General features: G+C 42.7%; 5 protein-coding genes across 31 annotated transcripts; 3 read left to right on the forward strand and 2 right to left on the reverse strand.

The window, feature by feature from the left end:
- Positions 1 to 11,804: 11,804 nt before the first annotated feature.
- On the forward strand, positions 11,805 to 315,061 carry LMNTD1 (lamin tail domain containing 1). Of its 10 annotated transcripts, none has more exons than XM_030541054.1 (17): positions 11,805 to 11,912; positions 29,798 to 29,976; positions 33,728 to 33,916; positions 45,359 to 45,452; positions 58,888 to 59,073; positions 84,698 to 84,823; positions 167,702 to 167,803; positions 240,030 to 240,145; positions 243,715 to 243,941; positions 248,360 to 248,573; positions 255,812 to 255,998; positions 256,837 to 256,956; positions 258,244 to 258,461; positions 259,522 to 259,694; positions 268,039 to 268,127; positions 312,261 to 312,384; positions 314,853 to 314,928. In XM_030541054.1, the coding sequence occupies exons 2-16, from the start codon at positions 29,837 to 29,839 to the stop codon at positions 312,303 to 312,305; spliced, it is 2,226 nt and encodes a 741-aa protein (XP_030396914.1). In that variant the 5' UTR covers positions 11,805 to 11,912; positions 29,798 to 29,836; the 3' UTR covers positions 312,306 to 312,384; positions 314,853 to 314,928. The 10 variants fall into 10 exon arrangements, with proteins under 10 accessions (XP_030396914.1, XP_030396882.1, XP_030396893.1 ...); XM_030541022.1 differs by lacking the exon at positions 312,261 to 312,384 and adding an exon at positions 294,270 to 294,439 and having other exon boundaries at positions 314,853 to 314,917; XM_030541033.1 differs by lacking the exon at positions 314,853 to 314,928 and adding an exon at positions 294,270 to 294,439 and having other exon boundaries at positions 312,261 to 312,285.
- Positions 315,062 to 398,129: 83,068 nt separating this feature from the next.
- On the forward strand, positions 398,130 to 457,071 carry KRAS (KRAS proto-oncogene, GTPase). 4 transcript variants are annotated; one of them, XM_030541213.1, is made up of 7 exons: positions 398,146 to 398,223; positions 405,550 to 405,671; positions 418,299 to 418,477; positions 426,335 to 426,494; positions 437,799 to 437,914; position 439,586; positions 453,449 to 457,071. In XM_030541213.1, the coding sequence occupies exons 2-7, from the start codon at positions 405,561 to 405,563 to the stop codon at positions 453,563 to 453,565; spliced, it is 684 nt and encodes a 227-aa protein (XP_030397073.1). In that variant the 5' UTR covers positions 398,146 to 398,223; positions 405,550 to 405,560; the 3' UTR covers positions 453,566 to 457,071. The 4 variants fall into 4 exon arrangements, with proteins under 4 accessions (XP_030397064.1, XP_030397073.1, XP_030397054.1 ...); XM_030541204.1 differs by lacking the exon at position 439,586 and having other exon boundaries at positions 398,130 to 398,223; positions 437,799 to 437,922; positions 453,449 to 453,533; XM_030541194.1 differs by lacking the exon at position 439,586 and having other exon boundaries at positions 437,799 to 437,884; positions 453,449 to 453,565.
- ETFRF1 (electron transfer flavoprotein regulatory factor 1) lies at positions 436,792 to 469,298 on the reverse strand. 11 transcript variants are annotated; one of them, XM_030541249.1, is made up of 4 exons: positions 469,077 to 469,298; positions 466,881 to 466,939; positions 453,147 to 453,242; positions 436,792 to 437,641 (listed from the first exon to the last, which is right to left on the reverse strand). In XM_030541249.1, the coding sequence occupies exons 1-4, from the start codon at positions 469,077 to 469,079 to the stop codon at positions 437,542 to 437,544; spliced, it is 258 nt and encodes an 85-aa protein (XP_030397109.1). In that variant the 5' UTR covers positions 469,080 to 469,298; the 3' UTR covers positions 436,792 to 437,541. The 11 variants fall into 11 exon arrangements, 5 of the variants coding, with proteins under 5 accessions (XP_030397109.1, XP_030397118.1, XP_030397093.1 ...); XR_003997570.1 differs by lacking the exon at positions 436,792 to 437,641 and adding an exon at positions 438,715 to 439,126 and having other exon boundaries at positions 466,799 to 466,939; positions 469,077 to 469,244; XR_003997569.1 differs by lacking the exon at positions 436,792 to 437,641 and adding an exon at positions 449,130 to 449,757 and having other exon boundaries at positions 466,799 to 466,939; positions 469,077 to 469,244.
- Positions 469,299 to 469,324: 26 nt separating this feature from the next.
- Positions 469,325 to 511,118, forward strand: CASC1 (cancer susceptibility 1). 5 transcript variants are annotated; one of them, XM_030541139.1, is made up of 15 exons: positions 469,325 to 469,383; positions 476,873 to 476,963; positions 478,221 to 478,312; positions 481,174 to 481,275; positions 487,720 to 487,857; positions 491,724 to 491,870; positions 492,426 to 492,529; positions 493,751 to 494,021; positions 497,199 to 497,337; positions 499,870 to 500,036; positions 500,986 to 501,136; positions 505,504 to 505,718; positions 506,533 to 506,700; positions 506,969 to 507,082; positions 510,817 to 511,118. In XM_030541139.1, the coding sequence occupies exons 1-15, from the start codon at positions 469,381 to 469,383 to the stop codon at positions 511,090 to 511,092; spliced, it is 2,178 nt and encodes a 725-aa protein (XP_030396999.1). In that variant the 5' UTR covers positions 469,325 to 469,380; the 3' UTR covers positions 511,093 to 511,118. The 5 variants fall into 5 exon arrangements, with proteins under 5 accessions (XP_030396999.1, XP_030397008.1, XP_030397018.1 ...); XM_030541148.1 differs by having other exon boundaries at positions 497,199 to 497,304; XM_030541158.1 differs by lacking the exon at positions 506,969 to 507,082.
- LOC115638950 (lymphoid-restricted membrane protein-like) lies at positions 511,098 to 574,496 on the reverse strand. The gene is given in 38 exon segments (XM_030541124.1): positions 511,098 to 511,846; positions 512,532 to 512,639; positions 512,806 to 512,907; positions 513,355 to 513,419; positions 513,504 to 513,581; positions 514,311 to 514,354; positions 516,464 to 516,611; positions 518,349 to 518,483; positions 519,943 to 520,083; positions 520,862 to 520,889; positions 520,975 to 521,032; positions 522,380 to 522,452; positions 523,140 to 523,225; positions 524,978 to 525,094; positions 525,220 to 525,284; positions 525,371 to 525,417; positions 530,162 to 530,240; positions 531,133 to 531,280; positions 532,501 to 532,609; positions 535,298 to 535,359; positions 537,472 to 537,634; positions 538,017 to 538,131; positions 539,614 to 539,777; positions 549,423 to 549,545; positions 550,292 to 550,405; positions 552,585 to 552,687; positions 552,787 to 552,851; positions 552,963 to 553,022; positions 558,424 to 558,480; positions 561,968 to 562,045; positions 564,468 to 564,518; positions 565,878 to 565,995; positions 570,122 to 570,280; positions 571,663 to 571,741; positions 571,829 to 571,899; positions 572,272 to 572,452; positions 573,310 to 573,420; positions 573,920 to 574,496. Coding segments are annotated over 38 exon segments (4,326 nt in total). The 3' UTR covers positions 511,098 to 511,602.
- Positions 574,497 to 576,716: the final 2,220 nt, after the last annotated feature.

A 576,716-nucleotide genomic window follows, 5' to 3' on the forward strand; every position in this document is an offset into this window, starting at 1 on the left:
TTGTGAGGCAGCAAGAATGAGTGAGTGTACAGTATGTAACTTCAGAATTACATTTATTAACAAAATAACAGCAAAATAGCACAGAGGGGAGTAAGCAGACTAAATTACATTTTGTAATGGGTGTAGCTAAGTAAAAGTAACAGAAAGGTTGTAACTGTTCTCTGTATCCTGCACGTTTAAATAAAAGGAGATTTCCTGTCAGCTGGAGACAGGGCAGTGAGTCAATCCAAGATGGATGTAGCTATAATCTACTGGGGAATTATGTAAGACATATTTGTTTGGTTGATTTCCTTAAAGAGATACCATCAACTTAGATGTTACATTTCCGTTCATTCTGTAAGGTTAATGCAGTTGTTTGACATGTACTAGTGTAGAAACAAGCAATATTTTGTACCTTAGAAGATATGAGATCTACCAGAAATCCAGGTAAGAGTTTGGAGGCCCTGCCACGATCAGCCTAGTTAGTAAAACCACACCATAGTAGTTTAGATAGTAGGATGGCCACATAATCAAAGTGCAATGCCACTACATTCACAAGGAGAATGGGATGCCCAATACTGGTAACTATAATTTGAGAAGGTGACATATAACAAGACTCAGACATGGAGGGAGCTAAGAAAGAGGAAGCTCTCTGAACTTTAAACTATGTTCATATTACAGTCAGAGCTGGGCACAAATTTGTTTTGATTTGGTGACTGAATTCGGAGGGGGAGGGGGAATGTTTCAAGTCAATCAGAAATAGAATTTTTTTTTTGGTATTCTTAGTGAAAGAAAAACCTGAAAAAAAATTCATTCTGATTCAAATAAAATGTTTAATTTGACCTAAAACAAAATAATTTGTTTTTTGGGTTTTTAATGCTTAAATATTTACAATTTTTGAAATGAGTATCATTGCAAAAGGAAAAATCAAAATGTTTTGTTTTGAAAATGTTGAAACAAAACATTTCAACTTTTCTAATTTTTTTCCATATTTTTCAGCTAAAACTGTTTGCCAAATTCAACCCAAATTCATTAATAGCTTTGTTGCCTCTGAAATGTCATCTTTTGGGGAATTTACAATTCACAAATCAAAAATAAATTTAAAACATGAATGTGGCTAGATCTACTTACCGAATATATTAGAGTAATGCCTCAGTAGCACCAATCGGAATTAGGCTATCATTGTGCTAAGTATGGTCCAGACTTAGGAAGAGAATCAACTTCTGTACCCAGGGCCATCCCTAGACAGGTGTGGGGCCCGGGACAAATCAGCCCCCTGCTAGTCTCCTTGCCATCCGTCCAGTGCACCACCATATCCACCTGACCCATGTGCTACTCCTCACCATCCACCCACCTGTCACTCGCCTCCCTGTTTGCCTCCTCACCTCACTCACCCACCCGCCTGCCTCCTGTCTCACCTCTCTGCCCACCTTCTCACCTGAATATTGGGACAAATGGCATCCCGATCATACATCAGTCGGGATGTGGGACAGTCCCGATTTTATCGAATCATGGGGGCCCCAAAAGCATGGGGCCGGAGTGGCTGCCCTGATTTGCCCTACCTACAGGACAGCTTTGCCTATACTGAGGAGCTTACAATCTAACATACAAAGGACAAATACCTCTCAGGTTACTGCTTGAATGCCTGGCTTCCAGAAGATTTGAGGGAGATTTCCAGTACAAATACTCCCATCATAAGGCATTGCTTAATAAGAATCTTATCCTAGTAGTTGAAATGAGCCATTGGAAATCATTATAGCATCCCCAGGGTGTACAGAATGAATGACTATTGCCAAAGTATAAAGAAGATGGCAGTCTTCTCAGACCATGCAACACCAATAAGGAAATGATATGGGCAGCAGTTTCATAAGGTTGAACCTGAGAATACAAAAACAATCTCTGTTCCAGAAGGCCCAGATGCTAATAATTGGAATGGGGAAATTGATACTTTATTAATGAGGAAGGCTGTGGATGCATAAAGTGCCAGCAAAGCAGCTCTGTTGGCCAAGCAGTGAGGCTATAGATGCATGCTGAAGAAACATCAATGTCAAAGGGAAAATTAGGCCAGTAATCCTCAGTGCACCAGAATCATCAACACAGATTAACTGCCTTGGCTGAAAAACCCTCCCTGCCTCAAAAAAGGGCTAAGAAATCAAATATGACTTCAGCCAGACACCAAAAAAAAAAAAAAAAAAAAAAACTGATGGAGGCACTGCAGCTGCACAGAACCATTCTGGGGCCTGGGGATACTAAATGGGAAAGTGGCAAATGATGGGTACAAGAAATGCTGTTCAACTCAAAGTGCCATTCCACAGGTGTGGCAGAGAGCTGGAAATGGCCTAACTAGAGGCATTTCTGACAGGAAGTTCATTACCTGACCATAGTTAGGAAGGAACTGAAGCTGCGTGTTCTAGATAGCACTGAGAAGAAGCACTGTCAGTTAGTCTCACCAGGAGGTGGGTCAGCTGCTTTGGGCAATTGAGGAAACTCCAGACTGTCTCTCACTAGTGAGCTGAGGGTCATGAATGGGAACTCAATTGATATGGCATCTTCGGAGAAGCTAAGCTTTGCAGGAGAAATCAGTACAGAGGTTCCCCACCCTCTGGAAGAGTTGCAGGACCAGGCAATGGGGTGAAAGAAGGGATATAGGGGGAAACTTATTTATCAAGCTTTGATGAATGAGACTGTTTCCTTTTTCTGCTTGGTGAATAAGGATGATACTTGTACCAAATATCAAATCTAGCTGATAAGTATGGGAAGGAGAGCAGAGTCCAACAAGCATTATCTCCTCACTTCCCCAAGTTCATGGAAAACCATCTGTGAGAACAAGACATGGCTGGAACCACAACTTGGGTGAGGCATGTCAGCTTGGTGGTATAGACCCAACTAGAGGACAGGCACTCCCCTGCCTGAGTAGTTTTAGAGGTGCTTTCCAGTAGGATCTTGTGCTGCACCACACCTTGCAAGGTGGTGCAGTGGTACGACTCAGGCAGTCAGCCAAAGACAGCATGATTTCAGAATCTGACTCAGCATTTGAGTAACTCCTCTCTTCCTGTGAGCACGTCCATGGAAGGACTAATCTCTTCCCACATATGTAACCAGAATTCATCTTTATTCAAAAATTTCTTGATCTACTTTTGAACAATATTTTAATGATAACCGTAATTGCTTCTAAAGCACATCATCTTGTATTTAGCAACATAGCGCAAGAGGGACAAGAGAACAATATTCACACCTCGTGAATATCAAGGTATTTTTGTAGAATGTAAAGTAATTTTCATTGTTCTTTTCAATAATCTCATGGGACTTTGAAACTGAAATCTTTCCCTAACTTAGAACATTTGTTAATTTTAATGTGAACATTTGATCTGAGCACAGGATTTCAATTGCACTCCTGGATCTGCATTTGTGACTTTAGACAGTCACTTGACCTCTTTTCCTCAGTTTTCCTATCTGTAAATTACTGACATTCCTGCTTTAAGCATGCTGTAGGGACTAATTTAGGGTGGTTGAAGTGAAGTGCTTGAAGCTGTACACAAGAGAGCTAGTCATTATGATTCCTCTGTTTTATTCTATAAACTTAAAGAAATGTCTGCAAGGCATCTTTCTGGTAACATATGGACACAGATTCCGTGCATCAGTTATTTGGCAATGTAACTGATCCTCAGCCATGGGGGAAAAAAAAATCACTAAAATCCTAATACAGTAGCTCCTTGCTTAACATTGTAGTTATGTTCCTGAAAAATGCAACATTAAGCAGAACGATGTTAAGCAAATCCAATTTCCCCATAAGAATTAATGTAAATGGGGAGTGGGTGGGTGGGAGGATTAGGTTCCAGGGAAATTTTTTCATCAGACAAAACTATATATTCTATAAATATACACACAGTATGTTTTAAAAAAACAATTTAATACTGTTCACAGGTATGATGATTGTGAAGCTTGGTTGAGGTGTTGAAGTTAGAGGGTGGGATATTTCCCAGGGAATGCCTTGCTGCTAAATGATGAACTAGCATTTGGCTGAGCCCTCAAGGGTTAACACGTTGTTAATGTAGCCTCTCACACAAGGCAGCATGAATACAAGGGAGTGGAAACAGCATAGCAGACAGAGACATACACACACCTTATGTGTGGGAGAGAGAGATGCACACTGCCCCTTTAGGTAAGCTGACCCACTCTTAAGAGCATTGTCATTCTAAGTGGACCAGGAAGTTGAGACAGCAGCTGCTGCCCCAAGCACTCTCTGTCTGTGTCCCTTCCCTGCTCTATATGGAGAAGCCATAAGTGGGGTGCAGGAGCAGGGGGATGAGGACACCCTGACATTAGCCCCCTCCCTTCATCCCCTGCACAGCACGCAGGAGTCTCTAGGAGCAGCTCCAAGGCAGAGGGCAGGAGCAGCACATGGCAATGAGGGGAGGGACAGCCCGGCAATTGGTAGCCTGCTGAGCTGCAGCACTGGGAACTTAGGTGAGTGAAGAGCTGATAGGGGGGCTGCCGGTCCACCCTGGTTACAACCCCCCACCAGCTAGCTGCAATGGTCTGCTCTTCCTGCAAGCAATGGACAAAGCAGGAGGCTGCCAAACAACATTAGAAGGGAGCATTGCACAACTTCAAACGAGCATGTTCCCTAAATGATCATCAACGAAACAACATTAACTGGGAAGACTTTAAATGAGGATTTACTGTAATTATTTGATGGAAAGCAGTAAGCTGAGAAAAAATGGGACAACCTGAATAAATGAAGATGTCAGAGGGTAAAATATTTTAAGTGCCTGAGTGATTCAGGGCACAAATCTCATTTGTTCCTAAATCACTTAGACACTGTAATCATGTAGACTCACCCCTGCAGCACCTCCTGCTGGTCTCTCAGGGAATTAGCTCAATTTCCAGGCCAGAGCACCCTCTGCAGGCCAGTGATCCACCACAGCTTGGCCCCCGGGTACCTCTCAGACTCCAGTGCCCCTCCAAGACTTCGGTGCCCCATTATCTGAGGTGCTGCTCCCTGGCAGTAACCCCTCACTCTCAGGGTTTCCCCTCCCCAGGCATCCCACTACCCTAATCCCAGCCCATGGCTACTGCCAGTCAGCAATGAGCCTCCACTCCCTGGGGCAGACTGTTGTGTAAAAGCCAGTCATCACAGGCAAGGGGGTGGAACCTGCTGTCTTTCTCTACCACCCAGTACCTCGGGGTGGGCCTAGGACCAGGCCCTGCAGCCTGGGGAGTCACCAGACTGGAGTTCCCCTGGTCTTTCCCAAGCCCTGCTTCACTCCCACTACCTTTGCTACCAACAGCCAGGCTCTTCTTCCTCCAAGACCAGAGAGTGCTACTCTAATGCCAAGCTAGCAGCCTTTTATAAGGGCCTGCTGTGCTCTGTTTGGAGTGTGGCCCCAGCTGTGCCTGCTTTCCTAAGCAGCCTGGGCTTTTCCTTACAGCCCCAGCCCTCTCCCAGCAGGAGTGGCTCCAGGCACCAGCATAGCAAGCGCATACCTGGGGTGGCAAGCCATGGGGGGCGGCCTGCTGGTCGCAGTGAGGGCGGCAGTCCAGCAGCTTTCAGCAGCATTTGTGTGGGAGGTCCGCCAGTCCTGTGGCTTTGGCGGCAAGTCAGCGGCAGGGATGCCGATGGCGCAGCACTGGCAGACCTCCCGCAGGCGTGCCATCAAATCCGCGTTATCAGCAGATATCCTGCAGAAATGCCGCTGAAAGCTGTCTGCCTGCCATGCTTGGGGCGGCAAAAACATAGAGCCGCCCCGCTCCCAGGGCTGGCCTTAATCCTGTCGGGGCTGGAGTGGGTAACTACCCCGCACAGACACTTTTGAAAGTTCCACCCAGAGTTTTTAGATAAATTCTTGGTCCAGATCTTCAAAGGTATTTAGGCACCTAACTCCTTTTGACTTCAGTAGGAGTTAGGCACCTAAATACCTTTGAGGACCTGGACCATTCTTCCTAAGACTACCTGAATAATTAATAAGGGGAGCATGTGTTCCAAAGACTTTGAATGGGCATTCACAAGACATTTCCTGTATTAATTAAGTTTTAAAGATGAGGAGAATTTACACCCTTTTCATCTTTTCTTCCTGTATAAAGAAGGCCCAACATATTTTTAAAGGTATTTTCTACTTGTATTTTTGCACTGGGAATTCAGGTCTTGTCTAGCTTAGAATAATTTCTGGTGCCTGGAGAACTAGTGAAATGACAACATCAGGAGAGTGAATATTGAGCAACTGAGAGGAATGGAAAAGAATTCTAGCCAGACTGTTTGAAATTCTGTGTCTTGTTTGTGTTTAACTTCAATGACTCAACCCTAGAGATTAAAAGACCTCAGTGTTAACGATTCAACATCCCACTCCTTCAATTAAATGTAGGAGTGAGTTACAACTTCTGGGACAATAGGTCCTCCTGCAAAAGGCAGGCAGAGGGGTACCAGGGATGATGTTCCCAGGGTTGTGGTTTTATCCTGAATGTCATGATAGCTGCTTTTTTTTCTTAAACCCCTAAACCCTGGAATCAAGTGAATATACCAGAATCTCAACTTTAATTTTTTTAAAAAGAAGTTTTTAGACCTCATGTTTTTTGAGAAAAGCTGGAAAACACAAACCTTAAAGGCTCAAAAGCCAGAAAGCAAATAAACAGGATCCAAATGCATTGTTTTGAAAATCTCATTATTTTTAAGACAATGATTTTTGAAAGTTTAGTATTGATAATGCTGCAGTCCTGATATTTCTAAGAAGAAAATAATTAAGCACTTTCAGGCCCTGTTTACACATCACAAACCCAAACTTAAAACAAAAAATCCTTACCAGGTTGCTTTAAGAATCTTTAGTATTACAGATACCCTTGTTTCATAACTTTATCTCCACTGGTCTCTTGTTTAACAGCACAGAGGACATGGATTAAGAAGAAAGGGAAGAAATCTGGCCATGACAATCAAAACAGCCTAATAAAACATTATACAAGCTCATTTGCAAACTTCAAATCCAGAATTTGGTTTGGATTTTGGGTGTACTCAAATCTGGGGGGCTGGTTTGGGCTCATCTTTATTTATTATCAAAGGCTGGAAGAATGACAAACAGGGAGATAGAGTCAGGAAGGGACTATTAAAGGTTGTGTTGCTCTTGGTACTGGAAAGAAGAATAACCATAACCCATTTGCTGTGTGTTTATAGTTTTTACCTAGGTATGTTGTTTGTCTTATAATAAACCTCTTGACTCACTAATCAACTATCCAGAGTAACTCTCTGAGCTATGACTGTGCAAAGATGAATGCCTTGGGTTTTGAATTTATGCAGTGAAAGGCTACTCTGAATATTTTAGCTACAGCATGATATATTATGTAATAAAATACAAATGAGAGAGTTTTAAGGTATGCTGAGAAACAGCAGTCAACAGGCTGCTCAGAACAATGGGAAGGAGGAACTCAGCGAGGTATGAGATGAAGAGACGCAGTCCAGTACAAAACCTACAGGCGTTAGCTGCCACTTACAATGTGAAAGGGTCGGTGAAGTATGAGATGAAATGGAAATCAATACACTATGGCTGGGTAACATTTCAAGACAGTTGATTAATAAATTAAATTGGCTAAAAGGAAATGAAAATGAATATGAAAAACATTAAAATGTCTGAAATTATACAATTAAAACACAATAAATACATTTACTGTCTTAATTTGCATAAAGCAAGGCTGCGCAGGTTCGTTATTAGCTTGACAGATGTGAATAGCTCAAAGTTATGATTCATTTCAATACTTACTGGTGGTATAAATTACTAGAGTTGACACATGGAGAAAAGTGTAGAAGTGTTGTGAAAATATCTACATAGAATATTCCAGTGGGCAGTTCAGGCAAAACTCCCATTAATGCTCCTTGATTGGACAAAAACTCCTCTTCAACTCCTTTTGCTTGAGTAGAGACTGCAAGATTAGGCACTGAAATCTTGTTTATTCCAGATGATTAATTTGAGGTAGTTTATGGAAGACTAGTGATTGTAAACAATGAAAGTAAGGCCCTGTGTTTCTGGTAGAAAACGTGTGATCTAAGGATTCACCATCTTTCAATCAAGGCTGGATGTCTTTCTAAAATATATGTTGTAGTCAAAACAAATGTTATGGGCTTTGTGCAGAAATTACTAGGGGAGGTTCTCTGACCTGTGTTATGCAGGAGGTCAGATTAAATGATCAGAATGTTCCTGCTGGCCTTCAAATCTATTAATTTATGAAGTGAAGGGCTCAAAGTGGAATGTTACATGGTAGAAATCAATGGTTGTTAGAAAAATCATCTTTGCAGACAAGCCATAAAAGACCACAGAAGAAAGTGATGGCTATTAATCTGATACAATGAGACAGAACAATGTGAAGAATCTCAGGAAATCATAGTATGTCATTCCCCACAACTGCTACTTATCATGGTTGGGCTTAGAGGCCAACCAAGAATGGGGTCCTGTGGAAAACAGCTTGTGTACATTCAATTAAAGACTATCATAATGCCTACACCCATTGGGGGTGGGGATTAAGATTGCATAGGCAACCTTAATTCTGGCATTTCTTGACTTTCGAGTACTTGACTTTGGAAACATAATGTTCTTCTAACATAGTTCGTGTTGTGTGTATATGAGACTTCCTAAGTTTTTTAAAAAAGCAAACTGAAAAAAACTAATTCCATCATGCATCATCATATTGACACTCACATGTTTCATAAGCAGGGTTGGAACCTTTAGATCCACCACATAGACCTCTGCTGTGTGAACTAACAAAGGAACTGATACTAATAGTAGCTGTTAATCCTTTTGTGGCCCATCACTACAGAGGGATGGTGAGACTCAGGAATCTTTGGTTCCTTTTCAGGCCCTGGAGGCAGTAGCGTAGCTAGCGGGGTTCAGTGGAAGCAACCGCTTCCCCCTCAGGGCGACAGGCTCTGACAACAGCGCAGCCAGAGGAGCCATGCAGGGGCAGCAGACACGGCCGGAGGAGTGAGGGGGCCAGCTCCTCAGCTCAGGGCTCGGTGGCCAAGCACTCCCCGCCCCCCACCCCTTGCTAATGCGGCAGGCCGGGGGAGGCGAAAGGGCCCCTGTGCCTTTAAGGCCGCCTGGCTGGCGAGCCCCATGTGGAGCGCGCCGAGCACTGGGAGCAGGCCGGGGACAGGTGGCGGCGCAGGAGGGAAGGTGAGCAGGGGGTAGGTCCAGTAGGGGGACGTGGCCAGAGGAGGAGCCAGGGGGGCATGGCCAGAGGAAGCACCAAGGGAGGGTTCCTTTTTTATGTTTGCTCCCCCTATACTGAAAACCTGGCTATGCCACTGCCTGGAGGGGAATGTGCTGTAGTAGATAGAGTTTTCTGCCCACTTCCCCCAAGCATGACCCATTCTGCCCTATCTCTTCCAGTCTGTCTATACCCCAGTCCTGTGTCTTCCCATGTCCTCCCCCTCCCCCCCCTTGGCTTCTTGTCCCAGTCCAATTCCCCTCATCTAGCCAATGCCAGTCTCTACTCCTTAGGCTTCTCATCCCAGTTTCCTTCCCCAGCCAATCCTAGTCTCCCCTTTCAGTCCTTCTTCCCCCCTGCTCCCAGTCTCAGTTTCCTTGTCCAGTCAGTCTGTTTCCTCCCTCCTGGCTCCCCATCTGATCTCTCTTACCCTGCCCCAGCCTCCAATCAGATGTTCAGCAACCACATTCCCCATCATTGCTGGATCCCAGGCCTAGTATCCCTTCCCAGACTCCTCATCCAATCTGAATGTCCATCCTTTGCCCAGCTTCTTCTCACAGTCCATTTGGCCCGGAAGTCCCAGTTCTCCCTCTGCACTCTGGTTCTTCATCAGATCTGTTCCCTCTCTCCTCACTTCCTTTCCCCCAAAAAAGTTTGCAGTCCCAGTTAGCTCTTTGTCCAATCTCAGTCTTATCATAGAATATCAGGGTTGAAGGAGGTCATCTAGTCCAACTCAAAGCAGCACCAATCCTCAGACAGATTTTTGCCCCAGTTCCCTAAATGGCCCCCTCAAGGATTAAACTCACAACCCTGGGTTTAGCAGGCCAGTGCTCAAACCACTGAGCTATCCCTCCCACAACTGATTCCCTGTCCCTTCCCCCATTTCCCTGCCCAGCTGCCAGTCCTAGTCTCCTTGCCCCACCAGTCCCAATCTCCCTCAACTTCCAGTCCCAGTTTCCATTTCCTCCCCTCCATCAGTCTCCCATGCCAGTCTTCCTTTTCAGGCTCTTTGTCCCAATCTACTCCTTCCCTACATCTCCTACATTTGGCTCTTTTCTGCTCTTCATTTGTTTCAGGTGCCTTCCTTTTCCACACTGCCTGGGCATCAGCGGCAAGGGAAGGGGGAGTATTGAGAAAACAGGAGTGATAGGCTCCTTGCTCTCAGTTCCTGTGCTTGGACCCAGATCTGGCATGGCCCCAAGCAGCCAAGAAAATTGAAGGGAATGTCCTGCTCAGCCCTAGACTGGAGTATCTTCAGTGTAGATGGAATCTTCCAGGAATTAAGCTGTGAAGTTCTGGCAAGTATCTATTCAGCATGTGAAATCGCAATTTTTCAAAGACTTATAAATTGGCCAAATATGAGTGAATTTTCACAGGGATGGCAAAAGGCAGATTGCTGATGCAAAGGTGATCCCCCACCAAATTTAAAGCCCTTTCCCCACAGCATAGAGGTGTTAGAGCTTCTCATAGAAGAAGTTGCCCGAAAAAAAAAATGAATTTTTCCCCTGGCCTTGTTCTTAAAAGTGGCTGAACCTTTTGGGCTGACATTTTCCAAAACTTTTCAGCCTGAAGCAAACACCCGACATGTAAAATTACAGCAGAAATAGTTAAAGGCTGGCAAAGTTGTAAGCAATGGAAAATAGAGCTTTCTAATGGGAGGTATCGGACAACCTTAATAATAGGCGGTGCTACCAGTCCTTCATATAATGAAATAGTTTTCATGTTTTTTGGCAGAGATCAAGATATGAATGAGCACAGAGAATTTTGTTGTTCAGTTTCCCAATGATTCATCAACAGGGCTTTGAAAGCTTCCAGTTACTAACCTTGTTATAATAACACCTCTTTAGCACACACAATATGCTTTGCTTCAAAAAAGTAGCATTATAATGAGAGAGGAGTGGAAATACGTATGCTTTTCATCTACACTGAATAAAAACCTAAAAAATGTAAAGCAAGTCTTAAAGGCACAAACAAGCATGAGACAGAAAAATGCTAGTAAAATAAACCTGTGTGGAAAAACATTTCAAATGCGTACTGAAAGCCTTTCATACCATATCATATATTAGAACTAGACTGAGAACATTGTGTTATGAGTCAGAATGGCTGATAAAAGTATGTCTCCTGAACTGATAAACAAGTTTCATGCAAATCTCTTGCATGCCATGTTACTTTTCCTCCGATAAATATTTAAAGAAGAGATTTGTCTTATCACAATCACTCTTTAGTGTAGGACAGTGAGAAAAGACAGCAGATTTTTTTTTTATTATTGCACATGGGAAGTAACTTTATATCTTGTGATTTTTGTTTTGTTTTGGTGTGTGTAAACAGAATTATAACATACTTGTTAAAAACTATCCCATACAAACTTTCCTATACTAAAGCCCAGAACCTGCCAACACTTAGGCATGTGAATATTACTCACATACATAAAGTTACCCACATATGTAAGTGTCTGCAAGAGGGGGGTCTAAGTACATTTCTTTATAAGCAGTTGCTGTTCTAGTTTGCCTGTTTTTTGCCAGTGATTTGCAAGGTGTAGGAAAACACTAGAGCACAAGCTCCACCCCTCCAGTGGAAAGTTCATGGCAACCATCAATCAAAATTAGTTGCCTCTGGCAACCAACAACAAATCTGGCTGAGTTAATCACAGGGATTAGGCATGCTGTGAGAGGTGGTTATTAGCGCATTGCTGTTCTATTGAGAATTCCTGGCATTGGGAAGATTTAACATGCAGGAACTTCCAGAAAGTAAGTATTATGTAATGTCTGAAGGATATCTAAAAGAGAACAGCAAATGCTAGGATTAATTTAAAGCTCCTCCAGCTTGGTTGTATCCAGTTGCTGTAAGTTAGAGGAGGAAGATACCCAGAACCAGCATTAAAACTAATGATCACAAGATTAAACTCTTGCTCCTTTTGAGATGTTTGGTTATGTTATGGAGAAAAGCTTCATGCTGAGAACTTCAGTACTGCCCAGTATTGCTTGCAGTCTGCAGCAGTGTTTCTCCAGTTGAAAATCTGCAGACATGGATATTTTATAGTGTTTGCATTTTTAATTTCCTAGTTTTGTTAACTGGTATATTCATTTGTATCTATTTGTTATTATTGCTTATTTGTTTGTATAATTCCCTCCACACCTCAGCAGGGTAAGAAGACTTGCATATAGTATGCGGTATTCCTTTAGAGATACTGGGCCTGATTCTTTATTTCTTGGTATCCTGGGTAGTCATTTGCACCAGTGCAATACTTGTATAAAATGCTTCCATCCTTACTTAGGAGCATCTTACACCCACTTCATACTGGTGCAAGGTGCATGGAAACAAAGAATAGGAAAACACAGACAATTACACTCACACATGCATCATGTGCTTGGGGCCAATTCATGCCTTTCATGAGGAAGGGCCAGAAAACAATGTGCAGCATTCCCAGGCGATCATCCCAACGAGGGCTGGGTATAGTTTTACAGTTTGGCAAAGGGGAGAGGGGCGGTAACGTTCCAAACCCAGCAAGGTCCAAACATCAGTGCATTCTGGATTCCATGGTGTACTTTCCATTAGCTGTCTGCTCCAAACCTTTTGTCTTTGGCAGCAGGAGGCTGATGGGGAAAGGATAGAGAAGGATTAATTTAAAGAGACAACAGGGGCACCTTTATCTTCTGCTTCCACATCTACTAAGATTTCAAGTGGGAGGATGCAGCAGAGAGTGACTATTCCTCAGCTCCACATCTTTCCTGAGTTCCAAACGTAGGGAAGTGGCCTCTGTTGGGTGGGAAGCAAATAGATGCTGGTGCATTACAGCACTTCTCCTCCCAACAAAATCTGGCCCGTTTTTGTGGAAACTCAGCTATGTTCACACCCTCTGTGGCACTTTCCTGAACATGTGATCTGGCCTAGTGGTTATTTTGCCTATTATCCTAGTGCCCTTTTGTAAAAAACACGACATTTTTCAAAGAAGTCAAGTCAGAGGTAATCACTGGCTTGGCTTGACACTCACGCATATATTGTAGATCGAGAAATGGAAGAATGATTTTCAGTAATGTAAAAGGTGAAAAATTCTGCAGAGTTTTAAAGCTCTTTCTCACTTATTCAAGATCTAAAAATAATGTCCTCCTTTCATTAATTCATTAGCAAAACCACAAACTGTATTGATAGAGTGTGACTAACACCTGGTGCAGTGCAGAAGTCATGGTAGAAAAGTCTCTGGCAATGCAACTACTGCAGCAAATGAGCTGCCTCAATCACTTCTGACATGCACTCCCACGCAAGAGGAAAGTGTTTCCATTTGGAAATCAACAATTGAGACAATGTTGCCTTGTGGATAGAGCATGGAGCTCAGATAACCTGTGTTCAGTTCCTGGCTCCTTGGCTTGCCATGTGACTTTGGGCAAGTCACTTTTTTGTGTCTCATTCCTCATTTGTAAAATGGAGATAATGATACCTCAATTGTAAAGTGCTTTGAGATCTATGTATGAAAAGTGCTGTGTAAGAGCCACTTATTATTTTAACCTGTTTTTTCTCATGCATCTTAAATTCAAACAAGAGTCATTGCTTTCCCTGGTACACATCAGTATAGCTTTACTGAAGTCAATGGAGCTGCACTCAGGGCTGGAGTTAGGGGCAGTTGACCCAGGCAACCACCTTTGGTGCCAAGCTTGGGGAGCTGTTTTTGTTGTTAGCAACAAGAAGGAAAATAGAATGTTTGAAGTAAAATGTTTCAGGTGTTCCATATGTGGAAATCAGATCACTGACTTCAAATTTCTGTTCTCAGTTGTGGTTTAATATTAAAAAATTTAACAAATGAGGGGGGGGGGGAGACACTGAAGATGCTCCTTGCCTGAAGCGCCATTTAGTCTAGGCCCTGGCTGCACTAATTGACACCTGCTGAGGATCTGGCCTCTCATTTGATATGTTTGTCTGCATTTGTGCATCAGCACCTTTAAAGAAGTTACCTCTGCTTTGGCAAGTGTTGAACTACTGCTACAGGGCCTGAAAGGGGAGCATAAAATTTTGTCTCTGTGTAGGTATTAAATATTGGTTTTTTTGTGGTTTTTGGATTTCTTGGTGACAGAATAGATTACCCAAAAAGGAATTAATAGGATAACGTATATTTTTTAGCCAATTATGGGCTGAATTTAAGATCTAAACAATTTGACAGTCAGGGCCAGTGCAAGGAAATTTTGTGCCCTTGGCAAAACTTCCACCTTGCGCCACCCCCCGACCCAGATAACCCCACCCCCCCATGGCAGCTAACCATGCCCACCTGCCCCCCTCACCAGAGGAGCCCCCCCTGCGGCAGCTAACCCAGCCTCCTACCTGGGGAGCCTGCCAACCTCCCGCCCGGGGAGCCCCCCCCAGCAGCTTACCCCCCTCTGCAGCTAACCCCGCCCAGGGAGCCCCCTTCCATGCCAGCTAATCCCGCCTGGGGAAACTGCCCCCGCAGCAGCTAATCCCGCCTGGAGAGTCTGCCCCAGCTCACCTTGGCTCCACCTCCTGCGCTGAACACGCCGGTGTCACTCTATTTCTCCTCCCCTCCCAGGCTTGCAGCGTCTATTGGAGGAGACGTAGAGTGGGGGCTGTGTGCTCAGCAGAGGAGGCAGAGTGGAGGTGATCTGAGGCGGGGAGCAGTTCTCCTGTGCCCCCCCAGTTACTGCGGGCAGCCCTCCTCGCCCCCCTGCCCCAGCTCACTTCCACTCCACTTCCTCCCCTGAACAGGCTTTTAGGTGCCCTCAACCACTAGGCCCCCTAGTTTGCCTAAGTGGTTGCACCGGCCCTGTTAACAGTAGTATTTATTTGTATTATACAAACATCTAGGGGTCCTATCCAAGATCAGATTCCTGTTAGGCTAGGCACTGCAAAAACATGCACGAGAGAGTCCTGACCCTGAAGATTTTACAGTCGAAGTAGACTACACAGACGAAGGGTGGTAATTATTCCCATTTTACAGATTGAGAGCAGAGGCCCAAAGAGAGTAAGTGACTTGCCCCAGGTCATACAGAAAGTCCTGGCAGAGCCTGCAATTGAAGCCCCATCTCTTGAAGCCCAGGCCTGTGCTTTAACCCTTTCCTCTCAGTATCTTTTTAGTTTCTCATGTTATTGGTGGGAGTAAAGTAAACAATACCAATTCCTTGGCAAATGATACCTTTCAATGGATTGCATGTTGAGAAGATTTAGAAAGAATTTAGTTTTCTCCATGCTTTATTAATAGACTTTAAAAATAGGGTGATATATGTATAGTAATGAAGGATAAAGGAATAAAGATATAGGAAATCCTAATTTGTATTATACTGGTACATCAAAGAGCTACTTTCCCTTAATCCACTTACTGCCTCTGCACTCCTCACGCAAAACCAAGGAAAATCCCCACAGCACTTCAAGAAGAAAGGAGGAGGGAGAAGTGAAGCAAATCTAATAATTAGGAAAAGTATAATTTATTGGCTGAGCACATAAAAGCAAATACCATATGGTTACATTTAAAGCCCTTGTGTTACACTTGCTTTCCTCCATTCTATTCTATCAACAGCCAAAACCAGACAAGGTTACAGAACCAAAATTTGGCCGGGTTGGGCAAGGTTCATGAACCTAAGGGAAACTAGTGTCAGGTTTTGAGTGACCTTGTATCCAGTTATGAGTTTGGGTGAAAACCATGCAAAATGCAGTTGTTTCATCATGTATAACCTGGAACCAGGTGAAATTCAATGATTTCAACTGAGTTTCCTCTTGAGGGGGTTTTGTTCAAACCTGAATCTAAACCTCAGGGGTGCAAACTGACACGAAGCAAAACTGAAAAGGGTCACGGTATTAGAAATAAATAACATATAGGCCAAAACTCCACTAGAAACAACCCCAGGACTTTGGAGAAGTTCAGATCCACATCTGCACTTGGGGCTTGGGTTCATCTGTGCTCTGGTCACAACAAGATGTCCTAGTATGAATGTGAAGTGACTCTCCTTAAGTCACACAACAGAGGGCTTGTTTAGGTGGACAGTTGGTGGATGACAAGCTTCCCTTTTTTTAAGCACAACTCAGGTTGCAGGCTCCCAGCAGTGGTAAATTCATACTTAGTTGGCATGTAGGAGCATGTGCCACCCATAAACTCTGTCCCACCATGGCCTCTACAGAAAACAGCAGGCAGACCATCAGAAGTGGTTGAGCTAGTGTTGGAGGAAACAAGGTCTGGGATACACACTGATCCAATCATTGCCCCTCCTGGGCAGCCTCCATTGATGGTTCTCAGCCCTAAATTAAAGCTGAATTTCCCCAGCAGAACCTCGGGTGTGTGTGTGGGGAGGTGGGGAGTGCTGGCATTCCCACATCAATCCTCTCCTTCCAGGGTTGAATGGCCCAATAACTAGGTCTGAGTGAATATTTTCGCAAAGAAAAAATTATCTGATGAATTTCACCTCTTTTGTCTCATGGCATCTCTGAGCAGATCAGGATTTCCTCAAATTTATTATGTGAAAAGAATTGAAGTCTGTGGCAATATTTATTCTTAAGGCTGTGAATCAATCATGAATTCTTCTCTGCAGGGACTTGTCATTCAAGCCGTGCTGCTTAATTGTGACTGGTCAGATCCGATACCTGAGGCCAAATTCCAGCCTCCATTATGGTCCCTCTGTACTACTCCAGTAGTGGAAAGAGACAGAGAGGATCCTGGGGGAATTCCCCTGTGCAGGACTAGTGTCAGGCTAGCATATGTGACCCTACACTGCCCCCTCACCGCCCCTTGTATATGGGTGAGCTGGAGGCAGGAAAGGGAATGGCTAGTGGTCTGTGCTCCCATAATCCTGGGTTGCAAAACAGCCTACAGTCAGCCAGCTAAGCCTGCCATAAATTTGAGAAGCCCCTGGAACTACTGTCGTTTACACTTAGGGCTACATTGGTCATAGGAGTAGCCCAGAACCTGGGAGGTGTGAAGAGGTCTAAAGCCACCTTTGCCCTCCCATCCCTCTCTTGGGCCGTACCGTTTGTGATGTCATCCCAAGAGACAGCACTGAACCTGGCTCAAGGCACTGAATCTGTTTCCTGATTGCATGACAGTGCCAGAGATACTTTTGCAAATACTCATGTGTGCTAAAGTTATGTCTTTGCCAGTAACTTTTGTACCAGTACAACTTCACTGTGGGCAAGATTTACAAATATGCCTAATGGATTAAGAGTCCCAACAGATTTAGGCACTTTTTAAAATCTCACCTTGTTTGGATAGCCGCACAAGGCAAACAAATATAATTCATATTCCTGGAATATAAAGTATCCACAGAGCTCTAAAAATAGCAATGATAAAGAAAAACACATCAAGTTAATACAAACAGCTTGAGTTGTCATGTACCGAACACCCATGGCTAAAACAATTCCCAGCTCTCAGAAATCAGGAGTCATGAGACCATGCAAAAAACTCTTCAGTTTAACATATAACATTCTATTTTCAAAGCAGCCCTATTTTATCACAAGTTGATTCAACTGTACAGTAGTTTTGACACCTCTGATTGCTAATTCATCATTACTTGAAGGTCAAAGACCATCCAAGGTTAGGAACACTCTTTAGTTAAAAATAAAATCTTACCAATCCTTCACTTCATGCCCTCCTTCCCCAGTGCTGTGATATAAAGCATCGCCAGCTTTTACTTCAATAAAAGAGCAACTCATAATATTGGCTTGAACCAGTTTTCTCTGATTTGAGTCTCCCAAGTATTTTATTAATTAAAAGTGAGTATAGTGTCCATAGAGTAAGAGAAGAAAGCAGGGGTGGGAGTGGACTACTGAGGTTTTCATGTTGCATTTAGCATTTTGTTTTCCTGGCTCAGATCCTGAGCCACTTTTCACCACAGTCCCAGCAGACCTGGAACTTAAAGCTAGTGTAGCTGCCCGAAAGGATCATCTCAGCATGTAGTGGGACTTCTCAATGGGCAAAGCAACTCCTGTGCCAGCTCCTAGGCAAGCACTGGCAATGTGGCTGAGTGGAAAAAAATGTGACTGGGGCTGCCACAAGCTCATAGATCCCAGCTGCCAAACCAACACCCTAGACCCCTCACCTTGTGAGGCCTAGCAGAAAATCTAGCATTAACAAACACTCTAGTGTCCCCTAGGGGAAGGTAAAGAAAGAGCTTTGGCCCTCGCAGGAATCTTGTTTCGGCTTTTGTGGACATGGGTGTTGGGGAGGGAAGGAGAGTTAGAAAAGATATCTTTGGTAGATAGGTGTAGGAATGGGCAGGCTGTGGGCGGGTGAGGACCTTGGAAGTCTGTTCACAAATTGTTATGCCGTTGTTACTGTGGTTCTTGAAGAGCTGTTATGTTCCACATGAGAGGGGTCTATATTTGAGTGCCTATAATGGGCAGTAGGGGGACAGAGGATGAAATTGATGGACGTGATCCCCATATATTCCTGTCCTATGTTACAACTGCATCATGAGGTGTAAGTAATGTTTGTAAAATGTTTTGAGACCTTCAGAGGGAAGCTGCTTTAGGAATGCAACATATTTGCATGGAGGGTACATCACCTTCCACTGAGGAAACTGACTCAGGGCCTGATCCTATGTAAATCCATGGGAGTTTTGTCACTGACTTCAATGGAAACAGGATTGTACCTTCTGAATGGCAACAGGTAATAATATCAGCGGAGGTGTTGGATGGGAGCCAGATATGCTGTTACAAATATACTTGTATTTTCTGAGCTAAGTAATGCCTGTAGGATGAGCATCATTTAGGAAGGACTGTCCCTATTTCTTACTAAATATTTCCCATCCTGCCCTTCGATAAAGCTCTTGTATTCCAATGGGTTTCCAAGGGGGTATCAATGGGGTATTGTGGACATGGATCAGCATTCATGTCGCACTCCCGTCAGTACCCAGCCCAAGCTGAGGAAGCTAATGATGCAACCAGCAGACCAAATTCAGTGATGAATCCGGTCACATGCCACTTGATGCATGTTGTGCATATGGTAAGAAGAAATATGGGCATTCCCCAATAGTCCATATTTATAACATTTCAACCATACCTGCCAATGTTTGCAATGGTTTAATGTGGAACAGAAAGTGCCAGACCATCAAACAGCACAGTGAAAGAGATGGTGCAAAATAGCTGAATTAAGAAGTACTGCTTCCTATCATAAGCTCTGGTAAGATACAATGCAATGGAAGAAGAGGAGGTGGCAGTATTGATACCATCTGATAGTTTCAATCTAAACTTTTTTTAGTACAAAATAGTGATCAGACATGAGTGAACCAACAGCAGCAGCTGATTACATTGGTGGCATTATAATCTCATTTTAAAATGAATGCAGAGCAATATGTTTATTCAGCTATAGTGACAGTCTATCCATATGCCGTGATCTTGCCTTGTTTTGCAAACAGCAAAGGAAATGATTCATGTCAAACAAACCAACACTATTACCGTGAATAATTCCTGTTAATGATATATATTTTGAAAGATAAATATTTTTTCTTGTGTATTTGGACACAGTTTAGAGCAATTAGAGCCTCTAGGATGGTTCAGACTATTATTTGTTCTAGTGACAGGTTTAGAAAAGTCACAGAGCATGATCTATTTTAGAAAAGACATCATGAATATGGCCAAAGTAATGTACACAGCTGGGTTTAAGTGCTTCATTTCCACTACTGTTTGTGTTTGTATGTAATGGTGATTGAGAATGATGCTTGTGCGCATTCATCAAAATGTATATTTCCTTGACTGACTAGTCAGACAATGGCTGTGACACAGCTTTCATTTAGCATCCCCAAGGCTTACTGCAGATGTTTGATGGGCACTCATCTCCACTGTTATTTTGAAAACCCATTTGGAAATAATAGCCCTATTACAGGGAACAGTAAGCGGAGGCAACATTATCAAAATGATTTATCATGTCTGATCCAAACACATTCCCTAGAGCTTGCAGTTGGATATTTATCCCCTTGTTCCCTCCCCCCCCACCGCCCAACACATTAAAATTATCACAGGACGTGGAATCCAACTTACGATACGTTGCAAAGATACCCTTGTCTCTGCTCCGTAACTCTGGTGGATATACAAATAAACAAACAGTCTGTGTTCCCAGAATTTAAATAAATCTCTTTAATGTCACCGGATTTGCTGTAATATTTAGTTCACTGCAAGGCCATTGTTTCTATGGTGGCATAGGAAGGCAATTTTTTAAATGATTTCCATTAGTTGTTTTTAATGGTTTTTAGTGGGCCTTGCACTTCCATTCCTTTCAGGACCTCCACCGCAGCTGAAATAACAGCTAGCAACAACCATGTTTAAACATGAATTTTTAGAAGCAGGGGTCTAGCTAAGTTTCCTTGACTAGAGGGTGCAGGTGCTTCTAGTCCTCATCTTCTTATCATCTGAGGTTGGGTCATCATGCATCTACACTACAAATTTTACTGCGGTTAAGCAATGTACTTAAATAGTGACCTGACTGTGATACAGCTAGGTTTAGTCTTGTCTGTGTAAATGGAAGCAAAATTGGAAAGTATGACTCCTTAACAGGATTTTAACACAATTTGATCTTGTCCCCCCATATCAGACCAAACTGGTTTATAGCAGACAGGAGACTACCACGTGTAAGCATTGTGCTTAAACATGATCCAATCTGGAGTGTAGACAGCGACTTGTGCCATAATAATACCTGGCACTTGTGCAATGCTTTACATCTATGGATCTCAACGTCCTTTACAGTGAAAAGCAAGTATCCTTATTAGGGCTGGTCAAAGGGATGTACTTTATTGTCCACTAAGAATGTTTAAGAAAATGAAGAAAAGTAATTTTGGTAGAATATTTTGGGATTTTGTTGAGAAAAAACGGAACAAAAAGCAAAAACCTGACAAATTTCTACAATGGACATGTTTTTGCAGAAATTTCCATTTTGTCAAAGGGCTGTTTTTCTGGCTGAAAAGCTTTCAGCCTGGTCTGATCTTTACCCCTCTTTTACAGAGGCTGAAGCTAAGACACACAGAGCAGCACTTGTTTGCCCAAGATCAATGGCAGAGCAAGAACCAGAACCCAGGTTTCCTGACGCCTAGTTTAGCACCCTGTCCCCTGTTTTCTATGGCTTCTTTTCACATATCCTGGTTGTACAGTGGCCAAAAATCAGCATTTGCCAACAGTCACAAGAAATGATATCAGATCTGAGTTTTCCTGGTACTTAGGACAGGAGACTGCTGTTGTAATTGCATGATATCTATTGACAAATATAGCTCTTACCTTCAGCATATCCCAGAAAGCAATGTACTGAAGAATGATATGGAGATACACAAGAGTGTGAGGAATATTACTTATTATGTATTTTCCTACCCTACTGTCTAGCCAGCATGTGCCTAGAGGAGGCAATATAAGGAAGTGGAAAAGGGAAATCAAGTTAATGAATTGAAGTCTATAGCCAGCTCTAGGGTATACAGTAAGAATTCTGGCTGCATTAAAGATGGTTTGATATTAAAGAAAAATGGTTTGGTCTCATTTCAATACTTCAACTGCTTCAGTAACAATGCAAATAACAGACCCTTCATGTCAAGTATGTAGATTCCAGCTTTTCATGCATTAGAAATACTTTGTATTGACATGATCCCCTGCTTCTCTGCCCACCATTCTAGATGCTGAATACTGGAAAGGCACATTCTGTACACTGACATGATTTACTGTTGTGGCTTCTTCTGCCTCATTGGAATCAGGGCTGATATAATTAGATTTCTAAAAAAATGCTGTCCACTGTTATGTGCAAAAGGATTTGCTAGGACACAAAGCTTGTCACAGCAAGATAAGAACCATATTTTGAATATGAGTCTCTGCTATTAGCTAATAGTTTTAATTAACTTGGATTGCATTTCTCAGTTTGTCATTGATTAGAGAATACATCCAAGAAGACAACAGTGCTTCAATAAATGGAGGGAACAGTTCTTTACCATTTTTTAAATAATTACTTGTCAACAAGCTATGTCAGCTACTCAGTGTATTCCATCTGTGAAGATAATATTTATTTTTAATGCTTTTTCCCAGGGAATATTGACTAAAGATTTTCCTCCTCTTTCCTTTGTCCCACCAGTAATCATATATTTTTCTCTGTTACAAAGCTTATTATTATATCCAGCTTTTCATGAATGATTAAAGAAATAAAAGGAGTAAAACTTCAGGTGTCAGTATCATGTTCAGATGTCATGAACAGGTTTCAGTAATGATTGCAAGGAGGAGTTTAATTTGACATTGATCAAATGTGTGGGAGACTGGAAGCTATAATAAATATACCATGTATTGCAGGGTTTAGTATGGTGAGTGGGGAGTCAGGACATGAGTTCTTTCCCAAACTCTGATACTGTCACAGTTGCTGTGCAACCTTAAGCAAGTCCTTTAGGCTGGGATTTAGGTGCTCAACTTCCGTTAGTGTTTTTTGAGTGGAAATTGGGTGCCTAAATCTCTTGGACTTATTTGAAAATCCCATCCTAACCTTATCAGTTGGCTGCTCTCTTAAATGGTAATAACACTCTTTATCTTTTCCAGCTGGGGATGTTGTTTGTTAAATAATACTTAAAAAAAACTTTGAGATCCTTGGATGAAAGATACTGTAAATGTGCCAGGTATTTACAGATATGGCTAGATCTGGATAATATTTCTTGGGTCAAAGTGAGATAAAATATTAGCATAAACAAGTGAAAAAGAGACATCTTGGAGGTGGAAAAAATCTAACCCTAGATATAAATTAAGGGAGCATTACTTAGAATGCAGCATATGAAGAGAGAGACAGGCTAACTGTGGATTAACTACTGTTGACAATGCAGTGCAGCTACAGGACTAAAGGGAAACAAGAAGACTTTTTATCAATACATTAGAAGCAAGAGGAAGACTAAGGACAGGGTAGGCCCACTGCTCAGTGAGGAGGGAGAAACAGTAACAGGAAACTTGGAAATGGCAGAGATGCTTAATGACTTCTTTGTTTCAGTCTTCACTGAGAAGTCCGAAGGAATGTCTAACATAGTGAATGCTTATGGGAAGGGGGTAGGTTTAGAAGATAAAATTAAAAAAGAAAAAGTAAAAAATCACTTAGAAAAGTTAGATGCCTGCAAGTCACCAGGGCCTGATGAAATGCATCCTAGAATACTCAAGGAGCTAATAGAGGAGATATCTGAGCCTCTAGCTATTATCTTTGGAAAATCATGGAAGACGGGAGAGATTCCAGAAGACTGGAAAAGGGCAGATATAGTGCCCATCTATAAAAAGGGAAATAAACACAACGCAGGAAACTACAGACTAGTTAGTTTAACTTCTGTGCCAGGGAAGATAATGGAGCAAGTAATTAAGGAAATCATCTGCAAACACTTGGAAGGTGGTAAGGTGATAGGGAATAGCCAGTGTGGATTTGTAAAGAACAAATCGTGTCAAACCAATCTGATAGCTTTCTTTGATAGGATAACGAGCCTTGTGGATAAGGGAGAAGCGGTGGATGTGATATACCTAGACTTTAGTAAGGCATTTGATACGGTCTCGCATGATATTCTTATCGATAAACTAGGCAAATACAATTTAGATGGGGCTACTATAAGGTGGGTGCATAACTGGCTGGATAACCGTATTCAGAGAGTAGTTATTAATGTTTCCCAATCCTGCTGGAAAGATACAACAAGTGGGGTTCCGCAGGGGTCTGTTTTGGGACCGGCTCTGTTCAATATCTTCATCAACAACTTAGATATTGGCACAGAAAGTACACTTATTAAGTTTGCAGATGATACCAAACTGGGAGGGATTGCAACTGCTTTGGAGGACAGGGTCAAAATTCAAAATGATCTGGACAAATTGAAGAAATAGTCTGAGGTAAACCGGATGAAGTTTAATAAAGACAAATGCAAAGTGCTCCACTTAGGAAGGAACAATCAGTTTCACACATACAGAATGGGAAGAGACTATCTAGGAAGGAGTATGGCAGAAAGGAATCTAGGGGTTATAGTGGACCACAAGCTAAATATGGCTCAACAGTGTGATGCTGTTGCAAAAAAAGCAAACGTGATTCTGGGATGCATTAACAGGTATGTTGTGAGCAAGACACGAGAAGTCATTCTTCTGCTCTACTCTACACTGGTTAGGCCTCAACTAGAGTATTGTGTCCAGTTCTGGGCACTACATTTCAAGAAAGATGTGGAGAAATTGGAAAGGGTCCAGAGAAGAGCAACAAGAATGATTAAAGGTCTTGAGAACATGACCTACGAAGGAAGGCTGAAAGAATTGGGTTTGTTTATTTTGGAAAGGAGAAGACTGAGAGGAGACATGATAGCAGTTTTCAGGTATCTAAAAGAGTGTCATAAGGAAGAGGGAGAAAACTTGTTCACCTTAGCCTCTAATGATAGAACAAGAATTAATGGACTTAAATTGTAGCAAGGGAGATTTAGGATGGACATTAGGAAAAAGTTTCTAACTGTCAGGGTGGTTAAACACTGGAATAAATTGCCTAGGGAGGTTGTGGAATCTCCATCTCTGGAGATATTTAAGAGTAGGTTAGATAAATGTCTATTCGGGATGGTCTAGACTGTGTTTGGTCCTGCCATGAGGGCAGGGGACTGGACTCAATGACCTCTCGACGTCCCTTCCAGTTCTAGAGTCTATGAATCTATGAATCTATTGCGAAGGGGCCACTTGTCTTTTGAGATGTGTATACTATAACCAGGAAGGTTATAGTACCATGTCATGGTTAAAGGGCTGGCTGAACCTCTGACCCCTTCTCTTGTCTCTCTGAGGGTGTTCCCCATCAACATGAGGCCTTGATCTTTACCTCCCTGGGGTGAAGTCACACAATTATCCCTGTCTTTGACCATATGTCAGGCGACAGCTCCCTGTGGATTAAGAGCACTTATCCCAACAGGTCTACCTGGGTTCTGGTACCTGCAGGTCCTCCCTTTGGGATTCTGTGACCACTAGAGAATACAATGGCAAAATAGCCTTCTTAAAACAAAGTATTGTTTAATTTTAACAGTGGGAATGCCACAGAGTGCACTCACCACTAGTGGATGCCTCCTCCTAGCCACCCTGGGGATTAGCTCTGCCAGGTGTTGCACCCACCTCTGGTGGTGTCTTCATCTGTCATCTTCTTGTCCTGCAGACCCCTCTTGCTCCAGGAACTTCAGCCTCCTCTTCATGATTTGCCTTTCTGGCTGGGTCACCATACACGTTTTCCCCCTTCTGGTTTATCAAAGTCTTTCCAGGACAAATCATCCCAGGCAGTGAACTGTCCTCTGCCTGGTCTGTGCCACATTCTCAGTGGCTGATAGGGGAACCTGGGCCAACCCTCTACTCTGGGTTCCAGTATAGGAGCCCTCCAGATAGCAGCCAAGACTTGCATTGCTATTACTTGCTGCTATTCCCCTGAGCACCCTCCTACCTTCCTGGCTTCCCCCTTCTCTCCCATTGGGTTTGCCAGCCTCCCACCTCCATCCTCCCAGGGAGCAACTGTGGACTACCCTTTATAGTCCCAACACACTTCCCTCTTCCCAGGGAGTGCCTAAAGCCTACCTTCCTGCAGTCCCCTTCTGTTGCCAGCTTCCTGGGTTATATAAGCCCCATCTGTTCTTGCCTAGCTGAGCCTCAAGTCTAATTAAACAATCCCTGCTGCCTGGCTCCTTCTTCACTTGCAGCCTGGGCAGTTAACTGGGCCTAATTTACCTTTCAGGGCCAGTGTGGGGAGTACACCCCATCCAAAGCATTACACAGGAGAAAAGGTTTTTAAAACAACCGAGGTCTACACTCATATCTCTCTTACCTAGCAGGCTTACCATCCCTAGTAGACAATAGACACATCTAAGTTCCCAGATAACCCATCCTCTGAAGTCTGGGTTCCCCTTAATTTCCTCTTCTGAGAGTGAGACTTTAAATCAAGCCCCAAGTCCTATTGTTCTCTGTTTTCTGAGGCTAATTAAACTGGTTTGGGCAGCTCAGCAAGAGCTGTGAGTAGCAACACTAAGTCCTAGGTGTTTGCTGAGAGGTTGTTATGCGGGTTATTGTCCTTCTTCCTGTCTCCATTTCCTGACAATCCTGCTGTGAATTAACTCACTATATTCATACAGTGAACCTTTCAATAACCCTGTCACATACTGTATTCATAAATTATTACAGAGCAGTCCCCACGTGTTTCACAGTACCAATTTACACTGTGCTGACAAGTGTTTTGTACAGCAACTGTAAATCCAAGAACACACTAATACTGTACATAGTTCTTGTCAACATCCTTTGAAAAAATACAGACTCTGGATTTACACTAGTGTAACAGAGTAGACTCTCCTTTGGGGACTTGTAAAACTAAGAAAATGGGATACAAAAGTTACTGGGAGAGGATGGGCACACTTCCTACAGTATTATCTTTACAGTTACTTTTGCCACCAGCGTTTTACAGGCCAAAGCCTGGGCTGCATGTGGACAGCTTTGCACTTTTCCATCAGAGCAAAGATTTTCTGAAATCCACTTAGCATGCCACAGGAGGATCGCCCTAAGAGAGACACTGTAGCAGATTCTCCATTGTCCCAACCTCCCACCCTACTCCTTGCAGCTTGTAGAGATGGCATGCCTGGGGAAGGAAACTGAATTTGGATGTTGACTCTTTAATGGCAATCACTTTAGATGCTGAAAACTGTATCGATACATTGATTAGCCCCATATATCAAGAAGGTTAGAGGAAAGCAAAGAAATAGATGAGATTGCACGTGTTCCATTAAGCACCGTTGTGGTGAAATCCTGATCACATTAAAGTTGATGGAAAAACTCTCATTGACTTCAGTGAGACCAGGATTTCACTCCAGTAGTCTTTCTAGAATGTAAGGGGAAGAACATACAAGAGTAGCAAAGGAGCATGGAGTGTAGTTATGTAAAATACAGAGCTTTGTTCTCCTTTGTCAGTGCTGATTGATTCTGTAGTCAATGTGATCATCATCACCACCTGTGGAAGATATTTATATGATAAAGTGTCATTTATAGCAAAATAATGCATTGTGCAATTGTTTCATGGTTACTGAAACCATTTCTTACTTAACATTAATGTACTGTACTGAATAGTGGTTTCTTAACACACTCGTATATGTCCGCTAAGAATAAGCTCAGGGCCCAGTATAAAGTATGGGTGCTTAATGTATCTTGACAGTCAATAAGTGTTTGATAAAGAACTGGCAATGAATTCATTATTCTCCTTATGAATCCATTCCTATTTATTGCAAACAATCAGAAATATTTTATTGTAGAGAATGAAATCTCACATAATAGTTCTTTCACTAGAGCTGCCATGAAAGGACCAGTTAGACTAGAACAAAGTACAGTTAATGATAGGTTGTTTCTCAGATAATTAAACACTGTAATTGGTCAATTGGATTGAGCATTTGAGAAGGGAAGAGTTGCAATTATATTAAACGCTATTTACTGTACTTTGGCAGCTTTCTCTCTGCCTTGAGCGATTCTACACTCTACATCAACATTCAAGTTCATCACAAAGTTCTAAGTTTCCTAGCAGTGCCAGGGTCAGGTTGTTAGTAGGGCTGTCTAGCAATTTAAAAAATTAATTTTGATTAATCACGTGATTACTTGCATTGTTAAACAATAAAATACCATTTATTTAAATATTTTGGATGTTTTCTACATTTTTAAATATATTGATTTCAATTACAACACAGTATACAAAGTGTACAGTGCTCACTTTATATTTATTTTTTATTCCAAGTGTTTCACTATAAAGAGACAAAATAAATAGTATTTTATAATTCACCTAATACAAGTACTGTAGTGCAATCTCTTTATCATGAAAGTTGCACTTACAAAATGATGTACAAAAATACTGCATTCAAAAATAAAACAATGTAAAATTGTAGAGCCTGCAAGTCCACTCAGTCCTACTTCTTGTTCAGCTGATTGCTCAGACAAACACCTTTGTTTACATTTGCAGGAGATAGTGCTGCCAACTTTTTGTTTACAATGTTACCTGAAAGTGAGAACAAGTGTTCTCATGGTGCTGTTGTAGCCGGCATTGCAAGATATTTACGTGTCACATGCGCATGCTTCAACCACCATTCCGGTGACGTGCCCATGTTGATGATGGGTTCTCCTCGAAAATCATCCAAAGCAGTGCGGACCAACACAAGTTCATTTTCATTGTCTGAGTCAGATGCCATCAGCAGATAGTTGATTTTTCTTTTTGGTGGTTCAGGTTCTGTAGTTTCTGCATTGGAATGTTGCTCTTTTAAGACTTCTGAAAGCATGCTCCACATCTCATCCGTCTCAGGTTTTGGAAGGCATTTAAGATTCTTAAATCCTGGGTCGAGTGCTGTAGCTATCTTTAGAAATCTCACATTGGTACCTTCTTTGAGTTTTGTGAAATCTGCAGTGACAATGTTCTAAAAATGAACAGCATGTGCTGGGACATTATCCAAGACTGCTATAACATGAAATATATGGCAGAATGTGGGTAAAACAGAGCAGAGGACTGTAGTGATGTGATGACACACCGGCACGGCACCTCCTGCTGGTTGTCTCGGGAATAAGCTCTCCAGCTCCAGAGCACCCTCTGCTGGCCGATGTCCTGCTTGCCACTGGACCCCCGTGTCCCTCCCAGACCCCAATGACCCTTTACCTTGGGTGCTGCCTTCTGGCAGAACCCCCACTCTCTGGGTCTCCCCACCCAGGGGAACTCCCAACCCTCTACCCCAACCTTGCCTCAGTGGCTACTGCCAGTCACCATCTAGCCCCCGCTCACTGGGGAAGACTGCAGTCTATCAACCACTCATCATCGGCAAGGGGGGTTTGGACCTGCTGCCTTTGCCTACCCTGGGCTGCACCTCTGCAACCCCAGTACCTTTTCCGGGGTTTAAGCAAGGCCTGCAGCCCGGGGGTTTTCCAGGCCAGAGCTCCCCAGCTCCTTGGGCCTTTCTCCAGCTGCTCCACTGTAGGTACCCTGCTGTGCTCCCAAGCAGCCAGGCCCATCTCTCTCCACAGGTAGAGAGAGAGTCTCTGTGCTCCTGGCCCACAGCCTTTTATAGGGCCTAGTGTGGCTGCTTCCCCAACCAGCCTACCCTATTGGCTCCCCAGAGCAACCCTCTCCCAGGGCTGTTTTAACCCCTTCAGGGCTGGAGAGGGTGACCACTCCGCTAAAGGGACATCCATACAATTCTCCCCCAAGGAGTTCAGTCACAAATTTAATTAACACATTATTTTTTTAACATGCATCATCATCATGGATGTCACAGAGAAATAAACCTTTCCACAAGCCATAGCTGAGCAATAGCAGGGTTGCTTCCTGGTTCTTACTGCATTCTCATTGAATGGGGTTGTATGGGTGTATCAAAGCAGTCCAGAGTCCATCATCTTGAGTCTGAGAGATGGGTGCTTCATTTTACAAATTCAATGTGCAAGTGAATAAGTCCCAGATTTGTAAAGTTATGTACACGCTTTTACAAATGTGGGCCTAAATGACAAAAGCAAACAAAATTGTAGGATTTTAACACAGGGCAGAAGGAAGGCAAGCCTTATCCTACGCTACTGAAGTCAGTGGGAGCATTGTTATTGAAGAGTCAGGTCTGAAATAGGAAACCTGGGGGAAGAGGTTGATTACAGCATGACCAGTTTTTGAGCTGGCAAAACAACGTTATACCCTGGAAGTTACAAGTGACCATTTCTTCCATCTTCTACCATGTAGATTCATCTGTCATCTGAGACTCACCATTTAAAAGATGAGATGGCTACCATTTCTGGCACATACGAAAAGAAGGAGATGCCTGCACCTCAGGAACAACTAGAAGTGAGCAGTTGTGGCAAGATGAGAACGGAAATCAGCGGACACAAGAATGCTCAAATGGAAACCAGATCCCAAAGCAGGTTTGTTTGCTTCTGCACTGAATACAGAGTTCTGATGGAAAGTTGTTTTTCTTATTTAAAGAGAGCAATAAGGCAGTTGTGGCATTTATAGCTCAATAAAAGAAATTCGCTGCCCTAAGAAATTTGTGATATCTAGTTTTGCCAATCTCAGGTATTCAAAAACCATGAATCAAACCTCCAGAAACAGTGAGATTTAAAAACAAATAATAAATGTTGAGTTCTTCACACAGTGGTTTCTGAGCCTTTAGGGTGCACTAGGTTTGCATTTTCAAGCAACTTTTCTCAGCAACTGTGAGGACTAGAAATTTACATTTTTTTTTGTCTTTTTTTGTTTTCTGTTTTTCCTGAAAAAAACCCAAGATTCTTATGAAAAGTCTTTATTCCAGGAGCTGGGGCTTTAAGAAAAACATGCAAGATGTGCTAAAATCACAAGAGTTGGCAACAGTGTCTAGAGATGTCAAGGACAGCCCAAAGTAGATTATTCTAATGCTTGACACCTCTTTGAATAGACTAACACAAGAGTGATCAACAATGATTTTCTTTCTCATTACAAGGACCCATCCTAGGACAATGGTTTGCTACAGAGACTGATCAGACTGAAAGAAACCCATTTTGGACTTGGGGAGGGGGGCTGGAACTTCCTGGCAAGACACCTGACTGGGGTCTGAAGCTGACCAGTTGGTCACATGGCAAAGGGGATAGAAATCTTATTTAAAGGCAGGATCAGTTCCAGTCTTCCTCTCCTTCAGAGTCTGACCATTGCCAGCAATAGAAGGAGAGGCAGGAGGGACCTACCCACTCGAACACAGAGTGGGCCCAATGGCTCAGAAGAAGGGCTGAGCATAGACACAGTGAGGAGTGTGTAAAGGTATTTGTTGTTTTGCCCAAAGATCTATAATACTTGTATGCTTTAAGAGTCAATGTTACTATGGTTTTAGAAGCCCTGTGCAAAGCCTGTGTTCCTTGCCTTGCCTGCCACATGGTCCCCAAGGAGTTAAATGATAAACCAGATTGCCCAGAGATGGAACTCTGGTGGAAGCATGCATAAGCAACTGGGAAGTCGGAGCGCTGGCTTCAGGGCCTAGGACGGTTGGACCCTGGAATCCCACACCGCAGGAGAGGGTGGCAGACAGGGAGTCTGCATTCAGGAGTGCACCTTAGGGCTAGAAATTGTGACTAGATGCTGGCAGTGGCCAGACCCACTGGCTTGAAAAGTGGGATCCAAAGGTTGGAACTAATTACAACAGAGTGGTGACTGTCCACTAGGGGAACTCAATCAGGTCTGTAACACCATCACCAGAGCATCTAATTTATGCAAAAATAGGGGGTTACTGGGGACTTAAGTGACAGACATGCCTCATGCTGGCCCACTGCACAAATATGACTTTGCCCTCCATGCTTTGCATTGTGTATGCAGTTAAATCTTGGCAGAGAAGTGGGATAAGACCACACTTCTTGTATGAGAATTATTGGCCTTGTAGATTAACGGAGTGAAAAATGACAAGATTCTACTGTATGGTATTGGTTAATAACGCTCACTGAGACTACAGCTTAGGAGACCAAACTAGTGTCAAGAAAACAGTAAGGACTGATTGCATGCATGTGGATATACCAAAATAACTTAATGGATTGTATGTACTGTATCAAAAAGGACAAATAACCCTGAACGCTGAGTTAACAATTTAAGCAAAAATAACAGCAGTTTTGTAAACTTATTTTAAAATATTGCACACAAGCTGTGTTAAAACAATATTAATAATAAGGTTTCAAAATCAAGAATCCAAAAGTTAAGAAATACCAGAATTAAGGTTGCCTGTGCAACTTTAATCAGCCCAATTGTGCATATGCATTATGATACAATCTTTAATTACATGATCACATACTACAGTAACTCTTCACTTAGTTGTCTTGGTTAACGTTGTTTTGTTGTTACATTGCTGATCAGTTAGGGAACATGCTCATTTAAAGTTGTGCAATGCTCTCTTATAATGTTGTTTGGCAGCTGCCTGCTTTGTCCACTGCTTGCAGGAAGAGCAGCCCATTGAAGCTAGCTGGTGGGGGCTTGGAATCAGGATGGACCGGCAGACTCCTATCAGCTCCTCGCTCCCCTAAGTTCCCTCTGCAGCAGCTGCCCAGCAGGCTACCAATTATTGGCAGTTCAGTTGTTCCTCAACTCACTGCCATGTGCCATTCTTGCCCTCTGCCTTGGAGCTGCTCCTGGTATCCTCCTGCTTGCTGTTCAGGGGAGGCGGGAACAGGGAGGCTAAGGTCAGGGAGTCTCCCTCCCCCCTACTCCTGCCCTCCTCTTACCCCTTCTCCATATAGAGCCAGGTGGGGACAGGACAGGGCTCAGGACGGAGAGAGCTTGCTGACCGCAGCTGCTTTCTCAACTTCTTGATTTTTTTAAAGGCAATGTACTTAGAGCAGGGTCAGCATACTTAAAGGGGCAATGCACATCTCTCTCTCTTTCTCACAAACACAGGGTGTGTGTGTCTGTCTCTGTCTGTCATGCTGTCTTCCCTCCCTCCATTTATGCTGCCTTGTAGAGTGTGAGGCTACATTAACAACAATGTATTAACCCTTGAGGCCTCAGCCGAGTGCTAGTTCATCATGTAGCAGCAAGGCATTCCCTGGGAAATATCCCATCCTCTTCCACCCTCTAACTTCACCAACTCAACCAAGCTTCACAATCATCATAGCTGTGAACAATATTAAATTATTTGTTTAAAACTCATACTGTGTGTGTGTGTGTGTGTGTGTGTGTGTGTGTGTGTGTGTGTGTGTGTGTGTGTGTGTGTGTGTATATATATATATATAGTTTTTTGTATGGTGAAAAAAATTTCCATGGAACCTAACCCTCCCCCCACCCCACATTTACATTAATTCTTATGGGGAAATTGGATTCACTTAACATTGTTTCACTTTAAGTTGCATTTTTCAGGAACATAACTACACTGTTAAGCGAGGAGTTACTGTACTTTTTTCCACATGTTGTCCTTTTCCTGTGCACAGGATGTACCTGCTCTGGGGATGAATCAGGGTTGTGTAATGAAGGGGAGTTTTGTCCTGGGTATTAGCTTGCTTAATATGGGCAGAATATTCAGGGACTGAAACTGCAAAGTTTTAACAAGTCTCTACTGAGCATGTGTGAACTGAAAATTTCAAAAGTTTATAATTTGGGTAGATTTTCATGAGGAAGGCAAAATGCACATTTTTGACATAAAGGCCAATCCTGCCAAAGTCTGTGCTCCAAAGCGTATTTTCCCCTCGCCTTGTTCTCAGAAATATCTGAATTATTTTGGCTGAAATTTTTCAAAAAAAATTCAACCTAATACAGAAAACCCAGCATGGAAAATTTGAGCCCAAACAGTTTATGTTTGGCAAAAGTTTATAAGCAAGTGAAACCAAGTTCTTATAATGGGAAGTGTTGGGCAACCTTAATAATAGGTAGTGCTACCAACCCAGTCTATAAATAATATGGTATTGCAAAGTCTGCATTTTGGAAAGTAGAGCCATTTCAGTAGCGGCAGTGGCTGGAGATATTATTTGAGAGTGGGGGCTGGGGAGAAAGCTCCATGTGTTGTCTGCCCCCCATTGTGCATCTGAGTAGGAGCAGCCGGAATCTGACCCTATTTTTTATTTCTTTGGTTTGTTGGTTCAATTTATCACAGTTTAATTTTCATTTTTCTAAAAACGGGAGCACAGTAAATCTTTAATTTTTGGCTCTGATTGATATTTTGTGTGTGCTCAGACAGGAGGAGCTGGATACTGTACTCCTGAAGAAAGATGAAGACTTAAAGAATTTACAACTTCTCGTGGCCCAGAAGGAAACAGATTTGCAAGAGCTGAAAACCCAAAGGACATTATCCTCAATACAGCTGGATCTAGCTATGAAAGAGCTTGAGGAGCTAAATAAAAACATCCTGATATCTCAAAGAAAGTAAGAAACTAAGGTTAGGTTTCGGGCAGAAATTTGCACGTTTCTGATTTCTTACCTCTGGCTATTTATGTCGTATTCACAAAGAGCCATACCTCTTAATCTTGTCTCAAAGAACAATGCATATTTAAAGGTACAAGCCCAGACACTCGGCTGCATCCAAGCTGTGTTTGCCACATCTCAGGAGAGGGAGGGCAACGGTGGCTGTATTGCAGTTTAGCAGCCCTAGGATTCTAAGACCATCTGAGGGCTGATAGTCTCTGGCATGAATTAGAGCAGTTTTTGGCACTATCCTCAGGGGTTGTTTTTGCAGTTGGGAATAGCTGGAGTGCGGTGATGCTCTGGCCATACCCACTTTCTTGTGATTATAGCTGCTACACTGACAGCAAAAAGATGAACTGCTGATTCACTGGCCTTAGATTACCCAGAGACTTTCCTTGTAGCCATTTAAGCTGGCTTTCTGGCATGGAAGCACAAAGCAGCCAAAGCATAGTCCTAGACGTAGTCCACAATATCCTAAATACATCAAAGCAAATCTTATTAGGTAGCACTATTGAGTTCTGTAATGCAATGTCAATGAGACTCCTCACATGACAGGATTCAGCTCATAAGGAGAAGCACTCTTACTACTGGAGTGGTGCTTTGGTTAACATATTGCTTTTTGTAAGGCATAGACTGCTCTAGAGAGAGCATAAATCTTTTGAGAATAATTTCAATGTAAAAAGTAAAAAAAAATAAAAATTGAAAAATGGATTAAAAAGGCAGAAAATGTCCTGGAAGTTTCTCTCATTACTTTATTTGAGCCATGTCTAAACTCAGGAGTGTGGCAAGTCGACCCCCTAAAGGGTTTTCCCAGCTCTCGTAGCTTTTAATGTCAGTACAAAACACATTGAGCAACCTGTGCTGCTTGTCCTCAACTAGCAAACATAAACTGTGCCAGTGTAACCCAGGTTTATTTAAAATAGCTGAGCATAGCTCATGAGTGTGACAAATTCAGATTAGCTGCTCTGCTGCCAGATTTAATGGCTGTATTCTGATCTGCAAACTTTGATGAGAAGCAATTCAGAATAATGTGACATAGCAGCAGTCAAAGGAGCTTGGAAAATTGTTGCAGCTCCCATTATTAACTATTCAATAGACTGTTCTGGCTGCTTCTTGTGTGCCTCTCAACATGAGCAGCAGCTATTCATCTACGATCAGTGGATGCAATGATCAAGGAATTGCTTTGCATGTGTTGTCTGGCATGGAGCACTGGGCTTTCACATCCTATCCTTTCCCCAGTAAGATAGTCACATGACCTGACATCCTTTGACTTTTTGCCTTTATACCTAATTGAAAGCACCAGACCTCAGTGTATGTTTTAAGTGTCCTTATATTTCCCTATCAAACTGTTGTACTCCAAGAGAGGGAAGAATGGCTGCAAATCAGAAAAGTGCTACTTATAGCACTGCGTTGTATTACTGGAAGTATGTGGAGATAAGCAGACTTGCATCCTGTATCAGCTTCAAGCGGGCTGGCATTAGGATATTAAGGGGCTTCCACTGTGACCATTTAATGGGGTTCCACTTCTATGCAATTTATTCTTTCCCCCTCAAAAATTCTCCCCATTTTCTCTTTGCCCATCTCCTTTCCACTATTAACTCTCTCCCTCTCACTCAGTCAGGAGCTGGTGAGGGCCAGATGATCTTTCCTTTTCTGGCAGTTAGCCCAGGCCATTTGGTAGCACCAGTGAAGAGAATCGATGAATATTTGTGGTCTTCCCCTTTCCCACTGTGATGACTGGTGACAGACTAGAGACTTGAAAGCTGGGGCTTTTCTAGCAGCAAGTCAGTGGAGAGCACATTGATCATTACTTTGCCTAAGAGCTAAAAAGCACCTAAAAGAAGAGCACTTATCAATGCATTTTAGGGTCCAATACATCCCTGTGCACAGGGCCAGCAATATGTACATCTTAGACCCACAAAGGCTAATTTTACTCTGAGATAGCAACACGCCCCTCATTCCCATGTTAAATTTGAAATTGTCCTGCACGTTGGAAGTCCATTATGAGTTGAGGTCCCAAAATAAACAACATCCAAGATATAAAGGTTCTGATAGCCACTGTCAAAGAAATAAGAGCTATCGTAATTGCATGTCTGTTTTTCATATCACATGGGTACCTAAGACCAACTTACAGTACTTGCTATTTAGTTGATAATTATTACTATTTATCATGGATTAATTAAATTTGTACCCAGCAGATTATGAGATAATTATCCTTACATTTGTTATGGGAAACTAGAAATTGCATGGATTTTTAACAACAAGCAAGCAGAATGTAATTGCAAAAACACAACATGGCTGTCTGTACAAGATTTTGATTGCTGATGTTACCACTTCAAAGAACCAAGGCTATCTTACAAGATAAAAACTGGCCAGTTTAGCACCTGAAAATATGAAAACAAAGCACCAAGTGGGAGCTTCTCCGCAGGTTGGAAGCAAAATCTCAAAAAATGTAGGTTTGAGAAGCTGAATGATTTGCTATCCCCCAGGTCTAATTAAACATAGAAAAAGAGATTCACCTTGTTTTTTGGTCTTGTGGAAGACAGGGTGTTCTTATGGATGGGGCACTGGCCTGTAAGTCAGGCAGCTTCAGTTCTATTCTTGGCTCTACCACTACATGTAACCTTAGGCAAATCACTTCAGCCACTTCCCCTCCCACTCTTTGTCTGTTCCAGTGGTTCTCAACCTATTTACCATTGTGGGCTGCATCCAATACTATCTGTATGGCTCTGAGAATGTCACATGAGCTGCGGCTCTGTGCTGATTGGGCCACAAGTGGCCCGCGGGCTGCAGGTTGAGAACCGCTGGTCTATTCCATCCATTTAGACTGTAAACATTCTGGAGCAGGGACTGTCTCTTACTATGTGCTTGTACTGCACCTAGCACCATGGGGCCTCTAGGTACTACCATAATAATACGTAAATAATATAATATAAAAATGATAAATAATGGTATGTAGAAATGGTCCACTGTCAATAATGGCGATGACATTCTGAATTAAACCGTAGGTAGATAGGAAATCCATGCTTCAAGGGTAAATCTTAAAGTCCTTTGTCATGCAGAATTCCCAGTGGAGTCAGTGAGAGCTTGGCTTGAGTAAAACCTGCAGGATTTAGCCCTAGGGTTGTCATTCAGCCCCTTCTGCCTAGTTATCAGAACACATGGGATGTGAACCACTGTCCAAGACTCTTGCCGAGATCTGAGCTGGAGCAATGACAGCCTTAATGTGGAGGCTCTCCATTGTCATTTTTAATATAAATTTAAAATTCTCTGATTTATCTTCTGATTTTTGGACATTTATTTTAAACAGATATTTTTAAAAAGCTAAAAGCCCATCATGGTCCTCCCTGCTAAAATCTCTTCAAATGTTGCTTCCAGGTATCTCTGTTTTAGTGGATGTCGTGGGACTTCAAGAATGTTTAGAGGGGTGTTGAAGTCCCTGGCATTTTAGTACAGCCCCAGGCATTTTTACATATCCTCATCTCCACAGACACCAAGAGGAGACTATGCCCTGCTGGTCACACCCAACAACACTTTCACTGCATGATGAAATAGTTGGGGGGGTTTAATCATGATCTGCACTTCCGTAGCATTTTGCTTCCCGAGGCCCTCAGAGAACATTCAGAAACACTGGTTAAGCTTCACAACACCCCATATAAATAATGGTATCCCCATTTCACAGACAGAGAAACTCAGGCACTGAGAAAGTGAGTGATTTACTTAAGTGTCAGTAGCAGAGCCATGAATAGTAGTGAACAGGAGTTCTGATTCCTAGTTCCCTGCTCTGCTCATTGTAGAAAACAATCTCATCTGCTAAATGTTCTACACTTTATTATTGCCAATGAACATTTGTTGGACTCTCCTGTGGAGCATCTCAGTTGCACAATAAATAGAGAACAGTATGGAAATTATTCATCCAAAAGGAAGAGAAGGATGTGACCTAGGAGTAGACAGTACATCCTGGGTTTCAAAGCTTAAGCTTGAAGACAGAATTGGCCAGTGGGGTTGTTCTGTTAAGGGCATAACCTACTTTCTACTTGCCTATTTGTTATTGGGTAAATAGCAGCTGCCATTGGGGTGTAAAATTCTGCCTTTGCTTTAACCCCCTTAATTCCAAGCCCTTCTGCTCAATGTTTCTCTGCCATTCCTTGCTTTTTTGAGTATTTACAATCTAAACTCCTCAGGAACAGGATTTTCCAATGGAGCAGGTCAGAAAATGGCATGTACATCTTATACATGGTAGATTGTAGGCCTGCTACTAGCAGGTCAGGCTTCTGTACCAGACGGGGATTGGCTACATAGCTTTCTTCCCAGAGAGATCTACCAGAGATGTGTACACCATAAGATCCTGTAATGACAGGAATGGCTCTTGTGAGCTTAAGTATATTACACATGACACCACCTAATGGCTGAACAGTACAGTATGGTTTAGCACTCCATGACATCTCCCCTTTTTAAGTTTTACATTCCTACCATTTACAAAACGTACACTTTAAAGTTCAGTACTGTTAAGTCTCCTAAGTGTCTCTGAATTGTACTGGTTTTCTAACTACACGACCCAAACGTGTAACAACTTGGTCATCTGGCTATTAGTTTCAACGACTGGCTGTGGTTGGCTTGGAATCAGTAGAGTAGCTATTGTGGGGGAGTGGGGCGGTGGCCGCTTCCCCACTGAGCACAAGTAGCGCCTTTTCAATTTCTTGGTGCCTTTTTAATTTTTACTCACTTGAAGGAACAGGGGGAGCGGGACCTTCTCTTGCTCTGCGGGTCTTCGGCAGCATTTCAGCAGCGGGTCCTTCAGTGCCGCCAAAGACACCCAGAGCGAGTGAAGGGCCCACCGCCAAAGATTCAGAGCACCGCCGAGTGAGTAAAAGCACTGCTGCTGGTGGTGCCCTTTTTTTTGGATCGCTCCTTCTGTTCCCTCCACCTGGCTATGCCACTGCTTGGAATCCTTGAGGAGTCTTGTTCTGCATCCACCATCTGTAGAGTGTGTGCTATTGATTGTTCTTTCTGGAGGAACAAACTGTAGATGTCAGCAGTTTCTGTTGAACTTTCCACTGTTGGTCTCAAGCACATATGATCTGGGCGCTGAATTCTTTTTCTTTACAACAGCTGGGGTAGTCTATCCTTTTTCTCTATCCATTTGACATGAAGACAGTCAGCAGGTTCTAGACCCAGACTCTAATTGAGTAGCATCTGTTATAAAAGTGTTCTCTTAGCTTTTTTATCTGATTTGGCTACTCTCTTCTTGTCTGGTCACTTAGAAGATAGGTTCTTTTCCAAAGGTGGAACAGTAGTTTTGAGTGGTATTCCCATCAGTTTTGCGGGGCTATATCCAGTAGCTACTATTGGTGCTGATCGGTAACTCAGAAGAGCAAGGAATATATCTTCGTGTTGTAGGATTTTCTTGGCTATCTATACAGCTCTCTTAGCCTCTCCATTCACTTGTGGGGAATGTGGGCTGTTAGCAGTATAATCAAAATCATATTTCATTTGGAATTATTTAAATTCTACAGCAGTGAATTGGAGTCCATTGTCCATCGTCCATCACTAGTTTTTCTGGAATACTAAAGTGAGAGACAGTGCACTTCAGTTTCTCAATAACCTGGAAAAATACTCTGCAACAACCAGGTAACCAGCAGGCTGTAATGTAATTTAGAACTCTTTGAAGTTGTGTGTCTGTTGAGGTGGCTTTTTGTAGCTGATGTAATTTCTTTTCTGACACTGGTCTGTATTCATCTGTAGCATCCACATACACCTTTACATCATCTTCGAGCTCACAGGTAGCTGAGTGAGATACGGGACTCCATGGTAGAGCATCTGCTGCTACCAGATTTTTCCCAGAAACATAATTAGCAAATGGGTTAAATTGCGTTAACCGGATCAAAAGACGTTGGCTTGAGCCAGGTCTTTTCCACTGAAGAGGATTACAAGAGGTTTATGGTCTATTATCAGTGCAAAAGAATCCAGCCCACACAGATATCTGTAAAAGTTCTCACATGCCCGTAGGCTTGCCAGGCACTCCTTTTCGCTCACAGTGTACATTTTTCTGCTTCTGTGAGTGTTCAGAGCAAAATTTAACTTCCACTCAGATCCATGTTGTTGCCACAATATACCACCTAGGTCGGAGCAGCTTGCATCTGTACTCATCCTTGTGGACTTGTTCATATCACAGTATTTGAGAACTGCGGCTCTTGTGTTAATTTCTTTTACCTTTTTTTAGGACAATTTCTTCATTTAGCACCCATTCTCATGATGTGTTGGAGTTTAATAGTTCATTTTGTTGTTTTTGTTGCTGTAGAAAGGTCTTGTTGGTATTGTCTGAGGTAATTTGCTACCCTAGGCCACGTCTCAGTTCTGGTACATATGTTGATACATTCAGTTCTTGAATTGGTTTTACTTTCTCAGGGTTAGGACTTTGTTTTTTGTCCGTCCCAAAAACTCGATTTAGGGTAGGCAGAAAACTCACTTTTCCTTGTTTAGCTTCAGTCCAGACTGATTGAACTCCTGAGAGATGGGACCTGCCAAAAGAGCAGATCAGAAAAATGTTTTTTTTCCTCCTGCAGAAGATGTCCATTTTTATTGTGGTTGAAAAACAGATATCCCGAAAAGTTCGAATATTTCAGTTGTGGCCAAAAACTCATGAAAACTGAAAACAATTCAGCCAAAAACTGGGGCAGGAGAAAAGAATAATTTTTTGTCAAAAGTTTTAGTTATCCAACATAAACATCAAAAAAAAAAAGAGGAAAACTGACCTTTTTCATGATAAATTACATTTAGTTGAAGCCCCCTCAAACAAAGTTTCAATAGAAAATTTTCAACCAACCCTAACTGATAATTGTATCTGTCAGTAAAATGCTGTGTGCAGCTAAATCATTTCCTGAACTATCCTAAACAACTCATCTCCTTTCCCTGTGCTAACTATCACATATATGAGACAGCCTTCCGCAGTCTTTGAGGCAAATCTTCCAGTAAGTCATGAAAGGTCTTGGGCCAAATTCAAGGGAGTCAGTAAACATGTAGAGTTTAGACACAGTCTGGATTTGGTTCTAAAGCTTAATTTGGTGCATAACTATAACTTAACTGGGCCTGTAACAATAGTTTTATGGATACCACTACAAGAATTTTAAAAAAACCAACAGAACATTTTATTAGTTATTTCTAGTCATAATATGTAACTTGTTCCTGGATGCATTTTGATTTCCTCACATTACATACAAAAAGCAGAGCTAGAGTCTAATGGCTGAGGACCTGACCCCACTGGGTTCCATCTGGACTAAGGAACTATACTTAAACTGGGTTTAGATACATGTAAGGAACCATGTTTAGCTGATGTGGTCTGGTGGTCACAGCTGGGCTGGTGTCCACAAGTCAAGGATGGCCGCAAAGTAGTTGTCAGTGAGTAGGGATTGGGATAATCGCTAGAGCCAGCATTGATCAATATGGGTCAGAGTCAGGGTATGGGCAGAGAGTGGAGATCAGAGACAGCTATTAGGCTGGAATCAGGCGGCCAGAGTCAGGATGGGGACAGAGACTAGAGATTAGAAAACAAGATGAGGTTTGGAGTCACAGCAGGCTAGAAGTCTTTGCTATTCCCAGACAACTTCCTTGGTCACCCTCCAGGGTTAAACAGTGTGCTTGGCCAATCAGAAGGCCACAGGCTACTGTCACTCTGGACTCTTTGGGCAGTGCTTCCTGTGGTGTCTGATCTCCCATTGAGCTTGCCTCTCCCAGGCTCTGCAGCTCTGGGTTCTAGACTCATATATGGCTTCTAGACCAGTGTTTTTCAAACCATGGGTTGTGATCCAGTACTGGGTTGTGTTACTGGATCTGCCTATTACTTTAGGGTATGCTCATTTATTCGAGTTACTTTTTAGGGGTGAGGTTTCTGTAATTCTATCAATGTACTGCTTGTGTCATGTGCGTTTTCATATGGAGCTGTACTTCTCCCTTATGCAAGTTCCCTTCCAATGGAACTATCCTGCAAGACTTAGGTTCCCTAGGGCTGGATTCCTCTAGCCCTGAAACCGGATGCACACACACACACCAGAGCAAGTCTGAACAGACCAGGTCAATCAGCACTTTCAAGCTGACCCCTTATGTGTCCCAGATTCAGCATGTCCCTATCTCCACTCTCACATCACAATTGTACTGGTAAAAACCTACTTGATGAGCAAACCCCACAGTATTTTGGGTACTGCAAGGATCTTTAGCTTAGGTAAAAGAAGCATTGCTTTAGAGCAGTGGCCTCCAACCTCTTCTAGGTGGCAGGTGCCAGACGACGAGCCACTGAGGACCATGGCCGTTGGACAAGCATCCGCTGAAATGCTACCGAGAAGTGGCAACATCAAGAGGTGTCACCGCAGAAATGCTGCCGATAATCAGTGGCATTTTGGCGGTGACACCTTTTGGTGACACTACTTTTCGGCGGCAATGCCTCTTGATGACACCGCTTTTCAGTGGCCTTTCAGTGGATGCTTGTCCACCAGCCAGAATGCGGGCGCACATAGATGCCCTGGTGGGCGCCATGGCGCCCACAGGCACCGCATTGGGGACCACTGCTGTAGAGTGAATGGGGGAAGGTAAAAACACAAAAGAGTAAAGTTCAGCAAGAGAGAGAGAAGCAACCAGCTTAACCATAAAAGTTATTTATTGAATAATAGTGATAACTACACAAGGAGAGCCTAAAGCAACATAACATACATTATTAAAGGTTAATACCTAAAGTAGAAAGGAAAACAGAGAGAGAGACAGAAGGGGGCTCTCACTCACTCCATGAGGCTTGAACTGGTTGCGGTTCCCAGGTGATGGTGGTAGCTCAGGGTCCTGAGTGCTGGAGACAGGAAATGCCCTCAGCACAATCAGTCAGGAGAAGATGGAGTCCCAGTGGAACTGATGCATAGTTTGGATCTAAGCATAGAATACTTACTGGAGGGTGAGTAGGGATTTTTGTAGAGAAAATACAATGGTTCAAGGCAGAACACTAGATTTGTTTATGGGTAAACTGATGACTCAAAGGTTTTCTTTAGGCTAGACAATAGGAGCTGATCACTCTTGGCTATGGGTGTTGTTTTCTTCCAGGGAGCTCACAATGCAACTAGGCTGCTTCAGTATTTTGAATATCAAGGATTCATTACTAGAATTAGTCTGATAACTGCAGAGCTGGGTATGGGCAGGAGTAGGTTAATTAGCATCTGGAGCAGAGATTCCCCTGATGCAGTGCTTCCCTGCTTTTTCTGGTTCCAGAGTTCAGTGCGGTTCTCTGTTCTCCATTCTATATGCAAATTGAGATGTCTCTCTGTCCCATCTTTCATGGAGATGAGGCTAGGGGAGTTGTCTCTGTTCTTCATTCTGTATGCTAATGGAGATGTCTTAATCTTGTCACCCTTGTCAGAAGGGGTCTAAGTGTGTCTCCCATCTGCCCTTCACTGCTCTCTGCAAGTCTTTTCTCTGATGGGTTTTGGTTTAAGCAGAGGTTGGTGTGTGTGCTGGGGTATCTTTCATGAGTCAGACAGGCTGGATACTGTGCCCTGGTTCCCCAAGAACACAGCTGACTGGTATCATAAAGCACTGGGTCACTTTGCTCTGGTCAGCACTGCTGACCTGGACATTAAAAGCCCCATTGGCAGTGCTGCCCAGTTAAGGCAGGCTAGTGCCTACCTTTTCTGACACCACGCTGTGCCCCAGAAGTGGCCAGCAGCAGGTCTGGCTTCTAGGCAGGGAGGCCGTGGGGCTCCATGTGCTGCCCCCGCGCTGAGAACTGGCTCCACACCCCCAATGGCCGGTGTCTGGGGGGGCGGTGCCTGGAGGTGTGAGTCTCATGCCTCTGCCTAGGAGCCGGACCTGCTGCTGGTCGCTTCCAGGGCAGTGTGATCCGCAGTGTACCCTGACTGCGCCGTTGACCAGGAACTGCCGGAGGTAAGTCCATGCCCCAATCCCCTGCACCAGCCTTGAGGCCCCACCAACCTGGAACCTCTTCCAGAACCCCACATCCCCAGCCCCACCCCAACCCAGAGCCTGCACCCCCAGCCCAGAGCCCTGACCCCCTCCCCACCCTAACCCCCTGCCCCAGCCCAGAGCCCCCCCCACACCCTGAACCCCTCATTCCCTGCCCCACCCCACAGCCCTCACCCCCACACCCCAAACCTCTGCCCCAGCCTAGAGCTCCCTCCCACACCCTGAACCCCTCATCCCCAGCTCCCTTGTGTTGCGGGCATCAACAATTTTCTTCAACTAGGTCCCCAGAAAAAAAGTTTGAAAACCACTGTTCTAAACTCATCCTTACAACATGATTCAGTCTAAATTGGTTCCTAACATGGGCCCCCAATTCTGCAAAGAAAAGTAGGCTCATTAACCATTGCTTGGCCGGGAAGTAGAAAGCCTCGTCTACACTAGGGCTGTTTGCCCCAATAAATAAATCCCACCATTGCCAACAGCAGAAAGAAAAGGAAAATATGAATCAGGAAAATACTTAAAACTATTCAGGGAGAATAAACTAGTAATTTAAGAATGCCCTGACTACCCCATTACCAAAGCAAGCACTTTTCACGTGCTTATTATAAAACAAAGAAGGGATCCCAAAGACAGTGACTTACTTGCAATTACTAGTTGCTCTCTCCCTCTGCATATTGAGGAAGCTGCAGCCAAATTGCAAAGTAATTGTCCCTTTTTTCAATAAGCAGCTTTTTTTCCTAACATTTATGCTATTTATACTTTTCCATTTATCATAAAACGACTACTCTTTTCCAAAGCAAAGTAATCACTAAAAGCTGTGAGATCCTTTTATAGTCCAGGCACTTCAGGCCAGACTCATTGGGGAAAGCCCTGATCCCGCTAAAGACAGTGAAAAAGATCTTGTTGATTTCAACAGAGCCAGGGTACCACCAGTAGTTGCGCTAGGGCTCCTTTGTATTAGCCAGGCTGGGGAAAAGGCAGATAGGACAGACATAATCTCTACCCCCAGCGAATAACTTTGGCACAAAGGGCCTGCATGTCAGGTGCAGTGCTGGTCTTCATGCCTCTCTGAAGTAGATTTTTGCTTCCCCCAGGGCAGGTGGTGTTCTTGATGGAGGCAGGCTAGAAGGAGCAGGGCTAGGGTGCAAGCTTGTCCTGGTGATTGTGTCCCCTAGCAATGTCCCATGGGGGCTTTGTAACAGGACACAAGTTAAGGCTGTGCCAGCCATAGTCAGGCCCATGGATCACACCAGCTGCCTGTAATCTCTGAACAGGGGAGGCAGAGGAATGTGTCTGGCTCTTCATCCTCCTGTGGGTCGCCCCTCCTGCCCCGCAGGCTCCCCAGTGGATGTGCTAATAGTTCATGTTTCATAACCACTTTGATTTGGACTGATACCGTGTGAAAGAACAACAGTGATAGAGTTTTCTCTTTATCCCTGACTACTTTAGGTATGAAGAGGAATTTTCCCAGCGACTAAAATTGCAGGACCAGGTACTGCAACTCAAACACCAGCTGGAGCATCAAAAAGAAAATTGTTTACAGGTGAAGTTAATAATACTGCTCCTAAACTGTGCTTTTGAAGCCTATTCTGTGTCGCCTAATCAGACTGCTAAAACTTCTGCAGAATTGTCCTTCCTCCAGCAATGGATTAACATGGGCTGTTCTTTATTAGAGCACACTTGGGAAGCTGGTGTCTATGATTGTCTATAGGGCCAGGTCTCCATAATTCCAAAGGTGAAGGAAGTTCACCACTGCCCAAAAACTTGTTTGCATATAGAGCCAGCTTCAGGATTTCCCCACCTATGTGGGTCAGCTGGATTTCTGCATTACTGAAAGCCCCAGCAAGTAGTGGTTTGTGCTCTTTAGTGCCTTCTTCCTTGTCTATCACAGTGGTCTAACTATGCCGATGTCCATGCCATCTCTGTGTATATTTTCTTTTCAACTTCTTGCTTTGGCCAGGAAGGATGGTCTTTGGGTAGAGTCAGAAACCCAGATCATATTCCTGGCTGTGTCTCAATTTTCTTGGCCCTGATTCTTCACTACCTCACACCTTGTGTTGTCATTTTTAGGAGAGCAAAGTTGGGCATAAAATGCTGCTATTGGTTTAAGTGACTGGAGAATAGGGTGACCAGACGTCCTGATTTTATAGGTACAGTCCCAATTTTTGGGTCTTTTTCTTATATGGGCTCCTATTACCTCCCACCTCCATCCCGATTTTTCACATTTGCTGTCTGGTCACCCTAGGGGAGAATTCGACTGTGGTAGTGTTTTGCTCTCCCTCTGCTGCCAGGTAGATGATTACACCAAGTGAAAGGGGAATCAAGTCCTCTTGTGAAGCTAGGCAAATCACTTCCTGTTGTGCTGAAATGAGTTGCTGTGAGGAAGCAGAGGATTGGAATCCCCATTCTAATGCATTGACTTTCCTCCCAGTACTCCAGCACGCTGATTTAATCAGCCTAAAACCTCGTCCACACTTTTCACTAGCCGCAGTTCCTTCTCTATGGCAAGTATTTGGTGTAGTGCAGTGGTGCTGACTCATTAGTGCAGATGAAAACAAACTGGAGCTTGTGCTGATTGAGCTTGAACAGGTGCAAACCTTGATTAGCTCATTGGTGCAAACCCCTACACTGAATATGCTTAAGAGGTCACTATAGGGACTGTTGGCTGCCAGAGGAGGAATTGGGCCTATTCTGTGGTACAGTGATCAGGCCCTTGAGTTGTTTGTGTTACTGTGCAGGAAGGAAAGCCAATGTATTACAATGGAGAGTTCACAGGATATCAGGGTTGGAAGGGACCTCAGGAGGTCACCTAGTCCAACCCCCTGCACAAGGCAGGACCAATCCCCAACTAAATCATCCCAGCCAGCGCTCTGTCAAGCCTGACCTTAAAAACTTCTAAGGAAGGAGATTCCACAGCCCCCCTAGATAACCCATTCCAGCGCTAATGAGAAAGTTTTTCCTAATATCCAACCTAAACCTTCCCCACTGCAACTTGAGACCATTACTCCTTGTTCTGTCATCTGGTACCACTGAGAACAGTCCAGATCCATCCTCTTTGGAACCCCCTTTCAGGTAGTTGAAAGCAGCTATCAAATCCCGCCTCATTCTTCTCTTCTGCAGACTAAATCCTAGTTCCCTCAGCCTCTCCTCATAAATCATGTGCTCTGGCCCCCTAACCATTTTTGTTGCCCTCCGATGGACTCTTTCCAATTTTTCCTCAGTAGCCTCTTCATAAGGGTGTTGGGAAGTTTAATTTATTAATGTCTGCAAAGTGATTTAAAATTCTGGGAGTAAAGTGGTTAGCACAGAGTTAATTGGCTTCCCTTAGGTATTATGGGATGGAGCCATGCTCTGCAGCTCCATTACATTATATGTAGTGAGTGGGAATTTGAGTCCTTCTGCCTCTCTTGTGATGCAGTTAAATAAGGCAGTAACTTCCCAGCCTGCAGTCCTGTGAGTAGACATTTTTGTTTCACCGAGTGGCTCTTTACAAAAAGCAGAGCTGGCATTACAGAGTAAAGTATTATTACCTTATGCTATGGTGGTTTTGAGACTAGAATATTTTTTAACCCTGGACTACCTTGTTAAATACTACTTTGCTCTTAGTTAGATCTGTTGCATTTAAGGGTCTGTCAACACTTATGTTATTAAATTTTGTTAAATCTCTTTTCCCCCCCTTGAGAGTATGTTAGAACAGAAGTAATCAGCCCAGCTCGATATAGTTCTACCTGAACTGGGCTTGTTTACTTATGGAGTTGCATGGATAATTTTTTTAAAAAAAGAAATTGTTGGCACAGTGAGATGACTATTATTTCTGTTGTGGAAGATTGAGGTACTGCAGCCAAGGCTTGAGGACTGTGCAATGTCAGCTGAGACAGCCAGTAAGTGGGAATGGCCAGAGAAGTGGAGAAGATAAATGACATCTCTTAGGGGTGGTTTTTTTTTTTTTTTTAAAAACAACCCAAAACATAGATTAGCCAATAGGGACTGATTAGCTGAAGCCAAAAGGAGGTAGAGGTGAGGCCCATAAAATGCCAGCAGCTGGAAAAGGCAATTCATGTCACACATCCTGAGCAAAAAAATGTGGGTCTTATTAGGGGTAAGCAGTTATAAAGTTTAAGGCTAGAAGGGGCCACCAGATTATCCAGCCTGACCTCCTGTGTATCCCAGGCCACTAAACCCCACTGAGTTACCCCTGTATTAAAATCAATAACCTGGATTAGACTGAAGTATTACAGCTTTCAGAAAACTAAACTATTGTGTGTCACAGACTCAGTCAGCGAACAGAAAGGACCAAGAAGTACCAGTGTCTGGGGCCTCTGCAGTGGCAGGGAACTGATTTGGTGAGAGAGACCCAGCTGATTCATTAGTGTGCCTCTCCTGGCAGCTGGTGTCTGGGTTTGCTATTTTTTGTTGTTGTTGTTTTTTGTTTAAACTGAAGTATTAATTTTCTGTTTCCAGCTTGTTTGTTATACTAAATAAACAATAAAAGGGAAACCCCATAGCTTTTTCTGGCTGGTCTGCATCAAGGGGGCAAGCAACTTCTTTCCCCACCCATGGAGATAAGAAAACACATGAATTAGTGTATGTGTTGGGAGTACTCCTTTGCTCAGACAAGGAGCAGCAGTAAGAAGTCCTTTATGTAACTCAGCAACCACCTTGCTGATCTAGACCAGTGTTTCTCAAATGCGGCCGCAGCCTCCTAGACAGCGAAGGGGGGGAGCGCAAAGCAGTGGCTCCTCCTCACGGCCATCAGCAGGGGCTGGGCTCTACAGAAGCAGGCAGCTATTGTGAGTTCCCCATGTCATAAACAGATAGTTAAGGGTTAATGTCTCTTTTACCTATAAAGGATTAAGAAGCTCAGTGAACTTGGCTAACACCTGACCAGAGGACCAATCGAGGGACAAGATACTTTCAAATCTCTGTGGAGGGATGTCTTTGTTTGTGCTGTTTGTTTTGTTCGTTGTTCGCTCTTGGGGCTAAGAGGGACCAGACGTGCACCCCAGGTTTCCCCAATCTTTCCGAAACAGTCTTTCATGTTCAAAATAGTAAGTACTAGCTAGACGAGGCGGATTAGTCTTATGTTTGTTTTCTTAACTTGTGAATGTGTATTTTGCTGGAAGTATTTTTACCTCTGTTTGCTGTAACTTGAATTTCAGGCTGGGGAGGGGGGGAAGTCCCTCTAGTCTATATGAGCTGAATACCCTGTAAACATTTTCCCTCCTGATTTTAAAGAGATAATTTTTACTTTTTCTTTCTTTAATTAAAAGCTTTTTCTTTTTTAAGAACCTGATTGATTTTTTTCCCCTTGTCTAAGACCCAAGGGGATTGGGTCTGAACTCACCAGGGATTGGTGGGGGGAAAAGAAGGGGGAGAAGGTTAATTACTCTCTGTTTTAAGATCCAAGGAGTTTGGATCAGTGTAGCCTCTCAGGGTACCCAGGGAGGGGAAAGTCTTGGAGGGGGAAAGGAGGGGGGATGGTTTATTTCTCCTTGTTTTAAGACCCAAGGGATTTGGGTCTTGGGTTCCCCAAGAAAGGTTTTAGGGGAACAGAAAGTGTGCCAAACACTGTATTTTGGCTGGTGGCAGTGCTATCAGATCTAAGCTAGGAATTAAGTTTAGAAGGGTACATGCAGGTCCCCACTTTTTGGACGCAAAAGTTCAAAGTGGGAAAAATACCTTTAAAAGCAGCAAAGAATCCTGTGGCACCTTATAGACTAACAGACGTTTTGGAGCATGAGCTTTCGTGGGTGAATACCCACTTCCTCAGATGCATGTAATGGAAAAATCCAGGGGGCAGGTATATATATGTGTGCTAGCAAGCAAGCTAGAGATAACGAGGTCAGTTCAATCAGGGAGGATGAGGCCCTGTTCTAGCAGTTGAGGTGTGAAAACCAAGAGAGGAGAAACTGGTTCTGTAATTGGCAAGCCATTCACAATTACAGAACCAGTTTCTCCTCTCTTGGTTTTCACACCTCAACTGCTAGAACAGGGCCTCATCCTCCCTGATTGAACTGACCTCGTTATCTCTAGCTTGCTTGCTAGCACACATATATATATACCTGCCCCCTGGACTTTTCCATTACATGCATCTGAGGAAGTGGGTATTCACCCACGAAAGCTCATGCTCCAAAACGTCTGTTAGTCTATAAGGTGCCACAGGATTCTTTGCTGCTTTTACAGATCCAGACTAACACGGCTACCCTCTGATACTTGAAAAATACCTTGACACCCCACCTTCCCGAGGGCGGTGGGGCTCAGGCTTCTGGCTTCAGCCTTGGGGTGGCAGGCAGTGGGCTCCATTCCCTGGCTGCAGGGTTTCAGAGTCTGGATGCAGGACCATGGGCTCTGGCCCTGGGCCCCAGTCACATAGCAGTGGGTGCTGGCCCTAGGCTTACCACCCCCCATAGCTCCTGTTCCCCGCTGTGTCCTCTGACCCCAGGCTTCAGCCATGTGGCTGCAGAGCTCTGGTCCCAGGTTCACCAACACCCCCTCATCTGTGGCCCCCACTTTCTCCTCTGGCCCTTCCCCCTCCGCCCCCATTGCATCTGGCTCTTACTGCTTCCCTACCCACCTCCCCATCCAGGGCTTAATTTGTTTCCCGGCTTGCCAGGACTGAGTAAGTCTGTTGTGAAAATTGATATTTCTGTTTGTTAATATCACTTTTCGCAGCTTCCCAGCTAGCTTAGCAAGTCTGCTACTGTGAAAAGTGATATTAAAAAAATTTCAAATACCACTTTTCACAGCGTCTTAAAAAAAAAAGGAATCAAAAAGCAGAAGACATAATTAAAAAAAAGACAAGAACATGCCAAGCACACTGTCTATTTCTATTCTGTTTAGGTCCAGTATATACAGCTCTTGTGCTTCTTTGAACATTAAGGTGATGGCCCAGTTAGCATGGTTGGCACATTCCATCTTTCCACAGGGAGCATGGCTATTCAGGTGCATGACACTGGTTGAGCCCTGGTTCTCCTTTGTAGCATCTATTCTAATGCATGCAAAAACAACCCCCCTGCAAAAAAATTTTAAAAAAGAAAGGAAAAAAAAGACCAAAGATAAACATCCTCCATGGTGTTCTCTCTGAGTCATTCTGTCTGTAGTAAGATAGATGTTTCTCCTGGGATGGCTAGATTTTGCACTTTGATATTCTGAAGGTGCAATTTGGACCCAAGGAAGTATTCAGAGTGGTGGTGGGATGAGGGCGGATCACTGAGTGAGATTTTAAAATGTAAATGAAAGGGTGGAATTGTCCAGTTATCTGTCAGCCACAATAACTTTTCAGCCCTGGGCACCATTTGGAGATCAGCTTTGATTCAAGCATCTAAAACATGGTTGATTTAGACAGGCCAGTGGACATATTCGAGGAACAAGCATAAGACACACACACCCAGTGATAGAAGAGTATCATAGAAAACTATTGCCCTGGGGGTTGAACAGTGGCTGACAGTGGGGATTAGATGCATTGGCCTTGGGCATTGTTGCTGAATAGAGGGAAATTTAGAATTTAAGGAGCAACAGGTCTCCGCTTAGCTTAGGGTATGTCTACACTACAGGATTATTCCGATTTTACAGAAACCGGTTTTGTAAAACAGATTGTATAAAGTTGAGTGCATGTGGCCACACTAAGCACAGTAATTCGGTGGTGTGCGTCCATGTACCGAGGCTAGCGTTGATTTCCGGAGCATTGCACTGTGGGTAGCTATCCCATAGCTATCCCATAGTTCCCGCAGTCTCCCCCACCCATTGGAATTCTGGGTTGAGATCCCAGTGCCTGATGGGGCAAAAAACATTGTCGCTGGTCCTTCTGCGTACACCTCACTCCTCCCTCCGTGAAAGCAGTGGCAGACAACCGTTTCACACCTTTTTTCCTGGGTAAACTGTGCAGACGCCATACCATGGCAAGCATGGACCCTGCTGAGCTCAAGACAGCAATCATGGACATTTTAAAGACCTCGCACATTCTCGTGCAGTCTATGCTGAACTGGGACCTGCAAAGACAGGTGAGGAGGCGGTGGCTACGGCAGAGCAGCGACGAGAGTGATGAGGACATGGACACAGAATTCTCTCAAACTGCGAGCCCCGGCATGTTGGAGATCCTGGATCCTGCTGGTAATGGGGCAGGTTCTAGCCATGGAACGCCGATTTTGGGCCCGGGAAACAAGCACAGACTTGTGGGACCGCATAGTGTTGCAGGTGTGGAATGATTCCCAGTGGCTGCGAAACTTTCGCATGTGTAAGGGCACTTTCATGGAACTTTTTGACTTGCTTTCCCCTGCCCTGAAATGCCAGAATACCAAGATGAGAGCAGCCCTCACAGTTGAGAAGCGAGTGGCAACAGCCCTTTGGAAGCTTGCAACGCCAGACAGCTACCGGTCAGTCAGGAATCAATTTGGAGTGGGCAAATCTACTGTGGGGGCTGCTGTGATGCAAGTAGCCAAAGCAATCACTAAGCTGCTACTATGAAAGGTTGTGACTCTGGGAAATGTGCAGGTCATAGTGGATGGCTTTGCTGCAATGGGATTCTCTAACTGTGGTGGGGCGATAAATGGAACCCATATCCCTATCTTGGCACCGGAGCACCAGGGCACCCAGTACATAAACCACAAGGGGTACTTTTCCATGGTGCTGCAAGCACTGGTGGATCACAAGGGACGTTTCACTAACATCCACATGGGATGGCCAGGAAGGGTTCATGACGCTTGCGTCTTCAGGAACACTACTTTGTTTAAATGGCTGCAGCAAGGGAATTACTTCCCAGACCAGAAAATAACAGCTGGGGATGTTGAAATGCCTATAGTTATCCTGGGAGACCCAGCCTATCCCTTGATGCCATGACTCATGAAGCCATACACAGGCAGCCTGCACAGTAGTCAGGAACTGTTCAACTACAGGCTGAGCAAGTGCAGAATGGTGGTAGAATGTGCATTTGGCCATTTAAAGGCACGCTGGTGCACATTACTGACTTGCTCAGACCTCAGCCAAACCAATGTCCCCATTGTTATTGCTGCTTGCTGTGTGCTCCACAATCTCTGTGAGAGTAAGGGGGGGACCTTTATGGCGGGGTGGGAGGCTGAGGCAAAACACCTAGCCACTGATTACGCGCAGCCAGACACCAGGGCGATTAGAAGAGCACACCAGGAAGCAGTGCGCATTAGAGAAGCTTTGAAAACCAGTTTCATCACTGGCCAGGGTACAGTGTGACTGTTATGTTTGTTTCTCCTTGATGAAACCCACCACCCCTTGATTGACTCATTCCCTGTAAGCCACCCACCCCACCCCCTTCGAACACAGCTTGCTTTCTAAGGAAATAAAGTCACTCTCATTTAAAAATCGTGTATTCTTTATTAATTAAAAAAGAGGGAGAGAACTGACAAGGTAGCCTGGATGGGGTTTGGGAGGACGATAGGAGGGAAGGAAAAGGCCACTAAAAAAATTTCCTAATAATGAGAGCCTTTTGGTTGGGCTGTCCACTGGGGTGGAGTGGGCAGGTGCACAGAGCCTCCCCCCACGCATTCTTACTCATCTGGTGGGTGAGGAGGCTAAGGAACATGGTGAGGGGGGAGGGTGGTGTCATAAACAGATAGCTAAGGGTTAATGTCTCTTTCACCTGTAAAGGGTTAACAAACAGTGACCTGTAACACCTGACCAGAGGACCAATCAGGAGACAAGATACTTTCAAATCTCGGTGGAGGGAAGCCTTTGTGTGTGTTTTTGGGTTTTGCTTTGTTCTCTCTGGGTTCTGAGAGTGACCACACGTATCTACAGGCTCTCTAATCTTCTGTTCCAGTTTTGTAAGGATAAAGGTAGAAAGGCGGTATAGTCTTTTTATTTCTTTTCCTTTATTTGCAATTGTGTAGGTTGCTGGAAGTATTTTAAATTGTATTTGCTGGGGGGAGGCTTCTTTTTAGTTTCTATAAGCTGACAGACCCTGTAATTTTTTACCATCTAAATTGCAGAGATAAACTTTTACATTTTTTTCTTTCTTTTTATTAAAAGTTTTGCTTTTAAGACCTGTCTGATTTTTCCCCCTTGTTGAGGCTCAAGGGAATTGAGTCTGTACTTAATAGGGAGAGAGGGGAGAAGGGGGAATCCCTTTGTTTTAAATTCACGGAGCTTGAATCTGTTTTGCCTCTGGGTGAGGCAGAAAGGGAAGAGGAGGGGGGAAAGTATCATTCCTCTCTGTGTGGTGATTCAAGGAGTTGAATCACGGTGATCTCCTAGTGTACCCAGCGTGGGAAAGAGCTGGGAGGAAGAAAGGAGAAGGGGAGGGAAATGGTTTATTCCCCTTTGTTGTGAAACTCAAGGAATTTGGGTCTTGGGGTCCCCAGGGAAGGTTTTAGGGGAGACCAGAGTCTATCAGGCGCTCTACTCTAAGTCCTGATTGGTGGCAGCACTACAGGATCTAAGTTGGTAATTAAGCTTAGGGGAATTCATGTTAGTACCCATATTTTGGACACTAAGGTTCAGATTTGGGAATTATACTATGACAGGTGGTTATACAGGGGCTGCAGCGGCACTCTAAGATCCTGCTGCCGTTCCTGAAGCTCCACCATATGCTGGAGCATGTCAGTTTGATCACGCAGCAGCCCTAGCGTTACATCTCGCCACCGCTGATCTTCCTGCCACCACCTCTCATCTCGAGCGTCCCTCCTGTCCTCACGTTAGTCCCTCCTGTCCTCATGTTCATCTCTCCTGTCCTCACGGTCACTGGCATCTTTCCTGTACTTTGATACCACGTCCTTCCACTTATTCAGATGAGCTCTTTCATTGCGGGTCACTTCCATGATTTCCGAGAACATTTCGTCTGGCGTCTTTTTTTTCTGCCGCCTTATCTGAGATAGCCTTCGGGATGGAGTAGGAAGGCTTGAAAAATTTGCAGCTGCATGAGGGAGGGAAAAAAGGGAGAGAAGTATTTAAAAAGATACATTTTACAGAACAATGCTTATACTCTTTCATGGTGAACAACACTATTCACCTTACATAGCACATGTGATTTCACTACAAGGTCACATTTTGCATCTTAATATTGAGTGCTTGCAGCTCTGGTGTTAGAGATCTCTCAGACGCAGGTCCAGGCAGCAGAATTCAGCTTGCATGTGGCCATGGTAAGCCATTGTCTTTCGTCTTCTGCAGCCTTCATATATATCCAGCGCCCTCCTTTCTCAAATAGCAAGCAAAGCCAGTTGAGTGCTGCTTCTTTCCTGTTAACATGCAGCAGCAGAAACCACCCCCCGTCCAATTCTCTGGGATGATCGCTTTACCCCTCCCTCCCACTGCGCGGCTGGTATAATGGAAGATCACTGCTAGCCAAATGCGAAAAAACTCAGCGCCAATCACCCTTCCACCCTCTTCCCCCTGCTTGACTACCTGCAGGGAAGGATTTCTTTTAAGCCACAGGCAAATAGCCCAGTAGAAATGGCCATCTCTGTCCTCTTAATTAAATTCCTGAATTTCAACCAGGTTACCATGAACGATATCACTCTCCTGAGGATAACACAGCGAGATAAAGAATGGATGTTGCTTGAATGCCAGTAAACACCGGGACCATACGCAGCTAGGCTTTGTCATGCAATGATGCCAGATTACTTGTTACATGCATGGCATGGTCAAGTGTCCTACCATGGAGGACGGAATAAGGCTGCCCTGCCCAGAAACCTTCTGCAAAGGCTTTTTGGAGTACCTCCAGGAGAGCTTCATGGAGATGTCCCAGGAGGATTTCCGCTCCATCCCCAGACTTGTTAACAGACTTTTCCAGTACCTGTACTGGCCGCAAATGCATCCCAAGTCCTCAGAGCAAATTAATCATTAAAAAATGCTTGCTTTTAAACCATGTTTTATATTTACAAAGGTACACTCACCAGAGGTCCCTTCCATAGCTTCATTGTGTGGGATAGCGGCTTGGGAGGGTAATTCCGTCAGGGTAAGAAAAAACTCCTGGCTGTTGGGGAGAATGGAGTGCTGTGTGCTCTCTGCAAGCTCATCCTCCTCTTCCGCCTCCTCATCTTCCCCATCCGCAGAATCCTCAGCCATGGCTGAGATTACCACCCCCACCTCAGAATCCACGGACAAGGGTCATGTAGTGGTGGCGGACCCCTCTGGAATTGCATGCAGCTCAGCATAGAAGCAGCATGTTTTCGGCCCTGCCCTGGACCTTCCGTTTGCTTCTTTGGTTTTCTGGTAGGCTTGTCTGAGCTCCTTAACTTTCACACGGCACTGTACTGAGTCCCTGGTGTGGCCTCTCTGCATCATGGCCTTGGAAATTTTTTCAAATGTTTTTTTCATTTAGTCTTTTGGAACGGAGTCCTGTTAGCACTGAATCCTCTCCCCATACAGCGATCAGATCCAGTACCTCCTGTGCGGTCCATGCTGGGGCTCTTTTTCGATTCTCAGGAGACTGCATCGTTACCTGTGCTGATGAGCTCTGCGTGGTCACCTGTGCTGGTGAGCTCTCCACGCTGGCCAAACAGGACATGAAATTCAAAAGTTTGCGGGGTTTTTCCTGTCTACCTGGCCAGTGCTTCTGAGTTCAGATGGCTTTCCAGAGCAGTCACAATGGTGCACTGTGGGATAGCTCCCGGAGGCCAGTACCGTCGAATTGCGGCCACACTAACTCTAATCCGACATGGCAATACCGATTTCAGCGCTACTCCCCTCGTCGGGGAGGAGTACAGAAATCGGTTTTAAGAGCCCTTTATATCGATATAAAGGACTTCGCTGTGTGGACGGGTGCAGGGTTAAATCGGTTTAACGCTGCTAAATTCGGTATAAACGCATAGTGTAGACCAGGCCTTAGAGTGGTAGCCTTTCTATATACAGTGTGGTACAACTCCTTAAAGAATGGAAAGGAACAAAAAAGCAACTCTTTTCTGCCTAGCTGGCTGGTTGCCAGAGGAGGCCTTGGCACCTGCTACAGGTTGACAGTTTTGGCCAGTTTGCAGTTGGCTTTCAAACCATGTGTTTTTGGATTTGCTTATTTTCTCTGCCTTCTGATTAGTTAGTTTTCTTGGCTGTTCCAATAAACATTTCCTTCCCTAGTTCCCATGCCTTTGCTGTTTCCCCTGGTGAGTTGATGCTGTGACTACTGAATGATGATTTTTCTTTTCTTTTCATTTGCAAGCATGCAACAAGGTGAATTAACATGTAGGGGGAAGGATTGGGTGGGGAAGAAACTTAAGAAAGTAAGAACATTGGTTCAGGATTTAAAAGGAAAATCTTTGTTGATTTTGCTAAACTTCTCTGAGTCTGATTATTTCTGGATGAATGGCACTGAACCAAAACTCTGAATCCAAACACCCCATACTGAATGCATACGTGTATGTGTGAGAGGGGGATGATAGGAGTCAGATCTGAATCCAAATTTCCCAGCTAGACTCTATCTTTATAATGGGACAGCCCAAAAGCTTACATATGAACTTTGGGGGGAAGTTTTTGGATGCAGATTCAAATGTCACAGTTCAGGTCCATCTGAAGTATTAGCTAAGGTCACTTCTAGATTTGCTTGTTTGTCCTCTCATTCCTTGCTCCTGCTTTTTTCTCGTAAAGGAACTCTTGATGAGATGAACACATTGTCAAAAACAGAAGTGTTTGATCTAACCATCCAGCAACACACGTGCACTGCAAGAACTTTGTGAATCTCATCAGTCATGGACTTAGAACCAATATTTGCCCTCCTTTTCACACTGGCCTCCAACCTACCCTTTTCCATGCAACTGGGATTAGCCGCTGACTCTGTGCATGCAGAGTACTTAAGCTCTTTGAGACTCTGCTAGTTCTTATCATTGCTCTGGAGTGTGATTCCATTTGAAGCATAAGTTATTACCTACAATTCAGTTTAATCTCTTTGAGGATGATAGAGCAATAATTCCTTCAACCCAACCATACTGTATGTAATATTCATGTCAGATATGTCTGATATGTACAGGAATAAAGGATAAAACCTCTTTTTAGTGGAATAGAATCTGACCGCTGCTGCATCTTGGGCTAATAAGTGTTGCGTAGGGTGTGTTTTCAAATAAAGCAGTAACAGCAGAAGCTTGATATTAAAGGGTATTAATTCTTAGAGTATTACCACTTTGTCATTGCACAAACAAAAATGATATTGTAAAAAATGACATCCACAAGTTATTTCAGGACCCCTGACCTAGTCTATTTTTATTTTTGGGGGTAGCTCAGACCCCAGACTTCCTCTCTGGTGTTGCTGCCTTTTTTTTTTCTCACTTATTAACAAAATGGACTGTGGAAATGAGACTGTGAGCTGTGCTATAATTTGCAGCACTATGAACAGTGCAGATTAAGCTGATGGTGTGATATGTGATATCATCCCTCCATTATTTTCCCAAAGCATCAAGTTTAATAAGACTAATGCAGACTGGCATGTGTGTTGTGGAAACCATCACTGCTTCTGAAAAGAGATTCAATATAATGACTCTAGGACAGGAAGTGAAAGATGTGGATATAAGAAGAAATAAGCATTTTAATTAGATGTTCGTGACTGTGCTTTACATTAGTGCTGGTAAAAGAGTATCATTGACTTTTACAGCTACTTACCCAAAAGGTAAGATATATCTGTATAAAAAAAAAATAAAGTGACATATGTATGTATTTCCTCCTTGGGAACTGTAAAATTGGTTGTGGTTGAAAAGTTTAGGTTTTTTTCTGTTCTCTGAAATTGGCACAAGTGAAACAGAGAAGTCCAAGGAAACATGCGTTTTTCTGCTCTGGCTTTTTTAACAATTCGTCATGGAATCTAACAGGGAAAAGAAGTTTGTTATAAGTTACTCCCTTAAAAGTACTTGGCAATTAACTAGCAGTATTATCAAAATTCGTTTACTGGCTTGTTTTCAATATCTTGTGTGTTTTAAGGACACAAATGATTTCTTTTTCACTGTCAAGAAATGCTCTTATGGTTTTTTAAGTCTAATTTTTGTGATCTGTACCCTGAGAGAATCTAATTCATTCTTCTTCTAAAACAACGATAGGGATCCAAAGAGATGAGAGAGAGGCTTGCATGGTCAGAAGTTCTCATACTCCAACTAGAAGGAAAACTCCAGGAATTGAGCAATGGGGACTCAGATTCAATGGCAAAAGTTCAGAAGATTCGAGAAACCAGTGAAGTGGAGGTAAAACAAATCCAAGAGGAAACTGTAACAGCCTGCCATCAAAATGTAAGCCTATAATATAGAACATGTGTTCCCTCTGCCATTTGTCTATTTTACAAGAATTAATATACAGTATTTGCAAGGTTCAGAAGGGGGCTTTTCTCCCTGCAGGTTACTAGCTACAGTTACAGCTTATTCAAAAAGTTAGACTTTTCCCCTATCTGAAAAGAGTTTAATAACATAGCCTTAAAAAAGAGAACAGACAAAACTAATGAGCATTCTGCTTAAACAAACATAACAATACAGTGCCAGAGGAAATGAATTGGGCCAGGGTGAATTATTTTTACTTGTGAAGAAAATGTAAAGGGTGAAATCCTGGCCCCATTGAAACCAATAGCAAAACTCCCTTCAACTTCAGTGAGGCCAGGAGGATTTCCCCTTACAGTATGCATAATGGAATTGTGGTAATGACTCCTTAGCTAAAGACAAAAGGCAGTTAGGTGTCTGACTGGGTGCCTAGCTCCTATTTGTGCTTTTGAATATCTCCTCCAAAGTTTCTAAGCTGTTTTCCAGGGCCAATTTGGAAAAACATTCATTTTGACTTTTCTTTGACAAAAGAAAATGTCCTTTGCACCTCAAATTGTATATTTGAGGTCAGATCCTCAAGACCAGCCATTTGGCACATGGCATCACTCCCTGATAGCTGACACTTTATTTAAGTACACTATTGAGACGCCTGAATGCTGCTCTAAATTGCACCAGCAACAAAAAGCACCAACAGGCCATTTTGGTAGCCAGGGATTGCTAAAGTATAAGAAAATTCCAGCCACACTCCCTTTTTTCTTTGCCTTTGCCACCTACGCTCACAGCCCTTATCACAGTGGATGAGAGCCAAGGTGTGAGTGTACCATGGGTTTATAGTGGCATTATGATATTTTCCATTTTATTATCTATCCCTTTCCTAATGGTTCCTAACACCGTTAGCTTTTTTGGCTGCCACTGCACACTGAGCAGGTGTTTTCAGAAAATTAATCATGAAGCTAAGATCTTTTTTGAGTTGTAACAGCTAATTTAGACCTCATCATTTTGTATGTATAGTTGGAATTATGTTTTCCATTGTGCATTACTCTGCAATTATTAACACTGAATTTAATCTGCCAGTTTGTTGCCCAGTCACCCAGTTTAGTGAGATCCCTTTGTAACTCTTTGCAGTCAGCTTTGAATTTAACTATCTTGAGAAATTTTGTATAATCTGCAAACTTTGCCTCCTTGCTGTTTACCCCTCTTTCCAGATTGTTTATGAATATGTTGAATAGCACTGGTTCCAGCAGTGATCCTTGGAGGACCCTGCTATTTACCTCTCTCCCCTGTGAAAACTGACTCTTTATTTCTACCCTTTGAACCAGTTACTGATCCATGAGAGGACTTTTCTCTCTTATCCCATGACTTTGTTTAAGAGCCTTTGGTGTGGGATCTTATTAAAGGCTTTCTGAAAATCCAAGTACACTATATCTACTAGATCACCCTAGTCCAGTGGCTCTCAACCTTTCCAGATTCCTGTACCCCTTTCAGGAGTTGGATTTGTCTTGAGTACCTCAGGTTTCACCTCACTTAAAACCACTTTGCTTGCAAAATTAGACATAAAAATACAAAAGGGTCACACCACATTGGAACTGAAAAATTGCTTGCTTTCTCATTTTTACCATATAATTATAAAATAAATCAATTATAATATAAATATTGTACTTGCATTTCAGTGTATAGTACATAGAGCAGTATAAACAAGTCGTATGAAATTTTAGTTTGTACTGACTTCACTAGTGTTTTTTATGGAGCCTGTGGTAAAAATAGGCAAATATCTAGATGAGTTGATACCTCCTGGAAGACCTCTGCATACCCCCAGGGGTATGCGTACCCCTGGTTGAGAACCACTACCCTAATCCACATGCTTGTCGACACCCTCAAAGAATTCTAATAGATTGGTGAGGCATGATTTCCCTTTACAAAAGCCATGTTGACTCTTCCCCAACACATCATGTTCATCTATGTGCCTGATAATTCTGTTCTTTAGTACCAGGTAAACTGATTGAAACTATACTAAAGTTAGGTTTACAGGCCTGCAATTGCCAGGACTGCCTCTGGAGCCATTTTTAAAAAGAGGCATTACATTAGTTACCCTCCAGTCAGCTGGTACAAAGGCTGATTTAAATGTAACTTTAGTGCCCTTGTAGCCAAGATGGAGTCTGCTCTACAGGCAGATCTGGCTGAGAGAGAGTGCGCGCAGGAAGGCAGCAGGAAAAATCCCTTCCACCCCAGGGGCACCTGTTTCAAACCCCCCAGAGTGAACATCCACAGGAAAAGTACAATGGATATAAGAAAGGGAAATATTTATTTACAGAGGGATGAGAGGAGTAAAACAACAAGGGGAAATATAGGGGAAGCAGTAAAACAGGGTTGCATCCAAACCAAGGCCCCACAGGCCCAGTGGTAGCACAGTCTGGAAAGGCAGTGTCATAAACAGATGGTTAAGGGTTAATGTCTCTTTTACCTGTAAAGGGTTAAGAAGCTCAGGAAACCTTGTTGACACCTGACCAGAGAACCAATAGGGGGACAAGATACTTTCAAATCTTGGTGGAGGGAAGTCTTTGTTTGTGCTATTTTTTTTTTTGTTCATTGTTCATTCTCGGGACTGAGAGGGACAGGACATCATTCCAGGCTCTCCCAATCTTTCTGAATCAGTCTTTCATGTTTCAAAATTGTAAGTAATAGTCAGGCAAGGCGGATTAGTCTTATGTTTGTTTTCTCAAATTGTAAAGGTTTCTTTTGCTGGAAGGATTTTTACCTCTGTTTGCTGTAACTTTGAATCTAAGGCGGGGGGGGGGTCCCCTCTGCTCTATATGAATCTGAGTACCCTGTAAAGCATTTTCCATCCTGATTTTACAGAGATAATTTTTACCTTTTCTTTCTTTAATTAAAAGCTTTCTTTTTAAGAACCTGATTGATTTTTCCTTGTTTTAAGATCCAAGGGATTGGGTCTGAACTCACCAGGGATTGGTGGGGGGGAGGGAAAGGAGGGGGGATGGTTAATTCCTCTTTGTTTTAAGATCCGAGGAGTTTGGATCTGTGTGAAGCCTCTCAACGCAACCCAGGGAGGGGAAAGTCTGGGGGGAAAAGGAGGGGGATGGTTAATTTATCCTTGTTTTAAGACCTAAGGGGTTTGGGTCTGGGTTCCCCAGGGAAGGTTTTGGGGGAACAGAAAGTGTGCCAGACACTAAATTCTGGCTGATGGCAGCATACCAGACCTAAGCTAGCAATTAAGCTTAGAAGTGCTCATGCAGGTCCCCACTTCTTGTACTCTAAAGTTCAAAGTGGGGAAAAAACCTTGACAGGCAGACACCGAGCAGTGTGTCTGCACACAGAGTTCAGGAGTCCTGGGCAAAGTTCCAGTCCAGTGGTGAGTCTTGGGTGCTCCTGGTCACCTTTGGCATCAGTGAACTTTCCCCCAACAAACTCCTCTGGTGCCCTCTTCTGCCGCTCTCTGCAAAGCCACATAGAGTGACCACCTCCCCACTTAACTAGCCAGCAACCTCCCTCCTTGTTCCCAATGCAGAGTCACAGGCCCCAGTACTCACAGCCCCATGCTGCTCTGGGCAGCCGTGATATCGGGTCCAGCTCCGGCCTGTCCTTCTTGGGCGATTCCTCCCTGGCACAGTGCTCCTTCTGGCTCCTGTCCTGGGGTGTCTCTGATCAGCTGCCCTGGCCTTCCCTGGCTTCAGGCAGGTTCTCTGCTGCTTCACATTGTTAGGGCCTGTGGGCTGCAGCCCTTCTCTCTCCAGAGCCACACCCCCGAGTTTCCCTCCTTTTTCTCACTGCTCCAACCTCCCTAGAAAAAAGATTTAAAGGGGCTATGCTCTCTAAACCCCAAAGGGGTTACATAACCTATCCTTTACGTACCCCAGTAGTTCTGCAGTTTCATATTTGAGTTCCTTCAGAACTCTTGGGTGAATACCATCTGGTCCTGGTGTCTTATTACTGTTGAATTTATCAATTTGTTCCAAAACCACTGCTGTTGATAACTTAGTCTGGGACAGTTTCTGAGGTTTGTCACCTAAAAAGAATGGCTCAGGTGTGGGAATCTTTCTCACATTCTCTGTAGTGCACACTTTCTCTAATGTTTTTCCAAACTGTTTTAACCTTTGGTAGCATTCCAAAGGGCTCATTTTCTCACCCCTTGACATTCCCTATTGTCTATTATGATCTTTCCCATTGCTCACTTTGCATGCAAAATGTTTATTTTGAGTAATGCAATGTTACCACTGACTATGAATTGAAAGGACAGAGCATGCAAGTAGATGAACAGTAAAGATGTTTTCTTCTTTCTTGTATTGTCAGTGTAATCAAATTCATTCTCATCAGAACTGAAATCCTCTTACCTTTGTCTGAGCCCCTGTTGTACGGTAGATTCCGGGGGTGGGGGTGGGGGTAATCTGGACAATGCACTGACACTAAAGTAAAGCTCATTATTTGTGCTTTTTTCCCCAAGGCTAATTTTGTTTTGAGAACAGCAAATTGTAAATTATCCTTGCTGAATAGCCTATTTACTAAAATCTGAAACAAAAATACATTCATCTAAAGCTAGCAAAACAAGGCATGATCAGGATAGGGTCAAAGTTGTAATCAGAATAATGTATCCAGTTGGCTAGGCCACCTATCTGAGGGACCAGGAATATGCCCTGTCAGAAGAGGAATGCTTCTCAGAAATCCACAAATTCTTCTAGAAATTAATGAGTGATACGCAGCTTATTTTGTTAATAAAAAAACAAAATAGGTCTTGCTTTTCCAAAATATAGAATTTCTAAGAACCATGGTATGCTATTATTCTTATTCATTCTTTCATTTCATTATCGGCTTCCTTATTCCTTGCCATTAACAGCAGATTAGCAGAGCAGCAATTGTGTTAACAAACAAGCAATTCCTTTTAAAGCTAACAGTCTCCATTTTGTTTCAAATTCCATTGATTAGAATAAGAAAATCCTGAATCAGAATATCAGATACCCAGATTATAATAGTAGGTGCATGTAAAATAGTGCCTGAACTCCTGAATACTTTTCTATTATAGCACAAACAAAAGTATCACATGTCTTTCAATGTGAATATCAGACTAGGCTCCTGATCCTGCACAGGAAAACCCCTGTGTACACATGGTACCCCACTGAAGTCACTGGGGCTCCATGCTGCTGAAGTGATCTGCTCATTGCAGGATCAAAGCTTAGAACTGAGTTTAAGATGTAAAGTTCAGATCCAAACTTCCCGATTTTTGAGGTGCTGAGGCTTGGATTTTAAGTCTGGCCGTTAGCACTGGAGATTTATGGATAAGAAATAGGGAAGAGCTTTCAGTATAAAAAAATGCAATAAATTGTCACAAACCTTCTCTCAAAACTCATACTGGATCTGAAACAAACTATTAAGGTTCTAAAGAGTCAGAAATATTTTCCCTTTCTTTTTTGTGGACATCTTTACTTTGTAATTCCAGCCAGGATCAAAAATGAACGTGCTGAAATACTATCTAGAGAGGTTGTTGGACAATATTTCTAGCCCAGTCAGAAGCAGTAAGTACTGGAAATCTCCTTGGATGCTCCTAAAATTTTATCTCTAAACTGTGGCCACAGGAGGTTCAGTTACTTTAAATGATTGTGGATGTTTTGTGGTGGTTGTCCATATGGAACTTTTAACTTTTAGAGCTTGGCCCATGTCTAGTGTAGTGGGAGTGAGGGGTCAGGGAGACTCTAGAACCCACAAGAAAATCTCCCCACCCCCACACACTTATTTTGCAGAGTAGTTGTAGAAGCAGATAGTGAATGTTAAATTAAGCAGAGTATAATGCTCTTCTGTAATTGCCATATATGTTAGCCAATAACATGCTTCAAATGTGTGATGCAGTAGAATTTTTTCACAGCTGAATTCCTTTGATTTGAACTATGGTCTAATAGAATATGAATGTGAGGGAGTAGATTGGAATCTCCCTTTGCTACATGTCACCAAATAATAGTTTCAGTGCTATCAGTTCTTGATTTGTGGGCCTGATCAAAGCTTTCACTGAGTTAGCTCTTTTCACTGGCTATGATCATAACCCTTTCGATTCAATCAGTTTCAGCCTGAGTACTGCAGTGACCTTAATTACTAGATCTGGTTACAGGGTGTCATAAACAGATAGCTAAGGGTTAATGTCTCTTTCACCTGAAACACCTGACCAGAAAACCAATCAGGAAACCGGATTTTTTCAACTTTGGGTGGAGGGAAGTGGGTGTCTGAGTCTTTTGTCGGCCTGCCTGCTTCTCTGAGCTTTGGAGAAGTAGTTCTATTTTCTAGTCTTCTGTTTCTAAGTGTAAGGACAAAGAGATCAGATAGTAAGTTCTATGGTTTCTTTTCTTTGGTATTTGCATGAATATAAGTGCTGAAGTGCTTTGATTTGTATTCTTTTTGAATAAGGCTGTTTATTCAATATTCTTTTAATCAATTGACCCTGTGTTGTATCATCTTAATACAGAGAGAACATTTGTATTTTTTCTTTCTTTTTTATATAAAGTTTTCTTTTAAGACCTGTTGGAGTTTTCTTTACTTCAGGGAAATTAAGTCTGTACTCACCAGGGAATTGGTGGGAGGAAGAAATCAAGGGGAGAGCTGTGTGTTGGATTGCTAGCCTGATTTGGCATTTCCTCTGGGTGAAGAGGAAAGTGCTTTTGTTCCAGGATTGGGAACGGAGAGGGGGAATCACTCTGCGTAGTTTCACAGAGCTTGTGTCTGGGTATCTCTCCAGGAGCATCTGGAGGGGGGAAGGGAAAAAGGATTATTTCCCTTTGTTGTGAGACTCAAGGGATTTGGGTCTTGGGTCCCCAGGGAAGGTTTTTCAGTGGGACCAGAGTGCCCCAAAACACTCTAATTTTTTGGGTGGTGGCAGCAGTACCAGGTCCAAGCTGGTAACTAAGCTTGGAGGTTTTCATGCTAACCCCCATATTTTGGACGCTAAGGTCCAGAATCTGGGAATAAGGTTATAACACAGGGTCTGATTTAATGTTCAGATCTGGCAGGGTACAGAGTAACACTGTTTGGATGAGAGGCTCTTGAAAGGTGTATACAGTGCTAACAAATCTGTAGAATCCCTATAATGTGAATATCAGCAATTTTTGTTGCGATGTTTTAGTTTGTGGGCTTGGTAAATTTAAAAATGAACTTGGTCACACTTTATATTAAGTATTCATTTATAAATAGTGTATAAAGAATTAATACATCATGTTTTAATAAATGGCTAATCAATTGTTATATGTGGTTATAAAGTCCAACAGGTCAGTAAGTTGCTTATAACTCCCTATAACACCTGCTTGTGTATGCATTATAGATGGTTATAAGCGTTACCTGCGCCTGCAACATGCTTCTAATGTCTATTAATTATTTAACCCTTAATAAACTACTAAGAAATGTACCTTTAATGTAAGGTGTGAACCAGAGTTTTATTCTACTTTTGACTTTTTCAGCTATGTAGAATTCTAAGTGGAATATTTAAGACAATTTTTTAACTAAAAAATGAGCCCTGGACTTATTCCTGGTCCCATTGAAATCAAGTGGAATTTTCAATGGGATTTTCTGAAGTTCCTCAGTGACTGACAGTCAATAGGGCTGTGCTCTTAAGTCATTTAGGCCCTGATTTTGAAAGGTATTCAGGCACCTAACTTCCATAGCAATCAATTGGGATTAGGTGCCTAAATACTCTCTAAAAAATCTGGGCCTTGGGCCCTTTTAAAAATTCCACCCTTTATTTACTTTAATGGGAGTGGGTTTGGGTCTCTGCGGGAACCACGACACATTGCTTCATTTGGGAAAAACCGGAGGAGGCATATGATCACAGTTCATCAAAAGCTCTTCTTTATATACTGTTTCTGATCAGTGGGTGTCCTCTTCCTGAAAAGCTGCAAATGTGTACTTAATATTGTATTATCTATTAACTCCCAAAGTCAATAGATTCCCTGGTAAGATCAGAACACTTCCAACTTAGTCTCTGTAGTAAAAATAATATAGGTAATATTTACTCAATGTAACAGAACCCTTACTTAAACATTTATAGAGTTCTTATGATTCTAGGTTGCTTTCCTAAAACATTGATTAACTACAGAGAATACATAGATTTTTTTAAAATACATAATATAAGCTTTGCTTCATTTAAGAAAATAAAATGTTTTGGAACATTTTTTTTCTCATAACTTTTCTGGCATTTTTGTAGGATTTAATGTTACATTATTAGAATTCACTTGAACTCAAAAGTTTAAAAACAAACAAACAACCAAAAAACAAAGCATGTGCTGACACAGGGCATGTCCACCTTCCCTTATGGCTTGAAAGTACTGTCTCTGTAATGATCCCTTGAATTTTGACCTGTGGAATGGTAGGCCAGGTTTAGGAAAAAACTTCAGGATTCTTTCTTGAATGTATCAGTTTGTGCACTGAATAATACAAAATCCTTCTGTCTCTCAATTTTTCTCTTTAGCCTAACTCCCCCCACCTATGACATCATCCTGCAAGAGAGCCACAATAGCAACTCTGCAAGGTTTTGACTTCCAGATTTTGCAATATTTTAGTTCGTTTCTTTAGATTTATACATTTGTGTTTATGAAGATTAAACGTTTGGCAAAGGTAACAATTTAACTCTGGGAAATGATACAGAGTTCACTGTGGAGGCACCAGTAACACTCCTGTGGAAAACACACAGTCCTTCTGGAGTAATAGATAAGTCCCTGATCCAAAGCCCATTTCAGTCAATGGAGGTCTTTCCATTGACTTCAGTGGATATTGAATCAGTTGCCTAAGTCAACAGTAGCTCTTCTGTAGCGATAGTCAACTGTTTTTAATACTACAGTGGGGTCTGGTGAAAGGCAGAAAGAAATCTGACCCAATATCACCAAAATCCATTCCGACTACAGATTCCTATTGAAATATAGAATGTGTACATATTGAATTGTAAGTCAGTCAAGGGCAGCCAAGAAGAGGGAGGAGTGTCAACTGGATGTTCTCTATGTACATGAGGAAAAATGGTGGGAACATAGCAGTGCTTAAACTGGGTTTAGAGGCAATACACAGAAATCCTATCTTGTTTGAAGATCTAGTGGTGCAGAAATAAACTGGCTGACTTGGTGTTGGTATATCACACAGATACAGATGGCCAAAACCTTTCAAAGAAACAATTAAAACTCTGCCACAAAAGCATGTCAGCCCCACTGACCTCAGATATCCTAATCTGAAAGTAAAGGCGGGTGGCATTGACACTGTTAAACATCTATGTCATTTGTTAATCTGAACTAGCAGTCAGGAGAACAGTTTCACTTGATGTAGGGACCCAAATGGCTGTGAAGGAAGAAGTTTAAGAAAAGATCAATAAGCTAGTTAGTTAGTTACAAAGGCAAGCAATAAATTCTGTCAAGTAGAGTACAAATGTTTGACAGAGTAGTTAAACATATGAAATTGAAGTAGCAGAATTATAATTTATTGTATGTTCGAAATGTGTCTCTCTTAAGAGAAAAGGCAGGATATTTCTAAGAACTTGATACCTATGAAGAATGTGGTCACACTTTATATTCAGATTCATTTATAAAGGATTAATAGATGTTGTTATAAGCATGTTACAGACATGAATAGTATGTGTCATAAACGGTTATATGCAAGCTATTGACCTGTTGGACTCTTAACAGTTCACGATTTAATAACATCTATTCATCTTTTAATCCCACATTAAAATATTTATAAATGGAGGCTTAATATAGATAGTGCAAGTCCAATAATGCTAGAAGTCAAGGTAAAGAAGAGACCTGCTCTGACCCAGCTTTTCACTCCCAAAAATTAATTATTAATTTTGGGTTCTGAAGATTGTAAGGGTACTTTGTGTAGTAAGAGTCTCTAAACTATATACTGCTTCTAGCCCTACTAATTGGACCTATTGAAAGAAAAGGGAATTTAGTCTCCTTTTCCTTGCAAGTATTTTACACTGAGATAACTCAATTGATTTCATTGGAGTTACTTCTACTTCATGCTAGTTTAAGTGAGAACAGAATCAGGCCAGAGGTTTAGCTTTGTGCCCTTTCTTTTGTCCCAAATCTGGGACATTTTAGTCAGGTTGATAGAATACCGCAAATACTATTAACTTTGGTAAATGTAAAGACTGCAAGACAGTAAATGTCAATTTGTAATGGGTCATACAGTATGGGGATGAGCATCCAGTCTTTATGTAACCGAAGTCCCATTGAAATCAGAGAGAGACTTGTCTGAGTATTAGAAGAATATTTGGCATTTCTCTAGTACCTTTCATTCAAGGATTCCCAAACCCTTCACAGACATAAATGTATTAAGTCTCCCAACATCCCTTGAAGGTAGCTAAGTAGTAATGTGCATATTTTTGTAGATAGGGAAACTGAGATGCAGAGGTTCAGTGATTTGTCCAAAGTCAAATGGCAAATATGGCAGAGCCCATATTTAACTGTGAGAACATGCTTCCTCTCTTACACTGAACCAATGACCTTTACAGACAAAACAATCCAGGGGCAAGAGGAGCCTGGAGAACGTGCTCACACTGTGCTCTGACGATCCTCACTAATGTAATGGGGTCATCACAGGCTTGTGTGAATTAGAGCAGCCCTAAGGCTGCTCAGCCAATCCCAGGGCTGGTGCTGGAAGCAGAAAGGTGGCTTTAGAACCCCCTTTACCTTCCACCTTCAGTGATGCTAAGTCTGCTCTAGCACATCTGAAGATTTAGATTAGTGAAATTAGTGCCAGTTAAAGGTGTAGGATTGACAGAGGTAATTTGTGCGTACAGCACAGGCTTGAGTATTGAAAACTTCCCCACCAATATGGCTCTACTCTGACCTCCAGAAGCTACCTCTCTGGGTAAGAGAACATTTCTATCTCACGTATTTAATCTTTAGCTTCTCTGAGGCTACCAACAAAACCACTGATCACTGCCAGTTGCAAAGGTTAATTTTGATAGGGACACCTGTTCACTAGGAACAGGACTGAGACTAATAGCTCATTTCACATAGACTATAGAACAGCTGTTGATGATAGTGATTTTAAGTCACTGTTGAGCTATATTTCTATCTTTAATCTGGAGGTAAAAGGCCCATAATATTAACCCCCTAAACCATCTAGTGTCCCTAGTGCAACTTTTCTTTCACAGGACAAAAAAATCTCCAAAGCAACACAACACTGAATTCCTTGTGACACTTTCACGGAGAGCTGGACAAAGAAGGAGGGAAACAGAGACATCATTTATCTTTGTTTATTTCTTTGTCTTTTTGGTCTGGTGAAGACCATCTCTTAAGTATTACTCCTTGGGCTGAAAAACTCCAACCTGCCATTAGCGATGAGCACACAGAGATTGGAGGAGTTCAGATCCTTGAAACAAAACCCTGCTTCGTAGACTTTAAGACCAGAAGGGACCATCATGATCATCTAGTCCAGGGGTCGGCAACCTACGGCATGCATGCCACCTCTGGCACGCAAGCCGATTTTGCCTGGCACGTGGCTGCCAGCCGGGTTCCCAGCTGCTGGCCCCACTCAGCATGTGGCCAGCTGAGTTAACAGAACCCCAGGCCGGCAAAAGCTGAGCGGGGCCGAGAGCTGGGACCCCAGACCGGTGGCAGGTGCCCCTCCTGGCTCACCCTCACCGCGCTCGGGTTCTGTGGCTCCTGGGAGTGTGAGCCGCCGGGGCACGGGGCCCTGATCCTGCTGCAGGAGGGACGGCAGCCGCAGCTCACACTCTCGGGAGCTGCAGAGCGCGAGTGTGGCGACGGGGGAGCCAGGGGGCACACGGGGACAGCAGCCTGCATGCATCCGCTTCAGGACCACCACCCCCGGGGTGGGGCATCGGACTGCAGCCCAGAAAGTCATGCTCCCCCGGGTTCTGCGGCTCCCGGAAGTGTGAGCTGCCGCTGCCCCTCCCGCAGCTCCCCCACTCCTGCTGCCTCAGCACTCCACGTGGAGCTAGCGTCTGACCGGCATGGGCCTGGTAAGTGGAGTCCTGGGGGACAGTCAGGGAGCAGGGGGAGGACTGGATGAGTCGAGAGTTCTGGGGGTCCTGTCAGGGAGTGGGGAGTGGTTGGATGGGCGTGGGAGTCCCCGGGAGTCTGTCTGGGGGCGGGGGTGTTCATAAGGGTTGGGGCAGTCAGGGGACAGGTAGGCAATAGAGTCCTAGGGGAGCAGTTAGGGTGGGAAGGTCTCAGAAGGGAGCAGTCAGGGGACAAGGAGCAGGGAGGCTTAGGTAGGGGGTGGGGTTCTGGGGGGCAGGGGTCCCAGGAGGAGGCAGTCAGGGGACAAGGAGCAGGGAGACTTAGGTAGGGGGTGGGGTTCTGGGGGGCAGTTGGGGCAGGGGTCCCAGGAGGGGGCAGTCAGGGGACAAGGAGCGGGGGGCGGTTGGGGTTCTGACCGGGGCAATCGGGATGGGAAGTGGGAGGGAGTGGTTGGGGGCAGGGCTAGAGCAGGGCTGTCCTCTCCATTTTGATGTTTAAATATGGTAACCACAGGCAAGGGGGCAGCTGGGGGGTGCATGGGGGCTGACACCTGCATACATCCACTGCAGCCTGCAGGAGTCCCTGGGGAGCACCGGGCCACAGCCTGGGCAGGAGGGGCGGGGGGGTGCAGCTGCTCCCCACTAGTGGTGCCGCCTCCGCCTTTGCAGGGCTGCTGCCCCCCTGCACCACGCTGGCTCCTCCATGGCTGGGGCTCGCTTGTGCCGCGAGCAGGACACACTGGTGTCTCTGGTGCCTCCGGAAGGTGGCTCCTCCCTGCCGAGCTGCTGCAGTGGCCCAAGCCCAGCAAAGCCCGTGAGTGGACTTGGGGTGGGGGCCACCTGGGTTGGGGGGGTGCTGTGCACCCTCCAGGAGGGCTCAGGGGGAAGAGAGGGGGGAACCTGGTCTGAGGAGCAGCCCCTGGGCAGGCTGGACCCTGGGGTCTATAAAGGCTCCTTGGGATTTGCCCCTAAATGAACTGATGTGCAAGGGGTGGGGTGGGGGAGTGCAAGGTGGAAGTTTCGCCTAGGGCGCAAAATATCCTTGCACTGGCCCTACCCCAGGAGGTGCGTGCATCCCAATTGAAGAACCAATGCACTAAGCTGATAAGATCTGCATTTTAATTTGATTTTAAATGAAGCTTTTAAAACATTTTAAAAAACTTGTTACTTTACATACAACAATAATTTATAGACTTATAGAGAAAGAGCTTCTCAAAATGTTAAAATGTATTACTGGCACATGAAATCTTATATTAGAGTGACTAAATGAAGACTTGGCACACCACTTCTGAAAGGTTGCCAACCCCTGATCTAGTCTGACCTCTTGAACATTGCAGGCAACAGAACTTCACCCACCCACTGCTGTAATAGACCCATAACCTCTTGCTGAGTTACTGAAGTCCTCAGATCATTATTTAAAAACTTCAAGTTACAGAGAATCCACCATTTTCACTAGTTTAACCCTACTACAATGAGATCAAAATGTGAATATAATAGGGAAGAGGCCTCTCTCTTTCTTTCATTTTTTCCACCTAACTCTTTTACTCTCCATTAGAAACTTTCAGTATTTACACCTCTAATTCCACGGGTTGAACTTTTTGCTTTGATATATGATAAACCTTCTTGTGCTGAGAGGGGAGGAGTGGTGTATGGTGTGTTGTCTGCGTGCAATGAAATTAAACACATTAGAGCCAGATGCTGTAGCACTAATAACCCTGATTCAGTAAGAGAGTTACTCGTGCCAATTTTAAGTATGTGAGTGGTCCCACTGACTTCTGTGGGACAACTCTCTATGCCTATAGTTATGCACAAGTTTAATACCTTGCTCAATCAGGCCCAATTTGTGTCATTGCCCTCTCTAACCCTGCTAGCATCATCCGGCAATGCTCATGGTAATTCACCATATCATTCTTTAACTCTGTCCATTAACATGCCTACGGCTACCGCACATTTACTATGCGTGTATAATTAATTTTATCTATATATAAAATATATACACACAGAGTAAATATGTATTAGTTGTAGGCATGTTAATGGACAGAGTTAAAGACTATATATATACTGGTGTATTCCCAACTATAAATGTAAAGCAGAATCTAGAATCAATCTTCCTTTACTATGAAACTGAAGGCCAGCCTTTGTATCAGTGAGTACTTGCTGTGCCCAGATTCTGCTGCTGTTGCTCTCAATATGTAGAACCCATCCTCTGTGAGTAGCCCTATTGATTCCAGTGGGATTAGTTGCAGAGTATTGTGCTACTCAACATAGTTTGGGACAGAATCTAGTCCAAAATTCCCACTCCTTTCCCCTTTTCTCTCATTTTTCTTTGTCTCTTTTAAGAATAACATATTTGTGTGATTCAATGCACCGCTATATTCACACCCTACACACTATTGTAATAATCTCTCTTCAAAATACGTCTTGCAAGTTATCATTTGAAAACTAAAAAATTGGTGGTCAATAATATTATGGTGCAATGTATGTAGCAACATTATCTGTAAAATTATGAATTCCCCCTGAATGATGTTGGTGGCACATGTTCAAACCCACATAGTCCCAATTAGGCAGAACTGGTTAAGCAGGTCTGAAAGAAAGGAATGTGTTTACCTCAGTTTACATATAAGTTGTAAACAGCATCCTCAAGCAGTGAGAGGGGGAAGACAGGAGACAAGAAATCTGCATCTCATCAAACAGAGGTGAAAAGAAACAGCACAGGGCCTCTTTCGCTACTAGACACCATGCCGCCTCCTTTACTGTTTGAATAAACTTTGTTTTGAGAGGTAACTTTCAGAAAAATATGCCTCAGAGGGGCCTGGACTATAAAAGTGAGGGACAAAAACACCCCAAGTTATCTCTTCCTATCCATCTCTCTTTTCACCCATGAAAACGAAAGAAATAGCCTTTGGACTTTGGGGGCAGATCCTGACCTGAGAGTTTGGTCAGCAGTGTTACTGGAAATATGGTAAGGGATTTCACCTTGAACCAAGTCTAGTTTAAATTCAGAAAGCATTTTCTTTATTTTTCTTGTAACAATTTTTGACTTTAATGCCTCATTAGTTGTACTCACTTAAAACCTTTCTCTGTAGTTAAATAAACTTGTTTTATGCTGTTTGTGAGAGGCCCAGGAGGGAGCTGCAGCAGCAGAGCATTGTGAGGCACCCAAAGTTGTAGGGCAGGTGGTGACACAGCCCCTCATTGGTTTAGATTTCACCCCAAGATGTCATCATAAGTTAAAGAGGAAAGAAGATCTATCAGGTCGTTTACTGCATTACTACAGGAGTTTTCCTATACAGTGTTTTAAATGAGGTCTTTTCCTACCAAGCAGAGTTTCCACCTCTTCTCTTGGGAGGCTGTTTCACACTCTACTAGATCTGTTAATGTAATGGGTTTCTTATTGCTTTTCAGTAGTTCAGAATACTTTCACAATTACCCTTGGAGGATAGGGCCCAATTCTGCTCTCTCACTAGATTTATGCCAATATAACTCTAATAATTTAAATTGAGTTATTCCTAATTTACAGTGGTGTAAGAGCAGAATCTAGCTTGTAATGTCCAATGAAATGTCTTGAATGAAGGAATTTTTGGAGAAATCTTGTAGATGTACTATATAATACTTAAATATAGAACCATGATCAGCATACCTTGGTTGCACAGGAACATAAGGATTGCCATAATGGATCAGAGCAGTGGTCCATTGAGTCTGATAGGCTGTCTCTGACAGTGTCCAGTATAAGCTGCTTTAGACATGAAAGAAACCCTGCTGTAGTCTGTGGTATAACCAACCCGCTGGGAAAGTTCCTCCCTAATACCCCCTTTAATTAAATATTGTTGTATGTCCTGCACCATAGAATCATAGAAATGTGGAGTTGGAAGATGCCTTGAGAGATCATCAAGTCCAGTCCCCTGTGTTGAGGCAGGACCAAGTAAACCTATACAATCTCTGACAGGTGTTTGTCCACCCTGTCCTCCAATGATGAGGATTCCACAACCTCTCTTGGAAGCCTATTCCAATGCTTAACTATCCTTATAGTTAGACAATTTTTCTTAATATCTAACCTAAATCTCCCTTGCTTCAGAGTAAGCAAAGGAGATTGAGATTAGATATTAGGGAAATCTTTCTAACTATAAGGATGGGGCAGATTTTCAGCATTTTTTGGTCATCTTCCATAAATTGGTAAAGTGCACGCACACCAGTAGTGCTATAGAAACAGTTAATAACATTAAAACAAAAGTTAGGTGGGAAATGGGATTAATTTTTTGTAGGAAAAAATACTAATCATTGAAAAATATAGGTATTTGACAAGCTCTAATTAAAACTTGCTATCCAGCTGCATCCCACTCACTTGCTGTATTCTAATCAGCCCCTTTCCAAGGACTTCCCTTAGTTGGGGTTCATTCTTTAATGCTCCTTGACCTAGGAAGGTCAAAATGTAGACCATAATATGGAATAAAGGGCACAAGAATTTTTTTAGTGTACTACGCAAAGAGTTAAGGGACATGAATTTCTGTAGCATAGCTCACATTTTCTATAACTTCATCCTTACTAATATCAATAATTTACAGCAAGAAAATGTTTGTGGGCTGCTAGTAAATCTGAGTCACTAATGAGGAGCATGTGAGTGATATGCTGCAAAATTTTTGGCTGCTTCATCTATCTGGAACCCCTCCCTGCCCCTGCCTCTTTCACTCTGAGCTAGTGAGTCACTTCCTCTCTTCCCCAGACTGATTCTGGTTGTGTTTTTTTTAAAGCGCCATAGGGTTCCATGTTTGTTGATTTCATTGACTTTTAGAACAAAATTGTTCAGCTCACAAGTAAAGGGATGTTTTTCCTAACTGTGGCTGCTGTGGGCTCACCCTGGGAGCTGAAACTCAAGATGTGTTCTCTCTGTTTTATGCATCGTTGCTGGTAATTCCAAATCTGTAGGCCAAATTAGACTGTCAGAAACACCAGTGAAAATCCTCTGACCCTGATTCTCTATTCCATTATGGCAGCTTTATGCTACTCTGTCATGTAAACAGGTCGTGCAGCAGGCAAGTAGTCCCACTAAGGAATACCCATGACCTAACAGAGTTCCTGAGCCCCTCCCATGTCATCCAAGGTATGGGGCATGCCAGAAGTCAGAAGGAGTGTGTTGGGAAGGAAGGAGGATAGGGAAAACAGCACATCAGCTATTCTTTTGGGTCCAGGGCCTGTCTTGAGGCTGCTCTAACTTAGGCTGGGGACCTAGCAAGCCCCTGGATGCCCTGAGAATAAGACTAGCGCAAAAGATGTTTTAAGCCACCTTTGACCTGTCTCCTGCTTTTACACTTCAGTTTTTTCCTTTATTCCATCTTTGTATGCTGCTTTGCTCTTTCTGCCTCTAAGTGAGGCTCTCCTCAGTACCGTGAAGCCTTATCCATTCCTTTCTGTATGCACTTTACGCTCACTGCATACCATTGAAAGAGATGTTATATTGTTTCCATAGCAACAAACTGATGTCATAAATATAGGATTATGACTTCACTTGAGGATTGAGCAGATGGGGAAACTGGTGTGTGAAGAAGAAAGCTCTTCCTCAACCCCAAATATTAGCACTGGGAATACAGGAGATTGCTAGCAAAATTAAATTGAGTCTTAAAGACTGAGGAATGCAGCACAACACAAAAAGAGCATTTATTTTTATTCACCAAACCTGAAATTCACTTCATTGCAGATGGCCTACTCCAAGCCCTATGGAATTTAAGTGGTGCATTGATTCTTGTGTGAGATGCCTGCCTTGGGGGAGGGTCACCCCACATATACACATTCTTATTTTAGCCCAGCACAGAATTATTCTACATACACAGGAATTTGGATGGGCTTTTTACTTTAAATGAATCACCATTCCTTACAGTGCGGATATCACTGGGGACAGGGAGCCCCGCTCTGTCAGGCTTCTGTCCCCCCATGTAGTCTACCTAAACCAGGATTGAGGCAGAGGCTTTATTATCTGAAACCCAAATCCTATGACATTATAGAAGTCATAATAGTACAGTGGTTTAACCGTATACTAGTATAGCATAACCACATACAGTTCTGCTACAGACACCAAGACACCTATAGTGGGACTATAATATTTCTCCCTTATGCTTATTTCAAATACTGATGAACATGTTCAGGAGCATTTCAGGAAGTAACTGACGAGAGTGTTGAAAGCATTGCTCCATTTGGGAGGAATAGAGACTGTGAGAAAGTATTGCCAAGGGAAGAGAGCATTTGTCTGCTTTCCACTGTTCCTTGCAGTTAAACATTTCCAGGTCATTAGAGATTCTTTGCAGTGCTCTGGTGGCACAAAACAGCCTTAAAGCCGGATGAAGTGACTATTGGAGAATTTCTCCTAAATAGTTAGATCTTTAGTAGTATACAGCTACTGTAGTGGCTCTTACCGCCACCTGCTTTTTTCTGGCTGTCATTGGGCACAGCATGAAAAAGGTGGGGTGTCTAGGCCCTCTCTTTTATAACTGATCCATAATGGTATCTGTAGTCTGTTCATTAGATTAGAGCAGTCTTTAGATTGCTCTCGTAATGGGGACTGAGCTGATTTGTAACTGGCTGCCAGGAACAAGAACGCACAAAAAGGGCATAAAACCACCTTTCCCCTACTCCTTTGGACTTGTGCTGAACACTCCTTGGCTAGACCAAAATATCAGGGCCAATATCTGTTTTTAAAGAAGGTTACAGGATTTACAATGAAACACCTAACTATCAAAGCTAAACTGCTTAAAAAGTCCTTTCACCTCAGGCTTGAAACCCATTTAGATTTGGAAATAATTTCACTTTCATTTAGAGTTCCCAAGACACTTTATACCACGGGTCAGCAACCTTTCAGAAGTGGTGTGCCAAGTTTTCATTTACTCACTCTAATTTAAGGTTTCGTGTGCCAGTAATACATTTTAACATTTTTAGAAGGCCTCTTTCTATAAGTCTATAATGTGTAACTAAACTGTTGTTGTATGTAAAGTAAATAAGGTTTTTAAAATGTTTAAGAAGCTTCATATTAAATTAAATTAAAACACAGAGCCCCCTGGACCGGTGGCCAGGACCCAGGCAGTGTGAGTGCCTCTTAAAATCAGCTTGTGTGCCACCTTTGGCACATGTGTGATAGGTTGCCTACCCCTGCTTTATACAGATGTTATTGTATTAACTTACACAACACCTCTGCTTGAGTTTGGGAAGTATTATTTCATTTGATTTACAAATAAATAAAGAGGGTCACGTAACAAGTCAATGAACTGTGAAAATAAAACCCTAGTGTTATAGTTTACCATGCAGTTTTAACCATAGATTTTAACCATATTACCTAGTTAAATTCCCTACACACAATGCACTTGCATCAGGCAAAAGATCCAAAGTTAACATAGCCATATAATGGGTTATGGTATGACTGGAACCATAATATTGCAAGTTACATAATCTTAACATTAATGCCCCTCTGCATCTTCTGTCTGATAAAATAAATGAGTCTCTCAGTGGATAAACCGTTCGTAAACAGCATTATGTATATATATATAAAATCTATAATTTGGCAATATCCCCCCCAAAGTTGCAATAAAATTGAGAGAATATAATTACAAAGGCTGATAGACAACTTTTCAACCGTCAATAAAATAACACACTTCTGTCCATAAACTTCACTACATAACTTCTTTTAGACAGTCTGGACCTTAAATTCGACCAGGATTTGTGACTGGGGCAAGCTTTAATAAATTAAAACCTTTGAGGAAAGATGGTTTATTTTAGTACAGAAAAAACTCTGCTGTAGCTGTTTGTCTTCATGCTTTAATTGTTAGCATTGTAATACATTTTTGGATGTGGCTTTGAATAATAATACCTTGCACTTTTTTAATGCCTTTAATCAAAGGATCCAAAGGGATAAAGAAGGCCAAAGATCACACTCACATCATCCACTTCTTAATTACAGATAATTATATACTTTCATTAAATAAAAATCACAATTTATCATCAAACTACATATTGGCAGGAAGATGCTGCAGTTCTCCACACCCACGTTTTAAAACATGGGCTTAGTACAAGTGTGGTAAAGCATATTCCTTAGTGCATAGAATTTGTATCTAAAAATGAAGTGTGTTGCATGTTTTCTGTTAATTCCAGTAAAGATAAGAGCTTTTCAATTATTTATATATGGGAATATCCATAATGCAGTGGTCCCCAACCTTTTCTTCTGGCAGGTGCCAGAGGAAGAACCACTGCGGAGGTGGAGCACCTGCCGAAATGCCATCGAATTTTGGTGGCGACGCCTCTCGATGACGCCGCTTGCCATCGACAAGTGACGTCATCGAGAGGCATACCCGCTGAAATGCCGCTGAAATTCTGCGGCATTTCGGCGGGTGTTCTCCCGGGGCCCAGGACGCGGGCGCATTAAGATGCCCCCACTGGCGCCGCATTGGGGACCTCTGCCATAATGGATTGAAAATGTATGGAATTAGTCTGCTTGTCTTAACTACTGTTGTTAGGTAAACATGACTGTGTGTGATTTTTCTTTAAAATAATAATAATAAAAAAATTTACACATATATAAATATATTGCTGGCGAAGTTGGAAGAACAGGTCCTTGGATTGAAGTCCCCTCAGTTTCAAAGCATAGTTAGAAGAGAAGTGCACAATGCTAGTGTGCCTGTAGCCAGGCAGTTACTGCTCCTGAGATAAGAGGAGCGAGAACAGCTGAGGGAAGCTGACTGAGTAGCTGACCACAGCTGTGGCCAGCTCAGTCAGGGCCCAGCTGGCCCTGATAAGAAGGCTGTGCAGGAGGAGCTGGTCAGAGGCTCACTCCAGGGCTGGAGTGAGAAGGGCCTAGCTGCCTGGGAGCACAGGGTACCTCAAGCAGAGCAATGCTGGGGAAGGGCAAGAGGTGCTGGGAAGCTCCAGCCTGGCAACTCCCCAGGCTGAGGCTTGTTAAAGGCCTAAGGAGGTACTGGGGCTGCAGAGGTGCAGCCCAGGGATAAGTAGAGACAGCTGGTCTAACCCCCTTGCCAGTGATGAGTAGCCATTACAGACTGCAGTCTGCCACAAAGCTGGCTAGATGATGACTGGCAGTAGCCACTGAGGCAAAGTGGGCATCGGGGGAGGGGGTTTCCCGGGAAGGGAGACCCAGAGTGTGCGGGTATTGCTGGAGGCAGAACCCCAAGGAAAGGGGCCCTGGGAGGCACATGGGGCCTGAGGCAGCCGAGACACCAGCTAGCAGGTGGTGCTCTGAGGCTGGAATTGAGCTAATTCCTGCATGACCAGCAGGAGGTGCCACACCAGTGAGTCAGCGATCTGCTACAGTGCCTCAAACCTGGCCTTTAGGGATCCTGATGGATAGTTCAGTCTCCCTGACTATTTATTCCTTGTCTTCTGTGCTGAGGTTTCAATGTGATGCAGACACCTGTCTAATAGGAACTGATCTGAGAACACCCAGTTCACTGCACACTCATCATAACTGACCTGATTTGGAAAACAAACTCCTATATGGCTCCCCTCACCTTCCAAGGATTAGATGTTGGCACTTTTCAAGCAGCTGAAATTTGTGCCCACTCGTCTAATAATTGGGGCCTGGCAGGCCTACCCCAATTGTGGGCTCAACTGTAGGAAAGTAGATAAAAGTTCATAAAACGTACCAATCGCCTATAACAAATATTGCCTGGAAAAGGTACAAATGGGAGAAAAAAGACCAGGTTAGTCCACACAAGATGCCTACTGATAAAACTCAAGGACTGTGTTGATATCATGCATGGAAAACAAGAGGCGTGTGGGACCAGAAGTCAATGTACCAAAATTGGTGTGTCAGAAATTAGGTCTAAGTGGGGAGAAGAATAACAAGAAGATGGGTTATTCTGCCCATCAGCCCTTTTGGGGTTCCTTAAAAAAGGAGACTTGGAGGGAGAACAGACTGGCTAGGGGATTTCTGGAGGTGGGGGAAAGGCTGCCTTCTTCTTGCTCCAGGGACTCTGTCCTTTGTTCATGAGCCGTGAGGACCATTGGATCTGATGACACCCAGACCTCAACACGCCTGACCATCACCGCTGTCCCAGCAAGACCTCAGCATGGGGCCATCATGTGTCACCCTGCTCTGTCTTCCCTTCCCTCATGTTTGTCCCCCCACTGCTGTCTCTCTATCTCTTTCGTCTTTTCTCCAGATCCTGAGAGTAGCCACACAGCACCAGCGTGATGGGATGAGTTGCCCCAGCTAGCTTTGCTCAGCCTCAGAGAGACCAGTAAAGCCACAGGGTCCTGACCAGACCAGCCAAATAATGTCCAGACTGGAAAAGTGAGCCTGAATAGCAGGTTTTGTGGTTTACCTGCCAAAACATCTGTCTGTGTCTGATGAGCTGCCCAAGAACATCAACAAAAAGCCATATTTTCCCCACTTTTACTATCCCATCTGTTTTCCCCTTTAGTCTGTTTTGTCAAAATCTGGAAAAGTGAGCTGTAGCCCAAGAACCTTTTAATGCCAATTCACAAGAGTGTACGGAGGGGTACGGTTATCTCCTGATTCTTGCATGTACATTCTGGTTCACCAAAGAATGTCATGTGAGGTCGCAAATGAAAGCTGGTGTCACACTGGTTATTAATATAATGATGCAATGTATGTACAGATACTGTGTAAGTAGTTGTGTATATATACTGAAAATATCTTCTTATAACCTGCAGCAAGGTATTAGTCACCAGCAGAGGTGAAAGACAGATTTTCCTCCAGACAGGAGGAAATAAATGCATCTCTCTGTCAGGATGTAAAAATTAAGATAATATGGATGTCCATTGAAATCTGATGTTAAGGAGGAGATGTGAACTCAACAGGGAAGCAGCATGTGGGGAAAACAAACCTCAGAGGTTAATCCTAGCTCTAAGTACAGACAGTGAAATTTGGGGCATATGTAGGAGGCAAAGGAGATACCCTCTCATCCTGAACCTAGGAAGTAAACAGACAATGAGTTTACTTTCGTGAGAAAAGGATCACAACTAGCCTTGGTTGAAAATGCTCCAGAAGATTTTGGACAGGAGATTAATCTGTTAGTTATGTTTAGCATCTAGAAGTCATATTATGATTTTTGTTTTACATGTAACTATTTGTTGCCGATATCCTTACTCACAATCACTTGAATCTTTGATGATAAACTTATTCTTGCTTTTACCATAAATATATCTCAGTGCGATGATAGTAAGTAAAGTGCTGATCCTCAGTTGAATCATGCAAAAGTGCTGATCCTGAGTCCTATGTAGTGTAGTTGTAGCCATGTCAGTCCCAGGATCTTAGAGAGACAAAGTGGATGAGATAATATCTTCTTTTAGACCAACTTCTGTTGGTTAGAGGGACAAGCTTTCAAGCTTACACAGAGCTCTTCTTCTGGGAAATTTACTCAGTGTCACAGCTAAATACCTGGTGGAACACATTGTTTAGCATAAGTAGTTGACATATTTCAAGGGACCATTCAAAGTGACACCTTGTTAACACCCCTCCAGTCATTACAAAGACAGGATAGCACAAGGGAATGCTTCAGAGGGACCTATTGTTAAAAAGCAAGGCAAAGTAAGGGCTGACATAGCCCGAAGGAGATGCTTGAATCGTAACAGAAAGGTTGGGGAGCTGATGTGCAGCTAAGCACAAGCCAGACTCCCTCACACTGGGGGCAGGGGTAACAAGATGACTCTCAGTGGTGCGTATCACAAGAACCATCGCAGTGACTATCATTCACAACTCAGAATTGAACAAGAGAACTACTCTGTCTTCTCTACCCGGAAGGATTGCCTGACAAAATAAGAGACTCTAACCATCAACTGCTCTCTGAGAAAGGGACTTGGATACGATTTTTTTGTTTTTGCTTTGCATAATCACTCAATTTCAATTCCAAAATATTTTATCTTGTTCTGATTTTTTTTTTGCTTGCATATCCTGATCAATAAACTCCCAAACTTTGACATTCATTTTCTAGTGTATTTGCTATGGAACTAAGCAGGCTGAGGTCTTGGCACTCAAAACCGCATATCATGTTTGACTGTTTAGTGTTGGCACAATGACTGGGTTGTGTTAACACCTTTAACTCTCTGGGTTCATTTACTCCAATTAAATTAAGACCCTACCACCCTATCACTTCTCCTCAGTGACAGTCCAGTAAATCCTATAGGTGATTATATGGGGTGGACTCCTGATTGTGACCAATTGGCTATAGCACTGGGTTTTTTTAATTGGCCTTTCAGGAGCTAAAGAATAAATGTTAATCATGTGACATGTAAGTCAACATTCACAATGTTTAAAAGGGTGAGAGCTTCCTCCTGGACCAGCATTTTTTTCCTCCCATAAACCACTTTTCCTCAAGGTTGCTGTGTTCTTCAGTGTTTACCCTTCAATCAGAAGAGTATCTGAGCACTCCCCTCATCTAAGGCTGATGCAAAAACTGCTCCATGGATAGGGCAGCCAGACTGGTACTCATATCTGTCCTGGCAGAGCTTTGGCTTCCTGCTTTCAGGCTATATCTGAGCCCTATGAGACTGGGTTTGAGATGGCTATCTCTCTGTGGATGGTTGCAGTATATCTGGCATTTGTGAAAAGATCAGTTTGTAAAATCCAGCTCTCAGAAGTTGCTATGCAAGTGTCCTGCCTTCAGATTCCGGCACCACTGAGTGGGATATTGTTTAAATGATGTATTGCCTGTAAATTAACACAGAATTTTATGGGTGGAGTTCTGTGAAAACCATTGTAAACTGGTTCAGACCAATTTAATGCACTTTATAGTAGAGAACTTTCCTGCCTGGGTAGGTGAATTTTATCCTAAAAAACGCTGGTCATATTCTATAACACCTTTGGACTCATAGCTATTACGCCAAACACAACCAAGATAGTTCTCATTCAAGATAAAAATACTATAAGTTGAAAGTGGAAGCCTGGGATGCATGTTGCTTCTCTAACTTACATCCTTTTTTGTGTACTGCACCTTTAAATTTCTAAGGAGCCTTGCTGCTGTGAGAGGTTGTCTGGTCTTTCCATTCACCGGGGCTGTTGTTACAAAGTGTCTCACACACACTGCACTGTTGCAGGGAGACTTTACACTTATTTCTTCTGTTGATTTTCTTAATCTAAGTAATTGAGACTGGAGTACATGGTTGCTCTTTGTGCATGGGAGAACATGAAAAAACCCATAATAATTCATACCTAGTATGTTGCAATAATAATTGTGTAGCTCAACAAGATGCCCAAATCCCATGTTTATGGGAAAACACATTAGGAAAAAAAGCAGTAAAGGATAAACAAATATATGAATAAAAATCCCGTGGCTTATGCATGCAATTATAAGATTTATGAAGTTAATTAAGTTGCTGAAAGAATGAATTTCTGGTAAAATGCAGTGCAATGTAAAAGTAGATTAAAACAAACTGAAGTGTATTTAGCTTGCTCCTTAGATAGTTTCCAGACTTACTTTTTAATGAGTCTTTAGATTAACATTAATATAAAGTACTTTTATTGGGGGGAGCAAGAGAAACTGGGACAACTTCAGATCTTCCATCATGCAGTGTATAAGAAATTTTGCTGATCGCAGTGTAATTCATTGCCTAATCGACTTTGACATTTGATTCCTGTTTTAATAATCATGTAAGTTGCTTTGTCTAACAAGTCCCTGTGTTCTTTCTCAGTTTCTGGAGTTACAAATGAGGTTACACACTGATCGAGTCATGCTAGGGAAAATGCAAGAGGAGAACCAGCACCTGAACCAGCGAGTTGATATGCTGACAGTTGAAGTTATGGCATTACAGAAGAAGGTGAGATCAATATAAATATAATAGAGGTGCTATGGATTTTTGAAAACTGGAAGTGGGTTAAACCACTGCTCAGTTGTTCTATCTCTGTGGCTTTGTATGGACATGTTTTCTTCTGCGCAGCACTGAGTATCATTTTACTGTGTGGCTAACATCATAATACTCTTTATTTGAATGCATTCTGAAAAGATATCTTAGCATTCTCAGTCATACGAGTTTTTGGAAAGCACTCAACTGCAATTTGTTCATCAATTTCTTTGATTGCTGAATTATCAAATAATCCAAAAGGGGAGACTGATTTTTTTGTAAAATAAGGACTGATACAATTTTAATTTTCTTTTTTAAAGTAGAATAGTGTGTAAATATTTGGCTTCACATAGCTAGGGAAAAAAATTGCTTTTATTACTGTAAACAATAAAACACGTTCCACCCCTGTGGAATACTGATTCACCAAATTACGTTCTGGTAGATTTGACATAATAATGAAAAAATTGTTTGTTAGAATATAAATCTATGCAAACAGTGTGGCTAAATTCTCATGAATTGCTCTTTGTTCCTAATGATAATGACACGCCAGCCCCCTAAAACAAATTAGACCTGGAAGATTTTTCAAGCTTGTTTGTATTCTGTTATGTAGCAACGTTCGCCAACAGATTTGAATATTTTTACTGAATTGACTGCACTGTAAAGGTGCCTTGAGAATCAATTCCTTTCTTTGTCCTCACAATGGTAACAAAATAGGCAGAGGAGTTGCAAAGTTTAGCCATGCTGCCAATGAACCTTAATCCTGAGCTGGAGGATGAGAGTATAATTTTGTCTCTGTCCCCTATTCAGTCTTTGGCCTTTCTATGGAGATATCAGTTAGAGCCAGTTGTGAAGGGCTGTGGTTTGGACAGCTGTCCTCTATAACCACAACTGTCAGCATCACAAGCCCTCATCCTCTCAGTCCCCACTCTGAGTTCAGTGTTGGTGGAGGAATAAATTTGTCCCTGAGTCAGTATTCACTCCAAGCTGCAGTGGGATAGTATGGAACATTGAACTGTTGGAGAAAGTGTCTTTTGGATGAGATGGAAAACTGAAGTCCTGATCCCTTGTGGTCTTTAACTATGTTACTGTTTGTACAAGACTTTGGATATTAACAGGGCTGGCGCAATCCATTAGGTGACCTACGGCACTAACATTTGGGGGGCGGTGACCGCGGCAGCTGGGTTGTCGGCCACCCCGGTCGTTGTCGGTATTTCGGGGGCGGGACCTTCCTCTGCCTCTGTTGGGGTCAGTATTTCAGGGGCAGGACCTTCCGCCGCCTAGGGCACCAAAAAAGGTGGCAGCATTCCTGGATATTAATCCCAGTGTCCTGAGCCAGTTGTGATGAAAGCCATTACACTCCACCTACCTACATTTATTCTACAGTTTTAATTAGATACTGTATTCTTCCTCAGTTGTATTTAGTGCTGTTAAACAACTGCTACATTTTGTCTCAGCTATGGCTGTATTATAGTGGTGGGTGAAGTTAATCGTGTCTATGAAGTGTGTGAAGCATTTTAGGACCTTTTTAGATACAAGGTGCTTATAAGCAGATAGAGTTACCATTCTGCTCAAAACACAGACGGAGACACACATTGGATGTGGTCCAAAATTATTTCCATCCTGGGGTTCATTTTTATTAACTCAAATAACAATGTAACATAAACCTCAAAGTAAGCAGTCTCTTGAGCTTGGCTATTCCATGTAGGCTTTTTCTCCTCCAAGATCTCTTTGTCTTTGCTCTAGTCCCCTCCACCTGCTAGAGGCACTCACATTTTCTTTTACACCTGGGTTGTAGTAAATAGGACCAGCTCATAGGACATCAAAGAGCTCTGCATATCTATGGATAGTTCTAACACCTGACAAGACGACTTTGCAAAAGAGTCTTCCATTTCTGTGAAGGGTCCTAGAAACTTCCATACTGTTACAGAGCTATGTGTATGTATAACATATTCAAAATATTAAAACGTTTTGTTTTTTATTTGTGTCATGTATCCATTTATAATGTATAGCCAGCCAAAATAAGTAGCCAGATTTTTGAGACAGCTCAGCACCCAATAGAGCTTGTTTGAAAATCTAGCTTAAATGTCACAGTGAAAGATGTGGGTACTGTTGTCTTGGGAAAATCTGGCTCCACACAATCAAGTATAGTCCCTCCATGACATAATGAGCTTGTCACTAATGCTCAACACTGTGCTAATGGACTTAGTCAGAAACTAGAGATCTGGCTTCTGTTCCTACCTTTCCCATACACTTCCTATGTGACAATAGACAAAACAGTGCATCTCCATTTCTCTGTCAGTAAAATAGTGATAATATCTAATTTGTAAGTTGTATCTAGATAAGCATAAAATGAGTATTGGAAAAACATGGTAGTTAAAACATATTAATGAGCATGTTTTAAAAATACACTGTGTATCCTAGTCTAGATAAATGTGTTACATTGCTGACGACTTAATTTTTTTGTTTGATCAGAAGGCACTTATATAAATGCAAAGTATTATTTCAGTTGAACTGAACTGTTTTTCCCAATTGCTGAATGAAGTATAATTTAGGGCCTCCGTTCCAAAACTAATGTTGTATTCTTATTTGTATTGGGTTTTTTTAGGATAGAGCAGAGAGATAGAAGCTAATTTTTAAACATTTATTGTCCATTCATTTTAGCATTAATGTACATCTGGCAAACCAATACAGTCCAATTTAAAATGACAAAAAGACTGCTAGAGAGTTCTCAGAAGCTTAATACATCTGTGCTTTTAAAAACTTCCTCTGTAATAAAGCTATTATACATGGTGGGTACAAACCAACAACTCCCTCCTCCCCAACTAACTATTCTCACTATAAATATCAAGCCTGCAAAATCCATCTCACTGAGATTTATGTATTGCTTTGTTTCCAAGAATAGTCTTATAGTAAGGGTGTCAGCTGTTCTGTCTCCGGTTTACACTCAGGCTCCATTAAAAATCATATATTGGATGCCCATCAAGCTTGAGGTCCCTGTGCTTACTGCATAGCTCAGAAATGAGACGTCTGGTACTGTACTTGAAAGCTACTGATAAAATACTTAACTATTTCAGATAGCTTGCTCTTCAGTCCTTCACTATACTCTGAAATGCTTTCCAGTGTGTCATTGTGGAATGCACATGCACTTCCAAAGTTCCTAGCAACAGTCAAAAGCAATCAGAGGCGGCTATCCAAAGGGAATAGCATCTTTTTAGACAGCTAGATTTCTTAATCAAAGGCAGATGCGGAGACCATTGCAAAGCAACTGGACAAAGACCTTATTTCCATTGCTTTTCTGTGAATAGTGTCCAGTGAAGGGAAAAGATATTAAAAATTGTGAGATGGGTAGCAATCTTGTGTGTGCATCCTTTCAGATAAGGACAGCACCAGCTGTTTTTATTGTCAGAAAACCTTTTATCCTATTAGAATTGTCTCTTGCAGCCTGACCACACTGCTTTTTTGATTCAGGAACCATCAGATGTTTAAATCAGAAGGACACTCACTCCTTCACTTTCTGTAGGAAGCACTCACCGTTTATTCTGGGTGTTGTCTACAGTTTACCAGTCTGTTAGAACTGGGGATCTGCACAGGCAATTTAATAATGAAGAAAGGAAGGTTACTGCAGTAACTGGAGTTCTCTTGATCTATTGTGTAGTTCTACATGGCTTGTCCTTCCTTTTCAGCTTCTTTGAGGTTAAGTTAGCTGAAGTGTAGAAGAATGGAAGATGATCGCAGGGCATGTTCCTGTTACTACTGCATCTTGAAGTGGTAGATCCATGTTTCATATGTATATCGGTTCTCTGCAACAGTCATACTGCTGTTGAGCTATTCTGTTAACCACAGCATATTAAGAAAATATTTAGAAGCCAATTCATGAGAGAGGAAAGCTAAGTAACATTCCTAAGATCTCTTACACTCAGACACTCAGGGCAAGGGAGATTATACCATTCAATGGGAATGTCCCTGTGTACTTGAAGGAATAGTATTCCCAGCTTTTTTCCTTCCAGTACTCTTCTTTTAGACGTGCCAGAATAAAAGAGTGATAAGAAACCCAATTCTGTGCCATGCAAATTCCCTTCCCTTTATGATCCCAGAGGATTAAAGGAGGGGAAAAAGCACATAATTGTCATTTTGGATGTGTTCCCAAGGCCACTGAAGTCAGTAAGAGTGGTTTTTTTTTTTGACTTTGGGGTTTGGATCAGGCCCTTTGAAGAGCATCAATTTGTCACACACTTGGGTCCATTGCAGCAGATAGGTGACACAATTTAAGGAAAGAAAGCTGGACAAGAGATACCCCAACGGGTTAAAGGTTGTGGATAAAGGCTAACCTAGAGTGCATGTAAACTAAATCAAAGGAGATTATTGTGGAGCATATGATTTGTGGTGACTAAGGAGTGGTTGTGTGGTCTTAGTGTTTTAATTCAGTGGATGTTCTGAGTATACTCCAGGTGAGCAGAGGATAGTGAAAGGTTATAGCAGGTACGAGTGATCTTTGGATGACTAGGGTTGGATCCTTAATAAGTAAAAATGGGGTTTGCCTTGACACTGTCAAAGGCTAAATTCTCTGCATGTTTTTTGCTACCTTTTGGTTTGTGGTTGAGAAGAAGACAGTCTAACCTTGTGCTTCAGATTGTGGAAATGTTTTTTATTTTGTGTTTTATTTATTTATTTTTTACATTGGAAATATGAGAGAACCATGATGTATGTTTTTCATTTTAATGTACATGTATCAAAACCTACATTGATTCTTTTTTTCTTTTTTATTATTTGTTGAAGAAAATTTTTTTTTGGTAGAAATCATTTTTTCATTTTTTAATTTACAAACCAATATATACAAAAGGCTTGCAAACAGCAAAATAACAACTACAGAGGAAAATGTATTTATCAATTTCAATGTGAAATGATCAAATATATTTAGACAATATTCTTCTGTCTCCTGTGGAGAAAAGTTTCAAGCTGCCATGTTAATACAGCGTGTAATGTAGTGTAGCAATATCTTTTGTGGACAAATTTGTTGCTATGCTCTGATATCACAGTGAATGTGATGTCACAGTAAGATCAGATACTTGATACAGGTTGCACTTTCAAATTAAATGTAGACATTTCAAAGGCAATAAACTCCTGTAGACCTTGATTCATGTAGAGAGAAATCGTTGGCTCATCAGAATGGATAACCTCCAGTCAGTAAGTGTTGCCTTTGTAGAAGATATGGTAAAGGCAGAAAATGTACATTCCTAATAACAGCCTAAAGCTTTTTAAGGTTGTGCATGCTCTGTACAACTTAATTTATGTATTGAAATAATAGCTGGGGAGAAGTTTTTAGTGGGAGGGAGAGTTCCACCCCTTGTATAGGGATTGGGCAGGAAATCTGTCAGTCTCATGCAAGATTTCTAGTGGCATTTTCTACTTGCTAGAAACCAGGAAATATATGACCAATCTTTATGTTGGTATCTTATTACTCTTACTGTCCAGAACAAGGAAGTGCAGAGGCATGTGCAAATTAAATGGGGGAAAGAATAATTTTTTTTTTAAACTTGCTAATCAGTTTGGATTCAGGTCTGATTTTGAGTTTGGACTGGTTCCCATCATATCTGAGCTGGCTTGCCCATCCCTAGGAAAGTATTAAGCTTAAAAAAAAATTCTGGTATTCAAAACTTTTCTGGGTGTAGTTGATAGATTTTAAGGTTCAAACTCTTAGATTTGTGATTTCTCATTTAAAGTTGAAAAGTCATTACATTGTTAACTGTTCTTGTAAGATTCTTACCTTTTACATTTCTTCATTGCATTAACATGACTTGTACTAATATGTATAAACACTGTATTTAGAAAATGCTACCATTGCATGTAGCTACATATATCAGTTAAACAAACAGCCAGCCATGGATACATAAAGATAAAGCTAAAGTTCAAACCAAACATTCAGTATTTATTCAATATTATATCTGTCTTTCCTTTCCATTCCATTTTTATCCATCTTATCTACAGGGCCGGCTCTAGCCATTTCGCTGCCTCAAGCATGGCGGCACGCCACGGGGGGCGCTCTGCCGCTCGCCGGTCCCGCAGCTCCGGTGGACCTCCCGAAGGCGTCCCTGCGGGAGGTCCACCGGAGCCGCGGGACCGGTGGACCCTCCACAGGGACGCCTGCAGGAGGTCTACCGGAGCCCCCTGCCGCCCTCCCGGCAACCGGCAGAGCGCCCCCCGCGGCATACTGCCCCAAGCACGCGCTTGGCATGCTGGGGCCTGGAGCCGGCCCTGCTTATCTATCAATCACATATACTGATATAGATATGGTTTGTGTGTGTGTGTGTGTGTGTATATATATATATATATATATATATATATATATATATATATATATATATATATATATATATATATATATATATAATATTTTATTGCTTTACATCTGAATCCCCTTGTCCAGAAACTTCCCTTATACATTAGGAAAACCAGCCATTTCCTCAGGAGAGAGAGAGAAAACTGAAGATCTAAATAACCATTACAACTTTGAGCTCACCCTTTTAGGCATCAGTCCTACAAACTGCTTCATGCAGGTGGACTCCTGCTTGTTAAGCCATTGAGGTGCCCTGCTGAAGGCTGTGGAAATCCATGCAAATGCAAGGGTCTGCCAGCATGAGGCAGGATTGGGGCATTAGTTATTTTTAATGCTACTTCTTTTTATACCGAAGTCTTTCATGAAGATAGCCTTTGCACATTAACTTGTTTTTACCAAAAGGACTATAAAATAGCCGAATACAAAGTGGTAAGTAACAATCAGCATAGATTTGTCAAGAACAAATCATGTCAAACCAACCTGATAGCTTTCTTTGACAGGGTAACAAGCCTTGTGAATGGGGGGAAGAAGTAGACGTGGTGTATCTTGACTTTAGTAAAGCTTTTGATACTGTCTTGCATGACCTTCTCATAAACAAACTAGGGAAATGCAACCTAGAAGAAGCTACTATAAGGTGCGTGCAAAACTGGTTGGAAAACTGTTCCCAGAGAGTAGTTATCAGTGGTTCACAGTCAAGCTGGAAGAGCATAATGAGTGGGGTCCCGCAGGGATCAATTCTGGGTCTAGTTCTGTTGAATATCTTCATCAATGACTTAGATAATGGCATAGATAGTATACTTATAAAGTTTGTGGACGATACTAAACTGGGAGTGGTTGCAAGTGCTTTGGAGGATAGGATTATAATTCAAGATGATCAGGACAAACTGGAGAAATGTTCTGAAATAAATAGGGTGAAATTCACTAAGGACAAATGCAAAGTACTCCACTTAGGAACAATCAGTTGCATACAATCAAAATGGGAAATGACTTCTGAGGAAGGAGTACTGTGGAAAGGGATCTGGGGGTCATAGTGGACAACAAGCTAAATATGAGTCAACAGTGTAACACTATTGCAAAAAAAAGTAAACATCATTAGCAGGAGTGTTGTAAGCAAGACACAAGAAGTAATTTTTCTGCTCTACTCCACACTGATTAGGCCTCAACTGGAGTATTGTGTTCAGTTCTGGTGCCACATTTCAGGAAAGATGTGGACAAATTGGAGAATGTCCAGAGAAGAGGAACAAAAATGACTAAAGGTTTAGAAAACATGAGGGAAGACTGAAAAAACTGGGTTTGTTTAGTCTGGAAAAGAGAAGACTGAGAGGGGACACGATAACAATTTTCAAGTACATAAAGGGTTGTTACGAGAAGGAGGGGAAAAAATTGTTCTTAACCTCTGAGGATAGGACAAGAAGCAATGGGCTTAAATTGCAGCAAGGGAGGTTTAAATTGGACATTAAGAAAAGCTTCCTAGCTGTCAGGGTGGTTAAGCACTGGAATAAATTGCCTAGGGAGGTTGTGGAATCTCCATCATTGGGGATTTTTAAGAGCAGGTTGGACAAACACCTGTCAGGGATGGTATAGATCAGGCCTGCACAACTCATAAAGCAGCGAGGGCCACATTACTACAAAGAAAACAGCTGAGGGCTGAAACCCCCTGGCCCTGCGGAAACACCCCCCGCTCCAGGACCTCCTGGCCCAGCGGAAACACCCCGCCCCAGCACCGCCCAGCCCTGCAGAAACAAACCCTCCTTCCCCAGCGCCGCCCCACCAAAACAGCTGTGGGCCAAAAAGGAAGGTTTGAGGTGGGGAGGTGATACTTGATTTTAAATCAACCAGGAGCTCCCAGCTGAAGAGGAGGCTAGGAGCCCAAAGGGCCCGGGGCTCCGGCAGCTGGGGGAACCCGGAGCTTTGCAGGGCTGGGGCAGGGATTTAAAGGGCCCAGAGCTCCTGCTGCTGAGGGGAGCCCAAGCCCTTTAAATCCCAGCCCCAGCCCATCCACTGGAGCCGCCAGAGCCCTTTGAATCCCGGCCGCAGCTGTGGGCAGCCCAGAGCCTTTGAATCCCATCCACGGCTGGCAGGGCAGGCTTTAGGAAGTGCGGGGCCCAATTAGAACATTTTCGGCGGGGCCCCGGCAGGGATGACTGAAAAAAAAAAGCCTTTCATTTCTTAGCAACTGGTTCCCTATGAAAAGTTCTGCTACAGTATGTATTTTTTCTACCAATAGGGTTACCATAACTCCGTATTTTCCTCCCGGATGGCGATTTAAGAACCAAAAAGCCTGACATGTCTGGGAAAATACAGATGTATGCTAACCCTACCTAAAGTTCTTTTTTAAAAAGATGGGTCTGAACTAGAAATGAGCTCCACCACACCCTGAGGGTGTGCTGGGGTGCACATGTGTGGGTCCCACTCCCTGAGGGTGTGCTGCTCCCTGCCCACCTCATTGAAGCAGGTGTGCAGGGTTACTTCCCTGGGAACTGCAGGGCACCAGTGGACATGGGACTGGCTGGAGGTAGGGTCTGGCTGCAGGCTGGGCAAGGAATATGGGGCAGGCTGGAGACGGGGTGTAGGGTGGTTTGGCTGGCTTCAGGCAGGGCCATGGGGGGGTGCGGCATGGGTTGGCAGAGCTGGAGACAAAGGAGTGCGGGACTGGCTGGCTTCAGGTAGGGGGGTGCAGCAGCGGCTGGCTGGAGACGGGCTGGTGCAGGGCTGGAGGCAAGGCAGGGGGTGGGGCTGGCTGGAGATGGGCTGGCTGCGGGCAGTGGGTGCAGGGCTCGCTGCAGACAGGAACTGGTGCAGGCAGGGCAGGAGGTGCAGGGCTGGTGCGGGCAGAGGGTGCAGCAGGGGTTGGCTGCGGACAGCTGGTGCAGGTACAGGGGGTACAGCCCATCCTGTATGGTGAGTGCCCCTCCTCCTGCCTTCCCCACCAGGGTAGCAGCAGCAGCTTGGGGCTCAGGAGCTATTTAAAGAGCTTGGGGCTCCCCTGCTTCTACCGCCCCAGCCCTGTAGATAGCCGAGGGAGCCCTGGGGAAGTGGTGGAGCTCCGGGGGCTATTTAAAGGACCAGGGCAGCAGAGGTAGCTGGAGACCCCCCCGCTACCCCAGGGCTCTGGGAGCTATTTAAAGAGCCTGGGGCTCCTCTGCTTTTACCATCCCAGCCCTGTAAATAGCTGAGGGAGCCCTGGGGAAGCGGTGTGGGTTCAGCGGCTATTTAAAGGACTGGGGCGGCAGAGGCAGCTGGAGCCCCGGCCCTTTAAATACCCCTGGAGCTCCCCACTACCCCAGGGCTCTGGGGCTATTTAAAGGGCCCGGGGCTCCCCTTCTTCTACCCCCCCCAGCCCTTTAAATAGCCACGGGAACCCTGGGGAAGTGGTGGGGCTCCGGTGGCTATTTAAAGGGCTGGGGCGGTAGAAGTGACGGGAACCCCGGGCTTTTTAAATAGCCCCCAGATCTCCACAGCCCTATCCCAGGGCTCCAGCAGTGGTGGTCTGGTGGCAATTTAAAGGGCCTGGGGCTCCAGCCCCTGCTGGGAGCCCCAGGCCTTTTAAATTGCCCCCTGGGGAAGCTGGGCCACCCCGATACAGTGCACTGGCTTTTGCCGGTACACCGTACTGGGGCTTGGGCGCAGGGCCCTCTTAGTTGCGGGCTGATTCAGGGGAATTGGTTGAATTGGCCTAAAGCTGGCCCTGGTGGCTGAGATTTAAAGGGCTCTGGGCTCCCCACTGCTGCGGGCAGCCCAGAGCCTTTTGAATCCCTGCCGCGGCTGAGATTTAAAGAGCTCTGAGGTCCCCGCCACTGCGGGCAGCCCAGAGCCTTTTGAATCCCGGCCACAGCTGGGATTTAAAGAGCTTTGAGGTTCCCCCCCGCCCCCGCTGCGGGCAGCTCAGAGCCTTTTGAATCCTTCTAGATGAGAATTAAAAGCTAAAATTGTGATCACAATAGTGCTTTTTCCCTCTCTTTATGTCTCATCTTACACACTTGTGCAGACTACCTAGGACATTGGTCACAGTGAAGGGTGAGAGAAGGCACCACAGGTGGGCGGACAGGGAATGGGTGTCATCTTGAATCCCACTCTCTACACTGAACAGCTCAACCTGAGCTGGCATAGACTGAAAATAATTTGTTGTTGACCAAGGGTAGTAGCAGGTTACTCCCTCATCTTTCCTCCCCCCAGAGCAAGAGGAGCAAGGGAATGAGTTTGTGGTCCTAGCTCTTTCAATAAGAAGCTAATAAAAGATGAGGAATAGCTGTTCAACAATGTTACTGAGGCAAAATACTGGAATTATCAAGAAACAATTAGAAATATCCTTGAAGGAACTGAAGTATCATGATAATTTGTTGCTCTGAGTCAGTTTGTTCCTGGTTCTGCTTCTGGAATGGTGCAGTTACAAGCTGCCCTTTATGCAGGATATCAGCATCTTTTCTTTTCTGAGGGAGGCTGGGCAATGAAATATCTGTGTCAGCCTGACATTGTTGAGCCTTAAGTGAGCCAATAAAGTACAGATAAAACATGAGTTTTCATCTATCTTTTTGAGCGGAGGTATTAATAGACCAAGGAGCCTGTAATTTCATCTGTGCTTCTCTACCCCTTTCTTCTGTTACAAGATGATATCTTGTATTTCCCACTCTTCTACTTCCTGATTGATGTTGCTGGGACCCTCTGTGTTGCTGCTGGGTGTTGGAGAGCTTTATTCTCGGAATGAATGACTGCTCCCTGGTGAACCTCTTGTTTGGCCATATGTTGACATCCAGACTATTTCTGACAGCTATTGCAGCTACCCAGTGCTGCTGGCTTCCCCCTGCCCCCGCCCTCCGCCCTTATATAGTCTAATAAAGCAAGTTTTAGGAAATGTCAAAAAGCATGATTATTAGAGCTGGTGGAAATTTTTTAAAATGAAACTTTTTTTTTTGTTTAAAAAATAGGGGTTTGTCAAAATGAAATTTGCCATTAAAATGTTTTGCTTTTGATTAACATATTTTGCTTTCATAGAGAAAAAGAGAATTTCTTAGGTTTTGGTGGCTAAGACCAACAAATTTAAAGTTTTCAGTTTTAAAAATTTGACATTTTTGTAGAAAAGAAATCATCTCTCAGCCACCTCTAACGACAATAATGTTTATCTGACCTCCTTTTTGAGTGTGGAATCATTCACCATGAAACAGCCCATGTTCTCTTCTCTTATGGAGAAACCAGTAGCAAGGGGGAAACATATTTGAGGACCTATAAGCCTAACTCAGGCAGTTCCAGTCAAGTTACCAACACTGATAAAATACATTAAAATGATAGCAATCTCACTCAGATTTCCAATGCTGTCTAATAGCAGAGCTGATTCTTGCAGTCCTACTTTGCTTCACCCAGGGGGATCCCAACAAGAGGACCCAGTGGGACCCCATCTATGCATAGCTAGCAGTTCTATTTAAGAGTGACAACAGCGCCATTAGCTGAATGAAGATACTTGAGACCATGACACATTCGTTTTGCAGAATCTTCGTACAGTGGTTTTCTGATGGCTTTTAAGATAATTCTAGTCATCACATGATAATGGTGAAGCTCCCTCTCACCTTGTGGGCAAATCACTGATGAAACAGAGGTGCTTCCACCGAGAGACATTTTACTTCAAAGAGAAGGGCCACAATGGAATCAGAATTGTGCTAGCTACAAAAATCCTTTTATAATGCTCAATCCTGCAAGCAGCTGAGCACTCTAGCCCGATCCACAGAAACACTTAAACACTGGCTTAAATTTAAGTAGATAAACAATCCCATTGACATCAGCGGGACTCCTCATGTGCATAGCTCTATGCACATGCTTATGTGTTTTGCTGCATTGGGCCAGAGTACTTAGCACCCTGCAGGATGAAGCCCACAGGACCTGATCCACCACCTTTTCTCATGTTGAGTAGAGGGGAAGCTTTGCAGTCTTCACTACAGTGGATACCACCAGGCACCTTCTGTAATTGAAAGAAATAAATCTGTCTACTATATATTTACTCAAGGGAACTTTCCATCTCTTGAGTTAGTTATTCATTTAAAACCAATATAAATATGTTTTTTTTTTAAAGGCTGTGGAGGGGAACCTTGAGATGTGTTTATCCAAGAGAGGCCTTCTGTGATGTTATAAATAGGTACGATGTCTTAAAGAGCCTGAAAACATACTGTACTTATCTTTAGGTTAAATATCCAGTTTATAATTACAGGCTTCCTTGAAAGACCTAAAAAAATGAAGTTTATAATTAGAACTCTTTTGGCATCTGCATGGCCTGTAAACAGATACAGCCGGCTTTCACAATCAAACACATGAGGAAATGAGGGCATCCAGTGCAAGCAAGCCAGTGCCATGACAGCCTTCTCCAAGGAGGAAATTATTTTCATGAATGAGCAAATGCCTATAAACACGGCAGAGATAAATTTAGCGTAAATGTTGTATCATTCAACCAAAAGTATTAAAACTCTGGGGGCATGGTCTAGTGGGGAGGGCATGGGACTGGTCTGGCAGCATTAGAAGTGTGTTTTATTCCCAGCTCTGTCATTGACCTTGAACAAATCACTTAACTACTCTGTGTTTCTATTTCCTCTCCTATTCTTTGTCTGCTTAGACTAGAAGCTCTCCTAAAGGGAGACTGTTTCTTAATATGTGACTGTACAGAGCATACTGCAGTAGGCCTGATCTCAGTTTTGGCTTCTAGGCAGTAATAATATAATAAAAATAAATAAAATAATAATAAAACTTAATATTTGAAAAGGCTGACCAGATATACAGGATATGTTTTTTTCCTCCCTTGGATCTTTTCCGGTAAATAGTTGCTTCAGTTCCTTAGCTCATTATGTCTACATTACACACCTTTTAGTGGCACAGCTGTATCACTGCAGCTGTGCCGCTGTAAGGTCTCCATTGTAGCTGCTCTATGCCAGCGGGAGAGAGCTCTCTCACTGGTATAATTAAACCACCCCCAACAAGCAGTGTCAGCCCACCAGCGCTTTGGTCAATGAAAGTTTTGTCGGTCAGAGAGGTGTGTTTTTCACACCCCTGACCGACAAAAATTTTACCAAGAAAAGTGGTAGTGTAGACATAGCCTCAGAAAGATAGTTACCCCTGTGATGGGGCAAAGCCAAGATGGCTACAGTAAAGTACTGAGGAACAGGAATGTTAGCCCCAGGCTAAACAAATCCCTAGTACTATGATAACCAAATGGCAGTTGCTCCAGGTTAATCAAAGCACCTGGGGCCAATTAAGATCTTTTTAGAAGGCAGTGGAGATAGCTACATTGATTAGAACACCTGCAGCCAATGAAGGCAGGCTAATCAGGGCACCTGGGTTTAAAAAGGACCTCACTCCAGTTGGGGGGGAAGAGCTAGAGGAGAGGAAGTGCATGTGAGGAGCTGGGAGCAAGAGGTGCAAGGAGCTGAGAATGAGAGGGTGTGCTACTGGAAGACTGAGGAATTATCAGACAATCAAGCATTATCAGACACCAGGAGGAAGGTCCTGTGGTGAGGATAAAGAAGGTGTTTGGAGGAGGCCATGGGGAAGTAGCCCAGGGAGTTGTAGCTGTCATGCAGCTGTTACAGGAGGCACTATAGACAGCTGCAATCCACAGGGCCCTGGGCTGGAACCCATAGTAGAGGGCAGGCCCGGGTTCCCCACAAACCTCGCAACTCCTGATCCAGCACAGGAGGAGTTGACCCAGACTGTGGGGAAGATCACTGAGGTGAGCAAATCTGCCAATAAGCGCAGGACCCACCAAGGTAAAGGAGGAATTTTGTTACATCCCCCCATAGTTCTGCATCTAGTGGTGTAAATTTTCCATAACAAAGAGAGTCTGTAAGGCTCCAAATAAGGCAGCACAAAACTCTTTTTCCTGGTGGAGAATGGGAAAAGATCTGTTTGGTTCATAAAAAGTTTCTCCCGTAGTGCCTGCATATAAAGCATGTGACATCACAATATTGTAGCATCTCTAGCTCCAATCCTGCAAACACTTAATGCATGTGCTTCACTTTAAGTGCTTGACTAGTTTCCCTGAAATGACCTTGAAGTGAGACACCCGCATAAGTGTTTGCAGGATCAAGATCCATGCTGATTATCTTTTCTGTGGGTGAATATGGTGCCTTTAATGAGATGGAACTGTGTTATTCCACCTGGTGGGAGGGCCTAACCCTTAGGTCTGCCCAGTTGTGGAGGAAGGTGCACTTACTATACAGTAACTGTGGTGTACGCCCAAGTCAGTGTAGAGAACTGGCTGTACTCCACCTATGGAAGCTCATCCTTTCAACTTGTCAGAGTGGTAGAAACTCCACAAGATGATTAGAGTCTGTAGGCCAAACTAACCCAGAAGTTGTGCTTGCGATATTACCAAAATACTGAGCATGAGGCGTAGGAAGGAAATGGACACTTCTGTGTCCAAAAAGTTTTTATATGTGTAAGTCCTGGATTTTCTTAGTTGATCCATCATCTTGTTGATTGTCACCATGCCCTGAAAGGTACATTTTGTGAAAGTGTGTCATTGTGTGAATGTTACCTCTTCAGTCTGTGTTTCTTACACCCACACAGCTTGTATCATCTGTGACAATATCATGACTGTCCCCACAGCTCAGTGAACTTTGTGCTTACTGAAATACCAGTATAGTTCTGTGGCTGATGGTACAGCACCTTGAGAATCAGATCATATTTTAGTCGCTAATGCCTCACTTTGAGTTTGTTCAGAAGAGAGTCTGGTACTAGCTCTTGTGTGAAGACGCTAATAAAAGACATGGAATGGCTGCTCAACAATGTTAGAGGCAAAATGCTAGAATAATCAAGAAACAATTAGAAATATCCCTGAGGGAACAGGAGTGCTATGAAAGGACAAGATTCAATGAGACAAATGACCTTTACTTGTTTCCAACAAAATCTTATGTTCTATTACTACTTATGGGGTTAGCAAATACAGACATAAATCTGTATGTGTGAGATGTTAAGTAAACGATTGCTCCAGTACCACAGTGCTGAAAGAAGGAATGTGAGGCTGTATTTGGATGGTGAAGCTGATAGAGTTGGGCTTCCAAAGAATCTATTCTTTAATGGTGCATTTTTCAAAGGCAACCTATTGTTGGTAACTACTCACAAGCATGGAAGCATGACATAACCGTCTTCCTAACATTTAATGCCCTGACATGTTGTAGGGCATTGTGGGAATGAAATGACAGGCCTGGACTGCTGCCTTCTAGTGGGGCCTGTGAGTTCTTGTGACTGCAAATGGAAATCAGGGTAAAGACTGATGAGCATTTTTGGCTTTGTGTCAGTGATGTTCCCTTTTCCACATTCTGCTGATTCCTGAAAGCCAAGTGAGCTGGCACAAGCACAGCAGAAAAAAACCCAACAGAGTCAAGTGAAAGGAATTTCTTAGTGACCAATGTAGGCTTAACATGGTTATTTTATTTAAAGGATTTTTCTCCCTCCCTGCCCCTTAGCTAATATATCCAAATTAATGAGATTAACAGAAAAAATAACAATAATTCATAATCAACTAAAAAGACAGTACAAAAGCCAACATTTCCATTATGTGCAGACTTTGCATTCTTTATGGCTTATGCCACTAATTAAATCTTCCTCATACAATGTAAATTGGAAGACGGAGGCTATAGCTTTAACTGAAATTTACCAAATATCAAACTATTTCCCCTTGCTGTGAAACACAGCTTCATTTTCTCAGCAAGGAGTTTGTTGTACAGCTGATGTTGGCTCCTGTTTCATCACACCCTACTAGCTGAAGGCCAGGGTGTGGATGGGCCCTCACTCATCTCTTCTCCAATCAGGACCTCAGCTGCTTCGACTCCTGGAGAAAAACCATGGCTACCTTTGTACTAAAGAAACAGCCAGTTAACTTCAAAGCGTAGGTATCGTGTTTTCCCTGTGAAACTGACTATGCTTATACCAACCTTAAGCCTCTGAGCATGCCCTGTGTAAACTAGTTCTGTATAAAAGAGGCAGTATTGCCTACTGGATAGAGCATCAGATTGTACTCAATAGACCTGGATTCTATTTCTGATTCTGCCACTGGTCTGCTGGGTGACCTCTGGCAAGTCACTTTACCTCCGTGTGCCTCAGTTTCTCCATCTTTAAAATAGGGGATAATGATACTAGTCTACTGATGAAAAGCACTATATAAGAGCTAGGCATCGTTGTTATTTCTTATGTGTTTCCAGAAGCTTGAGCAGATGCTGGCAGCGCACCTGCAGTTAAAAAAAATGCTCAGCTTTTTCTCCTGACTCCTGAGCGTTAATTAAGCATTACAGCTATGCCAAAGGTCTAAGGAAGTAGGAAATCCCCCCATGAGAGCTGTTAATTGCTGTTGGTGTGGTGATTGACACTCTAGTTGAACTAGAAAGTGAGATATACCTCTCTGCAGACAAGGAGAATACAAAAATTCATAAGATCTATTGTCTATGAGAGCTTCTGTTGCTAGGTGAGGTAATTGCATTTAAACATAATGTAGAGAGTTGAGTTGGATGACATGGTGCTGACCAGAACTAACTCACTGATGTAGACAAGGACAAGTTACTGGGAGTGCTGTGTTTATCAAAATCAGAAATCAAAATCAAAATCACAATCATGTTTAAATAGGTTGAGATTTCCCTGTGAACATATAGACTTGACTTTGCTACTGATGTTACCATCATTGCTTTGTAGGGTTTAAGGAATGGTTGTTTTTCCCCACTTGTCATATGTCATACAAAATGGTGGCACCAGAGGTTTCTATGTTATCTTACGCTGCTGCTACCAGTACTCAGATCTGTTGATAATTAAATACATCTATACTCCATGTAACTGTTTTGTTTTCTTTGTCCGTGTACCAGAGCTGTAGTAAGGGATTGAGCCAAATTTCATTGAAGTCAGTGGGAGCCTTTCCATTGTTTTCAGTGGACTTTGCATCAAGCCCTAAACCCAGATTTCATTAGTGTCTGCACAGAATGCTATTTTAATGAACTTAGTTTCTAAACAATTTAGGTACATTTTAGGGTCAGTTGTTTTCTCTGTTCTTTTGAGTAGATATTGAAAGCTAAAGGAAGAGCCAGATTTTGAGTCAGCTACTTCTCTTGCATTTGCCACTGACTATCACAGATAAGTGCTAGCTTAAAAGGAAAAATCCACAGTATCATCAGCTGGACAGAATGAATTCCTGAAGGGCCGTGAATAAAAAGGAATAAGGCAAAATGTGAATTTTGAGTTCCTCTGCCTCCCAGAAATGAACTCTGACTATATCCCTGTAGGTATCTGTGCAAGTTTGTTAACTGGGTCTGCAAGTTCCTCATTTTTTATTCATTGGATTGGCTATTACAGTAGTGCTCAGTAATGTATATGGGATTTACTCTTATACTTACTTCAGTGGATCTATGTTGGACCATATGACAGGCTTTTAGTGGGGACCTCTCTTGTTTAACCATTGCTGAACAAGTAAGGATGGGCTCAAATGAAAACCTTTAATCCAAACACCCTTGAACTAAGGTGGGGAGAGGGACTGGGAGGACATCTTGGAAATTGGACCAGGGTCTGCATTTTGTAGCTGTACCGCTCCCTGTAATCTCATGAGCAGCTGATTCATCCCATACTATCTGACTGCATTGTACCGTGGTTTGTGTGGTACATCAGTTGCTGTTTCTTATCTTTCCTAAAATAGAGTTACAAAGCTGTGTAAGAAGAGAGACCTCCACAGTTGCCCTGGATGTGACATGTTTTAGATCTATCTACAGTACTGGAGTCATGAAATTCCCCTGGTCCTGTGGAAAGAAAATATTTTTTACAGGATTTCAATGGTATTCAATGGGATTATCCCAGCAGGACAAGAACTTTCCTGCAGGGCAGACAAAATGTAATTATATACTGTATATCTTCCTATGGATATGCGTCTATATGCATATGTGTATCTGTTTGCCTACCCACCCAGATAAAACAGCAACTTGGAGATGGGCATTGATCCTTGCTGGATTGAACTGTATTGGAAACTCTGAGCAACTTTTGCATTTGGTTACAGGCACCAGAGTAGTGAAGTTGCAGCAGCCCAGGCTTTGGTAATTAATCGGGGAGTTAAACTTGATCTGAAACTCAGCTTGCTGTGGTACTGCTGCTTCAGTACCCGAGCTAGCTAGATCAAAGCTAGCTTCAGAATGTCTACACCAGCCGCAATCGCACCCCATGATTGTAGTGCAGATGCATCCAAAACATTTGTGTTCAAGGGCCTAGTTTTGAGAGAGTTTGAGCTGAGCTACAGTTACAGATAGAGCCAAGCAAAGCTTAGAAATTCTGCTTCCTATGTGGCTTTGGATTAATTCAAAATCAAAGCAAAAGGGATATAGTCTGCAACTATAGAAATGGTTCACTCTGAAACCTCTTGAACTGAATCCACTACATTGCACATGGGATGTCAATTCTGCTGGGTGCTAGTGTGTTGTGCACTAACTGGCCCATGTGGTCCCAGCTGGTGTGCACTAAAAGTTCCCTAGTGGGCATGAATGTAAGCCCATTTCAAACAGTACTATGTTAATATGCACAAGGGAAATTTTATATATGGTGATATACCTATCTCATAGAACTGGAAGGGACCCTGAAAGGCTATTGAGTCCAGCCCCCTGCCTTCACTAGCAGGACCAAGTACTGATTTTTGCCCCAGATCCCTAAGTGGCCCCCTAAAGGATTGAACTTACAACCCTGGGTTTAGCAGGCCAATGCTCAAACCACTGAATTTCAGTGCACACCAGCAGGTTCCACATGGGCCAGTTTGGATATGTCTGTCTACACTGCTGACTCAGGCTCATGGTGCTCGGTCTAAGGGGCTGTTTAATTGTTGTGTAGAGTTCTGGACTTGGAGTAGGGCCGAGATTCTAGGACCCTGCGAGGTGGGAGGATCCTAGAAACAGAAATCTGCACTGCAGTGAAACAGCCCCACAACCCGATTCCTGGGAGCTCAAGTCGGCTGGCATGGGCCAGCAGCAGGTTTTTATTTGCTGTGTAGCGATACCCTTAGTGCACAACACACTAGCACATGCTAGAATTGACACCCTGCTAGTGCGGACTAAGACACTGTGTAGACAAGTCTTTTGGCTTCCTTTTTTTTTTTTTATCCCACCCTTGCTTATTATTTCCTTCTCAATCATCACCTAGGCCTCTGCGGGGGTGGGGTTAATTGAAGTATAATGTCTTGGCAAACTTTTCACATCATTTTTAACACGCTGAGCAGCATGGTTTTATTTTCCTGGTTTGTCATAACTCCAGTGTTTCCAGTTTCAAACATGCATTCTCCACAATGACCTTGATTTAATATGAGGAATAAAAGGAGTTTGTTTCATCATAAAAAGACATTGCGTTCTCTAGCTGTCTTTTTAATTGGCTTAATTGCAAATAACACTTTTCATTTAATTAATGTTTAATGCCATATGTGGGGGAGGGAACACCTCACCAACTAGTGCACTGTTTATGGGGCCATCTCTTTATTTAGGAAGTGGAATAAAAAAGATACAAATAATAATAAAAGCCCACTAAGCTGTGCACAACCATATTTTCTTTTAAAAAATTGTTCCAAGCAGTCATTACAGAAGAAACACACCACAAAACTCCATAAATTAAAGAAATTATGACATGGCAGCAGGCCCAGCACTGTAAAACTGTCTTCTGGGGTTAGATAAACATGAAGAGCCAGATTCTCGGCTGGTGTAAATCAGTATAGCTATTGAAGTCAATGCAGCAATGCTCATTTACACCACCTGGGGATCTGGCCCAAAATGTGTCTGTGCCTATTCTGTCCTGTTGATGATTTTTGTAGATCCAATTTTGGAATGCCTAGACTTGTGCTCTGCTAGAGCAGTGAATTCAATAAGCGGAACAGACTTAGGTCTTGGTTTTTATATATGCCGAATGACTAGGAGCTCCTTAAGCCAAGACACTAAGATGCAGTCTTAAAGTACGTAACTATGAGCTTTATTTATCATGTCTGCACTGCATGAGGATTCACACAGAGCAGACTAAACTAAAATCCTTTCTCAATGTACACTGCACTTAAAAACCTGGGATGGATTCTCTGGGAAGAAGTCTTTCCTTTGTCTGTTCTAAAAGCCTTCTCTGGAATCTGAAAGAGAGTTGGCCTAGAGGCCTTAGAGTACCAAAACAGCTTTAGGGCAGGTCTATACTACAAATTTACAGTAGCTTTTCTGGTGAAGATGCTCTAAGCTGATGGGAGAGAGCTCTCCTGTCGACTTCATAACTCCGCCTCTGTGAGAGGCAGTAGCTATGGCAGCGGGAGCACTTAGGTTAGGATAATTATGTCACTCGGATGTGGATTATTCACACCTCGAAGTGACACAGCTATACTGAAGTAATTTTGTAGTGTAGACTGGCTTAGTGTTTGCACCCTTTTTTAGCACACTAAAAATTCATTGAGTATGCTCTTTCCGTATCCCAAACACAGTAACATCTTTCCTCCTACCCCCTATAGCAGAAAGGTGAAGATTCCTGCAGGTCATTCTGGGAGTTGCAGCTTTCAGATCCTTTGCAACAAAGAACAACTGACAGCAAACTTACTACAGAATAGCGACCAACATAATTTTCATGCAGGTGAACAAAGTTAGGTGGTAATTTAGTTTCACAAAATATCATTGGTCACGTTTTGGTTTTGCCTAACTAAAAACAAATGAGTTCAGACCAGGATCCCGTTTTAACCACATTTCTAAAGCTGTGTATTGAGGGTGTTCAGATACATGGTTTTGGCTTTGGATCATCTTTTCCATGAACTCTTGGCAACTCAAAACTCACTTTTTACATTGTTTTTTGTAATGCAGAAAATCAACCAATAATTTAATGCAATGTCCTTTGGGTCTTATTTCTTTATAGCTTACTTTTGACATCAATTGGCACAGGATCCATTCCATAATGCATAGTAATTCCAGGACTATTTGGTTTGTAGAGAATATTTTAAAAGGAATCATCCGTTTTTTAAGGGAGTTGCAGGTCTTCCGTGCTTCAGAAATAAGGCACAATTTGTCTCAAATTGGTGACCCAAAAATTAAGGCATCGAAAGCGAGTGAACATTTATGAAAATGTCACTGCATATAAGTTAAAAAGACATGGGCACCATCTGCCATTTCATAATAGCACTTGAAATCCCACAATGTTCTCTGCCCATGTTGTTGTTTTGTAGGTCAATTTTTCATCATGACTATACTCTCTCTAATTTCTTTGAACAGCAGTATAATTGTTAAATCACAGCTCTGATTAAGGGTCAATCATTATAGTTAGTCTGCAAAAGAACTGAGGTTTATTTGCAGTTTTTAAAATATATGTGGTTTAATTGAAAAACAAAAATGGTTTAGCCCAGATTTTATTATGGTTTTTGTGACCCTGGCTGGCTAATATTCAACAATGCTTACTTCAACTGGAGTGCCTGAAGGCATAACCTTTCCTGCACTGTATGACTTGGTTTGTTATTTCCTCTAGGAAAAACAAATACTGCATTAAGTTACATCCTGGAGTAAGTTACCTACAAACTTGAACTCTGATCCATCCTAGCAGCACATGTGATTGCAACACTGGTATTACAGGAAGGAAAAAGTCCAGGGTAGTTCAGACAGCAGAAGTAGGAGCAGAGTTGCATACTTTTTTTAATGCAATATGAAGATCTTCTTGGTTTCTCCCAAATCCCGTTATATTTATACAGATCACTTCATGTCAATCTGTTTAGTTATGGCTAGTTTAACTAAATCCCCTCTTGTATTTTTAATTTTAAATTAATAACTTCTCTTACAGCTTTAATTAAAATATTGTTGTATTCTGTGCTGTTAAGCAGTGGGTCTGTTCCTCACTAGAGCTAGATGTATTGAATGGTTTGTGAAGAGGCTCTATATCATATAACCCAATTTATCAAAAGGGTTTTGGAGACATTGGATACCTTCACAAAAACAAGGCAGCTGATGAGTAGGGGAAGCAATGTGTGGTGAGGTTGCTGGTTGCAGAAATGACCAGCCACCAGTTAACCACAGGCTGCTAAATGGGGTTATATGATGTATTAATTGTAAATCATTTACAATGAGGGCTGCAAAGTGATTTAAAAAATTCATCACGTGATTAATTGCACTGTTAAAGAATAATAGAATACCATTTATTTAAATATTATGGATGTTTTCTACATTTTCAAATAATTGATTTTAATTACCACACAGAATAAAAAAAGTGTACAATGCTCAGTTCATATTATTTTTAATTACAAATATTTTCATTATAAAAAACAAAAGAAATAGTATTGTTCAATTCACCTAATAAAGTACTGTAGTGAAATCTCTTTTTCATGAAAGTTGAACTTACAAATGTATTTTTCGCTGCAGTTATTTTTTTGAACATAATTCTACAATGTAAAATTTTAGAGCCCACATGTCCAGTCAGTCCTATTTCTTGTTCAGCCAATCACTCAAACAAAGAAGATGGTTAAAATTTGCCGGAGATAATGCTGCTTGCTTCTTGTTTACAATGTCATCTGAAAGTGACAACAGGTGTTTGCATGGCACTGTTGTAGTTGGTGTCACAAAATATTTATGTGCCAGATGCGCTAAACATTCATATCTTCCAACAGTGGCTAGTGCCAGATGCTTCAGAGGGAATAAACAGAACAGAACAATTATTGAGTGATCCAGTCTCAGCTTCTGGCAGAAAGGACACCCCTGAAACTGGGGGCGGGACAGTAACACAAGGATCCGTGAGAGCAGAACCTAGATCTATAGATCCTGGGACAGCTGACATTCCCACATCAGGAGGCCCTGCTACTATGAATGTCAAAGCCTCTTGAAGGGTGATTGTTACCCTTCAGTGGCTAGCCTACTGGGCATGCAGACTCTAATTCTTCTACCATGGAGGGAGGTTCTCCTTTAGTTCCAGTGAAAGGTGCAAGCCTTTCTGAAAGAGTTTGTCTCACCAATGACCATGAAGTGCTGTGTGGTTCCAGTGTGTACAATATCTGCTGACTGTCAAGTGCATGCTGCTGTGGAATACCTCTCACAGACTCTGAGGTCAGAAGGGATCATCATGATCATCTAGACTGACCTCCTCCACACTGCAAGCCACAGAACCTCACCCACCCATGCCTGTAATAGACTATAACTAGGGACCTACCAAATTCACAGCCATGAAAAACGCATCACGGACCATGAAATGTGGTCTTCTCCCATGAAATCTGGTCTTTTGTGTACTTTTACTCTATACTATACAGATTTCATGGAGGAGGCCAGTTTCTCAAATTGGGGGTCCTGACCCAAAAGAGAGTTGCAGGGGGGTTGCAAGGTTATTTTAGGGTACTTGTGGTATTGTCACCCTTACTTCTGCATAGCTTTGCTGGGTGGCTGCAGAGCAGCGGCTGTTGGTCAACTCCCAGCTCTGAAGACAGTGCTGTGCCAGAAGCAGCACAGAAGTAAGGGTGGCAATACCATACCATGCCATCCTTAGTTCTACGCTGCTGATAGCAGCAGTGCTGGCATCAGAGCTGGGCTCCAGGCCAGCACCTGCCACTTTCCAGCTGCCCAGCTCTGAAGGCAGCACCGCTGCCAGCAGCAGTGCAGAAGTAAGGGTAGCAGTGCCACAACCTCCCCTACAATAACCTGTGAAATTTCAGATTTGAATAACTGAAATCATGACAGTTACCATTTTTAAAATCCTATGACTGTGGAATTGCTCAAGTCCTGATGGCTCAGACTGACCATCAGGTTTAGAACATTACCAACGTTTTTTTCAAAGTTCCTTGTTCTTTTCTTGACCCTGTTACTGCCACTATGAGGGAGACAAATGCTAATTATATATGGAACACGGTTTTTAATCTGTGTTTATGTGTTTGTTTGGGGGAGGGAGGGGGAGGCACTGAGGCCGAGTTCCCCAGGGACAGGAGATCAGTACCATAAACATCATCCCTACAGGCCAAGGGAAATAGAATGCCTGAAGATTTTATAGGGGCAAGATATCAAGGTGCCTGTGATGGGGCAGAGTGGCCCTACACTGGGTATGCTTCCTTCCTAGCAGAGGAAGACATGCCCCTAAAGCTCTTCTGGGCATGCTCCAACTGGAGAACAGGTATAAAAGCCTGCCTAGCTGCTCAGTCTGGGCTGACTGCTGGAGGGGCAGGAGGCATGCCACTAGCTCCCAAGGAGGGACAGCCTGCACTCCAGGATTCAGAGGCCAGCCAAGCCAGGACACACCCTGATGCCCAGATGGAGTATGTCACAAGAGGAGAACAGATCAGATGACCTCTCCCCCCTGATGCGGAGAACCCAGAGTTTATGGTAGGAAGTGACCAATGGGAACTTTAGAGGAAAATGACGTTAGAGCCACACAGATGCTCGGTGTGTTTCGGGCAGATCCCCGCCAAGCTGGTGGCAAGGGGAACTTGCCACTATCAGGGCCATGGGTCGAGACCTGGTGGAGAGGGCAGGCCCGAGTGCCCCTACCACCGTCCCCCACCACCACGCCATGGGAATCATACAGACTCTGGCCACTAGGCCATGCTACCCTGTCTGAAAGGGGTGATTATATGGACATCGGCCATTGGGCCACACTGCTCCAATGCTGGGAGAGATTTATATGGACCTAGGCCACTGGGCCACACTGCCTTGACACTTGGCAAGTTACATGGACTCCGGCTGCTAGGCTGCATTACCTCGCCTACGAGGGAAGAGTTATATGGACTCTGGTCATTGGGCTGCACTGCTCTAATGCTAAGAGCGATTTACATGGACTCTGGCTGTTAGGGCACACTACCCCGTCCAAGGGGTGATTGTGTGGATAGAGGCCATTAGGCCACATCGGGCCACCCACAGAGAGGTGAGCATGCGAACTTGGGAGTGGCTAGATTCTGACACCCCATCCCACCCTTGCCACAAAGGGGCAGTGCGGTGCCAGGCCTGCCACAGTGCCAAATAGATTTCTGTCCAGACCATCAAAATTACCTTTCTCTTTACTTTTAAAATGCATTCTTAAAGAAGGAATTTTCTTTCCAGAAGGAAGACTGCAAAAGTCTTAGAATCAGAAGGTTTTGAGTCAAAACTTTTAAACTTATGACACTTTCCTAGTGGGACAGCAGGATAAGATCTGTTTTTCCAGCAATGGCTTAGATGTACATTATGTGCTGTTATTAAACAGTAATCAAGCAATTGAATTTAATTTTTTAATTAAATGATTTAAAAGAGAGCTATTTTAAGGGCACAGTTTTAATCAAATGCTATTTTTCATTGCTCTTTTATCAAGAACTTCATCCACAATATTTAATATTTTATAATGCCTGGGGGCATTATATTATCTCATCTGATATTGCCATCCTGATTAAAAGGCCTGACTGTAATTTCTTCACACAGTAGAGTACAAAATTATTTGACAATTTGTTAAAAGGGAACATGCTGCTTTGAAAATTCAAATGAATAAAATAACATGAGCATTAAGAAATATAGCACCGTTATACCAAATAATATCCAAAGAATTCTCCAAGATTTTTAATAGATTGTTCTCTCAAACTTCAATTACTGAAGATCCTTTCTCCCCTACTTGTGAGCTCTGATGTGTAAATGGGTATAATTCCAATGAAAGCCGGTGGAGCTGAATCCTCTTACAGCAGAACTGGATCTGTCCCATAACAATGTTATTTATTACATTAGTGAGTGGGATGACTGTACTTCATGCCTTTTTCTTTATAATGTATGTATTCACTCATTTACAGTGCCACACCCATAAGCAGCTGATCAGACAAGCAGCTATGGTTCAGTGCTGACAGGGCAGTCCCTTCTTGGCTCACTTGGGAGTACACATGTGACACTTCTTGGGGCACCCACATCTGTGAGTCGTCTTGTTACCTCCTGCCTCCAGCACAAGGGAATCTTGCTGGAACTAGTTGGGTGTTAGCTCCCCAAAACAATTATCCCATCAGCCACTCTCCTCTGGGTTACATCAGCCCTGTCTTCATTGTGTAGGTTGACAACAGATGTACCCCAGCCCTCGAGTCTCTTCAAATTGTCCCTCTCTGCTAGGCATCTCCTGATTACTGGATACTCACAGAAATCCCAGATCCCGTGTTCCCAAAGTGTACCATAGTTTACCAATTTTACCTTAAACCCCCTCTCCTGTATCACACACAGCAGTTGAGTTCAGTTATAAAAAAAAATGTGGTATTTTTCTAAGAAGGAATAGAAATTCAAACAAAAACTGAAGCGAGAGATGAGAACCAATGATTTCATATAAAACAAAATCATAACACACTTTCTAGAGAGTAAGGTTAACTAACAAGTCATTCCCTTATCTCCTACAAGATAGCTTACCCTACGTTCTTTCCCCAGTGTTTTCAGCTAGTTTGGTTTTGAGACCCTTCTTATAAGATCAAGCCTGCTAGCAGTTCGTCCTCGCAGATGGAAGGAATAACTGGCAGTTCATCTTCAACCTCTTGAAATATTCTTCCAAACCATTGTTTTAGTTTGCAAACAGGATAAATCCCTGCAGCTTGTTTTTTTCTGTGTGCTGCTTCCATATTGATTTCACATCCTTCCATTAGTATTTGATTCAATGTGTAATAGGCCTCCATTTCAAAGCTTGCAATACTTACGTGTATCCAGAGCAATAAATGTTTCTTATCTCCTGTCTTGTGGAACCATTCTAGGGCATGTCACCTTACATGTTTTAAGAACATATTTTGGACAGATATATAACTCCTTAAATATCACCCGTAGATGTACCTCACAATGCTTGAGGACCCATATGACATGAGCTGTCATTAGACATCTGACATGGCTCTCTTTGGTGAGCTAGAATGTAAATACCAGAGCCAGAGGATCACTGTAATCCTTTTTCACCCCTTATGCGCTCTGTCATTTGGCATCAAGAGGTCCCTGGGTCACAACATGAACTCACTGTCATTGGCTTGTTGGGCTCAGGGTGAATAAAGCTTGAATTCAACCAATATTAATTGTCAGCAATAGTTTTACCTGAACGCAAGGTCAGAGAGAGAGAGAGAGAGAGAGAATCCAGAACCAAAGAAATATGTTTAAAAGATGCTCTGCATTTTTCTTCTGAGCTAAGCCTGGAAATAGATAAGAGATGGGTTTCCCTATGCTCTTTGGATCCCACATCAACAACAAGCCCAATGATAATACCTCCCAGAGGTACTGGGGTCACCATAAGTATGAATAATTCTCATTGAAGTAAATGGGAATTACTCAGACCAGGCTTCATCCTGCAAAATCTTAGGCACTTTTTTAAACTCTAATGTAGTGCCTTCAGTTAATTATACTTGCACTATTTCTGCAATTTTTTCAAATGTTAGGGTGCATATGTTTATGCATTTCAAAGAAAAAAATAATTAACTGCAGCTGAGTGCAAGCCTCTGGATAGGAATTACATGGACAGAGAGTTACATTCAAAATTCAAATGGGAGCTTTGCCTCTTATACCTTTTTGAAAGGTATGGCATATGTACAGTTCAATTTGACAAAAAAACATGCCACTTTCTGGCCTTCTCTGCTTTCCCCACTCCCCTTTCAATGAATGACTGTATGCTGCTATCCCATCTAAATGCAACAATCCATTTGCTTCTACACCTGGTTTTCCATTCCTTTTAAGAAATCGGCCTATTCCCTTCACATTTTATGCTGGTCACCTATAGTGGTCACCATTAAAAAGTTAATATTTACAAAGAGTTGCTACACAGTGGAACCATAAATACCAGAGTTACTTCTTTATATTTAAAATAGGGAATAACTGCTATGGTGTGATACTCGTGCAATTGGTTAGCCAATTTCTTAATGCTCATTAATGCCAGCCATTCACTTCTTCATCTTGTTATCTGTTTCCCACCACTCTCGCTTTCTTATTGTAGAATGTTACAGCACTAATCGTAACTTCTGAGCACTGTGAGATAATCGTATATATAATGCATTATAAATTTAAATATATAGAAGGGCTTTTCACAGAGGGCTCGGTTCACACAGTTACGTCCCGGATTTTTTTTGCTGCTCCAGTGATGCAAAGCAGTCATAAAGTTCACTTAACCAGAATCTTACTTGATGCTTAATACAACCCAATGGGTCCGATTCACCAAAAGACTCCAGTGGTTTTACACCATTCTGGCAAATCAAAGCAACCAGAGCATTCTGGTGACACTCTCACACTGAATTATATCAAGTAAGATTATAGAAAAGAACTGCAAATAGGATTAAGTTTGTAAAACAACAACAACAACAAGAAATTACCAGGCACAAAAGGACTACAGAATTTGTTGCAGTGGTATACATTCACACCTGCCACCAAAAATATACCAGTACTACTGCTTCACAAGATTAGATCTGAAAGATAAAGTAATTGAGTACCTAAAGGAAGTGTATTTCTGTGAGGCAGGGAAAGAGCATTCCCATTGTCAGCAAAATCTGGTATTTATAGGCCATGTGAATGTTGACATCTGCCAAAGAAACAACTTTTCCACTTCCACCTGAAAGACATTTACTATCAGTAGGGACATGGGAACAATAGCAGGAGCAACAATATTAGGAGCAGGCATCAACAAAGGCTTCCTTCCAGACTGTAGACTCTAAGGTCTTGTCTACACTACAGGGGATATTCGATCTCAGCTATGCAATTTGAGTTACGTGAATAGTGTAACTCAAATCGACGTAGCTTAGATCTACTTACCGTGGGGTCCACACTATGTGATGTCGATGGGAAACGCTCTTCTGTCAACTCCCCCTACTCTTCTCGATCTGGAGGAGGACAGGATTCAACGGAAGAGTGATCTGGGGTTGATTTAGCGGGTCTACCTCCGATGCATCAATTGCTGCTCGTCAATCGACCGGTAAGTGTAGACAAGCCCTAAGAAAGAAGTGATCTCCTATCAGACAGTAGAAAGCAACATAGAGGATGAACGGTTCTCCTTACTGTCCCCAACTTTATGGCAAGAGAAGTGTGGCAGGGGAGGGGAGAAGAGGCTCACTGGGGGATATGTGACTTGTTTCTTTGTTTTATCAAATACTTAATGTACTGAAGTTTAAGTCCCTTCAGAGGTTACTAGTCTACCAAATATATAAGGGAGTGGACTCCCTGAGTTTTAAGCCTGGGAACAATAGGGACTCCCAACTCTGTCCTCTGTTAAAACTTCTGTTTTTTCACATCTTATATGGTATGTTGTGTCTGTTTTCCTTGTCACATGGCTGACATTGAGATTTGATTATTTTATTTGTATAATGACTGTTTAAGAGGTGCTATGAGAATGCAGTAAAAAGAGGATTTAAAGAAGAAGATGAAAGAGTGTGGCTGCAGACTTCTTGATGCTCAAAGGGAATAGAAATATCATGGTGTCATTCCATAGTCATCCTCCCTCAGCTGTTAGAAATGAAAGATCATACAGCTGACAGCATGCTAATTACTTGCATAACCTACTCTGAATGAAATATCAATTATGGCGGCGACTGGACTTGTTGACATGAAGTGTAATTTCCTGTAAGGAAAGGAGCAGCATTAAGTTCTGTTTACAATAACTTTTTATTAGTGGCAGATGAACCATCAAAAGGTTCAGAGGTTCATTTTGGATACAGATGCAAAAAGTCTGAAGCTTTTCCAAATTTCAGTTTGGTCTAGAAATCAGAGGAAATCAGGCGTTCTCCTCCAAGAAGCTGGGGAAATCTCAAAGAAAGTACGGAGAATGGGACAGAAACCAGAAGCTATTGAGTTCTGACATGTGACTTCAGGCAAGACACTCTGAGAATTTCAGAATAAGTGCCAAGCCCATTTGTTCATAGCCTGTTGGCCTTGCTAAAGTTATTTAGGCTAATGTGAAGGCCACTCTTTTGTCCCCTCCTCACTACTAATTGTTACATTTGTTTTGGAAAGGGAAGGAATTTGAGAATTTGTGCACCCTCCTGGACTGTTTGTGGAAGTAACATGTAGCAATGCTAGTAAAGTTATAATTGAAATGACTACAGCAAAATGCAGTGTAATTCCCAGTAGGCTAAAGCAAAATGAAAATGTGCTTCAATTTGGTATGCTCCCTTTTTCACCCTACTTCACTTAGTACAGAGCTTTTATACTCTAAGAGAAAGTAATGGTAGCCTCTTGCATATATTTAAGGGCTGATCTTAAAGTCAGTGGTGCTCTCAATGGGCATAAAGGTCCCCCTGCCTGGTTCCAATTTCAGGACTGTGGCCTCTGTGTATAATTTATACAACCAGAAAAGTTAAGTTCTTATGTAGCATCTGGTTTTGAAAGAGCCCCCAGCCCTCTTTTCCTGCAGTGATGAAGACCAAAGGGATGAGGAAATGTTTTATCCAATGACATCCAGGCTTAGAGCCAAGGTCCTCAGTGCATCCTTTCCAAGTTGCTTGGTCTCACTACTAGGGAACGTAGGTTCACACGGGGAAGATATGGTTGCTTTATTTACACCCAGTGTTTCAATTTAAGGGGCCGTTCCTCTGATGCAGTTAATTTCCCATTCTGAATATTACTAAACTATTCCTGTCAAAGATTATCTTTATCCTGGTTTGTACCGATTTTTTTATTGTAGCCCAATCTATAGATTATATACATATATTTTATTAATTACTTAAGAATCCCCAGTTATCACTTTGAGAGTTGAGAGATTTTTGTCCCAGCTATTATTCAGGCCTAGTATTATTCAAATTATTATATAGTTGGGAACCCCGATGTGCACAGTTGAAACAGTCACTATAGGAATTCCTCTATATTTACAAATAGTTTATTAATACATTTAGCACCCCCCCCAACTCAGTAAGATAGATAAAGAAACTGCAGAATGTACATCTGCACATCCATATACTCACACCATCCTTGGTAGAACAACCTGAAATGTTAGCCATCATCTGCCTCATCACCTTCCCCATCATCACCAGTGGCCATCATTCTGGCCCTAGGACTACATCTCTTTCTCGTACTGCCTGTAGGTTGGGATGCAACTTTTGTGCTTATGCTGCTATGTTTGATGCATGTTCAGTAGGGATTTCCCCCCTTTTCCTTATTTGTATTTCCTTACCTTACTAATGTTGGAGTGTCCTTCTCCTATAGGTTAATATATCAGTGATTTCAACTTATTATCATATACATCAATTCGTTACCATGGCCCTCTTATGGTTAGGTATCTGCAGATGTAGCTCATGTACCTGTTTTGTATGTCAATTTGTTGCCATGACACTTTTACAGTTGGACTCTTGGACACTCTTGTGGTTGGTTGTTCCTGTGGTCAGAAATTTCCCTTAAACACTCTTATTTTCAGCTCCCCAATACTTGGGGTTTTCCATTGGGCCATTTATCTGTTCAAAGTTTATAGGCTTCAAGCCTTATGCTAACTTGCTGAAGCTAACATCTTACAGGATACAGGCCTGTAGGTTCCTTGCAGTACTGCTGAATATAATGCAAAGCAGTGAATATAATAAAGGCAAGCTAGCCCTATGGGTTATGCTATATAAATACATGTTACTTGGTATAATTTGGTGCATTCATTGTTCACTGCAGAGGATGTTCCTGCTCTTCTGTCACTCATAAGGACTTCATTTCTCCAAATAACTCTCTGTCACCTATTCTCCAGATTCAATACTGATCATGTTTGCATCCCTAGTGCCTGGATGTTCCTAGTGAATCATGAGGCTTCCCCCACATATCTATAGATATTTGTCTGTCTTAGGAGTGTCTGTGGCCCCTCTGACCATACTATCTGAGCCACCTCTGTTACAGGATTATTGGGCCCTTTAAGGAGAAATGGGGTCAGTCCCACCCATGCCACAGTTAGCAGCCTCCCTGTGTGAGGGGGTGGGCAAATGGGGTCACATGGTAGCCTGATGATAATCTGGGCCTCATTAGAAAGGGCTGAACAAACTCAGCAAAGAGAGGAACTGCAGGAAGGAGATTAGGCTCCTGTTAGACACATTGAGGTAGCCTCTAGGAAGCAGGAGGGTCTTTGAGAGAAGCTGCCAAAGTCCCCTGGGAGAAGGGGAAGCAGTGGGAACCTGCCAGGAAATAAGGGCCTCCTCAGGGAGAGCCATGGTAGGGGTGCTATTCTGAAAGAGAAAAGAACCACCCTGCAGGGTCTGGAAGGAGGGGCAAAGAGCCAGGAACTTCAGAGGGGTCAAGCACGGAGCCCAGAAGCTGGGCTGAAGCATAACCCAAGAGAGGCAGAAGAACCTTTTGTTTGTCTGGATTTATAGTTGTATTTTCGGTACCCTGGCAGGGAGCTGAACTTGCCGGGGAAGCTGCAGACATCTGCAGAAACAGTACAGGCAATAGGGGACGCTAGAGTAGAATGAGCCCTGCAATGCCACATCATTGCATGAGAGGAAGTTTGGATGGTGAGTTCACCCATTACCATTTCACAATCTGTAATGTATTTTTCCTCACACTACCCCTGTGAAGTAAAGAAGTGCCATTGTCCATGTTTTACAGCTGAAAAACAGAGGCACAGGGAGATGAAGTGACTTGACCAAGGTCACATAATAAGTCTGTGGCAGAGCAGGGAATTGAGCCTGGGTTTCCTGAACTACAGGCTAGCACCTTAGCTGCTGGGCCATCCTTTCTCAGTTAGTGCTGTGTTGTTATTATGAAGTATTGTGTTATTAGTATCATTAAGATTAGCATTACAATCAGGATTTACAAGAAGCCCTAGTGTTGCAACTTATTTGGGTATGTTGGGGAAAATTGGTCATGTGAGGTGGTCGTTGTGATATAGTTAACATAATAAATAAATTGCATTGTGTAGCAAAGACTTTCTGGGCTAAATTTTTCTCTCTGTTATACTGGTACCAATAGCACTAAAATCAGTGCAAGTGCACTGATGTAACTGGGAGCGACATTTGTTCCTGCATGTGGAAAGTTTCTTTGTACAGCCAAATTATCAGGGAGGAACACTCCTTTTAGCGGTCACCTTTGCAGACCTTAAACTGAAAAACATTTACTCATCTGAATAATTCTGCTGAAATCAGTGGCACTACCCATCATGAGTAAGGATGGCAGAGTCAGGCCCCTCATGTATATTAAAGGCAGGAAGCTGATTTCAGAGAAAGGCATGTGACAATCTACAGAATGATGGTAGCTAATTTTGGATTTAATGAACTGTTTAAAATTAAACATAATGAGCATGAAAGTGTTATGTAAAATGACATTCTGTCCTACTCTAAACTTTCGGGTATTAGACCTCCCAGAGGTCTGATAGAGTTTAGCCTTTGGGCTAATTTTCAAAACATTGAGTGTGAAAGTTAGAGGAAACGATGATGATGTCTCCTTTATGGCAGAGCATTTTTATCCAGGATGCAGATGTGACTTTGTTCAAAGTCCAAAAAGCAGATGTCCTGCTTAGAGTAAAATGTTTCGTCAGGGTGAAAATACTTATTTTTCAGCGGTTTATTTATAATAGACATTTCTTGCTATCCAGATGATTTATCCCCTGCCTCTTTTCAGCAAGTGGCAGTGCAGGCTTTTTGAGCTGTGTAAGGTCTAGTAAGTCTGGTACATAAGCAGCAGCCTTTAATTTTCATCTCAGTTGGAAAAAAAGATATGCTGTTCTACTTTCCCCAGGGAATAACATTGGGTTAAAGGATGATGCCCAGCCGGGAGGACAAAGAACCATATGCCCTGGAAAGATGGCAGCTTCAGTGAAATCATGATGATTGGGAAGAACTATTCAGAAAAGGAATGTGGCTGGGGCAGATCTCAGCTAGGAGGGAGCTGTAATTTCAAGGTGGTGTAGAGGGTGGGGAGAGGCTGTGGTGTTTTATCTTTTTATCTCTATCTCAAGGGTCTCAAACTCAATTTACCTTAGCGCCAGTGCCAGTCCTCAAATCCTTCCAGCGGGCTAATAATGTCACTCATGCAGCCCCGGCTGACTCTACATTGTGACTAGTGATGCTGCCTCCATGGCTGACTCTACCGGCATCTAGTGATGGTATCTCTGTCCCTCTCCCCCAGCCAATGGGAGCTGTGTGGGGGTGGTGCCTGCAGCAGATGGAGCCAGCTTCATGGGTCTCTCCTGCCTGCTCCCCTCCTGCTCCCACCCTTTGGCCGGCAGCCATGAGGGCTGGATGAAAGAACTTTTTTAAAAGTTTCCATGGGCTGTGTTGCAGAGGTTCTTGGGCCACAGATGGCCCGTGGGCTGGGACTTTGAGATTGGAGTTTATTTTTTTCCTTTAATTTATTATTATTGTAGCTTTTAATTTAAATACACATAGTATAATCATACTTCTAAAAGTGGAGCTGAAACATAATCCTGAATTCAAATCCCCCCTGAACTTGGAGATTGTATGAAATATAGATCCTAATTTTATGGAATACCTCTGTTTCTGTGTTTCATAAATGATAATGCATTTGTATCAAACCCATTGAATTTCCTGTGGATATCTACAGACTTCCTGTATGTCTTCTTTAAAATTAAATATAAGGGGCTTACTTCTCTGCTTCCTTACATCTTGTGTAGTCATTTACATCTGTGCCAAAGTGGGTGTAAAATACTGTGAAATGGTAGCATGCAACACCTTGTTTGCATTCAATTTGCAGAAGTATAAAATCATAGAATATTAGGGTTGGAAGAGACCTCAGGAGGTCATCTAGTCCAACCTCCTGCTCAAAGCAGGATCAACCCCAACTAAATCATCCCAGCCAAGGCTTTGTCAAGCTGGGCCTTAAAAAAAAAAATCATCACATAAGCTGCCAAGCAGTAGGTCAATAGGTCAGAGTGGGAGGGGGAGCTCACCGATGTTAGTGTTCATTGTGATGGTCATGAGGTGTTTTGGCTTTGCATCATCATCTGGTGATGTGGTCCTCCTCAGCAACAGAATGGGGAGAAGAGAACAAATGTGTGTGCAACCTTAACTCTGCTCTCTTCTGTATATGCATTATGATTTAGAGCTTTATATATGGTCACATACTATTTCTCAAAGAATGATAGACTAGCACACCATTTTTTCTAAAACTGTAGATATACACATTTAGCCTATTGTAGTCCTAGTGGTAAAGCATAATTGGAATAATTAATACCTGTCATCTATAGATCTCAAAGCACTATAAGAGGAGGGTAATGGATCATTATCTTTTACTCTATCTGAATGGGAAGGAAAAAAACTGAGGCACAACAATGTTAAATGACTTCACCAAGGTCATACAGCAGGTTAGTAGCAGAACCATGAATAGAACCCTGGTCTCTTGGCTCACAGTCCAGCAGCTTATCCACTGAACTACACATGGCACCATATATCCTGTTTTGAGAAAATGTGAACATGTTACATCACTGTAAAGAAATGCACAATGCTTTTGAAAGCTATTCATGTATGTGCAGAAGTTGAATGTAAGCAGACTGCTAGGAAATTGCATTACAAAGAGCATTTTAAATCCCTCTTACAGCTATGACAAACCACAGCAAGTATTCCCCAAATGACCGGGAGCACATCTCTCCATTCTTTGTATGCAGTGCATGTATGTGCAGTTTGTGAAGCTGGCACATCCCAGTTGGTCCTTCCACAACAAAATGTCAAACTGCACACTGCAGTTTCCTTCATTTTAAAAGATTTTAATAAAGTCCAGAAGAGAGAGGAAGAGAGAGAGTATTAAACTGAAATCTGCCTCGGGCATGGTGTGTTCTATTAAAATATCAATGAGCCCAAACCATTGAGCCCAGCAGGCCCCACATTATAAAACCAGATCAGGTTGTCCTCTCTCTCTCTCTCACACACACACTTTTTTATCCATAGGAATATTGAGTTTCTCTGCATACCACCCATATAAAGCCCAAGTCTCCAGCTCCCTTCTACTCAGTCATATTCCCTGACATCTATATAAAATACATGCATTTTATTGCAATGCTCTATACAACAATTTAATTTTTTTGCTCACTATATCTTCCAAGTTTTCAGTACTTTCTTCTCCTTTCCTTTAGTCACTCCACTCTATTGCCTTTTCTCCCTTTTCCTTAGTCTTCAATTTCACCTTTAACTTCCCCCGTCCTTCATCTAAATTCATTCACTGACCCCACACCTCTTTTGTCTCCATGCTCTATTCCATCAGTTTCCTACATTTGTCTCCTCCTATTCCCCTCCATTTGCTTTAGAGTGACCCTACATTCCCCATTTGGACTCCTAAATTAATTCCCACCCCACTATTCTAGAGAGTACCAGGGGAGAGAAAGTTGATGATAGAGCAGGATGTATTTTTTTTAATCCAAAACTCTCTTTTTGAAACAAAATCTTTTGATTTCTGAGTCAAAACAACTTTCTGTTTTGAAATTCCCTTCAGTTTAATGGGAACAAAAATTTAAATGTCAAAAACCAGCTCAAAATCAAAATGAAACATTTAGTTTCAGGCTGAACAAAGTGTTCCGTTTGACCCAATATGAAATGTGTTCAACTTTTTGATTTGCCAAAAATTTTGTTTTCAGGTCAACTTGAAACTTTTTTTTTAAATTGCCAGCAAACCAAAACCTCAGTTATTTGCACAGCTCTATTGATGCTACATATTGTTGCATGTGATCTTTAATCCTGGAGAGGAGTAAGCCAGGAGGTGCTCCCTTTTCTATTCCCCCTCTTCCCTGGCATTGGGATGATTCATCCCTCCTGGATGGAATTAGGGAATTAGTGAGGGGACAAGCCTTTCTATAGAAGAGGCAAATAGGGGACATCTCTTCTTTTCCCATCAGATGCTCCTTCAGCCACTGGTATGCAGGATGGGAGCTCATTAAATTCTCCTGTTCCTCCCTGTGGTGCCACATCAAAATCTCCAGACTGGTATGCCCTCCCTTCATAAGCCAATCTAGAGGAGGGGAAGCCCAGGGAATGCTGTGCTCCTTAACCCAAGGAGTGGGGGAGGAGGTGGAGCTATGATTCCCCTGCATTTCATTTTACTTCAATCCCCAAAACTAATAACCTTCTGCGAGCATATTGATAAATAATGTTGACTGTAGCAAATCTTTCCCCATGTTTGCTTATCTCGGATGTTTGTTGTATGTGAGTTTATAATCAGTAGCACTAATGTGCTTATCCTATTTGATAAGATCTGAAAAGGGTCTTTGTATTTCCTCCTAAGCCTTTACATAGTCTGGTGCCGTAAAGATATAGTGGCCTTTCATATGCTCTGTTGTCTTTCTTTTCTCTTAACCACCTTTCTGCTGGTGGCATATCCTGTTCCATTTTCTATATATTTTCCCTTCTTGGCTCAAGTGGTTAACTAACATTCAGGGCCTTCCTAGGTTATTTCCAGTGGGAGAAGAAATCAATTATATGAGATGGGTATTGCTTTGGTGCAATCCTTTCTATTTACAAGGAATGTACACAAACTCCTGTTTCCCTGAGCACAGCAAAAGCAAACAGGAGGCAGTTTCCTTGTTCAGAAATCCAAGTCTGCTATTCCAGTCAGTACTGTGCCCAAATGAAGGTCTGTCTCTCATCTTCCTTCTAGGACCATGTTCACTACTGTTTCTTTCACTGTCCTCAGGCAGAAAACCAGCAACCTGCAGCTGCAACCAATTGATCCCCCAGCCCTAGGTTTGCAGTCAATCCCAGGGAATCCCCTCTGCCCACATAACTTAGCTTCTGATCAGTCTTGCCACGCAGCTCTTGTCTTGGGTGATGGCTTCCTTTAGTTTCAACCATTACTATCCCAAGAGGCATTTAATTGTTCCTTCTATTCAGCCTGAAAGAAAGAGCATTAAGTCCACATATTGACTTTAACCAAGTTTGCAACTGCTCTATAGATCAAAGACATATCTGATGGCAGCCATTCACATCTTCCCGCATTACTATCAAATTATACAATTTGCCACCAACAGAGCTAATATGTAGGGACTTCAGGGCCACATCCTGAGGTTTTTACCTAGGGTTCAGTTGTACCTTTTGGCCAATGGGAAATGTGAAGGGAGGGAGTGGGCTTACCTCTCACTATCACATCTGGGGTTTCTTATGCCCCAGGGACATTAGGAGTCCTTGTGATTCAGAAAGATCAGAGGCGACACTATGCCTGGTGCCTGGACAAAGTGAAGGTGAGGGGCTCCAAGGAGGAGAGGGGTTTTGCCCTCCCACCTACAGGCTTGTGTACCTCACAGCAACCAGTCACAATCTGGTCCACATATTTTACTCAACTGTTGCCTTCCAGTGAAGTCAATGGGAATTTGAATTGAGTAAGAACTGAGTGAAGACTGAATAAGGATTTACTCCACTTAAAGCTCACTTCTCCATTCAGTTATGCAGGCCCACTTCCCATGCTGAAAACATCTCTAGGGTACATTTGTGCACTGACTGCAGCAGCACAGTTTCCAAGGTACACAGCAATGTGTGCATCTGCCTCTGTCGGCTGTCAGATCAAGCACTAAAACCATGTGTTCGGCAGGTCTTTGCTCTCTTCTCACTTAGGCTATGTAAGCACTACTGCAGTGGTTCCCAAACTTGTTCCGCTGCTTGTGCAGGGAAAGGCCCTGGCAGGCCGGTTTGTTTACCTGCCGCGTCTGCAGGTTCGGCTGACCTCAGTTCCCAGTGGCTGCCGTTCGCTGCTCCAGGCCAACGGGAGCTGCTGGAAGTGGCATGGGCCGAGGGACGTACTGGCCGCCACTTCCAGCAGCTTCCATTGGCCTGGGGCAGCGAAAGACGGCCACTGGAAGCCACAATCGGCCAAACCTGCAGATGTGGCAGGTAAACAAACCGGCCCGGCCCGCCAGGGGCTTTCCCTGTAAAAGCGGTGGAACAAGTTTGGGAACCACTGTACTACCACTTATGTCGGTATAACTTACGTTGCTCAGGGCTGTAAGTAAGCCCACCTCCTTGAGTGATGTAAGTTACACTGACCTAAGTGCCTGTGTGGACAGTGTCCTTTCTCCCTCTCCACCCTCCACCCCCCCGACATAGCTACTGCCAGCTCTCGGGGGCTGGAGTAGCTAAGTTGCTGGGAGAGGTCTCTGAGCATCTGAACTAGCAGTGTTACAGCTGTGCCACTGTAAGCTCTGTAGTGTAGCCATAGCCTTAGATCTCAACAGCAACTAGAGGTGGCCACATCTCCCCTATCACTACAGTCTGGCAGAGCTCCCTGAGCCCACTGGGCATGTTCTGGTTTTTAAACAGGCGTTAATCGAATCCTTTGTTCCTGTAGTAAGCATATTTGCTTGGAATGTTAGACTAGCCCTCAGGAATCATAGAATATCAGTGTTGGAAGGGACCTCAGGAGGTCATCTAGTCCAACCCCCTGCTCAAAGCAGGACCAATCCCCAACTAAATCATCCCAGTCAGGGCTTTGTCAAGCCTGACCTTAAATCCCCAGGGTCTTCATTTATTTTGTTTATCTATCTTACAAAAAACAAAGCTTTTGCAAATAAGAGGAAGTAAACGCTAAGACCAGAATCATGGTTTAAATATCCTTTTGCGGTTAGAGCTTCCATAGTAAAGAAACCCATTAAAACACTGTGATTCATTATTTAAATGTATAGCTCAGGTTTTACTGTTCCCCCTCCGAGGTTTCTGTAACGAGTACAAGACATATCTGGTGCCAGAAATGTCTGCAATACTTACTTTAACAAGCCCTCTTGGCCCTTGCCTTCTTATTACCTTCTGTTGCATCTGTAATGTGTGTGCGTACATGCACATGTACCACAGGTCTGACTGAGCATCCAAAATGCCCATTAGAAGCAGCACTGAGCTTCTCAGTTAATACCAGTTTCTTTGAGCTTGTTGTTCATTCAGATGAACTGTTATATGGACTATTTCCTTCCACCCTCTTTACATAAGCACAGCTGTTTCCCAAATCCCTTTGTCTAGACATACTTTTAAACAAGGCCTCTCTCCTGCAATACAAAGCTGTGATACAGTACTAATAGGCCTGCTCCTGGGAAATGCAGAGAGCCCTCAACTCAGATTAGCTTCACTGGGAGTTGAAGGTGGTGGTTCTCTTGCAAGAGGTGCTCAGGACTGAGTCGTTGCAGTATATTGGCTGGAAATTGCTGTGATACAAACTGGGTCAGTGGCTGAGCCCTGTGAGCCAGCACTTTGGGAAGATTTAGGGCTACTCTACACTAGAAGCACTGCAGTGGAGAAGCTGCACCAATGCAGCTGTGCTGCTGTAGTGCACCTGGTGAAGGCACTTTATGCTGATGGGAAAGCTCTTGGCGCTTAGGTTAGTGTAACTTACGTCGCTCAGGGGGTGGCTTATTCACGCCCCTCAGCAACATAAGTTATACCAACATAACCTGTAGTGTAGACAAGCCCTTAGTTTTGCTTCTCAGCTTGGCTTTTCTAAAGAAAACCCCAGTTTTAGGGAAGCACTCAGTATGTATTTATGGTCCCCATGACACATATTTGGTGTACAGATTCTTATCAGTTAAAGCAATGTAGCCCCATTTAGTTTTGTGTCATCAGTTTTATTATTCAGTAATTGAAACAAATATATCCTAGAGCCAAAAGAACGTTGGATGCAAAGTGAAGCACTCAAAAGTTGCCTGTGCAACCTTAATTACAGCCGCCTTGTGCATATGCATTATGATACAGTCTTTAATTACATGATCACGTATTATTTTTTCCATAGACCCTTTGCCTTGTAAATTTTTGATTTTGTTGTTTGTCCATCCTTTATAAGAAGTTGTGTGTCATTTAGCAATAAGTGACGCAACAGGCATATGGTGTTGTAGAAAAGACATCGTTACTGAGTATGCTGAGTGGCCCAGATTTCATATCAAGGCTCTAGAGTTTTTACATCTAAGCAGCCTGGGCTCGGACTCCATTCCTGAAGCGTTGGCATTCCCTCAAGCTGAGTTTCTCCTGAAACCTGACTCATTCTCTAGTTCCCCTCATCACAAGACACTGTGCACAGTGGCCATAACTAAATTAGTATATAACATTATTAGTTTGAAAACATTTGTCTTTTCTTTTGCCTTCTGGTATTTTCCATCTCCATTTATCTTTCAAAGCTCTGGGTTAAACTGTTTTGAGCACTCCGATAATGCCATGCTTGTAGTCTGGAGCAGCCTTTGCAGTTTAATAACTTTTTATCATCTTGACAATTGCCCTCTCATCACCAATTTTAACTTGTTTAGAAAGCAGAGGAGTATTTCTTAAGCTTCAGTGAGCCAATATTAATCCAATAATTATGATGATTTATGAGTAGGTAATTGATAATAAAAAATGTAGTTACCTTGTTGCCTGTGCCTACACTATATTAGTCTGATCAAATATGATTATTTGGTAAATTACTTTAAAATGAATCTTATATTAACCACAATAGGACAAATTCATCACTAGTGTAATTCTTTGAACCTCAGTGAAGTTATGCCAGGAATTAAATTGGTCCATTATCTCGTATATCAAAGGCCCCAAAACTGCAAACTTACACACATTTACATTTGCTCACATGAGTAGTTCTACCGAAGGCCCTGATTCAGCAAAGCACTTAAGCACATACTTACTTTTTGGCATGTGCGGAGTACCACTGACGTCAGTGCTCATAGACTCCAGTCCCAAAGATGTTGCTTCCTTGCATTCTTAAAGTTTAAACATGTGCATAATTGTGTGCAGAAGTGAGTCTCCACTCTGAACTGAAAATCTTGAATTCCAGGAAAGCAGAGGGAGATATGTTTACTAACATTTCAACTACAAAACTTCCTCTGATATAGGGAGATTCCTATGTTTGGTCTTACTGAAAGCACTTCACAAATGTACTACAAATAATAATAATAATAATTAATAATAATAATAATAATAAAGTTAAGCCTGAGAGCACTTGATCAGCATTACTGTTGTATGGGCTGTTCAGTTAGAAGCTGTGTTGTAGCTGTAATTTGTGTGTGTGTGTATACAGATGCATGTGTGTATCTATGTATATGTACACACGTTTATAAGTATTTAATATTGCAAAGTGGCTAGAATTCTGAATGGAGAATAAACAAATCATCATCATGATGTTCCTATTATGCCTCTGGCATTTAGGGCAGTGACAAAGCTCCTCCACTCCTGTCTGTTTCTGGCAAGTCTTTCAATGGTTACTGAGGTATATTCTCTAGTGTAGTTACTTTTACAGCAGAGGTTACAGGAGAGCAGAATTATAATTCAGATTGCAGTTTCTTAGAGTATTTTGGAGAAAAATGATACTGAAACATACCTCCTGACATTTCAGAAAAGAAAATGTGTTATTAATGAGTCGATCTGTAACTAATTCATATTATAGAATTCTTTTACAGAAAAGCTCTCCTGGACTTCACACTTACACACTCATCTACCACAGCATCAAAGTTGATTGAGCTTGTTAAAATGTGTTCAATGGAGAGAATCGTAAATTACAGAGACCTTTTTGTACAATTGAAGACCCCAAAAGTTCTTCACCAATTTCAGCTTATTGAAGCTCTGATGTCACAAGATGCAACTGTGACAGGGAGAGTAAAAGAAATATGCAAGGCTCTCTCACTATTGGAATATGCAGCATTCAGACACCACTGGTGGATGAGGTTCAAAAGCATCCATAGAGTTGCTGTACAGCAATCTGGGAGGATGGCAACAGCCTGGAACTTGTACCTTCAGGTACTTCATTGTCAAGTCAGTCGCACACTTTTTTCATTTGACTAAGAGGCGTGGTTGAGAGGGCAGGCCCGGTGAGGAGATCTTAGATAGTATCTCATCGCCACTGAAGTTGCATGTTCAGCATGTCAATAGCGTTATCAAATTATATTTTGAAAACTTGCCCAGTGTGATATTGAAATCTGTGTCTTGGGTGTCATTGGAGTCCAGTCTTCTTACCTTCCTATTCCTCTTTTTAGGAAATTCTGGAGAAAGATCCATGAATTGAGCATGGATCCATTATTGCATCAACCCCTTCATCACACACATGTTGCAGTCCTTCCACAGTCCTGTCAAGGTTTTTTCCCCACTTTGAACTTTAGCATCCAAAAAGTGGGGACCTGCATGGACCCTTCTAAGCTTAATTCCTAGCTTAGATCTGATAATGCTGCCACCAGCCAAAAATATAGTGTTTGGCACACTTCCTGTTCCCCCCAAACCTTCCCTGGGGAACTCAAGACCCAAACCCCTTGGGCCTTAAAACAGGGAGAAATAAACCATACCCCCTCCTTTCCCCTCCCTGGGTTACCCTGAGAGGCTACACTGATCCAAATTCCTTGGATCCTAAAACAAAGAGGAATTAACCTTTCCTCCCCCTCCTTTCCCCCCACCAATCCCTGGTGAGTTCAGACCCAATCCCCTTCGGTCTTAAACAAGACAAAAAAAAATCAATCAGGTTCTTAAAAAAGAAAGCTTTTAATTAAAGAAAGAAAAAGTAAAAATTATCTCTGTAAAATCAGAATGGTAAATGCTTATAGGGTATTCAGATTCATATAGACTAGAGGGACTTCCCCACCCGCAGCCTGAGATTTAAAGGTACAGCAAACAGAGGTAAAAATCCTTCCAGCAAAATACACATTTACGAGTTAAGAAAACAAACATAAGGCTAATCCACCTTTCCTGGCTATACTTACTATTTTGAAACATGAGAGACTGATTCAGAAAGATTGGAGAAAACCTGGGTGTACGTCTGGTCCCTCTTAGCCCCAAGAGCGAACAACCCCCAAAACAAAAAAACACAAACAAAGACTTCCCTTCACTGAGATTTGAAAGTATCTTGTCCCCTGATTGGTCCTCTGGTCAGGTGTCAGCCAGGTTTACTGAGCTTCTTAACCCTTTACAGGTAAAAGAGACATTAACCCTTATCTATCTGTTTGTGACATGCCCCCCAAATCTCAGACAGTGTGGAACCACACTGGCGGTGATTTCTTCCTAGAACTTTAGAATAAACAGATTAATAAAACACATGCACCTTAACATATACTACTAATTATGTAAAACTACAAGATTTTCCACATTTCGAGGACAATTTTTAACCAGTTGATTCTGGGAAACTTTCACAGGAGAGTGCATCAGCTACTTTGTTAGAAGCTCCTGAAATGTGTTGAATTTCAAAATCAAAGTCTTGGAGAGCTAAACTCCATCGAAGAAGTTTTTTGTTATTTCCTTTGGCAGTATGAAGCCACTTTAGCACAGCATGGTCGGTTTGTAGCTGGAAGTGCCGTCCCCAAACGTATGGGCGTAGCTTTTCCAGGGCATACACAATGGTGTAGCATTCTTTTTCACTGATTGAACAGTGGCTTTCCCTCTCAGACAGTTTCTTTCTGAGAAACACGACAGGATGGAAGTTTTGATTCGGTCCTTCCTGCATTAAAACTGCTCCCACACCACGCTCAGATGCATCTGTGGTTACTAGAAATGGTTTGTCAAAGTCTGGGGCCCTTAGCACAGGGTCAAACATGAATGTCACCTTAAACTGGGTAAAGGCCTTCTGACACTCATCAGTCCACCTAACTGCATTCGGCTGGGTCTTTTTGGTCAGGTCTGTTAGTGGGGCAGCGATTTGGCTGTAGTGTGGTACAAATCGCCTGTAATACCCGGCCAAGCCTAAGAAGGATTGGACCTGTTTCTTTGACTTTGGGACAGGCCACTTTTGGATAGCATCCACCTTGGCCTGTAGGAGGTTTATGGTTCCTTGACCCGCCTGGTGTCCCAGGTAAGTCACTCTGTTTTGGCCTATTTGACACTTTTTGGCCTTAATAGTTAGTCCTATCTGCCTGATGCGCTCAAAGACTTTTTCCAGGTGTTCTAGGTGTTTGGCCCATGAATCAGAAAAAATGGCCACATCATCGAGATAGGCAACTGCATATTCTCCCAATCCTGCTAAGAAACCATCTACAAGTCTTTGGAAGGTGGTGGGTGCATTTCGCAGCCTGAAAGGAAGCACATTAGATTCATACACCCCTGCATGGGTGATGAAGGCTGAGCTTTCTTTGGCGGGTTCATCTAGCAGTACCTGCCAGTACCCCTTGGTTAAGTCTATTGTAGAGATGAACTGGGCACGTCCCAATTTCTCCAATAGCTCATCAGTGCGTGGCATTGGATAGTTGTCGGGACGAGTTACCGCATTTAGCTTATGGTAGTCCACGCAGAAGCGTATTTCCCCATCTGGTTTGGGTATCAGAACCACTGGAGATGCCCATGCACTGGTAGAGGAGCAGATTATACCCATCTGTAGCATGTTTTGGATCTCCCGTTCTATAGCAGCTTGGGCATGAGAAGACACCCGAGAGGGTGGGGTTCTAATTGGGTGAGCCTTACCTGTGTCAATGGAGTGGTATGCCCGTTCAGTCCATCCTGGGGTGGCTGAGAACAATGGGGTGAAGCTAGTGCACAGCTTGTTGATCTGTTGCCACTGCAGACGTTCCAAGGTTGTGGAGAGGGTCACCTTTTCCACGCCACCATCACTTTTTCCTTCATAGTAGACACCTTCAGGCCACTCAGTGTTATCTTCTCCCTAGGCTTTAAACTGACAAACCTTTAAGTCTCTGGAATAAAAGGGCTTGAGAGAATTAACATGGTACACTTTAGGCTTTAGGGAGGAGGTGGGAAATGCTATGAGATGGTTAACAGCTCCCAAGCGCTCTTGGACCGTGAATGGCCCTTCCCATGACGCTTCCATCTTATGGGCCTGTTGTGCTTTCAAGACCATAACCTGGTCTCCTACCTTGAAGGAACGCTCTCTGGTATGTTTATCATACCAAGCCTTTTGCTCTTTTTGAGCATCCTTTAGGTTTTCTTTAGCAAGGGCTAAAGAGTGTCGGAGGGTACTTTGTAGGTTGCTTACAAAGTCTAGAATATTAGTTCCTGGAGAAGGCGTAAACCCCTCCCATTGCTGCTTCACCAACTGTAATGGCCCCTTAACCTCGTGGCCATATACAAGTTCGAATGGTGAAAACCCTAAACTGGGATGTGGTACAGCCCTGTAGGCAAAAAGCAACTGCTTCAACACTAGGTCCCAATCATTGGAGTGTTCAGTTATGAATTTACATATCATGGCCCCCAAAGTTCCATTAAACCTCTCCACTAGGCCATTGGTTTGATGGTGGTACGGGGTGGCAACCAAGTGATTCACCCCATGAGCTTCCCACAGATCTTTCATGGTCCCTGCCAGGAAATTAGTTCCTGAATCTGTAAGGATGTCAGAGGGCCAACCTACCCTGGCAAAAATGTCTTTTAAGGCCTGGCACACAGTTTTAGCCCTGGTGTTGCTTTAGAGCTACTGCTTCCGGCCATCGGGTAGCAAAGTCCACGAAAGTCAGTACGTACTGCTTTCCTCTGGGGGTCTTTTCTGGGAAAGGACCCAGAATATCCACAGCTACTCTCTGAAATGGGACCTCAATTATGGGGAGTGACTGGAGAGGGGCTTTGACTTGGTCTTGGGGCTTTCCCACTCTTTGGCACACCTCACAAGACCGGACATAATTAGCAACGTCCTTGCCCATCCCCTCACAGTGGAAGGACTTCCCCAACCTGTCTTTGGTTCTGTTCACCCCAGCATGGCCACTGGGATGATCATGGGCTAAGCTTAAGAACTTTCCCCAGTACTTAGATGGAACTACCAAATGTTTTTGAGGATGCCAGTTTTCCTGGTGTCCACCAGAAAGAGTCTCCTTGTATAAAAGTCTTTGTTCTACAACAAACCGGGATCGGTTAGAAGAGCTGAGAGGTGGTGGGGTGCTTTGTGCCGCCGCCCAAACTTTCTGAAGGCTGTCATTTGCTTCCTGCTCAGCCTGGAACTGTTCCCTTGAGGCTGGAGACACCAGTTCCTCCTTAGACTGTGGACTTGGGCTTGGTCCCTCTGGAAGCGATGTAGGTGATGGGGGTGCTTTCGCTGATGGTGAACTGCTTGCCACTGGTGCACTATGCGATATTTCAGGCTCTGGCTGAGCCTCTTGGGTAGGGTTGCTGCTGCTTCTGCCAGTTCAGGCCCACTGACGCCCTCTGGCGTTGGGGTTGGAGATGGGTTTGCAAGCGCTGGCGTCAGTGCTGGCAACGGTTCTGGTGCTGGTTGCTTTTCCAGTTCCGGTTCTGGGACTGGAGGCACTGTGGCTGTTTCAATTGTTGGCATGGGATCCGGGCCCACCACCTCTGTCTGGGTCTCTGGTAACACAGACGGGCCCTTGTGGACAGCTCAGGAACAGGGATGGGTCTGGAAGGTTGCCTGCCCTGGCTGCGTCTAACCATTCCCACGCTCTTGGCCACTTTACCTGGTTGGCCAAGTCTTCTCCCAGTAGCATGGGGATGGGATAATTGTCATAGACTGCAAAAGTCCACATTCCTGACCAGCCTTTTTACTGGACAGGCAGTTCAGCTGTAGGCAAGTCTATGGATTTTGACATGAATGGGTAAATTGTCACTTGGGCCTCTGGGTTGATGAATTTGGGGTCCACTAAGGATTGGTGGATAGCTGACACTTGTGCCCCCGTGTCTCTCCACGTGATAACCTTCTTTCCGCCCACTCTCAAAGTTTCCCTTCGCTCTGAGGGTATTTGAGAGGCACCTGGGCCTGGGGATCTTTGATGTGATGGTGGTGTAATGAACTGCACTCGGTTGGGGTTCTTGGGGCAGTTGGCCTTTATATGTCCCAGTTCATTACATTTAAAGCATCGCCCTGCTGACTGGTCACTGTGCCGAGGTGGGTTGCTGGAGACTGGTGAGGTGGGACAATAGGGAGTCTGGGGCTTTCCTTGGGTTGTAGGTGGGGTCTTGGGTTGCCCTCGGTTATAGGGTTTATTTTCTGTTTGCCCCCTGTGATATTCACTCCCCTTGCTAGTAGCTTTTTTCTTTTCTGCCACTTCCACCCATCTGGCTCCTATCTCCCCTGCCTTGGTTACAGTTTTGGGCTTCCCATTTAGGATGTACCTTTCTATTTCCTGAGGAACACCCTCTAAGAACTGTTCCATTTGCATTAGGAGGGACAGCTCTGGCAGAGATTTAACATTTGCTCCTGATATCCAGGCATCCCAATTCTTTCCAATCTGGTAGGTGTGTCGGGTAAATGACACATCTGGTTTCCACCTTAGGGCTCTGAACTGCCGATGGGCATGCTCAGGTGTTAGCCTCATTCTGATTCTGGCCTTGGTTTGAAAAAGTTTATAATCATTCATGTGTTCCTTAGGCATTTCAGCCGCCACCTCTGCTAAGGGTCCACTGAGCTGTGGCCTCCACTATCATGTACTGGTCTGTAGAGATGTTGTACCCATGGCAGGTCCTTTCAAAATTTTCTAAGAAGGCCTCAGTGTCCTCATCTGCCTTGTAGGTGGGGAATTTTCTGGGATGGGGAACAGTACCTGGAGAAGGGTTGTTAGGGTTGGCTGTTTCATTCTGCTTAGCCTTTGCTAATTCCAGGGCCTCCCTCTGGAGCTCCAAAGCCCTCCGGTGGTCAGCCTCTTTGGCTTGTTTTTCTCTTTCTTTCATCTCCATTTCATTTTCTTTCCTCTCTATCTCTCCTCTGTCGGCAGCCTCTTTGGCTTGTTCTTTTCTTTTGTGGGCCACTTCTTCCCTGGTTATTTCTGCATTAATTAGTTCCATCCGTCTCTTATGTTTGTTGTCTCTCTCTGTTGCTTCTAGCTTTGCCCGTTCCTGTTTAAGGGCTTCCTTGGAATTCATTGTTCCTGCTTTCTTGTGCTGGCTGCCTCCTCTGCAGCTTACTGACTGCTTGGTTAACAGAGATTTTCTAACGAGCTATGCCCGAGAGGTAGAAAAAAAGAAAACAATTCACTTGTAAATGCCTTTTGCTGGCTGTCTGCTGGCTCACAGCTCGAGCTTCCTCTTACAAAGACCCTTGTTAAAAAACTTAACACCTCTGCCCTCAGGCTGCTTTCCAACAGCCAGAAAGGAGAGGAAAAAAAATCCTACTGGCTTTTGGGTCCTAGGAATCCCACCGCTGCACCCCATGTCAAGGTTTTTTCCCCACTTTGAACTTTGGCGTCCAAAAAGTGGGGACCTGCATGGACCCTTCTAAGATTAATTCCTAGCTTAGATCTGATAACGCTGCCACCAGCCAAAAATATAGTGTTTGGCACACTTCCTGTTCCCCCCAAATCTTCCCTGGGGAACCCAAGACCCAAACCCTTTGGGTTTTAAAACAGGGAGAAATAAACCATACCCCCTCCTTTCCCCTTCCTGGGTTACCCTGAGAGGCTACACTGATCCAAACTCCTTGGATCTTAAAACAAAATGGAATTAACCTTTCCTCCCCCTCCTTTCCCCCCACCAATCCCTGGTGAGTTCAGATCCAATCCCCTTCGGTCTTAAAAAAGACAAAAAAAAAATCAATCAGGTTCTTAAAAAAGAAAGCTTTTAATTAAAGAAAGAAAAAGTAAAAATTATCTCTGTAAAATCAGGATGGTAAATGCTTACAGGGTATTCAGATTCATACAGACTAGAGGGACTTCCCCACCCCAGCCTGAGATTCAAAGTTACAGCAAACAGAGGTAAAAATCCTTCCAGCAAAATACACATTCACGAGTTAAGAAAACAAACATAAGACTAATCCGCCTTTCCTGGCTATACTTACTATTTTGAAACATGAGAGACTGATTCAGAAAGATTGGAGAAAACCTAGGTGTATGTCTGGTCCCTCTTAGCCCCAAGAGCGAACAACCCCCAAAACAAAAAAACACAAACAAAGACTTCCCTCCACCAAGATTTGAAAGTATCTTGTCCCCCGATTGGTCCTCTGGTCAGGTGTCAGCCAGGTTTACTGAGCTTCTTAACCCTTTACAGGTAAAAGAGACATTAACCCTTAACTATCTGTTTATGACACCATTTATCAGTTTTCCAGCTTGGTCAACAGATAATCCTTTGCTTTGCAAAGCTATACTGACATAGTCAATATTACTTAATATTTAGTCCCACATAAGTAGAATGCATATGACTTGAAATTAATTTGCACCACAAGGCTCTTGGCTATTGAAGTCTTTATTGGGCATGAAGTCTGTTTGGATATTTCATGCAAGCCTGGAGAACACCTGGAAGTTGTTGACTTAAGGCCTTGATAGCACGGGCTTTTGGTGTCACTGTGACCTTTGAGAGTGATTTTTAAGAAGATTGGTTAAGACTTTCCATCTGCTTATGGAACTAACAAAACAATTAAACAGTCTCTGAACAGTTCCAAAAAATGATACCATGCCCACAGAGGAACCAGCTACATGAACTCCTACTAAATTCAGTGAATGTGCTGCACATGAAACAAATCTAGCCAGATTGTTCACTTGTTTCAGTGTAGCCTTCACGCCACTATACTTTCAAGCCATATTTACTCCGTTGTCATATCACTGTCCATGAATCTAGATCTAATCCATCATTGCATCGCTTCTGTTCTCTTTCCGCAGTGAGACCGCTACCTGTCTTATCAGTCGTTTTAATAAAATCTATGAAACTCTCTTCAACGCTGCATTGGTCATCAGCAATTCTAACATACCTGATTATTTCATAGAGCTGTTTCTTGTGTGCCGTGTCCGGAATGCCATCAAAGATAATAGAATAGTACTTAGCCTCTTTGATTCTGCTGATTAATTCTTGTCTCATGGTGTTGCCAAGAAAGTTTATAAACTCATTTTGAATTGCTGGTGAAAAATAGAAAACTCTTTCCTTGTGATTTGAAATATGAACTGCTAACTCAGGATTGGAATGGCTAATCATTTCAAACAAACTGAGGAATAGTCCTGTGTTGGACTGGCCAATTATGTCGTTAGAGCCCCAAAGAGCTAGATTGTTCTTGGCGCAGAAAATAATTACATCAAGGATTATTTTAAAGATTGTATGCCACTTCTCCTTTTCCACAGAGAGCACTTTGAAATGCACTGTCAATTCCAGTACCATGTTTTATGTGCATCTCTAAAGGCCTCCAACTTAAATAACTTTGACAATGCTCTGGTGAGTTCTCATGTTCTCCTATTCTGGGGTTAAAATACTCCAATCAAAGAAGCCTCTCTTAAGATTTGCAATGCAGATGCTTGGAGTGGATGGTGATTTCTTTCCAAAGAGAGTGCAGGGGAAACAAAACACAGCTGTTTCTCCGAACACGTAAGGCATTTTCACTCTGTTTCTCCATTAGTTTGATTTTTAATGAACCAATCAAGACTAAATCACCTCCTATCACTAGAGGTTGACAGGGTGAAATCTGCATCTTTCCGTTGCTCTGGTCCCTCTTCCTCTAAACAACACCTCAGTTTGTCCATTTGGCCAAGAATGTAGATCATTAAAATTAAGTCCCAATGAAGCAGTGTCATTCTCAAATTTGTTTCAGAAAAATTGTTTGCACTGACACTGGAATTGCTAATGCTGTGGAGTGGAGTGTCCATATTGGTTTCGTAACTCTCGTTTTTTAAATTAGGGCCTACCAAAACTGTTAGGTTGATGGCATTCTGCTCCCCCTGCTCTGTGACTGAACTTGAACTTGCTGTCAGGCTTCTGCCACTTGAGTCGACAACGACTTTTGTCAGCCCGTTCTGCCACTACTGAGAAACTTTACAGCTTCCTCTTCTCTCTCCAAATTCTGATTTCTAAATTCGGCTCCAGGAGGCCTTTTGGAGGCATCTTGATAACTATTTAGTTAGTCTTCACTCTGTATTAAAAGGTTCTCACCCCACAGCATGTATATCACCTTGCTGGTGACTTTCAAGGGCTGTTTTAGTACAACTTGGTTTGTGGTGGTTAAGACCATTGCTAAGGAAACAACACTTTCCTGGACTTTCACATGCAGAGGCACATGCGATCTTCAGTACAGGCAAGGGGGCCTGGGTAGCTGGAGAGTGGCGGCTGCTGGCCAGGCTCCCAGCTCTGAAAACACCACCACCACCAGCAGCAGTTCAGAAGTAAGGATGGCAATACATTATACCATGCCTCCCTTAGATCATGGGCATTGCCACCCTTACATCTCTACCCCCACAGCTTTGCACCCTGGGGCCTTGCCCTGCTCACCCTGCCCTAGTTATGGCCCTGCTGGTAGCTCGTTTGCCATACTCATTTTAATACTTCGCTTCTGTACTAAAATTGCCAATAAGAGTGCCCAGTTTTGCTATATGTGTTTAGTCGCTGTTTGATGTTGGCATCTGTATAGTGATAAATGGACTGTAGCCATTAACTCATTTCATATAGGCAGGGGCAACTCCAGGCACCAGCGCACCAAGCCGAAGTGGGTATGCCGAAGGCGCGGGACTGGTGGACCTCCCGCAGGAGCGCTTCCGAAAGCTGCCTGACTGCCGTGTTTGGGGTGGTAAAATACATAGAGCTGCCCCTGCATATAGGTCACCAAATTGTCTTCTGATGTGACTTTGGAACTGACTTGAGATAATTTAAGCTGGTGATATAGAGGCATAAAACTCCATATCCTAATATTGCACCACTTCACTGAACCACCCACTTCCCCTATCTTTCTCCTTAGTGCAGGATTTACTCTCCCTGGAAAGCATATTGTCATCCTGTGTATTGTATTGCATGTTAAGTAATATAGGGAAGAACACTCTTTATGGGAGACCGGCATAGAAGGGGAACCAGCAAAGAGTTTTCTTCAAATTTCATATATTTTTTTCCCTATCTTCATTTTGGTGTTAGTGTCTTCTACTGTTGCAAATTCATTATCTAAAGGGTAACACTACATTAATTATATTCACACCTATTAATTAATATGACTGATATTTCTGAATTTCATCTTCAAAGGAAAACTGTGAAACACTAGGAGCTTTTGTTGAAATTTGTGGTAAGAATCTTAAGTTACAGGTTCTAACTGAGACTCCAAGGTGCAATAAGACATTTTCAAAGAAAGCTGCATCAAGCAGTTATCTCTTATGGCTGGTATTTTCAAAGCAGCCTAAAAGAGCTGGGTGCCAAACTCCTGTGTATTATTTATTTGTGTTTTGGTAGTCCCGAGGAGTTCTTGTTATGAAGCAGGACACCATTGTGCCAGGTGCTGTACAAACAGAATAAAATTATGGTCTTTACTCCATAGAGTTTGCAAATCATTGCATTTCAATGAGATTTGGGTGCCTAAATTCTTTAGATCCAGCATAGATAATGAAATGAATCAGTACTAAGCTATATTTATTGATGTCCTACGTGTGTATCTATTTCTAATATTTAATTAAAATGTAATTTATTTTTATATCTATATTCTAATTTAGTATTTATTTTAAAGATGTGAATGTCACCAAGCCCTGATCCTGAAAACGCTAATGCATGTTCTTAATTTGACACCTGAATAGTCCCATTGACTTCAGTTAAGCATGCCAGATGGGCAGGGATGGTGCTCTTAGCCTTTGTTTGCCAGAAGCTGGGAATGGGCAACGGGATGGATCACTTGGTGATTATTTGTCCTGTTCATTTCCTCTGGGGCACTTGGCATTGGCTGCTGTTAGTAGACAGGATACTGGGCTAGATGGACCTTTGGTCTGACACAGCATGGCCGTTCTTATGTGTGTCAGTGTTTGTGATATCAGATGCCAGTCTGAACTTTCCAAAAGTGCAGGGATGTTCAGATCTAGGGTCTTGGTTTAGATTCTTATCTATACTTATTCTGAATTTTCAGAGATGTTTCTTTAGATATGAATGCTGCTGTTTCAGTATCTCCATACATACACAATAGGGCTGGTTTCTCCTACTGAGAGCCATGGGGGTGGGTGGGAAGGCACAGTCTGTTGGTGTAGATAAGGAAACAAACTCGGCATTTGAATTCATTATGCATGTAGCAGATTTGCATTGTTTGTGTAAGGAAAAATTATTTTTAAGGCTTTCAAACAATTAAAAAAATGAATCATGATTAACTGCAAGATTAAAAAAATTGCAATTAATTGCACAATTAATTGCACTGTTTAACAATAATGGAATACCATTTAAATATTTTGGGATGTTTTCTACATTTTCAAATGTATTGATTTCGATTACAACACAAAATAGAAAGTGTATAGTGCTCATTTTATATGTATTTTTGATTACATGTATTTGTACTGTAAATAACAAAAGAAATAGTATTTTTCAATTCACCGAATACAAGTGCTTTAGTGCAATCTCTTTATCGTGAGAGTTGAACTTACAAATGTAGAATTATGTACCAAAAAACTGCATTCAAAAATAAAACCATTTTAGAGCCTGCACGTCCACTCAGTCCTACTTCATGCAATTGCTCAGACAAACAAGTTTGGTTACAATTTGCAGGATATAATGCTGCTTGCTTCTTGTTTACAGTGTCACCTGAAAGTGAGAACAGGCGTTCACATGGCACTGTTGTAGCTGGTGCTTCAGGATATTTACCTGCCAGATGTGCTAAAGATTCATATGTCCCTTTATGCTTCAACCACCATTCCAGAGGACATGTGTCCATGCTGATGACAGGTTCTGCTCAGGGGCGGCTCCAGGCCCCAGCACGCCAAGCGCATGCTTGGGGCGGCAAGCCACAGGGGGCGCTCTGCTGGCGCTGTGAGGGCGGCAGGCAGGTTGCCTTCGGCGGCTTGCCTGCAGAGGGTCCGCTGGTCTCGCGGCTTCGGCAGACCTCCCGCAGGCTTGCCTGTGGAGGGTCCACAGGTCCTGCGGCTTTGGCGGACCTCCCACAGGCACGCCTGCGGGAGGTCTGCCGAAGCCGCAGGACCAGTGGACTTTTCACAGGCAAGCCGCCGAAGGCAGCCTGCTGCCGTGCTTGGGGTGGCAAAATGCATAGAGCTGCCCCTGGTTCTGCTAGGTAACGATACAAAGCAGAGCGGACCGATGCATGTTCATTTTCATCTTCTGAGTCAGATGCCACCAGCAACGGTTGATTTTTTCTTTTTTGGTGGTTCGGGCTCTGTAGTTTCCGTATCTGAATATTGCTCTTTTAAGTCTTCTGAAAGCATGCTCCACACCACATCTCTCTCAGATTTTGGAAGGCACTTCAGATTCTTAAACCTTGGGTCGAGTGCTGTAGCTATTTTTAGAAATGTCACATTGGTACCTTCTTTGTGTTTTGTCAAATCTGCCGTGAAAGTGTTCTCAAAACGAACAAGCGCTGGGTCATCATGCAAGACTGCTATAACATGAAATATATGGCAGAATGCAGATAAAACAGAACAGGAGACATACAATTCTACCTCAAGGAGTTCAGTCACAAATGTAATTAACACATTATTTTTAACAAGTATCATCAGCATGGAAGCATGTCCTCCGAAATGGTGATCGAAGAATGAAGGGACCATATGAATGTTTAGCATATCTGGCACAGAAATACCCTGCAGCGCAGGCCTGTTCTCACTTTCAGGTGACATTGTAAACAAGAAGTGGGCAGCATTATCTCTTGCAAATGGTAACCAAACTTGTTTGTCTGGTGATTGGCTGAAGTAGGATTGAGTGGACTTGTAGACTTTAAAGGTTTGCATTGTTTTATTTTTGAATGCAGTTTTGTTTTGTACATAATTCTACATTTGTAAGTTCAACTTTCATGATAAAGAGATTGCATTACAGTACTTGTATTAGGCGAATTGAAAAATACTATTTCTTTTGTTTTTTTTACAGTGCAAATATTTATAATAAAAAATAAATATAAAGTGAGCACTGTACACTTTATATTCTGTGTTGTAATTGAAATCAATATAATTTGAAAATGTAGAAAACATCCCAAAATGTTTAATAAATGTCAATTGGTATTCTATTATTTAACAGTGCGATTAATTGTGATTAATTTTTTTAATCACAGTTAACTTTTTTCAGTTAATCGCGTGAGTTAACTGCGGTTAATTGACAGCCCTAATTATTTCTTATTTAAAATTTGGTTGATTTAACAGGGGGTTGTCATGCATTCACATAAGCCTGGTCCAAAGCTTATTGAAGTCAATTGAAAGGCTTTCATTGTCTTCGCTGGACTTTGGATCAGGCTTATAATGCTGAATTCCCAGTTTCCTGGCTAGAACTGGTCGAATACTGCTTACATTTTTCCATGACTGTTTTATATGTCCTTGCTTTGGCCTTGCCTATTTCCCTTTTGTGTTCAGTTTCCAGCAGTCAAGATTTGCTCATTCTAGCAAGCACATAAAACATTTTAAAACTCGCTTACACAAATATTAGCAGACACTGAATTTTATATGTGCACATGTATTCCCTTCACTCCCTGCACACTCCAGTTGTGGAAACTGAATAAATACCATGGAACTTGTGACCAATCACAACATAAGCAACACAACTCCAGTTCTGAATATTAAATACTCACAAGCAAACTGTTCACAATCAGTCCATACTGTACAATTAGTTAATTAGTAAATTCAAAGAATGTGATTGTGACTAGTGCTGAAAAAGAGGCTAAATTCACTGGATAAATTATTTGTTGTGAATTATTCATTAAGCTCCTGTAACAATAGTCATCAAGCTGGTAATTTCCTGAACACACTAGGTGTTTTTTCATTGGTTTACTCTCCTTAGTAGTGAGATGCAAGGATTAGAGTATTTTTATATTATAATTCAGTTTTCCTTTCAGCTGTGGGAGAAATTTTCCAATACTTTTCACCCCCAGGACAATAGATTTAATAAAAATAGTGTACTACCTTGCCCTACTGTCTTTCCATTCTGTTTGAATACCTCAAAGTTTGAAAACCTAGCAGAAATCCTATTAAAAAACTAATCATAAAGGACAAGAGACTATAAAAAGATGACTCAGATGAAACCCAGTAGAGACTAACCACTTAGCATGCATTGGTTGTTGCACATATCGCTTTATCATAGCCATCAATCAGACAATCCAGGTGCGCTGCCAGAACAAAACTTTTATTTTAGTTTTTTCAATTGGATTGCCATTTTCAGTTACAAGAAAAAATATTTCTTTAAAACTTAGGCACTAATAAGGGGCATAGGTAAGAAACTGAAGTGTATAGTGCAAATGTCAATGAGCTAGCAAGGTTCTTCTGCCACCTGGAAGCTTGGTGGAATTAATCAAATGCCATTACTATATTGTATGTTTTCTGATTAATAGTTAATTGAACAAAGAAGTCCTAAAAGAAATAGAGTTGTGTGAACTGTGGGCCTAATTTTTAAATGTTGGATTCCTAATTGGATATTCATACTTAGCATATGGATGCTCAAATCAACAAGTATTTAAATAAAATGGACGTTTATGAACATACAGTAGTTTCCATTACAATGTAAATATTGCTGAGTTATACTGCAGAGTTATCACAGTTGTTTTCCTATTCCGCAGATGACCTCATTAGTAAATTGGGCTCTGTACTAGTAACATGCTAAAACATTCAAAAAGATACTAATGTAACTACAGTCTAAAGAGTAACACACTTTTACATGACTGCAGTGGAATCCACTTAATTGGGACCCTGCTTTGTATTATGGTGCCACATAGAGATCAGCCAGGCAGGTCCCTTTTGTGCTAGGCACTGTACAAATCTGCATCATGTGACAGTGCCAATCCTAAAGATTTTATAATCTAAAATGCCAAAATCAGAATAAGAATATAGCATCCAGGGATGGCTCCAGCTTTTTTGCCGCCCCAAGCGGCGAAGAGAGAAAAAAAAAGAAGCCGCGATCGGTGACACTTTGGCAGCTGCTCTACTGCTTCATCACTGCTTCATTATTCAGCGGCAATTCAATGGGCAGTCCTTCCCTCCAAGAGGGACTGAGGGACTTGCTGCCGAAGACCTGGACATGCCGCTCCCTTCCATGGGCCGCCCCAAGCACCAGCTTGCTGCACTGCTGCCTGGAGCTGGCCCTGATAGCATCACAGCTAGGCACAGATTAAGTGTAGTGTCTGTCAATGTCCCTAAGCAATGGATTAAAGACACTTCATTATAGAAAGAAAACTGTTTAAATTAGGTTTGGTTGATCTGCAATCTATACACAGTAGGTTACAGCTGTGTTTGATGTTTGTAAGTAGTAATTTTTCTGTGGAAAGGCACTTTGCTTACATCACTCTGCTTCCCTACTCAGTTATAGTTGCCAATTAGTCATGATGACTTAATAGAATTTTCAAATATGTAAATGCTTTGTACACTGCCAAACACTCCACGAAATAAAAGTGACTATCTCCTAGCCCTGTATGTCCATGTGTGGCTATGAAAAAATTGATGATGTTAGTTGGCATGACAGTTTAAAAATGCCATCTGATTTTTAATGTTCAAGTGGGGCAGACAGGACCTTGATTTCTAAAGTCTGATCCAAAAGACCCACAAACTGTAATAGTTCATGCTGCTTACTTTGTCTGTCTGGAAAGGATGAAGGATTCAACCTTTTTGTCCCAGGGATGGTAGATAGCTCATAACCTGATTCTTAGATCACTGGGCCACTGCCTTTAGTTTAACCCAAAATATCGTATTCCAGAAGAGTTAAATCTAAGAGATATTTAAATAAATGCTATTTTTGCAATAGCATTCTACTCAAGTTGAGTACCTACTGCATCAGTTAAGCGGATTCCATTGTATTAGACAATGTGAATTTTAAAGGAGTCTCTGTAGAAATCAATTCTATGTGCAGTTAAGTACACCTAAATGTTTTAATGCCTGATCCACAGTTCAATACAAGTCAATGGAAGAGTCTCATGTACTGCAATGGGCTTTAGATCTGGCCTTGATACAACTCTCAATGAAATCAATGGAAGTCTTGTCATTGGGTTCAGATGATGTTATAGATCAGGAGTAGACAACCTATGGCACGTGTGCCGAAGGTGGCACACGAGCTCATTTTCAGTGGCACTCACTGCGCAGGTCCTGGCCACCAGTCCGGGGGGCTCTGCATTTTAATTTAATTTTAAATGAAGCTTCTTAAACATTTTGAAACCTTATTTACTTTACATACAACAATAGTTTAGTTATATATTACAGACGTATAGAAAGAGACCTTCTAAAAATGTTAAAATGTATTACTGGCATGTGAAACCTTAAATCAGAGTGAATAAATGAAGACTCGGCACACCACTTCTGAAAGGTTGCCGATCCCTGTTATATATGTTGCTGCAAAACAAGAAGTGTTATTATTTGTATTGCAGTAGGAGTCTCTGTCGATGACCAGGACCCCAAGGTTCTAGACACTGTACAAATGTGGGACAAAAAGATGGCCCGGGCCCCAAAAGCCTACAATGCAAGTAAATAAATAATAGTTTGGAATGATTTTATAAGTTAAAGGAAAGAAAGCAGTTCAGTGAGAGAAAAAAGGAATAGTCATTTGAAAAGTCCTCCCTGTCCATAAGACCCACTCAGGTAAGGCCACAGTGATCAAACCTCCTGATTCAGAGGAACCTTAATTTACCCCAGCCCTCAACACAGACTGAGACTTACCCCTTCAGCTGAACCACTTCAGAACAATCCTCTTGGGAGAGGGGGCAGAGGAAATACAATCTAGACACTGCATTCTCTGTCCTCTCGTGTCAGCTTGCATTATAAATGTATAAAACAAAAATGTTCCAATACATTCCGGGTTTTAAAAAAAACAGACCCCCCCCCAAACAAATACTCCCACAGCTTTCCAGTGCATGTAGGATAAATCGGAGATAATTATTCAAGTGCTAAGTGTGAACACTGATAACATCATGTACAGCTGATTAAACAAAACTCTGTGGCAGTTAACTTTTAGGAACTGGAAAGTGGCAAACCAAAATATGCATTCATTAAGCTGTACATTCCCCTATGTGTCAATCCTCTGACAGTCTCCCCCATGAGTCATTTGTAGTACAGTACAGGCTCCCTGAGCAGTGTACCATTTGCGATGAAGATGGAGGAGAGGAAAGTGTGTATAATACACAATGACCTCTGAGCCTGGCATAATAAAACAATCTACATTCTAAGATCCTATTTTTCATTCTTTTATTTAATAATCAAATGAAGGAAGTTTGTATTGTCCAGTAGTTAAATCAGGGAGGTGGGCATCCATACTTCTGGGTTCTGTTATTTCTGGCTATCCCATAGAGTTGCTGCAACCCAGGAATGGCTCTGTATAAATAGTAGGGTTATATAATAGGTTTGCTCTTAACTGTACAAATATGCTGATTTTTTTCATGCAGAAATTTGGGTTCTATAATTGCAGGTGGGGCGATTGGCCTGCTAATTGTATGGAAGGTCTCTGGGTACAAGATTCCTGGGTGGTTGCAGAATCACCATAGCAGCACCTATGCCACCTGCTTCCTGGATCCCAGCATAGATGTATGTCTGGGGGGAAAGGGAGCACTGTTGTGGTTTCTCTGTACCTCAGAGGTCCCTGGCTACCATAACAGTGGCTGGAGGCTGTGTCCTGGTGGGCATAAGGTACTTAGGCTAAGGACCAAATGATTCCTTGCCTAGGTTGTGTGCATTCTGGGTGAACGTTAGGGTATTTTTTTGTCTTTTTCTGTAATTATTTAATTAGAAAACCCCAGCAGTGCTACTATAAGTGCTTCAAATAGCTGCCTCATCCCTTAACCCCAGATGAACACACATACATATGGCCAAAGAAACTTAATCAAATGTAGGGATGTATATTAGATGCACGCTCCCATATTATGTCACTTCACCTTTGATCCCTTTATCCTGTTCACTCCGTTCCCTTTGCTGCTTGCATTCTTCTTTCTCTCCTTCTTTCTTCCCCTGTTTTTCCCTTGTCCTCCCTCATCTCTTTCTCTTTCCCCCTCCTTTGCTGACCATGATGTACCTCTCCTCTTCCAAGAGGGCTGTTGCTAGCTGTGTGAGGAGGTTGGACCCTGCTTTCCTTTCCCCAGATGTTACATCCTTTTTCTTATCAGTTTGCTAGCTTCTCCTGTTGAGGGTCTGTGTATTGAAGGTACTTGCTCCCCATTCTTCTACCTCCATGTTTGTTTGGTTGCGTCTCCTGCACTGTGCTGCTCACCCCCTGTAGACTGCATTGGAATTTCAGTTGCAGACAGCCTGCTGGCAGGGAGCTTGCAGTAGCCTCTGCACCATCAGTCATAGCCCAGGAGACCCATCCCCAGTCACTAATAAGTTTAAGATCTTCCCAAAATTCAGAAAAGCCACCCAACACCCACAGGTTTTCAGGCTCCAAAGGCCAGCTGTGGGTGGGTATGGTGGGGACTGAGCACCTTACGTTTACAATAAATACAATTGCTCTAAAGAAAGGAGCTAGAAACTTGCTTTTTAATAGATTGAAAAAATGGCAATTAACATAGATATCTGTGTGTTCTTGTTGTTTATATTACAACAGAGTCTAAAAGCCCCATTTCGATCATGGCCCCATTGTGCTAGGTACTGTACAAACGCATAAGAGGCAGTCCCTTCCCGTACACTCTAAATTGCTGAGAGTCCAAGGATAGGGGACTGGAATTAGTAGCATCTCCATTTTGTAGATGGGGAATTGAGGCCCAGAGACCAAGTAACTTGTCAGACAATAGTAAATCTGTGGCAGAGCTGAGTCCCATTCCAATGCCTTTACCATGCTCATCTCTGTGGTACATCCGGCTGCCCCTGCTGGATTAACTTCAACCTTCAGCCCTCTGAATTCACCAGGACATTGATTGTACTGGCATCAAATTCACTGAAAAACATATAGAAGACTAACAAGAACAGAAACTGCTCTTGGTGGTGGACATTTTGAAAAACATATTTTTTCAGTGTTTTTCTAAACCCAGTTTCATGCTTTAGTCTGACTATGTATGAATCGAAGGAACAGTGTGTTATCCTGGGGGGGAAAGGAACTTGCTTTCCAAACAACTCAGGTTGAATAATTTCTAAAACTTCTGAATATCTTATTTCTCTCATAATAAAATCAGAAGCCTCCAGTCAAGCATTCAGTACACAGATCTTTCAGGTCACTGGATATGAGCATGTTCTATTTTCTGTTTTACTTTCTTTCTTTTTAAAATGTATGGGTATTTGAGGCTTATAACAATGAGACTCAGACAGCACTGGCGAGTGAGGCCTCCCCGTGCAGCTGTGCCAGTCCTCATTTCATTCTTCACAAACATGATCTATGTTTGTTTCAGCTTTGGGCCTCCCCTGAGTAGAGACTGCTTCTTGTGTGATGTATACACAAGAATGAGGATACCAAAATCCTACTTCATCTGAGAGCCTAATGCGAGTATGAAATCAGGTGCCGTTAACCCATTCTGCCAGCTACATGAAGGAGTACTTTATGACTGTATATAATAAGCAAACGGATAAGAATTTAGAAGTCAGGAAGGTCGTTTTGATGAATAGTGTTTAATTACATGAGGTGAGGTGGCTGATTTGTGGAGGCGCTCAACTACAATCCTGAAAGTTACGGATTTGAGTCTTGCTCAATCTCTCACTTGAAAGGCTGTCTCTAGTTCACCCAGCTACAAAATGAATACTTCATCCATAGGATTAGGGAGGTCAAAGGCAGTTTGATGTACCACTAGCCACATCATTCCCTTGTGTTCTGTTGGGGATGGAAATCGAGATGCCTTAAACCATGTCAGCCCCATGAGCCATCTGTGGCTTGGGGCAAAATTTTACTTTTTTGTGTGTAATTATGTAGCTGAAGGCCAAGATTTTAAAAAATGGGTGCTTAACATTAGGCTCCTAAATCCATATCTAGGCACCTAATATGTCTGATTTTCAAAATGATGCACACCCAGAAGATCCAGTTGACCTCACTGTGAACTTGCTGGGTGCTCAGCATTTTGAAAATCTGACTACAAGGCTGTATTGTATCTCTCATGCTCCAGGGGGCAGAGTTAAGATTATGGATGTGGCCTTTACTCCTTAAATTTGCACAATAAACTATGCAACCTTGAGTTTCTGTTAATGTCAGTTTGTCATATTAATGCATATTTTCCCTATATAATATGCATAAAATTATTAAACATTAATTCTGTTTAAGAATGAGGAATTTTAGTCAAAGATAGCATAGTACAGGAAAGTAATTACCAAATAACTGAGACGGCTGGGCTTGCGGTTGGACATTTGGATTCTTGTTTTAGCAATTTATGGCCATTTTGAAAAAGAAGGCTGAGTTTGGAGAGATTGTCTTTTCTTTGAAAACTAGACTAATTTTGATTTGCCCAGGTTGTTTTCCATTGCAGGACCATGCTGACATGCTATCTAAGAGAGCAACCAATAATTTCCTTTTTAAATTGGATGCTCTGGGATAATGCTGTAGGTAAATTTCTTTGTAGCTGTGAATTTCACAGACATAGCTGTTTAATGGATAATTGGCTTAAGAGGGGCTATCCTCTAAAGCACAGCTGTTGTAATTGGTGCATTTTTTTCTAGATAAAGCTGCATTCAAGAAGCTACTTGCTTATAGTTTGCAAACTTTTTCTCAGAAATGAATTCAGCTATCTAACCACAGGAATTTAGTTTGATATATCAGTTGTTTTCATTAAAAAGAAAATAACGAGGGCTATTATAGTACCTCTTTCATATTTGGAAGCTCCTGATTGGAATATACTGGCAATTTAAAATCCACTCCTTTCCAGGGCCGCCCAGAAGGAGGGGGCAAGAAGGGCAATTTGCCCCAGGCCCTGGGCCCTGCAGGGACCCTCATGAGAATTTTTGGGGGGCCCTGGAATGGGGTCTTTCACTTGCTCTGGGGGCCCTGGAAAACTCTTATGGGGCCCGGGCTCCCAGAGCTTCTTCCGCTCCAGGCTGTCGTCAGCAATTCGGCGGCGGAGGGTCCTTCTGCTCCGGCACCTGCAGCCAAAGTACCTGCTGCGGAGGGGTCCTTCCGGCACTTCAGTGGCGGGTCCCGGGGTGGGCTTCAGTGGCTGTTCGGCGGCGGGGGGTCCTTCTGCCCCAGGACCCGCCATCAAAGTGCTGGGTCTTCGTGGCAGGGGCCCCCCACAGCCGAAGACCCCAGGACCCCTGAATCCTCTGGGCGGCCCTGCTCCTTTCCAATTTTTTCTTATCTTGGGTTTTGATCACTCTTGAAAGAAAAGTGGCTGCAGATTGCTTTTGTTTTTGATAGCTGATCAAATGGTTATCATTTCCTTCCAATATATTGAGTGTTTGTGCCTCCTCTTACCAGATAGATATAGATCTCAGAACATCCTTTCTTGGTGATAACTAATTAATATGCAGGTTACACTGGTCTACAATTTTTGAGAAGTCGTCTGCTTCAGAGATAAAATGTGCTATTTATTATGTATTTTGATGTGCTGAATTCAAATATGACAATTAAAATAAGTGATTGGCTACTATTTCTAAGATATTTAAGTTTTTACATTTTATGTCTATGTATATTGTGTAGATAGTAGAGTTTTAATCACAAATTGTAAACCTAGGTCTTTTCATGTGTTTATGGTTGCTTTACATGATAATATTTCACCTGTCCTGTTTATGTAACACTTTAAAAATCAGCAAAAGGGTTATATACATAAAATTTATTATGAAACAAAAGGCAAAAAACTATTATGTACATAGTTTAGTCCTATTCAGTGTCTACTCAGCGCTTCTTGGCTTGTCTCTTGTATTCATTAAATGGAGCATCTCTTGTCACTGTCCAGCAATAGTCTGCAAGCGTTGATGGGCTCCATTTGCCCTGATAGCCTGCCAGGAGATTCCACTGCTGTAGTCTGGAGCCCAACAGCTCTGCCTTACTCTTGGGTAGTTCCAAATCCCTGACAAGGTCATTCAGTTCACCTTGTGTTATGAGGTGTGGTTCAGAGGAGGAGGGTGGGAGAAAATGTGGGTCCTGTGACATTGATGGTTCAGGACCAGAAGTTTCATCCTCTTCCTCTTCCTCGTCTGACTCAAGTGAGAATGATTCTGGTGCATCAGGAACCGGCAGCCCTTCTCCGTGGGGTACTGGGCGTATAGCTGATGGAATGTTTGGATAGTGCACAGTCCACTTTGTCTTCTTTGACACACCTTTCCCCACTGGAGGCACCATGCAGAAGTAACAATTGCTGGTATGATCTGTTGGCTCTCTCCAAATCATTGGCACTGCAAAAGGCATAGATTTCCTTTTCCTGTTCAACAACTGGCGAAGATTTGTTACACAAGTGTTGCAGCATATGTGGGGCCCACCTCTTGTCCTGATCTCCAATTTTGCAGCCAAAATAAAGGTGATAGGCTTTCTTAACCATAGTGGTTATACCGAGCTTTTGTGATGCAAAAGTCACTTCACCACAAACATAGCAGAAGTTATCTGCACTCTTCACACAAGTATGAGGCATCTCTGCTCACTTTGGCTAAACAGAAATGTGTCCCTTTGCAAAATCAAACACTGACAAATAAGAGAGCATGACACTGTATGATTTCTAGAGCTGATATAGGGCAATTTGTTCAGCAGAGTGATGTAAGCTTCGTTATGATTGCATCATCCATGACTTCTAGGAATAACATGATGCAATTCATATCATGTATGACACAATACCAGCTTCAGATTGCATCATTCATTGTTTTGCCTAAAAAGCAAGTACTGTCCAAACCCAGTCATAGATTTATTCATAGATCCAGTCAAATGTATTTTAGTCATTTCTGGTTTAAATTGAGGTCCCTTCCCTTTATAACTCACTTATCCTCCGCCATTCCCAAGTCAAGGGTCGTATATACTGACCCAATAGCATATCTTGAAAACTAGAGCCAATCAACAATTTTAAGCATCATTTTCGTTCTCAGTAACCCAGAATTAGTAAAGTTGGACTACATTTATTTCAGACGCATTTTGGCTGTAGAGCAGTGTTGTTATTATGTTTGTTGTAATGTTCAGAGTCAGGTACTGGAGTTTAACCAATATATGCCATTATTATTTAATAAATTATTTACTGTGATCCTCTTCCCTTCCCCTCACACTTTCATTTACCCGGCCATACTGCTCGAGCCCTACCTTTCCACTGGCATTGTGGAGTTCTTGGTGACTGGTTTCTGTTCCTCTCGTGCAATAGCAGGAACCAATGGTTTTTGTTAGGAGTGTACACAAAGTTGCTGGTTTGGAAGTGGAAGAAATGTTGGCCATCAGCAACCAATGAATCCAGGAAGTTCTGTCAGCCAGGGGTAGAGAAATTGGGACTAGCAAGGGGGGAGCAAAGCCATCACTCTGATTCCTCCCCCCCGCCCCCGATCACTGTGCATCTGTGATATTTGTAAAGGAGGGAGAAGGGGGAAGATCTCCATGACAAATGTTCATTGCTGCTCATAGTTGTTTTAACCACTGTGTCATCTAGGCTTACTCTGAGGAGGGTTACATGACAGAGGGGTTAAAGTGCTGAGGAGCTGTCTCCACTAGTGCTTCAGTGTTGCTACCACCAAGGCGAAGTGTACTTGAATGGACAAGGGCACCAGGTTGGGAGTCAGACTCGGGTTCTATTCCCAGCTTTGCCATGGTCTTGCTATGAGACCTTGAGGCAGTTACTTGGGCCATTCTTAGTTTGTCATGTCCATTTAGATTGTAAGCTCTTTGGGTTATGGGCTGTGTGTTTATACAGTGCATAGCAGCGCTGGTCAGAAAAACCTGGACAGAACCATTCTCTGTTGGCAAGTCCATTCCATCAAAATTTCATTTCAGAGGAACACTGGGGGAGAAGTTTAAACAATGCTGCAATATCCTGTTTGAACATTTTCAGAAGGAAACTTTTTCTTTTTTTTTTGGTTTGAATTGCCTTTTCATTTCTATTTTTTGTACTTTCAAATTGATTGAAATGTTTGTCTGAGTTTTTTTCTGGAATTTTCCTTTGTGGGTAATTTCAAAATCTGAAATTCTTCATGAAATGAAATTCCTGTCCTCCGCACTCCTCTAGTGCCTAGCACAATGGGGCCCTGATCTTGCATGGGACCTCAAGGCACTACAGTAACACAAATATTAATAACAATGGTGGAGCCAAGGATTTTTACTGCTGTGTAGTAATGTCTTCATGGAATGTTACTGCGTGGCAAGCTGGTGTGCTGTAGATTCATAGCATGGCTTGGTGTGCAGTAACTTGTCATGTAACAAACTTTTACTTGTAAGAGCTTGTCTACAAGAACCAGTTTTAAACCCACTTCACATTAAAACTGGTGGAGGCTTAAATGTGTGTATTGGGCCAATCCATGTTTAACAGGGACCAAACTCAGAGCCAGTCCCTGTTTAAACTGCAATTTTGGGCTGGCTAAGCCATATTAGCTATCCTGAACCAAGGAACTGTTTTAGTCCTAGTATAAAAAGGATTCTAGAATATTTTTACAGTCCCTTGTTTGTACTAGGCTTTGTGTAAGTCAGTCACATACTGAATAGCTTTAATGACTGTTTTTTAGGAGACAGACTTCATCACAACTGAGGTGGTTTAAAAAAAATCAATGGAAAGGGGAATAAAAAAGAAAAGGAGAAAATATCTTGAGGGCTTTTGCTATTTTCCAGTCTCTAGGCAACTCAGGACTGAGGGCAAAACTAAATTAAATTTTGTAGAAACAGACTGATATGTGTTACCTTAGCAGCTATATTTCACACACAGGCATCTAACATATCTCACATCCGATGGTTTTATTTGAATCATGGCCATTCATTGGGAATAAAACATCTATTTAATTTATCTTTATGATATTTATCTCATGAATACCAAATATGCAATTATTCACACAGCATTCGGTACTCCAGACATTATCCATCAATATAGTCTCTTTTCAGGCTAACTATGGCTCCTGAAAATGAGTTCTATTCAGTACCTAACATGCTACATAAAGAAAGAATTAAATAAGTGTACAGTATGCTATTTAACATTATATCTATAGGGTGTGTGTGTGAGAGAGAGAGAATAATGATTTTTGATCAATGGTATAAGCTTGAAGGAATTAAGGGAATGACTAACTGGTATAAATATTACTGCAATCTAAAGCCCCTGAAGTATGTATTTCTTTACAGTGATAAAAATTAGCTGATAGCCATATATGAGTAATTTATGAGCATAGGGCTAGAACATAAGAATGGCCATACTCGGTTAGATCAAAGGTCCATCTAGCCCAGTATTCTGTTTTCTGATAGTGGCCAATGCTAGCTGCCCCAGAGGGAATGAACAGAACAGGTAATCACCAAGTGATCCATCCCCTGTCACCGTTCCCAGCTTCTGGCAAACGGAGGCTAGGGACACCATCCCTGCCCATCTTAGCTAATAGCCATTGATGGACCTATCCTCCATGAATTTATCTAGTTCTTTTTAAAATCCTGTTATAGTCAAAACATCCTCTGGCAAAGAGTTCCAGAGGTTGACTGTGTGTTGTGTCAAGAAATACTTCCTCTTGTTTGTTTTATGACCCCTAGTTCTTGTGTTATGAGATGAAGTAAATAATGCTTCCTTATTTACTTTCTCCACCCCAGTCATGATTTTATAGCTCTCTATCATATCCCTCCTTAGTTGTCTCTTTTCCAAGAATAAAAGTCATAATCTTATTAATCTCTCCTTATACGGAAGCTGTTCTATACCCCTAATCATTTTTGTTGCCCTAGATTCTAACTTGGATTACATGCCTACACAGGGCTAAGAACTCCCCTTACACATCTGGTGGGCTGTACATACTTTGGATCCAAGCCAGTGTTGTATGATCTGCTATTTCCCTCTTCTGAACCGGTGGTCAAGAAAATTGGTGATGCCTTCATTCCATTCCCCACCCCCACAACATGCCAGCAAGCACAGCTGGGCTCGTTCTGGGAATATTACAATTTACTATTGGTATAGGGCCACTCTTCCCTGTCTTTCGTTAAGCCAGGGACAGAATTGTGTCTGAGGTGTATATAAGGTGCAATGCCTCCTAGATCTGCTCCGGGGCTGGTACAGATTTCACAGTGCTTCTTACTCAGAGCTGGGCCTAATAGCACAAACTAACTCATACAGTGTGTGTGTACTGTGACAGACCTAGGCCAGTGGGATACAGGAATCTGGTAGAGGGCAAATATACTGGTCACTGGGTGAGTAGTTTTCTGTTCCCTGAGTGACCAGAGCAGGGGCTGCTCTAGAGTAATCAGGAACCTACTAGAACCAATTAAGGCAGACAGGCTGATTAGATCACCTGCAGCCAATCAAAGCAGGCTAATCAGGGCACCTGGGTTTAAAAAGGAGCTCACTCCAGTGGAGGGGGGGGAGCCAGAGGAGAGAGAGTGCATATGAGGAGCTGAGAGCAAGAGGCGCAAGGAGCTGAGAGTGAGAGGGTGTGCTGCTGGAGGACTAAGGAGTAAAAACATTATCAGACACCAGGAGGAAGGTCCTGTGGTGAGGATAAAGAAGGTGTTTGGAGGAAGCCATGGGAAAGTACCCCAGGGAGTTGTAGCTGTCATGCAGCTGTTACAGGAGGCACTATAGACAGCTGCAATCCACAGGGCCCTGGGCTGGAACCTGGAGTAGAGGGCGGGCCCGGGTTCCCCACAAACCTCCCAACTCCTAATTAGACACAGGAGAAGTTGACCTAGACTGTGGGGAAGATCACTGAGGTGAGTAAATCTGCCAAAGAAGTGCAGGACCCATCAAGGTAGAGGAGGAACTTTGTCACAGTACATACATAAAAATGGATCATTTCACATGCTAGCTGAAATTGACCCACCTCTGGAATGAAACTTAGCAATTGTTTAACTGCGTACATCAACACTACAGGAGAGATGAGACCAGAAGCGATAAAAATCCCAACCAATTGAAAGTACGAGGGAATGTTTGAAAGCAGAAGGTGAGTACCAAATCTGAAACCTAGCCAGGACACTGGGGCTAATGTCTTTACTCTTCCATAACAAGTCATGGGATCATCAGGGTAAATCCTATTCCATCCTTCCAGACCATCAAAGGCCCCATAAGCAATAGGCATGCATAAATTAATGTATCTGAAGAGCCTGAATGCACAGTTTGCATCTCCTGTGTGTAGTGAAGCACAGCTTTATCGGTGTTCCTGTATGTATCTCTGCAAAGATGTGTAGACAATGAAGCAAGGGGAAACTATGGGAGGACTGAGGGTAGGGCCAGTAGATCCATTTCTACTCTAGTCAGATGGCCACATAGACCCCTACGGAGGAGCTGGAGGACCTTTTGCAGCCTCAGGGGTGCAATAGAGGCCACACACTAGTGGAAGTGGGAGAACGCCTTCTCCTATTCATCTCTTCATACACCATGGAACTCTCCTGAACCAACTACTTGGACTTGGTTGATAGGCCGAACTACTTGGACTTGGTTGACATAGGTTGAATGATTTAGTTCTTCTTCGTGGCTTGTGCTCGTGTAGTTGGTTTTGCATTCCTTCTGAAAGATGGCACCTCTTGCAGCCCAGTACATATTAACGCCAGCTGGAGAGTTGGTTCAGCAGCAACTCAGAAGGAAGAAAGTCATCTACCTGAAGTATCAGTGTCACTTCCTGCAAACCCAGGAGATCTATATTCCAGTAACTGAGCCCACCTCTCCTTTGTTTGGGAGACCCGACAGGAGCACAGGATGGGGTGGCATGGCTATCCTGGCTGCAGTGCTATCCTGGCTATCGGTTAATGCCACTCTTGTTAATTTATATGGATGAATGGATAAAATTCATGGCCATGATTTTATCCTACTTAGATGGTGTCATAAACAGATAGCTAAGGGTTAATGTTCTTTTACCTGTAAAGGGGTAACAACAGTAACCTGAAACACTTGACCAGAGGACCAATCAGGAAACAAGACTTTTTCAAATCTGGGTGGAGGGAAGTTTTGGGTGTGAGTTCGTTGTCCTTTGTCTTCGGTCTGACCCTCTCGGCTCTGAGAGTGATTTTTCTATCTCCAGGTTTTCTAATCTTCTGTTTCCAAGTTGTAAGTACAAGGATAGTAAGACAATAGGTTTATATTGTTTTTTTTTTTAATTTACATGTGTGTAGTTGCTGGAATATGTTAAATTGTATTTTGGAATAAGGCTGTTTATTCACTTTTTTTCTTAAGCAATTGACCCTGTATATCATCACCTTAATACAGAAACTATTTTTAATGTCCTTTTTCATTCTTTTTATATAAAGTTTTCTTTTTAAGACCTGTTGGAGTTTTTCTTTAGTGGGGACTCCAGGGAATTGAGTCTACAGCTCACCAGGGAATTGGTGGGAGGAAGAAGTCAGGGGGAAAATCTCTTTGTGTTAGATTTACTAAGCCTGACTTTGCATACCCTCTGGGTGTGGGGGAAGAGAGATTAGGTCTCTCGGTACTTGTGTTTCCAGGACTGGAAGCAGGGAATCTCCTAGGGTCGTCCAGGGAGGGAAGCCTGGGAGGAAGTAACAAGGAAACAAGGGGAGGCGGTTATTTCCCTTTGTTGTAAGACTCAAGGCATCTGAGTCTTGGGGAGACCACAGTGAGCTAGGCACTGTATAATTCCTGGCTGGTGGCAGCAAATACCAGGTCCAAGCTGGTAACTAAGCTTGGAGGTTTTCATGCTAACACCCATATTTTGGACGCTAAGGTCCAAATCTGGGAAAAAATGTTATGACAGATGGGTATTGACTAAATGTTGTTGCTTTCAAGTGGCTTTCTCCTGACCCATGTGAAGTGAATCTTCTGGCTTTAGTGACACTGACAATTCAGGTAGGTGACATTCTTCCTTCTGAGCTGCTGCATCCAGCTTGAAATGTCCACATCTCAAAAAAACAAAAACAAAAAAACCACCACCACCAAATTTGGCAAATGTATCACCCTTTTCAATAAAGAGGGCAAGGATTGAATAGTCATAAATTGAACAGTCACCTGCATATTTATGCAGCAATGCAATGCAAACTTCACTGCTATTGCCCTTGGTATATCAATAAGTACAGATTTCTGGTTCCTAGGCTGACGATCCCAGTGACATTTACAGGAAGACTAAATTCAATTATTCAGCTGCCAGCTCCCAGGTCTTAACCATGGAGAAAGTTCTGAGTGTTGAAATATTTTAAGGATCTGTAAATTAGCCATAGGGTAGAAAAGCCTTATAAAATGAGATTCATCTTACTGAACTCTAAAGCTTCACAATCTTCTGTGGTGAAAAGCACACACACACATGCAAGATAGCAGATGATATAGAAAGTGTTTTCTTGGCAGTGGAATATTTGAAGGCAGGCATCACACTTTTGTCTAGCACTGGAGCTTTGGTCATAAATCTTGTAGTTATAAGATCAGCACCCAGAACAACGTATGGTAGAATCTAAACTAACAAAGCATCAAAAAGAAAGCAAAGAAATTCCAGAACCCCTAAAGCTCTTCTCCTAATCTCTGTTTGAGGAAAGGTTTACAGGGCTGATGTGTAGATTAATAGTAGGTGGGAGTCTCCCAATGCTGATTTTAAATTAAACTATGTGTCTTGATATTGTTTAGCCTTCCCTTCATGCAAAGGGCATTTTTATGAGTTAATAAGTCAACAGTACATATATAAAGCAGCTTGCATCTGTTTTTTGAGGTGCAAAATACATGTCATTGTGGTTTCAGCCTCAGGCTGCCCATTTAAATGTCATTGTGGAAATCAGTGACTCAAACTGTATGAAACAGAGGAGGAAAATGCTGGGCTTAGACAGCAGAACCAAAATCTTTGTCTTTTTTGAGTGTGAAGTTTCCTAAAAAGTCAGTGTATATTTTTTAAATGTTAGTATGCAAATATGTGTCATATGGCAACATTCTGAAGTCAAGTGTGATTTCAGACATTGAAAGCCATTGGCAAAGTTGCCAGCATTAGTTCTTCTTTCATTGGTTTAGAAACAAGTTGTACATCTCTTGTCTTTTGCCCAAATTCACAGGAAAATAGTCCTTCACCCTGTGCCACTACGACTGTGTCTAACAGGAAACATAGGGACAGGGTAGACTACAGAGTGCGATGACCCTGCCCTGTTGCCGCTAGCGCTCCTTGTTTATTATAGGGTCATGGGGAAGAATAATGAAAATTTCTACCAAGAGGCCTTGTCTGCACTGGGTATTTCAGCCGCCAGTGACCAGCATAGATGAATCAGTGCAAAACCTTAGCCTAGAGAGGCAAAGCTGCTATAGGTCTTGACTGGCACCCAGTGTACCTTATCCCAGTATCAAGCATGGGTGAGCTGCCAGGGTGCAATTTATTTTTATTGTTGATTGGGCCTGACTATACTAGGGATTTGCACTAGTGGCTGTCCACTGATGGTTGGAATCCCCAGTGTAAGTCTCAGCCTCCATTTTGAGAGGCAAATAGCTTTCCGGTGACCAGGAGAGGGCAGTGTATATTGCAACTGGAAATTCTGGGCCTGTCAGTGAGTTTTGACAGTGTCACTTTAAACATGCTTTTAATGGCTGTTTATGGAGCTGTAATAATCGCCATTAAAGCCATATCTAATCTCTTAAGGTGCTAAATGTAAATAAATGCCCCTCTGCATAAAAATGCCTTGCCTGTAATATTTTTTAAGCAAATGGTAGAGAATAAAGGAAATGTTTTATAGAATGTATTCAAACCCTTAAGGGGTTCTAATCGCTTTTAATTTCCATGTGTGATGGTCCTTATCCAAGGAAAGTATGCTGTGTGGACTATAAGCCATTTTATCCCATAGAGCGTTTAACAGAGCGTGCCTGGAATTAGCTGAGCTCCTTCCCTCTCTCTCTCTGATTTCTATTACCCTTCAATATGATTAAACACACAATGTTTTGCTGCTTGGTCTTCAAGGACATTTAGAAAGGTTATACAAATTAGAATATTCTAATTGTCTTGCCTGAGCTCTTCTGTTTGTCCTCCATGTTTATTACATCACCTGTGAAACGGAGGCTCTCTTTCCTGTTTAAAACGAGAAGTTAATGATGCCTATGAAGACATGCTGAGGTTTTTCTCTGTGTCCCAGCAGAAAGCTCAGGAAGAATTCCATTTACTGCTGAAGACCAAGGGTACCCCAGTAGGTAGGAGAGATTTTGTTCTGCAACTAACGTTCCAGTTGCTCACAAAACAGATCTATACCTTTTCACAAGTGACAGAGCCTTGTATACCTTTTTTAAAGAGACATCACTGACAGTTTTTCCTCTTAAATTTCAAGACAATTTGGTGCTTGTAAAAAATGACAAATTGAAGGCCCTGCAGGCTGAAATCCTCTCTCCACAGGACAGACGTAGGAGAATGCAAGCAGTGGCAATACAAGCTCTACCCATGTCACGCTGCCAGTGTGTCTCAGCCCTGGCCCTGGTCTCATTTGGTGTTGCTCCAGTCCCCTCCTCTCTTCCAGTGAGTCCAGCTTCATATGCCCATCTGTCCTCTTTCCACACAACCATCTCTGTGCCGTTTTCCATGCTACCCCTACACATGGCATGCCCTGCCTCATGTTTGAGGCCACCACCCTCTTCTCATTCAAGTCCTGCTGTGTTACCTATGGGAGAACTAGATGGCAGATTCTGACAAGCTTGGGGAGTAACTGGGAGTTGTTTATATATTCTAATTTTAAAACAAACAATAAAACTTCTCACTGAGTCAATATAGATGTGTCCAATCAGTATCTTCATATTACTAAGATGTAGCCAATCACCTTCTTGAGTGCTCTACTTAGTCCTGTTCTCTGTTTATCTCCTTGTCTGCCTTTAGACTATGAGCTCCTTGGGGCAGAGACCATGCCTTCTTTTCTGTCTGGAAATCTCTTAGCACATCTAAGAATTTGGATGATTATCCAAAGCTCTTGTGTGCAAGAGTGTGCTGGAAAGTTTCTCATCATCAAGGACCCAACACCTCTTCCACCTTCCTCTGAAGCCTCAGGACATGTCTGCACAAACAGTGCAGCAAGCTGTGGTGTAAATCTACGGTGCACTAGCCTGCTGCTCATTAACTGTCTGTGCTGACCCTGCTACCATGCACTAAAAATTGCTTACTATATTTTGGTCTAGCCTGCTTTGAAGGGGGCATATGTCAGTGTGCATGGGGGAACTTGCAGCACATAGTAGCAGGGTCCATCTGGCCAGTTAGGGCACAGCAGGCTAGTGCATGGTAAAGTCACACTTTCGTTTGCCATGCACAAACTGTTCGTCTAGACAAGCCCTCAGAGAGAAAAATGCATTCAAATATGTCAAAACTTAAAATGGAGAGCTTGTTAATCCATTTTTATAAATATGTGAAGGCAGAGAGCTAAGAGAAATTCTGATTTTATCTTAAACCCCAAGCAGTTCTTAATGTGGCTGAACCGGTAGATTCATCCTTATTAAAAATATTTCTCTTCTTCTCTGGTCCCATTCATATTGGGTAAAATAGCTTTTCTCTTGTTTCTGATCTAGCACAAGCCAGTAACACCAGACCGTCTATTTACTTTCATGTATGTACATCTGCACCAGATGACCACAGCAGAAACATACGCTGAGAAACTCTTTTTGTTTGGCATGTCCCTGAACAAAAGATTGGATATGTACAATATATTATTTTTTCTCAGCAATGGAATTATTTTTTAAAAAAATCAGATTTTGTAGAAGAAGGAAGACTTCTCCCATTAGATGAGGATTATCATGTTTACATTTTACAAAGGCCACAGATCAACCCTCCCATAGTAACAACTTTCACTCACTACCAATCCAGGCTACATTTAAAATGCTGTTAGAGATGAAAGGCTCTCTATCCCTTGAGCCATCTAGCAACTTGCTGCATTTATTTTTCAGAAATTAATTTAAAAAAGAGAAGCAATTGTTTTTGCAAACAGTCCTTTGACTTCTACCCAGTGGCATTCTGGAGCATTATTGCAAATTATTCAATTTAAATGCATAGTCAAGCCTACATCATTACTCCTATTTTATTCTTAAGTGAAAAAACAGCCAGCCAGTCTAGAAAAAAAACATTCTTTACCAGGCCAAAAAATAAACCAGAAACCTTGCCTTGAAATAATATTGTTGTTTACAAGGACGTCTTGTAGGAAGATTCCAATTACTGCAGCAAAGCTCAGGGATACATTGCATTATAAACACTAACTAATGAAAGTATTTATGTTTTTGGCTTTAGACAAGACAATCCTGCATTCTTAAAAATTAATTAAAACTATTACAGAGACTTATGTTCAGACCTAAATGTGTTCCAACTAGCAGCTATTTATTAGTCACAGAATAATTGGCCACTCATTAACATCCTATGAGTTCTAAGGTCTTTTTGACTACATAGTCACCCACCCACTCACCCAATATAGCTTGCCTTGCAATTATTGCTTCTAATGGCAAGAATTAAGAAATACAAAGCAATGATGATACCCAATAAAGCATGACTCCTAAAGCTCTTCCTCTAATATAGTATAAAGCACTTGATTGGTTCCTTGTTCCTACACCCAATTTCTGGACTTGAATGGGAATGTTCAGATCCAAATTTGCTGCTTTTTATTTTGCTCCTTTTAATTTTAATTTTAATTTTGATTTGAAAGGAAAATAGGACTCTACCAGCACCCCTGGCCTGTTCCATTAGACCCAGTGATATTGCAATAATGTAAGAAGCACGGACACTCTGAAATAACAATGGCTGGGATAGGAAAGGTTAGACAGTGGTTAGACAGGCTTCCAAAGTGCAAGATGTTGTAAACCCAAAACTTAGGTTAGATTTACTAGTGTGCTGGCAAACTTTAGTTGGATATCAATGGTGGGTCCTCTATAGTTATAAGTTGGATAGTTTTCTGCAAGCCTGAGCCAAGTAAACTGTTCAGATCAAAACCTTGGTTTCAACTCAGAACAAAGGAAAACGTGACACTATGGGCCGAGCTTTACTTCAAGTTTTGGAGCTTATACGATCCTAAAGCTCAGAGGGTGTGGATAGTTCTGTCATCCTTCCAGCCTCACTTCGGTCTTGCCTGCCAGGGTGCAGCTTTAGCCAACGGCTCTTCACCTTGTTGTTTATCTTGGTTAGGCTTTGAGAAAGCTGGGAGATGGTGCTGTTGGTTTGATGTAAAGGAGACGAAGAGCTCAGTGTTGTCTGAGCTGCTGGAATATCAGTTTGTTGTGCATTCTCATTATGAGCCATCGGGACCATTCTAGACATCAAATAATATGGGGGAGAGGACTGAGCCTCATGCTACTTTGCAAGTAAGGACTTGGAGGTGTGGAAACAGTAACTCATAATGACTCTCTGGGCTCTGTCAGAGAGAAAGGACCTCAGCCATTTGTGTTCACCCCAGCAAGCATTTGGAGGTGGGACAGGAGTATCTGGTGCAGAGCACCAGCAGGGTGAGCCCTGCTACATTTCGTTTCTTTGTAGAGAGGTGGAAATCAGCTGCCAGAGCAGCAAGTACTTTCGTTGAAAAAATAGGTTAGACATTTAGTGGTAATTTTTGATGTCTTTAGCAAGATCTAGATCAACAACTGCCTGGGGACGACTATTAAGCCCGCCCCGGAGTTCCACGGGGGCGGTGGTGCGCTCCCCGGGGTGTTGGGGGAAACGCGGCCCGAAAAGCAAAACGGCCACCAGGTCAACCCTGGGTAATAAGCAGGAAGAACTGGAAGTGCTAATAAATAAATACAACTATGACATTATTGGCGTTAATGAAACTTGGTGGGATAATACACATGACTGGAATGTTGGTGTGGATGGGTATAGTTTGCTCAGGAAGGATAGACAGGGGAAAAAGGGAGGAGGTGTTGCCTTATATATTAAAAATGCACACACTTGGACTGAGGTGGAGATGGACATAGGAGACGGAAGTGTTGAGAGTCTCTGGGTTAGGCTAAAAGGGGTAAAAAACACAGGTGATGTCGTGCTGGGAGTCTACTAAAGGCCACCTAATCAGGTGGAAGTGGTGGATGAGGCTTTTTTCAAACAACTAACAAAATCATCCAAAGCCCAAGATTTGGTGGTGATGGGGGACTTCAACTATCCAGATATATGTTGGGAAAATAACACCGCGGGGCACAGACTATCCAATAAGTTCCTGGACTGCATTGCAGACAACTCTTTGTTTCAGAAAGTTGAAAAAGGTACTAGGGGGGAAACTGTTCTAGACTTGATTTTAACAAATAGGGAGGAACTTGTTGAGAATTTGAAAGTAGAAGGAAGCTTGGGTGAAAGTGATCATGAAATCATAGAATTTGCAATTCTAAGGAAGGGTAGAAGGGAGTACAGCACAATAGAGACAATGGATTTCAGGAAGGCGGATTTTGGTAAGCTCAGAGAGCTGATAGGTAAGGTCCCATGGGAATTAAGACTGAGGGGAAAAACAACTGAGGAAAGTTGGCAGTTTTTCAAAGGGATGCTATTAAGGGCCCAAAAGCAAGTTATTCCAATGGTTAGGAAAGATAGAAAATGTGGCAAAAGACCACCTTGGCTTACCCTTGAGATCTTGCGTGACCTACAAAATAAAAAGGCGTCATATAAAAAATGGAAACTAGGTCAGATCACGAAGGATGAATATAGGCAAATAACACAGGAATGCAGAGGCAAGATTAGAAAGGCAAAGGCACAAAATGAGTTCAAACTAGCTATGGGAATAAAGGGAAACAAGAAGACTTTTTATCAATACATTAGAAGCAAGAGGAAGACTAAGGACAGGGTAGGCCCACTGCTCAGTGAGGAGGGGGAAACAGTAACGGGACACTTGGAAATGGCAGAGATGCTTAATGACTTCTTTGTTTCAGTCTTCACTGAGAAGTCTGAAGGAATGTCTAGTATAGTGAATGCTTACGGGAAGAGGGTAGGTTTAGAAGAGAAAATAAAAAAAGAGCAAGTAAAAAATCACTTAGAAAAGTTAGATGCCTGCAAGTCACCAGGGCCTGATGAAATGCATACTAGAATACTCAAGGAGTTAATAGAAGAGGTATCTGAGCCTCTAGCTATTATCTTTGGGAAATCATGGGAGACGGGGGAGATTCCAGAAGACTGGAAGGGGGCAAATATAGTGCCCATCTATAAAAAGGGAAATAAAAACAACCCAGGAAACTACAGACCAGTTAGTTTAACTTCTGTGCCAGGGAAGATAATGGAGCAGGTAATCAAAGAAATCATCTGCAAACACTTGGAAGGTGGTAAGGTGATAGGGAATAGCCAGCATGGATTTGTAAAGAACAAATTGTGTCAAACTAATCTGATAGCGTTCTATGATAGGATAACGAGCCTTGTGGATAAGGGAGAAGCGGTGGATGTGATATACCTAGACTTTAGTAAGGCATTTGATACAGTCTCGCATGATATTCTTATAGATAAACTAGGAAAGTACAAATTTAGATGGGGCTACTATAAGGTAGGTGCATAACTGGCTGGATAACCGTACTCAGAGAGTAGTTGTTAATGGCTCTCAATCCTGCTGGAAAGGTATAACAAGTGGGGTTCCGCAGGGGTCTGTTTTGGGACTGGTTCTGTTCAATATCTTCATCAACGATTTAGATGTTGGCATAGAAAGTATGCTTATTAAGTTTGCGGACGATAGCAAACTAGGAGGGATTGCAACTGCTTTGGAGGACAGGGTCAAAATTCAAAATGATCTGGACAAATTGGAGAAATGGTCTGAGGTAAACAGGATGAAGTTCAATAAAGATAAATGCAAAGTGCTCCACCTAGGAAGGAACAATCAGTTTCACACATACAGAATGGGAAGAGATTGTCTAGGAAGGAGTATGGCAGAAAGAGATCTAGGGGTCATAGTAGACCACAAGCTTAATATGAGTCAACAGTGATTCTGGGATGCATTAACAGGTGTGTTGTAAACAAGACACGAGAAGTCATTCTTCCGCTTTACTCTGCGCTGGTTAGGCCTCAACTGGAGTATTGTGTCCAGTTCTGGGCACCGCATTTCAAGAAAGATGCGGAGAAATTGGAGAGGGTCCAGAGAAGAGCAACAAGAATGATTAAAGGTCTTGAGAACATGACCTATGAAGGAAGGCTGAAGGAATTGGGTTTGTTTAGTTTGGAAAAGAGAAGACTGAGGGTATGTCTACATCTAAAATTTTGCAGCGCTGGTTGTTACAGCTGTATTAGTACAGCTGTATAGGGCCAGCGCTGCAGAGTGGCCACACTTACAGCAACCAGCGCTGCAAGTGGTGTTAGATGTGGTCATACTGCAGCGCTGTTGGGCGGCTTCAAGGGGGGTTCAGGGAACGCGAGTGCAAACCGGGGAAGGAGACCAGCTTCGCCGCGGTTTGCTCTCGCGTTCCCCGAACCCCCCTGCAAACTGCAGGGAAGGAGACCTGCTTGCACGGGGATTCGGGGAACGCGAGAGCAAACCGCAGGGAAGGAGACCTGCTTGCACGGAGGTTCGGGGAACGCGAGAGCAAACCGGGGAAGGAGACCAGCTTCGCCGCGGTTTGCTCTCGCGTTCCCCGAACCCCCCTGCAAACCGCAGGGAAGGAGACCTGCTTGTTCGGGGAACGCAAGAGCAAACCAGGGAAGGAGACCAGCTTCGCCGCGGTTTGCTCTCGCGTTCCCCGAACCCCCCTGCAAACCGCAGGGAAGGAGACCTGCTTGCTCGGGGTTCGGGGAACGCGAGAGCAAACCGGGGAAGGAGACCAGCTTGATTACCAGAGGCTTCCTCAGGTATGCTGGGATACCTGCTTATTCCACGGAGTTCAAGAAAAGCGCTGGTAAGTGTCTACACTTGATTACCAGCGCTGGATCACCAGCGCTGGATCCTCTACACCCGAGACAAAACGGGAGTACGGCCAGTGCTGCAAACAGGGAGTTGCAGCGCTGGTGATGCCCTGCAGATGTGTACACCTCCTAAGTTGCAGCGCTGTAACCCCCTCACCAGCGCTGCAACTTTGTGATGTAGACAAGCCCTGAGAGGGGACCTGATAGCAGTTTTCAGGTATCTAAAAGGGTGTCATCAGGAGGAGGGAGAAAACTTGTTCACCTTAGCCTCCAATGATTGAACAAGAAGCAATGAGCTTAAACTGCAGCAAGGGAGATTTAGGTTGGACATTAGGAAAAAGTTCCTAACTGTCAGGGTAGTTAAACACTGGAATAAATTGCCTAGGGAGGTTGTGGAATCTCCATCTCTGGAGATATTTAAGAGTAGGTTAGATAAATGTCTATCAGGGATGGTCTAGACAGTATTTGGTCCTGCCATGAGGGCAGGGGACTGGACTTGATGACCTCTCGAGGTCCCTTCCAGTCCTAGAATCTATGAGTCTATAACTCAAAGGACACACAGAAGTCATGTGATTACTGCTGACCTGGGCTGGATTTGAACAGTGGATTAGCTCTGTAATTAGCAATCCCTTGAGCCATCCAGTGTCCCAAAAAGAAAGCTTTCTTTTTTTTTTTTAAATTCACTATTAAGGCTTTATATTAAACATTTATGGAGTTTATTGCCCTCAACTTCACCTTGGGCTTAATTGGCTTAAATGCTTAATTAACATAGTAATGACAGATTAATTTTCAAGAGATTATTTTTTAAATTAAGATCATGAGTACTGCATTAACATTATGCAGCCGAAGTTCTGGAAAACCTTGCCAGTGTGTTTTGTTTACAACAGCCAAATCATTTGCATTTCACCTCATTGTGAAGATTTGCCCTGTGGTAACAATGCTTAGGGCTGGTATTAAAGCCTGTCCTGTGTATGGAGATTAGAGCTGTTTTGGAAACAATGAAATGTAGTTGTTGGGCTCACAATTCTCAATTAAATGAGAAGCAAGGAATGAGTGTCCTCAGATAATACAGTAATCACACCAATAAAGGATACTATCTGAATACTATGTATGGTTATCTTCCATTTACCAAGAGCCTTTCATACCAGAAGACCCGAAGTGCTTTACAAAATGGTTTATTACAAATATGTTGTTCTGTTACTTTATATATATATATCAAGTAATGTATCAAGTCATAAGTGTATGAGACTTTATGAGAATAAGACATTTTTTGCCTCATCCCCCACTGTTTATGTGACGCTTTGACACCAAAGTTTGGTTGCATTCAGAATCATATCTCAATGCATATGAAATTTAGAGTTGAAACCAAAAGATGAAATTCATTTAGGGTTGCCAACCCTCCAGGATTCTTCTGGAATCTCCAGGAATTAAAGATTAATCTTTAAATAAAGATTATGTCATGTGATGAAACCTCCAGGAATACAGCCAACCAAAATTGGCAACTCTATATTCACCCCATCCAAAGAGTCTAATCACTTCTTATTTCCCACTCTTTGAGAATTTAGGCTCTGCCTAGGTCTTTTGCTTACCTTCTGCACATGGGAGAATTTCACCCTAATTGAGGATCAAATAGGGATAACACAGTTTTGTATCAAATCTTAATTTTATTTCTCTCCCATCCCAAAATGTACAGTCTCAGACTCATAAAATTCCACCTGGCCTGCAGAGACTATCTTGCCCTGCTGGGTGAATACCACTGAACTCCTGTTTAATAATAATAATTTTAAAAAACCTCCAAGTACTGCAGCATGGCTGGAATTTTAGTGCTGTCTGAGTTGCTCTCATCCTTTCATTCCTAGGAAAAGGAACACTTGTGGGTTATAATGTGCCCCTTTTTATCTCCCTTGCTCCTATCTAGGAATACCAGAGATGGGTAAAAGCAGAGTTTCAGCCTTAACTTTGAATTAAACTCTTTGGGGTGTAGACTCTCTTATTTTGAATATCTGCAGCATTCAGCACAATGAAGCCCTGATCCTGATTGGGATCTTCAGATGTAATAGAAATACATACTGATAATGTCCTGAGTTTTGGCAATACCATATGCATATCTGATAATAAATGTTAGGGTGGTGGTGGTCTTTCCCCCTTCATCATAATATGAAGGTGCTGTTCAGAGTACAGCAACTAAGCAGTAGCTGCAGGTATGAGACTGGGCAATGCTGCAGCTTGAACTGAAAAAAGGCTATTGTTCTGCTGTAGCGTAACAGCAAGAAGATTTGGCAGCATAATGGAGATGGTATATAAAGAAACTAATTATGCCTTTACAGTCTCTTTGGACTATTTCCCCCCTGCGCTCACAAAGAATCTTCCTTATCCTCAAACAGCTCCTCTCTGAAGAGGCCAACAACAGCGCATTCATTGAAAAACTGCAGTCGGAACACAGGGGGAGACAACAGCACATTGGAGCCCTGGAGGCCAGGCTAGAGGTCAGTGTCTGTCATTTTGCTGGTAATTGCACTCCCATGCCACTATAAAGGGAACTCTTAGAGGCAGATGGAGATTTTCCATTTAGTTTCCCTGTATATATTTTTTTAAATGTTCAGTGGTCTCCTCTATAAAGACAGTCATATTTTCTGTTAATAATTAGGGCCTTGGATAATTCTCCATTCCTTGCTGAAATTTTGGAGGCATATTTTTTGGCTGTTATTTTTGTACTACATAATAGAAAATAAACATGACCTTGATTAAAAGACCATCAAGTATCTTATCTGTGACCCACACTATGGGGCAGATTCTCTGCCCTAACCAGCTTCTGGAGCAGAAGCCTTCCCTAATGTTCCTGCTGAGGATGCCCTCAGTATGGAGAAGTCAGCAGTGGGGCATAGACTAGGCAGAGCCAACTCCTACTCTTCTCTCCCTGCAGGGAACTTTATGGGGGATAGCAGAGGAGTGGCCTTTTAACAATCCACAGATGATTTATTTTCCCAATTTGCAGTAGCCCCCAGGTTGTGCTGCTCAAACTTGGGCCAGGGTTAGGGCTGGAGAAGAGAAAAAACTGGCTTCTTGAAAGTCCCCCACACTTTGGTGTAAGGAGCAGAAACTATGTGTGGTGTGGAACCTGCCTCTGTAAAAACAAACTGTGTCCTGGGGGTTGCTTACAGCCTGTTGTGCCCAGTCACAATAAAATAGTGGTTCTCAAAGTTTTATATTGGTGACCCCTTTCACACATCAAGCCTCTGAGTGTGACCCCCTTTATAAATTAAAACAATTTTGAGTATAAAAGAAGTATTATAAATGCTGGAGGTGAAGTAGGGTTTGAGGGTGGAGGCTAACAGCTCACAACCCCCCATGTAATAACCTCACAACCCCTTGAGGGGTCATGACCCCCAGTTTGAGAAACCCTGCAATAAAAGCACAATTTGCTATCGCAGTGTGGATGGCACCGAACTATGTTCTAACCCAGCCTGTGAATCATGCTGCAGCCTATGGCCAAAATGACAGACATTCAACCATTCTCTTGGCTGTAGTACTTTTCAGAGGCATAGTTAAGTCTAATTTACACTGCAAAACTAAATCATGCTTAAAATACATTGGGGACAATCATGTAACTGATTCCACTGACAGTTGTTTTTACAAAGTAGAAACACCCTCAAGTTTGAAACAGAACAAAACCCCACCATCTGTGGTGTAACTGAAGGCCGAATTTAACCTACTAGATACAGGGAACTTTGTAAAAAATATGAATTATGTAGTTTAAAACATCTCGAAGTTAAATTCCACACTTGCATGCTCTGTAACAGTTAGTATCAAAGACATGGAAGGTTGGATAAAAATCCAAGCAAGAACTTGGAAGTTTTTCCTCATAAAATTTATCAGAATCTGTTTGGTCTGAAACATATGGCTAGAAATCTTGTGACTACAGACTATTTTGCTAAATTGCCAATGGTTCTTGTTGCCTGCCAAATCAGAATTACTGCAAGAATATCCATTTCATGTGATATTTTGGTACTTATCATTCAAGATGGAACCAGGAAATTGCAAAGGAATGTTGAAAAATGTAACTATTTTTTACAAAATGATGCTTTGTTTTCTGGTATGAAAATAAGGTTCTATTCTGGGATCTATTCTTATTTTGCCTAATCCTGGTCATCTACTCTAGCAACAATGGAAACCTCACAACCCTGGTATTTAGAACCAAATATTTTGAGTGGCATAAAAGAAATAACAATAGTAATGCTTTGCACTTCTATAACACATTCTGTTTGAGGATTGCAAAACACTTCACAGATATTAATGAATTAAGCTTCACAACATCCATCAGGGCAATATTGTTCTCCAATTTTACAGGGGGTGAGGAGGGAACTGAAGTGAACAGATGTAATGATTTGGCCTTCTAAGATGACCATATTTTTTTCTGAGAATTGCAGAATTTCTGGAAGTTATTTTAGGGTCTGAACCTTTAGAGAGTAGGGCTGAGTGCTGGAGCTCTACTACTACAGAGTTAAATATTTGTGTGTGGATTTACTTCCCCAAAGCATTACAAATAACTTGTCCAACTCCACACAGCAAGACAGTGAAAGACCTTGTAATAGAACCCAGATCCTCCTGACTCTTAATCTTATGCATTAGACACAAGCACATCCTTTTCCTTTCCACAGGACCATCTGTAAGGGTAATTATAAAGGGATTACACCCACTGAATATTGCACATTTATGACAGATCTGTCTGGAATTGATATGATTTTTAGAATGTGGGTGGATCTACCTACTTTGTTCCTCTGTCCCATTTGTTTTGAATGGACATTTCACTAAAGATAATGGCACTATCAAATATGCAGGAAATTGGCTTTATATCAGCTTTGAAAAAATGTGTGAGAAAGTGCAAAAGTTTACCCAGAAATCTTCTCTTCTCCCTCCCCACTCCACCTTTCTCCTCACCTTTTCTTTCTTCCAGGCAAATGCTACCTGGCTACTTTTCAGCTGGGGCTGCCAGTTTTGTTAAAGTTGCAGCTAGTGAGCTGCCAATAATTGCATTTTAAAAGCATCTTTGTCAGCCTATGCTGGCATTGCTGTTGCTTACATTGGTTCACCTTTCCTATTGATAGAAGCAGCTGCCTATGGATGTGTTGAATTAGCGCTGATGATAGTGCCAGCCATTGTGCGGAGGGAGCAGATTGATTGTGCCTAACAGGAGACAGTAGGATGCATCAGACAGTGGCTTTTGTAGCACCCAAAGGATGATACATAAACCCTAACAAAATGGGCAGAGATGGATCAAAGAGTAACAAGAACTGAGGAGCAGAAGAAGAGAGTGAAAAGAAGTATTGAAACAGTCTGCACATCCTGGAGCATGTTCTGGATATAGCCATGGCAATTATTATTAGAGAACAAATAAGCCTGGATTAGAGATCACTTTGGGCCACCTATATTTCAAGCATACCAGAAAAAGGGCTTTCTTGCAGTGTGCTTGACGGCTGTGCTCAGACTTGCATCACTCAGTGCTCTGGCCTACAAAACCTGGATATTTTATTTGATGTTTGATTTATTCTTGAGGAAGCAGACTAAAAGCTCTGCTGTGGTGCCTCCAGGTATTAATTTCAACTGAGGTTACTTCATTAAAGTGTCTAACATAGTTTTGCTTCAATACCTCCTACAGCTGGCAATGACTGCGTGGATGTAGCCAGCATCTATGTATATCGTGCAGAAGGCCTGAGAAGTCATCCCAGGCATGCAGAACATACACCTAATGCAGAAACAGGGTGGGAACTAAGTGTTCCTGATGAATAAGACCTGAAGCAATATGGCTATAACTATAGCTTCCTTAAAGTTATGGGCAAATATTTGCTCCACTGTAACTGATGTGTGGAGGAAGAACTTCAAGAAAAGCTATCCCATGTCCTGCTTCGGAACCATCTCTGGTATGGGGAGGCCATGAAAAGCACCTTAAGAGAGCTGCATCATTGACAAGTCAATGTGTATCTGGATGCAGGAAAACAAAACTATGAAGAATCAAACCAGATGAGGCAGAAATTAGTTGCCAAATTAAAATCCCTATGCTAGCTGTACACCAAGTTCCTGACTGAATGCTGTGGTTCCTTCTAAAAGACCTGTAAAAATATCACATTGTACCTTTAAAGGAAAACTGAGAAGTAATATAAAATCCTAATCACTATATCTAATTGGATAAAAGAGTAAATCATTAAAAAATTAAGTGTCTTCAGTGTAAGGAAAACAATTAGGCAAGAAGCTAGACAATGTAGTGAGGCAAATTACAACTAAAATAACAGGTTTCCCATTAGAAAGCATGGAAAATCATTGTTCAGTTTGTGGCCCCAGGCCTTAATTACTGTGTACTATTAAAACCCTGCTCTGAAGATGAAATTAATTTAGTCATACTCTTTTCTATGAGGGCACTAATTGCTATAGTATCTGAGTGCCTCACAAATTGTAATTAATTTATTTTCACAATGAAGTTGTGAGTTGAGGGGTTGGTATTATCCCCTTTTTAAAGATGGACAAGTGAGGCACTAACATTGAAATCAAAAGTATCCACTAATTTTAGATGCCCAATATGAGACCCCAATGACCTGATTTCTTGGGTACTTAGCATCATACAGCACTTTGTATATTCAAAGCACAGCTTCTACTGATTTCAGTTGCAGCTATGAGTGCTCAGCACAGCAGTTTCAAGTTGGGTACCCACAAAGTGAGGAACACACAATTAGTAGCCATCTGTGAAAAGCCGGGTTTAAGTGACTTTCCCAGCATCACACAGGAACTCTGTGGTACAGTCAGGGGTAGAATTCCTTCCCCCGGGCTGCCATAAACAGCCTTAACTGTCATTTATCTTCCTGCAAACTCTGCATCACTTGCTCACACCTTCCAGCTTCCTCAACAAATAATGCAGCGGTCCTACAAATAACACCCTCATTTACTACACACAGACCCACCAACAGCAATTCCCCAGGGCAGAACAGAAAATGGGCAAGGCAAGGGATTCCACATGCCTGCCCAGCTGCCTTAGCCGCTGCCAGTACCAACCTGGGCGCACCTAGGAGCCCTGTGGCCCGCCCAGACAATTAAAAGGGCCCAGGGCTCCTGCCTTAAATCACTGAGGCCCCTGGGCAATTGTCCCCTTTGCCCCCTCTCTCGGTTGGCCTGACTACACAATCCTGATTAAGACCCAGAGCAGGACTATCCTGTGCACCGAATGACGAAAGGGTTCTGTGAAAAAAATATGGGATCATGTAAAAAGACTGTATTAAAATGCATATGCACAAGAGGGTAGAATATAGGTTACAATGGCAATCTAAAGTCTGGCAATTCCCAAAATTTGAATGCGTGTTATACTCCCAGACCAGAGAGAGTTCAAAATTGGAGCATTTTAATAAACTTAGAATCTAACCCCCCCACCCTCCCCAAATGCACTCATAGCTTGCATAAAGACAGTTGCTACTGTCTCTCTCTCTGGAGTACACCACACTACTGCTGCAACTACACTCTGCTCCCCAGAGCTCTGTCTCTTGATCCCACCAGCAGAACATCAATCCTTAAAGGGACATCAATCCTTAAATATAACCCTGGCATTCCTTTAGGAGTGCTACATTGTCCCCTTGTCAATGTAATGTTGTCCCAACATTTCTGTTAACTCAGAATACATTCATCCATCCATCTGACTCATTAACAGTAGTGTACAAGCTCCAGATGCTCCTGATTGCATCTTTGTCTTGATTTTATTTCACAAGTTCTGGTATTGATGATGGAAACTTCTGGATCTCTCTTCAGTGTATCTTGCCAATCAAGCAGGAAGTTACTGTGACAGTTCTAGGTCCAAAGTCGAATAGAATGGCCAGTTCTGCACAGCTGAAATTCCCAAACATATTGATATCTTATGAAATAACAGTTCCTGTATGATCAGTAGTATACTCGTACAACTCAAAATCATTAGGCATATGGCAAGCCATTTTGAAAACACATCTGCTAAATAAACCTCATAAATTATCCAGAACTATAAAACATTCAGTCTAGAATGATATCCATGCCACAAGTCAATATAACTTCATTTACCAATATAATATCAATCTTGGATAGAAAACACAATAAGGTACAGAAAATAGGTACTTGGCATGGCATGCGGGGTTGACTTCACAGTTGTCACATGCCATGCCTTGTGGATAAGTTATTTTCAAACTCTGCCCCTTTGTCATGATGAATCCTTCTGGTTAAACCAACTTTTAAAACAAAGTAATTGAAGACCTTGTCTGCCATGGTCTTGTCTGATTTTTCAATGGTAGCATAAGTTTGGACATACCTAATGAAGTGATCCACTATGACTACACTTTATTCAGGTCCTCATTTGCTCCTTTCTGGATACAAGATGTTAATTGAAACAAACAAAAGGCAGATCCCTGATATTACAGAATTTTCCCAACCACGGCTAAAATTCAAGTCCCTGCTCCAAAACATGGAGGTGCTAAAGCTTCTCAATGAAATGGTGGTAACGTTTTTTTAATATAGACAAAACACTGAATTTTTCCCCATAATCTTGTTCGTGGAAATTGCTGAACCATTTTTGCTGAAACTTTCCAAAAATAGCCTGAGGCAGACACCCAGCATGGAAAATTTCACCCTGAATGGCTAACGTTTGGCGAAGTTATAAGCAACTAAAAATAGGGCCCTAGAATGTAAAGTGGCAGGCAACCTCAACTATAATTTAAAATGATAGATTGTAGCTTCCAACAGCTTGAATCTTTTTGATTTCAAGCATTTCCTACTGGGAAGCTGATAACTTTCAGTCCCACTTTGCATCATTAGAAGAAGAATCACTGCTGAGAAAAATAACTAAAATGGCAATCCCCAATCAGAGAGACAACCAGAGCTGGCTGTTGGGATGCACAGAAACCTTGACCATGGTCCCTTGCAGAATTTCCCTTGGGGATGTAGAAATGTGTAGGAATAATAGGGTGTTATTTTAAGTAATTAAAATATAAGATGGGCTCAGGAATTATTTTTAATGGTTTTACCTTTTTCCACTACGTAGACTACTTCGTCTGCATTGAATTTTTGAGAGATGAACCAGTTCAGCATATATTTTATAAATATATGAAAAGATGGAGCAAGCAGTTATAAGAACAAATATGAGTTAAGCGAAATATGTCACTAACTAGTTTAGCTTATATTTTACCTAACCTATTTTACAATGGTACAATGCAATAGTCAAATTAAGGTTATAATTGAAATATAATCAATAAGCCAATGGTTCAGTCTATCTGGATTGTCAGCTACTACAATTAGTAATTACATAAAATTATCATGAACAAGTTAAGGAAAACAATTCTCTCCGGATTTTAAAAGAAGGCTGAGGGGAGAAACCATTCCCATTGATCTGAGTCATTTAGCTAAGAGTCTGTTAAAGGCAGAGGCTGTTACTTGTCTTGGTTTTAAGGAAGTACAGTTCTTAAATTGGTTTCCTGGTAACTTCCTCCTCTGGCTGCTCTCTCCTGTTATGCTTCACTGTTCACGGAAATCATATCAAGCTTTAGTCTATTTCTCCTCCCACTTTAACAGAATACCTGCATCTTTCTGGTTGTCTCCTTACACAGATCCAAAATGGTTTCTAAAATCCTGCACTTTTAGCAGCTTTAGAAGAACACTGGTTTAAGGCAGATATCTCTTATGGTATACGTAACAGATTTCGGTGTTTAGTGTCTACTTTGGGGAATAGTTAGTGACACACAGAGCATATGCACATGCTAATGGGTGTTGGAGTGATTTGAGCATTCACAAATTGCTTTACAGAAGGGATCTCTGTATTGGTAAGACGTAACTTGAAGCCCTTTCACATGTGTGTGTGGGGGGGACTTTTGGTATTTTCTGTCTGTGTTGTAGACTTCAAGCTTGTCTTAGCCAGTAGTCAGAGTCTTTCACCTCTCCTTCTTTGGATGGCCAGTCCAGGGAAGAGAACAGGATGCAACTTCAGGTGTCATATTGATGCAAGAGCCCCTTGCCCCAATTCCTTCTGGATGACTAGCACCTTTTGTAGGGATCAGTGACTCCCCTACTCCATCCCAGGGGACACACGACTCCAATTAGGAGTTCCAGCATAGAAGCTATAGTTCAACATGGACCAATAACTTGGCACTTTGATCTTGAAGTCACATCAGTGATTCTTGTTTAGTGTGTACATGTCTTGTACCAATTTGTTGATAACCACAAGTAGATCTCTCTCAAAAATTGGATGTAAGAGAGTGCCATATGCTAAGAAACTGGTAGGCAAACTTCTGTTTAGGCCCAAGATATCAATGTCTTAATTGTTTAAATATAATTAATGGTTTTCAGCATCTACTCATTCCCACACATCCTCATGACAGCAAGTTAATTATGACACTGGGAAAGTAACCCTAAGAGGTTGGAGGCAGAGTTTAGTGACCTTACACAAATACCCTTTTGGCTGCAAGCCAGCACGTTGCTTTGGACATTTCCCAGTTTCTAGATGATAAATTTGTTAAATATTTGAGCAACTAAAGTTATTTGAATCTAAATCCAAATATGTACCCAACATATTGCAGGATTGATTTCAATGTGCATGTCTTCAAAAGTAAGTTCTACTGCTTCTTTTGCAAGAAGAAAGATGTCCTTGAAAACATAAACTAATCACTAAAGTCCCAGTACTACAAATACTTATGCAGGTGCTTAAATTCAAGCATATGAGTAGTACTATTGACTCCATTGTTTGAAATTTTGCCCCTGATTTATATCAAAGAGCATGAGTGATTTAGTGTTCCCAATCTCCCACCACTTTAGTCTTACTTAGTCAGTATTTATTCATCTAATGAAGATATTATAGTACATTTCTGGATATTTTTTTCTTAAGTTTGCAGTGTGTTTTCTTTTGTCAGTTGATAGAACAATAGGTGAGCTATCCATAAGTGCTAAGTTTTAATATATAATCTTAATAACTGACCATAGAGGGTTAAAAAACTCCACTGTATCTAACAACTTTCCAAAGCTCTCCTCACCTCTTCAATTTCCCTTCCATTTGAGCAGCTCAGAGGAGGATCTGATTTCTTATACTTGGAGGAAGAAACCCTAATATGGCAAGATATTGCTGCATTTGAGTTATGCCTTAAAAATAAAAGATGACAGGCCCTGAACTAAGTTGTTCGAATCAGCATCCAAACCAAAGCAGCAGCTTCCAGTTTGCTATGTTAATAGAAGAAAATCCTATCAGTTGCTTTTGCATATCTATAACTGAATTAATGTAGGGGATGTAATGTTGGCAAACATTATGGGATCTGGGTGAAATCTGTCAAAAACTGTAAACTCTCATTTTCTAAATTCCCAAATACTGCATATTAATATAACCTGGAGATTTTTAGGTGCTGACTATTAAAAAACAAAACAGAGAAATGTATAATTGAGCATGTTCCAAGTTTTAAACAATGAAGAGTTATTTTAGTTGTCATGAAACGTTTGTGCCTTTGTGCATTTTTATGGAAGAAAAGTAATGAATTTGCATGCCAAAACAAAGTGACTTGTTAATTATGCATAGTATTATATATTCATCAGATGCCAAGGGGTTTGGAAAGGTGGTGTGACCAACATGTATGCTATTGCCATCTGCAAAATGACAATGAGATTAGAGATGGATAGAGGATAAATTGGTGGCAAGATTACTGTAACCTGAGGGAAGGAATTGCTGGAATTTTCCAGTAAGTAATATTGTCTGTAGAACTGTGTAGGCAGAATAACTACAGCTTAGTGTATTGGCCTCTATCTAAACATCATAAAACACATTTATAATAGAAACATATTTGTGCTTGTACTGCACTACAGTTGATAAAATGGCTTTGGAGCAGGTGGATTGTTGCAATTATGCAATGAATGGGAAAGACCCTGAAGGTCTGTAGGAGCTAGATTTGGTCAACAGGGACTAGTAAAGATCTCTAAACATCCAGAGCATTGGAAAATGAACAAAGCTTAGATTTTGCCAGGCTTTCGGTCATCTCTCAGCTAACTGCTGTAGAGCTGTGAGCACTGGAAGCTGAATGAGGATCTCAGCTATAGTCTTTTTGAGGTATGCTGTTAAGGGTGATTTATTTACCTACTTCTAGACTCTTTGGCAACCAGAGATGGAATGAAAAGTTTGAGACAATATGCAGTACAGGACACTAACTGAAACTAGAATAGGCGTTTAGATCATCTCACATGTTGATCAAGATGCTAAATGATACCAATGTGGCTGCATTTAATTAACATTATTATGTTATGTAATTATTTATTTTACTCCTCCCATACCATGGCTTCATTTCAGCCAAGCATTTAAGCATGTGTTTAACTTTAAGCACAAATTGGGGTCTGTAAGCATCAATGATCTGTAATTAATAATGAAAGTTACTTTTCAATCTCAATAGTAGCATTTGCTACTCTAATCATTACAATATCACCCCAGAGGTGGTTGTTCACTATAGCTATTTAAACCTCTTGTAAGAAAATGCTGTTTTTCTGAAATCAAAATGTTTTGCAAAAACAATTAGATTTCTGCAACCTTTCTGATTTGTTCCATGAGAATAATTCAAAATGAAATTTTAATTTAAATTTTTTCTTTGAAAAATTGAAATTTCTGTGTAAAACTGCTAGTGAAGTAGTTGCATTCAATTTTCCGTTCGCAGAAATAAAATTGGATTTTTTCAGCAAGCTCTGTTATGTCTGCTTTCCCAAGACAAATTCATGAATGTTGGTGCCAAGTAACATTTTCAAAAATTTTTGAAGTGTCACTAGGGGAGGTTTTGGAATTAATTGATAAACTCAACACTAACAAGTCACCGGGACCAGATGGCATTCACCCAAGAGTTCTGAAAGAACTCAAATATGAAGTTGCGGAACTATTAACTAAGGTTTGTAACCTGTCCTTTAAATCGGCTTCGGTACCCAATGACTGGAAGTTAGCCAATATAACGCCAATATTTAAAAAGGGCTGTAGAGGTGATCCCAGCAATTACAGACCGGTAAGTCTAACATCGGTACAGGGCAAATTAGTCGAAACAATAGTTAAGAATAAAATTGTCAGACACATAGAAAAACATAAACTGTTGAGCAATAGTCAACATGGTTCCTGTAAAGGGAAATCATGTCTTACTAATCTATTAGAGTTCTTTGAAGGGGTCAATAAACATGTGGAAAAGGGGGATCCAGTGGACATAGTGTACTTAGATTTCCAGAAAGCCTTTGACAAGGTCCCTTACCAAAGGCTCTTACGTAAATTAAGCTGTCATGGGATAAAGGGAAGGTCCTTCATGGATTGAGAACTGGCTAAAAGACAGGGAACAAAGGATAGTAATTAATGGTAAATTCTCAGAATGGAGAGGGGTAACTAGTGGTGTTCCCCAAGGGTCAGTCCTAGGACCAATCCTATTCAATTTATTCATAAATGATCTGGAGAAAGGGGTAAACAGTGAGGTGGCAAAGTTTGCAGATGATACTAAGCTACTCAAGATAGTTAAGACCAAAGCAGATTGTGAAGAACTTCAAAAAGATCTCACAAAACTAAGTGAATGGGCAACAAAATGGCAAATGAAATTTAATGTGGATAAATGTAAAGTAATGCACATAGGAAAAAATAACCCCAACTATACATACAATATGATGGGGGCTAATTTAGCTACAACGAGTCAGGAAAAAGATCTTGGTGTCATCGTGGATAGTTCTCTGAAGATATCCACGCAGTGTGCAGAGGTGGTCAAAAAAGCAAACAAGATGTTAGGAATCATTAAAAAGGGGATAGAGAATAAGACTGAGAATATATTATTGCTCTTATATAAATCCATGGTACGCCCACATCTCGAATACTGTGTACAGATGTGGTCTCCTCACCTCAAAAAAGATATTCTAGCACTAGAAAAGGTTCAGAAAAGAGCAACTAAAATGATTAGGGGTTTGGAGAGGATCCCATACGAGGAAAGATTAAAGAGGCTAGGCCTCTTCAGCTTGGAAAAGAGGAGACTAAGGGGGGATATGACAGAGCTATATAAAATCATGAGTGATGTTGAGAAAGTGGATAAGGAAAAGTTATTTACTTATTCCCATAATAGAAGAACTAAGGGTCATCAAATGAAATTAATAGGCAGCAGGTTTAAAACAAATAAAAGGAAGTTCTTCTTCACACAGCGCACAGTCAACTTGTGGAACTCCTTACCTGAGGAGGTTGTGAAGGCTGGGACTATAACAGCGTTTAAAAGGGAACTGGATAAATTCATGGTGGCTAAGTCCATAAATGGCTATTAGCCAGGATGGGTAAGGAATGGTGTCCCTAGCCTCTGTTCATCAGAGGATGGGGATGGATGGCAGGAGAGAGATCACTTGATCATTGCCTGTTAGGTTCGCTCCCTCTGGGGCACCTGGCATTGGCCACTGTCGGTAGACAGATACTGGGCTAGATGGACCTTTGGTCTGACCCGGTACGACTGTTTTTATGTTATGTTCTCATGTTCTTATGCACTAAGTCCTGCCTAGACTTAAAGAAACAAGGTGGGTGAGGTGATATCTTTTATTGGACCAACTTCTGTTGGTGAGAGAGACTTAGGCTTAAAGTGTCTGTCACATTTGAAAATGGAGACTTGTGCTCCTAAGTCACTTCTATGCTCTTTCAAAATTTTACCTAATTATGTTTTGGTCCTCCTAAAAATTTGACTAAAAAGTGAGCTGCTCAATAGCTCAGATCTCTACTGGATTGTAGAAATCGTACATTAACTGAAATCTTTTCTCAAACTTTAGCTGTGAAGGTGCATTATTTTTGTTTTTAGTAATGACCTCATGGTTAAGTTTGCAACTGTATTTCTATTATAAACCCAAACCTGGCACCCACGCTCTAAAAACCACCGAAAAAAGTCTTATTAGGTTCAAATTAGTAGGTTAGGCTTGGGGCCAAGGTGGACTAGCAGATTTTTCTGTGTTAAGAGAGCAGATCTGTGCATCAGAGACTTTCTTCTGAGACTCTGGGTATGTCTACACTACGGGATTATTCCGATTTTACCTAAACCAGTTTTGTAAAACAGATTGTATAAAGTTGAGTGCACGCGGCCACACTAAGCACATTAATTCGGCGGTGTGCGTCCATGGTCCGAGGCTAGCGTCGATTTCTGGAGCATTGCACTGTGGGTCGCTATCCTGTAGCTATCCCATAGTTTCCGCAGTCTCCCCCGCCCATTGGAATTCTGGGTTGAGATCCCAGTGCATGATGGTGCAAAAAAACAGTGTCGCGGGTGCTTTATGGGGTAAATGTCGTCACTCATTTCCTTCCTCCGTGAAAACAACGGCAGACAATCATTTCGCGCCTTTTTCCCTGGATTGCCCTGGCAGACGCCATAGCATGGCAACCATGGAGGCCCGTTTTTTCCTTTTGTCACTGTCACCGTATGTGTACTGGATGCTGCGTGACAGAGGCAGTACTGCAGTGCTACATAGCAGCATTCATTGCCATTGCAAGATAGCAAGATGGTTACCAGTTGTCTGTACCGTCTGCTGTGCCATTGTAAATTGGCGATGAGATGACGGTTATCAGTCGTTTTGTACTGTCTACTGCTGTCATGGGTGCTCCTGGCTGGCCTTAGCTGAGGTCGGCCAGAGGCGCAAAGACAAAAATGGGAATGACTCCCCGAGTCAATCCCTCCTTTATGGTTTATCTAAAAATAGTCAGTCCTGCCTAGAATATGGGGCAAGTGTACTAGAGACCAGTGTATCGGAGAACAGAGAGCACAGCCGTCTCTGTGTCAGAAATGATGAGCTGCATGCTATTCATGAGGGGTGCCCCTCAAACAACCCCACCCGTTGATTCCTTCTCCCCAACCTTTCTGGGCTACCGTGGCAGTGTCCCCCATTTGGTGTGATGAAGTAATAAAGAATGCAGGGAATAAGAAACACTGACTTTTTAGTGAGATAAAATGAGGAGCGGCTGCCTCCAGCTGCTATGATAGTCCAGGCAGGACATTAAATGGTGCGGGATATAGGAAGCCCAGCATCCTGCCTGCTATGATAGTCCAGGCAGTACAGAATCTGTTCTTTAGACGGTGAAAGAGGGGGGGTGGGAACTCATCCCCCAGTTGCTATGATGAGGACGGTTACCAGCCGTTCTGTACCATCTTACTGGGAATGACCGGGAGTCATTCCTATTTTTATACCCAGCGCTCCCAGACAACCCACACTGAGGCCAGCCAGGAGCACTCACGGGCTGATGATGACGTGGATAGCAGTCATATTGTACCGTCTGCCACCGGGGAGGGGAGGGGAGAGGATGCTGCTATCATTGCCGCAGCACCGCGTCTATCAGCAGCATGCAGTAGACAGGGTGACATATAAAAAAGTCAAGAAACGATTTTTTTCCCTTTTCTTTCACGGGCTGAGAGTAGGGTAAATTGATGGAGATAACCCTGAAACACCCCGGACAATGTTTTTGACCCTACAGGCATTTGGGAGCTCAGCCAAGAATGCAACTGCTCTTTTTTTCGGAGACTGCGGGGACTGTGGGGATAGCTGGAGTCCTCGGTACCCCCTCCCTCCCTCCATGAGCGTCCATTTGATTCTTTGACTTTCCGTTTATGCTTGTCACACAGCACTGTGCTGTGGCCTCTGTCTATCATAGCCTGGAGATTTTTTCAAATGCTTTCTCATTTCGTCTTCTGTAATGGAGCTGTGATAGAACAGATTGTCTCCCCATACAGTGATCAGATCTAGTATCTCCCGTATGGCCCATGCTGGAGCTCTTTTTGGATTTGGGACTGCATCGCCACCTGTGCTGATCAGAGCTCCATGCTGGGCAAACAGGAAATGAAATTCAAAGGTTCGTGGGGCTTTTCCTGTTTACCTGGCCAGTGCATCTGAGTTCGGCTTGCTGTCCAGAGCAGGTCACAATGGTGCTCTGTGGGGTACTGCCTGGAGGCCAATATCGCGATTGCGGCCACACCTAACCCCTAATCCGATATGGTAATACGATTTCAGCGTTACTCCTCTCGTCGGGGGAGGAGTACAGAAACCAGTTTAAAGAGCCCTTTATATAGATATAAAGGGCCTTGTTGTGTGGTCGAGGGCAGCATTAAATCGGTTTAACGCTGCTAAAATCGGTTTAAATGCGTAGTGTAGACCAGGCCTAAGACTACTTTTCCAGGGCTAAAGTCTTTAGTGCTTATCAGAGGCTCTTAGCTACGTGTATTTAATTTCCCCTTTATTTTGCTTACTCACAGGTTGAAGTGAACCTTTGAAAGCTTCCCTTTCTTTAACTATGAGGTCAAAAACTACTTTACTGAATTAAACTCAAATTCCTGAGCAGTTCCAGTGCCCCAAACGTAGTATTCTCTGGGGTGGGGAAATCCACTCCATTTCTGTTGCTGGAGGACCTCTGGCTAACTTTCTTTTTATCAATGGAAAAATGGTAATTTGTTCTTCAAATGTCTTGTGAGGAGACCAACAAGGCTGATGGTGTTTGCCCCTTCTGCAAACCTCAGGGAAAATGCTTTCTTTCTTCCCACAGACCTCCAGGTCTTCTAATGCTGCTCTGTGGTTTGCAGCAGATGGATGCTCATTTGATGTGAGAACTACAAGTAGCTTGTCAGGCGGAAAAAGCAAGGGAGCAATAGTGTTTCCCCATTTCCTTCTACTTCAACATTCCTAAGCTTCTCTTAAGCACTGCTGTCTCTACCTGGACCTCTCTGCTCATGGTAGGCACCACTTCTAAAGCTCACAGGCATTTTAGAGATGGTGGCTGTCTCAGATAAGCCTCTAACCTTTCCAGGAGTGGGTGCACTTATCCAGGTAGAGCTGTTCTTTGGTGGAGAGAAGACAGACTTCACTCCAAAGGATCTTAGGAAACTTATATTGGTGAGGTACTCTTGTAGACCTCAGGTAGTCAGGAGAAAGGGGAAGATTGTCTCCTCATTCCTATTTTGCTCTTCAGTTCCATGTTGAGTATTTTTTTTAAAAAAGTAATGAAATTCTTGCACAAAAATATTTCAAGTTGAAGGCAAAAAATATTTGCTGTACAAATGTCCGTAAAGAGACAGTCCCATCCCTGGAGAGTTTATAGTCTAAATAAAAGACACCAATAGATGAATGGTTGGGGGCAGGGAAGAACATTCAAGCAAAAGGACATAGTAATAATTGGCACTTCCATTAATCTCACCTTTTGTTGTTTTTCTATATAACTTTTAAAAGAAGTAGAGGATGGGTGAGGGGAACAGGAGGAATGTAGGAGTTACCACTGGAAGGGATTAAAGAGAGACTGTGACAGCTTGTCTTCTGCCTAGCCATGATAGGCAGGGTTTTTAGGGCATAATGGCAAAGGTGAGTCAAGAAAGGACTTGGCAGATAATATTACTGTGGTTGTATGGATTTTATCGGGGCAATATAGATGTAGAGGTGTTTGTGGAAGAAGATGAATAATTTGAAGTAAAGGGTGAAAACAGTGGTGGAGTGAAAACAGGCAAAGCTAGGCTGTGAAGGGCCTTAAAGGTAATGATGATAAGTTTGGATTTAATGCAGAGCTGAAGTGATAGGCAGTGGAGAGGGATGACATTGCCAGAATGACGAACCAAGAAGACAGTCTTATCATTAACATTATTAATGGACTTGAGGGGAGCAAGGGTCCAGGAGCTGAGGTCAGAAAGGAGGAAATTGCTATAGTCAGGACACAAGATGAGAGTATGTGCAAAAGTCCTAACCTTGTGGACAGAGGTTCTTAAAGATGTGTAATAAGAAGTGGCAAGACGTGGCCAAAGCCTGGATGTGTGGGTCTAGAGGCCAAAAGGCATCCTTTTAAAAACTGGAAGTTAAATCCTACTGAGGATAAATAGAAAGAAGCATAAACTCTGGCAAGTCAAGCGTAAAGAGTATAATTAGGCAAGCTAAAAAAGAATTTGAAGAGCAACTTGCAAGAGAGGCAAAAACTAATAGCAAAATTTTGTAAGTACATCAGAAGCAGGAAGCCTGCCAAATAATCAGTGGGGCCACTGGACAATTGAGGTGCTAAAGGAGCACTCAAGGAAGATGAGGCCATTTCAGAGAATTCTTTGCATCGGTTTTCACTGCAGAGGATGTGAGGGACATTCCCATACCTGAGCTATTCTTTTTAGGTGATCTGAGGAACTGTCACAGATTGAGCAGTCAGTAGAGGGGGTTTTGGAACAAAATGATAAATTAAACAATAACAAGATACAAGGACTAGGTAGTATTCATTCAAGAGTTCTGAAGGAACTCAAATATGAAACTCAATTATAAAAGGCTCCAGAATTGATCCTGGCAGTCAGAGGCCGGTAAGCCTAACTTAAGTAACAGGCAAATTTATTGAAACTACAGTAAAGAACAGAATTATCAGACACATAGACGAACACAATTTGTTGGAGAAGAGTCAACACAGCTCTGGTAAAGGGAACTCATGCTTCGCTGATCTACTGGAATTCTTTGAGGTGGATCAACAAACATGCACAAGGGTGATCCCCTGGATATAGTTTACTTGGACTTTCAAAAAGTCTTTGACAAGGTCCCTTACCAAAGGCTCTTAAGCAAAAATAAGCAGTCATGAGATAGGAGGGAAGGCCCTCTTCTGGATCAGTAACTGCTTAAAAGACAGGAAACAAAGGGTAGGAATAAATGGTCAGTTTTCAGAATGGAGGGATGGAAATAGTGGAGTCCTCCAGGGATCTCTACTGGGACCAGTGTCATTCAACATATTCATAAATGATCTGGAAAAAGGGGTAAACAGTGAGATGGCAAAGTTTGCAGATGATTCAGAATTACTCAGGGTAGCTGTCATAAACAGATAGCTAAGGGTTAATGTCTCTTTCACCTATAAAGGGTTAACAAACAGTGACCTGCAAACACCTGACAAGAGGACCAATCAGGAGACAAAATACTTTCAAATCTCGTGGAGGGAAGCCTTTGTTTGTGGGTTTGGGGTTTGGCTTTGTTCTCTCTGAGTCCTGGATGGGACTAGAGGTGCAACCAGGTTTCTGCCAATCTCCCTGCTACAGTCTGTTATCTATTCAGAATTGTGAGTAAGAAAAGGCGGTCATAGTCTTTTAATTTGTTTTTTTGTTTCATTTACATATGTGTACTTGCTGGAAGTAGCTTAAATTGTGTTTCTGCTGGAGAAAGTTTCTTTCTATTGTTTATAAGTTGAAAGATCCTGTAACTGTTTACCATCTAAAGTGCAGAGATAAACCTTTTACTTTTTTTCTTTCTTTTTTATTAAAAGTTTTGCTTTTAAGACCTGTTTAATTTTTTTCTCCTAGTTAAGGTTCAAGGGAATTGGTGGGGAGAAGGGAAGGATAAATTTTCTCTTTGTGTTATATTCACGCAGCTTTTATTGCCTCTGGGTGAGGGGGAAGTGTGTGACTCAAGAAGTTGAATCCTCTCGGTGTGGTGATTCAAGAAGTTGAATCAGGCGATCTCCTAGTGTTCCCAGGGCAGGAAGGAGCTGGGAGGAAGAAGGGAGGGGGGAGGGAATGGCTTATTTCCCTTTGTTGTGAGACTCAAGGAATCTGGGTCTTGGAGTCCCCTGGGAAGGTTTTGGGGGGACCAGAGGGTATCAGGCCCTGGAAAATTCCTGATTGGTGGCAGCATATCAGATCTAAGCTGGTAATTAAGTTTAGGGAAACTCATGCTAGTACCCATATTTTGGACGCTAAGGTCCAGAATTGGGAATTATACTACGACAGTAGTTAAGTCCAAAGCTGACTGCGAAAAGTTAAAAAGGGATCTGCAAAACTGGATGACTGGTCAACAAAATGGCAGATGAAATTCAATGTTGATAAATGCAAAGTAATGTACATTGGAAAACATAATCTCAACTGTACATACAAAATATGTCTAATATTGTGAATGGTGTGGAGAAAGTGACTAAAAACATACAACATAGGAACCAAGGGTTGCACAATGGAATTACTAAGCAGCAGGTTTAAAATGAGGAAAAGGAAGTATTTCTCCACACATTGCACAGTCAACCTGTGGAACTCGTTGCCAGAGGATGTGTGAAGGCCAAGACTATAACTTAGTTAAAAAAGAATTAGGTAAGTGCATGGAGGTTAGGTCCATCAATGGCTATTACCTAAGACGGTCGGGGGTGCAACCTCACACTCAGGGTGTCTTTAGCCCCTGACTGCCAGAAGCTGGGAGTAGACAACAGGATGGATCACCAATAATTGCAGTGTTCTGTTCATTCCCTCTGAAACACCTGGCATTGGCCATTGTTGGAAGACAGGATACTGTGTTAGATGATGCATTGGTGTAACCCAGTATGACCATTCTTATTTTCTTATGATTAAAATATCTCTGTGCACACTTGAATTATTTCATTTAATCCCCATATTTAGCACAGTAACTCTTTGAAGAAGAATTGGATTTTCTTGGCTCTTTTTACATGTAAATATTCACTGGCTTTTTCAGAGGAAAAACATAAATACTCCATATTTAAAAAAAAAAATTGTCCCCCAATGTCTGTTTTCCCCGCTCCACACTACACCACAACCATAAACACCATACTTCATTCACATCTGCACTAATGCCACATCTGGTGTAAACTCCTTTTTGAAAGTTACACATTAAATAGAAAAACAAATGGTTCCTTTTACTCATTTGCTTATGCCAAGAGTAGCTGATGGTTACCTCAGGATCTGTGCTCTAATATTGCCACACTGTCCAAACTGAAAGCCTTCTCTTTTAATCAAGTAAAATAAATTTACTATGCAACAACTACAATCTTATTTATTTAATTTTTCATATCAGAATTAGAAAAAATCTTTGTGGGAGGAAGCCTATTAAATTCCCTCTTAATTTCAGAGTATGCTGCAACAGTACTACTTGTCAGAATCGAAAAACGCAAACATAGATGGGCTAAATAATAATACTGCAAGTGTTATCTCCTGAAGTAAGCCCATACTCTGTGCTGGAGCTACAGTATGCATCACTTTGCTGCTGATGACACAAATAAATTCATGTGTGTTCCAAAGCAATACTTGAAGAGTTGGAGAATGGAAGACCCAGAGTTCATTGACATTTTGAACAGACAATGGATTTTCATTTCCGATGAGAAACCCCATTAAAATTGTCTAGGTAATCCAAATGTTTGTAAATAGGTATGTACTACCCAGGAGCACTGCAAGTAGCATTGGCACAGGGGACAACACAACCAGAATGGTGTTAAGAAGTAGGTAATATTCACTATGAGAGATCACAACCATCATTTTTATATGCTATGTACCATTTAATCCCCATGTTAGGGGCTTTAAGATTTTCTAGAGGGCCTATTACTACATCTAAGCACCTTCTGGATTAATAGAACCTTAATGGTAAGAGTTTGTCTCTCTCTCTTTCTCTTTTAAATCATGCCATTAAATTTGGCAGCGAGTCCTGATGGCCTGACTCTGCCTCTTTTTTTATCTTGGTGTAATTACATTGATGTAAATGGAGTTGCTCCAGGTTTACACTGATGTAAAAGTAGATAAAAATCAATCTGTCCAAGTCTCCAAGCTGCAACAAACAGGTTTCTTTTCTCTACCCCTTCTCCCTCCCCCCGCCCTCCCCACACCTGGGTTAAGGAGATGTTTGTATTATTCAGATTAGATTTGGGGTAAGGTTTGAAATTCAGGTCCATTGCTGAACCAGAATGCGTCTCTTAGTTCAGATTTGACATTGCAGAAATCTTTTGCCATATTAATAAGTTTTCAGCTAAAAATGGCAAAAGTCTTGTGAGATTAGCTGTGCTTGTGAAATTTCCATTCTCATATCTCATTTAAACAAGATCTGGAAAATAGCTGCATCTTGTTTTGTCTGACCTGGAACCACAACCGTAGGAGAAAGTTCAGATCTGAAGTTTAAATTCAGAACTCTGCCCCCTGATATTGAGAAGGTGGAAATGGGGTCATATTTGAAGTTCTGATTTAGGCCCACCTTTATTTACAGCAGGTGATGTTATGTGCTTTCATACATTCTGTCACATCTAAAACAGCCGTGGCTGTTATCCAGTACAATAGTGTTGAAATCAAGATTGATTGCATTTCCTTCAGTCCAGTTATCTGCTGTCAGTCTTGAGTATGGCAAGCAATCTGTTCAGATTTTTGTCCTGGTATTAGCTGCCTTGGTATTGAATAACCTAAATTAATACATATTTTACAAACTGGCCTTTGGTGACAATAGACTTACGTTATCTACAAAATTCTATTTCTATTTATAAATGACTCTCCTGAGTCACAACTGAGGCTCAACTGCAGGTCAGCAGTATTTGAAATTGATTCTGTGGGCCAAATTCTGGCAATACACCCAAATGCCTGCACAAGGTGTTGTGTCTGTTGCTTTCCTCCAGAGTAATGTGCTTTCTGCTATTGTTTATTTTTTTCTTGTGTTTGCCTCTCATATCATACGTGCTTGCCAGTTTTTGAGCTAGCTGCAGCCCTTATGCCTAAACCCTTGGCCCTTGTATTCATGCTGTATGTTCTGTGCAGTAACATACCAAGCTGCTGAACTTTTATGCATTATGGTTAGTTACTGTTTATATGCAACATACTGCATAGCTCTAATCATGCATTGTGCATTGGCCCTCCTTATGCACCTGCAAAGTCATGGGCAAGAACGTAACTCTCTGAAGTGCAATATTGGGTGATACTTGCACCTCAGCGATCAGTGCCAGAGGAAAAAATGGAAGAATTGTGGGGAAGTTATTATGTTGAAATTTATATACAGATAGGACTGAACAAAAACTCTGGATCCAAACACCTTCAAAGTTTAAAGAAGTTTGGCTTTGAACTTTGTGGCCTATGTTGATTTCTGGTTATAGCTTAGAGCAGAGGTGGGGAAACTATGCCCTGGGAGCCACATTTTAATCTGGCTTTCGAGCTCCTACTGGGAAGCTGGGTCTGGGGCTTCCCTTGCTCTGACGCTCCAGCTGGGAAGCGGGGTCGGGGTCTTGCCCCACTCTGCATGGCTCCCAGAAACAGTGGCACATCCTCCCTGCTATGCGTAGGGGCAGCCAGGGGGCTCTGCACACTGCCCCTACCCCAAGTGCCGCCCTCACAGCTCCCATTGGTTTGGAACCGCAGCCAGTGGGAGCTGCAGGGGTGGCACCTGAGGACAGGGGCAGTGCGCAGAGCCATCTGACTGCACCTCTTCATAGGAGCTGGAGGGAGGACATGCCACTGTTTCTGGGAGCTGCTTGAGGTAAGCAATGCCTGGAGCCTGCCCGCTCCCATGCTCCAAGCCCCTGCCTCAGCTCTGATCCCCCTCCTGCCCTCCGAACCTCTCAGTCCGAGCCAGTCCGGTACCCTCATTCATCCCCAGCCCCACCCCAGAGCCCACATCCCCAGCCGGAGCCCTCCTGCCCCCCAAACCCCAATTTCATGAGCATTCATGGCCCACCATACAATTTCAATACCCAGATGTGGCCCTCAGGACAAAAAGTTTGCTCACCCCTGGCTTAAAGTAAGCACGGCTTTTACTCTGCAGTTCACCATGATGGAACCCCTTGTGTCTGTTGACTCCCTCGGAGGGTAGGAAATGGTGGTTAAACATAATTTATAGAAACAGTTTCTGCCAACGTTGTTTCTACAGTGCTTTTAACAAAGTTGTGTCCCATCTCCATCAGTCAACATAAATGTGTTTACAAAACCATTTTTCAAAAATGATGGCTAAAAATTGTTTCCTGTCCTAGAGATCAGACTGCCATACACACAATAACTGTTTCAGTCCCCTAACCTTAACCTAGACTGCTCTGTTCTCTCAAAGGTCCATTGTCTATGAACACAATAGAAGCAACTAGAAGATCTGAGAAACTACCCAATAGTGGGTGTGGGAAAGCAAAGAAAAATAAAGTGTATCTCAGTCCCCACTTAGCTCCCATTTAACTTAAAAAAAGACAGTAGGCTGAACCCATGAAGCAGGTCCCCACCCTACAGGAAAAATGTGGCCTTTGACATTATAATTTATTAATTATTTGGATTACATTAGTGCCTAGAGGCCCTTTCCCTGTCTGGGATGCATGTAAGTGTTGGCAGCCTACACTGCTTCACATTCAGAGAGAGCTCTGGGGTGACAGGGACCCTACTGTACTTTCAGCACCATTTCCCTCTTGCTTCTAGCAGCATCCACTATATGACTTTGTAAGGAGTGCATAGGTTGATTTAATTGGTAGTGGAGCTTATCTGATACAATGGACTAAACAGTTTATCTGTTTGCTGGAATGTTGTTAATAAGAAGTGGATAAAAAGAGCTTAGAGCAAGTAAAAATAGTTCTTTTTCAGAGATTTCATGATCTAACATTTGGACGGGGTCCTATTATGATGTTTGGGCTAGGGATTTTTCCATCACTTTTTCCCTCTCTGTTTGTTATTTTTTAAATGCTTTTCCTCTGTATTTTTAGTGATTCATCTTCTTCTGTTTCTGTCATCGTGGCATATGGTTTGGGTTTTCTGATGGCTTACTTTGCTTCTGTGGTGTCATTTATTGTCTTGGATTTAACATCATAATTTGCATTCCATCCAAGGACCAGAAAATGCATTACAAACATGGATTAAGTAAACCTCACTACTTCCCTGCAAAGCAATATCAGTTGGGGTGTTAGCCCTTGTCTACACTGGCGGGGGATGGGGTCGATCTAAGTTACACAACTTCAGCTACATGAATAATGTAGCCAAAGTCGACATACTTAGATCAACTTACCGTGGTGTCTTCACTGTGGTGAGTCGACTGCTGCTGCTCCCTTGTCGACTCTGCTTGTGCCTCTCATGGCGCTGGAGTACAGGAGTCGCAGGGAGAAGTGTTGGGGGTCGATTTATCACATCTAGATTAGACACAATAAATCAATCCCTGCTGGATCGATCGCTGCCTGCTGATCCAGTGGGTAGTGTAGACCAGGGCCGGCTCCAGGGGTTTTGCCGCCCCAAGTAGCCAAAAAACAAAACAAAACAAAACCCCGCGATCGTGATCTGCAGCAATTCAGTGGGAGGTTCTTCGTTCCGAGTTGCCGCTGAATACCTGAACGTGCTGCCCCACTCCGGAGTGGCTGCCCCAAGCACCTGCTTGCTAAGCTGGTGTCTGGAGCCGGCCTTGGTGTAGACATACCCTTAGAGTCTTAGAAGTCACCACAGAACTCCTGCCTCCATTCTCCAATCTTGGGGTTGATTCTCTCTCTTTCCCCCAGGTTTCCTGATTCCCAATCCCCCAGTTCAATCACTAGATCATTCTCCATTCAGGAGAGAATTCTTAAGATACCATCACAGGCTGAAATTTAAGCTTTGGTTAAAAAAAATCTTTAAAGCTAATAGACCTGATTTTCTTTAGACTAAGTCCGATCTACACTGCTCTGGAACAAGTCACATTTACATACACTTTAAGACCATTTTTTTACTGCTAGAGCAGTATAAAGGAGCCATAGGATATGTTTACACTGCAGCTGGGAAGGTGCTTCCCAAGGCGGGTAGACTGATGTGTTAGCTCTCCTCAAGCTAGCCTGTTAAAAATAGCTGTGTCGCCAGGATGGCTCAGGGTAGCCATCCGATTACAATCCCGTCCGACGCCCTCATCAAGTTGCTGTCCATGCTGCCATAGCCACACTGTTAATTTTAGCAGGCTACCTCAAGCAGAGCTAATGTGTGTCTGTCTATGCATGCTGGGATCCATGCTCCCAGCTGCTGTGCAGACAGACCCCCTAGTGTAAAAGAGAATCAGACCCAATTGTAAACTCTTTGCAGCTTTGAGAAACAGTCATTTTGTTTTGTGTTTGTACAGCACCTAGCATAATGGAGTTCTGGTCTGTGATTGGGCTCCTAGGTTCTACTGCTGTATAAATAATAATCATTAATAGAAATGTTCAGTTAAAACCGGCTTTTTGGCAGGTCATTGTGGTTAAACACTCCCATTTGGTGCTGGAAGCTCACATACAACAACATTGTGTCTGTGGCAGAGAAACACAAAATAAAAATGACTATTTTTGCTTCCTTGTCATAGAGGAGTGAAATGAAACAAAGTAGAGAAAAGTAAATGGGATTTTAAAAATATGTTCTGTTTTAATGAACTATGGTGTTAGTTACCTAGTAAACCGATTCAAAAAGAAAGAGTATTTTATCTTTACGGCATCACTTTATTGATACCACATTTTGCTTTTCTTTGGGTTTTGTGGGTAAAAGAAACAGATTTTACAAAAATCATTCAAAACGAATACTTGCGCAAATGATGCAGGTCAGCTTTAATATATTAGCTGCTATTGACAGAAATATGGGCGAAATGCAATCTTGCCTCTCAGGCTGCAACGAAAGAACCATATTCATGGCAATGCTGGCAATATAGAAACCCAGAGAAGTTCAAGCTGAGCATAAATAAAAAACTGCAACCAGGGGGATAATAACTTACCAACGAAAGGCATTCTATAGTTCCTGCTATGGGTTCACCTAGAATGATATTTCTTCCAATTATTTCCCTCAGCTAATATCAATTTTCCCATCAGTTCTGCATCAGAGAGCTTGTTAAATGATCTCAGTGAGTTGGTTGGGATGCAGATTTTCTAAGTACAACCTACTTTGAGATGTAACGTGGCCATTTTGTACTGTTAGTCAGGCGATTCCATTTGTCCCAATGGTTTGGTACACATAGACCCAGGAAGAGTGGAATTTTGCTTTCCAAACCTAGGAGTGATTTTAAAATCTATCTTTCCACTATATTTTTTAAATTTATGGCAGGAGAACAGAATGTAACAGAGGTTGGCATACTGCTGCCAACATTTCTTGCATTTGCTATGATTCATTAGCCCAACTTAACAGAGACATTCGGGGGTTTATAAAACCTTGTCAGGGTCTTGTTTTGAAAGAAGCAGAGAGAGAGGGAACTAGAGGAGTCCTTTATATTCTACCATAACTTTTTTCTCCTTTTTCTATAGAGAGGAATGTTTCCATATCCCTTTAAGGACTGAGCGTACAGTCTTTATTTTCATTGCTCTTTGGTCAGTTTACAACTGTCCTGTTAAATAAGTATAGAAAGGTACATATTGCAGTGGCTCTACTAAAATTCTCCTTTGGGAACTAGGAGCTTCTTTGCTGCCTTCGTAGACTGCAGCCCCTGATCCATTCAGCATGCTGATGTGTGTTCGACCTAAAGTCAGATAGTGGGACAGATCCTCAGCCGGTATAAATGGTTTTAGCTAAATTGACATCGGTCCTAATTGCCTTTTCCATCTGACAAAGTTGCACTTACACTTAGTGGCGAATGAAAAAAGATTTTTAAAAGATTATAAAAGTGTACATGGGGCTCCAGGTTCTGGAGCCGAGTGTGCTAAAGCTTTTAATACCTTCTCTCTTCCCTAGAGTAAGGGAGAAACCCCAACCACCAAATCTGCTATTGGTAAAGTAGTAAGTAACATGCCTACTACAAAACTCTTTAGATTTCATGTGATGACTTTTGTGAAGATGCTTGAGAATGGGAGTTGGCTTTTAACTAGTTCTGCATGTATGTATAGGATGAATCTCTCAGTTAAATCAACCGTAAATGAATCTCTCAGTTAAATCAACCGTAAATCTGGGATAGCTCTTTCACTCTTCAGATATTGACTATTATGGCAGAACACCTTGTCCTTGGGAGGGATTTGGATTATAATTTCTTCAAGGTAGGAACACTGAGACAGACTTCAATCTCTGTCACATTAACTTCAGTAGAGTTATTTCTAATTTACATTGGTGTACATGAGATCAGACTACGGCCTGTTGTCATTAATTTGTATTTAAAGCGCCATGCACCACTGCAGAGCTGTTGACTCAATATTACACAGTTTTAATTTATTTTTTATATAAATTTGGTTTTTTGACTGATTTGAAGGTTTTAAAGGAACATTTGGAGCAGTTTTATTATTATTTTTAAAAATACCAAATTTACAAACAAATGCATATGGGGCCAGATAATCATCTGGTGTACAGAGTAGCTCCACTGAAGTTAATGGCACTATGCCAATTTATAACAGCTCATATGCTACGTGTACACATACTCGCACTAATTTTCATCGAGCTAGCGTGAGTACAAATGGCAGTGTAGCTGTGGTAGCACAGCTAGCCGCTGTGCAGGCCTGGCTTAGCCATACTGAGTACATATCCTCTCTTTTCAGGCAGATGTGTATATAGCACAGCTAAACCATGTCTCCACTGCCACTAACCATGCTAGTGCAGCTTCACTGCTATTTATACTCATGCTAGCTTGAGGAGTGCTAGTGCAAGTATGTGTACACAAGCATAGGAATCAACCTCTGGCTCACATTGTAGATGTAGATGGTCTGCCTTTGAAGTGACGTGTAAAAAGTTGGCAGTATGATTCTGAAAAACTCTTCTTTAAATTCAGTAGAAATGGACTTACTATGCTATTCTTATAACCCTATCATTTATTTAATCGTGGCATTTCAAAATTGGAAAGAGCTGTATGAGAAGAAACCTATTAAACTGCATCTTTATGGCTGAGAATAATGCTACAATATCTGCTCTTTTGGAATCCAGAAATGCAAAGCAGTAGATGGACCGAATACTAATTCTCCAGTTATCTCCTGAAGTAAGTCTCTCACCTGTTCCAGTGCTGAAACATGGGCATTGTACTGTTGACTACACCAGCTGATGGTTGTGTTCCCAAGCAATATCTGAACAATAGAAAGGAAAACAGAGTTCACTGGAACTTTGGACAGGCAACCAGTTCTCTGTTTCCAGTGGGGAATCCCTATAAAAATGTTCTATGTAATCAACAAGTATGTAAGCAGTTGTCTACTACCCAAGAGCACTCTGCCATAAAGGTATTTAAGAAGCAGGTAACATCAGCTAAAAGAGATTGACATGGTCAATTTTATGTCATACCTGTTAGAATTTTTGGATTAGGCCCTTGGTTAGAGCTAGACTTGGTCACATAAATAGTCAGTTTAAAAATTTGCTTGTTAACAAAGCTATTAGCATGTCCTACAGAAGCCAGAGGCTGTGTTATCTCACCTTAGAGAAGCATGTAAGAGGGGCTGTGGTTTCTCTAAGGACGCTCACTTAGTCAGTTTATTATTATTATTTTCATTATTGAACATTTAAGTAGCACTATAATATTCCAGTGTGCTTGACAGATTTTTCAGTCTGCTTAATTAGCACAGTTATCACCACATGGAAGGTATTCTTATAATCCACCAGTGGCCTTGTTATTAATAAGAGACTCTCATGTTAGAGTGTGCATTATTGCACTGCAGTCTAATAAGCCTGACATTAAAAAATTGCACGTGAAATGAACTGCCCCCATGTGGAGTTCAACATTTGAGGTGATGGTCCCATTGAAGCTCTGCTGGTGTATATTGTTGCTTTTCTATCGTAACTATCACAGCAGGAGCATGAAATCAGAAAAAATGTGTGTAGGAGGGAAATCAAAAGCAAAAAACCCCCACAATCCGTCTCAGCCTAAATGGGTTTGACTAGACACTAAAATAGTTGCCAGCAGCCTATTCCATAATACTGTTCCATCAGTGAAGTGAGCCCAAAAATGATTGAAAAGTCAGTTCATATCTTTACCAGTGTCTTGAAAAGGATACAAAACATTGGGAAATGAAACGTGTTCTTATGCTTTGGTGTCTTTAGTGTCAAAGCGTAGCTGGCCAGAGGTACACTGGAACACACAATCTTCCCGTGTTAAACAACATCAAGAGTGGCCTCTTTACTCTTTTTCTTCCCCGCCTTGGCAATTTGCTATTGTGCAATAATGCCTTGTGATAGACCCAGGCCAGTTGATAACAGCAGAATAGTAGAAGAGAGATATACTGGCCACTGGATAAGCAGTTGTCTGTTCTCTGAGTGACCAGAACAGGGGCTGCTCCAGGCTAATGAGAACACCTGACTCCAATTAATCTGCTAAGAGTCAGGTGAGGCTGTTAAGCACCTGACTCTAATTAAGGCCTCTCTGATGCTATAAAAGGGCTCACTCCAGTCAGACCAGAGGAAGCCAGGGAGAGGAAGTGTGTGCGAGGAACTGGGCGCAAGAGGCATGCAAGAAGCTGAGAGTGAGTAGGCATACTGCTGGAGGACTGAAAAGTACAAGTGTTATCAGACATCAGGAGGAAGGTCCAGTGGTGAGGAAAAAGAAGGTGTTGGGAGGAGGCCATGGGGAATTGGCCCAGGGAGTTGTCGCTGCCATGCAGCTATACCAAGAGGCACTCTACACAGCTGCAGTCCACGGGTCCCTGGGCTGGAACCCAGAGTAGAGGGTGGGCCCGGGTTCCCCCTAAACCTCCCAACTCCTGATCAAACACAGGAGGAATTGACCTGGACTGTGGTTTCTACCAGAGGGGAAGGTATCGGGGCTGTTTCCCGACCCACAGGATGGATCTGTGAGGCGAGCAAATCTGCCAATAAGTGCAGGGCCCACCAAGGTAGAGGAGGAACTTTGTCACAGCCTATAGCAGAAGCATGAGACCCTTGGTTACTTTTGGAGCTCTCAAACAATGAATGATGAATATGGACTATAAGATGTGTCTTCACTAGTGTATTACATATGTATGCACAAATCTCTCTAGCTAGCCATTCTGTCCAGGCATTGGTGTTCGCTGGTAAGTAGTCTGATATGTTTGGAATTCCTAACGTATGTGTCCTGGAAACAGCAGAAGTATCCTCAAGCCAGGCTTTTGGCTTACCAGCATTATTTTGCACTGCAGGGCAGCAGGCCCTGGGGTTCAGATATACTAAGGACTTCTGCTCCCTCAGGACAGAGGGAGAAATGACAAATAATTAGGCTTGGGCAAACAGAATAAGGTGTTTCCCAAATAGCACAAATGTCTGGCCTGTCTGGTGAGCTGCAAATATGAATTGGAAAATACTCAACTGCCAGATTTTCAGGGGTGTGCTAGCCTGAGCGGGGTAAGGAGACAGATAGGGCTTAGAGAGGGATATCCAAGGCTCAGAAGAGCACTCCAGCCAGTTTGTAGCTAGTTAGTCCTATGTACCTCAGTTATATTGCAGTCAATTCAGATTAGATCCACACTCAGACTCATCATACAGCAATAAAAATTAGAAACTAAACAAAATCTCAATTTGCTTTCTCTTTACCTGGCCTTGTAGTGTTGCTGCGTTCTCTCCCTGAACTCCATCCTTTCTATTTTACCTCTTACTTTTGTGTTTTGTTCAAAAATATATATTCCCAGTATTATCGAATAACATCTTCAAATATATATACATGGGACATTTGCCTATCCCTACAAAATATAGCCAACATTTTTAGATCTGGGTGTCAAAGGCACATAAAACCATATTAAGACACTTAAGTAAGTGGCTTGATGTTCAGAAATGCTGAGCGCCTGCAGTTCCTATGGACATCAAAGGGAGTTGTGGGAGACCAGCACCTTTAAAAACTCAGAACATGTGTTTAAGGTGCTTTGCTTTAGCTACCCAAACTTGAACATTTTTGCCCATAGGCTTAATATTTGGGGCAACTGGGAGTGGAGGGAGAACTACTTCATGAGCATGCTCCCTACAGGACAATTGATGGAATGGTATTAATAACAGACTCTGAAAGAAGCCATGTGCTCTGCTAACTTGTTCCAAATTGTCTTTCCATTGACTCCAGTGGATTTTGGATCATGCCTGTCTTTAGTGCTAGTCACCCAGAATACTCTGTCATGAGGCTGACCTGTGCTTGGTGAGAGCAGTTGCCATAGATGAAATCTGCCAGTGTAAACTGATGAGTTATTTGTTCCATAATTTTATCTTTAGTGATAAATTGTAGTTTTGAAAAGGAAAAAGTCCATCAAATGTCATGCTTCAGAGAATATATTGATCTGCAGTTGTCAGGCAGTTGCCCCCGTCCCCAAACATCCCACAAATAGCACTGTATGATTAAGGGCCTTTTTTAAAGTATCCTTGCAGCAGCAGTCTTTGGCCATTCGTGAGGCACAATATCACACTTGCTGGGCCAGTGCAATGTAATACACATCCTGCATTCCAATGATTGCCAGTGCTTGGATACTTGGGATGGCTATCACAGCCCTCAACAGTAACCGAATTATAATTTGCAAGGAAATTTGGGATTCTCTCTGGGAATCTCTCTCTTGTCTGTGGTGATCAGTGTATGTTGCTGTGCCAACATAAGGAAAGTTATGGGTGCTTTAGCACATTGAAGATGATATCTGTATTATGGCATCTCCTTTAATGTAAAGAGAGGATGAGGGAGCACTTTAAAATATCCACAGATATGTATACATAGAATATACGATAAATTCTTGAGGCATAAGAAATATTGAGTCCCGACAACATGAAATTGTTTTTTTATTAAGACACAATCAACAAAAAACAACTTGAAAATGATGCAGATAGGCCATCATTGGATTAAAATGTCATCTTTTATAACAGCATCCATTTTTTATAAAAATTAATGGGCTGCTGGGAAGATACATGATTTTTTGAACCAAGTTTATTTAGTCCATGTACATGCATATATTAGGTGTAATGTGGTTTTGCTGCCTGGATGTATAGATGGCAGAATACATATCCATAAATTTAGATGATTTATGGATCCTGATTATTTTTGAGAACACAAATGACATAGGAAATATCCACTGGCAAGGAAATAACCTTGATAATTTAACTGCATTGGCTAATGTATAGGTCAGTCTCTCCCTCATGGAATGGTTGCTGTTATGTGTCATTAACAAATGTCTCTGCACAGCATACATTTTTTTCCTCATATTTTTCACATGTTCCTGAAGAATCTTAAAAGACATTTTTAATATTTCTTGTGTTGTTTAAAATGAACCATGAACAATTTTCTCTGGCTAAGAATAGCGCTTCTGTTCAGTACCTTGGAAAACAGTCATCATTAACATTGGAACAGTTCCTTTCGATAACAATATGTGTCTCAGTAAAGTTTTTTTCAAAGCCATTGTTTAAATGGAAAAATCACACTCAGTTGCCTCTCCTCAGCTTAGGTGACTTTCACGGGACTCATAGTCAGTGAATGAGAACTTGAACAAAACCCAACTGTCTGCTCATAAACACTGGCAGTAGCAAAGTGCTGACAGGATCTGGCTCTTGAAAAGGACAGACTATGCTGCTAAATGGATTTGATCTGACATAGTTGTCATCGAGCAAGAATCCCCTTTGTGATATCAGGCTGGCCAAAAACAGAAAGCAAAGTGGCTTGTTCTCCTGTATGCACAGAGCTGGGGCTGTTGAATGAAGAGTTTATGCAACCCAGTTGGCTTTTTAGGTTAATGTTATAATGTTATAAACGTCCTTCCTCAGCTGTTTACACCTGTGTGGTAAATAACATAGTGACAATGCACCTCACTCGTTCATGCTTGAAAAGAAATAGGATAGATGAACTTGACTTAATATAAAAGCATAAGAGTTGAAGACCTGAAGCAGCAAGATCCACTTCTTGGAGCCATAGAAAATCAGGGTTTGTCTAAATGAACCCTTAATTCACAGCAAATTGGAGTGTGACTCTATCCCACTGTGCATTGTGTCCGTGTGGATAGGACTGCTTTGCACAAACAGTTCCCTAACGTGCTTTAATTTACTCCAGTTTCAAGGTGGGGTAGATCCAAGTGCTCTAAGATACTTTAAGTATGCTGCAGCAGGGTCTACATAGACATAGTGTGTGGCAAACTAGTGCGAGGTAGATTTACACCCCAGCTTGTTGTGCACTGTTTAGATAAGTCCTCAGTTAGCTGAGATATAGCACCCTATCCTGATGCACTTAGACATCAAATTGCTAACCTCTGAAAACTTCTAACTGGTTCAAAATACAGTTTGCTCAACAACTCAGGTGGCATAGACCAGTGCTTCTCAAAGTGGTGTCGGTCTGCGAGCCGTCGGTAGGATAATAATATGGCACTGGTCGCTGGCACATTGGAAAAAAAATTACTGGTCCCCCACATCAGATAGCTTGAGAAGCAGTGGCATAGACCCCATCAGTCTGTGACTCCCCACTCTGCATTTACTCTTCACTGAATACAGAGTCAACATTCAAGGCTTCAGTCCTTGTCTTCAGCCTACTCTACCAAAATGAATGGGGGTGTTGGGTGGGCATGTGTTCGTATCTAGAGAAAGAGTTAGTGTGTTACTTTTAGGATAAGGTACTCATGCTGTGGCAATGAGCCTAGACAGACTGAGAGATACTAATGGATGATAAAGAAAAGATGTTACTGTGACACTGACAGACCAGCCAACCTGTGTGTGATTCATAACAACTTAACAAGAGGCATTACAATTGTATCAGTATAATTCACTTGTATGTGAATTTCAAAGAGATGTACTAGACTAAATCATTACCCCATTCATTTGTAGTAATAGAAATCAAGGATAGAGGCTAAGTGTATTTGTCTGTATTTACATATATCTTGTTAAAGATTTAACAACGTAACATTATGTATGCGGATGGTTTAGTGAGATACTGCAGGAAACTAATAATATTAGCTACATTGTTTTCAGCTTAACTATCTCTGTTATAATAAATGACTGGCTCTTGTCTTATATTGTAGCTACATTACCTGTGTATGTATAGGAAATAGACAATTAACTTCAAAGCAAATGTCCACAAACTGTCTGCAATGCCTGTGAGGAGGCTTGTCAGCCTGCTAGGGTACGTCTACACTGCGGGTTTATTCCGATTTTACATAAACCGGTTTTGTAAAACAGATTGTATAAACTTGAGTGCACGCGGCCACACTAAGCACATAAATTCGGCAGTGTGCGTCCATGGTCTGAGGCTAGCGTCGATTTCTGGAGCGTTGCACTGTGGGTAGCTATTCCATAGCTATCCCATAGTTCCCGCAGTCTCCCCCGCCCCTTAGAATTCTGGGCTGAGAGCCCAGTGCCTGATGGGGCAAAAATCATTGTCGCGGGTGGTTCTCGGTAAATGTCGTCAGTCATTCCTTCCTCCAGGAAAGCAACGGCAGATAATCATTTCGAGGCCTTTTTCCCTGGATAGCCCTGGCAGACGCCATAGCATGGCAACCATGGAGTCTGTTTTGCCTTTTGTCACTGTCACCGTATGTATACTGGATGCCGCTGACAGAGGCGATACTCCAGCGCTACACAGCAGCATTTCTTTGCCTTTGTATGATAGCAGAGACGGTTATCAGTCGTTCTGTACCGTCTGCTGTGCCATTGTAAATTGGCAATGAGATGACTGTTCTCTGTCGTTCTGTACCATCTGCTGATGTCATGGGTGCCCCCTGGCCGAGGGCGCAAAGACAAAAATGGGAATGACTCCCTGAGTCAATCCCTCCTTTATGATATCTAAAAATAGAGTCAGTCCTGCCTAGAATATGGGACAAGTGTACTAGAGAACCAGTGTACCAGAGAACCAGAGAGCACAGCTGCTCTGTGTCAGATCCCGCAGAAATGATGAGCTGCATGCCATTCATGAGGGGTGCCCCTGCAACAACCTCAACCGTTGCTTCCCTCCTCCCCCAACCTTCCTGGGCTACCGTGGCAGTATCCCCCACATTTGTGTGATGAAGTAATAAAGAATGCAGGAATAAGAAACACTGACTTGTTAGTGAGATAAAATGAGGGGGAGGCAGCCTCCAGCTGCTATAATAGTCCAGGCAGGACACTAAGTGGTGTGCGGGAGAGGAGCCCAGCATCTCGCTGCTATGATAGTCCAGACACTACAGAATCTTTTCTTTACACATGAAAGGGAGGAGGCTGATGGAGCTTAGCCCCCAGTTGCTATGATGAAGATAGTTACCAGCCGTTCTGTACCATCTACTGGGAATGACCGGGAATCATTCCTATTTTTACCCAGCGCCCCCAGCCGACCTCACCTGAGGCCAGCCAGGAGCACTCATGGGCTCATGACGAGGACGGCTATCAGTCCTACTGTACTGTACAGTCTGCCACCAGGGAGGGGTGGAGAGAGGATGCTACTGTTTACTGCTGCAGCACCGTGTCTACCAGCAGCATGCAGTATACATAGGGTGACATATAAAAAAGTCAAGAAACGATATTTTCCCCTTTTCTATCACGGAGGGGGACGGGGGGGGGTAAATTGACGAGATAGACCCTGAACCACCCCGGACAATATGTTTGACTCTACAGGCATTGGGAGCTCAGCCAAGAATGCAAATGATTTTCGGAGACTGCAGGGACTGTGGGATAGCTGGAGTCCTCGGTACCCCCTCCCTCCCTCCATGAGCATCCATTTGATTCTTTGGCTTTCCATTATGCATGTCACGCGGCACTGTGCTGTGGACTCTGTATCATAGCCTGGAGATTTTTTTCAAATGCTTTGGCATTTCGTCTTCTGTAATGGAGCTCTGATAGAACAGGTTTGTCTCCCATACAGCGGTCAGCTTCAGATCTCCGTTACAGCCATGCTGAGCTCTTTTTGAATTTGGGACTGCATCGTCACCCGTGCTGATCAGAGCTCCATACTGGACAAACAGGAAATGAAATTCAAAAGTTCGCAGGCTTTTCCTGTCTACCTGGCCACTGCATTCAAGTTCAGATTGCTGTCCAGAGCGGTCACAGTGGAGCACTGTGGGATGCCGCCCGGATGCCAATACCGTCGATTTGCGGCCACACTAACCCTAATCCGATATGGTAATACCGATTTTAGCGCTACTCTCGTTGAGGAGGAGTACAGAAACCGATTTAAAGAGCCCTTTATATCGATGTAAAGGGCCTTGTTGTGTGGACGGGTGCAGGGTTAAATCAGTTTAACACTGCTAAAATCGGTTTAAAAGTGTAGTGTAGACCAGGCCCTAGAGAGCTATAAAAGAGAAGCCTTGGGCCTGATCCTGTCAGCTCAGGTCTGAGTAAACTCTAATAGGGAAGATCTAAGCCATACGATCAAGATCTCTGGGTAATTACCTGGATTACCCTGGAATTCTCCTGGAAAAACTAAGTCATGGAAAGACTTTACATCTGAACTACCAGTTGGACTATAACCCTTTGAATTGATTCCAGAGAGACTTTTACAAATCAGCAGCCTCACCATCTCTGCTATGAAACTGACTTAAGGACTCATTTGTATGTATGTGGACCTTTTAACCATTTGTACCTCTCTTCTTTCTTTTCCTTTTATTAATAACCTTAGATTTACTTATTAAGGATTGGCTGACAGCGTGATGTATAGTATGGTGAATAGGGTTTTCAGTAACCTCTCACTGTATTAGACTTGGTTGTTGGATGGAAGCCAAGGGGACTATGTTTGGCTTCTTGTTAAGCAGTGTGGTGCTACAGAAGCAGTTTTGTTACTGGTTTGGTGAATCTAATTATAGAATAAACCACCAGTTTTGGGGATTGTCTGCCCTATTTCTTACAGTCTGCCCTGAGTGTGGCATTCTCAGCATGGCCCATCCATGCACCTGGGTCGCAGTTATATATAACAATCCTGCACTGGAAGGAGAGTGGACTAGATGGCCAAATAGGTTTTTTTCCCCTCATCTTCAATGATCGTTGCAAATGTTCCGCCAGAGAAGGCCAGAAAAATCTTATGGTCCTTGTCAAAATGCCCTAAGGAAAAATTCCTTTTTGGACTTAAAGTTGGGGAATGATGCTCATATCTCTTTATGGGTGGAAAGGGGAGCAGGTCTGGTGAAGAGGCATGTAAAGTTGGCAAGGTTGCCAGGACTATAACCTATTCTAAATTCCGCATATATAACCTTCTGTGATAAGCTTTCTCCATTTCCATGTATCGCATTAATGAGGGTTACAAAGTCTCCTGTGCTGAGTCCATCTTTGGAAAAAACTTTCTGCCTCAGGTTTAAAATGCAGACAAGTTAATCATTCATATTATTGCAGGCAGCAAGGGGCAAACGCTGTCTCTGTGTGACCAACTACTTTCAAGGGGTAACAGCAAAAGGAAGAGTGAGATCTTACGAAGAAGGGAAGGCCATGGAGGTGCTGTAGGGATTCTTGGGGATAGAGTCAGATGAAAACTGACAACATGAGTTACTTCAGGTTTCTTTAGCCAAGGAATTTTGAATATATATCCATTTTGTGGGGAAACGCATCTATATCACCCATGATGTTAGCATTTTGAAATAGTTTACTTCTTAGGTTAGAACTATAGTAGAACCTCACTAAATCACACTTCACTAATCCACACAGCCCATCATTGCTGGGTATTCTTATCTTGCTTGTTGTTTTTACATCAGTTTAACTCTATTGACATCAGTGGAGTTGTTTCTCATTTACACCAATATAAGCAAGATCAGAATACCCACCAATTTCTCCCTGTTTCTCAGCAATCATTTAACAGAAGCTTTTGGTGTGGTCTCATGTTACTTCGTTACTTTCACAGTATGCACTGTGGAACATTGTCTAGGATACAACGAAGTATCATCATCAATTATTAAAACTACAATTGTCAAACAAGTGCATTCTGTGATGCATTATCTTTGATTTTTTTTAAATCCTGTTTGTTCACTTACTACTTAATTTGCAAAATGTATATTAAGTCAAGTAATATCTTGACATGGATTGCTCAGTCATTATTGTGGATTAGTTTCAGAGTAGCCGCCGTGTTAGTCTGTATCTGCAAAAAAGAACAGGAGTACTTGTGGCACCGTGGAGACTAACAAATTTATTTGAGCATGAGCTTTCGTGGGCATCCGATGAAGTGGGCTGTAGCCCACGGAAGCTCATGCTCAAATAAATTTGTTAGTCTCTAAGATGCCACAAGTACTGCTGTTCTTATTGTGGATTAGTGAGGTTCTGCATGATGTGACAATGTTAAGTTTATAAAACCGAATTTCCATGTTTCACTTTTAATCTCAAAGTCTGTCACCTCAGAAAGGAAGGCTTCTAAATACACATGCACACCCACTCAGTGTAAGGCCTACTTTAGCACAGGCAAATTATCTGAATTTCATGCAGACTCAGCAACTGAAGAGAGATCCCAACTTTCTCTGTGGGCAGGAGGAAGGAAAAACAAACTGCTGTCCAGCTCAATAGCAAGAGTAAAGGGAGAGCCAACACCCTGCTCAATCTTGTCTTTTCAGCAGTTCAGGGCGAGGCTTTTGTCTGGGGTAAAGGTAAGGGGGGAACAGTGAGGAGGTTCCCCTGCCTCTCCCTGGCTTGCTATGGTGGGAATTCTGTCATGCTATTGTCATGGTATAACTCCCACTCTGAACCTTAGCGTCCAAAAGATGGGGTGCCAGCATGAATTCCTCTAAGCTTAATTACCAGTTTAGATCTTGTAGTGCTGCCACCAACCAGGACTTGCAGTGCCTGGTACACTCTGGTCCCCCCAAAACCTTCTCTGGGGACCCCAAGACCCCAAACTCCTTGGGTCTCACAACAAAGAGAAATAAACCATTCCCCCTCCCTCCCTTTCTTCCTCCCAGATCCTCCCCTCCCTGGGTACACTAGGAGATCACTGTGATTCAAACTCCTTAAATCTAAAAATAGAGAGGAATGTCACCTTCCCCCCTCCTCTTTTCCCCTCACCAAGAGGTAATACAGATTCAAGCTCTGTGAATCTAAAACACATAGGAATTCCACCTTTCCCCCTCCCTTCCCTCCTTTCTCCCACCAATTCCCTGGTGAGTACAGACTCAATTCCCTTGAGCCTTAACAAGGGGAAAAATCAATCAGGTTTTTTAAAAAAGAAAAGCTTGTAATAAAAGAAAGAAAAAATAAAAATTGGCTCTGTAAAATCAAGTTGGAAAATGTTACAGGGTCTTTCAGCTTACAGACACTAGAGAGAAGTCTCCCCCCAAATACAAATTAAAATCCTTCCAGCAAAATACACATTTGCAAACAAAGAAAACAATCAAAAGACTAAAACCGCCTTATCTACCTAGTACTTACTATTCTGAACATATAAGAGACTGTATCAGAGAGATTGGAAAGAAAGCTGGCTGCACGTCTGGTCGCTCTCAGAACCCAGAGAGAACAAAGCAAAACCTCCAAAAAACAAACAAAGGCTTCCCTCCACCGAGATTTGAAAGTATTTTGTCTCCTGATTGGTCCTCTGGTCAGGTGTTCCAGGTTCACTGTTTGTTAACCCTTTACAGGTGAAAGAGACATTAACCCTTAACTATCTGTTTATGACAAGTTCTCTCTCCTGTTTCAATCTACTCTAATCACTTCCTGTGACTTCAGGGAGGGGTGTGGAGGCATCACCTTCCCCGCAGAGTATGTTGACTGACTGAGCTGGCATTGGCCCAGCAACACTGCCGTTCTCTCTGCTAACAGCTTTGCCCCCCAGCAGGAACCCAGGATCAGTCCCTCCTCCCCTAGACCTTATGTTCTCACACAGCAGCCACAGAGAACATATCTGAGACCCTGCCCTACCAATCCTCTCCCTGTGCTGCCCCATTTCCTTAATCGCCCCATCCACAGCCCCATGGTGCCTTCCCCAATGCCCTCCTACTCTCATGCCCCTACTCCTCCACTCACTACCTCCTCAAGTGTGCATTTCGTTCCTCTGTCCCTCAGACTGCCCCTTCCTCAGTGCTCCATCCCTTCCATGCCGCCCCTAGAAGTCTCCACCTCACACTACATCCCCCAGAAATACCCCTTCTACTCCATCTCCTTCTTCCAAAGCCCCCCTCCACCAACTTCTCCTTACACTCCCCACTCCCCTTCCACCTCCTCACGCAGCATCCACCTCCTTGTATTGCAGTTCACCCTCAGGTACCCTTTGCACCATTTCTGAGCAGGAAGGTGGAGCTGGTCCTCTCTGTTTTGGCCAGGAGGGGCCCAGTTTATTTTCCTGATGTACTTGGTCACCAGCCTTGGAAGTGGAGGAGGAGGAGCTGAAAGCCAGAGGACCATCCTCATGGGACCAGGGGGGAACATAACAGTCCCGTCTTTTCTGGGGAGCAGTGTCTGAAGAAGAGGCACATGGCCCAAGAAAAACTCAACAGGCAGCTACACAGCGGTGAAGATGGAGAGACTGTGGAGCAGTAGGGAAGGGAGGCATTGCATTGATTATTTGAGGGAGGGGGTGAGAATCAAAAAGTGATTAAGAATTGATGGCTTGGGGGGGCAAAAGTGGCATTGAATTGATTGTGGGGTAGGGATGCTGAGACTTGAATACATTGAGAGGAAGCTGACAAAAACTGAATGGATGACGTAAGGGTGGGTATCTTGGAAGTATATTGATGAAGAGAAGGAGAGGTCATGAGAATTTATTAGGAGAAGGTGGCAATGAATTGTGTGAAACTACAGAGAGGTGAATTGGAGAATTGACGGGTTTGAGAATTGAAATATCATTGAGAGGATCAGGAATTGAACAGAATGAAGGGAAAGGAAGTCAGTAATTGAATTGATGGATTAGGGAAGAGGAAGTGAGAGCAGAAGAATGAATAATTTGAGGTGGGGGTTGAGAAGTGAATAAATTGGAGGAGTGTTGCAGAATAAGTGAGCCAGCAAAGGAAACATAAAATTGGGGAATGGACAGCAGGAGAGAGAGCACAGATTATAAAGAGAACGTGATTCAGAATTGATGGATTTATGGGAGTTAGTGTGGAACAGCTGTAGGTGGGCAGAGTGGGGTAGATCTAAAAACATATTTTCTTGTGCTGGGGGGAAAGGGATGGAAAGAGAGAATGGATTGTGTTATGTGAAAATGGAGAAGAAAAGGAGAGATGAATTGGGTAGAGAAAGGGAAAAGTATGGACGGGAGGAGAGTGTATGGATTGGAATGAAGTTAGTGTATTTCGGGGATTAGAGAGTGGTAGAATGGGATGGGGAAGGAAGGAGAAATTTGGAATCATGGGGAAAAGAAAATGAGGGAGAGAGAAGAAAGGAGACAGACTTAACAATGTAGAAAGGGGAACAGTGGGAATGGAAATGTAACCGTATAGCCTGGGTTTCAGAGAGATCAGACTGTCTCTATATATGTCTGAATATGGGTCTGGGAAACACGCAAGGGCATTTGGTGCTCTTTGCTATTCGTGTATGGCATCTACTGGTAATTTAATATAATATAATTTGCCTACTGGCAGGTTATTTGGGTAAAGAATATCAGATAAATACTCAGTAAACTTGCTTATTTAATATAAAATGAATATGTACAAATGCTTTAAAATCTACTTTAATTGTACATTGTATTTTTAAAATTGTGGGGGAAGACCCCTCTAGACACATTCTCTTCCTCCCTGCCCCCATTCTCATTTAATTTTGATGCTTCCTTGTAGTTCCCCAAAGCCTCCCATTTATTGTTTTGGCTAGCTATCGGCCTGCTCAGGGCTTTGAAATGTCTGAAAGTAATTATATGCTAACAATATTGGGCTGTGCTGTAAAATTTGCTTAGATCAGCATAGCAATTTACAACACACATTTCAATACATGCTTATCAAGTTTAGTTGACAATAGATTATTGTACTATATAACCTGCTGGCATAGACGCCCCCAAATGCAAATTAATTTTGAAAATCTTGGCTGCTGACAAAGTCTTAAGCAATGCTCAGTTGTGAACACTAGCTTGGCATAAAAACTGAGCATATTTTATAATGATAGCATATACTGTATTACACTATTTTTATTTTTAACTTTCTTTATAAGTTAGCATACATGTATTGGTGGAAACGGCCAGTGGCTTTACTATAACTTTGTGACGATTGGTATAATCGTTCCAATATGTTGGTTTCTTTACAGACAAATATGAAGACAATCAAAGTTACAATCTAGGGTCTTCATCCTGCAAAGACGTACTCTTGTACTTAACTTTACACACTAGGATTAATTCCATTGATTTGGATGAGACTACTCCTGGTGCATAAAGTTTGAATGTGTGAATTAGTCTTTGCAGGATTGGAGACCAGAATTCTGATTCTGTCATTGAAGGTGTCAGGCAGGCCCTTGTGCTTCTTCAGAGTTCCGCTGACTTTAGTGGAACTCCCAGCGAGGTGGATCCTAGTGAGATTGGTACCTAGATAATGATTGTCTTAATGAAATTGTTTATTCGGTACTGGAGCAGGAAAAATATATATTTTCCCAGTGTGCTGCAGTTGTAGGAATGGTAGCAATATCAGTTGAGATTCCCAGCGGATTTTATCAAAGGAAACAGAAGTACTTACAGAAGCAATTGTGAAATTAGATCTCTTTTAGTGGCCCATTTATAAGGATGCTTCCAGTACTGTGTTTCAAGTCAGGCAAACAAGAAATATTAAGCAAAGAAAGATATATATTCTCTCTCTTTTTAAAAAAAAAAGTTATATATTATTTACAGTAGCACTCACTACATGCTGGGCACTTTCCAAACACATGATAGCGAGTGCTGCTCTGAGGCGCTCACAGTCTGATAACAGACAAATAGACAGAGGTGAGGGGGAGGGAAGAGAGCCACAATAGAGAACGTACATACCATTCAGATAGTCAAGTCAATTCGGTTCACTGTACGCAGCTTGACAAAAGTGGGCCTTTTAAGATGGACTTAAATGTGGAGAGGGTAGAGGCTTTGCGGATGAGCTCCTAGAGGCCACACTATGTATAAGGGGCCATGGACACACAAACCTCATGTTTTGCTACACTGTTATTCAGAGCTAAGGAGGGAAAAAGGGAAGAGCGCTGTAGGTGATATATGAAAATGAGAGACAAAGGTTTATATTCAGTTTCTTGAAATAATTTAGTACGTGTTTCTATTTGTTTCCAAACTAGTCAAGTATTGCTTATAAAGTAACCTATTCCAGAGTTAAATATTTGATAAGGGAAACCCAGATCTGTGTAGCAGGCATGCCAACTTTAGTTGGGTGGTTTTATTTTTTATTCTTAACAAAATTAAGATACTAGTTATGGGGAAGGTTGATGCAGTTTCTGCCCAGATTAGTACCCAAATGTGCACTACTTCAGATTACTGGGAAATACAGTTTAAATTGAGAGCAGAAATGCCTGTATAGATTGGGAAAAGGAGGCAATGCCTTGATGTATACAGTGTCTTGCAACTATTAAGCATGTTTGTATGTATTGAGTTGCAGCGATGAAGTGAACTAAAACATCTGTGTACAATGAAAAGTTGTGTCTCTCTTAAATTATTGGCAACTGTAAATTTGTGTATAGCCTCCACAGTTTATTCCCACTTCTTTTCCAAGAATTTTGTTTTATTAAGTTCTAGGAAGGTGGAGTGTTTTAATGTTTGATAGCGTCTAGATATAAAACCTTTCTAAGGCCAGCCACAGCTTACAGAGATTCTAAAAAAAACAGTACTCGAAGGGACTGATTTTTGCCAAATAGCTTTCCTATGTGTGTGCTTCGTGGCAAAAGAGTATTACTGAATTTAATTTCTTTTGCATAAAAGAAAGTTTATGTAGGACGTTCTTAATCCTATTGACTAGGCTCAAACCTGTGCTCAGTGCAGTCATAGTAAAGCTCCAATTGAATTCAACTGTGAAGATCAAACACTCTGGTCCCAATTCTGGGAAGCACTTAAGCATGTTCTTCACATCAATCATGCACTTCAGTCCCATTCACTTTAATGAGATTTAAGCATGTGCTTAAGGGATTCCCTGAATCGGGGCCTATACGACAATAATCTATTACTGTTTAGGAGAACTTAATAATAAGAGATTCTCTTCTATTGGGAAACTGGGTTACCTCAATGTTGGTTTGAACTATTTTATATTGATGTTTTATTTTCATCTGCATTTTCATGCCCCCTTTCGTGATGGATTATATAGCAAATAGTTTGAGAGATGTATTTGTTCTGTTGGGCAACTACAGTGTGTTCAGTTGTGTCTGAGTGGTTAAAAATACTCACTTGTCCATGCTCTCCATAGGAAGCCTAGGAGCAGAATCTCAGATAAACAAGATTTAGTCATTCTAGTTCAGCCATTTTGGAATAAATCTAAAAACAAACAATAAATAAATCACTAGAGAGCAGTGGGCTTTTCCACCCACTTTTTAGTTGAAGACTTGGCCAATGGGAAAGTGATACATATGAGAGCTGAGGACAAAATATTTTCTATTGATAGGAATCTAGCTATGGAATAAACTTCCAGAAGAGATTAGCCGAACCCAGAGTCTGACCACCTTTAGGAAATGCTGCAAAATCTTCCTCTTTGATAAAGCTGCTCCACCGTAACCAGAATGACATTCACAACCTAAAAAAAATACCCACACCTCACATAAACACAAAAAGAAAAGAAAACCGTGCCCCACCCAGATCTTTCTGTTGCCCAGAAAGGGAGAGGAGCCTGAGTCATCATGAAGTCCACTTGGATCATTACCCTTGTTTTATGTGGCAGCCCCTCGTATGCTATGGTGATAGGCAACAATACAAAACCCTGAGATAAATAGATAGGTATGGACTCAGCATTTTTTATTGCATAGCATCACAAGGCCTGCTTCTCCAAGCCTCACTCATGTTATCCAGCACCTTACCCTTGAATAGTCTTACTGATATCAATGGGGCTCCTTGAGTGGTGAGGTACTACTCACTTTCTGTAAGACTGGCTAAATCTAGCACATACTGCTCCTTATCCTCACTTTTCCTTTTCAGTGTGGTGCAGTAGTTATTCATTGTATCCACTTGTACTTTTCAGGCTATGTTTCCCACCTGCCATTTGCCAACAAAGTATTTATTCTCCAGCTGGTAGGATGGGGACATAGTCTGTTTTGTTGATTCTGTCAGTGATATGGCTGCATGTTTTATATATGATAAAATCATACAGAGATCAAGTTATATTTAAAACAAACAAACAGAAACCACAATGACCTTGAGTGGTTTCTTGATAATCCATGAGATTATTTGAACACACACTCTGGATCATCTGATCATAAAAGGTAGGGATAGAAAAGTCAGACTAAATTATGTAGTGTCATCCAAAACTGGTGGAAAAAAGGCATAGAAACAAGTCTTTAATATACTAGTTGTCATCCTTAAAATCACCGTTATTGGACTGCGTACTGTCTAAAAAAGATCAGAAAAAACAAGGTCAGAAACAATGAAACACTCAAAAAACAAGATCCTATCACAGTCACATCAAATACTCAGAAAACAAGATCCTATCACAGTCACATCAAAAAAGTAAGCTAAATATATTTGAAAGTATCAAAACTCACAGTCTGTCTTCATCAAATGAGCATCAGAGAGGAGTTGAATTGACCTGACAGCTATGGGCTAAATTAAAAAGTTGAAGAATGGAAAACAATTCAGATTTGGGGCAGATATACTGGTTTGGAAATAAAAAAGAGGCCTTTCTCTGAACCTTTCCCAAAACCTGGAACTGGAACTGAAACTGAACTTGGGTGGTTTTTTGAGCAGTTTTTTTGGTGTCTTGATTGTTGCTGTTCTATATACCAGCCAGTGTTTTTGTTGTATTCTGCGGTGGATGGTATTCCTGTTTGCACTGTGAATTAAACTGTTGTCAAAGCATAGAGAGCTCACGTATACGCAAGGTGTTTAGTATCTTTTTGTTTTGTTTTGGAGTAGGTGGTTTGTTTTTGTCTTTTGCCTAGTAAACTGAAATTGAAAGAGTTGGGTTAAACCTATTTGCATTATTTTTCACTTTTGGGTGCCTGCAATAAAGACTGCTTGAGGGACTCCCTGTCCAAAATTTCAAACCCACGATGGTGAAACTTGGTTAAAATTTGAAGAAGGAGTGCTGTAGCCCTCCTTAACTGAATACCACACTCACTGGGGACCAAATTCTGAAATCTACACTCTGTCATTACACACGGAACCATATGTTCCCCCAATCCCAAATCAAACTCAAGGGGAGCTCAGCACTTCTAAAAAACTTGCCCTTTGTTTAGGTGATGAGAAAATTTTTACCAAAGTAACTTGCCCAAGGTTATGCAGCAAATCTGTGGCAGAGCTGAAAATAGAATCTGTGACTCCTGGTTCCCTGTCCGGTATGTTAACCACAGGACCATCCTGCCTTCCTTTAAAAATAATTTTACTTTATTTCCTGCAATACACTGTCATTTTTTTTAATGTGTGAAAGAAATGGTAGGATCCCAACAAGGCTTATGTGAGTGCTTAACTTTATGTCAGTAGTCCCATTACACTCTGTGCTTAAAGCTAACACATCCATAAGTTTTACGCATCTAGGCCTACATTTATGTCACCTGGAGATTAGTTTAGAGTAAAATAAAGTGTGTACACTGGATGTGGGTTCTAGAACCCATTTGAAGCCTTTTAAAAATGTATATAAAAAATTAAATAACATATGGAGATGTTATCAGGGACAAAAGTGTTACTCGGTTCAAAAAAGAATTAGGTAATTTCAGGGAGAATAGGTAGGTCCATCAGATGGTCAAGAACACGGTTCCATGCTCTGGGTGTCTCTAAATCTTCAATGGGATAGATCACTCGATATTGCCCTGTTCTGTTCATTCCCTCTGAAGCATCTGGCTCTGGGCTAGAAGGACCATGGGTCTGACCTAGCATGGCTGTTCTTATGATCTTAATATGAAAAAGCTTTTGTCCTAGGGGGGAGTGAATTGTGGGGAGGGAAGGAATGCTAGGAATTATGAGAAGAAACAAAGTAAACCCTTTCTTTGTTTGTGGATGAGCGGGTGTCTCAGGAAGGACTACATTTTTCACTTGACACAAACCTATGACAATAAATGTACTATACTTACATGATAATTCCTGATGGAGGAGTATAGAAGCCAGTGAACCATATTTTTTTGTGACCAGCTAAATATTGCAGCATTAGATTATTGCAATAGTTGCTTATTGCAAAGACTGTGCCCACGCTTCATGAACAGGGTTCCTATTATCCCAAAAGGCAAAAAAAGCTTCAGCAAAGTACACTAAAAGAAAATAAGTGTCTTGTGTTTTTTTTTTGTCCTAAGAGGGTTTGGAATTGATCTGTGTTGCCACCTTTTAACATTTTAGTTCTATCACTTTGAGGCAGGAACTAGCCCCCTTATAACAAGTACTACACCATTCTCCAGCAATGGTTCCAAACTGAACCATGTATCTTACTGTGGTGAAGTGAAGTGTTTGGTGCCATCACTTAGAATATAGTAATACTTTTAAAAAGTGGGGAAGCTTCGGTGAATAAATTGTTCTAATGTGGGCATAACTCAAAGCTATGGTGAACAACCAGTAAAATTATGGGGCAGAATAAGAGGAAACTCTAACCTGCTGTGAGACAGTAAACTTTGTGTTGTCTTAATTAATTTTGATCTTCCTGCAGCCCGAGATTCCACTTTGCAAGAACGCTATAGGCAGAATGAATATTGAGCTATAGTTAAGCATTTTAATTCAAAAAGGCCTTTTCAGATGCTTATATTTTAATTGTAGGTGAAATAGTCAGATCATATCCTAGGAGGTGATGGTGAAAATCTGGCTAATCTGGAGAAGAGATTAAGCAGTGTGTGCTGTTAAAATGACTGTCCTTCAGCAGACGACAAACTGCAGTGGGAGTTTGTATATGAACCTGTACAATTCTATAGCAGAGGGATATAACTCTCTCATTTTCTAAACCTTTTAGTAATTTCTATCAAACTCTGTTTAATTTCTGTAGAATCCTATGGAATTCATCCCTATTCACTTGATAGGTTTTTTTTTCCCTATAAAGGTACATAGTAAAAGTAGTCCATGATTGTATGTTTAAAGCAACTATTTGATGGAGTAGTGTGGTGTTGAAATGGTGATGTGATTGAACACATGCCAGTATGGATTTCAGTGAAGAGTGTGAGAAGACACTGTTTGATTTCCCTGGGCTTTGATTGTCTGAAGTCCTTCTTTTGTCTTTTAATGTAGCAGTATCATAATTACAGAACTCCGATTATTCATACCTACCTATTTACCAATAGGGAGGTTTATTCACCTATACAGAAGCGTTCCATTAATTTGTCAAGCTGTCATTACTTTGCCAATTGTTGGCTTATCCACTTTAAGTAATCTGTTTCCCATTTGTTAGTTTTTCAATTTGTGAATTTTAAATGATTGATTTTAATTTTGTCACTAACTGTTAATTGACTGCCATTTACAAGACAATTAAACTGTTCACATTACCATTTATGCACAACTTGCCCAAATAAATCTGTTAGTCTTTACAGTGCCACTGGACTCCTCATTGTTTTTGTGATTACAGACTAACATGGCTACCCCTCTGATAAGAGAAAGTGGGGAGTTTTAATTTTATACAAGAAACTGAAGCTAATGGATAGCTCATAGACTTTAAGGTCAGAAAGGGACCATTATGATCATCTAGTCTGAACTCCTGCACACTGCAGGCCACAGAATCTCACCCACCCACTCCTGTAACAAACCCCTAACCTATGTCTGAGTTACTGAAGTCCTTAAGTTGTGGAGAGAGTGGTAGGCATGGAGTTGGGAAGTCCATGGTTATTTTGATTAATTGAAACTTGGGATTTGACTCAAATGCCTGTTTTAATATGAATTAAAGAGGGGCAGAGAGGCGGTCCCAAACCATTTATTGCTTTCTAGATTGAAACCAACATCTTAAACTCCACCAGGAAAATAAAATAACTGAAATGGAGGGCCTAGGCATCACCACTGCAATCATATTTCATCCTTCTGGAAATACAGTGTGGCAATACTGAACAGGCACAACACGCTGATTCAGATATGGTCAGCATGTCTGACCGATACAACTGGCTGATGAGAGGATCTTGGCCCTCACTAGGGACCTGATCCAGTGCCCACTGAAGTAGATGGAAAGACTCCCCCTGACTTCAGAGGGCTTTGGATCAGGCCCTAAGTTCCCTTTGCACCATTTCAGAGATTCAGAGGGCTACAAGCAAGCAGCTGAGGAAGAGTCACATGGTAGCCATTTACTCCCCCACATGCAGTATAGGATGCATGCCAGGGTGAGAGGAGGGAAGGGGCTGGAGTGCACGGTCTAATCCTTCACTAGAAGAGTAGTTGGTAGAACCATTTAAACCCCTGAGTGTGACAAGAATTAGGGGACACAAATGCTGCATGAGAATGGCATGGCAAGCTTTGATGATGATGTGTTCTTAGAGAGAGTTCACGTAAAGGTTTTACATAGAGGTGGGCCCAAGCTGCAAGGTTTGGATCTGAATTTAAGATCCATGGTCTTGGGTCAGACAAATCTGTAATGTCTGTAGTTACCCAGGCCAGAATTTGCAAGTGCTCAGCATCCATTATCAGAGCCATGATTTTCAAAAGTGCTCAGCTCCTAGCTAGGGGCAATAAATGTCCAGATTTTAAAAAGAGCTCAGCACATTTGAAAATCTGGCCCTTGCTTAGATGCCTATAAAGGATCCAAGTTCTCTCCAAAATCTGGCCCTGTCTGTGAGTGCTGAGCTCTTGAAAATCTGGCCCCAAGAGTCTTCCTTTAAGAGAAAGTAACATAACCAATGCTTCTGATAGATAACAGTGTTTGTAGTCACAGCAGTTCCAGGGTTTAGCTGAGTAAAGACAGGTGAGCAACTCCGATAATGGGGGTGGTATTTGAAACAGTTGGCTCAGCGATCTGCTTAAAAAAAGAAGAAAAAGTTCTTATTATTGTAAAGCTTTTAGTAAGGCTCCACTGGATAGAGTTAAAAAAAACCAAAACTTGCCCTGAAACAGGATTGACTTTACAAAGCAGTGTTGATTTTAATGTCAGGCTATGCAAGATTCACATGTTAACTGGGGTATCTTTCTGCAGCCAGCTTGGTTCTGATGACTATATAACGTCTAGGAAAATGCACTTCAGTAAAGACTTGTTTGTTGCTGTGTTGCTGACCCAATGGCAAGCCTCTAGGCTGAGTAATTGATTAAATTTAAAAAATACCTGTAGGATTTAGCCTAAATGGGATCATTCTTTTGGCATCATAAAATTGCTGAGTCATGAACTATCCAAATAAAAACCCAAACTGACTGAATACATACAATAAGCACAAACAAAAACAATTTAAAAACCACAGAAACTCTACAAAGTAACTTCAGTTGCAATTCACTCTGTAATCATAGGTGTACACGGCTCTGTCCTGAATATGCTCTGATCAGGGATCGGAAAGCGATAGGTTTCAAGATTTTGCTTGCCTGGAAAGAAATGTATCTTCAGTATTTCTGCAGTGGGTTTTTAATGCCTGTATACTCCACTGTTATCATTTAAACATACTGATATTGCATCCTAGGAATGAAGAGAACGGAACCAGTTAAATATTTAGGTCAGAGGAAGTGTATGTCCCTGGTGAGTTGAACACCACCCAAGTAGAATTTTGGGAGGTTCCTTAACCTGTGCTCTTGAGGTCATTATGCCACCAGTGTGTTTAAACTCTTAACTGAACAATGCACTCTGGAGCATACCATTACGCTTGGTTAATTCTAAATCTGTGAGGGGCCCTTACCTCAACCACCTCCTATTAAACTAAGTGGGCCAGACCAGTCCAGCATACAAAGAATGATGTCACTATTGTGAAAGAAAAGAAAATCACAGTGGGAAAACAAGAGCCAGACCCCCAAATTAAGGATCCTTTGTCTAAATACAAGAGTAGACAGACTCTAAAAGATCAAAATGCTTTTGCGTGCCAATTTGGCATGTGATGTCAAAGATAAAAGGAATGCTTTTTTTCAGAAGAAGACTGTTTTGGGGGGAGAGAGTGAAATCTTAGTATCTCTGTTGAAATGCATAAAACACATGTTTCTGATATTGTTTTCTCTTATGTTAAAAGGACTGGACATCTGGTTTATTTTACATAATTAAATTAAGAGACACTAAATCATTGCTCCACAAAGTGAAAGGTAGTACAACCAAGTACATCAAATAAGGTAACAATGAAATGTTTGGCAAGACTTCAGAGTGATGGAAACTCCTGCAACCAAAAGGAGGTGAAACATCTTATTGTGATATATAGGAGGCTTTAACTTCTCATTTATCTGTGATATTTCTTACTACATTTTACAGTAATACATAGTGTTCTCATTCCTGTAGATTTCTATATTTTGATGCCAAAGCTCCAGATGTTTTCTAGGTAAATCTATGGAGATTGTTTTTATTCTGTTTTATTTCACCTCATTTACAATGTTTTCTGAGCTTTGATCACTAGTATAAAAATCTATAAACTATACAGTTTGGCTAATTGAACATTTTTGTTCCACGTTCATGCTAGGGATGGGTTCACACAAATCTTGAACTGAATCAGAATCTTTGAGTTTGAAAAAGTTGTTCTACCTTTTTTTCATTTTTTAACTCTTGGAATACTGAGGAATTAAAGATATCTCTGATATGCTTACACATATTTTTATTTGCTCAATCTTTCCTCTTCCCCCTCTATCCCACTTCAGCCTTCCCTATAACAAGCCCAATCCCTTCCCTCCTCCATAATACTTCCACAACTCCTAGCCACAGGAATGTTCTTCAACCAAATTCCATCCCCAGGACCAATTCCCTTTCTCTCGGTCTTTCCCATCTGCCTCTTTTCAATCTGTCTTTAACCAGTTTGTTCCATCTGTCATATGTTCCCTGTTATTGTTATCTAAACCACACTGTTTGAGGTTTGCTCACCACATAAGGGACAACATTTTGACAAGGAACCTCTTTTGTCACTCCCATACACCTACACAGTAGCCAGTCACAACAGGTGCCTAGTACTTCCTTGGCAAGGAACCCAACTAACCCACCCAGCTGTGCTCCATAGTCTCAAGGCCTTCTGAGTACACAGTATCTTTAGCAGCAGTTGCTAGAGAAAGAGCATACACTGCTCCTCTTCAAAGTAGCATAAGGACTACTGCAGAACCTGTTATAAGCTCTTTCACTGCCCTCTCCTCCTTCAAGATAGTACACGGTTCTTCCAGCAAGACTACAAACCCCAGCCTCCCTGTCAGGGAAGCATTCAGAACCCTTGTTAATTAAAATGTAATAATGGATGTGCTTTAGTTCAGTGTGCACAGTCACAGTTTCCTGGCACACCACTACTTCCTCCTGCATTTCTCTGACGTCTTCTTAGATTGTAAACACCTCAAGGCAGGGACCTTCTCTTTTTACATGCCTGCAAAACACCTACTTGATGGCATTCAATAATAATTATAGATCCCTTTTGTAACAACTAGACTTCAGTTAATTTTAAAGGTTGAAGGATGAAGTTCAGATTTGAAGTGATGAGTTGTGTATTATACATTCTGTATATGCCTTCAGGGCTGCCCAGAGAAGGGGGCAAGTGGGGCAATTTGTCTCAGGCCTGCAGGGATCCCCACAAGAATGTCAGAGGCTCCCCCGGCCCGCCTCTGCCTTCCCCCATCCCCCGGCACCTCAGCACACCACGTGCAGGATCGGCCCTGGACAGAACTAAAGCGGCATGGCTCAGGCAGGGCCTGAGCTCTTCCCACTCAGAGCCATGTGGTAAGGGGGTGGGGCTGCGAGCTCAGGTCCCACCGGACCCAGGCCACTGCAGCGCGCAGCGCGCTGAGGCTCCAGGAGGCGGGGATGAGTGGCTTGGTAAGGGGGCTGGGGCCAGGGGGGTTGGATAAGGGGCAGTCAAGGGACAGGGAGGGGGCAGAGGTTCTGGGGGGGCAGTTGGGGGTGGGGAATGGGGGGTTGGATCATGAGCATTCTGGGAGTCTGTCAGGACTCGGTGCGGGGGTGGATAGGGGTTGGGGAAGTCGGGACAGGGAGCAGGGTGGATTTCTGGGAGGTGGGGTCCTGGGGTGGTGGTTGGGGGTGCATCAGGGGCGCAGTCAGGGGACAAGGAGCAGGATGGGTGGGGGATTCTGAGGAGGGCGGTCAGGTGGCAGGAAGTGAGTGCGGTGGGATAGGGGGCAGGACCAGGCTGTTTGGGGTAAGGAAGGCTGTTTCCCACCCTATAGCTCATTCAGCAGCTTGAGGCTTGCAGGCAGCTATTTAACACAAAGAGCCAAGCTGTCATCTTTTCCCTTAAGGCTACCATCCCTTTCACTTCTCAAATGCCAAATTATAGTCTACATTTAATTTCAGTGCCATAGGGAGATTCATGTCAGGGGAGGGTAGCTTCATTTAAAATTAACCGCTTTAGATTAACAGTGATAGAGCCAAGAGAGCCATGGGGGAGGGATCACATGAGAAGAGCAATATCCTACACCAACTACCTCCTTCCCAACCCTACCAAGGGAGACCTCCCCTCCCCTGCATTCCCTGAGGCTCCAGAGGGGTTAATTCAGTGGTTCTCAAACTTTTGTATTAGTGACCCATTTCACATAGCAGACCCCTGAGTGTGACCCCACCCTTATAAATTAAAAACACTTTTTTATATATTTAACACTATTATAAATGCTGGAGGCAAAGCAGGGTCTGAGGTTGAGGCTGACAGCTCTTGACCCCCAATAATAACCTCCTGACCCCCTGAGGGGTCCCAACCCCCAGTTTGAGACCCCCAGATTAATTTAATTTTAGCACCCTGTGTCCATTCACATGCATGTGCTATTTTGAGGATTTCAGTTTTCACAACATAGGTTCATCTCAGATGCTGGAACAAGCTCAAATGCTCAGTTCATGGAGTATGTACATAAGCTATACTAAAGACAAACCACAGTAACCGTCTCCAGTTTGTGAGGGACCCCATGGAGCCAGTCTCTAGGAAACAGATAAATTCATGGAGGTTAAGTCCATCAGTGGCTATTAGTCAGGATGGGTAAGGAATGGTGTCCCTAGCCTCTGTTTGTCAGAGGGTGGAGATGGATGGCAGGGGAGAGATCATTTGATCATTACCTGTTAGGTTCACTACCTCTGGGGCACTTGGCATTGGCCACTGTCGGTAGACAGGATACTGGGCTGGATGGACCTTTGGTCTGACCCAGTATGGCTGTTCTTATGTTCTAACCTAAATGAAACCAAAGTTATGGAGATAGATATGAGTCGAGGAAGCCAGCAGAGTATCAAAACCTGGAAAAATCTCTGACTGGATGGGTTCAGACATTTGGTCACAAGCTGAGGTGGTTCAAAAATTTTGGATTTTTTTTAAGCAGAATTTTTTTATTGTTTCTTTAAACAATCAAACACAGCAAGCAGCAAATATTTGGCCACACACTTCTGAAACCCTAAACCATCTTCAGGTTTTGGCAGACTAATTTGAGCTTTTCAATTAAAAAAGCACAACAAATTTTGAAGGAAAGCAGACGTTGTCCGTAATTTTTTCTGCTTTTTAAAAACCCCTAGTTTTCAATCCAAAAAACTTTTGACAGAAAATATTTGTCCAACGCTTTTAATGAGCTTTAGTGCCTTTTAGCACTAGCTGATGCTGAGAACCAGTGATACCTTGTAAAGGTGACTTGAAAAGAAGTTTTCTCAAACTGGGTTTGTGCTGAGATGTGGAAGGTTTTTAAATGTTTATTTTTCCCAGGGTCCCCACGGGGGGCGGGGGGGAGGCAAGCGGGACAGTTTGCCCTGGGCCCCACAGGGGCCCCCACAAGAATATAGTATTCTATAGTATTGCAACCTTTTTTATGGAAGGGGCCCCTAAAATTGCTTTGCCCCAGGCCCCCTGAATCCTCTGGGTGGCCCTGTATGCCATCAGAGACATTCTTGAAAAGTGAACATCAAATGTCTATGTGTATATATGGGTGTATACATTCCAGTGCATGTCCTAAGAACTTGCCACTACTTGGATTAAGCTCCCCGGGGACGGAAACACTGGGAAGGAATTGTTCAGACAATCATAATTTCTCCTGTGCTGCCATTTTGCTCCAGAGTAAAGGAGGAAGGAGGGTAATTTACTGCAGCCCTGAAAAGAATTTTGCTTACTTCCACACTCATGTCCAACTAAAAGGTGGTTGGCTCTGGCTATGGAGAAACTGCTTAAGTTCAGGGGTTACACTCCACTGGGAACACGGAACTGCAATACAGGTAGCTTTAATATGACTGTGAAAAGGTGTGGGGAGGTCTTTCTAACTCCCCTGCTCATTAGGTTTAGCCGTATATGCTGTGACATGGCCACCTATTGAATTTTTGGTAAATATTTCTGTTTCTGTTTAGTCTCATGAGCTTTGCCTTGCTGAAATATCTATGGACAAGGGATATAATGCAATTAGATATTTTATAATCTGTGCTATTACTAGTGTTTTATTGAATTGTTTTTAAAGAAGGAATAGAGCATATCTGTATGACTTGAATATTTTATTTCTTGTTTTATGTATGTATAGGTATGACTGTCCTAACTGGTATCCTTATTACTTGTGGAACTGAATATTATTATAATGAATGAAATCATTTTAAACTAAAAAAATCCAACAAACAACCAATGCACAAATTGCAAGAGTTAAAACTCAAGGATTTTTAAAAATCAAAATCCCAGATCTGAGCACCTCCAGATTCCGGAGGAATTTGAATCTAATACTTAGCTCTTTTCATCTGTAGAAATTGAAATGCTATATAAAGGAAGGTAAGTATAATTATCATAACCTCCATTTTACAGATGGAGAAACTCAGGGACAGAGAGGTGAAATCACTTGTCCAATGCCACACAGTAGATCAGGAACAGCTGGGAATAGAGGTCTTCTAATCCCCAATCCAATGCACTGCTCACTGAACCGCACTGTTCCTGCTCTTTAGAATAGGCTGGCTTAAGCCGCTGAACCCAAACACCCTCAATTTTGAGGGAAGCTCAGATCCAAATCCAAACGCTGTGCCTCCAGCTTATCTTAGAAATATGTAATGAACAAAATTTTACAGCAGGTTATATGAAAATAATTTACAAAGGAAACATCAAAGTACAGTATCTTGCCTGAACGTATTACACAGAACTCAATCCCTAGCAAACCAGAGGAGGTATTATGCTGATCAACCATTTTTAAGGAGAAAAGTGTAATAAAAAGGCAGGCAATAAGAAGCATTGATAGAGGAAGTTATATAGGCCTTATTTTATTCTCGTTACTAGAGAAGTTTAAAAATGACCTATTTCAATGTACATCAAAGTACATCTGCACGTTCTTATAAGAAGACTATCTTATAGTTGCTGATGTTCTGAAAACTAGCCCTGCTCAAGGTTTCTAGGCTCTATAATCATTTGTGGGAAGGACAAGAGGACACTGTCAGGTTACATATTATAAATTTGGAAGGACTAAATTATTACAAATGCTAGGGTATATGATCTCCCTGATATATGTGATGGAGGGGAACAAAATGGGATAGAAAAACACTTGAACAGGTGGAAGGAGGAGAGCCAGAGCACCACTACTTGCTTCCCTCTAGCCCTAGTGGACACCCGTCCACTCTATGCATGTTTGGAATCCATGGTTGGGAGGGGGCAGAACTGAGGAGCAGCTACTCTCTACAGCCTAAGCTCCTGGGCACAGGTGGATTTTCATGCAGAAGTCTGCTCAGGAATTAATACTGGTGGAACCATCAGTAATCTCCCCCTCCATGGTAGCTGTTCTTTGGGACAAAGAAAGAGGGTGGTACAAAACTTTTCTCCTCCTGCAAACCCTTATTTCTCTAAGTAGTCCTTATTCACACAATTAAGCCTACTGACCTCACCTTTCTGCTTTAGTTTCTTGATCTATAAAATAGTGATAATACTGTTGAGAGGATTTATGATGGGTTTTTCCTAAAGTGTTCAGCATTGGCCTAACTCTGTTCCCATTGAATTCAGCATTCAGTGGAAGAAGAGTCAGGCCAATACTGAGCACTTTGGAAACATCCCCCACACCCCAAGTACAAAATATGTTTGATTCTCCCTCCACCTCAGTAAATGGCAAAACTCCTTATTTTGGCCATGTCCTTTGAAGATGAAAAGTATTATGAATGTGCTCAATATTACTATATTCTCCTCCTTTCAGTGCATTCATGTAACTTTCACCAATGCTTGGGATACTTACATTTTCCATAGTGCCAGTCAGGCTGCTATTTAAAAAGATTTTCTTGATCGATCAATTTCTGTATCCAGCCTGTATCTCTGTTTAGCTCAATAGTTTCCAAAGGGTTTATGCTAATGATACATGTGCATTGACTGCAGAATATATCCTTAAATCAAGTAAACATGCCTCTAAAATGTCATTTTTGCAGTTCAAACAAAGGTCATTTGAAAACATACTTGGGAATTCATGATAATGCAACAAAATTATAGCTGAAAATACACACACACACACACAAATTACAGACAGAATCATGTTTTTAAAAACTGACTCTAATTTTGTGCCTCTACTTTAGGTTTATATCGCATTTTTCATATATACATCTCACAGTGTTTTACAAAGGAATGTAAATATCATCTTTGTACAACTGAGGGAGCTTGGGCACAGAGAGGTAAGGGTTAATATTTTCAGAAGAGCCTAACCCACGCAGGAGCTTAAATCCGAGTGATTTTCAAGGACACTTCGGCTCCTAATTATCTGTCACTTTTGAAAATGGGGCTTAGGCTCCTTAATTGCTTAGGTGCTTTTAAAAATATTCCCTAAGTGACTTGCTCAGAGTGACACAACATGTCACTGGCAGAGTTGAGAGTAGAACCCAACTGCCTCACTTTGTGTGACATTGGAAAACTGGATTGCACATGAAAAAGCGTATGTGTGTATTCAAAGTGGGTGGCTGTGGAACTCCCAGATTTGTTTATGCAAACCAGATTTTGTTTATGTAAATAGTTTTGCACATAAAATTGTGTGATCAGCTCAATTGTAGTGACCTTTCTGAGGCCCTTTTGAAAATGTTTCCAACTGTTGGATGGCTAAATGAGCATTAGATTCCACCAGAGCAAATATTTAGCACAATGCTCCATGCTTTAATCTCACCGCTCTAGTTAATAGTGTTTTTTGATGCAAGGAAGAAAAATACCCAGAACACAGCCCTATACCTAGGAAGGCGTAGTGGTCTAGTGGATAGGGATTGGACAAGGAGTTAGGATTCATGGTTCTGCCACTGATATTGGGCAATCCGCCCCACCTTTTGGTGCCTCTGCTTCACCGCTCACCCTTTGGCTGATTTGTCTCTTTAGGCTGCAGGGTTTTCTGGGCAGAGACTGTCTCTTACTATGTGTTTCTCTGGTGCCTGACAAAATGGGGCCCTGATCTCCATGGGGCCTGTGTAGATACGTCTACACAGCCTGCGGCAATGAGCTTCCCAGCCCGGGTTGACAGTGACAGGCTAGCCGGCCTCTTGTTAGTGCTCTAAAAATAGCTGTGTAGATAGTGCTTTGACAAAGCACTGTCTACACAAGAGTTTTTATACAGTTTTATTCCAACCTTTATTTTGTAATTGCTCTATGTAATGGCTTGTGTCTGTAGTCGGTTCATAACAAGATTTTGTTGTTTGTTTTATGTTCAAAATAATAAAAAGTCTCTTTTTAGGGTTAACCCCAAAGAAATACCCTTGTAAAAACTTCCTGGTGCGGTTGGATTGCATCTTTCCAAGGCTGTTTGGTGCTGATAGGGCACCATTGGCCTATCAAAATGGCAGCAGCCCAAACTTTTAATCCTACCTGTTAGTGAGGGTGCAGAGAAGAGGCTTTCAAATAACTGCCGTGAGTACCACAACTAAGGAGCAACTTGAGGTCCTGCTGCTACCACACTACTTTACATAAAAATTAGTGTGAACCCTTAGTGTGAACCCTGAATGAAACAACATTCCAGATTATTCAATCCAATTCTACGCTTCTTGTTCATGTGAAATACAACTGGCATCAGTGGAGCTTCTTGAGTCAGGATCATCCTCATGAGACAGGTTTGCAAGCTTGGATTTAAACATGGGGTGGTAACAGAGACACTACAAGGGACATGCAAAGACTAGCCACCCTCAGGATACCCACTGTATATTCTGACCTCTTGGCTGCCCAAGTGCTGGAACTGGCAGCAGCAATGATCATGTACGTTTTTTCTCATTGGAAGTCGTGCAAAGAGCACTAAAGGCTGGAGCTCATTGGGAGAGGTTAGGAGAATTGAAGAAAGTGCCGTGCCTTTGCTTTCTCTCCACTTCAGTCTAGCCAGATGATGCTTCCATTTTCATACTGCTACCACTGAAGTCAGTGGAAATAAAACCAGGCCCAAAAGAAGCAATGCTGGGGCTGCCTGATAAATGAGTGAACCTTCTCCAAAAGAATAAGTTTCCATTGGACCACAAAATAAAATAGAAAAAATCAACCTGGTAAAGATCTATAGCTGAATACATCTGATGTATGCCAGGCAAAAATATATTTCCCATAATAAGAGAGTACTCATTAAAGGGGAAGAAGCCAGATTTTGGACAGCAAGGGGGAAAAAAATCCCACCAGTATTAGTTCTGAGTTCCCTCCAGACCTGCGTATAAACATGGTGCATTAGAGCATTGATATTCATCCAAGTTCTAGCTGTGAAGAAGCACAAAGGGGAGGGTCTTGTGTAACTCATTTCCTGTTGGAATAAGAATACATTGAGCATGGAGCTGTGTGCCAGGCTCATTGCTGGGGTTTGCTATCCACATATGTATATGTGCAGATGTATGTGGATCATGCTCCCTGAGTCTTTGGCAGTGACCCATTAAGCTCTTTTTATGTTTCTGTCATGGCAAACTTATATAAAAGGCTTTCAACTGTACTTTTAAAAGAGCTGGAATATAAAAAACTACCTTCTTTCTGCTGCTCATATATGTATGCCAGAATTTGGCCCACATACCTGTAAATGGTATAAAACATTGTGTGCCATAAGGTTACTTATTACAGGTTTCTAATGTAACTTTATTTATAAATTGTGGGTGCCATTATGCAAGTAAAGAAAAGACAGATTGAGATGATAATAAATGAGCTCTAAAGGCAAAAGTTTGAGAAAGTTGCAAGTGATGGACAACAGGTTAGAAAATGCAAACCTAACTAAAGCATCGACTGCTGTTCCCACTAGAATATACGGCATTAAAACACCAGCTGATCCTTATCATTATCTAAAATATTAAATGGAGGAAAGGTGAAATAAGTCTTCCAAGAGGCACTTTTGGATTTGCAGGTCCACAAACATAATTTCTTTCTTAGCCACAGGTAAACACCACACTATGCCTCAGGTATCAGAGGGTAGCCGTGTTAGTCTGGATCTGTAAAAGCAGCAAAGAATCCTGTGGCACCTTATAGACTAACAGACGTTTTGGAGCATGAGCTTTCGTGGGTGAATACCCACTTCCTCAGATGCATGTAATGGAAATATCCAGGGGCAGGTATATATATGTGTGTTAGCAAGCAAGCTAGAGATAACAAGGTCAGTTCAATCAGGGAGGATGAGGCCCTGTTCTAGCAGTTGAGGTGTGAAAACCAAGAGAGGAGAAACTGGTTCTGTAATTGGCAAGCCATTCACAGTCTTTGTTCATCAGTTAAAACAATGCTGGATCTGCATTCTAGAGTTACCTCAGCAACCCTCTAATGAGAAAGTTCACCCAAATCTTAGAAAATTCCATGTGTGCTCTTCAAGATTAACAATAAGACAATATATATTCAGCGACCCTCTTGTTCCATGAAACTCCAACTGCCTCTTGTCTTCCTATTTAAGACCTCAGTTGAGCAAAGCATTTGAGTATATACTATTTACTGGGTCCAATTAAAGACATTTCTGAGAAGGGTGTGAACATCTGCTAAATTAGGGGCTCTGTGACCCAAGACATTTGGGATATCACAGGTCTCTGAGAATCAAAAACCAGTGACAAGGTTTAAATTAATACTTTATTAAAGCAAATGCCACAGCAATACAAATATATCTTTATAGACCAGAAGAATGGTCTAGTGATTGTGAAGTCAAAGGAGGCATGATATGAAGTTTAATTGCGTGTAAATCTTTCTCAAGGTACTGTATTAATGAAAACATTTTATAATGGAGAGGTTTTAAATTTGAATATCAGTATTTTTTTGTTCTCTGAGTGACATTCTTATAAAGATGTTTTGTAAATGCAGTATCTAATATCACCATTTAATGGCAATGCCAGCCTTGTTGCCTAATAATTTGATACCAGTTATTAACCTGATATGAATATTGAATATCCCAAAAGAAGACACCAAAGCTTATATTCTGGAAAACTTTCTCTTCTGTGTCAGATCTCATTTGTTATAAAACCACATCTGCCCTCTGCTGTCCTTTCCAGACAATATGGGACTAAATCACATTCTCAGAATATAATAATTATTATAATAATTAAATAAAAGGTACGAAGAGGAAAGTGGCTTTTTTTTTAAAAAGAACTTTCATATTAATATTTTTTAGCAGTGGCTCTGAACAAAACCTTGTGAATCTAAACACCACTGAACTTTGGGAAATTTTCTGTTCACATTCAGACCACTTGTTCCTTGGAAGATGTCAATAAAATGTACTAAATTCTGAGGTTGAACATATAAGTTGCAAGGAAGGTGTCAAATTCTGTCCCTTTGAAAATACTCTGCAAAAATAGCATGCACTGAGTGATATGCAGCAAAACCAAATTATATCATGTCTGTTCTAACTAGCAGTTACCACCTGCACAGATCTCTCCCCCTCCTCCCAACACAATGTATTCCTTCTCTAAGCAGTAATAATTTATGTGTGAGGTTCTGGATGTATATGCTGCTGTTTAGGCTGAAGATGTAAGCAGACCAAATGAGGACCATGCACTCTGGCCACCAGCTCCCACTCAAGAATGCCCTTCTGTGGCTATAGATGTTGAGAGAATTTTTTGCCTGGATATGTAACTTCGAGACTGTATAAGGACCCACAGCCTAGAACCCAGGTCTGCAGATCCTGGGATAGCTGATATTCCCACAGTGCCATTGGACAACCACACAAAGCTATCGTGAGGGAATACTATGGAGAGTAGGTGCTGCAAGACGTGCCACCCAAGAGACTAAGAGTCACGGTACCCTGTGACTCTCTGATTGGCCAAACCCCCATTTTACCCCAGAGGTTGGCCTAGGAAGTTGTCTGGGTAACCACCCAGACTTTGGCTTGTTGCAAGGCCAGATTTTGCTTGATTTCCAGCCTGACTCTGACTCTGATTCCTGCCTTAATTCTAATCTGGTACTGCCTCTGATCTCTGGTCTTTGACCCTGGCCTCACTCTGACCCTAACTCCTGCTTATGGAACCTGGCTCTTGCACAGGGCTGCCTGGGGAGGGGGGGCAATTTGCCCCAGGCCCTGCAGGGGCCCCCATGAGAATTTTTAGGGGCCCCTGGAGCAGAGTTCTTCACTCTCTCTGGGGGCCCCAGAAAACTCTTGCAGGGCCCGGGGCCCCTGGAGCTTCTTCCGTTCCAGGTCTTTGGTGGTAATTCAGCAGCGGGGGGTCCTTCTGCTCTGGGACCCGCTACTGAAGTGCCCTGAAGACCCGCGGCGGGGAGGGAGGGGTCCTTCCACCCCAGGACTCACCGCCGAAGAGCTGGATCTTTGGTGGTAATTTGGCAGCGGGGGTCCCCCGCCGTGTTCTTTGGGGCACTTCGGTGAAGGGTCCCAGAGCAGAAGGACCCCCCGCCACTGAATTACCGCTGAAGCGGAGGACCCCCAACACCGAGGATCCCAGGCCCCTTGAATCCTCTGGGTGGCCCTGCTCTTGCAATTCCTTCAGCTCCTGCCCGGTGACTACTGTCCCTGGTGGGCAGGCCTCAGCCCAGTTGTGACCACTAGGCCAGACCACTTATGTCCTGGTCCATTAAAGAATGTAGTTACGTGCCGTGATTATGAAAATCTGCAGCACACACTGAAAATGCTTATTTAAGAGCAGAACAACTAAATTAATCTTTTATTTCCTAATAAATGACCCAAGGAACACTGCACTACTTGTATTGTCCATTGTCAGATTTAAGCCAACAAACCCTTCAATTTTTAAATTTAACTGAAGCTGCCACAGAATTTCCAGGGCGCTGCAGAGGACAGATGCAGAAACAAAGGATCCTTGCTGAAGATTTGAGTTCTACATTGTTGTGGAGTAGATTGTACAAGGCCTTGATTGTAATATCTGAAAAGAACTGTGCAGCCATTCTGAAGTTCACATAAATCTTATCAAGCAATTTCAAGGACCAGATCCTTGCGTGTGCCAAGCTATGCTTGTTGCAGAATCTCTTCAGGCCACTTTTGTGCTCCCTCAGAACTGCATACAGCTGCAGCTGTTATGGTGTAGACCTAGCTACACCAGCTGTATACTGCCTGGAAATTCCCCCATGTAAGAGGAATTGTTAGCTGACAGTTTAAGCTAGCTTTCAAGTAGCCTTTAAACTACTTGGAGTGGTGGAAAGTGAACAGAGGAGGGTAGAACATATAGCATCAAAATATTTGACTATTTTCAGGAAGCTGGTAGTCAGATAAGTCAAAGTCAGGCCATCGGATAAAATCAAACTTTGAGTTTCTAGATGAGGCCATTTTTATGATAATGCAAGTCAAAAACTTTGAAACTGTTCATGAAATGATACAACTTGTCATTTGAATTCTCATAGCTCCTAAGTATCTTGTCTGACTTGCCTCAAATGTCCTAAATAATCCCCATCCTGGCATAAGATCACAGTTGTAAAATTTCAGGCAAATTGATTAAACGTTGGCAAAGTTTGGGAAAGAGGGTATAAAAATTAAAGTGGGTCAAAACTCAGAATTTCTCTTTCAAGGGAATTATTGTCATTTCAGAATTTGTTTTTATTCTAAAACAGAACAAAACCAAATATTTTAAAACTTTCCTGTGTAATGAACATTCTGAAAAAATGTTTTGAAACTTTTGTTTGGGGAAAGTATTTGAACTTCCATATTTTTTTCTAATAGTTATTGATTTTCCATTTTAGTATTTTTATTATTTTACATTACATTACTCATCATGATGTGATGTCATCTTATGCATTAGGTTGGACATTAGGAAAAACTTCCTAACTGTCAGGGTGGTGAAGCACTGGAATAAATTGCCTGGGGAGGTTGTGGAATCTCCTTCATTGGAGATTTTTAAGAGCAGGTTATAGAAACACCTGTCAGGAATGGTCTAGATAATACTTCCAGTACTTCCATTCCAGTCCTATGATTCTATGATTACTAGTGACATGTCATGAAATAATGTCATATGACATGATATAGTCCAAGTATTCTGTTCTAGTCCACTTTATTTTTATTTTATTAAAAAAAATTAAAGGCAGCTTCTACTTCATACAGACAGAAACACATTATCATAGGTTCTGGATCAAGATGTCTCCTGATTGTGTTGTAAGGAAACAGTTTGACATTTTATCTTATTTTCTTGTTGAAAGTGTCAAATTGTCAAACTATTCCTTACCACACAAAGAGGTGACACTTTGACCTACAAAATGTGATAAGATGTTTCAATTTGTATTAAGTAGCAGCTGTTCCGAATGATTTTCAAAATGCAAATAAAAATATAACAATAAAATAAATTGATAGAATATATACATCTAATGTCACACAAATCTATATATGTATATGACACTCTATCTCAAATTGTCAGTAGTAACACAGAATACCATTTCATATTATGCCATGACATGTGATATGACCTCACGTGACATGTAATTATGTACTACTACTATTGACGTCATACAATTTAAATGAAAATTTGCATTTTAAAGAAAATTTGGAGATTTCTTAAAACCAAATTTTGCTAAACAAACATTTTTTGATTCTGCAGGAAGTTCATCACAATCACAATTTCACACGCAAAAAAAGATTTTGTCAAAAATGACATTTTCCAGAGGAAGACTTTCCATGAAAAATTTCTCCCCAGCTGTAGTTAAAACTAATCCCCTAATGGAAAGTTAGTTACCTCTTTAACTGTATGCTGCTTCCCCGTACTGAGGCTCCTTGATTATCTGAAATATGGTATGCCTAAGAGGTAGTTTCTCATAGGCAATCAGCTTTTTAAAAAATCTCTGTTAAATTTTAGGTAGCATATAATGTACTCTACCACCACAGAATGGAATTAAAATATTTACCAGAATAAGTTTTTACTATATATACTTTTCTTGACAAAAATGGTTTCTAAGCAGGGGTGGCAGGTTTGTATAATTTTTGACGGTGCCCAGCAACCAGTACACCTGTCTGGCAGCAGTTCCTAGGTTGGGGGTGCCAGAGGAGTCTCTGAGCGCCACTGTCAATAGGCATCACTCCCACAACTCCCATTGGCTGCAGTTCCCAGCCAATGGGAGCTGTGGAGTCGGCAATTGGGGGCAGGGGCAGCGCACAGAGACATCCATGCCTCCACGGCCACAGGGATGTGCCAGCTGCTTCTGGGAGCAGTGTGGAGTAAGGGCAGGCAGGAAGCCACCTTAGTCCAGCTGCGCTGCCAGTGGTGGCGGCGGCAGCAGCTGGGAGCCCCTGGGCCCTTTTAAATCATCCAGGGGTGCCAGGTGGAGCTGGGAGATGCTCCGGGGGAGGCACGTGGGGGCAGCAGGCATGGCTGGGGGAGAGTCCCGGCCCCGAACATTGGTGGAGCTGGAACCCCAGTCCCTGAATATTCCTGGAGCATGGGCACCACGGACGCATATAACTTGCCACCCCTGTTTCCAAGTACTGGTCAAACTGCTCCATGTCTATTGTACAAATTATATATGCAGTATTTTAATGTTTAATAACAGTTAAACATCTAGTACATAACCCATTTTATCTTAAGCAGGATTTCTCAAGCAGGGGCTGCCACTTGTGTAGGGAAAGCCCCTGGCGGGCTGAGCCGGTGTGTTTACCTGCCCTGTCCGCAAGTCCATCCGATTGTGGCTCCCACTGGCTGAAGATTGCTGCTCCAGGCCAATGGAAGCTGCTGGAAATGGTGCAGGCCAAGGGACTTACTGGCTGCCGCTTCCAGCAGCTCCCATTGGCCCGGAGCAGGAAGCTGTGATTGGCCGGACCTGTGGCCGGAGCAGGTAAACACACCAGCCCGGCCCGCCAGGGGCTTTCCCTACATAAGTGATGACCCCTGTTTGAGAAACCCTGATCTTAAATCAGTGGAAGGGCTTGTATTTACTTCAGCAGACTTTGGATCAGGTGCTTAGGGACCACCTGATTCTCTGTGTGATTCTGGTGCTGTGGTTATCAACTGAAGTGTTTGAGTTAACCCCTTCCTTATTCACAAGGGATGGGCAACAGGCTGGGACTAACAGAACCTGGATTTGGTATTTAATTCCACTGGAAGGTTCATCTCTTTTACCAGGCTTTTCCTTTGGGAATTGGTTAGGGTCCGGGAGCAGGTGGCATGGGAGACATTTACTTTAGTAGGTGAGGATGTCATTTTGAGCTAACATGAGTTTGTAATATTTGCCTGCCCCCTAGGGTTCTGGGTAGGTACTTCCATTAATTTTATTTATTTATTTCTATTCCAATAGGCTGTGAATGTGTTGTGCATTTCTTGCCTCAAAGAAATTACAATCTGAGAAGATAAGCAATATCTGAAGGGAGAGGAAAAGGATAAAGCATATAAAGCCTGTTTTTTTTAAACATAAAAATAACACATTCCCTGCTGTGGCACCAAAGGAGGAGAGGTGGTCATGGAGGGCCTTATAAGCTTCAAGGGTTGCATGAAACAAGGAAGTGATATGATTTTAGGAGAAGTAGACACACAGATTGAGACTGGCCACACAACAGGAGATAAGAGCAGAGGTGTATGGAGAGGCAGAGTTCTGAAGGATTATAAAAAGGAAGACAAAAATCTTGTAAAAGGAGGAGTCTGTGGAGCAATTTCCAGCTGGAGGTGACAGGGTCAGAGTGATGATCAAAGAAGGTGATCTAAGCAGCAGAGTTTTGTATGGACTTGATTGGGCTGATAATGGTTAGGCAGGCCAAGAGTGAGTGATATTGTAGTAATCAAGAAGTGGGATAAGGGCCTGGAAAACAGTTTTAGCTGTGTAGACAGAAAAAAAAGAAGATAAGATTATACAAATTTTAGAGAGAAAGAAGTGGAAAGAATTGGAAGTGGCCTAAATGTGTATGGCTGGGGAAATGGTGGAGTCTATGGTTACATCTACACTTATGCCAGCGTGTACGGTACAGACACTGCATGCCTAGCTCACATAGGTGTAAATAGAAGTGTAGATAGAAAGGCATATCTTAGGAGAGTAGAGTGCCTTATATGCATGAACCTTCAGGATATATACTCACCATGGTCTCTCTACACATTCAAACAGTGCCTCCCACTGTATTCTGCTGTCTTTAGCATTGTAGTGTCCTGCTTCCTCCCTGCTGCTGGAGTCTTTCTTCCCTATGATGAAAGGCTCTAGCAGTAGGGAGAGGAGATTTTTCCCCACAACCTACCCATTGCAAGGGCCTTTCACTGTTATGTGTAGCTATACATATAGTGTGTTTACTCTACATGTCCCCATAAGAGTAGACATAGCCAAAGATGATCTTCGGGATACAGATATGAGTAACAGGGAGGATGTTAGTATTGCTTGAAAAAACTGTTTTTCCTTCTATGCTAAGTTCTTACTTCACTTATGCTATTCACATTATTACTTTTAAAAATTTCTCCTGTACAAAAGCTCTCCATATGCACATGGAAAATATATATTGAGTGCCCAGCCAAAGTTATCAATTAGAGTTCACCTAGAGGTGAGTACAGCTGGTCATTGAAATGTTGAATATTTTTTGATCAAGCGATTGACTGAAAGGATTAATTATTTGACATATGCAATCAAGTATAGGTTAGTTGGTGGAAGTGGTCAGCTGCAATGAACAGTCAACTGATTAGCAGGCTGCTAGCTGCAAATGAGATGAATATTTACCATGCAGATGAATGAATGGTAGTCTGTCTGAAGAGCTCAGCTGAACAAAGCACTGAATAAATAATTCAGGTAACCTCAGCTGCATCCTATATGAAAGTGTGTATAATATTGTTGCTATTACTCTCCTGTGACCAATACCATGTATGATAAGGTATTAATAAATAATAATTGTTCTTTCCCTCTGTTACCTGGTGTTCTTTCAACCCAAAGCTCTTGGTAACGTTACTCTGTGTGAGGAGGTGTCAGGAAATAAATCAGGGGAAACACGGCCATCCGACCGATAGATGGCTGGCACAAACAGGACAACACAAGAGTGCTTTCACTTAAAGCTAAACTTTACTAGTCTCAAGCACTTACACACGTCTGCAACAAGTTAGTAAAACACCCCCAGCCCTTCATAATTACCAAAGCTGAGTGTGGCTTTCGAGTGATACAGCAGCAGCCCGTCTGCCACTGGGGAACAGAAGATGCATCCAGAGGGAGAGGCCAGTCCCGAAACGAGTCACACCTGTCTCAAGCTTTTTCCCCTTATTCATACATTAGTAATTAAAGAAACCTTGTTAAGTAAGCAGTTTCAAGCAAGAGATTCCTTCTGATTATTGATTAACCAGGTGTGGGTTCTTCCAGAACTTGCAGCCTTGAGACCTCAATAGACATTCCTGGGACATATCCTACTCTTTGAAAATGCGTGTATCAGCAATTTTAACTCAATTCTTATCAGGAAGGACGCGGGGTCAAGCTGCCCTTTCAGTGGCACCCTAAACCCCCGTCCCCTCCTGCCTTGGTCAAACTGAGACTTGCTTTTAAAGCTTGCTGACTAGGCTGTCTTTAACAATAAGCCGTAGTGGTTTCAGGCACTTTACTGGTTTGCCAAAGTCTCCCCGTACACTTCTGGGGCACGTGGCACTGGTCACTGTCAGAAAACCGGATACTGGGCTAGATGGACCTTTGGTCTGATACAGTATGGCTGTTCTTATGTTCTTATGAAAATATAGAGATTAAATAACTATTTTCAAACAAATTATTATTTGGAATGAATGCATTAAGAAATTGCATTTTTTTTACCTTTCTATTCATTTCACACTAGATTACATTTGCATTTCAAAGTTGTTTAAGTATCAAATACTTTTCTTTGTCTGGTAATAAACTCATATTAAAAATAAGATGATGCTTTAAGGTTAATTAAAGTTAATGGGAAACAATCTACAATGATATATCTATGCCTCTTTAATTAAAGGTCTGGAGATGTAATTTTTATTTTTCCCTTGAGAGGTTTGCAGGTAGAATCCCTTCTTGAATGGTGCAGAACCTCAGAAATGAAGAGCTTTGGGTTTTTTACAGGGTGGACTTTATCAATAGGAAGAATTGTCCAGATAACATCTGAGGATTGTACAGTGAAACTCAGGAGCAGTGGGGAGAGGATAGGTGGGGTTAAAGGTGTTATTAAGCCACGTTTGCCCAGTATCTGGGCCAATATTTTTAGCAGAGATGGGCCAAAATGGAAGTCATCTAACTGAAGTGAGTCTCTCTTCTGGTGTGCTGATGTTTCAGTACAATTACAACCAAGTTATGAAGACAGAAGTTTTCATGGATTCCAGTTTAATCCATGTATACACATACTCATATAATTAACTCTTTAGTTGCTGGATTAAACACTGTGAAAAGGCACAGTTAAAAAAAATTCAACCCAGTATTTTCAAGAGCAGTAAATGGGGTCCTGTTGGGTAACTCAGTTATTTTGAACCACTGCCCATAGCATGGGTAAGAAAATTTAGCATGGGTGACCCTTGCAGAAATAATGCACAATCATCAGCATTTTCAGTCCTGAATCCATTGTCAAGCTTCCCAATGTCAGGAATGCTGGGGTTTTCCCAAATCACTCACAGTGTTGGTGGAGTTTAAGAGATAAATGAGTAGAATTTCAGCTCTGCAAAACCTGTTGCAACGACATAGGTGTCACACAGATGGGGCATTGGAACAGTTTGTACAGTGGGAGTGCTGAGCGCCATTGAATCAAACTGTAAATCTTGTATACGAGGGAAACCACTTCAAGTCAGGGGGTGCTACAGCACCCCTAGTTCCAGCACCTATGCACACAGATAGAACACTTCATAGCCTTTTAAATAAATGAATACCTTTGCATGAGCCACATAGTCTACTACTTTGTAAAATACTTGTAACTAGAATTGGAAATATATTGTCCTGTGAAAGCCAGCCATCAGCAGAGAAATCCAACTGCCAGTGGTGCAAAGCTGGTTTGAAAGTTTCATAGGTTCCCGCAATAGCGACTACTGTGAACCGGGCTTACTTGTTAAACCTTGAAGGCTGAGCCAGCGGTGGCCCAGGACAACTCCTCCTTCAGGAAGAGGAGTGTGCCCTGGTGGCAGCAGTGTAGGGGCAGGTTCTTTGCAGACATGCTGTCATCCTGTTGAGGAAGGAGTGGTGAAAAAACCCTTAGGCAATGAAACAAATGGAAACATTCTCAGGGCTGACTCTTCCTGAGACTACCCTAGTTAACTCAGTTTTGTTGATTTAAATGACTAAGATAAGTATGAAGCATGAACTTTTTTTTAAAAATTAGATCATAAATGGCATCATTCCCATCAGAAATTTCTTTAGAGTAGCTTGATAAATTGACCTTAGATGTAAAATTCATGACCCCGGACAGTATTTAGGAGTTTGATTACAGTATTTAGTTTATTCCTTGTGTTTGTTTCTATGACGAAGGGTTTGGTATTTGTAATATTTTAACCTCAGCTAATCCTGTAGTGGTTTATTGTGGTGTTTTTTGGATTTTATGTTGTCAACTTCCACTATTAGTCCCCCAACACTGGTCAAAAGTCAGTTTTATTACTGAGTTGCTTGTTTATTTTGAAAATATTGTACATTGCAAAGTTAGATCTACCAAATTTAGCTTAACTGTACATTTACAGGGCCTGATTCTTCCGACATACACTGATTTTGCTGTGGTAGAAATCAGTAAACCTCAATAGAGCTACTCCTTATTACTCCAGGCCATGAAGAGAACAGACCCATAATTTCTAACAGCAGATATACAAGCTACTGCAATTCCAGTTTTTTCTCAGAAATGATGCAACTGTCATGTTCTCAGATATCAACTTTTTTTAAGTGAAAATGTTCTGGGTGTGGCGGGGTCCCTAAAAGTATTACTAATGGATCATGTGTCAAGAATTCATGATTATTAGCGGAACCAAACATGATTGCTCATTATCCCTATACTGTGTGTACAGACTTAATACAGAGCCTCTTGCACATCATCCTCATAACTTACTTAATTGACTTTCATAAGTCAATCAGTTACACTGTCGGTGTTCCAGATGTTTGGAAAGTATTTTCACTCTAAAATAAATACCGACAATAAAAAATAGCGCTCATTAAAAAAAGTCAACATTTGCTCATACTTACTGCACAGTGGTAGCTGAAATGCCACAGTTATTTCCTATACGAAATACAAGGAAATACTGTGCAGTGATCCCTAACACTGGTCACCAACCAGGACCTTCTGCACTAAAGCACAGACCTCTACCACTTGAACTAAGGAGGTGTTTCCATTAGTGTAAAGTGATAGTAAATCATTATCCCCTGTCTAGACTAGCCACTAGAGATGGTCATGATACACATGCTGCTGTATCTCAGCTATGATGATGGAACCGAGAAAAAGAGGAGCTAATGCCCCTGCAATGGAAATATTGTGGGGGCTCTGTCCCTGTGTAAACTTGCACATACCTGGGAAGGGGGGCAGAGGTGAGAGCAGGACCCAGAGGGGCTAGACTGGCTATCACAGGAGCTAGGATCAGGCTGGGAAGCAGGGAGTGGGACCCAGAGGGGCTGGAATGGGCCCGGGAGCTGCTGGAACCACTGGGACCTTCCTTCTCAACCACAGGCCAGTTTCCTCAATCCTCTTCTCCCACTTCCCTGATGCATCTCAGTACCTCCCCTCACTCCCCCTCTAATACTTCCCCTCCCTCCATTCACAGGGAGCTTCCTGGTAACTCTTGATAAATTTTGGCTCCCAGTGACCACCACTGTAGGTCAAAGTGTGTTGAATGTTATATTTTCAGGCTGACACCCCACCATAGAGATCAGTTGTGCCTGATAGCACTGGCCCTATGTTGGGCATGACATAAAGCCTACCTGTCCACAGTGTGCTCCTAGAAGTTCCTGCCATGCAGGGGAAGCACAATGTTCTTACCTCTGTTCAGGGGCTGCAGAATACTTTCCCAATCAGTAAGATCACTGGCACATATCCTTCTCCAGAAGTGACCAACGCATAATTTAATAACACATGGAAAAAACCTTCTATAATGCATTTATCCAATTGTGCAATGCTGCACATGAGGTGTATCTATTCAATTCTATTCTATTCTATAGAAGTTCTTATACTGCGCTCATCACCGTCGTATGTGAGCACCTTCCCATAGGGCATTAAGTGATGTGACTAACCTCTGTCCCCTCAGGTTTGTTCTCTCACAAGGGTGGCCCCAGGCACCAGCACAGCAAGCGCATGCCTGGGGCAGCAAGCCGTGGGGGGTGGCATACCTGCGAGAGGTCCACCAGTCCTGTGGCCTCAGCGGCGAGTACGCCGAAGGCACGGGACTGGCAGATCACCCGCAGAAATGTTGCCAAATCTGCGTGACTGCTGTGCTTGGGGCAGCAAAAAACATACAGCCACTCCTGTTCCCTCATCCTCTCCCCATGTGGAAAATTATATGTGCAGTGGTGAGTTTTATTTTGGTAGGGTTTTTTTTTTAATGTACACACTGCTAACTTTGTGTGTCTGTGTGTATGTGAGTAAGTACCTCCCTCCTGACTGCTGAAACAATCAACTTATACTCTGAAATATGATACTTATATCTTTCGTGCATCATGTTTAACTAGAGCTGTTGTTATTGATTATAAAATGGTCCAGCCGCTACTTAAAATGCAAAATTAAATAGAGTCTAAGTAATGAACACTAATGCCTTGGAGACCGATTGCGAATGGCTGAATTTAAGACTTAATGAGTAAATGAACCACGACATTGTTAAGTATTGCATTTCAGTGGTAGAGAAAGATGTCCGTGTGTACAATTTATAAATGTAGATCAGATAGTTATGTTTGTAAAACATTTGGGGATCCTTTGTGTTGGAAGGTTAAATATAAGGCTCTTATTATTGTATTGGGATACGTTTAATATATTTATGATTTCATATGTGAGGGCTATTATATATCTATATAACAGAACTACCAACTTCAAATATATTAACTGCCTCATTTCATGCTTTTTCTTTCTCAGGAATTACAAAATCTTCTTCTAGCCAAGATGAAAGCACTGGAGGCTGTTGAGGAGAAAAATATTTCCCTGCAGAATGAGATCAGTTTACTTAAAAGCACGTTTGGAGGAGAAAAAGGGTAAGAACATTAACTAAGCAAAGGCTATTTAATGACTACATATACTCCAGCTTTGTTGAACAAAACTTTTTAAACCTTCTTTGTAATTGCAGCCCTTCTTTGTAACTGTAACTTCTTTAGTGACTTGTATGGTAACCAAAGAGCGTGACCATCATCATAGCTCTTAGTCCTTCATCAAAGCGCCTCAGATATCAGAGACTGAATTCTCAGGGGAAAGAATGGCACAGTTGTAGTGAAGCCATTTATTTAAAGAAATGCCAGATGATATCGCACTTGTTTACATTGTTATACAAGGAACCAATAAAGGTTTAGGAGTGTAAATGCACACATGCCCCTTGATTAATGTCTCTAAAACTTATCTCTGTAGAGTCACTTATATTTTGCCTTAAGCCTCCTGCCTTTGAGGATCTGGACATCAGCTACTACCTACTTTTCATTACCTTTGGTGCATTTTTACTTCAGGAGTATATATGAGCCTGTAAGACAGACTTTGTATCTGGATCTAAACATTCCCCAAGGTCTGATTCAAAAATTTGATAAGAAAACTTCATGCTGCAGGTGTTTTCTCAATAATTCTTCTCTTTTTGGAAGGAGTAATGAAAAGTTCCAAACAATACACCTCTTGGCTGCCTTCTGTAATACTGACAGATTGCTTTGGTCCCAACGTGCTGTTTGTTTATTTCGAGTATCCTGTAGTAGAGTCAGTCAGCACATTCTACATCTTAAGCGCTGATGGAGCATGATGGATATTTTAATATCCTCCCACATAATCCAGTAGTAAGACCAGAGAAGCTTTGTCTGGACATATATGGTTCTAGGCCTAACACTGTAATGCCTCCGCCCTGTAGATGGTATTCACTGCCACGGAGGTTTCTTTACTAGCTAGCAGAATAAGAAGGGTTGTCAGTCTTTGTGCAAATTTTCTGTGAGCATTTTGGGCCAAATTCTACTCTCAGTTGCACCTGTGCAAGCCCCTGAGTAACCTTACTGAAGGTATTGGAATTACTTTGGATTTACACCAGTATTGCTGAGATGTAGACAGTAGATAATTAATTTCACTTTGAAACTCTTCAGTTTTATACATGTGCAAGCGGTGTTTGTAAAACGAATGACCTGAGCAAGTGTATCAACTCTAGCCAAATGAAACCCAGATGCTTTCCCTTTTAGGGGAGGCAACCCTTTTCCTGAAAGACACATCACATCAACCTCAGCTAGGTTGGCATGAGCAAAAAGGTTTTCACTGGGCTATTTATACACACACGCTTTTTCTTCCCATGTAGTTTCAACAGATGCAACCATACTGTAAGATTTCAAATTGAGATATTTCTTTTGAAACTTCTGCGTGTTGGAATGTCACATGATTCCTAGAGCTACTTACAAACATTCTGCTGTCTGTTACATTGGTGTAAATCTGGTGTAACCCTGCAGATGTCAGTGAAGTTACTCAGGATTTACACTTGCAAAAATGAGAAGATAATTTTGCCCACTGTCTTTAAGCTGATTGGTTCTTTGGAAGAGGTGCATAAGGGTATATGCTATATATTGCTGTGCTATATGTTAGCAGTGAGGGCTAGATTGTAGCTGTGATACCACAGCTTTGCCTAAGGAGTGGTGCAGAGCAGCACTGCCTCAGGAAAAGCATCAGAGTGTGCCTCAGAAAGGCATAGTTTTTTGCTTAGGCTACACAAAAGGAGTGTGCACCTTACACCAGCTATTAGGTTAGTGTAAAATGCTAACCTCACTTCCTTTCCTCCCTGTATCCTTTTTGGCATCCCAATTAGGGGTGAGTGAATAACTGGTTTTTCAGTTTGTTGGCAGTTATGAAAAATTAATGGGATGGGAATAAGTTTGGGTTGAACCAAAGTTGAAACAAATATGAAAAATTTCAGCCAGAAAAAAATTATTTTGGGTCAAACCAAACTGTGACAACTCCTGATTTCCTCCAATGTATGTGAGAGCAGTGTGACAGAGTATTGGGAATATGTGTTTGTCCAGATAAGAATTCCACTTGGTTTATGGACATTGTTTGTAACTATAACCATCATTGTGAATGAGATCATCCATTATATAGCAGGAACTTGACTTGCAGTTGGGAAGCTATGCCTGGAAAAGTGTTGCAGAGCAACGAAGGACGATCAACACTGAATGGCTCTGCCCTGGTGAAACATTGAGGATGCTACTGGCAGGGCCAATGACTTTGAATGGACTCTCTACACAGAAATATGCCTGGAGGGAAAGGGCTGGAATCCCTCCTTCTCCCCTCTCTGTCTAAATCCATGCTTAAGAGAGCTGCAGTTTCACCACCTTACAAAACAGTGATAGTCTTTTTTTAAAGGTAGCTGTTTCCTAAATAAAGGAAGGCCTTCACTGCCAGAAACAGATGACCCAAAAGGAGGAGCAGAGCCAGAATGGACTTAGCTTCCCCTAAGGACTTGGACCAAACCCAAAAGGGGTAGATGAGACTGGGGGGGATTGTGACCAGGAGCTGTTGTTTTCCATGGATCTGTAACTCTTGTGCTTTTTAAGAGTAAAGTGTGTGTGTTTTAAGAAATTCCTTTGCTAAGCTTATTTTCTTCTTTACTGCCCTGGTGTCCCTGAAGGGGTTAAGCAGAAACCAGAGCCCCCATCGCCATTCTGGAGGGGAATGTGTCTCTAGGTACATCTACACTGCAATAAAATATCCATGTGGCATGGCCACAGCTGGCCCAGATCAGCTGACTTGGGCTTGTGGGGCTAAAATTTGCAGTGTGGATGTTTGGGCTCAGACTGGAGCCCAAGCTCTGAAACCTGGTGTGGGGCCTGGGTCTCAGAATCTGGGGTCCAGCCCAAGTCTCAGTGTCTACATTACAATTTTTAACCCCTCAGCCCAAACCCTCTAAGCCAAAGTCAGTTAACCTGGGCTCTGAGACTCATTGCCATGTTTTTTATTGCAGTATAGAGATATCCTAGTTGACTTGGGGCTCAGGAGGGCTGTAGAAGTAGTTCTCAGGTCTAGGCAGGAGGATCCTGAGGTAGTGCTGCCCAAGAAGGGTGTCGGACACATGGTCTGTACCTGGCAGTATGCCTGAGAGACCCAGAGCTAGGCACAGTGGCCAGTCACTACCCAGATCCCAGGAGCTTAGCGTCACATGGGATTCAGTGGTTGGATCCCATTACAACTGACTGGTGTCCATCCAGAGAATGGGACTGTGTCAGGTTGTGACAGCAGAAATGGCCCCAAGGTGTACTAGATATGTCAGATGTATGAGCATATTGCCCTAAATGGGAGGGTTGTGCTTCCTGGATGTTTTGGATAATTTATGCAATATTAAAGAGGATATAAAAGTCAAGAAATAATTGTAACAATAATCAGCTAGTGGTAATCATCTTGAAAGGAGGGCAGGATGGATGTTATTCTATTGGTTGATATTGAGGTTTCCTGGGCCTATACCAGATTCTGCCCTAGTTTACATCCCATCCAGCCCCAGGGAAGTAAATGAGGTTGTACAATATATACATTGGCCCTGATCAGTGAATGTGTTTTCCATGGACTCATTGTGAATGAACGTAATTTTGCTGTTTTAATACAGAACAGAGGCAACCCATTTCCATTTGGCACCTAACCTGTCATACTCTGGTCACTCCCCTGTTACCTCAACTCCCATCACAGATGCATCACCCCAGCCTTCAGAGAACGTGCTCTCACCACAATCACTTCAGCCTGCTTCTGCAGCTACTATGATAAATGGAATCACAACAGCACCCAAACTGGCCAAATCTGCCAGAGCAGATCCGACGACACAAAAGAGAGTTTTAGGTAAGCCTTCAAAAACTCTTCTATAACTCATATCCAGGGGAGAAGATTGCAGCACTTTATATGCTTTTATTCCCCAGTATTTCAACTGTGCCCCATGATGATTTCTTACTGTGGTTGAAGAGATTTCCCTGCATGCATTGCAGCTATTAGAACTTTCAAACTAAGCAGTCTGTATGCCTGTGTCTGGGTGTGATTAATCAACTGTTTATAATTACAGGGGTGGCTGGTGGCATCTTGAAATTGTGGAGAGTATTACTGTTTTATCTGAGCTGAGTACCTTTCTTCCCTGCTATTTCAATACAATTACATCCAACTTACAAAATATTTGTGGTTGACGTTATTACATGGTTTAGTTTTGCCTATGTAAACTAGAACAAGCTGTGTTTTAACAATGCTAAAAAGATTCATTCAAGAAGAGGTGGCTTGTCCAGAGAAGGCAGTTTAGGCATAGGCAACCCTGGTTTTTATTATGACAGAGGTTCTCTCTGCACTACAGTTAGAACCATATTTGGGAATCCAGTTACAACATAGTTGTTCCCAGACATGTTTTCACACTCTTTGGTTTTACCTGTGGTGACTAGAACAAGACATGTTACCATCATGTTAAGGGAATTGTAATATAGTCCTGCAAGTATGGGGTAATAGCATGGCGAGGCAGTTATAACTAGAGCGGGTCAAATTGGAATTTCTATCCAGTGGGGAAATTCTGATATTTTGACATTGTTTTAAGCCTAAATTGGGGCAAGAAGTTGAAATGTTGACTTTTTTCATGGAACAACCAATTCTGTAAATGTTAAGACATTTCATTTTCACTAAAATGTTTTAACAGTCCTGAATCTAAACATTTCATTTTGGTTTGTCAAAATGAATCAAAATGTTTTTGTTTGATATTGAACTACACCTGGCTGAGATGCCACAGTGCCTCCTGGGAGTTGTGATTCAGGTGCCTACTGTTCCCATTGTCCTCTATGGATCAGGGTTTCCAGCCAGGCTATATCTCCCATGATCCATGGTGAATGTAGGACTCCCATGATGCCTAGTGCCAGGTCAACAAGAGGAGAGACAGCTGCGCCTCAAGGGAGATGTAGTCCAACCAGGGAGCCTAACCCATAGGAAAAAATGGGAGTACGAGGCACTCAAACTATAACTCCCTTAGGGTACTGTGGCCATTTAGGCAGATGCAGATTAATGTCAAACTAACCTGAAATGAAATGTTTTGATTCAGTGTGGCAATCCAAAGTGTTTCAGTTTGGGTTGACCTGAAACCAAAACAAATTGCTTTGATTTTCCCAATGAAAAAATTAATAAGTTTCAGCAAATTCAAAATTTTTCTGTGGAAAAAAATGTTTGATGAAAAATTCTGGACCAGCTCTAGTTATGACTCCTTGTCTGTTCTGGGCTGGTCACCATGACTTAAATACCGATTCCAGATCCTCCACCTTCTCCATGTATTTGCGAGCTGCACATTTTACATAAAGTCAGATTGTGCGCTGCCCTTGCTCAGCCACACCAAGGGTCAAGGGAAGCACAAGAAGCCTCTGTCATAAACAGATAGGTAAGGGTTAACGTCTCTTTCACCTGGAAAGAAGTATCTGAAGCACCTGACCAGAGGACCAATCAGGAAACAGGATTTTTTCAACTCTGGGTGGAGGGAAGTTTGTGTGTGAGTCCTTTGTTCTTGGTCTTTGGTCTAACTCTCTCTCGGCTATGAGGGGATTTCTATTTCCTGCTTTCTAATCTTCTGTTTCCAAGTTGTGAGTACAAAAGATCAGATAGTGATTTATATGGTTTTTTGTATTTACATGTCTATAGTTGCTGGAGTGCTTTGAATTGTATTCTTTTTTGAATAAGGCTATTTATTCATATTTCTTTTAAGCAATTGACCCTGTATATGTCACCTTAATACAGAGAGACCATTTTTATGTATTTTTCTTTCTTTTTAAATAAAGCTCTCTTTTTAAGACCTGTTGGAGTTTTTCTTTAGCGGGGAACTCCAGGGAATTGAGTCTATACTCACCAGGGAATTGGTGGGAGGAAGAAGTCAGGGGGAAGTCTGTTTGTGTTAGATTTACTAGCCTGACTTTGCATTCCCTCTGGGTGAGGGGGAAAGAGAGATTAACTCTCGGTACTTCTGTTTTCCAAGGCTGGGAACGGGGAGGGTGGAATCCCTCTGTTTAAATTCAAGGAGTTTGCTTCTGTGTATCTCTCCAGGAACACCTGGAGGGGGGAAGGGAAAAGGTTTATTTCCCTTTGTTGTGAGACTCAAGGGATTTGGGTCTTGGGGTCCCCAGGGAAGGTTTTTTTGTGGGGACCAGAGTGCCCCAAAACACTCTAATTTTTTGGGTGGTGGCAGCTTTACCAGGTCCAAGCTGGTAACTAAGCTTGGAGGTTTTCATGCTAACCCCCATATTTTGGACGCTACGGTCCAAATATGGGACTAGGTTATGATAGCCTCCCTCTACTAATTTGGCATAACAGTGATCCCAGCTATGCTCATTCTTGTTGCCCCAAGTGAGGTGAGAGTGGGTAGGGAGGATCCAAGGCCGTGGCCCAGCCCAGCCACCACACTAGCTTACAGAGCAGAGCCAGCATGCTGGGGAAAGCAGTCTATGTTAGCCTAATGGTTGATTCAAATGAACTCCCTGTTCACAGAGTGCAGCATGAGGGAAGACTGTGTCTGACCCTGGGGCAGTGTCCCCCATCCTCCTCAGGAGGGTGCACTCTGCATCCTCCCACACTGAGGGCTTGTGGCTAGGTACCTCACTTTAGGCTATGAATCCCATTGGATTTCAGTGGAATTTGAGTGCCTAACTCCCTTAGGCCCTTTTTAAAACCCCAGCCTTAGCCTATATTATTCAGTAACACAGAAAAAGCCGCCACCAGTGTGATACAAGAAACAAACTGCCTTATTAATACATCACTAAAAGCCATCTTCAACACAGTCTGCTCATTCTGCTGCTACCACTCTGAATATTTGATCTAACAGAGACTCTAGCAAGCACTGAGCAACAGAATCCAAGAACTCATCTAGCTTCCTGATTATGGAGCCCATTGGCATTTGCCCCATTTCTTCTCCAGCAAATCCCTGAACACCATTTTTTGTGCCTCCTAGTTAGACCCATCCTCTGCAAAATTCACACTCAGTTAAGCTGCACACCTGCCATGGTTTTCTGTTTAGGCCACTGTACTGTAGCTTTTACCCTCCTTATTACTCATATGTTATTACGTTTGGCTGCAACTAATTCTTCACTTGCCAAGACGAGGAGACCTGTTTCATTGCCCAGCTATTGGAACTCCTGCTTCATTTGAACCCTACCACAGAGAGCCTTGAGGGAGGGTACCACAAACAAGATATTGAAATGGGGGCCTGCACTGTGTCACTGCTTTGGTATAATGCGCTGTAAGATGGGAAAATAGAAACTCAAACATCTTGTTTTTACAATCAGAAAATGCCATTGGAAAAAGCAAATCAGCATGCCTGATTGGAGCCAGCATTCCTAATACAATGGGGAAGCTGATTAGTGCAACGTTATTACTCTCGCTGACACAGTAATTTTGCCAAATCAAAAAGGGTTTGAGTTTTAGCCATCTAAGGGACAGATCTCATGAGTACAGAGCACCTCCTCTCAGGTAATAAAAGCCTTTAACTCCCATGGAAATCAATGAGAGTTGAGGCTGCTCAGCACCTGATAGGATCTGCATAGGGATAGTCCACCTGGCCGGGCATCCCCAACGCATCTCTTTGGGATCCAGAGCTCAGGGAGTTCTGAAAAGCAGCCCTGAGTCACAAGCACTGACAGGATCTGGGGGGAAGCTGATTTTTTATGAGACTTCGGTGGCAGACCAGAGGATCTCTTTGTGAGAGAAGGGTTCACCAGCAGCATTCACTTCTCCCTGCCCTAGATCCTAAAGTCTCAGAGAGAGTAGGGGTGCACAGGTGGTGCATGGACACACATTTTGAGGTCTTTTGCACAGACAGTGAAAAGAAAAGTCTGAAGAGGACGAGAGGATATTATCTGTAAGCAGAAGAGATGCTCAATATGTTCAGTACCAACTCACAGCTGATGCTACACCTTATAGCAGCACTGAAATTGCAGGATGACATTTATACTGCCGATGGCATAATTTATTGTTTTTTAGCTACCTAAGATAATTTCTCCGTGGTAATAAATCGACATGTCACTAACAAAATATTCACTTTGCCAGCTGTGTTCCATTTTATAGCCATAGGTTTAAAGCTTCCTGCGAAAGGTTCATTGGGCACCGTTTTACATTAACAACTCAAGGAGGGGAAAGGAAATGAGATTATGCAATTTTTGTTACAAAAATAAAAGATGGAAAATATTGGGTTCTTTTTTATTTGGTCATTTTGTATCTTTTACATCACTCCATGTCTCTCTCTCTTGTTCATTCAACAGCTCAGGGCAGCAGTAATACTGAGTCACCAAAGTGGTCCTGTTCTAGGTCTAGCTCCCTCAGCCTTGACACAAATACATTAGGACAAGGTCAGGACTATTTCAGCTCTTTGTTTGCTGACTCGAAGAAGAATGCCCAACATCCCAGACCCTTGGAGAGACAGGGAAGGACACCGTCAGCAGCTGAAGACTACATCTCTTCTGCAGCCAGGCACAGGTGCTGTGTTAAGCCATCAGATGTCTAAAGACTTCATTTGTTTTATCAGTAGGACTCTGTCATTGTGTTTTTCTGGGGAACTTCCTTTCAGTTTATTTCTGAAGGGCCGAGATGGTGTGCCTTTACAGCCCTCTGTAATATCTCCATTAGGTAAACAGTAAGACAGCATTTGGTGAAAGGCTAAGCAATTATCCACAAGACATGGGAGAATGTCAAAGGTTTGAAGGCTTTGTAATGGGTTGGGTCACCGAGACCCCCTTGGGATGCTACTTGATGTGCTGGGACAACCTCTGAGCCCATTTTCCCTGGCAGCTTGGGACTTCAGTACCCTGTCTTGTTGAACCAGACACACTAGCCTGCTAAAAACACAGACCCAGGTCTGAACCAAGTCCCCCAAAAGCTGCAGGCTTAACTGAAAACAGCTGAAGAAATGCTCTTGTCTCTAGCAGTCAGATACCCAGTTCCCAATGGGATCCAAACCCCAAATAAATCCGTCTTACTCTATATAAAGCTTATACAGGGTAAACTCATAAATTGTCCGCTCTCTATAACATGGACAGAGAGAGAGATGTACAGCTGTTTGCTCCCCCAGGAAGTAATTATTTGCTCTGGGTTAATTAATAAGTAAAAAGATATGTTATTAAATATAAAAAGTAGGATTTAAGTGGTTCCAATAACAGAGCGAAGTAAGTTACCAAGCAAAACAAAATAAAACATGCAAGTCTAAGCCTAATACAGTAGGAAACTAAATGCAGGTAAATCTCACCCTCAGAGATGTTCCAATAAGCTTCTTTGACAGATTAGACTCTTTCCTACTCTGAGTCCAGCAACCACTCAGACCCCCATAGTTACTGTCCTTTGTTCCAGTTTCTTTCAGGCATCTCCTTTGGGTGGAGAGGCTATCTTTTGAGCTATCTTTTGTCTGAAGACAAAATGGAGGGGCTTCCAGGGCCTTTTATATTCTCTCTCTTGTTCAACATCACAGCCACAAGATGGGGTCTCTAGCCACCTGGGCAAGTCACATGTTTATGAATGATTCAGCTTTTTGCAGGCCAACACCATTGTTTACATGTTAGTTTGAACGTTCCCAGGAAAGCTCAGATGTTTTGAAACCACATCTGGAGGGCTCCTAAGGGGTCATCATGCTCCAACCCTCCACCCAGTGGTTTATTGGCATCAGCTAGAATCAGGACTCCTTGAAGCCTTCTTCAATTAGGAGGCTCCACCATGGGTCCTGATTGGTGAAATACCAGAGCTCCTGATTGTCTCATTCCCCCTACTTAAGCCAGGAGGAACAGGAAGTCACCTGTACAACTGGGCTCCACCCTGCTTTGGACTGCTTAGCCAGTGCTGCCTGCTCTTGTGTTCTGGTACTCACCTCCTGGTTCCTTGATCCATCCTGATTTATCATATCTTACTCATGTTTCCTGACCTCATCATCTGACATTCTGGTTCTGGCTGGTGTGGGGACCAGGCCCTATACTAACCACTAGGCCCATCTGCCTACTTTACATCTCTGATGTTGGGAGCGTACAGCAATTATATTCACCATCCTTATTTCAGAGTTTTGTTGCAAGAGGATCACTAATAAACTCTGGTTAGTGCTTTGGAGGGGCCTTTCTGGTGGAGGCTGCCCAGAAAAGGAACTGAACCTCTGCATCTCCTGGCTGGGTTGACCCCATTCTCTCTTGGGCTTGACCTGCTCATTTTTGGTAGCCATGAATGGAGCTGGGGTTGCAAGTGGCTTGTGGGGAGTCCCACAGTTTGGGTTGGACCAGCAGAACCTGAGGTAACCCAGGATATAACTGAGCCCTAGATGGTTAGCCAAGGCTAGTCCAAATTTATCCAAACCTACTGAGAGCCATATCATAAAATATATTGGCCACAGGGATAAACTCATTATCCCAATATATTTTCCTTCCATCTCTAATTTAGAATCTTAGATATTAGAGATGGGAAAGACCTGTTGGGCCAGATCTTCAGTTGATGTAAATTGTCTCAGCTCCATCAGCTGCAATGAAGTTAGGACAAGTGACACCAACCGAGGATCTGCCCTATTAGGTCCAGTGCATCCCATACCCGTGTGGATTGTCCCATACAGTATATTTTCTAGTGCTTTGCCCAGTACAGGTCATGTCTGAGGCCCAGACATCTTAATGTTAGGAAGCTTTTCCTGATATTCAGCCTAAATTTTCCCCTTTTTAATTTCATTTTGTTGCTTTTAGTTGAACCCCCTTGTATCAGCCTAAATAATTCTTCTGCCTTCTTGTACTTCCCAGCCCTCAAGCATATCTGCTCTATTACCATGTCTCCCTGTCCCCTTGGTGATTCACTCGCTAAACCATATGTATTTAACTCTTCAATCTTTTCTCAGAAATCAATCCTGCCAGTCCCTGAATCCATTTTGTCTGAACCGTTTTTTTAGAATACCTTCCAAAATGTCAATCTTTTTCTGCTAACTAAGTGCCCAGAAATGAACACAGGGTGCCTGATTCAGATCTCACTTACACCAACATAAATCAAGAGCAACTTCTTTCTAGTCAGTGGAGTTATACTCATGTACGGGAGAGGAGAATCAGGATCAATATTGCAGGTGGTTCCTCCACAGAGCTGTCTAAAGAGACTCTATTACCTCCTTGCTCCCTACTTTGAATATGCAGCCACAATTGGAACAGCTTTTTCTTTCCCCCTACAGTGTAAAATTCCCCTGCAGTATCACATTAACTATCCTTATTCTAGCCTTTCAGCTCTACTGCTTTCCAGGCTTTTTCCCTGCCATTACATTTTATGTTTTTGATTATTTCCCACCTTTGTGTTACTTCCTCTTTCAGATCATAGGTGAACATGTTCCATGAGACTGGACCTGACACCATCCTATAGGAGACCCCCATACACGAAACACGCAAGACACTTCTTCATGGTTTATCATTATTATTTGTTTACAGTCTCTCAGCCAGTTCATGTGACAATATTTATACCCAAGACAATAGAAACTAATACTCTGAAAAGATTCTATAACAAATGCTTTATTCAATTCCAAATCTATGTTACCTGCTGCTTTCCCTTCTTCGTTAATTTTATAATGCTTGCAATTTTATAGACATTTCTCTATCAGATAAGGTCTTCATAAATCCATGGCACTTACTGCTTGTGTTTCTATAACTAGACCTGTGTAATTCAGGACATTACATGTATAGCTATGAAAAAATACCTTTGAAGGCCAGTTAGAAAGCTGAAATTGTTTCCAGAATTCTACAGCATTTCCAGATCCTGAGATATGCCCTACTGTTTGACTGGGCAAGGGCAGGAAAAGTCAAGCTAAATGCAGAAAGATAAGAGCTTACCTTCTCCTTCATGAATTTCCTTGTATTGTGAGAACTGTTTTCCAGTGGGGGATTATCACATCTCGTCTCACACAGAAAGCAGGCGAAATCATTAGTTCTGCTAATTGTAGAAGATAAAGAGTAAAATGTGGCGACAGTTCGCTTTGTGTGTTGTTAAATTTGTTTAATGCATGAAATAGGCAATTTTTAAAAAATTCTCATTTGATTAATTACTGACCATCATGGCACTCAACTGCAACAGCACACCAAGTCCCTTTTGAGCACACCCACATTCAATTTTAAAAATACACTCACACTCAATGCCCACCTATATAATGGGGCTGCCTGCTCCAGCAAGGGACTAGACTTGGTGACCCAAGAAATCCCTACCAATCCTATGTCCTTATGTTCCTATCAATTTGATGTTCCCATCAAGTAAAATTATGCTGCAATGCGTAATCATAACTCCAGCCTGTTGATTTATAATTGTATTATATAACATATTACGAATAGACATGAAATGGGGTGTGTATGCATTTCAATAGTATTTCTATATAGCTGTGTTTAGTGGGGTATATTTTTTGATGGACGACACAGTGTCACTAATATTATTTAGTACACAGAAATTTCGTAGAAGTTTGTGTTTTTGATAAACTATTTTAATGAGCAGTGTGATTTTATAATTTTTAATTCACTTTAAATTCGTTTGCTGTGTAATATGCGACAACGCTAAGGTTGTAATTTTACGGTTGCAATTATTACTGAATTATTAAATAATGGAGCGGTGGAAGGTCGGAGTTGAGGCTGTGCACTGCAGTGAGATTTTCAGATGTTTTTAATGTATGCAGCTAAGGTGGTAGTATCGTTGAACCAAAAGTGTTGTATAATGATAATAGTGGCCTAATGTTTGGAGACTAGGATTGTGTTGGATCTGAATGTTGTCTTTTAACTATTTCCTTGCTGTTCAAACTTGAGCAACCTTACCTCTAAATCAAGTAAGTTTTTGTGTGTTTTATTGAATGTAAGAAAAATGGAGTTGAAGCACTCTAAACAATGTAAATCATCAATATCTATTTTGCAGTAAGTACATCTGCATACACTAATTAGGACTGGACTAAACCAAATCCAGATTGCCAGTCCTCTAAACTTTAAAGCAATTTGGATCTGGATCCAAACTTCTTATCTCAGACCCATATCTGACACTAATATATACAGGGTACACCTCTACCCCGATATAACGTGACCCGATATAACATGAATTTGGATATAACGCAGTAAAGCTGTGCTCCTGAGGGGGCTGCACACTCCAGTGGATCAAAGCAATTCGATATAACAGTTTCATCTATAACACAGTAAGATATTTTGGCTCCTGAGACAGCATTATATTGGGGTAGAGGTGTATTTTGCAATCCTAGACAAATTTCAATATTTATACTGCCTCCCCCAGTCCATTTCTGCCCCGTTCCACACCTAGAGCCAAATTCACTGCCAAATAAATATATAGGCCTTTATTTGCATCCATGTAAATAAACCTTTCATCCTATATTTCTAGTGTCATAATAATTGTGCCAACATAAATCTTTCTTTTCAAACATTAAGACTTCTGGGCTTAGAAAAAGGTGGGATGTTTTCTATTAAAGGGCTACTGTTAAGTTAAAAATAGAAGGCCAGATCCTCCAGTGAGCTGGAAGCTTTCTATTGGCATATCACCCAACAGTTCCATTTCCTAACCTCCGCTTCTTCATTTGTCATCATTCTTGTGTCAGAAAGGCCTCCATCAGATTCTGAGCCCACTCCTATCCTATTTACCCTTCCTATACCTCCAAGTTCCTTTAAGTCCAGATTCAGTTCTTGTCTAGAAACATGTCTTCCTCAAGCACCTGATACCAGCTGGTACCCATGTTCCTTATGATACACCTAATACTTTTTGCCCCCGCTCTCTATTTCCAAATCCTACTCTTAACATCTGTCCTTCCAGTCCCCCATTTCTTACCATACCTCAAGCACACGGCCAGTCCACATGTCCCTCTTGATTCTCCTGCCCAACTTCATATTTCTGTCCCACTTCCTGCCTAGTCCAGATTGTCGCTCTGCCACTGGCCTGCTCAAAACTCCCCTTTTGGGGGGGGATGGGGCGGGCTACCCCATAGGTCCTGGTATCCAGGATTTTCTTTTGTTTCTTCACATGGCCCCAGTTTCCTCCAGAAGCAGCATCTCTTTGATGGAATGGGAGGCACTTCTAGCAAATTTTCTCATGGGCAGGCAATATGGCTTATCCTTCTTATCCTCATGTTGCAACTGAAGTCTTCTTGGCCACACAACTTGTCATCATCTACACCTGTGCCAAGTGTGAGAACACAGGGAACATCTTCTCATTCTGTGTTTGTACAGCCCTTACCACAGTGGTCCATGATTAGAGCTCCTAGGCACTATGGTTATACAACTAAATAATAATGATGAATGATAGCAGACCAGAAGGGCAGCATTTTACACTAGCTTTGCATCAGTTTAAATCATGATTCACAGTGCAAGGTACCGTAGAGAATCAGGCTTTTTTTTCCTATGGGAAGCTCCATAAAGGACTCCCGCTGCTGATGGGAGGAGCAAACAGACTTGTATGCATGTTCTCTGCCCAGAGAGAGAAGGGACTCAACAAAGGGCCCAAAGATGCAGCAAAGGGAAAGGAAGGGAGGGTTTCCTACATGCTGCGCAGCACAGGATTGTGCTCAGTAAGCATGTATTCTTAGTTTCTGTCAGATCAGGGACAGCTCTCTCCCCCCCGCCTTCATATCTGTCACTAGGTGCTGCAGACTGCAGGCAGCCTCGCAGTCATGTGCAGCATGAATGAATTTTTGGGTGGGTGAGTGGTTTTTGCCACTCACTAATTATTATTTTGCCATCTTACGCAGACCCATGTCTATCTGTGCTATACGGCCAGGCTTGAATACAGGCACAAACACCTACATATTAGGCTTATCAGCAAAACAGAAGAAGGCATGCATAGCCAGGGCAAAGACATTACACAGACAGGAGACAAAGACAAGACATTACAACAAGGGCTAAACAATTAACTAAATCACAGTAGATGTCACATGGAAAATTGGATGATTCCTCAGACTTCTTTCACAACTTGTCTGATAAGACCAGTAATGAGCATTACAGTCCAGAACTGTGTTTTAAAAAAGAGCTTTCTTGACATGTAAGTTGCTTAGAAGAGGAACGCTCCAGAGAGAAATTTATTTTCCAGTGCCTGCTGAAGATAAAGTGTTCGTCTGCTCACTCAAGGAGTTCCTCTGCTTTTTGCAGATAAATCACAGACCCTTGTTTGCTACATGTCTGAAATGAAAGAGATAATAGATCTTAATTGTTTTAACATGGTGTCTCTTGGACATTGGTTAATGGTACAGCTCCCCTGTCTTCCACAAAAGAAAATAAAAATGAGGGACAGATGGAAATCATGAAAGGAGAAAGGAAAGGAGGGAGAAAATACATAGATGAAGTCAATGACTGAGCTTTTCAAAACTGACAAGGGGATATAGCCACACAACTCCCATGAATTTTAATGGCTAGATTGTGTGGTCAGCCTTAAAAATATTAACCGACATACATTTCAAAAATACAACTAGCAAACTGTAATGATGATTCCTTTTTTTTAAAAAAAGTACCAATTAATTTCTGATGGTAAAACGGGCCCCAAAATATGTAAGATAGCTAGTATATGTTGATATATGTAAAGCATATAACTGAGTTTTTCAGATGAAAGGTTCTGTGTAATGTGCAGATTATTACTATTGTAAATAGTCTGCATACAGTATGTTTATTATGCAGACATCAGGGCAGGCTGTTATAGTTAAAGGCATGTGTATTTCATTTGTGAAATGCTTTTAAACCTTTGATTCTACTTTTATTATTTAGTACTATTGGCAACTTAAAAATTGCAGAAGTTCATTCAGGTGGTCATTTTGTGAAGATCCTTAACTGTTCGCCTGATAAAGAGGAGGGCATTGGGGAGTATACACTCCAGCAAAATGTCAACGGCCATCCAGTAACAGTATTCAAATTCCCACCAAGGATCAGAATGAAGGCCAATTCTACTGTAACCGTGAGTACAGAGGAGGAATATGCCAAATGAACACTGAGCAGATAGCTAAGAATTTACCTTCCATAACTCAGCTGCTCCTTATCCACTGTAATGCAAGATCAAAATTTCAAACCTAAAATGCTTGAAGTCAGACTCATAAATCCATATTTTCAGAAGTCTGAGCACTCACAAATTCTGCTGAGTTCAATGGGAGCTGCTAGAGCTCAGCACCTTTGAAAATCAGGGCCCTTTTATTTAGGTGCCTAAATGTGGATTTAGGAGTCCAACTTTCAAAATTCTGCAGAAAGTTTGAAGATTCTGGCCTGATATCATGAAGAATCTTCCCCATTTCCCACTCACCCCTCTAAGCATTGCTTCTGTAAGATCTCTCCATACTGCAACATAATTTTCAGTACAAAAAACATTGGTCTGAACTAAAGGAGAAAAAATTACTATTGCCCAACTGGAACTGCCTGTTCCCACACTGGGAGGCTCCAGAATAAATCGTGGACTGGGATAGTAAAGGTCTGTGTTGCAGGCCTATTAAAATACCCAGAATAAATAAAAAAAAATCACCTATTGTTAATCTGACCCTCAACAATATTGGCTAAAAATCCCCCAAAACCTAATATTAGTGCCTGAAAAATATGCCCTTATAATTATCTCTATTAATCCACTAGAGCAGGTCTTCATGACAATAAGTATAACCAAGCCATTGCTACAGATCTTGAAATGCAGTTCCTTCAGCTTTGATTTCATGGAGAAAAGCCTTGAGAGAGGGAAACCTGCTGCTTCACACTTCATAAACATCCAAGGACCATCCTCTCTATATCTGATTGCTTCCTTTGGATTGTTGCAGGTATGGACAGCAGATGCTAAAGTGCCTCATAAACCTCCATCAGATTTCCTTTGGAAGGAGCAAGTTAGGTTTCAAACAGGCCCAGAGTGCACTACCGTTCTTTGTGAACCTAATGGTCAAGTGAGTGTTCTGATCCTTATAAGCTGTTTGTCATGTAATTAATAGAATTGCTAAGTTCTTCTACTCATCCTTCTTAAAAGGATGGCTAGATATAAGGATAATTGTAAAGAGTAGCAATGGCTTGCAGAGTTTTGGCAAGCAAATAACCCAAGAAAGTGCCAATGAGCGGGTGTACTGGTATATGGGGTCTTGAAGCTTAACAAACCCAACATTCTGGGTACATTGAATATGTAGAATTGAATACTTGTGCTTTGCAAGTGGAACTGGACAAAGGCTTTCCCCCAGTGTCACCCACTCCATACCTTTTTGAAGTCTGGACTTGACTATATAGTGCTAGATCCTGTTGACAGTAATGAGTCTTTTCATGTGCTTAAAGGTAAACGAGCATAAGCGCTTAGCAGGATCAGGGCCACAGTACTGAGCACTTTGCAGGATCGAGCCCATGAGCCCTAACTGAGCAAATTACATAATGTGGGTAAATCCTGGCTGTGAACCTTGCTCGAGTTTACAAGTTAATTTCTGAGACCTTGAGGACTAAAGAAAGGGACTAGATAGATAGCCTGGCAGTATGAAGGTCTACTATGCATAGAACAGGTACAACATGGGTCCCGGCAGTGGAAGTTTTCTTCAGACCTGGGCTTAGGCTCAGGCTGGAGTCCACGTTCTGGGACCCAGCAATGAGACAGCCCCACAGCCCGAGCCCCATGAGCCCGAGTTGGCTGGCCTGGGCTAGCTGCAGGTTTTTCTTTGCTGTGTAGACATAACCTAAAAGTAATCTAGTAGCAATGATTTTTTGGCCATTTCTAGCCTGAACCAGACTTGAACCAGTGACCTGGAGACCAATTTCCTCAAACTATCCAGTCTCCCTTATACAGTATTAATCTAATTTACTTGATACAATATGTTTTTTATTCAGACTTTTATACTGGTTTCCCCCTCTTCTTCCTTAGTTTGGCCAAACTTGCCATTGCATTGATAATATGTCTGTTTAATTTAAGTCAAGCAGATGAATTGCAAAGCTGTTACATTATGAATCCACCCTATAATTTTAAGAAGTGAAAATGGATTTTAAAGATCAAATCAATGGCTGTGATTTGATGCCTTGCCATTATTTTCTGGCTCACACCCTTGAATGTAGACAGCTTGAAAAGATCATAGAACCTTTACCTCCCATGCCTCCTCACCTCTTTCCTCCCCCATCCCTGCACACACTATTCCTTGTGTAACAGAAACAATAAACTCGATGGTTAAATGAAGTAACTGAATGAGTGGCGCTTTTTTCTTCAGGCTGTTGCTTGGTACACACCTATTCACTGGAACAGAAAGCAAGGATGGAAAGAGCAAGAAGATGATGAATACCTTAAGAGCAGCAAAAAGTCAATTATACCATCAAAAATGCAAAGAGAGGAATGGAAAAAGGAACCAGAGTCTGTGATCATTGATACAGAACAGGAAGGGGGTGTCCAAGGTCGAACAGAGGAAAGAGGACCGGTTTTCATTAAAAGGTAACCATCCAGCTATTGACTGTACTGCATCATTATAATATAGCACTATTCCTGGCTGACTGTGGAAGTAAAGTTTTTAAAATGAGCATCTTGCAAAGAAAGTTTTTACTAGGTTTCAGTGAAATGGGCAGGATAAAATAAGAACTGACCTGAACCTTCAAACAAAATCCAAACCAAACTTTATTTTAGATTCCATGCAAGAGAACAACAGTCTCAGACAATGAAGTAATGGGACATTTTGCAAGAAAACCTGAGTTCATTATATATTATTCACTCACTGAGCACTCAGAAGTGTGCTAGGCAACATCCAGACAGAAAAGACACATTCACTGCCTCAAAGAGCTTATAGTCTAAAGGTTGTGATGTTCACAGAATTATTCACACTAGTTTGTGAAAAAGGTGGATCTAAAACTCATAGTTTCCTGCTCCAGCGCAATGCATCTTAATCTAGACCATAGGGTATTTTGAAGGAGAAAAGCAGCATAGGCAGAGATTTAGTTGTTGGATCCTTGCAGCATGCTCACTGAAGAATGGGAACATGTGCAATACACTTGAAATGTTTTGAAATCCGAAGGATAAGGGTTAAATGTGTTCTACTGCACATATGCCAATTGCAATTTTCTGTGGCTTATAATTTGATCAAACCTGGACGGATTTTTTAATGAGGACAGTAAAAGGCCTCTCTCTGCCCCCAGGAGTATTCCTCTGCTAAATTTCAACCTTCTGCTCCAAGCTGTGACTAGAGTTGTTCAAAAGACAGTTCAGAAAAATTTCACTGGCCTTGTTCTTGGAAATGGTTGAACAAGTTTTACTTAAATTTCCAAAGAAATTCGACCTGAATCAAAGAGTCGGTATGGAAAATTTTAGCCCAAAGTGTTAAAGTTTGGCAAAATTATGAACAACTTCAAATAAGGGATTATAATAAAGTGTTAGACAGACTTAATATAGATGCTGCTACTGCTCCACCTATAATACAAGTTATATAAAATATATGTGTACGATACATATATATTAAGAAATACAATATAGAGAATACACTAATTTGTATTTCTGTTTACAGAGAAAAAAAGATCCCAGCAACCCTGTTCCCTACTCAGAATTCTTGGTGCCGAAGTCCAGCCTCTCCCACACACCCTCACTTTTCTCTGCTCAGACCATTAACCATGGGCAATGATGGCAGCAGTCTATGCAGGCAGTCCAGGTGTCAGTCAGCAAAACCTGATCCAGCACCAGGTGAGTTAGAGAGCAGTGCTTGTAGAAAGTTCAGGATGCAAGTTATTGTTTTCAATAGGCAGAAATGTTTTGAAATTTGCTGGAAGAAAAAGATCAGTAGTTCTGCAGTAGTAATGTATATGTGTTATCACTCATATCATACACTTATCCTGCATATATAGATTTTTAAAAATAAGCATTACATGAGTTTGTTGTTGTTTTTGATATGAGTTGTTTGCAGTTAGGATTGACTCTTTTTAGAAAATCATAATACCAAGATTCAGTGAGAGAGAGAGAGACACTTGTATTGACTGTGAGTTGTTAATTAGGCATTGGTGAGTATCCCGTGTTTCACTCTGATATTTCAAACCCAGGGAGTTATTGACTGACTGGAAGGAATTCAGACAAGATCGCCAAAGTAATTAAGACTATGAAGAGATTGATTTACGAGGAAAGATTAAGAAGTTGTCACAGTTGAGGGCAACTGTATCTGTATTTCCCTCTCTGTGGTCCAGCAAGGGCAACCACTCTTAGGCTTCCGGCCTCCCCAGCCATCACATCTCTTAAGTAGAGACATACCTTTCTCTCTCCTCCTCTCCTGATTGGGGTTTTTCCAGGCTGCATAGTTTCCTGCCTACACTGTGAATAGCCCAGTTAGTCAGCACGCCTGCTTTGCCTTCTCCTCAGAGGTTATAAACAGCATAATAGTCCACGTTTAAGTTACCACACAGCTCTTTCTAAGCAAACACATTTATTTTTAAGGTAAACGCATTACACCGAAAAGATATTAAAAACAAAAGAATCTACATGCATTCTAATAAGTTTGCAAGAGATCACTCCTCACTCCAACAAGGGGTCTGACAGGTAAACAGTCGTTCAAACCCCAGATAGGGATTTTTCTGTTGTTACAAATTCATAACCACCTTGACTCAGAACAAGGACGCCCATGAATAGATCAAGTCCTTCCAACTCTTCCCAGGAAGGATTTGGGCCTACCTTGGACAGATGGTCCTGTCCGTTTGCTGAATCAGAAAGCAGGCCCTGAGTCTTTTTCTGCTGATCTCTAGAGAATCCAGTTTGAATCCGTTTATGCAAGTCTGTACAGGTGGTGGTACCTCTTCAGAGCTGGTGCATGCTGAGTGAATTTGCCTAATCAGTCTGCCCACTCCCGCTGTTCTTCATTCCTGGAGATCTGTGGTCAGCCTCACCTACTGAATTACATACACTCCGTGGCCTGCAGTGATGCATACAATTAATACAGTAAGATCTCCCAAAGATATTGCAGAAAATCCCCATATCTGTCACAGAAATAAATATGTTTGACAACCAAGGGACAGACATGATAACTGCCAAATGTTTGGAAAGATAAAAACACCAAGGAGGGAGAGAAAGTGTCTGACATGGTCCCAGATAATATAGCTAGGAGGTATGGGACCAAATTTAGAACAGGAAGTTCTAGGCTGAATGTTTCTTACCAAAGAGCTCTAGTAGTCTGTAATATAGTTTTCCAGTGGTAGTGGTGAAGGTTTCACCTGAAACTTTTAAAGTCATTGTGCTAGGGTGCTGAACAAACACAGAACAACATTATGGTCCCTGCTCCAAAGAGCTTACAGTCTGATGGTTTTCATGATACATATAAACATCTGGCGCTTTTAAAAAAATCCTGCTAAGATCTTGGCCTCAATGATATCTTAGCAGTGGGTTCCACAGGCTAATTGTGTTTATAAAAAACATAAGCTCTTTGAGGCAGGGACTGTCTCTTTATTGTATGTATGTAATATGCCTAGTACAAAGGAACCCTGGTCCTAGATGCTACTGTACTAGGAATACAATAATGTATGCAAATATCTTGTCTTTTATCAGTTTCAAATTTGTTGCCTTGCAGTTTCCTTGAATGTCCCCTTGTACTTGTTTTGGAGGAAGAGTAAAAAGGAATGCCAAATTTCCTTTCTATATACCATTCATCATTCTGTATATGTCTATTGTGTCCCCTCTTCCTTGTCGCTTCTCTAAACTCAATAGTTTTTTCAGTCACTCTTCACATGGAAGTTTTTTCCATATAGCTAATAAATGTTGTCACCAATCTCTGAATCACTTCTATATGTGCTACATCCTTTTCGAAATATTAATAATAATAACAGCACAGTACTCCAGGGGAGGGTGTACCATAGATTTGCACTGTGACATTGTGCAAATATTTTCAATATTATCTTACATCCTGTTTCTTATGCAACCTAACATTTTCCCTTTTTGACTGACACTGCACATGGAACAGAGGTTTCACTGAGCTGTCCACAATGACATCCAGGTCTTGTCCCTGAATGGTTATGGTTAATATACAGTACGGTTAATATACAGTACAGTTACCATACAGTAAGGTATATGAATAGTTATTCCTTGCAATGTTCATTTATCTGCATCAAATTTCATCAGCCATCATGCCGTCCATTCACCTAGCTTTGTTAGCTCCTTCTGAAGTTCCTCACAATTATCTCTAACATTGACTCACCTAAATAATTTTGTGTCAACTGCAAAATTTGTCACTTCAACTCTAACTTGCTTTATTTGACTGAGGAATAATGTATTTCCTGCTTATACTGTTGACCTGCCTAATTATATTCCTCTACACTTGATGCACAAAGTGTCCTGTCTTTCCCTTCAGCCTCCCCTGTGGGACAGGGAAGCAGCTACTGACACAGCTCACAAGTTCCAAAGGGACTTCCTTTATATTTCAGTTTTATCTCACAGTTCTATGTATCTCCCTTGTTCCCCAGAAAAGTGCCACACTGGTTCCTTATTTTGTTGTCGCTGCTGCTGAATTTCGCTCTAAATCAAAATATTAAGCTGTGAAGTTTTCAATCGGTTTACAAATAGCCAGGGCATGCACTGAAATCAAGCACTTTGAAGTCTCAGCCAAACACAAGAAGTTTTGTCAATCAGAATTTTTTCACGTCTCCAGTTGCTGAGAAACACTAATTAAACATTCAGTGGCAAATGGAGAATGAGGGGTAGGAAGGGAGGGGAGGATTTAGCACACGTTTTCTCTAAAAAGGAGCCATGCATTGCCCACATTCCTCATCTTTATGAAGTGAAGCAAGATCATTTTTTTATTTCCTGTTATTTTTCCCCTTCTGTCTTTTTGTCACAAATACATAGGGCTCAGTTTTCCACCCTCATTCACTTGGAGGAGCACTTACTTTCATGAGCTGTCCCAGTGACTTTTGGAGTCAGTGGAAGTTCTAGTTAAAATAAGTAACAGTTGCAGAATCATACCCATATCTTTTATTGTAGGATGCTGACATGTGGCAGACAGGACTGTGTGATAAAATGTGCCCTTGTAAATGAGGTTATATAAACACACTGTTGCACTTTTGGAATAAACTGTACTAGGGGCATATATGATGACAGTGTAAAGGTTAAACAAATGATTATGGCAACAACACAGGGAAAGAAACTTTATTGTTTTCTCAGATAGATCAACTAATTACACCAGATCAATCAAACATTCCTGTCAGCATCAAGTCACAAATTACAGCACCTCAGTTTCTCCAAAATTTCTCTCAATATGACTGACAGCCACGCTGCACCTTAACTTGCATTTGGAAAGCCTGCTTTCTCTGTCATCTCTAATTCCTTGTGGACAGACTTCCAACCTTCAAAACCTTAAACTGGCTCTTCAGATGAAGAAATACAGAAACTGTCCCATTCTCTTTTAAGCCAATCACCCAGAATTCAAACACACAATCTCACTGTGGTGCTGAGGAAGGCAGAGGCCCATAATTAAAAATAGCCATTCTGGAAGCACACTATAAAAAAGAATGGAATTTCATTTATTAGGTGGGGGGGGGCTGTACAGTTATTTTGCAAATACAATAGAATCCTGATTTTCTAAATTCCACTATCTCAATCTCATTATCTAATGACCTGCCAGCGTGTCTACCTGCCTGCCAAGCAGTATGTTTATTACTTACTGCTTATAAGAGACTGCAACCATTTGTATTTATGTGTCATTGGTGTGCCAGAAAAAGCAGGGTACTTTGGTCCTATCCTGGAAACTCAAGATAGTGGAAAGCCTTGGGAAAATTCTGAAAATTCTGAACATTAAGTATGGCATAAGAAGTTCAAAAATACAGAAATTAAGAAAAAATGCAGACTTTGGGCCAGATCCTCAGCTGATGTAAATCAGCACAGCTCTGTTCTAGCCCTATGATTCCTCCCCGGGATCAAAGGAAATAAAATTATGAATAGTAAATGATGCTGAGAGTGATTCAAAGATTTATCTTTGGTTTTGATGAGAGGGAAGAAGGAAGCTGCTCTTTCAGGACCCCTGTTTAAAAAGAAAGCACTTAAGTTTTGCTTGAAGCTGAATGACCAGGAACCAGCAATGATGTCTTAAAAAGACATGGAAAGAAGTGGCTGAAATTGTACAGGGAACAGATGAGAGCAGCTGATGAGGTTGCTAGGCTGTGCCATACAAGGGAATGTCTATAATGGCCTGTCACATGAGCCAATTTAGAATGACAATAAAACAGGCTTCTTGGTGTTTATTGGTGTTGCTTACCTAGTAAAAAGTTGTCACTATTCTGGGATTTGGCACTCACACACTCTGTCTCCTGCTGACAGAGAGATCTAGAGAGTACTTCTCTCACATGAATATGTTGAAACAGTCTGGTCCACTATAAGTATCAGAGGAGCATCTGAACAAATGGCACACTCATTGCCCTCTTACAAGTTGATCTCTGTGTTGAAACTCTGTTTGCAAGTGCAAGGTTTGCCTCTGAAAAGCAGTTCTGCTCCTGGATAACTTGGCAGTCCAACCTGATACTTGAGATACCATGAGTAGGGATGGCTCAATATAATGTATTTTCCTGCCTTCTGATATAGCATGCCTGCTGTGACCAAAGCATACTGTGGAGTTATGGAATAAAGTCCACAAACCTCTGCTCTTGGATGATAACAAGAAAGTGCCACTTTATGAAATCATCAAGCGATCAGGCTTACAAGTGTTGTAGAAACATGGGATCATTAAAAAGCTAATTCTCTGGAGAGAAAGCATGGGTATTGTCAGGCTCTGAGATCAGCCTTAGACCAAAGATTGAGGACACCAACAAAATTCAGGTTGAAACTTCAGCTAAATAAAGTGAAAAACTTGCTTCTTCCTACCAGACCCAGTTTCTGATAGGGAATGTGTGGAAGATTGTAGATTGCAACAACAGTGAGCAAGGACACTGCCATCTCTGTGATGAAACAGTTGTGGAGACAGTCTGACATGGACATAGAAAGAGCATGAACTAGAGTGAATGTGACAGTGAGGAGAAAAATGACACAGTCTCCAACTTAGTTTCTGCGCATTCGAAAGCTGTGGAGCATTTAAAAAAAAATGTATGCTGTACACAGAAAGCCAGAGTGACTGCAATCCTGTCTAGCAGCAGATGCTCCCACAAACTCTTCACACAAAGTCTTCAAGATACAATTTGCTACTTTATTATAATAACTGGGGGGAAAACACTTTTGCCTGACATTTTCTCACAAAAATGAACTGTAGTATTTTCAAGGTACAAAGGGCATTTAGCCAGTGGGAACTGGATGCCAAACAGTCATTTATGCCTTTGAAAATCTCTCCCTCCACAAATGTTTTTCAGTGCACAGGCTGAACTGGTTGTATGAAATGTATAAAATTACCATAATCCAGATGCACTGCATTTATTTTATGTTAATTGAAATCCATTTCAGTTTATTTTTAATTGGCTCCCTGATTAACGAACACATCTGGTATAACGCAATAAGGATACTACCCTCCTACATAAACAGGGAACAACAGGCAGAAAACAAATATCATGCTCTGTGGTTCCTTTGAATGCACTTTTTTGCCCAAATTTTCAAATGACTGTGTTTGAACTCCTCCCCCGCCATCTTGAATTACTCACCTGTGTAAAATGATTACTCCAACCCAACAAAGCAATATACATTCACGTAACTAAGCACTCTTCCTAGTTAGCTCTCCCTTAACTTCAGATTCCTCCTGCTGTGCTTTTGACCAACCAGAGATCAGGGGATATGTTCTGGAGTTTGGGCCCAGATTAACCGACTCCTCCCCATGGAGGGGCCCTTCATGTGTGGTTATCCCTTTGTCTATGAAGAAATGGTATTGGGGTGCCTGTGTGGTATTCTTCCACCTCTCACCAAGCGACTCTCTGTACGGAGCTCTCTCTGTGCAGGCTACAGTCTGTGCATGGGAAGGAAATGGGGTCAGGCCAGACCAAAGTAAGAGGGTTAGGACTAGAGATATACTCATCATCCACCCTTTGGCCCAGCAGAACATGGTGCTCATGCTGTATTAACCTTTTCACAGGTCCCTCCCACACCAGAGATTCCAGGGGGCTTTCTCTGCCGGTTCATTTTCATTGGAGCTTCACTTCCAAGAAGAAAGGGCAGCCAGCCTCCAGGATCCTGACCCACAGTGGGAGTACAGGACTTTGTATGGATGACCAAGGTCACATGCAGATATTTGGGGCAGCTATTCTGAAGGGAGCACATTGCTGCCTACCCCCTTTCTCCCACACGGAAGTTCTTTACAAGAAAATTATCAGAAATATAGGAGTAAAAAGTGGCTTTTACTATGCGAGAGGGCAATGGAAGGGCCTAAATACATGTCAAACTGTATTATGCAAATATCCCTCCTTCCGTCCTTTCTAAAAACAGCATTTATCATGCAAACAAACTCCCAACCAGTGTTTAAACATTGTAACAGATGTAATAACACAACAACCACTTCCCATTATCAATGTATCGATACAGTTCTCTTTTCAGGAAAAGATTTGTTGGCTGTCATTACTCTGTTAAGTCTGTTTTAAACATGCTTCTGTTGCAACTCAAAATTGCCTCCGTCTCACATTGATTTAATATTTATCTTACTTCTACTGTCATCAAGTATTAGAAGCAGGACTACAAAGAGACCAAAAAGCAAAGATGAAAACGTCATTTATTATAGAGAATTCAGTACTGCCTCCTTTTAATCCTTCTGCACTACTGTGTGTGTCATGAGTCTCTTATCTTGGCTGTTTGGTTCTGTTGACTCAAAGATATAGCCAATTGTTTGACTATTCTTGCAGATCGTTCTTTAAAATGTTCGCGAGATTAAATAATTGAACTTAGCCAAATGTATTGTCTAAAGAAAAACAATACAAAAGAAAAGGAGACATACACGCCCTCTTTTTGGGAAGCAAATTCTCACAGCATGTTCACCTAGCACACAAGGTGTTCTTCAAAGATATGCATTTCAGCTAGTAATTTGTAGGATGATTTTACAAGTTAAAAAACTCTTTGTGTCACTAAAATTGAACCCACTAGTTCCTACCAATCCTTAGCTTGTTGCTCTGTACCTTCCTTGTCTTTGTTTTGGATACTAGCATTCAGGGCCATGAAGATACCTTCCTGGTTTGTACAGGGGCAGAACATTAATGTATTTTGCCTTTGACAAATGTCCTGTTTTCTAATGCCAGGGCTGACTTCAGCTTTGCAAAGTGTTGTGGGATATTGGACATGGGGCAACAGAGTTGTGGGGAGAGCATAATACATTCAGTTAACATAACTTCCCAACAAGATATATATGTAATGTATATTATATTAGTATCATGCCAATAATACCTTTTAATGTGGTGTACAGTATGCCTAACATATATGTAATATTGGCTAGCAGTCCACACTGTGTCCCACATTTGGGTCTTGGCAAATAGACTCAACTGTTGAGAGTCCAGAATGACAGTGGAAGTTCTCACTATGTGTGGGTGAATGGATTTGAATAAAGACTTCCTTCCTCGTCCTTGTCCCCCGAAATCTTTGCAAACAAATTGAAATTAACTTTTTTTTTAGTTTAAAAAAAATCAGTAATTATAATTATAATCATAATTATTCATTATTTTTTTACTTCTGGTTTCTGACCAGAACCAGATGTAAATATCAAAATACCATGGATGGAACCTTGGGCTTACTGATATAAATGTCAAAGCTCCTATTGACTTCCATGTGGTCAGGCTTTCAGCATATAGGAAGGGCTGTTCTCACTAGATTTTCAGTTCACTTTTGCAAACTCAAAAGGATTGGACAATTTAGATAAGCATGACCAAGTCTCTAAATCATTGAAGTTCACCCTTCACTTGTTTTCACCAACTTCTTGGGAAACTGAGTTACTTGCATCTTAGTGACAACCAAGAAGGTCTAGATGACCATGGATTTATCACAATATGCTTTTTATTTAAAACTTTTTTCCATAAAGTGAGAGGAAAATACGGATTTTTGTGGTTGACTTTATTACTTCTGAGATTTAAAATCAGTGTATGGAAATCATTTTTTTTCTCACCAACAGGCACTCTGTATGCAGGAACCAGTCGGAGCAGAAACACAGCTACAAGAAGTTTTAATGGAAAAAGTAGAAGGCTGACCCGTTCAGCAGGGGTGAGTAGAGACTAAGACAAATTCCATTTTCAATAAAGCAAGAACAGTGGGGTTCAGATAAAGAAAAGGAAACAAAAAACTTAATTTTGTTAAATTCTTTTTATTATTTGTGTTGTAAGAGAGAGGCCTACGTGAGAACCAGTCATTCAAGATTCAAATCTGACTCTGTATCGAAACAGTGCAATTGATCGCATCTATATAATGTGACCATTACAAACACCACTGTATTGGCAGGAAGTTTGCATTCACAGCTTGAGAGTATGGGACTGATTCTCATTTACAATGAGGCCCTTTTCACTGCTCTGGTTGGGTAAAGAGGCCTTGAAGTGGGTGTACATTTTAACCCACTTTAAGATCTCTTTATACTTAAACTATCCTATAGAAAGACTTACAATCAAACCCTGTATAATGGGCCCATCCCAGGACCCTAAATTTGTAAATCCCCAAACTGGGAGAACGTTAGGCTCCCAATCCAAACTTCCTGGCTTGGGTTCATCTCTAGTTTTTTCTAAAGATCAGTTCCATGTTTTTTTGTAATATAGAATACTTTCTCTTCACTAATAGATATGTAAATGCAGGCGATATCTAGGAAAATGCTAAACATTGCTTCAGTATCAGACCCACATTTCTTAAGATCTGAGTCAAAGCTCATTGAAGTCTATGGGATTTGGCTGTTAATCAATACTAAGCTACACATGATGACGATGATGATGATGATTATCCTAGACCTATAGAATATATATTATTATAACTGTATTTTGTTTAATGTTCTGCAAAGTGCTATTTGCATTTACATGGCTGTAAAAATGTTTATCATCAACAGCTGGTCTACGTACACTAGACTGAAATGAAAAAGAAATCCTGGAGGAATTTTTTAAAAATTGGATGTGCTTGCTTATTAATTAACTGTTAACATAGTAAAGGGTTCTTCCACTAGGTATAGGCCTGTGTAAATAAGCATATCAGTGTCTCAGTTTTCCCTTCTGTAAAGTGGGGGCAATAAAGCATATCTCAAAAGGGTGTTGTGATACTTGATTCATCAGTGTTTGTAAAAGCACTTTCATATCCTCAGATGAAAGGCACTTTAAAAGTGCAGAATTAGCATTAGTAACACTAGATAAAATGCCCTTTTGAGTATGAATCATGCTTTTGCCAAGAAACTACTTGAATTAAAAGAAGCTGATCATCTAGAAAGACTGTTTCCAAACATCTGTGTCTTTAATTTCTTGGCTTTCTAAGTAGCATTCAGGGTTTAGCTGAGCAATTCAACTTTACTGTCACAGTTAAAAAACACCCCTGCGTGATGTTTTGGAAATGTAGGGGTCTCTTTATTTGCAGCCAGAGATATGAGACTTGATTTTTATTTATACGGAAAGCCCATTACACTGACATATCCTTAGGGTATATCTTCACTGCAGAGTTAACCCAGGCTTTTGTTTCTAGTTTCCTTTCTGTCCTCACACAAAACCCTCTTATGTTTGATGGTGCTTTCAACCACGGTAGCTGGGGCTATAGGCCAAAGCCAGAGTGAGGCTTTCATTTGGGCTGGGAACCCATCCACTTTGCAGTAAGGATACCAGCTTAGCCACTCAGATATTGATAATCCTCCACTGCCTTCCCAGAAGGACAGACAAGTTCTCTCACAGTTCACAAGAAAGAACAATAAAGCGCTTCAACTTACTGTAGTACCAGAAGCCATGGTATATGCCCCCAGAAGTCCTAGTGACACACATAGGGGAGTGCAGCACCACTGAGGACACAGTAACTTGAGTGTGTCTTTGCTGTGTGGGGGGTGGGGGGCTCACTCCTGTGCTAAGCTAACCTACATGCTGATCACTTATGGTCGGGGTGCTAGAACAATTTGTATAGCGGGAGTGCTGAGAACCATCGAACCAAACTAAACCCTGTATATGATGGAAACCACTTCAAGCCAGGAGATGCAACAGCACCCCTAGTTCCAGCACCTATGCTTGTGGTGACCACAGAGAAAACGTATCTTTAGAGTAAATAAAAATGAGGCCCATGTTCTCCCAGGTGTACGTGAATGGTACAATGGTGATGTCATCAGCTAGCTAGGAAATTCTGAGAGGCACAGAAGATTCAGGTCTTCCGGCATAACCTTCAATGGAGTCACAAAATTCAGAAGCCCTAGAGAGTTGATTCCATACAACAGGATTTTCTACACAGGGAAATTTACCAGTATAGTTCTACTGCTATAGTTATACTAGAGAAACTCCCCATATGGAGACTTTTATTGTGGAATAAGAGTGCCTTTTTCTGCCTTTAGCATATACCAGTTCCAAAGTCATATCAGCTAAACTGGGAAAAGGCACTCTTCTTCTTGAATAATAATGTCCAGCTAGGGAGCTACACTGATATCGCTTTAGCCATTTAAAGATAACAGCATCATTATGCTGATAAATTTCCCTGCTTAGACAAGCCCCCTAAGTCCCTTAGAGAGGCTTTCAAACTATATGTCCTCTGCTACATATTCATTTTTGAAAAGCTGCTCTCACTGGGGGCTAGGTGACTCAAGTGATTTAATAATGACTCACAGAGCCTTTCATCCTTTGATTACCAGTTCAAATCCAGCCCAGGCTGATAGTGAGTGACTATGTGATGACACTAGTGAAATGAACTGATAGTCAGTTTCCAGTGGACAGCTGTCCCTCCTGCAACAAACTGGCCTCCTTTGTTTGGAAAGACAGAATTGGATAGGCTGTGAATTGCTGTACCCCCTGGCCTCTAGAAGGGACTCCTCAAGGGCATGGTAGAGACCCATTGTTGGGATGGAGTGGGGAAGCTTGCATTGACACCACCTTTTAACAGCCATAAATTCACTAAGAAAGAAAATGCAGAGGTCAGGATCCCATCTGCCTGCTTAATTCAGCCCAGTTCACAAAGATTTGTTCACGTTACTTTGTGTTACAATTTTACTTTTCTTTAGGAGGAGGAAATGCAAATCTAATGAACAATGGGATGTCCCAGGGTGTGGGGTCCAATCATCGGCTCTTAGGAGAGAGAGAGAGAGACTGCAACTTGTAAGGAGTCTTATTGATTTTGAAAAGGATGAGCTCATTCGGAGGGACTTCAGATTATCTTCTTCAGGCAGAAGCAGAGGCAATGGTCTGCTTCAGGTGTTTTCTAATAGAAAAAAAGGCACTAATCAAAAAAAAAAGTCTGCTCATCTTTTAGTTTGGCATTTACTGAAGAACCTAGAAAGCGCTAATTTCATTCTCCACCCTTTGCCACTAGCACTTCTGCAGCTGTTTCTGCTGTTCATGGGAACACATTTTGCAATAGCACATTGTGTCAGGCAATCCTACCTCCTGTGAGCAAGGATATTTGCATTTAAAGACACTTTCTCATGACAAAAATATATCTTCCTCATATGGGTTTGACTATGTCAGTGCTATACAGACAAAGTTGGGATAGCATTGAAAGGTTAAAATACTACTCAGATAATAGAAACAGAAACAGACATTCAGTTGCTCACCCAGCACTGCTGTCTGGCCATTGGGTGGAAGGGGATGGTGAAAAGAGCACTCAGCTCTTCGCAGAATTCTTCTGTGGCCCTGTAAGTAGTGGAGGATGGTAAACAGGAGTGGCTTATCTCAGAGCTGCTCTGTGGAAGCAAGGGAGAGAGAACAGGGCACTATCTGGCCCCGGATTTCTTGTTTTTGGTCCCTTGCAATTACATCCTCTCATGCAAAGCCCACTGAGGCTCCCTGCAGGTGCAAGGGTCTGCTCATATGGATCCAATTGCAGAATTAGTGCCTTTTTTGTTATAGCCCATGCTTTCAAAACGATATAGTCCTGCAGAATTGCTAATGTGTCATTTTGCCTTTCCTTGTTAATCTCTCCTTCCGTGCCATCTCCTCCTGTATCTGAGATTTTTAAAAAATGAAACAAAAACAATCAAATGTTCAGATTTCTTTAAAAACTGTTAGGACTCCAGTAAGCTTTATTCCCTTCCCCCATATTCTCTGTTGTGGACTTTGTGCTTCACACTCTCCTGCTGCTATCTGATGCCATTCTGAATGATGTTGTTTTAGTAATTTAGAATATAAGATACTTAAGAAAGGGGGTTTTAACTTGTTACACATCTGTAATACATGATGCAAATCTGTAGCACAACATATATAATCTCAGACAATTAATAGCCACTTGTTACTTGGACGATGCAAACTTCATTGAGATCTGAAAAACTGGACTGAAAACAAGCACCTGTTCATGAAACTTCCAGTGTTCCCTGCTTCTAACTACAGTATATTGCCAATACCAAGAGAACAGCTTTCTTATCTATTGAGACCTATTCTCTACAGGGCAGGGATTATCTCTTCCTCTGTATTTGGAAAACACCCAGCAGCCTTTTGGTGCTACCGCAGTCTCCATAATAAATAATAGTAATCAATTAATCATTTGTCAGGATATAAAGATGATTTAAATGCAGTGTTTTGCCCCACATAATTCCCATATTACACAGACAATGTGCTTTCTGTTTATTTTTGATGAGGACCGTTCCCATGATTTTGATTGAAATACTTTAAGCAACTGATTAGGTTACCCATAAGATCTCTAATGAACAAATCACAGCTTTCTTAGCACATTGCACGGTAGCAATCTGTGAGGATGTGCTTAGTGTATGTTTCACTTTTCCTTCTTTCCACCCCACCACCAGGTTAGGGCTATTCTGGAAAAAGAGACCAAATTCTCCTTCCATCTCAGTTCCTTCATGTCTCATACTAATACTTATGTCCGAATCCCAAGGCACCTTCACTTAACAAGCATTCCCTTTTTTAACCAGAGTGGAGCTAAGTCACTCCATGTTTCAATTCACCATTTAAAAATGGGAGACTCTTTCAGAGACCTCTTCAGTACTAGCAAGTAACCGGGAAGAAAACTGATTTAGAGAAAGCAAGCAGATTCCATTGGCTTTGTGCCTAATGTCATCTTTAGGCTCCATCTACACTTGAACTGCATCCCAGGCATCTGACGTGGTGACAATATAGTTGTCCCTTAACCTGATTAGAGTCTGGTTCAAAGTTGTAGTGTAGAACTGACCATGCACTGTGTTGTAACTTTGTTAGAGATCAGACAACTGGCAATCAGGCCCTCTGACTCATTTACACTTGTAATGTTGATAGGACTTACTGGGTATGTCTACACAGCCTGCAGAGAGTGCCTAGAAGTTGCAGCTCAGGCTGAAGTTTGGGCTCTTGAGCTCACCCTCTCTGTAGCCTTTAGAGCCCAAGCTCCAGTCCGAGCCTCAGCTCCAATGTGCTGTCTACGCAGCTAGTGCTAGAGGGCTAGCCCAAGTCCGTCGATTGAAGGTGGGACGTTCGCTACCATGGGCTGTGTACACATACCTTATAGGAACAAAGCTGAGGTGGTTCAGATTGCCATTCAGTAGCTCACAAGGTGATGACCTAGTAATGTAACTGGAGTATTGTGTCCAGTTCTGGGCACCGCATTTCAAGAAAGATGTGGAGAAATTGGAGAGGGTCCAGAGAAGAGCAACAAGAATGATTAAAGGTCTTGAGAACATGACCTATGAAGGAAGGCTGAAGGAATTGGGTTTGTTTAGTTTGGAGAAGAGAAGACTGAGAGGGGACATGATAGCAGTTTTCAGGTATCTAAAAGGGTGTCATCAGGAGGAGGGAGAAAACTTGTTCACCTTAGCCTCCAATGATAGAACAAGAAGCAATGGGCTTAAACTGCAGCAAGGGAGATTTAGGTTGGACATTAGGAAAAAGTTCCTAACTGTCAGGGTAGTTAAACACTGGAATAGATTGCCTAGGGAAGTTGTGGAATCTCCATCTCTGGAGATATTTAAGAGTAGGTTAGATAAATGTCTATTAGGGATGGTCTAGACAGTGTTTGGTCCTGCCATGAGGGCAGGGGACTGGACTTGATTACCTCTCGAGGTCCCTTCCAGTCCTAGAGTCTATGAGTCTATGAATAATGCAGTTGACAGTGGAACCTAATAACAGTCTTGGGTGTTTTGACAATGGGGCATGAGTGTTCACTGAAATACTTCAATGGCTTGGAAAATGTGGGTATGAAGAATTAGTGGCAAATACTTTTATTGGATGTTTTATTTGAAGGTGTGCATGTGCCACAAGATGGGGTTGGTTTAGTACTTCTGTAGCATCAAAATACTAGTGCCTAACTCTAGTATCACATCATACGCACCAGTGCGTGTACAATCCCAACAGTTGTGGGACTGAGCACTAGTTTTGCAGTGATCACAGACTGCCATAAAATAAAGCACAGGTCCCAAACAGCAGAAGCAGAGTAGTGATCCCATGCTGGAGTAATTGCACATTCGTAATGATGACAATATGGAGCCACCTTGGGCAGTACCAGGCTGATGAACAGCAACTCCCTTTCTTATGTCTGCTTCTCTGTCCATCAAAAAAAAAATGCTGCAAATCATATCAGTCTCTCTACGTGCTACATCCAATGAAACTCCCTATAGATCTGGGCCAGTCCAAGGGCTGACAGGGGGAGTTGAGTACCCCCAGAGCCCAGAGGAAGCCAGCACCTTTGCCCAGTCCTCTATAGTTTCACCCTTTGCTAACATACACTGAATTGAAACCTGTCGAACAGCTGAGAGTAAATGTATTCTGGGAATAGATTTGTTCCATTAGCTGAAATTAGTGTTAAGCATGTTTTGTTGTCATTTGCTTCCCATACAGCTGTCACAGCATGTGTTAGTGCCATTTTACAATATATGTCAAATATAAGTAGAAGTCAAACAACTGCAAATGGTTAGGTAAAGAGCAGCTTTCTTTTGTTTGATTCAGCACAAGGAAATATCCTGCTTCCATCTATATTGGCTTCGAAATTAATTTTAGCAAATATGTACAGGAACAGTACACATAAGCATGTAGAAAATAGTGAGCATGTTTAGAAGGAGTGTCATTTAAGTGTGTAACAGCAGTGCTGGCACAGTGACCCTGCAGAGATGATTATGCTGGCTAATGATTAAAAAAATGCAAACAGCTGTTTCTTTAGCCTATGGAATTGCAAGAGCAGGGATTTGAGACAAAGAGCGCCAATCACAGAAGAGATAGTCATTTCACACAACAGGAGGTCTAAGGGCATGCTGTACATTCTCTGTATATATTTATACAACTGAGTCCAAGTGCTGCTAACGGAGGTCATTGAATTTTTATTGATGCCATGTAACTTCCTACTCCTTAATTTTTTGTAACTTGCATTTAATTTTTGATTTTATTGTTTACACACACAGAGTTTTACAGTTTAAACAAACTTAATCTACATTCTCACAATGGCAATGAGCCTTTTCAGAACATTTTGCCAGTAAAGAGACTCTGCTGCAATCTTCTCTTGACACTGATCATCTATGGTGGCCTTTAACCTTAGTCTCATCTCAAGCACTTTCCACCTATGGAATGCTCTCTGGTGATTTGCTGCCTTCTCATGGCATGCCAGATTTCTAGACAGATTTTTCAAGTCCTTTGTTCCTGTAGAATCCAATGTGGGTGGAACATTAGACTGGAAGAGTTTGCAACAAAAACAGTATGCAGCATTCAGGGTTTTTGAGTACATAAGCCATGGCCTCTCCACTTTGTCACCATTGGGGATTTCACACCAGTAATGTGTTGGATGGAAACTTTTATTTTCATTGTCTTTGGAGAACATGAAGTTTTTCACTTGCTGTGGCCCATGCAGTACACGGAAGTCCCTTAAGCTACTGTTCAAGTGGGTCCACAGTCCTGGATCATCTAGACTTCAGGAATTAAACTCAGCAGCAGCTGTTTCTTGCACCTCCACCACACTCTTTCTGATCTACACTTTTCTTCAGGAATGTGCATGGTTACATCCATTTCAGATGGAGATATGGATGCTGCAGTAGCTGCCAGGTTACCTGCACTCTGACTAACTGGAAGATCAGGCATCTCCTCACCACTCACATCCTCACTGGGGCTGGAAGGCTCACCGTGAACATTTGTGTCCATTACATGCATCCGATGAAGTGTGCTGTAGCCTACGAAAGCTTATGCTCAAATAAATTGGTTAGTTTCTAAGGTGCCACAAGTACTCCTGTTCTATTTGTGTCTATGTATCTCAGGAGAGCTCCTTCCTGCTTAGATAGAAAAACTTCCTTTGCTTTTTCTTTTTCTGAATGCTGCCCCAGAGGGACAGTCTCTTCTTTCACCCAGGACTGCTGTAGTGGCTCTCAACACTCAGTTGAAGGGGACAAATAAGCAGGCTAGTAACAGGGCCTGAGTGAGGGAAGATATCAGCGTCCTAAGGGCCTAACTGGCTCCTACTACTTCAGTTGACTGCCTGTTCTCCTCAAGTGGGTTCAGGGAAGCAGCAGGAAAGAGGAAGCTCCCTGAGAAGCTTGTGTTAATCAGTGCAAGCTCCTAGGGGTGCTAGAAAGGTACATAAGAGGCTCCTCCTCCTTTCTCTCCCTGCAGCTCCTGCTGCTTTCTGTTATTCCCTCTCACCTTTTCTCCTGCCTGCCTGTTATGTCTCTTGTGCCCTCCTTCCTCCAGCACAACACTCCACCATCTCTGTGCATCTAGAGCAAAGAGAATACATATGCACCAGCAGCAGACACAATTTTCTACACCCTGTGTCCTAGTGGGTTCCGCCCCCCACCCCCACAGTCTGGCACCTGAGGCAGCCGCCTCAGTTTGCCTCATGGTAAGGCCAGCCCTGATCACTCAATGGCCCCACTGATTGTCTGGCAGACTTCCTTCTTCTGATGTACTTTTTATAAATTGCTACTAGTTTTGTCTGTTTTGTTAGTTGTTCTTCAAATTCTTTTTTGCCTAATTATATCTTTACACTTGACTTGCCAGAGTTTATTCTCCTATTTTCCTCAGTTGGATTTGACTTCCAATTTTTAAAGGGTGTCTTTTTGCCTCTAACTGCCTGTTTTACTCTGTTCTTCAGCCATGGTGGCATTTTTTGGTTCGCTTATTATAATTGTTTTATTTGGGGTATACATTTTGTTTGAGCCTCTATTATGGTATTTTTAAATAGTTTCCATGCAGCTTTCAGGTATTTCAGTCCTGTGACTTTTTCTTTTAATTTCCATTTAACTTAGCTTCCTCATTTTTGTGTAGTTTCCCTTTTTGCAGTTATATGCTACTTTGGTGGGTTTATTTGGTATTTCCTCCTCTACAAGGATGTTAAATTTAATTACATTATGGTCACTAATACTGAGCAGTTCAGCTATATTCACCTCTTGGACCAGATCCTGTGCTGTACTTAGGACTAAACCTAGAATTGCCTCTCCCCTCATGAGTTCCAGAACAAGTTGCTCCAAGACACGGTCATTAATGGCATTTAGAAATTTTCTCTCTCTGTCTTGTCCTGAGGTGACATGTGCCCAGTCAATGTTGGGATAGTTGAAATTCCCCATTATTATTGAGTTTTTTGTTTTTGTAGCCTGTCACTATCCTCATCAGGTTCTCTGTAGTATAGTTCTTGGGTATACTCTTATTATTCAAGCATGGAATTCCTCTTCATCCAGATTTTACAGTACAATTTGATTAATTTAAGTTTTTAACTATATTTGACTCTATGCTTTCACATATAGAACCATTCCCCCCTCAGCATGACCAGCCCTGTCATTCCTATATATTTTGTAAGCTGGTAATTACTAAGTCCCATTGATTATCATCATTCCACCAAGTTTCTGTGATGCCTATTATATCAACATCCTTATTTAAAACCAGGTACTCAAGCTCATTCATTTTAGTATTTAGACATCTAGCATTTGTATACAAGTACTTATAAAATTTGTCAATATTTAGTTGTCTGCCAGCATGTGATGGAACTGAAGGGGACTCTTCTTTATTTGATTGTTTCATTCAGGTCCTACCTGTCCTTTACCAACATTCATCCTCTCCTCTTTACTAGTATATAGTGTACCCCATTTACTATATCCTTCCCTAAGATATATCTCTGTCCAAACCCCATGCTCCTCTGCACCTGTTGGCTTTCCCCCATCTCTTAGTTTAAAAACTCCTCTATGACCTTTTTACATTTACATGCCAGCAATCTGGTTCCTTTTTGGTTTAGGAGGAGCCCAGCCTTCCTGTAGAGGCACCTCCTATCCTAAAAGTTTCTTTGTGTTTCTAATAAACCTAAATCCCTCCTCCAAACACCATCGTCTCATCCACACATTGAGACCCTGCCGTTCTGCCTATCTACCTGGTCCTGGCTATGGAACTGGAGGAATTTCAGAGGATGCTGCCATGGAGGTCCTGGACTTTACTCTCTTATGTATCCCTCTAAATTTGCCCTCCAGGATCTCTTTCTTACCTTTCCCTATGTCAGTGGTAACCACACGTACCACAACCACCATCACTGCACATAAGTCTGTCTAGGTGTCTGGAGAGGTCCAAAATTTTTGCACCCACTGGGCAATTCACCATGCAGTCTAAATGCAATAAAACCGTGCTCATTCTCATTTAGCTAATCTGCAGATTTGATGATTCTGCTAAAAAAGGCAGCCAATAAAGATTTAAGGGTGCTGAGGTCAGATCTCCTATTACTTCATTCCTTTTACTAAATACAATGACAGAACATTCACTGGCAATCTATGAAGTATTATAACAAATAATTAAAACTAAACTATCACTTCAAAATAAATGAAATAAGCACTTTTGCTGGTGCAATATTACTGTTGATTTTAATCATATTTTTTATTTTCCTAATCTGCAATATTTGGTAAACTTCAGAGAGTGCAAATTTTAGCACTTGTCACAATTTCCAAGCTCACAATCTTGGAGACTTACGTTTATCTAAAAAACAGGTGAAGCTTGTGAAGTGGCAGTGCAGGCTTCCTCTCACTGTCCTGCCAATGTGCTTAAACCAAGGGTGGGCAAACTTTTTGGCCCAAGGGCCACATTGGGGAATAGAAATTGTATGGCTGGCCATAAATGCTCACAAAATTGGGGTTGGGTGCGGGATGGGATGAGGGCTCTGGTTGGGGGTATGCGCTCTGGGGTGGGACTGGAGATGAGAAGTTTGGGATGTAGGAGAGCGCTCTGGGCTGGGACCGAGGGGTTTCAGGTGTGGGGAGAGGCTCAGAGGTACAGGCTCTGGGTGGCCCTTAGCTCAAGCAGCTCCCAGAAGCAGCGGCATGTCCCTCTTCCAGCTCCTACGGGGAGGCAAGGCCAGGTGGCTCTCCCATTGGAGCAGCAGAGGAGGGCCATGTTGCTGCTTCTGGGAGCCTCATGGAGTGGCCCCCAATCCTGCTCCCCGGTTGGAGTGCCAGAGAGGAGCCATGCTGCAGCTTCCAGGAGCCATGTGGAGAGGCCCTCAATCCTGTGCCTAGGCTGAAGCGCCGAAGTGGGTCAAGCCCCAGTCCCCAGGGGGAGCTCAAGGGCCAGCTTAAAATGGCTGGCAGGCCCGATTCAGCCTGTGAGCCATAGCTTGCCCACCCCTGGCTTAATCCCATTCTTTATACTGTAAGCAGAGTCAGGATGAGCGCTACCCTGACATCTGGTGGTGAATTATAGAGAGAGTGGAAAGAATTTTAAGAATTTGCATTGGCATCCACCTTTTAAGAATTTGCATTGGCATCCACCTTCCCCCCCCCCACACTTAGCATAACCCCACAGCAGCTTGGGATGGTGATTTTAACAGCTCTGGGATCCCCAATTTCTTTGTTATTGGGGCAGAAAAAAAAAGTTTGTCACCCTGATTGTGTGATTGGAGAGCTGTGGGACTGCTTTGTGACAGAAATGACTCAACCGCAGTTGGGTGGTACTTGCTAAACATGGGACATGGGTTCCAAAACCCCATGAATGGAGAGAGGCTGGGGACTGGTGTGTGTACCTGATGGTATGGGCCCCTTTTGAGGGCTTGGAACACCAATTGCACATCCTCCTCTCTCCAATGTTAAAGAGTAGAGCTAGTTTTTGATTCTATTAGGAGTCCATGTAGAGACTGCTGAGGTGAATTCATGTTGGGCCAACAGTGCACCAGCACCAGGGCTCCCCTACTAAGAGCTGAAATCACTGAAAGAGCTGAATTGAGATTACGGAGTGCTGTGTTAACTAGTGGGAGAGCCTGAAGACCCATTGTTAAGTGGCTGGCAGAGCAGAGCAGTTTGCAGTGCGTTGGAGCAGCCCATGGAACAGTGAGCGGAATGAAGCAGTTTGCAGGGACAGCTGGAGGAGTGGCACAGCTGGTGTGGTGGAGCTGGTCATGGTGAAGGCTGCAGCAGAACTCCATGGAGAGGTGGAGCAGTTGGCCCTGGCCCACGTAAGGTGCCCCTTAACACCCTGTGTGGACTTCCCCCCTCTTTTCCCGGGGGGGGGGGGGTAAAACCCTTCAGATAAACTCTCGAATTCTGGGGTGGCACTGACCAGAGACTTTTGGGTTGTTGGACTTTGGGGTGATTGGACTTAAGACCTTAAGAGGAAAAGGACATTGCCAAATGTACCTGGGGGTGGGTTTTTTTTTGTTTGTTTATGGTTTGTGTTATAATCCTGTTTGTGGTGTTTCTCCAGTGGGATGCCACATTGTTTCCTTCCTTTATTAAAAAGATTTTGCTACACTCAGACTCTGTGCTTGCGAGAGGTGAAGTATTGCCTCCTAGAGGCGCCCAGGGGGGTGTGGTATGTAAGTGTCCCAGGTCACTGGGTGGGGGCTCGAGCCGGTTATGCATGGTGTTATTGAAACGGAACCCTTGGATACTGAACCCAGCCCTTGTTGCTGCCAATTCAGAGGGGCAGAAGGGTTACAATACTTTGATCTCCATGTCATTTCATTCCTTGGTACCTCTGCTGAGGTTATCAGTATAGGTACCAAACAGTGATGGGGTGTAGTGATTTTATTGATGTAGAAACCTGGCCAAAGAGACCTGGACTGAGGTTATGTAATTGTTTACAAAAGCCACCAAACAGCCATTAAATCCATTATTTCAATAGAGCTGGTGAATTTGTTGTGGATCAATTATCCAGTGAATTCTGGCCTCAAATCATTTAAGAACTGATCCTGGTTTTTGAGAATGTAGCTGTCATTCACAGGTATTTGCAGAATATTTTAACAAACAAATTTGAGTCTATGAATTGTTTGTGAGCTATTCACTTGAGTTTTTTATTATTTATGCAGTCTGACTGGTCATGTAGGTCACCTGGTATTGTTTTTGTGCCCTGATGAGTTGGTTGAAACTTTTTAAACAAAGATAGCAATGAATAACAAATAGCGAACAGTGATTACACTTGTATGTGCACAGATGCTTTAGTCTAATATGACACTGTGTGTTTGCATGATGAACAGCCACTATCCAAACATTATCCGAAACCAAACCCAAACCTACTCACATAAATGTGAAGGAACAGCAAATAGGGAATATAGAAGTGGGTGTACAAAACAGCTGTCTGGAATTGAAGAGGAATTTATGAACATTGTCTTGGCAATATTTGACCATCTCTAACTTTCAGTCACCAACAACTGGATTCAAACCTGTGACACAAAGGTGAAGGTTTCTCTACATCCCATTCATTGGCTGATCCCTGAGCCATTTATTCTTCCTTACAGCTAATTTTAAGGAACTTCACACACCATGGGTGAGATGCTTCCCGCTGCTCCCACCCTCCTGGGCCACATAATAGGGTCAAAGTGGCATTAAGAGGTCCTAAAAGCTCTATATCCTGCTGGAGGAGGATTCCCAGGATGAATCATGTGAGAACTGGTGACAAAGCATTCTCAATGGAGGGGATCAGGCTATAGAACAATCTTCAAGAGGAGATCAGAACAATACAGAATCTTATCATCTTTAGGAAATGTTGCAAAACCTTCCTCTTTGATAAAGTCTTTCTACCATAAGTGATGCTCACTATACGAAAACCGCTATTCCCAATCCCCCCCACAAAAAAAACCTCTGCTCCAAGCAGAATTTTGACCCCCAAAACTAAGAAGAGTTAGAGATTCCATAAAGTCTGCTAGGGACTTTGTTGTTGCTATTTGTTTTACGTGGAAGATGTTCAGATACTACAGTGATGGCTAGCAGTATAAAATCCTAAGATAGATAGATACATTCCCCCTGCATGGGCACTGTGGTAGAAAGCCATACTATTACTTCTCATGGATCCCATTGCAAACATTGGCGTAGGTGGTGCACTAATGGGTGGGGTCTGCACTGATGGAGCTTCTGGGCAGTTCTGCAGCCCCTTGGGCGGCCCTGCCAAAACATAGACAGGGCTGTTCACATTATCTCAGGGGCCTCTCCAGCCCCCAAGCAGAGTCCAGGAGGATGCAAAGGTGGCTTAAAGCTATGCTTCTAGAAGTGCAACAGAGATGTTCATCCAGTGGGTGCAGTTAGGATAATGACACTACTACATAGAGATGCTAGCTCTAGCTTGTAGATAGGACAGAACAAGTACTCTATTATTTTAAGCCTGTGTTGTATTAAATTGTAGCTGCTTATTTAATTTGTAACCATTTCAGCCTTTACACACTACATGGCAACACAATGTAGATTATGTAATCACAACAGATGGTTGCAGGGATCAAGTAAGAGGCAGCAGGTTTAGAAGCAAGAGTCAGAGATACTTGCAGAGGTTAGCAGTGTTGTCTGCTCTTTCAGTTTCATCATGAGCAATGGTATTTTGGCCTTTACTACAGACAGTCTCGGGATGGTGGGAGAAGGTGTAGCTTGCACACAATTTCCAGTCCTACCCAGGGGAAAAAACCCTCTGATTGGCTGCCTTCTCCACTTTTCCACCTTGTGGGGAAGAGCAGCCAGTCAGAGCTGATGGGAAGCAGGCAGGGCACTTCTCCCCTCCCCTCAGGAGCCGAGAGTAGTTTTCAGCTAGGAGACTTGGGGAGAGGGTGAAGTCAACACCATTCTCACAGGAGGGGAGGGGAGATGAGGGAGCAGAAAATCCTGCAGCTCAGGGCAGCTCTGGCTTGGGAAGGGAGAGAGAGTGTGAAGAACCTCTGGAACTGCTGCCGACCATCCACTTCCCAAACTCTGAAAAGGGCACCCAACTCTAGGAAGAGCAATAGTTCTTTGAGGGGCATGAGGCAGATGTGGGACCGGAGGAGCAAAGTTAATGTGGGAGTTGAGGTGTATAATTAATTGCTGAGATGCAGAATGGGCAGATATGGGAGTAGGAGTCCACAGAATTAATTAGTATTTTGGGGCATGAGGAGAAGCTGGAAGCATCAGGCAGCCAATGAGAGCTTCTGCATTGAAAGCCAAAACTGCCTTACTCTATCAATTTGGGAGCGTTGTTATACACACTCGGGCAGTGGGAGTTCAAAAATCAAACCCACAATAATATAATGTTTAAAACAAATCTCATGATTTGGGGGACCTGGCTTGTGCTTTTTTAACTTTGGAGGTTGGTAATTCTGAGTTAGCTAGTCATCCACTCAACAGACTAGTAATACATTACATCTGGACAATCTAAATGTGCTTTACAAGCATGGATAAATTTAATCTCATTGACCCCTCATGAGAAGAATATCCCCATTTTAGAGATGAGGAAAGTGATGCACAGAGAGATGGACTGTCCGAAGGCGATCAGGCCGTGTGCGGCAGAGTAAAAAATGAAATCCCAGGTCTCTTGACTTTCAGTTCTATATTTTAAAAGTTACTTGCAAAGGGTTTGGAGGGGTGGAATTAAGCTTTTGGGAAAGCAAGGACCACTATGTCTTCCTCAGTTTGTACAGTGTCAATGCTCAACAGATAAATAATAATAATTAATAATAGTAAACATTCATATGGAACCAAGCAGTCTACAGATGACAACTCTGTGGTTTATTAATTTCTTGGGATGCACATCAACAATCCATTCATATTTATTGCTTCTGCTGTACCTTTAGACTGATAACTATTCCTTTCTGGTTAAAAAAATACCTCTAACCATTCATTTTCCAAGCTCCTTAGCCTTCTTGTCCCCAAACCAAGGCTTCTCCTCTTCAAAAAAATTTCTAATCCTCCAAATTCTGCAAAGTTTTTGCTTTATCAGTTGTTTATGTGCTTATATAGGACACTGCCAATAAATACATACAATAACACATTTTAAGAATCACTCTGATGGTCATAGCTCAATATCTTAAATAGTGTACACACTCCCTGGTAGTTACATGGGGACAGAAGGCAAAGAGCTAAATGAATAGAATGCTGAGATCCCAGAAGGGTATTCTCTTTGCTTTTTGTACCAGGATATTTTTAATTGGAAACAGAGATAGGTCAGCAGCTCCAAAAATTGAGGGTTTCAAAACCTGGGGCCAGATTCTTAGCTGGTGTAACTTCTTGGACATCAATATATGTGCATCATACTGAGGCTCTGAAACTTGAGCTTATCTCTAGTTTGAAGTGAAAACAGAAAAAAAATCATATATTTTGTCTTGCAATAATTCTGATGTATATCCTATGTACAGTAAAAAATAAAAGTGACCTCTGCTGTTTCATCAATTCAGGCAGAGGCAAAAAATTCCCCTCAGCATTTATAAGTATCATTTATCAAGTACCCTTCCATCTACCATGTTCTCCCAAAGGAAACGATCCTCATCATAAACTTTATTTCTGAAACTTTGGGGGAGGAGGGGGGAAATTGTGTAAACCTTTAAAATGGATGGTTTTAATTTTCTGGATAGGGGCCAAAAGTCTGCTGCTCTCTAATCTGTCTCATCAAGCCTTCTGCACCCCAAGCAACTGCAATGATTGCTGTATGGATTTACTGTATAGTGTGTTACGTTGCTGTATGCTGTTATGCAGTTTCTGCTCCCTATCCCAGTGGCAGGCACATTTCATATGTGGGTATATCCAAAGCACATTGGGGTACTTCAAGATTAAAAGGGTTGTATAAATGTAATATACATTTTTAACGCATAGGACCAGATCTTCAGCTGGTGTAAATCAGTGTAGCTGCATTTACTTCAAAGGCCATATGATGTGTGCATCAGCTGAGTAGACCCGTACCATTTATTTTAAAGACTTTAAAGAAACACCCACAGGGGTTACATAAAGGCTGGCAGGAAGCTGTGGGGAGAGAAGAGGGAAGAGCCAGGGAGTTAGAGGCCATTCTCCCCTACTGGCTGTAAGCCTGACGCTGCCTGTAGCTGCAAGGTGGTGGGAACTTCTACTGTAAATAAAGAGCATGGGTGATAGCACCAAAGCAGAGGTCTCTGGTTGGTTTGTGGGTGCAGAAGTGGCTGAAGAAAGAGGGGCCCACCTGTGCCCTGTTACATGTGGGGGCTTGTCTGGGACCTCAGCCAATGGACGTGGTTGGCAGCCCGGAGATGGAGGAGACTCTGCAATGGCTCATCAAACAGCAGGAGCAGATGCAGAAGGCTCTGTAAGGCTTCCAGCAGTCCCACCAGGCCGAGAGAGAGGCCTTGCTAACCTGGCAGGCAGAAAAGCCTATAGGACTTTATAAGAGAACAGGCCAGCATGCAGCAGCAACTCCTGCAACGAATGGTGAGTCCTGCGGGAGGGGATGGAACCTGGCTGCTGGGCTTGGAACTCTGTAAAATGGGCCCAGCAAATGACCCAGATGCCTTTCTCGGTACATTCAAGTGGGTAGACATGGGCACCGGATGGGATAGGGCAACCTGGGCCCTATGGCTGGCTCCGTACCTGGTGGAAGAAGCTCAAGTGACTTACATGGCCTTGAGCGAGGAACAAGCCTGGAACTATGAGACGGTGAGGGAGGCCATCCTAGACTGGGTGGGCCTGTTGATAGAGAAATACTGCCAAAATTTCTGGTCAGCCCGATGGATGGGGGCTGCGCAGTCCTGGGCATTCGCCTAGAGACTAATGGACTGGGCCACCCGTTGTCTGAGGCCCGAGACGATGGGGGAGATAATGGATGCCCTCATCCTAGAGCAATTACTACAGGGCATCCCCAAGAATATCCGAGTCTGGGTCAGGCGACATCAGCCAAGTATGGTCGATGCAGCAGTCAAGCTGACCGAGGAGTACACAGGAGGCAGATATTCCCCAAAGGGAGGGCCGACCCTATAAAGACAAGTTGTTGGGGCAGAAGCTGAGAGAACCCCTTCCTGGGAAAGGCCCTGAGAGGAAGGAGAACCCCGAGGAGCTCCCAGTAGAGCCAGCATGATTGTTTGCTGGGAGGGTGGGCAGCCAGGACATAAAAAGGGGGACTCCCCAGATATGGAATGTGGGTGGACTGAATTTTCCAGCTGGACTAATGTTGGAGGGCGGACAACGGGGCAGAGGCTGTCCACCATCCCAGTAAGGGTGGGGAGGAAACCCCATAGGGGCCTGGTGGATACAGCTTCAGCCTGCTTGCACATCCAGCGGGGGCTGATAAAACTGCACTGGATAATTCCAGGTGCATGGATGGCCCTGGAGTGTATCCATGGGGATAGGAGATACGGGCTGGTGGCCCCAGTGCCCCTGGAAATGCAGGGCAGCTTCAAATTGGAAGTGGGTTTGGGTAGTAGAGGGGTTACCGTACCCTGTTGTGTTGGGTACGGACTGGGGCCCTCCCCCGAGGGAAAAGGAAAGGTTCCCTGAAGAATGGGGCAGGGACCCGTCAACTGAGAAGCCCAGGGGAGGAAAAGCAGCAAGGTCCTCAGGGTAATGAACATGAGAAGCTTAGACAACAGAGCCTGGATAGGGTAGACAGAGGGGAAGGAGGTGCGGGGGAGGTGGCCAGCCCAAGCCACTTAGAGGGAGAAAAGGGGCAACTGGAGCTCCCCACACCGCAGCTCCCAGGAAAAGAAACAGGGCCCCCACTTGGTGGCTTGGGAGAACCCCAGGTCCAGGGTGTCCAGCGGAAGGTTGGGATTGGCCTCAACCCCCTACTGAAAGAAAAGGGGATAAAGGAGAAGGGACGCCTGCAGGGGTGCGATTGGTGTGAGGACCTGTGGGTGGCGGCAGAGCTATGGGGACATCTACCCCTCAACCAGTGTACTTTTTATGGGTGGGGGATGAAGGAACCTCCAGGAGATGATGCCCGAAAGATGGGGAAAGGCTTCCCTGGATGAACCCCACCAGACTGGAGCAGAGAGGTCGAGGAAGGACGAACCTGGCAGTTCATAAGAAGGAAGGTGTGTGACAGGGTGCTGGCTAGGAAACCCTGACCCAGATCTCTGTCACACCAGCTCCAATCAGGAAAGGGGAATTGGAGCTGGCTGAGTAAGCCCAGGCCTAAGTGAATGCATGTTTGTAAAGCACCTTGAAGAAATGGAGCTATATCGTGTGAAGTATTATTTATTTAAACAAAATAAAATTGGGGGCTGGGGAGGAATATTCACATGAGCCTAGAAAAGAGAAGAAAAAAGGTGAGCCAAAACAAAAATGTCCCTTTACTCTTCATTTGGTAACTGTAGCAGGGTGGACCTCTGCTCCTGCCCTGAAGGGGTTAAAAACAGCCCTGGGAAGGGGCTGTGGCTGGAGAAAGCAGCCTTTAGGCTGGGCTGATTGGGGAAGTGGCTGCAGCTGGGGCCACGCCCCAAACTGAGCCACAGGGCCTAATAAGAAGGCCAGGGAAGCCAAGGGCAGGTAGTCTCTCTCTGACTGGGGAGGGAGACAGGCCTGGCTGCTTGGGAACTCACCTGGGGGGGACCTAGAGGAAGGCAGGGCTGGGGAAAGGCCTTAGGAGCTGGGAAGCCCTAGGCCAGCAACTCTGCAGGCTGCAGAGCTGGTTCTAGGCCTCCTAGGTACTGGGCTTGCAGAAGGGCAGCTGGAGGGTGGGTAAAGGCAGCTAGTCCAAATCCCTTGTTGCTTGTGATGATCGGCTGATACACTGCAGTCTGCCCCAGGGTACGGGGGATAAACAGAGACTGGCAGTAGCCACGACTGAGGCAAAGAGGGGATAGTGGGGTGAGGGTTCCCCTGGGAGGGGGGAGACCCAGTTAAAGTGGCACCGGGGGCCAGGGAGGGACACGGGGGCCAGTAGCGGACAGGTGGATCACCGGCCTGCAGAGGGCGCTCCGGGCTGGAACTGAGCTAATTCCCTGAAGTCACCGGCAGGAGGTGCCGTGGGGGTGAGTCCACACGTCTACAGTAACTTATAATAACCAAGATGGATTTATCATTTCAAATACATTATCTAATGAATAAGAGTCTTCTCGATCTGTAGTCATGCTTCATGAGACATAAATCAGGCAGATTGCCTGTTAGAGTTTCACCTCTTCAAAAGAGCAGATGTATTTACTTTAAATGTATTGGGAAGACATTAGCGAGATGGGGTGGTGAGGTAATATCTTTTACTGAACCAGCTTCTATTGGTGAAAGAGACAAGCTTTCAAGCTACACAGAGCTCTTCTTCGGATCTGGAAAACTTGAAGATATGGCCTTATAGGGTCAGAACATGGTGTCCTCAATCAGAATCTAGGCTTATAAAAACCAGTATGAATGAGATAGCAATGTGCCAGGAAATAAACTGAGTTGCACTCTGGAAAGCAAGATTTTACTTCCTGAGCCTATAGGACTGGGCTTCACTGATTCAGCAAGCAAGACCTCATGCTGTGTACAGACCTCAGGACAAAGAAGACAGACAATTGTTGAAACCATTTACAATGCATGGCAAATATTTTGCCTTATAACTAGGCTTCATTTCACTAAATGACATGCTTGGTGATTTGCTTTGATGACATGATGCCGTCGCTCACTATAACTGCAAAGCCACCGTGAGTTGACATTATTTCCATGTTTCACTGGTTTTGTTCTAGGCTTAGTTTTTTGGCATTTCTATCTGTTTGTTTTGTCCAAAAGGAAATGCTAAATTAGACATATCATAAAATACTTCCTTAAACCCTATATTCCAGTTCTTGTATAGACCCAGAATACAATTTCACTCCATGCAGACAACTAGCACTAAGTGTATGGTTCACTTAGGCCCAACTTAAACCCTATCAGAAGGCATATGCAGAATTTAATATTCACTTAAGCCCTCAAATTAGCTTTTAAGTGGGATTTAAGTGGCGACACAGAGAGCAGTTCAATTATAGTAGTATCCAAAATGTGCTCGGTCATATATACATGACATGTATGAGAATATAGTCTTGTGAAATAACTTGACAGATTTTCCTGCAGGGAGAGGACCTACAGGGAGCAGGTTAGGTTCCTATGGATGATCCTGAGGTAGAGTCTGTAAAAAGCAGGGAGGTTCTTAGGAGAAGCTGCTGGAATCCCTGGGGAGGGGAAGTGTGGTATTCCAATAACTTGAAGACCACTCAGGCAGGCAGTGGGAGAAACCTGCATGGAAGAAAAGAGTCTGTAAGGAGAAAGCCCTGGGAGACAGTGCTCAGCTTCTGAAGCAGAGAAGAAGTCTGCAGGCCTGAGAGAAGGAGTAAAGACCAGGGAACTTCAGTGTAGCCCAATAGGGATAGAAAAACCATCTCAACAAACTGTTCATTTGGATTTTCAGTTAGACTTTTATTGGCCTGGAAGGGGACTGAACTGAAAGGTGCCCTGGCAGGAGGGCTGGGCTACAAAAGAATCAGAACACTGCAGAACCAGGTTGGCTGACAATAGGGGGCGCTAGAGTGGACAGGCCCCAGCACTGCTGCATCTTGGCTTGAGGGGGTTCTCTGCCCCATGGCCTCCATTACAGTGTGGCTGCTCTGTGGCTCTCTGTTAGCTGTAGTATGGTATTTGACAGTCTCCTACACCCACTTATGGTCCCCAGTTTGCACCTGCTCCTCAGGAGACACAAGCACCCAGAGCTCCTCAGTTTTATTTCATTTGCAAAAATCTAACTGACTGTTGCCTGTTTTAAGCTGGTCTGAGAAGAAAGCTCCAAAAGCTTCCAGAAAAACTATGTGGACTTGCTCATCCAAAAGAAATAACCAAAGACCGCAGCCAGAATTTCGTGGCTCTTGTAGGGTTTTACAAAATCCTGTACACAGATTTGTGGGGTTGAAACACTTTGAAAATAATGCTGCTGTTAGTTGGTGAGGATAATGTGGTGTCACATTGCTGGGGTGAGACTGTATTGCCACTGCTCTGCAGAGGAACAAAGAACTTTATTCTCCAGTGCTGTTTGTCCAGCACTTTTCACCGGTGCTAAGACTACTTCTAAATGGAGGAGAAAAGAGCTAAATAAAGATATGGGAAATAGGTGATGTGATTTCTACCAGGCTCTAGGGGAATCACCAGCTTGATTAGTGTTCGTGTCACACACAGGGGCGGCTCTAGGCATTTTGCTGCCCCAAGGACGGCAGGCAGGCTGCCTTCGGCGGCTTACCTGCAGAGAGTCCGCTGGTCCCGCGGCTTCGGCGGACCTCCCGCAGGCGTGCAGCCGTGGGACCAGCAGACCCTCCACAGGCAAGCTGCTGAAGGCAGCCTGCCTGCTGTCCTCGCGGCGACCGGCAGAGCGCCCCCGGTGGTTTGCCGCCCCAAGCACGCGCTTGGCATGCTGGTGCCTGGAGTCACCCCTGGTCACACAGCTACACTGCTTCAGTAAATTAGATTATTTTTATATCTGTATTAAACAGTGTGGTGCATAGTACACTCGTATAGCATAGATAGTTCCACATATATCTTCTAGTGAGTCTGCAATAAACAAAGTCTATGAATATTTACATCCAGCTGGAGTAGATCTATGTCCCTAGCTGAAATGTGTGACCAAAGTAATAACATATGCTAGAACAGGGCTTAGCATACTAATGATGATGCATGTGTTTGATTGTCTTGGAGTAGCATCCTCTGATATATAGATACAGGTTCTCTGGAGGGCAGTGCAAAGGGTCTGTAAACCATCCCTATCTCCTCGTCTCGGGATTCTCCTGGTGTGAGGCGGTTGCTGGCTTGAGTAGACCAGTGTAGAAAGGGAGTTAGGGACAGGGAAAGCAGGGGATGTGGCTTGACAGTACTGCACTCCGGCAATCTCTGGCTGGCAGACAGCCTCTTGTTGTGCTGGCTGGCCATGGACAGCAGAGCAGACTGCACCACAGCATGCCAGAGAACCAGTCCCAGAATAAGAGAACTTCTTTTGGCTACTTTGCTCTCCTACCTTCACCTCATGCACTTCATGATCTGGTTCCCAGCGAGATGTTGTGCATGTATTTGTTAAACTTCATAAAAGCACCAGAAGTCAATGAAAGGAGGGGTTGTCATGGCAAGTGAAGTGGTGTAACTTCGAAAAATTCAAGTTTCTGGCTATCTGAATATCTTAAAAAATAGTGAATTGGCAGTGGAGTCTTTCCTCTCTAGAGTTGTTTGAATCATGTGATAGTAGTTACAAGTCTTTGTCCCTGATCCTCTGGCTGGCAATTCAAAGGTGGCTTAACAATACCTTTGTACTCTGCTGGTCTCTGGGATGCAGCCCTGGCACTAGCCAGAGCTACCTCAGGACTGCTGTCACTTGCCCCCGGCTAACAGTCCCCCAGGGATCCTTTATGTCAGCTGAAAACTGCCAGAGTAGAGCAGTGCTCTAGCTACAGCCACTCTCCATGGCAATGCTTCCTATATCGGGGCAGCAAGTGGGTGGTATAGAACCAGCCATATGAGCTCTACCCCATCCAGAAGTCTCCAGTTGGCTAGTGTTAGCTGCTTGTCATCCAGCAGAATGGCACAAAGCAAGACAGGAATAAGGCTGGGAATATGGCCTATTACCATTTTTTTATTTTGTATTGTTCTATATGAAATGAGATGATGGCCTCAGTCTTGTTCCTAGAAGACATCTGCCTGCATGACAAGTAGCGATAGATACACAGCCAAAGCTTCAGAGTTCATGTTCAAGTTAGATAAACAATCACAAGTTTGGATGTACACCTGATCCTCTTGAGTCTGCAAAATTCAGCAAGAAATGTCAGGAGAATGGTCACGCTCCTTGTGGCATTTTTTTTTCTCCCTTCTTGTTTTAATGAGAATTCAGAAGCGCTAAGTTATCAAAATGCTTCAGAACCTGAAATAATTTTTTTAAAAGAAGTTGGTTCTAAAGATGGCCCAGGTGCCGGAGTTTCTTATGTTTTCTGAATCAGATCACCATCCCCAATCCCACCTTTCACCTGTGTTGAGAATCTTGCCAGAGAAGCTGAAGAGGAAATAGCTGTAGAGCTGTTCTCAGAGGAATTCCTCCCCATACTCCAGCTGAAGGACATTGGTGGCGCAGGACGATGTGTAGAAGCTTGGCTTGATGTCTGTCCATCTGTCTTTCCTTCCAGGTTCTTGTATTCTATTGATAAAACAGAAGATTACAGCACCCAGGGCAGTCTGTGTAGCACTTTTTATGAGTACTGAATTAATTTTTATATATATATATATATATAATATATATATATATATATATATATATATAATCTTCAGCTGGTGTAAATGGGCCTAACTCTGTTGGCCTCTATGCCACTTTATATCGCCTAAGGATGTGGCTCCAAGTTTCCGGGGATGTTATTTCTGGAATATACTCCCAGTGTTATTTTACCTTAGAGACTTGTTTCAAGTTCTGTGATCCTCTAGAGATAATTTGTAAATGCTATTTTTAATTAGCTTGAGAGCAGGTAGATAGGAAAATTGGCTGAAACCCCAGAAGATAAAAGCACTTTGGGGGGGAAGGTAATTTACTTAAATTGCCTTTGGTCTGGCAGAAAGAAAGGGAAATGGGTTAGACCAGGCTGGGGAATAAATACTAGGAGCCAAAACTTTTTTTTTGTTTTATAATGCACAGTTTTTACTGTTAAGTGATCTGATGAGTATGCGTGGAGTGGGGAGAGAAGAAGCCATGTTGGGGTGGAGAAATTTTACTTTCCCTTCTAAGGAAAAAATTGTGGCAGATGTTGCAGATAGAAAACCAATGTCCAGCAGTCAGGGTCATAGGGTGGAGATTTAATTCTTGGCTTCTGGCTTCTGTCAATATCTGTGGAGCAGTCATGGAGGAACATGTAAGAGCAACATCAAGTGTGGGTTTGCATGTTTATACATAACTAACTAATAGTACCACCTTTGCAGTTTCCCCACAACAGATTATTCCTGTTCTTGCAAAAGCACCATTTGCATGGGGGTGGGGAAGAGGATCCTGCCTGGGGCTGCTGTCAGCTATGAAATGGGCATACATTAGATCTGCTCTGCATACCTATTTAGGGGAGACATTTGTGGAGCCTCAGAATTTGCCTGTTTTTACGATGAGGCTTTGTAAGCTGAACCAAATGGTGTACAGGAACTAAATTATTCACTCATTTTTTAAACATATTGAAATGTGCGTAGAAACTAAACAAAAGCAGTATGTTAAGGGCTTTCACTTTTGTTCTGAAAGAGTTTTATTATATCTGACACCCACCAAGAAGAGCAGCAGAAGGCTTTGAGTTATGCCCAAAACCCCTTCTGTGTTTGCAAGAAAGGAGGTAAAGTGCAGCAAGTCTGGAACCAAACTAGTTTTTCTATGCCAAGGTTTAGGATTTCCATTTATTTCCCTATCACATTGTGCAATCTGCACAGGGATGCAGCTGTACAGCTCTGTGTCCAACTCAATGAAAAAAGCCTCACAAATCATGAGGAGTAAATATATTGAACAAGCAGTAGATGTACACAGACAAACAGTTTATTCCTAGGGTCACAGCTCACTGGAACTCATTCCAGAGAAAGTTTTGATCTCATCCAAAGACAGTGAATCGAGAAAACAAGCTGCAATTCCTATCTGTGGGCTTAACAAACATCCCAGGAGACCCAGTGTAGTATCAGTGAAGAGAGCATACTGATGAAATTGGTATATGACTTACCTCCTCAAGGTTGTTCTTCCATTTTACTTGTCATGGACAATTGAGCCAATGCTATGTAAAAAGCGAAAGATGACAAATTTGCATAAACCACATTTTGCACACCGGATGAAACTACTAGTTGAGGAAAAGAGTTCACTGGAGTGAGGGGAAGGGGAGACCTAGGAATGAGAGTCTGTGTGGAGGATGTCTGGGGTCACTTAAGTTTTGGGAAACCCACAAAATGTGGGTCCCCAGTCTACATCATGTTATTGGCAGAAAAGGAGCTTTTATTTTAAAAGGTGAGAGATGGGCTTAATGGCCAAATTTTGATTTAGGTTTCAAGCTCCTCAGAGTTTGGGGTGTTCAGAGCCACAGTTCTGGATCAGCTTGTTCAGGAGATAAGACTGATTTACAAAATTCAGATTCCTATCTTGGGCATTCCCCATGTTTGGGAGCCTTATCTGTGGTTTTGGTTCAGGCAAGTCATTTTCTGCTAATCATATCGTATTTACACAACAGGATAGGAAAGGAACCCTGAAACTCCTCCTTCCAGGGACATTTTTCACATTGAGTGATCAGCACAAGGCCGGTTTACAATTCTTACAGTCAGTGCAGAACCTCTCCTTCCGGCCCCCAATGCCACGTCCACCACCTTTCTCAACATGGTGAAGCTTTACCCTTAACCTAAGGTCAGACTTTTACATTTATTTTATTTTTCCCTTGCAGGAATAAGATAAAAATTAGAGCTGGTTGGAACAGAGGGTGTGTCTCATAACATAAGATTGGCCGTACTGGGTCAGACCAATGGCCCATCTAGACCAGTATCCTGTCTTCCAACAGTGGCCAGTGCCAGAGGCTTCAGAGGAAATGAACAGAACAGGGCAAATATGGAGTGATCTATCCCCAGTTTCTGACAGTTGGAGGTTTAGGGATACCCACAGCATGGGATTGGATCCTTGACCATCTTAGTTAATAAACATTGATGGACCTATCCTCCACCTGTCCCCCCATAGTCATCTCTTTTTTCTAAGCAGAACAGTCTCAGTCTTTTTCATCTCTCCTCATATGGAAGCTGTTCCATATCATTAATCATTTTTATTGCTCTTCTCTGTACATTTTCTAATTTTAATGTATCTTTTTTTGAGATGGGGTAACCAGAATTACATGCAGTACTCAAGGTGTGGAAGTACCATAGATTTATATAATGACATTATAATATTTTCTGTCTTTTTCTCTCTCCCTTTCCTAATGGTTCCTAACATTCTGTTCGCTTTCTTGACTGCTGCTGCACACTCAGCAGATGTTTTCGGAAGGCTATCCACAATGACTCTTAGATCACTTTTTTTAATCATAACACCTAAAAAGAATGGTTCAGAGATGTGGGAATCTCCTTCATATCCTCTCCAGTGAAGACCAATGCAAATAAGTTATTTAGCTTCTCTGCAACAGCCTTGACATCCTTAATCATCCAGTGGCCCAACTGGTTGTTTGGCAGGCTTCCTACTTCAGATGTATTTAAAATTGATTTGCTCCCTAAGAGTCCCTGGATAATATGCATCCTGGGAGATGTAGTCTAGCCAGAGAGCCATACAGGAGCATAAAGTGTATCAGCTAGAACTCCCATGATGCACTGGGGTGTCATTCTGAATAAAAAATATTTTAATGTTTGGGGTTTTTTTTGATGAAATATTGAAATTTTCCACAGGAAGTTAACACTTCTCATGGGAAAAAATTGTAGTTGACAATCCAATTTTCCAATGAAAAACAGTACAGATGGAAAATTTTTGACCAGCACTAATAAACATAAGATCAGAGCTATATTTTTAAAAGTCTATGCTACCCTCAAGGATGCTTCATGAGAAAGCTGGGCCCAAATCAAGATCCCTAAAATGAGGCTGAATTAGGGCTGTTGACTAATTGCAGTTAACTCACACGATTAACTGAAAAAAATTAATCACGATTAATTAATCAGTTTTAATCGCATTGTTAAACAATAGAATACCAACTGAAATGTATTAAATATTTTTGGATATTTTTCTACATTTTCAAGTATATTGATTTCAATTACAACACAGAATACCAAGTGTACAGTGCTCACTTTATATTAATATTTTTATTACAAATATTTTCACTGTAAAAATTATGAGCAAAAGAAACAGTATTTTTCAATTCACCTCATAGAAGTACTGTAGTGCAATCTCTTTGTTGTGAAAGTATAACTTACAAATGTAGATTTTTTTGTTATATAGCTGCACTCAAAAACAAAACAATGTAAAACTTCAGAGCCTACAAGTCTGCTCAGTCCTACTTCTTGTTCAGCCAATTGCTAAGAGAAACAAGTTTGTTTACATTTACAGGAGATAATGCTACCCTCTTCTTATTTACAATGTCATGAGAAACTGAGGACAGGTATTGGCATAACATTTTTGTAGCTGACATTGCAAAGTATTGACATGCCAAATATGCTAAACATTCATATGCCCCTTCATGCTTCGTCCACCATTCCAGAGGACATACTTCCTTGCTGATGACGCTCATTAAAAAAATAATGCACTAATTAAATCTGTGACTGAACTCCTTGGGGGAGAATTGTATGTCCCCTTCTCTGTTTTACCTGCGTTTTGCCATATATGTCATGTTATAGCAGTCTTGGATGATGGCCCAGCACACGTTGTTCATTTTAAGAACACTTTCACTGCAGATTTGACAAAACGCAAACAAGGTACCCATGTAAGATTTCTAAAGATAGCTACAACACTCTACTCAAGGTTTAAGAATCTGAAATGCCTTCCAAAATCTGAGAGGGTCAAGGTGGGGAGCATGCTTTCAGAAGTTTTAAAAGAGCAACAGTCTGATGTGGAAACTACAGAACCCAAACTACTAAAAAAGAAAATCAACCTTCTGCTGATGGCATCTGACTCAGATAATGAAAATGAACTGGCATCAGTCTGCACTGCTTTGGATTGTTATCGAGCAGAACCTCTCAGCATAGATGCATGTCCTCTGGAATGGTGGTTGAATCATGAAGGGACATATGAATCTTTAGCACATCTGGCGCGTAAGTATTTTGTGATGCCTGCTACAACAGTAAAAGACGGTTACTCACCTTTGTAACTGTTGTTCTTCGAGATGTGTTGCTCATATCCATTCCAGTTAGGTATGCGTGCACCACGTGCACGTTCGTTGGAAGATTTTTACCCTATCAACACTTGGTGGGTCGTCTGGGCGCCCTCTAGAGTAGGGGAAGGAGGGCGGGTTTGGAATGGATATGAGCAACACATCTCGAAGAACAACAGTTACAAAAGTGAGTAACCGTCTTTTCTTCTTCGAGTGCTTGCTCATATCCATTCCAGTTAGGTGATTCCCAAGCCTTACCTAGGCGGTGGGGTCGGAGTGAGATGTGGCAGAATGCAAAACTGCTGAGCCAAAGGCTGCATCATCTCTTGACTGTTGAACCAGAGCATAATGCGAAGCAAAAGTGTGGACCGAGGACCAGGTAGCTGCGTGATATATCTCCTGGATAGATACACGAGCCAGGACGGCGGCAGATGAAGCCTGAGCTCTGGCAGAATGCGTGGTGATGTGGCTTGGGGAAATATGAGCCAAATCATAACAAGTGCGGATGCACGCTGTCACCCAAGATGAGAACCTCTGAGAGGAAACAGGTAGGCCTTTCATTCAGTCTGCTACCACGACAAAGAGTTGGGACGTTTTACGAAATGGTTTTGTCTGCTCAATATAAAATGCAAGCGCTCTATGGACGTCCAGGGAGTGCAATTGTTGCTCCCGTTGCGTTGAGTGTGGCTTCAGGAAGAAGACCAGGAGAAAGATGTCCTGGTTAACATGAAAGGCTGAAACCACCTTAGGGAGGAATGCTGGGTGTGGTCGCAACTGCACCTTGTCCTTGTGGAACACAGTGTACGGCGGATCCACTGTAAGAGCCCTAAGCTCAGAGACTCATCTGGCCGATGTAATGGCTACGAGGAAAGCTGTCTTCCAAGACAGGTATAGTAGCGAGCAGGTTGCTAACGGCTCGAATGGGGGAGACAGAAGTCTAGTTAAAACCAGGTTGAGATCCCAGGTTGGGGCTGGGCGGCGTACTTGAGGGTATAAGCGCTCCAAGCCCTTGAGGAACCTCGAAGCCATAGGGTGTGAGAACACGGAACAGCCACCTTCGCCTGGGTGGAAGGTAGAGATGGCTGCCAAGTGTACCCTCAGTGATGATACTGCTAGGCCCTGCTGTTTGAGAGACCAGAGGTAGTCCAAAATAGAGGGGATCGAGACCTCAGTGGGAGTAAGATTAAGCGTTTCGCACCAGCAGGAGAAATGCTTCCACTTGGCCAGGTACGTTGACCGGTGGAAGGCTTCCTGCTACCCAGGAGAACTTGTCGTACTGATTCAGAGCAATGTAACTCTGACTGGTTTAGCCACACAGCAGCCACGCCGTGAGGTGAAGAGCCTGCAAGTCTGGGTGGCGAAGTCTGCCGTGGTCCTGAGTTATAAGGTCTGAGTGGAGTGACAGGGTACTTGGGTTGGCTATCGACAGGTCGAGCAACGTGGTGTACCAGTGCTGCCTGGGCCACACTGGAGCAATCGTGATGATGCGCGCCCTATCCCTTCGGAGTTTCAGCAGGACCTTGTGAACCAGTCGGAATGGTGAGAAGGCATAAAGGAGCTGGCTCTTCCACGGCATCAGGAAAGTGTCCGAGATCGATCCCGGGGAGAGACCTTGAAAGGAGCAGAACATCCGGCATTTCCTGTTCTCGTGGGAAGTGAACAGGTCTATGTGGGGAAATCCCCACTTCTGGAAAACAGAATGCATAACGTCCAGGCGGATCGACCACTCGTGAGACAGGAAAGACCTGCTGAGTCAATCCGCCAGAGTGTTCCGAACGCCTGGGAGAAAGGATGCTACCAGATCTATCGAGTGGGCCATGCAAAAGTCCCAGAGTTGGATGGCCTCCTGACAAAGGGGGGAGGACTGTGTCCCTCCCTGTTCGTTTATGTAGTACATGGCCGTTGTGTTGTCTATAAACACTGAGACACAACGGCCTCGCAACTGTTGCTGGAACGCCTGGCATGCCAGGCGGACTGCTCTCAGTTCTTGGACATTTATGTGTAATGCCTTTGGTCTTCTCAGGAGCTGGCCTTGTGTATGAAGGTGACCGAGATGAGCACCCCAGTCGAGAGATGATACGTCCGTCGTCATGGACATTGAGGGTTGGGGCGGATGGAACGGCATCCCTGCACACACCAGGGAGGGAGTTAGCCACCATTCTAAGGAGCCTAGGGTGCTGGGGGAATGATGACTATCGTGTCTATTAGGCCCCTACCCGGGCGGTATACCGAGTTGAGCCAAACTTGGAGAGGATGGAGGCGGAGCCTGACGTGTTTTGTTACAAACATGCAGGCAGCCATGTGACCCAGGAGACCAGACAAGTGTGAGCCGAGGTCGTTGGGAAATTCTATAGACCTCGGATGATTGTTGCCATCACCCGAAACCACGGCTGTGGTAAGCAGGCTCTGGCTAGATTGGAGTCCAAGATAGCTCCTATAAACTCTAACCTCTGCGTGGGAACCAGAGTGGATTTTTCTATATTGATCATCAGGCCTAGATGTGTGAATAGGTCCTTGATGATGCCCACATGCTGAGTGACTTGTGTCTCGGAGGCCCCTCAGATGAGCCAATCGTCCAGATACGGAAAAACGTGTATCCGACATCGGCAGAGGTAGGCGGCGACTACGACCATACACTTTGTAAATACCCTTGGGGCTGTAGAAAGGCCGAACGGCAGGACTGTAAACTGGAAGTGCTGACGGTTGGCTACAAAGCGGAGGTATCTCCTGTGCGGAGGAAAGATGGTGATGTGAAAGTACGCATCCTTCATATCGAGGGCGGCATGCCAGTCTCCAGGATCCAAGGACGGGATAATGGTCCCCAGGGATACTATGTGGAACTTCAACTTTATCATAAACTGGTTGAGTCCTCGCAGGTCTAGGATAGGTCTGAGACCTCCCTTCGACTTGGGGATTAGGAAATAATGGGAGTAAAACCCCTTGCCCCTTTCATCCATCGGTACCTCCTCTATAGCTCCTATGGCGAGGAGCATCTGCACCTCTTGAAAGAGGAATTGCTCGTGAGAGGGGTTCCTGAAGAGGGACAGGGTTGGAGGGTGGGAGGGCGGGGTTGAAATAAATTGGAGGTGGTACCCATACTCCACCGTGCGTAGGACCCAGCGATCTGAAGTTAACTGGGACCACGCAGGGAGGAAGTAGGAGAGACGGTTGGAGAAGGGAGGAGAGGGATCCTGGCCTGTAACTGGTATGCCGCCCTCGGGGGCACCTTCAAAAGTTCGTCTTTGGTCCCGGTGGTGGTTTCGAGGGACCTTGATTTTGGCCCCCTTGGGGTCCTGACGGTCGTCTGCAACCACCTCGGCTGCGCCGCCTGCCAAAGTCCTGTCTTTGTCTAGGCACAGTGTGTGGGCGGTGAGGCTGGGGACGGAAAGGCCTGCGTTGGGTCACCGGCGTATGCATGCCGAGAGAGCGCATTATGACCCTGTTGTCCTTCAGGCTTTGCAGCCTGGGGTCAGTCTTCTCTCAGAAGAGGCCTTTACCATCAAATGGCAAGTCCTGAATGGTATACTGCAGCTCCGGTGGGAGGTTTGAAACCTGAAGCCATGAGATGCGCCTCATGGCAACACCCCGAGGCCAGAGTCCTGGCTGCTGAGTCTGCTGCATCCAATGAGGCCTGGAGGGAAGTTCTGGTCACCTTTTTCCCTTCCTCCAAGAGGGCAGCGAACTCTTGGTGGGAGTCTTGAGGGAGAAGCTCTGTAAACTTACCCACTGCCACCCAGGTGTTATAATTATAGCGGCTAAGCAAGGCTTGTTGATTTGCCACTTGGAGCGGTAGGGCCCCTGCCGAGTACACGTTGCGGCCGAGTAGGTCCATTCACCTAGCCTCCTTCGATTTCGAGGCTGGCGCCTGCTGTCTGTAGCATTCCCTCTCAATAACGGACTGGATGACTAGTGAGCAGGGAGGAGGATGGACATGCAAGTACTCGTACCCTTTAGAGGGCACCATATATTTACGCTCGACTCTCCTGGCCGCAGGAGGGATAGCGGCAGGGGACTGTCATATAGTATCGGCATTTGCCTGGATGGTCCGAATAAACGGGTAGGGCCACTCTAGTGGGGGCATCCGCCGATAGAATGTCCACTACCGGGTCCTCTACCTCTGGGACCTCCTCCACCTGGAGATTCATATTGAGTGCTACCCTCCTTAGGAAGTCCTGATGGGCTCTCAGGTCGACTGGAGGAGGGCCTGAGGAGGATATTCCTGCCACTGCCTCATCTGGAGAAGAGGAAGAGGAGATGCCGGCGACGATCGGGTCCTGTGTGACCTGTTGCTCTTGGGCGACCTCCTGCTCCAGTGGAACCTGGGAGTCTGGTGGGTGAACTGGGGCTTCCTCTGCAGCAGTTGGAGGGGGACGGCTAACCGTTGCTTCTGGCACTCTGTGCTCTGATGAGACAGAGCGGGACGGAACTACTGGTACGCCTTGGGCCTGGTGGTACGCCCAAGGTATCCAGAAAGACCACTGATGGGGTCCTTGGTCCTGGGCTTGGGTCTCTTGGAAGACTCTGGTGGGCACATCAGAATCACGGTCCTGAGCATAAGAGCTGTCCACGTGGGAGGACACTGATGCATGTCTGGATGGCCATGGAGGTGCTGAAAAGCCCTGGGTGGAGTCTCTGTCTCTAGCGGACCTTGCTGTACTTGGCACTGGGGACAGGTACCGGGAGGCATACCGGTACCGGGAACGAGATCGGGACCTGCGACCGGAGCGGTGCCAGGAGGTTGACCGAGATCTCGAAGCTCGATGTCGAGAGTGGCTACGGGAGTCACGGTGCCTGGAGTGGTGCTGGGAGCTGGAACGGTGCCGAGAGTAGCGGGCCGGTGAACAGGATACCGACCGGTGCCGCGAGTGTGACTGGTACCGAGGAGGAGAATGGTATCGGGACTGCGAGCGGCGTTGGGAGCGGGAGCACCGACGGGACCTGGAACGTCTGCGGGACCGTGATCGTGAACGGTGCCACTCTGCTGTGCCGACAGAGGATGGTCTTATCAAGGTAGGCTTGCCGATAGACTGTATTACCCGCACCAGCGGTGCCGGGGGTCGAGGAAGCATTGACTCTGTCATGGCAATCAGATCCTTCGCCGTTGAGAATGTCTCTGGCGTGAATGGAATAGTAAGCTCAACCACAGCTCGCACTGGGGAGCTGACAGGCACCGGATTTGATGGCCTTGTGGGACCGGAATCGACGATGCCGACGTCGTCGGCGCTGTGGCAGGTGTCAGTGTTGGGTAATCCGACTTAGATGAGCTCTCTGGCTGCGGTGCAGGTGGCACGGAAGCAGCAGGAGTCTTAGGCTTTCTCGACCTCAGGGAGAGGGAGCGGTGCCGAGTCAACTTCGGTGCTGACGACGGCTGGTGCCGAGAGGCCTTGGCAGTACTGGTGCAGTCCAGTGCCGAGGAGGTGCTTCTGCCCGCCGATTGACCAGCGCTCAGTGCCGAAGGCGGAGCGGTAAAAGCCACCTCCATGAGGAGCTGCTTTAGCCAAAAGTCCCGCTCCTTTTTTGTTCTTGGCTTAAAAGCCTTGCAAATGCAACACTTATCTGTCAGGTGAGATTCCCCGAGGCACTTAAGGCAGGAGTCGTGTGGATCTCCTGTCGGCATTGGCTTATGACAGGCCGAGCACGGTTTGAAACCCAGTGAACCGGGCATGGACCCTGGCACCGGGTGCGGGGAAGGGGCTAATCCCCGAACCCCTCTTAACTATATACTAACTATGAACAATAAAAATTAACTATAACTATATAACTTTGAACTAGATGTAAGCAGAGTCAGGATAAGCTCTACACTGACATCTGGTGGAAAGAAGTTCAGAGAGTGTATTTGCATAGGCACGCCCACCCTATCCCAGACTCCCAAGCTGTGGGATTGCTTGGTGACAAATTGCTCACCCTCAGTTGGGTGGTACTGGCTAGACATGGGACATGGGTTCCAAAACCCAGAGAATTGAGAGAGGTTGGGAACAGGTATCTGTGCCTGGTGGTGCAGTCTCCTTGTGGAGCTAGAAGCACCAGTTGCACCCTCTCCTCTCTCCACTGTGGAATGTCAGAGTTGATTTTTTTTATTCTCTCAAGAATCTAAATACAGGTTACTGAGCTGAACGCCCTTTGGGCTAATGGTGCACTAGCACTGGGGCTCCCCCACTAAGAGCTGAAATCACTAAGAGTGGAAATCACAAAAAAGCTGAAATGACTGAGCTGAGCATTGTGCTAACTAGTGGGGGAGCCTGAAGATATGCTGTGGAACAGAGCAGCTGGTGGAGTGGAGCAGTTGCGGGGACGGCTGGTGGCAGCAGAGCGGAGTAGCTGTGGGATGGGTGGAGCGGCCCACAGAGTGAGCAGAGCCGAGCAGTTTTGCAGAGCAGCTCATGGAGCAGAGCAGCTGGTGGAGCGGAGCAGTTCCTGAGGATGGCTGGAGGAGCAGAGTGGAGCAGCTGGTAAAGTGGAGCAGTTTGTGGAGAAGGCGGAAGCAGAACCCACGGAGAGGCAGGGCAGTTGGCCCCGGACCACGTAAGGTGCCCCTTTCTACCCAGGCTGGGGGGGGACCTCTACAGATAGACTCTCGAACTCTGGGGTGGCATTGACCAGAGACTTTTGGGTTGTTGGACTTTGGGGTGATTGGACTTAAAACCCTAAGCGGAAAAAGGACAGTGGCAAACGTACTTGGAGGTGGGTTTTGTTTATGGTTTGTGTTATAACCCTGTTTGTGGTGTTTCTCCAATGGGATGCCGCATTGATTCCTTCCTTTATTAAAAAAGATTTTGCTACACTCAGACTCCGTGCTTGCGAGAGGGGAAGTATTGCCTCCTAGAGGCGCCCAGGGGGGTGTGGTATGTGAGTGTCCCAGGTCACTGGGTGGGGGCTCGAGCCGGTTATGCATTGTGTTACTGAAACGGAACCCCTGGATACTGAACCCGGCCCTTGTTGCTGCCAACTAGAGGGGCAGAAGGGTTACATATATATACAACAAAATAACTAGAGAACTACAAGTAGCTAGGGAGGTGGAGGTCAGTAAAACCGCATTCCACTGTTCCAACGACCAACACGGGCGGTAAGAAGGAACTGAGGGGCGGTTGGGTCGGCAGCGGTATATATCCGGCGCCATGGCAGCGCCACTCCAGGGGGCACCCAGCCGACCCACCGAGTGTTGCTAGGGTAAAAATCTTCCAATGAACGTGCACGCGGTGCCTGCACACCTAACTGGAATGGATATGAGCAAGCACTCAAAGAAGAACATGCCAACGCCTGTTCTCACTTTCATGTGACACTGTAAACAAGAAGTGGGCAGCATTATCTCCTGCAAATGTAAACAAACTTGTTTGTCTGAGTGATTGGCTGAACAAGAAGTAGAACTGAGTGGACTTGCAAGCTCTAAAATTTTACATTGTTTTATTTTTGAATACAGTTATTTTTGTACATAATTCTACATTTGTAAGTTCAATTTTCATGATAAAGAGATTGCACTACAGTACTTGTATTAGGTCAAATGAAAAATACTATTTCTTTTGGGGGTTTTTTACAGCACAAATACTAATAATAAAAAATAAATATAAAGTGAGCACTGTACACTTTGTATTCTGTGTTTTAATTGAAATCAATAGATTTGAAAATGTAGAAAACATCCCAAAATATTTAAATAAACGGTATTCTATTATTAACAGTGTGATTAATTGCTATTATTTTTTTTTATTGCTTGACTGCTCTAGCCTGAACCAAAGCCCCAGGTAAGAACACTCATAAAGTCAAAGAAGATCATCTCCAGATGCTCTTTGCAGATGCTCACTCTCTTTATAATGAGCTAACTCAGAACCTTGGAGAAAATTCAGGTCTGGAATTGCTATTTCATCTTCAAGCCAATGGAAGCAGGGGCAGGCTCCTGAACTTCACAGCTTGGACCTAATTATACTGTATTCTCAGCATGTTAGAAGATTCCTAATTTAATTACATTCCTTTGCAGCTTCTCCATTACACTCAAGGTTTAGCACCAACAGGAGTTGTAAAGAAAGGGTAGTGTAATTGATAACAGATGAGATTAAAAATGTCATCCTTAAAGAGAAAACAAAAGCAATGTAACACATTTATTCATTACGAAAGAATTGCATGTTTGTAGCCTAACATCACTCTGTGAACTATTAATAACCCTGTTACTTGTCAGGCCCCATGCCAGTGCCGCCTCCTGGCAAGAAAGTGTCGGCACGTGCCCAGCCTCAGTTTCTCCCCTTCTCTGGGTCACTGCTAATACTCCTCAAATACTCTCCTGGGCAGAGGATCCCTTGTCATGGGATAATTAATTTATTACCTGGCTCAAGGATTTAAACTCAAGTGCCATACAGTAACTCAAACCACCTCATGCTCTGCCACTTTTTTCACTCTTGACTTTCTTCAGGCTCCAGTCTTCCTTGAAACAATGGAATAACAATGTCCACCCACCCTGGGCTTAATAAAAGTCTCATGTCCCTCTTGGATTCTTTCCCAGCTCCCTGCCCTTTGTACAGGATAGTTGCCACAGGGGCACTCCCCTGGTCTTTCTCTTGCTCCAGTGTCTCCTTCTCCCGCTACCCAGGCATCCTGGCTTGTAGCCAGTATCCCTTTTCTAGGGAGCAGTGAAAGCTCCATGTTTGTTCTCTTGATCCCTTTACCGATTTGTCCATGTTCCTTCCAATATAGTCCAATTGGGAGTCAGTGGATCAGTCACAGGTGCACTGGCCTCTTCCTTCTTAAGGGGGCAGTGCCACCTTGTGACAATCCGCATTTTACAAATGGAGAAACTGAGGCACAGAGAGGTTAAATAAATTGCCCAGTGATCAAGTGGCAGAGGTGAGAATAAAATCCAGCAATCTGACCCCTAAGACCAAATTCTCAGCTGATGTAAATGGTTGCAGTTTATTTACATGAGCTGAGGATCTGGAACCTAGTCTTCTGTTCTTACTATCTCATACAAGGTGTTGCATTTATAAATGACTGATGCTGCAAAGTGCTGAGCACCACCTGGGTGGGGTGTGTGTGTGTGTGTGTGCGCGCGCGGAGGAACACTACAACTTCCATTGGAATTCCAGGCCCTTTTTTCCACTCGGGAGGTTCTTCTCACTTTATAGGATTGAGCCATAACTTGTAAAGTACTTTGGGGTCCTTTATGATGAAAAGCGTCTACATAACTGTAATGTAAGATGTTATCAGCTTTGTGAATACATTACCTTTATTTCATTATCACTTGGAGATTTAATAAACAGGGTGACTACTCCATTCTTAACCTTCATCTAAAATGAAAAAAGGCAACCCACCTTTTAAAGTTGCCAGTTTGCTCTGATCAATTACTCCTGTAGAAAGGCCCTTTGTGTTCTTTTTGTAGTCCATGTAGATTCCTCCATTGGGCAGGAGAGTGAGATAATTAATTTATAGCATCAGATCCATCAATCAGGCTGATGTCTGTCTACTTGTTCTCTGTGCTTACCCCAAGTTTTACAAGAATTACCCTAATGACAGGAAAAAACCATCTTAATATGGAGATGAGCTGTATCAGTGTGATCATAGCCTACTCATATCCACTCCCAAGTGAGGTCACTAGATCCAGGAGTACTGAAAACTGGTCTACACTATGAAGTTAAGTCAATGTCAGTTACCTTGTGTCAACCTAGTTGTGCATGTATCTACACTCACATTTGTCTCCTGCTGCTGTGAAAGCCCATTATAGCAATGTAGTAACAACACCTCACTGGACAGCATTGAGCCATAGTTGATGCACCGAGGTTGACAGAGTGCCAATGTAGACACTGCATGACCTATGTCAACCCTAACAATCCTCCAGCAGCTCTCCCCCAATGCCTCTGTAAAGATCCATGGGACTAGAACCCAGGTCTGTGGAGCCTAGGACTGCTGATATTGCCACTAGGAGGCCATGTAGAGCTAGATCCAAGGAGGACTGTGTAGATTAGGCATAGCAGGAAGTACTGCCCAAAGAATTCAGAATGACAGCACCCTGTGGCCTTCTGATTAGCCCATGCTCACTATTTAACCTGGGATGGTAGCCCAGGAAGCTATCTGAGAAACCATGCAGACTTCTGGTCTGCTGTGAATCCAGACCTCGCATCACTTTCTGATTGCTAGTCTATGACCCCAGCCTGACTCTGACCCTGGCTCTATCCTTCTGATTCCAGCCTGGTAATTACCTGATTGCTGGTCTCTGACCCCAGCCTGACTCTGATCCTGATTCTTGCCTGTTGATGTCAGTTCTAGTGATTACTCTGAGCCCTGCTCATTGACTGCTGCCTTGTGGCTGCCTCTTGACACCAACCCAGCCGTAACTGCTAGGCCAGATTACCTATGCCCTGGACCCTCACAGTCTGATGTTGACCACTGTGGTATGTGAACTCCACAGCCTAGGAGACATGGAGTCCCGAAGCTCTCACCCTGCCCCTACTTAAAATCCCTGCATATTTTTGGAATGACATTTCCTGATGGTTCAGCTTGGCAAGCACAACTTGCAGCTCTCTCTTGTTGTGTGCAACTGACCAATTGACCATACTGGCCACACACTCCTGCCTGGAGTAGACAGGAGATATTGGAGCTCTGGGGCAGTGAGAAGAAGAAGCTGTGCAGCCACAGTTATGATGCAGTTGTAGAAATGTGAACATCTACAAGCGGATTGTATGGGGCCTTTAGGTGAAGGGGTATGACTGGGATCAGAAGCAATGCTGCATGAGGGGGCCATTTGGGGAATGGGGGTAAAAATCTGGGGATTGGTCCTGCTTTGAGCAGGGGGTTGGACTAGATGACCTTCTGAGGTCCCTTCCAAGCCTAATATTCTATGATTCTATGAAAGCTAAGGAACTGTGGCAGGCATAGCAGAAGACTAGGGAGGCCAACAGTTGATCTGGTACCAAGCTGCTGACCAGCCGATTTTACAATGAGCTGCATGCTATATTTGGTGGAGACTCCACCAGCACCCTGCAGAGCACTTTGGGTACCTCCAAGGAGCCCAAGATACAGACCCTGCTGTGAATAGTGAGGAGGAGAAGGAGGAGGTGGTAGGGGACATATGACCAGGGAATCCAGCTATCCTGTGAACCAGAATCTGTTCAAGACTCTACCGTTTAATCAGTCTTGGCCGCTGAGCACAGGTGAGCCCAGTGCAGGGGAATTAACCTCTGGTAAGTGTGTGAATGCATTTCCCATTGCAATGTTTAAATGTCCAGATGGTGCCTGACCCCAAAGTAGCAGGACACAGATATCGACTTTTCATTGTTTTACTTGTACTGGAAGAGATAGTGATTGTCAACTGCTCTTCATTCCCCAGGGTGGGCATGTGGAGCAGGTTGTTTATGTGCACAGAGATGTCCCTTGTATCCTCCTGAGTCATCTTGATGAAACTGTCTTGGAGGTACTCTGCAATGCTAGGGATTCTGGGGATGGCAGCCTTATTTCTTCCTCTGCATTAGGATATTTTCCCCTGCCAGTGTGCAATGACTTCGGAAAGCACCATTGCCATACACGGGGTAACTGAACTCACAGGATTAGTGACAAACAGTGTAATTATTATAAATGTACAGCAAGCACAACAAAATTCATAGGTGCATTAACAGACAGTGTTATATTCATTGATGTACACCAAACACAATACAATTCCTAACAGCCCCCAAAACTTCAGGGCCAGGTACAGCACAGTCAACCATACCATGTTATTGTGGCTGACTATTAAAGCACTCTTTCAATCCTCCTGCTGCTGCATAGCTCAGCACTGAGCTCTTCTGATTGCCCTTGTGTCTGGCTCTTCAAACTCATCAGACAGCCATTCCACCTTTACCCTCAACTTTTCTCCTTTGCCTCACAGATATTGTGCAGGACACAACAGGCAGCTATCATCACTGGGATACTTTTTCTGACTCAGATCCAATCTTATGAGTAGATTTGTAGACTTTAAGGCCAGAAAAGACCACCATGATCATCTAATCTGAGATCCTGCACATTGCAAGCTCCATAACCTCACCCACCCACTCCTGTAATAGACCCAGAACCTCTGGTTGACATACTGAATTCCTCAAATCATGATTTAAAGATTTCATGTTACGAAGAATCTGCCATTTACAATGTAAACAACACTAACGTCCCTTCAATCTACTGAGAGCACATTCAACAGTCATTCTGCAGCTGCTGAGCCAGTAGTTGAATTTTTCCTTGCTGCTGTCAAGTTGGCTGGTGTATGGCTTTGTGAGCCAGGGAAACAAGGGGTATGCTGGGTCCTGCAGGATCACTTTTAACATTTCAACATCACCAATGGAAATCCACAAGTCAAGAAAGAATGTCCCTGCTTGCAGCTTTCTGAACAGTCCTATGTTCTTAAAGATGACAGCATCATGCATCTCCCCTGACCTGCCAATATTGATGTTGGTGAAGCATCTCTGGTGATCCACCAACACTTGCATAACCCCAGAAAAGCAGCCCTTTCTGTTGTTGTACTGTGTGACAAGATGGGCTGGGGCCAAAATAGGGATGTGTGTGTCATATATTGCCCCACTGCAGTTCTGGAACCCCACTGCTGCAAATCCAACACTAGGTCCTGCACACTGCCCAGAGTCACAGTGCTGTGAAGTAGGAGACAATAGCCCTACATAGTTGCACGACAATGGTTCTCTCTGTGAATTTTCTCACTCCAAATTTTCTCAATCACTGACCAATAGCAATCCAGCATTGCAAGCTTCCACGGAGTGCTTCCCACTCATTTTGCAACTGTCAGTGCAGTTCTCAGTCTGGTGTCCCTGTCCTAAAAGGTTGGAGTGAGCTGAGCACACTGATCCAAGAATGTGGCATTACACATCCAAAAGTCCTGCAGCCACTGCTAGTCATCCCAAACCCACACTACAGTGTGATCTCACCAATTGGTACATGTTTCTCAGGCCCAGAAGCAGCTCTCCACCATCTGCCACTGCTCTGTGAATGCCACCAACAACCTTGAATTGTTTTTTGCTGTGTCCCCCAGCAATGTGCCCTCCATGGACTCATGAGGTCCCCTGCTGCTGCAGCGATTCTTCCTGCGGCTCTGCAGATACTGGAGGATCATTTGTCCCCCTTTTGGAATGCAATAGTGCAGAGCTGCAAAGGCTCCATGTTTCAGTCAGAGAGGGCGAACAGCGCCGCATGGGACTGTGGGATTTTTTAAAATGATGTGAAAACTATGGGATGGAAAAGGGTACATGATAGGAACTTGATACCTTGCTCCCAGTTACCCCTGCCAACTCATTTCTGTCCCCTCATACATTGCCAAAATGTCCCAAAAGGCAGTGCTGTGGGCGATGGCAAGTTGTACACTGGGTTACCTCCCCAGGGTGTACCCCATGATGCATCACCACAAGCACTCCTAGTGAGTACACACAGCACTGATGCAAGGAGACAAGTATGCAGGAATGATCTAATTGCAGCAGATGTCAGAACTATTGTTTGAGTGTATTGTGTGACAATATAATGATCTTGAACCATCAGCCTGATGCTTTCATGATGCTCTTTGACACTGTGTCAAGTATCAGAGGGTAGCCGTGTTAGTCTGGATCTGTAAAAGCAGCAAAGAATCCTGTGGCACCTTATAGACTAACAGACGTTTTGGAGCATGAGCTTTCGTGGGTGAATACCCACTTCCTCAGATGCATCTGAGGAAGTGGGTATTCACCCACGAAAGCTCATGCTCCAAAACATCTGTTAGTCTATAAGGTGCCACAGGATTCTTTGCTGCTCTTTGACACTGTCATTTTAAGGATGGAGTCCAGTACAACCCAAACGTAGAAATATTTTAAAAGCATCATATCAAAGTGTCATGGGGATCATTGGGGTCAATTTTTGCTTAAATAAAAAGTGATGTCGTGAATTTAACTGAAAAATATTCCCATTTAATATCTATGAGCTCTTATTATTAGGCCATATTGTAAGATATATTAAAGTACAGGTAAAGTGCTGTTAGAAATTGATGAAGAGACAGAAAACCAAATGCAAAATAAATAGTACATTTTCACTGTGGTGAAAGAGTAATAGTGGAGTGCCCTGAGAATCTGTGTACAGTAACTCCTCACTTAATGTTGTAGTTATGTTCCTGAAAATTTTCTTCTTTAAGCGAAACGATGCTAAGTGAATCCAATTTCCCCATAAGATTTAATGTAAATGAGGGGGTTAGGTTCCAGGGAAATTTTTTTCACCAGACAAAAGACTATATTCTGTGTATTCACACACACACACACACACACACACCACACACACACACACACACACACACACACACACACACACGAGTATAAGTTTTAAACAAACAATTTACTACTGGTACACAGTGATGATGATTGTGAAGCTGGGTTGAGGTGGAGGAGTCAGAGGGTGGGATATTTCCCAAGGAATGCCTTGCTGCTAAATGATGAACTAGCATTTGGCTGAGCCCTCAAGGGTTAACTGGGGTTGTTAATGTAGCCTCACTCTACAAGGCAGACATTTTGATAGCAGATGAAATTTACTGTTGTAAAATGCAAGATAATGAACTTTGGAAGAAACAAGTTAACTGCTCTTAACCATTGCTGAGTTCTAAATTAATTGTAACCACTCAGGAAAAATACTTGGTCACCGTGGACAGCTCAGTGAAAATCTCTGCTTAATGTACAGCAGCAGTCAAAAAGGTAAATCATGTTAGGACATATAAGGAAGTGGATAGAAAATAATAGGAGTTCTATTTTGGGGGGTTTGTTAATTTCATTTTGGGATGGGTTATTTTTAGCAATTTTGAGTTTTATGTAGTAGTTTGGGGGCTTTCTATTTGTAATACAGTGTACTGAGTAATCTCTTTATAATGTTCTTTAGTGCACTTCAACATAACACTGTTTCAAACAGCACTATGTTAAAGCACACTAAGGGTATGTCTACGCTACCCGCCGGATTGGCGAACAGCGATCGATCCAGCAGAGATCAATTTATCGCATCTAGTCTAGATGTGATAAATCGACCCCCAAGCACTCCCCCGTTGACTCCTGTACTCCATTGCCACGAGAGGTGCCGGCAGAGTTGACAGGGGAGCAGCAGCAGTCGACTCACCACAGTGAAGACACCGCAGTAAGTCAATCTAAGTACGTTGACTTCAGCTACGTTATTCACGTAGCTGAAGTTGCGTAACTTAGATCGATTCCCCCCTGCCCCTGCCCCAGTGTAGACCAGGCCTTAGGAATGGTTAGTGCACACCATCTGGGTCTACACAGATCAATTAATTTGCAATGCATTAGTGCACTTCAGAAATCACACTCCCATAATCCACACTACTGCTCCATGTAGACTAGACAAACACTTATATACAAATAACCATTTCCAGTGTTTTCCTGGTGTTTATTGGATAAACACTTCTTTCTTTCTTACTTTCTTTAGATCAAAGGTGCTATGGTTTCATTCACAGATAAACCAATATTGTGACCACATCTAGTATGCTGTATTCAATCCCGGTCATCTTATCTCAGAAAAAATACTGCAGAAAGAGATGGGTCCAGAGATGGTAATTTAAATGATTAGATGAAAAGTTTTAAATTGAAAAGATTCAATTTTGTGGTTTAGAGATGAATAAAAGGAAACATGAGAGAAAGAAAATAAATTATGCTATAAAGAAGGTAAATAGTATGTTCCTATTTATCCTTTCTCCTGATATATGAAACAAAGGGACATTAAATAAAATTAAAATTAAAAACAAATAAATGGAAACTCTTCCCCTCAATGCATAATTAATCTGTGGAACTCAATGCTAAAAGATGCATTTGAGGCCAAGAGTTATCCTATGAGGATGTTATTCCATAATTGTCCACTATAGTGTTTCTTGTATCCTTCTTTGAAACATCTGGACTGGTACTGGCCACTCCCATTCATGGGATACTGGACTAGATGGGCAAGTAGTTTGCCTTGCTATTAGAATTCCAGTGTTCCTAAATTCAGTCTTGGATTCCACAGCCCAACATAAAAAGATGCACATTTTCACAAAAGAGAATACTTTCCACTCTATAATGTTATGTAATGGGTGTGTTTGTGTCTAAAAATATTCTATAGCCGAAAGGGATCATAAAAGACTAGCTGCATGCCAAGGTACCTGCCAATGGGCAGTTTTGTTTTAGGGTTGTTGGTTTTTGTTTAAATCCCTGTAGGTAGTTGATCATAAACCAGACCTGGGGATTGGATTATAATAATAATTCTTTGCTCCTTTCATATGAGGATCTCAAACCACTGGAACAAGATTAATTAATAATTAGCCTCATAAACACCCTTATGAATTATATATTATTAAACTGAGGCACTGAGAAATTGTGCTACTTTCCCAAGGTTAGTTTTAGCACTCAGGATTCCACCTGACACCTACTCATCTTCTCTAACCACTAGGTCACCTCCTTTCAAAACACAATTTCTTCCTTATTCCTCTAGAGGATGTTTTTATCATGCAGCAATCCTAGACTCAGCTCCCACCTCTGTATGTACAAAAAAGTGACGTATGACCAAGATTTTTTCAGATGTGAAAAATCTGTGTTTCTTACAGTGTGCATTTTAAGTAAATAGTGGCGAGCTGGAGTTGCTCTGAACGTGTTATATGTGCACAAGGTTAGAAGCAGTGTTTCTCAGGGACTGGCAATCTCTTAAGGCCATATTCTGCCTTGTGTATGCAGACCTGTCCTCTGGAAAACTATTGGACCCACATGTGCACAGCCAAAGACAACATGCCTCTGATGGGGTTTTTGGAATCTTTTCAATAAGAAGCACAGTATAAGTCCGCAAACATTATTGCTAATAATGAACACAGAGCCTGAGCACAAAGCCCATATCAAAACTCCTATTGATCTCACCAGGGTATGAATTAAGGCTGTATATCCTATGCCAAGTGAGTGCTCTAGCATTATCATTGTAATGACTTCACACCTGTTTTCAATGGTCCAATAATTAGGTTTTAAATTTCCATATAATTATTTAAAGCAACAATCAAAGAATGCTTCTTAGCCGCCTTGGCTTCACCATTGATATATTTGTATACTGACTGGAAGCAGAAGTTCAGTTACAGATCACAAGGTCATGATGATATCAGCTTCTTGGCACAAAATTTTCGGTACAGTGGCAGAAATGTCAGTTCCTCTTCCAGTTTCAGTATGGAAAACAATAAATTAATTTGATATATAATCTTGTTAGAGTTTAATATATTGGTACATTTAAACATGCCATTGTTTTTCCCCAGTTCAGATCATTTTAGTTTTTGCAATATTTATTAATAATTTTCAAAGGTGATTGGTGATTTTTGGATGCCTCCATGGGGGCTTATCTGGAGATGCTTCAGAGGGGTCTGATTTTCAAAAGATGGGCACTCATCACTTTCTGAAAATGAAGTCTCTCTAAGATACCTAAAATTATTAGTCACTTTTGTCACCCACTAATATTAATATATTATTATTTTGCTTGATGCCTTTGAACTAGTGACCTTCAACTCATTCCATTGTCTAATGTCACTTAAAGGAGATAGAGGAGGTACTGGATGGCTCAAAGAATTGAGAAAGACTAAGATTTACCAATTTTACCTCTGAGAGGCTGCACAGAATTTCTCTCAGAACACATGTGACTAAAATGTCAATGAGTTGGTGGTCTTAACCCAGTTCCTAGTGAACAAATGTGCACAGAACTCACAACATGCTCCCAACTGGCTCCCTTGTGGCAGTCTCAGCAGAAGGACCAGCAACTGAATGGACAGTTGAATAATCTTTCCAGATCAGGGTTGAGGCAAATCATCTGATTGCCATGGCGAATATTTACATTGCTACTCTATCTGTTCTGTGGCTAAGGAAGACCTCAGTCTCCTGCACCATTCATGAGCCTTTCAATCATTAAGGGGAAAGAAAAATAAATTAACTAACTAAAGGCAATTTAGAGAGTATTGGTTTAATGCTATATGCACTTACTCCACCTCTAAAACTTACCAGGAATCTTGTTTTTCTTTTGCAGCCTAATTTAGGTGGAGTGATGTACATCGGTTCTTCTGCACCCACTGGCTCTGCTCTACAGAAGTACTTTGTCAATTCACCTTACATCTTCAGTCTGTCAACCCCGACTTCTTTTACACCCACCACTTTCTCTAACTTCTAACACAGGATCTATGAATAGGAGTATGTGTAGGAGGGGTGGAGGAGCTCCTTAATGCTCTGCAGCAAAAATAGTAAGGAGACTAGGTTGTTGAGTGACACTACAGAATTTAAATGTTGTTTCTGTGTAGACTGATATGTACCAGAAAGTTTGTTTCACTGACTATTATCATTACATTTTTATTGATTATATATTTGGAATGACTTATAATAGGGTGTATATAATATGTAAAACATTATATATAGAGTGTATATTATATATAATATTTTACATATTATTTATATAATCATTCTGTGTTTTAAAAGGGTGGGGGGAAGCATTTATCTACCAAAGCAAAAATCTTTAAAAAAATAACCATCTATTTTGGTTGCACAGTGGGGAAAGACGTTTAAAAGTATCTACAATGTAATAATTCTTATACTGTGATGATTTATTGTCTCCCTTTTACACAACTGTCAAATCCAGTGGAGGCAGCTGACATGAAAATGGGTAGGCAAAGTTGGCCCACAAAGGTGTCCTCAAGGCCAGCAGTGGGTAATGATCATACTATAATAGAATCAAAATAGGGTAGGCAAAACAGGATAGACTGTGACTGTACAGGTAAGAAGATTCCATTGGTCAAATCTATCCCCAGGACAGTGTTCATTGTTAACTAAAGATGAGTTTTAGATGCAAAAGGCAGATCCTAACTTGCTTCAGATTTGGGAATGTTGACATGCTGGCTTTTGATTCAGCCAGTTACAAGGATAGGAGTCTGCTTTAAAATTTTGGATCCATATATAGATGCAAATGTCCTCAAAATTTGGCATGTTTGGAGTCAAGTTTAATTTCATTTCCATCTCCAGTGAAAACAGGGAGAAACTTTTTCCACAGACATCCATCTCTTTTCTATTGTTTTAAAATCTAACCTAAGTTTCAGGATATTTTCCCACTGCCTGGATTATAAAATCACGAATTCTGAATACATGAATAACTCCCACCAAAAACAGCCTTCCAGAGCCTTTCTCAGTAGCCTGGTGGTGAGATATAGCCTGACATTGAGGAGCAGTGTCTGGTTTCCTGTTTACTAGATGGTAGAAAATGAAGGAAGAGTTTGTGAAGTTGGAGGCTGTATCCCCAGGGGAGTAATGTTGACCTATTGGCTCTTTAAATTGTAATGGTCAATCTGTGTAGCTACCAGGGCTGGCTCCAGGCACCAGGGCAGCAAGCAGGTGCTTGGGGCGGCCAACGGAGAGGGGCGGCACGTCCAGCTCTTTGACGGTGGCAGTAGAGCTGCTGCTGTAGTGCCACCAATCACAAAAACGCTGGAGCTGGCCCTGGTAGAAGAGAGGTTCACAAGCTGTGAGTTGGGACCTCCAAGAGATGAGGGGAAAGTCAGCTGAAATTGTCTGGGAGGAGGTGAATGAGTTCCCAGTCCCTGTCTTCCTCTGAAGTCAGATTTTTCTAAGCCACTTAAATCTGGATCCTCCTCAGATTTTACCACCCTGAGTCTCACAGGGTGGCCTACTTTGAAGGCCCCAGAAAGGATACTCGGATGAGTCTGGGGAGGAGAAGTTGTGTGGGTGTAATCCATGCCTGCTTGATGTGGTAATCTGTCCCTCTCTAGTGGCAGCTAGCCCAAAGAGGGATTGATGAGTCTACTACAGCCTTGGCTATTAGCCACGTAGCTTTTAGCTCATTCAGTAGAGTTTCACACACTAAGTTTCAGTAGTCCCAGGTTCAATCCTGCCCACAAATGACCTGGGTCTGTTGGCATTACACCTGGAAGATGAAGAAAAGTAACCCATTGCAGAATGAAGTCTTGGGCCTGTGAGCCAAATAGAATCAAAGAAATTAGTTCTTCATTTTTCAAGCATTCATTGGATTTGTACCTGTCATACCTCACAAGGGTTCTGAGACTCATTTTTCTCTGTACTCATTCTATCTCTCTTTGCCTCTATTTCCCCATCTATAAAATCCCACCTCACAGGGAGTAGGTTGTCTTAATGATTTGTTTGTAAAGTATTTTGAATGTCAAAAAGTTCTGTATTAATTCTAAAGCCCAGCTCATCCCACTGTTATCTATTCAAGGACTGGACCCAAACAGGTCTCCATGGATGGGGGGAACTCAAGTGGTTCGATAGCACTGTCCATCCCCAGGACCATCAGAAGATGCTTTGTAGGACCAGGATCCATGCAGGGGAGGAGCGGGGCAGGCTAGGGGAAGAGTTGGTGGCTCATGACTGTGATGACACCAATCATCCCATCTGACCTTATGGAGATTTCCAAAAAGGTAACCCAGCCCTCAGGCTGTATATTATATATTCTGTGGAGCTCCCCTCTCCTGATAGAACAACGTAGAAGGATCTCTGTGACTTGATGCTCATGGAAATTTCTTCTCCTGAGCTCAATCCCATGGGTTTTACCTTGGGAGAGGACAATCTATCCGAACATTATCAGAGAGCCACATCTGTCCCAGGATTCCCAGCTCCATATAACCAATGGTCTTCATAGGTTCATAGCTCACAACCTAATAGGAAACAGCTATTTTATGCTAATTAACATTTCATCCTGTTGCCTTTTATAAACATTATACACTGAGTTTGTTCTTACCATAGTAAACCCTGTTGCTAGATGCTGAGCTGATGATGAAATCAGTGGGAAATGCAGGTGCTGAGCACCTCTCAGGATCAGACCCTGTACACTGAGGCACTGAGGCATGAATGCAATTGGAAGAAAGGACCTAGAAACAGCTTTCCCATAATCCTTTGCAAATCTATGAGGCCTATTTTTTTTTAACAGGCTTAGCTAATAATCAAAGAGAACCTGCTCGACTTCTGCAGTGCAGAGAGAGCCACTTGGATGCTTTGTTAATTCCTCAAAAGACATCAAGAAAAAGTTTGATGTCCAGCCTTCAGGTCACATCTGCTTGCGCTGTACTTTTCATTATACTGTATTCACAGTCTCTGGTTTGTCTGGCCTTTTTTTTGTTCTGCCAAATTACTACTGTCTTATGGAAATCAATAAACATAATTTTAAAATCTTCATTGTTCAGTAATTATTATTACAATGTATAAATAATGCCTTGGAAAATGATTTCTAAAATACATATTATTTCATCTAGAGGGATTTATTTTGTTTTTTCTCATAAAACATCCTACTTTTTATAATAAAATACATATGCTTACTAGCAAAGAGCCAGATCCTGGAAACACTTACTACCTGGTGCTGTTCTTACTACAGAGAGTACAGGCTACTGCAAGGGAAAGGAAAGGAAAGTCAAGGAGAGAGTGACAGGACAGACCCAGTTAATCCCTACATGGTGGCCTCCGGTGCCATTTTACAACCATGTTCATTTCTCTTGCAAAGCATAGCTAATAACACAGTGAAGTACAGTTTGCAATTGCTGAGTTTCGTTCTGCTCCAGCAGTGACCCTAGGACAAAACCTCTGTTGGCTACTTAGATTGTAAACTCTTCTGTGTTTGTGCAGCACCTACCGCAGTGTGTCCTGGTCCCTGGCAAGAGCTCGTAGGTGCTACAATAAGACAAATATAATATTTCTCAAGTGCAGAGTGGGGGAAACTAGCTCTTTGTTGAGCCTGAGGCAGTTTTCCATTGCTGTCTCTTTGCTTGTTTTATGCTGTTTATGGAGGCTAGTGCATGGTGGGAGGGAAGTGGCCTTCAGTACACCTTTCTGGAAGGCCCACTTCTCTAACAGAAAGCCTGATCCAGCACCCCCTGAAGTTACTAGATAGACTCTGATTAATTACAGTGAGCAGTAGATTGAGCCCAGAGTGCACAAAACACATGAACAGCCAATGTGACATTACTTCCTCCCCACGGTGCTCCTGATGATAGTGTCATGGCAGAACTTTTACCCAAATTTCTGCTGGCTAGAATGTGACCTGTTCACATTTTTTCCTGATATGCACAAACATGATGTGGACGCAAGGAGGGAAAGAAATTGTTTAGGGTGGGTTCAGCCGTAACTAAGGGTAAAGGGAGGAAACAGAACAGAGAAACATTTAGGCTGAATATCAAGAAAAACATCCTAACATTGAAGTCAAGTAGGCTGTGGAATAATCTCCCAAAGGAAGTGGTGGAAACCTTATCAATGAGTCATTTCAAACCAGAGAGGACAAAGCACTGAGTGTAGGGAACAGTCATGCACTGGAAGGGAATGGAAAGAATGACCTCAGGGATCTTTTCCATCTCTAATGCCTATCATCCCTACAGTCATCCATACTGCAGTTTGCTTTTTATTCTGAAAGAAAATTGGTCTGCAAATACAATGCAAGCAGTAATGACGCTTCCTAGGAAAAAAACCCTGAAATATTTCTTTGAGTGCAAGAGCCTAGGAAATGCTTTTCAAATCAACTTGGATAATGTGATGTATGTTAACGAGTTTTAGAATATTTTCTTTTTCATCAGTGCTGCCAGAATGTGTGTCTGTCCTGACAGCAGTTTTCTTGCAAATTGATGAAACATCAGGATGTTCGATCCAGCCAGATTAGAGTGTTTCCAGGAATGAGTTTGAAAGGACAGATCTGCAGCTGCAGCAAATCAGAATAGCTTTGTTGATTTCAGTGCAGAGCAACATCAGTTTACAGCAGCTAAAGATCTGGCCTATTTACTGTTAAAAACAAAAAGATTACTTCCATTTTACCCAAAGTTTCACTAAAAGGAAGCACAGTTGCTTTTTCTTTTTATTAAAATCTGTCCACTTTGGGTAATTATATTTTGCCTACTTAAAATTCCCTTTGTAGTTTCCTTTGGCCACAGTATTCTGCCCCTCCTGCTCCAAAGAGTTGTGAGCCTATTCTGTAAATTAGTGTACCAAGTTTGTAAGGCACCTTGGTATCCTTGTGGACAGCAGGTGCTATGTACACGTAATAGTCTTGCTATTTTTTTTAAGCTAAACTCATTGGCCCACCTCTGCTATTTTTTTTTAAATCAATGATTTTACAATAACAGTAATAATAATGTTACTTGTATATATTATACAATGCTAGTCATGTTGTACCATATATCCCTGGAAAGTGCCAAGATACCCTGGGGATGGGTGTGGAATAAGAACTGAATAGAATGTAATTTCTTACCTGAAAGAGTTGAAGACATCCTGTGGCTTGTTCAGTCAGAGAGTGCTTTTTGGCAGCTTACCACACTAAAGCACACATGTAATGTTGTTCCAGTGGAGACAAGGGTAGATTTTAGTGGATTCCTGCTGCCAGTTGTTGCCTGAAGATTACTGGCACTCTGTGAGGCGAACACCCAAAACAGCCACCAGGGGGCACCATTCCAGTCAGTACTAACATGAGGCAGAAATGAGGGGGTAAATGGGAGTACTGAATGGAGTAATGCAGAGAGGAGCAAATAGAATTGAGAGGGTCCAAATATACCCAGCTTCCTCTCCTGGACTGAAGAACGTGCTGAAGACCAGATGCTTCCCAAAAGTAGCCAACCTCAGCAATTTTGCCTGTCTATTGGTGCCCTCTGCAGCAGCCTGCACACCCTGCTATGACAGTGTATGAGAGTTGTGATACTGCCTAACCTTCCCCTGGGTGGAATTTCCCTGGCATAGACACTGCATAGGACAGAGCAGCTCTGAGGTGGCCTAATTTACACTTTTTGACTGGAACACCCAATCAAAAACGTACCCTGGAGGCTCCAGTTGGCACTGCTGAGCAGGCTGTTAAAAGTCCAGTCGGTGGCACAGCGGGGACCCAGGGCTAAAGCAGGATCCCTGCCTGCCCTAGCTCCACGTGGCTCCCGGAAGCAGCCACCAGGTCCCTCTGGCTCCTAGGCACATGTGGACAGCCAGGCAGGCTCTGTGAACTGCCCCCACCCCTAGTGCTGGCTCAGCATCTCCCATTGGCCGGGAGCCACGGCCAATGGGAGGTGCAGGGGTGGCACCTGCAGGCATGAGGGCAGTGTGCGGAGCCTCCCTGCCCACCCTACACCTAGGGGTTGCAGGGACCTGGCAGCCACTTCCTGGGAGCCACAGTAAATGCTGCCAGAACCCCACACCCTGAACCCTGTCCTGAACACCAACCCTCCTGCCCCAGCCCAGAATCCCCTCCCTCACCAAAACTCCCTTCCAGACCCCACACCACCACCCCACACCCCAACTCCTTGCCCCAGCCAGGAGCCCCCTCCTTTACCTGAGAGCCTACACCTCATCCTGCACTCAGAACCCCCCAGCCCGGAGACCTCTTCTGCACCCCAAACCCCTTATCCCTGGCCCCACCCCAGAGCCTGCACCTCCAGCTGAAGTCCCCACCCCAACCTCCTGCCCTAGCCTAGAGCCCGCTCCCACACTCTGAACCCCTCATCCCTGGCCCATCCCAGAGCCCACACCTGCAGACGAAGCTCTCACACACCCCCACCCCAACCCTTTGCCCCAGCTCAGTGAAAGTGAGTGAGGGTGGGGGAGAGTGAGCGACAGAGGCAGGGGGATGGAGCGACCAAGTGTGGAGCCTCAGAGAAGGGGAAAGGGGGGCCATTGGGGCAGGGCAGGGGTGTTCAGTTTTGTGCCCTTAGAAAGTTGGCAACCCTATTTACACAAGAGAGAGACAAGGTGAGTGAGGTAATATCTTTTAGTGGCCCAACTCCTGTGGTGAGAAATCCACGGTTTTGAGCTACACAGAGCTCTTCTTCAGTCACAAATCTGAGAAGAGCTCTGTGTAGCTCAAAAGCTGGTCTCTCTCATCAACAGAAGTTGGGCTACCAAAAGCTATTACCTCACCCACCTCATCTCTCTGATATTCTGGGACTGACCTGGCTACAACAACATTGCATAGAACAATATCATGATTTACACTCAGCTGTTTTGTCCCCTGATCAGACCAGAATACTCCTAGCTGTGTGCTCCGGCGTAAAGCTGCCTTCTCCCTGAGCTGTGCCTGTGTTTCTTGCGTCACCTGGAGGCGTGCAAAATATAGCCTCAATCTTTGGCTTTGAGGAGATTTCTCCAGCCTCCGGACTGCCTCCAAAATGTCAGGACTTTTGGCTGTGGATATCCCAATGCTGGCAGGTGCCAGCACGTTGACCATGAATGTAGCATTGACTAGAACAGAAAAGCTCTAAAGAGATGGAGCCTGTCCAGGCAGGCCCTAAAGAAGATAATTCTTGAGCTCATTTTTTCAGTTCACTTTAAATTTGAGGCCTGTCCTAATTAAAAGCTGGTTCGTATCTTTTTTCCCTCTCTCTCGTGGTTGAAATAGTAGGTGGGGGCAGAGGCTGGTGTCAGCCAAGAGGATGCTGTCATCCTAGCTTTTCAGTAGTGTAGGCAGTTGTGCAGCTCCCACCAGTTCCCATTGCCACATGGAGGAACAAGGGGGAAAAAACCAGCTTCCCTCTGTGCCTGGAAGGGTGAAAGAAAAGAGACTGTCCCCACCCCATCAGCAGCTCCCTCAGCCCATGGCAGGTGAGAGGAAGAAGAATGCGCCTTTGAGCCTGACTGATGGGAAAATGGAAGAAAAGAAGCAATGAGCTGAGGGGAAAAAAGGAATGAGAAAGAGGGAAAGGAGGACAGACAGGAACAAGGGTGGGGTGGGATGGGGAAGGAGATGGAGAAGAGGCTACCAGAGCAAGTGAGACTGAGAGTGGTGCACTGAAGAATGGTGGGAGTGGGAAGGTGCAGGGGATGGTAGTAGGATAAAGAGAGAAACATGGGGGCGAGCTGGGATTGAGACACGTGCAAAAGGATGGGGAGCCCTGGTGAAAGGGGGAATGGAAAGTGATTGGGGATAAAAAGAAATGAGAGGAGCCAAAGAGTGGGAAGAAACAGAGATGGTGAAAAATGGAAGAGAAAATAAAAGGGAGAAAAGGAATTAACAGAGAAGAGGAAATGTCATGGAGACCAAAGGCAAGAATAAATGTGGGGCGGGGGGGAGGCAAGAAAAGCCATATGTAACCTACAGGTTTGTACATTGTATTTTGTGGCTTCATGTTGACCCTTCTATTATATTCCCCTGTCCTGAAGAAGGAACTGAAAGGAGCAGGGAAATCTAGAATCTATGGACCTGTTGATCCTGCAAGTGGAGGGAATCTTTGGGGCATTTGTAGGATTGGGCTGTGGGATTGAGACTGGAACCTGGGGCGGGGGTTGTACTAGCCCCGTTCCCTGCCCACCCCTCAGTGAGAATCATTGCCAGTTCATTTGCTTTACATCATTTCACTGGCAACAGTACACTCTTGTGGCCAAGTAAGGATGTGTCAGAAGTAAGAGCACTATTTAAATGTGTGATGCCGCACTACAGTTTCAGTGACATCTGTTAGTTCAGCTCTTTCATTTTCATAAAGATGTGAAATTTCATGCTGCCAGCTTGTAACTGGGTTTATAATTTGGAAAAGAATTTTTTTTTAATCATGTTATTACAAAGCATTACCACCCATACGTTAGCGTCTTAGTACAAAGCCTTGCTGAGAGCCAACTTTCCAGTGTAATTTTCCTGCATGTCTGCCAAACAGTCCATGGAAAGAACCATCTGTGATGTCTTATGGGGGCATTTCTCGGTCATAGCTTCCAAAGGGTAACTAAAATCTCTTCTGTAAAACATAAGCCATCAGCACACATGGTGTGGGTTTTTCACATAAGAGTTTCTAGAATAAATGATAACATCCACTCTGTGGTCTTACACTTTTAGATTCCATCTGTATCTTGAGCCAATCAGACCCCCTGACAAAATTAAGTTCTGATATGAATTATATCTCTCACGATCCAATTTATACTTAAAGACTATTCTTTGTGAAGGAACTTTGCTGCTTTGCAGTACATCGGATAGGAACAATCTATTGAAGTTTGTCTAGTGGATAAGGCAACATCGTGGGTAAACAAGTTCCTGATTACATTATAATTTTTTATAGTGAGGGTAATTAACCATTGGAACACCCTACCAAGGGACGTGGTGGATTCTCCATCTGCTCATGTCATCAGATCAAACCTGGATGCCCTTCTGGAAGACACACATTAGTCAAATACAAATTATTGGGCTCAGTACAGGAGTAAGTGGCTGAAAGTCTATGGCCTGCATCAAAGAGCAGGTCAGACCAGATCATCTAATGGTCCCTTCTGGCCTCAGAAATCTATGAAAAATTTCCACAAGTGCAGGAGTATTATGGGAAAATTCCAAATAGGTCCATTACCCTTCGATTACTTAAACTCCCCCTACAGCTATAAGCAGATGTGATTTTCCTCACTTCCTGTCCTAAATTCATGTGCAGAGTTTCTGTGCACTCTTGAATAGATGCATTTTATTTTCTTGGAGCCTTTCTAAAAAAGAGCTCCTCTAGCTATTGGGCTTGATTCAGGAAGCACTAAGAGAAATTCTCTATTCTGCGTTATGTCATGGTCCCTTCCAGCCTTTAACTCTGTGAATCTATGATTCCAGTGGTCTTCGCAATGTGTGCGCAATGTGCCTCAGGTGGCACATGACCAGGATTCATCACCAAATTTGGTCCGATGGCTGGATCATTAGCTTGACCAGGCCAGGTACTGACGGCGAGCGCAACATGAATGCAGATCCATGCCCCCTATTCCAGTGGTAAGCAAGGTAATCCTATGGCTCAGATTCTGCCACTCTTATGCATGTTGGATAATCTCTTACTTGGTGAATCACATGGGCCTATTGAAATCAATGGGGCTATTTGCAGAGCGAGGTACTACTTAGTGTAAGCAGGGATACCAGAATTTGGCCCTATCTATTTTTTATTTCCCACTAGTAACAAAATCTATAGTTCCAGTTGGGTTACCCTGCCAATTTTAACCTCACATTTTTGGGGGTTCTAACTTTCAACTCATATTCTGTTTTGAATTGAGATTTGCCTGCTTGGGCTCAGCACCAAGTTCATTTTGGGTAGAAGGAAATTTAAGAAAATGCAGTTCAGGTCATTTGGATTTTTTTCCTTGAGCTCTTGTGGTGAAGCAGATAAATCATCCACCAGCACAGAAGGAGTTAAAGAGAGCCTTTGGGCCCAGCTTGCCCCACCCTGTAATACGTGCAGACAGTGCCAGGACTGGAGGGGACAGAAAAAGTCTGGCTAAATGAGCATGGGATCTGCGGTGGCAGCTCTTTTTAGCTGGTCAAAGGTGGATTGAGTCTCAGGAGACCAGACAAATCGGCCTCCCAGAGGAGCACCATCACAGGGGCTACCAAGTGGGAAAACAGCTTGATAAAATGCTAGTAAAAGTTGGCAAAACCAAGTAATCATTCTACTCGTCACACATCCCTCAGGAGCGCCCAACTGTATATGGCAGGTAACTTATGTGGTGCCACTGTCAGCCCTTCAGGGCAAATGATGTACCTCAGGAACTCAGTTGTGCTCTGGTCAAACTTACACTTCTCCAGCGTAGCATAAAGGTGGTTCTAGGAGCCTTTCCAAGACACGGCACACATGTTGGTTGTGGGGGACCTGGTCCTCAGAGAAGATGAGGATCTTGACAAGGTAGATCATTATGAACTGATCCAATATGTTTCTAAAAGTATCACTGATGAAGTGTTGCAACATCACAGGGGCATTATACAATCTGAAGAGCACTACCAAATACTCAGAGTGCCCTATCAGATATGGATAGCAGTCTTCCACTCATCACATTCCTGAATATGGACCACATTATAAGCACCATGGAGGCCTAGCTTGATAAAGATTTTACCAGCTCAAAGAGCTCAGTGATGAGTGGCAGAAGGTTTTGATTCTGGATGTTTACCTTATTCAAGGCTCGATAGTCAATGCAGGGGTGCAGGAAGCTGTCTTTTTTTTTTTTTTTTTTTTTTTTTTGTCACAAAGAAAATTGGAGTTCCTGCCAGGGACATGGATGGCAGATGAACATTTCCAGATTCTCTTGGAGGTATTCTTGAAGTGCCTACAGCTCAAGCTCTGGCAGGGATTAAATATGTACAAAAGGAACCTTGGCTCCTGGCTGGCCGTCAGTGGGGTATTGTAGCAGTGATGTGGCAGCAATATATCATCCTTCTTATTGACCACCTCTGCCAGATCCCTTTTCTTCATCGGTACAGCCTGAGCTACTGGGGGAACTGTGGATGGTGATAGAGGTTCACCTGACCTGATCCCCACTGTTCCAGAATTCCTCGGCTGCTGGGGTTCCTCAGGTTTAAACTACTGATGGCCTCTGGCATGGAACTGGGTTTGGAGAGACAAGACTGACAGCAAAATGATGAGCAAAACCAGACTTTGCCCACCCCCAGTGAACATGGGGAGTGAACCAGGCCTAACTGCAGGGGTTTGCAATGGCTCTGACTGTTGTGACTTCCAAGGGTTCTGTCTCTCATGTCACTGGGCACGACAAGAGGAGGGAACCATCAATGGAGTGCACAAGATCAGGAATGGTGCTGTGTCGGAATCCCATATGCCTGGGTAAACTTCAAATGCACAAAGTTACTAGAGGTGCCAGAATTGACAAGCGCTTCTAGATTGACCTTCTGCATGGCAGGGGTGCAGATAAAGCAGAACATGGAGAGGGGCCACTTGTTGGACTCCACAAAGGGCCCTGTGGAGAGGTAAAGGCTCTGCATGCCAAAATGAAGGGAGGAAAATCCACCCATCCCAGACCTTTCTCTCATGGCTGGAGCCTTGCCCAATTGAGGAGTGGGTTGGGCCTTCCACAACCAGGACAAAAAAAAATGCCCAGGTTGTCCATAGACCCCTGCCTGGCGTTGAGCTTTCTCCCCTTTGGCATTCCAGCTCATGTCGATCTGCATGGGTTTGAGCTGCTGTGTGGGGGCAGGACATTGATTGGTTAGGGTTGTCAAAACTGGCATGGTTTGGCATGTCACTCTCCTTTCTTGGCAGTGTTCAGATAGCTGGCTGTCAAGTCTAATGTACAGATTGGTAAAAATATCCAGGCTAGCCGGAGGCTTTTCCTGAGCCAGCTCATCCTTAATGTGATCATTAAGACTGTGCTGAAAATTATGGCGCTGAGCGACTTCGTTCCAGTCTGTGTCCAATACGAGGTGCTGGAAGTCAGCATCCTTCCCTGAGGGTATGGCTACATGACAATTGAAAACCTGTGGCTGGCCTGGGCCAGCTGACTTGGGCTCATGGGGCTTGGGCTGTGGGGTTGTTTAATTGTGATATAGACGTACAGACTTGGGCTGGAGCCCAGGTTTTGGACTCTGTAAGAAAGGATTCTCTGCACCTTGAGGTCTTTAAACCATGATTTGAGGACTTCCATAACTCAGACATAGGTTAGGGGTTTGTTACAGGAGTGGGTGTGTGAGATTCTGTGGCCTGCATTGTGCAGGAGATCAGACTAGATGATCATAATGGGCCCTTCTGACCTTAAAGTCTATGAGTCTATGAGGAGGGTCCCAGTGTTCAGGCTGCAGCCTGACCTGGAATGTCTATATCACAATTAAACAGCCCCACAGCCCAAGCCCCACAAGCCTGAGTCAGCTGGCACAGGCCAGCCACAGGTGTCTAATTGCAGTGTAGACATACACTCAGGGTCTGGAGCACAGCATGTACAGTCTGAGTCACCGGAAGTCACCAATATAGCTTGGACAAATTATTGAAACCAGATCAAAAGGGGGCTGGACTTTTCAAGAACATAAAAATGACCATACTGGGTCAGAACAATGGTCCATCTAGCCAAGTATCCTATCTTTGAGAGTGGTCAGGTGCTTTAGAGCGACTGAACAGAACAGGGCAATTATCAAATAACCATCCTCTGTCACCCAGGCCCAGTTTCTGGCAGCTGGTGGTTTAGGGACACCCAGGGCATGAGGTTATGTCTCTGACCATTTTGGCTAGTAGCCATTGATGGACCTAACCTCTATAAACTTATCTAATTCTTTTCTGAACCCAGTTCTATTTTTGGCCTTCACAACATCCCCTGGCAACAAGTTCCACAGGTTGACTGTGCCTTGTGTAAAGAAGTACTTACTTATGTTTGTTTTAAACCTGCTGCTTATTAATTTCATTGGATGACCCTTAGTTCTTGTGTTATGTGAAGAGATAAATAACACTGCCTTATTCACTTTCTCCTCGCCAGCCATGATTTTATAGACCTCTGTCATACACCCTGTTACTCTTCTCTTTTCTAAACTGCACAGTCCTGGTCTTTTCAATTTCTCCTCACATGGAAACTGTTCCACACCTATACTCATTTTTGTTGCCCTTCTCTGTACCTTTTCCACTTCTAATGTGCCTTTTTTGAGCTGGGGTGACCAGAACTGCACTCAGTATACAAGGTGTGGGCGTACTATGGATTTATATGGTGGCATCATGATATTTTTTGTTTTATTAGCTATCCCTTTCCTAATGGTTCCTGACATTCTGTTGGCTTTTTTGACCGCTGCTGCACACTGAGCAGATGTTTTCAGAGAATTATCCATGATGATGATGCTAAGATCTTGTTCAGGAATGGGAACAGCTAATTTAGAGCCTATCATTTTGTATGCATAGTTGGACTTCATAGATGAGCAAAATGTTATCAGTTCAGCTGACGGTGTTAACAAAAATACAGGGAGAAACAGAGGCACGCAATAGCTTGTAATTATTATCTGAGGGTTGGGTGGAGTGCTTATTGTAGAGGGAGCAGCTGAGAGCATGCATATGTGGATTGGAAAAGCTGACACTATAGAATGCCTTTCTATATTAGAGAAAATGACTTTAGTTTACTCTGATTCACCTTAATTTGCCAGCAGGTGCACAGCTGTACAACCTGCAATCTTCCAGGATTAGCTGTCCTAGGTTGGCAATCAAAGACCGTAGGGCGATAACAAGAGTGGAGAGAGAAGCAAATGAATTTAAAGGTACATTTATTGAATTATTCATGTTTATATATTTCCATATTGTTTATCACTACACTAGCAGCAACAAGCACTCTAACTACAAATATTTTAAACCCAGAAATTACATTTGCCACACACATAAATGATGTAAAATCTGAAAATATTGGTACTATAATTGTTGCCAAGAAACATTAATAGGCCACCTGTTAGGTGAGACACAAAGCAACTATAAAAAAGCAACAAATTAACTGAATGCCCGAGAAAAGAAACAAGCCTGGAACCTTTTCCTCAGGCTCTGTCTGTATGGTACAAACATACATACACACCAAAGCATGCCCAGCTGTAGAATTGACTGCACCTTTGATTCACCAAGATACCTTAAGAGGCCAACATGAGAGCAATCTAGGGAAGATGCTTGTTGATGCTCAATTTGTGGTATTCAAGCAGCACCTGGCTCTTCATAGCCTTGCTGTGATGGGGCATGCTTTCCCCACACTTATTCTGCAGGGGTTAACTCCACTGAATAGGCCGAAGAGACCACAGCCCCTCAGCCCTGCTGGGCATGCTCCGGCGGGAAACCAGGTATAAAAGGGAGCAGCTCAGTTTAGTCAGGGCTGACTGCTGAGAAGGGAGGATTCACATTGCAGGCTTTAGCTGAAGCCACAGACTGTGAAAGCCAGAGGTGCCAAGTCCCAGGCAGATGCTGAAGGAGGGCTGGAACTGTTGGAAGCTGCACAGGCTGAGGAGCCCAGAGACACCCAGACCACTGCATTCAGGGAACAGGGTAGGAAGTAGCCCAAGGGGACTAGTCATTGTGCTAGGGGGTATCAGCATGTTTTGGCTGGATCCCCACTGTTGCTTGCTGCAGCTAAGACCATGGACTGGGACCCCCATCTCAGCTCCAACCTATCCGTAGGTGGTGGCTCATTTCCCTGAGTATGGCTGTCGGGGGGGGTCCCGCCCTCCTAAGGAGGGCAACCATATTTGACTCTGGCCATTGGGCCACCCAGCTCTCAAGGAGAGGGCAGCCATATTTGACTTTGTCCTCTAGGCTGCACTACCCTAAGACTAAGGGTGATCATGCAGACTTAGCTGTGGGACTATAACAACCCTTACCCCACCCAAAAAGAGGATAGGGCGTGCTTGTCCTGTGACATTTGCGCATAGCTCTTCTCGGGTTTGAGAGAGGCCTGGCACACCATCCTAACTACAGTGCATTGGTGGCCCTTGGGGAAAAATGGCAAAACAGAATGTAACCAGAGACATGCAGGCTCCATGGGAGGCAGTGATGTTGATAGAAGCAATCTTCTCAAAATGTGACAGATGTCAAGGGTCAGGTGTCTTACTGAGCCCTAAATAATACTACTTGGATTGCAGCCTTTACCAAGTTGCTTTGAGGGTTGTATTTCCTAATAAATGGTATTTGTATTCTTGTATTCCAAAAGTGTGATCCCGGTGTGGCTGATTGGCGCTACTACCTTCAACTGACCACTTAGCTCTTGTAGCTCAGCATGAAGGGCGTGGATTGACAGACAATAAGCAGTCACTTCCTCATCCTCTACTTCCAGATCATCTACAGTAGCAAAATGTTCAGACTAAGAGAAATTAACATCAGTGCAGGAGGCCCACAAAAGACCTGGTCTCTGCTTAAAATCCATTTTAAGCCTATTTTGAGGCTTAAATGGTGCATATACTTTGTGCAGGGTACAGGAATAAGTTGTACCCTTCCTGTATAGGCAAAGGAGGCTAGTAAGGGGTAGACATTTTTGGTTACTCAAAGGCAGCACACTTCTAGAGAGAGACCTGAAACTGGGATGTACAAAGGGTTTGTTCGGTATGGTACCTGTTGCCATGTTAGTGTTTGGACAATAAACTGTTTGGCAGAGGTGTCCCCTGGCCTGTATTGGGTCTGTCAGATAGGAATTTGCAATTAAAAAGCTTCTAAAACCTTTTTCTGAAGATGACATTTGTTTTCTAGGTGGCTTTGTGAATATGCCATTGGGATGGATGCAAAAATCTCTTGAGTATACTAAGCAACCACAAGCATTTTAAAGCTTTTTGCAGACCTGTATTAGTATTTCAGGCTGAAGTTGCAGATGGTTTATCTACTGCAGCCTCTCAGGGCTTGTCTTCACTACCACACTAAATCAGCGCTGCTGCGATTGATGCATCTGCATCAATTTAGCAGGTCTGGTGAAGACTCAATAAATCAATGGGAGAGCACTCTCCCATTGACTTAATTAATGCACCTCGAGAGGCAGAAGCTATGTTGACAGGAGAGAGTCTCCCGCTGCCATAGTGTGGTGTAGACACTGCATTAAGTCGATGTAAGTTACGTCACTCGGGGGTGGGGTTACATCCCTGAGTGATGTAACTTTTTTATGTTTTAAGCGGTAATGTAGCCAAGACCTCAGTCTCCAGGACTTGCTCTGCCTCTATCTCGAAGCTTGCAGCATTGGGACTCACCTCCTAGAAGTTACTTCATACACAGTTTTGTTGTCCCCTGCTTCTCCCAAAAAAGGGTTTGGTTGCTTTGGAAGAAAGCACTGATGCTAAATGGAAGTTTAAGCACCAGGTGTTTGCCAATGTGGAGGTCAAGGTTGCTGTTTTAAAAGAGAACCTCTGAACTGTGAGTGACACAGGCTGGAGATAACTCAGAAGTGAGAATGACACTGTCATTCTCATCTGCTGCTCCAGTTAAATACAAGACTACCTTGAACAGAAAAATAGAGGGTGGAGCTTGAAACTGTTAAGAACAGTATAACTACCAGGAGGTGTAGCTTAAACAGTAAGCTATTGTTTCACCATCCAGGTTAAAGCACATACATATTAATGTATCCAGGCACTACAAGGTTTTTCTTTTGAACCTTTGAAATGAAAGCAAGTGTACAATTACAAGGTGGTCAGAAATGGTGGTGGTTGTACTCGTGCTAGTGCACCACGATGGTTATTGCAGTGTTATGGCAATTTAACTTGTACTGGGGGAGGAGGGAGTTTGATACTGGATCATATTCTTATCCTTTGTCTGACTGCTGGGAGCAGAGTTTGGGGCCTTGCAGGATTGTTTCCATTTGGATGAGAAGTCAGTCAGTTATATTCTTGGTGCAACCTTGTCTAATTGCAGAAAATGAACACAAAGGCCTGTTTCCCTGAACACAGAATAACCAAGTGACAGCATGCAGTTTCCTTGCTTAGAAATACTCAAGTGTGCTCCTGCAGCAAGCTCTGTGCGCAAGACACTCCATCTCTGCTATGGTTAATGCTCACAACTCCTCCTCATCCTCCTGGCTTTCTGCTGCCTCCCACACACAGCCTACAGCCAATCTCCTAGCCTACTGTCCGTAACCAAGTAACCCTGCCTCAGGGCTTAGCTCTCACCTGCCATGTAGCCTATTGCCTTGGCAGGCCCCACATTGTCTGCAGTTGTTTTTGCTACATAAGCGGCTTGATTTTTCCTTCTCTGGAGCCTGAAAGAGTACTTGGAACATCCACTGGGTTTTCTGAGGTCTGTGATTGTTTTTTAGATCCAAGACTCAGTTGATGCAACCATTTGCACCTTCCAGCATAGCAATGTATTTAAATCAATGTGTTTGTCTTTAGGGTAATTTATTCTTATATATTAATTATGATAAAGCTTATAGACACTGGATGAAACTGGTTAGTTAAGAAATAAATGCATTCAGTGACTGAGGTAGCTGTATGGATTGCATGAATTAGGCCTTGTCTCCATTTGGAAACAGCTACAATTCAGCAGTTGTTGGATGGTAATTGAAGCATCTGCACCAGTGCTGACTCCTTAGAGTAAATAACAGGACACACAGAAATGTATACTAATTAAGATGACATTTAGTCATTTTTTTCAGTTGGGTAATCCCTCATTAGCTCCCCCAGTGCAAAACCCAGCTTGCAATTGTCTGCACTTAGAAGTCAACACAGATGCAACTAATGCTTAACTTAGCTCTTCCTGTGTGTGAACCAGGTCTAAGATGGTGTAGGAAGCTGAGGCAATTCAGTCACTCTCTTCCTACTAACCCTGCCACAGCCCTACTATGGAGGACAAACTGGGACCCTAAAAATGTAAGACTAACTACTCAGGGTTCTTTTTTTTTTTTTTTTTAGTGTGCCAGGTTTCGAGTCAGAGTTGTCTAGTTAACACCAGTGAGGGTTCCTCGGTGAGAATGTGACATTCTGAAATGTTCAAAACTGTACATAAATTAATTGGACTACTTTGGCATACTAGAGAGAGTGGAAAATAGTATAGATGCTCCAGAAGCAATGTGGGGTTTGACAGAACTTGGCTAAGAGCATGGTATAAATATTTAAACATCATAGACCTGATTCTCCATTGTCCTGCCCCTTGGGTAGTCATCCATACCTGTGCAAAGTAAGTATAAAATGCCACCAGTCTAATTTAGTAGCAGTTGACACCCACTTTATGCAAGAGTGACTGACTGCACAATGGAGAATCAGGCTCATATAACTTTATGGAATGGCAAAGCTAATTGTGATAAAAGGTCTTACCACCTGATTGTATGGCTCACTAAGAGGTTTTAATAACACCTACAGCATTCTTGGGGCAGATGGGAGAGCATGTGTAACATCCTTGTATGCAGAGACTCAAAAAAAAAAAAAAAAGGGCTTGGCTACACTCAAAACTCCAAAGCGCTGCAGCGGAAGCGCTCCTGCAGCAGTGCTCTGAAGTGCGAGTGTGGTTGCAGCACCAGCGTTGGGAGAGAGCTCTCCCAGCACTGTACATACTCCACCTCCCCATGGGAATTAGCTTGCAGCGCTGGGAGCCGCGCTTCCAGCGCTGGGGCACTGTTTACACTGGCGCTTTACAGCGCTGTATCTTGCAGCGCTCAGGGGGTTTTTTTTTTCACACCCGAGCGAGAAAGTTGCTACACTGGCGCTTTACAGCTCTGCCAAGGCCTAATGTATTAAACTCAAATCCAGGAATGATTTAATACAATTGGATTTAGGCTATAATGCATCACGCACGTGCAGGAGTGTTTTTTTCCATGTAAACCGACACGTGTCCTGATAGAAATGCAAAGCAGACTTATAACTTGAACTAATTCAGGGCTGTAGGACACAATTTTACAATTCCTGTGGCTAGATGTTTATTCTTGGGTAAAGATGGCTGAAGTGTTTTGAATTTTGATGAAATATTTGGGAAGGGAGATGTGAGAAAGTTGACATTTATGTAAAATTAGTTTTCCTTTTTTGACCAGCTCTATTATTGGGATTTGAGCAAAATATCTTTGACCTCTAAGTTGCTGGGTCAAGCTCAGCATGACAGTAAGGCTGAAATTTATTACCATTTAATGACCGTTTAGTGGGTATGTGAATGAATTTGAGACCCTTGCTCCACTCCTGGGAGACAAGTGTTTGTAAAATAAACTACCAAAAAATGGCGCTGATTAATTTTGTTGGCAGCTTCAGCGGAGATGCCAAGAAATGAATGGGCTTGGAGATTCTCTGAGAGATCCTGTAACCCTCTCAGAAAATCCCTCCCTGAAAAGGTTAAAGCACTTCAGGGAGGGCAATACGTGGGAAGTTGTCCTGCTGCTGTCCATGCTGTACCAATGGCTTCAGTTTCCAGGGCTGTTAACCCAGCACCTTTCACAAACCCAATGTCCACACACAACTATAACTTGAAAGCTGTAATAACCTACTACCACCAATCATTAACTTCATGGTATTCCTAATGGTTGCAACAGGACCTCACTGACAGGAAGGGAGTGTTAACATTTAGTTAAATGGTCACATCAAAATTAGACACCTCATTCCAAGACATTCTAAAGGAAACAGGCAGCCAGACTTGTTCAGGATGTCTGGGTTGCATTGTTTTCTAATTGGTCATAATTTTAATGTTTTCAGGGATGAGTAAGAAATCCTCTCACAGGTAGGGGGCACTCTGCCACTAAAATCCAAAGCCCTTTCAAAAGTTGTGAGGGAGCATAATTGTACTAGTTACTAATCAGTCATTTTGAATAATCTGATGCTGATTCTTGGCTTGCACTGCTTTTTGGAGAACTTATTTAATGTCAAAAATAAGGCAATGTCAGATCTCTAGGCATTTACAAAGTCCAATTTACTGAGATCATTATTTCTGGCTTACCTAGCATATGAGTAGCCTCTGATGAATAGATACTATTTCTTCAGGATATAAAGCCAGAAATAATTTGCTGTTGCAAACTGAAAATTTGGGATGTTAAAGTCTGCTCTGGGCTCCTTTTTCCTCACCATTTCCCCATACCAATACTGAAACAAAGATTCAAAAATAATTCTATGCAAAGGAAGGTCTTAACTTTTGGAGTTTATCACAAGAATACATCCTTATGCTCAATGGTGAGTACAATTTCTTTTTCTGGGCATGCAAATAAAACGGTTCCTCAACACAGAGCCATTAAGCATCACTTCTGATTAGCATTAAAACCTGTCTCTGTTTGTTTCATTTGCAACTCCTTCACATCCCCTCTGAGAACAAACCCTTCCACAGCTTGTCAAGCTGCAGTTAAATTATTGCTTCCGAGCATATAAGCTCTCTTCAAGATCCCTCCATTACAATCCTAGATAATGTACTGACTTATATTAATGGCCAACATTTTAATCTCTATATAAGAACTGGAAAAGATCTATTGAAAATATTCTTCCCCACCCAGCTCTCACACATTCACTTAAGGTTTTTTCCACTGCTTTTGGCCCAAATGTATAACCATATGTGGGCTTATGATTTGGGGTCAAGATCAGAAAGCTGATCAGTCCAGTTCTGTATGGCCTTATTTTAAAACCCTTTGAAATTTTGCAAAAGTGTATTTAAAACATTCTTGGAAAGTGTTGCAGTAGGGTCAGTGGATATATTTTCTGTATTTCCTCACTTCAGTCTTTATTATAAAAATTATTGTACGAAAGCAAATGTATTGAGAGACTGCCTCCCACTGCTCATTCATCCCGATGTAGTAATTCCTCAAAGGTGCTCACAATCAAATTTTTACAGATCTGTTGTAAGGCTTGACCTTGCATTCCCTGTGTATACCAAACTCTTACTTTTGTTAACTTAGTTTGGGGTGCTCTGTAAAAGCAGAGTCAGGCCCATTCTGTAAACAAATGAAAGGATAATTGCTGCACATGTGGCCAGAACCAGCCTGAAACAATACATTGATAGCCACTCCCAGCAACAAAAGTGAAGGAAAACAAAAAAGAGCTGCTGCTACCATCTCTTTCTAACTGAATCTGCTGTGTGCGCACTGATGTGTATTTATATAAACTGGCAAGCTATCTTCCTCACACTTCAGAACAAAAGCAGGACAGCTAATATTTTTAAAATAAGCTGTTTTTCAATTGGAGCAGGATATAAAAGTCAAAAAGTGAAAAAATATAGTTTACAGTAGCTTGCATTTTCAGGCCAGATCCTCTGCTGGTGTAAATCAGTGTAGCTCCACTGAAGTCCAGTGTGCATTGGACCAGGACCTATTTCCCCATCCTATAGCAGAATACACAAATTTTCTAATGGTTGACATTGCTATTCTAGTTATTCTTTGCCATCATGACCCCACACCCTGGGCAGGCAAACTTTTTGGCCTGAGGGCCACACAGGGTTTTGGAAATTGTATGGAGGGCCTGTTAGGGGAGGCTGTGCATCCCCAAACAGTCAGGCATAGCCCTGCCCCCTATTTCCCTCCCCCGCTTCTTGTCCTTGATGGCCCCCCTGGACTCCTGCCTCATCCAGTCCCCTGACTGCCTCCTGTCCCCACATCCAACTCCCCTCTCCTTCCTGACTGCCTCCTGGCACCCCTGCCCCCATTCAATCCCTGTTCTCCCGCTGTCTGACTGCCCTGAAACCATCCACACCCCTGCCCCTTGACTACCATCCCAAACTCCCCTGCCATCTATCCAACCCCTACCGCCTTACCACACTGCCTGGAGCACCCGTGGCTGGCAGCACTATTGCCGTGCCACCTGGCTGGGGCCAGCCACACCACTGCGCAGCATAGAGCACTGGGTCAGGCCCCGGGTCTGCAGCTGCGCTGCCCCAGGAGCTCACAGCCCTACTGCCCAGATCATTGCACCAGTGGCAGGGTGAGCTGAGGCTACAGGAAAGGGGGAACACCGGGGAAGGGGCTGGGGGCTAGCTTGCCAGGCTAGTGGACCCTCCACAGGCACATCTGTGGGAGGTCCACTGGAGCTGCGGGACCAGCGGACCCTCCACAGGCACGCCTGCAGGAAGTCCACCGGAGCCTCCTGCCGCCCTCCCGGTGACTGGCAGAGCGCCCCCCGTGGCATGCCGCCCCAAGCATGTGCTTAGCATGCTGGGGCCTGGAGCTGCCCCTGGCCTCTGCCCTACATTAAGGTAGTACTGCCAAACCCCAGAATTCAGAAATTGTGAGTGAGACCCCAAAAAGTCATGGATTAAACTTAATCTTACTTTGCTTTCTGTGTGTATTAGACTTCATGTCTTCCAGTATTTCTCCACAGCTATGCAAGCTAGAAGGCTTTTTTTAATTGAAAACTGAGATTTTCATAATCTCATGATTTTTAGGATTTGGGACTTTATTAAAAACACCAAACAGTGCGAGACTCCTGTGTGTTGGTGGCCCTCTTACATACCAATAAAACCTGAAGAATTTCATTTCTCCCGTACATCATGTGACCATGTTATGATTAAGCCTGATTGTCCCCTCAACTGTCCAGTCAGTACTGGGGGTAGATGGAAACTGGACAGATTACAGCTGGATCATCTTTTATGTAGCCTAATCCTCTGGAGGTCCTAGGAGAATCATGGCCATGGGGAAAATACCTGCTAGTACAGTTCCAAGGGAATTCTAGGGATGTGGAGAAACCAGAGCAGCTGTGGAAGCCCTAGGCCTCTCAATGAATAGCTGCATCCTTGGGAATCTTTCAGGTGAGGGGGGCAGGCCTACTGGCTTATTCTGCAGGGATAGGGATCATGCACTCCCCTACAACAGGGAAGGAACTCTGCAAGAGTATTCTCACAGAGATTTCCTCCTCCAGAGCCACACCTGGGGAAAGATGATCCAGGCTGTTGTAAGGAACCAGGATAACAGTGTTACCACTAGAGGTGGTCAATATTGGAATTTCCTGCCCCATTGGAAAGTCCAAGATTTCCAAATTCAGTCTCACTTCAGGATGAAACAAAATTGAAATTTCAGAATTTTTCATGAAACAAAATATTTTGAAAATACTTTTAGACCTTATTGACATGGCTCAATAGGGCTGAAATGTTTTGATAAGGTTTTGACTCAGACCTGTCCTTTTAATTTGTGTTCCATTATATTACAACATAAGTCAAAATGATAATGTCCAAAGAAAACATTTTAGTGGGAAATCAGCAACATCTCTATGTTCACGGGAAATGTTTCAATTTAATCCAATCAGTATTCTGTTGGGAAAATTTTCAACCAGGTCTAGTAAATGCTCTTATACCAATTTTTAGAGAGATAATTAGACTTGGAAATATTAGATTTATCAGTAAATGTCAATGAACATCAATTTCATCATTTACACACAACCCTGTGAAAAAAATATTTCCATTGATAATCAAAATTTACAGTTAGGCAAAGTAAGGAAAAATGCTGCCTGAAAACTTCATTAAAGTTTGATTTAAGGCTAAAGTGGTGGCATGTGATGTTGACAGTTTGTATTTCAACAGTCACAAACCTTTAACGTTTTGAATCACGTCTAGTGTTGTTAAATAAGTATCACCCCCACTTCCTGCAGCTGTGAAAATGTGATCAACTTTTAAGTGCTTAAAAATAAACTATTTGCCCTCAATTATAAAAAAGATAAAAACTGAATTCTGCCAAGCCTAAATATAATTCAAGTAGGGTGTTTCTTAACCCCTTGCTGTAGTAGCAGGGCTGGTCCCAGGGACACACTAATTGTTTTAACATTCTCTGAAAGGAGTATTTACCGAGTGAGGAGCTAAGATAAGTCACCTTCTTCTCTACTAAACTGTCTGCTTATCATCTGGAATTAAATAGGCAGTAGTTGCCAGCTTGGGGCTGTATTTCTCGCCTTCAACCCTCAAACTCCACTGTGGTATGCATTGTCATTTACTGAACATATTGCCACACATTATTGACGTCCCCGGTTTGGAAATCTTTGTTTGTCTTTCCCACCCCACCCCTGAGGAATTCCAAAAATACATCACTGAGCATGTGTGAAGTCAAGTCATTCATTACAGCGATGATGGACCTGACTCACACAAAGTCTGGTGCTGGAGCTGAGCTCTCCAAAAGTTTTTAGATCTTGCAGATTTGGTTCTGGCATGCTAGAGACACAGTGCAGAGCTGCTCTAGTTCCCCCCTTAATGGAGAAAGGGGCATTTACCCCAGTAGAGGATCTGGCCCAACGTTTGGCCCCTAACTTCTCCAGAGAAGAGGGTGGGTGGGTAAAAGGAAGTGTTTGCAACTGGGGTTTTGGTTCAGGCTCCCTTTCTGAGTGGTTTGGGTTTTTAACACGCGCTCTCTCTCTCTCCTTCATGCCTTTCTCCAGGGGGTACAACCCCCTGTGTATTGGTACTCATGCACTGAGTGGAGAAGGCAAAGGAGCACCCGCATTCTTTTGGCTGAGTCTAGTCGACCCGAGCTTGCACAACTGGCTGTTGCTGGGACCCCACCGGGAAAAGTGGCTCCATGTGACTACAGCGTCCCACCGTTCAAACTCGGCCGGGCCCCTGCAGCGGAGTCACACGCGCGCCCATCGCTGCGAAGCTGGGCGCTCTATGCGCTGCGGCTGCTACTGCAGCCAGCTCGGCGGCTCCAGCTGTGCGGCGGGGGGGAGTGGGAGGAAGGAGAGGGGGAGGGTTCCATCGCCGCCCAGTTGTGCGAGGTCTGTATGCAAAGCAGCCGGGAAGTGGCGACCAATCAGGCTCGGGCCTCCGCCGTAGTATTTATAGACCGTATTTAAAGAGCCCTTGGGAGTCTCCGCTCTGCTCAGCTGGGCGGTGGCGGTGGCAAAGCCGGAGCTCTCTGGCAGGCACACGTGCTGCTGGGCTGGTGCAGCTGGGGGAGGGGTGATGCGGTTAGTGCCTTTGGTCTGAACTCTGGCTCTTCCCACCCACGCCAGTGCTGGGAGAGAGAAGCAATTCTAGGGCTGCTCCTGTAACCATTTCCTCCCTGGAAACCACAGTGTGGGCAGTAAAAAAAAACCAACAACACACCCTTCAAATCTTCCAGAAGAAATGCACTTAAAATCTAACACTAGACTGCTTCCCCTGGGGTTTTCCGAGCCTCTCCCGAAACAGGATTCGGGGTGGGGTGGTAGCACCTGCTGCCATTTATTTACTGTAACAGTGGGTGGAAGGTGATTAAACTTTATAGAGCCGCCGTCTCTTTTGTCACCGTGTTACTTAGCGTCTGTCAGACGCTGCCGATGTGCTCAGTGGTGTCCAAAACTCCGGGGATGATGGAGAGCCTTCCTACGGAGTTTAAAATCTACGGATTTAAATTCACTCCGCACCCATAACGCTTCCTAATTGAAGTAGGAGCCAAGCTTGAAAGGCGTTGTGTGTTCAATCCCTTTGCCTACAAATAAAGAAGCGATACAAATTTCCCTGAGTGAGCAGAAGAAGATGATTTTAGAGCAGTGTGCATTTTTTGTAATGGGTGTAAACCAGCCCTTCTGACTGAGATGGGATATACCTGCAGGCTTGGTACAAGAAGTCAGTATTAAGAATATTTGAATGAGGAGGGGTGGCGGTCACCATTAGCACAGGGGAGGGACAAGAGATTCAGGCGAAAGGGGAAATCTTTTGAATGAAACTGCTGGATGATTAGATTAAATCCCATCAGTAGAGTTGGCAACGTCATGATGACACATATTTGTGCAGTGAAACTTTAAAAGCACACATTGGCCAGAGGAGTCAGCACAGTGAATAAACTAGACTTGAAGCTGCTGGTGCTGCTGCCAAGAACTAATGTGTCATGCTTTATTATATAGTTTTAAATAAGACACTGTTGCACAGTGCTTTAGTTGTACAATTCTTGATTTCGGGAAGTGCACAAAAAGTCCAGGCTGCAAACCAAGATACATGGGAGCCTAACTGTAGGCACACAGAAGGGGAACATCTTGGCCATTATCCCCCCTCCCCCCCCCATGTTATTAATTCTTTACCTTTCTCTCTGGAGAATGTACTTTTCTCACAGGAATTAGAAGAGGTAGTGGCTCTGGCACTCACATATTGCTAAAGAAATTGCTAATGCAAAATTGTATGACAACGATGTTAATTCACTGTGGGCCCAATCCCGTGAGTTGCTCTGCCACTGGCTTTGGTGAGAATTGGGAGCAGGGCCGGTGCAACCATTTAGGTGACTTAGGTGGTCGCCTAGGGTGTTAGGATTTGGGGGGTGCCACTTTCTTCAGCAGCAACTGCGGCAGTCAGATCTTCGGCCGCCCCAGTCGCCGCCAGCATTTAGGCGGAGGGAACTGGGGCAGGGTAGTGCAGGGAGGGCCTTGTGCAACAAGTAAGGGTGGGGGGGGCGGCACACAGGGGGACTCCCCACCTCAGCTCACCCCTGCCCTGCCTCCTCCCCGAGCACGCCGTGGCTGCTTCACTTCACCCGCCTCCCAGGCTTGCGGCGCCTAAGCTGATTGACGCTGCAAGCCTGGGAGGCAGGAGAAGTGAAGCAGCGATGGCGTGTGGGTGCTCGTGCGCAGAGCAGGGGTGAGCTGGGTTGAGGGGGTGCCTGAGGGTGGGGGCTTGGGAGATGCCGCAAGGGGGCGCCTCAGGGCAGAGGGGGAGAGCTGCCGTGGGGGGGCACCTCAGGCGGCGGTACGGGGGGGGAGGGCGCCAGGTGGAAGTTTCGCCTAGGGCACAAAACATCCTTGCACTGGCCCTGACTGGGAGTGATTTGCACCAGTGCAGAGGTGCTCTGCACTTTTCAGGATCAGGCCCCAGCATCCTGCTCCTGACGGGCATGAGCACTTGCAATTGCGTTTAACATACATGATCAGGCATTAAAGGCTGATTCTCCTTTTGCCTTGCCCCTTGTGTAGCATGTGCCCCTTGTCATCACTGACACATGTGCAAAATACCTGACACATGCTACCTTTGCAGATGCCTGCTCAAATTGTAAGAGAGTGGAGAATCAGACCCTAAGCCTTCATTTCACAGTAAACTGATGTTCAGTTAGACACATGTTAATTCCTCCTGTGAACCTGAGTTTCTTCTCATGGAGTATACTTCTTAAAGCTGTGGGAAAGAATTATAATTCTAATAGTAACAAGGGGTGCCGATTTCTGAATCCAATAGCAGGCCATTAGGACCACTGCATTTTATACAGCATACAAGGCATTTCCATTGACATGGTGCTTTGTCTGTAAGGATCAGACCCAGCTCTCATTAAAGTCAATAGTAAAATTCTCTTTGACCTGTTTGGATGCAGTATTGTCCTTGAACACTTTGTAATAAATAAAGTAACCCTTATGGATGGTTGCACTACAATGAATAATCACTAGAAATGTGTTATTTTAATAGACGTTGTAGAAGCATGTACAAGTGATTTTAAAATATTTAATATATGACACTGTAACAGCCTGTTGCCATACAAAGCATGTTAAGAACTGTGGTGCAGTAGAGTGCAAACCAGGGCTGCTAACCCTTACTTATTCAAGACATCTCAGACAGCCAGGTTTGGCTCAATACAACTTGAAAGGACCCTGGTATACAAACTAAACCGGATTCTCAGAGGTTTATATCTACAATAGAGCCCTTGTTTTACAAACGAACTGGGGAATAAGGAATTCATAACCTCAAAAAGTGCATAAAATTGAACAGCTCATAATTACAATAGGTACAATACATATGTTAATTTATCAATTGTTCAATGATCCTGTACATAAACCGTGGTAACAAATATATACAGTGTGCCTGATATTTCTTTGTTGGAGAGAAATGCATCTCTGCTTTGCTGCCAATTCTCCCAGGGTGTGTCTACATTACAGTAGCACAATTATGCTGCTGCAGCACCACAGCGTAGATCAATGGTGGGCAACTTGCGACCCATTAGGGTAATCTGCTAGTGGGCTGCCAGACAGTCTGTTTACATTTGCACAGCCACCTGCAGCTCCCAGTGGCCATGGTTCACCATTCCTGGTCAATGGGAGCTGTGGGAAGCCGCGCAGGCCCCAGGGGCATGCTGGCCACCACTTCCCACAACTCCCATTGGCCGGGAACGGTGAACTGCGGCCATTGGGAGCTGCGAGTGACCATGCAAATGTAAACAAACTGTCTGGCAGCCTGCCAGCAGATTACCCTGATGGGGCACAGATTGTCCACCACTGGTGTAGATACTTCCTACATTAACGGAAGGCTTTTTTCAATGTAGTTAATCTAGTTCTCTGAAAAGTGGTAGCTAGTGTGATGGACTTCCCTGGAGTGCAAGCTGGAACTGGGGTATTGCTGAGCTCTCTGGCATACCAATCTGGGCCCCTCTCACACTGTGAGACTGTGGGTACGTCTACACTACGGGATTATTCCGATTTTACATGAACCAGTTTTGTAAAACAGATTGTATAAAATCGAGTGCACATGGCCACACTAAGCACATTAATTTGGCAGTGTGAGTCCATGTACCGAGGCTAGCATCGATTACCGGAGCGTTGCACTGTGGGTAGCTATCCCGCAGCTATCTCATAGTTCCCGCAGTCTCCCCCGCCCATTGGAATTCTGGGTTGAGATCCCAATGCATGATAGTGCAAAAACAGTGTCGCGGGTGATTGTGGGTAAATGTTGTCACTCATTCTTTCCTCTGTGAAAGCAACGGCAGACAATCATTTCACGCTCTTTTTCCCTGGATTGCCCTGGCAGACGCCATAGCATGGCAACCATGGAGCCCGTTTTGCCTTTTGTCACTGTCACCATATGTGTACTGGATGCCACTGACAGAGATGGTACTGCAGTGCTACACAGCAGCATTCATTTGCCATTGCAAGGTAGCAGAGATGGTTACCAATTGTTCTGTACCATCTGCTGTGCCATTGTAAATTGGTGATGAGATGACGGTTATCAGTCATTCTGCACCGTCTGCTGCTGTCATGGGTGCTTCCGTCTGGCCTTTGCTGAGGTCGGCCGGGGGCGCAAAGACAAAAATGGGAATGACTCCCCAAGTCAATTCCTCCTTTATGTTTTATCTAAAAATAGTCAGTCCTGCCTAGAATATGGGGCAAGTGTACTAGAGAACCAGTGTATCAGAGAACCAGAGAGCACAGCCGCTCCGTGTCAGAGCCTGCAGAAATTATTAGCTGCATGCCATTCTAAGGGGTGCCCCTGCAACAACCCCACCCGTTGCTTCCCTCCTCCCCCAACCTTCCTGGGCTACCATGGCAGTGTCCCCCCATTTGTGTGAAGAAGTAATAAATAATGCAGGTATAAGAAACACTGACTTTTTAGTGAGATAAAATGAGGAGGTAGCCTCCAGCTGCTATGATAGTCCAGGCAGGACATTAAACAGTGCGGGGGAGAGGAGCCCAGCATCCCGCTGCTATGATAGTTCAGGCAGTACAGAATCTTTTCTTTAGAAATGAAAGCGGGGGGGTGGGGGCTGATGGAACTCATCCCCCAGTTGCTATGATTATGAGGGTTACCAGCTGTTCTGTACCATCTACCGGGAATGACCGGGAGTCATTCCTATTTTTACCCTGGTGCCCCAGGCTGACCTCACCTGAGGCCAGCCAGGAGCACTCACAGGATGATGGGGACAGCTATCAGTCCTTTTGTACGGTACTGTCTGCCACAGGGAGGGGAGAGGAGGGGAGAGGATGCTGCTATTCATTGTCGCAGCACTGCGTCTACCAGCAGCATGCAGTAGACATAGGGTGACATATAAAAAGGTCAAGAAACAATTTTTTCCTCTTTTCTTTCACTGGGGAGAGGGGTGGTAAATTGATGACATATACCCTGAACCACTTGGGAAAATGTTTTTGACCCTTCAGGCATTGGGAGCTCAGCCAAGAATGCAAATGCTTTTCGGAGACTGCGGGGACTGTGGGATAGCTGGAGTCCTCAGTATCCCCTCCCTCCATGAGCGTCCATTTGATTCTTTGGCTTTCCGTTATGCTTGTCACACAGCACTGTGCTGTGGACTCTGTATCATAGCCTGGAGATTTTTTCAAATGCTTTCTCATTTCATCTTCTGTAACGGAGCTCTGATAGAACAGATTTGTTTCCCCATACAGCGATCAGATCCAGTATCTCCCGTACGGTCCACGCTGGAGCTCTTTTTGGATTTGGGACTGCATCGCCACCTGTGCTGATCAGAGCTCCACGCTGGGCAAACAGGAAATGAAAATCAAAAGTTCGTAGGGCTTTTCCTGTCTACCTAGCCAGTGCATCCGAGTTCGGATTGCTGTCCAGAGCAGTCACAATGGTGCACTGTGGGATACCGCCCGGAGGCCAATACTGTCGATTTGCGGCCACACTAACCCTAATCCGATATGGTAATACCGATTTCAGCACTACTCCTCTTGTCGGGGTGGAGTACAGAAACCAGTTTAAAGAGCTTTTTATATCGATATAAAGGGCCTCGTTGCATGGACGAGTGGAGCGCTAAATCAGTTTAACGCTGCTAAAATCGGTTTAAAAGCCTAGCGTAGACCAGGCCTGTGACAAGCTGCAAACCACTCCCGGTTCTGCACTCACACAAACCTTTATACCTTTACGCAGGCAGGGACACACCCAGCTGCAGTTACATGAACCCTTCTCCTCAGCCACTCATGAACAAACAATAGAGAGGCTTCAGCCAGCTCCCCCGCAGCTCCACAGCCTAGGACCCCAGAACTGTACTGTCTTGTCCTGTTCAAATCCTGACCAATATTAGTTTATTACCCAGTCCTCCCCCTCCTTCAGTATGGAGAGAACAATGCACCAGCCCCTGTTCCTGAGCAGATTTCCCTTTGCACTTCAAACAACACACTGTTTTAGGTAAAAATGTATACAAGTGAGTCTCATCTTACGCTGGGGTTACATTCTGCTGTCAGCATGTAAAGCAAAAAACACGTATAGTCAAAATTACATTGAGTGTAATGGTGGGCAGAATTGCCCGCACTATAGGAACAGTCTTTAAATTGTTACTTTTCTCTCTTTTTTTTTTTGCAACCGCACAAAGCTGAATTCATGCATATTAAATGTGCTTAAGATGAGACTCACCTGTAAACAGATTTATTAACTACAGAAAGGAAGATTTTAAGTGATTATAAGTAACAGCAAACAGATCACAGCAGATTACCTAAGAAATAAAACAAAATGCAATCTAGGCTTTATAAATTAGATAGGAATTTAATCAAGCAATATCTCATTCTCTCTTAGTTAGTACAAGCAGGTTACAGCTTTTGCATACACAGGGTGGAATTCTTCTGTCCTGCCTGGACCTCCTTCCCCAGTTCAGTCTTTGTTCGTCAGGTGTTTTCAGGTGTTGTATTTTAGGGGAGTGAGGCCAAGTGATGATGTCACGTCCCCTCTTTTGTAGCTTCTTCCAGCTTGCTGGAAAGATCTTTGCTTATGATGTGAGGGTCTGCCCCACCCTCCCTGGTCAAGCATCCTCCATTGCCTGCCTGATTGCCTTCTATGATGAGAAAACTGGCTCTGTGGATATGGGGAAAGCAGTGAACATGATATACCTTGACTTTAGCAAAGCTTTCAATACGGTCTCTCACAGTATTCTTGCCAGCAATCTACAAAAGTAGGGATTGGATGAATGGATTATAAGGTGGACAGAAAACTGGCTAGAATGTCAGGCTCAAAGAGTAGTGAAAAACAGCTCGATATCTAGTTGGCAGCCGGTATCAAGTGGAGTGCCCCAGAGGTTGGTCCTCGGGCTGGTTTTGTTCAACATCTTTATTAATGATCTGGATGTTGGGATGGATTGCACCCTGACCAAGTTTGCATATAACACTAAACTGATGGGAGAGGTAGATACAATGGAGGGTAGGGATAGGGTCCAGAGTGACCTAGAAAAATTGGAGGACTGGGCCAAAAGAAATCTGATGAGGTTCAACAAGGACAAGTGAAGAGTCCTGCACTTAGAATGGAAGAATCCCATGCACTGCTACAGGTTGGGGTCCAACTGGCTAAGCGGCAGTTTTTCAGAAAAGGACCTGAGGATTACAGTGGATAAGAAATTTGATATGAGTCAACAGTGTGCCCTTGTTGCCAAGAAGGCTAACGGCATATTGGGCTGCATTAGTAGGAGCATTGCCAGCAGATTGAGGGAAGTGATTATTCTCCTCTATTCGGCACTGGTGAGGCCACATCTGGAGTATTGTGCTGAGTTTTGGGCCCCACCACTACAGAAAGGATATGGACAAATTGGAGAGAGTCCAGTGGAGGGCAACGAAAATGATTAGGGGGCTGGGGCACATGACTGATAAGAGAAGCTGAGGGAACTGGGCTTATTTAGTCTGCAGAAGAGAAGAGTGAGGAGGGATTTGATAGCAGCCTTCAACTACCTGAAGTGGGGTTCCAAAGAGGATGGAACTAGGCTGTTCTCAGTGGTGGAGATGACAGAACAAGGAGTAATAGTCTCAAGTTGCAGCGGGGCAGGTCTAGGTTGGATATTAGGAAAAACTATTTCACTAGGAGGGTGGTGAAGCACTGGAATGGGTACCTAGGGAGGTGGTGGAATCTCCACCCTTAGAGGTTTTTAAGGTCTGGCTTGACAAAGCCCTGGCTGGGATGATTTAGTTGGGGTTGGTCCTGCTTTGAGCAGGGGGTTGGATTAGATGATCTCCTGAGGTCTCTTCCAACTCTAATCTTCTATGATTCTATGGGCTCCCTCTGGGAAGCCTCCATTGTAAACAATTCCTGAGACAGTCCCTGGGAGTGTGGATTCCCTTTAATGCGGCCATTAGCACTGTCTAGCTTCTTCATTGTTGTACCTGTGGGTGTTTCCAACTTCACAACATATTTCAGTAACCCACACGTAGCAAAACTTCATAACTTCACATACAATGACAGCACATACAATCCAACAGGATATTAATGTTCAACAGATCAAGACTTTTACAATGATACCTCACAAGGCATATGTCATACAGAACATTTCCTAATTTGTGACAGTGGTGAATATGGGGGTGCCAGGGTGTTGCTTTGGGGCACAGAGTGTCAAAGCTAGGTTGACAGAAGAATTAGTTGGAGGCATTGTTCTTCATTCTGCCTAGTAGTCTGTGCATTGAGAAATCCTTTTTGCCTGCCACTCATTAAGTGAGTGTTGAAGTCAGGGCTGTGAAAAATGTCATGCCCAGAATGCAATAACCAGATAAATCTAATTTTTAAGTGTAGACCAGGCCTCAGGCCAGGTCTATGCTACAGACCTGTATTAGTATAACAACATTGCTTAGGAGTGTAAAAGATCCATATCCCCAAGCGACGTACTGTAGTTATACCTATGTAATCCCCATGTAAATGTTGTTACTGCCTCTTGGGGAGGTGGATTAACTACACTGATGGGAGGTGCTCTCCTTTTGATGTAGGAGCATCTTCATCAAAGAGCTACAGCAGTGCAGCAGCTGCACAGGTGCTGCTGTAGCACTGTATGTGAAGACAAGCCCTCAGTCTTTTCAAACCTGTACAGCTGCTTGAACATTGGCTGAAGGACTGATGTCACATTCGTCAGCAGAAAGATGATTCTGGCAGCAGAAACATTGTTCATAAAATCAGAGGTCTACTGTATATAGTTTCTTGGTACTTTCAGATAGCGTTTTATCATTTAGTGAAAATGCTCATTTTGAAATGAAAGTGGTGCTGGCTATAATGTTATCCTCAATACTGCTCTTTTTTCTTTTTTTTTTTTTAAAAGGCTAAGATCAGATCCTCATCTGGTATAAATTAGCATAGATCCATTCACTTCATTAGAGCAACACTAATATACACCAACCAGCACAGCTGGATTTGGCCCATTTGTTTCAACACTTTGAGCTATAATATTTTAAAGTTAAAACATATAGCTTGTTAAAGTTTGCTACAATGGATCTAATTAGTGCTGTATGTAAAATGATCCAGTGATAATATTTTTAATCTGCATAGTATTTTTTTTAATCTTTGTGTGTGTTTATATATGCAGGCCTGATCCCACAAAGTGCAGAGCACCTGCTCACTGGGGCAAATCACTACCAGTTCTCACTGAAGCCAGTGGGAGGTGAAGGAGAAACTCACGGGATTGGGCCCACAGTGAATTAAAATGGCTGTAGCACAATTTCACATATGAGAGCCAGAGCCACTACCTTTTCTATTCCCGTGAGAAAGATACATTCTCCAGAGAGAATGGTAAAGAAATATATATATTTATTTCGAAATAGCAAAGCCACCTTTGGAACTGCTTGCAAGTCTAGATTATTTTAAACTGCAAACCTAAGAATGAGAAATGTCATGACAAAAGAAGTTTTGTTTGTTTGAGACAATTAGAAGGGTGACAAAAAAGTTTGACTTACTGTTGCCCTGAACATTGTGACCTCACCTGCTGGTTGCCCTTGAGTCAGTTACTTCTTCACTCTGTGCTTCAATTTCTGCATCTGTAAAATGCAGATAATAATACTAACCTTCTTTGTAAAGTGCTCTGAGATCTATTGATGAAAAGTGCTAACAAGCTAGGTATGATTATTATAGTTTATACCAGTGCAAAGTGGCTGTAAAATATTACCAGATTAGAATGCCAGCCAGGGGCACCAGAATGGGAGAGCCAGGTTGCCATGGCCCCATCATTTTTAAAAGAGGGCTATGACCTCCCACTTTTTAGGGGTCATAAGACAAGAGCAAGTGACAAGTGCAGAGTGTGGAGAGAAGCAAGCAGGGACAGGGCTTCAGGGTATGCGTGTGGGTCCTTGGGGGGAGGGACAGTGTGTGGGTGGGCCCTTGGGCAGAAGGGGTGACACGGGGGGGGGGCAAGGCCATGGTTCAGGCACCGGTGGGGCCCCCCTCACACTTTTAGGGAGCTTTTGTCACTCCTGATGATAGCATTGTGCAGTCACTTTGCAACACCAGTATAAATAAATAGACAAGATGCAGGGCTGGGCAATAGTGAATTGAGCCCAATCTTGCAAGTCCTTTCCTACATGATTCATCCTGGCTACAATATAGCTACCCATGAGTGCTGACAGAAATGAGCCCAGAAATGAAGGGAACAATGGAGCTATGATCTAGATCTCTAAAGTAACAATGCTGTCTGACAGAATATTTGATACAGATCCTGCAGTCCTATTGAAGTCAATGGGAATTTTCCCTGCCTGAAAAACTGGGCTTTAGATTTATAGGTGCTGGAACCAGATTTTACAGTTTGGTTCAACAGCTCTCAGCACTCCCACTGTAAATATTGTTCCAACACCCACGCTTATATTTCTAGATTTCTAAAATGTATATATCCTCTCATTTGTCCATTCATTCCATTCTCCTAGGTTTTCTCTCTTCTCCCCACCTCCCCACCATCAAGCACAAACTGCATAGCTACAGAAAATGTCTTTGCTCTTATTTTGAATAAAACTAACACATCACTCACTTGGCAAGACAGTTTGATTACACTGCTAATGGAAAAACAGGGAAGGGGGGCAGGGGCTCGGGGGGCATAATAGACATTCTGATGTGCTTCCCTCTGTCTTTCATTAGGACATGCCTTAGATAATTGAAAAATCTATTCTGAGTGCTGTCTGCATGACTTCAAACGATACCAAACATCCTCTGTTAGCTCTTGATAAATAATTTTCTTAGGCTATGGGGTGGTATTGTCACCACACAGATTCACTTAACCTCTGTTTTACTGGAGCACTATATTAGTTTCCAGTATGAAATAGAAATGGATCAGAAGGGGGTGGGGAATGTTACAAGCAAACCAGTAAATGAAAGGAGTGCAGATTTCTCAGCCTTCTGCATCCAAGCCCATTGCAATCAATGGAAAGACTGACACTGATTTTAATGAGCTTTAGATCAATCCTTTAAAGAAGTTGTATGCACAGATATTGTGATGGGTCAGTGCATTTTACATGAACATTCTGGGGGCACATGCCTGTTTTCTCATTTGTTAAAGGTATCAGCTAGGATCATCCCAAGACAAGGAGGAATAAATCAGAGCTGTATTCTTCTAGATATGATGTTTTATTCAGTCCTATTAGCATCTACTTGAATGGGAATAACAAGGGCAATTCAGTTTTAGAACTCTGACTTTTATTATTCTTTGCCGTTTCATCATATATGAGTCTCATAACATTGCACAGAGAACTGCTCTAACATTTAAGTGGATGAAATTGTGCAGATAGGTAATCGCGTAGCTTCTTTATACGCTGATTTCTCTTTAAGAAAAACAACATAGAGTGAAATTTCTGTCAAATGACCACCATAGGCACCAGCAAATATCATGCACCTAGTACTGGTTCTGATTTTTAATATAATACAAATCAGACCCCACCCCCGCCCCAAAATGAACTGCTTTACAAAGTTAAAGTTACAAGGGCCTGGTGATGCAGAAAAGAGATCTTTTCATATAAGAGATTAAATGAGATTATTATTTGTATTATCGTAGTGACTAGGAGCCCTAGTCATGGTACAGGACCTCATTGTGCTAGGCACTGTACAAACAGAACAAAAAGATGGTCCCTGCCCCAAGCTTACAGGCTATGTCTGCACTAGGAGCATTTTACCAATACAAAAATACCAGTACTCTGTACTGGTAAAACACTCCTAGCTTGGATACAGTTATACCAGCAAAGCTGAGCTTTCTACCACTGTAGTAAAACCACATCCCTGTAGCTGGATCTAGGCTACAGGCTTTTGCCGGCACAGCTACCAGGACTCTTTGCACCCCTGACCAACACAGCTGTGATGGCTGAAGCCTGTAATGTTGTAAATGTGGCCAGAGTCAAGGAAGCAGAGAGACTTAGGCTGACTGTTCCTGATGCAGCTGTCGATAAGAAGGTTTTTGCAGAAAAGAGAGAGAGACAAGGAGCCAAATTTACAACTAATGCATGAGGTGGTGTAAGTTAGATTCGCATGTTTAGGTGAAAAAACACCCCTGAGAGACAAAAGTTTTGCCTGCATAAATGGTAGTGTGCACAGTGCTATGGCGGTGGGAGAGCTTCTCCTGCTGACACAGCTGCCACTGCTTGTTGGGAATCATTTAATTATGTTGACGGGAGAGCTCTCTCAAATCTGCATAGGGCAGCTACATGAGACAGCTTACAGCAATGCTGCTGCGCTGTAAGCACTCTAATGTAGACATAGCCTTAAAGTTTTGCTGCTAACTGTACCAGGCCTGGTCTGCACTACAAGTTTATACCGAATTTAGCAGCGTTAAACCGATTTTATGCTGCACACGTCCACACAACGAAGCCCTTTATATCGATATAAAGGGCTCTTAAAACCGATTTCTGTACTCCTCCCCGATGAGGGGAGTAGCGCTGAAATCAGTATTGCCATGTTGGATTAGGGTTAGTGTGGCCGCAATTCGACGGTATTGGCCTCGGGAGCTATCCCACAGTGCATCATTGTGACCACTCTGGAAAGCCATCTGAACTCGGATGCACTGGCCAGGTAGACAGGAAAAGCCCTGCGAACTTTTGGCCAGTGTGGAGAGCTCACCAGCACATGTGACCACGCAGAGCTCATCAGCACAGGTAACAATGCAGTCTCCTGAGAATCGAAAAAGAGCTCCAGCATGGACTGCACGGGAGGTACTGGATCTGATCGCTGTACGGGGAGAGGATTCCATGCTAACAGAACTCCGTTCCAAAAGACAAAATGAAAAAACATTTGAAAAAATTTCCAAGGCCATGATGCAGAGAGGCCACACCAGGGACTCAGTACAGTGCCATGTGAAATTTAAGGAGCTCAGACAAGCCTACCAGAAAACCAAAGAAGGAAACGGAAGGACCAGGGCAGGGCCAAAAACATGCCGCTTCTATGCTGAGCTGCATGCAATTCTAGGGGAGTCCGCCACCACTACTCCACCCCTGTCCGTGGACTCCGAGGTGGGGGTGGTAATTGCAGCCATGGCTGAGGATTCTGCAGATGGGGAAGAGGAGTGGGAAGAAGAGGAGGGAGGACAAGCTTGTAGAGAGCACACAGCACTCCGCTCTCCCTAGCAGCCAGGAGCTTTTTCTCACAGAGATGGAATTACCCTCGCAGCCCTCCCAAGCAACTATCCCACACAATGAAGCCATGGAAGGGACCTCTGGTGAGTGTACCTTATAAATATAAAACATGGTTTAAAAGCAAGCGGTTTTTAATGATTAATTTGCCCTGAGGACTTGGGATGCATTCACGGCCAGTACAGTTACTGGAAAAGTCTGTTAACATGTCTGGGTATGGAGTGGAAATCCTCCAGGGACATCTCCATGAAGCTCTCCTGGAGGTACTCCAAAAGCCTTTGCAGAAGTTTTCTGGGCAGCGCTGCTTTATTCCGTCCTCCATGGTAGGACACTTGACCACGCCATGCATGTAGCAAGTAATCTGGTATCATTGCATGACAAAGCCTAGCTGCGTATGGTCCTGGTGTTTGCTGGCATTCAAGCAACATCTGTTCTTTATCTCGCTGTGTTATCCTCAGGAGAGTGATATCATTCATGGTAACCTGGTTGAAATTCAGGAATTTAATTAAGGGGACAGAGATGGCCATTCCTACTGGGCTGTTTACCTGTGGCTTAAAAGAAATCCTTCCCTGCAGGTAGCCAAGTGGGGGGAAGTAGAGGGGTGCGATTGGAGCTGAGCTTGTCCATGTTTGGCTTGCAGGGATCTTTTCTGCTACCAGCCACGTGGTTGGAGGGAGAGAGGGGTGTTTAGCAGTGATCTTCCATGATACCAGCCATGGGGTGGTTTCTACTGCTGCACGTTAATAGGAAAGAAGCAGCACTCAACAGGCTTTGCTTGCTATTTGGGAAAGGAGGGCGCTGGATAGATGAAGGCTGCAGAAGACGAAAGACAATGGCTTACCATGGCCGCATGCAAGCCGAATTCTGCTGCCCGGACCTGCGTCTGTGATCTGTAACACCAAAGCCGCAGGCACTCAATATTAAGATGCAAAATGCAACCTTGTAGTGAAAACATATGTGCTATGTCAGGTGAACAGTGTCGTTCACCATTAAAGAGTATGACCATTGTTCTGTAAAATGTATCTTTTAAAATACTTCTTTCCCTTTTTTACCTCCCTCATGCAGCTGCAAATTTTTCAAACCTCCCTACTCCGTCCCGAAGGCTATCTCAGATAAGGCGACACAAAAAAAAGACACGAGAAGAAATGTTTTCGGAAATCATGGAAGTGATCCGCAATGAAAGAGCTCATCTGAATGAGTGAAAGGACGTGGTAGCAAAGTACAGGAAAGATGCCAGTGACCGTGAGGACAGGAGAGATGCTTGAGATGAGAGAAGAGATGCTCGAGATGAGAGGTGGCGGCAGGAAGATCAGCGGTGGTGGGATGCTACTCTGGGGCTGCTGCGTGATCAAACTGACATATTCCAGTGTATGGTGGAGCTTCAGGAACTGCAGCAGGATTACAGAGTGCCGCTGCAGCCCCTGTCTAGCCACCCTCCCCCCTCACCATGTTCCTTAGCCTCCTCACCCGCCAGACAAATAAGAACTCATGGGGGTAGGCTCCGTGCACCCGCCCACTCCACCCCAGTGGACAGCCCAACCAAAAGGCTCTCATTATTATGAAATTTTTTTAGTGGTCTTTTCCTTCCCTACTATTCTCCTCCCAAACCTCACCTGGGCTACCTTGTCAGTTCTCTCCCTCTTTTTATAATTAAGTAATAAAGAATACATGATTTTTAAACGAGAGTGACTTTATTTCCTTAGAAAGCAAGCTGTGATCAAAGGGTAGGGGGTGGCTTACAGGGAATGAGTCAATCAAGGGAAGTGGGGTTCATCAAGGAGAAACAAACACAACAGTCGCACTGTACCCTGGCCAGTGATGAAACTGATTTTCAAAACTTCCTCAATGCGCATCACTTCCTGGTGTGCTCTTCTAACCACCCTGGCGTCTGGCTGTGCGTAATCAGCGGCCAGGTGATTTGCCTCAGCCTCCCACCCTGCCATAAAGGTCTCCCCCTTACTCTCACAGAGATTGTGGAGCGCACAGCAAGCAGCAATAACAATGGGGACACTGGTTTGGCTGAGTTCTGAGCAAGTCAGTAATGTGTGCCAGTGCGCCTTTAAATGGCCAAATGCACATTCTACCACCATTCTGCACTTGCTCAGCCTGGAGCTGAACAGCTCCTGACTACTGTCCAGGCTGCCTGTGTATGGCTTCATTAGTCATGGCATCAAGGGGTAGGCTGGGTCCCCCAGGATAACGTCAGGCATTTCAACATCCCCAACTGTTGTTATTTTCTGGTCTGAGAAGTAATTCCCTTGCTGCAGCCATTTAAACAGAGTAGTGTTCCTGAGAACGCGAGCGTCATGAACCCTTCCTGGCCATCCCACGTGGATGTTGGTGAAACATCCCTTGTGATCCACCAGTGCTTGCAGCTCCATGGAAAAGTAGCCCTTGCGGTTTACATAGTGGGTGCCCTGGTGCTCCGGTGCCAAGATAGGGATATGGGTTCCATCTATCCCCCCGCACAGTTAGGGAATCCCATTGCAGCAAAGCCATCCACTATGACCAGCACGTTTCCCAGAGTCACAACCTTTCGTAGCAGCAGCTTAGTGATTGGCTACTTGCATCACAGCAGCCCTCACAGTAGATTTTCCCACTCCAAATTGATTCCCGACTGACCGGTAGCTGTCTGGTGTTGCAAGCTTCCAGAGGGCTATTGCCACTCGCTTCTCAACTGTGAGGGCTGCTCTCATTTTTGTATTTTGGCGCTTCAGGGCAGGGGAAAGCAAGTCACAAAGTTGCATGAAACTGCCCTTACACATGCGAAAGTTTCACAGCCACTGGGAATCGTCCCACACCTGCAACGCTATGCGGTCCCACCAGTCTGTGCTTGTTTCCCGGTCCCAAAATCGGCGTTCAATGGCCAGAACCTGCCCCATTACCAGCAGGATCTCCAACGCTCCGGGGCCCGCAGTTTGAGAGAATTCTGTGTCCATGTCCTCATCACTCTTGTCGCTGCTCTGCCGTAGCCACCGCCTCCTCGCCTGGCTTTGCAGGTCCTGGTTCAGCATTGACTGCACGAGAATGTGTGAGGTACTGAAAACGTCCATGATTGCTGTCTTGAGCTCAGCAGGGTTCACGGTTGCCGTGGAATGGCGTTTGCACAGTTCACCCAGGTAAAAAGGCACGAAACGGTTGGTGGCTGCTGCTGCTTTCACGGAGGGAGGGGTGAGGCTGTACCCAGAAACACCAGCGGCAATGTTTTTTGCCCCATCAGGCACTGGGATCTCAGCCCAGAATTCCAGTGGGCAGGGGAGACTGCAGGAACTATGGGATAGCTATGGGATAGCTACCCACAGTGCAACGCTCAGGAAATCGACGCTAGCTTCGGTACATGGACGCACACTGCTGAATTAATGTGCTTTGTGTGGCCGCATGCACTCAACTTTATACAATCTGTTTTACAAAACCGGTTTCTGTAGACTCGTAGACTCTCATAGACTCATAGGTCAGAAGGGACCAATATGATCATCTAGTCTGACCTCCTGCACAAGGCAGGCCACAGAACCCTACCCATCCACTTTTATACAACCCCTAATCCAGGACTGAGTTATTGAAATCCTCAAAACTGGTTTGAAGACCTCAAACTGCAGAGAATCCACCAGCAAGCGACCCATGCCCCACTCTGCAGAGGAAGGCAAAAAACCTCCAGGGCCCCTGCCAATCTGCCCTGGAGGAAAATTCCTTCCCGACCCCAAATATGGCGATCAGCTAAACCCTGAGCATGTGGGCAAACCTCACCAGCCAGCACCCAAGAAGGAATTCTTTGTAAAATCGGAATAATCCCGTAGTGTAGTCATACCCCCAGTGTAGCTAAAGCGGTACATCCCCTCTAGTGTGGATGCAGTTATACTAGTATAAAAGTGCTTATACTGCTTTGGGAACTAGCATAAGCTATACCAGTATAATTATGTCCACACGAGGGCTTATACTGGTGTAACCCTTCTGCCCCTCTGAGTTGGCAGCAACAAGGGCCGGGTTCAGTATCCAGGGGTTCCGTTTCAGTAACACAATGCATAACCGGCTCGAGCCCCCACCCAGTGACCTGGGACACTCACATACCACACCCCCCTTGGGTGCCTCTAGGAGGCAATACTTCCCCTCTCGCAAGCACGGAGTCTGAGTGTAGCAAAATCTTTTAATAAAGGAAGGAATCAATGCGGCACCCCATTGGAGAAACACCACAAACAGGGTTATAACACAAACCATAAACAAAAACCCACCTCCAAGTATGTTTGGAACTGTCCTTTTTCCCTTTAGGGTTTTAAGTCCAATCACCCCAAAGTCCAACAACCCAAAAGTCTCTGGTCAATGCCACCCCAGAGTTCAAGGGTTATCTGTAGAGGTCCCTCCCCCCAGCCTGGGTAGAAAGGGGCACCTTACGTGGTCCGGGGCCAACTGCCCTGCCTCTCCGTGGGTTCTGCTTCTGCCTTCTCCACGAACTGCTCCGCTTTACCAGCTGCTCCACTCTGCTCCTCCAGCCATCCTCAGGAACTGCTCCGCTCCACCAGCTGCTCTGCTCCATGAGCCGCTCTGCAAAACTGCTCAGCTCCGCTCGCTCTGTGGGCCGCTCCACTCATCCCACAGCTACTCCGCTCTGCTGCCACCAGCTGTCCCATGATCCGTGCCAGCCATCCCCACAACTGCTCCACTCCGCCAGCTGCTCTGTTCCACAGTATATCTTCAGGCTCCCCCACTAGTTAGCACAGTACTCAGTGCTCTCAGCTCAGTCATTTCAGCTCTTTTGTGATTTCAACTCTTAGTGATCTCAGGTGTTAGTGGGGGAGCCCCAGTGCTAGTGCACCATTAGCCCAAAGTGCATTCAGCTCAGTAACCTGTATTTAGATTCTTGAGGGAATAAAAAAAATCAACTCTGACATTCCATAGTGGAGAGAGGAGGGGGTGCAACTGGTGCTTCTGGCTCTACAAGGAACCTGCACCACCAGGCACAGACACCTGTCCCCAGCCTCTCTCAGTTCACTGTGTTTTGGAACCCATGTCCCTTGTCTAGCAAGTACCACCCAACTGAGGGTGAGTCATTTGTCACCAAGCAGTCCCACAGCTCAGCAGTCTGGGATAGGGTAGGCGTGCCTATGCAAATACACTCTCTTACATTCTTTCCACCAGATGTCAGGGTAGAGCTTATCCTGACTCTGCTTACACTGGTATAATCATATCATTAAAAAACTCATACACCTAAACACCTTAGTTATACCATTATAATTTTCTAATGCAGACTAGGCCTTAGGGTATGTCTACATAATGGAGACTATACCAGGATAGCTATGCTGGCACAGCCCTATAATGTAGACGCAGCCTATATCGACAGAAGGGGTTTTTCTGATGGTTTAGGAATACCACCTCGCTGAATGACATTAGCTACATTGATGGAACTGCTCTTCCATGGACCTAGCTGCTTGGGGGTAGGGCAACATAACTACCTTGGTCAGGGGTGTGTGGATTTTTCATACCCCTAAGCAATGTAACTATGTAACGGTATCCCTCGTGAGGCCATAGCACACCTGGTGGCTGAGCTTTGTGACTTTGTCCTCACCCACAACCATTTCAGATTTGGGGACAACTTATACATTCAAGTCAGCGTCACTGCTCTGGGTACCCGCATAGCCCCACAGTATGCCAACATTTTTATGGCTGACTTAGAACAACGCTTCCTCAGCTCTTGCCCCCTACCACCCCTCCTCTACTTGTGCTACATTGATTACATCTTCACCATATGGACCCACAGGAAGGAGGCCCTTGAAGAATTCCACCTGGATTTCAACAATTCCTCCCCCCACCATCAACCTCAGTCTGGACCAGTCCACACAAGAGATCTACTTCCTGGACACTACATTGCAAATAAATGATGGTCATATAAACATCACCCTATACAGGAAACTACTGACCACTACACTTATCTAAATGCCTCCAGCTTCCATCCAGGACACATCATAAGATCAATTGTCTACAGCCAAGCCCTAAGATACAACTGAATTTGCTCTGATCCCTCAGACAGAGACAAACAGCCACAAGATCTTTATCAAACATTCTTAAAACTACAGTACCCACCTGGGGAAGTGAGGAAACAGATTGACAGAGAAACACAGGTTCCCAGAAGTCGCCTACTACAGGACAGGTCCAACAAGGAAAATAACAGAACACAACTGGCCATCATGTACGGCCTCCAGCTAAAACGTCTTCAGCACAACATCAGTGATCTACAACCTATCCTGGAAAATGATCCCTCACTCTCCCAGACCTTGGGAGGCAGGCCAGTCCTCGCTTACAGACAGCCCCCCAGCCTGAAGCAAATACTCACCAGCAAATACACAACACACCACAGAAAACACTAACCCAGGGACCAATCCCTGTAACAAACCTTGTTGCCTACTCTGTTCCCATATCTACTCTAGCGACACCATCAGAGGACCCAACCACATGAGCCACACCATCAGGGACTCATTCACCTGCACATCCACTTATGTGATATATGCCATCATGTGCCAGCAATGCCCCTCTGTCATGTACATTGGCCAAATCAGACAGTCTCTATGTAAAAGACTAAATGGACACAAATTAGACATCAGGAATGGTAACATACAAAAGCCAGTAGGAGAACATGTCAATCTCCCTGGACATTCTATAACAGATTAAAAAATAGCCATACTTCAGCAAAAAAACCTTCAAAAACAGACTTCAAAGAGAAACTTCAGAACTTTTAAAATTTATTTGCAAATTTAACACAATTTATTTGGGCTTGAATAGGGACTGGGAGTGGCTGGCTCGCTAGAAAAGCAACTTCCCCTCTCTTGGTATTGACACCTCCTCATCAATTATTGGGAGTGGACCACATCCACCCTGATTGAATTGGCCCTGTCAACACCGGTTCTCCACTTGTAAGGTAACTCCCCTCTCTTCATGTATACTAATGCCTGACCTGTAATTTCACTCCATGCATCTGAAGAAGTGGGGGTTTTTACCCACGAAAGCTTATGCCCAAATAAATCTGTTAGTCTTTAGGGTGCCACTGGACTCCACGTTGTTTTTGTGTAACTGTGTACACCAGGCCTGAGTCTCTACCATTGTTTCATGAAGGAAGAAGATAGGGCTTGTTTAAACCCAAATGTTGTGTCTCTCTTTTTAACGTTACCAGCATAGTTAAAGCAATGCCAAATGCTTAATCTGGACACAGTTATATTGGTATAAAGGTGCTTTATTACCAATGTAGCTATTCCTGCATAGAAAAGGGAACAAGCTGTACTGGTTTAAGGCACCTTTGTAAGGCAACTGCCTCCACTCTGGGGGTTGTACTGGTATAACCATTTCAGTAAAACATCAGACCATCTAACCAAAATAGTTATACTGGAACAAAATCTGTCTAGAGAAGTCCTTGGAGTAGCCCCAGCCACCAACACTACTTTAACTTACATGTTCTTTAATCTTCTGTTACCTCAGCATGCAAGTTGCACCAAGTTACATTCCTTTACACATCATTCGAGTCAATGTAAGTAGGTCAAAGGGCATCTGAGTGTAAAGAAGCCAGAGTGTAAGGAAATCTACTTTACATCAGTGAATTTGGCGCATGGCCTGTGTAGAGCAAGGATAATTTTGGGCAGGATCCTGACGAGGAGAGAGCCAGCAGAGATTCCTGAGAAGGGATGGGGATGGTGGTGCTTCTCACTAATGGGTGAACAAATTGTAATAGAATCAGGTATACTTAAAGTGGCAATATAAAAATGAGATTTGCTTGTTGGAGACAGTCCTTAGTGTGGTTTTCATGATAGGCTTTCAAACCAATTAAGTTAATGATGAATCCAGTGTGTTGAGTGCTACATTCTTGTCACTGGGAACCATATTCCTCCCATCTGCATCGATTGGGAGACTTTTCTTAGTCTTTCACTGTAAATCTGTGGGCGATAATTATTCCTTTATGACAGCTTGAATTCTAGAAATAAATTCAGGCTGCGCAGAGGGAAGGTTTGCAGTCTAAGCATTGCACGTAAGTATACAAGACCTCACTAAAGACAATTGCTTAGTGATTAGTAAAGTGACCTCAGGTTAATGTACACTTTGCTATCTTTTCCATATGTGTAGCTGATAAGGGAAAAATAAATCTAGTATTGGAACTAGTATTTTGCTGGAACTGAATTGTGATATCTGTGCATAACTTCTTAACTATTAATTTTGTGAGTGATTGCTCTTTGCTTAGTTGAAGCAATCAAGATGTGATTTTAAATAGAACGCAAATCTGTGTTTCTGCCACATAAGTTAATTCCAAGATATGGTTTATCTATCTCTTTAGCTTAGTTTTTTTCAAAAATAATGATCATACTTTGCATGTATATAGGACCCTTCATCCAATGATCTAACAACACTTTATAAATACAGGATCCTATTGTGCAAACACTTACTCATGTGAGTAGTCCAAAAATGGTCCCCTTGCATGAGTAAGACTATTCATATAAGTAGGGGTTTGCAGGATCAAGCCCATACACTAGTTAATCTTAGCATTACCATTCTGAGCTAAATACATAATAATATTGCATTTGTTTTTCAGATATGAAAACTGGGGAAAATATTGGCCAAAAGTGGCTCCCATCATGGATATTTAAGTTTTTGGGTAACTAACTTGGAAAATGGGTGACTCAAAGTTTGTTGCCCAAAAATTGAGGCAGTCAAAATTAGATAGCACTTTTGAAAGTGATTCTCTGTGACTTCCCCAAAGTCTCCCAGCACATCAATGGCAGAGATCCAGGCAGCAGCTAGAATTCAGTAGCACAGATTCTTTGTCCTCCCTCTACATCGGTAATACAACGCTGCCTACACTCCCCCAGTATGAAATATCATATTTCAAACATTGCGATGAAATTTTCCAGTACATTGTGTTCAAGTCCACTATAGCAAGCTATATAATATAGTTTTGCAAGTTGCATTTCCCCTCATGTTGTATTTCTTCAAGACTAGGTAGCTCATTCAATGCGGGATTCTAATAGATACTCAGCCTTAGTAAGTAGCTCTGAATAGCCACATTGATTCTACTTGTGGACTAAGGTACTACTCAGTAAGGACATGGGTTGCAGAATCTGGCCTCAGTGAACAAATATTAGTATTGGTAGTTAGAAGAGATCTTTCACTGAGAAAGTAATGAGTTTACCCAAGTAAAAATAAGTTTTCCATCTGCATATTCAGTAAAAGTAAACAATAAAAGCTCTCCCAAATAAACAAACAGCAGTGCTGTTGTTTAATGTGTTCTTTGTTGGGGTCATTTATTTTACAGTTAAAGAGAATCTATTAGATAGGTTAGGGTGGATGCTACCACACCGTGAACTATAGTGACTTGCACTCCTTTGCTAATGGTCGTGGCATCTCCTGGATTCTTGTTGCTATCAATAAAAGAAAGCAATAGTTCTGGATTTCTCAAGAATCAAAATGTATTTTGAATTCCTGGATATAGGGTGGTTTTCATTGCAGATCTTTAGTTGATATAGACTAGCCGGAGTGGCATTATGCTAATTTACACAAGCTGAGAAACTGGCTCTTTGGGTTGTAGACTTCTCAGACCTATGTAAAGAGTAGGAAGCATCAAATTATTTCCATTTGTGAGACTGGTTTTTATTCTGCCGCCTTAAAACAGAATGACAGTTGCCAAATGAAAAGCTGTGTGAACCTGCTTACTTGAATAGTTCCACTGACAAATCATGTAAGTAAAAGTTGCAAGAACAGGTACTTGCTTCCTTATATAAGGCTTACAAAACCTCTTTTCTCATTGGTTTTCAAAGCAAAGACTTTCAGTCCTCTACATTCAGGCTAGAATGTATTGAAGGTCTGCAGTGCCTAGATAGTCTCAAGACTAAACCACAGAATTGGTTTTGGATATTTAGTATGTCATATTGTGATCATTTGCATAGACCATGACTGTTGCTGACAAAAGGTGTTTTTTGTTTTTGAATTGCTCAACTGTGAAGTAAGTGGAACTGCACCAGAGATGAATTTGGGCCAGGGCTTACAATATACCCTATCAGTGACAGCAAAATAATAATAATCCGAATACCTGTTTAATCTGGAGAGAAGCAGTTAAATCTCAGAGGAAATTAGCTTTTGCAAAGCAGGGAGAACATGTCTATATGTGGGGTGGAGGAAGGAATGATACACAGAAAAAGAATATCTTGTTTTACTGAGATGGTGTTTCTCTAGCACAATGACTGAGCTGTGATTATCAAGGTGTTATTTCTGTTCACTGAGGCCTGGTCTACACTACACGTTTATACCAATTTTAGCAGAGTTAAACTGATTTAATGCTGCACCCATCCACACAACGAGGCCCTTTATACTGATATAAAGGGCTCTTTAAACTAGTTTCTGTATTCCTCCTTGACAAGAGGAGTAGTGCTGAAATTGGTATTACCATATCTGATTAGGGTTAGTGTGGCCACAAATCAACGGTATTGGCCTCCGGGTGGTATCCCACAGTGCACCACTGTGACCGCTCTGGACAGCAATCTGAACTCGGATGCACTGGCCAGGTAGACAGGAAAAGCCCCGCGAACTTTTGAATTTCATTTCCTGTTTGGCCAGCGTGGAGAGCTCACCAGCACAGGTGACCATGCAGAGCTCATCAGCACAGGTAACAATGCAGTCTCCTAAGATTCAAAAAAGAGCTCCAGTATGGACCGCACGGGAGGTACTGGATCTGATCGCTATATGGGGAAAGGATTTTGTGCTAACAGAACTCCGTTCCAAAAGACGAAATGAAAAAACATTTGAAAAAATTTCCAAGGCTATGATGGGAAAGGCCACACCAGGGACTCAGTGCAGTGCAGAGTGAAAGATAAGGAGCTCAGACAAGTCTACCAGAAAACCAAAGAAACAAACGGAAGGTCCAGGGTAGGGCCGAAAACATGCCGCTTTTACGCTGAGCTGCATGCAATTCTAGGGGGGTCCACCACCACTACCCCACCCCTGTCCGTATATTCCGAGGTTGGGGTGGTAATCTCAGCCATAGACTCATAGACTCATAGACTCTAGGACTGGAAGGGACCTCGATGGGTCATCGAGTCCAGTCCCCTGCCCTCATGGCAGGACCAAATACTGTCTAGACCATCCCTGATAGACATTTATCTAACCTACTCTTAAATATCTCCAGCGATGGAGATTCCACAACTTCCCTAGGCAATCTATTCCAGTGTTTAACTACCCTGACAGTTAGGAACTTTTTCCTAATGTCCAACCTAAATCTCCCTTGCTGCAGTTTAAGCCCATTGCTTCTTGTTCTGTCATTGGAGGCTAAGGTGAACAAGTTTTCTCCCTCCTCCTGATGACACCCTTTTAGATACCTGAAAACTGCTATCATGTCCCCTCTCAGTCTTCTCTTTTCCAAACTAAACAAACCCAATTCCTTCAGCCTTCCTTCATAGGTCATGTTCTCAAGACCTTTAATCATTCTTGTTGCTCTTCTCTGGACCCTCTCCAAATTCTCCACATCTTTCTTGAAATGCGGTGCCCAGAACTGGACACAATACTCCAGTTGAGGCCTAACCAGCGCAGAGTAAAGCGGAAGAATGACTTCTCGTGTCTTGTTTACAACACACCTGTTAATGCATCCCAGAATCACGTTTGCTTTTTTTGCAACAGTATCACACTGTTGACTCATATTAAGCTTGTGGTCCACTATGACCCCTAGATCTCTTTCTGCCATACTCCTTCCTAGACAGTCTCTTCCCATTCTGTATGTGTGAAACTGATTGTTCCTTCCTAAGTGGAGCACTTTGCATTTATCTTTATTGAACTTCATTCTGTTTACCTCAGACCATTTCTCCAATTTGTCCAGATCATTTTGAATTTTGACCTTGTCCTCCAGAGCAGTTGCAATCCCTCCCAGTTTGGTATCATCCGCAAACTTAATAAGCGTACTTTCTATGCCAACATCTAAATCGTTGATGAAGATATTGAACAGAACCGGTCCCAAAACAGACCCCTGCGGAACCCCACTTGTTATACCTTTCCAGCAGGATTGGGAGCCATTAACAACTACTCTCTGAGTACGGTTATCCAGCCAGTTATGCACCCACCTTATAGTAGCCCCATCTAAATTGTACTTTCCTAGCTTATCTATAAGAATATCATGTGAAACTGTATCAAATGCCTTACTAAAGTCTAGGTATATCACATCCACCGCTTCTCCCTTATCCACAAGGCTCGTTATCCTATCAAAGAACGTTATCAGATTAGTTTGACACGATTTGTTCTTTACAAATCCATGCTGGCTATTCCCTATCACCTTACCACCTTCCAAGTGTTTGCAGATGATTTCTTTGATTACCTGCTCCATTATCTTCCCTGGCACAGAAGTTAAACTAACTGGCCTGTAGTTTCCTGGGTTGTTTTTATTTCCCTTTTTATAGATGGGCACTATATTTGCCCCCTTCCAGTCTTCTGGAATCTCCCCCGTCTCCCATGATTTCCCAAAGATAATAGCTAGAGGCTCAGATACCTCTTCCATTAACTCCTTGAGTATTCTAGGATGCATTCCATCAGGCCCTGGTGACTTGCAGGCATCTAACTTTTCTAAGTGATTTTTTACTTGCTCTTTCCTTATTTTCTCTTCTAAACCTACCCTCTTCCCGTAAGCATTCACTATACTAGACATTCCTTCAGACTTCTCAGTGAAGACCGAAACAAAGAAGTCATTAAGCATCTCTGCCATTTCCAAGTCTCCCGTTACTGTTACCCCCTCCTCATTGAGCAGTGGGCCTACCCTGTCCTTAGTCTTCCTCTTGCTTCTAATGTATTGATAAAAAGTCTTCTTGTTTCCCTTTATTCCCATAGCTAGTTTGAGTTCATTTTGTGCCTTTGCTTTTCTAATCTTGCCTCTGCATTCCTGTGTTATTTGCCTATATTCATCCTTTGTGATCTGACCTAGTTTCCATTTTTTATATGACGCCTTTTTATTTTGTAGGTCATGCAAGATCTCAAGGGTAAGCCAAGGTGGTCTTTTGCCACATTTTCTATCTTTCCTAACCATCGGAATAACTTGCTTTTGGGCCCTTAATAGCGTCCCTTTGAAAAACTGCCAACTTTCCTCAGTTGTTTTTCCCCTCAGTCTTAATTCCCATGGGACCTTGCCTATCAGCTCTCTGAGCTTACCAAAATCCGCCTTCCTGAAATCCATTGTCTCTATTCTGCTGTACTCTCTTCTACCTTTCCTTAGAATTGCAAATTCTATGATTTCATGATCACTTTCACCCAAGCTTCCTTCTACTTTCAAATTCTCAACAAGTTCCTCCCTATTGGTTAAAATCAAGTATAGAACAGCTTCCCCCCTAGTAGCTTTTTCAACTTTCTGAAATAAAAAGTTGTCTGCAATGCAGTCCAGGAACTTATTGGATAGTCTGTGCCCCGCGGTGTTATTTTCCCAACATATATCTGGATAGTTGAAGTCCCCCATCACCACCAAATCTTGGGCTTTGGATGATTTTGTTAGTTGTTTGAAAAAAGCCTCATCCACCTCTTCCGCCTGATTAGGTGGCCTGTAGTAGACTCCCAGCACGACATCACCTGTGTTTTTTATCCCTTTTAGCCTAACCCAGAGACTCTCCACCCTTCCGTCTCCTATGTCCATCTCCACCTCAGTCCAAGTGTGTACATTTTTAATATATAAGGCAACACCTCCTCCCTTTTTCCCCTGTCTATCCTTCCTGAGCAAACTGTACCCATCCACACCAACATTCCAGTCGTGTGTATTATCCCACCAAGTTTCAGTAATGCCAATAATGTCATAGTTGTATTTATTTATTAGCACTTCCAGTTCTTCCTGCTTATTACCCATACTTCTTGCATTTGTATAAAGGCATCTAAGATACTGGTTTGATCTTGCCTCCCAGCTTCGCCCTGACCCTCCTTCCTCTCTGCCATTATAGCCCGTGCTCCCTCCTGTTTCCAACCCATCTCCCAGGTCTTGTTCCCCACTTACCTGTGGGCTTTGCTCACCTGTCCCCATCGAACCTAGTTTAAAGCCCTCCTTACTAGGTGAGGATTCTGCGGACGGGGAAGATGAGGAGGAGGAAGAGGAGGACGAGCTTGCAGAGAACACACAGCACTCCGTTCTCCCCAGCAGCCAGGAGCTTTTTCTCAGATGGAATTACCCACCCAGATGGAATTACCCTTCCAGCCCTCCCAAGCCAGTAGCTCAGACAATGAAGCCATGGAAGCGAACTCTGGTGAGTGTAACTTTGTAAATATAAAACATGGTTTAAAAGCAAGCGTTTTTTAATGATTGATTTGCCCTGAGGACTTGGGATGCATTAGCGGCCAGTACAGTTATTTGAAAAGTTTGTTAACGTGTCTGGAGATGGAGCAGAAATCCTTCAGGGACATCTCCATGAAGCTCTCCTGGAGGTACTCCAAAAGCCTTTGCAGAAGGTTTCTGGGCAAGGCAGCCTTATTCCGTCCTCCATGGTAGGACACTTGACCACGCCATGGATGTAGCAAGTAATCTGGTATCATTGCATGACAAAGCCTAGTTGAGTATGGTCCCTATGATTGCTGGCAATCAAGCAACATCCGTTCTTTATCTCGCTGTGTTATCCTCAGGAGAGTGATATCATTCACAGTAACCTGGTTGAAATTCAGGAATTTAATTAAGGAGACAGAGATGGCCATTCCTACTGGGCTGTTTGCCTGTGGCTTAAAAGAAATCCTTCCTTGCAGGTAGCCAAGCAGGGAAGGGGAAGAGGGGGAATGGCGCTGAACTTTTTCGTGTTTGGCTAGCAGGGATCTTCCCTGCTACCAGCCAAGCGGTTGGGGGGGCAGGGGGGTGATTAGCAGTGATCTTTCATAATACCAGCCACGCCATAGGGGGAGGGATAAAGCGATCATCCCAGAGAATTGGATGGGGGGGTGGTTTCTGCTGCTGCATGTTAACAGGAAAGAAGCAGCACTGAACGGGATTTGCTTGGTATTTGGGAAAGGAGGGCACTGTGTATATGAAGGCTGCAGAAGCTGAAAGACAATGGCTTACCATGGCCTCATGCAAGCTGAATTCTGCTGCCTGGACCTGCGTCTGTGAGATCTCCAACACCAGAGCCACAGGCACTCAATATTAAGATGCAAAATGCGACCTTGTAGTGAAATCACATGTGCTATTTAAGGTGAATAGTGTTGTTCACTGTGAAAGAGTATAAGCATTGTTCTGTAAAATGTATCTTTTTAAATACTTCTCTCTCTTTTTTACCTCCCTCATGCAGCTGCAAATTTTTCAAATCTCCCTACCTCATCCCGAAGGCTAGCTCAGATAAGGCGAAGGGAAAAAAAGATGCAAGATGAAATGTTCTCAGAAATCATGGAAGTGATCCGCAGTGAAAGAGCTCATCTGAATGAGTGGAAGGACGTGGTATCAAATTACAGGAAAGATGCCAGTGAACGTGAGAACAGGAGGGACCAACGTGAGGAGAGGAGAGATGCTCGAGGTGAGAGGTGGCGGAAGGAAGATCAGAGGTGTAGGCAGGAAGATCAGCAGTGGCGGGATGCAACGCTGGGGTTGCTGCGTGATCAAACTGACATCCTCTGACGTCTGGTGGAGCTTCAGGAACAGCAGCAGGGTCACAGAGTGCCGCTGCAGCCCCTGTGTAACCACCCTCACCCCTCACCATGTTCCATATCTTCCTCACCCAGACGCGTAAGAACGCGTGGGGGAAGACTTCGTGCACCCGCCCACTCCACCCCCATGGACAGCCCAACCAAAAGGCTGTCATTACTTTGAAATAGTTAGTGGCCTTTTCTTTCCTTCCTATCCTCCTCCCAAACCACACCTGGGATACTTTGTCAGTTCTCTCCCTCTTCTTATAATGACATTTTAATAAAGAATACATGATTTTTAAACGATAGTGACTTTATTTCCTTAAGCAAGCTATAATCGAAGGGATAGGGTGGTTGCTTACAGGGAATGAGTCAATCAACGGTGGCGGGTTCATCAAGGGAAACAAACACAACAGTCACACCGTACCCTGGCCCATGATGAAACTTGTTTTCAAAGCTTCTCTGATGTGCACCGCTTCGTGGCGTGCTCTTCTAATTGCCCTGGTGTCTGGCTGCGCGTAATCAGTGGCCAGGTGATTTGCCTCAGCCTCCCACCCTGCCATAACGGTTTCCCCCTTACTCTCACAGAGATTGTGGAGCACATAGCAATCAGCAATAACAATGGGGACATTGGTTTGGCTGAGGTCTGAGCGAGTCAGTAATGTGCGCCAGCGCGCCTTTAAACAGCCAAATGCACATTCTACTACCGTTCTGCACTTGCTCAGCCTGTAGTTGAACAGCTCCTGACTACTGTCCAGGCTGCTGTGTATGGCTTCATGATCCATGTCATCAAGGGGTAGGCTGGGTTCCCTAGGATAACTACAGGCATTTCAACATCCCCAACTGTTGTTATTTTCTGGTCTGGGAAGTAATTCCCTTGCTGCAGCCGTTTAAACAGAGTAGTGTTCCTGATGATGCGAGCGTCATGAACCCTTCCTGGCCATCCCACGTGGATGTTGGTGAAACGTCCCTTGTGATCCACCAGTGCTTGCAGCACCATGGAAAAGTACCCCTTGCGGTTTACGTAGTGGGTGCCCTGCTGCTTCGGTGCCAAGATAGGGATATGGGTTCTACCTATCGCCCCCCTGCAGTTAGGGAATCCCATTGCAGCAAAGCCATCCACTATGACCTGCACGTTTTCCAGAATCACAACCTTTTGTAGCAGCAGATTAATGATTGCTTTGGCTACTTGCATCACAGCAGCCCCCACAGTAGATTTTCCCACTCCAAATTGATTCCCAACTGACCGGTAGCTGTCTGGCATTGCAAGCTTCCAGAGGGCTATTGCCACTCGCTTCTCAACTGTGAGGGCTGCTCTCATCTTGGTATTATGGCGTTTCAGGGCAGGGGAAAGCAAGTCACAAAGTTCCCTGAAAGTGCCCTTACACATGCGAAAGTTTCGCAGCCACTGGGAATCATCCCACACCTGCAACGCTATGCGGTCCCACCAGTCTGCTTGTTTCCCGGGCCCCAAATCAGCATTCAGTAGCTAGAACCTGCCCCATTACCAGCAGGACCTCCAAAGTGCAGAGGCCCGCGGTTTGAGAGAATTCTGTGTCCACGTCCTCATCACTCTTGTCGCCGCTCTGCCATAGCAGCCTCCTCCTCGCCTGGCTTTGCAGGTCCTGGTTCAGCATAGACTGCACGAGAATGCGCGAGGTGTTTACAATGTCCACGATTGCGGTCTTGATCTGAGCAGGGTCCATGCTTGCTGTGTTTGCACAGTTCACCCAGGAAAAAAGGTGCGAAACGGTTGTCTGCTGCTGCTTTCACGGAGGGAGGGGTGAGGCTGTACCCAGAACCACCCGTGACAATGTTTTTTGCCCCATCAGGCACTGGGATCTCAACCCAGAACTCCAAGGGGCGGAGGAGACTGCGGGAACTATGGGATAGCTATGGAATAGCTACCCACAGTGCAACGCTCTGGAAATCGATGCTAGCCTCGGTACATGGACGCACACCGCCGAATTAATGTGCTTAGTGTGGCCCCGTGCACTCGACTTTATACAATCTGTTTTACAAAACCAGTTTCTGTAAAATCAGAATAATCCCATAGTATAGACATACCCTGACTGGATGAAATGTCTGCAAGCACTTCTAACATGAATACTTGCACATTCAATTCTGAAATTCATTTTCTGCAAATACTTGATGTATACAACTGTGAAATTTGCTCAGCATCTGAGATATCTACAGAAAGCAAACACAAAAAGGGTGTCAAAATGGACAACGAAAATTCATTTAACAACTTGAATGAATAGATTTAAAAAATACATTATCTGTTCAGTTCTAATGGTCACTACGTACCCTGGAGCTCTCATATGTGTTAACAAAACATTCTAAGCCCATCAATCCTTGATTTTTATTTAGAAAAATAAAGTGTGGAAACAAAATCACAGACTACATGATATAAGTAAAGGCAGATACTGACTGGTATATTAGATACTTCATTTTAACACTAAAAATTTCAAATTGAATTAAGTTTCTGTAGTGTAGTCCTCATTGAACAAGGAAATAGTGAGAAAATAATGCAAAGAGCTGACCATTCCTGTCATTATGACACAACTCTTCTGGGTCTTATTCCTTAGCCTGTTGCTGATTTACAGTGTTGTCTTGGGCAAATGATTCAAAATTTCTGTGCCTCAGTTTCCCCAGCTGCAGAGTGGAGACCATCCACCAGACAAGTGTTTTTAGCTTTAATTAAGCAATTTTGCAAAATGATTTCACATCCATCTATGAAAGCTGCAACCTAGAAAAGTACAAATTCTTCTTCTATGGGTTGTTCTCCAGTAGCACTTCTCGGAGTCAGAAGGTAACCCTAATGTCCTAGCCAACATACGCTTCCTCAGAGACATGTACAGCACAGAATGTAAGCTATTGCTGAGAACACATCTGCTGTGATACTTTCTTGCACAGCCATACCCACTAGCTCAGTGGTTCCCAAAGTCAGATTCCCAGACCCCTGGGGGTCCTCCATGGGTTATGCTGGGGTCCATCCCTTGAGCACGAACCAGAACAGCATTTCAGCATTTTTGCTGCTTGGAGGATTCCATTTTGTTATCAAAATCTCATCCTTTGTGCACTGTGACATTGCACAGACCATGTGTGAGAGCTCATGCTGGCAGGGGCATTCCCACACTGGTGGTACTTGCTCATTCAAGAATATACCCTCCCTGTGAGGATTTAGAAGAACTTTTTCTGCCACAGATGTCATGAAATTTACGTATTAAAAAATGAAAGCGATCTGGGACATTTAGTCAGATTCCAAAGGGTCCTTGGCAGAAAAAAAGTTTGGGAATCACTGATCTAGCTCAGTATGATACAACACTCTGGGATATCTAGAGTATGAAAGGCACCAGGTACTTTCTGTATGTTATAATGATAAGTTATAAGTGGATATTGGCTCATATGCCTATATGACAGGAACAGTTCAACTTGATTTGAAAACAGGAGATAAGCCAAAACCACAACCCCAGGACTTGTGAATGTTTGAATTCCAAACCTGGATTTTACAGATTGCTTTGGCCAATATTATAAAAATACAGACAAATTTGTTCACCTCAACATCTCAAAATCTAGACGTGTTTGAAATTCAGTTTCAATTCGGACATGAGCACATCACTTGTCACCACCTGCTCATCCTTTATTTTGGAACGCTTTTTCAATAACTATGTCAGACCTTTATACAGCATCTTTCAGCCCCAAAGGTATCCCAAAGTTCAACTACTTTGGAATTATCCATAGCCTAAGCACACAACCCATAGAACTCCTATTGAAACCTGTGGCACTCTCTGCACAGAGCACTTGTAGAATTGGACCCCATGTCTATTGTATATCAATGAAAGGGGCTCAGGATTAATTAGTTCTACTTCCACAGTAATTATTCCACTGAACATTTTATTGGATTTCTCTTAAAGAAAAGTGATATTAAGGAAACATTGTTTTTTAATTGACCAAACTAAATAGAGTCTGTTGTGTCTATTGTAGCTTTGGAGCATGGCTACGGTGCTTTATGAGCACTCTTTCATCTCGCATATTATCTTGTGGTTTTGTGGAAGGCAGGATCTACATTTTTAATTATGTCAGATTTTTATCTGAAGTTTTTTCATGTGTTAGTTTTAAACAGAGACAGCAGCAGAGTACAGACTGTGGTAAGGGAGAGAACGTCTAAAAGTTCTCCCACAGGTACTTCAAAGTCTCTCTTGCACTCTGTGACATCATCTCCCGAGGATTATTCTGGGAGATGGGAGAATGCCTTTGAAAGCTTTATTAGTAACAGTTTTGATGGCTACAAATGGAACAGAGGTTTGACTCTGGGTTAGAAGTGTTTACTCCATGAGTATTGAAACTATAGACAAAGGGATACATTCTCTCTGCCCACTCCAGGGTTGGCACCTGTTGTTCACCTGAACAGTCTGGGTTTCAGCTTGTGTGTCTGGGTGCCATTTGACGAGCTCTGGTGTCTATTTTTTTGGTCTGGGGGTAGGGAGTGGAAGGAGAGGAAGAGAAGGGGTGGGGCCTGGGGAAGAGATGGGGAAGGGGTGGAACCTCGAGAAAAGAGGTGGAACAGGGGCATGGTGGCTTTGGGGGGAATAGGTAGGGAAGGGGTAAGGCCTTGAGGGAAAAGTCAGAGCAGAGGTGGGTCCCCTTGAGAAGCAGGAGCAGGGCCCTGGGGGGAAGAGGAAGAACAAGGGAACAGGGCCTCGGGCCCAGTTACCAGCCATTAGAAAGGTGGCAACAGTACCCCATCCCCACCCCCCGACTGCTGTGACCACTATATGGCACTGTAGCAGTGTAAAAGGGACATTGAGAGGAAGAAGGGCTCTCTGGGGAATTCCTCCAGTGCAAGAAAGCAGCATAAGGCTTATATAGCCACACACTGCCTCCTGCACAGCCCCTGACAGAAGAGGGTAGATTAGTGGCAGAGAGACATAGTGGGTATGGCTGTGCTGCTTTGTGGGGTAACCCGTTCGGCTGCTCTAATTTATGCTGGGGGCTGTGCCCAGTTTTTACTCAGACTAAACTTCATTGCCTCTAATGGGAGTTTTGCCCAGTGAGGATTGTTGGATTTGCTCCATAAAGCTCTATTTTGGGTATTGGTCCTTGTGGGTGTGTAGTGGGGTGGTCACCCCGCTCATGCCCTGAAGGGCTTAAAACGGCCCTGGGAGAGAGATGGGGCAGGAAAAGCTAGGCCAATTGGGGGAAAGCAGCCACAGGTGAGACCATGCCCTAATCAGGCCACAGCTGGCCCTATAAGAGGGCTGAGGGCCAGAGGCTGTACAGGACACTCTATCTCTCTCGCCTCTTAGGGGAGAGAATGACCTGGCTGCCTGGGAAGCTGAGGAGGGCACCTAGGGTGGAGCAGTACTGGGGAAGGACAGAGGGAGCTGGGGATCTCTGGCCTAGCAAAACCCCAGGCTGTAGGCCGAGTTAAGGGCCCACCAGGATACTAGGGCTGCAGAAGGGCAGCCCAGGACTAAGCAGAGGCAGCTGGTCCAACCCCACCTTGCCAATGATGAGTGGTTTACAAACTGCAGTCTGCTGCAGGGAGCCGGGGCTAGATGGTGACTGGCAGTAGCCACTGAGGCAAGGTGGGGATAGAGGATTCCCTGCGGAGGAGAGACCCAGAGACTGTGGGTGTACTGCAGAGGGCAGAATCCTGAGGGAAAGGGCACTGGGGTCTGGGAAGGACATGGGGCCCGTGGCAGGCAAGACATCAGCTGGCAGAGGGTGCTCTAGAGCAGAGAAAGGAGCTAATTCCCTGGACAACCAGCAGGAGGTGCCATGCCAAAGAGTCATCACCCCACCACAGTGTGGTGGAGGGAAGCTTACTTGTTTTTTATACAGGGTAGCAGCAGCATAATTTTAAAAAATTGCTACAGAAATTAAATCAATACCCATTTTACTGTCAAATTTTGTTCCTTAAGAGACCCACAGGGCTGATAGACTTTCTTTAATATGACATTTGCATTCTTGCATCTCTACCAAAAGATCTGAAGACAGATAACGTGTTCACTGTAACTATGAGTCAGCATTTACTGTTAGTGAATAAAGTTTATGATTCTAGCACCTGTTTGATGTCTGGATTGGAATCAGGTACAGTTGATGGTGGAACATAAAAGAAAGATAAACATGAGTCTGTTCCTTCCCACGAACTATTTGCTTTTTCTATTAAACTATAATAAAAACAAAAAAAGCTGTTGTCAAGGCTGCTTACAAAAACAGAGCCAGTGAATGAATAGCCTTGTGGGGATTGGTCCTGCTTTGAGCAGGGGGTTGGACTGGATGACCTCCTGAGGTCCCTTCCAATGCTGATATTCTATGTTTCAGGTCTCTTGCTGCTTACGTAGGATGTTTGTGTTGAGAGGTGTGGTCTAGCAGTCTTAGGATAGGACTGGAAACCAGTTATTCTGACATTGACTTTCTGTGGCCTTGAGGCTTTCCTTTTTAGCCTGTGCCTCATGCCATTTTTGTTAAATGAGGATAATTCTACTTACTTATCTACCTTATGGGGGAATTGTGAAGATGAATTAATTAGTTAACTAACACTAGTAAAGCATCCTACAGATGAAAAGCCCTGTAAGTCCTAAGTATTTTTTGTCATTAAGGTACCAGTGAAAAGATCATCAAAAACTAGACTAATAATCACAGAAGTAAAAGGCAGAGTGAGGAGCTTGCCTTGCATCTGGCATAGGGCAGTTGCCAGACCCAAGGACAGGATAAGTAAAGGCACCACTGGATACCCCAAAATGGGGAGGGTGCCAGGTGTTTAACTATAGATGCATCATATTGTTGCAGATTTTAAGCGTAAATCTTAGCAAACAATTTATCTGTGTTTCTGCCCACCCACCTTTATTTTTTTCATTCTCAGGATATAGGAGCATATCCAAATTAGTGTGCTTTGCCCTGGCGGGGAATGGAGAAAGTGGAAAGTGCCTCAGGTTGTTAGAGCCCCACCAGTTGAATAACAACAGTAACAAAGTCCAGAAGGTGTCCTGGCCACACCTTAGCCCTCTGGGTAAAACCTAGAGAAACCGTCCTTTCCAAGAGGATGCATGGCAACCGATTGAGCTGCTTCCTGCAAACATGGTGAAGTATCCTTGTAAAATTGCCACAGACGTTACCATTTTTAGAACTAAATGCAAAATTTGTTTCAACTTATTGAGGGAAAGCTAAATTCCTCCACCCCCCCACATATAGACAAACAACGCTCGCCACTCACCAACATGAAAACAAACTTGTAAGCTACGCCTAACTATTTCTCCTACAGGCTGCCAAAGAAGAAAGGGAGATTGTTATTTAACGTCTATTTTTAAATACTTGGGAGGTGCTTGCCTACTACAGTTCAGGGGACTATATAAGTATTGACATAGAATAACTCCTACAGAGGCACTGACACCAGCTTAAACAGCTCGAGTATGAAATCCTCCACCTAAATGGTGATCATTAACAGAACAGTAGCTTCTGGTCCATGTTGATGCTCGCATAAACATCCTTGCACTTAGTCACCTTGTTAATTACAAGCAGGATGAAATTATCATAGCTACCCTCCCCCCTCTTTGTTTTGCATGAAGTCAAACCCATCAATAATAACCTATAAACTTGCACAGTCTTCATCCATGTTAGTCTACTATATTTTGGGCTGCTGTTTAGTGTAATGATGAAGTGGTTTCTTTTAATAGAAACTTTTAAAAGTCTGCCACTCTGAGTGGGAGGTGAAAACATCTGACACTCTTTGCAAAAAGATATATTCTTGGCAGTGTTGATCTGCTGAAATCATTTGTAAGGTGTCTCCACCAAAGTCATTTTATTGTTCCAGAAGCAATTTTCTGTACAACTTTATTTTTGCTTGATGAGCCAACATCAATCTCATCCCAAGAGAGGAAAGAACCCAGGGAAATATAATGCCACTTACACTACCACACTTCATATAATAGAGTTTCACCTCCCCTACCCCCAGGCTAGATGCTGCAAATGCAAGCAGGTGCTACGCAAGCTTCCCCACACAACTCTGTTAAAGCCTCTCAGTTCAGGCTTGTGACATACAGGGTTGTTCATAGACTTCTTGTAGGTAGACCTGGCCAGCTGACCCCAAGTGTTTGGTGTTTTTTTGATGTGAACAAATGGGGAATAGGATGGGCCACCAGTTGCCTTTTCACTTGTGACCTAAATCGAGATTTGAACCAAGGATGACACAGTTTCAAAGCTGGTGCTGGACAGGTGGCTTAGAAGCCTAATCATCAGATGTGAAACATCAAGGGCAAAATTCAGAGGTGAGTTTTAGGGGGTCAAAATTGGTATAACATATACCTTCTTCTGGCCCCTCAGCCACCAACTCCGTTAGCCTTTTAAGGCTAAGTCCCAGGGTTCAGCTGAGCTGCACTCAGCAGAGGACATGAGGCAAGGGGAAGATGATTCTAAGGCTATGTCTACATTACTGTGGTAAGTCGATCTAAGTTATGCTACTCCTGCTACATGAATAACGTACCTGGAGTCGAAGTAACTTAGGTCGACTTACTGTGGTGTCTACACTGAGTTGGGTCGACGAGAGACGTTTTCCCATCAATTTACCTTACTCCTCTTGTTCCCGGTAGAGTACTGGAGTTGACTGGAGAGCGCTCTGCTGTTGATTTAGCGGGTCTTCACTAGACCCACTAAACTGACCCCCTGGTGCATCGATCGCAGCAGCATCGATCCCGTGGTAGTGTAGACATGGCCTAAGCTACCCTTCTGCTCCCTTGATCCTTTGACTGACCAGGGGCCTAAAGGCTGCTCAATAACGTACCAGCTAAAATGGCCCCTAGGGATTGTTTTGTCAGCGAGGGGTTGGTGGAACACAGTGAGCAATCAATAACCAGTCTAAGAACACCCCCTTTTTCTGTAGGGGAGCAGGTGGCATGTGCCAGTTTTATACCAAATGTGTATTCCTTTTACATCAGAGGACTCTCCTGAGCCCTTTTAGGGCAGCTCTTTGTCACCTTTGTGCAGCTAGAGCAAAGCAAAGGGGATGAACCTGAGGTCCAGGTGATGGCACTTGGACTTGCATCTACTTAAGGTGTGTGTATCTTGCATCTTCTTACACATCACTCCTGCATTTGTCATATTGAATCTAAGGGAGTATAAGCTGGTGTAACTGACCTGAGGATGTGGCCATAAAAGAGGGGTAGCAGGAAAAGATAAAAGGAAGATGTAAGTAAAAGTAAGAGGTGGCCTACTTTAATTTACACCTACTTATACCCTTCTGTTTGCTTTTCCTGCTCTGCACATCTTCTGACCTCTCAGAATGTAAATCACACCAGCTGAGATTCAGTTAGATCCACCTTTGAATTTGGCCCCTAGACTCTGTAGAACCACCAATTCAAACCCTAGAAGGATTATCTTGGCCCTTTATATTTCCAGGGTAGGCAAACTGAGTCCATGTAGTTTGCATGGAACTGATTTGGATGAGACCTTAACTCTAACATTCTGTGGGAGGTCAAAAATCTCATGGCAATTTTGGTTTGTCTCTGAGTTCTAAGCCAAAATGTCCCCTCTCCATTCTATTATACAGCGTGCTGTATGCTGGTAGGTTGATCGCCTCTCAAAGCTAGCTGCATTTCATTGGTTCTGTTTGTGTATGATTGTGTTAACAAATGCTTTAGGTTGGAAGGTGCTATGTACACATATTGGCCTGATCTTCAGGTAATACAAACTGATGTAGTTCCTTTGCTTTCAATGGAGCTATGCCAATTTATATGAGCTGAGGATGTGGCCATAAAACACTAGTATTAAAATTCACATTCCCTAGACTTCAGTGTTTAAGGATTATTACATAAATGAGTTATTCTTGAATGTGAAAGAGGCCTGTGAACATAGGTGCTGGAACCAGTGGTGCAGGGAGTGCTACTGCAACCCCTGGCTTGAAGTGGTTTCCATTATACACAGGGTTTACAGTTTGGTTCAGTGGCTCATAACTCCCCCACTATAAATATTGTTCCAGCACCCCTGCCTGTGAACAATTTAAAGAGGGAGGGGAGTTACAGATCTCAAATTTCTTTCTCTGTCAGAATGGAAGCAGATTTTTTTTTTCTAAATGATATGAATAGAAAAAATTGGCCCAAACCAATCTTACTCTCTCCTTATTTTCTTTTTAATCCTGAAAAGTTAGTTATTAACACTTTTTTTTTCTTTTTAAAAATATTGCTACAAATATTCTCCTGGTGTGAGGGCTTTGACTGCCAAGTTTCAAGTCCGCAAGCATATTTTTACAGCCAAGTTAAAATCCATGAAAAATAGATTTATTGTCTAAGTATAAAACAACTTGGCCATCTCTGGTGCCAAGATCCACAAGATTCTCCTATGTCTCAGAAGGAAACATATTTTTTCCCCTTAGCAAATGCAGTCTATAAAAACTAGGTATAAATATGCAGATACAAAGGCCTCTTAAGAATGCATTAGAACTCAGACCCTAAAAGGCAAGACACTTTTAACAACAACAACAAAATTAAAAGTAACATTTTTAATTGATTTTGTTTCCAAAAATATTCCATGCCCTAAATCAATGGTAGACAACCTGCAGCCCACAGGCCGCACGTGGTCCATCAGGGTAATCCGCTTCCCGCAGCTCCCATTGGCTAGGATTGGTGAACTGCAGCCACTGGGAGCTGCAGACAGTCGTGCAAATGTAAACAAATGGTCTGGCAGCCCACCAGTGGATTACCCTGATGGGCTGTGCGCGGCCCGTGGACCACAGATTGCCCACCACTGCCCTAAATGAAATAATGAAGGCTAATTGATGGCATTGCCAATCACTCAGTGGATTCACAATAAGTGGTTGCAGCAGGCATCTGGCTGTTGCTCAGTTGTGTCCCTGTAGCTACTGTACTGTGGATGAAATCCTGAGCCTGTTGAAGTCAATGGGAATTTTGCTGTTAAAAATCAGTGGGGCTAGAATTTCAGCCTATAGGTTTGTCACTCTCACCTGGCAATGCTACACAGATGGTGGAGACCCCTTCGGAGCACCAGAGGCTGGTCCTGGCTGGTATCACCAAAATTGGAGACCTTGTGGACTACAGCCAGTAGGATTGGGTGGACCCCCATGGCACTTGTCCAGTGCATGGGGAGGCCCAAACCTTCGTGTCTCCCACTGTATGCTCCAAGAGGCAAAGGCTACTCTTCCCCTTATCTCTCTTGCATACCTTGAGCAAGTCCTGCAGAAGGGTGCTCCCTACCTGGTTCATCCTTTGGAGCTCAACATCAGGGCCCCTGCACGTAAGCTCCCCTAGTCATCCCCAGTGCACTATTTGAGTAGGCTGTTCAATCTCCAGATGATCTATCTCTAGACTGCATTCAGAGACCATATCTAAGCACTTGTGTACCATACCATGCATTTTCTTGTCTTTTTGTCCCATTCTGACACCAAGTGACAGGATGCCTTCCACCTAGTGAGGGTGAAGATTCCCAGTGGGCCAGCCTCTATTCCGTCTTGGTTCCACATCCCACTGGGGACATATATTGGTGGCTCTTCCATGGGGCTGTGAGCATGGGCATGTGGCTGACGCAATTCTCAGACACTCTTGACACTTGCCCCTTTGGCAAGAAGGAGAACATTGCTCCTGTGTTGTGGGCAACAGGCCCTGTTCTGGATCCTCCAGGACCTCTAGCACTTTCCCCCACATCTACTCATCTACACACCCTATCCATGATTCCATGAAATCAAGAGACCTTGGTCTCAGTCTTTTCCTGGCATTGACCATAATGGCCACTTACCAATCCAGGAAGAGGAAGCTCTATGCGGCGGTTCTCTGTAACTGTGAGGATTATTTCTGCACTCTGGTTATCTCACATATCCAGGAAGAGTTCTTCTGGGCAGCATCTGCTGACTCCTCAGACTCTTTTGTGGAGCAGAAAGCACTGTCTGAGGTTTTGTGCTCAGTTGCCCATTTGCTGTCCTTGTTTTAAACTCATGGAACCACATTTCCGTTTCTGGGTTTTGCTTTGTGCTGCATGCCATTCTGTTGTTTTCTGGACTATTGCCCCTTTCTTGATTGAGGGTGTGGGCTTTTGTCCTAAGTGGGCTTAGGTCCACCCTCCCATAATTTAAATAGTGTCAGCTAACAATAAACGCAAAGATGTATTAGTTGGTCATCAGCTATTTGGAGGGGTTGTAAAACTAGAATGCATTCCCCAACATTTTCCTCTGAAAAGATCCCCCAAATCTTGCATTTTAAAAATAATTTAAAATAATTTTAATATATCTCTGCAAGCATAGAGTAAAGCTTTAAAATAAACTATAAGTCATCAAAGAGACAAGATGGGTGAAGTAATGTCTTTTATTGGATCAACTTCTGTTGGTGAGCAAGACAAGCTTTGAAGCCACACAGAGCTCTGTGTGGCTCAAAACCTTGTCTCTCTCGCCAACAGAAGTTGGTCCAATAAAAGACATTACTTCACCCACTTTGTCTCACTAATATCCTGGGACTGACATGGCTCAAACTACAGGGAATATAAGTCATCAAGTCATTTTGTTGTCATCATTCACACCCAATCTGTAAAAGGACAGTAGTGACAAAACAATTCACACTAGTATGAAGACAATAATATGAAAGACCAAATGGCCTTAAATAAAAAAGTGAACATATTAATTAATATATTTGTTATATAGCCAATTTCAGGCCAAAGGATTCAACGGCCACTTATAAACTCTTAGTGGTGGGTGAAGCAATTGCCCAGCACATAGATATAACCTTTGGAATGGAGTGCATTTGTTTAACAGTACGCAACACCACTACACAACCGTTTAGGATATGTAGCTATATTGTATCCAGTTGAAAAATGGCTGGGGGACTTTAGGAAGGCAGAATGCAATTACCAGTTGGAATTTAGCCAGGAGTTTGAGATTAACATCCTTATACATGGGTGGGGGGAAGGGGTGTTTCTTCAGAAGAGGCAGGAGGATTGCACCCATAGAAAGGGAGTCTAATGTAGATGCGATAAAATTGATCCCCGATCGCTCTGCCATTGACTCCGGAACTCCACTGCAGCGAGAGGTGGAAGCAGAGTTGATGGGGGAGCTGCAGCGGTCGACTTGCCACCGTCCTCACAGCATAGCTGAAGTTGCATATCTTAGGTCGACACCCCCGCCAGTGTAGACCTAGCCTAACTTTCAACTGTGGGCCTCAAATCCTGTATCTGAGTGCTCAAATTTTCACTTAACCTCTTAACATTGGTACTTGGTCACTCATTGAGGATCCCTCCTATGTGGGATTTGGGCACCTGTTATTATTTATTAATTATCTGTTGTTATCATATGGCATAGGAGCCCTACTCATTAACAACCTATCTTTGATGCCCAGGTTGGAACACTGGACATTGTGTACCAGATTTCTAAAAGCTGAATTCCATTTTTATGCCCACAATTTGGAGCTAGAGTTTCCCAGATTTCTGGAGTGTTGATTTGGGCCCTTCTTTAATTCCCAAAATAGAGTCTTAATTGATCCAAACTTCCAAATTTTCTTCAGATTTTGTCATCACTAAAGATTTACCACTAAAAGGAATATGCTTTGAAAAGACAATAGCTGCCTCTCTTAAGAGGAAGGGTTGGGGGGGGAATTCCTGATGTGACTCCATAAAATGCTAAACAAAATATTTCAAGTATTCATGAGATCCAGTTCTTGAAGCTCTGCTAAAGAAAAGACACATTCTAACCCAGCTCCCACATAGCTAACACTCTACTTTGCAAAGCAAATCGTTGTAGCTCACACATTGGGGTTTAAGTGCCTCAGCCAAGACCTGGGTCTTAAAGATTGAGCATTTAATATTTAAACTTCCCCTTTTCCTCCTGTAGCAGAGCTTTTGCGAATGAGGAAAAAAATGCTTGTTGTCCTCTTTAAGTGTCTTATGTCCCTGAACAAATCTATTAGGTTACTACCTTCCTTTTATTTCGGATCTTTCATCAAGACCCACTTCTGTCATGAAATGTAGAAGAAATCAGCAGAAGAATAATGGCTAGACTGAGATGCATTTGAGGAAAGTGGCAGACTGGCAATTAAAGAAAGTCAATATTGGTTTATTTAGGTCATTACCAATGAGTTCCCGGTTTGGCAGTTCAGTGCAGCTGGATGCATTGCTGTGCACATACATAGTAAATTGCAGGACTGAGGCTTAAACAAATAAAATAGTAAATGTATATGGGCCTGATACAAACCCCATTAAAATCAGTGGAAAGACTCATATTGGATCGGGGCTTCTCTCTCTCTTTCTTTGCTGTGCTTTGTACATTTCTTATCTTCTTAGATTCTTTGGGGGCAGGGACCATATCTTCTGTGTTTGTACAGTAGAGTGGTTCTCAACCTGTGGCACATGGGCTGCTTGCATCCCAATCACACACAGCTGTGGCCCATGTGACAACCTCAGGACCATATAGGTAGTATATAGATTGTGTGGATGCAGCCCACATAACACACAGAGAGCTGTATATGCAGCCCACTATGGTAAATAGGTTGATAACCACTGGTACAGTGTTTACCACAGTGGGCCTAGAGTAATATGAATATTAAATAATATTTTACTATCTGGTTATCACTTATTATCTAAATCTAATAAAGTTGCTACTAAACCAGCCAGCCTATATCCAGTTTCTCCTTAAAACAAAGAAACTAAAAACAGAATCTGTCCACTTGACTGAAAAAACATGCTAGGCTTGCAACCCTTTAAACTGTGTTGATATCATTAGCTGAATAGGATTTTTTCTGATAATATTTTAATATAACTTAATTATACCCATTGACCATGTTTACACCTTTATTTACAATAAATTATTTTCATTTTCAAATTTCCTAATTACATATACTCTTCAAAACTGAATTTGACGCCGCAAGTTAGATTTTTCCCCCCAATTATCTTTGAGACCTTAATTCAATTGGATTGAAGTTTTAAAGAAGAGAGAGATCCTAGCCACAAATTTCAGATGCCAATGTGGAGCTGAACTTTCGCAAAGTTCAATTCACCTTATATCACTCCCCAGTGTTCTTCTAAGTCTTCCTTTTAACAGAAAAATAAACCTTAGACAAAACTCCAGATCCAAACATCTCTGGCCTTTCCCAAAGCTCCCATATATCCCAAAGTTCAGAGGTGTTTGGATCTGGGGTTTTGTCTAAAGCTGAGTCATATCTCTGTTAAAACAAAGGCTTTGAAGAACACCTGGAAGTGATATAAGATTATATTGGGTCCTTGAGGTAGGAGAACAAAAAAAATTAGGAAAAAAATCTGTAGACAAAAGAAAAAAAATCTGCCAAAGGAAGTCAGCAGTTTTAAATTTTCTTTAAGACTCTTTGTGGCAGCAAGAAATTTACATTGCAAGGAAAACTATTAAGAAAAACAGCAAACTAAGCTCTTTCCCTGCTGCCTTCTTGCCATTGACTGTAAACTCTCAGAACCTGTGTGAAATCATACGGTCTTCTAACTACTAGTGAGAATAGTGAAGGTGATATTGAAAGAAAGTAATGGCAGACTTGAACCCTATAAAAGAACAATTCTGGTATTAGTATATTTTTACCAGGAAGAAAATGTTAGGAAAGTGAATTTAATAGCAATGTTTTATTTCTTTTATAGAAAAGTTGAGAAAAAAGGCAAGAGAGAAGGCAAGAGCAAATCTTCATTGCTTTGCCCATTTCCCACCCAGAAAGAACTTTTAGTTCTTAATTTCACAACCACAAGGCCTAAATAAACATTAGTAGTCTCTACTAATTATGTATGTGAGGGTGCTCAAAGTACAGCCTGGAGGCTAAATATGTCCCATGGTGTCCTAAACTCTGCATTCTGTGATCATTCTCTCCCTGTAATTGTAGTATGAGGACAGGGGAATCAAGGGCAGGTTTTTTTTTTTGGTTTTTTTTAAGAACAACCACCATTTCTATAACAACACTTTGCACCCTTTATTATCACCCATTCATGGATCTCAAAGAGCTCTATCAATAGTGATGTGCTGTCAGAATGTCATGAGGGGTTCCCTCACTTATTTTCCCTTGACAGCAGTACATGTGATATTCCCTGGATAAGGTACTCTTCTTCACCAAAAGCACTCATGTATCCAATATTTTCTTCTTTCCTGTTCCCCCCTCCATTCATCAATCCAATAGTTTCCCCCCACCAAAATCCATCAACTCCATGTTTTTCCCCAACCAAATCCATCACCGTCCACCTTTCATATATCAAAAATCTTTCTGCTTTACGTCTGCCCCCCTCCCTAGCCCCTTTATGAAGTATCTGTCTAGTTGGCTCCCCCCCCAACAGCTGTTCCTCACAGCACCAGTACTGGAAGAAGACAAATGTCCTGTGGTCTCTGCTGGTGGCAGTGGCAAAATCGTTGAAAAAGTGACTCTTACAGCACTCGGTCTCTCCTTTAACATCTTAGACCCTTACACAATCAGGATTGAGACCAAGCCATGTCACAGAAATGGATTTACTAGTATTAGAGGAAGAGCTCCTTTTGGGAATATAATCTCAACCTAGGCTGACCAGATAGCAAGTATGAAAAATTGGAAGAGAGGGTGAGGGTTAATAGGAGCTCATTAAAAAGAAAAAAAGCCCCAAATATTGGGAGTGTCCCTATAAAATCTGGACATCTGCTCACCTATCTCAACCAGAAGCTATGGGCTTGACACAGAAATAACTAATGAGGTTCTTTGGCCTGAGTTATGCAAGAGATCGGTCTAAATGATCACAAATCTATTAATGTTGTTTGAACTCTCTCCAATGTTCAGACTGCTCGTGCCTGTCAGTAGCTTTCAGCATTATTGATCACAGAGTGCTGCTAACCCTACATACGAGACTGAATGGGAATGCATGGCATAACACTCAGTGGGACTCCTTTCAGACAGATCCTGCAGAATGGAGGTGAGCAGCAGCTCCTCATCCTCAAACTCCCTCCTGTGTCCCAAAAGAGTCAATCCTGTCCATTCTCCTTTCTAACATATATATATGAAAGCCCCAGGAGAGGTTGTGCAATGCCACAGACTACATTGCAACCCATATTCTGACAACAAACATTTTCACACTCCCTTTTCAGTTGGCATGAGCAATGCCTTCATATACATGACAGAAGGCTTTCAAACAATAAGAATCTGGTGCAAAAAACAACTCATCCCAGTAAAGAGGGAAGTGATCCTCACAGGAAGAGGGGAATACTTAAGGACCCAGCCAAGACCCTGACCATATCTTTTTCAAAAGTGCACATCCTACGGGAATCCTATCTGCTCCATGAAAACCAAATGTCAGAAGCCATAGACATCCTCTTCCAGATGGAGAAAGTGAAGGACAGATAATTTAAATGACTTGCCTAAAGTCAAATGATAAAGTCTATGGCAGAACTAAAAATAGAACCCAGATTTCCTGACTCTTAGGCTTGCATCTTAATCACAAGGCTATACATCTCATCTTTCTATTTATTTATTAAGGACAGATGCACATACAAAGAAATGCTATGGGAATGTGCATCATTTCTGATGGAAAAGATACATGAATTAGAGGGGCTCCTCATGCTATCAAACAATTGTCATTGCAGTCCATGGTTTTTCAGGGTTCAGATGCCTTTGAAGATATAGAATATTACGGAAAGATCAACACAAATTATAATAATAATAATGATCAGCAATCCAATGAACAGATTTTGGGGTCACCAAAGCTATGTAATTGGAGATGGACATTTATGTGGGAAAAAAGCGTAAGGACCTATGAAATTAACATTTCTTTGGCTAAAAATGAATTAGCTGAATTTTTATTTTACTAAGATCTTTGGCTGATCAAATGTTTGTTTGTGAACTGATTCCTAATTCTAATTATTTAAGAACTGTACGTACATTTGTATATCCCAACAAAGTTGTTCATTTCTTGGTAAACTGTTCATCTCTGCATTTACAGCATTTCCTCGAAAATATCTGTCCCTGTAAATAGCAGGTTTTACAGGAATAGCTGCACAAAATATGATGTGTAAGAAAAGTAACTGCAAAAGAAATTTAATTTTTCCCTCTCCTTCAGCTCCGGATGCTATAGACAAGAAGTAATAGAGAATAACTATTGGGGCCAGGTTCTGCTCCCATTTAATATGGTGTCAATGCAGAGTAGCTCCACTGACTTTAATGCCATCATTCCAGTTTACATAAGTGTAACTGAGAGTAGCCCTCAGACTTTGACATAACATACTGTGTGAAAGCGATAGGAAATCATAGGCATTACTTAATATGCTATCTTATATCTATGGAAGTTCTTGACTGCATTGATACAGGTGCACAAATGTCATTAGCAAAATGTAATTTATTGAGATGTGTAATGTTACTGATCACAATGCCTTTTCAAATATAGTTTTCTGTTTGTATCTCTTGTCTCTCCATCATCCCCTGTATCTGCAGATGTTGGAAGAGGCAATTCTTTACAGCCAAGCCAAGAAGATAAATATGATGAGGTCCTCTTAGGTGCTAATTATTTCAGTGAATACTATCTAAGAATAAACGTTCCATGTGCCAAGTGAAATTAAAGAAATACACTGAAGATCTTTGTATCATAGATATTAAAGATGGGAAAAATCCATTAGATTATCTCATTCATTCCCCTTCCCTGATGGCAGGATTGTCGTTACAATACAGTATCCTGTTTAGTTTCAAATGAGTCACACAATAAGACCTGAGTATCAGATAAAGGAATAAACATATTTAGAGGGATAAATATGCTGAAATAGACTATCCCTTTTCAACAGATAAAAGGAGGAATCTGTTAAATTAATACAACGTTGGGGCCAAATCCTTCCTGCTTTGCTCATATGAGCAGTTCCACTGGACTTGATTTCCCTCTTTCATTTCCATTGGTATAAATAAGGAGTAACTGAAGTCAGTGGCATTTCCTGAGTGCAAAATTGGTGTAGATGAGAGAAGACTCAATGCCAGTGGAACTACATGGGCAGCATTTGGCCCCATGTGTATTCAACTAAAATATATTTGCCCTTTTGCACATGGTAGCAGACTTTGATGCTGTGTAGGACAGTTTCCTACTGATGCTGAGTCAGGTATTTTCTTCATATAATTTGTTTCCTTGAACAGGGATAGTAACAGACTGCACACAGTCAGTCCACAATCTTTTGTTGAAACTTCAGATAAGACACCACTGCCTTATACCAAGAAACAGGTGACTTGGGCTTCTGTATCTCTTCGGGACTTTTACAAACTCAACCAAATCATGCTGTTTAAACACATTTTGTGCCTCTTTCTGTCCCTCAGTACCTGCATTTTACACATAGGAAATCCCTAGTCCAACACTTCGGTCTGACCAAATGGTCTGGAAAAGCAGCCTGGCCAATTAACCTGTCTTTTCACAGATCAGTGATGCAATGGAAATTCAGAAGGTGTAAGAACCCAGACAAAGAACAGAGCTTTAACTCGTACAGTACCCTTAACAATTTTCTAAATGCAGTTACTGCATGGCATCTTTAACTCTTTCTTGAAAAATTTCATCCTGGGTGCTTATATATCAATGCCTCATAGGGTACTTAGCCGCTAGTTCCTTTCATTATACTCATATATTTTCTAAAACCCTTAAAAAGGCTTTACAAAAATTAAAGTGTTGCAAAATATTATCCACACATGTTCTGCTGCATATTATGTCAGCAGCTATCCGACAATCCATACTGCATGCCAGTGACTTATATGTGTAATTCCTAGAGAGCAATGAAACCCTCATGAAGGGTCTTGGTGCTTCATACTAAACAATGTGTAATGAAATATTAAACAAATGAATAATGTAATCCACAATAAACATATTGAGGAGGCTGGGGGAAAATGAAGCTACTGAATGTTGAGAATTAAGGAAAAGAGAATCTGATTCATCACTGTATGACCAGTTTTATACTAGTGCAATAAATCAGCGAAAAAAACCCCAACTGCCCCCCCCAAAAAACAGTAATGCTATAATGAATGAAAGTATGCAATGTTGTTATAGCCATGTTGGTCCCAGGATATTAGAAAGAGAAGGTGGGTGAGGTAATATCTTTTATTGGACCAACTTCTGTTGGTGAGAAAGATCAGCTTTTGAACTTACAGAGAGCTCAGCTCAAGAGCTTGTCTCTCTCATCAACAAAAGTTGGTCCAATAAAAGATATTAGCTCACCCATCTTGTCTTTATGATGAATCGAAGTGAAAGAAGCAGATCCCATATGGAGTAAATCAGCATAGCTCCATTAACTTGACTGGATATATAACATGAATTTGTTCCATTGTTTTCAATGGAGGTATGCAACTTTACATCAGCTGAAAATCTGGCTCAGTGTCTAAAATGAGGGCATTTCTTTGACTTTTCCCTCTTCCCTTTAGAAATAAATCACTGCTGCATGTTTTCAATCTTCCTGTAAGTTTTCTATTTAATGACATAAACTCTCCAAAATAAGCAAATGTGTTTCCTTGCTTGGAACTGTGTATCAGGATCTATTAACTACCACTGCAATTGCAAATGATTCAAAAAATCACTCAGTTGAGAGCAAACAAAAGGTTTTTTTATTTTTAAACCCTCACTGTCGATACTTGTTATCTATGTAATCTATGCTTTTGCCTTGAACTCTTTCACATTCTTGCAAAAATTCTAGGTTAAAGTCTCCTTTCAGTTACACTAGTGCAAATGCAGAGGGACTCTACTGAAGTCAATGGGACAGATTCTGCTCTCAAGTATACTAATGCAAATCTGGAGTATATGAAGCTATTATATATACTATACATGAAGCTATTACATACATATTACTATAAATTAAGCTATTCTCCACAAATTCTACCCTCAGAATTTCACTTGTATACCTTGATAACTGTGAATTGCATCAGAACAATGTAGCAATTGCAGTCTTGATTACTAGTGACTCTCTCTGCAGCATACAGTGAAATGCTAGTGTAGGGAAAACAATGGTTTAGTTAAGAAGTGCATTCCAACAAACAATTGTGAATTATGCCTTCTTAATTTATTTTTTATTATTTTATTTTTTGTATTGTAGCAGCATCTAAATGCCTCAGCCAACGCTCCCTTCTGCTGATTGCCGTAAAAACATGTATTAAGACAAAGGACCAGATACTCAGATGCTGTACAAAAGCATAGCTCCCCTAAAGTAAATGGAACTATTTGATTTACACCTGCTAGAGATCTGGCCCACAGTCCTTCCTTTAAGGAACTTTCTATCTAACCAAAGGCAAGATGGAACACTTACGCTTGACAGATGTGAGTGTAACAAACACCCCAAATGTTCTGAACAGCATTTTAGGTTACACAATTTTGAATATGGATGGCTCCAATTCTAAACTCTCCAGAATTTTGGGGTGGGGTGGGTGTTTGGAATCTGGATGCATAACTGCACTTCCCATCTGTGTAAAATGCTGCTATTCTGACTTGGTAGTGTAGTAAATTCACATTGCATTTCCTTTATAATGGTGTAAATGAATGCACAGAGCAACAGAGAATATGGCCCGGTGTACTTTGCAACATTCCAATGGAACAATTTAGCGGGTCAAATTTTGTCCTTTGTTGCAGATGTGCAAACACATGGAAATCACTGAGGTATCATGAATATAACTGAGAGCAGAATTTACATTTGTCTTTAGAGCAGTGACAGTGCAGCACTTTTACTAGAAGAGGCTGTATAAAACAAAACCAGACCAGTCCTTTTTTTCCCCTTTGCCTTGAAAAGCCTGCTTGGAGTTAGTGCAGCTTAATGCTGAACAAGGATCATGCACTATGTAGCTATGTCTGTACAAAGGGCTTGATCTTGAAAGTAGAGCTGGTCAGAAATGTTCTGACAGAACATTTTCCATTGGTAATGCAGATTTGTTGAAACTGAAACATTCTGCGGGAACATGGTCAAAACTTTCGATAAAAGTTTCAATGGAAACTGGGCAGGTTGTTGGGGATCCTCCTCAGCATCTCACTGAGCAGGAAGCTTAGGTGCTGGGCCCCTCAAAGCCAAATCAACGTGCCTCCTCAGCAGCCTACCAGATGGGTTGCTGTGGAGTCTGGTTTTCTCAGCTCCATGGCACCTGCCAGGTGAGCTGCCATGCTCCCAACCTTCCTGGGATCCCCTCTTAGCTAAGTCCCCAAGTTCCCCAGCTTCTTGGGTGGCTCATTCCCTGGCCTGGCCCACACCCCATCTGGCCAGCTTCCAGGCTTCTCAGTAGCTTGCTAGGTGGATTACTATGGAGCATGGGCTCCCAGAACTTCCAGGCTCCTAGGGAGCATATTTCATTCTGGAAGCACCAAAACATCCCTGCTGTGGCAGCATTTTGGTGTCTCTGAAACAAAGTATTGTGGAATTTCAGTTCTGCAAAAATTTTTGAGGTTTTGGCATTTTGTCCCAAGTTGGGCTGAAAACTTTTCCAAAAGCTCAAAATGTTTTTTGTTGAGCTGAAATTCAGTTTCCTACTCATCTCTGTTTGACAGATCCTCAGCAGAAGCAACATACTTAGTTTGCAGGGTGAATAGTGGGCCCACAGCACCTCTCAGGATCAGGCTATAAATGTTTTTTGAAATACTTAGAGTATTTTGATATTTTTTTTAAGTAAAAAAGCCTGCAGTAAAGAAAAAGCAAGAAAGTAACCATTTTGAATAGAGAAAATTTCCCTCTTTTCTCTGTATGCAGTATTTTAATAATTTTCTTTCCTTACATGTGTGTTTCATTGTGTCAGAATGTTGCACAGTTTTACCAAACTCCAGTGAACTGAAACTCCTGGTTATAACCGATTGCTTACGTCCCCAGGAGTTGTTCTGATATGCAGGGATCTGAGTGGAGGCCTGTAACATCTGAAAGAGAGCAGGCAATAATAATATGTAAAGTAAGGGTCTAATCCTACTCACATTTGACTTTTATGTAGAGCAGGAGCAGGACCCAGTTTACCTCAGGGGGTAAAGATCATGTTTTTGATTCAGAACAAGAGGCAAAACCCACTTTGCTTACTCTAAAGACACATCTTCACTGCAGAATTAATTTGGGCTCCTACTCGGGAGTTGCCTCTAATCTGACTCCCATGCACACACAAAACCCTCTCATGCGAGCATGGCGGCGATTTCTACCTGGACCAACTGGCTTGTCTGTAGTTGCATGCTAAAGACCAACTGAAGCTTTCGCTTGGACTAGTAACCTATTAATTTTGCTGTGAGGACACAGGCTAAACCACTCAAGTGCTGATAGTCCGCAAGTGCCTTCCCACAATTCCTCCCCCTCCTCCCTCTGGGGCCAGAAGGATAGACAAGGTCTTCTACAATTTACTGGGAAAGAATCATAGGGCAGCTCAATTTATTGCAGCCTAAGGAACCATGAGGATACGCCCCAGAAATCGAAACAACACTCAGGGATGAGTGTAGTACCAGTGAGAACACAGTAACTCCTCTATGGCTGTGCAGTGTGGCTGATCACACTGAGCCTAGGCTAATCCATGTGCCCATCACCCAAGTTAACTCTGCAGTGAAGGCATACCCTGACCTTCCTCCACTCCACCGTCTCTGGGAAGTTGACGACCTCAAGCTTTTCGAGCATCCTCTTCAGCACATTCCAGGGCTGGAAAATTGGAGACTGATCTGGGGAAGTACTAAACATAAGCAGTTCTCCTGGTACTCACCGGAGTTGCAGGTGCTCAGCACCTCTCAAAATCAGACTTTGGAGTGCAGCCTTGCTGTAGCTGAACCCAGAGCACAGCTAGTCACTGCGATAGAGTCTGCTATCTTTTCTTCTCTGTTCTCTGGGATAGAGGAGAGAGACTGCAATTGGATGGTCCATTTCTAGCTCATCCAAGGGCCATTTTTTCCTAAGGTTTCAGAAATCCTTCACTAGTTTCAGATAAATGCCTATATTTACAGATTTGCGTCTGCATTACTGAACGTAATTGATTATGGGTGCCATATTGTGGATATAAAGGACAGAATTTAGGCATCCAGCTTAACGATTTGCAGAGATAAATTAGATAGTTAAACAATGGATTTTCCAAAGGTTTTGGGGCCTAATCCAAAAGACTCCCATTAATTTCAATGGGCTTTGAATCTTTCCCTATGCACACAAACACTATACACTGTACAACTTGAAAAATTATGCTTTTTTAGAAGTTAAATTGGGGTTTTCTTTCAACTGTTTAAATTTTAATTTAGGGATATGTGCTGACCATATAATTAGAGGGATGCCATATTAATTAATGCTGGTTGGCAAGTTGGGATAGCAAAGTCACCCAACCTTCTAAAGAGTACTGTGTAGTCAAAGCATATGTTCCTCCCTGCCTGCCCCACCCGTTAAATCCCATTTCTAGGTAAACAAACCTACTATTAAAGAGAGAGAGAACGCCAGTGGCTGACTAAAAAATAAAACCATTTAGAAGCACTAGCAAAATTCAGAATTGTAAAATGTTGCCTTCAAATTAAGTCTGATGATTTTGCAGAAAATGTTAACCATGTTTCATTGGAACCTACGTACAGTGAAGATTTTTTAAATAAAATTAAAACATAACTTCACTATGGGCTAAAGTCTGTCCTTGATACATGTTGTTAGCATGAAGCTGATAGAAGCTGCATGTACACGCCCATGAGCAGAATTTGGCCTTCTCATTGGAGGTTCGCTATAAGCAGAATTGAAATTTGCACATTACAATACATTGAAATAATTTGGAATTTTCTATTTCAATATAAGATTTTTGCTATATCTGATTTCATTGTATTCTTCTGTATGAAGTTTGTTACCATACTTGTCATTTACAACCTGTCTAGACTAGAGTTTTTGATTGTATTATATCAAGAGTTAATTGATTCCCAATGACATGTTAAGTAGAAATTGCCTGTTAACTTATGTTTACATTAGCATTCATAATCAACACAATACTATGGTCTAGACAACGCCTTAGTTTTTTAAAGGAGCTCTTGCGTAAATCCACATTCTGCATCCTGGAGGTGTCTGTAGGAACTTCTTTAAAATGTTTAAAATGTACCTAAGGCCATGTACCTAGGGCTCCCTGGTTGCAGCGCTGGCTGTACACCCGGTCGAGCTTCGGGTGTAGCGATTCCAGCACTGGTGATCCAGCGCTGGTCAGCAAGTGTGGACCCCACCAGAGCTTTTATTGACCTCCGGTGTATAAGGAGGTATCCCAGAATTCCTGTCCCCAACAAACCGGAAGAAAGGGAGAGCTCGGAGTTCAGCCAAACTGCTTATTTAAAAAAAAAACACAGCTCCTGTTTGCTGAGCGAGTGGAGGCAGGCAGGGGAATTACTTTGGAATGTTCACAGCTGTTTGCTTGAAGAGAGAAACAGCACGCTCACACGGCAGAGGGGGAGGGGGAAGTCCATGTTGAGCAGATGCTTATCTGGTCTGACAGCTATTTAGGAGTATATAATTTGCATTTAGTGAATGAGAGAGGGGTGGGGGAAGGGGGTCAGAACTTTTAAAATGATTGAAAGTAGGCACTGTGTGTCTTCCAGTCCTTAGAACTTGCAAGGCAGGGAGCTGAGAACAGTGTCAACTCCAAAAATCCATTCTGTCTGTCTCCTCCACGCTCCCTGTCACATTCCACCCCACCCCCCTCTTTTGAAAAGCACGTTGCAACCACTTGAATGCTGGGATAGCTGCCCACAATGCACCACTCCCAACAGCACTGCAAATGCTGCAAATGTGGCCACACTGCAGCGCTGGTAGCTGTCAGTGTGGCCACACTGCAGCGCTGGCCCTACACAGCTGTACAAACACAGCTGTAACTATCAGCGCTGCAGAACTGTAAGTGTAGCCATGGCCTAGAAGGGGAGATGAATAGGGAATGCATGTAGATAAACTCCTAAAACCCTTCACAAGGGTTTGCTGTGAGTTATGTGTGTATATGCACATAAAATGTATGTCATTTTCCTCATCAGTATTTTTTGAAATGACGGTATTCAGCCTTTGGGCTGCACGAATCCACTCCCTTTTCTTGGGCTAAGTCTTCATGGTCTCACATTGGCATTTATTCTGCATTCTCTTTGCAGAGGAGTGATTGCCGGTACAAGGCGATGGAGAAGCACAAGCCTGTCTCAGCCCCAAAACAGATGTCAGCCAGGGAAAGAGAATTGTATATTTTTGGGCTGTAGCTGCTTTAAAACTCTTCCCCAGCTGATTGACATTCAGCTGGTGAAAAACTCTGCTCTTCAGTTTTGAACGTCATGAGCTTTACTGCCCGATATTTAGGACTAGATGAGTCTCGGAAGGGGGCAATCCTGAGTGACAGTGCAATGCCTGCATGACGGTCCAGTGGTTGTGACCATCAGGGCAGAAAAAGATACTATAGCCATGATGTTGATTCTCAGAAGATTTTAACGTTCTGCATGTGAACCTTCAAAGTTCAGTAGTTGTGGAGGCAATTCTGGATGGTATGCAAGTCAATAAAAATCCTTCAAATCAGGACTGAAATTATGATTAGGACAAATATAGAGATGCCTTTGAATTGGTAAAAATATTGTAATTAGATGTCTATTTGGTTCCAGGAGAACTGAATTGTTTCTGATTGTTTTGTAAAATTGAAAGTGCCTCTCACTTGCCTGTGTTCAAAACTTCCTCTACAAATTATAGTCAAACACAATCAATCAAAATGTAGTTTGGTAACTTTTGTAAACTCTGGCAAAATTAAGCTTTTTTGCTGCTTTTGCACTGCAAAAGCTTACTTCTAATCAATCCCATTATTGAGTAGGTGTATAACACATCTTAATTCATGTATTTATTTTGATTTAAATTTTTTTTAAAAAAACTACTCAGAATTATAGATGCTTGTGATATTTTTAAGAAGGGATGCAAAATAAAAAAAAATAACCACCCAGCAATATATTTAAACCAACATAAACAACAATCAAGGAAAACATATGTCCCACCTTCTCCAGAATCCATCCCTCACAAAACAAAACAAAACAAAACAAAACAAAACAAAACAAAACAAAACAAAGAATCCTTCCACAAATGCCTGAACAAATAGATGGGCTTTGAATTTAACTAACATAGCAAACCCTGAAGGCCAGCAAACTCAGGCCATTTGTTATCAAGGTAAGGAAATAATTTCAAAGTCAAGAAACCCACTTTTGCTTCTCCTGGAGGATTCTTTTCTGATCTCAGCTATGGATATGTGACATAGGTAGAGAAGGAGACTTTCGAATAGCCTAGCCCCAAACCACCTATGGCTTAATAGGTCAAAACAGTCAGTGTAGCTCATGGAGCATCAGTATCATGTGCTCACACTGGCTGATGTCTCATAGTACACTGCCATATACATATTATTTTGTGCAATTTTTTATTAAGGCTGCCGAGATATAGTGTAATAAGAATGCCTAAAGCAAAGATCTCAGAAAAGGCCCATAAATAAGACATTGAATAGTCAGATCAACAAGTTTTATATAGTCAGTGCTAAAAAGGGATCAGGTCGCTAACTTCTAAACCACCAATAGAGGAGTGACAGAAATGATCTATAAGAGCACCCTAACTACGTTCCCCTCACAGTTCTGAGTCATCCATGCCCCACCACTGTATCCTTACACAAAGGTCCTGAGTTTGCTCCCATAGAAGTCCAGAGGACTTTTGCCATTGACCTCAATGAGAACAGATCAGGCCACAAGAATATGAGCAAAGCAATTGGTCTGGACTTTCTCAGACCCTATGCAATGGAAGATGGTATTTTCACATTATAGTTCAGAAACATGCACTCTTCTGCTTTCCACCAGAGCCTTAACATCAGAGAATAGCATTCAACAACTAGCTACATGCAGGGCCGGCTTTAGGAAGTGCGGGGCCCAATTCGAACAGTTTTGACAGGGCCCCAGCGAGGATGACTTAAAAAAAAAAACACACGTAAAAAAATAAGTGGGGCTTGTACTCACCAGGCGGTGCTCCGAGTCTTCGGTGCCACTTTGGCAGTGGGTCCTTCACTCACTCCAGGTCTTCGGCGGCACTGAAGGACCCACCGCCGAAGTGCTGCCGAAGACCCGGAGCGAGTGAAGGACCCATCATCGAAGTGCCGCCAAAGACCCGGAGCGCCACCGGGTGAGTAAAAATTAAAATGGTGCCTCTAGCCAGAGAAGGGATTCTCACTGGGTGTGGGGCCCTCTTAGACGCGGGGCCCAATTTGGGGGAATTGGTGGAATAGGCCTAAAGCTGGCGCTGCCTACAGGAGCAATTTGGCTGCAAAACTAACTTGCATCAGTTGACCATGGGAACACAGCTTCTAAATTAGATGGCACAGTCCCAAAGTGTCGATGTCTTAGAGGACCAAATGGATGCAGCTCAGCAGAATCCTTCTTGGAACATTATTGTTATTGAACATCTTACAGTACTTCTGTCATCTATGATTAGGGAGAGCAAAGTTCTAATCTGTTAATTTAAACGTCTTGAATACTAGGTTTGTAGATGCAATATTTGATTTCTTGGCCTGCCAGGTCAGAAAGAGGGCTGGGCCACTGCTTCCCGCAGCTCCCATTGGCCAGGAAAAGCGAACTGCGGCCACTGGGAGTTGCAAGCGGCCATACCTGAGGATGCTCAGGTACACAAAGTGTCTCATGGCCCGCCAGGGTCTTACCTTGAAGAAGCGGTGAACCACGTTTGGAAACCCCTGCTATAGATTTAAAAATTGACATCATTCACTGTATAGTAAAGGTCTATACATTCAGCTGGTACAATAGACATCTACAGTTATAGGATATTAAGTTTTTGGCCTTTTATTAGAGAAATAGACTTCACTCTGTAATCGTTAACTTGACTCCAAAATTTGATTCATGTTTATTAACTTTTGCAATGAGCACGTGTAACTAGAGATGGTTCACTTTAGTTTTTAAATGAATGAAACCAACAAACGTTAAGAGGCATCAATTATTTAAAGTTTTACAGTAATTCTTTGGAGGGGGGGCGTTTTTGTCTCCCCATCTATTTTTTGCCAGTATCTCTGCTATCCTTCCTCCACACAGACTTTTTCAAATTTAACTAGAAAGCTTCCCAAATATACTTGACTAAACAACCATTTTTTTTGAAAGAAATAAACCCCAAACAAGCCATAGAACTGATTAAACCACTTTCCTCAAAGACGTTACTTTTTGGAGATATCTTTTGCCATGGGGTACTGTGTGGTTTATTAATATGTAGATAGTATGGACTAGTTCATACATTTGTGTGTTGCTCGGCAGGAATGAGATCTGTGTATGGTGAACTATGCATATAGTGGGCCTGATGCGTATATGTGGGAAAGACTGAGTGTGGATCTGTAATTCTGTAGGTCTGAGTGTCTTGGCCTGTGTGTATAGGTGTCTGGCTCTGTGTGGTTTTCTACTTCGTGTCTTTGACAGAGAGGTTTGGAAATTTTGATGAACTTTCTTTTTTTTTCTTTTTTGCTTTTCGTTCTCTTTCTGTTCTGGTTTGAGTTCTGGTTGGCCAAGCTGGAGGGGAGCAGCCCAAACTTTTGAAAATTGTAAATATTGACAGAAAGTGTTCGCAGCAAGCCAGCCCCGCAGTGGAGCCTTCCTGGCTTGGGTGGGGCTGCTGTGGACCTACAGGGCTGGGTAGCTCTGTGTCCCTGCAGGGCTGGGGCTGTAGCTCTGTCCGTGGGCCCCTCTGCCTGAGGCTGCCGGCAGTTCTGCGGAACACTGCGGCTCGCTCTGTCAGTCAGTCTGTGGGTGGGGCGCTCCCCCCTCCCCCTCCCGGCGGCGGAGCGCGGAGCGTGTCGAGCGCATCCATTCGCTCGGCGCTCGGCTCGGCAGCCCAGCAGCCCCAGCCCCGTCCCCCGCCATTTCAGCCCGGCGCGGAGAGGCAGAGGGACGCGAGCGGCCGCCGCGGGGACGAGCAGCCGCCCCGCAGCCCGGACAGCGCCAGGCAAGTGCGGGGACCCGGGGGGAGCGGGCGGAGGCCATGCGGGGCCGGGGTCCCGGACCCGGGGCGGAGAGACCCGCCAGCGCCGCCGCCCTGCCCGGCCAGCGCCCCCGCCGCCGCCCGGGGGAAGCGGGGCGCTCAGACCTGGGGGGGCCCGGCCGGAGCCTCCGCCCGCATCGAGATGCTGCAGCCGCCTGCCCCCTCCCTCCGTGTGCCCCCAGCGCCCTGCTCCTTACCTGTGCCCCGGACAGCCCCGTCCTCTTGTATCCCCCCGTGTGCCCCCTGCCCCCGTGTGCCCCCAGCGCCCTGCTTCTTACCTGTGCCCCGGACAGCCCCGTCCTCTTGTATCCCCCCGTGTGCCCCCTGCCCCCGTGTGCCCCCAGCGCCCTGCTGCTTACCTGTGCCCCGGACAGCCCCGTCCTCTTGTATCCCCCCGTGTGCCCCCTGCCCCCCATGTGCCCCTTGCCCCCGTGTGCCCCCAGCGCCCTGCTGCTTACCTGTGCCCCGGACAGCCCCGTCCTCTTGTATCCCCCCGTGTGCCCCCTGCCCCCCATGTGCCCCTTGCCCCCGTGTGCCCCCAGCGCCCTGCTGCTTACCTGTGCCCCGGACAGCCCCGTCCTCTTGTATCCCCCCGTGTGCCCCCTGTCCCCCATGTGCCCCCTGCCCCCCGTGTGCCCCCAGCGCCCTGCTGCTTACCAGTGCCCTGGACAGCTCCGTTCTCTTGTATCCCCCCGTGTGCCCCCTGCCCCCCATGTGCCCCTTGCCCCCCGTGTGCCCCCAGCGCCCTGCTGCTTACCTGTGCCCCGGACAGCCCCGTCCTCTTGTATCCCCCCGTGTGCCCCCTGTCCCCCATGTGCCCCCTGCCCCCCGTGTGCCCCCAGCGCCCTGCTGCTTACCAGTGCCCTGGACAGCTCCGTTCTCTTGTATCCCCCCGTGTGCCCCCTGCCCCCCATGTGCCCCTTGCCCCCCGTGTGCCCCCAGCGCCCTGCTGCTTACCTGTGCCCCGGACAGCCCCGTCCTCTTGTATCCCCCCGTGTGCCCCCTGCCCCCGTGTGCCCCCAGCGCTCTGCTGCTTACCTGTGCCCCGGACAGCCCCTGTCCACTTTGTATGGATCATTGATAATTATAGAATATCAGGTGTGCTCCCTGCCCCTCATATTCCCCCTGCCCACCTGTATCCCCACCTGCTCCCTGTGTGTCCCTAGCACCCTGCTTATCTGTGCCCCTGTCCTCCTTGCCCACCTGTATTCCTCCCATGTGCCCTCTGCCCACCTGTATCCCCATCTGCCCTACTTACTTTTGCCCCCAACACTCCTGTCTTCCCTGCCCACCTGTGCTGCTCCCGTGTGCCTCTAGTGCCCTGTCTCTCTGACAGTCCCGTCCCCCCATGTGCTCCCTGCCCACCTGTATCCACACCTGCCCCCATGTGCCTCTAGCGCCCTGCTTACCTGTGCCCCTGACGGCCCTTGTCCTCCCTCCCCATCTGTATCCCCACCTGCCCCCAGCACCCTGCTTACCTGTGCCCCCGACAGCCCCGTCTGCCCCCTGTATCCACACCTGTGCCCGTGTGCCTCTAGCTCCCTGTTTACCGGTGCCCCCAATAGCCCTGTCCTCCCTACTCACCTGTATTCCCCCTGTGTGCTCCCTGCCCCTCATGTGTCCCTTGCCCACCTGTATCCCCACCTGCTTCCTGTGTGCCCCTAGCGCCCTGCTTACCTGTGCCCGACAGCCCCGTCTGCCCCCTGTATCCCCACCTGCCCCTGTGTGTCGCCAGCTTACCTGTGGCCCCGAGAGCCCCGTGTCCCCCCTGCCCATCTGTATTTCTCCCCTGTGTGCCCCCATCCTCCCATTTGCCCCTGCCCACCTGTATCCCACCTGCCCCCTGTGTGCCACCAGCTTACCTATGCTCCTGACAGCCCCTCCCCACCTGTATCGCCATCTACCCCCTGTGTGCCCCCTGTCCACCTGTATCGGCAGCACACGGGGACAGGTGCAAACTTACCTGTGCCTCTAATACTCTGCTTACCTGTGCCCCTAAGAGCCCCCTGCCCTTCTGTATCCCCACCTTCTCCCAGTGGCCTGCTTACCTGTGCCCATGACAGGCCCTGCCCCCCTCCCCCCGCCACCCCTTATGTGCTCCCTGCCCACTTGTATCCCTTGCTGCCCCTGTACATCCTCTGCCCACCTGCCTCTTGTGTGCCTTCTCCTCTCTGTATGCCCTTAGTGCCTGGCTTGCTTGCCCTCCATGTACTCCGTGCCCCCATGTGCCTCCTGTGCTCTGACAGCTCCTGCCCCCATGCGCTCACTGCCCACCCTTGTGCTCCCCAACACCCTACTTTTCTATGCAAGTGATAGTCCCTGTCCCCTGTATCCTGCATGTGCTGCCAGCTTACCTGTGCCCCTGACAGCCCCCCATGAGCCTCCTGCACACTTGTACCTCCTGCCCCATGTGAACTCTAAACAGCTCCTGCCCCTGTGTACCACCAGCCCCCTGCACACCTGTACCTCCCTGTGCCGCCTCCTCCCCCTGGTTGCCCCTAGCTGCCTGCATACCTATGCCCCCAACAGCCCTTACCTCCATGTATCTCCAGCTCTCATGTATGCCTGTGCCCCCCATATACCCACGGCACACCTATACCCCCAGTAGCTTTCATGTGCCCTGACAGCTTGTGCCCCCTGCCCACCTAGATTCCCTACAGCTAGGGTTGCCAACTCTCCAGGATTGTCCTGGGGTCTCCAGGAATTCTTTAATTTTAAAGACTGTCTTGTGATGAAACCTCCAGGAATACATCCAACCAGGCAACCCTACCTATGGTCCTTGCTTCCTCCACCCTTCTACACCCCCATGTGACCCCTGCTGCCTCTGCCCACTACACCCCCAACCGTCCCTGCTCCCCATGTGCCCCCAAGGCCCATTACCCCATATCTCCCTGCCTTCCACTGCCCCCATACCACTATAATCTCTAAGAGTCTCTACTCTGTATGGCCCAGCCTCACTTGCCCCCTGCACCTCCATACCCTTCCCAAGAGCCGCTATCACTCTCTATATCCCAGCCTCCCCTGTTTCCTACATCCTCTAGACTAGGGGTAGGCAACCTATGGCACGCGTGCCAAAGGCAGCATGCAAGCTGATTTTCAGTGGCACTGACATTGCCCGGGTCCTGGCCACCGGTCTGGGGGGCTCTGCATTTTATTTTAATTTTAAATGAAGCTTCTTAAACATTTTAAAAACCTTATTTACATCACATGCAACAATAGTTTAGTTATATAAAGAGACCTTCTAAAAACATTAAAATGTATTACTGGCACACGAAACCTTAAGTTAGAGTGAGTAAATGAAGACTCGGCACACCGCTTCTGAAAGGTTGCCAACCCCTGCTCTAGACCACAATGCTCTCTGTACCTTCTGGGTACTCCAGCCTCCTCTGTACCCTATACTACATGGGAAACCCTACCCCCCATATAGCCCAACTTCTCCTGACCCCTACACCCGATACCCTCTGAGAGCATCTACCCCATCTATACCCTTATCCTCCTCTGACTCTACATTCCCATGTCCTCCTGAAAGCCCCAGGAAGGGGTGGCGAGTTATATGGGACTTTGGTGCCCGTGCTCCAGGAATATTCAGGGCCTGGGGGCCTGACTTCACCAATGTTTGGGTCCAGATCTCTTCCTCTTGCCCCATGTGCCTCCCCCAGGGCATCACCTGGTCTCATCTGCTGCCCCTGCGTGATTAAAAGGGCCCGGGGACCCCTGGCTGTCCCCCACCACCAGCAGTGCAGTAGGGCTAAGGCGGCTTCCTGCCTGCACTCAGTTCGTACCACTCCTGGAAGCTGCTGGCACATCCCTGTGGCCCCGTACAGGAGTGTCTCCATGACTCTGCAGCTCCCATTGGCCGAGAATTGTGGCCAATGGGAGCTGCGGTGGTGCAATGATGCGTGGAGACCCCCTGACCCTCCCCCCCTCCCACCTAGGAGCCACTGCCAGAGGGTGTGCACGTTTCTTTCGGGAGCCGCCTGAGGTAAGCGCTGCACCCGTGCCCCAGCCCAGAACCTGCACCCAAACTCCCTTCCAAAGCCCGAACCCCCTCCTACACCCAAATGCCCTCCAAGCCTGCATCCGTCCTACACCCAAATGCCTTCCAAGCCTGCACCCCTCTTGCACCCTAACCCCCAGCCTAGAGCCCACACCCCAAACCTCCTCCAGTACCCCAACTCCCTGCCCCAGTCCAGAGCCTGCACCCTTCCCTCTCCCAAACTCCCTCCCAGAGCCTTGTGTGTGGGTGGGGGTCAGGGCGGGAGTTGGACCCGTTCTGAGCACCACAAAAAATTATACAAACCTGCCGCCCCAGCCTCAGAGCCTCTGTATATCCCCTGAGAGCTCCTACACCCATCCATGTCTTTAGCTTCCTGCTCCCTTACAGCCCTCTATTCTGCTCTAGGTCTTCTAGACCAGGGGTAGGCAAACTTTTTGGCCCGAGGGCCACATCTGGGTATGGAAATCATATGGTGAGCCATGAATGCTCACGATTCCTGGCCAATGGGAGCTTTGGGGGCAGTGCTTGGGACAGGGGTAGCATGTGGAGCCCCCTGGCTGCCCCTATACATAGGAGCTAAAGGGGGACATGCTGCTGCTTCTAGGAGCCACACAGAGCCCCAGCACATGTGGAGCAGAGCAAGCCCCCAACCCTGCTCCCTGGCCTGGAGCTCAAGGGCTGGATTAAAATGTCTGAAGGCCCAAATGCAGTCCTAGGGCTGTAGTTGCCCACCCCTGTTCTAGACCCTTGATCCACACTCTACACACCCAAGAGCAACTACACCCTGCCCCTTCTCTACTCCTGGCCCCTACTCTATACCATACTGAGTTTCCCCTATACCCCAGCACCTCTTCATACCTCCCTCCCAGGGCTGGTAAAAGGATATTTTGCACCCTAGGTGAAACTTCCATCTTGCACCCCCCCTCGGGAGCATTGCTTATTATAAGTTTTCAAAAATGAGTACAGTGGAGTCACATCTTACGCAGGGTTAGGTTCTAAGGTCAGTGCTTAAGAGGAAAATCATGTATATTGAAAATTACCATAAACTACAGTATACACTGTATAAGCGAGAACAGCGGTCCTCAACCTACGGCACGCATGCCAAAGGTGGCACGCAAGCTGATTTTTCTTTTCTTCTTCTTCTTCTTTTTTTTTTTTTAATGGCAGGCTGCGCATCCCGGCCACCGCTGAGCCTGCTGCCGGCCTGGGGTTCCATTCAGTCAGCTGCCAGCTGGGGTCCCAGCCAGTGACTCTGCTCAGCCTCCTGCCGTTCACCCAGGCTGGCAGGAGGCTGAGTGGGACCGGTGGCCGAGACCCTGGCTGGCAAGGGCCGGCAGCCGGAACCCCAAACCAGCAGTGGGCTGAGCGGGGTCGGTGGCTGGGATCTCAGCCCACTGCCAGCTGGAGTCCCAGCCGCCGGTTCCACTCAGACTCCTACCGGCCTGGGTGAACGGAACCCATGACCATTCACCCAGGCCGGCAGCAGCTGAGTGGAGCTGACTGGGACCCCAGCGGGCTGAGCGGGGCTGGCGGCTGAGTGAACAGAACCCCAGGTCAGCAGCAGGCTCAGCGGCTGCTCGGACCTGCAGCCTGCCATTTAAAAAAAAAATCGGCTTGCGTGCCACCTTTGGCATGTGTGCTGTAGGTTGAGGACCCCTGTTCTAAGGTATACTATACTTTATGGTAAATTTCACTATATGCTATTTTCCTCTTACGCTGTGACTTTAGAACCTAACCCCCATGTAAGATGTGACTTCTCTGTAATGTAAAAAAAAAAAAATTTGGGGCACCGCTTTTTGGCACCCCCAAATCTTGGCGCCCTAGGCTGTCGCCTAGTGGTTATACTGGCCCTGCTCCCTCCGCAGCTTCCAACACCTCTTTACCCTGAACCTCCTTGCTGCCCCCACTCTCCCCAGCTTCTCTCCATAGCCCCCTCTGTTCTTTTACTACCTTTCCCAAAACGCCCTCTTCTTTATCCCCCTCCTTTCTCTGCCTTCTCCCTGTCTCTCTCTGCCCCATGGTTGTCTCCTGACTCTGCTCTCTGCCCCACCTCCCTCTTGAAGCAGATAATGATTTTGCTGCCACTGAGAGGAGGAGGAGGTGCTGCTGGAAGGACAGGTGGCCAACGCCCTCCACCTCTTGAATGTGAGCCTGACACCAGCCCACACAACTGGATCCCAACAATATTATGCTGTCAAATTCCACCCCTCCCCCACAAAATAATCACTGTATGCACACAAATAGTGGGATTCCCAGCTCTGAGTGTAAGGAATGCGAAGAGCCATAGAAGCAAAGATGTTACAGAAAGTTTTGCCTGTCATGCTTTTCTGTCCTATTCTGTCACTTTCCTCGTGACGGGCTTTGCATCTCATTCAAGAATTTACTTGCTACTTTATCATTATTTTATATAACAGAATTGGCTATAATGGACAAAGACTGTATTCTGGTAATTTATGACAACCATACAATAGTATATTATTGGATGTCCCATATATAATAATAGTATACTACTCTTGCCCGGGAAAAAAAAAAATCTGTGAAGGTGAATCTGACAGGTGAGCCCTGGTGTTCAGTTTTTTTTAATAGTAGAGTGTTTTAAAGGGTTGTGTTCTTATTTGAATATTAAAACTTTATATAGTTTGCTGCTCTCTTGGTAGTATTTAGCTACTTTTGTAACTTTCCAGTGAATCAGTGCTGACCCTCCATTTTTAATAATCAATTTCATTCCGTGGCTTTGCTCTTTTAAATGCTTCATGGGTTATTTTATATTATTATAGTCATAACTCCTGATATCCAACAACTTGCTATGTCACTGCTCAAAATGGAGAGGTCTTGATGGTAGCAGCTTTGCTCTGGAGCATTTGTTTTTTTCAATGCATGTTTCTGATCTAGCAATGTTTACATCAATTCGGTCTTTAAGATTTGAGGAAACAGCGTCCTAAATCTTTTAAATTTTCTGATAAGAACTGATCTGAATATTAAATAAAATATTGCATATTATAACCTATAAAAAAAGGTTTTGTCCAACTTTCCCGAGTAATGATTTTCACAATTAAACACATTAGTTTCAGTTTGTGTTCAGTAACTTGTGGCACAATACCTGCACCAAATCTTTTACAATTTTTGACATGCAGAAATGGCATCGCCTTTTCAAAAGCTTTTTTGTGTGTGCGCACTAGCAAGAGAATGGTTTTCCCTTTCTTAAAACACCTCAGTAAAGGAACTGGGGGATGACTTAACATGTAATTGAAACCTGACTCTCTCATGCTTAATCTTGGCTTCTTTGTTACCAGGTCTGCTGAAAATGACAGAATATAAACTTGTCGTTGTTGGAGCTGGTGGTGTAGGCAAGAGTGCCTTGACAATACAGCTAATTCAGAATCATTTTGTGGATGAATATGATCCTACAATAGAGGTAAACAGTTGAATTTTAAGAATGTGTACCAGTTTTTTTGACATGAGAGGGGCAGATTACTTTCTCTCAAATGCTGATGTTGATTGTGTGTGGCTTATATTATATTTTTTAATATCTTTTCTATAAGCTTTTGATTTGTATTTTGTTTAAATGATGCTATAATAGTGACCAATATTTACAGCTTGTTTTAAAGAAATTTCAGATATCCAGCAGATATTCAAAGTTCTATTCTAAGCTCAATGGACTCTCTTTCCACAGCGGTGTTACAAAACCAAAAGGTAGTATCCTGAAAATATACTTTGATCACCTGAAGATTTGGTTCTGGGTACTTGATCTCATTTAGGAGGGACCAGTAAACTAGGGGTGCGTGTGGGTGTATGTGTGTGAAATGGAGAGTGAGAGAAGTGCCCAAAATTAGCATAGCATTTGAGACTTTTCTCATAATTCTTATAAAAGAAACGTACCTCTGAAGTTGCAAGTCTCATTACTTGAATTGACAATTAAACCGTCACATGCTTCTGCAAAATCAGAGGATTGTTTAGATGCCTAGGACTTAAAATAACAGGGAAGTTCTACATTAAAAGCTGTGGTATGTGGACAGAACTGCACGGGGAAGTTTACGGTGCCTACTACTACTATTCATTATTAATAGTGTTAGTACTTCTAGGAACACCAAATTCATTCAGACTGTTAACATGTAATGTTCCCCAGAAAAGATGTAAACTTCCTAGAAGATTTGACTAATGGAATTTCTTTGTATTATAGGAAGCTTGCAAACTAGTTGCACAGGATTACCTCAACATTATGTTGTAGTCCACAGTTGTGGAAATCATTGGTGTAATGTTTTGAAGAAAACAACTGCAGTTTTTACCTACACAAACATCTTTTCACTTATCACAATAGCATTCCTCTAAAGATTACTTTGATAAATACTTGTTTGAATGGATGTCCTAGGTACTGTTTTTGTCTGTTAGTTTGTAAGACCTTTAGGACAAGGACCTGACAAACGGATTACATGGTCACAGCACCATGAAATAAAAACCATATAGCTGAGGTTGTAGGCAAGGAATCATTTAGAATGGCAAGTGGCACTCCAGGGAAAGTTCTTACAATTGGATGTTACACTTCTACTTTCCTGCAACTGGATCTGCAAGGGCAGAGCCCCATTTTAATGAATAGGGCTGCTTAAATATGCTGTTTGCACGAATCCATTTGTGGGTTCAGGGCCTAAGTCAAGAGCTATAGCCATAAAGATATATTAGGTGTTTGTAAACACACAGTGAGAAAGAACATAGGTTATAAATTTGCCTTGCTTTAGTACAGGGGAGGGCAAACTTTTTGGCCTGAGGGCCACATCTGGGTATGGAAATTGTATGGCGGGCCACCGAGGCTCACGAAATTGGGGGTTGGGGTGTGGGAGAGGATGAGGCCTCTGGCTGAGGGTGCGGGCTCTGGGGTGGGGCCAGAAATGAGGATTTCAGGGCTTGGGAGGGGACGCTGGGCCAGTGGGAGCTGCAGGGGTAGCGCTTGGGGCGGGGACAGTGTGCAGAACCCCCTGGCTGCCCCTACGTGTAGGAGCCAAAGAGGAGACATGCTGCTGCTTCCAGGAGCCGTACAGAATGGGGCAAGCCCCTGACTCCACTTCCCAGCTGGAGCTCGAGGGTCAGATTAAAACATTTGGAGGGCTGGATGTGGCCCCCAGGCTGTAGATTGCCCACCCCTGCTTTAGTAGATGATACTTGCAAAGTGACAGTAGCATTATTTTCACTGTTATGGTATCATCGTAGTCGTCTCATTGCCACTTTGTATTAATGTTGGTCTTTCTGTAACATTCATTGATTGCTTCTCCTTGGACAAATAAATATTACATTTGTAAAAAGTTAAATGTATCCATAATTACTCAGACATTTGAAATTATTAGTGTGGCTAAAGGAGGTGTCAGCAATCCCTGTAACATTTTTGTATTGTGAAAGATGATGGGGGGAGGGGGGAAATACTTTTATTGCCTGTCAGCAGCAACGTTATAAATAAGTATCTCTCTAAAATTACTTTTCAATAGCATATGTAAGTATTTTTGTAAGAATGTAAGATCTATGTGGAAGTCCTCAGACCACATAAAATCCATTTCAGGCTGCTGTATGTTTACAGTTGTACCTAAACAACTAAAACGGTTTTAGGGAACAGATTTAGTTAAATCAATGTAGGTATGTATGTAGACCAACACTTATAAATATGGGCTAATATATTGAAGCAGTTTGATTAGTGCCCTCTACTGGTCAAATATTTTCTCTTGTATCCAGAATGTATTGTGGCTCATTCATTGTCTGACATTTTATTAAAATGTTTATGTATTTTTCAAACGTTCTTTAGAGAAAGACCAGCCATCCAAGTAGGCTGTCCCTGAAATACCCAACTAAAGCTTGAAAGTGGTTCAGGGTGGGTTTTCCAAAATCTCCTATGTGACTTAGAAACTCAAGTCTGAACTGCTTTCAAAAATTTTACCGTGTTTCTAAATCACTTAGGCATTCTGGAAAATTCCTACCTAATTAAATAACATTTTAGAACGCTCATATTAACTTATGTAGAGGGTCCTTTCATAAAGGTATAAATAGAGAATTTTTTAGCAAGTGTCTAACATAGACAATGATCAGTTAAGTGATTTTCCCCCCGCCCCCTTAAATTACATACAGTACACAAATGTGGAAAATCTCAGCATTATCGCTGAGAACAGTGGAGGTGTTTGCCATTAGCACAATTCAGATTGACTTTAGGCTTGTGAAAGACCAGTGATAACAAATTAAGTAATTAGTGTAATGGAAATAAAGCTTTTTGATGTAAATTACAGAATCTAGTTTTCAGGAGAAAATTACAAACTGACTTCTGGCATGGTTCCTAGCATAGCAGTAACTAGTGTTTTTTGTTTTAGTTATGACTGCTACTCTGGGTTTCCCTTTCTTACTTGAGTGATGTATTTTTCTGCTGGGTCCTGGGGCATCACTGTTGTCTGTTTCCCCTTTGTTTGTGTGTTTTCTCTAATCCACAGTAGCACTATTTGGCCTTCTCTAAGGGTATGTCTACACTACGGGATTATTCCAATTTTTACAGAAATTGATTTTTGGAAACAGATTGTATAAAGTCAAGTGCACGCAGCCACACTAAGCACATTAATTCAGCCGTGTGCATCCATGTACAGAGGCTAGCGTTGACTTCCGGAGCATTGCACTGTGGGTAGCTATCCCATAGTTCCCGCAGTCTTCCCTGCCCATTGGAATTCTGTGTTGAGATCCCAGTGCCTGATGGGGCCAAAAATTTATCGCGGGTGGTTATGGGTAAATGTCGTCAGTCAATTCTACCTCAGTGAAAGCAACGGCAGACAATCATTTTGCATCCTTTTCCCTGGATTGCCTGGGCAGATGCCATAGCACGGCAACCATGGAGCCCGTTCAGCCTTTTTTCACTGTCACCGTATGTGTACTGGATGCTGCTGACAGATGCGGTACTGCAGTGCTACACAGCAGCATCCCCTTGCCTTTTGCAAGCTAGCCAAGATGGTTACCAGCCCTACTGTACTGTCTGCGGCTTTGCAAGTTGACAAAGACGGTTACCAGTCATACTGTACTGTCTGCTGCTGTCATGGGTGCTCCTGGCCGGCCTTGATGAGGTTGGTCTGGGGCGCCTGAACAAAAATGGGAATGACTCCCCAGTTCGTTCTCTTCTTTAAGTTTTGTCTAAAGGTAGAGTCAGTCCTGCCTAGAATATCAGGCAAGCCTACTAAAGAACCAGAGAGGCAAACAGGCGCTCCGGGTCAGAGCCCCAGGCATCCTGCAGAAATGATGAGCTGCATGCCATTCTAGGGGGTGCCCCTGCAACAACCCCACCCATTGCTTCCCTCCTCCACCCCTCCTGGACTACCCTGGTAGTTATCCCCCCATTTATGTGATGAAGTAATAAAGAATGCATGAATCTGGAACAACACTGACTTTATTGCCTCTGCAAGCAGAGATCAAAGTGGGGAGGAGAGGGCGGTTGGCTTACAGCGAAGTAGAGTGAACCACCATTCTGCACTTGCTCAGCCTATAGCTGAAAATGGGAATCTGTGATAAACACTAGGATAGAAGCACAGGCAGGACTGAATCTCCATTTGTGTGTGGGCCTTTGGTTGACACTGGTAAAATACAAAATGTCCCAGGATATGTATGTTGGGGACAGTTCTAAAAAGCAGCTTAATTTTTTTATTTGCAGCAAAATGTAGAGGTCTAAGTATCTGATTGTGAGCCCTGGTAGCAAGGGGTAGGCTGGGGTAGGCGTGACCACAAGGTGCTGCTGACTGGGAGAGAAGCCTGAGGCAGAAGCCTCCAGCTGTCATGATATTCCAGGCAGGACTGAATCTCCATTAGACAAAACTTAAAGAAGAGAATGACCTGGAGTCATTCTCATTTTTGTCCAGGCGCCCCCGACCGACCTCACTGAGGCCAGCCAGGAGCACCCACGGGACGACAATGATGGATACCAGTCCTACTATACCATCTGCCATCCGCAGGGCAAGACAAGGGGATGCTGCTGTGTAGCACCACGTCTGCCAGCAGCATCTAGTAGACATACGGTGACATTGAAAAAAGGCGAGAAACGATTTTTTTCCCCTTTGCTTTCACAGAGGGAGGGAGGGTGGGGGTCTGACGACGTATACCTTGAACCACTCGCGACAAATGTTTTTGACCCTTCAGGCATTGGGAGCTCAGCCCAGAATTCAAGTAGTTTTCAGAGAGTGCGGGAACTGTGGGATAGCTGCAGTCATCAGTCACCCCTCCTTCCATTTGATTCTTTGGCTTTCTGGTATGCTTGTCTCAGCTCCTTAAATTTCACGCAGCACTGGGTTGAGTCCCTGTTGTAGCTTCTGTCCATCATGGCCTTGGAGATTTTTTTCAAATGTTTTGGCATTTTGTCTTTTGGAACCGAGTTCTGATAGAACAGATTCATCTCCCCATGCAGAGATCAGATTCAGTATCTCTTGTACGGTCCGTGCTGGAGCTCTTTTTTGATTCTGGGACTGCATGGTCACCTGTGCTGATCGGCGCTCCACACTGGGCAAACAGGAAATGAAATTCAAAAGTTTGCAGGGCTTTTCCTGTCTACTTGGCAAGTGCATCTGAGTTCAGATTGCTGTCCAGAGCGGTCACAATGGTGCTCTGTGGGATAGCTCCCGGAGGTCAGTAGCGTCGAATTGCGGCCACACTAACTGTAATTTGAAATGGCAATGTCGATTTCAGTGCTACTCCCCTTGTCGGGGAGGAGTACGGAAATTGATTTTAAGAGCCCTTTATATTGACAAAAACGGCTTCGTTGTGTGAACGGGTGCAGGGTTAATTCGATTTAACGCTGCTAAATTCAACATAAACTTGTAGTATAGAGCAGGCCTAAATTCCAATCTGTCTCTCCCTGAGAGAGTGAGCACGTAACTCAGCTGTCATTACAGGTTGGAATGTGCACAGTAAAAGGGTACTTTCTGGTTTTGCTATGGTGTTTTGGGGCAATGGTACTAGTTCCAACAGACCTAGGTGTGGAATTTTCTTTTAGAACACATAGACGCAGTCATTTGAAGTGCTGCATACAAGAGAATATCTTAACTTGCTTATGAATCTGTTGTGCCTTTTCTGTGATGCATTTTAAATTCTCTTTTAAGAACTTTGTAATTTTTTCAGAAATGGTAATACTTACAATACAATACTTATCTATGCTGGGTACTTATAGACTGCTAGTCCACACAATGTCTAGGCACTCACAAACTTAATGATCTAAGATTTTTTTCGTAAAATGTCAAATTATAAATGTAAAATCTTATTTATATCAACATATTAATTTTACTTTTATCTTCCCTTCCTCAAATATTTACAGATGTAGTAGAGAGAGATTCCAAATTTTAAACTGTCCTCTAGAATCATCTCTATCCTTGTTCCCTCTACCACCTCAAATCCTGTTTCTGGTCATGGTAGATGGATTTTCCTTTCATTTTTGGGACTTGGGGAGCAAGGACTCTTGCATTTGGGTTTCTTATCTGTTGCTGTAGGGCTTAGCTCCTTCAAGCACTTTTGTTTTTATGGTAAACAAGATGCTGTGCTACACTATAGTGTAGTATCCCGCTGGGGAGGGAGAGAGTTAATTTCACATAAGGCCCAAGTCTATAGTAGATTGATCAATGGGAGAGTGGAGAGTGTGCCTTTTAGATGCGAGAGTGGTCTTCAGAGTTGTCCCTGAAGAGTTGATCAGGCCAGGCGCTTAGGGTACCCATTCACCAGACTAGACTACTTTCCCTGTGCCTCCTTCACATGGAGTACATACGTAGGTGTGCCATCCATTGGGGAGAGAAGGCAGTCTTATGCTGCTCATTTGTCACAGATCTCCAAAGGACTAGACATGGACTGAAAAGCTAAAAGTTCCCTTTGCATGCCGAGTGAAATAGTTGTTTGGCCCTACATGTGTGTCTTCTGTTTTGGAGGAGGAGAAATGTTTGATCCTAAGCCTATTGAAGTTGATTGGTGGAGGAGGGAACTCCCATTGACTCTAACAGGCTGCGGATGAGGCCCTGAGAGTGGTGGGTTTCCTACACTTGTACATGAAATTGGAAACTGATCAGATTTGAATAAACACTTTTTTTTTCCAAACTGTCTACAGAAATCTAGTCAATGTTAAAAGAGTTCTTATAGGAAGAATACTGTTGGTGTAAAAGTTTTATGATGCAGACGTATTGAATTCGGAAATGTTAGTGTAACAGATGAAGTAGAAAACTTTAGCTGAACCATTTGTCAGTATAACTTACATTTCTGTCAGTGTCTTCATTAGAAACCCCCTATTTCAGGGACTATAAAGTTTACATTAAAATAATTTTCTTTTAAACTGGAAAAAAAAAACGGCTGAGCTATTTTCCTCGACATTCATTGCTTAAATTAAGAGTGGTGGTGTAGCTATGTTGGTCCCAGAATATAAGAAACATTAGCTTTGCAAGGCGGTAACTTTTTTTTTTTTTTTTAATTGAACCAGCTTCTGTTGGTAGAAGATGCAAGCTTTTGAACTGCAGAGTTCTTCAGGTCTGGAAAGTTTCTTTCCCTTGATCTGAAGAAGAATTCTCTGTAGTTCAAAATCTTGTACCTTCCACCAGAAGTTGGTCCAATAAAAGATGTTACCTTATCCAACTTCTCTTTGAAATAAGAGTGTTTTTTTTAATTTTGGTAAAGCTCAGCTATGCAGTTTTTTGCCTCCTTTGGAGAGGTAGGGAGATATGAAGGACTGACACATGCACATTTGCTCATCACAAATGATGATGTTTTCTCATGGTTTCTCAAGTAAAAGTCCAGATGAATACAGAAAGAACTAAGGATTTTTTTTCTTTTGATTTGATCAGTACAGAGCCAAAGGTGGGGCTGGTGCTTTATCCTTAGCTTGGTGATGAAACTAATGGCAAAATATGGCAGCTCTGCCTTTCAATTTAATAGGAACTGAACATTGGATTCTGGATGCCTTTTTAACGTTCCACAACAGCAAAAAAATGTGGTAACCTGAACTTTAAATTTCCTGGGACTTGTAGGTTTGTTGCAACTTTATCAATATTTAAACAATGCTAATGTATTTTTTTAAAAGTTGATAATACTACTACTTACTTTGGCACTTTACATTGCACTTAAGCAAAATAAATATTTCCAAAGTGATGTGAGAGGTGAACTTTATCTTAAAGGGACACTCAGTTAACTTAAAGTCACATTTGTGCTTGAATTATTTTATGTGGTATTGTTACAAATATCTTCTAGGATCAAGATAAGTAAGAGATGAGATTTCCCCCCCCCCCCACCCCCCAGTTTGTTCACTTTGTGTATTTGGCACTTTATGACTGTGTAGAATATTTACCTTACCTTATACAAACAGTCGTTTCCCTCTTGTTTGTGTTGGTTGTTCACACAGCAACAGGGAAGAGAAAAAAACTCTTTAAAATGGGAAAACATACATAAAGTTGGTAGGGGGCACCAGGAGCAGGTGTAATACCTGAAACTAATTTAAATTATTAGACATTTATTTTTTAAAAGTTGGCTAGATTTCAAGCTGTCTGTACCCCTTGTAGCTAGAGCTGAGGCTCTCTCTTACTTTTTTACCTTCATTCAGAACAAGCGCTCAATACAGCACAATAGCTTACGCTTTCAATTTTGGTTAGTATTAACAAGAACTGAGTGATATTTTGTTAACTGGAAAATAAAAGGTTCTGAAAGGTAATGCTGGTATTTCTTCCTGAATCATTGTACCCATGACACATTTAGATTTCTGATTAAAAACATTGTTTGTACTTTCCATGGATATATCATGCCTCTGTTTTAGTATTCTGTAGTGATAGATAATGCATATAATATTTACAGAAACATAGTAGTTTGTATACAAAAGTAGTGTGCTCACTTATACTATCACTGAACCTTTAATAAACTCAGAAGGTAAGGTCCCCTGGGAAGGAAATATACGTTCAGGAGAGCTGGCAGTTTCTCTAGGAGACGATCGTAAAGGCATAGCAGCAAACTATCCCATTGCAATGGAAAGATAGGAAGAATAGTAAGAAACCAATATGGCTCCATCAGGAGCTCTTTAAAGATCTGAAAATCAAAAAGAAATCTTACAAAAAGCGAAAACATGGATAAATTGCTAAGAGAGTACGAAAGTATAGCACAGGGATCGGCAGCCTTTGGCACGTGGTTTTACAGAGTAAGAACCCTGATGGGCCAGGTTGGTTTATTTACTTTCCCCAACCGCAGATTTGGTCGATCGCGGCTCCCACTGGCCACAGTTTGCCGCTCCAGGCCAATGGGGGCTGCGAGAAGCCACAGCCAGCACATCCCTTGGCCCACGCAGCTTTCCGCCGCCTCCATTGGTCTGGAGTGATGAACTGCGGCCAGTGGGATCTGCGATCGGCCGAACCTGTGGACACAGTAGGTAAATACACTGGCCCAGCCCGCCAGAGTGCTTACCCTGGTGAGCTGCGTGGCAAAGGTTGCTGATCCCTGGTATAGCACAAGCACGTAGGGACAAAATCAAAAAGACTAAGAACAAAATGAATGACGCCTAGCAAGTGACATAAAGGTAATAAGAAGAGGTTCTATATATACATTTAAGAGAGAGACACAGGAAAGTGTAAGTCCTCTCTACTTAGTGGGGAAGGAGAGCTAATAACTGATGATGTCAAGAAAGCTGAGGTGTTTAATGCCTATTTTGCTTCAGTCTTCACTAATAAGGTTAATGGTGACCAGATACTCAAGACAACTAATATTAACAATGAGAGGGAAGAACACAGGCCAAAATAGGGAAAGAAGATGTTAAATTATATTTACATATGTTAGATGTATTCACGTTAGCAGGATCTGATGAAATTCATGGTAGGGCACTTCAGGAACTAGCTGAAGCAATCTCAGAACCCTTAGCAATTATCTTCAAGAGCTCATGGGTGGGTGATTTCCAGGAGGATAGAAGAAGGGCAAACATGGCACCTATCTTTTAAAGGGGGACCAAAGAGGACCTGGGGAATTCTAGACCAGCCAGCCTAACTTGAATAACTGGATAGATATTAGAACAAATTATTAATTGTAAGCACCTACAGGATAATAGAGCTATAAGGAATAGCCAGCATGGATTTGTCAGAACAAATCATGCCAAACCAATTAAATTTCACAAGGTTATTGGCCTAGACTGAGGATTGGGGGAAAACAGTAGACATGGTATATCTTGATTTTTTTAATAAGGTTTTTGACAGTCACGCATGCCAGTTTCACATGCAAACTATAGAAATGTGGTCTAGATGAAATTACTCCAAGATGGGAGCACAATTGATTGAGACAGTATTCAGAGTACTTGTCAATGGCTCTCTGATAAACTGAAAGGGGGTATCTGTTTGGGTCGGCCTGAGTCCAGTACTAGTCAATATTTTTCATTAATGACTTGAATAATGCAATGGGAAATATGCTTATAAAATGTGCATATGATGTGAAACTGGTAGCAATTGCAAGCACTTTGGAAGATAAGATTAAATTCAAATCAGAGAATTGGTCTGAAATCAATAAAGTGAAATTCAAGAAAAACAAGTGCAAAGTACTACATGTGGGAAGGAAAAATCAATTATGTAACTACAAAATGGGCATAACTAGCTAGGTGATGGCACTGCTGACAAGAATCTAGGGATTATCGTGAATAACAAATTGAATATGAATCAATGTGATGCAGGTGTGAACAAGGCTAATATTCTGGGGTGTATTAACAGGAGTATCACATGCAAGACACAGGAGGTAATTGTCCCACTCTGCTGGGCACTGGTGAGGTCTCAGCTGGAGTACTGTGTCCAGTTCTGGGTGCCACACTTTAGGAAAGATGTGAATAAATTGGGAGAGTCCAGAGGAGAGCTACAAAAATGATAAAATGTTTAGAAAACCTGACTTATGTGGAAGGGTTTTAAAAAACCTGAGACTCTTCAGCCTTGAGAAAAGAAAACTGATGGAGGACTGATAATAATATTCAGGTATGTGAAGATCTGTTTATAAAGAGGATGGTGCTCAGGTGTTCTTCATGTCCACTGAAGGTAAGACAATAAGTGATGGGCATAATCTACAGCAATGGATAGTATCCCTGCTATAAGGGTAGTTAAATTCTGGAATAGGTTTCCAAGGGAGGCTGTGGAACCCCCATCACTGAAGGTTTTTAAGAACAAGTTGGACAGACACCTGTAATGGATGGCCTAGGTTTACTTGGTCCTGACTTAGCACAGGGGTCTGGACTTGATGAACCCTCAAGGTACCTTCAAGCCCTACTTTACTATGATTCTATGAAACTGTATGAGACCCAGCATCAAAAACGAATAGTTGTTAGTATATTCCAGCATTTAGCTGTTACTTTCCAATGCCTGAATTCTGCTTGAGTCTTGTGTGCATACATCAGATACTGTAAGTCCAGATTCTGGAAACTTGAGCCAACCATGCTGAAGTAGTTCGTTCTTATGTGTCATAGTAATTGTCAGTTTATATCTGAGTCCCATTTTGTAACTGTTTCTTTGTATTGCAAAAATAGAAAACTATGCAGTGACACTAAGACTATGGCTACACTACAGTTTAAGTCAACATAAGTTATGTCACTCAAGGGTGTGAATTAGCCACCCCCCGAGTGACGTAATTTATGTCAATTTAAGTGCTGTTGTGGAGAGTGCCACATCAGTGGAACAGCTTCTCCTGCTGACATGCTGCTTGCGAGGGCTGGAATAATTAAGTCAATGGGAGAGCTCTCTCCTGTCGGCTTAGAGCAGCTACACTAGAGACCTTACAGTGGCTCAGCTGTACTGATGCATCTGCGCTGCTGTAAGCTCCCTAGTGTTGCAATAGTTTTGTTTTTCAAAGTTTAGTATCAAAATGTCTTCAAATGACTGATTATTCTGGTTTTCATGTTTCAGGCTGCTTAGTGGTAGAAAATAGACGAGTGGTCCCCAACGTGGTGCCTGTGGGCACCATGGTGCCTGCCAGGGCATTTATGTGTGCCTACCTAGTGCCCAGCAGAGGAGGGAAGCCAGGGTCCTGCGCCTGCCGGGGACAGAGAACTCAGGCTGCGAGCACAGTGTTCTCTGTTCCCAGCAGGTGTGGGGCCTGCCTAGTGCCCCACAGGGGAGAGAAGCTGCAGCCCCGTGTCTGCCAGGGACAGAGAACTCAGGGCTGCAGGCACTGGTATTCTCTGTCCTCGCGGCTTCTCTCTGGCTTCTCTCTTTTCTCTGGATTCATATATTATGTAATATTAAATATGATTTTTTTTTGTATTTAATGTACAAATACAAAATAAGCCTTGAAAAATTGTTGGTGCCCGCCACACTCTTCTGAAAACATTAATGTGCTACTGGTCACAAAAAGGTTGGGGACCACTGAAATAGACTTATTGCCCCCAACACTAAATGTTAGGCTCTTGAATTCATTCTTAAATCTATTCTTCCTCCTTCATTGTTATAAATTTAGGGATTGCAAATGTTTGTAAACTGTTTATTTACATCTGTCTAGTTTGTGTATTGTTGTCACAGTATTGGACATGGTTCATGGATGTTTCCTGAAAATATCCATGGTGTGAAGATGAAACGCCTGATTTGATTGTTCACAAAGTGGATAGACTTAAGGTAAATTAGATCCAGAAAAACCATGGGTTGCATATTTCTGGAACCCTGGTATTTGATGAAAATGCAACCACTGAACTTCTGATCTGGGACTGTATCCAAATTACAGTTATCTATCGGGCAAAGAAAACAGGACTGGCATTTGCAACTGATGTTCTTTAGAAAACATTATACTTTATATGTTTAAGATTATGGAGGCAGAGTCTAGCAGCTGGAGCAGGGGAATGAAGATCTACTTTCCTGGGTCTGTTCTACACTTCGCTGTTGGTTTGCTGTATAACCTTGAACATGTAATTTAGCTTCTCTGTGCCTCAGTTTGCCTATTTGTAAAAAGGGGTGGCTAATACCTGACTCAGGGATGTGGAGTCTTGCTTAATTTTGAAAAGAATTTTGAGATCATTTGTTAAGTGGAGTTATAGGTCAAAGTCTGCCATGTTTAATTTAAAGATTTTTTTTTTCTCTCTTCTCAGGATTCCTACAGGAAACAAGTAGTAATTGATGGAGAAACCTGTCTCTTGGATATTCTTGATACAGCAGGTCAAGAAGAGTACAGTGCAATGAGGGACCAATACATGAGAACAGGGGAGGGATTCCTATGTGTATTTGCCATAAATAATACAAAATCATTTGAAGATATTCACCATTATAGGTAAGCATTTTTTTTAAAGTTATAATCTTGGTGACTCTCAAAAGAGAGAAAAAAGCCTGTTTGCATTCCCTCATACCAAAAGATGGGTTTGTTTTCTACAGTTTAGTTAGTCGTAGAATAATATATTACTCCTGGGGAATTCTGCACCAAAAAATAAAAAATTCTGCATATTTTATTTGTCAAAATAACATAATATAATCATGCCAGTTTCAGTTATTTTAGAAATTTACTTCAAAATACCTGTCAGCAAGTATGTCTGAAACAGTACAGACGAAAAAAAGGATTCTGGTGGTGGTGGTATTTTATTTTATTTTTTGACAGATTCCTGGCTTAGGCATATTGAAACAGAACTTTGAGTGATTCATTTACACTACAATACAGAAATGTATTTCCCACACCCCTCAGAAGCAGTGCAAAGTCCTAAGGGAGTCAAGGGTAACAAAGTAGCTGAGGGAGAGGGAAGGAGCCTGGAGTGATCGTGGAAGGTTGTTGGGTGTGAGGTGGGAGAAGTATGGAACAAATTGGGTTTTTTTTTAGGGGAGGGATTGTTAGGGAGTTGAGGAGTCTCTCATGTGCAGACCCTGGCTGATCCCAAGTTTTTCCCATTCAGTCAGGCACATCTGTCCCTGCACCCACCCATCCCCAGGTCTCTGCAGCCCCCTCTCCATCCCCATGTGGTCTTGTAACCCCACTCCCATTCAACCCCTGGCTCAGTGCTGTCACCCCACTAGCTTCTGAGCTTGTGTCCCAGTCTCCCTCCCCACCCCCACTTGCCATTCTGAACCCCAGTCTGTGACCCCACAGCAGCCCCATGTGTTCCACTCTTTATCCTAACCTGGCTTCATGGGCAGGATGCTGTGATGAACTTCTACTCCTGTGGGAATTCTGAATTTTCTTCCCCCACAGAAAATGAATTCTGCACATGCACAGCGGAATTTTTTTTACCACATAAAATATTTTCTGCCTGAAGTGCTTCAGTTCTGCCTTTTGCCCACCTGAGGCCGCTGTGGTGCCAGAATAGCCAGTTGTGTTCATGCTGCTGGCTCTTCTGGCTCCACAGTGGTCTCTGGTGGGCAAAAGGCGGAACTGCAGCACTTCTTGGGCAGAATGTATTTTCTGTGCGGTTTAAAAAAAAAAAAAAAAAATTCTGTGCCAGACATGAATTCTGCACATGTACGGTGGTGCAGAATCCCCCCAGGACTAAATATTATAAGATGGGTTTCAAAGCTGCTATTGTAGTTGATAGGCCATTAAATATATACTAATCAATCCTTTAGTCACTCAGCCATAAAATTTCCAATTTGCTACTTATGCTTGGAGCATTACACAGGGTTTTGAGTTGGTAGAAGGGGGATGGCTGAAGCCTCCTGGAAGGTCAAGAAATTGAGCAATTTTGAAAGGTAAATAAAATGTAAAACTGGAAATTAGGAGATTTCAACGTTAACATCCTGTTGAGATGAATGGAGGTGATTTGTATCTCTTGGGCAAATCCTGCCCACTCTGAGGCCAAAGCAGACCCTCTTGGAGTTAATGGAGTAGTTGTGCTCTATGTGTGAAGTGTGAAAAGATGTGGCGATCCATGGCATGAACCAAAAAACCTATCTCTGGGGCTCTTATCCGTCACTGTATAGCACAAGGCAAACTTCTTGGCCTGAGGGCCGCATTGGGTTTCAGAAATTGTATTGAGGGTTGCTTAGGGGAGGGGTCGTGGCCCTGTCCCACCTCCTATCTGCCCCCCCCCAGACTCCTGCCCTATTCCCCGCCCCCTGTTCCCTGATAGCCCCCCTCTCTTTTCCTCCCCCCCCCAGTACCCCTGCCCCATCCACACACATCTGCTCCCTGTCCCCTGACCTCTCCTGGATCCCCGCTGCCCCATCCAATCCCTCCTGTCATTCCCCCACTCTATCCAATCACCCCTTCTCCCTGTCCCCTGATTGCTCCCTGCTGCCCCATCCAACCCCCCCTCCCCTTCCTGACTGCTCCTCCAGGACCCCTGCCCCCATTCAACCCCCTGTTCCCCCCCTAAACCCTAGCTACACCACCGCCCCTTGAACTCAAGGGCCCCTTGAGTTCACCGCCCTGAACTCCTCTGCCGTCTATCCACCCACTCTGCTCCGTGCTCCCTTACTGTGCTGCCTGGAGCACCGGTGGCTGGTGGTGCTACAGCCACGCCACCCAGATGGAGCCGGGCCATGCCACCGCTGCCGCCATGCAGCGCAGAGCACCAGCTCAGGCTGGGCTCTGCAACTGCGCTGCCCAGGAGCTTACAGCCCCGCTGCCCAGAGCATTGCACCGGCAGCAGAGCGAGTGAGCTGAGGCTGCAGGGGAGGGGGGCAAGCAGAGGAGGGGCCAGGGGCTAGCCTCCTGGGCCAGGAGGTTGGGGGCTGTGCAGGACGGTCCCACGGGCCATAGTTTGCCCATCCCAATATAGCAGGATGTATGGATGGAGCCTAGAGGTCTTAGGTTTTTCAAATTAGACACCAAATTTTATGTATACTTTGAAAATCTTAGCCCTAGTTATCTATTATGACTTAATATGATATGTATATGACTTTCCTGATTATAGTGGCTATTTATGTATTAAAAGCCTTTTAAAAAGTTGCCCATGCCATAAATATATTACAAAATATAAAGAACAACTTTTCCAGTAGTGACGCAAACATAGATCCATGTTGCTAATATAAGGATAATTAAAATAAACACAAATTAGGGTAACTATTGGTCTGTACCCTGAAGAAAATGATTAACAAATTTGGACTTTGGACCAAAGGAACGGGAACAGAGCTCACATCCAAATTCAGGACCATTTCCAGAGAACACCTTGAGAGGCACTCCCTTCCATTTAGAGTGAGGATCTTCAGCTCTTATGCCTCCATCTTCCATTGATCTTAACTTTGGGAATTTGGTATCAGAGAGTGGCAGTCTCAGCTAGTGTTCCCTTTAATTTTACCTACGCATGTGTGGAATGAATTTTATTCATGTGGTGGGGGTGGGGACGAGAGGTTTGTGTGTGTGTCGGGGGGGGTGGGAGGGTCCTCAGGGCTGGGGCAGAGGATTGGGGTGCAGGGGATGAGGGCTCCGAAGTGGGGCTGGAGATGAGGGGCTTAAGGTTGGAGTTTGTGTGTGTGTGTGTGGGGGGGCGAGTGTCCATCTGGGGGTGCACCCAGAGGTTACAGTGGGGAGAGAGGACTCCCCACAGCTCTCTCTCTCCACAGCAGCATCTGAATGGGGGGGAGTGGGGGCCTTCTCCCCTGGGCATGGCAGGTCTGTGCCTGGGATGAGTTGGAGCCAAGGGAGGGGCGCCTGTCCTTTGAGCACAGCAAGTCCGGGGCAGGTCTGTGTTGGGGCCGGGGGAGGGGCACCTCTCCCTGCCACGGCCCTGAGCCCCTGTTTGGGGCTTAATAGGCAGCTGCACGGCGATGCAGCTTAGCGGGAACTTAAGTCACAACCCTTTTATGACTCAATAAATTATCATCACCTGGAATTCAACCTGGGAACATATTGGAAGCCAATGCAGATCCCAGAGCACTAGAGTAATGTGCTCCCGATGTGAAACAAGGCCATGACATTCTAAGTTCACCTCTTGTACTAGATTCATTTTAATAATTGCCTCTATTTAGTCCCACATACAGTGCATTAAGCAGCCTAGTCTTGTGGCTTGTATAACTAGCAAGCCCATATTGAGGGAGAGGGGAGGCAAGGCACATGAAAAAAATATAGGGCTGTCAAGCGATTAAAAAGATTAATCGGGCTGTTAAACAACAAAATACCATTTATTTTAAATATTTTTGGATGTTTACTACATTTTCAAATATAGTACACCTCTAACCCGATATAACGCGACCTGATATAAGACGAATTCAGATACAATGTGGTAAAGCAGTGCTTCGGGGAGGTGCAGGCGCGGGGCTGCGCACTCTGGTGGATCAAAGCAAGTTCGATATAACACTGTTTCACCTATAACGTGGTAAGATTTTTTTTTTTTGGCTCCCGAGGACAGCGTTATTTCGAGGTAGAGGTGTAATTACAATTACAACAGAGAATACAAAGTATATCCTGCTCACTTTATATTTATTTTGATTACAAATACTTGCACTGTAAAAAACAAAAAAAAAAAATTTCAATTCATCTCATACAGTTACTATAGTGTAATCTCTTTATCATGAAAGTTGAACTTACAAACGTAGAATTATGTAAAAAACCAACAACCCTGCGTTCAAAATAAAACAATTTGAAACTTTAGAGCAGGCCTGCGCAACTCGTAAAGTGCCGAAGGCCATATTACTCCAAAGAAAACAGCTGAGGGCCGAACCCCCTCAGCCCTGCTGACATCCCCCTCCCAGCGCCGCCAAGTCCCCCTAAAACACAACACCCTCCCCCAGCGCCGCCCGCCCCACAGAAACAAACCCTCCTTTCCCAGCGCTGCCCCACCGAAATAGAGGTATTGAACCTTGGTAATATGTTATAGCACCTCCAGACAGCTGCAATCCTTGGAGAGGGGATGGGAATCAGACCAGATCAGTACAACAGGTCAGCCACTGACTCCTCATTCGCCTCCTCAGCCCCCCACCCTCCCAGCTCGCTTACTCAGCCCCCACCACTGCTCACCTACTCAGCCCCCCCCTTCCCCTGCTGCCGGCTCACCTGCCCCTCTCGCCACTGCCCACCCACTCACCTCCTCATCCCCCACCACTGCCCACCCGCTTCTTCAGCCCCCCTCCCTCACCTGCCACTTGCCTACTCGCCCCCCGCGGGCCACACAGTGAGCCCACCTACTCACCCCACGTGGGCTGCATGTTGTGCAGGCCTGCTTTAGAGCCTGCAAGTCCACTCAGTCCTACATTTTGTTCAGCCAATCACTCAGACAAACAAGGTTGGTTACAATTTGCAGGAGATAACACTGCCCGCTTCTTGTTCACAATGTCACCTGAAAATGAGAACTGGCATTCGCATGGCACTGTTGTAGCTGTCGTTGCAACATATTTACATGCCAGATGCGCTAAAGATTCATATGTCCCTTCATGCTTCAACCACCAATCCAGAGGACTTCCTGTGTGGTTATAGCAAACTTATTTTTATTCTTGCTTTAACAGTAAAAGGAACATAGTGTTGGTTTTGTCCAGCTTTCCGTATTTTGAGTTATACGGTATGGCGTTTAAACCCTTCTTGCAGAGAGCACAACTGTAATTTTATGTAAGAAGGCTTCTTGTTATACAACCTCTCCCCACAGAACATTAAGGGTTGAATTCTGGCATTAGTATTGTTATGTTCACACATTAGTGAATGAGCTTGTGAACTAGAGATTGAAGGTTCACAGAACTAAATACCTAGAAAGATAAGAAACCATAGCTATGTTAATTAAGGAGTAAACTTCCAGACTCTGTGGGTAAGAAACCAATTAAATTAGGGCTTGTCTACATCAGAAAGTTGCAGCGCTGGTGAGGGAGTTACAGCGCTGCAACTTTGAAGGTGTACACATCTGCAGGGCATCACCAGCGCTGCAACTCCCTGTTTGCAGCGCTGGCTGTACTCCCGTTTTGTCTCGGGTGTAGAGGATCCAGCGCTGGTGATCCAGCGCTGGTAATCCAATGTAGACACTTACCAGCGCTTTTCTTGACCTCCGTGGAAGGAGGAAGCCTCTGGTAATCAAGCTGGTCTCCTTCCCCGGCTTGCTCTCGCGTTCCCGGAACCCCGAGCAAGCAGGTCTCCTTCCCTGCGGTTTGCAGGGTGGTTCGGGGAACGCGAGAGCAAACCGCGGCGAAGCTGGTCTCCTTTCCCGGTTTGCTCTCTCGTTCCCGGAACCCCGAGCAAGCAGGTCTCCTTCCCTGCGGTTTGCAGGGTGGTTCGGGGAACGCGAGAGCAAACCGCGGCGAAGCTGGTCTCCTTTCCCGGTTTACTCTCGCGTTCCCCGAACCCCCCTTGAAGCCGCCCAACAGCGCTGCAGTGTGGCCACATCTAACACCACTTGCAGTGCTGGTTGCTGTAAGTGTGGCCACTCTGCAGCGCTGGCCCTATACAGCTGTACTAATACAGCTGTAACAACCAGCGCTACAAAATTTTAGATGTAGACATGGCCTTAGTGATTGGCATTATCTATGGAGATTCTTTCAGCAACATCATTGTCCTGCCAAATAGTTTTAATCCAGTATTTGAAAGATGCATTTTAGCTAGTATTTGAAAGAAGGATCCACTTACTAAAGAGAGTCTCAGAGAAACATAAATCAGTGATGTAAAGAGACAAATCTTAAAATCGCCCCCTCTAGCATAGATGTCAGCAGTACCGATTTTAATACATGCCAGCTATTGTGGGTTTTTTAATAGTATTTTATTGGTTAAAAAAGCTGAGATAGTATGTGCAAAAGGATGTCAGGCAGTATAATCAAGTCAGCAAAAAAGCTGTACAATAAAATGTTGATCTTAATTCTTGAGAACCTTGCATGTTTTCTGAATGTGGGAAGACAGTAAATTGAGACACTAATGTTGTGTCTACGCTTATGGCAGTATGTGAAGTACAGACTGCATGTACAGCTAGTACAGGTATGAATAGCAGTATAGATGGTGGGGCATTGCTTAGGCGAGTGGAGTACACACACGCCAAAACATTAGGGTCTGTACCATATTCAGTTCTTTGCATGCCCAAGCAATGCGTCCCACATCTGCACTGTTAGTGTAGTGTCCTGCTTCTGGAGCCTTTTCCTGCCACAGTGAAAGGCTTGGGCAGCGGGGAAAGATTCTGGTGGGGGTGAATGCTGTGCTGTGCACGGGGCGGCAGGAAAGTCTCGGCGAGGGGGTGGTACTGTAGAGAGAGGCTCTGGTGGGTGTGGTGTGGTGCAGGGCAGCATGGAAAGTGTTGGCAGGGGAGTGGATGGGTGCCACTTGCAGGGTGGAGGGAAAAAGATCTGCCTGGGCAATGGGGAAAGGCTCTGGCAGGGAGGGTGGGGTGGACGCTTTTCCCAGGGCTGCAGGGAAGGACTCCCCATGCCTCTCCCCTCCAGACCCTTTAACTGCCACATGTAGTCCCACTGCGTCCATGCTGATGTGCAGATACAAGTGTAGGCAAGCCCTTAGAAGAGGAGCAAATCAGCTATGCCTCTGATGCTAGCCTTGGAAACAAATTACTTGCTCACATTGCCTGGCCAAGAAGAGGAGTGGGAAGGAAGGGACAGTTTCCTCATAAACCTTGCCATTGCTCACAAAAGTCATCACACCTCATTTATAGTTAAGAACCCTAGTAAATAAGACCTTGAAGCATATTAGGAGATCTTTTCCTACCAAATAATCGAGTTTTGATTCTGCTGTTTTGTTAATCTCTTCAGGTAGAGAGCTCAAATACTGTAAAATTAAGATAGACTTTTATGGCTTCACTATTGCACTACTCCACCAGACAGGAATAGGAGTTTTGCCTAAATGGGACAAAGTCCCTGGGAAATAAAACGAGAACACTATCTGAGCCTGATTCTCATCCACATAAAGGCTCTTTATGCTGCTCTGGCAGTGTGAAAGGACACTAAAATGGGGATAAAAGTAAAGCAGGTGTAGTGTAAGTGGAATCAGGACTCATGTAATTTTAGCTCTTGGAGTCCCACTGCGATCAGTGATAACCATGTGACCAGTATTTATGCTCTCCTTTTAAGTTGAAATGCCAAATCTGGGGGAAAAGGCAGTAGTGTCTCCTAGTTTAACTGTTATTGAAAAGTTTCAAATAATGTACATGCCATATAAAAGGAAACTATGATGTAGTATTTACCCATTTGGAAATAATAGAAATGTCTAACTGCATTTTGTTTCCTCCCCTAAAATTCCACTGTATTAATACTATTAAAAGTATTGAAATGAAATCTCTCCATTTTATTTTAGGGAACAAATAAAAAGAGTTAAAGATTCTGAAGATGTCCCCATGGTGCTAGTAGGAAACAAATGTGACTTACCTTCCAGAACAGTAGATACAAAACAAGCTCAGGACTTAGCACGAAGTTATGGAATTCCTTTCATTGAAACATCAGCAAAAACAAGACAGGTAAAGTTCAAAACAAAAACACACAAGCAGAATTTGAAGAACTGAATCTTGAAAGTACCAGAGCATTCAAAACTCCAGCAACTGCCAAATTTTGGTGTTAATGCGTATTTTTCTAGAGGAAAATTTGTAGTGTTTTGCCATTCTGTGGACTCCCAGACAACTGGTTCTCATTCACTGATCAATGGTGCATTGCAATAGTTCAGACTTAAGGAATCAGCCCCAGGCCTCTGTTGCATTCAGCTACTAAGCAATAGCATATTTCTTCAAGTTTTACTTGATTTTTTTTTAATAGTTTGAGAGTCTGTTTCACTAAAAAAAAAGTGAAGGACATGAATCACTTTCTTAGTGAAAGTGTTCAGTGGTCAGACAATTAACCAGAGTTCTGAGTTCTCGTTCTTGACTAGAAAAAAGTGTAATTTATGCTTAGAATCAGAATAGGGCTATTGAAGGAAAGAAGCTGTCTGAAAGGGGAATGTTGTTGCACACTGCCCAGGTGGTGGATTCATGCCTACACCAGTGGATAGAACTCATTTGGAAATCCATGTATAAATTATGCATTTTACACCTCCACAGAATGTCTGGATTAATGCAAATTATGCTGTTTTGCCACTACTACCCAGTTTTCTGACCATCTTTAACCTAATAGACTAACTCACGCAACCTCTAAATAGAAAGTAAAATTCACTGAAAAGAAAATTCAGGAGTTCTAAATTGGATGTGCAGTAATATTTGGAGCATAAACCTATGTCAAGGAAGATTCCAAAGTAATAAAACTTTAGGACTAGAGGGTAAACTAGAAGTAAGCCAAGTGGCATACAAACTGGCTGAATAACTAGATGTTACAGTGTTTCTGTCTCGGAGGTCCTGCGTGTGTGTCATTAACAAGATGCGAGATAGGACAAAAATGGAAAAAATAGGAAATAAACAGCAAACAGATAGTAATTCTGTACTATCATTTAATGTTGTAATTTTTTGTTTTACTTTCTTAAACAATGATCTTTGTTATAGAAATCTACCTCCCCTTTCCCTTTCCAAGATAGCTTTTATAGAACCCATTGTTAACATATTTGAAATTACTTCTTAGGAATACATTTCAAAACAGAAACATAATTAACGTACCTATTCTTTGATTTCTTTTCGTGCTTACCCGATTTTCTTTTCATGCTTGCCTGATACAAAATTGCTTGTTCAATCACCATTCAAAAGTCTGTGCAGTTTTATCTTTGCTTAAAATTTAGTTTAAGAATTGTCACAAATCTATTTGGTATTTGATTTTTTACCTCTTAATAGGAGACTTTTAAAGAGCTTATGCCCAACCTTCATGTAGATTTTAAAAGGCAGTACACCAGCCTGATTAAACACAGATGAAATTGCTTTTCCTTTGTCACATTTGAAAATCTTGGTCAGACACTACTGATTTTTTTGGGTGCTTACATTTTGAGTATTCATGTGAGATGTTTTAAAGAGGCCCTGAGCATAAATCCTTGGGGAAATAAGGCCTCTGTAAAGGTGTCTTGAATTTGAAGCACAGAAATTTAGGATGCAAAATAGCTAGTCAGTCTTGAAAATCTTGCCTTCTAGGAATTGAATCATTAGATTTTTATTTTTATTTTTGGTAAATCAACAATATCATTATAGATTAAGTACCTTTTTTTATGGAACCACAATGATGTGCTCTCAAACATAGAAAATATTGTAAAAAGGGAACTGGATGAAGAACCTTGTCTTTAATTTTACCAAGATGCTACCTTTAATGATTGTGTATGTGAGAGAAAGAGGGGGAGAGAGACATTCTCTCTCTCTCTCTCTCTCTCTCTCTCAAAATAACTCTTCTAAAAATGAGGGGTGTCAAACATATAACCTCTAGGCCACATCTAGCCCACATGAAATGTTCAGACTGTGTAGAAGTTAAGCTTTCATTTAAGAGAGATTTTTAGGCCTGGTGGTTGCAAAGACTACCTTTCAAACATAAACAGACTGTAAGTGATGAAGTGATGTCTTTTAGAGGCTGCAGAAAGCCTGAAACAATGAGGTAGAAATGTCCCACCCCTCTCTTAATCTCATTGGTACATTTGCTATAAAGGTCAATGATGATGCTTCAACATTAACTAATTGCTGACTGTTTTAGCAGATAGAATGAGGGAAGAGGCTGAGTGTGAAGCCCCAGGGGAGCTGGGAGCTTCTGAAGGGAAAAAATATAGAGTAGAGCAGAGGGGAGAGACAAAAGGCTTGTCCATGCACAGTTTTTGTTGCAGCAGCAGGTATAAACCTTTATGGTGATATAACATTGTCCATACTAGGGGGTTGCATTAATTCTCCACTTCAGTTTTTGGTACTAGTTTAGTTTAAATCAGTACAAATACCATCTAGAGATGGCCAGAGAGCGAGAAGGAGATATTTTTTGAAAGGAGGGTAGGGAAGAGCAGGAATAGGAGTGGTCATAAAGATGTGCATATTTTTTCAGTGACATTGAACGTAACAATAAGGTACTTAACAAAAAGCTGAAGATTTAGTTACTGCAGAAAGGTCACATTCTCTATTTTTGTGCCAACTTCACATTAAAATTAGCTGGAGTTCTGCAGGAGGATTGGCTCCATAATTTATATCCTTGTTCATGGACTATAATTTTAAAAAAAATAATAAAAAAAAATTGGCCTTCTGCATCAAATAAAGTTGACATCCATAAATAACATAACTAACATCTTGGCCTCTGTATTTAGTTTTCTGTGTGTTTGTCTTAACTTGTAGAATCAGTTCAGCCTTGGCATATGAGGAAGCAGCTCCTAGTGAAATCAAAAGGAGTTGCACCTCTTTAAACTAGGGATGATTTTTGTTTAACGCTAGATTTTGCAACCATTGCAAGTAGTTTTTTACCTTTTATAGGAGATGCACAAAGAGTAACTTCAGGACTGAACCCAAAATGTGTTTGAATCTAGGGTTGTAACTTTTCCTTGTGTGTTATTTAATTTCTCTTCCAACTCCCATAATAGTAGTTGATTAAAATGAGAGTGTGGGTGAGGGTGTATGTATGGGTCAGAATTCCTTGAATTGTAACACTAGCCACAAAAAGCTTGATTTATTGTGGAGAATGCGTATTTAGACACATCTTGAAAACGTTTTATTGAAGAGTTGATATAAATGACTGATTACTCATTTTTTTTATTTCAACTGTCTGTTGTATGAACACATAAGTCCCACACAGATGAACCCTGGCTCATACTGGGAGTTCTAGTGAAGTAAGTGATGCTCCATTTACAGGACTCCACTTGTGCAGTTCTCACTGTAAGGTTAGGGCAGGGCCGTCCTTAGGCATAGGCAACATAGGCAGCTGCGTAGGGCCCCTGAAAATTTGGGGCACTACTGGGTCTTAGTGTCCACCGCTTGTTTTCCTATCCCTGTTCTGACCCTTCCTGCAGGCTCCCACAGATGGCTGCTCTAGCCTGGTGAGTGTTCCTTGGGAGGGAATCTAGTAGTTAAAAGTGAAAAAACCCTCCAGCCTGCCAGACCTATTAGCACAACATTGAAACTGTTAAAGGGACTTTCAAGGGGTAATAAAGCCATTTAACAGGCATTTGCCAACCCCAAGGTATATACTGACAGGTTTCAGAGTGGTAGTCCTGTTAGTCTGTATCAGCAAAAACAAGGACGAGTCCTTGTGTCACCTCAAAGACTAACAAATTATTTGGGCATAAGCTTTTGTGGACTAGAACCCATTTCATCAGATGTCCACGAAAGCTTATGCCCAAATAAATTTTTATACTGTCAGTTTCTGACTTTACTGACAAAAACAGTTGTGCATTAATGTAATATTTACACAGAACATGTCAGTCTACAGGACCTTAGTTTAAAATTTGCTTTAAAAATATTTCATTAGTGAGCTGGTGAAGATTATAAAATCACATTTCTAAAAAATGCTTGCATAGAGTTTTAGATGCACAATCATCTTTAGCCTTAAATGTGTGGATCTTCAGACATAGTTTTTTAAATAAATCCTTCAAAAGACCTCCCTTATCTAAAATACACATTTTAATTACTATAGTTAAAAAAAAAAAAGTGCTTCCAAGTCTTCCTGTCCTTTCTGTCCATCCCTTCACCACCACTCCCCACTGAAGAGAGCCCTTAAAGGGACAACAGTCCTTCCCTTCCAGATAGCTGGACAAAGAGTTCCCTTTCTTTACTTCTGACTATCCGACAAACTAGTTTTAAAAGAACCCTCCAGCAAAATCAGTACCTTAGTAAGACAAAATCCTTGTTATACCTAAAATCTTTGGAAACATATTTTTTTAAAGTTGGTGAAATTTCATAACCATGTCTCTTGTTATGGAGATCACACAAAGTAAATTACTGTTCCCTTTTTCTAAAAGCAATGAACATTGTTATGAACACACTAAACCTCTCTGATTAATTTAAAAGAATGTCTTTGTTTCAGTGAGTTAAATATGTAGTAATCTGGAATGCTGGCTTAAGATTTGAGTACATTTAAAATATAAATTCAACTTAGAAATACTGATGAAGAAAATGTAAAACAGAGAAGAGCTGCATCATGTATTCCATTATATGTAATGTTGTATTCAGCAGGACAGCTGACTTGCCCTTACTATGAAGTTTTTGGAAATAAATTTCTGACAAACTTCAGGGCATATCAAAAAACCTGTGACTGACATTTTTTATTCCCAAATTTTAGTGCTTTTAATTAGGTACTTTCTTCATGTCCATTCTGCATGAGGGAGAGTGCATGGAAGTCTCTGCGGGGAACTGTGACTCTCCGCCACCATGAGGCAGGCTGGGCATCTCATTATCCTTTGCTGTCAAGTCCCTCCTCCCCCTCCTCCACCAGGCTGTGAGCTTGGGCTGCCATCCGGCATAGGGGCACCAGTTTAATAATACTGCGTAGGGCTCCATAAATCCTAAGGATGGCCCTGGGTTAGGGCTGTAGAAATAAAAAAACTTAAATATAAAAAATTGTTACTTGAACTAGCTTGCTATTTGCAGATATCATGCCAAAGATCTATGTAAAATAATGGTACCTTATTTCTGTAAAGTGTGCAGCCATTATATTTTATTATGAGGGACTTGTAGCATGACCTATTGAGGTTGCCTCACACTTCCCTTAAGGCCCTGTTTTCAGTTGCTTGTAATTTTTTCCAACTTCAACTACTCAGCTAAAATTTTCCATGCCTGGTGTCTGTCTCAGGTTGGTGTTTTTTGGGGGGGAAGTTTCAGCCAAGTAGTTCAGACATTTCTGAGAATAAGGCTAGGGCAAAATACATTGTTTTGCTCATGTTTTTTAAAAAAAAAAAAAAGAAAAAGAAAAGTCTAGTGAGCATATATTTGTAAAGCTCAAAACACCCCATGCTTTGAAGTAGGGACTTGAAATTTGAGAGATGGTGGCCTTTGTGTCAGTGATATTCCTGGAATGGCACCTAAGATTCCTGAGTCTTGCTGTTTCTTTGCTGTCAGCACATATCTGGGAAATCCACTGGCAAAAGGGGTATCTCATTGCCCTCTGCTGCTGGTCCACAAAGAAGATGACATAGTACTACTGCTAAGTGGCAGATGTCTGTGTGGTGGATCTAAAGTTTCCAACTCTGCCTATGACCCATATAGGTGCCAGGATATACATGCCATTTTTTTTTTTTTATATTTGCTTTTTTAAAAAAACTTTGGAAATCACACACAACAGAACATCAAAACACTATTAAAAGAACGTGATTAAGGCTGCAAAGTCAAATACTCGTACATTAGGAGATTGCAGAATTAAGGTTGCCTGTGGAACTTTAATTTGTCCCCCTGGTGTGTATGCATTTTGAGAAAATCTTTAATTACATGATCATGTATTCTATTTTTCCCAAAGGCCCCATGCCTTACTCAGTGCGCAGGATGGATGGCTGTCACTTAATGAATAGCTGTTTAATATTTTGTTTTATCTCCATTGTTAAATTTGTGGCCCTGGGCCTTATTTGCTGTACACGTCTGAAGATCAAATTATTCATTTTCTCATGGGCTTCTTATGGCACTCATTGCTATACCATCTGAGTGCTTCACAAATATTTATGAAGTTTACAATACACCTGTAAAATGAGGGTGCATTATTTATCACCTTATTACAGATGAGCACCTGTGACCTAGAGAGATTAAGATCAAAAGTACTCACTAATTCTTTCAGTTTGCAGGGTGGGTGATTCAAATTAGTGATTCAAATCACCAGTTTGAACCCTGATTTAAATCCACAAATAGAAAACCAGTTAAATAGTTGATTTTAATCTTGGTTTGCATTTGTTCGTTCTTGTTATTTTTCTGAAGAAAAATTGATGGTCATCTGTTGGTAACCATTAAAACATGTTGATTTACAACTACATAGAGCCTTTACGCTATTTTTTTTCTTTTTGTTAGCCAGGAGGATACACTGTATCTATATGTATTTATTTAAGCATTTATATAGCTTAACTGACACTCAGATTCTCAATTTTTACATTTTTTTAATTTTGTTGGAAAATGGTGAATAGTTAATTTTTTACTTGTGTTTTGTGTCAAGATCTACTTGGATGGACATTAAAAAAAATTAATTAAATAAAACTACCTTAAATGTGCTGGATACATAAACTTTAATAAGAAAAGTATTTTGCATTTAAAATTGATTTATTAAACATAGGAGATATTATATGTAGTTAATGTATTGAACAGATTGTTTTCAGTCATGTCCTTCAAGATTTTAGAATTAGTAGTGCTCACATCCTATCAGACACATTTTTTTATTCATACACTGGAAGAGAGAAAACAAGCTTTGTTGCTTTTTCAACTCCCAGTTGATGTTTTTAACTTTGAATGAACTAGTAATTGAACTGAATAACTGACATGATGAAAATAGTCTCTCTGCACCTACAGAAGAGGCTGCTGGTGTCGGAAGCTGACTAAGCACTTCAGCAAACTCTTGATTCCAAGTGCTTAGCCAGTGACTTCCATCAATTCATTGGTTTTACTTTCTTTAAAACTTGGCAGCAAACGTATTGTTTTAATATTTTTTGTTTAGTTAAATGATTTTATTAAGTGAAGGTCTAAAGCTGGGTTTTTAATTTCAAATTCAATTTTAAATAGGTTTACTTTTTAAAAATAAACTTGTATTTATTTTAAATTAAAAATATCCAGTTTAAATAAAAATCCAATTTTTAGGTTTTTTTAAATTAATTTTTATTCACCCTGGACTAGATGTTCTTTTTAAGTATTATTTGCAAAAGGACAGTATATGAATATACTGTAGGCATTCTGGCCTATGTTCAAATTGCCTTTTATTTTTGTAAATAGTCACATTTTAAACTAGCCATCTGGCTATGTACGAGGAGTCTTCAGCAGCATCTCAAGTACATTGTGCTGCAAGGTCTTGTGTGTCATGGGCCTTTAACGTTTTTTAAGTTGACCAGTACTCTACAGACATATGAACTTATCCATTAAAGAGCATGTAATATATTTAATTTTTTAATTGCTTAAAGAAAAGTGTTGATGTACTGAAAAGGGCAATTCTTTTTACTTTCTGGTGGTGCCACTATGACCTTGAATTACCATCAATTTATTAACTTTATGAAGTAAGCCTAAAAGAGAAACAGTAATGCACAGGTATATATATATATTTTTTTAAAGTATTACAGTTGCTTTTTTAAACATCTCACTGTGGTGACTGACTCTTTAAAAATTGTCTCTTGTGTAGATTGTCACACTAGTTAAACTAGCTAATATCTCTTATTAAAAGATGTTCTTTCTAGTATGACTCCTGTTAACTAGAGTCCTTATGTTATGTTCTTGGTGGCGGTCGTAGTAACTTCTTTTCTCTCTGTGTTCCTCTGCATCACTATCGCAAAATCACACCTCCTGTTATTGGTGATGGGGACATTGGCATTATGAAGTCAAATGAAGGCGCATTGTCTTATTTCTGATATCACAGCTGCAGAATCAAATTTCATATTTCTTCTGTAAAACAGTAAACCCTAACTGTCTTGATTTCTGCACAGCATGTGCTCTGGCACACTGCAGCTGATCACTATTTATTCTCTCTGTGTGAATAAGATTTCTCCCCCCCCCCACTCTAGGAAAACATGAAAATATGAGCTTTACTTGGCTTACATTTTTTGTAAATGTTCTTCTACAGACTACTAGATTTTTAAATATAAGAATTGTCAGGCCATCAGTATTTTGTGGATATGAATTTAAGCTCCCCCTCTTCTGAAGAGGGTAGATTTTATTTCTTGAGCTTAATTTTATTTTATTTATCCATAAACAAACAAACAAAAGTACAGTGTGTTTCATCTTCAGGATCAGATGGCTGTTGTTCAGAGAAACCTTCAGATAGCAAACTCTGACTTTTGAATGATTAATTGTAAATATGATCTCCTGTGGCATCGTATATAGCAAATTAGAGTTAATAGCAATATCAGTAAATATTAGATGATTTATTTTTGTTTCCTGGGATTCTCTCTGATCTCAGTTGTGCATAGATATGCTTTTAGACAATTTAATAATTCTTACATAAAGGTTGTAAAAATGTAATTATAAAAATTATAGGGGCAGACTGTGTGCATTAGCCATAGTAGATTGAAGTTGAGGTAAACCGGTGTAATGTGTTCTTCTCAACTCAAGTTAAACCTGTTTACAGAAAGCAGATGCCTTGATCCTTGGAGCTGGAAGAGCTGTGCTCAGCGCAGGACCTGAGGAGGGAGGTAGAGCTGCAGCTGATTGGCTCTGCCAAATTTAAAGGCTCACCCAAAATGGTTGGCTCCAGGAGAGGGTAAACAAAAAGGTGGCTTACCTGTTTGTTTACCCAGTCCTGGGGCCAGACATTTTGGGCTCCAGTGCAACTTAAAACAGTCCCGTAGATTTCAGTAGATCTTTCTGCGGGCCTTTAAATTTGGCAGAGCCAATCACCTGCAGTTCTCTGAAATAGCCATTTGGCAACTTTCGGTTGCTGATACACCTTTCTGTCTTTCAACTGGTTAGTTATCTCAGGTTTTCTCCCAGTTTTTCTTTTATTGCTGAAGAGATGGCGTATTCTCACAATGCCCTAAACCCAGAGCTGTAAGAGAGAGTGGGTGGGTGCTATAGAGTTGTCTGTTGTGGCTGTGCTACTCAGATTGCCCTCATGATAGGGGATTCCTTTTCTGGCTGATGTGGCCAGCTTTACAGCCTGTGCACCACCATGTTGCAAAGGTACCATAGCAATTGCCTGGATCTGGCTCAGACAGTGTAGACTAGAGTTGCTTTTTGTGGTAACTTTGAGGGCTTGTCTACATCACAAAGTTGCAGCGCTGGTGAGGGGGTTACAGCGCTGCAACTTAGGAGGTGTACACATCTGCAGGGCATCACCAGCGCTGCAACTCCCTGTTTGCAGCGCTGGCCGTACTCCCATTTTGTCTCGGGTGTAGAGGATCCAGCGCTGGTGATCAAGTGTAGACACTTACCAGCGCTTTTCTTGACCTCCGTGGAATAAGCAGGTATCCCAGCATACCTGAGGAAGCGTCTGGTAATCAAGCAGGTCTCCTTCCCTGGTTTGCAGGGGGGTTCGGGGAACGCGAGAGCAAACCGCGGAGAAGCTGGTCTCCTTCCCCGGTTTGCTCTCGCGTTCCCCGAACCCCCGTGCAAGCAGGTCTCCTTCCCTGCGGTTTGCAGGGGGGTTCAGGGAACGCGAGAGCAAACCGCGGCGAAGCTGGTCTCCTTCCCCGGTTTGCTCTCGCGTTCCCCGAACCTCCGTGCAAGCAGGTCTCCTTCCCTGCAGTTTGCAGGGGGGTTCGGGAAACGCGAGAGCAAACTGCGGCGAAGCTGGTCTCCTTCCCCGGTTTGCTCTCGCGTTCCCCGAACCCCCCTTGAAGCCGCCCAACAGCGCTGCAGTGTGGCCACATCTAACACCACTTGCAGCGCTGGTTGCTGTAAGTGTGGCCACTCTGCAGCGCTGGCCCTATACAGCTGTACTAATACAGCTGTAACAACCAGCGCTGCAAAATTGTAGATGTAGACATACCCTTATGAACGTTTCATCCTACAATCTGTAACAGAACTTGCTATTTCTGTACTTTGGAGAAATAACTTACAAGCGATAATATGCATGTTATTTCTGGTGTAGTGTAAATTGCTGACTCATTATTTTAGAAACAACATTTAATTCAAGGCACATTATTTTAAAGGGAGACTCTGTGTTTCATCCAGATATATTCTTCTGATAAAATTAAGGCTAACAGTATTTGTACCTTGGCTGGCAAATGAGTTCCATTTAAAAAAACAACAACAAAACACACACACACACACCACACTCCTCCCCCCCCAAAAAAACAAACAAACAAAAGCCACCACCAGCCACCTGTGGTCACTTAAAAAATTTAACAATACAGCATTGAGTTAAATATTGCCCATATGAGTAGATGTTTCTTTGTATCTGTTCTTGAAATATGTAGCATAACCTTCCCTGATATAAAACTCTCATGTAGAGATCTACATGAGGGCAAATCTTGCTGCTTTAAAGAGTAGACAGTAGCTATCCACTTGACCAAAGAATGCAAAGGGCCCAAATTAGAGGTGTAGATCTGCTTGCCTAAATAATTCCAAAAGACTGGAATAGGTCACTGAGGAACCTTAAATAAAAACATGCTCTCTTCTTAGTTCCAAAGCTGCTGTACTTACATTGCGCATTAAAACATTCACAATCCTAATATGATATGCAACTTTATCTGAGCATTAAATAATGTTGATAACTCCCTCATCCCCCCGACAAATTGGTCCATATCCTGTTTTGACAAATTTCTGTCTTCCTACAAAAAGGTTGAAGGGCTTTAAGCACAAAGCAGCATAATAGCTTTGCATCACCCAGATCCTACTTCTTGATTTTAAGTCTGCCTCTAACTTGTTCTTGTTAGTTATAATAACAGTTATCAAGCCAAACTTACCACTCTCTAAAGATGTTTTTTAAAAAAATGCATAAATGACATGTTTTCTTTAGCAAAATTGAGTATAGAAATAAGTCTTAAAACTAACCTTTAAAACAAGACAGGGATAATTCTAGTATAAAGCATCAATTAAAGACCATGGAGCCACGGGATCTGTCTGTTACAGTATAGACATGGTGCTCGTCCCTTCCTCTGATAGGCAGGCTCTTGCTTTCTGTCTGCAGACTGAACATGAACACAGCCCTTAGAATTACTTGTGCTCCATATACCTCCATTTTTCAAGTAAAGCTCATACTTTCCGTGTTTTTTCTGCAATGGGTGTCCCAGTACATCAGTTTTTGTCAATAAAGCAGATTTTAAGGAGTTGTGTTTTACAATGCAGAGAGTGGAGGATGCTTTTTATACATTGGTGCGAGAGATTCGACAGTACAGAGTGAAAAAAATCAGCAAAGAAGAAAAGACTCCAGGGTGCGTGAAAATTAAAAAATGTCTTGTAATGTAACAGGGTAAGTTTTGTAATAGGGTAAGTTTTGCAAATTAATTTTGGGCAGAAAAGCTGATAATCAGTTTCACGTAAATCAGATATCTTATGGCTTCTCAGTAGTAATTGTATAATTTCAAAATATTAAGTACAAAATCAATCAAACTTCTATTTTCCTTTATTAACATTTAGTTTTGAGCTTTGGTTTCCTAACAATAGAGTATTTTTTAAACAATACCTTAGCAGCTATTGGTCTGTTCTGTTTTGTGATTTTTGACAAATGGGTAGGAGGAGCTCCATACTCTGAGTGACCTTGGACAAGCTACTTAATCTCCGTGCTTCCGTTGTCTGTAAAATGGGTATCATGATATGTGTCAACTTCATGGGGAGTATTCTGAGGAAAAATTTGTAGATTCCACAGTAGTGAAGGCCAGGGATAGATCTTCAAATTGCTTTACAAATAGCTGATTCTCTCTCTTCAACTTTCTACATTTTCAGATGTAGAAACTGAAGTTAAATGCTTTGCTCAGTGTGACAGACAGATGGTATCTACATGGGAATTAGAACACAGGAGTTCTTGGGTCCCAAGCCTGTCCTCAGAGCACCTCTGTCTTCCACTTAATCACTTCAGGAAATGCACCTGAATTCTTTCCTCCCTTGTGCCAGTTGTAATACCATCATATTTCATCAGACAACTGATTAGGATGGGAGAGAGGGAAGGATGATTTTTATCTTTTAAATATCTTTCTTGTAAAAAGGAAGAGAAACTTTTTGTAAAGAAATAAGAGAAAATACAAATGTAACATAAACCAGAAAATATGAAACACTGTTTTATATGATTAATATAGCTATATATTGTACTTACAAGAACTAAGAACCAAAGCAAAATGGGAAGAGAGAAAGCTATGAGAAATAAAGAAAAGATAACATTCAAGACATAGCATGTCATCAAAAAGTAATGCATTCAGTCTATTTCTAGCACTTTCACCAGACCCTCAAAAGAGCTCCCTGTACACATTTCCATTCCATTAGTTCTGTTGCTCTGGGTGCAGCAGTGCAGATCTTGGGTGATTCCTCTTCACTCACTTGACAAGCCAGATGATGACCACTCGCTGCCCACTCTCTAGAACACCACCTTTGTCTTTTCCAGTTTGATTCTTGTCTCACTCAGAGCAACGTGCATGAAGGTAGTGGAGTTGGACTGTCATTTGGGTTCAAAGCTGTGAAAGCTAAGGAAAAAGAGAAACTCCACCTCAACTGTGGCGCTCAGCAGTTGTGCTTTGCCATTGGGATCATGAGCATTTTATCTTATCTGAGGAGGGAAAAAATTCCACAATCTCATTGGAGTGAGTTAGTGGTTGAAGTGATGGCTATGAAAGACAAAACCAAGCTGCACAGGAGTTCTCTCCAAAATATTGGCATAATGAGATAGTGGCTGAGGGCAGTTCCTCCGGCTGTGACTGACAAAGCCAGCCCATTCAGTTCATGTACAGGGGAAAGAAGCCCTCCCTTGGATAGCTGCGGGCTTCAGTGGAAGTAGTACTTGAAGACTTCCTGAGGAAAGGGATGTCAGTGAGTTCCCCAGTTCCTTTTCCTCTGGCCCGTAAAATGTTTGAATCTAAATCTTCCTGGTGGACTTTGAACTCCTCCCAGGAGTTCTATAAAGGCTTTGAGGAAGGTTCCCTAAGGGTCAATACTGGTCTTTTACTAAAAGTCTCATCATTGCTTGGCACTATCCTTTCACAAACGTCTATAAATGCTTTGGTGGGTCACTGTTCAGAGAAGGGAGAAGTATCTTATTGTGATGGGTTGAATCACAGAATCCCCCTTGGGAGCTGCTACCTGATGTGCCAAGATTACTTCTATGCCTGCCTTCCCTGCCAACTCAGGACCCCAGCCCCCCGTCTTGCTGAGCCAGACACTCCTGTCTGCTCCAACGAAGACCCAGGGTCTGAATTTTACCTGAAAGCAGCTCACAGAAGTGTGCTTGTCTTTAACACTCAGATGCCCAACTCCCAATGGGATCTAAACCCAAATAAATCCATTTTACCCTGTATAAAGCTCAAGTAGGGTAAACTCATAAATTGTTCGCCTTCTATAACACTGATAGAGAGAGATGCACGGCTGTTTGCTCTCCCAGGTATTAGTACATACTGTGGGTCAATTAATAAGTAAAAAGTGATTTTATTAAATACAGAAAGTCACCAAGCAAAATAAAATGTGCAAATCTATGTCTAATCAAATTGAATACAGGTAATCTCACTCTTAGAGATGCTTCAATAAGATTTTTTTTCCTCCGATTGGACACCTTCCAGGCTTTGGCACAATTCTTTCCCCTGGTACTGCTCTTGTTCCAGCTCAAGTGGTAGCTGGAGAATTCTTCATGATGGCTCCTCACTCCTCTTTGTTCTGTTCCACCCCTTTATATATCTTTTGCATAAGGCGGGAATCCTTTGTCCCTCTCTGGCTTCCCATCCCTTCCTTCTCAATAGAAAGACACCAGGTTAAAGATGGATTCCAGTTCAGGTGACATGATCACATGTCACTGCAAGACTTCATTGCCCACTTGCCAGCACACATGTATACAGGAAGACTTACAGGTAAAACACACCCATTTGCAGACAATTGTCCTGGCTAATGGGAGTCGTCAAGATTCTAAACCACCATTAATACATAATTACAATAGGCCCTCAGTTATATTTCATATTTCTAGTTTCAGATACAAGAGTGGTACATTTGTACACTCAGTAGATAATAAGCTTTGTAATGATACCTTACAGGAGACCTTTTGCATGAAGCATATTCCAGTTACATTATATTCACTCATTATCAAATTTTTATTAAATCATGTAGACTGCAGTGTCACACTTACGACTTAGTGTCTGAGTTGACCCCCAGTACTTGCTAAGGAATAAAGTCTTTAAAGAAGATTGAAAATAACATGGTTGTGTGGTTTTATTCACTTTGTTCAGGATTCCCTTCTAGTCCATCCATCAGTCTAGCAGATCATGCAGAGCATCTTCATCACTCCTCACACCTGGATTTTTTGATAAATCTGCACAGGCCATATATGCTCCCGGAAGATTTGAGGGATAAATGACACTCCTTACCTAGACTGGATTCTGCAATTACACTTTGCTCAAAAAAGATGTCATTTATGGAATATATTGGCTTAAAGGTTTTCTTTGTATTACATGTGGAGTTTACTGCTAGAAAGTTCCACACAGATTTGTTTCCAGATGAGTTATTTGCTGGCTGTTGGAGTTACAATATGAGGTTTTCTATTCTTCCCTTCTCAGAGTTTTAGAAATATTGATAGATGTGCTGCTGCAGCAAGTCTGGGAAAGACGCGCTCTGCCAATGGGAGTGCGCTCTTCTATCAGCATAAAAAACTCACATCCGCAAGCCGAAGAAGCTATGTTGGTGGGAGAAGTTCTTATGTCAGTGTAACTTAGGATATTCTGGAGGGGGTGGAATATTCAGACCCTTGAGCGACATAAATTTTGCTGACATAGGCTTAGTCCCTTTAGCTGAGAATAGCCTGAATGGTGTTCATCAAGAGTCGCTTAGATATTCCACTAATGTCGTCTGCTCCTCCCAAATGGCTCATTGGGCATTATGGGGTTAGCCATGGTGTGGGACAATAGTTTATCCGAGCTCTGTATGATAGCTGTTCACTTCAAACTGGTTAGACTCCCCCCTTCCCTTTTTTAAAAGAAACACATTCGGTTGTATTTCCCTAAGCCTTTTCTTCAGGAAAAAGTAGTCACGCCTTTGCACTTAGGATACAGGAGAGAGAGACTTTGGAGATTACTTCCTAAGTATAAGCTGAGTTCTGGTATTTTGGAAAGGGCAGCTTTCTTTTGTGCATGTGTCTGGAAGTAGACCCAAGCCGCCCTCCTCACTCCTAAGCAAAGATTTTGGGCTGTGTTGACCTTTTCTCTCTGTGGACTTGCTTGGGAAAGAGGCTGGAATCTCGTTTTCTTTGTTTGCTTCCCATTTAGAATCTCCTCAGATTCTTGGATCCATTTCTAGGCGTCGTCTATGCGTCTCTATCCTTTCTCTCTTCACTTGCTTCCCAGAATAGTAGTCTTCCCCAAGATCAGGAGAAACCTTTGGACACATTTCTGGTCACCTGGTTCCATTCTCTCCAATGCTTAGAATATAAATTGCTTGAAAGGCAAGCCTTTTGGTTTGAGGAGCTTCTAGGATGCCAGCTCAGTTCAGGGAAACATGATCATTAAGTGAAAGTAAGTTCCACATATATGCCCTTGAGGTGTGATCAGTCATGTTAGCAATCTTAGCATTTAGAACGCTGATCTGGAGAAAATGAGCTCGGGGGTTAGCATGAAAACCTCTAAGCTTAGTTACCAGCTTGGACCTGGTACTTGCTGCCACCACCCAAAAAATTAGAGTGTTTTGGGGCACTTTGGTCCCCCTGAAAACCCTTCCCTGGGGACCCCAAGACCCAAATCCCTTGAGTCTCACAACAAAGGGAAATAATCCTTTTTCCCTTCCCCCCCCTCCAGGTGCTCCTGGAGAGATACACAGACACAAGCTCTGTGAATCCAAACAGAGTGACTCCCCCTCTCCGTTTCCAGTCCTGGAAACAAAAGGGACTTTCCTATTCCCCAGAGGGAATGCAAAATCAGGCTAGCCAATCCAACGCACACAGATTTCCCCTGATTTCTTCCTCCCACCAATTCCCTGGTGAGTACAGACTCAATTCCCTGAAGTAAAGAAAAACTCCAACAGGTCTTAAAAGAAAGCTTTATATAAAAAGAAAGAAAAAATACATACAAATGTTCTCTCTGTATTAAGGTGACACAACACAGGGTCGATTGCTTAAAAGAATATTGAATAAACAGCCTTATTCAAAAAGAATACAAATCAAAGCACTCCAGCACTTATATTCATGCAAATACCAAAGAAAAGAAACCATATAACTTACTATCTGATCTCTTTGTCCTTACACTTAGAAACAGAAGATTAGAAAACAGAACTACTTCTCCAAAGCTCAGAGAAAGCAGGCAGCCAGAAAAACAAAGACTCAGACACAAACTTCCCTCCACCCAAAGTTGAAAAAATCTGTTTTCCTGATTGGTCCTCTGGTCAGGTGCTTCAGGTGAAAGAGACATTAACCCTTAGTTATCTGTTTATGACACGCCCCCCAAATTGCAGACAGTGGGGAAGCTCACTGGCGGCGATTTCCTTCTAGAACTTGAAGATAAACAGATTAATACAACACATGCACCTTTACATATACCCCATAGTATATAACTAACAGACTTCTACATTTTAAGAACACTTTTTAACTACTGAATTCTGGGAAACTCTCACGGGAGAGTGCATCAGCTACTTTGTTAGAAGCTCCTGTGATGTGTTGAATTTCAAAATCAAAATCTTGGAGAGCTAAACTCCAACGAAGAAGTTTCTTGTTGTTCCCCTTGGCAGTATGAAGCCACTTTAGTGCAGCATGGTCAGTTTGTAGTTGGAACCGCCGTCCCCAAACATATGGGCGCAGCTTTTCCAGGGCGTACACAATGGCATAGCATTCCTTTTCACTGACTGACCAGTGACTTTCCCTCTCAGACAGTTTTTTGCTGAGAAACACGACAGGATGGAAGTTGTGATCTGTTGCTTGCTGCATGAGCACTGCTCCTATACCACGCTCAGATGCATCTGTGGTTACTAGGAATGGCTTCTCAAAGTCCGGGGCCCTGAGCACAGGGTCAGACATGAGCATCGCCTTAAGCTGGGTAAAGGCTTTTTGACACTCATCAGTCCACTTAACGGCATTTGGCTGGGTCTTTTTGGTTAGGTCGGTCAATGGGGCAGCGATTTGGCTGTAGTGTGGTACAAATCGCCTATAGTATCCGGCCAAGCCTAAGAAGGATTGGACCTGCTTCTTGGACCGTGGGACAGGCCACTTTTGGATAGCATCCACCTTGGCCTGTAGGGGGTTTATGGTTCCTCGACCCACCTGGTGCCCCAGGTAAGTCACTCTGTTTTGGCCTATTTGACACTTTTTGGCCTTAACAGTTAGTCCGGCCTGCCTGATGCGCTCAAAGACCTTTTCCAGGTGTAGTAGGTGTTCGGGCCAGGAGTCTGAAAAAATGGCCACATCATCGAGGTAGGCAACTGCAAATTCTCCCAGTCCAGCTAGTAGACCATCTACCAGCCTCTGGAAGGTGGTGGGTGCATTTCGAAGGCCGAAAGGAAGGACGTTGAATTCATACACCCCCGCATGGGTGACGAATGCTGACCTCTCCTTGGCAGGTTCATCTAGCGGTACTTGCCAGTACCCCTTGGTTAAGTCTATTGTAGAGATGAACTGGGCACGTCCCAACTTCTCCAATAGCTCATCAGTGCGTGGCATTGGATAGTTGTCCGGACGAGTTACCGCATTTAGCTTACGGTAGTCCACGCAAAAGCGTATTTCCCCATCTGGTTTGGGTACCAGAACCACTGGAGATGCCCATGCACTGGTAGATGAGCGGATTATACCCATCTGTAGCATGTTCTGGATCTCCCGTTCTATAGCAGCTTGGGCATGAGGAGACACCCGGTAGGGTGGGGTTCTGATTGGGTGAGCATTACCTGTATCAATGGAGTGGTATGCCCGTTCAGTCCATCCTGGGGTGGCTGAGAACAATGGGGCGAAGCTAGTGCACAGCTCCTTGATTTGTCGCCGCTGCAGACGTTCCAGGGTGGTTGAGAGGTTCACCTCTTCCACGCCACCGTCTTTTTTCCCGTCGTAGTAGACACCGTCAGGCCACTCAGCATCATTTCCCTGGACTGTAAACTGACAAACCTGTAAGTCTCTGGAATAGAAAGGCTTGAGAGAATTAACATGGTACACTCTAGGTTTTAGTGAGGAATTGGGAAATGCTATGAGGTAATTAAGAGTTCCCAGGCACTCTTGGACCGTGAATGGCCCTTCCCATGATGCTTCCATCTTATGGGCCTGTTGCGCCTTCAAGACCATAACCTGGTCTCCTACCTTGAAGGAACGTTCTCTGGCATGTCTGTCATACCAGGCCTTTTGCTCTTCTTGAGCATCCTTTAGGTTCTTTCTAGCAAGGGCTAAAGAGTGTTGGAGGGTGCTTTGTAGGTTGCTTACAAAGTCCAGAATGTTAGTTCCTGGAGAAGGCGTAAACCCCTCCCATTGCTGCTTCACCAACTGTAATGGCCCCTTAACCTCGTGACCATACACAAGTTCAAATGGTGAAAACCCTAAACTGGGATGTGGTACAGCCCCGTAGGCAAACAGCAACTGCTGCAACACTAGGTCCCAATTACTGGAGAATTCGTTGATGAATTTTCGTATCATGGCCCCCAAAGTTCCATTGAACCTTTCCACCAGGCCATTGGTTTGATGGTGGTACAGGGTGGCAACCAAGTGATTCACCCCATGAGTTTCCCACAGTTTTTCCATGGTCCCTGCCAGGAAATTAGACCCTGAATTTGTAAGGATGTCGGAGGGCCAACCTACCCTGGCAAAGATGTCTGTTAAGGCCAGGCACATAGTGTTAGCCCTGGTGTTGCCTAGAGCTACTGCTTCTGGCCATCGGGTAGCAAAGTCCACTAAAGTCAGTACGTACTGCTTTCCTCTGGGCGTCTTTTTTGGGAAAGGGCCCAGAATATCCACAGCTACTCGCTGAAATGGGACCTCAATTATGGGGAGTGGCTGGAGAGGGGCCTTGACCTGGTCTTGAGGCTTTCCCACTCTTTGGCATACCTCACAAGACCGGACATACTTGGCAACATCCTTGCCCATCCCCTCCCAGTGGAAGGACTTCCCCAACCGGTCCTTGGTTCTGTTCACCCCAGCATGGCCACTGGGATGATCATGGGCTAAGCTTAAGAGCTTCCCCCGGTACTTAGTTGGAACCACCAACTGTTTTTGCGGCTGCCATTCTTCCCGGTGTCCACCAGAAAGAATTTCCTTGTATAAAAGTCCTTGGTCTATAACAAACCGGGATCGATTAGAAGAGCTGAGAGGCGGTGGGGTGCTCCGTGCCGCCGCCGAAGCTTTCTGAAGGCTGTCATCCGCTTCCTGCTCAGCCTGGAACTGTTCCCTTGAGGCTGGGGTCACCAGTTCTTCCTCAGACTGTGGACTTGGGCTTGGTCCCTCTGGAAGCGATGTAGGTGATGGGATTGTTTCCATTGCTGGTGAACCGCTCTCCGCTGGTGCACCTGAGGGTATTTCAGGCTCTGGCTGAGCCTTTTGGGTATGGCTGTCTGTTGCTTCTGCCAGTTGTGGCTCGCTGGCGCCCACTGGCGTTGAGTTTGAAGATGGGGTTGCAATTGCTGGTGCTGGTTGCTGTTCCAGTTCCGGGCCTGGGACTGGAGATGCTATGGCTGTTTCAGTGGTAGGCATGGAATCCGGGTCCACTACCTCTGTCTGGGTCTCTGGTAACACAGACGGGGCCTCTGTGGACGGCTCAGGAACAGGAATGGGTCTGGAAGCTTGCCTGGTTTGGCTACGGGTAACCATTCCCACTCTCTTGGCCCGCCTCACCTGGTTGGCCAAGTCTTCCCCCAGTAGCATGGGGATAGGGTAATTGTCATAGACTGCAAAAGTCCACATTCCTGACCAGCCTTTGTACTGGACAGGCAGTTGAGCTGTAGGCAAGTCTACAGCTTGTGACATGAAGGGGTAAATTGTAACTTTGGCCTTTGGGTTGATGAATTTGGGGTCAACAAAGGATTGGTGGATAGCTGACACTTGTGCCCCCGTGTCTCTCCACGCAGTAACCTTCTTTTCGCCCACTCTCAAATTTTCCCTTCACTCCAAGGGTATTTGAGAGGCATCCGGGCCTGGGGATCTTTGGTGTGATGGTGGTGTAATGAATTGCACTCGCATGGTGTTTTTGGGACAGTTGGCCTTGATATGTCCCAGTTCATTACACTTAAAGCATCTTCCATCTGATGGGTCACTGGGCCGAGGTGAGTTACTGGAGACTGATGAGGTGGAAGGGTAGGGTGTTTGTGGCTTTACTTGGGTGGTATATGGGGTCTTTGGCTGTCCTCGGTTGTAGGGTTTATGGTCTGTGTGCCCCCTGGGGTAATCGTTCCCCTTGACAGTAGCTTTCTTGCTTTCTGCCAGTTCCATCCATTTGGCTCCAATCTCCCCCGCCTCAGCGAGATCTTTGGGTTTTCCATCTTGTATGTACCGTGTGATGTCTTCAGGAACACCATCCAAGAACTGCTCCATTTGTATGAGGAGGTTCAGTTCTTCCAAGGTTTGAATGTTGTTTCCTGTTATCCAGGCCTCATAGTTTTTTGCAATGTAGTAGGCGTGTTTGGGAAATGACACCTCTGGTTTCCACTTTTGGGTTCTGAAGCGCTGACGGGCATGATCTGGGGTTATCCCCATCCTGTATCTGGCCTTGGTTTGAAAAAGTTTATAGTCATTCATTTGCTGCTTAGGCATTTCAGCTGCCACCTCTGCTAAAGGTCCACTGAGCTGTGGCCTCAATTCTACCATGTACTGGTCTTCGGGGATGCTGTACCCAAGACAGGCTCTTTCAAAATTTTCCAAGAAGGCCTCGGTGTCATCCCCTGCCTTGTAGGTGGGAAATTTCCTGTGCTGTGGAGCAATAATTGGCGCCGGGTTGTTAGAGTTGGCTGGCACATGCAGCCCAGCTTTTGCCAAGTCCAGTTCATGCTTTCTCTGTTTTTCCTTCTCTTCATCTTCTTTTTGTTGTTTTTCCATTTCTCGGCGGTGGGCCGTCTCTTCTTCTTCTTGCTTCCTTCTGTGGGCCAACTCATCTTCTGCTTGTTTCCTTCGGTAGGCCACCTCTTCTTCTAGTTTTCTTTTGTATGCTGCCTGTTTGATTTGTTCTTCTTTTTCTTACATCTCCATCTCTTTTTGTTTTATTTCCAGTTGTCGCCTGTGTTCAGCTTCTTTGAATTGGTCTTCGGCCTCAATTTTTGCCTTGGTAGACATGGTTCCTGTTTTCTTGTGTTGGGGTGCCCTCCGGTGTTTATCTTCCGAACTGCAGGTTCTCTGTTGCCTCCTGAAGTCTGAAGTCTGCCTAGCAACAGTGCCTTTAGCTAATCTTCAATGTTAAGTAAACCTGAAAAACCACTTTATTTGCATTTATATAGTGCTGGTAATGACTCTCAATGGGAGTGCTATTGTGTGACAAAAGACTCGTGATAGCACCTTAACGACTTCTTGCTTAACATGCAAGCCACAAACTGCCAGAGAGAGCAGAAAAAAAAAATTCTCTCTGGTTCCCTTTTAAAAGCACCTCTGTGCTAAAAAGCCCTTAGCAGAGAAAAGAAAAATATAATATTCCTACTGGCTTCTGGATTCTGTCTATCTCCCAACCGCTGCTACACCATGTAATAACCTTAGTCCCAGATCTGGACCTTAGCGTCCAAAATATGGGGGTTAGCATGAAAACCTCCAAGCTTAGTTACCAGCTTGGACCTGGTACTTGCTGCTACCACCCAAAAAATTAGAGTGTTTTGGGGCACTTTGGTCCCCCTGAAAACCCTTCCCTGGGGACCCCAAGACCCAAATCCCTTGAGTCTCACAACAAAGGGAAATAATCCTTTTTCCCTTCCCCCCCTCCAGGTGCTCCTGGAGAGATACACAGACACAAGCTCTGTGAATCCAAACAGAGTGACTCCCCCTCTCCGTTTCCAGTCCTGGAAACAAAAGGGACTTTCCTATTCCCCAGAGGGAATGCAAAATCAGGCTAGCCAATCCAACGCACACAGATTTCCCCTGATTTCTTCCTCCCACCAATTCCCTGGTGAGTACAGACTCAATTCCCTGAAGTAAAGAAAAACTCCAACAGGTCTTAAAAGAAAGCTTTATATAAAAAGAAAGAAAAAATACATACAAATGTTCTCTCTGTATTAAGGTGACACAACACAGGGTCGATTGCTTAAAAGAATATTGAATAAACAGCCTTATTCAAAAAGAATACAAATCAAAGCACTCCAGCACTTATATTCATGCAAATACCAAAGAAAAGAAACCATATAACTTACTATCTGATCTCTTTGTCCTTACACTTAGAAACAGAAGATTAGAAAACAGAACTACTTCTCCAAAGCTCAGAGAAAGCAGGCAGCCAGAAAAACAAAGACTCAGACACAAACTTCCCTCCACCCAAAGTTGAAAAAATCCGGTTTCCTGATTGGTCCTCTGGTCAGGTGCTTCAGGTGAAAGAGACATTAACCCTTAGCTATCTGTTTATGACAAGCTCATAAAGTCTGATGGCACATCAGTAGCTGAATACCTGAATCATCATCATGGTGGCACAAATAACGCACCCTGCTAAGGAGTCTGCCCTTTCTTAGAGTATGTCTACATGGCAAAAAAGCCCTCTGCCTCCCCCAGCAGAGTCTCAGAGCCTGGCTCTGCAGACTCTTGCTATGGCACTAAAAATAGCTATGTTGACGTTTGGGCTCAGGCTTTCAAGGGATGGTTTGTTTCAGCCTGTTTTTAGTGCTGTAGCCAAAGCCCTGAGAGCCCAGATCTGTAGACCCAGACTGAGACTTGCTGCTGAGCATGTGGGTTATGTTTTGTTTTTTGCTGTATAGACATACCCTATTCTCCTCTCAGTAAGACTCCACTTGTTCTGGGACAGCTTAACTGTGCAGCAGACTGGCTAAGCAGATCCAAGGAGAATGGTCCCCAAAGACTGAAGCCTTTCAGCAGGTATCCAGAACCTTGGGAAAACTTACAGTAGAATTGTTTGCAACTAAATGCAGTGTCAAGTGCTTTCTTTCTTGTCAGCCAACCAAGCCCAGCAATGTTGGTCCAGAATACATTTGTTGTTTCATGAAACTTGTCCTGGTGTATGTATTTTCCCCTCTTGGTCATCATGGGACACTTTAAAAAAATAAGATTTAAAAAAAACATGATTGTTTTGGATTAGCTAGCTTGTGGAAGCTCGGTATGCCTACTTGCTGATGCTCTCCTGAAGGATAAAATTCCTTTGGTGTTATGCCATGAAGCAGGAGACACCAATGTGCATCTGGCTTGTTTTGTCTGTGACAGATGAACAAAATGTTTTAACTAATGTAAAAACTACAACGGATACCTTACTTGAAAATGTTAGTCAGTAGCATTATTTTACTTAACTTTATGCTCAGGTAGGCAATCAACTAACTGTAAATTAGGCAGTGAGATGATGCACTGATGGTCTTATTAAAAATGCAAATACAGAAGCTATGTTTCAACTTAATCTTTTAAGGGGTTCATCAATTGTTTTCAGGCTGTAAACAAAAGTTATTTTATGGCCTTCCCACCCAACTCAAAAGGTGTGCAAATTTGCAAGCCAAAAATGATTGCATGGTAATTGTGTCCCCCGCCCATGTTGGAAGTACACACTACAATTAGACCCTTCTTTTTGTACAACAAGTTGATATAGGTCCTCTTAAAAAACAAAAACAAACAAATGAACAAAAAAACTCCCCAAAGTTTGGTAGAATCCAGTTGATAGGAAAAAGGAGCATTTTGACATAGAACTACTTAACCGTTCAACTGTTTTAAGTCTTAAAAAATGTCATTTTTTTAGTATGAATGCAGGATAGAAGCTGATTTATGATCCTGCGCTGGGCTTTCTGATTGTGAATTAAGTTGTCTCCCTTCTGGAGTATGGCCAGTAGGAAGTCTTCCAGACACTGACTGTTTTTAATTTTAAAATATGACTTAAGCTGAAAAGAGCACTAAATGAATTTTCTCATGGCTGAACAGAATAAGGTGACTGCTGGTCAGTTATATAGCTATCAAAAACACTTCTAGACTATCATCTTACTGTTTTAACCATACACTGTGGTATTTTGCATATATACTTTTTAGACCAGGGTGCTGGATGATGCTGTGTGGCAGAATTCTAACAGAATGCTGGATTTCTGTACAAATCCTTCCCAGTGTTGAAATCTTTAGAGATGAATCTTTTGTAAAACTTCTTTAAAGTCAATGTTTCATTAAAACACAGTAAGCTAAATAAAGTAAAACTATATGCTGAAGGTGACTGAAGAAAAGGCAGCAATATCTATGCACCTCTAAGACACAGGTTAGGGAGAGAATTCTAAAACCCAATACACAGAGAGATTTCAGTAGGAGGCCATAGAGGCTGTGTGATTTGTGGAAATAGTTGCACACTCCCATATGCAATATTCTGTTAGCCAGACTTAGTACTATCAAATGATTTGGGGCTCCTCCTTAGCTGTTCTTGTGACATTGTCAAGTGTATCCATGTTGCATATGTAGAACTTGAAATTTTTCACACATTAAAAAGTAGACCTATGTGCAAATGCCTGATTTTAATTCATAAGTTTTGCCAGCACATTTGAGGAGGTCTGCTTAGAAAGTGGCTTAGTGTCACTGACTCTTTTTATTTGAGGAGTCTTGAGTAAAGCAGGACTTTGGATAACTTTCCCATTCAACTCTAGGACAGTGTGCTGCAACCCAAATTTTGAAATAATGTTCCTTATCTGCAGGTAACCAAAGTTAAGTGTCTGGAGTTAAATGAAAGGCAAAATAAGGCCTCAAGTTAATTTTGAATGTAAGGTTCTTTATTTTCTTTTCACCTTTAAAAGAGTCTTGATACAATGTGCCCAATTATCAGTCAGTAGGTGCATTAAACGGAATTTACAGCAGAACCAAAACCAGTAGAATGCAAATATTCTCCAAACTGTTTAAGATTTGATCTGCAAAACAAAGGATTCAATACTGTAAACTGAAATGCCATACTTAAGTCTCCCCCTAGTGTACAGGTTTTGTAATACACACTATGTACAATTATCCTGTTCTGCAGTACCTGCAGTAGGCACAGTAGAATGAATTTCAGCCTTAACTGTGAATCTCCTTACTTTCTTTAAGGTTAAGGTCCTTAATATTGTTTGAATATAGCTTTTTATGGGTTAATTTCTGTGCATTTATTTTAACAATAGCTTAAAAAAGAAAGTGGGTGGAACCTTTTTGTGGAAGTTTGTGTTCTGTTACACTTTGCATTTAGTACATTTCACCTGATGATCTTAGACCACTATACAAATGTTAATGACGTCCTTTGTGAGGAAGATGGTATTCCTTACATTTTACTGATGCAGAAACTGAGGCACTTAGTCATCTTGCTCAGGCTCATGGGTGCAGTTTGTGGGAAAACGACATGTAGAGCTCTTGGTGCCAATCCTGTACTCTAGCCATGGGACTTTGGCCCTTTGCAGCGAATTTTTTGCTCTGTTCGTTAATGGAGACTTAATACTGCAGTATGTATGTTTTTAAAATTGCATATCCAGTTACAGCACCATTATATCTTATTTAGATACCGGTTATTATGGATTCATATTGTGCCATTATTCTGACTGTCTTTCAAAGTTGTAAGTCAGATATTAACATTTGACTGAGTTTTACAGCAGAACAGTACTAATTTTCACTAATTAATGAGATTGATTTCTAATTTTTTAAAAAGAGAAATAAGTTTTAAAAAACAGGGTCCTGCATGACACAATATACTATGTTCACTTTATTTTGACCATTACAGTTTATCTGTATTTCAAATAGTTCATTGTGTACTAGTAAATGTACTTAAGTATGCTGAAACATCATTAGAGCACACTGCTGTGAAAACCCTGAGAGGCAGTGAGAAATGGACAATGTTTGTGTGAATTGGTAAAGTACAGACTGACTAGGATTCTATTCAGTTAATGATCCTCTCATAGACGTATGCAGGGACTGAAGCTGTTATGATGTATTGTTAATGCACATTTGTTTGAAGGAACTATTTGCTTTTAAATACAGATCTCTTTAAATGGCATATCCTTCAAACTTTCCCTATAGCTGAATCTACTCAAACATATACACTACTATATTTGAATAAAACTCTGTAATTAAGCACAGTTACTATTTTTAAAGGGCCCAGTCTACTCCCATTGGTATCAATGGGAGGACTTTTAGCTGTTGCCTTCAGTGGGAGGAGGAACTTACAGTGTGCATGTTGCCCTTTATTTGCGTCTTGCAATTTAGGACGTAAGAGTCTATAGCTGATGATAAAGAAGTTCTTTTAGCTCCAGTGGTAGTAGTCTTTGTTTTTACCTATCGGACTTGATTTCTGGACCCACTTCTGCAGGTGTGTGGCTTATTACTCTGGTATAGCAGTATTTTACATCCACTTTTGTATGTGTGAAATTCATAAAGAACAATGCAGTGGAGAATTGGGCCTCACTTTCTTGTGTAGCAAATGAAATGTGTATATTAAAAAAAAACACACTAACCTGGCAACTTCCAAAAATGAAAAGGTTTCCAAAACCAGTGAAGATTGCTGAGTGACAACGTATGTGTTTGTTGCTATATTTTTAGAACCGAAACACCTGAAAGCACAGAAATTAATAATTAAATACATCGACACTGTTTGATTATAAAAAAAACATGCTTCATCACAACACCCAATATACATGTTCTTACTAAACTGCAACATTAATATGAACCTGCAGTGTTCAGATGAAAACAAACACTACCCAAATGAGTACATAAACCATGTTAATTTGGTCTTATAGTCGCATATGTTTCTTTTCAGGGTGTCGATGATGCCTTCTACACGTTAGTTCGAGAAATCCGAAAACATAAAGAGAAGATGAGCAAAGATGGGAAAAAGAAGAAAAAGAAGACAAAGACAAAGTGTATAATTATGTAAATACAATTTATCCTTTATTCTTAAGGCATACTTAAGAAAGTGATTTTTTGTACATTACACTAAATTATTAGCATTTGATTTAGCATTACTTAATTTTCTTTCTGCTTCATGAACCTGAATGCTTGTTTTAAATGACAGTGGAAGCTTTATTCCTCTTAAGTGCCAGTATTCCTTGAGTGTTGGTTCTTGAACTAGCAATGCCCGTGGAAGAAGGAGGAAAAAAAACAAAACCCTGAGAATTTTCTTAGGGTTTTTTGGTGCATGCAAAGCTGCTAACTTCCTATTTTCTTACCAATTGTGAACTTTAGTTCTGTGTGCAAACAAAATAATGAAAGTGCTCCACAGGCTCTTATATCGTTACTGTTTTTTTATCTGGCTGAATAAAAGGACTAGTTAGCATAAGACACTTTTATTTCCGACTTGTTTTCTTTTATTCTAGACTGACTGCAATATTGAGAGACCAGAAGCCTTTATAGTCTTCCTATAGATTCTGCTTCTAGGCATCTAGTCTTGTAGCATTTCAGATCAACTTCCAATGAATGTAAAGCTATAACTTTCACAAAGTTTTTCACTGCAATTTGTCATGGTCACTCCTTTAAATACTATATTTTTTCTATAAAAAAAAGAAAAATTAAAAAAAGACAATAATGCACATCTGGCAATGGAAAAAGTAAAAGTTCTAATTAAATTGATTTGCTATTGTAATGCTTTGCTTAAGACTTTCACTAACTTTTTATGTCAGGAGACCCAGAGTTAAATCCTGGCTCCACTGAAGTAACTGGCAAACTTCAAAGTAGCATCAGTAGGGTCAGGATTTCACCCTCAGCATCACTACTAAGAAATACTGGAAAGCCTTAACAAATGAGTAATTCAAACACTTACAGAAGTTAATTCATATGTTGATTCAGAATTTAATCCTAAGAATGAGGTCAGGATCTCTACCTTTATAGATGTCAGAACCATTTTTTCAAGAGTGGCATTAAATATTTCCAGATGCCCATTTTGTGTATAATAGGGGAGGCATTTTAAAGTCCAGTAACCTCTTTAGATTCAGTAATGGCACTTGAATTCAACTGCTTCATACAGATTAGTTGGAAATCCACTATGCCATAAATATAGGGATGATGGAGAATTTGCACAAACATTCAGCATGCATAGCTGATATTATGGTTCCCAGAGCTAATGTTGTTTTGTGTTCTGCTGTGATTCTTGTGAAATACTAATTTTGTTTCACAGATTAAATGGTTGTTTAGTGGAATAAAATGTCAAGATTGTTACACATCGAAACCAGGTTTTCAGTGGTGTTGTTCCCAGAGTGATTTTTTTCTTGTGATTTTTCTGATTAGAGTTAATCCATTTTGAAGAAGCTTTCATTTGCAGTACAGCAATAGTTTGGTTAATCTGCACCAAAGTGAGAGCCAGTTCTCTCATGTTGCCAATGCTTGTGATTTTTATCGTGAATTTAATAAATTTGATGTTTTTCTTAAGGTCTCCACTCCTGGAGTTGAGTTGAGTTTGCTTTTCTAATGTGTCTAGCCCTCATAGTTACAGAGAAGAGCTTGAAAGTGTGACTCAACTGTATGCTAAATGATTGAACAGCAGAAGGCAAATAATACACAACATGTATTGGTCTTTAAAACCTTGTGATTTGTCGAGGCCTGATTCATGAATGTTCAGTGGTCATGATAGACAAAACTGTTATTCCCAAGTTATCCTGAAACTTTTAAAGAGTTTGCACACTGAGTTTTTCAGAGTAGGATTTTCATGTAGCAGCGTAACTTAAAGTGCATGTACAGTATCAAAGGTACAACTACATGTGCAAGATGACCTCTTATTTCTATACAGGGAGCAGTAGAGTGGCCATATTTGAAAGAGAGTGGCAGTGGTGGCTAGAGGTGTAATAAACATACTACCTGTATTTCTGCATGACCCTTACATTTTGTGTGGCTGGGAAATTTTTGAAATTTAAAAAAAAAAAAAATTCCCAAGCTGCAGAGTATATACTTCATACATATGGCAAAAAAGGATACTGAAAGATGGTGGTGGGAGAACATAATGTTATATCCTAATTTAGGACCAATAGGAAGAGGGAACAAATCCCTGTAGGTGTTGTAAACATCTAGTGTTTTATTTGCAACTTTTGAGTTTAAAACATCTTGAGGTTGAGATTTTGTTGGTTTAATTGGATATTTTTAGACACTACTATCAACGTATTGGAGGAATGTAGCAGCAGAGGATACTGTAACTTGAACAAACAAGAAATAAAATCTTAAGACTTGTGACTTTTTGTAACTGAGTCACACTGCATGCAAATTTAGGGCTCGTCTAGACACAGTTTTTTATCAATTTAACTAAATGAGTAGAAAAACTGATTTAGCTAAAATTTGGTGCAGCTTTCAAATGTGGATGCAGTTATCAGTATAGAAGTATTATACCAAGATAGCTTATTTTAATAAAGTTAATCTGTAAACTACCAATTCATTTGAATAGATATTAAAACTGTTTAGACCAGCCTTTATGATCTAACTTTCACAAAATACGCTCATCCTTGCCACTGTTGTGCAGTTTTGTCTTAGTATTTGTAGAGACTTGGTGAGGCATGTTGAATTGCAGCTTGCACAAGTTGATCTAATAATTATTCTGTCTTTCCCTATTTGAAATGCTTTCCAAGAACATATCCAGATGCTATCTTTTTCTGATAGTAACTATTAAATGAACATGTGTAGTCACTTACTATATTAATACATTAGATTTCCAATGCCTGAAAGTAGCTTTATGTAACTTTTGATAAACATCTTTTTTTAAAAAAAGTCATCAGTTAACTTAAAACTGAAATTTTATTGTTTCGATTCTTTTAACCTATACAGTTGTCCTAAAATCTTGGTTGGCTGAGGTTATGTAAAAAAAAAACAAAAAAACAAAAAAATTCACCATATAAAATGCTGTTACTGTAATAGCATTTCTCTAATAGGTAAGTTGGTACATAAACTTCCATTCTTTTGTCAGTACTATCAAGCAATACAACTATTTCTTTCTAAGGCCTACAAGTTGTGGCTCTTTTTGTAAAGTCTACATAAAGCTACATAGGCAGTAATCTTTCCTAATATTTCCCAATAATTCCACTGTCTTGTGTTTTCATGTTGAAAATACTTCTGCTTTTTCCTCTTGAGTGCCAACTTCTTACTAGAACAATTTCTTAACGTAATATGTTTACCTGGAATGTATTTTAACTATTTTTGTATAGTGTAAACTGAAACATGCACATTTTGTACATTGTGCTTTTTTTGATGTGGAACATATGCAGTGTGATCCAGTTTTCCCATCATTTGGTTGCATGACCTATGAATATTTGGTCATACCAGACATTAAATTAAAAGAATGACCACTGTTTAAACTTTTTAATGTTTTATAGGAGTATGTGCTGTGAGGTAATCTGAAATTTGTCATTTTTTGTCAAATTGTACTGCTCCTATTTATTGTAATGTAATAAAAATAGTTATTGTGAACTTTTGTTTAATTTGTTGCTCCTTCCAATAAATGTAATGCTAATCTTCATAATTAGTTAAGTACCCCATGAACTTCATTTATGTGGCAGCCCCTCTTGATTTCTGTTGCTGTTGCCCATCAACTTCTGTGCAGACCCCCTCCCCCTCTATTTACGGTCATATACTCCCTCTTTTTAGAGGAAGACTTTCCTTTGTGAAAGCTGTATTGAATAAATTTGGGCAAAACGTTCTAGGACACTGGTCCAGGTCTTTGTTGTTCATGAATTACTATAAGACCCTATTTTCAGTTGCTTGTAACTTTGCCAAACTTTAATAATTTGGGCTGAAATTTTCCATGCTGGGTGTCTGCTGTTGCTGCTTATTATTTATTATTATTTAATAAGTTTAGCCAAAATGGTTCAGCTGTTTGAGAATGAAGCTGGGCAAAACAATGTATTTTCCCCTAATTTTAAACATTTCTGGCAACCTTTTCTTTGAACAGTATTAGTGACCCTGTGCTTTGGAGCAAGGACTACAAATTTTGGCCACGGGTGTCTCTGCCAGAGGTGCTCATTTTGCTACTATCCCTGTGAAAAATCTGCCCAAATGTGGCCAGATTCTAAGCCTTTGGAAAAAATCACAATTCACACATGCACAGACTTTCTAAAACTTTGTGGCTGTACTCCCTGAAGATTCTGTCCACACTTGTCATAATCCAACCTGTGGCTGGGCTAGACTTTCCCTGCAATTAGATTTCTGGGCTGTTGCTAGCTTGGCACCAGAACTGAGACCATGAAGCCCCCTTTCTGTGCTCTCGATGTTGCCTGGTCACTGAGGAGGGAATTGCCTGATTCAAATGCAGAGACCACCAGAGTCAGATCTGGGAGGGGCAGAGTAGCTTTGGACAGGGAGATTGGGAGTGCAGGAGGGAAGATGGGACAAGGAATTGGAGGGGATGTTGAGGGGGAAAGACTGAGCCTGGTTGGACAAGAGACTGCGTTGGGGAGTGAAATGAGGGGTAGGAGGCCTGGAAGCCAGTGGACAGAGGGTAGAGTTAGCTCAGATGAAGAGCTGAGGAGTGGAGGGAGAGACTGGAACTGAATGACTGTGTGGTGATGGTGGTGGGGCGTGTGACGACGATCCTGTGTGTGTGAGGAGAATTGGGACTGACTGAACAAAGTAAGTAGGGTAAAGGAGCCCGGGGGAGAGGGGCAGGACACTGAGATTGGCCAAGGTGCTTGGGAACCAGTTGGGACTGGCTGGGCAAGGAATTAGGGACTGAGATAAGCTTGCAGAGGGGAGACTGGGACTTGGATGAGGATCCAGGGGTGGGTGAGAGACAGGTCTAGGGCAGGTTGGAGGGGACTGAACAGGAGTCAAGCTTGGGGAGAATGTGCAGAAGTCTGTGCGCAGTCCCCTTCACAGCTTGGATTGGAACTGAAGATTCCTGTCTCACTATTCCTCTGTTGTCAGCAGATATCTATGAAAGCCACTCACAAAGTGTCTTACCCCGCTGGTCCCCAACGGGATCTAAATGATCTGACCCTGCTGATGACGCATGTGGGTGTCAGCGATGCCAAGTGGTATTCTTTTTTTTTGGCAGTTTGCTTTAAAAAAAAAACAACTAGAAAATTACACACAAACCCCTTTATATTTAAAACATTATTAATGTAAAGTCAAACACTCAGGCCATGTCTACATCTAAAATTTTGCAGCGCTGGTTGTTACAGCTGTGTTAGTACAGCTGTATAGGGCCAGCGCTGCAGAGTGGCCACACTTACAGCAACCAGCGCTGCAAGTGGTGTTAGATGTGGCCACCCTGCAGCGCTGTTGGGCGGCTTCAAGGGGGGTTCCGGGAACGCGAGAGCAAACCGGGGAAGGAGACCAGCTTCGCCGCGGTTTGCTCTCGCGTTCCCGGAGCCACCCTGCAAACCGCAGGGAAGGAGACCTGCTTGCTCGGGGTTCCGGGAACGAGAGAGCAAGCCGGGGAAGGAGACCAGCTTCGCCGCGGTTTGCTCTCTCGTTCCCGGAACCCCGAGCAAGCAGGTCTCCTTCCCTGCGCGGTCTCCTTCCCCGGCTTGCTCTCTCGTTCCCGGAACCCCGAGCAAGCAGGTCTCCTTCCCTGCGGTTTGCTGGGTGGCTCCGGGAACGCGAGAGCAAACCGCGGCGAAGCTGGTCTCCTTCCCCGGTTTGCTCTCTAGTTCCCGGAACCCCGAGCAAGCAGGTAAGGAGAACCGCTTGCTCGGCGGTTCGGGGAACGAGAGAGCAAACCGGGAAAGGAGACCAGCTTTGCCGCGGTTTGCTCTCTCGTTCCCGGAGCCACCCTGCAAACCGCAGGGAAGGAGAACCGCTTGCTCGGCGGTTCGGGGAACGAGAGAGCAAACCGAGAAAGGAGACCAGCTTCGCCGCGGTTTGCTCTCGCGTTCCCGGAGCCACCCTGCAAACCGCAGGGAAGGAGACCTGCTTGCTCGGGGTTCCGGGAACGAGAGAGCAAACCGCGGCGAAGCTGGTCTCCTTTCCCGGTTTGCTCTCTCGTTCCCCGAACCGCCGAGCAAGTGGTTCTCCTTACCTGCTTGCTCGGGGTTCCGGGAACGAGAGAGCAAACCTGGAAAGGAGATCAGCTTGATTACCAGAGGCTTCCTCCTTCCACGGAGGTCAAGAAAAGCGCTGGTAAGTGTTTACATTGGATTACCAGCGCTGGATCACCAGCGCTGGATCCTCTACACCCGAGACAAAACGGGAGTACGGTCAGCGCTGCAAACAGGGAGTTGCAGCGCTGGTGATGCCCTGCAGATGTGTACACCTTCAAAGCTGCAGCGCTGTAACTCCCTCACCAGCGCTGCAACTTTCTGATGTAGACAAGCCCTCAGAAATAAGGAAGTGATGGTAGAGGTCAGGTTGTATATGTATTATGATAGTCCTTTTCTACAGGATCACATACCATTTTTCTAGAGGACCCCTGCCTCCTTCAGTACCCAGGATGTATCTGCTCTGGGGATGAATTAGAGTTGTATAGTAAGACTATAGGACCGCTGATTCTTTTATTGCAGAAGTTTAAAGGTGTGTAGTGAAAGAGAGGTGATTACATAAAAAGAAAGGATGGTCTCATAGATAAGACAGTTGAATGGTGCTCTTAGTAACTGGATTCTATTTCTGCCACACTCATCGTGTGATGCTAGTCAAGTGACCTAAAACACATTTTTCACAGGTGGTCCCTAATTCTGTGTTCCTCATTTCCTGGTTGCTGGACTTGGGACCTTAGAGTCTGATCTGTAGAAGTGCTAACTCCTGCCAGCTGTAACTAAGTCAATGGGAGCTGTGCTTCAAATATTTAATGTGGTACTTAATGCTAAGTAGTCTAATAATGTGTTTTAAATCACATCCTAGGAGCCTCAAATTGAGCACCTGAAATTAGTAGATACTAGCAGTAAGATGCAGGGCCCTTTCTTCCTGTAGGAAGATAGGTTCCCACTTTGAAGGAGTTTTTATTTAAAAAAAAAATGCAATGATTTCTTTACTTTCAGTTTTCCTTTGTGGATTTTAATCTTGTGATTTTGCTGCTTGCTTTTGAAGTCTCTGCAACAACCTTTCTAAATGATGGATTGAGAACTAGTAATGTTGAGGAACAGGAATCTGGAGTAGCTGACGTGAGTTTTGTTCCATGAGTGTGTGTGCTTATTGAGGTGCCTTTTTTAAAGAGGTGGAATGTTTCATGGCATCGCTTTCAAACATGCCCTTTCCATGTTAGTTCAACTGAATTGGCTGAACTCCCTTCTACTAAGTGTAACCTGCAAGAAAGTCTGGAACAATAATTCTGAGATGGAAACTGCCCCATTCAACTTGGTGAGGTATTAACTCAGATGCTCAGTGGTAATGATTTAAATATCAACATTAACAATGTCATTCTTCATGTAAGAAAGAAGAGAACAGAATCACAGATCTGTGCAGCTTACTATGAGCAATGTCTCATTTTGCTGCCACGAGGGGTGGCCTGGGAGAGATACTGCTCCCTTTTCTCCCTAACTCAGGCTCTTCCGCCTTAACAGCTCTTATTCAAGTCCCCATGAGACTGCATCTTCATTGGTGGAGGGAGGGGGAAGATGTTCATAACTCATGTTAACTAACATGGTAAAATCTTAATCAAGACAAGGGAGGGACAAAATGGTATTTTATAGTTTCAATAACCCCTCAGCCAATTATGTCAATATTATGGCTATACCAGCAAGGCACTGTAGTCGTGCATTTAAATGTAATTTAAAAAGCTATTTTTACTTTAATTCCTCTTCCTGTAATCTTAAATAGAACAGACGAATATACTATGTGCAAAGTCAGTTAGGGCACAGGTTTGTATTAGCAATATTGGCACAGTTTCAGGAATAGTGGCCATGATTTAAGTGCTATACCAGGAGCACAGAACATGATTTCTCAGCACTGGAACAGCAAAACTTTGCTGTGGTAAACTTCTATTCTATTTTTTTGTAGACTAGAACTAGAGGGGATCACATTCCGAGTGTGAACACTTAACCAATGTTTCTCTAAATAATTAATCATCTTCCATATAGTGATTTTTCCCTTAGAACTGACAGAGGCTAGAGTCTCAGCTACCTTACCAAAAGGACTAGTACTACACAGCTAATCTCCACTAAATTTTTTTTTAAACTATTTGGACTTTTGAAAAGGTATTCATTTGTGGTGAGTAGGAAACAGTAAGTAAGATTTTAATCTCAAAAGACAGAAGAAAATGATATTTAGAAATTTGGGTCAATGTTGAACACTTAACTTTTTTTATTTAACATTAGGGCTATTAAAATTAATCAGGATTAATCACACGATTAAAAACATTGATTAATCACACTTAAACAATAGAATACCGTTTAAATATTTTTGGATGTTTTCTACATTTTCAAATATACTGATTAATTACAACACAATACAAACTGTACAGTGCTCACTTGTTTTTTTTACAGTGCCATAACTTGTAATTAAAAATAAATAAATGTATTAGGTGAATTGAAAATAAGTACTATTGTGCAATTTCTTTATCATGAAAGTTGAACTTACAAATGTAGAAGTATGTACAAAAAAAGGTATTCAAAAATAAAACAATGTAAAATTTTAGAGCCTGCAAGTCCACTCAGTCCTACTTCTTGTTTAGCCAAATGCTCAGACAAACAAGTTTACATTTATGGGAGATGCTGCTGCCCACTTCTTGTTTACAATGTCACCTGAAAATGAGACCAAGCATTTTCATGGCACTGTTCAAGGAGGTGTCTCAAGATACTTATGTGTGGGATGCGTTAAAGATTCATATGTCCCTTCATGCTTCAACCACTAGAGACCCCCTTGTGACTGTCACCTGATGTGCTCAGATGACCTCTGAGCCTGTTTTCCCTATCAGCTTGGGACCCCAGAACCCTGTCTTTTTGAGCCAGACATGCTGACCTGCTGAAACACAGACCCTGGGTCTGAACCATGTCCCCGAAGCTGCAGGCTTTAACTGAAAACCACTCCAGGGGTACTCCTGTCTCTAATACCCAGCTCCCAATGGGATCCAAACCCCAAATAAATCCATTTTACTCTGTATAAAGCTTATATAGGGTAAACTCATAAATTGTCCACCCTCTATAATACTGATAGATATGCACAGCTGTTTGCTCTCCCAGGTATTAATTACTTTGAGTTAATTAATAAGCAAAAAGTGATTTAAGTATAAAAAGTAGGATTTAAGTGGTTCCAAGTAATAGATGGAAAAAGTAAGTTACCAAGTAAAATAAAACAAAATACGCAAGTCAAAGCCTAATACATTAAGAAACTGATTATGGATGAAATCTCACCCCCTGAGATGTTCCAATAAGCTTCTTTCACAACTAGACTCCTTCCTAGTCTGGATCCAGCAATCACTCACATGCCCATAGTTACTATCCTTTGTTCCAGTTTCTTTCAGTGCAAATATTTGTAATAAAAATATACATTTTGATTTCAATTACAACACAGAATACTATATGAAAATATAGAAAATAAATTTCAATTGGTATCTTTAACAGTGCAGTTAAAATGGGATTGAGATTAATGTATTGCTTTTTTTTGAATTAATATGAGTTAACTATGATTAATCAACTGCTTGTTTTATATATATATATATATATATATATATATATATATATATATAAATAAAATTAGGGTTATCTGATCTGCATTCAGTTTTAAATTCATCTGTTCAGTGAAGAAAATGAAGTGAGGAACCAAATTAGGTTAACTTTCTGTCAGCATTTTTGTGCATCAAGCTTCAGTTCAGGATCAATCAAAATGGCGGACAAAGCCTCTAAGCTATCAGTATAAGATCACATCTGCATGCCACAGAACTTTATATTCAAACTATTAAAATAGCCACTTGAAATATTGTAATGTAGCCACTGACATGGTGATGAAATATGTCCTTTGGTTTGAAAATATTTAAGTCTCATTGCCTTTAACATAACCATTCTTTTTTATTTATTCATCCCAGCCACTAACCTGCATTGTTACAAGCACAGGGTCAACAATATTACACATTACTTATTCTTATTGTTGTCCTCATAGTAGCGCTGTTTCATAGCCCTGTACTTTCTGAGATAATACAAGGCCTCTAGCTCTTTTATAACAAATTCTCCACGACTAATTAGTTGCTTAATTTTTTCTGGATCTTTCACATCCTTATTTTTTAGGAAAGCTGCCTTCAAACGGCTTCTAAAGTAGTCTGCTCCTTTGGGATATTCCCTTCCAAGGTACAGCAGCTTTAAAAACAAAAACAAACATTTTAGAACTTAAGCAATATGTGGCAAAAATGTTTTTATCTAGTTAAGCAGAAGTGCTAATTGCATTCAAGACACTTACATTTTTGTAAAGATTCAGCACTTCACCTCTTAAAGGATTAGCCATTTTTCATATTTCACTGAACATAGCCACTTAATTCTTGTGTGATTATTTACCTGAAGAATAATCAGTTTGATATTAGCCACACACTGAACTAACAAGTGACTGCAACCATTTATGGTATGGTATTACTTACACTAATGCCCAAAATACCTGTTGAATCAGTTTTTCTTAACTTTTGCTTTCCTGAATTAGCAGAAGTGCACTTACAATTTCATGAAGACAGATCTTATTTTAAGAAAAGTTGCAATCAATTCTGAAAACAAATAATTCAATGTATATTCCCTAGTTCCAGAATCTGAGTTTGCTGGCTTCCAGCATTAGCATTTTTTATAATTCCCTGTGTTAATATCTAGTTTATATTGCAAGTAGGTAATGTACCCTCCACCTCAATTAGATTGTTAATGTTTCAAGTACTGTGGCCCTGCCAATTCTGAGATGAAGCAAAACTGGCTTGTTTTGCATCTGGAAGTAAGGTATTTGTTACTATAAAAACCAAGCAACTGAGATTCAAAAGTGAAAACAACTGAAATAGAAGTCACTATGGAAAAGTTCTTCTAAGTTCTTTTATGCTCTGCTTTTCCCTAGTTTCTACTCACAGCTGATCTAGTATTTGTGATTAGAAAGTAGCTGAACCTGAGGTCAGCAAGCTTTATGTTCTGAGTTTAACTCTTGTAACAAGACTGCATTTGAATCCTGGAAAGATTTGTATGAAGAGTAGAGACCCAAGGAAAGGACAGATTTCAAGCAGTCATTCAGCAGCACTCTCATTACTAAATGTTTTCAGCAACTACTGAGCTGTATGGGGACAGATCCAACACAGCCACCTTATGAGTATTCAAGAAATAAATGATTGCAGGATTCATTTTCCTATGCTTGACTTTATCCTCACACAGACTGTCTCATCAAATATCACTTCATGTATTAGTTATAAGCCTATTTAATTATGAAGTGGAAGCTGGAGAATTTACCTCGTTGGGCTCAAAGTCTGTACAATTACTTTCAACCCAAAGATTCTGGAAAATTCAGTAAAATGCCTCGGGATCCTAGGTGCTACAATACTACTGCTACTACTACTAATGAAGAAATTCTTTTCACAGATAAATTTCAGAAGTTTCAAGTAATGCTTCTTTTAAAAAGTTAGTCCTCTGAGCATAAGTGCCTTTCATATGTTTAAGAATAAAAGATATTTGAAAAATACCATACTGCGTACAGTATATTTTCTCATTCTGTGTTTTCCTCTGAGATGTGGATGCCGAGCTACATGCTGAAACCCAAACTCCATATTTGGCTTGAAAGAATGTTCAGACTGAACATCCCTTCCCACCAAGCAGGGCTTGACGGAACTGTAGTGTGGGGTTCAGACTTAATTCAGATCCCGTAACAATGTTGCTAAAGCATTTTTAAAAAAAGTCAGTTCATTCAGAATATTTCTAATGTAATAAACGGGGGAAAAATGTGAGAATTGAATCAGTGTACATCCTAAAAGCACTAAATTGCCTAAACTACTTGTTTTATATCATCTTTGAATTCCAAATCCTAGCACTATAAAGTCATTTATTCAATGTTGCTTCTAAACCTCTGGCTGTAACCTGACTGACAAGGCCATTGCAACTAAAGAGAAGTGTTGAATCCTTCAGGTGTTATCAGTGTTAAAATATGTGGCAGCCCAGCACCACTTACCTCAAGCAGCTCCGGAGTGGCAGCAGCATGCAGTAGCTGCTAAGGCAGGCCCCCTGCCTGCCCTGACCCCACACCGCTCCTGGAAATGTCCAGCATGTCTGGCAGTGGCTCCTGGGGGTGGGATGGAACAGGCAGCTCTGCTGTGTGCTGCCCTCACCCATTGGTACCACCCCTGAAGCTCCCATTGGCTGCAGGGGAGTGGTGCCTGCAGGCAAGGGCACTGCATGGAGCTCTCTGATCCCATCCCCGCAGGGCTGCAGGGACATGGTACTGGCCGCTTCTGGGAGCAGCACATGGCCAGTGCAGGCAGGGAACCTGCCCTAGCACCACTGCGCCACGCGATTGGCAATCACGCGGGCTGGATTGAAAGCCCTGACGAGCTGGATCCAGCCTGCGCCCAGTAGTTTGTCCTCTCCTGGCTTAGCATATGAGACATCTAGGCTTTATTAAGTACATGCTATCCATATAACTGCCAAATATCTGTGCCATTAGTATAGAACTCAGCAAGTAAAGTGCCTTTACTACAGCAGAACCTCAGAGTTACAAACTAACCAGTTAACCACACACCTCATTCAGAACTGGAAGTACACGAGGCAGCAGCGGAGACCAAAGAACAAAAAAGCAGAGTACTGTGTTAAATGTAAACTACTAACAAAATAAAGGGAAAACAGCATATTTCTTCTGCATAGTAATCTTTCAAAGTTCTATTAAGTCAATGTTCCATTGTAAACTTTTGAAAGACCAACCATAAAATATCATTCAGAATGACGAACATTTCAGAGTTACGAACAATCTCCATTCCCAAGGTGTTCGTAACTGAGGTTCTACTGCACCCATAGTAATTGCGCACTATGTGAATGTAGACAGTGTTGTGACCATCACTAGGCCTCACTGATGTTAAGGACTGAACTGATTAGATGGGGCAATTAATGTAGTAGGTCTACCTTGAACTCCTGAACTTCTTTAAACAGATAACAAGTAGAAGTAGGTAACATTTTAATAGCATCACTGCTTTAATGCCAAAAATCAAGGTGGGAAGCCTTTCCCTAGATAAACTATTTCACATGACAGAAAAAAAATCCTAACTAGCACTATTTGGTCTCTGTGATGGCAGTCTCTGCAGAGGGGCTAACTGACAGGGAGAATGAATTACCCTCTTCTCAACTGAGCTAGTGCCTCCAGGATGAAGTTGAAGCCCATTGGTGGGGTGTTTGCACTGCTGCTGCCGCCTCTACCTTTTCTGTGGAGCAAGGACTTCAGACTCCTCAGTTGTCAGGCACCTTTCACAAGCAATCTAATCACCATTAAAAAAAAACAAAAACATTAACACTGGAGAGTGGGGAGGGGATAACATGTTGACAATTTTTATACTTAAAGTATGATATAACAAGTGGTTGTGTGAGAAATATAAATCCACATACTTCAAGGAACCCCGGCCGTTCCACCAATACAAGGGATGACTATACCCCAGTGGGCCCATTCTGAGTCTCAGGGCTTGTCTACATCAGAAAGTTGCAGCGCTGGTGAGGGAGTTACAGCGCTGCAACTTTGAAGGTGTACACATCTGCAGGGCATCACCAGCGCTGCAACTCCCTGTTTGCAGCGCTGGCCGTACTCCCGTTTTGTCTCGGGTGTAGAGGATCCAGCGCTGGTGATCCAGCGCTGGTAATCCAATGTAGACACTTACCAGCGCTTTTCTTGACCTCCGTGGAAGGAGGAAGCCTCTGGTAATCAAGCTGGTCTCCTTCCCCGGCTTGCTCTCGCGTTCCCGGAACCCCGAGCAAGCAGGTCTCCTTCCCTGCGGTTTGCAGGGTGGTTCAGGGAACGCGAGAGCAAACCGCGGCAAAGCTGGTCTCCTTTCCCGGTTTGCTCTCTCGTTCCCGGAACCCCGAGCAAGCAGGTCTCCTTCCCTGCGGTTTGCAGGGTGGTTCGGGGAACGCGAGAGCAAACCGCGGCGAAGCTGGTCTCCTTTCCCGGTTTGCTCTCTCGTTCCCGGAACCCCAAGCAAGCAGGTCTCCTTCCCTGCGGTTTGCAGGGTGGTTCAGGGAACGCGAGAGCAAACCGCGGTGAAGCTGGTCTCCTTTCCCGGTTTGCTCTCGCGTTCCCGGAACCCCGAGCAAGCAGGTCTCCTTCCCTGCGGTTTGCAGGGTGGTTTGGGGAACGCGAGAGCAAACCGCGGCGAAGCTGGTCTCCTTTCCCGGTTTGCTCTCGCGTTCCCCGAACCCCCCTTGAAGCCGCCCAACAGCGCTGCAGTGTGGCCACATCTAACACCACTTGCAGCGCTGGCTGCTGTAAGTGTGGCCACTCTGCAGCGCTGGCCCTATACAGCTGTACTAATACAGCTGTAACAGCCAGCGCTGCAAAATTTTAGATGTAGACATGGCCTCAGATCAACCCTTTGTTTTTACTGAGGAGGTAGATAAGCATAGTTTATGTGACTTTCTCTGACGGCCACTTTTGTTTGAAAAGGGAGTCTCTGCCTAGTCCATTGCCCTGCTGGCTCATAAGAAAAGTATGCATAGGCAGAACTGATAAACACACAGTGAAAAAAAATATTTTGAGCCTTTAGCAGATCACATTTTCCAGCTTTTCTTCACAAACCAGGGCTAGAAACTTCTCTCTCCCCCAGACAAAGCTGAGATTTTCACATAATCACATGGTTTCAGGAGCTGGAGCTTTAAGACATCCCTAAAAGCGTTTGAGACTGAAAATAAAATCAAGAGTTGGCAACACCATGGATATCTATGATAAGAAACTTGGGGCTGACTATAAACTCTTGGACTGGATTATCAGCATGGGAGTGGGGACAGCAAAGGGCCATATAGGGGTTTGGATTGCTACCCCAATGTGAGCAGCAATACAGTCATTTAAAGGTATGTCAGCACTGCACACTAAGCCCAGGATCTCACTCAGGTTTGAGCCTGTGCCCTGCTTCTTTCAAGTCACTCTGATTTAGGTCAGCAAGGACTCAGCCATAAGCTCCCATTCAGGGGGAATGGACTCAAAGCTCAAGTCCTACTCAGCCTCCGTCCAAGCCCTGTAAGTTTGCCGTGCGGATGCAGGTCGAGCTGCAGATCCAAGTCAGGAGGTCTGCGCAGGCCCGTATAGACCTGTTAGCTGGGGGTCGGGGCCACAGGTGCAGTAACTAAGGCCAGGTTTACAGTGCAGTGGGGACGCCCAAGCGCTGGCTCGGAACTAGCCCAGACCCCACAGAAAGCCGGATTCACAGTGCAGCGCAGGCACTGCCCGGCGGGGGTGTCTCACCAGCCCCAGCCACTCCCTGGCCTGGCCTAGCGGGTCCTGGGGCTGCAGCAGCCACACGCCCCCTCCCCAGCGCGGGGCCAGGCGCTGCTCCCCGGGGCGGGGCGGGGCTCAGCCACGGCGCACGGGCTCCACCCGGGTCTCGGAGAGGGGAAGGGTCTGTATCTCACCATCGGCCCTGACCCAAAGCCAGCCGCGCACGCTTTACGACATCTCCGTAAAGCGCCGCCGATCCCGCCCCGGCTTAGCAGCCCCTCCCGCAGGGTGAGAAAGTCACGAGCGAGTCCCCACCCCCGGGGCGGCTGCGTGTGCGATGTCTACTGCGGCTGCGCGAGGCTAGGGAGCGGGAGAGGGTTGTTAGGGAGTCCGGAGCGGCTGCGCGAGAGTTCCACGTGGGTGGGACTAGTCGTCTAGGTAACGAAGGGGCGGGAGTGGTAAACAGCGGCTCGCGCCGGGACTGGGGGACTCGTCGAGATGGTGAGAGGGGGGCGACGAGAGGGGCGACCGCAGGAAGGGCCTGGCTCTGGCCCTGGGGTTGTTTGGGGGACTGGGGCTCGGCGTGTCCCCCGGAACGGTGTTCAGCCGCCCGCCTGTGAGCCTGTAGCGTCGCAGCTTCCGCCCCCCGCGTCTGCCCCGGCCAGTTGCACACAGGAGAGACGAGGGGGCGAGCTGGGGTTTGCTTTGTGTAGTGGGGGTGCTGAGAGCCAGTGAACCAAACTGTAAACTCTGTATATAGTGGGAACCACGTCAAGCCACCCACAGCACTCCTACCTCCAGCACCTATTATCCCTTTCCATTGCGTTGAGGGTAAGGGTCTCTGGGGCAGTCAGGGGGTTAAAAACAATCAGGTAAACAGGAGGGAGGAGGGTGCCAGTAATCACGGAACAGGTAGAAGGCACTAGGCAGAGAGGGCATTTCAGCCTTCTGCAGCCCCAGCCAGTTCTCCTGGGATTACCAACCAAAGTGCCAGTCTAGTACTGATTATGCTGCTTTTTGCAATGGGGACCTTTATCCTCTAGGAACTGAACTGAGACCACCAAAGCATTTCACACAGGCCACTAAACTGGAAATCCTAGTCAGTCACTGCCATCTGGGTTTGACTTCAAAAGGTAATCTGGAGGAGACAGGCACTTTGGGCCAGATCCGCGAAAGTATTTAAGCTCCCCAAATCAATGGAAGTTAGGAGTTTAAGAATTGAGGATCAGAGCCTTTATTCCTCCCTGATTAATCCAGTTTTTTTATGTTGTAGGAAATCCCTGGGATATTTTAGCATGAAACTCAGCTTGCATTCTCCTAAACTTCACCTTCACACCTCACCAAAACCATTCCACCACAATAGACAGTTTCTTCTACTCCCCTAGAGGAACCCTTTATTCCTTCCCTGGCTATCCATTTCTGCCCATCTTTTACCTCCTTGTTCTCTTGCTTCTCCATTCCACTGGCCTCCTCTACATTCCACTTCAATATTCTGTGTAAATTTTCAAAATAATGCATTGAAAATTTAGCCAATCGGTGCCCATACACATTGATATTAACATACACACACACACATACATACACTAGCTATCTCCTACACTTTGCACTGAAAATGTAACCATTTGGTACACGACGCTGTGTCATGTAGGGATTGAATGTTGGGATACTTCAGTTTCTGTTCTTTGCTCTGACTTCTTAGCATATGTGCTATGTGCTTCAGGTGGTATGTGACCAGGATTCATCACTGAATTTGATCTGCTGGTTGGATCATTAGTTTCCCTGGGCCGGTTACTAATGGGGAGTGCAATGTGAATGCTGATCCATGTAACTCCTTGTGTTACTTTTGGAAAAGTCCTGTAATGTCTTTGTACTTCAGCTTCTTATAAAAAGGGATCAATGGTACCCCCTTCTGTATAGTAATTGATAATAATTGTAAGATTATATGTACTACAAACCGGTGAAACCAGGAAGCAAAAAATTCAGACATTTTTACCTAAGACGTACAAGTCTCTGATGACGTGAATCAACTTTTAATGGAGAAATTAGAATGGATGTGCTGAAACAACCTTAACTACATTATATTGCTATGAAATGTGGCAGTGGTCTGTTACTACCAATAAAGGCAATGAAATTGTGTAATACTGGTGGTTATCCCTTTCCCCAGTATTAAAACTCATTGGTTATTCTTCCTCCCCCTGTATTAAAGGTTTTTTTTTCATATTATCTGTTATCAATGGCTAAACTTTGAAATGAAATATACTTACCTATCTGATTTTAATTTACTTAGTAGTGGCATTTCTTAATTATTCCTTATAGTTTGTTTAGATACTATAATCTCTGACAATCTCTCTTCTTTCTGAACTTTTAGGGTCCAAAAAAGAAAAAAAAGGTAGGTAGGTAGATGTATAGATATATCAGGTAGATGTAGATATAACAGTAAAGATACGAGCTAGCTCAGACACAGTTTGTTGGACTCAGTAGCGTTCATTTACATAGTTAGAAATAACATTCTCCTCGCTTAGGAAATTACAGGGTGAAATTCTATGGCTTGTGTTACAGAATCATAGAAATATAGAATTTGAGAGGCCATCAAGTCTAGGCCCCTGTACTGAGGCAAGACAAATTAAATCTAAACAAGTGTTTGTCCAACTTTGTTCTTTAAAACCTCCAATGATGGGGATTCCATAGCCTCCCTAAGAAGCCTATTTGAGAGCTTAGCTTACCTTATACACCTCTACCTCGATATAACGTTGTCCTCAGAAGCCGAAAAATCTTACTGCGTTATAGGTGAAACCACGTTATATCAGACTTGATTTGATCTTCCGGAGTGCGCAGTCCGCCCCCCTGGAGCGCTGCTTTACTGTGTTATATCCAAATTCATGTTATATCGGGTGGCATTATATCAGAGTAGAGGTGTAATTAAAAAGTTTTTCCTAATACCTAACTAAAATCTCCCTCGCTGCCATTTAAGGCCATTACTTCTTGTCCTACGTAGAGTGGACATGGAGAACAATTGAGCACCATCCTCTTTATTACCCCTTAACATGTTTGAAGACTATCAGCCCTCCCCCACCCCTGCCAGTCTTTCTTTTCTCAAAACTCAACATGCACAGGTTTTTTTAACCGTTTCCTTAGAAGTCAGGAATTTTAAATGTTTTATTGTTGTAGCTGTCCTCTGGACTCCATCCAATTTTTCTCATCTTTCTTACAGCGTAGTGCCCAAAACTGGGCACACTACTCCAGCTAAAGTCTCACCAGAGCTGAGTAGAGAGGAAGTTACCCCCCTTGTCTGACACACAGCACTTCTGTTAATACACCCCAAAACATTAGCCTTTTTTTTACACCTGCACCACATTGTTGACTCATTCACTTTGTGATCCTATATAACCCCCAGATCCTTTTCGGCAGTACTAGCCAATTACTTTCTCTTTTGTAGTTATGCATTTGATTTTTCCTTCCTCACAGAAGGACTTTGCACTTGTCTTTATTCAATTTCACCTTGTTGATTTCAACCTCTAATTTTATCAAGATCGTTTTGTTTTCTAATCCTGTCTTCTGAAGTGCTTGCAATGACTCCCAGCTTGGTGTCATCTGCAGATTTCATATGCATACTTTCCACTCCATGATCCAAATCATTAATGAAAATATTGACTAGTACTGGACCCAGAACTGAACTCTTATGCAGAAGGTCAGACTAGATGACTCACAGTCTCTTCTGGAGTTAATCTGCAAAATAGTATTACAGTTTTACAGCTTTTGGCTGGGAGGAAAGGAGGGAGGAGGAGGTTAAAACATACTGTCGGGTCAAATTTGATGCAAAAGTTAGATTTTGTAAAAACAAGTTTTTACAAAACCTGAGACAAAAAAATCCATTTTTTAAAATTCCTGTATAGTTTTTAAAATTTACAAAATACAAACGTTCTCCTGTAGCATTTGATAGGTCACACATTGCAACACTGGACTAAGGCATGAGAATCTGAAAAGAAAATCGATTAGAATATGATTGTAAACAAGTGAAACTGACTAATCTGTTTTCATCTTCCATGCTGAGAGAGAGAGAGAAAAGTCAACAATATATGGTAAAAAGTAAGTTAGACGTATAAAATTATTTCAGCTTTAATTTCCTAAGGCCTTCATCCTGGAGTCAAACTAATGAGTAAACCTTTCTTGTCTGTATCTACAGATCTCATTGTGGCAGAACTTTGCAGATGAATATTTGAGTAACACGTGATGGGATTTACTCTTGCTTTCAGTCATAACTAAGACTGCAATTTAGTCACAGGTATTTTTAGTAAAAGTCATGGACAGGTCATGGGCAGTAAACAAAAATTCACGGCCCATGACTTGTCCATGATTTATACTAAAAATACCTGTGATTAAATCTTGTTGGGGAGGGTGCTGCTTGGAGAGGGACATCTGTGGGGGCCCACTGCTGGGGTGGGAGCCCCCAGGGCCAGCGGCACCAGCTGCCTGGGGGGCCACAAACCATGGCTACTCTGGCCTGCCAGGGAATGCTGCTGGAGGCCACAGACTGTTGCTGCTCCAGCCGACTGCCCTGGGACTGCTACTGGAGGCCACTGGAGCAGCGGCTGGTGTGGCTGTTCCCCAGGCAACCGGAGCCCCTGGCTCTGGAGCAAGCTGCTTGAGTAGTCCTGGGGTCAGTCACACTGGCCATTGCAGAAGTCATGGAGGTTGTGGAAAGTCACGGAATCCGTGACTTCTGTGACCTCCGTGGCAGACACGGAACCCTAGTCATAACTACATTATCATCAGTAGAGTTCCCATCTCTTTTTGCAGCAGTAAATTTGTCCTAATGTTTTGTTCAAGTTTCAAAAAGTCTTGTAACTAAGTTTGTTCATACATTTGCTTTAAGTTTTCATTTGTTTTTTGCCATACAAGGTTCAAAACATTTTGTCATTTTGGCTGGCAATACAGAACAGAATAGCTTCCCTGATATTTCTGTTAGCTGAAAACATGCTAATCACCTTGGAAATAACAGAATTCAAAACACATATTTTAATATTGAATGAAAAGGGTCCTCCTGGATAATCTGAAAACTCTTCATAAAAATGGTTTGTCTAAGATAATATTTACCAAAAATATCACTACTACCAAAATGGGACAAAAGTATGTAATGAGAAGGCTTCCATTATATCACACTATTTATTTACAAGAGTTTGGGGTTCTCCTTTCTCCCCACCTTCCTTTTGGTTGTCCTGCACCTGATTCTTTATTGCCTTGCATTTCATGGAATCATTTACATCTTTGCAAAATAGCTGTAAAATTTTTCTATTCTGGAATGATAACATGTTACATGAACTCCCCACTCAGTCTATATAGGTGCAAGTGGCAAGATAGTGGAAAATCACGTTCCCTATCGCTACCTTTACATCCTAGCTCTCACTTTTATGCTGGTGTTATTCAACTCTGCATGTCACCATGTCTCCTCCATTTAATCTCATCTGCCTTTAGCTAAGTGTCTCAGAGACAAAGATGCATCTTTTGGTCAATCGGAAGGTACATCATTAAATGCAACTCAGACATCTTCCTTGACTTGGATGTTTCTTTTTGTCTGTTGTCCATAAGTTTGGATGCAAGCTTAACTCTGAACTCTTCTCCCATATCTTCTGCATCTGCAAATCTATCACTGTCTGCACAATGCTGTCTTATTCTACCTCTGTGGAAATCCTTGTCCATAGTAAAATCATCTTTTTCTTTAATTACTGTAACTCTCTTCTCTTTGGTTTCTCCAAGTCCCAGTACTGCCGACTACAGCATTTGTGGAATACCACTGCTTATCTTCTAACTTACACAAAGAAAAATGTATGTAATGTGTCACAACAAACAACTCTGCTGGCTCTGTGCTAATTGTGTAATTCAGTACAAAATTATCTTCCTTGGATTTTTTTTTTTAATCTCATGGCTCATTCTCCTTCTCTTCATCTCCCCTCTTGATCTAATACAGGATGGCCAACCTGTGTCTCCGGAGCCACATGTGGCTCTTCAGAAGTTAATGTGCGGCTTCTTGTATAGGCACCAACTCCGGGGCTGGAGCTACAGGTGCCAACATTCCAATGTGCCAGAGGGTGCTCACTGCTCAACCCTGGCTCTGCTACAGGCCCTGCCCCCACTCCACCTCTTCCTGCCTCCTCCCCTGAGCCTGCCATGTCTTCATTCCTCTTCCTCCCCCACATCCCTGAGCCTCCTGCACACCATGAAACAGCTGATCAGGAGGTGTGGGGAGGGAAGGAATAGGCGAGGCTGCTGGTGAGCAGGAGGCGCTGGCAGTGGGGGAGTGATGGGGGGGCTGCTAACGTTTTACTGTGGCTCTTTGGCAATGTACATTGGTAAATTCTGGCTCCTTTGCAGGCTCAGGTTGGCCACCCCTGGTCTAATACTAGCCCTCTCTGTTCTATCATGTTCTGGCCATTACTACTGCAAGAGCCGCCGCCTTCTTTTCAACTTTGGCCATCTAAAACAGCCTTCCTTTATACTGCTAACTCATCAGCTCTATCTATGTTATATATCACATACCTTCATGAATGTTTGTTCAGCATCTAGCACAGCATGGCCTTTATCCTGAGTGAGGACTCTGCTTGTAGCTTGTTTATACAATATAAGTAATAACTTACAATCTTTTATGAAAATCTCTCTTCTCCCTTGTAATCTCTCCCTCCTCTACTATTATTTATGTGTTAACTTTGTAATTATTATTTGGATTCCGTAAAACATTTTTAGATACATGTATGAAAAATGTTATATAGAACCAAGTTGTATTGTATTATGCATAGGGCTGTCATATGATTGCAGTCAATGAGAACCTTGTCTGAATAAACATTGAATAAAAACTGATGTATTATCTAAATTATTAATTAACTAATACATTAACAAATGTATTTATTTATTCATTAACTAATGGATTAACCACAATAGTCTGTGCTCTTGATCCTCCTCGTATGTATAGTTACTAGATCAAATTCTATCTCGAATTCTATTCTACCTGTTCTAGTCTAAAGGATAGAATTTGATCTACATATGAGGAGAATCAAGAGCATAGGCTATTTTAGTTAATATATTAATAGTTTAATATTTTTCCTTTTAAATCTATTTATTTTAGATGGTATTGTGTGGTGATTTTGCTTATTCCTCACAGTATGGGTTAAACAATCCCTTTTGTGAACTCTGCCGGAAAAAAAAGGGAAAACAGGGCTCGGGGGAACCTATCTTTTGGAGGGCAGGAGAATCCCAGTGGCTTCTCAATTAAGTCTTCAGGCTGCTCTCAGGCCCTTAACACATATATATGTTGCAGAGATCTTATATGATGAGCCACCAGTAGCATCTGGTCCCTAGTATGTAGTTAACTTCCCAGTTAATCATTACAATACATAGATTTTTTTTCTAATATAGTGTATATTATGGGACAGATTTTCCCATGTTATGTTGGTTCAAGTTGATTAAGGAGAATTTGGCCCAATATGTGTAGCTCTACTTTTCTTACTTATATGAATATTCTTATGTCAGTGGAGAAACTGGTGAAAGTTGCAACAAATATATAAATTCCCTGCTTTAATCATCTCTTAATTGTGCTGTTATGTTAAAGGGCTGTTCCTGTGACTTTGTCTTATCTGTGTATTCTTTAAATCAACATTCTTTCTGCTTGCTTTCAAAAGTGAAAACATCTTTTGTTCTGTCATGTGAATGATATTTTAGTACAAAACAAAAATCCAACTTTTAAATGAACTCACTTCATTAGTCTTGCTAACCACATTTCCCTGAGGATAGGGCTGGTTTAAACATTCAGCTATTTTTGTGGGTTACAAGAAGAATTTGTTTCTTTTACTGACATAATATCCTGTTCTTCTGTTATCTTTTGAACACAGAAGTTCTACATATAAACTGAAAATATACTTTGAAATGCTATATTAGAGAAATAAAATATGTAAAATTAATGTTGACGTTTAATCTCTTTTAATTTATTGCCCATGTTAAGTCTGGCGGAAGTGGAGGTAAAAAGAAACTTAGCAAAGCTGAACGACTGAGATTACAGAAAGAAGAAGAAGATAGAAGATTGATAGAGGAAGGTACAGTGCGTTTCACTTACAGGAAGTGTGATTATACCAAATCACTAATTAAATAGGTAAAGTGCAAATTATGATAATTAATTATATCTAAATTCTGTTTCATCTCAGTAGGATGATTTACTTGTATTTCTCTGTTCTCAAGGCTGGTGTTAATGTTTTGGAAGGCCTTAAACAAAGTTATTTTTTGAGACCCCACATATATCCCTCACTATGTTCAACCTCCTTTTCTACCTACTCTTTCCACTAGTTATTCCTCCCCCCTGCTATGCTTGGAAAGTGTATGAGGGTTGGGTAGAGCATTGCAATTTTTTTTTCTCTCCTCTTCTGGTACTCTCCCAGCCAAGTCAAGAACAAGTGGGTAGAGAGATAGGGGAACAGATATTTCCTCTTCTCCACATTTAGTAATCAGGAGGAATGAGAAGTTCAATGACTAGGACTTTTCTCAAAGTAGATCAACAGAGTATGCTGACTTTGAGCTTAACAGAGTATTGATCAATGTATTCAGACAGCAACAGATGCTCCATATTAATGTTAGGACAGTTTTGCAAACAGGAATGGATTAAAGCATAGATAGTATAGGCTTATCAAAAAAACCCTATTTTTAGCCCTGTGGCTAAGAAGGTCAATATTGAAATGTGATTATAGTTTAGCTTATGTAATGACACCTGTCTGAAGCTACAGAGACCTTGATAAAATAACATTGAGACATGCAGACAATCCCATGCATCTCAATGGGTTACTAACTCCAAGAGCTTGGGGAACCTGTCAACATCACCTTAGCAGAGGATAATGTATGTGACAAGAGGAGATGAGCAAAGCAGGCCCAGACCACCAAATCATATATATTATAGCTACTGTAATGAGTACTGGGGGGCCTCTGGCTGCCACCTCTGCCTCTTAATGTGTGGGTGCGGGAGGAAAGGATTCCTGCTACTTTCCATTGAGGGGAAAAATGACTCTGTCTCTGCTTCTCTGGAATTGTAGGAATGGCACATCTGCCCCCACAACTCCAACGGGAAGTAAGGCCGTGGGGAGATCTGTGTGCATAGGGATGTGGATTTGCTTTATCTGGCACTGCTTCCAGACGTTATGGATTGAACCCATAATAGACAATGTAGACTGAACCCTTGCTATCACCAGTTATTAGTTATTTTGAAATAAAAGTATTGATCTGCTAGCTAGTTTTTTAAATAATATATCTGTTTTTATTAAGCAGGATGTACTTGCATTGCTGATAATAGATTTCTCATTCTTCAGAGGAAGCTCGTTTACGAGCTGAACAAGAAGAAGCAGAAAGACTCGAAAAGGAGAGAATTGTGCGAGAGGAGAGGGAAAGACTTGAAGCAAAAGTTAGTTTGCAGCCATCATAATAAATAGCTATTGCAAATTGCAATAGTCAGTTTCTAAACTGTATGCCAAATCGTTGATTTGTTATGAAAATGTGGGAATTTCTCTCCATTTCCTGGGCGGGGGCAGCTTTCCAGTATTCTTGGATCAAAACAAATAATGAAAACTCTAGCCATACCACTGCAAAATGTAAGAGCCACAAGTTAAGTACAGTTGGGCAATGAACTGGGTCAGTAGCTAAATGAGTGACTTCCAAGGAAAGCCAAAGGTGCTTAAGAAAATGATGCTAAAGACTTGGTATGTGCCACTGTATCCTCTAAGCCAGTAATCACACGGTATAGTATAAAGAAGTGCTTATTTGGTAAAAGAAGATGTAAAAGCTCAGTGTTGCCTACTTCTGATAATTAAAATCCTCTTGGTATTCTTTGTATGAGTAGAGCTGTAACCTCTGTCCTGTCCAAATTCCAATCTGTGTAAACGGTTCTTAATTTTCTTCAATTCCACATGTATATTCTATTAGACATATTCATTTTTGCTCCTAAACTGTATGTAGTATTGCTTTGGGCTGTTATGAATTGTGGTATTTCATTCTAGAAATGGCTGCATTTTAGTGCAGGTGTAAAATTGTTGTATTGATGTGTATGCATGTATGTGATGTAGTATAAAGTTTTACTGGCAGGAATTCGGGATGACTTGCTCTGAATTGTGAAACTGTAGGCGAATTACATAAGCCAACCCAAACTGGTGCCAATAAAAACACACTGCTATGTATTTTGTGTATAGCACATTTATCAGAATTTTTTTTAGACCTGTTTTAGCAAGTTTAACATTTTTAATTGGTCTTTTTTTTCATACCCCATCATCTGTAAAGCTAGATTGCCTTCATTGTTGTGAACCCAAAATTAGCTAGGGCTCTGAGGAAAACAAAGCGATGAACCAGTACATTTTAAAAACCTCTAAAAATTGCCCCAAACAAATTTCCATGCACTAAAATGTCACAGTTCTAAGGTTTGATATCTTGGAACCTACCAGAGGCAACTGCAGTGTGTTCCTTTGGAAAGCAGGAGTGGAGGGGTGCTCTTGGATTCAGTGATAATCACATATCTCTTTAAAGCTGATGGATGTGCCATGCACTCTTCTACTAGAGTTGCCAACATTGTATTTAAAAATTAAGGGACTATTTTCTTTGCACCCCGCCCCACCCCTCCTCCTGATAATAATAATAATCAGTACTCACCTGCAAGAAATACCCCTTGTGAATGTAACTAGGGATGTTGGCAGAGACTCTGTGAATGGGGAGGCTAGACCCCAGGAGCACGGACCCTTTGCCAGACAGAGCCCTTTCAGCGAAACCTGTGCAGACAGACAGACAGCCTGTGCAGGGAAGCAGATGGGGCTGTGCTCAAGGGTCGGAGTCATTTATTATGTGGCTCAGCAATTTATCACATCACCAGCACATAGAGATTCTCTATGATAAAACATTGCTAATTTACTGCAATCTCCTGGATGTAATGTGCCATAAAAATTCAAGATATTATTGTGACAGGTTGGGTCACAAAAGACTCCCTTGGGACTGCCACCTGATGTGCTAAGACTACCTCTGAGCCCATTTTCCCTGCCAGCTTGGAACTCCAGTACCCTGTCTTGTTGAGCCAAACACACTAGCCTGCTGCAAACACAGACCCAGGTCTGAACCACGTCCCCCACAAGCTGCAGACTTAACTGAAAACAGCTTAAGAAGTGTTCCTGTCTCTAGCACCCAGACACCCAGTTTCCATTGGGATCCAAACTCCAAATAAATCCATTTTACTCTGTATAAAGCTTATACAAGGTAAACTCATAAATTGTTCTCCCTCTGTAACACTGATAGAGAGAGATGCACAGCTGTTTGGTCCCCCAGGAATTAGTCACTGACTCTGGGTTCAGTAATAAGCAAAAGTGATTTTATTGAATATAAAAAGTAGAATTAAAGTGATTCCAAGTAATAACAGACAGAACAAAGTAAATTACCAAGCAAAATAAAACAAAAACACGCAAGTCTAAGCCTAATACAGTAAGAAACTGATGACAGATGAAATGTCACTCTCAGAGATGTTCCAATAAGCTTCTTTCACAGATTAGATTCTTTTCTAGTCGGGGCCCAATCCTTTCTCCCGGTACAGTCCTTTTTCCAGCTCAGGTGGTAGCTTGGGGATTTCTCATGACTGCAGCCCCCTTGTTGTGTTTCACCTCCTTATATACCTTTGGCACAAGGCAGGAAACTTTTTGTCTCTTTGGGTCCCCACCCTTCCTTCTAAATGGAAAAGCACCAGGTTTAAGATGGATTCCAGTTCCAGGTGACATGGTCACATGTCCTGTGAGACCCCAAGCCTTAGAATCATAGAATATCAGGGTTGGAAGGGACCTCAGGAGGTCATCTAGTTCAACCCCCTGCTCGAAGTAGGACCAATCCCCTTCATTCTTCTCGGCCTGACTCACAGGAAGGCTTGCAAGTAAACAGAGCCATCTACAGACAATTGTCCTAGTTGATGGGAGCCATCAAGATTTTAAACCACCGTTAATGGCCCACACTTTGCACAATCACAATAGGACCTCAGAGTTATATTTTATATTCCTAGTTTCAAATACAAGAATGATACAGTCATGCAAATAGGATGAACACACTCAGTAGATTATAAACTTTCTAATGAAACCTTTCAAGAGACCTTTTGCATGAAGCATATTCCAGTTACCTTATATTCACACTCATTAGCATATTTTCGTAACATCATATGGAGTGCAATGTGAGTTTTCTTTACTATAAAATAATTTATAAAAACTAAAACTGAATAGTAAATTCATGTACCTGATCATATACTAACAGGATCAAGAGCGGAGAGGGACTGAACTTGCAGAACTCCATTCATTAGAAGAGAACTTCTTGTGGGCAAGGCAATGGAAAGCAGATTATAGAGCACATGCTAAGGTAAGCTTGCTTTCTAAAATATCCATGTAGTAGTATAGAAGTTTGACAAAGAAGAGACTTTTAAATGATCTTCTGCTTCTCTCCTCTATTACAAGATTGTTTCTTTATTGTCTAGTGCTTTGCTCATTCTAGTTTTAAACGAAAAACACTACATTAATCAAAAAAACTTCTAAGGAGTTTGGACAGTGGGTAATATCTGCTCAGGTGAGTTAGGGTTGATGGAAGTCAGGATTTTGAGATACAATGGCAAAATTATAGGTAGAAAACACCATAACATCTGAGTTATATACTACTGCCAGATAAAAACTACATTAAAATGCAGTTTTTAGGCTGAGAGTATAGATCAGTAATTTAGGGTAAATTACATTACAAAGATGTTGCAAATATCCCTCAGATAAGCATTCTATAACCAGGAAATTCAGAGTTAGGCCATGGCTACACTTACAGTTTTGCAGCGCTGGTAGTTACAGCTGTGTTCGTACAGCTGTGTAGGGCCAGCGCTGCAGTGTGGCCACACTGACAGCTACCAGCGCTGCAGTGTGGCCACATTTGCAGCACTTGCAGCGCTGTTGGGAGTGGTGCATTGTGGGCAGCTATCCCACAAAGCACCTCGTCCCATTTTGGCGCTGTGGCTTGTGGGAAGGGGAAGGAAGTGTGCGGGTCTTTCCGCTTCCTGTTCCAACGCCCCGTGGTGCTTTGCTACACATTCTGAGCAGTTTGGCGGCATTGTGAGTCTGCAGCGCGATTTCTGAGATTTCTGTTACAAATGGAGCCTGAGCTGCTGAGGATCTTGCTGATGAATGTTGCCAGCACATCACGCATGGCAGTGGAGCTATTCCTTCAGCTGCAAAGTGAGAGTGACAGTGAGGAGTCAGACGATGATATTGAAACGCCTGACGCTCAAGACACTCAATTGCTTGTGGCAGTAACAGACGTGCTTAGCACCGTGGAACGCCACCTTTGGGCTCGGGAAACCAGCACTCAGTGGTGGGATCACATCGTCCTGCAAGCATGGGATGACGAGCAGTGGCTGCAGAACTTTCGGATGAGAAAAGCCACTTTCACGTCACTGTGTGCTGAGCTCGCCCCTACCCTGCGGCGCAGGGACACGAGATTGAGAGCTGCCCTGCCAGTGGAGAAGCGGGTGGCTATTGCAATCTGGAAGCTGGCAACTCCAGACAGCTACCGATCGGTGGCGAACCAGTTTGGAGTGGGAAAGTCTACCGTTGGAATGGTGCTGATGCAAGTTTGCACAGCCATTAATCGCACCCTGCTAAGAAGAACTGTGACTCTTGGGAACGTGCAGGACATTGTGGATGGCTTTGCACAAATGGGTTTCCCTAACTGTGGAGGGGCAATAGATGGGACGCATATTCCTATTCTGTCCGCACCCCACCTGGCATCAGAGTACGTGAATCGCAAGGGGTATTTCTCCGTGGTTCTGCAAGCGCTTGTGGATCACCATGGGCGTTTCACTGACATTTACTCAGGATGGCCTGGAAAGGTGCATGATGCACGCATCTTTCGGAACAGTGCCCTGTTCAGGAAGCTGAGGGCCGGGACTTTTTTCCCAGACCGCAAGATCACAGTAGGGGACGTCGAAATGCTCACTGTGATCCTTGGAGACCCCGCTTACCCCTTAATGCCATGGCTCATGAAACCGTATACAGGGAAGCTTGACAGGAGCAAGGACTGGTTCAACTACAGGCTGAGCCGGTGCAGAATGACTGTGGAGTGTGCTTTTGGCTGTTTGAAAGGGCGCTGGAGGTGTCTTTATGGGAAGCTAGATTTGGGGGAAAGCAGCATCTCCGCTATTATATCCGCGTGCTGTACCCTCCATAATATTTGTGAAGGGAAGGGTGAAAGATTCAGTGAGGAATGGACCTCCGAGGTTCGACGCCTAGAGGATGAATTTGCACAGCCAGAGAGCAGGCCTACTAGAGAGGCCCAGGAAAGGGCTTCAAGGATTAGGGATGCCTTAAGGGAGCAATTTGATGCTGAGAGCCAACAGTAATGTTTGGTGCCTTTGCTGTGCTCCTTTCTACCTTGGGGTACAATATTTACCACTTACTGCAATAATAATACGTATTGTAAAAGCCATAAAATCCTTTATTCAAAGTACAGTACATAAAAGGGCAGGGGGGTTAGGGTGGTGGACTGTACATTCAGAGGTTTGAATGTGTCCTGTCTGGATTACTGTTCAATGTCTGCTGCACTTCAGGATTACTATGCTGCAGAGTAATGGGGATGGAGTGCACAGGGTAAGAATTGTAGTTATCAGGGCTGGTAGGTGATCGTACAGGTGTTGGGGGCAGCTGGGGGTAATAAGAAACTAGCTGCTGGAGAAAGGTGTTTTGTGCAAATACTGGGGAAGAAGAAAGAGAGCTTTGGGAGGGGTGTGGGTTACCACGGTACAGATCTGCCTGCATGGCTACGAGAGACTCGAAAGAGTCAGTTTGGCGAGCCAGGAGGCTTATCAGGTGCTTTGAGGTTTTTTTGGTAGCCAATTCCTTTCTCCTGCTTTCTGTTTGCCTCCACTCATACATTTTCTCTCTCCATTCCTGCGTCTTCCTACTTTCTCTGTTGTAGTGAATCATAACTGCTTTGATCAATTCTTCTTTTGATTTTCGCGGATTTTTTCTCAAGTTCTGCAAGCGACGTGAGGCCGGTGATCCGGCTGCATTAGTCAAGGTCACTAAAAAAAACATAGATAGAAACATGTAATACACAGAGGCTACATTGTTTATTATCAGACAGTGAAGGAATTTTTAGACTTTTTGTAGCATCCTTCCCACATACCTAACATAACACAGAGAGGCCAGGGAAGCGAAGGCATGGCGAGCAATGGGGTGAGTGTTTCTGCCCCGACTGCACCTGGGAGGGGGAATTGAACGATGGGTCACTGGGGTTTATCTGCACTGGGTACAGGAGGTAGCTGGTGTCCTGCACAGGGGACAGTAGTGAACAGAAAGGTGGCGAGCTGCTGGCGGGGGGGGGGGCGGTCCGCGTAACTGCCGGCCTGCTGGTGAGGGGGGGGGAAACGCACAGCTGGGCTGGCTGCCTGCTGGAAAGGTGGGGGGAGAGACCGGAGTGCACCGCGGGGCTGGCTGCCTGCTGGAAAGTTGGGGGGGGAGACCGGAGCACACCGCGGGGCTGGCTGCCTGCTGGAAAGGAGGGGGGGAGACCGGAGCGCACCACGGGGCTGGCTGCCTGCTGGAAAGGGGAGGGGGGAGACCGTAATGCACCGCGGGGCTGGCTGCCTGCTGGAAAGGGGAGGGGGGGAGACCGGAGCACACCGCGGGGCTGGCTACGTGCTGGAAGGGTGTGGGGAGACCGGAACGCACCACGGGGCTGGCTGCCTGCTGGAAAGGGGAGGGGAGGAGACCGGAGCACACCGCGGGGCTGGCTACGTGCTGGAAGGGGGTGGGGAGACCGGAACACACCGCGGGGCTGGCTGCCTGCTGGAAAGGAGGAGGGGGAAACCGGAGCGCACCGCGGGGCTGGCTACGTGCTGGAAGGGGGTGGGGAGACCAGAACGCACCGCAGGGCTGGGGGGGACCGCGAACCTGGCGCCCTGCACTAAAGTATCCCTAAATTCTCAACAGGGTTTTCTACAGTCAGATATATCACTGCTGCGTGTTACCTGGGAAGAGAGGGAGGGTCTTTTACAGCAATGTGGATTCCGCCCTGGCCCCTATGCAGCTTGTCTGTGTGCAGCCATGGTCCCCCCACCCCTCGCTGCAAAGTGGATCGGACGAGTTAGCCTGACCGGGACAAGGACCACGGTGGCTCTCCCTATAAACTTGCGAAAGCACATTGGCCACGCTCTGGCTGCAACTTTTCAAGAGATTACCGAGGCAGATTACAGAGACATGATAGAGCAAATCAATGGGCTATTCCACGTTTAGGCATGCATGCAGGCAGCCATAACCCCAACCGTCCTCTCCCAAAACATAAAAATCTGCTTACCCCAAGCACGCTCCTCAGCTTCTTCCTCACCAGCAACTTCCAGCTGCTGCGACTGGCTAGCCTCCTCCTGGCTTGAGAAGAGCTCCTGGCTGCATGCCTCCTGGGACTCCGGGGTGTCTCCCTCCACCCCAGTAGCCTCACTCTCGGCTTCCTCTACACCCTCCCCCACTTCTCCCTGCTCTGAACTCTCCATCGTGCTCCTAGGATTGGCAGTGGGGTCACACCCAAGTATGGCATCCAGCTCCTTGTAAAAACGGCAGGTTGTGGGGGCAGCTCCTGAGCGGCGATTTCCCTCACGGGCTTTGCAGTAAGCACTCCTCAGCTCTTTTATTTTGACCCTGCACTGCAACGCGTCCTGTTCATGGCCCCTTCTCAGCAAGGACTGTGATATCTGCCCATAGGTATCATAATTTCTCCGGCTGGAGCGCAGCTGTTCTTGCACAGCTTCCTCACCCGAAACACTGATGAGGTCCTGCAGCTCGGAACTGTTCCATGCTGGGGCTCATCTGGGGCGTGGAGGCATGGTCGCTGATTGATTGAATGATTGATTGCACTCCACACCTGGCTGAGCAAACAGGAAGGGGATTTTTAAAATTCCCAGGGCATTTAAAGGTGGGGTCAGCTGAGCCCAGGGCAGTGTAGTGTGCATGATTACCAGAGAGGCTTCTAAGGTATGCTGGGATACCTCCTTATACCCCAGAGGTCAATAAAAGCGCTGGTGGGCGTCCACACTTGCTGACCAGTGCTGGAATCCCTACACCCGAGGCTCGACCGGGTGTACAACCAGCACTGCAACCAGGGAGTTGCAGCGCTGGCCGTGCTTTGCAAGTGTGGCCACATCCTAAGTTGCAGCGCTGTAACCCCCTCACCAGCGCTGCAACTCTCTAGTGTAGCCATGGCCTTAATGTTTCTATTTAAGTCTGATATGTTAAGGGATGGAAATACAAAGTTAAAAATCTACAGTTCCATCCTATAGGACATCATGTAATGCCCAGATGATTATTGTTAAATTGTTTGCATATTTATGTTTCCAATTTAGGTTAAACTGAATTTTAAAGATGCATTAGATTTTTTTTTTACTGAAGGCAACTTGTTGCTTTAGTACCCCTAAGAACAATAGGAATTACCAGTCATTTTGAAAGAGGGTGGTTTTTTATAGAATTGTCTTAAGATTATTCTTCCGCCTGTGCTGAAGGAATAACTTTCACTTATGAAAAATGATGATAAAATGTGACCATTAATCTTTAAAAAATTATTCAAATATCACCTATGCCCACAGTTTTAGTGAGTTTTACTTTACAGGAAGTATGAAGAGTTTGCTTTATTTTGTTATGAAGAATATTCAGCCCAAAGAAAAATCTAATGCTAAATGCTAAATTTCTGAAAGGTCTCATTTTTTATTAATTTTAACTTGTAAACAAATTAATGGATGTACTTATAAATTCTCAGAAAAGTCATTCAGTACTCAAAGAAAAAGTGTTTTAATTTTGGAGAGCATATGCTTTCTTTGTTACACTAAAATATAACTCTCTTTGCTATAATAAAAAGTTTGAATCCCTGCTTTAAGAGCATAATTTAGCTCAAACATATCTATGGAGCCAGAACTGTCTCCTCTGTAGTACCTGGCTCTATTTAATGTTCTCAATCCTCACACTTTATAATCAAGCACATTTATTCAAAATTGTAAAAATAGTGGAATTATTTTGTGATTGGATACTGTTGTTAATATTTAACACTTATTAAATGTACAGATGGGATTTTCAAAAGTCCTCCACATTGACTTATTTTTGCTCCCTTTAAAGTCAGCGGGAATTTGACCATTGATTTCAGTGGGAGTACAGCCATGCTTAGTGCTTTTAGAAACTCCATTATAAATCTTTAAGGTACTTAACAAATACTGTGTGCTGTGAGGATTAATTAGATAATGAGACAGGTTTTATTATGATCCTTATTTTACAGATGGGGAAACTGAGATAGAGATGTTGAGGTCACAGAGTGAACCAAGACTGAAGGTCAGACAGTGAGTGATGAATGAAACTGGGTTTAGGACTCAGGCTCTGTCTACACTTGGGATTGAGAGTGTCATTCCCAGCTCAAGGAGACATACTTGCACTAGCTGTTGTTGAGCTAGTGTGCTGAAAATAATAGTGTAGCTGCAGTAGCATGGCCAGAATATTGGGCTAGCTGCCCAAGTATGTAACCATGTGATCAGGATGGATTTGTATTCAGGGTGACTAGCTTCTCCTGCTGCTACTGCAGATATGCTAAACTTTTGTGCACTAGCTCTATGAGAATGATCACAAGTATCCCTCTTTCAGCTACAAGTGTTGACACATCCTCAGTTGTGTGTTTATCACTGGACTACACACACGTCTCTCTCAGAACCCTCCTACTCTTGTATTGTAATTATGAAGTTTTGAGGTGTTTGTACCTAAAACTTTTGGATTTACTTTTCTTTTTAAAAAATCTCTTTAGTGGGAGCATTACATGCAATGTGATGGGAGTCCTGATCCAGCTGTGCCCCAAGAAATTAATACTTTCATGAGCTTGTGGCAAGAAAATAAAAATGAGGATATTGAGTTTGTGATCAAGAAAGGAAACCAAGTGCTAAATGTAAGTGTTAAAATGATATTCTTAAGGTTCTTGGTTACCAATAGCTTACAAACCTCAAAATGATCCTGTATGCCCCTTTGTTTGGTTCTTTGCCTGTAATTGATCATCATCTGAATCATAAGCAATTTTTGTGTGTTGGTCTTCCTCTGATATGCTGTCTTTGCTTTCCTTCATTATAATTTTTTTATTAGGAAACAAGAAACATAAGACCATTGATCCAAAAACTCTAGTATTCTGCCTTTCAGGAGTTCATATATATAATGTTTGTAGAGATGGATCCAGTCAAAATTCTGGATCCAGACACCCTCCCAAATTGATGAAAGTTTCATCACGCTCCAGATCTGAACATTGCTGCTCATGCCATCTGTAGAAGCTTCAATGTAAAGGAGCCTCCATTCCTACCATTCATCTAGTCAATCTAGCATTGTTTTACATGGTATGAGCAACTCAAATGCCTTCTTCACCTTTGGAACAAATTGCTTATACTCAGAAGCATGTAATCATGTGGACCAGGGATGGGCAAACTACAGCTGCGGACTGGATCCGGCCTGTCAGGGCTTTGGATCTGGCCTGCAGGATTGGCACCCCCATAGTTCCGTACCCCCTCCTGCACCCCAACCCCCTGCCCTGAGCCCCCTGTCGCACTCCCTCCTGCACTCCAACCCCTTGCCCTGAGTCCCCTGCTGCACTCCACACCCCTGCCTGCACCACTGCCCTGAGCCCCCTCCTACAGTCTGTACCTCCTCCTGCACCCCAACCCCCTTCTCTGAGCCCCCTGCTCCACCCCGCATCCCTTCTTCACCCCAACCCCTTGCCCTGGGCCTCTTCCTGCACAGTGCACCCTCTCCCACACTCCATCCTGTGTACCCCAACCCCCTGCCCCAGCCCTACATTCATGGCCCTGCATGCAATTTCCCCACCCAGATGTGGCCCTCTGGCCAAAAAGTTTGCCCACCCCGATCTAGACCTTCATTATAACCACTCACAGTATTTGACTTGTAGTGTGATCAGATTCACCACCCTGCACTTTAAGCAAGGGGGGCTGGTTTGTCTGGCTGGCTGGGAGAAGAGGGTAGTGCTTTCTGGCTTGGGGTAGGATGGGAGACATAAAACTGCTGGAAGAGCTGTCAGTGCGGTGGATGACTCACCACCTAGGAATGAGGGGTTTAAAAAGGTCAGCCTGGGCCTGGCCCCTCCCCTCATTCACTCTGGAATTGGTAAGGCCTCCTCAAGGGAATTGCTGGAGGGACCTCTATGAAAAGGGGGGGAGCTGGTGGAACCCCTTCAAAATAATAATAATAATGGCTGGAATTGGAGGAGCCTGGCAGTGGATGTGCTGGAGGGACATAAATTTTTCACCTGCACTGCAGATTTTATCCGCTGGGTTAATCCCAGACATCTGTTTGATAATGAAGTTGCGGCCTGATTAAATCTGTATCTAATGTTTCCTGTCATTCTTTTGGCATAGCCAGACAATGAGCTAGTATACCAATATATGCCATACCAGAAGTTCTCTAATGGCCCCTTCATTTTCTAGAGAATTTAAGCTTTCATTTAAAAAATTACAAATTTTCTAGCCCTGTGCATATACAGATAGACTTCCTGAAACAATTGTTCTAAAAGAAGCAAGAACTTCTGTATTTATATCAATGACCACTATCAATGACCACCAATATCACACTGAAGACATGGTGACACTCTGAATGCTAAGATTTCGCCATTTACTGCTGATCATTTTGGAGGATCGTTCAGCTACTTTAGTATTAGGAATGTAGTTTGAAATGGGTTGACTTGAGCTCACCACTTTTTTACTTCTATTTTAATTCCTGGCCTCCAACTTCCTTCAACAATGCATCTTTTAGGTAGCCTGTTGCATTTCAGGATTGATTTCTGAGGCACTGATACTGGAAGTTTGAATATACAGCAATAGTAAATGTGGTGTGCTGCCTCTACTGTGGTTACTGACATCTTCTGGTAATCTTAAATTACTGTGGTTATGTGTTAAATAGGTTTGTTAATATTTCCCCAAAGTAGTGACATTTCTGTAGAATGAATGAATAACTGATTGATGTAGATGATCATAATAGTACAAACAAAGGGATCTAGATGCTTCTCTCCCTGTGTGCATGTAATTTCTGTTGACATTAATGAGTGTAATTTACAGATGAGAGAAGAATATGAAAGATCATATCAAATAGATTCAAATTAGTTTACAGTAAACATCAGACTAACAAATACAATATTAAGGGATGACTTTGCTAATACAGCAATATCTAATAAACATTTGACATTTAATCTCGGGCAAGCATTGTTACATCAGGATAGAGTAGTGTTAGTTTGTTAGATGTGCTAAATATCATCATCTTATTGCAAGCAACTGTGTCATTGGGGCATTTATCTAAACTTCCAATTTTGGTTTATCCTGTAGATTAAAATTTTGTTGACATATTTGTTCCTATTCCATTTTTTAAATTAAAATTTGAGATTACTTTTAGCAGAAGAGAACTTTGTCCAGAATTAAGGCTATAAGCATAGCTTTCCATTAAAATCCTGATTTTGACCAACCCCCTCCCCACACTACAGACTTTGTCAAAACATGGTATGCTTGAAATTTCTCATGTGTGTTCTTCTGTGAGAGGGGAAATGGATAAATCATTCTTGAGATATGACAGTTTAAATTAGGGGAGAATTCAGATTATAATGGACATCTGTAGGTGCGCATTATAGTTCAGGTGACAAAATAGATTTGATTATAAGCAAATGGCATTCAATAAAGCACATTCAGTCTCCAAGAATAAGGAAAATTCATGTGAAGAAGCCTTATAACTGTCAATGTTCTTCTGATGGCTGGAGTTGTACGGCATCATACTCACACAAATTCAAAATTTTCACTTACAAAAATAGCATAATTTACAAAATTAGCACCAACATCACCAATATAAAAAATCTATTTTTGTTATGATGGGACCTCTAATGTGAAAACAGGGAACTCGGAGTATATCCCAGTATTCTATTTCCAGGAAACTAAGCAAATACATTTTACTTTGAATCTCCTCTAGTCTGAGGTGTAAGAGTCTTGGTTCATGTTCAAAACATAGATCTCCAAAATAGAATTATAGAACTTCTAGAGAAAGATATTGCTTAAATTCATGGCTAATCACTCCAGTTAGTGGAGTTGTCATGCCAGCATCCACACATATAAAATGATGTCTGGAATTGCTAAGCCTCAGGCCAGAAACTTTGTTGTCTGTAGACAGCACTACGTTATGAGCCAACCAAAAATCTCTTATTAGCTGTGTAGCACTTGTTTCAGATCCTACTGGATGTCCCTGTCATAGCTGTGATGAGTTTAAAAAATAATAAATATTTTTTTATGAAAACCTGGAACAAACAGACCAAAGAAACAGAAGTGTAACTCCTGTCTCAAGCAGAGTTTCTGTGCCCTGAAATTTTTCTTGCTCAGTAAGTCAGTCCTGCACTGAATGCAGGAGGGATCCTGTGAAAATAATAGTATGGGATGACATAATTAAAGACTGTATCATAATATGTATGTACAAAGGGGCTAAATTAAGGTTGCACAAGCAACCTTAATTCTGACATTTCCTAATTTTGAAACCTTAATACCGTTCTTTTCACATATGTTCTTTTTAGATGTATAATAGAGAGAGAATTCCTGTAACCAATATTTGTGTATATGCAAAAGAAGCAAGTTCAGCTCATATTTTAACAAAGCACAGGATACCGTATATATGATATCTGAAATCAAAAGAACAGAAATCATTCTTCCACTCTAATCCCTGAAAAAAGGAAATTAAACTGCTATGATTTGATTGTAAAACTAATTTGGAAAACTTAATGTCTTTTAGTTAATCGAGAAGTTGAATTTTCTATTATTGGACACACCGCCAAATGAGCTAATGGAAGAGGTAATTGTTCAGTACCAGGAGTCAATTCTGGAATTGCAGAGTCTTCTTCATCAGAAATACAATGAAGCAACAGAGCACCTACTTAAAGTAAGTAAACTTTGTATTTTAGTTGTTAGTCTTCAAATGTTATTCATGAAATATCAAGGGCAATGGGAAAGTAACAGTTTTGTACATTAGGTTAATTGGCAAAAGTGACTTTTTTTACACTGTGATACAGACTATTGTGTAAACTTCCCCAGCTCAAACATAATCATGTACTGGACTGATGTTTCTGAGGCCTTCTCCTTCACAGTGTCTGAGGTTAGAATTTTTAAATTAACCTAAGGAAGTTCTGTTCAGTGGGAACTGGGTTGCACTGTGATTTGACACTAAGGGAATTAAGAGGTCTTTGAAAATCCTGGCCTTAACTGTCAGCATGATTTAAATTAGCAGTAACCATTGATTACACAAAAATTTAGTGATTAAATGCAAAATATTAAGTTGTTAAAAGAATCTCTGACAGTTCTATCCTAAGAACTTATGGTTTGCTCAACTTTTTAATCGTTCTTAGTGCAAAGACAATAGCAGTTCTGTCATCAGTGTCAAGTACATCAACTCCATCCTAGTTTAATTTAGAGTAATATGCTGATTTGTTTTTTGCAGAAGGCTAGTACTTTTGCAGATTCTGACAGTGGAAATATGGATGTGGTCATAAAAGATAAAAATATCACTTTCTGTATTTGGGGAAACCTCAAGAAGAATGCAAGGTACAGTACAAAAGTGACCTTATTTCAAATTAGCTCTATCTTTGTACATCTCTATGGAATAAAGACTCAGGGCCAGTTTCTGACAACCCTTATTCATGTTGAGTAGCACTTTACTCCACAAGTGGCCCTCAACTGCCTGGAGGAAGTGGGGAGTGTGCCAAGCACTGGAACTCTGGAAGACAGCTGTAAGACTGCCTTCTGAGGACTCTCTTGCAAGCCGTAGTGTAGGGGGTCTGCTGGGGGTAGGATGGCTATATTGGGGCAGGGTTGCAGCACTCTAGAGTGTTAGGACAGCACTGCAGCCTATAGATAAGGCAGCCTAGGGAGGCTTCTGTAACTTATGCCCCCCAGAACAGTTTACATTATTCTATGTGCGGCAAAGGAGCCTTGAATCAGGAGAGCATAAAAGTGGCTTGATGTTATGTTAGCATCCTTCTATTGGGCACAGAATATGCTGCACCTTTTAAAGCCCAGCACAGAATCTCACCCAGTGTCCCTACACAAAACATGGAGGTTTATGTGTGGAAGATTTTATAATTCTAGCCAATATTTTCTTGTATTAAAATGGGCAGAAGGAGAGTTCTCATTTGAACAGATCTCTGTCTGCTTGGTCAGAAATGGGACCTCCAGTCATACTATGGCAGGCCAAAGATGCATGGGGGAATAAGGCCCAAGTTCTTGGGTATCTGATTTGACACAGAATTGATCTCCTTCTGTTTGCCTTTTAGTCCTTTTCCTATGGTGGTACAGAGGCAGATGATGCTCTTGTTCTCCTAGCTTGGCTCTCTTTACCTTAAGTGCCTCCTCATCTTGTTTGTGGAAACCGTGGAGAGGGACTTAATAGAGACAGCAGCTGTATTAACCTATGCAGAAATGTGCCTAATAAATGGGTCCAGTTTACCTGTGAGGATGCTATATAGAACAGCTGACTCCTTCCCTTCTCTGCCTGGCCAGGTTCCTTAACTGCATGCAGAGCTCTAGTCTTTTAATTCTGTTTTAGCTATCTTGGAGAGGCTGGTGGCAGCTCTCTGTGCTGGGTGAGCATGTGATGACCATCTAACTCATTTTTCCAGTTTTGTTCCCCAAACTGTGACACATGGTAAAAGGCAACATAGGGGCCTGTATTACTGTGATAAATGTACTGGAATATTGAAGTGTGATGTACAAATTATTATACTGACTTTACTAGATAATTCTTTTGTTTTAATTCTCTGTTTACAGATTCAAAAATCATATGTTTTGTGATGCAGAAAATGGATTTGATCTTCCAAAGACAGTGGCCACAAGTGATGTTGCTGTCCGCATCTTGCACACTCATTATGATCATATTTCCCCACTACAACGCATTCCCAAACAGCATTTAAAGATGCAAGCCCTAGAAAGCAAACCAGAATTAACTGTGCTTTATGATATGAAAGAAGAAAAAGAAGAGGAACAAAAGAGTGGGGAAGACAGTGACCTGGTAATTGAAAAGGAATCTGATGGAAGAAAGGTAAGAAAGATGCCAAAGGTACAGCATGGACAGTGCTGTCAGCTAATGCCTAGGTGCATAATATTAGCACCTTAACAGATCTTTACATGAATCCCTTGTGCCTTAGAAAACAAAAAAAAGTTCTTAAAATGTTTATTCCCCTTATAAAAGAATTCCTCCTTTTTGGAAAAGGTCTTGCAGTTGAGTTCATTATAACTAAAAATGGGCCTACCTCAAAAGTACTAGCAGTTCAGTATGGATAAACCTGGAAAAGGTAAGAGAGCAAATCCTGAGATCTTAACTCAAGTTTATCCAGATGTAGTTCTTCTTGAAGTCAACGAGAGTTTTCCTTGAGGAGGACAAAGTAAGAGCTAAATATCTCAAGATTTGTCCTATAGTGAATTTTTAAAACACTTTTAAACTGTAGTATCTAAGCACTTAGATACAAAAACTAAAACCAGATAGAGCCAAATTCTGTTGTTGTGTGCACCATATAGAATTTAGCTCCACAGTGACAAAACTATCCATAAGCACTGTTGCCACCACCAACTAAACAAAAAAACAAGACCAAACTAAATCAGCTACATGCCACATCACATAAAAAATACATTGTATCCTGAAGGTCACCAAACCCAAGCTCAGGCAGGCCCCCAAGACTAGAACATGACAAAGACAGTGACTCTCAACTGGAGAAGGCTCTGCGGCAGTCCTGCAGAATTCAAATCAAGGACCTGACAGCAAGAGCATCTCAGTCAATCTTAACTGCTGTGGCAGGATGTAGGGTGAGATACCAAAAACACTGAACCTTTTGTGTCAATTCCACAAAGACTTATATAACCAGTCTTCTGCCCACTCCAGTAGGCCATGGCTTGTTCCTTGAAACTATCCAAAGTATCCTAAGCCTTCTCCCTTCCCTATAGTCCCTCTCATTTCTGGTTATCTTCTCAACCACCCAGCTTTTGAGATCTGTTGGGTTTACCAAGACTGGCAAGCTCTGAAGCCACACAAGGTGTGAGATGAACAAATTGCAATTTTACAAATCTTTGGGGGCTATCTAGCTGCACCATCCATCGTAGACCACAAGTGAGGGAAAGTCCAGATTCTTAGGAATTTGAAGTAACTGTCCTCAGCTTAGGGCACAGCACACAGATTGCTACACCTGTTGGACTGCCATGGATCTTGAGAGATAGGGGAGGGAGAAAAGAAAGACCAGCAATCAGAGAGTAGAAATGACTGTTTTGATGGAAGGTTGTAGTAGGAATGAAGATTTGTGATTGATGTGGATGGGAGTGGGATTAGGGCACGGATAATACCAGATACTATTGTAAGACATCAGGTCATTCAAAAATGTTAATAAATATATTAGAATGAACTGATTCTGTTTACAGAAAATTCAGTTTTCAGAGTGAGAGCTGTATTAGTCTGTATCAGCAAAAACAGTGAGGAGTCCTTGTGGCACCTTAGAGACTAACAAATTTATTTGGACATAAGCTTTCGTGGGCTAAAACTCACTTCATCAGATGCATGGAGTGAAAAATACAGTAAGCAGTATATATATTACAGCACATGAAAATTCAATGTCCCACAAACCACATAGAGGAGTCCAGTGCTGTCAGGACAGTTTGAAGGGGTGCAGAGTAGGTTTTAGACTGGAATGGGTCTTTAGTCTCTGCATGTTGATGGTTTTTCCACTAGAAGGCTGGCAAAATACCATCTCTATCAATCTGAATCTCTTCCAAGTGAAATCCCATAGTCGAACAATGGCTTCTTTTGCTCTTAGTAGCTTCTATGGCTTGTAGGTTAACAGGCAGTTCTAAATTACTCTGATTCTGCTGCCAAATTTTCTAGATAAATAACTGTAAACTACCATTTTTACATCTTTTTTACAGTAGTGGTTCCTGGCCTTGTTGTGTCTCCCTCTACCACAATTGCGGCAGAGCAGTGCCTAAGGCAGGTCATCTCCACTCCCTGCTTCCTTTACAAAGGGTTACCAGTTTTGGTTCGACATATTCCTGGAGGTTTCATCACATGACATAATCTTTCATTGAAGATTAATCTTTAATTCCTGGAGAGTCCAGGACAATCCTGGAAGGTTGGCAACCATACTTTTATACCTTGACACATCTGATCTGTCTTATTGCCTTTCTCCTGTATTTTTCTGGCTTTTGCTTTTCATTCGTGGTTAAGCTCCTTACCTTGTTCTTTCTCCCACTCTTCTCCTCTCTCTTCCAAGTCTTGTTCCGTCTCCACCAATGTTCATTCTTTTCCTGTTCCCACCTCAGGGATCCACTCCTCCGAATGCAGGTTGCTCACCTGGGATATCTTTTATAGTTCTGTTTGCCCTTAGTTTTTTCCTTCCCCCATTTTTTTCTCTAGTTCTGTCCCTCTTTCTGCTGCTGCATGGTCTCTCTCTGTTCCCCTGCAGGGCAGGCATTCCATACAAGTCTGCAGGCTGCCTTTTGCCACAATTCCCGCACACAGTATACACGGAGAAGCACTTTAGCTCTGCATAGCGGAGGGGGAACAAACATGCAGAGAGTGCCCAGCTACTTTCCCTATTGCTTTGCTTCTCAGAAGTCTGGCACAACAGGGGTGAGGGCGCATCTAGGATGAAAATCCATAACGTACAATAACTATGTGAAAACAATGAAAGGTATGAAAAGTCTCATAGCGTAGGTACAAACGAAAGAGTCGAGATATCTGAGTTCTATGTTTGTTTCTATTACAGTTCCTATCTCTCATCCTGCATTAGCTTTCTCATCAGAAAAATGAGGCTAGTGATACTTAGTTCACACAGTGCTGTGAATTCATTAATATTTGAAAAGTGCTTTGGGATTTTTGGAGGAAAGCTGAAATAGAAATGCAATTAATTATTACACGTGTTCTCTCTATTGATATATTAATATGTAAAACTGATTACCTATTCTGACAAAATCCAGACTGCCTGAAACAATGTTTTTGTACCAAAACCTGGTTTTGTCAGCTAGGGGGGAAAAAAAAAAAAGTGCCATAATGATGCATTCTGGATATTCCTACGCTATGGCCCCATTCCTCCAGTGAGCTTCATGCATATCTCATTGCATGATGAGGACCTTACTCATTCTCCTGAGGTTCTCATTTTCACAGAGAAGCTACACCATTTTTAATTGCGCCTTTCTCACTGTATGCTAAAAACACTACATTTTGTTTTTGAACTAGAGTACCATCTCTTTCAAAGACAGCACTAAAGTCGATCCTGGTGAAAATGAGAAGCTAGAAGAGGAATCTGATAAGAAATCAGAAAATGTTAGCACCATTTCAGGAGGTACTCAGGTTTTACATGCAGTCTGGCATAATTGTATGTATTTTTAAACTTCTGATTTTACTCTAAGCAAACATTGGAGCATACAAAGCCAGTGTATATAATGTAGCACCAACACCTACATGGACAGAACAAAGATGACATAGATATTGCTCTCATTTTATATGTTTATAAAATATAATACATACAGGTGTCTTGAGATTCTAGCTAGTATCTGTCTTAGGTGAATATGGTTCTTCCTTTGTTTCTGAATTAGGCTGAGATTGTCAGTTATTGAAGCTTATGCATAACTGGGAACCCAGGAATAGTTCCTTACTTAAACATATACTTAAGTAAGGTGCTTAAGCACTTAGCTGAATCAGGGCCATAATCCCAGGAAAGAAACCAGTGCCAGTTGTAGTCTTTTTTCTCATATAAATCAGCCATCAGTTTCGCCAACACTTTTAGATCCTTTAGTAAAATCATTGATTTATTTCTTATACTTTCTTCTAAAACAAGATGACTGTGTGTTGTGCAGCAATGATTATCTGAGCTATAGAGCCTTTTACCTGTTTAAAAGAGCTTTCCTGTGGGTGCTGCCCCAGCAACCAAACTTTCAGGTTCACATCTAGGGATGACCCAGGTAGGTATTTCCCCTGGGATTTTTCCAAGGAGTGGATTTTAGGCAGTCAGCTCTCTTAAGCACCTTTAAAAATCCCAGGCTTAATATTAACTAAGACCTGTGCCAGGAAATGGTATAATTATCTGTATTTATTTAAGGTCTTTTTTCTTCATCATTTTAGTGTGAAAAATATATGTAAAGAGCAAAGTGTCTTCTGTATCTTGAATATGTTTTTACAAGTGATAAAAAAGATCTAAGTGGTTTAGCTTGGGAGAACAAGTATTTAGCTTCATTTAGAAGAAGTTTAAATTTTTTTAATTAAAAAAAGGAAAGCCAAAGTTGTAGTAAATAGTACAGTGGATTTACTACATAGATTAGTATACTATTAAGTATACACAGAGCTTAAATCAGGGGTCGGCAACCTTTCAGAAGTGGTGTGCCGAGTCTTCATTTATTCGTGCTAATTTAAGGTTTTGCGTGCCAGTAATACATTTTAATGTTTGTAGAAGGTCTCTTTCTATAAGTCTATAATATATAACTAAACTAAACTATTGTTGTATGTAAAGTGAATAAGATTTTTTAAATGTTTAAAAAGCTTCCTTTAAAATTGAATGAAAATGCAGAGGCCCCCTGGACTAGAGGCCAGGATCTGGGCAGTGTGAGAGCCACTGAAAATCAGCCCGTGTGCCGCCTTTAGCACTCGAGCCATAGGTTGCCTACCCCTGCCTTAAATTGTTGTATGCGCACAGTATACTAAAATACTATATATAACATGAGCATATATAATATTCATATAAAACTAGCAGCCCTTTCCCATCTCACTCTAAAAAAGACCTGGAAACACATCACACTTGACATTTTTAGTTTGTTTATATTTTTTAAAAATGAGATAATCTTGTCTTTTATTTAGTAAGTTTTATAGTACAGTTATTTTTTCTTGTGTTATTGAAGAGAGTAAGTGGATCCTCGTAATAAATTGTCTTCCTTATATTATGATACCTAATAACAAATTTTTCATGCATTTTTGAACATTGCTAGTGACCATCCAGCCACCTAAATGAGTATTATTAGAAGGTGAAAATCCTATATTATTTTCTTTAAGTGCTTAGAACTTTTAAAAAACATTCACCATTGGAAAGTCTCTTAAGAATTTTGGCAAGGAATTTCCTCTACTCCACTACTGTGGTTTCTCTAAGGAATTTTGTTCCACAAATTGATCCCCCTCCATCTCTTATTGTGTTAAGCATCTTCCTTTTCTAACTTCATTTTGTGGCCCTATGTTTGCCTTACATGCATACTAACCCCTGTAGGATTTTATATAACATAGGGGCCAAGTTCTCCCTGTTAGTTATGACCAGTGCAACCTCACTGACTCCAGACCAGATTCTACTGTCATTTACTGTTCTGAAACTCCATTGCGTTTATTGAGGTTGCACAGATTATACAGAAGACCCTGATTCTGTAGGTGAATCTGCTTGAGTGGACCCATGAAGTCACTAACAGCATCAGGAGACATGCACCCTTCTCTTTAAAATCTCAGTACTAAAAACATGAGAAGATGGTGCAATCATTAGGTATGGATTAGTAAATCCAGTGGTGGTCATAGGTCTATGCGGCTACAGAGTGCCTTGGTTACAAAGGAACTCCAAGTGCCCATAGCTAGCGCATCAGCCATATACCTAATTATAATTGGGGCCCTACAGTTCTTAATTTAAGGCCCCATAAAAGCTAAGTCCAGCCTCGAATAAGCCTTCTATTCATTTTTGTTGTCTGTCTAGTTTTATCCATTCTAGTGAATCCTTTAAAAAAATCCATAGACCACCAGAAGGTGGTGCTGAGATATTGCAGAGTAGAAAGCCATTAAAGTACATATTTAGATGCTATATGTGCAAAAAGCATTTGGGATTTGAAATCTCGGTACTTTATTCAGACATTGAATTAATACATGATATATGGTTGTTGTTTAGTTCAGGTTGCACCACTGCAGGTGGCCACTGATGAAAAAGAAGAAGAGATAATTGGCGAAAATGTAGTTGATTTGCACCAGTTCACACCAGTGGGTGGAGTGTACTTTATTGATGCACTGAAGCTCCCACCTCAAGCCAAACAAATCAGAGGCTGGACCATGGTGGAAGTAGGTCAAGATCTGAAGCAAAATTGCACCCAATGAATCTCTTTTAGTTCTAATCACCCTGGAAAGAGTTGCTGCAGTTCTGGAGATTTGTCAATATAGAGCTCACACAGTATAAACTAACAGTTCTATCCTTTGAGTTTCTGTGCACTGAGATTAAAAGCTGAGTTTCAAATCATGCTCCTAAACTGCAGCTGCAAACTTCCTTATATACCTGTGACATCCATATAATGGGTGTGTGTGCATTCAGACAGGTATTCACACAGTCAGTTCTGTTAAATGGAGGTAGCACAGACACCTGAAATCACTGCATTTGAAAATGCTCCTAAAGATGTTGGTTAAAGGAAGTCCTTGCTTCATTTTATAAACAGAAGGATTTGTTAAAGCCTATGAATATGATAACAGAGCTTTGAGTTTCATTCCAGGCTCCGCTGCAGACTTTATGGTCCTTGGGCAGTATGCCTCAGTTTCCTCAACTGTAAAATTTGGGATGACATTTACTTGCATCACAGGATTTTTGTGATGCTGATCTCATTAATAGGCATAATTTATGTAAACTGCATTCAGCTCAAGTACATATGTTCATTGGGGGACTGAGAGACGTAACTCCCCCAAACCAGTACCTTCATGTAGCGCTGCAATACAGCCCCCAGTGCAGGCAATACTTGAATGTCATACATATGGGCTAGAATAATAGCTGTCACCCTTTCTATGGCTGTATGGTATTTGTAGAAAGCCCTTTGAGATCCTTGGATGGAAGATGCAGAAGCAGCAAAGTGTAATTTGCAAAAAATTACATAGCCGTGTAGAATTATCAAAGGATATATAAAGTTTTTAGCTCTTTAGACTGTATTTTAGTGAACTCTACAGAGGACCAAAGTGGATAACAAAATTTAGTAGTGTATTGCTATTTCTCATGATATTTTCTCTTTTCTTCACCTCCCCATCAAAGTTACTCGATGTAGGATTGGAGACATATCCATATCCTCCAGAATCAGAAGAAACTGAAGATGCCACATATCCACATATAGGGGTGACTCTTAGACTTCTTGACAGTGTGATATTTTTTGAGGAGCCCATGGTTGCCAGATGGGATTCTGCAGGTACAGTATGTCTTCAGCCAGCTGTTACACACAAATACTAAATCCAAAAACTTTTCTTAAGTTCAAGTCCCAGAATTCAGATCTGGATTTTAATTTTTCCTAAATTCATGGAGTATTTGGAACTCAGGCTTTGGCAAGTCCCATTACAGAGATGAGATCCAATTCAGATCCAGAGTTTGATATGGGCCCTTCGCTGTTCGTTATCCTTGGATATTTGAAAGCTTAACATTCAATTGATGCATAATTTCTAATAGACTCAAGATTTTAGTGCTCCCTTATTCAAACAGTCTTATTTTGTAAATTATTTAGAAGTAAGGAAAATGTTGTGTAGTCTTTCAGTCCTCATTCAATGATATCTCTTGGCAATTGGCCCTATTAAAAAAATCTTTCTAAAAAGGTGATAGGCTATTATCTCTGCTTTACTGCTTGGGTTTACATCTTTTAGCTCCCATATGATGTAAATATTAGAGCAAGACAGAGAAAAGTATTCCATTTTGTGAAAAATTTCAATATTTAATTTCATTCTGATTAGGAACAAAAGCCCAATATTTCAAAATTCTCTGTGAAAGGGGATTGAATCATAGCTCTGAGACAGTCTGCCTGGAATGTTGTCCTGGCACTGCAGATCCTGCCATCCCTGGGTGCCAGACTGTGGAAGTCCTGGTTTCAGAATTTGCCTGTTTCTGGAGATAACTTAATCAAAATTGAACAGCTTTTGCAGAATGTTTTGATATCAATAAATCGATAGATTCCCATGAAAAAATATTTTGTCCCAAGTTTTCTGGTCAGTTGTAGTAAATGTGTTCTTCTTCCCAGGGCTGTCCTTAGGATTTATGGTGCCCTAGGCAGGGTTATTAAACTGGTGCCCCTGTGCCTGTCTTGCTCTTAGCAACACAAACATAAGCTTACACTACTGGAAAACTTGCCACATGCATGTTATTAAAATGAGTTTAACATGGTTAAGCACACTGTAACGCTGATGGACTACCACTAAAGAAGTAGCACTATAGAAAAAATTCTGATTTGACAGAGTGATGCAACTAATATAATTTTTTTAATTAGTCAAAATTTTATTGAAAATTTCTATGAAGAGGTATTGAAACAAGGATTAGTTTTTAATTAAAAGCAATCTTTCCGGTTTTTTTGCCTGCAAAATTAGTAATAATGTCATCGTATGACAAAGACAAAGTGATGTCTTGTTCGATTGCAAGAATAGCAAGACCAGTCAAGTGTTCCTGACTCCTTGTAGAGCGGAGATAGTTTTAATGAGCTTTAGTTTTGAGAAACTCCGTTCTCCTGATGCTACTGTTACAGGAATTGTCAGTAGAATACGAGTGGCAATGTACACATTAGGATATGTGGCAACAAGTTTGCTGGTATGAATAAACTGTACAATGTCCATCATCAATTTGCATGTGGCAACAACTCAATTCTTCTTACAGTTCAAGTCCATTTAAATCAAAACGATCACCGTGCTTCAGGAGGCTCTCTAGGTCAGGGGTCCCCAACACGGTGCCCGCGGGCGACATGGCATCCGCAGGGGCCTCTCAGTGCACTCGCGTACTGGCCGGAAGATGAACATCTGCTGATGCCTCTGGATGACTCCGCTTACCGCCAACAAGCAGCGTCATCCAGAGGCATCGCCGCCGAAATGCCACCGAATTTCGACAGCATTTCGGCGGATGCTTGTCTGCCATCACAGTCCTCCGTCATTAGTTGCTCTTGTTTTCCTATTTCGTTGAATTTAGTTCCGCTCAGCCCGCTGCCAGCTGAGTGAATGGAACCCAGGCCGACAGTGGGTTGAGTGGCTCAGCCGGGGTCTCAGCTGCTCAGCCCGCTACCAGCCTGGGGTTCCTTGGGGGTCCCCAGGCCATTACCAATGCGTCCCAAGGCCAGCAGCGGGTGCTGAGTGGGGCTGGCAGCGGGGTCTCTGGTTGGCAATGGGGCATCTGATCTCAGGGACGGGGCACCCATGGAGCCACAGCAGCTCATCCTGCCCTGTGCAGCTCCCCCTGGATGAGATGGATCACTGCCAGCCCGGAGGAGAGATGCGCTCCCCAGCTAGGGTGACCGGATCCAGATGTCCTGATTTTATAGTGACAGTCCCAATATTTGGGGCTTTGTCTTATATAGGCACCAATTACCCCCAACTAGGGTGACCAGAGAGCAAGTGTGAAAAATCAGGATGGGAGGTGAGGGGGAATAGGAGCCTATATAAGAAAAAGACCCCAAAATTGGGACTGTCCCTATAAAAGTGGGCCATCTGCTCACCCTACCCCAACCCCCTGTCCTGATTTTTCACACATGCTATCTGGCTATCCCCAGCCCAGCCCTGTGTGACCATTCCAATCCTGGCTGCCTGGGAGGAAGTGAGTTACTTCCACTTTCATTCCTCAGCAGGCAGCCAGCCAGCCTTCCCTCCCCACCCCAGCACCTCACCCCACCCATCCCTGACAGAAGGGATGAGGGAGAGAGGGGTGCTCCATGGGGGGAGGGAGAAAGGGGGGGTGCTCCGTGGGACAGGGGGGAGAAGAATGGATGTTATGGGGGACAACAAAGGATACTGCCAGAGCCGCTGAGCCTGCCTCACCTCACGCCAGGGGAAAGAGTCACACTCACAGATGAGTTCCTTCCCAGAGACCCCCGCAGCCAATCCCCTCCCTCAGACTGTGCTGCATTCGGCTCTCTCTAGGACCCAGGAGCCCTGCTCTTACATGCTCCACTGCTTCCCCTCTGTCCGGGCTCCCAGCAGAGCAGTGCCCCCAGACCTAGTGGTGCCCTAGGCGGGTGCCTGTTCTGCCTATGGCTAAGGACAGCTCTGTTTCTTCCAGTGCTTGCTCATGTCCATTCCATGTTAGGTGTGTGTGCTTGCCACATGCACTGGCAGCCCTTCCCCGACCTTCAGTTCCTTCTTTCTGCCAGTGATGGTGCTGGAACATTCTCTTGCTTCAGCAAGTAATTGTACCAGTGGTTCTTCTTTACTCTGCTGCCAATAGTAACAGCTCATTCAACAAGAGCACAGGCATCATCAGCAGCCTCCTGGCTCATGTCCTGATCCAGGACATCTGCAGGGCCACAATGTAGTCATCTGTCCCTACCTTCACGGCTCAATCACCCAGCAGGCCTGAGATGATGCTGGCTCCGGTAGAGCGATGATGTAATCAATGCATCCATGAGCTCCTGACCCAGCTCCAGAGGCACTGTTTGCGAGTCACCTAACATGAAATGGACATGAGCAATCACTCGAAGGAAAAAAAAAAAGTTACTTATCTTTCATTAACTGTTGTTCTTTGAGATGTGTTGCTCACGTCCATTCCATGACCCACCCTGCTGTCCCTCTGTCAGAGTTCCAGCAAGAAGGAACTGAAGGAAGGGTGGGAGGGGCAATGGCACCTCTTACACCAGCATATACCTGTGCCACTCCAGAGGGTGCCAGAGCTGGCCCTGTGAATACCACTAGGGAAAAACTTCTGGCACCCATGCATGGGGCGAGCACACACACACACACCCCAACATGGAATTGAATGAGCAACACAATCTCAAAGAACAACAGTTATGAGAGGTAACTAACCATTTTTTTTCTCAATGTGCAAACAACCAAATTACAATAGCCTGCTTGAATAGAACTAACTTACCATCAATAGTGCTACAGTTCCTCTGTGCCATTTATTTTAGTCTCAACGGTGTAACAGTACACCATTGATGGTTATGAGAAAAATTACAGCTAGAAAATTTAGATTACAGTATATAAATCTATCTTGAGCCAAATTCTACTTTCAAATCATATACACCTCTACCCCTATATAACATTGTCTTTGGGAGCCAAAAAAATCTTACCGCGTTATAGGTGAAACCGCATTATATTGAACTTGCTTTGATCTGCCAGATTGCGCAGTCCTGCCCCCCTGGAGCGCTGCTTTACCTCATTATATCCAAATTTGTGTTATATCGGGTGACGTTATATCAGAGTAGAGGTGTATATTTAAAAGGCCAAATACTGTTCTCACACCAGTGTTAATCCAAAGTAACCCCACTGGCCTTCAGTAAAGTTATTCCTGATTTACATTAATGTAATAAAGTGGAATTTGACTCTATTAATATTCGAGTAGTATTTATTATAAATGACCTCCCAGACTGTTAGCTGCACCATCATCCATGTTTTCATTTTTAGGCTAGGGAGAAATTTTGATACCAATTGTAAGACTCTCTCTCTCGACATCTATTGTCTGTATTATATGCCTAATATTCACCAGAGCCCAGTATACCACTTGACCCAAGGTCAAAGTGATGTGTTGTGCTAACACCACCAAAAGCAAAAGCTCTAAACAATTTTTTCCTCTTTTTTTTTTTAAAAAATATATAATTAGGCAAACAATGGAGAACTGATGGTATCAGTGACATAAAGTACAAAATGAAAGAGAAACAAATCTCTTTTGAGATGGATGCTTTTTATACAATCACACTGATTCAGGATGCTCACCTCAATATGCCATACCAGTCATGGGAACTGAGACCTAATGGCACAGATGAATTACTTTTCACAATTGTTACAGCCTTTGCAGAAGTTCAAATGCAAATTAAGGTACAGTAAATGTCTTGATACATGCAACTCCAATAACATGCATTGGTTATTTAGGCCATTATCAGAACTAATGTTTGAGTTCAGGCTGCCCTAGTCAGGATGAAAGCCTGAGGATATTTGTGTATTGACCCCCCCCCCCTACATGGAATTGGGAAGGTGCAGAATAGGGAATAGAACTGGTGCTTTAGCTTAGGTTTTTGCCCAGAAGGGCCAGCAGGCAGCATACTGCTAACAGAGTTCTAATTAATGTATTTTGATAGCTGCAGCTCCCACCATCCTATGTTAAATTCAGGGCCATCTTACAAAGCACAGCTCTCCACAAATTACCTCTCTTTCCCCCTTTATTTTATGAGTCTTAAAAGGCAGCTCTTCATTTTAATGCTACTTGCTCAGTGTAAAATCTCCTCCTCTGAATTACACATACAAATCTACCTTCTAGTCACCCTCAAAATTTGACAGGTAACTGCCAGCTGAATTAAGATCCACTATGGTGGCAATGTGCTGACACTCTACTTATCCTAAACTCTTGAGGCTGAGAACATTCTAGAGGCAGGGATGAACAGAGCAGATTAAGTGCTAGGCAATAGCAAACATGCCTCCTCCCCAGTATGTGGGTATACACACACACACACACACACACACCCCATTTGACATTTTGGTCCTGGCTGCTATTGGTTGGTAGTGCTGGGATGGTATATGCATCAGAGGTATTTATAAAGTAGTCACTATTGGACCTAGCATCCAGAGAAAAAAGTAGATTATATTTTAAATGTTTTTAAATCAGTAAAACTTGTTTTATTGCATTGTATAACAGGATAATCAGTGTATGCTGTCTTCAGTAATTATGGATGGGAGTGAACAACTTTCCCACTTGACAGGAAAATGGACATCTCCAATTGACCTGACTGTTGCTTTGAAGAAAGCTGGAGTGAACATTTTTCCATCAGACTACTCTTACAAGTATGTCTGCGTGAACAAGAAGGTGAGACAGCTATGAACTACTTTAAAAAGATAAAAATAAATAAAAATCCAGTTTTCTACTTGTAGACAACATTTTTTGGCACAAAGGTGGATCTACACCATCCAGAACCCCCAGGTACCTGTGTAAGACAGCTTGCAGAGCCACCCAAAGGAGCAGGAACCAGAATCTGGCCCACTGTCTTTTGACCACAGCTTGCCTTTCAGTATAGTAGTCTAGCGGTGTGATTTGTTGGATCTGTGGTCTCTGATTTGTACCCTTTATGTTACAGACTCTACTAGCAGAAGTCACATCTTATCAACAAATGGCGCTGGTTGCATCTGCTTTTGCTTTCAGTTGGAGCAAGTGGAATCTGGCATCTGGTCAAGATCAAGTAGTTTTTAAGGTTGCTCTTTTAGACCTAGGCCAAAGAAACAGTCCAGAATAATGTAACACAAAACTAGATAAGCAACATTGAACTACAGCTAGTTCATGACCCCTCTCAGAGCTGTGCTCTGGCTTTGTAGTTTTAATAGCTTTAGAATTTAGGCTTAGCTGCTCTTGGACGTTTTACAAAACTTAGTGTACTACACTGATTCTCTAAGGCCTGGCCTGTGGTGAATTCACCAAACAACAGTCTTTTGAGTATTGAAATTGCATCTGTTTGGGTCTTCAGTTACTCTGCTTTACAGGTCACCTGGCATATACAACTGTTAGCTTGGTTATGAAAATTTAGCACAGACCAGGGCTACCTGGTCTCTCTAGCTCTATAGGTGGGTACAAAAAGGATTTTCATTCAAAAGGTAGGCCGAGTCAGATTCCTCTGTTATCCATTAGATACCGATGGCTTTATTAATTTGCCTACTGTAACCTGAGCTCGCCTTCCTGTCAGAGCAGCCCCCAGTGCTCCTCTCTTGCACGCAGACCTCAGGCGTCAGATCTTTAACATCCCCTTAGAGAAGGGAGATCCTGCCTCACTTATTTTCTGTTCCCTGCTAGGAGCTCTTTTGGCATGTGTGTAGGGCAGATTTATCTGCAGCCAAAGGCTGCAACTGAAAGATAATAAATCCCTTGCAATTCTAGTTCGTACATTTGCCCTATCATAACATTTTTCCCAGATTTGGACCTTAGCATCCAAAATATGGGTGTTAGCATGAAAACCTCCAAGCTTAGTTACCAGCTTGGACCTGGTAAAGCTGCCACCACCCAAAAAATTAGAGTGTTTTGGGGCACTCTGGTCCCCCCAACAACCTTCCCTGGGGACCCCAAGACCCAGATTCCTTGAGTCTTACAACAAAGGGGAATAAACCATTTCCCCCCCCCCCTTCTCCCTTCCAGGTGTTCCCTCCCTGGGTTCCTGGAGAGATACACAGAAGCAAGCTCCGTGAATCTAAACAGAGGGACTCCACCCTCCCTATTTCCAGTCCTGGAAACAGAAGTACCGAGAGGTCTAATCCCCCCCACCCCTTCACCCAGAGGGTATGTAAAGTCAGGCTTAGTAAATCTAACACACAGAGACTTTCCCCCTGACTTCTTCCTCCCACCAATTCCCTGGTGAGCTACAGACTCAATTCCCTGGAGTCCCCCACTAAAGAAAAACTCCAACAGGTCTTAAAAAGAAAGATGTATATAAAAAGAAAGAAAAATACATAAAAATGGTCTCTCTGTATTAAGGTGACAAATACAGGGTCAATTGCTTAAAAGAAATATGAATAAACAGCATTATTCAAAAAGAATACAATTCAAAACACTCCAGCAACTACACACATGTAAATACAAAAAAACCCAAACCCAATCTCTTTGTACTTACAACTGGGAAACAGAAGATTAGAAAAGCAGGAGACAGAAAAAATCCCTCTCATAGCCGAGAGAGTACAGGCACATGACAAGAACAAAGGACTCACACACAAACTTTCCTCCACCCAGATTTGAAAAAGTCTTGTTTCCTGATTGGTCCTCTGGTCAGGTGTTTCAGGTTACTCCTTTCCAGGTAAAAGAACATTAACCCTTAGCTATCTGGTTATGACAGCCCCTACCCCCCGATGAGGCAGGAAACTAGCAGTCACACCCACACCCACCCACCCCTACCCCTACCCCTGCCAGCTAGTATACGCAGTATCCTTTTCTCAAGGTTGAGTAATTCTGTTCTGTAAGATGCGTGGCAGTGCAGAACAACAGCTGGTAACTCTCACTTGCTAGATACTAAGTGCCCTTAGTAAATTTGGAGCTCTAAGACAAAACAGTATTATCAATTAAATGAGTCTGTACAATATTGCCACCCTTTCCTTGTATTTGATGAAGGATAAATAAATGCTCAGTTCACAATGGACAACTTTAACCACAACCACCACCTTTCAATGACTCCACAAGAGGAATTAGTGAATGGCTATGATTAAGTTATCTTCTGTCCAATCGCAGGGAAGCTACACTGTTCATAGTAACTGTCAAGGTTCCTTCCCCACTCTGAACTTTAGGGTACAGATGTGGGGACCTGCATGAACACCTCTAAGCTTAACTACCAGCTTAGATCTGGTCTCCCTGCCACCATCCAGATTTGAGTTATCTGGAAAACTCTCTTCCCCCTAAAAACCTTCCCCTCCCTGGGTAGCCTTGAGAGACTTCTCCACCAATTCCCTGGTGAGTCCAGATCCAATTCCCATGGATCTAAAAAACAGGGGAAAATTGATCAGGTTCTTAAAAAGAAGGCTTTTAATTAAAGAAAGGTAAAAATTATCTTTGTAAAATTAGGATGGAAAATAACTTTACAGGGTAATCAGATTCATAGAGCCCAGAGGAACCCTGCCTCTAGCCTTAGGTTCAAAGTTACAGCAAACAGAAGTAAAATCCTCTCAGCAAAAAAGGAACATTTACAGGTTGAGAAAACAAAAATAAAACTAGCACACCTTGCCTGGCTGTTACTTACAACTTTGAAATATATGAGAGACTGGTTTAGAAAGATTTGGAGAGCATGGATTGATGTCTGGTCCCTCAGTCCCAAGAGCAAACAACCCCTAAAACAAAGAGCACAAACAAAAGCCTTCCCCCCACCAAGATTTGAAAGTATCCTGTCCCCTTATTGGTCCTTTGGGTCAGGTGTCAACCAGGTTTCCTGAGCTTCTTAACCCTTTACAGGTAAAAGGATTTTGGTGTTTCTGGCCATGAGGGATTTTATAGTATTGTACACAGGAGGGTTGTTACCCTTCCTTTTATAGTTTGACAGTAACTGTCACATATGAGATGTTAATCCTGGAATCTTGAGTTACTTGACTCAGTGTGTTTAGAGCTATTAGATGCATAGGGACAAATAGTTACATATGCAAGATTCCTGTTGGCCTTCCTAGGGGAGCCCTAGGTACCTAGAACAGGACCCACAAAAGCCAACAAGCTGGAGGGAGGAACCACCTAAATTATACAATACAAAATGCTGAGGACAGGGGTATGTGCCTGAGGCAGGGTGGGAGGGACAGTCCAGTCACCACTTATAATTTACAGCCTCTCTTCTGGAATTAGGTGCCTAAACCTAGGTAGCCAGCTCTGACAAAGAATCATGGTGGCCCCTGACCTCCAAAAAACAGTGATTAGCACATTCACCCAGGCTGCAAAAGACCCAGGTTTCGCATCCATGCTCCTCTTGAGTGTGGGGGCAGAGTGGAGATGGGGGCTTGAATCTAGGTTTCCCACCTCCCACTGGAAGTGCTGTAACCCATGCAGTATTGGATAAAACACCAACTTCTGCTGTTTTGTGCAGGGCCTGATCCCGTAAGCATTGTATAGAGATACATCAAGGACATCTAGCCTGTTGGGCCCCCGCCAGACAAATGCAGGAGCTCAGACTAGACATTTCCCTAAGTCACATACTCAGCATCAGGATTTAAGCAGTGGTGTACATGCCTACTGACATTTGACACTATGGAGATTTTAATCAGTAGAAAGAGTATGGGTTTTGAGGATCTAAATTTTGGACTCAGGCACCTACCTCTTCTGATCAAGACACCTAGGGCTAGCTCTAAAGTTACACAAGCTGTCTCTGCTGGAGCACGGAATTAAGCCTGGGTCTCAGCATCCTCCCTCCCTCAATTTTATATCTATATAGAAAGTGTGGTAGTATGTTACAACCTTTATTCTTCCATTCTGCTGTAGGTGAGCGAACACCTTAAAACAGATGCTATTAAAGATGAAGACTGGTCCCTTTACATGTTTAATGGTCAGCGAGCACAAAGGCTCAAAATCAGTGAAACTAGTGAAGCCTTCTCAGAAGACCTAGCAGAAAATACTGAATTTCATTCTACTCTCTACCATCTGCTCAAAGATTTTGCCAGTGAAGGAGCAATTGAAAAAGTAAAGAAAGCCAGTTGCCTACTTATTGATGCTATATATCAATTGCTCATCGCTACTAGAGTGTTAACATACTCTTAAGCCAATATTTTAAATTAACTTTATTGAGCATCAAGAACTCGGTCAATAAAATTGCCTTTGATGTCTGTCATTTCACATGCAAATCAAAACAAATGCCTAAAAATGCATAAAAGTTTGTTTTTGTGAATAAAATTCTTTACTTTCTAGTAACTACATATTTAGACCCATTTATTACAAACTTCAAAAAAGGAGAAATGGCTATTTTTAAGTTGTTCTAATCTTAAACAGGATTCAGACATTTGGGAAGATAGTCAGTCTTCTATTGTCAGAGGGGGAAGTTGCATTTCCAAATCATGCTTCAAAATGTTTTACCATTGAAAGTTAAGTATAGTCTAAAAAGCTTCAAAAATAAATGTTTAAATATACTACCTCAAATCATATTAGAAAGTTAAGTAATTCTAAACCTGAGAGCTATGTTTACACTAGTTGATGTAAAACACAAATTGGAGTCAAAACAGGAAGTCCAGGGGGAAAAAAGAAAGATTTACAAATTAAAATACAGAGTGTGTGTTATACTGGTGGTGGTCCATTGTGTTGAAGTTCAGTATATGGCCACAGCAGCTGTTGTAGTGATGTCCAGGAACTTCCAGTTCCCACAGGGGCAGCATCTGCAGGTCTTTGGAGAGAGAGACCTGTGAGGAAGCTTGTGAGTGCAGCAAGGAGTACAATGATGGTAAGAGAAATCCAGAGAGTTTTGTTAGCCGTGGAGAAGGAAGTCTTCAGATGAGATGCCCACGATGACGTTATGTTGCAACTGTGAAGAAGCCATAAAAACATAGCACAGTCATGCTTTTCTTCAAGGTTTAACTATCATATTGTCTGACCACTAATCCAGAATATAAATTGTATTAATAGCTAGCTACAGTGGCATGTTATATTCTGGGTTTAGAATGCAGGCTCTGGTCAGCAGTAGATGCTAAAAGATGTTTTATATAAAACTCTGAAGAGCCACAAAAACTCTGCATTTTCCAAGCCAAATATGGGATTTCTTCACACATTCCATTCATGTTAATGGAAATTGTCTGGCTAAATCTCCTAGTAGGCATTGTAAATATCAGCCATTTTTTCTGCAACAAGAGGGTTTAATGTAATGTATAGTCCAATAACTTTCTCTGTAAATTTAGAATGACAGGACTATCCAGACTAGTTAAGTACTTAGGCTTTGATCTCTAAGGGCAGTGCTGAGGCAGGAGCACCACACTGCCAGGGATCACATCTCAAGACGAATTTGTGAGCTTGTAAGAGTAGAAGTTATTCTGTTCTTGACTAGTACCAAAAGTAGAGCTTTAACCTGCTAATTAGATTACTTAAAGTCCGCCTTTCAAAGTAGGCAGCATCAATAAAAAGTCAAGATTACTACTCTGCTTCCTCTTCCAGTGTCCTCCACCTGATCACGACTTCCCCTTACAGAAATTCATGTTTGCAGTTGAGAAACTTACGCTGATCCTAGAGTCCATTTTGATGGATTTTTCCCCCTTTCAGTAACATTTAACTTCCTTGCTTTGTCTTCTTGTATTTCTTCAACTGGTGGTTCTGATTGTTTGGTTCTGCAAGTAAGTGTTAGAATTAACTTTCCTGGTGAGCAATCAATAGGCATATTTTTATAAATAGAGTAAGTATTCCAGTTTATAACAGCTTGGATGTGCAACATGGTGTCAAGGGGAAGAAGCAAGCCCACCTTAAAGCCTTGGAGGTTAAGTAATCAAGACCTACTTTGTTTCAGACTGTTCTTCCTCAGACTCTGTCCAGGAATACGTGCTAATAAATCGTCGCAATGAAGGACGCTTCTCATTTTGTTTTGATCCCAGTCGGCCCCTGCCAAACGTACACACTTGAAAATAAGTACTTCAGCTAAAGCTTTCAGATCATAGTAAAGAAAATAACTTCAGTGCTCATTTCTCTCTATCTTGCATGCTCATTTATGTTGGAGTAGGCTATGAAGATTTTGGCCTATATTTTTCAAGTTTGACTCCCAGTTTCATATTTAAGCACAAACTATAAGATGCCAGATTTTCAAATTCTCATGTTCTTACACTTGAAGTCCATGGGAGCTCTGAACCTCTTAAATTTGCAGATCAGGCCACTTGATGTGGACACTCAGGTGTGGCTGTAAAAGCTGAACTTTAATGCTGTAAATGTCTATGCTATGTAAACCTTACTTCCAAAAAGTAGTAAGCTATCCAGTGGAATGGTTTACTACAGCCAATATGAAGTTGAAAAAATTAAGGCCCATTTAAAAACAAAAAACTCAAGTAGCCTTACCAACTGCTTGATCGTCTGTTGAATTTGTCACTTCTTTCATTTTCATCAGTTTCATATAATTGAGCCTTTAAAGGAAGGTAAAATGCAAACGTAGTAGACCTGACAAGTTTGAGAATGAAAACAGTCACCCTTTGACAACCCTTACTTACCAGCGGCAAACCAATACCAGCGTTTCCAATATTCCTGGGCAATGCTGCAATACTGACTCTTCGTAGGGATGATGTTGGCTACACGAAGAAGAGCTATTAACAACTATTATGCATTGGTTAGATTAACCACTAGTTTTAGGCATGTTAATTGGAGGTGTAGATTTATAAAAGTTGATGTTTGGTTCATATAAACACTAAGAAGATACCCAGTAATAACCCCAGATGTGGTACTTCAAGTATGCTTTCTTTAAAAAAAAAAAAAAAAAAGTATACATATATATACATACATACATATACACACACACACACACACACACACACACACACACTATATGTAGGTTATTTTCCAGATTAGAAAATGCATGTATATCTGCTACTGCAAATTCTGAAATTTAAAGTGGTCTTAAGTTAACCTACTGGAGCACAAAATATGGATCCTATTGCCAACTTTCCACATTGCTTTTAGATATCTCTTGGCTCAGTATGTAAAAGACCTCTATTTTGAAGCCTTAATTATTGAGGACCCCATGAGAGCAATAGTTTTTGAACTCAAGAGAGAGATGGGCCTCAAAACCATGGGAGATTATGGACCCACTTACAGCAGCACATTGAATTGTTACGCTAACATTTCAATGGGAAAAGTTGTCTGATCAAATTAGTTTGCTTTTGTGAGTTTAGGGAGTTACAGAGAGCCCAATAGCTACAGGTTTCATGTGGATGTCACGCCCCAGTGGAGTACATGTACAAGGCAGTTCTGAAGAGCACACAGCATTCCATTTATTTTTATAATTTCAGTGGTACTGATACCTTGAAGTTGAGAGAACTTGGAAGTTTTTTATTTGTAGATTCATCTGTAAAGAGGAAATGATATTGTAAGTAGACTTTTAAAGATTACCATTGTGGAACAGAGCCAGATGGTCTGACCTGCAAGTCCTATTTAAGTTTATAGCAGCTAAGCATCTCTGGGGGAAAAAGCCCAAACAGCAAGTGTCAAAAACAAATCAGTGTTGTGTCTCTAATATGCTGGGCCAAACATGGCTACAAGGTGGGTGCGTTCATCTCACCCACTGCTCTCTCTAAAAAGAAATTTAAAAATTGCCAATAAATAAATACATACATACATACATACATACATACATACATACATACAGGAAACAGCTAGAGACTTGTAACCATTAGCTCAAACTAGCTAAGCTAGTTAACGGTGCATGCCCTATGCAGGAGGGGTCACTTCTGCTGGGCTCATTAACAATGTCTGGTTAAGTTCTACTTCATCTTTACCAAGTTAGATCGTTTTTTACAAGATGGAGTACTCTGCCTTGCCAATTTTTACTCCTTCCTTCTTGGTTAAAGAGCTTCTGCAAGGATTTGTGTGTTGTGCCCACAAGACTAGGATCTTTTAAATTTAAAGAAATGCGTTCTGATTTTCAGAGTGCCAAAAACCTCCAACTCTCATTGGAGTCTCAAAAGCTTAGAACTTCTGAACTCAGGTCACTGAAGATTGACTAGATGTACATTAAAATGAGCATCCAATCTGTAATTTACTGCATACAAGAGAAGAGTTCACCAGCCTATGTTGCACCTTCCAAAGAGGACTGCTACTCCAGGGGTGAAATGGGAGATGCTTTCAGAGATTCAGGAGGTCTGCTTACAAGTCTGAAGTTATAGTTGCCCTTAAATGTTTCCAATAATCATCCAATTGAGGACTATCAATAAGCTTTTCTTCTGCTATGCATTTACAATTCAGTATCATAACTGTACAGGAGATAAAGCATTTATATAGCACCTCCTATCCAAGGAGGTCAAGCAGCTTTATAAATACAAGCTGAAGGGCTCAACTGATGACAGTGACTAAGGCCATGTCTACATCTAAAATTTTGCAGCGCTGGTTGTTACAGCTGTATTAGTACAGCTGTATAGGGCCAGCGCTGCAGAGTGGCCACACTTACAGCAACCAGCGCTGCAAGTGGTGTTAGATGTGGCCACACTGCAGCGCTGTTGGGCGGCTTCAAGGGGGGTTCCGGGACGAGAGAGCAAACCGGGAAAGGAAACCAGCTTCGCCGCGGTTTGCTCTCTCGGTCCCGGAGCCACCCAGCAAACCGCAGGGAAGGAGACCTGCTTGCTCGGGGTTCCGGGACCGAGAGAGCAAACCGGGAATGCCGCGGTTTGCTCTCTCAGTCCCGGAGCCACCCAGCAAACCGCAGGGAAGGAGACGTGCTTGCTCGGGGTTCCGGGACCGAGAGAGCAAACCGGGAACGCCGCGGTTTGCTCTCTCGGTCCCGGAGCCACCCAGCAAACCGCAGGGAAGGAGACCTGCTTGCTCGGGGTTCCGGGACCGAGAGAGCAAACCGGGAACGCCGCGGTTTGCTCTCGCGTTCCCGGAGCCACCCAGCAAACCGCAGGGAAGGAGACCTGCTTGCTCGGGGTTCCGGGACCGAGAGAGCAAACCGCGGTGAAGCTGGTTTCCTTTCCCGGTTTGCTCTCTCGGTCCCGGAACCCCGAGCAAGCAGGTCTCCTTCCCTGCGGTTTGCTGGGTGGCTCCGGGACCGAGAGAGCAAACCGCGGCGTTCCCGGTTTGCTCTCTCGGTCCCGGAACCCCGAGCAAGCAGGTCTCCTTCCCTGCGGTTTGCTGGGTGGCTCCGGGACCGAGAGAGCAAACCGGGAAAGGAAACCAGCTTGATTACCAGAGGCTTCCTCCTTCCACGGAGGTCAAGAAAAGCGCTGGTAACTGTCTACATTGGATTACCAGCGCTGGATCACCAGCGCTGGATCCTCTACACCCGAGACAAAACGGGAGTACGGCCAGCGCTGCAAACAGGGAGTTGCAGCGCTGGTGGTGCCCTGCAGATGTGTACACCTTCAAAGTTGCAGCGCTGTAACTCCCTCACCAGCGCTGCAACTTTCTGATGTAGACAAGCCCTTAGAAAAGAAATGAAAATATGCTTAGGTTTAACAATTACCTTGATCCCCAAAGGAGTGAAAGCATCTTTCATTTTGTAGCAAGACCTGTTTCAACTCCTCAAGTTCTGCATGCTCTTTTGTATACATGCGTTTCAAGTTTTCCACATGTTGAATCATCACTTCTACTGCCTTACTGACACGGCTCTCCTAGCAAAGTAAATGCAATACTGAGTGAAAGACATTAGTTCTTCAGGACATTGAATTATGCTTTGAGTAAAACCACCCACATAATCATTCTAAATTACGGCCTTTCATATCCATCCACACAACAAACACTCTTGTCCAGGGTCTCATCTCACATCTTGATCACAGCAGCTTCCTTTTCTCAATCTTGCCTCACTCATCCATTCAGAGCATTGCTGCATAGATCATTTTCCTAGCAGATTTCTTTGACCACATCGCCTTTCTGAATCCACTAACTCCACTTTCTCTATCAAAACACAAGCTGCCTGTCTGCAGTTTCAAGGCCCTTCATGACCTATCATCTCTCATTCACTATTGAGATGTTGATTTCTGCCTGATTGCCCATGTTGGCCAAGACATAAGTAACTGGACATGATAGTAACAGGTTAGACATCTGTCAGGGATGATTTAGATCAGGGGTTCTTAAACTGGGGTCAGGACCCCTCGGGATCACAAGGTTATTACATGGGGGGTTGCAAGCTGTCATCAAACACCCCAAACCCCGTTTTGCCTGCAGCATTTATAATGGTGTTAAATATATTTTTTAAAAGTGTTTTTAATGTATGAGGGGGGAGTCTACACTCAGAGGCTTGCTATGTGAAAAGGGTCACCAGTACAAAAATTTGAGAACCACCAATTTAGATGATAATTAGTCTTGTCTTGGTGCAGGGGACTGGACTAGAAGACCTGTTGAGCTCCCTTCCAGTTCTACATATCTATGATAAGTAACTTGCCTCATTTTTAGTGGGTATGATTGGGAAGTTAAATGGATCAGTAGACTAGAGATGAGATCTCTGTATTAGCGGAGATGAGGAGGAACACCTGGATACCATTTACAGTGGACAAGATAATCCTGGAATGTCCGAGGATGTAAAAAGCAGATCATGCATGCACACAGTATAGACAGGTACAGGGATTGGTTCCTGCAGAGTAAACAAGTCAATCCCAAAGCATGTGATGCAACGTAGTTAGGAAAGCATGTGTTCTAGTGTTGGTAGAAATGTACACAAGGAGAAGTTGCTTGCAACTTTGGATGTGCATACACCCTATACCCATCCCTGCTGCTTTAGCCTGATCAACTCCATATAGCTTTGCTGTATGCCAAATAAAATGAACCTGAGTGATGAGACTGGAGGAGGTCTTGGGAGTAAGGGGGAGGGGGCACAATATCTCCATCTCCCACTTGTTAAGTTTTCAAGCACCTTCATGCTTTTCCCCATACTGTCCCTCATGCCTGGGAGATGCTTCCTGTAAACATCTGCAAAACTCATTTTTGTCCTCCTTAAAACCTCCCCTTTTTCATGACACCTATAAAAACTTGACAATGGTTATGCCACTGGTGCGCTGAGACCATTGCCTGTCTGATGGATATTATCTCACCGTACCCATCTGTCTATCCAACTGGTGTATCTTGTCTTATATTTAAAGTGTAGGCTTTTGGGGACAGGGACTGCTTTTGTTTTACTTGTACAGCACCTACCACAATAGGATCCTGGTCCATGAATAGGGTTCCTAGATGTTACAGTGATACGAATGAGTGTGCAGATAACCAACATGACAATGCTTTTTACTAATTTTGTTCCAGTGAATTGTGTACTGTATAAAATAGAAGTTCAGTTACAAATACTGAGTGGAATCTGTTAGTTTTAGACTAAAGAAAGCTTCCGTACTTTACATAAAGCAGTAATTGAATCAGATTACCTGATTAATGGCTCCCAACATCTCTGCTCTACTAGCAAGTCTGGCAGCATACTGGCTAAGGAACTGCAAGCTTTTCTGCAGCTTCTTAATGATTTCCTGTGCTTGGTTATCTTCATCACACAAAGGTGCTAGAGACTAAGAAGTTCATGGGCAGAGGGGGAGAAGTGGGGAGGAAAGAAGAGAGAAATGTAACAGTGCCGATGATTAGTAAATAAGTGAGATGCCATTCCAGAGGCTTGTGGAGCGAATGTTACTCTGCAAAGGAAGCGATCACACCTAAATGGGATTCTGCTTGGGTGTACCTGTTTGCATAATCAAATAGGTTAGGGCCAGATAATCAGTTGTAACTAAATACAGCACCACTGGAAAAAATAAAGGAGTTATGCTGATTTACATCAGCTAAGAATTGTAACCTTGACGTTCACCTTATGGTTTTTATCAGCTCACTACAAGAGCACCCAGAATAGGAGAACTTCCCATTTGTTGCTGTATAAAAACTCTTCAGTGTGTGTTATGTATATATATAAAAACAGAACCTCAGTGCTAAACAAGAGTCATGTTTTTTGACTATGTTATCAAATCCAAAAATAAATTGCAGCGAAAACTTTACATTAAGTAAGGCTGTGTGGACATTACCATTTATATTGGTATAACTTGGGTCGCTCAGGGGTGAGAATAAGCCACCCCCAAATGACATAAGTTATACCGACCTAAATGCCAGTGTGGACAGCACTATATCAGCAGGAGAGCTGTTACCACCACTCATTGGGGGTGAATTAATTAAGCTGACGGGAGAGATCTCTCAGCAGCAGTACTGCTGAAAGTTCTCTAGTGAAGTTACTATAACCTGGATGTGCAAGTGGTTCACTGATGACTACTCTTTGAGTAGTCTTTCATTTGTGGTCACACTGGGAGGATGTGATAAATATCTTCATTAGTTACTTGGATAATGGAGAGGAGAATGTGCTTATAAAGTTTGTGGCTGACACCAACCTGGGAGAGGTTACAAGTACTTTGGAGGACAGGAATAGAATTCAAAATTACCTTGACAAATAGGAGAATTGGTCTAAAAATCAATATAAAATTCAGTAGAGACAAGCGTAAAGTATTATCCTTCGGAAGGAAAAGTCAAATGGACAAAGCCAAAATGGGGAAATAACTGGCTAAGCAGTAATAATGCTGAAAAGGATCTGGGTGTTATAGTAGATTAGAAATTGAATAGGAGTCAGTGTAATGCAGTTGAAAAAAAAGGCTAACATTCTGGGCTATATTAACTGGGGTGTTTATGCAAGAAAAGGGAGGCAATTGCCCCACTCTACTTGGCATTGGTGAGGCCTCAATAGGCGCACTGTGTTCAGTATGTCCACATATAGGCTTCTAAAAAAGGTTGTGGAATCTTCGTCACTGGAGGTTTTTAAGAACAGGCCAGACAGACTCCTGTCAGGGATGGTCTGGGTATATTTGGTCCTACTTCTGCACAGCCAGCTGGACTTGAAGACCTATTTAGGTTCCTTCCAGTCCCATATATCTATGATTAAAATGTACTCTCAGGCCACTTGTACCCTCCCTCCTTCCAATCTCATTCATTGCTAACCTCCAACAGCTTCAGCCCATTCATGATCTCCTTTTTCAAGTTTTCTTCAGCCAAATCTCGGGACCTTTCTTCAAGCCTCACTCTCTTATCCAAGGTGAACAAGTCACATTTAAAGCCCAGAGACAATCTGAGAAACTCTGCCTGTTGCAGGGGGAGAGAGATTAAAAAGAAAGTCATGACCAGGCAACACTGAAGTATATTCAGTACTAAAAGTTACCTCAGAGACTCAATAGCTATTGCTAATGTATGACAGGAGGAGTTGTAGGAGAGGTCACCAGTTCTGAACCCTCCCCAACAGGCTTTGAATAAAAAAAAAAAAAAAATGCAACTTTACCCATCTCTAGTGATAGGTAATTAGTTTACCACCAGAATAGCTTCTCTCTCTCTGTCTGCATCCCCAATAGTCCATCCTGTTGGGAAAGGCAACATTAAACAATTGTGCCTGGCAACATGAACTGTACTGTTAGCACATTTGTTAGGCTGAAGCTTGTGTCTAGGCCAGAACTCTCCTTCCTCCACAAAATGACACCAGTAGAGAAAATTCAAACCCAAAAGTTTATATAGTGACAAGAGTCTCTTCATTTTTATAGCCTTCCTCCTCTGCCCTGTTTTCCTGCACTGCTTATGAGCATCTTTTGATAAATAGATTTCAGTTTCATCCTCTGAATCCTTCAGTTTCATCCCCTTCACAGCTAGCACACAGGGGGCTTCAATTGGACATGGAAGGCTGATAACACCACTGGCATGAATATTTACCTAAGTCAAGGATTAATTTCATTAATTTAAGGGGAGGCAGAAGGTTAATTTTAAAACCACTCAGTACGTTGAAAAATGCTTTACCTGAATTTCAGAAAGAAAGGCCCATTAGAAAGAGTTCTACTGGCTGAAATATTTAAGGATACAAGTAGTTAAGACTCACCTCCATCTCCTTCCCGTTAGGAGAAACACTGTAGGAGGAAAAGGAATAACCACATAAGAAGAGCATAGTGCGAAGTAAATGCAAGTGGGCATCAGATTACATGAGATACATACTTGTCATTTTGTCTGGTTTTGGTCACTTTAAGGCCAGTCATAGTGGGAGAAGAATCCCCTGATAATTAAAGAGAGACAATACACAAAATTTTAGTTGTTAGGTTGAGGAATAAACTGTCCTTAAAAAGAGGAGTTTAAGGAAGACTTAAAAGTGCAGTCCCAAGAGGGAAAAACTGCTTCAAGACTTGGGTTGAACTATTGTTTAGTAATAGAAATAGCAGCATCAATGTGCATTAGAACTAGGTTAAAAAAGTCAACAAGCAGCTCATTAGTATTTCCTGTCAATGGCCAAGACCCCAAAGAGTCAGTCCTTGTTTGATTAGTTTGTGGCCTTAACTACAGAAGTTCAGATCTGAATTTGCAGGAGTTGGATCTTCGGTTTTGCTTTCAGTCCCCACTGCAACCTCCTCTCTACAACCCACTACTTCAAGATAAGCATTATAGAAACCTTCCCAAACTCACTATTAATAGTTCAGTAAGGATCAGCACTTGGGTGGGCACAGCCAAGGCTAAAGGTGAGGCACTTCTAAAAAGGGAAAGTCAGCCTGGATTCAGTAGAAACTGCCACCCATCTTTCAGATTCTTACACTGCCCAAAGCTTTGATGGGTTGAAAGAAGTTGCTTTATATCCCTGTTGGAGTAGGGGATCCAAGTATCGTAGTTAGCATTAGGATATCATTGGGTGCAGTAAAAGCTTGGCCTGTTTGGAGACTGCCCTAAGGAGTTCTCGTTCCTGTCCAAGGGATAATACAGTTGGATTAGACCAGTGCTGGTAGGAGGTGGAAGAAGAGCATGTCTTTGTAGGATAACATTCTGTTCCTCTCCATTTTAATGTCTAATGACAAACACTTTAAAAAGTTTACACAACATAAAATTGACAAAGCTGCTTCCCTCTCCAAAGGGAGACTATAATAAGCACGACATACAAGGTAAAAAAAGTTTATATAGCTGTCAGCTCTTTACATGACCAATAATCTTAGGTTTGTGTGTTGGCAACTGCTTGTACCCTGGTAGGAACCTGGGACATTCTTGTCACTATGGTATCAGAATTGACCATCATTCCTGTAACAAACATGATCTGCTCAGTGGTCCATCAGCTCTTCACACCCAGTTGAAAACTACAGATGATGTTGCTGTCTCATATTGAAAGCAGTTTCCTCATCCTGGTTTCAGAGAGGGTTTTATGTTGCATTATACACACAGTTAAGAGGTTTCCCCATCATAGTTAAGCATTAAGATAGTCTGTTCCACATACAAGCAATAGTTCTGTTGTACAGAAAACACAAAGAAATTAGGGATAAGAATATTTAAATATTTGAGGTTTAAGACCAATGTGTTTTACTGGTACACTAACCAAGCATGCACTATGTGTTAAGTGATGTGAATTTCAGTAAAGACCACTTACCTTTTCTACCAGAAACTGTAGCAGACACTTGTTCACTCTGCTCTTTAATAGCTTCCATTTCCCCATCTGTCTCCTAAAAATGGTTGAGAGAGAAGTTATACAAACTTGCCACAAATACTTGACAATAAAGATCAGCTATGATGACGGTACTCTAGTTCTACAGTGGGTTTGTGTGAACTAATCAGATACTTTATACTGCTGCCACCGCCATGTATGGAAACTAGATCTTGAATGGGTTGAAAGGCTTCCCCTCCCTAAAGCAGTTTAAGTCTTCCTTGGAGAAGGCTCAAGTTACCTTGAAAACAACTCAGGAAATGACATTATCTAGAACTTCTTAAGCAATTAGATTACTATGCTAGAACATGAGACAGAGAGAATTTAAAGTAGGCCAGGATGGGCAGGAAAAAAAACAAAACCAACCACCACCAAGCCGGTCCCATCTGGCCTGAACCCATGAGAGGAATCACTGGACTAGATCCTCAGCTCATGTAAATCAGCACAGCTTCTTTGGCATCCAACTGACACCAGCCAAGGAACTGGTAGTGAAGTCCCTGGAAGGGGAGTCCAAGCCATGGTGGTGCTTGCCCCTTTCATCCTAGGTAGGTTTTCCAGTGTGGGACTTTTCAGACATACCAAGCAATCTGTTTCTCAAGCCACCCCATCTGTCACTTCAGCATTCCCTGCTTTCTCTTACAGCTAAAGCCAGTGAGTTGCACATGCCAGCATTCCTAGAACTTTAGCAGTCTAGTAGAGCTCTTACCAGATCTAGCTGTAATTCTTTTTCAGGTGTAGTTTTGCGATTTTCCATGATGGGGCAAAATTCATTTTGAGTTGTCAGATCCGTACCTGAAGAGAGATTCCAGAAAGTGGATGTAAAGATTTCAAAGATGAACAAATGTTACCTATTAACTAGATTTCTAAAGCAGAAACCACCACTGCTCTCTCATACCACCCCACCCCATAGTAATTACCAGAAGAAAATGCAATAAAGAGGCCTTTAAAAGCCAGCAGCACAGAGTGCTGTAGAAAGCACAGGCAGTGCTGCTATGGCACATTTATTGAGTCAAAGCATCACAACACAAAGGGCAATTCCAAGAGTTCATGTCTCCTGCAATGGCAGTTCTGGCTACAAAGAATCTTTTAAAAATTAACAAAACAAGTCTATATTAGAACAAACCAAACCAAAGAAACAGGATGTGTAACATGGTCAATGGTGGGATCGACAACTGGACTTCTAGAATTCTCTCTTTTACACTGAATTAACACTAGTAACAAACAAACGAACCAGTCCTACAAAGCCTATCTTATTCTTTCAAAAGGCAATAGACATTATGGTTGGCACTATTGAAAGCAACAGTAGAGATCCACCAATAACTCCCTGCCTCTATATTCTGCATACATATAGTGGTGTCTTAGATAGAAGTGGAGTGCTGACAGTTTAATACCACCTGGAAGAGACAGGACAATTGGATATTGAGATTTCAACTAGCACTAATAGGATCCAAGCTATGGGCATAGCTCTGCCATCCTATCCCATTTTGGCTCTATGCTAAAGATTGTGTGCTTCCCAGTCATTGATAAGCCAAGTGAAATATCTTCAGCAATGCTGGTCTGTTTTTCCAAGAAGAAGTTCATGAGGGTAAATTAGAAAGGAAAATTACTAGTGAAGAAACAAATACCTTAAATCTGGCATATAAAATTAGAGACTTCAGAACCCAGCCCAAAGGAAGATGAATGTTCAGAAAAAGAATGACATCTCTGGGGTCTATTACTGACTAAATTAGCATATTCTAGAAGTGCATTCCAAATTACAAATTGATATTTAAAACAAGTGTTCCCTGCTATTCTGTGCAGTGTACTCTAAGTCAGCTTTTATTAAAAATATATATGGTGTATATGTACGATTTTCCTTAACTTAGGCTTGTGTGTACTCAAGGAGAAAAGTAGGGCCATTTGTTTTACTAAGTGAAGGAAACACATTCAGGAACAGAGATGAGAATAGTGTTGCTTGACCCCTTAATGAAAACTCGCACTTTTCTTCTTCCATTTGTTTTAACAGAGCTAGTCAGATGATTAAAGATTTTGAAAGGTGTTCTGGGGGAAGTGTCTGAACTCTTCCCTCTCTCTCTCCCCAACCCAACTTCTCTCCAGTGTTTTGGGCTGCTCAAGTTTGACATAGATTGACTGATGTTTCCCCATTTCCCTTCAACGGATCATGTGGCACAGTGTTTTAGAATCTTTTTCATTCGTTCACATTTTCAGAAAAGCTGCATTAAATGTAATGCTTATGAAAGGTGCCTGGATTACCAGCCCTGGCAGGAGAGTAATCACCTTTACCAACTCATTCTACATGCCCCTTTTTGCAGTGTCCTAAGCCCTAATCCTGCAATGGTCTCTGCCCAGGCAAAGCCCTATACTTGTGCAGAGCCCCAGTGAAATCTGGAAGCAGTTGCAGGCCAAACAGTTATTTTATTCTGAACATAATGTAGACAGAGAGCGTTGCACAAATTCTTACTCAACTTCCTCACTTCAAAAAGATATGTTGGAAGCAAGCAGTTTCCCCATCACATGATAAAATCTTCAGAGCAGCTACAATACCTGATACATTATCATTCAGATCCTTATCTTTATTTTTCTTCATTGCTATACAGGTTGATGTGTCTTCGTCTTTTGCCCACGAAGCCTCAGACAATTGTGTCTCCATGGCGAGCAATTCTATAATAGGAGGCAATAGAAGGCAGAGCCATTACTACTAACAAGCTGCATATACTCAAAGGAATCTTATTCAAACCTTTCAGACAAAATTCATGGATCACTGTGCTTCCACTTTAAGAACTTACCAGTTGATATAGCTCTCTCCAAAGAAGATGTAATATCTTCTTCTTGGAATGGTGTTGAATGTTCACTGCCAAGACAGGAAAACACTCAGACATTCATGATCTGACAGGTCTGGTTAATTTATTTAAGAATTAAGTATATACAGAGACTAACCTGGACAAGACTGGATTATCCGATGTTAAAGACAAAGCACTACTCTCCTTAACAAAAGAAACGTTAAAGAGTTTTAGTGTTTATGCTTGTAACAGGACATAATTTCTTGTGTAAAGCAAATTTATCAGGTCCCAGTCTTAAACAATTCCTTTAGATGTACCTAGATCTGGTTGAAATATGTTCATTTCAGTAAAGAGGGGATTAATTAAAAAAAGTTTGCACCATCCTCTGCCAATGTTTTTCAGCCAGTTCTAGATGTATAGTGTATGTTTTAATACTGTCACTAGCAGGGAGGTGTAATTTTGTTTTTGTAGAAGTAGTAATTTTGGGGGAAATCTGTTCATATCTATATTTTTGTTACAAAAAAGCTGTACTCCTGACCTTTATGCCAAAGAGCTTCACACTTTGATTTTAAAAAGTGTGTCATTTCAAAGAAATGTCACGATGCTAGATTACCTCCTCCCTCTCCCCTCGCCCACTTTAAACTGAACAGAGACTGTGATGCAAGTCTTAAAGAGACACATAGCCACTTGGCCTTTCCTGCCATTTGTTCCCCCCACCACTTTCAAAGCCATGCTACATTGCTCACCAAGATGATTTGGGGACATTGTCCCTTCCAGAAATTCAGAAAGCAACACTAGAAAAAGCTCTGCAGCTGCATTAAGTGTTGCTTCTATGAGACAATGAGCTTTTTTGCTCGTGTTAGATTCCATGTTGTTTAAGAGATGAACATTTACATTCAAGTCTCCATTTTTGATTCCTACCAATAGCAACATTGAACCACAGCCACCAGATCTTAGAGCAGAAAGGCACTTGTTTTTTCATACTAGCTTAATGATCATAGTAACTTTGTTTCACCATTAAGGGACAAATTCTTCTCTCAGTCCAATTTGTTGCACCTGAACAGACAGACAAGTCTGGCCCCAAATCGATAGCACTTCGCTGATGCAGAAACTACCTTTTAAAAAGCTTTAACTTTGAATCCCGTGTGTATTTTATATTTTATTAGCATTGTCAATTCCTTGGACCACTACCACAAAGCAAATACACTTGGAGTTATATTAGCATAGTTCTAAGATTTTGGTTTTGATTCCCAGTTATCAGTAGTTAAATTGGAATTTTAGGAGGTTTGCATGGCTTTTGTGGCCACTCCTCTCAGTGTGTCTAGGGAGTGCATTTGCTTTAATGTGCATGTGACAAAGACTAGTAATGCTATTGTATTGGATTGCCGCACTACTCTGGTTAACATTATGCTGTCTCCCTGACTCATTTTATAATAGTACATATACAACAGGCTGTCCTGTGCAGGGTGGTTATCACAGTTTGTAGGGGACAGAAGCTCTTAAAATTAAAATGGTAAGAGTGTCTTGGAGAATAGCTTTCTAATAGCAGGTAAATAGCTTTTGGTGTTCCTTTATTATCCTGTACCAGCAAGGAGATAGATATTAAGTGGATCTATCATGTGCTAAAGTTGTTTGGAACATAGGGTTCTGAGGGAAAAATTTAACTCCCCCTGAAGCGAATGGGAGACCAGCCCACTTATTCAAGGGGAGAATTCCACCCCTGTACAATATAGAAAAATCCTGTTACGGTAGCCTAGAAATAATGAAGGTGAAGGAGAAATTTAATGAGCCCATCCATGGAGGACATGCTGACTAAGAACCTGAGCAGATATTAAAAAAAAAAAAAAAAAAAAAAAAAAAAAAAAACACAGAAGGGAGGGAGGTTAGGAAAGGAAAGTAATCAAAGCATAGAGATAGGAGTCGGCTGGAGTTTATCGGAGAGATGTGCAGTATTGGTAACCTCCTCACATTTTACATTTCTGAACCTGTTTCATTTTATAAGAGTGGGATCTAGAAGTGAAGTGAGAAGAAATCTTTATTTATGAACTTTCTTTCTACAGAAAAAGCCTCCATAAGCTTTTATCATAGAAACATGCCACACAGCCGACAGAGTTCTGAAGGGACAAGTGACTATGGACTACTTGATGCTTAGGTCCCCATGGGGCTTGATTTTTAAGATGCAAGCTCAGCTGTTTCTGAAAAAAAGTGAGCCCCCTTTCAAGATGTTTTTAGTTGGGCAACCAAAAGCTGAGCAACTAAAAATAAATTATTTAAAAAATAAATAAATAAATAAAAGCCCCACCAGACAGCAGTACTGTGTATGTTCTTCAGTTTCCTTTCTCCCCACAACATTAGTTTAAGGATCAGTGAATAGAGTTCAGCTCAGTCATCTGGATGTTTCCTCATGCAAATCTCTGCTATTTATATTCTTATTTGAATTCTCTCTTGGGCTTAAGGAAGCTACAGTGTTTTTATTTCTCTAGGGGAGGGAGCAGTATACTGGAATGGAAACAAAAAGACTCAAAGGCATTTATAATGCAGCACTGCCTTGAAATCAAGAGGGACTGACCAAAGCAAGAGACACCCCCACATATAAAGAAGGAATAAATTCGACCCCTCAGTGACAGTTACATACCAAAGGAGAACTGAAAGCTGTTCTATACTTTTCAACCACACCTACTTCTTTTCCAAGACTTTAAAGCATTAAGAACTGTTAAATCCTATCTCTGCAACTCAGAAGTTTCAAAAAAAAAAAAAGGCCACACTGTGGCTTTACTATCACATCTATCAGTGTACGCCAGAGATACCTGCCTTTAATAGGTTTAACAAAATCATGATTTTACAGAAATTCAGGGCACAGTTACTACCTACTATATGCAATATATCAGGTCATTCTAGCAAAGCAAAGTAAAGTAATGATTTGCAATGGAGTTCAAACCAGCTCTGTTTACAAGTGTGAAAAACGCATGAACTCCTTATAATATTGATATCCCTTTATTCTCTAGGCCTATTTCTTATAAGGAAATAATTAAGAGTGTGTTTGCTGATTCACTGTCCTCCAGACACTACCTGTGTTGTAGCAGTCTTCTTGTGAAGTACTCCTTGCATAAAAGTTTACAGAATCCCAAAGGAACCAATATATAGTTCCTTGGTGATGCGTTGGGAAAGCTAGTGTTTAGTTCTAAGCCTCCAGCACAGAAAGATTAGTTTGACTCACACAAGAGCTAGAGATTTAAAGCAGCCTCAAATCCCTATTCTGACCATGCTTTGACAACACACACACACACACACACACACACACACACACACACTGTAATACAAGTATAGAGTTACTTACATTCTGAAGGACTTACTATAAGCAACACCTGCAGGTAACCACAGTTTGATAAAATGCTACAGAGACACTCTTCCTATTAAACATGAACATTCAAATTTTGTTCTGCATCATAATTTAGACCTGATATGGGATACCGCCCATTTGCCTTTCTTTCAGTTCAGACCTAGAATCTTATCCCAGGGAAGAAAGAAGGATTATAAACACTACACAAAAGGGATTCCAACAGAAATGCAGAGGAACCCTACCCAGAGCCCAAAGGTGTAATTTTGGGAATAAACTGGAATTACAGAACTATACAAATATGGAGTGTGTTATGTTGCTTTAAATGTACACAACAGTGCTGGTCAAAAGTGCTGTGTGGACAGCTGTGTGAAACAGGCCTTCTAGCTAGCTGAAGCAGAAGTACAATATGGGCATAGCAGTGCAAGGGAGGGCTTACTTACTTAGCCTCCATACCAGTCAACCAACCTATCTCAACCCCAAGATCACACTAATGTGGAAAGAGTGATTGAGTAGCTGCGTCATTTTCTCCTTTGCTTCTCCACCAAGCGTGGATAAGGACTATTGCAGATGACTGGGCTACTTCACAGTGGGCAGGTCTGAGGTTACTAACCCATTTGTAGCAGAAAATGATTTCACTGTTAGTCTAGATTAGGTTGCACTTTCATATGATGCAGCAGTAGGAAAAAAAGTGTTATTGTATTAGTCTGACAGGCCAGATGCAAATGTCGCTGAAGTCTGGGGTTTGAAATCCTGATCTCATTGACAAAGCTCAGGCACATTTCCAATTAACATCACAATTAGAAAGTGTACAGTGCCGACTAGAACAGAAAGTAATGTTGACAACCAGCAATCAAGGCGAGAACCAAGGCTTTACTCAAATGTTCATCTGCATGTCGTAACTTGTCACTTTCTGTGGGACTAAGGACCATTTATTTGGTCTTTTTCCTCACCTTAAGCACTGAGTGGACAGACACACTATCCCACCGAAATCTAGATGCAAAGCTGAACTACACTATATTGGGTAAAGCATCAATCACCTTGTTTTTCTTAAGCAAAGATGGATTTTTGGAAGAGCACAGTCATAATGTAACAGTTTTCACAGAAGGAAGTATACAGAAAGACAATCAAATGGGATTATTAAAATGTAAAGATGCTTGCTGGGCTTTTTGTTTCATCTTCCCCCAACCCACATGTTGCTGGGAATGGATATCATTCATGCTTTACCAATAGAGGAGTCCCTTGTTACTGAAAAAGGAACAGTCATTTTAAGATTTGTACATTGAATAAAGAGTACTCCGAGTTAGAATATAGGATTTAAATACTCCTAAACTTTGATCTGGATTTGAACATCACAGGTCAAGTACATTTCTGGAATGTTTTATTCCAATCACAGTTGCTAAAAGAGATACACAACTGAGATTGTCTCCCAATAGCCTGCTTAAAGAAAGGTAAGTCGGCAGAAGTCCACTGATTTACCAATAGAGCAATGTCGATTTACCCACATTGAAAATCTGGCCCCTCATTTCTATTTTAAAGTCAGGGTACTATTGCAAGTAAAGGGCTACCAAATTTGAAGGCAAGATTGCTGAAATTAAAGATAGCACTAACCTCAGTAAATAGAGAGTCCATTGTAGTAGAGGAGGCAACACACCCTGCGTCAGTCTGGTTACCAGAGCATATCTTCCACCTGGCAGCATAAATTTTATTTGCATATTGCAACAAGATCATATTTGGATGTTTTCCTTAAATTAATTTTACACAAAAACAAGAGTTGAAGTTCGCCACTGTGTCTTCATGGAGATTGGGGCCAATCCCCAACCATGACAGATACATCATTAAACTAAACAAGTCTAATGAAAATGACATTGACAGACAATAACAGAGGAGTCACAGGACTTGCTGAGACTTTCAGTCCTCTGTTTGCAATGCAAACTGATTTTTAAAAGTGTAACGTGGCTGCTTCCTCAGCAACAGCCACGTCACACTTTTAAAAATCAGTGTCCAAAAAGGGCGAAATCAGAGAGACTTAAGAGGAAGAAAATTTTATACCACAATGGCTACAAAAGCATCTCTGGTGCTTTGATGACCCTGTAAATTATCAATTTCTAGTCACAGTCAGGAAGGGCAGTCTAGGGGATGGCACATTAGCCTGGAGCTCAAGGACCTGATTTTCAGTTCCAAGTTCAGCTAAGCTTCCTGTGTGACAGTCTATCCTGCACCTCAGTTCCCCCATCTGTAGAATGGGAATACCACCTCCATGACTCACAAGGGCATTGTAAGAATAACCTTTATTAACGAACGGGAGGCACTCTGGTTCTCCAGTGATAAGGGACATAGATACCAGGATAGCCAGTGATACCATTATTTGCTCACTAATTCAGAATATAGTGTCTCATTCCCTTGCAGTGATGCTGTAGTAGTAAACAAGACCAGATTCTTGAAGGTTAACAATAACAGAAACTGTACTAGAACAGCTAGAGAATGGCTGTCTTCAGCATCCCTCAAGAGTCTGTGGTAACACTACTTGTCCAGTCTCCCTTTCCCCCAACCCCAGCCCAAACATTGTTTTGCTCTCTTACTTGTATCCCTCCAGCATCATGTCCAAAGTAGACTCATTTTTCAGATCCTCCCTTTCAAACGTAGAGAGTGCTCTGGTTGCTACACATGTGAGACCACTGCTTGTGAACACTCTTGGATTCAGCTCTAGGATTTCCAAGGCCAGAGCATCTGTTAACAAAGATGCAGACTTGAAATAATGAGAAGGGTATCAACATAAAAATTTACTAGCCTGTCAGCTGGGTAGATGTGGTCCTTTTCTATCAGATATATCCACACCCTCAGAGACAATAAACTTGACTATACATTTGCCGTTTCATTCACTTGCTACTTTCATAGGTTATTAGTAAAGGTTCAAGGAGCTGTAGAGAAATATAAGCAGACTACAGGTGAATGGACATAACTTAGTAGGATCCATTTTTAAGGGGAGCATGACCAGCAGTCCAGGGTGCGCCAGTGACCATTGACACACTTGCATTTGAGCAGTGGTGTCCATTTGCCACACTGCAATGCTAGCAGCCAGTCTCTACCTCACACAGCTTTCTGATTTGCCAACTGTATATGGCATGTTGAAGCAGTGGCATCATGGGGAGATGGGAGGATAGTAATGTGTCGGAGGCAAGGCAGCAGCACTTACTGTAGAAAGTAACATTGTACATTGCAGTGGAAATAAAACCTTGGTTAGAGCAACCCTGGGTTCCCATACAACAGAGACCCGTAGGCAAAGGGAGGAAATGAAGACACTGCATAAAATGACATCTCTGCAGAATCAGCATACAGTGGCATTATGGGAAGGTAACCGATTGGCTAGATGAAAGCTCATTGACCCACGACTATACCATGACATAGCCTGGACTCTCGGGTACAAGCTAAAGCTTGGGATAAATGAAGCAGACAAAACTGGGATGTTAAAAGCTCAGTTTTTGATGCCTGTCATATACAACATAAGCTAAACCGCCTCATCATTAGTGCTGGAGATTGATGGTACAGCCATTTGTTTTGCACAAGAAAAGCTCTTCAGTTGCCATTGCCAGTTGTCTGTGAGATGGCTCATGAACACAGCTATTCTTTAAATCCAGCCAAGCAAAGGCATCTCAGGTAATTCGTGGGCATTGTTTATACCAATTAAAGCCAATAGCAAATTTTCACCATAGTGAGTCAGGACAGATTTACACTGAGGCACAGGCAACAGATACTTATAGCAAAGAATATCTGCGCTTGAGAGAACAATTTCCATTATTGTTCATCTTTTAATCCTTTTCTATTTTAGATTTAGCACCATGTTACCTTAGACAACAATTTTAGGTCATCCACCAACCACTTATGCGCTTCAAAAGACCAGGGTACAAAAGAAGGCAAAAAAACATAGAAGAGTAGCCAGCAGATCTTACCTAGCAGAGGTGTAGAATACCAGCATGAGTATCTCAAGGAAGGTGTCTTGGGAAGTCCAGTGCCCTGACCTGCTTCTTGGCCCCCAAATCTTTTGAAGGCGCAAAGGTGCTAGATGGAGAAGGGAAAGTGTATAGCAGGTTATTGTTCATCATGTTACTTACAGGAGAGCCTAAGACCAGGTGAGCATGTTCTCATTATGCTAGGCACTGTACACACAGAATGCTAGACAATCCCCACCCTAATTGACAAGCCTAACATGGGGTGGGGGAAGGGATACAATACACAAGCAGCGTGGACAATGGGATGGTGGCAGACATGTTAGTGTCATGTTTTTTGGGTAGTGGGTTTAGTTAGGAAGGGATAAGCCAATTAGAAAGTGAAGTAAAAGGAAGGGGACACTGAAGGAGGTGGTGAGCGGGACAGGGCAGAAGAGGGTGATAGGGCAGGTGTGGAATGAAGCTGAGCTGAAGAGAGGGTGAGAGCAAAAAGCAGAGAAAGTCCAGTGAAGACTGTAGAAAGTTGACAATGTGTCTGCTTAGGCCTTTTCTCCAATGGCTCCTACAGGCTTCCCTCTGCAGTTCCCCTTCCCCTCCCACTAACAGACCCAGTCCCCATGGGGTAGTGGGGGAGGAGGAGGAGGAGTATCATCTGCATTCTAATTCCCCCTCAATTGTATATGCTAACGGTTGTTCAAATAAGGCCTTTTACTCCTGAAAACCAAACAAAGAATGTGTATTGGAAAGGATTTACACAGCAGTAGCCATTCATCCACATGTGGGGGAAAGGTGTTATTTTAACATGGTTCTGAAACCAAGGAAGTGTCTGTATTTTAAATGATGAATTTATGACTTCTAGCTTCAAGAGCTCTAGTTTGAGTTTCAGCTGAGTCTTCAGCTTCTAGTCCTTCAGAGAATTATCACCTATGTCTTAGAACAGTAACTTTTCTAATAAGCAACAGAAGACCATCTTTTGCCACATGTGTTTTACAGAAGCTGAAGGCAGGGACATTCAATGGAAGATATACACCAAAAAAGTTTTAATTTGCAAAACAAACAAACAAACAAAAAAAAACACAACAAACCAACCTCCCTCCCCCCCTTGTGAACCCCTCAACAAAACAAAACAAACCAACTTTGCAGACAGAAGTCTATCAAGAGATCTAGATTTCAATTTCCCAGGTGCACAATGTTTACAGAGTGACAATATAAAGCAAGGCATAAAAAGAAGAAAAAAATGAGTGAACAACAGAATAGCGTTTATTCATTGTAAATTCTTGAAGGCTACTCTTAAAGCTGTTAAAAAAAAAAGTTACCAATTTTGGCACAGTTCTGGTAGAATCAATGTTTTTCCCTTCCCTGTGTGACAGGGGAAAAAAAAAGTATAGGACTAAAAATAGTGGCCAGAATTCCTCACTATCTTCTCCTTTACTGTTTTTTGGTTTAAAATGGACAGAGGACTGTAGTCACTAGACTCCCCATCTATGCAACTCTGTTGTAATAGAAAGATAGTTAGGGCTACTGAACAGGGAGGGATAAGTACACACTATTACTGCTTGTAGAAGCCATACTGTCGGTTGGATTAACATCCTTCTATTGGAGGGATTCTTACAGTTAAGCAATCAGAGTACTACCCAATTTAACCAATTCTGCTTTGGTTTAATCTTTACAAAAATTTAAATTTTACTCATGCTAACTGTGTCTAACTTGACTCAGTTTCCTGTGTGTGTACATTTATGCACATGTGGATGTGTTTGCAGGGCCTTAAAAAAAAATGTTGTACTCTAAGTCTTTTGAGGGAACACAACTTTATCAAAATAAAGCCCGATCTTTTAGTACCAGAGTAAATAAGGTTATAGTAATAGGGCTGTTGAAAGTGTCTCCTTGGATGTATTGGTTTTGACCAATTTCTGTTTACAAAAAAGTGAACATGAAGCATTGTGATAATGTTAAGTTCCATTGCAACATTTTCATTAAAATGTTAAGTGAAAGTCAAAATGGAATGTTTCATATGGACTCAAATTAAGGGATTCCGTTTTGCAGGAAATTTAGAAAAGGTTTTTTTCAGTTCCAGAAGAGATGGAAGGGATTTTGCACTTAGGATTTTCCCCACAAAACAGAAAATCTTGTCCTTGCCCATCTCTGTTACATAAAGTAGTGCATTTACCTTCCAGCGGTGGCAATAGGGAACACTGATGTTCTTCTGCCAAGCTGGCATAGAGTTGCCACAAATGAAGAGACATTATTAAATTTCCCTCGGACCAAGTTGGATGGAAATTTTAAAGATGAAGTGTTGCTGCTGCAATATAAACCCTTTTCTATTATCCTCTTTCTTCTACCAGACACACAGTCAGTGCTCCCATTTGCCTGCATCCCCTGCTGTTTTTTAAAATGGCCTTCAGAACAGTGAAGGTGCACATAGTTCAGTGTGTGGCAGTCAAACTCACTCAGATTTTAAACAGGGAAGATATGAAGGTAACATTCTTTTAAGTACATGACCACCACCAACTGTTGACCAGGAGTGCCAAACAACATGTTCCATACTGAACCACGCAGTGACGATGTCTGGCTCAGGTGCTTAAGGAGGGGAATCTGAGGGATACATGCCGATCAGCCTGCACAGTTCACTTCAGCCAGTACATTTACACAAATTAAACACTAGGGAAAAAAGTAGCTCAGTTGTTACAAAAATGGCCCTCAGATGGGACTTTAGACAATTTGTAGAAGGACATTCACCCTGGTGTCCTCTGTGCCATGAAATGCTCTCCACCACCACCAGGTGAGATAATGGATTTCATACCTGACACAGCAATCCACAAAGTTGCCCCTTAAACAGTTTCTCTCTCAGTGTGTTAACAGCGGCTATGAAAAGACATTTATATAATCACTGCATGTTAAAATTATGAAGAACCACTTTAGATGCTCTTATGTTTCCTTTTAACCTTGTTTTTGCCTATCTTGGATGAAGTTAAATTTTCACCATCAGCTATTTGTACCTGCAATCTTCATGTATTCTTACGATTTTAAAACAGATGCATACAAGAGACCATATTCCACTTCAGGGGAGATAGATCAATGCCCAGGACATTTTCATTAATTTTCCTTTCCTTTTTTAAATACAGATTTGGGCCTCTGATTCCAGACCATATTTGAGATTCTCCCTCCCATGACATAGCATTTTGTTGATTTTATTTTAGTTTTCAACATTGCACTCTGAGGCTGGAAAGTGCTCTGAAGAGCAAGGATAGTCCTTTGTCCACTGTCTGTACAGTGCCTAGTGCAATAGCCCCACCCCCTGCAGCCCTGAACACTAGTGCAATACAAATATTAACTGTATTTTGCTTTGTGCATCATTGCAATAATACTTTGGCAATGGAAACATGATTAAATTGCATCTTGTTCCTCTTCCACAGATTAGAATCCATCTCTCAATAGCCACATTAGCTCTATCAGCACTAGCTGCTCTAGCAATTAAGGGTATGCTAAGGTACCAGAGACTCTAAACATAGGGTCAATTCTGCCATCCTTACTCAGAGCAAGTAATAACTTCCTCAGCAAATCCCCATTGATTTCAGTACTGTATTGGAAGCATTGCTAGCAGAGGGACTACTTGTGGAGTAGTTTCTTCTGCAATGTGAGCGGAGGTGTCAAAGTGGCCTTAGGAAAGAAAGCAGCCGTGACTGACCACACAAAGGGAGTACGAGTGAAGTGGTACTATTTTCATCATCAATTCTATGTCCATAACATTGTTAAGAACTATCTTTAGAACGTTCCCTGTTCAACAAGAGACTGTCTTAAAATTTGGGAGACTTCTCAAATAGGAAGTCAGTATAACTCCACTGGCTTTGTTTACATTTAAAAATGGGATCTCCCGAGCCAAACAAGGGTTTTGGTTTTTTTTGGTGTTTATTTTGTTCTTAGGAATTACACTCTTGCCAGAGCCTACCAAGCAAAAAAACACATCACTTTCCATTTGTACACCTCTTCCACGTGGCCAACAACATAAACTAAAGGATGAATGTGCAAATGCAGTGTGCGCAAATGCAGTGAGTAAAACGCCCACTTGAATACTAATGAATATAGCTGCATCCTGTAAAATCATCTTGAGGAAGTTTCTGCAATACCAGGGCATAATATTCTTAAGGGACCAGTTTCAGCCAAGTGCTTAGGAGCATGCCTCTTCCTCAGCTCAGCATAATCTTCCCAGCACATGCTCTGGTTTCAAAACTACTAAATCATTTACAATGTATCCCTGCCTCAAGATTTTTTTTTAGAATACATTTCCCCCATGACAGCATGTACCTGAAGCCAGACCCTCAGCTGGTGTAAGCCACCAGCGCTCCATTGAATCTACGGGAACAGACAGACTTGACATATCAAAGCTTTCTGGGTTATCGTCATTAAGAAGGGGTGAATACCAGGTAAGTGTATGAAGTCTCATAAGTTTAAGAAAGAGCTTCATTTATATTTTAAAAAGGAACAAAACAAATGTGGCAGCCTCTAGGTGAAACAGTTGGTTCAGACTGCAGAGCTATCCCCTACAGAAAGCAGGATGGGCAGCACTGGACAGAGTATCTACAGCACAGGAAGTTGAGATAGCAGCGCAAGAGGGTTCACTCCCAATACTAAGGTGGTTGCTTAGGCACAAGAACAGCATCTTCAGCTATACTGCTCCTTAACACTTAGTCCTGACTCAGAGGGCTCAAAGCGCCACCTACTGAGTCAGCAACCCCATGTCTTGCAGCACCCTGGAATTTTGGTGGGAAGTTTCTCTTTGAAAGGCCAACAGGTCTGGACCTTGCTGAGCTCAAGTCGTGTCTGGATCATCGCACAAACATTCTTGAAAGAAACAGAACTGCCACAGAGTGAAGTAACGAAGGTCACCATCTAGTGTGACCTCATTTGATTCTTCCATTATCTAACTGCAGCATAACACTTGCCAGTGCTTTAAGTGAATACTACATAAGTACTTACTTTTCTGCTCTTTATCTTTTTCCTGAAGTGTCTGGCAAGAGCTCATTAAAGCCGTATTCATAGCCTGAAGGGTTCTTTGCTCAGAAATGGCTTCCTCTAACACCCTTTGCAAAGATCTGACTTCTTCCCAGGCAGAATGAAGTGCCCCATCTCGATCCTTAACCTGAGCACAGAACAATAAATGTAAAAAGATCACAGCCCTGGCTGGCACAAAAAGGTCTTCACTGTTCATGCAAATGAAACCGAAATGCATCTGTTCTCTCAGGAAGTGATAAGCCCCTACTGAACTTCTGCATTTTTACATTTGTGTGGACTGTGTACAGGAGCTATTTCTGAGTTTTGTTTTTTTCAAAGCCACCACAAATATGCAAAGTTGTCTCTTTCATTAGCAAGCTGTTGACGCCACCTCCTCTGCTTTTACTTCCTCTGCAAGTCACCGTTTTGCAGTGTGGCTGTTCATTCCAACAAAGCATAGTTTCCTATTTGCTAGCAGAGGCGTATCAAGCATAGCTTTCTGTGTGCAGAACACCAAGTCACTGCCCTACCTGTCTGCTGGAGTCTTCCAACTGTTTGGTAGCTTCTAGGAGCTGCAAGCCAAGAACATCTGCCCGACTGACAGCCTCTTCTTGCAACCGTTTGGCAGCTTGCAATTCATGTTGTCTGCAGGGGGCAAGAGTACAAGACACAAGCAGTCCCTGACAGTTCAAAAAAATATGCCTGGGAAGTGTGATACCCAGTCACCAAGAGAGACCACATGCAATTAAAAAGCTTTAGCATTGTGTCTGGGAAGTTAAACTAACAGGGGTTTAGGGATTAACCCATCCAAGGTTGCTTGATCTGCCAGATGAGTACAGAAGTAGTGTAGGTTTTCAGCAGGTTCCTAGCTACCCAGACCTGTGCAGAAGCTACACAAGTAGTGTCTAGATGAATTCCAATGTGGAAAAGGAGTAGGAGTTTACTGCACCAGTACCAAATAGTTTTAAAAGGTATTTTAAACAACTTATCATAGACAGTCCATGTGGCTATTTTAGGGAAAAGCGGTAAGAGGATCCAAAGTCAAGAGCATTAGTAAAAATATCAGAAGTTGACCCTGCAGGCAGAGTTAATGATCACTACTACAGTTATGCAGCTTTGATTTGTTAGTCACTGAGTCTCACTGAAGCACCCTTTAAAGCACTAAATGACAACTACCAATGAAAAGTCAGCACCACACAAGTCCCTGTGATAGAAAGTGGCTGTTCAGTGACACTTAATAGGCTTATTTTGCATTGCAAACCAGTGGGGCTGTATCCAAACAGACCTCGTTCTGAACGTCTTCCCACCATTACAGCTCCATTGCTAGCATTACCAGCCACCCCCATTTTTATCAGAGTGTCCTGAGCTGGGCAATCCACCAGCAGCTGGCCTACACTAGCACTGCACCAATGGTGGGAGATTCAGCAAAACATAGAATAGATGAGGCCAGGAAAATGCTATGCTTGCTCAGCCCCAGCAAACAACTAAAATGAGGATAGGAGTGCTCTTTCCTAGCCTACATTTACCCATTTCTATAAGAAAATAACCCACTTGGAGTTCAAATTTTCCCTGACCACTAGTAAATCAACAGGGCCACCCAGAGGATTCAGGGGCCCTGGAGCAAAGCAATTTTGGGGGCCCCTTCCATAAAAAAAGTTGCAATACTATATTCTTGCGGGGGCCCCTGCAGGGCTTGGGGCTAATTGCCCCACTTGCCCCCCACCTCTCTGGGCAGCCCTGTAAATCAAGGCAGTGTGCTGCCCTGAGCTAGAAATGGTTTGGTCTGGTACAGGAGACCATTTCCAATAAGTAAGGATGTTGGTCTGTCAAACATGGGCATGCCATCAACTTCATACACAGCCACACAATAGTTCTGCTATTTAGTGGTTGCACCTGCAGAACATGCAGCTTTTTAAACTGTTTAGTCTGTGGTCTGCCCGATGTTTTAGAAGAGTCTCTACAGTGACGCATTCTTACTTGGTACGCACAGGATAACTCCATGTAGGATAAACACCTACAAACAGATCTGCTCACAGAGGAGCATGCAATTAGTTTTCAATTTCAAGAAGTTTAGTTCTAGTTCCATGTGTCATTTACATGGGAGGAGCAGGAGAGAATTAGATGTACCTGGAAGAGAGCTCTTTTCTGAAGTGAAGCTGCTCTGTTCTTATTCTCCTTAGATTTCCTGCCATTCTAACATACTCTTTATCCAGGGATTCTCTGTGTTCTTGTAAGAGATGGAGCTTTTTAATCCAGTGATTTATCTTCTCTTCTAGCACTTGCTTGAGGTCCTATTCATTTTTAAAGTTAAAAATGCCACATGGTTATAAGAGTGTAGCATAAGGTTTACTGAACATGGCACTTAGAAGTGTACAGGATCTCTGGTCAGCAGAGACAGCCTCTCCTTATCTGCCATACCTTAGTAGTCTAGTAAATGTCCATATACTAGACTGGCAGCAGTAAGTAAACAAGGATGGACTTCATGCAACATTGAGTTTAACCCCCCTCAGTTTTTTGAAGGGGAAAGACAGATAAGGACATGGCATCATAATAGCATAACCAGTACAGCTGTTTGAAAAGTGGCTTTTCATCTATTTTTTCAAAGGAAGTAAATATTTTTGCAGAAAAAATCTCCTTCAAAATCTTCCATTAAATTAAAGACTTTTGAGATAAAAAATTGGGTCCAGACTTAAAAAAAAAAAAAAAAAAAAAAGCACCCCATTGCAAATAAAAACCACATACCACCATTATTTTTTGTTTCCTTTAAAAATTGTGGAAAACATTTACTCTTGTTAGACCAACCCTAATAATCACCAACACATAGAAGCTTTCCAGAAGGTTCAGAGCATGGTATTATACGCTATTTTACAGTTCTTTATTTGTGGCTTCACATTAGGTGAAGTGACAGGCAGAGAGAGTGAAAGACTACGCCTTTTAGTAGCATGGGAGAAAGTAACTTCAGTTACAGCAATTGGAGTGTTTCAGGGTACAGTTTATATGAATGTGTACCAGATTTAACCATGCTAATGTGCAAGTTAAATGTTGTTTACTTTGTCTGAGGCCTATCTGGTCAATGGAGCAACGTCTTTCAGCTGGCGGCAATACCTTTCAAGAATGAACTCCAGGTGGCAGTGAACATGCACTGCAGATGGACAGATATAGTGTCTATCATGTAATTAGTAAGACTGCAGTAGAGCACTACCTGAACACTTTTGGGGGAACAGTTTCTTGGCTTACAATTCCACTTCTGCTAAGCTGGGGATGAGGACTTCTGCGTTAATATAACTTTTACGGGGTAGAGTCAGTTCTACACAATGACTAGCCTAATTGATGCAATTTCTCATGGTACTTGAAAATTATACAAAAAAATCAGAAAGTTATTGCCCATGCTATTTACTCTCAAAGAAATGTCTGATCTTTCAGAAAGCAAGAACTTGACAAGAACTCCTTAAACAATTTAGACACCAGCCCTGGCGATAGACTGTTATAATCAGGGAGGTGGTACCATTAAAACCAAAACATTCACCTTTTTGTTCTTGGTTCAAGGACACAGCCTGCCTAATGGAGAGAGATGAGCTTATAAAGAAGAAAAAGAGGGGCATACTTCTTATATGGCAGCAAGCGTTGTCCAGTTTCTCTAGTAGGACTATCAGATTACTTGGGTCCCATTGCAAGATCTTAAAACCACTATGAATAACAAACTCTTGGCTCTCACCAGATGCAGAAGGATGACCATATTCCTTCCAAAAAAATCACACAGTAGGCACTTGTTTGCAGCAATACCTTGTAAGAGCAGCCATCGCTTATGAGCAACATTTCCCCTGGAAACATTTTCCTTACCCTGAATTGTCCACTCAGTAACAGCAACCTAGCTGCCACATAAGAGCAACATTCGACATGTCACATCCCCAACTTACTTGCAACACTTTTTGGTGGCAAACAAAAAAACAAACACACACCACCCAGAAAAATCCCAAGTTGTCTCTCACTGAAAGTAAAAATAAATACCAATTATCCCAGATTGTCAAACTCTTGGGACTACTCAAAACCAAGTTGCAGTCAAATGGGTGCTACACAGGTCAATTGTATGCAGACTGTGGAAAATAAGCTTTGGCTAAATATGAAGATGGACAATCGAATAGCAGCTGTAAACGTGGGCATGAAGGAAAAGCCTCAGATGTCAACTAGGCTCTCTTTATACGGTTCAAGGAGGAGAGGGTTTAGAGAGCATTACTTGTTGGACTTGCAATCAAGGGGAAAGCCCTTCAGCTAGTCTCTTCGCTTGGATTGAATGATTTTAAGGCAAGTGACAACTGGTTTACCAACACTTCAATGTTGCTTCCAAAAACAGGGAGCATGGCAAAAGCAGTTGGTGGACAAACCAGCAGCTGAGCAATGGTAGTTTACAAAAATTCCTCACATTCTTGAACAAGTTTTCCCCAGCTGACCACTATAATGCTTACTAAACAGGACATTATCTGAAAGGGCTCTGTGACAGAGGACATGTAGGAAAAAAAATGGAAGGCTAAGAGGAGGGAAAGCTTCAAAGGACTGTGCTTGTCTGTGCCAACCTGGATCGGAGTGACAAATGATCGCTGTTCATGACTGGGAAGTCAAAACAACCCCGAGGCTTTCCGCAGAATTTCAGTTATCTTTCCTTAATTATGTCAGTTCAGTGAATGCTTGGGTGACAGGAGAGTTTTCATCAACTGGCTAAAAAAGTGTTATCGTTGGCTTCACTTGCAAAACCTTAAAATAGGCCTGGTCTTGGGGTGTGGGGGGAGCAGTTATTCAGCGAGTGGCTCTCACTAAACAGTCACCTTGAATTTTTGCCCTCAGTGCTACATCTTTGATGCAACCTATGGATCAGGGTGTGATTAAGAACACGAAGGGACATTACCAATCAAAAATTGCAAACCAGATCATTGTTGCTCTTGATGTGAACCCCACAGATGTTCAGACAGTCCTGAAAACTCTACTTTCGCTAGATTGTGTTCATCTTTCTTGTTGCCGATGCACGGCAAGATGTAAAGCCGACAATTTCTAATGGTTTCAGGAAAGGCAAATATATTGTGATATTGAACAGTTTGACAACCCCCTGAATGATGCTCCACTTCAAGCAAGCATGGAAAAGTAGGAGTTAGTAGCAGCTATGGATTTGCTCATATTCAGAGAGCTTACCGATGAGAAATTACTGAGCACTGCAGCAAGGCCAGAAAAATGAGCTTGTGTTGATGAAACATTTCATAATCAAGAGGAAAATTGAGAGAGAGTGAGGATGATTTTGATGAAGCTCCTCTGACAAACTGAGCTGTTGAAGACTTTGAACAAACTCAGCACTTTTCACAGCTAGAGGGACTTGATGACAGGGTCTACAGGTCTCTTTGGGACATTGTGACTGAGAAGAAGCAGAGCAAATTAACAGAGTTTTTCATCCAAAATGAGTGAGTTCATCCATTTCTAATTAATTTAGAAGTTGATACTCTATAAATAGAATACACTGATGTGGAATACTACTCTAATTTAGGTAATTACATCCTTATTTGCTTAGCAAATTCCCTTATCCAGGGCAACTTACAGTGCATACAAAGAATTACCGTTAAGTGGGAATACAAAAAGGGTTTACAAATAAGAACAAGAGCTTATGTTTGTTGTCATGGTTGATGTTTTATTTTTATGTTTTAAAAAAATCAAACTAGATACTTTTATAATCACTCAGTACCACTTTCTTGATACAGTATAGTAGGCGGCTACGAATGCAGAACAGAGCCCAGGTGTAAAATATGCAGTACCTATACTAATGTAATACTGTAGCAATAATAATAAACATACTTCAAGTTGTTGCAGTTCTAGATTGTTAGCACATACTGTAGTAGTTTGACATATCAGAAGAAGCAGGCTGCCTTTGGACAGACGACACTTCCATAATAGCCATAGCTGCTTAGGAGCGACAAAGCAGAAGGACACTGATATGGTGCTACTAACAAGCGTCTATGGTTGTTCCTTTTAGGCTATCTTCCTGTTTCACCAATTGTTCATTGATAACAATGGATATAGTGGAAATGTTTTAAAAGAGGATGTAATATGTGCTCTGAGTCCTGTACGGGCCGCCTGCTAGTTTCCGGGGTGGAATTTATAGCGTGAATTCTAACCTAGACTGTTTGTGATGATTGGTTGAGACCACTGCTCTTCTGAGATATCAGTGGCGCTGACAAAGTGTGCCCTCTTAGGTCCCATTTGAGCTAGGGTGAGGGGAAAGATGTATGCACCTATTTACCAAGAAGTTTGAACCAAACTCCCCAGCTTGGTCTGCCAAAGTCCAGTATGTTAACCTCATCTCTCCCCAACCCCCACTTCTCGGGTGGTTTAGGTAAATGCAGATAGGATGCACATGATATAGATTTTTTTTTTGCATGTTGCTACTATAGGTTATAATTCGAGGCTATAAGGGCTGTCTTTCATGTTGGCATTCTTGCAACAGTTTTAAAACATACGATACGTAAATAATGCTAAGAGCAGTGACGGACACTAACAAGTTGAAAACAAACCATGGTCTATTAGTACATAGACAAGGAAGAGATCTGCTAGATTAGAACCCCTTAATATCAAAGGCAACTCAGAACCAAAGGCAGAAGCTGAAGTCATTAAAAATATATTAAAGTCTGAAGTAAGATGCAATTTTTGTAAACAGCAAGGATAATAAACCACTGAACAGCTTACTAAGGGATGTGGTAAATTCTCCACCACTTTGGGTCTTTAAGTAGATCAGATGTCTTGCTACTTGATATGATCTAGTTCAACCACAAGTTACTGGACTCTATATTGGTCCTTTTCTGTACAGAGAAAAATGCTGCAGGAATTATTGAATTAAATTTTAGGCTTTTGCTATGCAGAAGACTAGACTAGGTGTTCACAAGTCACTCTTCTCCTTCAAGATCTAGGACATTTTACTTTGAAGTAAACATGGCATCTGTCACCTTTTGAGTGCAAACTTCTCAGATCAGTTGAGTACTTTGGGAGCTCAAGAGAAGTTTTAGTAGCCTGTATCTGGTATCCGAAATAGAAGTAGCAGCCTATTCCTAATTCATCACTCTGTTCCTTCTTTGATAGAAGAGTTTAGTAGAGGAAGTTTACAGATGTTTTTCAGAGGTAAGAGAAAAGGATTCCTGAACAGGACCTCGGAAGACAAAATAGATAAAGTGGTACCCCTGCTTTCTGTTCCTGAAGAGACAGGCTGATACAGAACATCTTCAATAGTGAGGTGCTAAAGCAAGGTAAGGAATTAGCTGGACCACAGTGGAGGCTACAGATGCATGACAGTAGCATACCTAGTGCCATTTGAAAATCTTCCATAACAAGTCCCTTGTCCCAAATATCCAAGATATCAGCAATAGTTTCATTTCAAAGAAACTCAGGCCAGGAAACTAGTCCTATAAATTAATAAGGGGGAACTGTATTGGGAGGAGAGTTGTGCATAGTTATCTAGCTCTGGACAGCCCTAAAAGGAGTTTAGACAAATACTAGGTGTTTCATAAGTGTACTGAAGAGAAGATCACTCATAACTCCATTAGTGTTAATAGGAGTTGCAGTTATGAACACGTACTCTAACAAAATGATAAAAAATTAATGCATCAGCCAGAAACATATCTAGCAAATAAAGCCTGTCTGAAGAGTGACATGATTTTTCTTCTTCTTCAGTTTTTTAGATTTCAAGAGACAGGGACACAGGATTAAAGTAATTAGTAATACAGCTCACTTAATCCTTGTTTTTTGAATAATGATTTGCAACAGTTATTGTGAAAGAAGTAACCACAATTCAGTATGTTTGTTCCTTTCTCAGGCAGCTCTTGAGTAAAACTCTGTTTTTATATTGCAATAGCTTCAATTTAAGAACTAAACAAAAGAATTAATGATCATGTCATATTTCTAGAATGTCTTCTATTCAGAAGAAATAATATAATCTGTAAACCTGATCACATAATGTCTATTTTAGAAGTTTGACGTGTATCTAAAAATGTATGTAGTCATTTGTGTGGAAAGCATCATTTCATACTTTCCTTGTTAAATGCTGGACCGTAGCAGAGATCTGACCAGTTCTTCATTTGGGTAAATCTCCTGTGCAAGTCACAGGAAGTGACCAGCCCTGAACACCCACATCCTTTATTTTTTTTAAAAAATGAAAGAATGAAAAAAAATAGAAAAAAAAGATGTCACAGAACAGATGGGCAGTGTTAGTGGGAGTTAGAACAAGAATGGTTTTGAGACAGATGTGGAACATGCTTAGCTTAGCTAAGAGAAGAAGGATGGCAAGGTCATTATTAGAGTTGGTCAAAAAAGAAAAACACACAATAGTTTTGTTGGAAATTGAAAAAAGTTGTCTCATTTTCATTTAAACTCCCCCCCCCAAAATAAACAAAAAACGATAAACCAAACCTTAAAAAAAAAAATTGGTTTTCAGTAAGAACAAAGGTGTGTTTTTTTTTGTTGAAAAGCCCAGAAATTTTCATTAAAAAGTGAAAATTTTCCATGATGATTTGTTTAATGAAAAGCTAATTTTGGATGAAAAACAAAAGTACAAACCACCACCACCCTGCCCACACACTTCAGTCAGTTCTAGACACACTCAGCCACTCATAAGTCTCAAGGATACAGTTTCCAAAGTCTGTGTTGCTCTATCTAGACTGTATGGTCAATATGGGGGAAGGAGAAACAGAAACCAACTGGTTTCCTCTCTAAATTACACACCTCTGAAGTCCAGTCATCCTCAGATATTTTTTCCTTTGAACCCTCCATTAACAAACCAAATGTAAGTGAGGAGCCTCGATAACCCAATGCACCTGTCTCCAGCAGCAGTGTTGTAAAACTTACGGCTTGCCTACACTTAAAATGCTGCATTGCTGTAGCACTTCAGCGACGACTAACTACACTGACAGGAGACTGTCACATGCATCTGATGAAGTGGGTATTCACCCATGAAAGCTTATGCTCCAATACATCTGTTAGTCTATAAGGTGCCACAGGACTCTATCGCTTGCTACTGACAGGAGAAGTTCTTCTGTCAGGATAATTACTCCACCTGCCTAGTAGGTGGTGGTCAGGCTGATGGGAGAATTTTCCCGTTGACCTGAGTGCTGTTTACACCAGGGGTTAGGTCGGTTTAACTGTAGCTCAGCGGGTGTAGTTATACCAACCTAATTTCCCAGTGTAGGCCAGGTCTTAGTGGTCATAGCTAGACAGGTACAGCAGTACTAACCTTAGGCTTATTTTAACCTTGTGTGATTTAGTCTGTGAAGTAGGAGATGGTAACTCATTTAAGAGCTGGGCTAGCACTCTTCTTTTGGTCTCAGCAGTCCTTTTGAGAGAGTTTTTACTTAAGATTAAAAGGGTTACAACTATACGGCGTTGATAACTCCCCAGAGGATGTGAACAGGCACACTCTGGGTGCATTAGCTTTGGAGAGGACTCCTTTCACACAAATGCAAGAGGGACTAGGAGCACAGAAGTGTTGTTCAAGGTCTGGTGTGAGGATGTCCACTGCAGAACTGGCATGCTTCAGTGAGCAGGCAGTACTGATACAGAAGAGAGACACACTCAACTATTAAGCCTGGTCTAGACTAGAAAAATTACCTACTGCTGCAGGTTTTAGCCTCAGCATGTCATGCTCTACTTTTGCTGTTAAAATGCCATGCCTAGCCCTGCTGTAACTACATGGCTTTTAGAGATCAGTTTGGCCAGCATCAGTTCACTTCTTTGACACTAGAGTGACCAGATAGCAAGTGTGAAAAATCGGGACAGGGGGTGGGGGGGAGGATAATTGACACCTATATAAGACAAAACCCCAAATATCAGGACTGTCCCTATAAAACTGGGACATCTGGTCACCCTTTCTGCACCTATTGTGAGCAGTAATTTTTCCACTGTAAGCGAGGCCTGGTCCACACTAGGATATTAGGTTGGTATAACTATATTGCTCAGGGGTGTGAAAAATCCACAGCCCAGAACAATGCAGTTAAACCAACCTAATCATCAGCATAAACTGTGGTGGTTCGATGGGAGAATTTTCCTGTCAACCTAGCTACCACCTTTTGGGGAGATGGCGTACTGACACTGACAGTAGAACCTTCCCGTAGGTATAGGTAGAGTCCTTACAGAAGTGCCATAGCAGTGCAGCTGCAGTGTTTTAAGTGTTGACAAGTGCTAAGTTTCCAACTGCTACAACATGGATGTGTCTTCAGGAGGAGCAGTGCTTAGAATGAAGAAGTGAATTAACAGACAGGAATTCAAGCCCCACTGGGATGAAGATTTGAGACATTGTTTGGGGGAATAGGTGAGAGAAAGGAAGTGAAAGTCAGGCCTGTACTCATAGGAAATTCAGGCATGATAAGGAAAGTCTCATCCTCAGGCTGCCGTTACCACAAAAACAAAGCAGAAGACTATATGTAGACATGTGTCTTCCCAGGTGATGACCCCGATTCAGAGGCAACTCTATTCCTGGGTGTGCTATTGAGATGAGGTCTGATCTAAAGTTTTCCATCCAACCTTTTCATACAAAGTTGGGTTTTCAACCACATGTACACCCCTCCACCTCCCAAAAAGTGTCTGATTTCTAGAAGAAGTTTTTTGTTATTATTATTATTATAGGGGAAATCTGAAAATCCCCAAAAAGTTTATTTGGAAATACTGAAGTAGTATGTAAATACCCCATTTCCCTCTATAGGTTGGGTTCCCAGACCAACTACCTATCATGATACAGCACCATCAGGTACTTTCCATATTTACCACAGTAACATAGCAAAAGAGGAGAATAGTGCATCATGGGATACATCATGGAGCCAAGGAGCCCTAGCCCATAGACAATGGTTGCATGGGATATGTAATCCGTAGTTTGCGTGAGGCACAGTGGTGACATTTCCAAAACAAAAATTTGGTTTTAAGTCTAAAGGTTTTTGGCTAATGAGTAATTTTTCCACCACAGAACTCTTTTGCCATTTTCCAACTAGCTGTAATTGAGATGTTTAAATTACACCTGAATTGTCAATATGGTATGTGGAATAGGAGGAGTTCAGGTTTATACAGCAACTATGGAGGAAACCAGTGTGTTTCCTAATGAAATCACTCAATCTACCCTTCCATTCAGGCAAGTAAATGCATAACCACAAGCAAATGAGACAAATATACCAAAGAAGAAAGGACAAAATGAAGAGAAGTAGAGTATAAAATGAATGGGTTCCATTTGTTTAAAAAAATCTGCCCATCCTTTAATTAGAAAGCCCTTCATTGCCATATTTGGGGTCGGGAAGGAATTTTCCTCCAGGGCAGATTGGCAGAGGCCCTGGGGGGTTTTTGCCTTCCTCTGCAGTATGGGGCATGGGTCACTTGAAGGATTCTCTGCACCTGTGAATGGCTTGCCAACTACAGAACCAGTTTCTCCTCTCTTGGTTTTCACACCTCAACTGCTAGAACAGGGCCTCATCCTCCCTGATTGAACTGACCTCGTTATCTCTAGCTTGCTTGCTAGCATATATATACCTGCCCCTGGATATTTCCACCACATGCATCTGAAGAAGTGGGTATTCACCCACGAAAGCTCATGCTCCAAAATGTCTGTTAGTCTATAAGGTGCCACAGGATTCTTTGCTGCTGTCTCTGCACCTTGAATTCTTTAAACCATGATTTGAGGACTTCAATAGCTCAGACATAGGTTAGGGGTTTGATACAGAATGGGTGGGTGAGATTCTGTGGCCTGCTTTGTGCAGGAGGTCAGACTAAGTCAGATGAGACCATTATGATTGTCTAAAGTCTATGATTCTAGGATTGTTATCAGTTCTGTCCTCAAGCATCATCATCTGAAGGCTACACCAAACATCCTCCCTTAGCTTTTTAGTTCAACACCACCACTTCAGAAATAATGTGGCTTGAAGAGCAGGGTTACTTACCGCAAGCTTTTTTTCACAAGTCTCGCTCACATTCACCTCAGGATCTGCTACCCATTGCAAAGTGGTCACAACAAGTTCCTCTGCTTCAGAGGCTTCCTCTTGCTGAAAAGATACATATTAATTCTTCAAATACTTAATGCTACACAACATCACCTAAGCAGGATATCAGACTACTAACAGTACTAGAGAAATTTCTCCAATAACTGATGCGTCATAAAAGTAACTGGCAGGAAGCACTGTCTCCAGATAATTGGATTCAAATAAAGTGGTTCAAAACTGCCTCACTTCGGGTCTCAATTACGAACCACTTTATGCACCTCGGCATGGGCTATTTTTATCTCCAGTTTACTCTCTTCCCTTCACACAGGTTCTGCAGAACAATTACACCCCTCTCCTATACAGGAAAGTAGGCCAGGACGGAGCCTCAACTGTGCACAGCACTCAATTATGCACTGGCCACCACAACTGAGCCAGTGCAGCAGGGATAGGAGTAATCACCAGGGAAAAGGCAGGAACTGATTACCGTAGTAAAGGTGGAAGCAGGGGACAATCACAATTTGGTCCAATTCAGTCCCTCAGTTGCTCCTGGGTCAGCACAAGTATGCACTTCCCTTTACTCTGGTCTTATGGTAACTCTAAGTTTCAGGTCTCAAGGCAGAAACTGAGTGTGACATGGGGAATCTGGTTGATGCATTTGTTTTAAATTAGAGAAGCCTTCCTCTACAGGAAAACAGTAGGATTCTCCTAAGAGACCAGTTCTCTATCCATTGATTAATGTGGAAACATTGACTGTGGGATGATTTCAAGAAAGACCAAAAACCTGAAAGATCCCAACATTCCTATAAATAGTTACTTATGCAATATCATACCAGTTTTTGGATGGTAGCCTTAAAGTTTTCTCCCATTTGTTCAGGCCCTTGCAGTAACAATAGCACCTCTCGGTCCAACGTTTCGTCCAAAGCCGCCCGTTCAATTCCAGTGATCTATGTATTTTTTAAAAAGCCAAACAGGTGTCCCTTGAGATCTTTTGTATTATAAAGACCAGAACCAGTGACATACAGAACTGTTGGGAGTACTGCTGTGCTGTGTTTACCAGACGGTCAGAGTTACTGGGAATTTTAAGCCTATCAAGGCTGCAAAAATGCAGCATGTCATGGAGATTTAAGAACTAGAAATGTTGTTGGAATGGTCTGGGCGAGGTAGATCTACAGACGCGCACACACACACACACACACACACACACACACACACACACTATTAGGAGTCCTGGAGTGACAAAGAATAGAAAGGAGTCTAGACCTGTTTCGCACTTGTTTTAATAGGACTTCACCTCATGCTATTATCCTTGGACACAAGATGAAAATCTGAGACATAATATGGAGGCTCACTACAATGAAGGCTACCGTTCAAAACTTCTGCACATGGAAATATTTTGCTTTCCTCTGTTAGATTACTGCCTGTCCAATTATTCCTCATGCTTTCAAGTCCACAGAAGGCACAGTGCATTTTAACATTACTTCATAGTTCCCTGCAGTCTCTCTTTGCAAATGCCTCCCTCACCCGATTGGTGCACTCAGAAAATGGTAAAGTGACCAACAGACTCATCTCACTGACTAAGCTAGAGGCTGTCAGTGCTGTTAGGAAGGCTTTTAAAAATGTAGCTGGACAAAGATTTCATTGTGCAAGCTAGTGGAAACATAGGTTTTATATGCCATGGCAATGATTCCCTTTAACAAGGCTGTGTACCAGTAACGGAAGTATGAGATGTTCCAGTCTGTAACAAGACAGTGCTGTAGTACAGCAACGGTGTAAGTGAAAGGAGGACAGTACTCTAAAGTCAGCCCTTCTAACACACACGAAGCATCAAGTCATACAGGAATGGGACTAGGATTGCACTCCACAGCACAGAAGCTATTTTTCAATAGTTCTTTCAGAGCAGAGCACTGGAAAGGTAAGAGTGTTGGTAGACAGGTATCAATCTCTTCCCACTAGGTTGGTCTGACTCCAACCGAGGCTGGCAAGAACCAAAAGTGGCTCCCTTCAGATAGCTGTTCAGTCTAGTGCATTGGTGTTCTCAACTGTCATGTGTCCCATAGAGTTGGGAGAAGAGCTGATTTTTCAGTTCTCTGGAAACTGAAAAAAAAACAACTGGCAAATGAAATTAGAAAACTTCAGAAAAACTTGTTGAATAAAAAAAATCCATTTGAGGTCAAAGGAAACGTTGTTTATCCAGAAATATTTTGTTTGGTGCATTTTTATAGGATTAGATTTAAAAAACAGCTGGAGGAGGACGAGGAGCTGCCACCCGCCTTACAAAAACTTTTACCCTAGTGGTCAGGGTGCTCATCTGGGATGTGGGTTCTTTTGCTGCACGTAGAGGGTCTCCCATACTGAAGTTGGGTCTCCCATACTGCAGGAGAGCACCCTAGACACTGGGCTATGGGATATTCTTGAAAAGGTCTCCCTCACTCTCCCCTGTTGAAGATTTTCCACTTTTAATAATCAAATAGTCATTGGAAAAGGGACTTTGGTCTTCCCAGTTCTAGGAGAGTGCCTCAGTTACCAGGCTATGGAATCACTTACTTTCCCTGGCCCAATGACTATTCACTGTCATTCACAAAGACAATTCATAGTCATTCAAGCTCACAAGGAATAGCCACTGGGCCCCCTTCCCTTCCTCCTCTTTTATGAATGGAATCGAAGTCTTGAGAAGAAATTCCTGGCAAAGCTATTTATTGAATGTGTGTCAAGTTTGCAAAACAGTTTTGGGTTGACAAAACTGCATTTTTTGGTAAACAAACTATTTGTGCAAGTGTCCACATTACAAAAACCACCACAACTGACACCCATTGATAAATCTTGGTGCCTCTGCTAAGTTTAAGTGACCTTAGATGCTAGACAGACTAACCAATGTCTCTACTTCCTTCCCATTCATTCTCTGCCCATGGGTATGGTCCTGCTGCATGTGATAAGCTTGTGCTGCCAGTACAGTAGTTGTCTGGTGATTTAGGGACTTCAGACTCCAGGCCTATCTGTTCAGAACCAAGAGTCCCTCTGTGCATAACCCAAGGTAGTTTTGAGCCATGAGAGTCCTTCCTATATAGGAAGTTATTAGTGGTGCAAGACATGTACATAATTTGAAGTGTTCAAACAGTTTCATACCTCTATAGATTGTTGAGCAAGTGCCAATTCACTGTGCAATGAATTTGTCCCTTCAAGGATGCTGCTGTTAAATTTGTATATCAGTGGGAAGTCTATGCCATTTCTAGAAGGAGAAAAGAACAGCAAAAATTTTACATAAAAATCCACCAAGTTTTTTCCCTGAGAAAGGAAAATTACTGGAATTCCCAATTCAGATACTCACGAAATCAGCTCTTGCTGCATTTGTTGCATATCATTTACCAGTTTAGTTTTTTCCACCCGTAATGTCTACAATCACATCCAAAGAGAGTTCATAAATTCACTTGTTATACAGAATAAGAACTTATAAAAATCCGTATTTTTCTCAAATGCTCCCACAAGGAAAAGCTACTACTCTACCTCTATTACAGAGGAGTATTCCACAATGGTAGACTTCAGTTCTTGGATGTCCAAGTCTCTCTGCAAAGGTTGGGTGGAAAGAGAGTTAGTGGCACAGAACCTAGTGGCTAGCATGCTGAAATGAAGTAAATGGCATTACTTCAGTTACACACTATACATGAGACTCCCTTGCTTGACAAGTTATCAAGTTATGCTGTTAGAATTTGAATTTCAAATCATGATCTTCCAGAGCTTTACAAAGAGGTCAGAGCACTGCTAGGATAGAGATAAGGGTAAAGAAAGAAGGGTTTAAACACATCATAGTTTTATACTTTCTGTATTTGGAAAACCAACCAAACGTACATAGTTGTATTTGTGAGGCAATCCTAAATAGAAAGCAAAGTTTGGAGGCCTTCCCCATTCCCTTTAGACCCCACCCTTTCTTCCCATTACTGAGATTCTTCACAGCTTGTGTATTCTTTTTTTACTGCATTTTAGAGATGCAAGTAGTAGAAGGTTAAATACAAAACAAGTGATTAGAACTTTTAGGTGGTTTGGTTCTAAAACTTCTGTGCTTATAGCTGTGGGGTATTTTTAGTCTAGAATTTTAACAAAACATGTCAAAAAGTAATGAACACCCTCCCCCACACATTTAGCCTATTTCAAATACTTTAAGAGCACTGTACAGGAACTTAGAGATTTGGCCAAAGTGAAGCTAATTACCAACTGTAATGGGTTTCAGAGTGGTAGCCCTGTTAGTCTGTATTAGCAAAAAGAAAGAGTATTTTTGTAGTTTTTAAAAAAGAAAAACCTATTTCCCCATGCTAATTTCTCCCCTACTGTTACTCTCACTTTCTTGTCAACTGTTTGAAATGGGTCATCCTAATTTTCACGAAGAAAAAAAAAAGAAGTTCTCCCCTGCTGGTAATAGCCACCTTAATTGATTAGTCTCATTAGAGTTGGTATGGCAACACCCATTTTTCATGTTCTGTGTACACACACACACACACACACACACCCCTTCCTACTGTATTTGCCACTTAATGCATCTGATGAAGTGGGTTCTAGCTCACGAAAGTTATGCCCAAATAAATTTGTTAGTCTCTAAGGCCTGGTCTACACTACGCGTTTAAACCGATTTTAGCAGCGTTAAACCATTTTAATGCTGTACCCGTCCACACTACGAGGCCTTTTATATCGATAAAAAGGGCCCTTTAAACTGGTTTCTGTACTCCTCCCTGACGAGAGGAGTAGCGCTAAAATCGGTATTACCGTATCGGATTAGGGTTAGTGTGGCCTCAAATCGACTGTATTGGCCTCTGGGCGGTATCCCACAGTGCACCACTGTGACCGTTCTGGAAAGCAATCTGAACTCTGATGCAGTGGCCAGGTAAAACAGGAAAAGCCCCGCAAACTTTTGAATTTCATTTCCTGTTTGCCCAGCGTGGAGCTCTGATCAGCATGGGTGGCGATGCAGTCCCAAATCCAAAAAGAGCTCCAGTATGGACCGTACGGGAGATACTGGATCTGATCACTGTATGGGGAGACAAATCTGTTCTATCAGAGCTCCGTTACAGAAGACGAAATGCCAAAGCGTTTGAAAAAAATCTCCAGGCTACACAGTGCTGCATGACAAGCATAATGGAAAGCCAAAGAATCAAATGGACGCTGATGGAGGGAGGGAGCGGGCACTGAGGACTCCAGCTATCCCAGTCGTCTCCAAAAAATATTTACATTCTTGGCTGAGCTCCCAATGCCTGTAGGTTCAAACACTTTGTCCTGCGTGGTTCAGGGTATAGCTCGACAATTTACTCCCTCGGCCCCCACGTGAAAGAAAAGGGAAAGAAATCGTTTCTTGACTTCTTTGAATGTCACCCTATGTCTACTGAATGCTGCTGATAGACGCAATGCTGCGGCAGTGAAGAGCAGTATCTGCTCCTCTCCCCTTCCTGGTGGCAGATGGTGCAGTAGGACTGCTAGCCATCCTTGTCATGAGTCCGTGAGTGCTCCTGGCTGGCCTCAGGTGATGCTGGCTGGGGGCTCCTGGGTAAAGATAGGAATGATTCCCCGTCATTCCCAGTAGATGGTACAGAACAGCTGGTAACCGTCCTCATCATAGCAACTGGGGGCTGAGCTCCATCAGCCCCCTCCCTTTCCTGTGTAAAGAAAAGATTCTGTACTGCCTGGACTATCATAGCAGCGGGATGCTGGGCTCCTCTCCTCCGCACTGCTTAATGTTCTGCCTGGACTGTCATAGCACCGGGAGGCTGCCTCCCCTTCATTTTATCTCACTAACAAGTCAGTGTTTCTTATTCCTGCATTCTTTATAACCTCATGACACAAATGGGGAGGACACTGCCACGGTAGCCCAGGAAGGTTGGGGGAGGAGGGAAGCAAGGGGTGGGGTTGTTGCAGGGGCACCCCCCGTGAATGGCATGTAGCTCATCATTTCTGCAGGTTCTGACACAGAACAGTTGTGCTCTCTGATACACTGCTTCTCTAGTACACTTGCCACATATTCTAGGCAGGACTGACTATTTTAGAAACCATAAAGGAGGGCACCCATGATAGCAGCAGACAGTACAGAACAACAGATAACCATCATCTTACTGACAATTTACAATGGCAGCAGACAGTACAGAATGACTGATAACCCTCTCTGCTATCATGCAAAAGCAAACAATTGCTGCTGTGTAGCGCCGCAGTAACACCTCTGTTAGCGGCATCCAGTACACATACGGTGACAGTAAAAAAAAAAAAAGCTGAACGGACTCCAGGGTTGCCGTGCTATGGTGTCTGCCAGGGCAATCCGGGGAAAAAGGGCGCGAAATGATTGTCTGCTGTTGTTTTCCCGGAGGAAGGAATGAGTGACGACATTTACCCAGAACCACCCACGACAATGATTTTTGCCCCATCAGGCACTGGGATCTCAACCCAGAATTCCAAGGGGCAGGGGAGACTGCGGGAACTATGGGATAGCTACGGAATAGCTACCCACAGTGCAACGCTCTGGAAATCGACGCTAGCCTCGGACCATGGACGCACACCGCCGAATTAATGTGCTTAGTGTGGCCGCGTGCACTCGACTTTATACAATCTGTTTTACAAAACCGGTTTATGTAAAATCTGAATAATCCCCTAGTGTAGACGTACCCTAAGGTGCCACAAGTACTCGTTCTTTCAGCTGTAATTGAATGCTAAACTATATTATTTGGTTAAGCCACTAAGTGGCACTGTGTGCAAGATACCTCATTTTAAACGAACCTCAACCATACCTACCAAAATATTAAAGCATCTTCGGATGAACACATCTGGTGTGTTTAATAGGCAAGCTACATAACCAGCCTATATCTGGTATATAAGTTTATGACAGCAGTCACCACTACATTAAACTACCCCCCTGAAACTTTGATGACTTGGATAAACAAACCCCAAATTTATACCATGGCTGTTTCTGTCTCTTAAGACTCTGTATGGAACAAACAGGTTGCATAAGGTTTATGAACAAAAGTTTTTTTTCCCCACTTTGTTCAGATCTCTACAGGTGTATGCGCAGAAAAGAGAGCTGCACAAATGCAAAATAAAAAATCAAATCAACTAAGGGAAGCACTGATGGAACTGTTTCACATTTCAGGTTTAAAATGTAGAATTAGTTAAAGTGGCAACTTACTGACAGTTTATTTGGCTACGCATGTTTCTAAGATGTATTACAGTTACATTAACAGTTCACACACTCAGAAGCTCAGCTACAGAGCATTCCTTAAAGCTGAAGCAACATGAAATATTTTTGGTACACTGTCCCTTTTTACTATTATTTTAAAACCACAAGAATAGTTGTTTAAAAAAGTGAGGTTACATGCACTGAGAACCTATGCACCAATGAGCAAAGAAAAGGAAGTTGCTGAAAAAAAAAAAAGTCTATTCTAAGCCTGTAAGATCACCAAAATAAAACAGAAGATAGAGAACAGCTGAACTTTCATCCTCGCATGTTTCCTGTGGCTACAGCCTGGGAGAATAGTAATACTTAGATGTTGCTGTAGTACATTTAACTGAGAATTGGTCTTACTCCAATACCTTTTATTTTATGTTAGTGGCACCATAGGGGTGGTTTACTTTGTGAATAGTAGCTCATCCTGCAAATGTCAATGTGTCCAAGCAAATCATAATTTTCTCTAATATACTCCTTATCCACAATGTAGAGTCAATTTATGCAAGTTCCTCTGTGGATCAATCACTGCAGGAGTACTCAGTCCACCAGACTGCATTCAAAATCCAGTTTCTATTTGGTCAGTTGACTGGGTGAACATAACCCATAAGAAGGACAGATTAAAGAAGACACAGAGGCTTTGAATCACTTGAGCTGTAAATCAACAATGAGGATATTTTAGAATTTTAAGTCTCTGCCATTCTAGGGAACATAAGCTTTGCCTGAGGCACCTTTCCTACAAATTGTCTACTGCAATATTTATTGAGTAAGTTACTCTTAAGTTGGAATCTCATCACATTTAAAATGCATGTGCAGTCTTTGTTGTAGAAACGTTGGTGGTCAGAATGTTTTCTGAACCAGTGATGAAATACATATTGACCAAGATTTTTGACATGCACATTAGCTTGATTTGAGAATCCAAAAGGAGGTCCAGGCTTCTAAATTACATTTGCATCCCCTATAACTCAAGCTGAGTTTTAAAAAGAGAAACCTAAGAGAAAATGTGCTCGTAGGCAGAGATGCAATTCACCACATTTTACCCAGTGAGGAATAGCCCATGGAAGATCATTTAAACTGAAAAAAAGTGATCTCAGCATTTTAGGATTTTTTAAAGTCTTTAGATTAGAAGCTAAAGTGTTGGGCATTCATGTTCTTCCCATCTGCTTCAAAGAATATAGTCTGTTAAGTTAGGGCATTGGAATCTGGCCCTAAAGACATAGGGGCTTGTTTATATCCAGCAAAAACAGCGGACTCCAGAAGAGGTAGAAAAACTTATCTTGAGTAACATCTATTCCAGGAATCAGCAACCTTAGGCATGCAGCTCGCCAGGGTAAGCCCCCTGGGTGGCCGGGCCTGTTTGTTTACCTGCTGTGTCCGTAGGTTCGGCCGATCGCAGATCCCACTAGCTGTAGTTCCAATGGGGCGGCGGGAAGCTGCGTGGGCGGAGGGATGTGCTGGCCGCCACTTCCCACTGCCCCCATTGGCCTGGAGCGGCGAACCATGGCCAGTGGGAGCTGCAATCGGCCAAACCTCTGGACGTGGCAGGTAAACAAACTTGCCCAGCCCGCCAGGATGCTTACCCTGGCCGGCTGTGTGCCAAAGGTTGCTGATCCCTGATCTATTCATAGGCCCAGTGAAGTCATGGAGTAAGGTACTATTGCACAAAAGAGTATTAAACTATTACAGTAAAATGGTTTCATTAGCTTTCCCCATAAGTTAAAGTGCCCCATGTTCAGAAATTTCAATCAATACAGTCGTGACACAAAAGCTACTAACCTTCAATAGACTTGCATCTTTATTCACCACAGTGTTCTCATAAATGTGCACTCGCATCTGAAGGGACAAAAAGATTAGAGAAAGGCCTTTTATTGGCACGCAGATTCAAGTGGCTTGTATTACAGTTTTAGCCCCACCAACTAGTGGCAAGGGGGAAATGGCATCATAAGCTTATATTGTGACCCAAAAATCTCTTAATGCCAACTAGCAGGGGGTGGGGGGGGTGTAGAGGAGTTACAAGAGCCTGCTGAGTCCAGTGTGTACATATTAGTTGACCACAGAATGTCATGTAAGGCCTCAAATGAAATCCAGTGTCACAGGATCATTAATATGGTTGTGAAAAATGTGTGTGAATGCTATGCCAGAAATTCTGTCTATATATTGAAAAAAAATCTGTGTCAAGGTATCAGTCACTAGCAAAGGTGAAAAAAAAAATAAATACAGGTTTTCCCTCCAATCAAGAGGTAAGGAACATGCATCTCTGTTGGGATGTAAACACAATGGATGCCCATTTCCATCCAAAGTCAGATGTTAACCAAGATGTGAAGTCAACAGGAGAGAAGCTTGCAGAAGAAAAACTGTGGCGGGTGGGGAGGAGGGAGTTGTCCTGTTCATGAGTAAAGACAGTGAACTTTGTATTTCTAGAAGGCAAAGATGATTCCCTGTTATCCTGCACCTATGAAAGTGGGGTCTCCTTCAGCCTTGGTTGAAAGTGCTGCAGAGAATTTTGGGTGAGAAACTTTAGACAGGAGGTTAACCTGTTAGCTAATCTGTCTCTAGAGAGGTACTAAGATTTTGATTTACATAGAACTATTGGTTTCCAATATTTTGACTCAAGAGCTCCTAGATCCCTGGTCTTTGATGATAAACTTATTCTTGTTGCCACCATATATCTGAGTGCTTTGGTGTAAAGCAGAGTTCTGGTCCTAAGCTGAGTCATACAGGCTGGCACCTGCTGTTTCTTTGGAAACAGGACACCTGGTATTTCCGAGAGTGTTCAGCAAATAAAGAACTGGACACTACCATGGAATGCTTGGAGAGGGCTCAGGGCTTAGTGTTGGCCATTCACTAATCGGTACCGAGGGAGCGAGGCCAGCAGGTAGCTCTTGCTTTGCCAGAGGCTGGTGGATTGAGGGAACTGGGTTCAGAGCAGGCACAAACAAGGTTGCCTCAAGCTAAGGGGCGCTTGTGGCGAGATGCCTCACAACCCTGGGGAGTGTCACATTTATGAATTATCAATGGAAGTTTTACTCGTTTACAAGTTGTGTGGGATGACACTGCCTGGACTCCTCTCATTGTGCCCTGAGGGATATTTTAGATCACAGTTATGAACAAAACACAGAACAACAGAAATGCAGGGCTGGAAGGGAGCTTGAGAGGTCATCAGCTCAGCACCCTGTGCTAAGGTAGGACCAAGGAAACCTAGATGACTCCCGACAGGTGTTCGTCCAACTTGTTCTTATGAACCTCCACCATTGGAGGTTTCACAACCTCCTTTGGAAGCCTATTCCAGAGTTAAGCTATCCGTAGAGTTAGAAAGTCCCTTCCTCCCTCAATATCCAACCTAGATCTCCCTTGCTACAGATTAAGCCCATTACTTCTTGTCCTACCTTCTGTGGACATGGAGAACAATTGATCACTGTGTCCTCTTTATAAACAGCTCTAAACTATTTCAACACTATTACCAAGTTCCCCCTCAGTCTTTCACAAGACTAAACATGCTCAGCTTTTTTTTTTAAACCTCTCCTCCTAAGTCAGGTTTTCTAAACCTTTCATCATTTCTGTTGCTCTGGAGTCCTCCAGGAAAGATGTGGACAAATCGGAGGGAGTCCCAAGCGTGGTGCCCAGAACTGGACACAGTACTCCAGTCGAAGCCTCAGCAGTGCTGAGTAGAATGGGACAGTTATCTGCTGTGCCTTACATACAACACTCCTGTTAAAACATCCCAGAATGACATTAGCCTTTTACAACTGCACCACACTGTTGACTCCTTCAATATGAGATTCAGTATGACCTCCCAGATCCTTTTCAGCAGACCTCCCATCTAGCAAGTTATACCCCCATTGTATAGTTGCACGTTTGATCTTTTCTTCCTAAGCGAAGTACTTTGCCCAGGTCTTTATCGAATTTCATCATGTTGATTTCAGATCAAGTTCTCCCAGTTGTTAAGGTAGTTTTAAATTATAATCCTGTCCTCCAGAGCACTGGCAAGCCCCTTCAGTTTGGTGTCATAACAAATTTGTGTAATACTAGTCTCCACTCCATTATCTAAGTCATTAATGAAAATATTGAGTAGAAGCAGACCCATGATTGACCCTTGTGGGATCCCACTAGGTGCTCCCCTTCAGTTTGACAATGAGACATGGATAACTACTCTGAGTACAGTCTTTCATCTATTTTTTCCACCTACAGTTCTTTAATCTCTAGACCACATTTCCCTAGTTTGGTTACAAGAATGTCATACAGGACTGTCAAAAGCCTTTCTAAAAATCAAGTTTTTATGTGTACAGCTTACCCCCATCCAAAGCTCAGTAGCCCTGTCAAAGACGACTTGTTCTTGACAGACTCAGGCGGGCTATTACTTAAAACCATATCAGCAGCAGGGTCAGTGGCTCTCAACCTTTCTAGACCACCGTACTCCTTTCAGGAGTCTGATTTGTCTTGTGCACCCCCAAGTTTCACCTTATTTAAAAACTACTTGCTTACAAAAAATCAGGCAAACAGACATGCTACAGCACACCGTTATTGAAAAATTGCTTGCTTTCTCATTTTTACCATATAATTATCAAATATTTATATTCCAGTTCATTTATTATGCTTACGTTTCCATGTATAGTATATAGAGCAGTATAAACAAGTTATTGTCTGTATGAAATTTTAGTTTGTACTGACTTCACTAGTGCTTTTTATGTAGCCTGTTGTAAAACTATGTAGATATCTAGATGAATTGATGTACCCCCTGGAAGACCTCAGCATGTCCCCTGGGGGTATACATACTCCTGGCTGAGAACCACTGCTCTAGGTGTTGATCTTGTAGCCAACCTGGAGCATTAAAAAAATCTTTAAGTCATAATCTATGTAACTATTTGTCATGAACCAAGAGCCTGCAATATTCATATGTAACTTTAGTTGAGACAAGTGCTCAGGATAAAAAGGTTCATTCTTTTTCCACAATATTTGTCATGGTATTTGCTTAACCTTTAAGAGAGCTTTGAAACTCCCACAGACTCCCTTAGCCCATCTACACTGTGCTTTACTTATGTTTTTTATTTCATTTCTAGCACTGTGACCTTAACTGGTCTAGTACAGACAAGAATTCTTCTCAATGAGGTTGCAGTGAGGTGGAGAAGAAGGAATAAAATGGCTCATCAGGAACACTGCTAGAACCCAGATAGCACCATCCATAACCCAGGCTGTTACCAGCACATCACATCCTGTGTTGGCAGACAGTGTCAGAGAGCTGTGGAACTCAGAGTAAATAGAGGACTAGTTTGGTGAACAGTCTCTTATCAGTGATGAAGAAGTTTAAGTTTAAAGTGCTTACTTGGAGCTCAGCTGCATCTTTGGATAGCTCCACAATCTTCTTCTGAAGGCCATCTGTATCCAACGCATTCCTAATGTTCTGATCAAAATGCAAACTATTAGACATAGCGAAGAAGAGTTACCAAATACACAGCTACCTTGATATAACGCCACCCGATACAACAAGAATTTGGATAGAACGCAGTAAAGCAGTGCTCTGGGGGGCAGAGCTGCATGCTCCGGTGGATCAAAGCAAGTTCGATATAACACGGTTTCACCTATAACATGGTAAGATTTTTTGGCTCCCAAGGACAGTGTTATATCGAGGCAGAGGTGTATTATTTTGGATGACCTGTCGAGAGAGATTGATAGTAAGATTTCCTCCTCTCAAATTGCTCCTTACTGACTGGCATCTCCAAAATACTCCAATAGGACGTGGGTGGGGGGGAGAAGAGAGAGATGGTCAATATCTTCACACCAAGCAAACCCTGCCTCTCTCTCCCCCCGCCACCCCCACAACACCTCTGGCCTTATAATGTGGACACCTACAGTGTCTACTGCATAGAAACCAAACCGGCTAGCTCTGGCTGCTTGCTGCCCTGCAACACTGATCTTTCCAACATGAGGCGCTGATGTACTTTTATTGGCACTGTCTCTGTGCCAACACAATCCTGAGTTTTGTCTTCTTCAGGACATATACTATAAACTCACCCCATTCAAGACACTTGGATCAGGTTTCCCACCGTATCACCCCCATCTCTCCCCAGAAGCTTTAGGCAGCTCTTGAAACTTTGAAAGACAGTACACTTTGGAGCAAGTTCTTGACAGCAACCTATCTAAGCACACCCAAGCTAGCTTTAATTTACCAACCTATGAATAGCAGTGAAATCATGGCAGCATATGCCCACCTGGCACTCTGGGTACATACTCAGGTGTCTAACCCACACTGACGTTTGTGCTGTATGGTTACACTAAAGCTACTGTGGGTCGGTCTACACTTGCTGCCATCACACATACCCCTGCATGCCTCCCTCCCCTGCAGTGTTAGCCAACACACATTATGCATATAATATAGTTTTGGGAAGTTATATTAATGTATTATGCTCTTCCCACAATTCCTGTCAGTCATGTCAAGTATCCCACAACACTTTACAAAGTTGATTTTGCATTAGCCAATAGGAATCCTGTAAAAGCCAAAATACACATGTCCTAGCACAGCTTGGGATGTACCTCTACACTCTATGGGTTTGGGATGTGGTATCTAGACTAGAGATAAGGAAAGGTAAAAAGCAACAAAATAAGGAACTGGTCAGTTGGATCTTCAATGACAGAGTGCTTTTTAAACTTGAAACAGCCGTAATATAAATGAAAATGGTTTTGGTTTGCATATTTGAAGCACACCTTCTGCATAATGTGAACATGCTGCAAGAGAAGATTAGCTTCACAGGAGGATGATAAGTATGTCTTTGTACCATCTGTTTTTGTTTTTAAGACAATAAATTTGGCTGAGTTTCCTTATTTGGTCTCTTGAACATTTCTCATAGTAAGCCACAAGGATAGTCAATCAATTGGCCATACTATTAATTAACAGCATGGACTTACTCTAAGAGGTTTGCAATTGATTGGATAAGTGACATGTTTTGGACGTTCTATTGATGGGCCTGGTGAAGCAGCACAGGACAATTCTCTGGATCCGTGAGATATTTCTTCTGTTTGTTGCACTGTGTCTTATGGGTCATTAGTCCCTATGGCGTTCTCTCTGTCTCTCTCTCTCTCTCTCTCTCTCTCTCTCTCTCTCTCTCTCTCTCTCTCTCTATATATATATATATATATATGACACACACACACACACACCACGAATAAGCCATATTTCCTGAAAAGTATGTTATAAAATATTCTACTTTACTTATAATGAAATATTTAAACTACCTTTGTCTTGATCTTCATGTTTCCTTCCAGTTAGATACAACAGCAACCTTATTTTAAAATGAGTGTCCCAAACACACACTATTATCCCCCCAAAACACCATTAAGCCATGATCATTATGCAGACTTTTGGGCGGTCTCTCAACATAAATAGGTCACAGCCAGTGACAGACATATTGATGGACAGAAGTCAGTTACTGCCTTTTAGTTGGGGTAAACACTTCCACCTAAAGTTCTTAATCCAGATCTTAGTTGAGTGGTGAAATAGAAGTGCATGTTATGGGCAAGAGTTTAGATAGACACTATTTCAGTGTTTGGGCCATCTGGAGTTGACATCTTTGGATCCTAAGTAGTAGGGAACCACCACCTCTGCTCTCCCCCAACAAACCAACCCTTATTCTCCCTCATCTGCCAGATGAATCTGAAATGTAATGCCTCTTGGAAACTCATGACTCACTATGAAGCTTCTGTTGTAGAAGATAACCAGTGATGCTATGTAATAGCTCAGGCTTGAAAGAATAGAAAAAAATCTATTCCTCAAATGCTCAGTTTAACTAGAGGAATACACGTACCGGTGAAGTTTATATATACTGTACCTCTTCCTGAAGAGAAGAAATCTTGATGATGAGAGACTGATTCTCTTTTTCCTGGTTAAGGAGAATACAGGAAGAGTCAGCTTGCCATGTTTTAAAGGTAGCATTGTTTAGAATAGTCATAGGATACTATCAAATTACTTGGGTGACCTTAGTTTCAAAGCTACTCTGCCTTGATCTGGTGAACCACTAAGTTAAGGAGCCACAAAAAAAGTCAGATGGCTAGAATGACGCTAGATGAGGTTTGCATTGTTGGAATAATGCAACATAATAATGAACATTGTGACCAATATAGTCTACTAAAGGATGTGGCATGTGTGACATTTGTGATAGTTTCCTGTAATAAAGTAAAAAGTGTAGCAGGCATCTTCATATTGTTTTTTCCCCAATATCCCCCCCCCCACTCTAGTGGAGTCCCTTTTTTGGTTGCACAATGAAACTTTAGTAGTTCTAGTCTATATCTACAGGCATCATACAGCGTGGGGAGAACGTAACTGACCAGTGCTCCTCACTCAGCATTATGGGGGAATTCATACCTCTGGAGGTCAAGAAAAAGATCTGAGCACCGCTAAAGAAGGACTTACATCTCATTCTAGCTATCTGCAGAAATCTCTCTCTCTCTCGGGGAACCAGAGAATGCCAATCTAAATTGCAGACTCCACAAGAGCTGCACAGAGCACTAGAATTACTAGAGGAACGTCAACCAATTTAAAGACAGGTGTGGCTACAGATTACAACACCAAACATTCTGCAAATTTAGCTGTATGCAAGACCAGAGGATTTTTTTAAGTGCGGATAGGGATAGTTGTAAGTATTTCCTAATGATTTACTTCACTATAAGACTTGAAATTATAAAACCTTCCATCTGAGGATCTCAAAGTGCTTTATGAACACTAATGAGTTACACTTCAACATTTTAGAGGTATTACTCCGATTATACAGGTGGGATAGTGAAGTTTCTTCTCACACCAGTTTTATACTGGTATAATTCTACTGACTTCAGTGTAAATTAAAGGAGAATCGGGCCCCAAGCGTTTTGCCCAAGATCCATACAAAAAAAAAAAAAAAAAGTGTCAGCAGAGCCAGGAATATGAACACAGGCATTCCTAATACCCACTGCTGTGTTTTAAAAGGTTAATCTTCCTCAACAATATCCCTTCCAGACAGTATTAGTGTTACATGGAGCAACAAAGATGCAAACAAAAGTTTATTTCAGTCATTGTGCCCCAAATTGAGAGGTTGCAAAAAGGCAGTTAACATATATCAGAGGCAAAGACAACACAAGAGTTTTATTTCCAAAGCTACATGAACTACCAGCCATATTAAGGGAACATAATTTCCTGATTTTATAATGGTAGGCAGCTCATTCCCTCAGTACAGCTTCTTACTTTTATACATTATCAGAAGACCTACTAGCTGTTTATGCTGGGTCACAATATTGCATCTCTTCTCTTCTGAAATGTTCAGGCTAATTTTCATTTCTTCCAGTTCCTCCTTTAATGATTTTGCTCTCATAACCGTCTGCTGGGCACTGCAGAAAGAAGAATCCAGCAAAGCCACAGGCATTAGATTTTTAAAGCTTATTATGTACATAGTATTTTTGGACACAGTAAGAGCCCCCAGAGATTCATCCTCATTGGCATGCTTTAAGGCAGACAGCAAGAATCTGCCAGTTGAGTTAGGTTTAAGATTGCACTTTGGGCTAAGGAATGACCTTTTACGGAATTTTTCATTGCTTTCTATTTCAGCATCCCCCTGCCATGCCACCAGGGCCTCTGCTGCTTCTGTTACCTTCATTCAGCCAAGGAATAGTCAATGGACTGCCCCGAGCACTTACAGTCTTGCTCTTGGATCATATCTAACTTACAACTTATAATCAAATGCACAATTAGATACAAGCAGAGTCTGTTTTAAGTGTTTGTTTGTTTCCATGGTCACTAAATGTTTTGTTCCTGCCAGAGGCCTACAGTGAGAGTCATTTTCCTGTAATATTATTTAGCTCTGTTGATGGGATGACCTAGCTGGGCACGTGTACGTGGTGTGACCACAACCCCTTCCTGTTATCTGTATGCAGACATGACCTCCCCAAGCACACTGCTGATATATGGCAGTTACCACTCCTTGCAACAAAGCCCGATGCCAGCTCTGTCCACATATCTATTCAGTGACACTATCATAGGACTTAATCACATCAGCCACGCCATCAGAGGCTCATTCACCTGCACATCTACCAACGTGATATGTGCCATCATGTGCCAGCAATGAACTTCTGCTGCATACATTGGCCAAACCAGACAGTCTCTACTTAAAAGAATAAATGGACACAAATCTGACACCAGGAATCAACCAGTAGGAGAACACTTCAACCTCTCTGGTCACTCAGTAACAGACTTAAAGGTGGCAATTTTGCAACAGAAAAGCTTCAAAAACAGACTTCAATGAGAAACTGCTAAACTAGAACTAATTTGCAAACTAGATACCATTAATTTAGGCTTGAATAGAGACTGGGAGTGGCTGGGTCATTACACAAATTGAATCTATTTCCCCATGTTAAGTATCCTCACACCTTCTTGTCAACTGTCTGGAATGGGCCATCATGATTATCACTACAAAAGTTACTTTTATTCCTGCTGGCAATAGCTCATCTCAATTAATTAGCCTCTTGGAGTTGGTAGGGCAACTTCCACCTTTTCATGTTCTCTGTATATATGTATATATATATATTCATTCTTACTATATGTTCCATTCAATGCATCCGATGAAGTGAGCTGTAGCCCACAAAAGCTTATGCCCAAATAAATGTATTAGTCTCTAAGGTGCCACAAGTACTCCTGTTCTCTTTGCGGATACAGACTAACACGGCTGCTACTCTGAAACCTACCACTTTGAAGGTCTTTCAGGCTCTGTTCTCCCTGTGGAAGGACCAGAGAGGACCCAGACCTACAAAAATCCTAGAATTAGGCAAAGTCCCAGTCTCCAGAACTAATGAGAGCCACAAAACCTGCTCTTGGTTGACAACTAACCCTGAAAAATATTCCGAGCTGCCCAAATTTCTACCTCTCGGCACACACACTGCTGCCTCGCTGTAGGTGCCCGGGCACCTAAGCCCCAGCCCAGTACACTCTGCAAACTGAAAAGAGATAGGCAGAGGGGTATCTTTTGTGTCTGTGGGGTCCAATACATTTGACATGCATGGAACTTGCTTCATGGTACCCAGAATGGCTGAGATGGGTGGTACCTTTAGCCCAACAGTTAGGATTCCCACATCTTGGGTGGGAAACCTCAGTTCAGATTCTCCCCATGGATAATCAGAAGGGATTTGTAGAGAGGTTCCTCACCTCTCAGGCCGTTAGACTATGACATATGATGTAGGTCATATTGAAGTTGTTCTACTCAGGGGTGAAAGTAACTTAAAGGACTTGCCTGTACTCCAGAGTCCTGCGGAGGGGGAGGGGGCTCAGCCAGAAGAGGCGTGGCCTCTATTGGAAGAGGTGGGGCCTTTAAATCCCAGGGCTTTTAAATCAGGATTTAAAAGGCTCAGGGATTCAGCTGAAGCTAGGGGCTGGGCCCTTTAAATCACCCCCAGAGCTACCAGCTGCAGAGGTGGCTGGGAGCCCTGGGATTTGGGCAGGGGTGAAAGTAATTTACATTTCTTACCCATATGGTCCAATCGCAAGCAACCCACCTCTCCTACGTACTTCATGGATCCTTCCCATTGCATGACATAGATAGAGAAAATAAAGCTACTATTACTACTACCAGTACCGTCTGTAATAAAACTGTACTATTAGAATAAGTCTGAAAAAGTGAAAACTGTCACATATTTCTCCTCGTCTTCCCTCCTCCTCCACCCAGGCTGCCGACATTAGGCTCCGTGCTTTCTCCCTGCCTGGCACTGAGCAGCAGCTGTGGGGGTTTCTCTCTAGCTTGCAGCAGGGAGACTGGCTGAGGGAGGGAGAAGCCTGCCTCCTGCATAAGAATAGTTGAAACTCAGCTGTTCCCTGTATGGTTCAGAAACATTTCAAAGAGGATCTGCAAGTGGTTTGGACATCACAACCATGATCCTCTGCTGGGGAGGGAATGGGATAGATTTGAACTTGGAAATGGTTCCTGATTTTGATTGTGTTTGTGTATAGGAGATGCCCTCATCCCGGGGGCAGAAAAGAACTGCCCCTGCCATGGTCACACACCCCCTCCTGCCCTTCTAACAACAACTGGAAGTGAAATTAACAAGGATGCCAGAAACGGCTTCTAACCCTGGGGGTTGAATTGCACAGAGAACAGCTGAGTTTAAACTGTTCTTATGCAGGCAGCAGCAGCAGGCATCTCACCCAGTGTCCCTACTGCAAACTAGAGCCTAGAGGAGAACCCCCTGCTGGGGGGAGAGGAATGCAGAGCCTTGTCTGCAGCCTGGCTGGAGGAGGGGGAGGGAGGAGATGAGAAACCAATGTGACAGTGAGTTTTCCCCTTCCACCTGCTTTTATTAGCTCTGAATTTAAGCTGTGCAGCCAAATGCTTGTATTTGTTGTGTATATTAGTATTGGAGAGAGATCCCCTCATCCCCGGGGGCAGACAAGGACTGCCCCTGCCATGGTCAAACACACCATCCCCACTGCCCCCAGCTACTGTGAGTGAAATTAACAAGGATGCCAGAAACCACTCCTAACCCTGAGGGCTGAACCACTCAGGGAACAGCGAGTTTAAACTACTTTTATGCAGGGGTCAGGCTTCTCCCCCCCTCAACCAGTCTCCTTTTCTTACCGGTCCTCCATACCGGCTTACTTTCACCTCTGGTTCTACTTTAAAAAGAATTTAAAATATTAATTGGCCCAGAGAGAGTGAGAAGCACTCTAGACTCCAGTGGTTAGGCACTCAAGAGGTGAGATGAGCTCTGTTCAAATCCCTTCTTCGGGCAGGTGGGGGAACTGACCCAGGATCTTCCACATCTCAGTTAAGTATATGAACCACTGAGCTAAAGTGAGGGCCTCTTTTCTCTTCTCCCCCTTCTCTTCCCCTCATGCCCATCAGGTCCATTTTGCCTGAATCCAGGAGAGGGGTTCTGGATTGCAAACAGAGATCCGTTCCTAACCCCATGAGAAGGGCAGGGCTTAGAACACACCACCTTTTGCCAGCTTTTCCCATTAGCTAGGTATCTGCCTCACATGCTGGCTTTTGTGAATTTTATTCTTTAGGTGCCTACCTCTTCATTGTATAGAGACCCAAGGCACCTAACTCAGGTTTTGGGGTTCTCACTGTTCCAGTGGTTTCCCAGGCATCGAAGAGTCAGGCGTTGTGATGCTTAGCATCACAACACTCATCTCTCTTTGCTGATCTGGGCCAAACTACCTGGATTTCCCCCAAAGGCACTGAGACAGTGAGGCAGCATGGTAGGGTGGGCATAAACTTCTAGGACTAACATTTAATCACGGAGCCTTTAACTACAAAGAGTCAAGCCAAATACTGAACTAAGAAAAACAGGAATAGATCTCCATTTCTTCCTCCTCCTCAGTGGCTTATTAGATAGATTAATGGGAACCACTTTTTCCAATTTTATAGAATAAACATGAGGTCCAGCATAGGGAGTTTTTGCAAATTTGGTCACCACTTCCAGACAGCAGGAGTTAAAAATTACTGAACTTGTGCTGAAAGCGTTCCACCTTTTTACTTGATTATTTAGATCCTCATTGTCCTCCATTAGCCTATTATTGGTATCCTCTAATGCTTCAATTGTCATCTTTAGTTTGCAGTTCTCCTCTTGAAGTTTCTGATTCTTGAACTGAAGGTCTGCTACACAAGTAATCAAGTCAGATGTCTCCCTGTATTCAATAAAAAACAAATCATAATTCCATGTTTTTCCTCAGTATGCGTCTTCCAACAAGGTAAAATGTGAACAGAAGAATTGTGTTCAGGCAAGTTTTAAGTTGGTAGACAATTGCTCTATTCTGATGCTACCACAACATCCACAAATCAAGGCTTTGAACCTACAAAAACACTTATGAATAACTTCACAGATGTAATAATCCCATTAATGGGGCCATATTCAATGTGCAAGTGTTCACAGGATAAAAAGGTGTGAGTGTTTGATAGTCACTTTCTCATAAGAAGTCACTGGCATCTACTATAAAATTTTAAAAATCCCCCCCTCCCCTGCCACCATTGAAAGCCTGTGATTAGCACAAGCTTTATTTCTAAAAATTGATAGAAGTGAAAATTTCAAAGCTAGATGTATGCCTAAACTGGAACCTCAGGAGTACACAATTTTGAATGTTTTTTGTATGGTGAATTGAACACAAAATTATGATTTTTAAGAGCACTATAAATATCAAGATGCTATTCATCAGTGGAACCCAAACATTAGTTGGAAAAAAACTCAATAGTACTAAGGGCTGGTCACCCTTTGAGATCAGACCCAAACACACTACTTTTTAATATGAATTAATATCAGACTTTGAAAGCACTTGAGAATTAACAGTGGAAATTTTGTTCATCAGTGAACACTAGCAAACCAAAGCTGAATTAGCAAAGTTTCAGTATAGCAAACGGTAAAAGAGGAATCAGCAAACGTTACAAGCAGGCACATGAACAGCAGTTGAAAAGTTAAGCCAAGTTCTGTATAGAACTTTAAACACTGATTTTATTCTTAACAAGGACTGTGTAACTAGGTTTTTGCAAAGTTCAAAGAGGCTCTAACAACAAGACGTTCTCAAAGTGGGGGGCACAGAATGTATCCAGGAAGGGAGGCACATGAGAAGTTTTAGTGGGGACCCCCCTCCAAACTTACTGTGCACATTCAGAGCTGGGTGGCCAGAGAGTAGTGGCTACTGGCTGGGTGCTCAGCTTTGACAGCAGCAGCTGAGAAGTAACGGTAGCATGATATGGTATTGCCACCCTTGCTTTTGCATGGCTGGTGGCAGCAGCTCTGCCCTCAGAGCTGGGCACCCAGCCAGCAGCTGCCACTCTCCACTCTCCTTTCAGAGCTGGGCAGCCAGAGAGTGGTGGCTGCTGGTGGGGCAGGCATAAATTACTACAGACAAAGAAGGGGGCACAATCAAATACGTTTGAGAACAACTGCTAGCAACAGTGCAGAGGAATGCACTTTGATCCCATCATCCATTTTTTTTTCCAGAAAGAGTTTAGGCCTATTAGAGAAGAACAACTGTATTAGGTTTAAGAAAAGTATTGCATGACTAAAACTTACAGGTCTCCTTTGGACACATCTCCACCTAAGGCCTCTAAACTTCCTGATGTAATGTTTATCCTAGCAGGAGTCTTTTTTGCTGAAAGACATTTTTCCAGTTTTAGTTTAAGGGGAAAAAGAAAAAAAAAAGTCAAGTATTCCTGAGTAAGAATGAAATATTCCACACCTGATAGAATGCTCTCATGCAATTTAAACACAGAATCTTCTGTATTTGTTGTCTCCTTAGTGGTATCTTCCCTGAAACAAGTAAACCATGAGGTTACTCAAAATAGATTCACTCTAGCCTACCTACACAGCCTGTAGTTAACACTCATTCTATTAAAACACATTCAAGTTCCTTGCTATATATATCCCTGATAATATAGTCCCACTCCTTAAGATATAGTGTGACCTTTAATTTCTTACTGACTTAGTGTGTTTTTAAAAAAACACACTATGTAGGAAGATGTGTGGTGAAAAGCCATCTTGCGGTCACTATCAGTTGTGTGATTCCCAGATGCTAATATATGCTCAGCATATTAACCCTGCAAACCAAACAAGTTATTCTTACTGTCTTGTCTTTATAGAAGACATTGTGTGAGATTAGAAGACAAAAAGATACACTGTTACCATTTTCTTTTACAGTCGTCAATCCACTCTTTCATGATAGCATGGTATGTTTCCAGGTCCATCGAGATGTCCCTTTTATCAGGATCAAGCATGTTGCACAGCTCTTCAAGACCACTGTCTTCTGACCCCCGGCTAGTTGTATGTCTCAGATAATCAACTATCTTGGAAACAGCTACTTTTCCTTAAAAATATGATTAGTCTTTGTACCAGTTCTAAAAGTCAAGACAACTTTATATAGGCAATACACTTTAATAAGGTGATTTGAATACATTCATAGCATGCCCAAGTGACTTGTGGTGCTCTAGACCAGCTACTGGCTAGAAAAATTCTAGTATGACACGGAGAGGCAGAAGCCAGGAGAAAATTTAGGATTAAGCGTTTCAGAGCTTAAAAAAAGGGAAGATTTCTGAGGTGAAACCCTGCCCCCACAGCAATATTTCTCTAGACAACAATGAGGTGGGATTTTAACCCACTAACACTGCCTCCTTTAAAAAGGAAAGCACTTAGATAAAAGTTAGTCTTTTATTCTCTTAGGCAATTATATCAAGAGCTAGCGGGAAAATGGCAAGTTACACCCCCCCCCCCGAAATTTTGATGTATTTATTTTAATCAAAATGACGATTTTCCCCACAAACATTGTACTTAGAGCTACTTATACTTTTTTGTACAACAAGAAGGCAAGCTGAGATTTCTAAGAAAAGAATCCTATTACTTCACTGACATGGTTATAATTTGCATTTCTAGGACACCTTTCAGAGGATCTCAAAGCGTTTTACAAACATTTTTTGGCCCCAAGTAGGCACTTGTCCTTGTTTTACAGATAGGAAACAGAGAGACAGACACCCACACTAGGTGACTAACTGTGCCATCCCTGTTTTTTTGTGAGAATGCCAGGAGAGTACCAGATCCCCAAACGATTTAGCCAGGAGACCATCCTCTCTCTTTATGTACCACACAGATTGTATTTTCTAAAAAGACTTAAAGCTTGAAATTAATTGAGCAAAAAAAGAGTAAATGGGGGGAGGGAAATTAAGACACCTCTGCGTTCTGTGTCACATGCACAGAAGATAGTGGTCAACAAGTCTTCTTCACAGATCAAGCTCACATCATAGGTGTTGTCAGCATTATTCGCCCATGATAGTCTCCATCCTATGAGGGATAAATACATTATAGTCCATCTAATTCTCATAGTTACCATGACCTACTTCAACTACATTTTTGTTTTTAATAGCATAAATTTACATGACATTCCCAGCGACGTTGTAACCTAAACAGCAAGCCTTTGATCATGCAGCTAACACAAGGGCCAAGGCAAACTCCTGCACTTGTGCAGAGATCCATTGAAGTCAACAGGGTCTTCCCACACATTATAATTTGCAGGCTTGGGAACTAAATATGGCTATGCTATAGACTTTATATACATGGACAGAATGTATGGAAGTAGAAGATTCTAGACTAGGTCTTTATGAAGGGGAAAAAGGGACTGGTAGGCTTCCTTAGACCAAATGCCCCCTCAGTGTGGTGTTTCAGGTCTTTTTAAAGAATTAAGTTCAACCATTTGAAACAGCCATCATTAGGCAACCTAACGTTTAGGGTTGATGAAAAGAAAGCTGGATACTTTTAAGTGTTGTTTATTGGAATTGTTTACCTCTTTCACTCAAAGACAGTCTCTTCACCACTGGAGATTGGAATGCAAAACATTCTGCCTTTTGGACTGTTGTTAAGAAAGGCAAGTTTGGACTTGATGTAAGGTAGTTATCCTTACATTTGACATTGGAAGCTGCAGATAGTTGACCCATACAGATGTTAGCCTCTTCACTTTTGAGAAGGGGTGGAGAACTCTCAATTTGGCACATTGGTAGCCAGGGCTTTCTGGTCTTCTCTTTATTTTTACCAATTGAATAGGTTGCATTGCCAGTGGGGAAGTCAGACTTGCATTGTCTGTGTCCTGTGGCCTGCTTACATGGAGAGAAAATATTATCACTACTGGGGCTTAGGAAATATGGCCCAGTAGCCTCATGACTTTTAAAGGTCCTTTTCTTCAATATCTCCTCTAAGTTTTTCTTGATATTAGTCTGTGGGCTGTCAAAGTTCCTAGACTGAAACTTTGGGATCTGTAAAGCAGGATTAGAGACTTGGTCCATCATCTGGATAGTCTTGATCTTTCGGCAAATGCTGTCCACTGGGTTATGATGACGTTTGTTAGTTACATTTTCAGAAGACATCATTGATTTCTGTTTGAAAAGTATCTGAACGAGAGAGTGAACATAAAAGTCAGAAATATTAATTTAAACATTCTTTGCAGCAGTCTGTATCTAATAGGCAGTCTATACAAAACAGGAGATAGTGGTGTCTGAGAACTCTTGGATAACATTTGAGTATTTTCTTGCAAGTCTTAATTCATCTAAGTTGAAAATAATTAAAGAACTCAAGCTGGTTAGAGGGGAAAAAGGAAAATAAATTCATCCCCCTTTTTAAAAGCAAGATTTAAAGAAGTTTGACTAACTTTATGGTTTTAAAAATAAACTAGCATTTTTTTAGGATTTTATTTCCACAAATTGAAGTCTTATTAAAGTTTTGATCTTTCATTAGAGTGGTTTTATATAGATATTAGGGCACATTTGCACTTTCCATATAAAACAAGGCCAAGGCCAAGGCACTAAAAGGAAGAACAGTTATCCAGGAATTTACATCAACTACCTTTTATACTCTCCAAACATTATCAACTTCTGCTTTCATCGAGTAGCATGTCTGACAATTGCAGGCAAAACAACTGCAGTTGTACTAGTCTTTTGACTCCCTGAACTGGTATTTATAGCAAGTTCTTAATATCAGCCTGCAACACCAAGTTCCATGAACTTTAAATGGGGTGTTTTCACAAAACACTTAGTTTTAAGTTTGTCAGTGTTCAAAGCCACGTTGTTCTGGTACTACGTGAAATGAAAGAGGGGCCCAGGATTAGCATTTTACTGGGCCAACCAACCAAACTGCCCACTCTCAGACACCACCACAATTGCTACATTACTGTGCACTGAGCTAGCTTAAAGGTTTTGAAGAGGTTGGTAAGATGCTTCTTTGAAAGGACTCCACATTTAAAAGGGACTAATTTTACATAAAAGTTATGTTTGGAGGAACCGGAGATCATTCCCTCCTAGTCTTCTGCATAAAGGAAATAAGCACAGCTATTTTTTTTGTAAAAAAAATTCTAGTGATCAGTTTGTAGATCTTTATATTGATTTGTTTTCAGTGTTATTGTCAAGAGAAATAGATTGTTTACAAACAAACCACCCCCCCACACACACACTTCTTTGTTGAGAAAGTGAAAGTTAAGATTTGTCCTTTTCATTCCTAGTCTAACTAAATAAGGGGAGACTGGGCTTTGAATGGGCTTAAAAGTTGGCTCCAATTTGAGCATCAGATTGGACTTCTTTATATCATTAACTAGTCTATTTATTGGTATTCTCTCTTCTCCATAAAAAGCAGTCCCAATCTTCCCAGCTTCTCTTTATAGGAAAACTCACCTACGCCACTATGGTCTTGTCTACCCTAGCATCTCTCCCCACCACCCCCAGCTATTCTCCAGTGGTAGCTCCAGTAGAAATAAGAGTGCAGACAAGGCATCAGCCACCAACTGTGTTTTTATCATTAAACTATTTAGACCTGAACAGGGTTAGATGACCAATACCAGCAGTGGCCGGAGTCCTGTTTGTTAGAACTCCCATCAATGTCAATGAGACTATGGTAGCAACAGCAGGAAACTTGAGTTAATGAAGACTAGCGTAGACAGACTAATGTGCCCTTCTTTGGGCAGTTACTATTTCTGCTCTGGCTATAGGTGGAGGTTTAAGGAGACATACCTGTGCTAGCTCTGATCAAGCTAGCATGCTAAAAAAATAGCACCTAGCCATGGTGACAGGTGGGACCAGCTGTGACAAGCATGTATCCACAAGAAGATACTAGGTGTATACTCCAAGCAGCAACCCTTCCCCCCCTGTCCCCCTTCTCCCCATAGCACCATGGCTACACTCTATTTTTAGCATGCTAACTCAATCTGAACTAGTGTTAGTATGTTTGCTTGAGCTGGGAATCATATCCTCAGCTTAGAGCCTACACATACCCAGACTCTCTTCCAATGCCTTCTCACAAGCCATAATGGTATCTTTGCACAACACCAGCAGGTTTCTCTTATTGGTTGCAAAATTCCATTTGCCTCCAAGAATTAAAGATCATTAGTGTACACGACAGCAATTCAGACTAGTTTAAAGTAGATAAACAGATCCACTGTTTCATAAGTCAACCCAAGGTGTTAGAATATTGAAGCTGTTTGAAAAGTTTAGGGTAAACCTATTATGAAAGGTTATGTTTAGGGTGAAGTTTTTCCAGCATCGAAGAGAGAGGTACAGGAACAATTTGTGTAGGGGGGTGCTGAGAGCCATTGAACCAAA

Source organism: Gopherus evgoodei, chromosome 1 (genome assembly GCF_007399415.2).
Source record: "Gopherus evgoodei ecotype Sinaloan lineage chromosome 1, rGopEvg1_v1.p, whole genome shotgun sequence".
In the NCBI taxonomy this organism is placed as follows: domain Eukaryota; kingdom Metazoa; phylum Chordata; order Testudines; family Testudinidae; genus Gopherus; species Gopherus evgoodei.

Coding starts and splice junctions, on each gene's coding strand:
- CASC1 (XM_030541139.1), top strand. Junction 494,022..497,198: donor AGGAATCTGATGGAAGAAAG/GTAAGAAAGATG, acceptor TTTTTGAACTAG/AGTACCATCTCTTTCAAAGA. Junction 497,338..499,869: donor ACATGCAGTCTGGCATAATT/GTATGTATTTTT, acceptor GTTGTTGTTTAG/TTCAGGTTGCACCACTGCAG.
- LMNTD1 (XM_030541022.1), top strand. CDS start 29,837: ATGGCTACCATTTCTGGCACATACGAAAAGAAGGAGATGCCTGCACCT. Junction 59,074..84,697: donor TAACAGCCTGCCATCAAAAT/GTAAGCCTATAA, acceptor GTTCTTTCTCAG/TTTCTGGAGTTACAAATGAG. Junction 243,942..248,359: donor GACACAAAAGAGAGTTTTAG/GTAAGCCTTCAA, acceptor TTCATTCAACAG/CTCAGGGCAGCAGTAATACT.
- KRAS (XM_030541213.1), top strand. CDS start 405,561: ATGACAGAATATAAACTTGTCGTTGTTGGAGCTGGTGGTGTAGGCAAG. Junction 418,478..426,334: donor GAAGATATTCACCATTATAG/GTAAGCATTTTT, acceptor ATTTTATTTTAG/GGAACAAATAAAAAGAGTTA. Junction 426,495..437,798: donor CATCAGCAAAAACAAGACAG/GTAAAGTTCAAA, acceptor TTTACAATGCAG/AGAGTGGAGGATGCTTTTTA.
- ETFRF1 (XM_030541233.1), bottom strand. CDS start 463,968: ATGGCTAATCCTTTAAGAGGTGAAGTGCTGAATCTTTACAAAAAT. Junction 463,824..463,923: donor TGCTGAATCTTTACAAAAAT/GTAAGTGTCTTG, acceptor TTGTTTTTAAAG/CTGCTGTACCTTGGAAGGGA.